At 43.8% G+C, this 576,716-nt stretch overlaps 1 protein-coding gene and 1 pseudogene across 5 annotated transcripts; both read right to left on the bottom strand.

Annotated features, from left to right (window-relative positions):
* Positions 1 to 47,333: 47,333 nt before the first annotated feature.
* On the bottom strand, positions 47,334 to 54,793 carry LOC122922126 (annotated as a pseudogene).
* Positions 54,794 to 100,191: 45,398 nt separating this feature from the next.
* Positions 100,192 to 414,625, bottom strand: SLC8A3 (solute carrier family 8 member A3). 5 transcript variants are annotated; one of them, XM_044272299.1, is made up of 8 exons: positions 414,320 to 414,625; positions 321,274 to 323,106; positions 179,489 to 179,595; positions 128,150 to 128,167; positions 115,454 to 115,584; positions 114,448 to 114,547; positions 109,764 to 110,039; positions 100,192 to 103,951 (listed from the first exon to the last, which is right to left on the bottom strand). In XM_044272299.1, the coding sequence occupies exons 2-8, from the start codon at positions 323,043 to 323,045 to the stop codon at positions 103,575 to 103,577; spliced, it is 2,781 nt and encodes a 926-aa protein (XP_044128234.1). In that variant the 5' UTR covers positions 323,046 to 323,106; positions 414,320 to 414,625; the 3' UTR covers positions 100,192 to 103,574. The 5 variants fall into 5 exon arrangements, with proteins under 5 accessions (XP_044128234.1, XP_044128235.1, XP_044128236.1 ...); XM_044272300.1 differs by lacking the exon at positions 179,489 to 179,595 and adding an exon at positions 149,701 to 149,804; XM_044272301.1 differs by lacking the exon at positions 128,150 to 128,167.
* Positions 414,626 to 576,716: the final 162,091 nt, after the last annotated feature.

Raw genomic sequence — 576,716 nt, 5'->3', positions numbered from 1 at the left:
GGACCAAAAGTAATGGGACAGAATAATAATCACAAAATCAAACTTTTACTTTTTAATACTTGGTTGCAAATCCGTTGCAGACAATTACAGCCTGAAGTCTGGAAGGCATAGACATCACCAGACGCTGGGTTTCATCCGTGGTGATGCTCTGCCAGGCCTCTACTGCAACTGTCTTCAGTTCCTGCTTGTTCTTGGGGCATTTTCCCTTCAGTTTTGTCTTCAGCAAGTGAAATGCAGGCTTAATCGGATTCAGGTCCGGTGATTGACTAGGCCATTGCATAACATCTCACTTCTTTCCCTTAAAAAACTCTTTGGTTGCTTTTGCAGTATGCTTTGGGTCATTGTCCATCTGCACTGTGAAGCGCCGTCAAATGAGTTCTGAAGCATTTGACTGAATATTAGCAGATAATATTGCCCGAAACACTTCAGAATTCATCCTGCTGCTTTTGTCAGCAGTCATATCATCAATAAATACAAGAGAACCAGTTCCATTGGCAGCCATACATGCCCACGCCATGACACTACCTCCACCATGCTTCACTGATGAGGTGGTATGCTTAGGATCATGAGCAGTTCCTTTCCTTCTCCATAATCTTCTCTTCCCATCACTCTGGTACAAGTTGATCTTGGTCTCATCTGTCCATATGATGTTGTTCCAGAACTGTGAAGGCTTTTTTAGATGTCGTTTGGCAAACTCTAATCCTTCCTGTTTTTGAGGCTCACCAATGGTTTACATCTTGTGGTGAACCTTCTGTATTCACTCTGGTAAAGTCTTCTCTTGATTGTTGACTTTGACACACATACACCTACCTCCTGGAGAGTGTTCTTGATCTGGCCAACTGTTGTGAAGGGTGTTTTCTTCACCAGGTAAAGAATTCTTGGTCATCCACCACAGTTGTTTTCCGTGGTCTTCAGGGTCTTTTGGTGTTGCTGAGCTCACCGGTGCGTTCCTTCTTTTTAAGAATGTTCCAAACAGTTGTTTTGGCCACTCCTAATGTTTTTGCTATCTCTGATTGGTTGGTTTAGTTTTTTCAGCCTAATGATGGCTTGCTTCACTGATAGTGATGGCTCTTTGGATCTCATCTTGAGAGTTGACAGCAACAGATTCCAAATGCAAATAGCACACTTGAAATTAACTCTGGACCTTTTAGCTGCTCATTGTAATTGGGATAATGAGGGAATAACACACACCTGGCTATGGAACAGCTGAGAAGCCGATTGTCCCTTTACTTTTGGTCCCTTAACAAGTGGGAGGCACAGATGCAAACTGTTGTAATTCCTACACCGTTCAATGATTTGGATGTAAATACCCTCAAATTAAAGCTGACAGTCTGCAGTTAAAGCACATCTTCGTTTCATTTCAAATCCATTGTGGTGGTGTAAAGAGCCAAAAATCTTAGAATTGTGTCGATGTCCGTACAGTATTGAAACAAAGTTTTATGCGAATCAACTTCGGATGTTTAATCCAAAGTCAATTCGGTCATCCCTACTTATCAGCACAATGGACGTCACTAGGGGTTCACCCCCTTTATACGTGCTGATATATAATTGGTAAATGTGAATGGACATTAGGCCTCATGCGCACGACCGTATTTTGTTTCCGTGTCCGATCCGTTTTTTTTTGTGGATAGGATGCGGACCCATTCATTTCAATGGGTCCGCAAAAAACGCGGACAGCACACCGTGTGCTGGTCGCATCAGTATGTCCGTTCCATTGCTCCGCCCAAAAAATAGTACATGTCCTATTTGTTTCTAGTTTGTGGACAAGGATAGGCATGATTACAATGGATCCGCAAAAAAAAAACGGATGCCATACGGAATGTCATTCGTTTTTTTTTTTACGGATCTGCAATTTGCGGACCGCAAAACACATACGGTCGTGTGCATGTAGCTTTATTGGGGCTGACAATACTGCACAGATGCCAATATATGACTGGTAAAATTGGCAATAATGTATGATTAACACATTTATGTTTCATCTGGTTGTCCCAAGTTCCCCAGGCTGACACTGGTGCAAGGGAAAGGGCTGAGGAAGTTATTGCTGCGCAAGGGGGTCACACCAGATCACGAGAACCAAGGTTCACATACTTTTTCTACTCAAACATATTAGGTCATTACCCTCAATGAATAAATGAGTGAACCTAATATTTTTGCTAGGTTCAAAAACTTTTAAGCACCACTGTATATACTATATCAAGACCTAGGGATGGCATAGAACGGGGTCTTCTCTTATTTGTGGTGGAAAGCGGCCATGAAGAGCAAAGCAATCTGAAGGATTCTGCCTGATCATATAATATTCAGGTGGGGGTGCTGCTGAGCCATGCCAATTAGCTGATTGTCAGAGGGTCCGCATTTAGAGAAGGGGTTGTCTGTAAAGGACAACTCTTTTTTACATTTCCAAACTGTAATGCATTACACTACAACCATCCCAACCTAATGCATGAGAACCCAGTGACAGATTTGGTCACTGCAAAGAGATTAGGAGGGGAAATCTATAATATGAATATCTATTTAATCTGATTTTAATCTATTTAACCTATAATATGAATAAGGCTGGGAAAAGGCTTCTCTGCTTTTCTTCATTGACTACAGTATTTCAAAATGTTCTTCCAGGTACTGGAGTTGAGGAATGTGCGTAACAAAATTTGGAGTTGATAATGATAATAATAACAATAATAATATTGTAATTGTTAATAATGATTTGCCCAAAAGTCGCAGCTGCACCAGTCCATAGCAAATCCTGAATAGCAGAGTCTCCAGAGAGTCAATGTGGAGACCTCAGAGTAACAAATATGAAAGCAATTAAAATCATTGAGGAGTTATTTATGGTATGGAGGTGAGGGGATTGCAGGACATCACACAACAAGTTTACAGGGGGGATAAGAACACTTTTGTCTGGGGCTCTTTTTGCAGATGTGTGTAGAGAACCTTTTTCTGCACACGTCTGGCAGCCAGAATCGTTTCGTCTTTGCATTTGCAGGTGTTATTTTGATGAGGTCAGGGTCAGCCGAGTACGCGCGGACAAAAACTAATTTCAAGTGCCAACCCTTCAAACTGTGACTAAACAGAAAATCCCTCTTCTGTACATTGAGGCGTAGCTTGAAACCCCTGGACCCCTATTCAAAATCTGTAACAGATCCCCCAACAGGTCTTCTTGTGTAGCGGTGGGACTTTTGGGGTCCCTTTAGACACCAGTGAAAAAAAGTGTCTTGATAATTTATCTGATTACCAAAATGATTGCATTGCGTAAGTGCTAGTATCTGGAGTGTGCTTACTGAAATCTGAAATGTCATACAAATGTTCGGAAAAAACGAAAGCACACATTTATTAAGACCTGCGCATGCTTGGAGTTGTAGTTTCACAACAGCTAGAGTGTCAGAAGTTGCTGACCACTGGATAAGAGGCTTAATGCACTTAAATGGAAAAATGTATATGATGGGTGACAGTTTAGTCATATGTTCCATCAGTTTTGTATTCGTCATATAGCCTGACAATGTTTCTGGTTCACTTCCCATTGAGAATCACACCCCTTGACAGGGTATGGCCCTGGTAGCATTATGGGTGCTGAAACTAACAGCACTGATTGCTTGGGATTGTATAAGACAAAGAAAAACAGCTGTAGGCTCTGTAAAAATAAGCACCAGGGCCCTAGGCACCAAGTCTGAATACTTTCTATCAAAGCCAGGATGAGAGGAGTGCTAGACAGAGTAGTGTCTGTCTGGGGCACCACTGAAAACATGCGTGGGCACAGGGGCAGACTGGGAATTCAAAGTGGCCTTATGTTGTAGGTGTGCCCAAATTGATGGCAGGTGGGGCCAACACAAGTTCTGCACTGCTATATTTAGTTCTTATGGACTATATTTGCTGCACTTTGGTATTTAGTTCTGCTGCAGAACCAACTACCACAGTGCAGGACGAAGTACTGCCCCAGAAGAACCAAATACCACAATGCAGCACAATATACTCCCCCAGCAGCACAAAATACCTCACTATAAGGTGCCCATCTGTGGTAGCTAGGACCAGTTGCCATGTTATGTCTCCCCAGTTGTCTTTATTTAAGGTATGGAAGGGCGGGTTGACAAGGTAAGATGCAGGTCACAGCATCGGCATCGAGCTAGTTCTGCCAATAACATATTGCCTCTCAGCACTACCAAACATAAAGGAGAATACAGCTCAACATACCTCTTACATTCAGTGATGTCTCCTCTGATGAGGATGTTTTCTTCCCTTAGCTTCTCTGTTTGGACCAGACCACCATGATAAATTCTTTCATCCACATCTTCTCTGCAGAGTGTTCCACACAGAAATCTTAGATTACTAAATTTTCCATCATTCTTCCCACCTTTTCAAAACAAACCCCCAACCTGGTGTCTCAACAGTGTGTCACGGTGGGGAGTGGGGGGAAACTCCCCACCATATAATGAAGGAAAACGGGGAAGCAGTTAGGCCTGAACACCAGTAAAAGGGAGCAGGTCACCTTCTAAAGCCGCCCTAAACCTGGCCCTGACTCCTAACCGTCTGAGCAGACCCAGGAGGTAGGTGGGCTCATACACAGGAACCTGGGACCCTGAGTAGCCCTGAGGATCCCTAAAATAAGGTTAGGAGCAGGAGACGACCTGCTCATCCCAGACGCGGATGGACAGGAGTCTCCACTGGCCTAGCTGCAAGGAAAAGGACAGCCAGTGAACAGCTACTGGATCGGCAGATAAGAGCCCAGAAACAACATGCACTTACCTGCCGCGGCCACAACAACCACCGAACCCCCATGCAGACAGGAAGCATAGTAGCCCCAGGCAGAGTTGCTCACGACTTGTGATTCCACCTCCAGGGAACCCTGACACCCCCTTTCGGAGGTTATGCGACTCACAGGAGAAAATGTCTAGCAAACATTCTGGAAGACAGACACCACATGCCAGACATGTAACGACAACTAGACATACAACACAGATCCCGCACATAACCCACACCAAACATAGATACAAGGGAAGGTAAAGATATAGGGGAGACATCAAGGTGACATTGATGTCTAGCTAAGAGGCCCTCCCACTGGACAGATGGTATATCCAGGATAAGAGCAGCACTCCAGCTCTCACAAAGGCTGAAAGGCAACGAACCTCAAGCTCACAACATATAAAGAGCCGAGGACACACCTAAATCCATACCAGCCAGATAATTAACCCCTCCGGCGCCAGACAGGGAAGGACCCAGGGGAAAGAAGGAGCCACCTACATGCTGCAACAACACGTTGCCGCTGGCAACAGCATGCACGGCAACAGTGTCACGGCACACACAACAGAGGCTGTGACCGTGTCAACCTGCTCTCCCCTCCGATACTTGTGCCCATTGTGTTCTTCAATGCTCTCAAATACTATACTGCTGAAAAATAGTTCCCCCAGTAGTAGTAATACCCCCTAAAATGCCTCCATTAATAATAATACCTGTGTAATGTCTTCAGCAATAATAATGTCCCCTATAGGGGCCTCAGTCATAATGTCCTCTAAAATGCCGCTAGTAATAGAAATGCCCCTACTGTGCCTTTAGAAATACCCCCTATTGTATCCCTAGTAAAAATTCCCATATACTTATCCCAGTATTAATAATGTCCTGCATAGTGCCTCCAGCAATAATAACGGCCCCTATTGTGCCCCCAGTAATAATAATTCCCCAGTACAAAAATCCCTCAATAGTGCGACAGTATTAAAATGCCCTTAGTGCCTCCAGTAATAGTAACCCCTATTCCCTGATATGTTCCTTTAGTGCCGCAGTATTAAAATGTCCCCAGTGCCTCCAATGTACTCTATAGTACCCCGGTATTAAAAACCCCTGGTGACTCCATTAATGCCCCTTATACTGTCCCTAATATTAAAAATTCCCCATGGTGTCCTAGTAATGCCCCTTATAGTGCTGCCAGTAATGTCCCATGAACTGCCCTGTCTAGTAGTAATATCTCCCAGTGCCCCCTCAGTAGCAATGTCCCCTACAGTGCTCTCTCTTGTCACAATGTTCCCCAGTGGCCAGAAAAAAAATAAAAAATAAACTAATACTCACCAAGTCCCACTCCATTAAGTGATGCTGGCCTCTTCTAGGTCCCAGCCTTCCCGCTCTGTGCTGGGATTTACTGCCTAGTAGGACTGAGGCCTATGAGGGTGAACGACAAGGTAAGGAACCATTGGCTCTCGTGCCCCGCCACAGTATTCAACCGCATTGCTGTCCCGAGGATGACAATACAGTGGGACTTGCGGCCACTGGCTGGGTATAAGATCATTCTGTAACCAGCCAGTGGCGTGCTTAATACAGTGGTGCCCCCCAAGTTCCTGGCGTCCTAGACACATTCCCCTGGGTGCTTTATTGTAAATACTGCCCTGCAACCCAGCACACATACAAGGATGATGGTGCTTGTAGCTTTGAAAAAGCACTCCTGCCAGCTCATGCTTTTATGATTTTTGGTGAAGCTTTAGGTTTGGAGACGTGAAAAGCTGTAAATTTAGACATGTTTCATATCAGAATATTTACTACCATTATTTGTTGCCAGACACTTGCAACACCTTTCTGTACTTAGAAATGTGGGGAAAAGGTTTTTTTTTATGCAATGAGCAACTCATGGTGATGGAACGACAAGAACTGTGTTGCTTTATGTATATGGCTGAAGTATGAGCAGCACGTGGTTAGTACTGTCGTCTTGCTGCTTTAAACCTGAGCAGGCAGCATATGGCTGCAGTTTGTATACACTGGCATGGGTTTCTTCCAACTTAGTTTCCTCCTCTAACACCCCAAAATATTATAATAAGGTAGTTTCAAGATCCCTTGTGGTCTGAGGTGGCCACAGGGTCTAGAAATTCTATCCCTGGTGCTCTAGTGTGCTTAATAAATTATACCCATGGTGGGTCTGGTCCTTAGATCACCAGAGTAGAGAGGGTCACACGTGATTTCTAAATCAGGCATGCATCTGCAATATTTTTGACCACACCTGTATAGAAAATGGTGATGGCCAGATATAATACAAATACACATTTTTTAAAGACTTTAGAACATTTCCTGCCACCAAAAGACAATCTCTTTCAGAAGACCACCATCCAATCCACCATAAGTGATCTCTTGTCTGTAAATCTATTTAAACACCTTGTTATCAAGGACTGTCAAAACCAAAGCTGAAGCCGAGACACATAAACAAGACATTTAACTTGTCCATTCATAAGTGACCACAAAGATGTGGAGTGAGACTTTATTGGTTGCAGATGTATGGAGCAGTCAGGTGCGGTAAGAATCCCTTCACTGTTTTCCCACAGCTGCCAGGAAATTCCCATTACACTTTGCAGCTTGTTTGAAGAGTCAGTAAACAATTACACTACACACTCCTTATGGCACTGAGATGCTAAAGCTGCAGGCCAGAAGTGATCAAAGTCAGTAAAACAGCAAATTTACAAGCAAGGAACATATAGACATTGGATCATCAATATGCATGTGCTTGCAGATAACCGAAACCATGCCTACATTCAAAATTCAGACACAATTTACTAGAACTTGAAATGTCTTTCATGTTAGGGAATAGCAAGTCCCATACATAGAAATGTGCTATATTAATGCCCCCCTGTAGTTTTTGGGAGTTCTAGAACAAGGAGAGAGAAGTGCTCATAGTGAGCTCTCTTTCCTTGCTGTAGAAGAGGGAATCAAGACTTTCTTGAGCCCATCTCCTGCAACAAAGAGAATTGTGCAATATGCAAGCACTTCGCTCTCCTCGTTCATGATCGTTGGGGGTCTCGGCACTCAGACCCCACCACTCAAAGCCTTTGATATACTGTATCGCTATGACATATCAAAAGTTTTTGGAAAGATTGGTGATCTTTTAAAGATTCAGAGAGTAAACATTAAAAACATACAGTACAGACCAAAAGTTTGGACACACCTTCTCATTCAAAGAGTTTTCTTTATTTTCATGACTATGAAAATTGTAGATTCACACTGAAGGCATCAAAACTATGAATTAACACATGTGGAATTATATACATAACAAAAAAGTGTGAAACAACTGAAAATATGTCATATTTTAGGTTCTTCAAAGTAGCCACCTTTTGCTTTGATTACTGCTTTGCACACTCTTGGCATTCTCTTGATGAGCTTCAAGAGGTAGTCACCTGAAATGGTTTTCACTTCACAGGTGTGCCCTGTCAGGTTTAATAAGTGGGATTTCTTGCCTTATAAATGGGGTTGGGACCATCAGTTGCGTTGTGGAGAAGTCAGGTGGATACACAGCTGATAGTCCTACTGAATAGACTGTAGAATTTGTATTATTGCAAGAAAAACGCAGCTAAGTAAAGAAAAACGAGTGGCCATCATTACTTTAAGAAATGAAGGTCAATCAGTCCGAAAAATTGGGAAAACTTTGAAAGTGTCCCCAAGTGCAGCCACAAAGAAACTGGCTCACATGCGGACCACCCCAGGAAAGGAAGACCAAGAGTCACCTCTGCTGCGGAGGATAAGTTCATCCGAGTCACCAGCTTCAGAAATCGCAGGTTAACAGCAGCTCAGATTAGAGACCAGGTCAATGCCACACAGAGTCCTAGCAGCAGACACATCTCTAGAACAACTGTTAAGAGGAGACTGTGTGAATCAGGCCTTCATGGTAGAATATCTGCTAGGAAACCACTGCTAAGGACAGGCAACAAGCAGAAGAGACTTGTTTGGGCTAAAGAACACAAGGAATGGACATTAGACCAGTGGAAATCTGTGCTTTGGTCTGATGAGTCCAAATTTGAGATCTTTGGTTCCAACCACCGTGTCTTTGTGCGACGCAGAAAAGGTGAACGGATGGACTCCACATGCCTGGTTCCCACCGTGAAGCATGGAGGAGGAGGTGTGATGGTGTGGGGGTGCTTTGCTGGTGACACTGTTGGGGATTTATTCAAAATTGAAGGCATACTGAACCAGCATGGCTACCACAGCATCTTGCAGCGGCATGCTATTCCATCCGGTTTGCGTTTAGTTGGACCATCATTTCTTTTTCAACAGGACAATGACCCCAAACACACCTCCAGGCTGTGTAAGGGCTATTTGACCATGAAGAAGAGTGATGGGGTGCTGCGCCAGATAACCTGGCCTCCACAGTCACCGGACCTGAGCTGGACCGCAAAGTGAAGGCAAAAGGGCCAACAAGTGCTAAGCATCTCTGGGAACTCCTTCAAGACTGTTGGAAGACCATTTCAGGTGACCACCTCTTGAAGCTCATCAAGAGAATGCCAAGAGTGTGCAAAGCAGTAATCAAAGCAAAAGGTGGCTACTTTGAAGAACCTAGAATATGACATATTTTCAGTTGCTTCACACTTTTTTTGTTATGTATATAATTCCACATGTGTTAATTCATAGTTTTGATGCCTTCAGTGTGAATCTACATTTTTCATAGTCATGAAAATAAAGAAAACTCTTTGAATGAGAAGGTGTGTCCAAACTTTTGGTCTGTACTGTACATGGATAGATGTTTTCTTTCTTTTCAATTATCTTTTTATTGATATTTTCAAAATTATGAAATAGACACATAATGTAGAGATTAAATTGCAAGCGGACATAAATTATGTCATGGATATTTTTAACGTCTCCTCCCCCTAGCCCCAAAGGGTGTGATGGGGTGAGGCGGCCCAGCAGGGAAGGACTCTTTAGACAAATTGTTACTTTAATATGATACAATGTCTAATAAAGAAAACTGTGGTTATTATTCAGAGAACAATAGGGAAGGGTGGGAGGAAGGGGCTAGGGCAGTGGATATCATGAGCTTTCATTTAACTATGAGGACACTAGACGATTTGAGTCTGAGAGTTTGAAGAGACTTGTTTTCTGGAATAATGACCAGTCAGCCGAAATCTGCTGGAAATTGAAGTGTGTTCTAGCTTCCCAAGTTGATAATTCCTCCATGTGATAGATGTGGTCCACCTTCTGTAGCCATTGTGACAAAGTGGGGGAAGTTGGTTGGTTCCAGTGTTGTGGGATTAAGGATTTGCCTGCGGAGGCCAGATAAAGTACTAGTTTCTGTTTTTTGTGAGGGATATCTTGTAATCTGATGTTCAATAATACTGATGTGGGGGAAGGGGGGTTGTGTAGGGAGCAGATTTGTTTAATAAACCCCATAACCTCAGACCAGAAGGGCCTCAGAACCGGACAAGACCACCACATGTGGAAGTAGGTGCCTTGTGATTGGGTACATTTCCAGCAAATGTCGGAGAAGTGGCTTTTCATTTGCTTGAGACGTATTGGGGTTAGGTAGCATCTAGTGAGAAGCTTGAATAAATTTTCCTGCAATCGTGTACATCTAGAGATGCCGTGTGAAAATCGGTACAGATATTTAATGTCTAATTCTGTCCACTTTGTGTTTGAAGTCCCTACTCCATTCCTCAATGTACCCTCTGTTGAGAGGATATTTTAGCTGTTGGAAAAGGTTGTACGTCTGGGATAACAAGTGTCTTGGGGGGTGTTTAGTTGCCATTAATTTTTCGAATGGAGTAAGGTCTCTCCCAAAATCAGTGTTTTTGAAGTGGTTCAGTAATAGTGATCGGATATGTGCTTTTTGTATCGAATGTAGTGGCATGAAGTCTAATGGATCTTCCCCTCCTTCCATAGCTAGACAGGAAAGAATTGAGATATACTTTAGATCTGCTATTTTTAAAGGTGTGTTTGCAAATTTTGGGAGATATAGTTCTGGTAAATCTGCAACAGACATTAGTGGGTATAAGCTCGGGCTGAGTCGGTCCTTGAGTGCGTGCCAGATCTTAAGTGTGGATCTGGAGACCAAATTCGGTGTGTTTAGAATGGCTTGTAGGTCGTCTCTGCCCCAAACTAGGGAGCACAGCAGGATGCTTGTTTGGTGTTCTTCTAAGGCTATCCATAATTTACTGCCGTCTGCTCTTACCCAATGTATCAGCCTAGTGCAGTGATAGGCAAACTGCGGCTCTCCAGCTGTTGCAGAACTACAACTCCCACCATGCCTTGCTGAAAGCTGTAGGCAGTCTTTGCATGCTGTGAATTGTAGTTCTGCAACAGCTGGAGAGTCGCAGTTTGCCTATCACTGGCCTAGTGAGATGTACTGCTTCATAGTAAAGCTGCCAGTCTGGAAGGGCCTTGCCTCAGTGCGTTTTATGTTGGGTGAGGAGGGAGTGGCTGAGGCGAGGTCTCTTATCTCTCCATAGGCACTTGTTTTGTTATTTTCCTAATTGACGAGAAAAAGGTAAGCGGAAGGGGGATGGGGAGGGTTTGAAATAAATATAGTAGCTTTGGCAACAATATTGCCTTGATGAGGTTTTCCCTCCCATTCAAGAGAGAAATGGCAGGGACCATGACTCTAATGTGGACTGGAATGTTCTAGGTATAGGGGCATAGTTAAGTGTGTACAGGTCTTTCCAGGATGTACTTATTTTAAGACCTAGGTAGGTGATGTGAGTGGTGGGCCATTGGAAAGGATACTGAGTTTGCAGGGTCTTATGTTCCTTATCACTAATATTTACTCGAAGGGCTTCTGATTTGGAGGTATTGATTTTAAAATTGGATATGTGGCCGTAATCCTGTAGTATAGATTGTCTGCGTACGCAGCTACGTTATGTCTATATCAGGGTGTTCCCTTATCTTTTGCAAAAGGGGTTCAAGGGAGAGTACAAATAGTATAGGGCAGAGTGGGCAGCCCTGACGTGTGCTTTTGCTAATCTGAAAAGGGGATGATAAAGCATAATTAATACGTAGCCTAGCAGATGGGGACACGTAAATTGCGAGGATGGCCTCTATAAAGGATGGGGGGAAATTAAAATGAAATAGTACTTGCCGCATGCAAGTCCAGTCCACCCTGTCAAAAGCAGATCCATCTCACAAATGCATTGCAGGAACAAATCCGTCTCTCCGCTTGTCATGTGGACAGACGGATCCGTCTTGTATCTTTTTTCACATTTACCGGATCCGGCATTCAGGCAAGTCTTCAGTTTTCTTCGCCGGAGATAAAACCGTAACATGCTAAGGTTTTATCTTTTGCCTGATCAGTCAAAATGACTGAACTAAAGACATCCTGATGCATCCTGAACAGATTGCTCTCCATTCAGAATGCATGGGGAAATGAAAAACTCTAGTGTGAAAGTACCCTAATGTAAGTCTATGAGAATGAGTAAGCAGTTTTTCCAGACACTGGAGCTTAAACTGCAGAGCTAACTCAGATAAGGGTACTTTCACACTTGGGTTTTTCTTTTCTGGCATAGAGTTCCGTCCTAGGGGCTCCATACCGGAAAAGAACTGATCATTTATTTTTTTCCATAGGAATGTATTCAAAATACCGGAATGCCGGATCCGTCCTTCCAGTCTGCGCATGCGCAGACCGAAAAAAAGGTTAAAAAAATAAATGCCGGATCCGTTTTTCCGGATGATACCAGTAAGATGGATCCAGCACTTCAATGCATTTTTCTGACTGATCAGAATTCTGATCACTCTTACAAATGCCATCAGTTGGCATGCAGTTCCGGTGACGGAAGTGTGAAAGTAGCCTAATCAAAAAGTCAGTGTGTCTGTTTGTTCCCTCAAAAACATTATAGTCTCTGATGGTAACTGTGTAAGATATCTAACTTCTCAGTGAAAAGGCAGAAGTTCCCAAAGTCTCTGTATTAGCTGGCTGTGCATTAACCCTTTCCACAGTGCAGATATAGTGCAATAACAGATTAAATGAACAGGATATATTGCAATAAACATATAAAATGTGTTCAACAATATAAAAGAGTATAAGTGTAAACAAAGGCATAAATTAAATCATAGTGCAAGTTAACCCTTCCAAGTGCACCAAAATAGCGAGTTGATGACTTTACATAGTAGCAATGAGACAAATGTCCACAGACGTCCATAGTAAAAAAAAGTACCGTAGCTCCGGGGCACTACAATTATGTCATCCTGTAGTTCACAGCAAGTCAACAACAGGGGAAAGAATGAGTTCCTGTTTACACATTAGAGCAAGATCTGGGCTGCAGGTCAGACTTGAGGTCACATGACCAGGTTTCCATAATGAAAAGTTTTAAAATCTATGGATGCAACTGAGCAGGGCTGGTGCAAGGATTTTTGTCAACACAAGCAAAGCTACATTTTCGAGCCCCCCCCCCCCCTACCCCCCAGCTCACCTGGACCTGATCCCGTCTGTAGCAGCTGGCTAATCCTGTATCTTCTCTCTGCTTCAGACAGTCGCTGGTTTGAGGACCGTATTTTTCGCCCCATAAGACGCACCTAGGTTTTAGAGTAGGATAATAAGAAAAAAATATTTTCCATTACACCTCAGGTCAGACCACTAATCAGACCCCCAATGTTAATCAGACCTCAGATCAGACCCCCAATGCCTCAGATCAGCCCCCCATGTCAGCCATCATGCCCCCCATGTCAGCCATCATGCCCCCCATGTCAGCCATTAGCCCTCCATGTCAGCCATCATGCCCCTCCATGTCAGCCATCATGCCCCCCCATGTCAGCCATCATGCCCCCCCCATGTCAGCCATCATGCCCCCCCCATGTCAGCCATCATGCCCCCCCCATGTCAGCCATCATGCCCCCCCATGTCAGCCATCATGCCCCCCCATGTCAGCCATCATGCCCCCCCATGTCGGCCATCATGCCCCCCCATGTCGGCCATCATGCCCCCCCATGTCGGCCATCATGCCCCCCCATGTCGGCCATCATGCCCCCCCATGTCGGCCATCATGCCCCCCATGTCGGCCATCATGCCCCCCATGTCGGCCATCATGCCCCCCATGTCGGCCATCATGCCCCCCATGTCGGCCATCATGCCCCCCATGTCGGCCATCATGCCCCCCATGTCGGCCATCATGCCCCCCCATGTCATGACATCATGCCCCCCATGTCAGACATCATGCCCCCCTATGTCAGCCATCATGCCCCCCTATGTCGGCCATCATGCCCCCCCATGTTGGCCATCATGCCCCCCCATGTCAGCCATCATGCCCCCATGTCACTTTTCTCCCCCTCCATGTTAAGTAACCCCCGTATGTCACATCAGCCCTGAGCCCTCCATGTTACAGTTCTCCCCCTCCATGTCGCATTTCTCCGACCCCCTTTTTTTTTTACATCACCCCCATGACCCCTATTGTATCACACTTCTCCCTTCCCCTTCCATGGCACACCATCCCCCCCATGGCAGATTTCTCCCCCTTCATGGCACTGCTACTGGTGCTCACCTACCACTCCATTCGGCAGTCTGGCTGTGTGTGACTCGCAGCATGAGTCAACACCAGCTCCCTCCAGTCACACCCCCTGACCCTGTGACCGGCCGTGCTCACTCACGTGCTGCTCTGTGAGTGAGCTGCCGCCGGGGCCGCACACACGCACGCAGCGCAACTGCGCAGGGCGCCCAGCGGCGCTGCGGTGAAGAGAATAGATTTTTTATTTTATTTTTAAAGTTCATTTTTTTCCGCCCACCGCTTCTCTGCGCCGGGTGCGCCCTAAGGCAGCCTCTTGGTCTGCCTTATGGTAGTGCCGATCCTGCAACTGAGTTAGGGTGTAACAATTGAGTACTGGTGGTGAGTAGCACTATATGTAAAAAAAAATGCTTCTTTAACATAAATTATTATAGATTTATGTGTGTTTCTATGTGGATTTAGTGTGGATTTTCTGCATACAAATCTGTATCATGTGTACATACCCTAAGGGCCCATGCACACGAACGTATGCCTTCTGAGACATACAGTACAGACCGAAAGTTTGGACACACCTTCTCATTCAAAGAGTTTTCTTTATTTTCATGACTATGAAAATTGTAGATTCACACTGAAGGCATCAAAACTATTAATTAACACATGTGGAATTATATACATAACAAAAAAGTGTGAAACAACTGAAAATATGTCATCTTCTAGGTTCTTCAAAGTAGCCACCTTTTGCTTTGATTACTGCTTTGCACACACTTGGCATTCTCTTGATGAGCTTCAAGAGGTAGTCATCTGAAATGGTTTTCACTTCACAAGTGTGCCCTGTCAGGTTTAATAAGTGGGATTTCTTGCCTTATAAATGGGGTTGGGACCATCAGTCGCGTTGTGGAGAAGTCAGGTGGATACACAGCTGATAGTCCTACTGAATAGACTGTTAGAATTTGTATTATGGCAAGAAAAACGCAGCTAAGTAAAGAAAAACGAGTGGCCATCATTACTTTAAGAAGTTAAGGTCAGTCAGTCCGAAAAATTGGGGAAACTTTGAAAGTGTCCCCAAGTGCAGTCACAAAAACCATCAAGCGCTACAAAGAAACTGGCTCACATGCGGACCGCCCCAGGAAAGGAAGACCAAGAGTCACCTCTGCTGCGGAGGATAAGTTCATCCGAGTCACCAGCCTCAGAAATCGCAGGTTAACAGCAGCTCAGATTAGAGACCAGGTCAATGCCACACAGAGTTCTAGCAGCAGACACATCTCTAGAACAACTGTTAAGAGGAGACTGTGTGAATCAGGCCTTCATGGTAGAATATCTGCTAGGAAACCACTGCTAAGGACAGGCAACAAGCAGAAGAGACTTGTTTGGGCTAAAGAACACAAGGAATGGACATTAGACCAGTGGAAATCTGTGCTTTGGTCTGATGAGTCCAAATTTGAGATCTTTGGTTCCAACCACCATGTCTTTGTACGACGCAGAAAAGGTGAACTAATGGACTCTACATGCCTGGTTCCCACCGTGAAGCATGGAGGAGGAGGTGTGATGGCATGGGGGTGCTTTGCTGGTGACACTGTTGGGGATTTATTCAAAATTGAAGGCATACTGAACCAGCATGGCTACCACGGCATCTTGCAGCGGCATGCTATTCCATCCGGTTTGCGTTTAGTTGGACCATAATTTATTTTTCAACAGGACAATGACCTCAAACACACCTCCAGGCTGTGTATGGGCTATTTGACCATGAAGGCGAGTGATGGGGTGCTGCGCCAGAGGACCTGGCCTCCACAGTCACCGGACCTGAACCCAATTGAGATGGTTTGGGGTGAGCTGGACCGCAGAGTGAAGGCAAAGGGGCCAACAAGTGCTAAGCATCTCTGGGAACTCCTTCAAGACTGTTGGAAGACCATTTCAGGTGACTACCTCTTGAAGCTCATCAAGAGAATGCCAAGAGTGTGCAAAGCAGTAATCAAAGCAAAAGGTGGCTACTTTGAAGAACCTAGAATATGACATATTTTCAGTTGTTTCACACTTTTTTGTTATGTATATCATTCCACATGTGTTAATTCATAGTTTTGATGCCTTCAGTGTGAATCTACAATTTTCATAGTCATGAAAATAAAGAAAACTCTTTGAATGAGAAGGTGTGTCCAAACTTTTGGTCTGTACTCTACGTTCTGTGAGCGGGCCATATGTCTCATAGCGGCATTGATCATGTACACCGGATACTTTACTATGATGCTGTGCGCATCGGGCCACCTGCGGGACTACTGTCCCACACTCATATGCAACCTACACTCGTATGTAACCTATGATGCTGCGCACGTGATCAATGCCACTCCGGGACATATGGCCCGCTCACGTTCGTGCGCATGGCCCCTAAGTGTACCTTTACAAATTGTGGATTACACACAGTTTTCCTGTGTGTATTATGTGTGGGAAAAGTACAGCTGATACAAGACAAGCAAAGTGAATGAGATCTGAGAAATCTCAAGTACACTTAGATTTTTCCTTGTTTAATTTGGTTTCAAACCTGCACCTATATGCAGGTAGCCTTTAGGTGCCTATACATATAAGAGCAAAGTTGGCCAGACCAGACTATGTGTATAGGGTGTATTGACTCTTCCCTGACAGATCATGGCCAAAATGAGCATGTATATGTGTGCATGGGGGATTCGGGAGGAATAGCTGTCGGCCAAACTTATGTTTGGTTGACGGCTATTGAAGGCATTTGGCCAGCTATACACATCCATGTGAACAATGGGACTCCCAAATCTTCACCAGGACTATATTATCACATAAAACAGAGATCTGTATCTTTTTTTTTTTTCATGGGTTTTAGAAGTAGATTTAGACTGTAGTGTCTATGTTTTATACTGAATACTTATATTGGATATCTATGTTGATGCCTTGCACCCGTTCCAAAAGCAACACCAAGTGCAAATTCTTCTCAAGATAACCGTAGACGAAACATGCTCAGAATATTTTTGCCTCCATTCACTGCCAAAATTGACAGTTCTGTAAGGTGAGAGTCTTTTGTCTGATACCTTGTAAAAATAGAAGATTCTTACAAAATCTTTGATATCAATCCATATCCATTTCCCCCTTCGGCAATATTACTCTGGAATAGGTTTCTGCTGAGCTGTTCCAATAGCTTTAGGTTATTTTGTATAGACATATTATACTTTGCAGCTGGGAATATTGACTTCACAAAGCAGCCTTATAAGATACGAGTTAATATATACTGTCTGCAATTCTAGCCAAGACCTCCTGAATTGATCAGAAATAGATGCTATCGACTCTAAGTGAACCTCACCAATGTCATCTGTGAGTTATGTCGTATACACCTACACAGGGAGTCTGAGTAAGTATTTAATTATAAGTAATATCAATTTAGAGTTTTCCTACATGTCTATTAAACAAAACTGCTTGGGCTACTTTCCCACCAGCATTTTTGCTAGATCCGTCATAGATCAGCAAAAATGCCTCCGTCATGATAATACGGCCGTCTGCATCCGTTATGAATGGATCTGGTTGTATTATCTTTAACATGGCCATGACAGATCTGTCTCTAAAACCATTGTAAGTCAAAGGGGGCCAGATCCATTTTCTTTTGTGTCAGAGAAAACAGATCCGTCTCCATTGACTTACATTCTGAGTCATGACGTCTTGCTCCGCATCCCAGGACGCAATGCTTTCTGCGCTTTTGTGTGGGGCATGGGAACGCAATGAAATGGAACGGAATGCATTCTAGTGCACTCCGTTCCCTTCAGTCCCCATTGACAATGAATGGGGACAAAACTGAAGCGTTTTCCTCCGCTATTGACACCCTATGACGGATCTCAATAGCGGAAAGGGAAAACGCGGGTGTGAAAGTAGCCTTAACAGACAAGTCATGCATGGCACTCTTGGCAAAATTAATATCCTGTTATGGTGGTTAAGTTGCAGGCGGTTCGGTGTATGACAGAGCTACAAAGACTAAGCAAAAATCTATATTTTTATGCACCATTTCATGCACCATTGACTATTCAATGGCAGATTCCCAACTGTCCCCCAGGGAAGTTTGTGGGGGTAATGAGAAGAATCAGAAATGTTAGATTTTAGCATGTTTTATCTTTAGTTGAGGATTAGTTATCGCAATAGACAAGGGTTAAAGAGGATTTCACATCTCCTGATATGCAGTGCCTTGCAAAAGCATTCACCCCCATTGACTTTTTTTGTATTTTGGTACATTACAGCCTTAAGTTCAATGTTTTGTTAATCTGAATTTTATGTGATGGATCAGAACACAATAGTCTAAGGCTACTTTCACACTAGCGTTCGAGCGGATCCGCTCATATTAATACAGAAGTGTGAAAGTAGCCTGAGCGGATCCGTCCAGACTTTTACATTGAAAGTCAATGGTGGACGGATCCGTTTGAAGATTGAGCCATAGTGTGTCATCTTCAAACGGATCCGTCCCCATTGACTTACATTGTAAGTCTGGACGGATCCGCACGCCTCCGCACGGCCAGGCGGACACCCGAACGCTGCAAGCAGCGTTCAGGTGTCCGCCTGCTGAGCGGAGCGGAGGCTGAACGCCGCCAGACTGATGCATTCTGAGCGGATCTGCGTCCACTCAGAATGCATTGGAGCTGGACGGAAGCGTTCGGGTCCGCTTGTGAGCCCCTTCAAACGGAGCTCACAAGCGGACAGCTGAACGCTAGTGTGAAAGTAGCCTAAGTTGGTGAAGTGAAATGAGAAAAATATATAACTAAAACTATTGTTTAGAAATACAAAACAGAAAATGTGCGTATGTATTTACCCCCTTTGTTAGGAAACCAATTACCTTTAGAAGTCAAATAATTAGTGAAATAATGTCCACCTGTGAGGTAACCCTGGAGGAGCTGCAGAGTTCCACAGCAGAGACTGGAGTATCTGTACATAGGACGACAATAAGCCGTACACTCCATAGAGTTGGGTTTTATGGCAGAGTGGCCAGAGAAAGCCATTACTTTCAGCTAAAAAAAAAAAGGCACGTTGTGAGTTTGCGAAAAGGCATGTGGGAGACTCCCGAAATGTATGGAGGAAGGTGCTCTGGTCTGATGAGACTAAAATTAAACTTTCCGGCCTTAAAAGAAAACGCTATGTCTGGCGCAAACCCAACACATCACATCACCCAAAGAACACTATCCCCACAGTGAAACATGGTGGCAGCATCATGCCAAGGGGCTGTTTTTCAGCAGCCGGGGCTGGGAAACTGGTCAGAGTTGAGGGAAAGATGGATGCTGCTAAATACAGGGATATTCTTGAGCAAAACCAGTCCCACTCTGTGCGTGATTTGAGGCTAGGACGGAGGTTCACCTTCCAGCAGGACAATAACCACAAACACTCTGCTAAAGCAACACTTGTCTAGTTTAAGTGGAAACATGTAAATGTGTTGGAATGGCCTAGTCAAAGCTCAGATCTCAATCCAATAGAAAATCTGTGGTCAGACTTAAAAATTGCTGTTCACAAGTGCAAACCATCCAACTTTAAAGGGTTTCTACCACTTAGGCGTCACATATTTGGCTGTCAGACACTAGCGATCCGCTAGTGTCTGCTCTGGCCAACCATCCTAATACAATTGCTTTTGGGGCGGTGGTTTGGCTAAAAAAACTACTTTTATTAATATGCTAATGAGCCTCTAGGTGCTATGGGGGCGTCATTAGCACCTAGAGGCTCCGTCTACCTTTAGAAACTGCCACCCCCAGCGCGTCCCTCCAGCCCGCCCATCTCCTCCTGAATGCGATCCTCGTATGTATTCTGCGCATGCGCAGTAAATGTCTGACAGCTTCCCTGCTCAGACATCTCCACTGCGCCTGTCCTCGGAGCACTATGGCGTCATCGCGCAGGCGCAGTGGAGATGTCTGAGCAAGGAAGCGATCAGACATTCACTGCGCATGCGCAGAATACATACGAGGATCGCATTCAGGAGGAGATGGGCGGGCTGGAGGGACGCGCTCGGCGGCGGCCGTTTCTGAAGGTAGACGGAGCCTCTAGGTGCTAATGACGCCCCCATAGCACCTAGAGGCTCATTAGCATATTAATAAAAGTAGTTTTTTTAGCCAAACCACCGCCCCAAAAGCAATTATATTAGGATGGTTGGCCAGAGCAGACACTAGCGGATCGCTAGTGTCTGACAGCCAAATATGTGACACCTAAGTGGTAGAAACCCTTTAAAGAGAGTCTTTCACCTAATCTGAGCGTTTTAGACCGTTCAGATCAGGTTATAGACTCTTTAACCCTCATTACGATCATACCTTTCTCTTGAACAGCTTTTCATATTGCGCATGCGCCGGCCAACTAAAGACAGCCGGCCGGCGCATGCGCAATATGAAAGGATGTTCCTCTGCCCATAATGGGCAGAGCAGTGCTCAGGTGCGGGCCAGTTCCCAGCCCGCCGTCCTCTGGTGCCGCTCGTGACGTCCGCCGGCTGGAGGTGTGTTTTTCTGGGCACATCGCCCAGTAACGCCGCCCCTGGGCACCTTCAGAAGGTAATTTGCATAAGTTAAAAAAGTGTTATTTTCATTATCTGGGCGAGGGACACATAAGAGAAAGGTATGATCGTAATGAGGGTTAAAGAGTCTATAACCTGATCTGAGCGGTCTAAAACGCTCAGATTAGGTGAAAGACTCCCTTTAAGGAGCTGGAGCAGTTTTGCAAAAATCCCAGTGGTAAGATGTGGCAAGCTCATAGAGACTTATCCAAAGCGACTTGGAGCTGTGATTGCCGCAAAAGGTGGCTCTACAAAGTATTGACTTTAGGGGGGTGAATAGATACTGTAAATTAATAGCGAATGCATTGTGCAGCTGTAACAACATTTATATACAGTTACCGCTTTGTATAACCATTGTGAATTGTCAATACGAGTGGGCAGTGTGTTAGCAAAAGGGGGGGGGACCTATATTTGGGTGCCCCTATATTTAAATTAAAAAAAAACACTTGCAAGTTCGCTAGTACCATTTCATAATCTGTGTACCAAACCTGTGATTTTTCATTTACAGGCCTCATAATACAATGTCTGGTAAATGGAAGAGTGCAAAATGAAAGACCCATGTCTCATCATCTTAGAGTCAGAATGTGGGTAGTAGTGCAAATAGCAGTAGCAGCACCAGTCATGTGGCAAGTAGTAGTAGTAGTAGACTACAGTTCTCTCTTGCTTCTGCTAGGCGGCAGATTGTTATTAAGGACAAAGAGGATGGGATTGTGGACTAGATGGCTTACTCCTCTGTCACAGCAGGATGATGCCTATGTCGCCTCTAAGTCTGACATCGTGCATTGGAGCCAGGGGTCACAGCATTCCTCCTGCTCCTCCTTTTTGCGGCCCCAGAAAAGCCTTTCACTTGCATTATCGCTGTCTTCACTGCCCCCTTCCAGTTCCCCCTCCTTCTTTTTTCCTAAGAAGAGGCAACAAAACCCCTCACGCTATTGAAGATACTCAAGAGCTTCTCGCTGTTGATGCGTGTTGGTAGAACATACATCGTTTGGACTGCCATGGCGACTAGGTTCAGTGGGAGACCCCATGCATAGCTGTGTTGGTGCTAGTGTCACTTGTAGCCACGGTGGTGGTAGGGGCAGTGGTAGCCACAGCAACAGTGGCACTTGAGGCAAATACAGAGCAGGGAATCCATATCACAGTCTGATAAAAGTGGTGGAGAGGGTCATAATTATCATGATGATTTTGTGTTGGACAGGACTTAGGAGCCGGGTAAGGATGCTGAGGATGAGGTGACATCAGAGGAGGAGGGGGTGGCTGTGTTGGCAATAAAGAGCAGAGGCAATGTAGGGCTAGAACCTTAAAAAAAAAACTGCCAGGGTCAGATCTGCTTCTATTATGGTCAGCTCAGGAACTGGTGATGCCATGGATACTATGGATGCAGTCTCAAAACGTGCCACACCGAAGCCAAGCTTGGCTGCCGCTAGCTCTGTGCGAGTATCTCCTATCTGGCAGTTTTTCTCCACAGTGCCTGAAGACAGAAGCATTGCTGTGAGCTAGATCTGCAGGATGAAAATTAGCCGTGGATGTTCAAACTTAGGCACCACTGCTCTATTGCAGCACATGAGCCGGCATAAGATCATGTGGAAAAATAGAACTGGTCTCCTTTCCAGCTGCCAGGCCCCATCCACGTGTAGTACAGTGTCATTGTCATCATCATAATACGTTACTACATCTCCCGCTCAGACTCCTCCTCCTCTGCTCCATCATTAGTCATCGATAATGGAATGTGTGACCAGGAAACAACTGTACGCACCCAGCAATTAGGTGTGTAAGAATAACTTCCACCTGGCCAAGTTGCTAGTGGTTCAGTCATCGCCTTACCACGTATGTGATTCTTCTGCCTTTGGGGAAATGATGGCTTGGGATCAGCCTCTCTTGAAGATTCCTAGCCTTGTATGGTCACGTGGCACAGAACGTGGGCCGCTCCCTGCAATTGTTGCTGTGTGGCAAGGTGCACACCACCGCCGACACTTGGAGCAGCTGTTACACACAAGGCACCTGGGTTAATGTTTTTTGTGGCGACGCAGCAAGGAAGCGCCCTTCTCTTAACACCTCCACGTTTGTGCCAGTCTGATTAAGACACCAGGCACTTATCCACCTCCTCCACATTGTCCTCAATGGATACCGTCCTGTATCTAAAATGAAACCGGGCAGAACATTGCTTTCACTCCTCCTCCCGTCTATCATATGTATACAGTGAAGTGTTGCCATGCTGTGTTAGAGCTGAGGAGCCTGAGTGAGAGAAAAAACACAGCAAATCAGTTGCTAAAGTGCATGAAGCAGCAAACATCCCGCTGGCTGTCTCCCTAACAACACCAACTAGGCAAGGTGTTCAGCTACAACTGGTCATTACTAGTACCAGGCTGTGTGACGCCAGGCAATGCCATTTGTTATAACCAGCTAGTTATCAATATTACCAGGCTGGATAACATTAGGCTGTGAGAGCCATATGTGTTGACCAGTTTTTGAAAAGGAATTATCGACGTCATTTCAAACTCTCAGCATATCATCTGCTTTCAAACAAGTCACACGCACATATAAAAACTTTATTCGGTCTTGGTGGGAGGTTCAATCCCTAGATAATTATATTAAAAATAGAATTGTCCCCCGTGGGTTACGTAATCCCATTGTTCCAGCTGCTCGCCTGTGGTCTGGTGACTCCAAGCTATAACTGAGAGATATACAGCACAGCTTAAGGAGAAAAAAAATCTTCTCTTTAATAGAGATATCAAAGATTTTAAGGAGGGCAAAGTCTTTGACTACAGTGTGAAGCACACTGATGCACTTGAATTAGATACTGAAGTATCCTCTTCTGATTGCGAGACGGAGCCTGAACAGTCTCAAGTAGGGGACAGAATACACAATTCTATAGGAACACGTACGGTGGTAGAGGTCAAGGTAGACGGGGACGTGGAGGTAGAGGTGGCAGGTGTTTTTTTTTTTTTTTTAGACTATACCCCTCCTGCGTCCCAATATATGTTGAGAAACAAGAAGTGACCCCCAAACAGCACCCATCTGCCAAAAAAGACAAGTAGTAAATCTATCATCCCGTACCTTATCCGAGATCGAAATGCAAGTTCTTCGGAATAGTCTTTCTTTCGTTCCCATCCAGAGATTTGATCTCTTTGGATGGGTGAAAGATCTCCACCTCTTCGCTCGCAAACTTAAATGGCAGAAAGTTTTCATTACGAACGATCGGCGTAAATGCAAAGAGCTGGGGATCAAGGAAGAAGACCTACCTGATGTACAGATTCTGGCTGAACTTTTTACTGAAGGCCAGCGGGATCCAGGTGAGGGTCCATTTGCAACTTTACATTTATCATCCAAAAAGCTTCCTCCTATTGGTGACAGTACTCCGATAGATACTTTTGTGACAGTCGTTATTAACAAACTTCGCTCCATCAAATTAAATCCATGCGGGGTAGATAATTTAGTATACTCGTAAAAAGAGGCTCTTAAAGTACTCAAACAGGACAGTACGATCGTTATCAAGCCGTCCAATAAAGGGGGCAATATTTTGGTTTTAGGTCATGAACAAGACCAAGATATGTGTAAGAAGATTCTTAGCGATAAACAAATATATAGGCGCCTGCACGCTGACGCCAAACCGCTTTTTAAAAATGAACTAGCGGTGATCTTGAATAAGGCCTGAGTGCTGAATCTTATCAGCAAAACTCAGCTGGCATATCTTTTACCAGCGTACCCAGTCACAGACGCCTTTTATGGTTTGCCCAAGCTCCACAAAGGATGTCATCCTTTAAAAGGCAGACCAATTGTGTCTGGCGTGGGAAGTTTAACCGCTAACATCAGCACATATGTTGATACGATTTTGAGACATTTTGTGACCAGTCTGCCTTCCTATGCTAGGGATACCATGGACGTTTTAGGTTGCCCAAAATGATATCCAATGTGATAAGGGCACATTTCTTGCCAGCTTGGATGTTGAGGCCCTCAACAGCTCTATTTCACATAATATGGGCTGTAGTGCGGTACTCACCTTCCTCCAACAGAGAGGGGAGCATCTCAAACGACATAACCAATTTCTCATGGACCTTTAACAATTCATTTTGTCACATAATATTTTTCTGTTTGATGGGCAGATCTTCCACCAGCTCAGGGGAGTGGCAATGAGGAGGTCGTGTGCACCAACTTTTGCCAATCTCTACCTGGGCTGGTGGGAGAGAGAATATGTATTCAGCGACGAGTTGGAACAATACACGTCACTAATCCCCCTGTGGATTAGATACATCGACGATGTATTGTATCTCTGGAGAGGAAGTAAAACACAGTTCCAGGATTTGTTGCAGTCCTAAATCAGAACCGGATGGGGTTGTTTTTTACCTCAGAGATTAATGATAAACAAATTTTGTTTCTGGATTTATCAATTGCTATCAACTATTCCGGTCAGATTGTCACAAACGTATACAGGAAATCCATGGCTACCAACAATCTCCTTAAATTGGAGAGTGGTCATCCTGTGGCCCTGAAAAATTGAATACCGAAAGGGCAATATTTGAGGGCTCGCCGGAATTGTTCCAGATTATCAGATTTTTAGGTCCGCTGCAAGAGATTTGCAATTTGTTCTTAAACAAGCGTACCAACATTCGCTTTGTGCCAACAGGGAGCAACTCCTGACTCCCGAAATCAGGGACCAGCAAGATGAGAATCTCAGGATTATTGGTACATATGATAGAGCCCATAGGGAAGTGCGACAAATTCTGACTGATAATTGGGACATTTTACTGTCCGATCCAGATATTGGGAAATTGGTCCCCACATATCCGGCAATTACATAGCGCCGCAGTCAGAATCTACAGGATCAGTTGGTTCACAGTTTTTATCAAAGTCCAACTCGCGAGACATGGCTGCAAAAAAATATGATGGGCACCTTTCCTTGTGGATCTTGTAAATTCTGTTGTCTGTTCTGTTCTGTTCTGTTGACATCAAGAAAGGTAAATCCTTTACTGATGGCACTTCCACTAATATGTACTATATCCTTTCATTTATTAATTGCAAATCTATTGGGGTTGTGTACTTAATGACATGCATATGTGGCATCAAATATGTTGGCAAAACAAAACGGGAATTCAGGAGACGTATTGGCGAGCACATTTCTGATATCAAAAAATTGAAGGATACACCGGTAGCCCGCCATGTCTCTGATTGTCATGATGGCAGAACTTAATCTGTTACATTTCAAGGAATTGAACTTATTAAAATATCTCAGAGAGGAGGTGACATGGATCATCTTTTATTACAAAAAGAGGCCAAGTGGATATTTAAACTGAATACCGTTAAGCCGACTGGCCTCAATGACATGATTTCTTATGTGCCATTTATTTAATTTCAGGTTGCCATCTGTGGCTGGATATTAGTTTGTTCATATTGTTGTCACCTATAGTCATTCTTTATTAGCAGCACCCGATTATCCATCCGGTTTTGCTAACCAATTACCAATATGCCATGTGTGTTCAATATTAGTAAGCCCAGTGTGTTCATATATAAAATACATAATATCTGTTTTTGTATGTTACAGTAGCGGCTTGAGTACTTTGTTGCTGATTAGCATTTGTTTGTATAAGTCAGGTCCATAAATATTGGGACATCGATGCAATTGTAACATTTTTGGATCTATACACCAGCACAATGGATTTCAAATGAAATGAACAAGATGTGCTTTAACTGCACACGGTCAGCTTTAATTTGAGGGTATTTACATCCAAATCAGGTGAACGGTGTAGGAATTACAACAGTTTGCATATGTGCCTCCCACTTGTTAAGGAACCAAAAGTAATGGGACAGAATAATAATCATAAATCAAACTTTCACTTTTTAATACTTGGCTGCAAATCCTTTGCAGTCAATTACAGCCTGAAATCTGGAGCACATAGACATCACCAGACGCTGGGTTTCATCCCTGGTGATGCTCTGCCAGGCCTCTACTGCAACTGTCTTCAGTTCCTGCTTGTTCTTGGGGCATTTTCCCTTCAGTTTTGTCTTCAGCAAGTGAAATGCATGCTCAATCGGATTCAGGTCCGGTGATTGACTTGGCCATTGCATAACATTCCACTTCTTTCCCTTAAAAAACTCTGGTTGCTTTTGCAGTATGCTTTGGGTCATTATCCATCTGCACTGTGAAGCGCCGTCCAATGAGTTCTGAAGCCTTTGGCTGAATAGGAGCAGATAATATTGCCTGAAACACTTCAAAATTAATCCTGCTGCTTTTGTCAGCAGTCACATCATCAATAAATACAAGAGAACCAGTTCCATTGGCAGCCATACATGCCCATGCCATGACACTACCACCACCATGCTTCACTGATGAGGTGGTATGCTTAGGATCATGAGGCGATGCAGTGTCCCCAGGGGGTCAGTTGTGTATGCTGGGCTTTGTAGTGCAGATTACCCACTAACCTGGGATCCACTGTCGTCTTCAATTCTGGGCGAATGCTGGAACAGGCAGGTAGTTCAAAGTTCGTGACGCCAGTGTCAATTAAACGGTGACACGCCGTGTATGATGTTATAAAAGAATGAAGCAAGCATAGGGTAGCCAACAAAAACTGGAACTTTACTGAATATCAGCGATAATAATACATGGACGCAGTTGGAAGCGCCGTTCCATGAAAGACAGTTGGTTTTCTATAGGAATACAGGTGGTTCTTGGAATTACAGGATGGCCGGTCTTAGCAATGAATAATACAGAGTGTTGATTGCAGGAGATGCAGTACAGGCGGCTTGCACACTATTCCTGACTGGTCCTGACACATGTGACTTTCTCTCCAAGGTCTAATGCCCTTTATCTGGCGTACCCTTGAAGCTGTCCTTATCTAGTACCTCCTCTGTTATCTTGAGTACCTCTTGCTTTATCTGATCGGCCCCTGTGGTATTCTGTGTCTTGGCTGATGGCTTACTTATGCTGTTTCATCTGAACGGATGGTGACTCAGGAGGGGAACCTTCTCCTTGGATCCGGAACCCGGTTACAGGGCCTTTACCACCCTCTCCTAGTCGGCAGGCTTCAGGCCTGCTCTGCTCTCACAGGCCCATAGCCTGGCCTTGGCTCAGACACAGGATCATTTCTGACCTCTGCTCCCACTGTCTGTCTCCTGCTACTACTTCCTGACTGGGCCTTATATAACCTAGGGTTCCCTAGCTCCCTCTAGTGACTTAGAGCTGGAATGACACCCTAGCCGGCCTGCACATGCACGTTTCACAGTAACAGGAAAATATATAGCAGTACATTGACAAGATGTTCTATACCAACCTCCCCTTAAATACAGGGGGAACGACAATACCCAAGTGACCCTTCAGTAGTGACGGGGTATTACTCTCCCGTACACTACACAGTTCCTTTCCTTCTCCATACTCTTCTCTTCCCATCACTCTGGTACAAGTTGATCTTGGTCTCATCTGTCCATAGGATGTTGTTCCAGAACTGTGAAGGCTTTTTTAGATGTCGTTTGGCAAACTCTAATCTGGCCTTCCTGTTTTTGAGGCTCACCAATGGTTTACATCTTGTGGTGAACCCTCTGTATTCACTATGGTGAAGTCTTCTCTTGATTGTTGACTTTGACACACATACACCTACCTCCTAGAGAGTGTTCTTGATCTGGCCAACTGTTGTGAAGGGTGTTTTCTTCACCAGGGAAAGAATTCTTCGGTCATCCACCACAGTTGTTTTCCGTGGTCTTCCGGGTCTTTTGGTGTTGCTAAGCTCACCGGTGCATTCCTTCTTTTTAAAAACAGTTGTTTTTGCCATGCCTAATGTTTTTGCTCTCCCTCTGATGGGTTGGTTTTGTTTTTTTCAGCCTAATGATGGCTTGCTTCACTGATGGTGACAGCTCTTTGGATCTCATCTTGACAGTTGACAGCAACAGATTCCAAATGCAAATAGCACACTTGAAATGAACTCTGGACCTTTTATCTGCTCATTGTAATTGGGATAATGAGGGAATAACACACACCTGGCCATGGAACAGGCAAGAAGCCAATTGTCCCATTACTTTTGGTCCCTTAACAAGTGGGAGGCACATATGCAAACTGTTGTAATTCCTACACCGTTCACCTGATTTGGGTGTAAATACCCTCAAATTAAAGCTGACAGTCTGCAGTTAAAGCACATCTTGTTAGTTTCATTTCAAATCCATTGTGGTGGTGAATAGAGCCAAAAATCTTACAATTGTGTCGATGTCCCAATATTAATGGACCTGACTGTATATTCACCTTCTTTCCCTTTTCATGTCCTTGTTTCGATATTTGTCAGTGACGTGCTATTGATCCCTCCTCGCGATCATCTCTGGTCTCCTCTTTACTATTATCCTATGAGCGGCCGCCGCTTTATGTCCCCCTGTTATTGTAGCGATGTCGCGCTTCCCCACGGGGCATACAGTTGTCTGTGTTTCTCCCAGCCTGTCAGTGCTATATGTGCAATGTTTCGATACGCTGGGAGAGACATAGCCATGCCCCTAGGGGCGGGGTGTGAGTCTATTTAATCTCGCGTCTGCGTGGCCTCGTGCGGCCATTACAGCGCTGATGCTTACATCAGAGCAGTCATCACACATGACTGCATCTATGCCTTTAGATGTAAATATTAGGCAGGTGTCCTGCATGAATATCGACGCTCGCACCAGAGCAACTAGTACACATGTTAGTGTCTGGACTTTAGTTGTAATCGCTAGGCAGGTGTTCTGAGATATGTAGTGCTCCTGATGAAGTGGGATCTTTTTGGTTCCACAGAAACGCGTCGAGCCGCATATATTAACCAGCTGGTCATTACTAGTACCAGGCTGTGTTACGTCAGGCAATGCCATTTGTTATAATCAGCTAGTTATCAATATTACCAGGCTGGATAACATTAGGCTATGAGAGCCATATGTGTTGACCAGTTGGTCATTACGAGTACCAGGCTGGGATATGTCAGGCAAAGCCATTTACTATAACCAGCTGGATATTACTATCATTATGCTGGATAATGCTAGGCTGTGACCTGAATTCACGCCTGTATTTTTGTGGTTACCCATTATCTGCTGGTATATATTTTATATTGGCTGGCAGATCTGGCCTCCACATTTTATGTCCCTGATCACACGTTAGTAGCATTGTTAATGCTTATCATCAGAGGCAGTTACATATTGTAGGCATATATTCTGCTGTTTTCCAGCTTACTGGCATGATCATTGCTCTGACTGATGGTGGCTCTAGTTGAGTTTAACCGCTTTAGGCCTCATGCACACGACCGTTGTGTGCATCCGCGTCGGTTCCCTCATTTTTCACAGTTTAGCGGAGGTCCTATTCATTTCTTTGGCGCTGTGAAACAAAAATGATAGTCCTCCGTTTTTTCTCTGCGTCCGTGATCCGTGATTCCAGTCCGTCCAAAAAATATAACCTGTCCTATTCTTGTCAGTGGAAAACGGAGGATGGACCCATTCAAGTCAATGGGTCCGTAAAAAAAAAAACGGATGCACAACTGGTATGTCATCCGTGTCCGCCTCTGTGTCCGTTTTTTTCTACAAGACCTTGGTGCAATAAAATTACACTTTTCATTAACCTTCCTTTTTTTTTTTTCCCTGTCGGACAAAAAAAAAGGAGGACACAAGGAAACACAACTCAAGCAAAATCGGACACGGACCACTGAAGCCAAATCACTGACCGTGAAAAAACACTGTCGTGTGCATGAGGCCTTAGTCTTCTATATGCCTTTCTAGTGGCTGTGTGTTAGAATAAAGTGGGTTAACACCCTATTATCTTTTTATGTCTGAATATTATTCATCTAATAAACATTTTATGTTTTATTTTAACGTCCTAGTCAGGCTTTTGAGACTTTAATTATTAGGAACGTATACCATCTATACCTTGCTCTGGTGTTTTTCAGTGGAGTACAGGCCCCAAAAATTAGGCATTCACCTGACAGAAAAGAACAAGTGCTTATGTGGCTGGAGGTATATTAGAGGGTCAGTGGATAACAATTTTACTGTAGGCCAGTACAGGCCCCAAAAATTAGGCATTTACCTGACAGAAAAGAACAAGTGATTATGTTCCTGGAGGTACATTAGGCGGTGACTGAATAATAATTTTACTGTAGGCCAGTGGAGTACAGGCTTTAAAAATTAGGCATTCACCTGACAGAAAAGAACAAGTGATTATGTGGCTGGAGGTACAATAGGCGGTCACCGACAATTTTTTTTACTGTAGGTACTTCTTCAAACACTGGAGCATGAAGGCCCCCATTTGCACTAAATTGGAAGCAGTGGAGCGCCCTGGTTCCTGCTCATCGCCCAGGAGAATGTCATCCTCTGTCTCCTCCCCCCAGCCACCATCCTCCCCTGACTCCTCTTCAGACTCCTGCTGACTTGTCCCAGATGGAGTGGCCCCCCTGGGAATTCATTCAGCATTACGACTTCCTCATCGTCCATAAAAAAGGCGTAAGGTACGATGTCACTGATGGCACCCTGGATGCGACTGACCAGTTTAGTGATCTCCTCAAATCACCGCAAAAGTCTACATTTATCGCGCATGAGCAGCCACTGGCGTGGTGAAAAAAAAACAAGCTCCCAGAACCGGTCCTGCCGCAGAGTTCGTACAGGTAGTCGTTAACTGCATGTTTCTGCTGGAGTAGCCGATCAAGCATATACAAGGTGGAGTTCCATCATGTCGGGCAGTCAGAAATCAGACGTCTGACAAGCAGGTGGTGTCGCCACTGAACGTCAGCAAGGCGAGCCATGGCCGTGTAAGATCTTCTAAAATTTTCCTGGCCTGCCGCAAGATGTCCTGGACCCCGGGGTATTTGGCAATGAATCGCTGCACGACTAAGTTCATTTTGCCCTGTTTCAGCGTGCTCAGCAGATTGGCACCATTGTTGCACACCAGTTTACCAACTGTCAAATTGAGCGGTGTTAGCCACTGATCGGCCTGTGACCGCAGAGCTGAAAGCGGTGCAGGACCGGTGTGGCTCTTGGCTTCCAGGCACAACAGCCGTAGCACAGCATGGCAATGTCTCACCTGGCATGTCGAATAGGTTCTGGGGAGCTTGGGGGGGTGCAGTGGAAAAGGAGGAGTCAGCCAAGGATGCAGTAGGAGGAGGAGAAAAGGAGGCAGGCCTGCATGCAATCCGTGGCGGTAACACCAAATCCACACGGGTGCCACGGGTTACAAACTTGACGGCCGCCAGAAGGTTCACCCAGTGGGCAGTAAAAGTTATGTACCTTCCCTGCCAATGTTTGCTAGACTACGTGTCTCTGGTCAGATGTCTGTGCCAGAGATATAATCACTTGCCGCTTAACGTGGCCATATAGCTCTGGGATGCCCTTCTGGGAAAAATATTTCCTTCTGGGGACTTTCCATTGCGGCGTGCCAATGGCCACACATTTTCTAAAGGCCTCCGAGTCCACCAGTTTATATGGCAGTAGTTAGGCTAGCAGTTCCGACAAGCCAGCGGTCAGATGTTGGGCAAGAGGGTTATCCGGCGTTATCAATTTTTTACGCTCGAACATTTGGACCACGGAAGCCTGCCTTCTGCCAGATGAACTCGACGACGGCACGGTGAAAGGTGGAGTGGAGGACGAATGGGAGGAGGGAGAAGGAGAAGAGGCAGGACGTGGAGTGGCGGGAGTGTGGCTTTGTGGCTTCTGATGGCGTTTTTCCCACTGGGCTTGGTGATGGGAGGCCAGGTGCCTTCTTAAGGCTGTCGTCCCTAGTTGAGTGTTGGGCTTACCGTGACTTATGCGTTGACAGCACAGGCTGCAGATGGCAACACTATTGTCAGCAGCTGACACGTTAAAAAAAGCCCACACTGTGGAGCCATGTGCCGGTGTCTTGGGAGCGCAAGATGTGACTGTGCATGGTGGATGGCTCGCTCCAGATACATTTTTACCTCAGGAGCACTGCGAGTTCTGCCTGCTTCTCCTCCCTATCTGCTGTTCTGTCTCTCTCTCTCTCTCTGAACTCCCCTACTCTTACTCTCTTGTGGGCACCCACGTGACGTCCATCGACACCTCATCATCATCACCTTCACCACCACTGACACTAGAGATCTCTGAGTAGTAGCAACAGTGGGGACCACCCTCCTTGGGCTGATCTGGGTACTGTCGTCAGATCGCGTTGCTACCTCCTCTTCCTCATCCGATGCCAAGAATGGTTGTGCATTGGTAAGGTCTGGGAATGGATGGGAAAATAATTCCTCTGACTCGAGTGGAGGGGCTATAGTAGTGGTGGTCGTGGTGTCTTTGGGGGTGCACACAGCAGAGAGTGAGGAGAGTGCAGATACAGAGGATGAGGGGGGTGCAGAAGCGGAAGACTGAGTGAGCCACTCAACCAACCCGTGCGCCCTTTGACGTAATCACACGCACCTTCTCCAACTTCCCACTTAGGCTCCGGCCTGGTGCACCTGCCCGACCCCTACCACCCCTGCGGAATGGCCTGCCTCTTCCTCTGCTTGTCATTTTCAAAATTACCCTGTGCCAAATTCCCTAGAGTAGAGCAGTATTTGTGGAAGCAAGTATATCACAGACCTCAATCAGTATTTGGTGGAAGTAGGTATATCGCAGGCCTCAATCAATATTTGGTGGAAGCAGGTATATCAATTCTCTTAATCAGTATTTTGTGGAAGCAGGTATATAGAACCCCTTAATCAGTATTTTGTGGTAGCAGGTATATTGCACCCCTCAATCTGTATTTTGTGGAAGCAGGTATATAGAACCCCTTAATCAATATTTGGTGGAAGCAGGTATATCGCAACCCTCAATCTGTATTTTGTGGAAGCAGGTATATCAAACTCTTATTCAGTATTTTCTGGAAGCAGGTATATTGCACACGTCAATCAGTATTTTGTGGAGGCAGGTATATCAAACCCCTTAATCAGTATTTTGTGGAAGCAGGTATATAGAACCCCTTAATCAGTATTTGGTGGAAGCAGGTATATCGCACCCCTCAATCAGTATTTTGTGGAAACAGGTATATAGAACCCCTTAATCAGTATTTTGTGGAAGCAGGTATATCGCACCCCTCAATCTGTATTTTGTGGAAGCAGGTATATCAAACCCCTTAATCAGTATTTTGCGGAAGAAGGTATATCGCAGGTCTCAATCAATTTTAGGTCGAAGCAGGTATATCAATCCCCTTAATCAGTATTTTGTGGTAGCAGTTATATAGAACCCCTTAATCAATATTTGGTTGAAGCAGATATATTGCAACCCTCAATCTGTATTTTGTGGAAGCAGGTATATCAATCCCCTTTAATTAGTATTTTGTGGAAGCAGGTATATGGAACCCCTTAATAAATATTTGGTGAAAGCAGGTATATCACACCCCTCAATCTGTATTTTGTGGAAGCAGGTATGTCAAACCCCTTAATCAGTATTTGGTGGAAGCAGGTATATCAATCCTCTTAATCAGTATTTTGTGGAAGCAGGAATATCAATCCCCTTAATCAATATTTTGTGGAAGCAGGTATATCGCACCCCTCAATCTGTATTTTGTGGAAGCAGGTATATCAAACCCCTCAATCAGTATTTTGAGGAAGTAGGTATATCGCAGGCCTCAATCAATATTTGGTGGAAGCAGGTATATCAATTCCATTAATCAGTATTTTGTGGAAAAAGGTATATAGAACCGCTTATTCAATATTTGGTGGAAGCAGGTATATCGCAACCCTCAATCTGTATTTTGTGGAAGCAGGTATATCAAACCCCTTAATCAGTATTTTGTGGAAGCAAGTATATCAATCCACTTAATCAGTATTTTGTGGAAGCAGGTATATAGAACCCCTTAATCAGTATTTTGTTGAGGCAGGTATATCGCACCCCTCAATTAGTATTTTGTGTAAGCAGGTATACCGCACCCTGAAATCAATATTTTGTGGAAGCAGGTATTTAGAACCCTTTAATCAATATTTGGTGGAAGCAGGTATATCGCACCCCTCAATCAGTATTTTGTGGAAGCAGGTATATCAAACCCCTTAATCAGTATTTTGTGGAAGCAGGTACATCAAACCCCTTAATCAGTATTTAGTGGAAGCAGGTATATAGAACCCCTTAATCAATATTTGGTGGAAGCAGGTATATCGCACCCCTCAATCTGTATTTTGTGGAAGCAGGTATATAGAACCCCTTAATAAATATTTGTTGGAAGCAGGTATATCAATCCCCTTAATCAGTATTTTTTGGAAGCAGGTGTATCGCAGGCCTCAATCAATTTTTGGTCGAAGCAGGTATATCAATCCCCTTAATCAGTATTTTGTGGTAGCAGTTATATAGAACCCCTAATCAGTATTTTGCGAAAGCAGGTATATCAATCCCCTTAATCAGTATTTTGTGGAAGCGGGTATCTCAATCCCCTTAATCAGTATTTTGTGGAAGCAGGTATATCGCACCCTGAAATCAATATTTTGTGGAAGCAGGTATATAGAACCCCTTAATCAGTATTTTGTGGAAGCAGGTATATCACACTCCTCAATCTGTATTTTGTGGAAGCAGGTATATCAAACCCCTTAATCAGTATTTTGCGGAAATAGGTATATCGCAGGCCTCAATCAATATTTGGTGGAAGCAGGTATATCAATCCCCTTATTCAGTATTTTGTGGAAGCAGGAATATCAATCCCCTTAATCAATATTTTGTGGAAGCAGGTATATTGCACCCCTCAATCTATATTTTGTGGAAGCAGGTATATAGAACCCCTCAATCAATATTTGGAAGTAGGTATATCAAACCCCCTTAATCAGTATTTTGTGGAAGCAGGTATATCGCAGGCCTCAATCAATATTTATCACACCCTGCCCTGTGAGAGGCCTGAGAAGATCTGACAGACTTGCTTCACATGAGTCTATGACAGATTGTTCTGTTTCTCTTTGTTGTGGTTTTGGGCAGGATCCCTCCTCCCCACAGGTTCTGCTCATTTAGCTACTGAGTGGTGTTATTTATACCCGCCTCTCACTATAGCCCTTGTGGTTTATATTTGCTTCTGGAGTTCTCAGCTGGTGTTTGGTGGATCTCCTGCTCCCCGTCCGTCTTAAGTCCTATTCCTTCCCTTTTGTTGTGTGTTCTGGATAGGCCTCAGGAAGACGCTGGTTCCTGCACCAAGTGCTAGGAACCGGTTGTCTTATCTCCAGCTCCCTAGCTGAGAGTTTGTTACAGTTTTTAGCTAGGCTTAGGTTCCAGCGCATGAGCACTTCCACCTTTTAGGATTTGCTCATGTTGTCAGAAGTCGGGGAAAGACTCGGGGATTGTCAGGTGGTGACCTTTCCCTGTTCCCTAGCTTTGGGGCCTAGCCTGGTGTTTTGTTGCTTTTGTTGTATTTGGTTTACTTCCCTTCCCTTGCCTTACCTACCATGACAATATTTGGTGGAAGCAGGTATATCAATCCCATTAATCAGTATTTTGTGGAAACAGGTATATAGAACCCCTTAATATTTGGTGGAAGCAGGTATATCGCACACCTCAATCAGTATTTTGGGGAGGCAGGTATATCACAGGCATCAATCAATATTTGGTGGAAGCAAGTATATCGCACCCCTCAATCAGTATTTTGTACAAGCAGGTATATCGCACCCCTAATCAGTATTTTGTGGAAGCAGGTATATTGCACCCCTCAATCAGTTTTTTGGGTGCAACAGGTATATCACACCCATTGCAAATAGTTGTTCCAATAGCGTTTGTCCCTCTATATAGCTGCGGTATCGCAGCAGAACTGCACACAACTGCTGCACAATACAAATGCACTATATAATTTCTATGTTAGAAAGTATATTATAAGTATATCACACCCCTCAGTAAGTCACACCTATCGATAGCACACCTATACCAGTCCTTAAAAGGACGTTTGTGGCCCTATTAGCTAGCGTTTGGTGTCCCTAACAGTCTGTCCCTGCTCCACAAATCAACCTCTCCCTACACTGGCAAAACACGGAATGTAAAATGGCTGCCAGATCGGGTTCTGTTATAGGGTGGGGTTGTGTCTATGTGCTGAAATATCTCAATTGGCTGTCCTGTCCCACCTGATGGATGTGTCATGGGTCAAAGTTCGGCGCAATGCAAAAGAATATGGCACATGCGAACATCGCCATATGTTCACATGTTTGGCGAATCGCGAACTAGCAAAGTTTACCGCAAAACAACAGCCGGGCGAACCGCAAGGCCATCTCTAATGAGCATATATTAAAGCCCCTACAGCATCCATAGACAAGCTGTTTCATAGGTTTAGTACTGTTTGGAAATTGTATCCATCATTGGTTCCATATAAATTCCATTTAAGGCTTGATTTTTGCTCTATTAAACAGTATAAACAGAAGAAATAAAAATGCATTGCCAGAGGCATTTATCAAAGGTAGTCAAAGTTGCAATATACTAGGATTAAAACAGGACATAGATCCCAATGCAGAGGGAGCTATATTGCACGTTTGAACACCAAAGATCACTACATCAAACCATCTATTACAACCAGCAGCAACACACCTACACAGGCAGACCCCCCCACCCCTAAATCGGCAAATCAAAGCGTAACACAGCGCAACTTAAGAAGCTGATCAAAGTAAAACCCAGCAGTTCAGAAAGCAGTGGCCTCCAACCAATGCCACCACACCTTCTCAAATTTGTATGCACATTTCCTATTCGCATGTCATATTTTCATATTTTTAAAGGTGTTTTCCGAGACATTAAAGGGAGTCTGTCACCTAATCTGAGCTTTTTAGACGTCTCAGATTAGGCTATTGACTTCTTTGCCCTCATTACAATGGTACCTTTATTTTTCTGTCCCCCGCCGAGATCTTCAAAATGCTAATGAGGTTTGGCAAGTGCCCAGGGGCTGCGTTACTGCAGCAAGAGCCCAGGCTCCTCGGCGATGTGCCCAGAAAACCACACCTCTTTTACCCCTCTGGCCCGCCCTTGTTTCCTATTATTACCTCCTCCTCTCAATCCTAGATCTTGCGCCTGTGCCACTCCACACTTGTCCCGCACCTACGCACTGCTGTGCCCATTATGGAACAGGTAGTTGTACTGCGCATGTGACAGTGGCACAGGCACAAGATCTTGGATGGAGAGGAGGAGGTAATAATAGGAAACAAGGGTGGGCCAGAGGGGTGAAAGAGGTGTGTTTTTTTGGGCACTTGCTGCAGTAACGCCATCCCTGGGCACTTGCCAAACCTCATTAGCATAGGTTTAAAAAGTATTTTTTTTGAAGATCTCGGTGAGGGACAGAACAAGTAAAGGTACCATTGTAATGAGGGCAAAGGAGTCTATAACCTGATCTGAGCGGTCTAAAAGGCTCAGATTAGGTGACAGACTCCCTTTAATATTGAAAGCCCATCCTTAGGACAGGCTGTAAATATTTGAAGGGGTTGTGCAGTGCTACAATATTGATGATCTATCCCCAGGATAGGTCATCAGTAGTGTTGAGTGAACTTGCAATTTGCAAGTTCTATTCTATGACGAGGTTTCATCATAGAATAGAAGTCTATGGCCAGCATAGTGTCACGGCCATGGCTATGTCCGTGACTCTCTATCCGCATGCGGTTGCCTGCGGTTTCGTGTGGGTTAAAACCACAGGTGAGGGCCGCTGGCGTGTGGCCTAACTTGTGGTTGCCGCGGGCAACCCGTTGGCTCATGTGTATGTGCAGCAGCAGTCTGAGCGTGGCTAGGCAGCGTGCTGCAGTAGCATGCGGTCTCACCTGACTCCCTTTTTGTTAGGTGTGTGTGTTGTGTGCACGGTGTATTATGTTTTGTGTGCACTTCCCCTTATATGTGTGTTTTCCCTTCTGTGTGCTGGAAGGGTTAACTTCCTTCCCAGTGTGTGTGATGTCACTGGGTGTGGTTGACCGGTGGGTGTGGCCTTTTGGCCTATATAGCCTGAGTCTCTTGCAGGCTTCAGTAGGTTGCTTCAGCCCTGCTAACTGGAGCAGCCTCCTGTGTATTTGATCTGCCTGTGAGAGCCACCACTGTGGTCATAAGTTTAAGTTTATGTTTAAGTTCAGTTTCTCTTTGTCTGTGTGATGTTCGGTCTATGCTTTCTTGTATAGTTGTGTGCTGCCATGTATCTTGGTTCCGGTGTGTGGATGTATTTGTGGACTTCAGATTTCCTGCACACTGGTCCAGTCAGCAGGGCTGTGGCAGGTGGCTGGAACTAGTGCAGCACCTGCCATATACATTGGTTTGCATTTGTGTTCCCCTTTTCTCTACTGCTTGGCCTTTGGGACTCCTGATCCTACCTGTCTTGGAGGAGTGGGTTGTCCTACTGTCACCTAGGTCAGGGCCGACTTGAGGGCTTGTAGGGACTTTAGGTTCCGGCGTATGAGCCCTCCTACCATCAAGGTCGGCTCATACTGACAGGAGACAGGGTCAGCGTTAGGGACGCAATAGGAGGTGACCTGCTCCCTAATGCTGTGGTCCTGGCCAAGCAGCGACCGGACATCCTCTAACAACACACGGCTGAGGATTTCCCCCATCCTCAGCCGTGACACATAGACTTCTATTATGACAGAATGCAATATGGAATGCCTCTTATAGGCTTCCGTGGTGCCATTATAGAATTCTGTTATGGTCCATGGTAGCGGAATCCATTATGGCAGTGGTGTGCCTGGGGGGGGGGGGGGGGGGCGGGGGATGTGGTCCGCCCCAGGTGCTAGCTTTCAAGGGGGTACCAGAAGCAATCAGTGCTTCCATCAATACAGATGGAAGCGCTCATTGATGGAGCGCTGACGCCCACATACTGCGGCGGGGCACGGAAGCGCATTGTTCCCTGCCCCACCGCCAATCACCGCCATAGGCTTCAGGCCTAGGCAGTAGTGAAATCCCGGCTTTATTTTATGTGCCAACTTTGGGGGACGACATGGAGGGGGAAAAATATTATGGTGGGATACTGTGTGGAGGCAAATTATTATGGGAGGAATTACTATGTGGGGGCAAATAATTATGTGAGGGATCACTATGTGGGGGCAAATAATTATAGGAGGTATTACTATGTGGGGGCAAATTACTATATGGGACAATGTGGGGGAAACTACTGTGTGGGACAAATTAATATATTGGGCAGTGTGGGGGAAATTGCAGTGTGGGGGAAATTATTGTGTGGGGGCAGTGTGGGGGAAATTACTGTGTGGGGGGGAAGTTACTATGGGGGGATTATTATGGGGAGCAGTGTGGGGGAAATTACTGTATGGGGGCAATGTGGGGAAAATTACTGTATGGGGAGGCAAATTACTATGGGGGATTACTATGGGGAGCAGTGTGGGGGAAATTTCTATATGGGGGCAGCGTGGGGGGCGTTGTTATTGGGGAGGCACTGTAGGGGCAATTCTATTATTTCTGGGGACACTATACAGGGATTATTACCTGGAGCACAATATAGATTGTTATTATTACGGGGGGCACTCTAGGGGACATTATAGCTGCTGTAGACACTATAGGGAAATTTGGGGTAATTTATCAAACTGGTGTAAAGTAGAACTGGCTTAGCTGCCCATAGCAGCCAATCAGATTCCACCTTTCATTTTTGACAGTTCTACGTTACACCAGTTTGATAAATGACTCCAAATATGTCTACTGGGGGTCACAATTTTTTCAGCAGTATAGTACTTGGGGCATTGGGGGGCACAACGGGCACAGTATTGGGGATGGCAGCAGGATGACACTGTGGGGACACCAGAATGGGGGGGTTGATGGAAAAACTGAGAAATCTAACGCATCTGTGTTACAAACTCTGTAGAGACGAGATGCGGCTGAAAGAATTTGTCATGGCGGTCTAACAGAGGAGAAGAGGAAAGAGAAGGTCTACATGACAGGAGATGTCCCTGGATGTAAGAGGTATGTGGTCAAGTATTGGGGGGTGGGGGGGTGCCAGAGAAGACCCGCCCCGTGTGCCAAACACCCTAGACACGCCACTGCATTATGGAATTCTTAGATAACCCCAACGCCGAACTTGCAAATCGCAAGTTCGCTCAACACTAGTCATCAGTATCAGATTGGCAGGTGTGCTGGAAGTCGGACCCCCGCCAATCTGACATTGAGGGTAGGTCATCAATACTGCAGCACTGGAAAGCCTGTTTAATGGGTGAGGTTCCAACTGCCAAGACACACAACACTCCTTCCCCCTTAAGTCTGCTGCTCTTTTATGTGCCTGATACTATTGAACTAGTAAATATGTTGTGTGTTGTGCTTTCAGCAGTCAAACCTATAAAAGATCTTGCAGTCTGCATATGATGGGGGTTATCTGTAGATTGTAAGATGTCTGAATCTAGCCATACATGGAAACACTTGGCCAGAATTTGAGTTGTTTAAATTGTATCATGGTAGACTGTGTATATGCATGGTTCAGCGGGCCTTTATTAACCATCATGAAAAGTGTGCAGGCAACAGATTCCGTTTTCTATGTAGTTTTTGAAGCCAAAATCAGGTGTGGATCATAAAATGAGATAACTTATTAAGATAATAGTTCTTGTTTTTTTTAAATCTACTCATGGTTTTGACTTTAACAACTCCAAAAGAAAAACCTGAATGTGTAGTTGCACCCAAAGTCTTTTATCTTCATGATTTCTATTTTTAATAGTCCTCTCTGTTGGGTTCATATAATATATTAATGGCTTTACAAAAAAACTGATGCACAACTGCATTTACTTGAATAGGGCTGACCTGTATATTCTCGGGGCAGGTGGAGGTCTCAACAGTCGGATCCCCACAGATAAGAAATTGATGGCACATCAAGAACCCCCTTTAAATATCTCTCAGACATATGTTTTGTTCTGTTCTCTCATCAGGTCCATGCAATCTTTCATTTGAGCAATGAATTGTTCTTTTACACTACGATTTAGAATATCCACTCTTTTTTTCTGCACATCTTTTCTTTCAGTGAAAAGGGTATATTAGAGAGCCTATAATCGCTAACAAGGGTTCCTATGACTGATGAATGAGCAAACGCTTGTTCATCGGACAATTCAGATCTTTCAGCATGCTGAAAGATCTGGATTTGCCGGCGGCAGATTGTGCTGTGTAATCACGATCTGCCGCCAGCACAATGCTGTCCTGCATGGAGATAAGCAATGGCACAGGTATAGACAAGAATAGGCAGATCTATGGGGGGGCCAGCCGGGTGTATTGCGGATCCGCAATACACTACAGACATGTAAATGGACCCTTAGGGTGCCTTCAAACATTAATTTGCATCTTTGTTTCCCATGGACCATTGCCTGTAAATAAGTCTTTATACATCAGCTCGGTCTCCCTAATGAGTCTCCCAAGGACATGGAACAACCCCTTAAGGGTCCTTCGCACACTGCAAATTTTATTGCTAAATTTCTGAGGCTGACAACCAGAAAGTCACGTGCCAGTGAATCAGATGAATGGAACAAATTTTCAGTTGCAGAAATTTCTGCAGCATAGTCTGCCACGTGTGAAGGAACCCTTAAGGTTATGTGGCACTATTTATGGGACCCTGAATACATCTGGGTTAGGCTAGTTTCACACTAGCTTTTAGAGATTCGGCAGGTTCTGTGGATCCAGCATTGCCGGACGCTGCCTGAATGCCCTATAATAGAGACCGGCGGAGATCCGGCCTCAACCTGGTAAATATGCAGAGAATCGGCTGGACCAATATTGCTGCGCCAAATCTCTTAACGCTGGTGTGAAACTAGCTTCATTCAGTGATACGATTATTACTTCATGTAGGCCGCAGCTATGCTTTGATTGGCGGCACAGTTCAGCCATTGTTAAAACCAGGGCATGTTTTTTTTTGGGACAGGGCCACCAACCTTTAAAGGGGTATTCCAGTGTAATAAAAAATTATATTTGTAAGCCCTGCTTGTATATTTATAAGCAAAATCTATATATTAGTAATCTACGGTCTTCCAGCATCATTTCCTCGAGACCAGACATTCAGAAGTTTCTTGCTTGCCTCTCAGGTTTCACTCTTGCATCTAATCAAGTGACCAACAGGGGCTTGACTCGCACACCGTGCCGATAGTGGGGCAGATTATCAGGGGCGAGGCTTCTGCAGCCTTCAATGTACTGTGAAACATAGATGGTGCAGAAGCCAAGCAAGCAACATAAAGAAAAAAAAACGCTCACATGACATTCAGGTGTCTGTAGCCTTAAAGGGGTTGTATCACGGCAGAAAATGGCATGTATCATGTAGACCAAGTTAATACATGACTAGAGATGAGCAAACTTCTGTTTTAAGTTCGGCGTCTAAAGTTCGGCTTCCGGTTAGTGGAGAATCCCGATCTGGATCCGGATATGGATTCCGACTTCCGTTGTGGTCCGTGGTAGCGGAATCAATAATGGCCGATTATTGATTCTGCTACCACGGACCACAACGGAAGTCGGAATCCATATCCGGATCCAGATCGGGATTCTCCGCTAACCGGAAGCCGAACTTTAGACGCCGAACTTAAAACAGAAGTTCGCTCATCACTATACATGACACCTTCTAATGTATTTTGTGTCACATGACCACGCTCCTCGCAACTTCAGAACAAAGTATATTACAAACGTTCTCCTGCAAGTGTGTTACGTGTAATTAAGGTGGCTTTGTGGGACTCGCTGGCTCCCAGAAAAGCCCCTTAACACTTTTCTTTTTTTTCATTACGTCTGGATAACAGTCTATGGACAGGTTAGATGTATAGGCTAGGTTTGGTATGTTTTTTTTTTTGTTTTTTTTTTGTTTGTTTTTTGGGACATGGCCACGAACTATTAGTCTAGTGACAACTTTTCGTTAACTGAAGACAAATAATGATGCTGGCTTTATTCATTTTTCCATCACATTATACCCTTCTTGGATGCATGGTTACGTCCACCCTGCAGTCCAGCAGTGGTGGCCGTGCTTACACACCATAGGAAAAAGCGGCAGCATCTCTAGTGGCTGGTACCGTGTGAGAGCACATAGAACAGCACTTTTTCCTGCATTGTGCAAGCATGACCACCTTTGCTGGATTGTAGGGTGGTCATAACTGTGGAAATGAAAAGTGTATAATGCGATGGAAAAATGATTCAAACCAGCAAAGGAGGCAACATGGACAATCACAATACATTAGTAAGTGCCTTGTATTCACTTTCTCTACATGATAAATGGAGTTTGCTGAAGTGAGACAACCCCTTTAAACGTTGTGGGGATTCGCTCTAGTAGGCAGGGTAAGTGGACTCAGTACAGAGGCAAAAACAAGGGTGTAAATCAAAGTTCAGTGTTTTATTTACACAATAGGAAAAACAAGAAAAAAGTAACTGTGTTCAGTTTTGGTGCTTGTTCACACCACAGTCCGTAGTGCACAAAACCTTCACCTGGTCAGTAGATTTCCACCCACCGTCCACAGTAGGCTTTAGAGGCCTGTTTCCCCCAGCACACGGCTCTCACAGCTTCACAGCTTCTCGGTCATGGAGGATAAATCCACACCAGCTGAACGTGCTGGCTGGGTTTTTATATCCCAGCCAAAACCCAGCCTGGAACCGTGGGGTACAGCCACCCACCCTGCTTTTTGGCTGCTCCCAATAAGAACCGGCCCTGGCTGGTGTACTTTGTAATCTACCTCTCCAATATTTCAAGTACCTCGTAGGGCCCCTGCCACCTAGCTCCATATAGCCTCCATATGCTCCCTAACCAGAAGTAACACTGTTTCCATCCATCCCTGCATCTGGGTGACGTACTCAACAACACTTTTGTGCGGGGTGGTTTGTTGTTCCCACGCCTCTTTGACGACGTCCAATAAACGACGAGGGTGTCTGCCGTATAGCAGTTTGAAGGGCGAGAACCTGGTAGAGGCCTGGGGTACTTCTCGCACTGCGAACATGAGATAGGGCAGAAGAAGGTCCCAGTCCCTCCCATCCTTAGACACCGCTCTTTTCAACATATTTTTTTGTGTCTGGTTAAACCTCTCTACCAGGCTATCCGTTTGCGGATGATACACGGAGGTCCGTAATTGTTTTATGTGGAGCAACTTACAGAGTTCCCTCACTCATGACCTTGGACATAAATGGGGTCCCTTGGTCAGTTAGAACCTCCTTAGGCAGACCCACTCTAGAAGACATTTCCATTAACTCCTTAGCTATGAGTTTAGCTGACGTATGATGCAGTGGCACCGCCTCCGGGTACCGCGTGGCGTAGTCGAGGATGACCAGGATGTGCTGGTGCCCTCTAGCTGAATACTGGGCCTATGGAACCTCAATAATCGGGAGAGGGACCAGGGACTACGGAAATGTGGCTGGGGGCTAGTTATCTGGCAGGTTGGGCAAGACTTGCAATACTCTTCTACCTCTCTGAACACACTGGGCCAGTAGAACCTCTGTAGAATCCGGTCTTGCGTTTTCTGCTGGCCCAGGTGTCCCCCAAAAACATGTTGGCGGGCTAAATCCAACACGAGCTTGCGATACGCCTTGGGCACCACCAGCTGTTCAATAGGCTCACCCCGTAGTTGATTTACTCGGTACAGCATCTTCTGTTGAACCACAAAACGGGGGAACATAGACTCGGCCCCCGGTTGTTGCGGCTCACCCTCAACCACTACTACATTTTCCCAGGCTCGAGATAGAGTAGGGTCCTGGTGCTGTGCTGTACCAAAATTATCTCCAGAGACGTTGAGGTCTGCCAACTCTGGACCCGGCGGCAAGTCCTCCACGTCTTCTACCATCACACTTAGTGGGGTTGTCTCCCCCTCCTCCACCGAAGTGGCGGTCCCCCCTACCGCTGGCCCTTCGGACTCAGGTTCCCATGGTTTTTGTCTCCCCCCTGAGCCGGGCCACTCTGCTAGGGTTACATCTGTCTCACGTGTATTGGTGACTTTCGTATCCGGCCAGAGTGCTGGGAACCCGGGAAAGTCTCTCTCAATTAATAATTCATAAGGTACCCATGTGGCGACGGCCACCTTATGAGTCCACCTGCAGGCCACTGTTTTTAGACAGACCAATGCAGTGGGATAGTCCTTTAAGTCTCCATGGATACAGATTATGCCGACCTTTCGGCCAGTATACTCAGCAGGCCGCACCAGGGCAGCTCTTACCAGGGACACCAGGCTCCCTGAATCTAGCAGTGCCACCGCCAGAGTCCCCCCCCCCCCCCCCCCACTTCCACATGGCACAGGTGGCTATTGTCCATAGTCTCTGAGGTTCCTGTGGCACACAACTTTCTGGCATATAATGAGTGGCGGTAGCCATAGTTGGTGTCCATTGCCTCCCCCCGATGGGGACAGTCGGCCCTTATGTATCCAGGCTCCTGACAACGCCAGCAGACTACCGGGGTTGGGTCTGCAGGGGGTACATCCCGGGCGGGTCTAACTGGCACCGGCTACCGGGTCTGGGGTGGAGTTTTCCGGGGTTTGACTGGCCCCCTCCTAAAATAACCCCCCTGTAGATTTCTGGTGGCCTCGTAGCACTCGACCAGGTCGACCATCTCCAGGGCATTACCCGGAGACACCTGGCCGATCCACTGCTGGAGAGGGTACGGCAAAGCCCGCTAGAACACATCCGCCAGCAGACTGTCCAGCATAGCCGTGTTTTAGACTCATGCAGATTTCTTTGAGGAAATCAATGGAGAAATGGGGATTCAGAAGATCCACAACACGTACAGATTTTTAGAGTACACTGATTTAAACTCCATAGGAATACATGGAAAACTATTAATGATGCTGATTTTTCCGCAAATGCATTCCGTCAGATATAGGATAGGTCATCAGTATCTGGTTGGTGTGCGTCCGACACCCGGGACCCTCACCGATCCGCTTTTTCAGAAGGCAGCGGCCTTCTCTCAGCATTCCCTAGATCAGTGATGACATGTTCATCCATCACGTGGCCTAGGAGCAGCTCAGCCCCATTGAAGTGAATGGGGCTGAGCTGTGATACCAAGCACAACTGCCATACAATGTATAGATGCTTTGTAAACTGCGAGGTCAACAGTATCAAAATCTTGGAAAACTCCTTTAATGCTCCTTGGCTTAAAGGAATTTTCCTGGATTTTCATATTGATTGCCTATCCTGAGGATAGGCCATCAATATCAGATCAGATCTTAGCGATCAGCTGTTCGGGAGTAGCTCGGATACTAGAACTACACAGCTCCCATCCATTGTGTAGTGGACGAAGCTGTTTACTGCAGGGCTGCTCCCGGTGTGTAAGGCTAGGGCTACACAACGACATGTGTCGTGTGCCAATTTTTATAATGATAGTCCATGGTGTCACACTGCGACATACTGCGACATCTTGGTTGGAGTTTTTGCTACTGTCGTGTCGTAGTCGCAGCATGTCGCAGTGCGACACAATAGACTATCATTATAAAAATTGTTGCGCGACACGTCGTTGTGTAGCCCTAGCCTAAATGCCTGCTTTTTATCCTGCTTTTATGTTTGTAGAAATGGTGACCTGCAATTATGACAAAATCACATGTGGTGCAGCATTACCCCCTAATGTGAATGTATCCCTTGTATCCATTCACACACAGCAGAGAGCAGCATCATTACTGCAATACCGAAGCCTGAGACAGAAAATACATTCACGTGCTCAGTGATTCTTGGTATTGGGAGGGAGGAAACCGCCGTCATCAAAATTATTGCAAGGACATTGTATTGTAAGACAGCAGCCCAGCAGGCGTGTGATTCCTGCAGCAGCCATACTGCCAACCATTACTGCTGCACCAATATTTATCCACCGGGAACAACTATGATTATGAAATCTTTCTATAATTAATATAATTACCTTGAGTGAAATAGAAGAGGTTTTCTTTTATTCATCTTACCGCATAGTAATAGTACAAAAAATTCACAATATTAAGAGAAAGCACAAGATGGCAATGACAAAAATAGCACAAAAACAGTTTAATCTGTTATTTGTGACCAAATACATGAGGCTCACATCAGTGGCAGAGGTTTCATAGGACCCTCAGTTGTGGATTCTGAGAAAAAGCAGGCAGCAGCATTTTGTCTGGCAGGATGCCGGAAGCCACTGTAGTCCATGGGGTCTGTTAGGCGTCACTCGGGTCCGTAATTTATAATGACACTATATTGTCTCATAGATGAACCAAGTTAATTTAGCTTTTAGGCTGACTGCGAATAAGTTCCAAGCAAGTAGTAAAATTGTGCCAGGCAAATGGTGGACTGGCATCAGATAGTATAATGCCACCAGGAAGATATTGGACTTGTGCCAAGCAAGTAGTAAAATGGTACCAAAAGAGTAGTAGAATGGTACCAACCAGATAGCAGACTGGTACTAAGCAAGTAGTAGAATGGTACCAAGTAGATAGGGGACTGCAACCCAAGTGCCCCAGGCTTTAGTGTTATGCCACCTTTGTAAGTTTAATGTCTCCTGTGACCATAAGACCCGTCACTGCTTTGAGCTGTGGGACACGATGTGTGAAGTCGCAGAGTCCTTGTCCATCTAAGAGAACCCGCATCTGTTGGTGCTCACAGAGGATCTCCATCTAGAATGAAAGCGATAAGCTTGTTATGCCTCCGGGAGAAAATCAGACACATGGACATGGTACAGGGGACAGTTACTTTCTGTAAGAGCTTTCTAAAGTTTTGTATAATTTGCGTTTAATGAGGGGGATGGCAATGATCTGGTTCTATAGGGCTCACGTGCTGGTGAAGGCTAAGTCAACCCCCAGGGCTCCCCTCTATATGCACTTTCTCAGCAGCTTGCCCCTTTTGCCTTCAACTAACGTCTGCATTGACTGTAGCGCAATGTACATAATTTTTGTCTCTTTCTCCATGGAATCAAACATCCCAACCCATGTTCCTATAATCCCATGAAATATTCATATTTTTCCTTATATTTTGTGAATATGTCATATGATATGATATATACTGGGACCTGGAGAACAATGACATAGACCTGGAGAGGATTCAGATGTGGGCAGCATAACTATAGATCAGTGGTCTTTTAGTCAAGTAATATCTAGTAATGTTTGGAGCCTTACCTTAAAGTTATTTCCAGGAGTGAAGGGGAAATATGGAATTTTTTTCTCTTCTGCACCCCAAATTCCTGCAAACTTGGCATTTCAGATTATAGATCTGTCTTGGAAGTTGACTGTCAGTAGGAGAGCCACGTCTTCCTCTGCATCTTCGGGACTGCACAGCAAACTGACTGTAAAGCTGTGGACAGAACTGCAATGATCAATGCTCCCCCAAATGAAGGACTAAACACTTACTGATATGCTATCCATCTATACACAGGTATATGCACCAGTTTTTATCTATGATCCATTTTGTTTATCTGCATAGGTTTAGAAAAACAAACTTCTACCTCACAGGTTTTTTTTTTTTTTACTTCCTCTGGATCAACACCTGCTGAATACTAAGTAAATCCTGAAAACCTGACCGAGATGGCCCCTGAGGACTCGAGTTGAAGAACACTGATCTAGAACATCCATGTATTACATCGACAGCCCATTAATTAATTTTAATGGTTATTGTGTAATGCTATATTTTCTTCTGTGACGCTACAGAGTAACTGAACACTTTTTAAAGTCATCTCTTAAATATTATAGCTGCTCACTTGTGGTCATGCCAGCAGGACAATTTTTGAGGAACCCCCAAACTACTTATAACTGCTGGTTGCCTTTCAGAGAACCTCTAAGCAGGTTCCAAGGAAACTCCAGAAATTGGTTAGGAAACTCTGCTGCAGAACGTTTGCAATGAAGATCTGAGACCTGGAGCCCCCACTATCATGTTTTATACCCTAGTAAGTCTTACGAATGGGATAGTGATGGGCTGAGGGAAGAACCCATCAAAGTTGTGTCTACCAGAGGGATCAACCAACTTTTAGAAAGGTTGCTTCAGCTGGTGGCTACTTGTGGGTGGTTTGCAACTTCTAGTACTTCTTTCTGCACAGACAACTCAACATTAGCAAAAATAGAACCCACCTACTGGCCAATCCTTCCATAATTTTCTCCTACAAGACATAATAAAAGGGGTGTGGAGTAATGGGGGTCCACTGTTACTTCTTGGCGCAAAAACCATGACCTCGAAGGATTGGAGACGGTTCTATTTTATTAACATATAGGTGACAACGCGTATTATGTATAAAAAAGGGACAGAAATAGTAAGGTAAGGTGCACACGTGTGTGTATGTGTGTGTGTATATATATATATATATATATATATATATATATATACACATATATCCATATGCACCTTATCTTACTATTTCTGTCCCTTTTTTATACATAATATTATTTGTCCTAATATATGGAATCTGATCACCTTTTAGACTTGAAAAAGTAGTGCTTTTCAACTCCGAAACGCGTTGTCACCTATATGTTAATAAAATAGAACCATCTCCAATCATTTGAGGTCGTGTTTCGAAAACAGTGGACCCCCATTACGCCACACCCCTTTTTATTGTCTCTCATCACTCCTCTGGAGGATTGGCAACTCCACAAGTGAGGAGCGAACGATACCGGCAGCAGCGACCATTATTTAAATACACGTCTACACTAGTGTTGTGCCTATGCTTGCACAACACCAAAAGGTGGTGATTATGCTCAACTTGTCCAAAAATTATTACCCTATGAGCGCCTCTCCCCCTCTTTTGCCACATATGCTGTCCTACAAGACATAGGACGATGGTCCAGTTTTGACTTTTGCTATCCCCATTTAACCCATTTCTTTTACATGGTTGATTTTAGGGGTGGCATATTGATCAATTGCTTAAGGCTCCTAGAAGATGAGAACCCCAGGTGCAAGCTAAAATCAGTCTGTATTATTATAGTGGTATTTTTTAGGGACTGAATTATTATATTAGTGGGCTGTATATTGCGGTTTTGGCCCTTACATTTAAAGGGACGACCTGGGTTAGACAAACATGGCTGCTTTCTACTATAAACAGCACTCAATTTGTCCACAGGTTGTGCTAGGTATCCTTCCGTGGACTGTAATACCAGAGAAATCTCAGGCAAAGTGTCCCTGTTATTATTGAAAGAAGCAGCCATGTTTTTTTTAACCCTGGTTAGTCCTTTCAAACTGTCTAAAAATGGCGAGGGAGGGCCCTAATTTGTCTAGTCACCCAGGGCCCCATTTTCTATAAAACTCCCCTGCCTTTTTGTATACCCCCTGTAAGAAAAACGCATATCAATGGCCCAAAACAGGCTAATAAAAAAATTGTACTAACTCTACAGACAGATGTTACCATATGAAATGTACTGCTTTTCTTTTACCTCTTGGGTCTGACGTCTACAATTCCCATGATGGTGATCTTCATGGCTGGTTTCATCCCTCCTTTGATGGCGCCAACATATTTTTCTCCCTTCAATTTGAATACATTGAGGAATTAGCTTTATCAGGAGGGAATAGTTATAATTGTATGTGTCATGTTAATTATTTTGTGTTTTGGCTTAAAGTAGTTGCCCGGGAGTTTAATATTGATGGCCTATCCTCAAGGTAGGTCATCAATATCTGACTCCCGTTACCCCTCTGATCTTGAAGAGGCTGCAGCCTCCTCGGAGCTTACTAAGTACAGTGCCATACATTGTATAGTGGCTGTGCTTGGTATTGAATGGGGCTGAGCTGCACCCAGGCAATGTGAACAATGATCGTGACATCACTGGCCTAGAAAAAGGCCGCGACACTCTTCAAACAGCTGATCGACAGGAGGTGCCGGGAATCAGCACCCCACCGATTCATATTTTATTTTTTTAGCACTATTATATTTTTCATTTGTAAATTACAATATAAATTGACTGTTATTTTCAATTCCCAGTAATCAACCATTTCCCAAACCACCCTACCCTTGCGATGCGTCTCAAAGGCCCTCCGTGATCCCACTCAGACAACAATAGTAGAAACATACAATTTGGGGGCAAGAAGGATTAGGGCTTCCAAGCCTCCCATATCTTAATCCACTTCTCCTGACTTTTTCTTTGCATATATAGGACATTCTCACCCACCGATCAGTTATTGATAACCTATCCTGAGAATAGGTCATAATATTTTCCTCCTGGAAAACCCCTTTAATAAAATTCTGTCTAAAAGATGATGGCACAGTTTTGCACTTTTTCCATAGGCCAGCGGAATTAAATGCATGTACAAGATGATACTAAATTAAAAGCGCCACCAAAAATTTCCATTAAAAAAACATAAAACCAAGCATTTTTTAATGCTTTTTTTGTGTATGTGCTCTGAACATGTGACAAAAAGACCAATTTCTTCTATTATAGAGTCTCATTACAACTATAGTGTCTCATTAGTCCTGTTGGCCAGTAAAAGATATTCCGTGGTGACAACATTTTACTTCCACCTCACAGTCCTTCAGTGCAAGGATCCTGTATACAGCAGCCTAGACCTCAGCTTCCTGGACCTCTATGATGAGGACTTTAGAGCGAGGGGTGAGATATTGGGCTTAGCTTGCTAAGTTTTTAGGTTCTTATGAAATAAAGGCTAGGGAGGACACAGTGAGGTAAGCCCTAGAGACAAAGGTTACCATCCTAATGGCGGTCACAGATATTTCCCGCCTACCCTGTCTTTGACTACAAGAACACAAGAAGTATATGCAGTGTCCTGTTACCGGGGTCAATGGGGGTCCCACGTCCTCTGTTTGAATGGAACATGCACCATGCTGCTCCTAACCGACTCTACGGGACTGCCAGAGAGGTGAGCACTGTACTCAGCAATCCTCGTCAGTCCAATAGACCTTAAATAGAAGGAAACGTGCATACTCCACCTTTCACACTGGAAAAATAGGAACTCCGCTCACTGTGGATAAGCAATAAGGTCACTTACACTGCAGCTCTGAGCAGTTTCACCAACAGTATTTAATATGAGAGAATTCCAGAAATAGCGCCACTATTGTTCAAAGGCTGTACCTAGTATTGCAGCCCAGTCCCATTTATGTGAATTGGGCGGCACTGCAATACCAGGCCCAACCTAATGGACAAAAGTGGAGCTATTTCTGGGGGGGAGACTAACCTGATTGTCATAATGTCAACTGATTTCATATAAATCAATAAATCTCTCTCTTTCTACAGGAGATCATTAATAATACATAGAACACTAAATGATAGTTATAAATGATGGCCCACTGATGATTTTGGCAAATTGCAAGGTAGGCGATTTGCGAGTCAGTACCAAGTGCCCATGTTGCTGATTTTAAAGGCAGAGCTGATTCACACGTAATTTTCGCCACTGTTAATCCACGTTTTACTGCTCAGGTTTTGATGCTTTCTTGTGACAATTACAGAAAAATATTTTTTCAAAAGCTCCTACAACAAAAAAAACATGATATTTGAACGTGTGACAAAAAACACTAGGGCAGATTTATTATCGTGTCTGCGTCTATTTTTAGTTTTAGGGCTCGTGCACACTAACATATTTGTTTTCCATGTCTCTTCCGGTTTTTATTTTTTAGGGCCCATATGCAGAACCATTCACTTTAATGGAAATGACTCTGTGCGCATTCCGTTTCCATATGTCCGCATGGCCGTTCCGCAAAAAAGATAGAACATGTCCTATTCTTGTCCATTTTGCGGACAAGGATATGCATTGTTACAATGGATCCATCATCCGTGTTTTTTTTTTGATCCGCGTTTTGCGGACTGCAAAATACATACGGTTGTGTGCATGAGTTCTTAGACTGCCGCCCCTTTCATGGAGACGTGTGACTGTTTTCAACTCACTTATGCAACATTTTCATGCTCATACTAATTAGCCCAGTCTTAGTGAATATGAACCTGTCTGCTAAAGAACCACCAGAGGTCAGCCTAATAGCAATATGCTATTGTCTAAGGGATCAGACCGTGCCCATATTGCGACCATATCACGGATGCAGACCCATTCCTCAGGATAGGCCATCAATAACTGATCAGCAGGGGTCCGACACCAGGCTCCCCTGCTGATCAGCTGTTTGAGTAGCTCCAGTGCTGGAAGTCCACACCAGGACTACAGCTCCCTCCATTGTGTAGCGGACGGAGGTGGTAACTGCAGCGCTGCTCCCACTGAAGTAAATGGATGAAGCTGAGGTGTCGGACCCCCTCCAATATGATATTAACAGCTTAACCTGATTACAATCCTGGTATACTGGCTTAGTTGCCCATAGCAACCAATCAGATTCCACCTTTCATTTTCCAAAGGAGCTCTGAATAAGCCGTGGTTAAACTACGACTCCCAGCATGCTCCATTTATTTCTTTAGAGTTCTGAGAGCAGCCAAGCAAGGGGGGCATCTTGGGAGTTGTAGTTTTACCACAGCTGGAGTGCCAAGGTTAGCCATCACTGACCTAAAGCAACCTGATGAAAGAAACATCTGTGCTGTGAATGAACTGCATTTAAAGGGGTTGTCCCATCTTGGGCATCTAGAATGTCTGATAGGTGCGGGTCCCACTTCGTTCTATACTTAGAACGGAGCCCGCAAAGTGCTGGAGGGCGAATCACGCATGTGCGGCCGCCTTCCATTCATTCCTATTGGAGCGCTGAAAATAGCCGAGTGGCACACTCAGCCATTTTTGGCAGTTCCATTGAAATAATTTGGAAGCGCGACCACCGCTCCATTCACCTTTATGGGACTGACAGAAATAGCTGCGCCAGCGCTTGGCTATTTTTGGAGCTTCTATAGGGATGAATGGAGTGCCAGCACTTATCAGACATTTGGAGGACATCCTAGTCATATGCCCCAAATGTTCAAAATGGGACAACCCCTTTAAATGCAGTCCATTCAAAGCACGGATGTCTGTTTCATCCGGTTGTTGGTATATATCAGGTAAGACTCTGTTCACACCACTTTTTAACCCTGAAATGTATTTTAGGAGGATCTCCCCACAGAGGGCTGGGAAGTATCCCAATGTATAGGCATATGTGAACGCAGACCTATAGATATAGTTGTTGTTGTATTCACCAAATGTGATGGAGACATAATTTGGAAATATCTAGATTAGATGCAATTGTAGCAAATCATCAGCTCTGAGAAGTGTTATGTCTATATGGGTTTTTAGCCTCTAGATGTAGACAAGAATCTTCTCAGTCGCTGACACCAAGCAGAGATCTTTAAAATAGAGAGTAGCAGAACTTTTCATTGGGTTTTGGTCAATGATCTGATGCCGCCATTGTCCCCTACTCACGTTTGTGCAGATGTCGGTCATGACGAGTGGCTGGTGCTGGCGACGCTGATCAGCGTGAATGTCAGATGGAAAGTTTTTGCTCGCCTTTCAAAAATAAACAGTAAGGAGGATGAGAGAGGAGCGCGGGGAGACTTATCTGTGCCATGCAGTCCTAATACTGGGGAATGATCAGCTGAGTCACAACCACAAACTGAGGCGTGGCGTAACCATGGAAACGCTAAACTGCTGTCATGACAGGGCGCACTGCTTACAGGCAGTCACTTATGAAACAGTAATTTCCAGTGCCCCATCTCTCCCAGTTACTGCACGTTCTGCTCAGCAAGGTGCCTCCAAATATTGTACCATGTATCAGTAACAGCCACTAAATCTATATTCTCAGATGCCAATATATGCTGTGTGTCTGGAAAAACAGTCCGGGGTCAGGGCAGGCAGCAGTCAAAAAACATAGTCCATTAGTCAAGCCGAAGTCAAAACCAAGAAAATCAATCCGAATAACAGCAGTGTGCTAAGATGGTACTCGCACGCTGCAGGGAGGTTCACCACTACATTACTACGCAGCACCAGGATCTTTTACCTTGATAAAAGGTACTCTGATCATAGATGAGATGTTTTCTCCCTCATCCCTCACAAAGTTTCTGGATGGCATGGCTTTCATGTTCTCCCGAGCCTCGTAACTGATAGGGGCGCCTAGTGTTGTGTCCTAGCGCGGTCCTGCAGTGACCTGAATGCGCGGTGGTAGGGCGTAAGGTGCACTGCGGACTGTAGCTGTTACTTTCCCTGATAACAGTCTCAGAAATCTCCAGATAGATGGTAACCTGGGCATGTGGGGATGGGTCTGTACCTCACCTGGTGTTCTGGTGGGCTTCGGTACCTGATGTTCTTTCTCTACCTTTGCTGCCATGATGGTCTTGGCAGGTGGTGCTCCTCCCTGCAGTTGAAGGTATCGGCCAGTTTCCTGTCTAGATGTTTCAGACGGTGATGTTATAAACGGCACGATACCTTCCAATCCTGCTGTCAGATGGCACGTTGTGAAGCCAGATGTTGTTGGCTTCTGGCCGTACGGGGGCCTCCGGGGACGAAATATGTCTCCGGGGCTGGAGTTTTCCTCCAGCCCCCGTAGCAGCCATGTGGCTGCCTCTTCTGTCACACACCAATGAAGGTGTATGTGGGGAAGGGGCGGGGGGGATGAAGGGAAAAAAAAAAACGGGATAAAGGTAAGAACAACAAGAAATTGCTTGCTAAAAGTGGTCAGCCTCCTCTCTCCGCAATCCTCGCCTCACACTCACTGCTCTCACCCAGTGTTCCAGGGCTCAAGGGCAACGCTTCTGTGATGTCTTAAAGCCGCGCTCAGCAACGGGTTGCTAATGCAGATAAACAGTGGTGTTGCCCATGGCAACCAAACCCATCCTAGCTGTGTAGGGCAGGAAACAGACATAAGGAGGCAGATTTTTAACAGTATTGAACCCAATGTGTTTTTCTTCCATCTTCTCAGTTCCATGAGGAGCCAGTGGAGATGTTATATTCTTCACAGTCCAGAATTGGCAGGGACTTGGCCTAATTTTTTGAGACAATCCTGGCAAACCAGGGTAGAATATGACACAAGCCTCGCCCAAGAAGCGGGTGTTTACAGATGGATTTAGTCTGGGGGGTGGGGCTTAGTATACTAGGTATGAAAGTCTCAATCTACACATGTCATAGTCCTTTCTGACAATAGAAGAGCATGCTGAGAGTTGCAGTGCACATGGCCTTTGCAGTTGACAGATGCAATTTGAAAAAAAAGTTAGTTTGATGTTTTCTATTGAGGGGATGAGAGAGAAGTGATTGCGCCCCAACAGCTTTTCCTCACCGCCATATGTACTGGCCATGGGCGAGAGGTGGCTGTATTATACAGCTGTCACCCTGTTTAACCCCTTATCGACCAAGGCATCTGTGTGATTAGAGAACGGGCTCCTGCTCCAGTGACACGATCGCCTAAAACTGACGGGTTGCATTGGCAACCAAGGGCCCTAAAATATATCCCCAATATCTGCCCTTGAAGTAAACCTACTAAAAAAAAATATGAAAAGTTATCGTTCTCAGTGTTTTTAAATGTTTTTTACTGTGTAAAAGTAGTAAAACATAAAAAAATCTATTTACTGTAGCATGGTGAATATAAAAGGATAACACAACACCCCCATATGACTTGAATTGTAGTTCCTTTCCAAATATCCTACTCTGCAAGAAAATACGTTTTTCAATAAATGATATGTACCCCAAATTGGTATTAAAAAATATATCCCATCCTGCAAAAAAACGACCCTCATACTGCAAAGTCAATGGGGAACTGGGAAATAAACAGGTGATCAGTGTCGAAAGGCAGAGGTGAAAAAGCCCCCAAAAATAGACCATGATGAATCCAGCACATACATGCTACATTGTGTGGTGCGAAATGTATGCAATTCTGAATGCAAAATGCTCCTATGCAAGAAGTGTGTCCCCGTGTCTTCAGAAATGGCAAGAAAAAAATTGATAAAGATGGATCTAACACATACATCACATACATGGTGCATGTCTGTCAGATATACATGGGACGCATGTCACATTCACCGCTCATACATAGGACTAATGCCATACACAAGACACTCACACATAGAGAACACATGCAGCAATCCCCTGGGGAGCAGGTGCAGAGGATGGGAGTAGTAGTGCCCTGATGAGGTGTTGTGTCTTGGTGTACTGCCTCTGGCCATTGCTCCCTGTGGATTGGTGCAGTGGAGATGTAGATGAAGAATGAGCTTGCTGCATTCTCAAAGTGCTGCATTTATAAGTTCATCTGAGATATTCAGGAGATACTCAGGAGGTAATCTGGAGGTGGATACAATCTAAAAAGTTAGATTTGTTTAAAATCTTTCCCCTCTTTAAAATGGCAGACCTGGTTCTGTGCAGGAATTGTTGTGCTTTTATTTCAGGTTCCACTCTTCGGAGGTTTCGATGCTGTCTGATCTGTAGACAGCTCTCCATAATGTTGCAGGAAATTGCATTTTTTAAATCTGAGATTTGTAAATTAACTGTTAAACAAACTCAGGCCGGGAATGTTGCAATGCCACTGCCACAGAGGCTCCCTAGAAATGAAAGATGGGTTACTGCAGGTTCTGGTAGACTTAGAGTTGTGGATAGAAGACATGTCCCACAGTCTGTGGCTCTCCAAAATTCATTTGCAGCACTTTCAGAGCGCAGGAGCAACATGGAGGATGGTTCAGGCACAGTGGGTGAGGAACAATCATCTCCCATGCCTAAAGTATGCAAGACTGCAGCCAAAGACAAAAAGGAGAAGGTGAACACTGATGGTAAGCAGCTGTTGGTGGGCAATTCTATCATAAGAGGTGTGAAGTTTGAGGAAAGTGGTTTTGTGAGATGTCTCTCTGGTGCTACTGCTAGCAGGGACAGACGGAGTATCCTTAATATTGTTAGGCAAGCAAAGCAGGAAAGGGAGGTGGATGTTATTGTCCATCTTGGGACAAATGATCTGGCTTGCAATGAGTTTTCAAAGGTGAAGGAAGCTTTTCACACACTTGGAAATGATGGTATGGCTTGGTGAATGGTGTCTGAACCAAGGGTTTGGCTTTGTGTCTTATGTTAGCTCTTGTTGGAATGGAAAAGAACTGTACAAGAAAGATAGTTTGCATCTTTCTCTCAAGGGAACGAATGTCCTCAGTAAATAGTTCAAAGTATTTGCTAAGGAGCATTTAGACTAGGAAAGGGGGGCAAAAGAGTGATAATCCAGCAGTCCGACTGCCCCCCGGAACAATGCCAGAAGATACCAGTAGCACATAGGTTAAGAAATGACAAGCTCAGAGTCTTGTCTACAAATGCTCGCAGTTTAGGAAATAAGATCAATGAACTTGAGTCTGTAATGGTATCTGAGAATATAGATTTAGTGGCTGTTACTGATACATGGTTCAATGGGAGTAATGACTGGGATATAATAATACCAGGATTCTCTCTATATAGGAAAAACAGAGAAGGCAAGAAAGGGGGAGGGGTGGCCCTGTATGTGAAAGATAGCATAAATTCTAATCTAATACAAGTTAGCGAGACCAATTTAGAGTCAGTTTGGGTTACCTTGCAGCTTGATAATCATAAGGTAACACGTGTAGGTGTGATATATAGACCACCTAGCTAAGTCAAAGAATTAGATGATCTTCTAGTTGAGGAAATAGCTAAAATGACATTGAAAGGGGAAGTTATCATTATGGGAGACTTTAATCTTCCTGATGTAAACTGGAAAAACAAAATAGCTAGTTCTGCCAGGAGTACAGATATTCTAAATTCCCTACTGGGATTATCTTTACAGCAAGTAGTGGAGGAGCCAACCCGGAAGGACACCATTTTAGATTTAGTATTCACAAATGGGAATTTGGTATCTGATATTACTATAGGGATATTACTATAGGGGAAAGCTTGGGATCTAGTGATTACAAGTCAGTGTGGTTTACTATAAGTACAGTGACTGAGTCACACCACACAAAAACAAAAGTTTTAGATTTTAGAAAGACTGACTTTTTTAAAATTAGACTAATGGTATACGAGTCCCTATCAGATTGGAACAGTTTCAACTGATTGGAACAGTTTCAGACTACTTAAAAGTGGCACTATTGAAGGCAACAGATAATTGCATTAGGCTTGTCAGTAAAAGCAAAAAGGAAGAGACCACTGTGGTACTCAGCAGAAGTGGCCAAAAACATTAAAAACAAAAATATAGCATTTAGTAATTATAATAAAACAACTAAAAAAACGAGGATGACAGGCATATTTATAAGATTGGGCAGAGAGAGGCCAAACAAGTTATAAGAGCTTCTAAAGCACAGGCAGAAGAGAAATTAGCTCAGTCAGTGAAAAAAGGCGATAAGACATTATTCAGATACATAAATGAAAAAAGGAAACTAAAACAAGGAATTACCAAATTAAAAACAAAAGACGAAAATTATATGGAAGAAGATAAAGAACTAGCTGACTGCCTCAATGAATACTTCTGTTCATTTTCTACGAAGGGAAAGGACCTCAGTTAGGAAGGAAGACTAATTAATCTTTTGATGCATGTGTCTTTACAGAGACAGAGGTTCTAAGTCAGCTGTCTAAAATTAATATAAATAAGGGGCCTGATGGGATACATCCAAAGCTATTAAAAGAGCTTAGCAGTGAACTAGAAAAAACATTAACAGACTTATTTAACCAATCACTGGTAACAGGAGTCGTCCCAGAAGATTGGACTTGGCAACTATAGGCCAGTAAGCCTGACATCAATAGTGGGAAAATTAATGGAAACCATAATTAAGGAGAGGATTGTGGAACATCTAAAATTCCATGGATTGAAAGATGAAAAACAGCATGGGTTTACTTCAGGGAGATCATGTCAAACTAATCTTATAGATTTTTTGGATTGGGTGACGAAAATAATAGATGGCGGAGGTGCAGTAGACATAGTTTATCTAGACTTTAGTAAGGCTTTTGATACTGTCACACATAGAAGACTTATCAATAAATTGCAGTCTTTGTGCTTTGACTCCCATATTGTTGAATGGATTAGGCAGTGGCTGAGGGACAGGCAACAGAGGGTTGTAGTCAATAAAGTATATTCAGACCATGGTCTTGTTACCAGTGGGGTACCTCAGGGATCTGTTCTGGGACCCATATTGTTTAATATCTTTATCAGCGAAATTGCAGAAGGCCTCGATGGTAAGGTGTGTCTTTTTGTTGATGACACAACTGGAGGGATACACCAAATGGAAAATGATTTAGGAAAACTAGGGGAATGGTAAAAAATCTGGCAACTAAAATTTAATGTGGATAAGTGCAAGATAATGCACCTGGGGCGTAAAAACTGAAGAGCAGAATATAAAATCAGTGATACAGTCCTAACCTCAGTATCTGAGGAAAGGGATTTAGGGGTCATTATTTCAGAAGACTTAAAGGTAGGCAGACAATGTCATAGAGCAGCAGGAAATGCTAGCAGAATGCTTGGGTGTATAGGGAGAGGCATTGCCAGTAGAAAGAGGAAGGTGCTCATGCCGCTCTACAGAGCACTAGTGAGACCTCATTTGGAGTATTGTGCTCAGTACTGGAGACCATATCTCCAGAAGGATATTGATACTTTGGAGAGAGTTCAGAGAAGAGCTACTAAACTAGTACATGGATTGCAGGATAAAACTTACCAGGAAAGATTAAAGGACCTTAACATGTATAGCTTGGAAGAAAGACGAGACAGAGGGGATATGATAGAAACTTTTAAATACATAAAGGGAATCAACAAGGTAAAAGAGGAGAGAATATTTAAAAGAAGAAAAACTGCTACAAGAGAACATAGTTTTAAATTAGAGGGGCAAAGGTTTAAAAGTAATATCAGGAAGTATTACTTTACAGAGAGAGTAGTGGATGCATGGAATAGCCTTCCTGCAGAAGTGGTAGCTGCAAATACAGTGGAGGAGTTTAAGCATGCATGGGATAGGCATAAGGCCATCCTTCATATAAGATAGGGCCAGGGCTATTCATTGTATTCAGTATATTGGGCAGACTAGATGGGCCAAATGGTTCTTATCTGCCGACACATTCTATGTTTCTATGAGGCCACAATTGAACATATAACAGTGTCTTTTTACTAAGTGCAAAATATAACTTCTGGTATGTTCAATGGCAGCAGATTCAAAGTGCAGTTTCTGGCACCAAATAAGAAGGTAAGGGGGCAGGTTGGATGGCTGTAGAGGATTAATTGTAGGTATAAGTGTCCACTGTCAGGTTCAGACTTGAACTTTATCTGGCCTAGTGGTAGTTTGTTTGATGGGTGTCTCAGCAGTAGTCCCTCACCTTATAGCAGTGTCTGTAATGTTGTTCTCAGATGTTCACTCTGCTCCCTTGTTTCTTAAAGGGATTCTGTCATGAGATTTGAGCCCTATAAGCTAAACATATGGCCATGTCGGTACTAATAACATGAATCCTAAACTGCTCTATTAGCCCAAAAAACAAGCTGTCACTCACCTACCTAAGGTGCCCATGGGGTTTTACGTTGATCCAGGGTGCCCGCCCGCACCCCTCGCCGCCTGGTGCCCAGCGCCGCCTTCCTCACCTCAGCGCCGCCTCCTCAATCCACCCGTCCCTCTGCCAGATCCGGCGCCTGCGCACTAGGCTTAGCCTGATGTGCAGCGGACTCCTGGTAGCAGCTTCGTTGAGCGAAGTGCGCATGCGCCGGCCTGATGTGCATGTGCACTTTGCTCAACGACATGGGGGGCACACAGAAGGACATGTGGGGGAAACATTTTATGGTGGGATACTGTGGCAAATTATTATGGGAGGGATCCCTATGTGGGGGCAAATAATTATGGGAGGGATCACTATGTGGGGGCAAATAATTATAGGAGGTATTTTTTTTAAATCAGATAATTTTTATTTGAGTTTCATAAAAACAAAATATTATTACAATAACAACCCCTTACACCCACCCACCCCCCTCTTCCCTCCCACCCCTTTTTCAGTCCTGCGACCAATTAAAGTCCAGAATCATCTCCGTGATAGTCTTTGTAATACCATACACCATTAACATACTCTCTCCTATATGTCTTCCGTGACCGCCATTCCATCCTCTGTCCTCAACAGACCCCATATTCATCTTTCATCCATCCAACATATAAATAATCACCATACTTCCTAACAGGCAGGAAATAAAATAAGCCAGCATACAATATTTTGGACACATTCCACCCAATATATTGTTAAATAATGTTCAATATCCAATATCTCCTAAGCTTTGGGCAATTCCACATCAAATGGATAAGGTCAGCGTTATGCCTATTACACCTTGGGCAGCAGTCATCTGCTCTATATCCCATCTTTTTCAACAGAACCAGAGTTCTGTACACCCTGTGCATCAAGTACAATTGTGATACCCGTTGTGCTTCACTCACTGCTATGATTTGAAAATTCTGCATTACTTCATCCCATAAGTCCTCAGTTAGATCCCCAATGTCAGACTTCCATTTCCCGTACAATCCTAACGGTCTATTTTTATGCTGCATTTCCATCAGGGTCATGTAGTGAAGAGATATTACCCCATTTGTGCTCCCCTGCGTTATGGTGAGGTCTATAATACTATGCTTTGGTGCCTGAACAATACTTTCTTGTTTTATTTGCGATTGTATAGCATGCCGGAGCTGAAGATAGAGATAAAAAGAGTTATGCGGTATATTAAATTCTTGTTGTAGTTGTGCAAATTCTTTTAGAGTATTATTAGAGAATAACTGAACCATTCTATTAAGACCATACCTCTCCCACACCTTTATTTCTGACACTTTACCTACTTCTTTATACATATAATTCGGCCATATTGGTGTATATACTGTATATCCCGATATTTTAGCCATGGACCTGGCTTTCCACCATATTTTGTGTATCACTCCCAATATCTGATATTGCGCGCCTCTATCATAAAAAGTACCCTCCTCCAAGGCTGATAGCAGACATGTTTTCCCTATAAGGTGTTTCACTATTTTCCCCGTCTTGTTTAGATTTTCACTATCACCCCAACTCATGATATGCTGCAACTGGGCTGCGACATAATAAACCCAAGGGTCTGGTATAGCTAGTCCCCCATGTGTTTTAGGCTTCTGTAATGTACTTAATTTTATGCGCGGAACACCTCGTTTCCATATAAGATCCCTAAAGATTGTATTAATCTTGTGGAAAAAACGGATTGGAATCCATGTTGGAGCATTATGGACAAGGTATAACAGTTGGGGCATAAGGATCATTTTAATAAGGTTGGCTCTACCAATCAGCGTAAGGGGTAACTTAGTCCATCCTTGCATTTTACTCCTGAACTTTTCAAGTAGGGGTACTAGATTCAGATCACTGTATTCTCGAGTATCAGTAGATATTTTCACCCCCAAGTACGTAAAGGATGTAACAACTTTGAGATCCGAAGACACTAGCGAAGACGGATTCACCGCTTTAGATAAAGGCATTACATTAGATTTTGACCAATTTATGGTTAATCCAGATAGTTGGCCAAAGTCATTTATGACCTTAATAGCTTCTGAAAGGGACGTTTCCCAATCTTCCAAAAATAACAATAAGTCGTCTGCATACAATGCGACTTTTTCAGTAAGATTCCCATACTGAAAACCTTTTACTAGGCCTGCACTTCTAAGGGCTTCAGCTAGCGGCTCTATCGCCACCGCAAACCGTAACGGTGACAGAGGGCACCCCTGCCTAGTCCCCCTATAGATATTGAAAGGGTCTGATAAATTACCATTCACTCTTACGGACGCTCTGGGACTAGCATATAATAACTATCAATTTTATGAACTCTGGGCCAAAGCCCATCTTCTGGAGTACAGACCACAAATACCGCCATTCCACACTGTCAAATGCCCTGGCCGCATCAAGAGATGCGACCGCCGCATTTGAGGTATGAACCTGGCCCGCCTGAATATTTAAAAACAGACGTCTAATATTCACCGCTGTGGACATATTTGGCATAAAGCCAGCTTGGTCAGTATGTATGAGAGACGTAATTACCGTATTTAAGCGATTTGCCAGAACTTTAGCTAATATCTGCACGTCCACTGAAAGCAAAGATATAGGTCTATAAGAGTCAGCTTCTAGAACGTCTTTACCTGGTTTTGGTAACAACACAATTATAGCCTCATTTATGGATAACGGTAAACTGCCCAAACCCTTAGCTTCCTCACACACCTCCAACAACTGAGGCAAAAGTGTCGAAGCATAAGACTTGTATATTTCCACCGGTATCCCATCTTTGCCCGGGGCTTTATTATTGGCCATATCACTGAGGGCTAACTTCATTTCTTTTAATGTTATAGGCCCCTCAAGCACATTCCTCTGATCTTCAGAGAGGACATTTAAATGTAACGGGTGTAAGAAGGCCTGCAAATCCTCATCCGATGCACGCATCTTAACCTCATATAAAGAAGAATAAAATGTGTGCATGATTTTCAGTATATGCTCTGGTGATGTGTGCATGTTCCCTTCCCGATCTCTAAGGGCTGCTATGTATGCTGTTTGTTGTTGGGCTTTAGAGATTAATGCTAACATCCTGCCTGCCTTTTCTCCTTCTTCATAATGGGATTGTTTCTGAAAAAAACTTTTATTTTGTGCAGTTTGTAATAGATTGTCGTTCAGTTTTTGTTGTGCCTCCCGCCATCTCTTTTCCATTGTTACGTCAGGAGAAACAATGTTCTCTGCTTCTGTTGCTTCCACCTCAGCCATTAGTTTACGTACATTAAACCTGGATTCATTTTTCTTTTTATTTATGTCAGCTATCAATAACCCACTCAAGAAAGCTTTCATTGTATCCCATACTAGCTGATGGAGTATTAAGTATGAAAAACTCCTTTAATTTCTCCCCAATTCCACCAATATCCGGAAGTATATGCAACCAGTACGGATTGAATTTCCATACCCTAATGCCTTTATGTTGGGAAGAAAGAAAGTCAGCCGTTGCCATTACTGGAGAATGATCTGAGATCCTGCGTGGTAGATACTCTACCTTTTGGACAAATTGTCCCATGCTCTCATTACCCAATATCATATCTATCCTTGACAGGGAACCATATGTTGTAGAGTAGCATGAATATTGTTTTGTTTGTGGATGTTTCATCCTCCAATAATCCAACAGGGAAACCTCTTGAATTAATTTGCCAAACTGAGTGACACCCCCCTCCGCAGATTGTGGACCCCCACTCACCCTATCCATATCAGTATGTATTACCGTATTGAAGTCTCCTAACAGTAAAACTGGGACCTCTGGTAGATCCGTCACAAAACCCAGAACAGTTCTGAGCACAGTAGGGGAGTACGGTGGTGGCACATACAGTCCTATTATAACACATTGTGTATTAAATACAGTACAATATAAACAAATAAATCTCCCTTCAGCATCTAGTTTTTGGGATAGGCATTCGAATGGTATATTCCTGTGTATGAGGACGCTCACTCCCCTTGCGTACGTGGAATAGGTAGCATGGAAACAATGCCCCGCCCAGCGAGGTCTGCTCCTTAGACAAATGCGTTTCCTGTAAGCAACAGATCACGGGGTGACATTGTCTCATGCTATCCAATATTGCCTTTCTCTTGTTGTTATCTTTTACCCCTCTGACATTCCAACTAATAAATTTAATTGTTCCTGCCATCTTTACACGTTTCACACATATTCTGTCACGAGGGTGTCAAGAGCCACGTCTGACTCCGTTATACCCGGGGTCAGGAAGTCGCAGCGGGTGGCTGCGCGCTCTATGTCTAAAGATCACGTTGTTTCTTAGTGATTGTTTTCTGTGTTTGCCTTGCAATCCTTTTTGTCTCACTCAGGGATCCGTAGCTTCTCCTCCTCAGCTGTTTCTTGTCTGCCACTCCCAACCTCCTTATATTCTCCTCTCACACTTCTCTAGTTGCCAGTTATAGAGCTTCCTGCCTGGACATCTATACTGACCCACTGGAGCTGTGAATCCTGGTTGTTGTTCCAGAGTGCTACCCTCTGGATCCCTGTTGGGCTTTTTGTTGTCTCCTGTTGTCGCCCACCTGGGATTATATGTTTAGTCTGTATTGTCTGTTCTCCCCTTGGTGTTTTCCTTTAGAGCTAGTGGTGCGGACTAGTGTTCCCACCGCTCTGTTCACTATCTAGGGCTCATCTTAGGGAAAGCCAGGGTTTTAGGCACGTGATCGGCGTACGGGTGAGGAACCCGTCTAGGGACGTCAGGGCAGCCAGGTGCCAGCCGCAAGGTGAGTCAGGGGTCACCACCTTCCCTCTCACTTGGGCAGGGCCTTCCTCTTTCCCTCCCTCTGTGTCACGTATGTGATAGTCACGCCGATCGTGATATTATAACTGGCCCTTATTTTTTGAGAGAAAAAATAAAATAATATATTTTTTTTTTCTCTACTTAGAATCCAATATGGATCCTATTGCTGCTTTGGCAAAACAGCTTCAAGGCCTGTCTTTGGAGGTGGCAGGATTGAAGGCGTCTGTCCTCCAACAACAGCAGCAAATGCAGCAGACCGCAAGCCCAGCGGTTGCTATGGGTAACCAGGTTGTTACAGAACCCAAGGTTGTTCTTCCTGACAGATTTTCTGGGGGAAGGGACAAATTTGTGACGTTCCGTGAGGCCTGCAAATTATATTTCAAGCTGCGCCCTTACTCCTCAGGTAATGAAGAACAGCGGGTGGGGATTGTTATTTCCCTGCTTCAGGGGGACCCGCAATCCTGGGCGTTCTCGTTACCCCCTGGTTCCCAGGCTCTCCGGTCAGTGGAGAGATTTTTTGGGGCTTTGGGTCTCATATATGATGACCCTGACCGAGTCGCCCTGGCTGAGTCGAAGTTACGGAGACTCCTACAGGGAGATCGGCCAGCAGAGGAATATTGCTCAGAGTTCCGTAGGTGGGCTACGGATACTCAGTGGAACGACCCGGCTCTCAGGAGTCAGTTCTGCTCTGGGTTATCTGAAAGGGTTAAAGATGCGCTGGCGCTGTATGAGACCCCCCTTTCCCTTGATGCTGTTATGTCCCTCTCTATCAGAATAGATAGACGTCTTAGGGAGAGATCGAAAATTCCTGAGCAATCGGTAACCTCTCCCAAGCAGCAGTTAGTCTGTACTGACTAAGGCTACTTTCACACTAGCGTTCGTCGGTCCGCTCGTGAGCTCCGTTTGAAGGGGCTCACGAGCGGACCCGAACGCAGCCGTCCAGCCCTGATGCAGTCTGAATGGAGCGGATCCGCTCAGACTGCATCAGTCTGGCGGCGTTCAGCCTCCGCTCCGCTCGCCTCCGCACGGACACGCCTGGCCGTGCGGAGGCGTGCGGATCCGTCCAGACTTACAATGTAAGTCAATGGGGACGGATCCGTTTGAAGATGCCACAATATGGCTCAATCTTCAGGCGGATCCGTCCCCCATTGACTTTACATTGAAAGTCTGGACGGATCCGTACGAGGCTATTTTCACACTTAGCTGTTATATGCTAAAATAATGCAGACGGATCCGTACTGAACGGAGCCTCCGTCTGCATTATTATGATCGGATCCGTTCAGAACGGATCCGATCGAACGCTAGTGTGAAAGTAGCCTTAGATGAGCCTATGCAGCTAGGAGGAACTTCTCGTCAGGTCCGTCCTCCTGAGGTTCGCCGTAGGTGGGGGGCTTGTTTTTTCTGTGGGGGGAGGGGTCATTTCATTAATGTCTGTCCCTCCTTTCTCAAAAACAAAAGACCGTTGGAAAACTACTAACCCCAGGCTGTGCGGAGGATGTCAGCCGGGGGGTATACGTTTCCTCCATACGAACATCTCAATTTGTGTTGCCAGCGGTTATTGTTTTTGGTGTTAAGACGGAGTCTATTTCTTTTTTTCTAGACAGTGGAGCAGGGGTAAATTTGATAGATGCCCATTTTGCCCGCACTATGGGTTTGTCTCTCTGTACGCTGCAGAGACCTATTCCCATATTCGCTATTGATTCTGCTCCTCTGTCTCAGAGAAACCTCACTCACATTGTCCATAACTTACACCTTCGGGTAGGGGACCACCATAATGAGTGTCTTTCATGTTACGTTCTGGAGGGCCTTCCCTCTCCTGTGGTATTGGGTCTTCCCTGGTTGGTAGCGCACAATCCAGTGGTGGATTGGCAGGCCAGGGAGATATTGGAGTGGAGTGAGCATTGCAGAGAGAATTGCTTAAATAACAATTGCTTAATCGCCTCCATAGCTTCCCTACCTACATTTATTTCAGACTTTGAGGACGTTTTTTCTGAAAAGGGTTGTCAGAAGCTACCACCTCATCGTCCTTATGATTGCCCGGTTAACCTGATTCCCGGTGCAAAATTACCCAAGTCCAGGTTGTATAATCTTTCGGGTCCCGAGAGACAAGCCATGAAAGATTATATCTCCGAGAGTCTGGCTAAGGGACACATCAGACCCTCTTCTTCACCCGTGGCTGCAGGGTTTTTCTTTGTTAAAAAGAAAGATGGGGGCCTGCGTCCTTGCCTAGATTTCCGTGAGCTAAACCGGATAACCATCCGAGACCCATACCCTCTTCCTCTCATTCCTGACCTTTTTAATCAGATTGCGGGTGCTAGGTGGTTCTCCAAACTTGATCTTAGGGGGGCCTACAATCTGATTCGTATCAAGGAAGGGGATGAGTGGAAGACAGCTTTTAACACCCCTGAGGGACATTATGAAAATTTAGTCATGCCTTTCGGTCTGACCAATGCCCCTGCTGTCTTCCAACATTTCGTTAATGATATTTTTAGTCATCTCATCGGCAGGTTTGTAGTCATATACCTAGATGATATCTGAAAACACATGAAGTTCATGTCAGGCAAGTACTTCAGGTCCTACGGACGAATAAATTATATGCGAAAATTGAAAAATGTGTCTTCGCCGTTCAGGAAATACAGTTCCTGGGATATCTATTATCTGCTTCAGGTTTCCGTATGGATCCTAGGAAGGTCCAGGCAATTTTAGATTGGGATCTTCCTGAGAACCTTAAAGCTCTACAACGGTTTTTGGGTTTCGCAAATTTCTATAGAAAGTTCATTAAAAATTATTCAGTGATCGTTAAACCCCTTACTGACATGACTAGGAAGGGGACTTATTTTTCTAAATGGTCTGACGCCGCTAAAATTGCATTTTCCTCTCTAAAAGAGAGATTTACCTCGGCACCTGTTCTAATGCAACCTGATGTCTCCCAGCCTTTTATTGTTGAAGTAGATGCGTCAGAGGTGGGAGTGGGGGCTGTATTGTCTCAGGGTCCGTCTCCTGGCAAATGGCGTCCTTGCGCTTTCTTTTCCAAAAAGTTATCTACAGCAGAAAAGAACTATGATATTGGAAATAGGGAACTGTTGGCGATTAAACTGGCGTTTGAAGAGTGGCGTCACTTCTTAGAGGGAGCAATCCACCCCGTCACAGTGATTACGGATCACAAAAACCTTCTGTACCTAGAATCGGCTAAGCGTCTCACCCCTAGACAAGCTAGGTGGTCGCTATTCTTTACCAGATTTAACTTTGTAATCGCCTATCGTCCTGGGGCAAAAAATACCAAGGCAGACGCATTATCTCGTAGTTTCCCTGGAGGGGGTAATGTTAGTGATCCGGTACCTATTTTACAAAGAGGAGTGGTTGTCTCTGCTGTACACTCTGTTCTAGAGGGAAAGGTGTTAGAGGCCCAGGGGGACGCCCCGGCCTCTTGCCCCTCAGAGAAATTGTTTGTACCGTTAAACCTGCGTCTTGAACTATTAAAGGAACATCATAATTCGGCACTTGCTGGGCACCCGGGTAGTAAAGCAACCTTGGAGCTATTGTCTCGTCGTTTTTGGTGGCCAAGGTTGCGTCAGGATGTAATGGATTTCGTGTCTACTTGTTCTACTTGTGCACGCGCGAAAGTCTCTCATACACGTCCATGGACACATCTATCAATGGATTTCATCACTGACTTACCTTTGTCTGCGGGTAAAACAGTTATCTTGGTAGTAGTAGACAGGTTTAGCAAGATGGTACACTTTATTGCGCTACCCGCACTTCCTAATGCTAAGACTCTTGCTCAGGTGTTTATCAGTGAAATCGTGAAGCTTCACGGGGTCCCTTCCGATGTGGTTTCGGATCGGGGAACCCAGTTTATTTCTAAGTTTTGGAAAGCTTTTTGTTCCCGTTTGGGGGTACACTTGTCCTTTTCCTCAGCTTTCCATCCTCAGTCGAATGGACAGACTGAGCGTACCAAAACCAAAACCTAGAAACATATTTAAGGTGTTTTGTGTCTGAAAACCAAGAGGTGTGGTCATCATATTTACCGTTAGCCGAGTTTGCCATAAATAATCGCTGTCAGGAATCCACTGGCAAGTCACCATTTCTTGGTGCATACGGTTTTCATCCCCAATTTTGTACTTTCAAAGAGGGGGGGTCTTCTGGGGTTCCCGAAGAGGAACGGTTTTCTTCATCTCTTTCATCGGTATGGCAGAAGGTGCAAGCTAACTTGAAAAATATGAGTGGTAAATATAAATGCATGGCCGATAAGAAACGGTCGCCAGGTCCGGACCTAGGAGTGAATGACTATGTGTGGTTGTCTACTAGGAATATTAAGTTGAAGGTTCCCTCTTGGAAACTGGGTCCTAGGTTCATTGGTCCTTATAAAATAGTAGCAGTCATTAACCCTGTGGCTTTTCGCCTGGAGCTACCTCAGACTTTTAAGATCCATAACGTCTTCCATAAGTCATTACTCAAGAAGTATGTTCCACCTCTAGAACCATCACCGCTGCCACCTCCTCCTGTTATTGTGGATGGTAATCTGGAGTTTCAAATATCCAGAATTGTTGATTCTCGTCGGGTCCGCCGCTCTCTTCAGTATCTGGTGCATTGGAGGGGTTACGGTCCCGAGGAAAGAATGTGGGTTCCAGCGTCAGAGGTAAACGCCAACAGGTTAATTCAGGCTTTCCATGCCTCTCATCCTGAGAGACCTGGTCCTAAGTGTCCGGAGGCCCCTCGTGAAAGGGGGGGTACTGTCACGAGGGTGTCAAGAGCCACGTCTGACTCCATTATACCCGGGGTCAGGAAGTCGCAGCGGGTGGCTGCGTGCTCTATGTCTAAAGATCACGTTGTTTCTTAGTGATTGTTTTCTGTGTTTGCCTTGCTATCCTTTTTGTCTCACTCAGGGATCCGTAGCTTCTCCTCCTCAGCTGTTTCTTGTCTGCCACTCCCAACCTCCTTATATTCTCCTCTCACACTTCTCTTGTTGCCAGTTATAGAGCTTCCTGCCTGGACATCTATACTGACCCACTGGAGCTGTGAATCCTGGTTGTTGTTCCAGAGTGCTACCCTCCGGATCCCTGTTGGGCTTTTTGTTGTCTCCTGTTGTCGCCCACCTGGGATTATATGTTTAGTCTGTATTGTCTGTTCTCCCCTTGGTGTTTTCCTTTAGAGCTAGTGGTGCGGACTAGTGTTCCCACCGCCCTGTTCACTATCTAGGGCTCATCTTAGGGAAAGCCAGGGTTTTAGGCACGTGATCGGCGTACGGGTGAGGAACCCGTCTAGGGACGTCAGGGCAGCCAGGTGCCAGCCGCAAGGTGAGTCAGGGGTCACCACCTTCCCTCTCACTTGGGCAGGGCCTTCCTCTTTCCCTCCCTCTGTGTCACGTATGTGATAGTCACGCCGATCGTGATATATTCACCGGGTAAAACCCTATATAAATAGAAGACACATCAAGACATTTCTCTGGTGCATGGTATACAAACCAAGCTCTAACATAGTTAGTCTGAACTATCATGGCCGCAGTATCTGAACAAACAACTGGTAACTTCCCCTTTAACAGTTTTGCCTCCAAAAGGACAAGGTTAGTGCTTCAACCTCCTCCACGAGTCCCCACTACAACACCGTTTGATTGGCCCATGGGATAAAACAGCACCCGCTGCTGAGGCCTAGCACTGATCAGCAATTTACCTTTGATAACACAAGGTATAGTAACTGGGCTGGCTAACCCTAAAACTTATCAACACTTAAATTGCTTATGTGGTATAGAACCCTCCTTTACCTTTAAAGGCCTACTTGCTCCCTCTGCATCTTCATATATAGTGATAATAATAACGGGCTACTGAAACCTGCTAAATACTCTGATGCATATTTTAACCTTATAACAACTGTTATGCAGCCACTACAGCATTCATACCCTCCAATCACTCTCACATATACTCATATCGCCAGATGATGGGCAAAGATTAAGCCCACACGGGGGAGCATGTTCTTTATCATCTCGGATAACTTCAGTTGTTGTTTTCCGCCAGTTGCCGTTCATGTCGATCCAGCCATCTCAGCGCCTCCTTCGGATCCTCATGAAATGTTGTATTTCCCAGTGCGACAATTCTTAGCTTGCTGGGTAAATCATAGAATAGGATACATTCAACGCCCTAAGGCGACGTTTAATGTCCAGGAATTTAGCTCTTCTTTTTTGCACTTCCTGAGAGAAATCTGGAAAAAGCGCCACCTTTTGCCCGTTAATGGTAAGATCAGCCACATCTCTGGCTTTTCTCAGGAGAATGTCCCGGTCCTTGTAGTGTAGTATTTTCATCAATACTGGTCTCGGGGGTGCGCCCGGAGGCAACGGGCGAGTCGGAACTCTATGAGCCCTTTCGACCGCAAATAGTGGTGTCATTGCCGCCTCCCCAAATTTTTCTTTTAACCAGGTTTTAAAAAAGTCTGTAGGATTAGCCCCTTCTGTTTTTTCAGGCACTCCCACCAACCTTATATTGTTACGGCTTGACCGGTTCTCTAGGTCATCTTGTTTAGCCGCAATAACGTCTAGACGCCGCATGTATGCCTGGGGTTGCCGCTCCGCCATCTTGAAAATCTCTGTCCCCGCTTTTGGCGTCTTTTTTTATCTTCATGGCTGCGATTTATCAGCCCTGCTGCGCACCGGACAGGTCAGTAGCGGCCTAGAGATAGATTAGGGGTTGTTTGAGAGCTATGTTTGCCCGTTTTCAGGATGATTTCGCCGATAATGCAGAGGAGCTCAGCAGCCTCGCGTCTGCTCACATGCCGTGCCTGGCTCCGCCCCCCAATTATAGGAGGTATTACTATGTGGCGGCAAATAATTATGAGAGGGATCACTATGTGGGGGCAAATATTTATAGAAGGAATTACTATGTGGGGGAAAATTACTATATGGGACAATGTGGGGGAAATTACTGTGTGTGGGAAATTACTATATGGGGACAGTGTGGGGGAGATTATTGTGTGGGGGGCAAATTACTATGGGGGGCAGTTTGGGGGAAATAACTATATGGGGAAAGAGTGGGGGCAATTCTATTATTTCTGGGGACACTATACAGGGATTATTACCTGGAGCACAGTATAGGGTGTTATTATTACTGGGGGCACTCTAGGGGACATTATAGTTGCTGTAGACACTATAAGGACATTTGGGGTAATTTATCAAACTGGCGTAAAGTAGGACTGGCCTAGTTGCCTATAGCAGCCAATCACATTCCACCTTTCATTTTTGACAGCTCTTTTGGAAATCCAGTTCTACTTTACACCAGTTTGATAAATGTCTCCAATTATGTCTACTGGGGTAACTATTTTTTCAGCAGGATAGTACCTGGAGCATTGGGGCACGCAACTGAGAAATCTAACGCATCTGTGTTACAAACTCTGTAGAGACGAGATGCGGCTGAAAGAATTTGTGATGGCGGTCTAATGGAGGAGAAGAGGAAAGAGAAGGTCTACATGACAGGAAATGTCCCTGGATGTAAGAGGTATGTGGTCAAGTATTGGGGGGGTGGGGTGCCGGAGAAAGGACCCGCCCCGGGTGCCAAACACTCTAGACATGCCACTGCATTATGGAATTCTGAGATAACCCCAACGCCGAACTTGCAAATCGCAAGTTAGCTCAACACTAGTCATCAGTATCAGATTGGCAGGTGTGCTGGAAGTCGGACCCCCGCCAATCTAACATTAAGGGAAGGTCATCAATACTGCAGCACTGCACAGCCCGTTTAATGGGTGAGGTTCCAACTGCCAAGACACACAACACTCCTTCCCCCCCTTTAGTCTGCTGCTCTTTTATGTGCCTGATACTATTGAACTAGTAAATTTGTTGTGTGTTGTGCTTTCAGCAGTCAAACCTATAAAAGATCTTGCAGTCTGCGTATGATGGGGGTTATCTGTAGATTGTAAGATGTCTGAATCTAGCCATACATGGAAACACTTGGCCAGAATTTGATTTGTTTAAATTGGAACAAACGTTGGTAAATGCAAAATGATTTGTATCATGGTAGACTGTGTATATGCATGGTTCAGCGGGCCTTTATTAACCATCATGAAAAGTGTACAGGCAACAGATTCCGTTTTTTATTTAGTTCTTGAAGCCAAAATCAGGTGTGTATCATAAAAGGAGATAACTTATTAAGATAATAGTTCTCTCTTTTTTTTTTTTTAAATCTACTCATGGTTTTGGCTTTCACAGCTCCAAAAGAAAAACCTGAATGTGTGGTAGCACCCGAAGTCTTTTATCTTCATGATTTCTATCTTTAATAGTCCTCTCTGTTGGGTTCATATAATATATTAATGGCTTTACAAAAAAACTGATGCACAACTGCATTTACTTGAATAGGGCTGACCTGTATATTCTCGGGGCAGGTGGAGGTCTCAACAGTCGGATCCCCACAGATCAGAAATTGATGGCACATCAAGAACCCCCTTTAAATATCTCTCAGACATATGTTTTGTTCTGTTCTCTCATCAGGTCCATGCAATCTTTCATTTGAGCAATGAATTGTCCTTTTACACTACGATTAGAATATCCACTCTTTTTTTTCTGCACATCTTTTCTTTCAGTGAAAAGGGAGATCGCAGCACAAAGGAGTTGGCAAACATTTCCTAAAGGGTATATTAGAGAGCCTATAATCGCTATGAACGATTGTTAACAGTCATCGGGCAGTCTGATACTGATGAATGAGCAAACGCTTGTTCATCGGGCAATTCAGATCTTTCAGCATGCTGAAAGATCTGGATTTGCCGGCGGCAGATTATGCTGTGTAATCACGATCTGCCGCCAGCACAATGCTGTCCTGCATGGGGATGAGCGATGGCACAGGTATTACATAATTATTACATGCAGCGATGTCCTCTGCTAGCTATCTGGCAACTGCCGGGAGGGAACGCTTCCCTCCCATCAATTGCTTGCAGCATCGGAGTGTCTAATACACCCTTAAGGAAATGTTGGTGAATCTTTTCCCTCCCCTTGTGATAAAATCTGATCTCTCAAAAAAAACTTTCTAGTGTGTAGATATACCAAACGTGATATAAAATGTACCTTACAGAAGCAGTGTGCATCTGGCTAAAGTATTTTAATGGAGATGGCCCATGAAAAATATTTTGAACTTTTCAAACCAGCACCTGGATCTGTTAAGTAATTGTTAGTAATTAACAATTTAGTACAGCAACCGAGTTATTCAATAAAATGCATCTGTGTAGCGCCACCTGCTGTTTGTTCTTTTCCTTATTTCCCTGTCCACCTCGATGAGGTAGTTGCACATGCTCAGTTCTATCTTTCAACTACTATAGCTGGATTTTTTGTTAGAAGCTGTGACAGTTACAGGGAAAGAGCTGCAGCAGAAAGGACACTTCCCTGAGCTGCTAACTTGAAATAAATCGAGAAGAGCGATTAACGGGGAGATCTCTTGTTCCAAATGCCCTAGTTTTGTTAGAAAGTGATAGTCATGTTCTATAGGATGTCTGATTTTAATTTTTTACGTCCGTCATGGGATAACCTCTTTACATTGACATAGTCTTATTGATTACTCAACAAAAATAAAGTAACAAATGGTAGTTGTGGTAGTTGTATATAAAACAAGCAAAAAACAAAAACCAAACAACAATATCTAATAGCAGAAATAAAATAGCTTAGAAAGTAAATACATTTAGTTATAGATACAAACATAAAAAAATAAACAGTTGATGAAGAAAAGCAAACAAAAAGTATCTGCAAGACCCAGTAGGGAAAAAAAAGATACTTGTCAATCTTGGAGTGAACTTTTACATCCATCCACAGCAGCACATCTCCTCCTTAACAAACCCCTCTTTGACCAGGCTTCATTTTTTCACAGCCTCCAGTCCACCCCTGTCTCTCTGTCACCGCAGGGCTAGTTAATATGTGCCAAGTCTTCACACCCTCAACAGTTTGCTAACGCCGACACTAATCACGTTGCAGGGAGCAGGTCACCAGTGAAGGAGAAGAAATTCGTGTGAACAAGTCCCTAGGATGGCCCTGATGCCTCACACCTGCATGGCCTATTCAGCCGCACTGTTTACACATTGTCAGCCACAATTAATTCTTTACAACAACGGTCTAGTGATTGCCCTCCCATGGCACAGGGACCCCATTCTGAGCTCTTGTGTATGTTAAATTGAGCATAGGGCTCTGTGATTAAATTAAGTTTTGTAACTCCAGTCCCCTCCCTCTCCGGGCTTTCTCTCTGTTAATAACGATTCTGGGGATTGTGAAGCGCTGGCACTGGCGTAAAAAGTTAATTACAGACAATCAAAACTAGGGAGAAGTAGAATTTATATCGTAAATATTCATCGGAGCACAAGGAGAGGTCTGCCCGGTTATGCATACTGCGGATGTACTGGGGCAAGGACAAAATCGATTGCAAGCAAAGCTGTCAAAATGCATGAATCCTGAAGACTGACACGGTAGCACTTTACAGCCAAACACAAAAGATACATGGACTCTCTTTAGACACAGCCAGGAAAATGTCTCAAAAAGACAATGCCAAAAATGTTACGTTTTCTATGCAGGAAAATTCTACAATTAAAATGTGCAAACCATATGTTATATTGTGACAAGATTTAAAGGGGTTGTCAAGTGCTGTCAACTTCTACCCCCGGCTCCGTCAGCCCAACGCTGTCTTCACTGCACTGGTCCCTGCGTGTTAATTTCCTGCAGAAAGTGCAGTGAAGACAGCGATGGGCTGACGGAGCTAGCAGCAGTGACACACTACTTGGAGACAAGTCACCGCTGAGGCCAGTCACTGACTGCAGCAGTGCATGTGACCCCATCAGTGCAGGACATTTACATGTGGGGTCTGGAATGCTATGAACACAGGTTGGGACCCACGAAGCTGGAGCCAAGAAAGTATGTATACTCCCCTTCACAGGCCTGGTGGGGTGGAAGGATTAAAAAAAAAATATATATAATAATTCATTAAAGGGGTATTCCGGGATAGAGGATAACTATGAGATTGCGAGAATGTTGGCTACATATCCACTGCAGCCCCCTGAAATGAATGGAGCGGCCGGTCGCACATGGTCTATTCATTTCTATGGAAGTTCCGGGGTTCCCATAGAAATGAATGGAATGGCCTCATGCATGCCTGACCGGCTGCTCTGTTCAGGCTCCGTTAATTTCAGGGGGGGGGGCTGCAGGGGATACGGGGCATCTATTCTCCCGGAGGTCGGACCCCCACCAATCTGATCTGATAATTATTCCCTAAGCTGTGGATAAGGGATAATTTATAACAACTAGAATACCCCTTTAAAGTTATACAATTCTTTGTGGAAAGCCAAAACCTTTTTTCTTTCCAAAACTGGATTTTGAATGCAGATCTTATTCATCTCTGTAGGATTCGCTGACACCATCATAGTATTTTGTACAGTTCCATCTAAATTCTAAACCTAGGCTCTATAGCTGCAAGACCCAGATCACCAGCAGCTCTCCTGAACATCACTGGGATCCCTGTAGAACTCTATGGTGATTTAAGCTCTGTTCAGGGGCGTAACTACTAGAGATGAGTGAATTTCATATTTTGAAATCCGTTCACGCTTCGTTTGGTGGTAAAGCAATTCTATTACCACCTTTAGAGGCATTCCGTTATTCATTCCGTCATAATAAAAGTGTATGGGCTGCATAACGGATCCGTCTCATTTCCATTATGCAGGGGAGTCCTCTCCGGATGGATCCGTTATGCAGGCCATAGACTTCTATCATGACGGAATGAATAACGGAATGCCTCTAAATGCATTCCGTCATAGAATGGCGTTATGGTCCGTGGTAACGGAATCCATAACGCAATTCTGCATTTTACCACCAAACGAAGTGTGAACGAATTTCATAACATGAAATTCGCTCATCTCTAGTAACTACCATAGCGGCAGAAAAGGGTTTAGGGGGCCTGGTTTGATCCTTGCTATGTACGCCACTGGCTTTGCTTAGAACGTATTGGCCATAGGATATGGCTTATTCCAGAAGGCTGTCATATGGGCGTATTTTACCATCTGTATTATGAGTGTACTATCTGGACCTCCCACAATTCTACTGAACCGGACTCCCCATAGGATGCTAGGTCTGACTGTTTTAGCTGTAAGATGGATGCTAAATTACAGTCCTATCACATATACCTGGAATTGGTCATTAAATGCCGTTCCTCTGATTTGACCTAATTGCCAACTATTTAAAAAGTTCTTGTGAGTGCCAGCAAATGAACACATTGTGAGTGAACGTGTCTCTGGTATCCCCCAATGACTTGAGCTATCCAGGGCGATAATGATTGTGCCTTAGGCATGTGACCTAATGAAAAAACAGGGTCCTAGAGATTGTGATGCAGCTGCACAGCCACAAAACAGTTCAAAGGCATCATTATGTTATTTGCCAAACACATCATCCCTGCGATGATCCCAGATGTATTCCCAACATGTGGAGGAACACACAGGTGGGGAAACGCAAGCCTGACCCCAGAGGGTAATGACGCGTGTGACCTTAATTCAGGAGGTTTCCGTCACTTCAGGCTAGAGGCACGTTTCATCTTCCCCAGTGTTAATACTCTAAAAACTTATTGTGAAGATCCACCTGTTACCTGGAGAAGAAGGGCAAAGCAGATAATGTTTGCAGACTAGATATATATATATTAGTGCAGAGCGAATCGAAGTCCACGATTCGCTCAACACTATTCAACGCAAAGCCGAATTTCGTGGTAGCGAATTGATTTAACCTGAAAAAGTAAAAAAATTAAAATAAATCATACTTGCCTCATCCATTTGCTCACAACGGGCCGGCTGCCACCATCTTGCTTGAAGATCTTGCACGAAATCCTGTGCGCAGTGACGTATTACAGCACCACGGGCCGGGCAAGATTTCACGCAGGATCTTCAATATGGATGGCGGCAGCCTGCCCGTTGCAAGCAAATGGATGAGGTAAGTATGATTTCCAAAATTTTTTTTAATTGTACACTGTGTTTTCTCTATCAGATGCCGCGATTATGTATGAACACGGCATCCAAGGGGTACAAAGACGGTGAGTAGCACAATCGCCGCTCCCTGTCATTGCACCCACTACATTTTTTTGTACGCTAAGTCTCTTCTGTATAGAGGCGCTAGTATATTTAGTTTAGCCAGAGCCCTACTTTGCATTCACGATATTTATTCACTTCTTATGTGACCATTTTTGAAAGTCTCAAAGTACCACAGAAGTGATGGAGAGATTGGACCAGAACAGCCACCCCTCCATTACCAGCATTACGAGGTGGCGCCCTGTATCTGCATCTTTTTCTGCCCCATGGATGTCCCCTAGTATTGTATGTGTCCAAGTAAATACTTACCGATCTGTAAACTTTTTGACTTATTACCCATATGATTTCATGTATATTAGAACTGGAATGAATCCCAAAGTTAACATGAAGCACTGCTACGCCTTGTCACTTTTAGGCTACTTGCACATGGTGCAGATTTGTATGTACAAAATCTGTACCAAAACCACAATAAAAAAACATGCACATAAATCTGCACTATTTATCACTGTTTTGGTGCGTTTTTTTCAGATTTTCTGTTTATTTTAACAACCCCTTTGTATTCTATGGAGAAAACCACTCTACAGAAGGTGTGAAATCGCACAATTGACATGCTGCGGTTTTCAAAATCCACACAACAGGTCAACTTCTGAATGGAAGAAAAAAAGCAAGGTGTACATGAGATTTGTCAAATTACGTTGCAGATTTTCTGCATTAAAATCCACATAAAAAAAAACCCGAAGCCTAATCTGCAATGTGTACAGTTACAATTATGTTGAAATTGCCTCAATGCCATAATGGCACCCATTGGTGCAAATCACTGTTGTTTCCTTTGCATAGTTGTGCAACAATAGACGTGCTGTCTGTGTGCAAGGAACATCCGTTTTAATTCCACTGGGTGTATTACAATAATTTGCCCGAAATAATCTATATACCTGCTAGGATTTGTTTGATAGCGGTAATAGTGGTTATCTCATTGTCATACCTCGAGGATAGGGGCTTGTTATCTTTAGTAAAGATTTCTTGAACTGACAATTTTCACTTTACATAAACAAAGGTCTATGGAAATCTGTGTTACTACATGCATGTCCAGCTTTAGTGTAAAATCCTCATTAACAAGAATTGTCTGATGAAGCAAATACAGTCAATTGTAACCAAGCAATCAATGGTTAAACGGATCACTCCTTCTTCAAAGTTTTGTGTTTTGCCTCACTTCTTCCTTCACATATCTTTTTGAGAAGATCCAGCACTTATTGTGTGTCTTTCCATAGCCTATAATATTATTGGTTGGATGTTTTAGGGCTCTAAGTCCAGAAGCTTCCTAAGTCCAGAACGCACGATCCCTCTCTCACACAGAGTGCGATTCCTGTAAGGGACACGCTCGTGTGAAAGAGCCCTTATTGCTTGGTTGAAGTCATTAAGTGTCAGATGAGCTTCATCTAGCAAAACACTGACGCTAACCTTAAGCCCGCGTTTGATGTCTGTGGAAAATCTGTCCAGTGTCACATCTTAGAAGAATCCACATTTGGTCCGTGTGTTCCCCCCTGTCTGTTATCCAGATTCCTAAGACAGTGCTCAGCTGTAAATTAATTTCCAGAGCATGTCCTACCTATGATCCGTGAAAAAAGACTGAAAGTACACGGATGCCATCTGTGTTGTGCTCATCATTTACAGCTGGCTACTTTTACACTAGCGTTCGGGTGTCCGCTTGTGAGCTCCGTTTGAATGCTCTCATAAGCGTCCCCGAACGCATCCGTCCAGCACTAATGCATTCTGAGTGGACGCGGATCCGCTCAGAATGCATCAGTCTGGCGGCGTTCAGCCTCCGCTCCGCTCAGCAGGCGGACACCTGAACGCTGCTTGCAGCGTTCGGGTGTCCGCCTGGCCGTGCGGAGGCAAGCGGGTCCGTCCAGACTTACAATGTAAGTCAATGGGGACGGATCCGTTTGAATATGACACACTATGGCTCAATTTTCAAACGGATCCGTCCCCCATTGACTTTCAATGTAAAGTCTGAACGGATCCGTCTGAGGCTACTTTGACACTTAGAAAATTTTTAACAATATAATGCAGACGGATCTGTTCTGAACGGATCCACCGTCTGCATTATATGAGCGGATCCGTCTCAGATGGATCCGCTCTGAACGCAAGTGTGAAAGTAGTCACTGATGTGTGAACAAACACATTCAAATAAATGGTTACGTGCGCTGTCAGTGGAGAACACTGACAGTACATGTAAGTGATTCACTGAAGTGTGAACAAGGCCTCAGGAGAAGGCACATTTCTGTTTTATTATTGTATCTTCCAGTTTAGCAGTTAAACTGTTTAAAATGTTCTTTCCTCTGCCTCGACTTTCCTGTGTTTCAGGACAGGTTTACCAATGAGGAGGTCACAGGCACGATCTGTCCTTGTCACAGAGACACAACCTGAAGCTCCTGTACCATACGGTGACTTCATGTCATTGTGATGGGGAAACAGTTCCTCCATTGTCTTTTATTGCTCCTACTTCACTATTCTTTCCCTTCCTTCATTCTTACATAAGGGTTTGACGAATGCAAGGAGTACATTACCTTCCTGGCTGCATTTTCCATATAGCACATGAATTCTATCAGACTACGGTATATCTTTGGCAGTTTTTAGGTATTGCTGCATTTCCTTTACATTTCCAGGTATTGCTGCATTTCCTTTACATTTCCAGGTATTGCTGCATTACCTTTACATTTCCAGGTATTGCTGCATTTCCTATACATTTCCAGGTATTGCTGCATTTCCTATACATTTCCAGGTATTGGTGCATTTTTCTACTGAGGTCATTATTAAAAAAAAAGAATTAGTAAGACATCCCAGTTAGATTTCTTCTGCTAAGGCAATGGTTAAGAGTTTTATATAGTACTTCTCCTTAATTAAAATAAGAATAGAATCTAACCATTTTTATATGAAAGTTATGTAATCACTGGTTCACTTCACGTTTTCTAAAAAAAAAATATTGTACAGCGCTGCCACCTAGAGGACTTAATCGAGAGCTACCAACAGTCCAGAAATGCCTGGATTTGTCCATATATATAATTTTTTACAGCTCACAGTAAATGCTTGAGCAGATCATTTGTGATTATGCTCATTATTTTACAGCTCACAGTAAATACTGGTGTAATATGTTCCTATCAGTATATTAAGCTATAGATCTATTACTTATACTGCATAGCTCCCAACCTTCCCAGATCCAGCGGGACAGCCCCGGATTTCAGTGGCGGTCCCGGAATAGGGGAGGTATGTCCCGCTCTCAGTCAGCTGTCTCTCATACCTCCTAACTTTTAAAAATCACAAAGCGGGACAATATGTGCGGCGCGCATAATGGCAGTTTTTTTTTTAATATTAGGCCACGCCTCTAACTTCACTCAAAGCATAATTACTGACTCCGTCACTGCAGCAGCTGGGGATCGGTTAGGTGAGTATAAGATCCTTTATTTCTTTACAGCATGTGGAGCCCCTGGGACAATCGTTTTTATCGCGTTTCAATATCCATTTAAATATTAGCAGATAAATCATTGGATTATAGATATTTTAAGGTCCGAATTGCTCAAAATAATGAAGTGATGGTCTAATATACAGGTAGAAACCATACATGGTGATGGATCATGTGATGACCGAAGTGACGTCACCACAGGTCCTGTTACTGCACACAGCTAAGATGAAGACAGAAAAGATGCCAGGGCGCGATCAAGTGGATTAAGGTGAGTTAAAAAATTTTAAACAAATTTTTTTAACCCCTCCAGCGCTATTTTACTATGCATTCTGTATTCAGAATGCTATTATTTTCCCCTATAACCATGTTATAAGGGAAAATAATAATGATCGGGTCTCCATCCCGATCGTCTCCTAGCAACCGTGCGTGAAAATCGCACCGCATCCGCACTTGCTTGCGGATGCTTGCGATTTTCACGCAACCACATTCATTTCTATGGGGCCTGCGTTACATGAAAAACAGAGAATATAGAGCATGCTGCGATTTTCATGCAACGCACAAGTGATGCGTGAAAATCACCGCTCATGTGAACAGCCCCATAGAAATGAATGAGTCCGGATTCAGTGCGGGTGCAATGCGTTCAACTCATGCATGAATACTTGCCCGTGTAAAAGGGGCCTAAGGAGTCTTAATACTGTAAGACTGCACTTGGTAAAACTGCTCGTCCCATTCAAATGAAGAGGGAGACATGCATGTGTGTAGGACGCTGTAGTCAACTCCATGGGGCTTCCAAAGATAGCCGAGGGGTCCCATAGATATGAGTGAAGGAGCAGTGTAAATGTGTGTCTTCCACTCTTTTCAAATAGGAAGCACGTGCTCCTGTTCTAGAGATTGGTGGGGGCCCCAGCGGTCAGATCCCCACCAATCAGACACATTGTCTATCCTGTTGAAGAAATGCTTTTCCAGCCATTTTTAAATGTTAAAGGGGTTGCACTGTGAGCATTTTCCTAATAAATGTATCAATAACCTAAATTACTAATTGTTAGAAGTGGGAGTAGTTTGGAAAAATTCCTCATGTCTGTTCTTCTGGAGAGATCGTCAGAACAAAGACCTGTTTATGGTTTCCGATGGCCATAATACCATTGTAACCACGGTTCTGCTGAACTGATGTTTGTTCACCATAGGGTTCTATGTAGGTCTATGTACAGTAGCACCTTGGGTGGTCAAGGTCTTGCAACCATAATATGCACTTTAAATTGAATCAATTTTATGTCCGTATTCAGTCCAGGTGCTTTTCTACATTCTGGCAGCACCCAGACGTGAACATATATCTGTCTGAATGAGCCCTAAAGGGGAATTTTTACTTTATATGGGTCAACATATTTATTTGATTGTTAAATCAGTGTAGACTTTACAAGATATTATAGCCATTATATAGGATAATCACAGAGGTTCTCCAGATTACAGATATAGATGAGGATAGGTCATCAATGTCAGATTGTTATGGGTCCGACACCCAGTACCCCCACTGATCAGCTGTTTTAGGCTGCTGCAGAGCTGGGACCTATCAGTGTATAGAGCGGAAGCAGAATGCTCCATACACTGTGTTATTGACTTGAATGGGGGCTAAGCTGTAGTACCTCTACATGGCGCTGTGGCAGCCCGAAACGCCTATTTCGTGGGAGTGCTGGGTGTCAGACCCCCACCGATCTGATATTGATGACCTATCCTAAGGATAGATTGATATTTGTAGCCCAGAGAACCCCTTTAAACTTAATTTTAAGAACATGCTATAGATACAACAGAATGTTTATCTTACATTTAAATATTCCTATCTTCAAAGTACCCTTTAATGCATAGATCTAAGGCTACTTTCACACTTGCGGCAGGATGGATCCAACAGGCTGTTTACCCTGGGGAAAAAATAAACGAACCAGCACCTCCATAATAAGTGAATATGAGAACGCAGGTGCACGCTACCTTGGCTGAAACACAATTGGATTAGTAGAACTACAGGTAACAGCACTCTGCTAGTCAATTGCACAAAGATATAAGCAAACACTGAAAGAATAAATACTTGGTGGTCATACTTACTGCAAATGCAGCTAAAAGCTCTTTGCGAATATAATTGATCAAAAATATTTCGGGCCCATCTACCAAATCGACAAGGTAGCTTCTAATCAGATGGGTCCTACTCTAACATGCCTCTCCTGGGCTTACAGCCTACAATCTGGGCAAAGTAGTACCAAGCTGTATCCTACGCATGCCTCTCCCAGGCTTTGAGCCTGCAGTATGGGCTGAGTAGAATACAGCTGTACAAGCTATCTAATTAAAAGCACATGGTAAATGGGCTGGTGGTGCACGGTTCAATCTCACCACCAGGGGGAGAGTTAGAGTAGGACCCATCTGATTAGAAGCTACCTTGTCGATTTGGTAGATGGGCCCGAAATATGTTGCAGTAAGTATGACCACCAAGTATTTATTCTTTCAGTGTTTGCTTATATCTTTGTGCAATTGACTAGCAGAGTGCTGTTACCTGTAGTTCTACTAATCCAGGCTGTTCACCCTGTCGGATCTGTCCTTCCGCTATTTCGCCATGCCACCGGACCGCAGCTCCATCCCCATTGACTATAATGGGGATGGGGCGGAGCTCCAGCGGCACAGCGAAATAGCGGAAGGATGGATCCGACAGGGTGAACAGCCTGTCGGATCCGTCCTGCCGCAAGTGTGAAAGTGTGGAGCTACATACCTTACCTCAAAATTTTAGGAAATGATCATTTGGAAATGCACATGTATAACAATTTAACATTCCTGCGGTTGCCTAGCCCTGGCTGAATACTGATTACTGTTAGATCCGCAGCATTTATAGTTAGGAGGAAACAGCAGCCAGAGGAATTTTAAATCCATGCAAACGGAACTCCCATCGATCAGCAGTAATCTCTGGGGAGCCTTGGAAGTAAGTGATCAGTTTACCTGCAGCGCCACGAAAGGGGAAATTAAGAATTACATGTTTCCCACAGAAATCAAAAGTCTGTCCATATAATGGTTAGACATGGAGGGTTACTCCAGGGCAAGAGCTATTTGTAGCTGTATTCTCCTATATCTAATACATGGGGTTCATAGAAACATAGAATGTGTCGGCAGATAAGAACCATTTGGCCCATCTAGTCTGCCCAATATACTGAATACAATGAATAGCCCCTGGCCCTATCTTATATGAAGGATGGCCTTATGCCTATCCCATGCATGCTTAATCTCCTCCACTGTATTTGCAGCTACCACTTCTGCAGGAAGGCTATTCCATGCATCCACTACTCTCTCAGTAAAGTAATCCTTCCTGATATCACTTTTAAACCTTTGCCCCTCTAATTTAAAACTATGTCCTCTTGTAGCAGTTTTTCTTTTTTTAAAATATTCTCTCCTCTTACCTTGTTGATTCCATTTATGTATTTAAAAGTTTCTATCATATCCCCTCTGTCTCGTCTTTCTTCCAAGCTATACATGTTAAGGTCCTTTAATCTTTCCTGGTAAGTTTTATCCTGCAATCCATGTACCAGTTTAGTAGCTCTTCTCTGAACTCTCTCCAAAGTATCAATATCCTTCTGGAGATATGGTCTCCAGTACTGAGCACAATACTCCAGATGAGGTATCACTATTGCTCTGTAGAGCGGCATGAGCACCTCCCTCTTTCTACTGGTAATTCCTCTTGCTATACACCCAAGCATTCTGCTAGCATTTCCTGCTGCTCTATGACATTGTCTGCCTACCTTTAATTCTTCTGAAATAATGATCCCTAAATCCCTTTCCTTAGGTACTGAGGTTAGGACTGTATCACTGATTTTATATTCTGCTCTTGGGGTTTTACGTCCCAGGTGCATTATCTTGCACTTATCAACATAAAATTTTAGTTGCCAGATTTTTGACCATTCCACTAGTTTTCCTAAGTCCTTTTCCATTTGGTGTATTCCTCCAGGAACATCAACCCTGTTACAAATCTTTGTCTCATCAGCAAAAAGACACACCTTACCATCGAGGCCTTCTGCAATTTCGCTGATAAAGATATTAAACAATATGGGTCCCAGAACAGATCCCTGAGGTACCCCACTGGTAACAAGACCATGGTCTGAATATACTCCATTGACTACAACCCTCTGTTGCCTGTCCCTCAGCCACTGCCTAATCCATTCAACAATATGGGAGTCCAAGCCCAAAGACTGCACTTTATTGATAAGCCTTCTATGTGGGACAGTATCAAAAGCCTTACTAAAGTCTAGATAAGCGATGTCTACTGCACCTCCTCCATTTATTATTTTAGTCACCCAATCAAAAAAATTAATAAGATTAGTTTGACATGATCTCCCTGAAGTAAACCCATGCGGTTTTTCATCTTTCAATCCATGGGATTTTAGATGTTCCACAATCCTCTCCTTAAGTATGGTCTCCATTAATTTCCCCACTATTGATGTCAGGCTTACTGGCCTATAGTTGCCCGATTCCTCCCTGCTACCTTTCTTGTGAATGGGCACAACATTTGCTAATTTCCAATCTTCTGGGACGACTCCTGTTGCCAGTGATTGGTTAAATAAATCTGTTAATGGTTTTGCTAGTTCACAGCTGAGCTCTTTTAATAGCTTTGGGTGCATCCCATCAGGCCCCTGTGACTTATTTGTATTAATTTTAGACAGTTGACTTAGAACCTCTTCCTCTGTAAAGACACATGCCTCAAAAGATTCATTAGTCTTCTTTCCTAACTGAGGTCCTTCTCCTTCATTTTCCTTTGTAAAAACTGAACAGAGGTATTCATTGAGGCAGTTAGCTAGTTCTTTATCTTCTTCCATATACCTTCCTTCTCTTGTTTTTAATTTGGTAATTCCTTGTTTTAGTTTCCTTTTTTTCATTTATGTATCTGAAGAATGCCTTATCGCCTTTTTTCCCTGGCTGAGCTAATTTCTCTTCTGCCTGTGCTTTAGAAGCTCTTATAACTTGTTTGGCCTCTCTCTGCCTAATTCTAGAGTAATATCCGATACCAAATTCCCATTTGTGAATACTAAATCTAAAATGGCCTCCTTCCGGGTTGGCTCCTTCACTACTTGCTGTAGAGATAATCCTAGTAGTGAATTTAGAATATCTGTACTCCTGGCAGAACTAGCTATTTTGGTTTTCCAGTTTACATCTGGAAGATTGAAGTCTCCCTTAATGATAACTTCCCCCTTCAATGTCATTTTAGCTATTTCCTCAACTAGTAGATCATCTAATTCTTTGACTTGGCTAGGTGTTCTATATATCACACCTACACGAGTTACCTTATGAATATCAAGCTGCAAGGTAACCCAAACTGACTCTAAATTGTTCTCGCTAACTTGTATCAAATTAGATTTTATGCTATCTTTCACATACAGGGCCACCCCTCCCCCTTCTTGCCTTCTCTGTCTTTCCTGTATAGAGAGAACCCTGGTATTGATATATCCCAGTCATTACTCCCCTTGAACCACGTCTCAGTAACAGCCACTACATCTATATTCTCAGATGCCATTATAGCCTCAAGTTCATTGATCTTATTCCCTAGACTGCGAGCATTTGTAGACAAGACTCTGAGCTTGTCATTTCTTAACCTTTGTGCTACTGGCCTCTTCTGGCATTGTTCCGGGGGGCAGTCGGACTGCTGGATTATCACTCTTTTGCCCTAAAACAAAATATGTCCTAAAACAAAATACCCCTTTGGTACTACCTTATATAGAAATTTGAAAATGGGATTTCTAAACCAAACAACACCTTTAGAAATGGATTCTTTTTCTCCATCTATCTGCTTTAAAGAGGTGAGTCATCATTGACAAGGGTTCTTCACCTGTGAGGGGTCGCCTCCACTCAGTGCTCAGATTGTTAAGGCCGGGTGAGATGTCCGGCCCTGTCAAACAAGTGGCAGGGGGCGCTTCTTCCGCAGTGGGGACAGCCCCTCGCAGGTTGTCGATGAGAAGAATAGATTCACTCATCACTACTGCTTTAGTTTCAGGTACAGGACTCCAAAAATGACTTTTTCTCAATATTAACCCGCTTAGCGACCTAAAAAACAAACCATCCTTCTCAATACTCTGATCCACTAGACTAGTTTGGAAAGAAAAGAAAACCTTATGTATCCGGAAAGCTTATTATAACAAGATGTGGCTTTTATGATTGGACCCATCGCATTCACGCGGCGGTGTATATGGACATGGACCTTCCATAGACGATAGGCAAGGTGCACTTACAGTTAGCAGCAGGTTTCTGATTCATTGTACTGAATGTCCTCCTCCTGACATAGCTCCTCAAGTGAATAATTGTATCTCCTGTGAAGTAAGAAATCTGGAGCACTTTTCTTAGAAGATTTATGCTGTTCCTCTGTTATTGTATTAACAAGGGCCTGGTGTACATGGAGATTTTTTTGTAGTGCAACTCATTGATATTTACTATAGAGCAAGTACGGTAAAAATGTGGAGTAGAGCTGATTTGTTAAAAATAAATAAATAAAAAAGTGCTCCAAAAAGTCACTGTGTAGCCTCAACTGACAACTGTAAAGTAGTCATTTTATGCCCATCTCTAATAGGATTACTAACTTGCTTCATGATGGCACAGGACACGACTATCTCAGGTTTTCCTCTTAAAGGACCTGGTGTATTATCTGTATTGTTTACCCGTCCTGCAGATAAATGTGGTCGTGTGAGACTAGGTCAAATTCAGCATCCCAGCATGTATGTCTGGATGGGCAGTAATCTTCATGCAGTTCATAGACAGCGCTATCCAACTACTTGGCACAGTGATACTTTGTTATTTTCGGGCTTCTCTATATTAGTGTATGTGAACATGAAACAGGCGGAGGGTGGTCCCGCACTAAGGCGCTGTGAGCACAAGCTGTACTTTAGCCGTCATCTGAATGGCCACTATGTAATACTACATTTCCGTGGCAGCAGCTGCAGACAACCATATTGGAGGGTCTATTCACACACGATGGGGCACAGTTACTAAGACCAGCTTTTTACGCCAATCTTAGTTTCCCCCTTGCGCTGCCTTAAGAGTCATCTAATTTATGACGAGGCTTTCACCTTGTCATAGATCAGGTGCCTCAATGGCAGTCCTTGCGCCTGGCGAAAAAACGACTCCAGCCCCTGCCTGGTTTTGTTTTTCTCCAACATTTATACGTGTTTCAGACATACGTGTAAATACCCCCACTACACCCCCATCCCGCTCAACTGCTGAACATGGCACACACAAAAAAAAGGGAGCTTGCAACTATTTTATGATTAAAATAGTTGCATGTCTCTTAATAAGTGACCCCTGGTATGTTCAGATCAATGCAATCCAAGCCGTAGTTACCACAAAACGGAGAAAAATTCTGCTGTTTGTAGCAATTTTGCAAAAACCACAGCGTTTTGATGTGATTTCACACTAGTCACGTCAATAAACCATGATTTAACCATGCCGTGTGATTCATCGCCAATCGGAACTTAAAATGATCCAGTTACAGGGTTCATGACGTGGATAACATCGATATCAGGACTTCGTTTTCCGTCCTGCATAAAGGAAACTAGACGGATCTGTTATGCTGCCCATAGACGTCTATTATGACAGATCAAAATGGATCAAAACTTCCGTGGTGCATTCCGTCCGGGAATTCTGTTATATTCCGTTATAAACGGAACCTATAATGGAATGCCATAATGCAAGTGCGAACCCACCCCTAAGTATGCGTCCCTTCACAGATCTGCCCAGGAGTGGTGGTTGCCAACTACTCCTCATTCAAAGGTGCTAAACTCTTTTAAAGGGAACCTGTCACCTCTGAGAGGCCCTAATAAGTACAGTAATGCATGTGTGCAACCCCTGTCACTGACTGCAGATCAGTAATTTCTATATTGATACTCGCCCCCATTCCCTTGCAGTATGCCTGCAAACCAGCCATGGAATGCATTGATAGGACTCCAGGAGAAGTCCTCTCTATGCATTCCACGGCCAATTTGTGGGTGCATGGCGGGGAAAATGGGGGTGAATATTGACCTACAAATTACTGATTTAGGGGTAAGCGGGTGTTCTATAAATGCATTATGTATGCCTGGTTTAATTGTGTTGTTCTTGCTGACGTGTTCTTTAAAGGGGCTGCCATAGAGGTACATGAGATCTCTACTGCACCTCTGTATACCTCTGATTTTATATGGCTTGCTCCATTGGACTTGAACCCTTTGGCTGCTTTCACAGCCGTATGACAGGTTGCCTTTCCTGGACCAACCATGGCTTGTGTGACCCGTAGTCACTGCATTAGATTGATCTATGATGCTGTGAGTTTGGGTCAGATGAATTGTGGTCTTACTGGTAAAAGCGTCCGTGAGACGGACTGCATTTCACGGACCACACAGCGATGTTAAAGTGCTTGTCTGCATTCAGTACGAGGCTAATTTGCTATGTGGATGTGCTATACTAGTGTCAACGGGAATTTAACAATGCATATGATTAGAGCTGAGCGAATTTCATGTTATGAAATTCGTTCACGCTTCGTTTGGTGGTAAAAGCAGAATTGCGTTATGGATTCCGTTACCACGGACCATAACGCAATTCTATGATGGAATGCATAACGGAATGCCTTTAGAGGCATTCCGTTATTCATTCCGTCATAATAGAAGTCTATGGCCTGCATAACAGATCCGTCCCGTTTCCGTTATGCAAGAGAGGACTCCCCTGCATAATGGAAACGGGACGGATCCGTTTTGCAGCCCATAGACTTCTATTATGACGGAATGAATAACGGAATGCCTCTAAAGACATTTCGTTATGCATTGCGTTATGGTCCGTAGTAACGGAATCCATAACGCAATTCTGCTTTTACCACCAAACGAAGCGTCAACGAATTTCTAAATATGAAATTCGCTCACCTCTACATATGATGTTAATACAGAGATGTGAACGAAGTTTTACAGTGACTGAGACAACAACTCCCACCATGATTTAAAAAAAAAAGTGGAAGAGACTTATGCCTACTAGACAGACACATGAAAAATGGCACCACTTTTATTAAACAAATCATTTTTCTTTATTATTTTTTGTATTTGATTCTTCGAATTACCACATAAGCCCTTTGATACTATGTAATCCCAGTTTTAATGCCAACCACACCATTTGATGGCTTTTTTTAACTTCATTACTATTATGGATCTCATAAAAAAATCAAGATATTTTTTAAATGTATAAACTTGGAGAGGCTGGGCCTCATCTGTAAAAGCTAGTACAGACAAAATGTGGAAGTGCTGAGCATAGTGACGGAGCCAACGTTTTCTAAAAATACATCTGCAAACCATCAGGTTGCACTGGACAATGTACTTTTTTCTTTTATCCGTACTGATTTTTAGACACGAGGCCCACAGCTACTGACAGACCAATTCTGTAAAATGCTCTAGTAACACACAATTTAGGCAGCCATTCTGGGAACGGCATTTACGACAATGCAGTCTGTTGGAGGTCAGGGCTACTAGGACATGGATTGAGTAGGGAACTGTACAAATATGGTGACTTGGTTTGTCAAGTTTACAAAAGAGAGACTTTCACCTGAGCTCCCACAATGCACTGCTCCCTCCACTACTCTGTGCGCCGCCATGCACCAGGGTACAACAGGATTATTCTAGGGAAGAATAGTTTAGGCCACGTTCACATCTCCTGCCGGAGTCCACCAGGTCTGGCATTCCCGGATTCAACAGATCACAAAGGGATCCCTATTGAATTTTTAGGGATGAGCAAATCGACTTCAGATGAAACATCCGAAGTAGATTCGCATAAAACTTTGTTCTAATGCTGTACGAAGCAGGAGCTCCGTACAGTATTAGAACGTATTGGCTCCGATGAGCCGAAGTCATTGCTTGGCGAAGTCTCGCGAGACTTTGGGCAATAACTTCATAAATTAATTTGTACCGTAAAAAAAAATAGTTTTTTACTGTACAAATTAATTTATGAAGTTATTGCACGATGTCTCACGAGACTTCGCCAAGCCATGACTTCAACACATTGAAGCCAATACGTTTTAATACTGTACTGAGCTCCTGATGCATTGGTTTTTGGTCTGGCCAACAGCCGGCATTTCAGGAAGCCACATCTTGACAAAGATGTGACCGTGGCCTTATTAACATGGTGCACTGTCCATGGCACAATTTTTCTTTCTGTTGGAAAAATGGAGGCACAGAGGGCCCCCTATGATTGGCCATGTACCCAAGGCCTTAGTAAAGCAAAGCATTTGTACAGTTTTGACATGTAAATTTTAACTGATTGGTGCAGGTCTGACCAAAGTGAGCGCCAGCATTCAATGGAAGTGGAAGCGTCAAAAAAAAAAAGAAAATCCTATCAAGAGGCCGAATGTTGTCCATTGGCTATGATGGGGCCATACGGCTTAAAAAAAAAAAGCCAAGTGGAGCCAACGAGCTGATGTGACATGGTGCTATCATAGCACTGCTGTTCATTTACTCCTGCGATCAGTAGGGTCACAATGGTCTGACCTCCACCTGGTCGGAGATTGATGGCATATCCTAGCTATGTCCCATCGATTTCTTTAATAAGACTTTATGAAAACCCATATTCATATGGCCTATTATTTAGAAGCGATAGATGTAGGATCGTGCTTGAGACCCCTCTCTGCAGCTTTTCGCCCTGGCTAATAAAGAGTGGCCTCCACAGCGCTTCCATCTGGTAAGGCAGAAGAAACATGTAACCAACTTAACAGCTGATTGCTGGTACTGCCAGACCCAAGGAGATCACTTTATCATCACTGGTCCTGACTTCAAGAAGAGGTTCTCCAGATGAGCAACCTCTTTAAGTCCATGTGCTGGAGTGGAATGTGAAAGTGCTTTATATTCTTATTAAATGATATATTTAATATTCTATACATGGGTCTATTCACACAGGACAGGTGAGCTGTGATTCTTAGAACAACAGCAAAAACCACACACAGTTCCACAGACCACAACCGTTCCATGTGAATAGAGCCAGACCCTTACTGAAAGTGACCTCATCAGTCCAACCTGATGCTCCTCTATATACTCTGCAGATTGCCTATGCTATCTCAGCCTAAATAGTGGATACCAGGCAGCGCTGTTCTAGTAAGTTTATGTATATACATTACTGCTTAAAGATGGGTGCTTGAGGGGCTCAGGTAGAGTTTTGACACTAAAACCAAGTAGTTGTGAGGTAAAAATAAAAATTAAAACACAATTACGATGTATTATGACGTATGGTAAGGTTTTTATGCAGTTTTTGAAGCTGAAATTAGGTGTGGCTCATAAAGGGAGAGTCAGGGTCCTGCTAGACGTCACCTGTTGCAAAAATGCACTAAAAAATGCATGTATTTTTTGCAACATTATGGTGCATTTTCTTCCTTCAAAGGGAAAACACAGCAAAACTGAATTACATTAATTACAAAATAGAGTGACATTAAAGTAACTTAAAGGCCCAATGAAGCAGACAAGTGTTCCTTTCACGACAAATGCCTGCTCATCAGTAGAGATGACGCACTGCATTTACATACAGTGATCCCCTCCACTGTATGTGGAAGAGCAATGAGTACCGCTATTGCTCGTCCCCATACAGATTCATTGTTTCTGGGCAGCAGAGGGCTGTTTACACAGTATGATCTGCTGCCCAGGAACGATGACTGAAGTGTCTGCATGAACTATTATGTCTCCCGACTCAGCAGCACCTTTACACAGGCAGATAATGGGGAATGAGCGTCTGACAGCCTTACAATCGAGTATTGTAGCGCCACCTTTATTCTGCTGAGTGTTTTCCCTTTTCTGGAAGAAAAACGCACCATAAATGCAGGTATGTTATTGCAGAACCTGGCCACGTGACAGCAGTCTAGGGCCACTTGTAACACGTTGCAGAATACACATGTTTTTTCTGTGTGGATTTTGGTGTGGAAAAACCATAGCATAATACAGTTCCAGCAAAGTGAATGAGATCTGGCAAACCTCATGTACTTTTTCAGTGCAGATTTTGAAATCCACAGCATGATTGTTTGTGCATTTTAGTGCAGATTTCACCCTTTGCAATGCACCCTCTCATCCAATTCCACAACAAAATCTGAAAGTAACACATGCAGATTTTGGTACAGAAATGCAGAGAAATCAGCATGAAAATCCGCACGGAAATTCTATTTTGAAACCCACACACATGTGCAAGTGCCCTTACAAGCTACCTGCACAAGCTGCGCATTTGTATGCAGAAAATCCGCATCAAAACCCAAAATATTTATTGCGATTTGTGTGCATTTTTTGTAGGGTTTTTATGCGTTTTTTGTTGTTGCGGATTTTAGTGCGGATGTTAGACAACCCCATTGAAGTCTATGGGAAAACCACAATGTATAAGGTGCGGAATTGCACAAACAATTAAAAGCTGCGGATTTTAAAATGTGCATAGCAGTTTGTGCATGTAAAAAATCAGCAAAGTGGACTTGAGTTTTGGCAAATCTCATTCACTTCACTGGTGCTGTATTACACCGCGGTTTTTCTGCACAGAAAATACAGATGTAATCCGCATCGTTTGCAGTTACCCAACGTTTACTTGGACATGTTGCAGATTACACGTTTTTTTTACGTGGATTCTCGTGTGGAAAAATCGCAACTTAATACAACACCAGAAAAGTGTATGGGATTTGACAAATCTCACATACACTTTGTTTTTTCGTTTAGTGCGGAGACTGACCTAGAAATCTGCAGCATGGGAATTCATTGTGTTTTTTTGTGCAGATTACACCCTTCTCAATACAAAGGAGAAATCTTCTGCAAAACCGCACCAAAAGCCACAAGTAACACATGCTGTTTTTGGCAGTGGAAAAGCACAGAAATTCGTGCTGAAGGCCTATTGCTAGACATACACAAGCAAGTTCAATGTGAGAAACTTGCTGCGTGTGAAAGTGTGAGTTCCCGTTCTGAACTGTTCCTCTGACAGGATCGCATAGCATTATGTCAGTGTAATTCAGTAGATTTCAGGTCTCGCAGGAACACACAGCCTTATAAATCATTACAATGCTGTGCGATCCTGTAGAGGAGCGGAGTTCAGAACAGGAACTCACACTGATGCCTGCTGCAAGTTTCTTGCATTGAACCCAAGGGTTCTCATATCCATTACTGCCCAAAGACCATAATTAGACTGCATTCTCGAAGTATAGCCTCAGCCCCCACAATAGCTGCCTGCTTGTGTAACTGCTTGGTGCACTTTAGGCAAGCCATCTCAAACGGTGAAAAATTTAAGAAATAACCACGAACGCATGGGAAAAGTAAAGCTGCTAAATAGGTCCTCTATCCAATACTTTAGCTAGAAATAAACAGTGTACAGAATCTCGGACTGTGATATAGGAACAGAAGCTACTAGGAAGAAGACAAACATGATCATAAAGTGGGTGATAAGATGGGGTCAGGTGCATTGCGGCTTTTAATACAAGCGACAAAGCAGGCAAGTGAGTTTGATGCAGAATAAGAGCACTTTATATAGACGAAAACCCCATATTAGACAATATCAGATCACTCAGAAACAATAGCTTATATTTATGTATCAAAATAAACCTTTGCCATAGAATTTCAATATAATTGCTTTATAAGGAACATATATTTTTTTTTTCATTTTTTTTTTTTAACTTAATGTTCTCAGAACCATCCAAAGACTTAATTTTTACATCAGTGTATAAATCCGATTGTAAATCCTTTTTATAACAGAAAGTGAGCAGCCGCGTGTTGGCAGCCTAGTAGAAAGAGCGTGGGTCAACTTCTGCCCCACCTCAAAAAGAATCCAAAAATGTAAAAAAAAACTATGTAAACACGTATTGCATTTTACAGTTGTACATGTGCCACACTGTAACTACAGAAAGTGAATAAGCCAAGAAACAAGTACAAGTGTCACTGACATAGTTACACACTGTAGAAATAGCTTACATGGTATTGGGGAAAGTGGGACAGCAAAATATCGGGAATTCGGGTCACATAGGTAAAACCAACTATTTGTGAGTGTGCGGATGAGTCTGTCTGAGATGTATGTAGATATGGAAAGGTGTAGAATTTCTCATTACAGAATTGTAGATGAAACCTCTATAGGATACCGGTGTTTATCGCTTCTTTCAACACCTTAAAGCTACACTCAACTTGTAAGAATCTAACTGCCAAATTCCATTGAGCATAATGCACAGGTCCATTGGTTATATTAGGACTCATACACTCGCTGGGCATCGCACATTTACCTCTGCTCCCTGACCCAAGACACTATTGCATTTCTCCATGCTGGATGTCGGATTGGGTGGGACAGTTTGCCTGGACAACCCCTTTTAAGCTATTCCTCTGCCTAGAAGAACTCTGGTAAAATTCCCCAAGACTGTCCTGCAGGCACCTCTTATGGAACTGTTTGCATTGCAGCCACGATTAATTTAAGAGTTGGCTGGGATTAGAAGATCAGGTCCATGCCCTCAGAAACTGCACCACCGGCCCCGGAAACTGCACCACCGTTTCCACAGCCTACGTGAGGTATTACAGCTCAGTTCTATTCATTCGAATGAACAGGAATACCAGGCACTGCCGTGGACAAGTGGTGTTGGTTTCTACTCCCTGACAACACTTTCAAGATTTCCCCACGATCCTGCAGTTTATTACCAGAACATATTGCTAAGTCAACATTTCAAAGAATTTACTATATTAAACTTGCTTGAAAAATGAGTTGACCAGTTCCTTACATTTGGTCTGACTGTTGTCCTTCCCCTTTCACAAGCTACCTGCCTTTATTTATCTCTAGGAACCAGAAATTCTTGCCGCTAACATGGCATAGCCTGACACATGTAATGTTCTTGTGATTTGGGAACAATGTGTATTCAGAGGCGTAAAGGTTGCTGTCACAGTGAATGTAACCGGTGGGAAAGTAGACACACCTAGGATGTTCAGGCGAGTGTCACTTCTAACTAGATCAGCATCCTCAGGACGTGGATCCTCTCCTCGTGACCTGACCCCGGCCCTCCTAGGCTCCATTCACTAACATTATTAAATTCCATTGGCGACAAAAGTCCTACTACATTTACCCACACTGCCAATGCCACACCTTATTATCTCGTCCAGGACCTTCTGTGCCAGGGCCTCATGTCACAAGGGGTCTTATGTGCTGCTAGGATCATGAAGAGGTAAGTAAATGCCTTTTTGTAATGTCTGATCTGGAGGCTCATACTTAAAATAGCCAGCTTCATTTAGCAGTGCACCATGGGGCCCTGGCATGTTCTAGTCATGTCCCCGCACATACTGGCATTGTTTTAGAAGAAAAGGCTCATCCTGTAGCTGCAAAGTTGTAAAAAATGTCATGAATCTTCTGTATGCGCCATCTGTACAACTCTAGAAGGTGTACATGGAACAAAAGGATTACATATATAATATACATACATGTACGGCATATCCTTATAATAGAAAGACTTGTGTGTTCACCTATGTCTTTATTTAAACCCATCAGAAGTTGCATCGGGGTGTGTCTTTATGCAGACCACCATTAACCCATAGAATGCTAATCCCACATTAATTTGTTAGATTTCTAAAGTGCTGCCTCTCGTGCTCTACACCAGGGGTAGGCAACCTTTGGCACTCCAGCTGTTGTGAAACCACAACTCCCAGCATGCATATTTGCTCTGCTCTTCTAAGAACGCTCACAGAAATAAATGGAGCATCCTGGGAATTGTAGTTTTACAACAGCTGGAGTGCCGAAGGTTGCTGACCCTTGCTGTACACCAGTACTGCTGGATGTATGGTAACCATAGGAAAGAAAATGGAAGCTTCAGGCTATGTTCACATGATAAAAATCTGCCATGGGGAATGGCCGTAGAAAATGCACCAATAGCTTTACACTGACTTCAAAGAAAGAAAGAAAGAAAGGAAGAAAAGTAAAAACGCCAACTTGAGATCCGCTTCTGAGGTGACATGTTACTTTTTTTAAATGGATTAATGGTGGTTTTTGCATTGAAGTCAATGCAAGCAGTAAAAAACGTTAGTACTTTTAAAATGGTTCTGAATTATCCCACCCAACTGGAACGCTGTAAAAAACGCTTCTAAAGCCTCTTCCAAAGTGCTTGTAAATAGTCCTCGAAATCTGCCACTAAAAACGACCAGCTTCCGATTTTTCTGCTGTGGATTTTGCCGTGAGAGTATACCCTCATGATTCTGCTCATCTAGTTCTAAGATTTGTGCCGAAAGTGATGACATGCACCTCTATTGTTTAGGAAGGTGGGGCTGTATTTTGTACTTTCAAAATAGCATAATATAGAGCGCCACCTTCAGGCTGTAAAGAGCGCCGAACTCAAGCACATTTGTTATTTCCATCATTACATGGACTGTACAGAGGCCTCAATGGGCTATCATTGTTGTAAACTTCAATTTGTGAAATGTATTTTCAACATACAAAGTATACAGTATGTAGAGAGAAACCCACACCTACTGTGTCACACTGTATGGGTTGGTTATGGGGGCTATTAATAGATTTTGTGGGTTGAGAGGATAGCCCGATCGCTATTGCTGCTTTCACACATGCATTTATTTTTTTTAATCAGTGTTTTTTTTTACTGTTTGTGACATAGAGCTAGGACTGGCCAAGTGAACTTTCATACCTGATCATTACCCCATGTAAACATTGCCAGCGATTGCCCTACAAACGAGAAGATGATTGTTGGCCATTGATGGCATCTTTTATGCCGGTGTTCTGCCAAATCTCTATACCTTGCGAAAAGTCTATACCGGAAGTGACGCGGCCGCACAGCAATCAGCTGGAGGAGGGTGCGCGCTGCGCAAGCGCACATCCACCGGCTTAGCAAAGAATTATTGCAGCGCCGCGATAGAAGTACTCCGTACACAGCGTGTGCGCACTTAGGGGTATAGAGATTTTGCAGCGCAAAATGTTTCATCAGATCTCCCTACCCCTGAGTGCGCACGCGACCACAAATCATCAGTTGCAATTCAGCTCTACTATGTGGTGAGCTCGGTATTCAGCACTCAGCTCTGCAGTAAGGATGAACTGCAACTGATGATTTGTGGGCGCCTGCGCACTCAGGGGTAGGGAGATCTGATGAAACATTTTGCGCTGCAAAATCTCTATACCCCTAAGTGCGCACGCGCGGTGTACGAAGTACTTCTATCGCGGCGCTGCAATAATTCTTTGCTAAGCCGGCTGATGTGCGCTTGCGCAGCGCCACGCGCACCCTCCTCCAGCTGATTGCTGTGCAGCCGCATCACTTCCGGTATAGACTTTTCGCAAGGTATAGGGATTTGGCAGAACACCGGTCTAAAAATAATTTTCAACATCGATTTTCCTCATGTAACAGGGGATGTGCTGCAGAGTCTGTGAGATGAGGGTTCCTTCAAACCTTCCTGATAATTCCCTTGCAAAAATGAAAGTAGGACAAGCACCAAATGGCTTCCTGTATTGTTAATTGGTGCTCATTCGGGCAATTGAACTGCCCATCAAAAGGACCCTTACTCTATGAGGCTAAAGTAACGTGTGTGTAAGCAGATATTAAAGGTGCAGGATGCACTCATTTCATTAATTTATGATGAATATGGATATAGCCCTAAAAAGGTTTATGCAGAGATATATGACCTATATGCTATCAGAATCACATCAGTTAGTCAAATTGTCTTGTCTCGTAGTTCATTCTGCCTTAGGGCTCATGCACACGACCATTGCCTGTTTTGCAGTCCACAAATTGCAAATCCCAACCGTGGGCTTTCGGCATTTTAAAGAATGCTCGACCCATAATACAACTGTCCTATCCTTGTCTGAAATACTGTATGGACAATAATAGGACATTTTCTATTTTTTGCTGTCCTCATCTTTTGCGGCCCCATTGAAGTGAGGGGCAAAAAAATAAGTTTGTGCGCATGAGCCCTTAGAAGACAGCCCGGACACCTACTGGTCTGTCTCTACCAATTCAATTTCACCTATACATTAGTACTGCGGATGCATACCAATATGTTCACGTGACACATGCCCAATGTCACATTTTTGGTACATGAACACGTAGCAGAATTGATGCGGACAGAAAATCCACAGCGTATTAGCGTACAATACATGTGTACGTAAATTTTGCCATGGAACAATCCCCCGAACCTAATGGACTCTGAATTTATAAGAGTTTTGCCAGTACTCATTGTAGGCGAGACAGGCTGAACCTTGTGCATCACTTACTCCAATTGGAGCTTTGGATGCTGTTTTAACCCTTTCTTGAATGGAACCTGCCAGCTTTGGTATTGTATACTATTCTTATTAATGTAATAACCCTAATATCACCTTTCCATGCCAAATCCCCCTCTTTGATCAGTTGAAGGAGGCTGGATGTGTATCACCATTATCCAGGACTATGCAGCGTTAGATCTAATAGGGGGGTAAAATGGAGCACAAGTGATTTATTACATCTTAATCCAGCACCTGTAAGATTTTTACGATGCTTGAGATATGTGGCTGGTGGTATAAGTAGAGAATCTGGTCTTATATACTGTAAAGTAAAGAACGCTGAAGGCAGATGAGAGCTAGTGAAGTGTCTGTCTTGGAACCATTCTTATTATTCGAGGCGGATAAACAGGAGCCGAGCAACATGTCCATGAGTGAGTCACAGACATAAGTCACATCCGTGACCAGAACTTGCTTCCTCTGTCTGTATTGGTACACTGCCCCGTATGTGACATCCACCAAACATGCTCTATAGTGGCCTAGATTTGATGTCTTGTCTACTTCCCCTTTTATTTCTTGTTGAGCATCATTTACAGAATGTCTAGACGATCAGAGAGCACAGGACTGGTGGTTGTCCTTCTATTAGATTTTCCTGATGTAATCATTATTTCTGTTGACGATTCCTAGTAACCACTGTTATTTTAGGAGATATTCACCTTGTTGGTGAGCACATATTGCTCAGCTCCATGTATTTTGCAGCTAGAGTACAATGATATTGTACTGCTCCTATACCTATTTACCTCCTTTATACATACTTTATATTGTGTGTTGACTTGTATACGGAAACATCAAGTAAATGTTCTCAAGAAAACACTGCTCCTATATGATGGCATCATTCAAGTTCTCACTAATCTCATCTATACAACCAGTCCAGAAAATGTCCTCAAGTTTGGACATGCTTTTTCCCTTGCATTTTATCATGTTGTTGTAATATGTATGAACTGTTGTAATTTGGCTTCTGAAATCTTGGCGTTTATACCTTTTTGTTATTTTGTGTGGTGTATTAACCATATAGAATATGTGTGTGTATATATATATATTTATTTGTAACCGTCCTTCTTACTGGTGCCTTACGTCTTGCTCCTCAATGACACATGTTGCTGTTTAATACGAGCACTACAACCTCAAGTGTGAAAGGACAAAACTCTTTCTTGCTGCATAACCTCAATAAAGCCTTGTATAGAAGGAATATGTAACATAAATTAGATAAAAATATATTTCCCTGAAAAATTCCATTGCGAGTAATGACCTTAAAAGTGATATTGAAAATGATGGATGAGAAACTGGCATCTTCATCTTGATGTCAGCAAAATCTAAAGGTCCTGTATACAAAAATAAATAGAATTTAGTCTTCTAAAAGAACAGTAATCCAGTATATTGGGATAAACCCTCCTAATATACAAGTAGAAGGAAAAGAACAGGTAGTTAACAAAGTGTAACAGAAGACCAACCACGGCTAAAGCTTATGTCCAGATACAAGGAGATGTGGACTGTTCTCTCTAGCCAATCTGGTAGGATCCAGTAGGACATGGGTATGGAGGGAAATATGAGGCGAAGGTGGGTCATCCATTAGGCATTTGAGAACTACTTATTTAAACTGACTGCCAATATGAAACCACGCTGGTGATCCAGCGACAAGTGATTACTAGGTATGTACAAAGGTTTACAAGCTTCCATAAGGTGACCTCAATTCTTTCTCTCTTTTCTCCAAGGGTTGTTGACACTTATATATAAACCTGGAATTCCCAGTGTGCAATCTAGCACTGCTACAGAGTTACACTGAAGGCTTCTTCATTGTTCCTTGGCTTCACCAATTGCGTTTTTTTTTCCAGTTTGCAGTGTGATTAAATGAAAAAAATAAGACATATTTAGCTACCACTGTGTCATAAGTTTTAAAACAGTGATTATTGAGATCTATTTCGAAGGCGGCGTATAAATATGAAATAAATACAAAGGTTTGTTTAAAGCGACAAACAAAAACGCAACAAAATAAAGATGCAAATAAACCAGAAAATACGGAAATTCTTGCTGGTTGTAACCATTATTAGTCCATTGGTCAAAGGGTGATGTTGCCTGGTACCCTGGGCGGCACAAATAGCTTCCTCTTGCTATTGTAATTAAAAAGTGACCAGTATTTAAAGTGTATCCACTGTCTGGTAATCATTGGCTAGAAAGCGCTTTTTTGTTTGTTTGTTTCCTGACCGGGTTCTCAGAAATTGAGAGTACCGGTATTTGTCTTAATGCACGTCAACCACTGATACAAGTCACAAGGTCCTTTGGATTGTGTTATCATCCATCTCCAGCGGATGTAGAGATGCACTTTGATTTGGCTGGTATCCCTTCTGCAATGGAGATTCTCCTGAAGGAGACTGCCGTCAGATGAAGGCGGCAGGTTTGTTGCAGGCGTCGCTTGGCTTAGATTAGAACCCTTTGATATAACAGTAGGCTTCCAGAGTAGCAAATAAGATGTAAAGTAGCCATAAGGTTACAAAGAGCAAAGTTGTGGCAAGTCTGCAGCCCCTTGGGCCACCCAGTTCCCCACCTATACTAGGCCGCCTCCTATACAGCAAGACGCTGATGCAGACAAATGCAAAGATGGTAAACAGGGTTACTGAGAAAGCTAAGGTTCCGGCTTGCACATGGAATTCTTGTCCCTTGGAAGCCCAGTAGATGGCAGCCACCGACCATGCTATGCCAATACCGAGGAATACATTAACAGCATTGCTCCCGGTCACGTTGCCAATTGAAGCATCCGCATACACATCCTGCGTAGCAGCTACTTTGCTTGCAAATGTATCTAGAAAAGAAAACATATGAATAAATACACACATTGCTTTCTTAATTCTCAGCTTCTGCATTAGTCATGTGCACACAATTAAATATCCGTATAATCAGGTATCCCTCTAATAAAATATTATGGTGGTCTCCAACTTGTGGCCCTTCTGCGTAGCTGCTCAAGGGTATTTTGGTGAAGAATCTGTGCCAAATTCAGCCTGCAAAAAAGCAGCGCTCATAAGACTACTTTCCTTCAGAAGGATGAACACTATCTCCTATCAACAAAAAGAGACTCCTCCAAAAGAAAGACTCCCATTTTTGGTGTCTCTTCCATTTGCACAAGTCTCTTTTTTTTGGGCTGATATAAGAGAATTTTCTTCCTTTTAGAGGAGAGCTACTTTGCATAATTTCCAATGGAGCATTGCTTGTACGTACGCCTCCATATACCTGCTGGATCTCTTCAATGAGAACAAGTATCCCCCTAGATACAATTCAGTATTGCGAGATTACGTGATAATTCATACACCTGGTATTTTGCCATCAATACTTAAAAGCAGTTCTCCAACTGTGCGGCGTCCCCTGCTTATTAGTGAGGCACTTTTGATAGGAGAGATCATATGCTGATCTTTCCTGCTGCACAGGCTTTTCCCAGACTGCAACAGTATCTGATTTGTAATGTTATGCTGGGTTTACAAAAATCCAATATAAAATGAGAAATATTTGTAATTTTGTCATGAACGTGGAATGCTTTGAGTCCCACATATGACTAAATTATTTGCTGGTGAGGCCCCAGTAGAAAAAGATTCCTAAGCCCTGCTCTTAAGTACTTTCACTGCGAGTTGCTCCAAGCTGTGAATAGGCCTTGTGATTATTTCTGAACTTACAGCTGAACTGTATTCTGGTCACTGAGTGGAAGCTGAATTAAATGCAGCTCAAGAAGGGGGTGAAAGAAGGTTGAATACCAGTGTGTACAGCCTTGTGCTGCAATCAGAGGAACAAACAACCATGGCATGTTTAGTGGTTATTCACTTGACCATATTTTTCTCTTGCGTGTACTGACCTGTACAAGTCAATGGCATACCTCCCAACTTTTTGGATGGTCAAAGAGGGACACTTATGGTTCATTGTGTGATAGATCCAATTCCTGCAGATCTATACTCTTCAATAGTTTTCTATTGTGAAATAGCGCAAAAATAATCTAAATATAGAAATTTCTAAAGTCCCAACTGCATAAAAAAACTAATGAAATATTATTTTAAAAAATAGGCTCTAATATACATAGAGGGACCAGAGAAACACTTTCTGGGTCAATATTGTGAATGTAATAATGCAAATGTATACCTCATATCAAAAAGAGGGACATTTAAGGAGCAGATTGGGGCAGAGGGACTTGGCTTAAAAAGAGAGACACTTGGGAGATCTGCAATTGGGCTATTCAAACATCTGTGATCCATGTGCTTGACTTGAAAAAATTACTGTGGATCACATCAGCCAATTCTATGGTTGTTTTTTTGCAGGTGGAAAATCAGAAACTGCCGTGTGCAAGAGCTCTTACTAGGATAAGCTGTTTGCAAAGTCATAGCTAGTTGAGGAGCAGGTGGGGCGGTCACCCAGGGCCCATTGCTGAGGGGGGCCCCATCAAGGACACAGACAATGAGCACCAAAGCCTGAAAAAGCTTTCTAATTTAACTAATGAACGTTTCTATTCTGGAAGCGCTCTTCAGTACAGGAGGCCCAGCGAGCGGTGAATATAGCACAGCTGACATTACTCACCGTCCCCTGGTCCTCTTCTCAGGACACCTGCGCTGTGCTGGGTCCTAACGGTGTATTGCATCTAGGCACACACTATGACCTGCCGCTATGCGAGGATATTTTTATTTTTATCTGGTCTGCCTTTAGAGTAAGGTGGGGTGGAAGATATAGGGGCACAGGGGTTTAAATGAATTTTGGGTCAGATCTGAGGTTTGAATGAACGTTGGGTCTGATCTGGGGATTGAATGAACTTGTGGTCTGATTTTGGGTTTGATTGCATTTGGGGTCAGATTTTAGGTCTTCAAACATTTGGGGCCTGATCTGGGGTCAGTATAAATTTGGGGGCTGATCTGGAAGTCTGTTAATTTTGAGGTCCTGTGTGGGGGTGGTTATTGAATTCTGGGGTCTCTTCTAGGGACTGATCAGGGGTCTGTATGAATTTGGGGGCTGATCTAGGGTTTTATGGAAGGTGGACTTGTTGCAGCAGGCTCCAGAACACCCCATGCATTCAAGATGAAGATCAGCAGAAGTTAGAACACACCATTCATTTACCCTGGGTTCACACCTGAGCGCGTTTTAGTCGCGCGTTTTTATGCGCGTTTTTTGTAATAGTAAACGCGCGTTTGTGTCATTGACTGCAGTGTCCTATGGCCACAAACGCGCGTCAAAACGCCCCAAAGAAGCTCAAGTACTTGTTTGAGCGTCGGGCGTTTTACAGCGCGTTCGTACGCGCTGTAAAACGCCCAGGTGTGAACCCTTCCCATAGGGAAGCATTGGTTTTCATGTCTTAAGCGTTTTACAGCGCGTTTGAACGCGCTGTAAAACGCTCAGGTGTGAACCCAGGGTTACAGAGGTGTGATGAGACAAAGACCGTGTTATATACAGATGCAAGTGGATGGTGGAGTGTTCTGCTGATCTTCATTTTGTTGGATGCATGGTGTTCTACCTCTTAAAGCTCATCAAGAGAATGCCAAGAGTGTGCAAAGCAGTAATCAAAGCAAAAGGTGGCTACTTTGAAGAACCTAGAATATGACATATTTTCAGTCGTTTCACACTTTTTTTTGTTATGTATATAATGCCACATGTGTTAATTCATAGTTTTGATGCCTTCAGTGTGAATCTACAATTTTCATAGTCATGAAAATAAAGAAAACTCTTTGAATGAGAAGGGTTATGTCCAAACTTTTGGTCTGTACTGTATATATATATATATATATATATATATATATATATATATATATAATGCGGCCTGTATCTCTTTGCAGGCCTCTTCTGCACATTTTTGGACTACAGTTACCGCCTACAGCAGCATATAGGAAGAATTAACGGGACAGTATACCCCACAGCCAGGTTGCATTATTTGATGTTGCTGGGTGATTTCTTTTTTTTTTTTTTATGTTTGCCCTTGTTGTCTGAGTGTGAGCTGCAGGAAGAAAGTCACCATCCCTCCCACCCCTGCAGCTGACAGAAGTTAATTTTTAACTTCATTTTTTCAATCCCTGTCGGCTGAGGAGTGAGAGGGGACGTGGCCTAACCAGATCGGCGCGTGGCTTAGCGGGACCTAGAAGTTGATTTTTAACTTCTTCATCTTTTTTATCCCTATCGGCTGAAGAGTGTGAGGGGGCATGGCCTAACTGGATCGGGGGGGGGGGGGGTCCTTTTGAACAGCTCCCTCTAAGACAGCAGCACTGTGCTGTCTAAATGTGTGAGCTGCAGGTAGAAAGTCACCATCCCTCCCACCTCTGCAGCTGACACAAGTTGATTTTTAAGTTAATTTTTTCAATCCCTGTCCACTGAGGAATGGGGGGTGGGCGTGACCTAACCAGATCAGGGTGTGGCTTAGCGGGACCCAGAAGTTGATTTTTAACTTCATTTTTTCAATCTCTGTCTGCTGAGGAGTGGGAGGGGGCATGGCCTAACCGGGTCAGGGGCATGGCTTAGCTGGACCTGGGGCGGCGTTTTAAGTTCGTCTTTTGAGGGTGGACACATTGTGGCAGGGCTCGTGTCTGGGCTCCTTCCTGCAAGAGTGACGCCTCTCTGGGCACCTTACTGGCACATTTGCATACCAAATAAACTGGATTTTCAGAGGAAAAAAACATCTATTGCTGGAACAAAGGCACATCTTGAAATAGGGTACTAAGTGCTATTAGGCCATGGCTTTACTTCAATAGAGATTATCCTGGTGACAGATTTCCTTTAAAGCTCACCTACAGCATTGAAGAAAAATGGCTGGGTTATTATGGAAACCTGGAGTAAATCTGTGTATGTGGAGGGTAACGGCCTGCGAGCGTCTATTGGCTGATGAGGGTCATGTGACCAAACTTCTATTAGCTAATGCATTTATTTAATTTTTTATATATATCTCAGGAACGGTACGTCCTAGAGAGCTGAGACCTGGTCTAAAACCTTTCTAGACACCTGATGTACCTGTGTGCCAAATTTTGTAATTGTAAATGCAACGGTACGGATTCCTTTAGCGGACATACATACATACACACACACTCAGCTTTATATATTAGATTAATGTTATTTCCTTACTCAATGATCCTTATCTTGTTCCGGCAGTAAAGTAGAATATACAATTACAATTCTGTCATATCCTCTCAACTAATAATGGGCGATTACCTTCAGTCTCACTGTAAGCGAGGATTATTTTGTTTTTTTGTTTTTTTACCAATGTGTTGCACAGCATGTTTGACCACCGGATGTCCCTCACCTGAAATCCACACACACACGATAAAGATTTTTTGAGAATCCAGTACTGATGACCTATCCTTAGCATAGGTGATCAATATCAGATTGCTGCGGGTCCACCACTAGCACCCCCACCGATCAGGGTCGCAGCATACACAACACAGCATCGTACATTTGCATAGCGGCCGTGCTTGGTATTATAGCCCGGGCCTATTCACTTGAATGGGACCGAGCTACACACAGGCCATGTGACCGATGAACTGGTCACAGGTTAAATGCTCATATTTTATGTATCATCTTTCATGTAGGTTTCTAATTTAAAAATATCCCCTTTAAATAAGAAAAATTGGAAAAAATATAAACAAGAACATTTTTCTATAAATACATCTATTTCTAAGAAAGCAGAATAACTGTGACTAGCGCTACAGCTATCTTCCAGTTTCCTAGGAAATCTGCCCCGGTTTAAACAATGAATATATACCTGTGTTAGTGTGTAATTAGGCAGCTGAGACTCTAAGATACCTGAGCAGCAATTCCATGTGGGAGATTTCTGGAAAATGGCTTTAACACACAAATGTCTAAATATAGATTTTAATTTGTAAAGGGAAAGTCGCCTATATTTTTTGACAATTGAAAGCCAGATTGTAGATTTTTTTATTGTTTTCTGAACATGATTATGGGGGCAGCTATCTTGCCTGAGCTGTTTTTAGCAGCATTTTTACAGATGTGCTTGACAGCAGCCACCATAGACCATAGACAATATAGTCCAGAGGGCACCTTATTGCCTTCTATGGGAGTTCTCCTGAGATGCTCTGTGGCCTGTATTGATTATAACTTTCCATAATGTCCTCCATGACAGCACCACAGCAAGTTGTTCTTTCTAATCTTCTTTAGGGACAGCCTGGAACACAGAGAGGTCAAGAGACCCCTCCAACTACCCTTCAGTGTTCTTCCTGTCCCTACAGAGGGCAGGTGCAGAGAGGACCTCTTTCTGTGTATCAGGATCTAACATTCTAGGATTGGCAAAAAGAGAGTTAAAATGTGGTTCAATTTGGGACGACATCTAGGTGTACAAAAATTATTTGAACCTAATCAAAAAGGCTTATTGTAAAGGGGGCATGGCTTAGCTAGAATGGAGTGTGCTCTACTATTTACTGTTTTGGACCAAACACCAAAATTGCAGTTTGTAAAATTCTGTTGGTAAAGGGTTAGTGTCTAGCCATGCACCAGATTTACCATCTAGCCTCAGTCCCTGTGATAAACAATGTATTTGCATTAGTAAGTCTGCCCCATTGTTTTTTCAATTCTTTTATACTAGATCATGACCTTTAATGCAGTGGACACATTTATACGGCAGTATAATTTCCTCCAAATAGGGTCTCACTTACCAGGCACCGATGTGCCAAAGGCCACAAATACCACTGCAGTTACAGAATCCTTCAAGCCAATGGTACAGCCGAAATGAGAAGCAAGATCCCCGATGATGGCAGTGAGGATGCCAATGATAATTATTGATATAACAAAGCACGCCCATCCATTCAAATATTCCGTAGGGGGAACGCACGCAAAAAGTACTTTCCAGAACACGGTCAAAAAGTGCATAACATAGTCAAAGCAAGATGGCAGCCGCTCTTCTCCAGATTCATCCTCATCTTCATCTCCGGCTACATTAATGACAAGAAAACAAACGTATAAACTTGAATACAGAACACTATTATTGTGATTTAGTCTTTGACACATTGTGTACAGAAGCTGGGGCACACTCAAGAGTGAGAGATGTTACCAAGAAACATTGAACCTGCCATGGAGGAATTCTGTAGCTGTAGCTCCATGACTTATGCACAGAAAACATTTTTGCAAAGCTACCATCATCTGCACCACTGTATGCACACGAGCCCAGGGGAAACATTATGGCATTTTGCAGTGATGCTGACTAAATTTTCCAAAGCTGAAAGGGATTTTCCAGCCTTTATTAAGTGATGGCTTGTCATGGGTGGATTGGCCATAGACCCTACAGGTAAATTTCCCAGTGGTCCGATGCCCAGGGGGCCACTTGATCCCTCCTCTTGGCTGTCAGCTAGGTACATAAAGATCTGATGCTCTCAGCCTTAATTAATGTAGGAGCATCAGGCATTTATGCACCTGGCCTGTGGCCGCAGATGCCCTCCTGAATTTAATGATATTGCTGACCTCAGGGCAATGATACAGCTTCATACTGTGGGGCGGGCAGCAGTATTTTGTGCTGCACTGTGGTATCTGGTTTCTCAGAGACTGTATTTAGTTCTGCACTGTGGTATTTTGTCCTACACTACAGTATTGCTGGACCTGCCTACTTGTGTTGCCCCATCTTCTGTCAATTTGGACCTGCCTACAACATGAGGCCACTGTTATTATTATTTTTTTTCCAGGGCCAATTTAAGTTCCCAGTCCGCCCCTGTGGCCATTCCTCCAATTGGAGCAGCACTATAGGTAGCAAGTTCTCTCCACTACAAGGCTAATGGAGCTGTGTAGTTCTGTCACCAATTTCAGGCAATGAAGCTACTCCTGAACAGCTGATCAGCTAGTGATGGCTTATCCGAAGGCCTTTTGCCTCTCTTAATCAAAGCAGATCCACAATTCTGTGCTGATTAATTTCTTAATATATCTTTACAGCAGATAAATGCTCAATATTTGTGATACTGCCCCCTCTGAGGGTCAATTCAATTTTATGGCTACCACTAAGTAGGGTTAGGTGCAAGGAACTATAATCCAGCTAGCACAGGTTATGTGTCCTATTGTCTCTCTAATAACACGGGGGTTGTCTCGTGAAGACAAATGCTGTCTATGAATCCTAACATATGGATGTCATAGGGGAGGGGGGTTTCAATGCTCAGGCTCTATGAATCTGAACAGACAGCTACTCTATACATGTGATTTCAGGGCTGGTGACATCCTTGTATGACAAAGACAACCAATCAACCACTTCATCTAGATGTCCGGCATGTGCTACAGTTCCATTGCGGTGGCTGCTGTAGGAGAAATACCCATCTAGCTGCAGCTTCGGGCAAATCAGCTGTTTGCCAGGGCTGCATTCTGAAAGGGTTTGATATGCCCAGGGACAGTAATGGCGGGTTTACATGGCCCGATTATCAGGTAGATTACTGGGGACGAACATTCCTACAAACGCTCATTCCCGAAAATCTGCCCGTCTAAAGGTGCAGCTGATTACCCAATGAATCAGCAAAATGCTTATTCATCTGGTAAAACTGATGTTCAAGCAGGCAAGTAAATTATCGTTTCTGGGCAGCAGATCTTGCTGTCTAAACAATGCAGCTGTATGACGATGAGCGATCGCAATGGTGGCCCTTCGTCCTTATACTGTGGAGGTGATCGCTGCATGTAAAGCACTTCACCCCCACTGAACTAGCAGCCAGTTGTCTGCCAGAAAGGAACGCTTCCTTCCCAATAATTGGGATAAGGAATAAGAAATACTTGAAGCTCTGAATTCGGTCACATCTACATATACAGCGTGTATAGCTGCTCATATTCCGTACGCGCTCTTTACTGAAATGTAGATTCTTTTTTGTTTTATTAAAAAGATCACTTCAAACAAATCTTTGGGTAGGTTTTTCATGAATAGCAAAGAAGGCAGATTTCTAAAGTTCAACTACATTAAAAGAACAGATTAGTTAAAATTGCATGTTCTGCCTTGAATTTCAATTAACCTTACATTTTCAATAGCTTTGCATATAGACATGAAGAAGTAAATGCCTGGTAATCCTAATTTTGCAGTTCTGATTGCCAGGTAAATCCGCTAATTAAAATATTGCCTTCCTATGCTTGTCTGGTTGCAGTCAGATAGTCATGCAGCTCCCCTCTACTTCCAGACTATTTTAGTAGGTCGGTAATTTTGCTTGTACGGCACTAAGTGTGGCCGCCCAGCAGCAGTTGTCAGAAGTGGCCGGGCTGATAGACTATGCAGCTCTTGGGTATTCACAATTTCAGCATTGAAATCTACAATTACACCTTATAATAGGATTAATCTATTGTGGCTTTTATTTCACAGAAATTACTGCTTTAAAGTGTTTAATTTGCATAGGAAGAAATGGTTCCCAAAAGGTCTAAGCAAGGATAACTGTGACAGATATTCTAATTTTAAATGGGGGTCTTTTGAGGTAAATTACTGAAGAATATAGGATGATTTAGTGACTCAGTAGATAGCACTAAAGAGCTGAGACCTTGTTTGAATCTGTGAGAAAAAAAAAAAGTGTTATGGTACAATGACTCCTAGGGATGAATATGGAGAATCTTACGGACCTCTTTTACGACATTACCATATTGATGGACTATCCTTAGTATAGGCCACCAATATCAGCTTGGGCAGGATCTGACTCTCGGCACCCCTGGCCATCAGCAGGTTGAAGGGACTGCGGTGCTTGGGCAGATTCTGCGGCCTCTTCATTTCTTACACCCATGTCGCTTCTGATGCCTGCACGGCCGCCGCTGCATCTCCCCTGTCGCGCAGAGAAAAACATTGCGGGTGACGCTAGGGAGGCTCGTCCCCATCGTAGCCTGCTATTGGCTGCTTCCCCTGTCACTAGATGTATTTATCCACACGACTGGGAGATGCAGCAGCGGCCGTGCGGGTGTCAGATGCAACGTGGGTGTCGGGGAGCGAGGTAAGTACAATATGTGTGAGGGGGCCCTGGCAATAGGGGAGGCATTTTAGGGGTTAGATAACCCCTTTAACAATGAAAGCTGAGCACCGTGGCCCCTTCTAACACCTAATTGTGGAGGTGCAACTTTTATTAAACATTTTCTATTAGACCTATGCATCTTCTTGGTAACAAACAGGGCCATTGTAGTCTGATCCTGGTGTATTCCCTTCCACCAGTCCCCTATTTATTGCTAATATACTTAATAGTAGTAAAGTACAGATGAAAGGGAGGTTCAGGATCAGACTACACAGGGATTGTTTGATGTCCGTTACCATGGAAATGCATGGGTCTGCAAAATAACTGGAAATTTTCAATCCAGTCTATTTGCAGAGTTGCTGTTCTTTTCGTTTAGATGCATTGAGACAAATAATAAATGATTGTGAATGTGGACATAACCATTTAAAACAAACATGAAGCACTGTGTCCCTACATTATCGTAAGGGGTTTATAGTTTTATATCTCTACATTAAATGATTTTGTCACGGAAGGTGTACAGGAAACAAGACAACACAAAATAAATATACGACTCACTGGATCCAAAACTAAGGAACAAAAGGGAGACCCCTGCATCAGACCTGGCTCTCTCCCTTACTGCTCAGCCTATGCGATAATCCCAATGGTAGATGATCGCATATCCTCGTACCTCGACTGTATAACACCTGAACGCCCTATAATAGTGAGGGGACACGACCACCGGCTCCCTACACTAGATACGGAGGGAGTCAGGGTCACCTGGGATCCAGCAAACAGAAAAACACAAAAGGATGCACAACACTTATCTTGTAGAAGAGTGGGAAGTAGGATCAGCATGCACACACACTCCAGGAAGAAATATAAACCGCACACTGATGCAGTATGGGGAGGAATTTAAAGGGATGCAATCAGTCCAACTACATGACAGCTGAGAGAGGCTAACAAGATGAGGAACTGAAAGCAAAACAAAGGAAGTTCAAGGAGGAGGTTCTGAAAGGCATCTGTCAGAGCTTCTCAGATGTCTGGTGGTGACAGATTTTCAAACAACATCAAACGGACTTGATAGATCCATACACATTTAAAAATACATTAAATTACAGAAGTTGTCCAGCCGTTAATATTGATTACCTATTGTCAGTGAATGGAGAGAGTGCTTGTAATTACACTACTCCACCGCTCCACAGGAGACAAGGAGAAGTGTAAAGACCAACAAGAGGTACTCGCATAGAGCACCACCTTCTCATCAAACAACTGATCAGCGGTTGTGTCTAACCCCCGCCGATCTGATATTGATGATCAATCCTGACGATAGGACATCAATATTAACGGCTGGACAACCCCTTTAAATATTAAAATGTTTCTAGAGTGACTATGAAATACTTGGGTTATTAATAACTCTTACCTGCGCTAACAGTAATTGCTTCCATGAACTGATCCCTCCAGGAATGAGTTCCTACCACCAGGGCGAGGTTGGTCTTTTTAATGAGTTTGTCCACTGTACTCTACCAGCAAAGTAATACAGAAAACAACGAGTTACCATTTTAATAATAATTTTATTGATTATATTAAAGAGGTTGTCTGCGTTCAGACCTGAACCCAGACACAACCCTATTGCACTCATTCACCATGAATGAGTGGATCATCAGATCCTTTCAAACTCCAGTGCTCCACCTTGCCCTGAGCTGAATCGCACAGGGCAAGGGAATTTTCTTGAAATCCGGTGACGTACCGGGCTCTCCATGGATAAGCTAGGCGGAGGCTTCCGCCTAGCAGTGATCTTGGTGACGTCACCAGCACTAACGGGTGGTCTTTGGCGCTGCCCTAAAGCCCACCCATAAGAGCCGGTGACGTCACCGGAAACACTGCTAGGCAGAAAATTCCACCTAGCAATGTTCAAAAGTAAATAAACAGCCCCTCCCCTGCGCGATGCAGAGTAGGGCAAGGGGGAGCATCAGAGCATGAAAAGCTCTGATGCTCCACTCATTCATGGTGAATGAGTGCAGATCGGGTTGTGTCCGGGTTCAGGTCAGAACCTGGATAATCCCTTTAAAGCATACAGAAAACTATTAAACATTAGTTAATAAACCCCTGAATCCACAACCCCCACCCACCCGTAAAGAACCAAAGAGGGGAAAAAGAAAATAAAAAAGACAAAAGTATATAATTCAAAGTGCGTCTTTAGGCACCATGACAAAAGTTTAGCTTACTCTTTATCTTTAGGATCTAGGTCTGAGTTAACAAAATGCAAACAAAACTCCTATTCTTTAATTTCATATAAGAGATAAATCTCCAAGTACTGAATGTCATGGAGCTATCACTGTGTTGAATTTTATGACTTCTTGGATTTACGGGAATTTTTGTATATCAGTTAATCATCATTTTATGGCTTATGATGTAAATGCTCTCACTTTAAACTCATAAGACTCTTCAATGACCACTTCAAGTTTTGGGTGCTCCCCCAAAACGGGTTTTCCCATCTCAGCAATTCGTTTGGCTTCTTCTTCCTCCACTGAACGTTTCCTTTCCACAAGTTCAACAGCTAGAAAACATAAATTAAATTTTCTTAGAAGTGAACTAAGTTATATACAGTATGTATTACCTGTTATTTACTTAACACCAACATATTTTAGAGCAGTTCGCATTGGAGAGATGATGCATATTACAGTTTACAACTCAACTCCCATACTTGTATTAATAAACAGTAGACCCAGACTCACACCAATACTATCTTGTGATGTTACTTTGCAACACTTGCTATATATATATATATATATATATATATATATATATATAAAGCAGAGCAGTGTTTCCCATTTAACACAGTTTACCATGACTTCACAGACTTTACAAGACTGCCAGCGGGGACCTACTGAGTGCTCTAAAAGTGGCTATACACTTAAGATAAAAGTTGCCTAGAATAGCCAAATTTGGGCATTTCGACCGACTGATGTTTGAAAAATTAGCACCATTGATTGTGACGACCAACTGCAGACTCTTGTCTGCTGAAAATGTAATCAGACATGGTGGCAAATTTTGGCCTTTGTTGGCCGAAACTGTATGCATATGACATGACTGACCGATCACTTGCTATTCTGTTCAAGGACCAGTAAAGTCGGTGTCTTTAAAAATACTGACTCCCTGGTCAGCCAGTTTAGTTGGTGAGATCACGCGTAGGAATGATCCAATGGCTGACTGACCGGCCACAATGCGGCCAATCATTATCTCAAAAGTATGGCAAGCTTTAAAGGACTTGTCTCAGAATGACAACTTATCACCTATCCAGAGAACAGCTAACAAGTATCTGATCAGCGAAGGTTTGGACAATAGCACCCCCACTAATTATGAGCAGAGGGGCCCATGTCCCCTCTTATAATGGAGCAGTAAGTCAAGCATATGTACTGCGCTCCATTCAAACTCTATGGGACTGAGCACTGCACTTTATTATCTTCAACAGTTCCCTAGACTTTGACTGGAGCGTCAGTCAGCATGCTCGACTGCAGTGTCATTCAGAGAACATGAGACTCCCATTCTTGTTATCGGTGAGGATCACATCAGTCCAACCACCACCAATTAGACACTTATCTCCTTTCCTGTGGATAGGTGATAAGGTGTCCTTCTGGGGTGAACCTTTCAATTCAGTGAGTTATCACGGTTCATAAAAGAAATTCATCTCTGCTACCTTTTTATTTTATCTAGCGAACATCAATTCTGAGCTTCTATGGTTTTCTATGCACATTTCTTAATTTTCATGCCAAATATAATGCAGTACTGCACAATACAGCAGCCACAGAGGTGATTTATTACTGAATGGAATATTTTAGGTAAAGTGAGAGCAGCATCAACCTCTATGTTCCCAAACCTGCTGGATAAACCATGCTTCTGTAGAGGAAATGATGATTGCGCCACAGCACCACCTGTACCCCAACATTTTGTATTAAAAAACAGCCCATTAACAGTCTTATCAGAAAAACAAGTAAAATCAGTTCATATGTCAGTAAGATGAAGTAATTACATAAGTTTTAATGGATGGGGGAAACAGTAGGGGATAAAGCTCTTTAAATAGGTCAAGTACTTCTTATTTGCCAGTAACATTTTAGTTTTTACTTCTTTCTAATTAAAATTCTAAACCTTATCAAATAAATATTTTAAGCAATGTCAAGATTCCCGATATCAGACGAGGATGGGATTCATAAAGGTTCATTATAGTGCGTAGCTTTAAAGGAACACGAGCAAATTAAGATGTTTAAGAACACGCAAATATTTAAGGACCTGTCAAGTGCAATGCTGGCCCAATGGCGTGATTAGGGTTGATTCCTCCAACGCTGTCTCATCTTATTTAACCAGTGCTCCACCCTGTCGACTGTAGCCTAGGGAAAAGCTAATCCCCTGAGCCTCCTACAGTACTTTGGCTTTTAATAGTACTTTTATCCATGAAGTGCAAAGATCTTCACATGATCTTTAAATAGGTCATCCAGGTTGGGATACGTTAAGGGTCAAGTTAAAGTCCGTTCTTGATGTTTCGCTACCCATTTGAGTTGCTTTTTTGAAATGTGCGAATAAGAACGTGTTGGTTCAGCAGAGGAGGCTGTTCAGATTAGTAGAGAATAACCATGGATATTGGCACCAATCTTTGTTGCAGTGTGTTTATCTCAAATTGCTGTGCTTTTGCAGATCGCTTTTCGACCACATAGATTCTACAGGTGAAACATCTAACAATAGTCCCTTATGGGTTCATGCCATGGGACAATATTTCTAGAGGAGAATATGGAACATAAGATTTTTTCAAGTCAATGGGTCCGCGCCGCAGGATAGAGTTCACCAGGCCAGTGCCTATGAATTGTGGACCGCGATTTGCAGTCCGCAGCATGGGCACGGTGACAATACAGTCGTGTGAATAAGCCCTTATCTAGATGGAATGGAATGGTTTCCTGTTCACGTTTTAATTCACTTTAGTAAATTGTTCAGTCAAGTTCTTCCACATAAAACTCTGGCGTATTTTTTTTTTATTGGTGTCTGAAGATAGAATGAGTTGGCCAATAAACATTTATGAAATGAACAATGAGTATTTATTACCTATCCACAGGAAAGATGTTAATTGTATGACTGCTGGAAGTGTGACCCCTGGGACCAATTTCATGTCCCAAGTTTGAATTGGGACACTCCTTCCCCATGTTTATAGGTCTTACCAGTACAGAGATACTATTCTGATCTTTGCCTTGTGTACTGTGGTTTTAATAAGGCAACCTAATCCATAAAGCTTCCAGAGGAGGTCTGGAACCATAGGAAGACAACTTGTATGTTGTTGTGATGTCTAAGGCCCCTTTCAGATGACCAAGTTCCACGCATCGGACTCGCAGTGTGTGTCTGTGGCAGTGTGTGTCTGATAGGATTGCATAGCATTATATTGATTTATGATGCTATCTAATCCTTACAGTTCTGGAATGTATTGCATAACACTGACATAATACCAATACATTCCAGGACTGTAAGGCCCCTTTCACACGGACGAGATTTCCACGCGGGTGCAATGCGTGAGGTGAACACACTGAATCCGGACCCATTCACTTCAATGGGGCTTTGTACATGAGCAGTGATTTTCACGCATCACTTGTGCGTTGTGTGAAAATCGCAGCAAGATCGCAAACATCCACAAGCAAGTGCAGATCCGGTGCGATTTTCACGCATAGTTGCTAGGAGATGATCGTGATGAGGACCCGATCTTTATTATTTCCCCTTATAACATGATTATAAGGGAAAATAATAGCATTCTTAATACAGAATGCTAAGTAAAATGTCCATTCAGTCGCGTAGCGGATCTCCTCTTCTTTCTACAGGACCTGGCTAAAGGACCTTTGATGACGTCACTGCGCTCATCACATGATCCATCACCATGGTCATCAAAAGGTCCTTTAGCCAGGTCCTGAAGAAAGTAGAAAGAAGAGGAGATCCGCTACGCGACCAAGTGGATGGGGTGAGTTAAATTTGTTTATTATTTTAACCCCTCAATGGACAATTTACTAAGCATTCTGTACTAAGAATGCTATTATTATCCCTTATAACCATGTTACGAGGGAAAATAATAAAATCTACAGAACATCTAACCCAAACCCGAACTTCTGTGAAGAAGTCCAGGTTGGGTCTGGGTACTAAACATGACAATTTTTCTCATGCGCGTGCAAAACGCATTAAAACGCTTTGCACTCGTGCGGAAAAATCTGGCCCTCACACGCGACGCCAGTGTGAAAGAGGCCTAAGGGTTACATAGCATCATAAATCAATATGCTATGCCACCCAGTCAGTGCTGGGAGGTCAGGACGGGAGCTGCCACAGACACACACTGAGTCTGATGCGTTGAAGTCGCTCGTCTAAAAGGGGCCTAAGGTGTATACATCACAGCATAGAAGCCTTTACGGCTGTGTTGATGTTGCATCTAAATGTTTGCACATCACAAGCTCTAATATGGAGGAGCCAACTAGTTTTTAACATACTTTAGGTCATGTTATATATTTTTGCACCATGGCTAGGGTTTTACACTTTTAAGCAGAATGTGGTTGCAGCTCATGACTTTTATATTTTAAATTTCGATCAATTCATAGGGTCTAAAAGAGGTCCTACATTTTCATGAAAAGCTTCCCCATAGGCAGCAGTTGGAAATACATGCAACCCTATCTTGGTTCTGCCATTATGCACCAATCACCGCAATGGCGGGAGATCATAGGGCATATCTGGAACATCTTGGAAGTGCTGTATTCTAGGACATAACTGACTTTTTTTTTAATACAGGATTATATTTCATCAATGGCATATATAGGATTTGTTCTCCAGGATTTGCACTACTGTCCTGCAGCAAGCTCTAAGGTCAATGAACAACCCTTCGTCTGTATGTGTTCTACTGCTCAGGCTACCAATCAAACCAATCAGGCTACCAATCACCCAAAAGAAAGGAGGGGAGGGTAAGAAAGTGACAACACTAGCAGTCATTACCTGTACAAATAATAGAGTATGGCCTGCCAAATAAACTACATTTTAAAAGATCTTTTTGCCAAGTCAGAAGGCCTGGAAACCACAGGGGTGTGTGCCTTCACTCACATCCTTAGACACCTCTCCTGGGATAGCTCCTTAGCCCTTCTTTTAATATGATCATGATTAATGTCAAATTTAAAGGAGCCTACTTTTGGAGGGCAACGGATGGGAATCTGCCTGCAACTTGGGATAACTCTCAGAATTGTAAGGGTGGAAAATGTTTGGAAATAGCAATTTACATATTTGCATGATATATAATAATTAGAGCGGCTCCAAACCTGAGGTAATTAATAAAATGTAAATTGCCTACTGCAAATGCCTACAAATAACCACCTCATGTATTACAAGCTTTCGTTCACACTGAAATTTTTTAAAAAAAACAACAACTGAGCTTTGACTCCACAGACAAGAGGTTTAAATAAAACAAGTGGTAATTTGGTATCTCAAAATCTTCTAAACATTCATTATGTTATAAGGACACCCCCAGAGCTGCAGCTGTCAGACTCATTTATTCTACACGTCGATATTTGTCACTATTTTGCTGTTTTTAGAAATCTCGTTCCCAACTGCTGCATCATCGGCCATAAAACTGCAGTATAACTATTTCAATTAATTATAGCACAGTCAGATAAATGTCTCTTCTAGTTCATGCTTGATGCATCCGGTTACTGATCTAAACAGGACCCACATGTCACCAGTAAATACTGCACACATGTCCTAGGAGAAAACAAGGAATTAATTTGGCAGCAACACTGGCCAAGGAAATTTGATGTGAAATTCTACAACCCAGTAAATGTACGAACGCCTTGCATCCAGGATTTAAATTTTAATTTGGCAGTCGAGCAAAATGCTAGAAATGATTAACCCTAGCTGAAAATGCATCAGCTGGATCATGTTACTGTGTATTTGTTTCAAAAGAATTACCTTTAAAAGGGTTTTTCTACATTTTAATACTGATGACCTACCCTCTGGATAGGTCATCAGTATCTGATTGGTGGGGTCTGACACCCAGGACCCCCACTGATCAGCTGTTTGAGAAGACACCAGCGCTCCTGTGTGGGCCGCGGCCGTGTCTCTTTTCCCAGTGACGACACATTCATAGGTCACGTGGCCTAGGCACAGCTCAGCCCCTTGGAAGTGAATAGAGCTGGATTAACAGAGGATTAACAGTAAATTTCCTGGTGACAGGCTCATTCACACGACTGTATGTATTTTGTGGTCCACAAAACATGGATCCGCAAAAAATATGGATGATGTCCGTGTGCATTTTGTATTTTGTAGAAGGGAACAGCTGGCCCCTAATAGAACAGTACTATCCTCATCCGTAATGTGGACAATAATAGGACATTTGTTTGCGGAAGGGACATACGGTAACTGAATGCACACGGAGTAACTTCCTTATTTTTTTTGCAAAAAAACGCAAGGGTCACGGAAATAAAAAAAGGTTTATGTGTATGAGCCCTAAGAGCTCATGTATTGTCAACACAGGCACATGGCCACTCTATTTACGTATGTTATAATCTGATAAAGGGCGCTCGGTACATAAATATAAAATGGGTCATAAGAGATTATGTAAGTAATTCCTTGAACATTATGAATAGGGATGAGCGAATCGACTTTGGATGAAACATCCGAAGTCGATTTGCATACAACTTTGTTCCAATACTGTATGGAGCAGGAGCTCGTACAGTATTAGAATGTATCGGCTCCGATTAGCCAAAGTTATTACTTCGCGAAGTCTTGCAAAACTTCGGGTAATAACTTCATAAATTTAATTTGTACTGTAAAAAAAACATTGGTACCTTGGAGCCGAACACGAGTTCAGGAATTGGTTTTCACTGTGCAAATTAATTTATGAAGTTATTATTACCCAAAGTCTCACGAGAATTCGCAAAGCAATAACTTCGGCTCATCGGAGCCAATACATTCTAATACTGTACAGTGCTCCTGCTTCGTACAGTATTGGAACGAAGTTTTATGCGAATCGACTTCGGAGATTCGCTCATCCCTAATTATGAACTATACAGTGTCTTGCAAAAGTATTCACCCCCCCCCCCTCCCCCCTTGACTTTTTTTTATAGCCTTAACCACCTCAGCCCCCCTAGCTTAAACACCCTTAACCACCTCCGGACCGCCTAACGCAGATCTGCGGTCCGGAGGTGGCAGCTGTGCGCTCAACGACGCATATACGCGTCAACTCGCGAGACGCGAGATTTCCTGTGAACGCGCGCACACAGGCGCGCGCGTTCACAGGAACGGAAGGTAAGAGAGTGGATCTACAGCCTGCCAGCGGCGATCGTTCGCTGGCAGGCTGGAGATGTGATTTTTTTAACCCCTAACAGGTATATTAGACGCTGTTTTGATAACAGCGTCTAATATACCTGCTACCTGGTCCTCTGGTGGTCCCTTTTGTTTGGATCGACCACCAGAGGACACAGGTAGCTGTGTAAAGTAGCACCAAACACCACTACACTACACCCCCCCTCTCACTTATTAACCCCTTATGAACCCCTGATCACTTCATATACACTCCCTGATCACCCATATAGACTTCCTGATCACCCCCTGTCATTGATCACCCCCCTGTAAGGCTCCATTCAGACGTCCGTATGATTTTTACGGATCCATGGATACATGGATCGGATCCACAAAACGCATACGGACGTCTGAATGGAGCCTTACAGGTGGGTGATCAATGACAAGGGGGTGATCACGCGTATAGACTTCCTGATCACTTCCCTGTCATTGATCCACCCCCCGTCATTGATCACCCCCCTGTAAGGCTCCATTCAGACGTCCGTATGATTTTTACGGATCCACGGATCGGATCCGCAAAACACATACGGACGTCTGAATGGAGCCTTACAGGTGGGTGATCAATGACAAGGGGGTGATTACCCATATAGACTTCCTGATCACTTCCCTGTCATTGATCACCCCCCTGTCATTGATCACCCCCCTGTAAGGCTCCATTCAGACGTCCGTATGATTTTTACAGATCAACGGATACATGGATCGGATCCGCAAAACGCATACGGACGTCTGAATGGAGCCTTACAGGTGGGTGATCAATGACAAGGAGGTGATCACCCATATAGACTTCCTGATCACTTCCCTGTCATTGATCACCCCCCTGTAAGGCTCCATTCAGACGTCCGTATGATTTTTACGGATCCACGGATACATGGTTCGGATTCGCAAAACACATACGGATGTCTGAATGGAGCCTTACAGGGGGGTGATCAATGACAGGGGGTGATCACCCATTTAGACTCCCTGATCACCCCCCTGTCATTGATCACCCCCTGTAAGGCTCCATTCAGACATTTTTTTGGGCCCAAGTTAGCGGAAATTGTTTTTTTTTTTTTTTTTGCTTTTTCTTACTAAGTCTCATATTCCACTAACTTGTGTCAAAAAATAAAATCTCACATGAACTCACCATACCCCTCACGGAATCCAAATGCGTAAAATTTTTTAGACATTTATATTCCAGACTTCTTCTCACGCTTTAGGGCCCCTAAAATGCCAGGGCAGTATAAATACCCCACATGTGACCCCATTTCGGAAAGAAGACACCCCAAGGTATTCCGTGAGGGGCATATTGAGTCCATGAAAGATTGAAATTTTTGTCCCAAGTTAGCGGAAAGGGAGACTTTGTGAGAAAATACAAAAAAAATCCATTTCCGCTAACTTGTGCCAAAAAAAAAAATTCTAGGAACTCGCTCTGCCCCTCACGGAATACCTTGGGGTGTCTTCTTTCCAAAATGGGGTCACATGTGGGGTATTTATACTGCCCTGGCATTTTAGGGGCCCGAAAGCGTGAGAAGAAATCTGGGATCCAAATGTCTAAAAATGCCCTCCTAAAAGGAATTTGGGCCGCTTTGCGCATCTAGGCTGCAAAAAAGTGTCACACATCTGGTATCTCCGTACTCAGGAGAAGTTGGGGAATGTGTTTTGGGGTGTCATTTTACATATACCCATGCTGGGTGAGATAAATATCTTGGTCAAATACCAACTTTCTATAAAAAAATGGGAAAAGTTGTCTTTTGCCAAGATAATTCTCTCACCCAGCATGGGTATATGTAAAATGACACCCCAAAATACATTCCCCAACTTCTCCTGAGTACGGCGATACCACATGTGTGACACTTTTTTGCCGCCTAGGTGGGCAAAGGGGCACACTTTCCAAAGAGCACCTTTAGGATTTCACAGGTCATTTTTTACACATTTTGATTTCAAACTACTTTGCACACATTAGGGCCCCTAGAATGCCAGCGCAGTATAACTACCCCACAAGTGACCCCATTTCGGAAAGAAGACACCCCAAGGTATTCTGTGAGGGGCATGGCGAGTTCCTAGAATTTTTTTTTTTTTTTGTCACAAGTTAGTGGAGAAGTTGGGGGAATGTATTTTGGGGTGTCATTTTACATATACCCATGCTGGGTGAGAGAATTATCTTGGCAAAAGACAACTTTTCCCATTTTTTTATAGAAAGTTGGTATTTGACCAAGATATTTCTCTCACCCAACATGGGTATATGTAAAATGACACCCCAAAACACATTCCCCAACTTCTCCTGAGTACGGCGATACCAGATGTGTGACACATTTTTGCAGCCTAGGTGGGCAAAGGGGCCCAAATTCCTTTTTAGGAGTGCATTTTTAGACATTTGGATCCCAGACTTCTTCTCACGCTTTAGGGCCCCTAAAATGCCAGGGCAGTATAAATACCCCACATGTGACCCCATTTTGGAAAGAAGACACCCCAAGGTATTCAATGAGGGGCATGGCGAGTTCATAGAAGATTTTTTTTGGGGGCACAAGTTAGCAGAAATTGATTTTTGTATTTTTTTTTCTCACAAAGTCTCCCTTTCCGCTAACTTGGGACAAAAAGTTCAATCTTTCATGGACTCAATATGCCCCTCAGCGAATACCTTGGGGTGTCTTCTTTCCGAAATGGGGTCACATGTGGGCTATTTATACTGCCCTGGCATTTTAGGGGCCCTAAAGCGTGAGAAGAAGTCTGGAATATAAATGTCTAAAAAAATGTACGCATTTGGATTCCGTGAGGGGTATGGGGAGTTCATGTGAGATTTTATTTTTTGACACAAGTTAGTGGAATATGAGACTTTGTAAGAAAAAACAAAAAATCTATTTCCGCTAACTTGTGCCAAAAAAATGTCTAAATGGAGCCTTGCAGAGGGGTGATCAATGACAGGGGGGTGATCAGGGAGTCTATATGGGGTGATCACCACCCTGTCATTGATCACCCCCCTGTAAGGCTCTGTATGTGTTTTGCGGATCCGCGGTGTCCGTGTTTTACGGATCCGCAAAACACATACGGACGTCTGAATGGAGCCTTACAGGGGGGTGATCACCCCATATAGACTCCCTTATACCCCCCTGTTATTGATCACCCCCCTGTAACGCTCCATTCAGAGGTCCGTATGTGTTTTGCGGATCCACCGATCGGATCCGCAAAACACATACGGACGTCTTAATGGAGCCTAACAGGGAGGTGATCAATGACAGGGGGTGATCAGGGAGTGTATATGGGGTGATCACCCCCGTCATTGATCACCCCCCTGTAAGGCTCCATTAAGACGTCCGTATGTGTTTTGCAGATCCGATCCATGGATCCGTGGATCCGTAAAACACATACGGACGTCTGAATGGAGCCTTACAGGGGGGTGATCAATGACAGGGGGGTGATCAGGGAGTCTATATAGGGTGATCAGGGGTTAATAAGTGACAGGGGGGGTGTGGTGTAGTGTGGTGCTTGGTGCTACTTATTACAGAGCTGCCTGTGTCCTCTGGTGGTCGATCCAAGCAAAAGGGACCACCAGAGGACCAGGTAGCAGGTATATTAGACGCTGTTATCAAAACAGCGTCTAATATACCTGTTAGGGGTTAAAAAAAATCGCATCTACAGCCTGCTAGCGAACGATCGCCGCTGGCAGGCTGTAGATCCACTCGCTTACCTGCCGATCCTGTGAACGCGCGCGCCTGTGTGCGCGTGTTCACAGGAAGTCTTGCGTCTTGCGATATGACGCGTGACTCTGCCTGAGACAGCCGCCTCCAGACCGCGATCCTGCGTTAGGCGGTCCGGAGGCGGTTAAGTTCAATGTATTGTTAATCTGAATTTTATGTGATGGATCAGAACACAATAGTCTAAGTTGGTGAAGTGAAATGAGAAAAATATATAAATAAAACTATTGTTTAGAAATAGAAAACAGAAAATTGGCATGTGCGTATGTATTCACCCCCTTTGTTAGGAAGCCCATAAAAAGCTCTGGTGCAACCAGTTACCTTCAGAAGACACATAATTAGTGAAATGCAGTCCACCTGTGTGCAATCTAAGTGTCACATGATCTGTCATTACATATACACACCTTTTTTGAAAGGCCCCAGAGGCTGCAACACCTAAGCAGGAGGCATCACTAACCAAACACTGACATGAAGACCAATGAACTCTCCAAACAAGTAAGGGACAATGTTGTTGAAAAGTACAAGTCAGGGTTAGGTTATAAAAAAATATTTAAATCTTTGATGATCCCCAGGAGCACCATCAAATCCATCATAACCAAATGGAAAGAACATGGCACAACAGCAAACTTGCCAAGAGCCGGCCGCCCACCAAAACTCACGGACCGGGAAAAGAGCACATTAATCAGAGAGGCAGCACAAAGACCTAAGGCAGTGGTGGCGAACCTATGGCACGGGTGCCAGAGGTGGCACTCAGAGCCCTCTCTGTGGGCACCCGCTCCCTGGTATGGTGTACCAGTATGCCTTAGACTTTTCCTGCCATTCATCAGCGCAGGGCTCACTATGAACAGCACAGGCAACGCACTGAATGTAGGCAGGCTATTACAGCTACATGATAAAGTACATGGAAGATATACTATATTGGCATTCAGGTTAAAGTGCGTGTTGGCACTTTGAGATAAATAAGTGTGTTTTGGGTTGCAGTTTGGGCACTCGGTCTGTAAAAGGTTCGCCATAACTGACCTAAGGTAACCCTGGAGGAGCTGCAGAGTTCCACAGCAGAGACTGGAGTATCTCTACATAGGACGACAATAAGCCGTACGCTCCATAGAGTTGGGCTTTATGGCAGAGTGGCCAGAGAAAGCTATTACTTTCAGCTAAAAACAAAAAGGCACGTTGTGAGTTTGCGAAAAAGCATGTGGGAGACCCCCAAAATGTATGGAGGAAGGTGCTCTGGTCTGACGAGACTAAAATTTAACTTTTCGGCCATCAAATAAAACGCTGTGTCTGGCGCAAACCTAACACATCACATCACCCAAAGAACACCATCCCCACAGTTAAACATGGTGGTGTCAGGATTATGCTGGGTGGATGGGACTGGGAAACTGGTCAGAGTTCAGGGAAAGATGGATGGTGCTAAATACAGGGATATTCTTGAGCAAAACCTGTACCACTCTGTGAGTGATTTGAGGCTAGGACGGAGGTTCACCTTCCAGCAGAACAATGACCCCAAACACACGGCTAAAGCAACACTTGAGTAGTTTAAAGGGAAACATGTAAATGTGTTGGAATGGCCTAGTCACAGCCCAGATCTCAATCCAATAGAAAATCTGTGGTCAGACTTAAAGATTGCTGTTCACAAGCGCAAACCATCCAACTTGAAGGAACTGGAGCAGTTTTGCAAGGAGGAATGGGCAAATATCCCAGTGGTAAGATGTGGCAAGCTCATAGAGACTTATCCAAAGCGACTTGGAGCTGTGATTACTGCAAAAGGTGGCTCTACAAAGTATTGACTTTAGGGGGGTGAATAGTTATGCACATTGAGTTTTTCTGTTATTTTGTCCTACTTGTTGTTTGCTTCAAAATAAAAAAAAATAAAAAAAAAACACATTCTAAAAGGTGTGGGCATGTTCTGTAAATTAAATGATGCAAATCCTCAAACAATCCATGTTAATTCCAGGTTGTGAGGCACCAAAATACAAAAAAAGTCAAGGGGGGTGAATACTTTTGCAAGGCACTGTATATAGTAATTATTTTATGGAAATGCTGAAAGTGAATAGTTAATAGAAAGGGGAATTCAGAAATAAATGTGCTTACCTTGATTCAATAGTAAAGCTTTAAAGACAAAGCATAAAAATGAGAGAAAAACAAAAATATTAAAATGAGATCTAATGGCAACAAACACAAAATGTAAGGGGTTAATGACTGTGAGTAAAATACAAGCAGCTGTATTAGTCCTTGATTTGTAATGTAATGGCCAGTTTCAACCAAGCATGTTCAATGCATGTAATACGCTGCATGTGAGATGTGAATCCCCATAGTGAACTATGCTCCTTTGACCAGATCAGCATTATAATGATTTATAATGCTGTGTGTTCCTGCCTGACCTCAACTCTTATGATTTGTAGTGACGGCATTACGTGAGTAGATTTTATTACAGTTGAGGTTGGGCAGGAACACACAGCCTTGTAAATCTGAATGTGCTTATGGCTTTGACTGAATGCGGACACTGCAACTTCTACCCATACCCTAGTTTTTGATGAGCTCCGGTGTAATATAAATGCCTTGTGTGACGCTTCGCGATCTCGGCAATACCGATTACCGAAGAAATCGCGAATGCATCCTGTTTTAAAATTACAGAATCACAAGAGCCCTATCATTCACACAAAGAGTTAAAACTCTCTCAACCCAGAAATTAATTCACCTTCACAGCTCCAAAAGATTCTTCCTGGCCCTAGGAGAAACCCCTGCCAGGTTTAGTATACATCAATCTGATATTATCTTGACAAAACCCCATAAAAGTGCCCTCTCTCTAGTCTGAGCGGCCGAAGCACAGCAGGGGTCTTAACACCCTTAAACCTGGGCAGAAACTTCAGAAGAGAATGACAGATCCTTATCACGCAGCTGGTTGGTACAAGAAGAAAGATGACCTTAGTCACCTCCAATCCATAGATTGCATATTTTTTTTATATTTTGCTCATATTTCATGGGTTAGAAAAATACGGAATGAACTATCTCTTCCAAAATGGCTGAGGTTATTCTAACACCTTGCAGGAAATCCGGAAGCAAATCTGAGATTCCAACTTTGAGATATAAAGGTTCTCAGGCACACGGTATTGTCTTCCAGTCATATTTTGTCACGACCCCTGGTCATGGTCGTGACTCCTTGGGTGCCGCATGCTGTTGCCCGCGGTTTGGGAGTTCGTCAACCGCAGCTGGGGCACTTAGTTGTTTGCCTCAGGTGCGGTTGCCGCGGACAACAAGTGTGCGTGCGGTTGCCCTTGGCATCGTGTTTTGGTGTGCACGTCCTTCGTCTGTGTTTGTGTGCACTTCCTGGTCTGTTTGTTGTGCACGAGGTTGTATGCACTTGGACACCTCCCTTCACCTGTGGTTGTCCGCGGCAACGTCTGGTGTTGTGCATGTGGTGGCAGGGTCTCTGCCTGCTGGTTGTTCTGCAGGACACGGTGGCCACGCATGCCGTTGCCAGCGGTGACAGGTGAGTGAGTGTGTGTGCTATTCCCCTTTTAGTTGGTGTTTTCCCTTCTGTGGTGTAGGAAGGGTTAACTCCCTTCCCAGTGTGTGTGTTGTCACTGGGTGTGGTTGACTGGTGGGTGTGGCCTTTTGGCCTATATAGCCTGAGACTCCTGCAGGCTTCAGTAGGTTGCTCTCAGCCATGCTGGCTGGAGCAGCCTCCTGTCTCCTCCATCTGCCTGGTGAGGACCAACCTTCTGGTCATAAAACCTTGTTAGTAAAACCTTTGTTACCTTGTCTGATGTTATGTTTATGTGTATGTGGTTGCTGGTTTGTTGCACCTTATGGTTCCCTGGTTCCCCGTGTGATGTATGTTGTGTGCTGTTGTCTTTTCTGTGGTTGTTAGACAGACAGCACTTTTGCATGGGTTCCGGGCTGTGTGTTTATGGCAGGTAGGTGAGGTAGTAGTTCCACATACCTGCCACTGCCATAAGGTGTATTGGTTTCCCCTTATTTACCAGCTTGGCCTTTCTAGGCTCCTGTTCCTCCGTGTTCTGGAGGAACAGGTAGTCCATCCAGCTCCTAGCCTAGGGACCTGCGGAGGGATAGTAGGGACCCGAGGTTCCAGCGCATGGGTCCTCCTACCCTAAAGGTCGGCCCATGCAGGTTAGGAGTTAGGGTCAGATCAGGGAGACTTTAGGAGGTGACCTGCTCCCTGATCCTGTGGTCCTGGCCTTGCAGCGACCCAACATCTACGGGTACCGCACGGCTGGGGGTTTCCCCCACCGCCAGCCATGACATATTTGGTATCAGATGATTCGTAAAAGTTCTACTGATTATAAATATGAACTCTATTTCTTAATTTGACCTACGGGTACGGAGAAACTGGCAAAGCAAGGATTCTGCCATATTTTCTCTCTCTGGGGCAAGAACTGCCCCCTGTTCCAATTACCCAAGGCTGGACTTGTGCGTGTCATAGCCACTCCCAACTCCAAAGTGGGTAAAACACAGTGAACCACTCAGGTCCTGGTCCTTCATCTACCATCTGAAGTCGAATAACATCATGACCGCCCGCTGGACACGGGCACCCCGCCATCTTGGATTATTCCTTGCAAAGACTTTATCTTTTACTGTAACTTGACCACGGTAATTCTGAACTTAAAGACATTTTATTCCCTTTCATCTCTTCCTTATTTCTATCCAATTAAATCTGTTCAACTGGCAGGTATATTTACCTGTCATTTTTTATGTATCTTTCTGTGTATAGTTTTTATAATAAAATTAACAATTTAATCGTTCCTGTTTTGCCCTTGTTACCTGATTATTTGGTCTACGCTAAGAACTCTGTCCTTAGGAGGGACATACTACCGCATTGTCTTATTTTTATAAATTGTTAATTTGTTAACTAGGTTGCAAATAACCGTTTATTCCCTTTAGGAATAGCTAGCCGGGGTCTCTTCGCCCCGATTCAATACGAAGAGTGGTGGCAGTAAATTAAGTTGATTTCCCACCCAAAATCGATAATTTTATTTTACCGATTGTACATACAATCACGATTGTATTATGTATGGGCACACCAACCGATCTTAAACGTTTACTGAGCTCACAGTGGATTCACCTCCAGAAGTCTCTAGTGGACCAGTATGGCAACTGTGGCATAGCACGACGGGATTGGCAGGTGGTTGTCACACCTTGTAGTCCCTGTTGCCCTTAACTAAGAAAATTCACTGGAATTAGAGTGCTGATGACGGCAATCACCTATTTGTGCCTCTATGGGTTTACATTCTCCAAACCAAGATGTACTTCCTTCCTTCCTACCACACATTGGGGGAGAAGTGGGTCAGCTGCGTAAAGTAAGACGTTCAAAAGTTTCTAAATATGCAAAGAGGTATCTCCCAGGCAAAGAGAACCATGTTGCTAATGTCAACTTCTGGAAGTGGCTCCCTATGAGTCTAAGTCTGGTGGTCTATGGATGGATATTTTGCTTGGCTATTTTCCCTTGTCATGTTCCAAGGCTTGTTGAAAAGTCTGACTTTGACTCACAGGGAGCCACTTCCAGGTGGCAATAGCAAGATGGTTGTGTTTGCCTGTGAGATACCTCTTTGCATATTTTTTCCCATGTTGTATTAAAAATAAGTCTGCATACTATAGAGCAAAAATGTCTCTGAAGAAAGATTCTGAAATCTGATTGATTGCTTTGGGCAACTGTCCATCACCAGTTTTGATTAAAATTTCCTCAAAGTATCAATAGTGTTGACACCAAGGTATGTTCTCCAATAATCCAATTCCCTCAACCAAAGTATGGTAAAGTCTTGAAAATATCCAGCATTTTTTTTTAGCCACCTGCAGGGACATAAGCAGAAACCATGATAAAGTTTGGAATGGTTCCCTGCCTCAGCAAACAGGAGCAAGTGAGTTCAGGCAAAAGAAGATTATGGTTTTCACTCAATCAAAACTAATCAGTTATCTACAGGAGAGGTGATAAATGTCTGATAGATGGAAGTTCTCAGCACTGGGACCCTCATGGTCACCAGAATGGGGGGTCTTGATTCCCTCCAACTGCAAAACCGTGATCAGGAGGAGTTTTAATAGAACAGTTGTCAAGCATGCCTTCTACTCGTCAATTCAAGTCTATAGGGCTGATAAAAAGAGCAGCCGTCTCCATCAGCCCCTTAGTCAAAGACTGGAGCATCAGGGCACAAGCTAAACCACTACTCCAAAGTCTTCATCACACAACCGTGTAAAGGAGCTCTCAAGATCATGTTGGGCCTCCAGTGATCAGACATTTATTACTTATCCTGTGGCAAGGTAACACATTTGACGGAAAAAAAACTCTTTCAAAAGAACCCCAAATGTTTCAATTGGGGGTCCAAAAAATTTAATTGCTGTATGCATTTCTATGTAGGTAAATCAGTCCTGATCTAAAAGGTAAATTTTTTTTATTACTAGTCTTTTTTACTTAAATTAACCCATTCCCAACCACCTTAGGAATATATACGTATACATTGTATAAACACATTATTTATTTAATTGTAACATGCTGTGATTTGGGAAAAAAGCACAACGTATTTAAGAAAAAAAAGGACCCCACCCCCCACAAAAATGCATTGTTTGTAGTGAAATTACCATTCACTATAGACTCTAATGTAAAACCAATGTGAAGTTTTCCTTTACAAACACTTTTTGTTTTTTCTTTTTCTTTACATGCTTTTCAAGTTTTTGATGGTGTTTTATCAGATTTTTTAAAGTGCTATAGATAAGTCTATGGGAAAAACGCTGTACCAAGAGCATGCTGTAGATTTAAGAAAACATCACTGTCCCAAAAAAAGATAGAAGCTGAAAAAGTCAACAAAAATAGTGAACAAGGATGCTGCCAAGCAGGGGACCTCAGAAAAGGCCCACCCAGGAGGACTAAGAGAATTTGTCAGGGTCCCCTCAACAATATTATAATTTACACTATATACAGAGACACTATAGGAAACGGACGGAGCAGCTGCCAGGCCTGGTCTGAGAGTGATTTTGACTAGCCACAGGTGTGGGGATTGCACGGAAGAAGGTTTTTTTTTTGGGGGGGGGGGGGAATTCAAAAATTTGCTATGGGGCCCAGTCATTTCTAGTTACGCCACTGCTGCCAAGGTATGTGCTTTTCAGTATTAACCTATGCACACCAATTAAGTTCCTTTACGCAAGCCAAGAATTGTCCGCAAATCAGAGGAGTGATGATCGGGCAGTTACTTGCATTTACCTGCAACAATCACCTCCGCTGTGTGGGGATGAGAATCACTGCACCTTTACATGGGCTGATTGCAATATACATAAAAATATTCATTCCCTGTAATGGGAACTTAAAGTGGTTATATCACTTCAGCAAATGACATTTATCATGTAGAGAAAGTTAATACAAGGCACTTACTAATGTATTGTGATTGGGCATATTGCCTCCTATGCTGGCTTGATAAATTTTTCCATCCCATTACACTCTGCTCATATCCAGGGGTTATGGCCACCGCTGCAGTGTAGATACGAGGTGGCCAGGACAGGAGCTGCTGAGCCTGCGGGTACTCCCACTGTCCCACCCACCAGAGAGGCCGCTGCTTTTTTCTATAGTATGCAAGCATGGCCACCACTGCTGGCTTTCTAAAAAAGGAGACTGCACAGTTTAATCAGTCTGCATTGTTAATGGCCGCACGGCACCTTCAATACAGAGTCTGTACGGCCATGCGCTACTCAACCGTGCTGGTCGTACCCTCAAGATCACAGCTTTTAACACTTGCAAAACTCAGCTTCTATTTTACAAATCCCCTTGTCAAAAAATGTCAATGAAAATCATGAGTAGGGCGAAACACGCCCGCCTGCAGCTTTGTCTTACAGATAGTCTAATCAACAAACACTATGGCTGAGCCCCACCTTGGCAGTAGACCAAACTACAACAGCTACAAGATAATATCCAACAATGAAAGATATAGGCGTTTGCACTAAGGCTCTATTCACATCTGTGTTCAGAGCCGCCATGGGCAATTCTGTCAAATTTGATTGCAAGTTCAGTGCAGTACATCTGCATTAGCATTCTTGCTGAGAAGTCAATGGGAACTACAATGGAGTCACAATGGAGACCTTCGTAAGTTAATGGAGTCAATAGGGCATTGTTAGGATCTGTCATATGAAGGATCCAGCATTGAGCCTTCGTCATGAAGGCCGCTCCATCAGTAATGCCACCCAGCACTTCCCCCTTAATTGACAGTCCCTGAGATTTCAAAGCCAGTAGCGATGCCACAGAGACTACAAGGTGCACCAAATGGAACAGCCCAGGCCACAGAGCACCTAAAGCCTTATTTTCATAGAAATAAAAAGAAGCACTTCTCAGAATTAGAGGACCCGATTGTCGCAAGAAAAGTCTGGTTATGTTGCAGGGCCTCTACCCTACATAGCAGTATGCTTACTTTGAAATGGATTTTGGAGGTGACAGACTCCCTTTAAATATGGCAGTCGGGCATAACAGAGAATTGCTCATATTATGACTACAGACTAGAGGTTTGTCTGTACATGGTATATGGGTTTTTGTTCTGGCGAGCTCAGGATGTCCAACGGAACCTGTCAGGATTGTCCGCTGTCCCCCTTGTTACTTTTTCTGTCAACTGAACTATTGGCTCAGGCCATACGATTGAATGTGACAGGTATGTCAATAAGATGGGGCTTATGCCGATGATATTATCACTTGCAATAGAGAAAGAACTTGAGAGAAACTGCACATAAGGATTCAATAGTATCTTATTATAGGACTTCCCTTTTGCGATAGCGGCAGAGGTTTTTCTTATCTAGTAATACAATTAAGTGAATCTGCTAAATCTTTGGACTTAAGGACGTGGACAGCACACAGGTGTGTTGTCTGCATATTTTGTAGCCCTTTTCAGATGAATCCGGAAAAATCGCAGAACGGATGCGGACCAAAACTACGGCTGTGCGCATAAGCCCTTAGACTCCATTAATAGCGCCCTTAAAATATGGACTGATTGTTGGAAGGTATAGAGGTATTAAGATTGAGCATTTGACTTCTCTTTAGAGCTACTTCAAGATTTGATACCTAATCGAACTGCTAAACATTGGACAGAGATGGGCATTTACTCTCTAAAAGAACTGTGTGTGAACTTGGCAAGAAAAATAGGAGCTGTTCCTTTGTCCAGTAGCTTCAGATTCAATCCCTAGTAAAATCGTACGATCTCTTATGTCTTCTTGATGACCAACCATTCAGAGTTTTGAATATTGCCAAGTTTATAAGATCAGACCGGTTCATACAAGGGGGTATCTATGTTACATATAGAGAACTCCTATCTCTTAATGACAGAGGCAAATCCCCCATATGTATAGATGAGAGAGGGGCCTGAAGAAAAGTTTTTCAATATCTATATGGATGCAAGCTTTGCAATGGATGAGAAAATTTTGTTATTGCATAATTCATATGGAGGCTGTTTGTAGACTTCAGCTGAGATGGTATTTAATGCCAATGAGTAGTGCAAACTGTCTACAATCTTCTTTGGCAAAATCAGCATGCGTAAGGACTCTTGGTGTGACCCGCCCTCCCCCCACTGTTCTATTTTGTCCGCATTCATTGTCAATAGGGACAACAGTGATCAGGATGCATTCCATTCCGTTTTGTTGCATTTTTGACTGGACACAAAACCGCTGCAAGCTGCGGTTTTGTGTCCGGTCTGTGAAACCGAACAAACCGGATCCAGCAGCAAAATCAATGTAAGTCAATAATGCCGGATCATTTATTTTTTTTTGCCAATTATTTTTTTAATACAATTATTTTAGTGACGGATCCGGTTGCATCCAGATTAGCATAAAATGGAACAGTTTTGGTCCGGTTTTGAGATCCTCTGTCGGATCTCAAAAGCGGAAACCAAAACGCAAGTGTGAAACAGGCCTTAGCTAGCATTGTGGCCAAGACTCACTAGCAACATATTACTCACACAGGTAGGCAGTGGTTCATCGCCTCCAATGGGTCTATTGGGGCATATAACATAATCTGTAATTTCGCAGTCACAAAAAATCTAGCTGCATTTGCATTATCCCAGTACATGGTGTATCTGTAATTTGTTTCTAATTTAAGGTAATGTTATTCTATGCAATGTATTGTACTTGGTATGTTTATGCATGGTGTAAGCATGGCCATTGTTAATAATCCTAGCTCAGCCCTCTTAGGAGGTTGCTAGATGGTGGCTGGCTCCACCCCTAGTTCTGTAGAGGTCTAGGCAGCCTGAAGGAGAGCTTAAAGGGGGTAGGGAGCCTCTCCTTAGGCTCCAGTTTCAAGAATTTGGAGACTAACACATCTCTGTGGGATTCTCTGCTGCTTCTACACTGAGGAAAGAGGAGAGACGAGATTGGGGAATCTGCATGGCCAGGGCAAGGAGTCAGTCAACAAAGTAACCTGCATAAAGCTTTTCAGACCCTGCTGTGGCAGGGTAACAAGTTAAGACGCCCTGCACACCTTAGTAATGACTTGGCCAGTTGTAACTTTTGACCTGCTCGCCGCAGGGTGAATTGCAGGCGTTAATAGAATACAGTCATTAGCCCGATATTTGAGTAAAAGAGACTTTAGCAAGAAAGTGTATAAAGAGGGCCATTACTTCCAGTTTTGCCAAACCCATGCATTCCCAGTTGCACTGTGTACAGATTATTCAGATTGAACAGTACTAAAACTACTGTTATTGCATTCCGGTAAAAAAGAGACATATTTTCTTTCACCTCTGGCCTGGTTTCTTGACTCCTACCACACCATATGCTGGCCTCTGCACTACTACCCCTGCTGCCAGGCACACATACAACCACCAGCATTAGAAACACCCCAAGTTACCATCAGGCAGGAGCCCTCACCTACAGATCATCACTGTAACGGCCCTAGGGAGCGACAGCCTGGGGAAACCACTGTGATACATCCTATAGTCAGAGGCACTACCACTACGGCTCCTCAAGGGCGCGCTGCACATTGGAGTTTTGGCTTTCTCTGCATTCTCACATGAGACTGCATCAACATATGTGGCCATGGAGCCCTGGCTTTACAGAAGAATAAAAGCATTGAATTTTAGTTTTAGATAAAAGCTGCAGAATGACCATATTCAGCAAAATACCACTCCAACCCTGATCCCTAGGAGCATGCGTGGATTAGACACTAAACAGAAGTGACACCTAAGTCACAACTTGGGCAACGGATGACAAAATGTCATAGTGACGTATAGAAATCCTAATGCAATGTAAGAGCACCTGTGACAACAGGGCAGCATGCTTTAGAAACCATCTGCAAGGCAAGATGGCCGCACTGTGGTGCCTAGATGAAGGCCAGCTTTATGTCAGTGTATATCAGTATGAAGGCCTAAGAGGAGTAAATCTGTTTAGCAGAGCGGCGTGTAAGACAAATCTCATATTCCACCAGTTCTTTGGCTCTGAAAATTGAATGGGTAAAATTCTGTATTTCTATTTAGCATATAATGATATTTGCAGGTACAGGACATCTGAATACAGCAGACAATGGGTCAGACTATAAGTGCCAGATGTCTCCTCTTTTTCTAGACAGCAACGAAAAAAAAACCTTGTGATGCTCAGGAAGATTATTCATGGAATAGAGATGATATGTTATATAATAACACCCTCTGCAGAATAACAAAGGATCAATACGGTAGGTGCAGCTCTTTATGGAAAGCCTTACATAAGCATGTCAGGTTCTGGTGGGTTTCATGGGTGACAGGAGAACATGATAGTTTCACAGAGAAGAGGCGAGGGGATACAAACAGCAAGTGTGGGGGATAGGAGTCAAAATAGAGCAGGCTGCAGGGGAAGATGTTACAAAAGCAGTGTCACCATTATAACACTGACATGCCATTAATGATCCTCCTTGAGCTCGAGGAAGTTGTTTTATTGTAGCGACTGAGGTTAAGAAAAGTTCATACAAGCCTGTGAGGTTTGTTGGAGAATCAGGGCCAATCTATATCTGATTGTAAATGAATAAAACTGTTTAAAAATAAGGTTCCTATAAATGGTCTCTATAAAGGGCTTGAGGTGCCCACTGGGTTCACAATAAGATATATCTTTATCTGTAAAGAATAATTCAAGGCAACTGGACGTACTGTAGATTTCTTGAAAACGTTTCACTCGTTCTTCCAACGAGCTTTCTCAATTCTGAGTTACTGTACAAACATTCTGGGAATAAATATGTAACTGAATCCACATCTGGTAATTATACCCAGCATTGGGTCAAAGGTGTTGATCCCATTATCCTAATTGGAGTCAGTAGGTGATAAAGACTTCCCAGAAAAAGGTGTCAAGACAGCATTGTATGTGGAAGACAATAGATGTCTAACCCCACCCCCCCTCTATTCAAGCTTGGCTTCTCCATTTTTATGTAGATGGCCTCCTTCACGCCTCGTTCGTACCAATCGGCCTCCTTATCCAAAACACGTACTTGACTGTCTTCAAAGATGTGACCTGTTCCTTTTAGATGTAAGTACACGGCTGAATCTTGACCAGAGGTTTTGGCTCTTCTATGCTGAGCCATACGCTGATGTAGTTGTTGTTTTGTTTCTCCGAAATACAGTTCTGAGCATTCCTCATTGCACTGGACTGCGTACATAATGTTGTCCATCACCCCAAAGACCCAACGCCTAAACACAAGATGGACAACATTGTGTACGCAGTCCAGTGCAATGAGGAATGCTCAGAACTGTATATTGGCGAAACAAAACAACAACTACATCAGCATATGGCTCAGCATAGAAGAGCCAAAACCTCTGGTCAAGATTCAGCCGTGTACTTACATCTAAAAGGAACAGGTCACATCTTTGAAGACAGTCAAGTACGTGTTTTGGATAAGGAGGCCGATTGGTACGAACGAGGCGTGAAGGAGGCCATCTACATAAAAATGGAGAAGCCAAGCTTGAATAGAGGGGGGGTGGGGTTAGACATCTATTGTCTTCCACATACAATGCTGTCTTGACACCTTTTTCTGGGAAGTCTTTATCACCTACTGACTCCAATTAGGATAATGGGATCAACACCTTTGACCCAATGCTGGGTATAATTACCAGATGTGGATTCAGTTACATATTTATTCCCAGAATGTTTGTACAGTAACTCAGAATTGAGAAAGCTCGTTGGAAGAACGAGTGAAACGTTTTCAAGAAATCTACAGTACGTCCAGTTGCCTTGAATTATTCTTTACAGATATATACCATGACCTGGATAAATGAGAACCTTCACAGACAATAAGATAAAGAGCTTCCCTCTCCTAATTAAACCCTCGGCCTGTGAGGGTGCTGCCACACGTTGCGGCTGTGTGGTGTTTTTGGTGCAGTGAAAAAAGTGCCTTTAAAAAGCATTTTTTTTGTTGTTGCAACAATGTACTCCCATTTATGGTGCTTTTTCTTCCAGCAAATGGAAAACACACAGCATAACTTAATCACCTTAATTACAAAATAAAGTTACATTAACGTAATTAATTTCTGCTATGTGTTTCCTCCCTGCGTTTTTTTTTTTTGCTGCTTCAAAAATGTAGCACAGCCGTGCCGTGTGCCAGCACTCTTAGTGGTACCAAGGTGTCTCCTGAGGCACACCAGAGGAACAAAAAGATTTCAGAGTTTCAGGTGGTGAGTTATGTCTGAGAGGTATCACTGAGAAGAACAGAAAGCAAAAAACAGAGTGAGGCACAAAAGGAGGGGAAAAAAACTAGGAAGGGAATAGTGGTGGAATAGAAAGACAAGTGGTGACAGGGGACAAGGAAGGGCACCAATGGGACACCCAAAAGAGGCAATCGGAGACCAGGAAGATGTTGAGGTGATGGGCTACAACCCACAGAACCAAAAGAATGGCACGGACTCGCCAGAAATGGTGGACCGTATGTCTGAACAATATAAAAATAACAAGTGTACAGGCGCCATTCCAAGTGAATAGAATAAAACTGCTCTTTTTTATACTAATTGGGCAATCTTATATTTTAGCTCATAAAAGGTATACACAATGATTAGAATTATAACCCTAAAACATACAGTAAAAATCATAATAGGCCAGTTGAATCGAATATGTCACTTACTTCACTAGGGAGGGGGGGTGTACAAGATAAACTCAAGACACTTGACACCCTCTCTGAGATCGCCTGTAGAATGTATATTAGATCCCCTTCTTCAGGGGCATAGAAAGTGTCTATGCTCCTGAAGAAGGGGATCTAATATACATTACCCGAAACGCGTTGAGCTTGTTTCTAATAAAGCACCTTATGTTTGGAAGTACCTTGGGTCATCATCCTTGTGGACGTGGTGGTCTTAAACTACAGGCGATCTTGGCGAGGGAGGAGAGGTGTTATGAAGCAACTACTACTAAGGATATATTATAGTCAAGACTCTTATAAATCAATGCAAATAGATCCCATCTGCCGGGCTGACTTGGCAACCAAAACATTTGTTGTTGAGTGATTTTTCATTGCTTCTTGCTTAATGCCAGTGCAGGTTTTAGGTTATATATATATATATATATATATATATATATCTCACTCCATTATAACTTCGTATAGTCAAGCAAAGGGTTTATGATTCCATAACAGGGTGCTCGCCTTTTGTCTGACCATCCTAACAGTGACCCTGCATGTGTCAAGACTGTAAATCACCGGCCTTTTATTTACTGAATAAATCAGGTGCTGGATGCTCTAAAAGAGAATGAGAGCTGAAAGAATCTCTCACAGTGCTGGGTCTCCCACTTTCTGGCAGGATATTTTCAGCTTAGGAGCACCAGGAATACAATAAGAGATGTTTTGTAGATGTCAAGAGAGCATGCTGCTCTAAATCTGCAGTCAGCATGCAGGATCCATCAGGAAAGATGTTCCCTGCGGTGCATGGCTTACAGTGTATTTTCGTCGCCCATTTCTTTAACTCTATATAGTTCTTTAAGGACAATACAGGCAGATACAGGAGTAACTATGCTGAGATTTTCCCAGGTCAGGTGAGCATACACCATAAAATATGATTTATCACATCTCCAGATTATTCTTAAGAAAATTAATTTCACCCCATCCATTTTTAGAAATTTTTCACCTCATGACAATAAACAAAAATACACAGCAGAGAAGAAACTGCAGGTCCTGTTATTGCCAAATCTACCATAGGCAATTGCTGGAATATATCAGTGTTAAAACTATACCGGGGTTCAGCATCAAACCTGTGGATCATCAAGTACCTTGTAAAGGGACAACCCCTATTGTATACTAGTTATCCGAAAGGGACACCCATTGTGGAAAACAAGGGGCCCAAAATTCATATTCTTGGCCATAGAGCAGGATGGGCATATAATATCTCATAATATCTCACTCCATAGAGATGAACAGGCGCTTAGGAAACAGCCAAACCAACCCAAAGATGATAAATGAAAACAACGAAAATAGCCAAGAGAGCGCTCTCCAAAGTTTCCAAAAGTCCTGCTTACAGGCCCCGATTTAGCATACCTTCACTCCATACTTCAAAAAGTCGCAAAATGGGGCCTTTGCGACTTTTGGCGCTCCCTTGCACAAAAACGTTTGTATTTGTACACCACTCATTCCAGTTTTGTAATGTGGGTGGGAAAAGTGGGTGTGGTTAGCTATATTAATGAGTTTCAATCCAGATTTATGATTAAGACTTTTTTTTTAAGTCGCAGCCTCACTCCAGTAGAAGAGTGGAGCAGGAAAACTGGAGGATTTTTTCTAGACAAAAATTAGTCGTAAGGATAAGACAAATTTATCAAGTAACATGAGACGTTTAATAAATGAGGCCTAAAGTACAACAACGCAGACTTAAGCAAAACTGACTTCAAATATTCCGCTCATGATATTTTGGATTTTTAGAATATAAAATTCAAGTGTTTATATCTGAGATGTCTATATACAGTGGGAATAGAAGTATTTAATACACTGGCAATTTTGCAAGTTTTCCCCCCTGCAAAGACTGGAGAGGTCTGTCATTTTTATCGTAGGTACACTTCAACTGTGAGAGAAAGACTCTAAAAGAAAATCCAGAAAATCGCATTGCATGATTTTTAAATTATTAATTAATTTACATTTTATTTGATACAATAGAAAAACAGAACTAAATTTTTGGTACAGAAACCTTTGTTTGCAATTACAGAGGTCAGGTGTTTCCTGTAGTTCTTGATCAAGTCTGCACACACTGCGGCAGGGATATGTGCTCACTCCTCCATACAGATCTTTTCCAGATCATTCAGGTTTCGGGGCTGTTGCTGGGCTACATTGAGTTTCAGCTCCCTCCAAAGATTTTCAATTGGGTTCAGGTCTGCAGACTGGCTAGGACACTCCAGGATCTTCAAATGCTTCTTACGGAGCCACTCCTTAGTTGCCCCGGCTGTGTGTTTTGGGTTATTGTCATGCTAGAAGGCCCAGCCACTAACCAATCTTCAATGCTCTTACTGAGGGAAAGAGGTTGTTGTCCAAAATCTCGTGGTACATGGCCCCCATCCATCCTCCCTTCAATACAGTGCAGTCTGTCCCCTTTGCAGAAAAGAACCCACAAAGTATGATGTTTCCATCCCATGCTTTACGGTTGGGACGGTGCTCTTGGGGTTGTACTCATTCTTCCTCCAAACACGTTGTGGAGTTGATACCAAAATGTTCTATTTTGGTCTCATCTGACCACAGAACCATCTCCCATGCCTCCTTTGGATCATCCAGATGGTCATTGGCGAACTGCAAACAGGCTAGACATGTGCTAGCGTAAGCAGGGAAACCTTGCGTTCCCTGCAGAATTTTAATCCATAACGACGTAGTGTGTTACTAATACTAATCTTTGAGACTGTGGTCCCAGCTCTCTTCAGGTCATTGACCAGGTCCACCCACGTAGTTCTGGGCTGATTCCTGATTCTCAATCATCCTTACCTCCCCATGAGGCGAGATCTTGCATGGAGCCCGTCACCACCAGACATCTGAGAAGCTCTGACAGACGTTCTTCAGAACCTCCTCCTTGAGGTTCCTTTTGTTTTGCTTTTGTTTTCTCATCTCAGCTGTCATGTAGTTGCACTGATTGCATCCCTTTAAATCCCTTCCCATACTGCATCACTTTGCGGTTTATACAACTTCCTGGAGTGTGTGCATGCTAGATGCTACTACTGAGTCTTCTACAGATAAGTTTTGTTCATTCATTTCTGTTTTCCTGTTTTCTGGATCCCAGGTGACCCTGACTCCCTCCGTATCAAGTGTAGGGAGTCGGTGGTCGTGTCCCCTCACTATAATAGGGTGTTCAGGTGTTATACAGTCGAGGAACGAGGATATGCGATCATCTACCATTGTGATTTTTGCATAGGCTGAGCAGTTAGGGAGAGAGCCAGGCCTGTTGCAGGGCTCTCCCTTTGGTTCCTTAGTTTTGGATCCAGTCAGTCGGATTTTCATTTTGTGTCTTCTAGTTTTCTGTACACCTTCCATGACAGAGCCCCAGACCGAGGAAGATTGACAATCATCTTGTCTTTCTTCCATTTTCTAATAATTGCGCCAACAGTTGTTGCCTTCTCACCAAGCTGCCTGCCTATTGTCCTGCAGGCCATCCCAGCCTTATGCAGATCTACAATTCTGTCCCTGGTGTCCTTAGACAGCTCTTTGGTCTTGGCCATGGTGGAAAGGTTGGAATGTGATTGATTGAGTGTGTGTGGACAGGTGTCTTTTATACAGGTAACAAGTTCAAACCGGTGCCATTAATACAGGTGATGAGTGCAGAGTAGGAGGGCTTCCTAAAGAAAAACTAACAAGAATACTTGTTGGTTGGCATTGATCAAATACTTATTTCATGCAATAAAATGTGAATTTATTATTTAAAAATTGTACAATGTGATTTTTGGGGATTTTTCTGATTCTGTCTCTCACAGTTGAAGAGTATCTACGATAAAAATTACAGACCGCTCCATTCTTTGTAGGTGTGAAAACTTGCAAAATCGCCAATGTATAAAATACTTATTTTCCCCACTATATACACAACTGCATTGCATTTAGTATGATAAAGCAGTTGTGCTTCTTCAGGGCCGGATTAAGCTTGGTGGGGGGCTCCCCATAATTTAACATTTATCCCCAGGACTGTGACTGTGGCGAGGGGACATCCTCTGTGTCTGGAGGAAAGAAGGCTTGTACACAAACATAGAAGAGGATTCTTTACGGTAAGAGCAGTGAGACTATGGAACTCTCTGCCTGAGGAGGTGGTGATGGTGAGTTCACTAAAAGAGTTCAAGAGGGGCCTGGATGTATTTCTGGAGTGTAATAATATTACAGGATATAGCTACTAGAGAGGGGTCGTTGATCCAGGGAGTTATTCTGATTGCCTGATTGGAGTCAGGAAGGAATTTACCTTACAGGGTTTTTTGCCTTCCTCTGGATCAACCTGCAGGATAATAGGTCAAACTGGATGGACAGATGTCTTTTTTTCAGCCTTATAAACTATGTTACTATTTCATTCTAGCTGGGGGAATGAGGGTGTCCATGAACTGCATGCCTGTCTGCTGCTGCCACACTCCTCTAATGTCCACCTGCCAAAACAGCTCATTGTCCAAATTGGTGGCCAGTCCATAGTCTAGTGTAGATAATGTGGTCTGTCAGTCCATAATCTAGTCTAAATGCTGCAGTCAATCCACAGTGTAGTGTAAACGCTGCAGTCAGTCAGTCTATAGTCTACTGTAAATGCTGCAGTCAGTCCCTAGTCTACTGTAAATGCTGCGGCCAGTCAATCCATAGTCTAGTGTAAACGCTGCAGTCTGTCCATAGTCTAGTGTAAATGCTGCAGACTGTCCATAGTCTAGTGTAAATGCTGCGGCCAGTCAATCCATAGTCTAGTGTAAATGCTGCAGTCTGTCCACAGTCTAGTGTAAATTCTGCGGTCAGTCGGTCCACAGTCTAGAGTAAAAGCTGCGGTCAGTCAGTCCACAGTCTAGTGTAAAAGCTGCGGTCAGTCACTCCATAGTCTGGTGTAAACGCTGCAGTCAGTCATTCCATAATTGGTGTAAATGCTGCGGTCGGTCCACAATCTAATGTAAATGCTGCAGTCAGTCAATACGTAGTCTAATGTAAACGCTAAGGTCAGTCAATCTACTGTAATCACTGAGGTTAGTCAGTCCATAGTAAAAGTTGCAGTCAGTCCATAAACGGTGTCAGTCAGTCAATAGTCTAGTGCAAGCACTGCGGTCAGTCAGTCAATATTCTAGTGTAAACGCTGCAGTCAGTCCATAGTCTAGTGTAAATGCTGCGGTCAGTCATTCCATAATTAGTCTAAATGCTGCAGTTAGTCAGTCCATAATCTAGTGTAAACACTGCGGTCAGTCCATAGTCTAGTGTAAATGCTGCGGTCAGTCAGTCCATAGTCTAGTGTAAACGCAGTGGTCAGTTAATCCATAGTCTAGTGTAAATGCTGCGGTCAGTCAGTCCATAGTCTAGTATAAATGCTGCGGTCTGTCTATAGTCTAGTGTAAATGCTGCGGCCAGTCAGTCCATAGTCTAGTGTAAATGCTGCAGTCAGTCAATCCATAGTCTAATGTAAATGCTAAGGTAAGTCAATCTACTGTAATCACTGAGGTTAGTCAGTCCATAGTAAAAGTTGCAGTCAGTCCATAAACAGTGTAATTAGTCAGGAATCTGTGTGGTTAGAAGGGCACAATGTGGCATGGCTCTATGGAGGATAGATCATCAATATGAAAATCAGGGATAACCCCTTTAGTATGGTAATTTGGGCATAGGACATTTCATTTCCATGGTTCTAAAGGACATATGTTTCATTAGCTTTTCAATAAAATTTGATTGTACAATTAATAATAGATAGAAATATTGTCCTTGCAGCACAAATAAATGCCACCATGCAGTACAAGATGATCGGGTGTACACAGCCAATGTCATAAACTACATGACTACTGGTTTCCTAGGAAATCTGACTAGACGTCAGTGACTGAATATTGGAATACCCTGAGTATAATCAGAGTGCAGGATAATATACAGTGGACTGCATTAGTAAATGACATAGAATAGACTCAAAGAGGAAATAGTCAATGGGGTAAAAGTGAATGTCCACCTTTGCAACCAATTTATCTATCTATGTAATATATGGTTGGCCATTCATTTGATTGGTTGGCATGTATTATTCCATTTTCCCTGCAGAAGGCTCTACAGGAGAAATGCATGGTTGATTGCAGCTTACCTCCGTTATGGCAGCAGATAGCAATGGGTTTCTAAAGATTGACCTACAGGGTTGCCCATCACTTGGTGGAATTTTGTTTTCCATTTACTGACCATGCTACTTTCTGGGATCACAATCTGATAACATCTCTAAGGTACTTTGGCATTATTTAAAAAATTAATTAATTAATTTAAAAAAGTGCCCTGAAAATGGACCTTTTCCATTTGCTTAAGTAACTGGGCTGCTATAGTTGCACTACTGGCAGTGTTAACATTTGATGTCTAATTCTTCTGCATACAAACCATCCCATTAAACCTAAGTTGTCAGGTGTACGCCATAATTAAAGAGCATGTCAGCATGCCTAAACTGGTGTAAAATCACAGAGGGTACTGCAGTCATCTGAAGAGACCTGCAAAGCATTTCTTGGAAAACCTGCAATAATTCATTTAATGGATCTTGAAAACCGGATTGTATGTGATGATTTCTTGAAAATGAAAGCTGCTGACTGATTTGACAGGGCAGAATGTTAATGGATGAAAAATCTTTACAATTTTGACGGGCACCAAATCATTTTATATAATATCTCAAGATGACAGAGTTTGGTAGGCACTTCTGCAGTGAGCACACAGGGACCCAAAGCAGAGAATGGGTGTGGTAGTGGTCCTGATACGATTTTGTGTTACTGGTGTAATCCCTCAGGCCATCGCTCCCAGGGGTTCAGTGCAGTGAAAAGGTGGTGTGAAATTATCAGGCAGATGTGGAAGAACAACAAATGCTTTTCTTTACTGAGTGCAAAGGAGGAAATTAAATACATCCAGCTGCAGTCTGTACAAGATGTCATGTCTCTATCCCCAGGTGATGAGGCATGGCAGACAATAGCACTCTAGAGTAGTCCTTCTCTCTCTCTCTCTCCTGATTTCCCTTTGCTATGGCTATAAATCGGCACCTGTGGCTATAAGTGTCCAATTGATAATTACAGGCTTTTGGATTTGCCTGAGCTGGGCTTATGGTGATGGGTGTCTTAACATGTTCTCCCCTTTGCTGCAGCAGGATCTGTGAAACTTTAGTTGCTGGTCACTCCGCTGACTGTGGCGCCCTAGATCTTGCACCTTCAGTCTCCCTGGAGCAGGGTTCCTCACAGTTGAGCTGATTCTGTGGCCCTAAAAACCTTTGGAGTGGGAGCAAATGTTTGTTTCCTCACTGGCCTAGCTATCTCTCTCTAGAGTTCCCCCTCCCTGCCCACTCCTACCAAGAGGGAAGGAATGGAATGGTAAGTTCCATACATAACATTACAATATAAAATCTTATATTACATAGACCAACTGCAGATACCACCAGGTGTAGAGTACTGCGCATCCAGTGAGGCTGAGTTCACATTTCAGTAAGGCAGCGTTCACATCTCTGTTTTCAGGCAATCCGGCTGCCTGATCCACCATTACTAATTTACTGTACTTAGCTGAAACTCAGCACAGAAAATCCATGCTCAATACGCACTGTATGCATATACCTTTAGAGTATATGCACACAGCAGTGTGGTTTATGCAGATTTTCCATGCAGTTTTTTAAGCGGTTTTCACAGCATTTTTTAACCAAATCCACGTGTTACAATTGACACGCCGAAAATTTCTAAATCCACACTGCAAGTTGATATCCATGCTGAAAATGTCTGCACTGTGTAGGTAATATTTTGAAAATCTCTGACTTATTTGGTGCTTTATTATCCTGTGGACTTTCCTCACCGTGTGAATACTAGGGCAGCTCAGTTCAATCTTTCATTATCTGATCGCCGCTCCCATCTAGGCCCTGTACTGAGATGCAAAATGAAGCCACCATTGACTGGACTGACACATTAAAGGGGTTATTTGGTTTGGGTTAGGTGTTGTGTAGATTTGATTATTTTCCCTTATTAACATGGTTATAAGGGATAATAATAGCATTCTTAATACAGAATGCTTAGTAAAATAGGGATGGAGGGGTTACATTTTCTTTTTAACTCACCTCATCCACTTGTTTGCGCTGCCCTGCCTCGTCTTCTATCTCCTTCTTTGATGACATGGGAGCAAAAAGGACCTTTAGTGTCGTCACTGCGCTCATCACATGGTCCATCAAATGATCCATCACCATGGTCCTTTTCTTTCCAGGTCATCAAAGAAGAAGGAAGACAAGCCAGGCTGCGCAAACAAGTGGATAAGGTGAGTTTAATAGTTTTTTTGTTTTTTTTTTAACCCCTCCATCCCTATTTTACGAAGCATTCTGTATTAAGAATGCTATTTTTTTCCCTTATAACCATGTTATAAGGGAAAACAATAACGATCAGGTCCCCATCCTTATCGTCACCTAGCAACCATGCGTGAAAATCGTAGGTCCATTCACTTCTATGGGGCCTGCGTTGCGTGAAAAACGCACAATTTAGAGCATGCTGCGATTTTGACGCAACGCACAAGTGATGCGTGATAATCACCGCTCATGTGCACAGCCCCATAGAAATGAATGGGTCCGGATTCAGTGCGGGTGCAATGCGTTCACCTCATGCATTGCACCCGGGCAGAAAACTCGCCCGTGTGAAAGAGGCCTAAGGCCCCTTTCACACAGGCGAGTATTCTGCGCGGGTGCAATGTTTTGCACTCGCGTGGAAAAATCGTGCATGTTCCTGCAACACCTGTGTGAAACCAGCCTAAGAGAGACAGGTTATCCGTTAGAAACCCAAAGGTAGTTTCACACGAGTGTGCACACTGCTCACCTGAAGTGGAGTCGCATCATCACCCTAGTTCTTTAAAAGGTTAATCCCATCTAGACATTTATGGCAAATCCACAAGATCTTCCATAAATGTGCGATAGGTGCGAGATGTCATGGCTTTGAGTAGAGAGGTGGTCGTTCATGTGTGGCTTTCTCCACTCACCCCTAAAATAGCTATTTCTGGAACTCCCATAGACGTGAATGGGGAAAGCCATGCATCTATATGCCCATTAGAGAATATGAACGTTAGTGGACAACTCCTTTGACCTAAATAACCCAGGAATATTCCTTTCTATCATAAATAAGCAGTGTCAGGATTTCATCCGATAAGGAATTGCAGAAAGAATTAACAATCACACCTCTACAGAGCCATACATTACACATTCAGCTCTACCCACTCCTGTACACAATATTCCATCATTGAAACAGACGTCTTTCATGGTAAAGTAAACCAGAGAGCATAAAAGGCAACTACACAGCATGTGAAAGCCATGCAACACATTATCTCATTGATGTGATTTGTTGTGCAGTAAAACGGTTACAGCATAGATGAATGGGAAAGAACGGCATAAATTAATTGGATTAAAAGATGATGATGCCAAAGAAAGCGAGAAGGAACAAAATGAGCTAAGGTGTAGATGACCGAAAAATGGTGAGAGCGGGAATACACAGGAGAGGAAGATGGCATTGCTTGATTGAGGTAACACAAAAAGAAGGTGGAAAGGGAAAGATTAAAGAAAATAATAAGTGGGGTGATAGTAGCTGGCTCACACCTGATATTCCGCGTTTCATCCATTTCGGTTCACCAAGTGCAATGAAGAAACTTTCTTGCCTTTCGTATTCCTCCTCATCTATTATTTTTACCCTTATGGTTTTCCTGTTGGGACATAAGAGAAAGAATGGTATATAGAGGAACAGTATCTGAGCGTTCTGCCTTGTTGACACCCTCCTACACTGCCAGTAAATTGCTTTGACACCCTGTGGCCCTTCACCTTTGGTGGGTAGAGTGGCAACACAACAGGGGCCAAGAGCTACAGTTTACCAAACTGCGCCTATAGTGTGTGGATGACCGAACAAAGCAAGGTTAAAACATTTCCATGTGTTAAAGTCATTTACACGGCATGAGTCATCTTTCGCTTAATACAGTGGCTCCAGAACATTGTAATGTCAACTTTTCTATAGAAGTATACCTAAACGTTTCCATCCACAATACAGACTGCAGAAAAGTCTATGGATCTTGAAAAGAGTCTCATTGTTACTGCAGAAAGGGAAATATTACTAACTATATAATAATAATAATAATAATAGACCTCATTCATATACAGTGGAGGAAATAATTATTTGACCCCTCACTGATTTTGTAAGTTTGTCCAATGACAAAGAAATGAAAAGTCTCAGAACAGTATCATTTCAATGGTAGGTTTATTGTAACAGTGGCAGATAGCACATCAAAAGGAAAATCGAAAAAATAACTTTAAATAAAAGATAGCAACTGATTTGCATTTCATTGAGTGAAATAAGTATTTGAACCCCTACCAACCATTAAGAGTTCTGGCTCCCACAGAGTGGTTAGACACTTCTACTCAATTAGTCACCCTCATTAAGGACACCTGTCTTAACTAGTCACCTGTATAAAAGACACCTGTCCACAGAATCAATCAATCAAGCAGACTCCAAACTCTCCAACATGGGAAAGACCAAAGAGCTGTCCAAGGATGTCAGAGACAAAATTGTAGACCTGCACAAGGCTGGAATGGGCTACAAAACCATTAGCAAGAAGCTGGGAGAGAAGGTGACAACTGTTGGTGCGATTGTTCGAAAATGGAAGGAGCACAAAATGACCATCAATCGACCTCGCTCTGGGGCTCCACGCAAGATCTCACCTCGTGGGGTGTCAATGGTTCTGAGAAAGGTGAAAAAGCATCCTAGAACTACACGGGAGGAGTTAGTTAATGACCTCAAATTAGCAGGGACCACAGTCACCAAGAAAACCATTGGAAACACATTACACCGCAATGGATTAAAATCCTGCAGGGCTCGCAAGGTCCCCCTGCTCAGGAAGGCACATGTGCAGGCCCGTCTGAAGTTTGCCAATGAACACCTGAATGATTCAGAGAGTGACTGGGAGAAGGTGCTGTGGTCTGATGAGACCAAAATAGAGCTCTTTGGCATTAACTCAACTCGCTGTGTTTGGAGGAAGAAAAATGCTGCCTATGACCCCCAAAACACCGTCCCCACCGTCAAGCATGGGGGTGGAAACATTTTGCTTTGGGGGTGTTTTTCTGCTAAGGGCACAGGACAACTTATTCGCATAAACGGGAAAATGGACGGAGCCATGTATCGTGAAATCCTGAGCGACAACCTCCTTCCCTCTGCCAGGAAACTGAAAATGGGTCGTGGATGGGTGTTCCAGCACGACAATGACCCAAAACATACAGCAAAGGCAACAAAGGAGTGGCTCAAGAAGAAGCACATTAAGGTCATGGAGTGGCCTAGTCAGTCTCCGGACCTTAATCCAATCGAAAACCTATGGAGGGAGCTCAAGCTCAGAGTTGCACAGAGACAGCCTCGAAACCTTAGGGATTTAGAGATGATCTGCAAAGAGGAGTGGACCAACATTCCTCCTAAAATGTGCGCAAACTTGGTCATCAATTACAAGAAACGTTTGACCTCTGTGCTTGCAAACAAGGGTTTTTCCACCAAGTATTAAGTCTTTTTTTGTTAGAGGGTTCAAATACTTATTTCACTCAATGAAATGCAAATCAGTTGCTATCTTTTATTTAAAGTTATTTTTTCGATTTTCCTTTTGATGTGCTATCTGCCACTGTTACAATAAACCTACCATTGAAATGATACTGTTCTGAGACTTTTCATTTCTTTGTCATTGGACAAACTTACAAAATCAGTGAGGGGTCAAATAATTATTTCCTCCACTGTATCATTCATCAGGGTTGACAAAGGCAACAATCAGATATCAGTTTTGGTTCCTGTAGGCGAAACCTGGGGCAAAGTTTATGTATAACGAGATAGTGATATTTTCTTTGACCAGAAAAATGGAAATAAAGCGATTGCACACCAACCTTTTTTTGGTGTTTTATGTAGCATTGTTTGCCTTTTTTCGGTGACCTAGAGCATGCTGTGTTTTGCTAAAAATGTAAAAAACTGAAGCACAACTCAAGAAGCACCCTACAGACTTATGCTTTGTCTGTAGTGAATTTCAGAAAATGTTATGAAATCTACTATACACAAAGCATTTTTATTTTCACGGTGCATATTGCATTTTTGGTGTTTTTAACAAAATGCTGGATGCTCTAAGTATGCCTATGTCGGCATCTCTATAGAAGTTCAAAGCTGCCTGCTAAAAGAAAACTATAAAAATGGTAAAGAAAAACACCAAAAGATGGGCCAGATTTAGCACTCTACAAATATATGACCACAGGGCCGGCCTTTGGGGTGTGCGGGCTGTGCGGCCGCACAGGGCGCCATAGCAACAGGGGCGCCGGGCGGCCGACAGCCCGCAATGTAATATGGGCAGGCGAGGCGGCACTTATGTTTTCTCCCCCCCCCCCTCCTCCTATATTCAGCAGGGGGCGCCCGGCGCCCGTTGCGGTTTAAAAAAAAAAAAGTTACTTATATAAGTTGGGGGCGGCTGGCGGCGCCCCTCATTCTGCGCCGCCTGAGTGGCTGAGGCTGAGCGCTTGCCGCTCTAAAGAATCCTGCGCCTGTTAATGTAGCGTGGCCGAGCTCTGTTAGGTCCGCGGTACAGGAGCTTTTGTTTCCTGTACCCGGCCGGACTGACAGGAAGTGCTCACTTAGTGTGCACTTCCTTTCAGTCCGGCCGGGTACAGGAAACAAATGCTCCTGTACCGCGGACCTAACAGAGCTCGGCCACGCTACACTAGAGGTGGAGGTGGGAGTAGAAAGAGAGTGACAAGGGGGGAGGGGGGAGGAAAGAAAGAGAGTGACAAGGGGGGAGGAAAGAAAGAGAGTGACAAGGGGGGAGGGGGGAGGAAAGAAAGAGGAGTGACAAGGGGGGAGGAAAAGAAAGAGAGTGACAAGGGGGGAGGGGGGAGGAAAGAAGAGAGTGACATGGGGGGGGGAAAGAAAGAGAGTGACATGGGGGGGGGAATAATGAGAGTGATGGGGGGGGAAATAATGAGAGTGATGGGGGGGGAAATAATGAGAGTGATGGGGGGGGGGGAATAATGAGAGTGATGGGGGGGGGGAAATAATGAGTGATGGGGGGGGGGAATAAGAGTGATGGGGGGGGGGAATAATGAGTGATGGGGGGGGGGATAATGAGTGGAATGAGTGAGGGGGGGGGATAATGAGTGATGGGGGGGGGAATAATGAGTGATGGGGGGGGGCATAATGAGTGATGGGGGGGGGAATAATGAGTGATGGGGGGGGGGAATAATGAGTGATGGGGGGGGGGAATAATGAGTGATGGGGGGGGAATAATGAGTGATGGGGGGGGAATAATGAGTGATGGGGGGGGGAATAATGAGTGATGGGGGGGGGAATAATGAGTGATGGGGGGGGGGAATAATGAGTGATGGGGGGGGGAATAATGAGTGATGGGGGGGGGAATAATGAGTGATGGGGGGGGAAATAATGAGTGATGGGGGGGGGAAATAATGAGTGATGGGGGGGGGAAATAATGAGAGTGATGGGGGGGGAATAATGAGAGTGATGGGGGGGGGAAATAATGAGAGTGATGGGGGGGGGAATAATGAGCGTGACAAGGGAGGGCGGGTGGAATAATGAGAGTGACAAGGGAGAGGGGGGATAATGAGAGTGACAAGGGAGAGGGGGGATAATGAGAGTGACAAGGGAAGGGGCGGGGGGGAAAGAGTGACAAGAGAGGGAGGGGGGGGGAAGAGAGTGACAATGGAGTCCCCAGAGCCAGACTGCAGCCAGAGTCCAGATCATCTTATTGTCCTGGTGGTAAGTAGACAATGCAATATGTTTATTATTTAATTGTTTAGTTATTAATACTACATTGGAAACGAATTTTCTCAGCTGGACACCGGCCGACACTGCGCATGCGCTGGGAGCCTCACCAGCGGTTAGGGTAGGGAAAAAGCACTGGCCCGTACGTAATTTTTCCCTTCCCTAACCGCTGGTGAGGCTCCCGATGCATGCGCAGTGTCGGCCGGTGTTCAGCTGAGAACATCCATCCGATCACTGCGCCTGCGCATTGGCCCATAGTTTTTCCCTACCCTAACCGCCGGCGAGGCTCCTGGCGCATGCGCACTCTGCTGTGAAATTTCCCTAACCTGTCGTTGTGCGCCTGCGCGGCACACCTCCTCACGTCATGTCCGGTGCGACCGGAAGTGACGAGGGTAGGGAAATCTCACGAACTAGGGAAGTATAACATTACACCGGCCTTTGGGGTGTGAGGGCTGGTAACTACTTGGTTGGATAGTCAGCCAGCCTATGCCATGATGCCAGCAACAAGCAGTGTTTTTTTTTTTTTGGGGGGGGGGGGGGCGCCACAAGGTTATCTCGCACAGGGCGCCTGAACACCTAAGGCCGGCCCTGTATGACCACATTTATCATTTTAATATGCCACTGCATGTTTGTGACTTTTATAATGGCACTTGTCCCAAAAAAATTCCACAAATCCCATTCTTCCACTGGACTTGCCACTTTCCTGAAAAGGGGGTGTGAGGAGGTGGCAGGGCTGGCAGCCACATTTACAATCTTCTACGCCAGTTTTCTGACGTAGAAGACTGCAGAAATCTACTTCAGCCAGAGACCTGTGTAAATTTCAGTTCAGGTGCACAGACTGACGGATGCTGTGCCTGACTTAGTTGCAGCAAGCCTGGTGATCATAGGCTATGATATGATAGTCTATGATAAATCTGCCCCACTGAATATATGAAATAATGATATATTCACTACATAAGTAAATATATTTTTCTTAAAATTATTTGTGCCCATGCACAATGGCAAGGTAACCTCTTTCTGGATTGCAATTAACTCTATAAGATACCTCTCTATGTGCCAACTGGCCTCAAATTAATTTAGGGCATGCAGCCCAGGCAAGCTGGCACAGAAAGAGGTATCAAGTTATAGGTTACCAAATGGCGGGCAGCAGTTTTCGATCCGGCAATTCTCTGCATATCTGCCAGGTTGGGGCCGGACGGAGACGCTTTAGCTTCCAGCAATACTGGAATGTGCAGCCTGCCAGATATTAAATGCTAGTATGAAACTAGCCTAATCCTTCATCAGAATACCAGTTTTTTTAGTGTGCTTTACGAAACAAATACCATACACTTTTCACTGTGTCAACAGCTTCAACATGGACAAACAAAAAACAGATGCATATACCAAAATTATTATGAAACACACCTGTAGATCATTTGATAATAAAGCATTTATTTTGTTAAAATTCTATGGCATACTTACCAGTTTTTGTACCTGGTAGAGAAGACAACAAATATGCTTCCTCTGTATCTCCAAATCCATTCTAAGGGCTCATGCACACAAACGTGAGCGCCCCGTGCCTATGTTGTGGATCACAAATGGCCGTGTGCTCACCGTTTGCAGATGCAGAGCCAGTCACTTGAGTCAATGGGTCCGCATCTGTGACACGGAGCAGACATGGCCGGTGCCCGTATATTGCAGATCCGCTATTTGCAGGACGCAATACGGGCACAGCCCTAATAAAGTGTGACCACGCATAATAGACCTCTTCTGGGCTTTAGATGTACAGAAGAAATTAGTCATCTGCTGCATCATCAAGAGGTGATTCCGGGCTTGGTCTCTGTTCTCATCAATGGACATGATATTTACTGCTGTTAGATGTACTGACGGGACATTGAGGTAGCAAAGCGTATATCTGAGTATCTTTATAGATCATCAGTTAACTTACTATTACCTAATAGTTACGGGTGAACTTTATGGTGGTCACCAGATCGGGCTCTGAAAGTGACATGAAAAAGGCAATACTGGTAGGGCATGTGCCCCGTGTGCTAGTTAATTTAGGAAATATACAAATACATAATATACATTTAGACCTCTTCAAAAGACCACTCCATTTATCCTTGCAAAACGTTGGTTTTAAACATCATTGCGATTTTTTTTAGTCGTAACTGGTATTTTTACTCCGCCCTCTGGCGGTTTCTGAAAAGGGGGCAGTGTGTGCGCAGGCCCATTGACCCTGGCACATTCATGAATTATTTACATCAGGAACTAGTGAAATTTTAACTTGCAGGATAACAGGCTGAACTGGATGGACAAATGTCTTTTTTTCGGCCTTATGTACTATGTTACTATGTTACATAGTAAACCTATTGTAGCTCTGAGCTGCTATAGATTTCATTCTGGAACACGGACAGCCGGAGGAGGCATATAATTTCTGGCGGCCGCATGGGCATCGGCCCACCGGAAAATTTACCTGTGAGGTCTATGGCCAGTCTGCCCCTCATGCCAGATGATGCCACTAAACAGTCCTGGAAAACTGTTCAAATACAAAAAGTGTACAAATGTAATGCAATGTGTAACTGATCAGTACAAATGTCACCTACTAAATCATTTAGTAATTGACAGAATTAGCTATGGGACACTCTTTCAAATTCTGAAGCCTCTCACACCAATGCCAAACTATAAACCATTCCGATAAAGACTAAACACTTCTTTAATTGACGACGTATATCAAATTAAGGATCGTAAACAGCCTGATGAAGCCATTCAGGAAATCTATCCTGCACATAATTCTTCTGTACCTGTTGCCCTGGGCCGGAAAACTATATTTAGCACGAGTAATGGCAAAAGATCCCCAAAGTGGTAGAGCCGTCAATCACAGCATTACCGGCGCAAACAATATATTGTGTGTTGTGTTTGTTTTGGAGGCAGTGACTCACAGCTGCATCTCTACCTGCCACAAGACAGAAATATTTCCGCACCATAGTAACCTGACATCTGTGATTCGTTCATCATTTCAGAAGTGATACGAGTACAAACCTAAAGTATCCTTGCATGATTAAGTTTTCATTTTACTCATCGTATTTATATTTTAAAAAATTAAAGGATTTTTCTGGGACTAAGGTTAACTAGCCTGATGGGAACGTTAAAATATAAAATAATTAATTATAGCGCCGATGCTCCAACCTGAGTATTAACAATTAGGCAGAATATTGTCCCACAATCACCTAAATTGTGCGACTTGTAGCAATGGGCTCCTAAAGAAGTGGCGAGTTTATGCAGGCACGGAAACGCGTGGAGCCAATTACAGAGAGCTGGACACATTACTGATCTATGTGTAATAACTGCTTCATACAATGCGAGGCACGCTGTTAGACGATAACAGTCGCTTGTGAGGGCAGCACTGAGTGACCGGCTGGTCACTTAAAGTCATAGGCAGCGTGTGGGCTAACTGTGTCCTATGATAGCTGTCTGGGGGCAGACTATTGACCCTGCTGAGTCAGCCCTCAGTGTTTTTTTTTTTTTTTTTTAGAGAACCCTCTGGATAGGTTATTAATATCTGATTGGTGGGGGTCCGACACCTGGGACCCCTGCCGATCAGCTGGTTAAAGGCAGCAGCGTTCCTCTGTGTGCTTTCCCTAGGCCAGTGACGACATGATTATTTGTCATGTGGCCTAGGAGTGAATGTGGCTGAGCTGCAATACCAAGTACAGCCGCTATCCAATGTATGGTGCTGTGCTTGGTAAGCATGGAGAAGGCCGTGGTGCTCACAGGAGTGCTGCTAGCCTCTCAAAACAGCTGATTGGCAGCGGTCCTGGGTGTCGGATCCACATCGATCAGATACTGATGACATATCCAGAGCATAGATCATCAGTAAAAAAAATTTAAATCTTGGAAAAGCCTTTTAACCACCTCAGCCCCCCTAGCTTAAACCCCCTTAATGACCAGACCACTTTTTACAATTCTGCACTACACTACTTTCACGGTTTATTGCTCGGTCATACAACTTACCACCCAAATGAATTTTACCTCCTTTTCTTCTCACTAATAGAGCTTTCATTTGGTGTGGTGGTATTTCAATGCTGCTGACATTTTTACTTTTTTTGTTATTAATCGAAATGTAACGAAATTTTTGCAAAAAAATGACATTTTTCACTTTCAGTTGTAATTTTTTTTTAAAAAAACTACATTTCTATATAAATTTTTTTCTAAATTTATTGTTCTACATGTCTTTGATAAAAAAAAAAATTTCAAAAAAGAATGTGAGGACGAGCACTCTCACAATTGGCATACATTTATTGAAAACCTAATATAATTGATTAGCTAAAATAAATAAAACAATAATACAATAAAATAATGTACATCCATTCAATTGACCACAATGGGATGCTCGATGATATCAAACAATTTGACAGTCTCTATCCGTCCTGTGGAAAATAATGATGATAGAAAAACCTGTTTGGCCTGATATCCACAAAAGTTCAAGCAAGAGATGACACTCTTAGAGGTGTAACTCCACAAGTTTTGCTGTTGTACCAATGTGGTAGGTAATGACAGATGATAGTCCCGTCACATATAATGTTATTGTTGACAGAAAATCAGCTTTACAATTGTCGGCTTTACAGCCGCTTACCTCCCCTTCGTATACCCCTTCAGTCCTGCGGATTGCTTCAGACTGAGTAAACGGGGCTCGTCGGATACGGCTTGTTCCGTTGTTGTATTTGGTGGCCGGATTTACCGACTGCCGATCGCTTACCTCCAAGATCTATAGTATGGAGCGAGCGTGAGAAGCCTCCGGCTGGTAAGAGGCTGGCGTCTCACGTGGTTCTATTTGGTATCCGGGTTTGATACTTGCGGAGTACGATTTACGTCACTTCCTGTGACGTGTTCTCTCTAGTACATCCGATACTTCCAATTTGAGATTTTCGGATATCAGAAGGTATAGTACCAAAGTTCAATTTGCATGGCCATGCAGTAGAAGAAATGCCGACAGGTATATAGCGCAATCCCAGACGCGTTTCGGGAGTTATCACACTCACTTCGGCAGTGAGTGCTGATAACTCCCGAAACGCGTCTGGGATTGCGCTATATACCTGTCGGCATTTCTTCTACTGCATGGCCATGCAAATTGAACTTTGGTACTATACCTTCTGATATCCGAAAATCTCAAATTGGAAGTATCGGATGTACTAGAGAGAACACGTCACAGGAAGTGACGTAAATCGTACTCCGCAAGTATCAAACCCGGATACCAAATAGAACCACGTGAGACGCCAGCCTCTTACCAGCCGGAGGCTTCTCACGCTCGCTCCATACTATAGATCTTGGAGGTAAGCGATCGGCAGTCGGTAAATCCGGCCACCAAATACAACAACGGAACAAGCCGTATCCGACGAGCCCCGTTTACTCAGTCTGAAGCAATCCGCAGGACTGAAGGGGTATACGAAGGGGAGGTAAGCGGCTGTAAAGCCGACAATTGTAAAGCTGATTTTCTGTCAACAATAACATTATATGTGACGGGACTATCATCTGTCATTACCTACCACATTGGTACAACAGCAAAACTTGTGGAGTTACACCTCTAAGAGTGTCATCTCTTGCTTGAACTTTTGTGGATATCAGGCCAAACAGGTTTTTCTATCATATTATTTTCCACAGGACGGATAGAGACTGTCAAATTGTTTGATATCATCGAGCATCCCATTGTGGTCAATTGAATGGATGTACATTATTTTATTGTATTATTGTTTTATTTATTTTAGCTAATCAATTATATTAGGTTTTCAATAAATGTATGCCAATTGTGAGAGTGCTCGTCCTCACATTCTTTTTTGAAAATTCTATCCACTTTTGAGAGGTAGGGTGTCCTCTCTTTGGATTTGCAGCACCACATCATATAGCTACATAGAGAGCAGCCACCACCAATTTGAGTCCTATAAAAAAAAAAATGTTTGGGTAAAAGTTATAGCGTTTACAAACTATGGTACAAAAATGTGAATTTCTGCATTTTGAAGCAGCTCTGACTTTCTGAACACCTGTCATGTTTCCTGAGGTTCTACAATGCCCAGACAGTAGAAAAACCCCACAAATGACCCAACTTCGGAAAGTAGACACCCTAAGGTATTCGCTGGCGGGCATAGTGAGTTCATAGAACTTTTTTTTTTTTGTCACAAGTTAGCGGAAAATTATGATTATTTTTTTTTCCTTACAAAGTCTCATATTCCACTAACCTGTGACAAAAAATAAAAACGTCCATGAACTCACTATGCCCATCACAAAATACCTTGGGGTGTCTTCTTTCCAAAATGGGGTCACTTGTGGGGTAGTTATACTGCCCTGGCATTTTAGGGGCCCTAATGAGAAGTAGTTTGAAATCAAAATGTGTAAAAAATGCCCTGTGAAATCCTAAAGGTGCTCTTTGGAATGTGGGCCCTTTTGCCCACCTAGGCTGCAAAAAAGTGTCACACATGTGGTATCGCCGTACTCAGGAGAAGTTGGGCTATGTGTTTTGGGGTGTTTTTTACATATACCCATGCTGGGTGAGAGAAATATCTCGGCGAAAGACAACTTTTTTCCATTTTTTTTATACAAAGTTGGCATTTGACAGAGATATTTATCTCACCCAGCATGGGTATATGTAAAAATACACCCCAAAACACATTCCCCAACTTCTCCTGAGTACGGCGATACCACATGTGTGACACTTCTTTGCAGCCTAGGTGCGCAAAGGGGCCCAAATTCCAATGAGTTTCTTTTAGGAGGGCATTTGGATTCCAGACTTCTTCTCACGCTTTAGGGCCCCTAAAATGCCAGGGCAGTATAAATACCCCACATGTGACCCCATTTATTTCCAAAATGGGGTCACATGTGGGGTGGGATATTTATACTGCCCTGGCATTTTAGGGGCCCTAAAGCGTGAGAAGAAGTCTGGAATATAAATGTCGAAATTTTTTTACACATTTGGATTCCGTGAGGGGTATGGTGAGTTCATGTGAGATTTTATTTTTTTGTCACAAGTTAGTGGAATATGAGACTTTGTAAGAAAAAATAAAAATAAAAATCAATTTCCGCTAACTTGTGCCAAAAAAATTTCTGAATAGAGCCTTACAGGGGGGTGATCAATGACAGGGGGGTGATCAGGGAGTCTAAATGGGGTGATCACCACCCTGTCATTGATCACCCCCCTGTAAGGCTCCATTCAGAGGTCCGTATGTGTTTTGCGGATCCACAGATCCATGAATCGGATCCGCAAAACACATACGGACGTCTGAATGGAGCCTTACAGGGGGGTGATTAATGACAGGGGGGTGATCAGGGAGTCTATATGGGGTGATCACCCCCCTGTAAGGCTCCAGTCAGACGTCCGTATGTGTTTTGCGGATCTGATCCATGGATCCGAGGATCCGCAAAACACATACGGACCTCTGAATGGAGCCAGCCTTACAGGGGGGTGATCAATGACAGGGGGGTGATCAGGGGTTAATAAGTGACAGGGGAGGTGTAGTGTAGTCTAGTGGTGTTTGGTGCTACTTATTACAGAGCTGCCTGTGTCCTCTGGTGGTCGATCCAAGCAAAAGGGACCACCAGAGGACCAGGTAGCAGGTATATTAGACGCTGTTATCAAAACAGCGTCTAATATACCTTTTAGGGGTTAAAAGAAATCGCATCTACAGCCTGCCAGCGAACGATCACCGCTGGCAGGCTGTAGATCAGCTAGTTTACCTTCCGTTCCTGTTAATGCGCGCGCCTGTGTGCGCGCGCGTTCACAGGAAATCTCGCGTCTCGCGAGATGACGCCCCGGCGCGTCCACTCGGAATAACAGGGCCGCCGCAAAGACGCAATCCTGCGTACGGCGGTCCTGTAGTGGTTAAGCTGAATTCTTATCTGAATTCAGCTTAAATGAGAATTTGGAGTGCTCAGGAGAGGGGACACAGGGGCTACAGATCGAGTCAAGCTCATCTGACAGATTTCATTAAGAATGGGAAATTTTTGGGTTGCAAGGTTTCAGCCACAGAAGTCAGTTTGCTGATATCGAGGGAATCACAAGCATCACTTATATGCACTCTCTCTTGGAAAACCCATTTTCAAATATCATGGCTGCTGAGCAGCTACGAAGAGCATCTCTTGCTCTGGAGGACCTAGCACGTCCATGCCTTACAAGAACAGACTATTGATGTCAGATATGATGCTGCAGTGGAGCTGAAAGGAAATTAAAGTCAACCTGTCACCCTAAAGAGGATGTCTGAGCTGAAGGTAGAATATTATAGAGCAGGAGGGCATGAGCAGACTCAGTATAACTTGTATTTTTTTCATTTTTATCCCTGCACCTTCTGGGCTTTGAAGTCCAGGAGGCGGTCCTATCAGTGATTGACAGCTATCTCTGTCTACACAGTCATAGAGGCAAGGCTGTAAGTCACTGATAGGACCGCCTCCTGGACCTCAAAGCCCAGAATGAGAAGGAATTCAAATGAATAAAATACATGTTTTACTGAATCTTCGTATAAAACTATATAATCAATCTGCTCAGCTCCTCCTGCTGCTGCAGATTACACTGCATTTTCCTGATGACAGGTTCCCTTTAAACACTTGTTTCCAGGTTTCCCCACTGTTTACAAAATTCAGTCAAAGGCAGGTAGAGCCGGCACTGCTACACGGAGTGGTCTCGAGACTCGTGCAGTCCGGTGGTGCCTCCAACATCATCAGAACAGAAGTGACGAGGGATCAGTGAGTTAAGCATGAGTGCGGTTATTTATTTCCACCATGCATAGCCCTGAGTAACTATTTTTCTTTATGCTGGAATACCCCCTGAAGGCTACCTGCGCACATTGCATATCTGTATGTGGAAAATCTGCATTAAATCTGCACTATTTATTGTGCATTTTGTTTTGTGCAGATTTTCTGTTTGGTAACAACCCCATTGAAGTCTATAAGAAAAACCACCATATATAGGGTGCAGAATTGCACAAACAATTGACATGCAGCAGGTCAGTTTCCATGCGCACACGATATGCAATATGCACATCAGATCTGGCAAATCTCATTCACTTTCTGGAACTATGTTACGCTGCAGATTTTCCGCATAACAGTCGGTGTGTAATCCACAATGTATGCAGATAGCCTTAGGCTATGTTCAGTGGTTAAAATCATTTTACAGTTTATGCAGATATACCGTAAGTAAGTACATACAAATGATGAATAAGTCTGTAAATGCATTACTTTAGTCACACAATACTAATCTAAAGTTACATATTACAGAACAGAGCTGCATTCACAATTCTGCTGATATTTCTGGAACATGACACAGCCTTAGGGCTCATGCACATGAACGTTTTTTCTTTGTGTCTGTTTTTTTATTTTTTTTGCGGACCGTATAAAAAGAAAGAACATGTCCTTTTATTGTCTGCATTACGGACAAGGATAGGACTGTTCTATTAGTGGCCAGCTGTTCCGTTCCACAAAAAAGGAATGCACGCGGACGTCATCCGTATTTTAGTGGATCCATGTTTTGTGTACCGCGAAATACATACGGTCATGTGCATGAGCCCTTACAGCGTATTTGAGCTCCTATAATGTGCACTGCGGTTTAAAGGAGTTAATTTTTCCACATCACACTACTGTACACCATACTTCCTAAAGTCAAAATCGCCAGAGGAAGTTCTATACAGACTCTGAACAAGCAGGTACTGCTAGGAGATGTCCTGAATATAGCCTTTTAGAATTTAATTATATAACCGTGTTCAAAGGTGAACGTGCCATTTAATTCGCCTCTTCATTAAAGTGCATGGGAGGGGTTATTTATCAAAGACCGGCGTTTTACAAAGGTATTTGATAGCCCCTGCGCTCTTGGAGGATGCGCTTAATTTATGACGAGGTGTGCACAGCTCGAGGGGGCAATAGTTTGAGGGATGCTTGAGAAAGGGGGCTTGCCCCTGAAACGTTGCAGGTGATGTCCATTTCTGTGGTGAGCCAAGCTGCTATGTATGCCCTGCTGCTGCTATAAATGGACTCAAGGATTTTATGCAACATCTAATAGACCGGTATGAATATACTGTCTAATTTACTACTTGTATATGGAAAAAATTGATAAAGAAAACAAGATTTCTGCCATACAAGCGCTTCTTTTGCTATTAGTTTGATGTGATTCATGTGGAGCATCGGCAGGACCTAAGTGCATGGAGTTAAAGCAGCTGACGGTCGGGAGGTGCGTGGATAGTATTGTATGGCAACGGTGTGAGGACAGCCACTGTGGCCGATTGTGACAGCCAGAGCCACTACCACTCCCATCCTCCTCTCCGGCTCCTCCCAAGTCGCTGTACATGGGAGTAATATGGACGAATGATACGTCCACTATACGCTAGTGGGGGGGTTTCCAGGTTGAATTCTACAAAACTAAGATCAACCAGAGAATCTTCTCTACAGATACACAAATATAAAATAGTCTTTTATTAGTAAATTTTAAAGGTGCAACGATTTGCTGAATATCTGAAACCCCCAGGAAGAAAGTCTACTATCTCGAATTACCATTTTACAGAAAATCAATGCATACTGTTCTGGGTAGTGATCTTCTGAATGTTGCTGTAGTCATACGGTAGATAAAATAAATGGAGGCAGTGGAAGAATGGCTTGGAGCTAGCATGGATGTAAAGCCCTTTATTATATACCTCCAGGCTCTGTGTTCAGTTTCCTCTGGGTAAGATTTCCACTAGTGTTGATCGAGCACCAAACTGCTCCGATGCTGGAGTAGAACACTTTGGGATGCTTGGGTGCTTTACAGAGCACCCAACCACTATGGAAGTCAATGGAAGAACCCGAGCATTAAACCAGGCACCCCCTGCTCTGAAGAGGGGAGGATGTCTGTTTCATAGAAAAAGGTCAGAAATTTATGGAACCACCACTAAAATGGTTCGGGAACAGCATGAGGAGGATGTCTGGATGCATCATGGACTCCCAGGTCGCTGCTGAGAACGATGTTGTCTGAGTAGTACGCCACTTTTACAGACTGACAATAATACACACCAAACCGAAGATAAAAATCGATTTTAGAGGAAAAATGGTTAGGAAACATTCTTTCCTGTATATTTACTTGTGCTGCCAAAAATTACAAGGAAGAGGCACTCTGATACAACCTGTATATCACATAAAGGAGGGCCTCATTCACATTGTGGTACAATTGTTCAGGTAGCGGGACTCCTACACTCATAAAGCCTATGCACTAAGTGAAAGGGCTGCCAAAAATTACAAGGAATTGGCACTCCAATACTCCCTTTATTACACATAAAGCAGGGCATCATACACACCCTTGAAAAATTATGATTGATGGCCTGCTGGTGACCCTCTAAAACATTAGAGATGAGGGCCTGCTGCTGAGCTGATCATCTAAAAAATTAGGGATGAGGGTCTGCTGCTGATCTGACCATCTAAAACATTAGGGGTGAGGGTCTGCTGCTGAGCTGACTTTCTAAAAATTTTAGGGGTGAAAGTCTACTGCTGAGCTGACCATCTAAAAAATTAGGGGTGAGGGTCTGCTGCTAAGCTGACCCTCTAAAACATTAGGGGATAGGGCCTGCTGCTGATCTGACCATCTAAAAAATTAGGCGTGAGGGTCTGCTGCTGATCTGACCATCTAAAACATTAGGGGTGAGGGTCTGCTGCTGAGCTGACTTTCTAAAACATTAGGGGTGAAAGTCTGCTGCTGAGCTGGCCTTTTAAAAAATTAGGGGTGAGGGTCTGCTGCTGAGCTGACCATCTAAAAAATTAGGGGCGAGGGTCTGCTGCTGAGCTGATCATCTAAAAAATTTGGGGTGAGGGTTTGCTTCTAAGCTGATCATCTAATAAATTAGGGGTGAGGGTCTGCTGCTGAGCTAACCATCTAAAAAAAAATAGGGGTGAGGGTCTGCTGCTGATCTGACCATCTAAAACATTAGGGGTGAGGGTCTGCTGCTGAACTGACTTTCTAAAACATTAGGGGTGAGGGTCTGCTGCTGAGCTGACCATCTAAAAAATTAGGGGCGAGAGCCTGCTGCTGAGCTGATCCTCTAAATAAACATTGGGAGAGAGGGCAGTCTAATAAGCATGTTGATATGATGGAAGAGGACGAGAAAAGGAAGATTGAACCATATACCCTGTCAACCTGTCAGCATTTTCAGTTGACAGATGTGAGGGTTAAGACTCCATGTTGTGTCCTGAGCCGACATGTTTGTATGTCATACTGCCATTTTACATTAATGAATTATAAGCTTCTTGTGGAAGGTTAACAAGCATTAGGAGTACTAGTACGTGGCTAGCACCCTGTGATGGTCCCTCAGGTGACTGATGTCAGGAAATCAAGGAAATTTTCTGAGCGTGGAGGAATCTAACAGCCTCCTTGATTTCTCTTGATTCAGTGTTGATGGGGTTAATGACCACTTCCCTTTTCTCAGCTGTTGCTCAGTGGTCATCACTTCTACCCTTTATAGTCTCACCCCACCCTTCTGAGTATGCGGTTGATACGTCATTTGGGTTTGGCTGAGCTGGTGTGGGATCCTCTCTGGTATTCCTGTTTTTCCTACAGAAGTTAAGTGTCGCGTTTCTTTGTTATATTCCCTGTTGTTGTATCTGGGCCTGAGACAGAGACTTCAAATTCCTCCATCTGGGGTGGAATCGGTTGTCTCTGGTCCTATACTTATTCCAGGGCCTTATAGGGAAATCAGGGACTAGGTATACTGCTTATGGGTATTCCTACCTTCAAGGTCTTTTCATATTGATAGGTAGTCAGGGCGCCCTGATTAGGGTTGTCTAGGAGGTGACCTGTTTCTTCCCTAGTTTCCAGGCCCAGTTACTGTTCCCCTTCCCTCCTGTGTTCAGTGTGGAGTTCCCCCCCCCCCACACTGATCATGACATTATCAACCGCCACAAAAACTGTCATTTCGTTCAGGTCAGTGCAGCTATGGATCCTATGTCTGTACTGGTTGAACAGCTGCAGGGACTGTCTTTGGAGGTAGCTGACTTCCGTGCGACAGTCTTACGGATTCAGAGACCACAGGCGGCTGGTTCCAATGGTGGGTACCAGGCCTGCCCTGAACCTAAGGTTGCCCTCCCGGACAGATTTTCTGGGGGTAGTGACAATTTTATTTGGTTCAGGGAATCGTGTAAATTGTACTTTAAGCTGTGTCCATACTCATCTGGGGATGAGTGTCAACGTGTGGGTATGATCATTTCTTTGCTTATGGATGAGGCAAAGTCTTGGGCTTTTAATCTGCCGACTGGATTACCGTCCCTTCAGTAGGTAGATGAATGTTTTAGAGCCTTGGGTCTTATTTATGATGATCCGGATCGGATCTCCCACGCTGAGACCAAGTTTCGTAGTTTACGGCAGGGAGAATGCTCCGCGGAGACCTATTGCTCTGAATTTAGGAGATGGGCTACGGATACAGAGTGGAATCATCCTGCTCTCGGTAGCCAGTTCTATCAGGGTCTATCTGAGAGGCTGCAGGACGCGTTGGCCTTTCATGAAAAACCTTAGTCATTGGAAGTAGCCATGTCCCTTGCTGTACGTCTGGATAGACGACTGAGGGGGAGATCTAAGGGTCCTCATCCCCAGGACGTACTGTCAAATAAGGTGGTGGCTTCCTTTGACACTTATGGTAAAGAGACACCTGTGGTTACACCTTGTGAGGAGCCCATGCAGTTGGGGGGAGCTACTCCATTTCGTGAATATTTGTCCGTACATTCAGCATCAAGGTATAAACAAAAAAAAACCAAAAAAAAACCAAAAAAAAAACGCTTAATCCCCAAATTACTATTGGTGGTGTGGGTGGGGAGCAAGAAAACATACTTTTGTCATTTACTGGTAGTACCCGATTTCTCCTGTCTGCCGAGGTGGCGCTAGAGTTGTGGAAATCGAGGTATTTATCAATAGTGGAGCTGGGGTTAATCTGATTGATGGACAGTTTGTATTCATGGGCTGACAACTAGTGTACTAGAGAGTGGCATTTCTGTCTTTGCAATTGATTCTTCACCTCTTACCCAAAAATGCGCAGGTGGTAAATGGCATTCATTTAAGAGCGGGTGATTTCCATCAGGAATCTGTCTCGTGTTATTATGTTGGGGGGTCTGCCTGCTCCGATGGTTTTTGGCTTACCATGGTTAAGCAAACCTAACCCTACCATTGACCAAGCAAGACAGATTCTCGATTGGAGTGATTTTTGCATGAACAACTGTCTTAATGCGTCTTTCTCTGTGGTCACCACTAAAACTGTACCCTCGTTCATTTCCGAATTTTCTGATGTGTTTTCCGAGAGTGGTAACCAGGAGTTATCCCCGCATTGGGAGTATGATTGTCCCGTCAATCTTATTCCCGGAGCTAAACTGCCCAAATCTCAGTTGCATAATTTTTCGGAGCCCGAAAGAATGGCTATGTGAGAGTATATCGCCAAGAGCTTGGCGAAGGGTCATATCAGACCATCCAAATCCCCAGTGGCTGCTGGGTTGTTCTTTGTAAAAAATAAATAATAGAAGATGGTACCCTTAGACCATGTCTGGACTTCCGTGAGCTTAACCGTATTTCCTTCCATGATCCTTACCCCCTTACTTTGATTCCGGATTTGTTTAGTCAGCTTGTCGGTGCCAAGGTGTTCTCTAAATTGGATCTGAGGGGGCATATAATCTGGTAAGAATCAGGGAGGGGGATGAGTGGAAGACCGCATTTAATACCCCTGAGGGTCATTTTGAAAACCTGGTCATGCCCTTTGGGTTAAACAACGCTCTAGCGGTTTTTCAAAACTTTATCAATGACATCTTTCATCATCTGGTGGGGAGATTTGTTGTTGTATATCTGGATGACATACTAATTTATTCTCCAGACATGGAGATTTATAAGGATCATGTGAGACAGGTGTTACAGATCCGAAGAGAGAATAAATTGTATGCGAAGATGGAATAATGTGTTTTTGCTGTTCAGGAAGTGAAATTCCTGGGTTACCTGCTCTCACCCTCAGGTTTTCGTATGGATCCCGAGAAAGTCAGTGCGGTGTCTGACTGGGATCGACCCGAAAATCGTGCTTATGAACTATTCAACTGTGGTTAAACCTTTAACAGACATGACTAGGAAGGGGCTTGATGTCTCTGTTTGGTCTGAGACGGCATTACAAGCCTTTTCTGCTGTGAAGGGATGTTTTGCTTCAGCCCCTATTTTGGTGCAACCGGACGTGTCTCAGCCATTCATTGTAGAGGTTGATGCATCCGAGGTAGGGGTGGGAGCAGTTTTGTCGCAAGGCACCTAGTAAATGGCGCCCATGTGCTTTTTTCTCTAAAAACTCTCGACTGCTGAAAGAAATGATGACGTGTGTAATAGGGAATTGCTGGCCATTAAGTTGGCTTCTGAAGAATGGCACCATTGGTTGGAAGGAGCAATTCATCCTATTATGGTAATTACTGATCACAAAAAACTGCCTCACCTTGAGTCGGCTAAACGACTGAATCCAAGGCAGGCCAGATGGTCGCTGTTTTTCACCAGATTTAACTTCATTGTCTCCTACCGCCCTGGGGTTAAGAACGTCAAGGCGGATGCTTTTAAAGATCCTAGTCCTATTTTGTCTGAAGGGATAGTCATATCTGCCCTATATCCTGATCTTGAGGCTAAGGTGTTGGAGGCCCATGAGGATGCCCCGGACTCTTGTCCTCCAGGAAAATTGTCTGTTCCTTCATACTTATGTCATAAGGTGTTTGAGGAACATCACTGTACTGTCTTGGCTGGACACCATGGGAGTAGATCCACAGTCGATCTCATCTCGCGCAGATTTTGGTGGCTGGTGCTGCGTAAGTGTGTTGAGGACTATGTGTCAGCCTGTTGTACCTGTACTCGTGCTAAGGTGACACATACTCGGCCTTCTGGATCTCTTCTTCCGTTACCCATCCCGTCCAGACCTTGGACGCATTTGTCTATGGACTTTATCACGGATTCACCTAATTCTTCGGGAAAAAACATGATCCTGGTGGTAGTTGATAGGTAGAGCCGGCAATGCTATAAAATTTGGCTAAACCAAATGCCAAGACTCTTGCACAAGTGTTTGTCGATAACCGTGAAACTACATGGCATGCTCTCCGATGTGGTGTCTGATCGGGGGACTTAGTTTGCTTCCAGATTCTGGAAAGCGTTCTGTACTCGACTGGTGTACAATTTTTTTTTTTTTTCGGCTCTTCATCCTCAGTCGAACGGACAGACTGAGCGCACCAATCAGAATCTAGAGACTTACTTGAGATGTTTTGTTTCAGAGAACCAGGAGGAGTGGTTTTCATTCTTGTTGTTAGCGGAGTTTGGGATTATTAATCAGGAGTCCACTGATAAGTCACAGTTTTTTGGGGCATATGGATTCCATCTACAGTTTGGCACATTTTCTGGTTCTCAAACTTCCGGTATTCCTGAGGAGGAACGATTTTCCTCTTCTTTGTCTTCGATTCAAAATGTGTGGCTGACAGGAGACGTATGAATGGTCTGGACCTGAGAGTGGGCGATTCTGTGTGGCTGTCCACAAGAAACATTAAGCTTTAGGTATCTTCTTGGGCCCAACATTTATTGGTCCATATAAGATCACTGCCATTGTTAACCCTGTAATCCAACTGTTTCAGTACTTTTTGGACAACTTGCTGTTCTCTAACAAGGAGCATAACAGCAAAATTTGCAATAAATTTCCTGGTTCAATTGGTATTTAAATAGTCCTTCTCATCTTGCTCTTCACATTTTGACATCATGAGACCAAGACGACACCTAACAAGTGATCAACAGTACCTTGCAGTTGTGTACATAGAGAAGTAAGAGAAGGGTTTCTGCCTAAACCCCTTTTAGTGACTCTTGGGCCATTTTTTCCACTGCTTCATTTGCTAAAAGTTGTTTCTTTTCAGGGCTCTATCCTGACCAAGTTTTTATGCCCAGTAGAAGAGGAGATGATCCCAACTGGTCCCCCTCTTGCTTTGGGCCACAAAGCAGTTGCATGGTCTGCTGCTATGGTAGTTACGCCCCTGGTACCTTGCCATTGCGAGGCTTCAAGCAGGATATTCTCAGACAGAAGTTGCCACTGAGCTTAGAGTGTCACAGAGTGCCATCAGCAGGTTTCAAGTTGCAACAGAGATGCAGAGAGACTGGAAGAGTCACAGAAGGGCATAGAAGTGAACGTCCTTTGGCCACATCCCACACTGATGACCGCTTCATTGTGAACAATTCCCTGTGGAACCAGATGATGAATGCCACACAACTCCAGGCACATTTAAGGGAAGTGAGAGGCACCTAAGTGTCACGTCATACCATTCAAAACCATTTAAATCAGCTTGGTCTGCGTTCCGGACTACCTGCAAGGGTACTTGACCACACCACCAGGCACAGGCATCATCGTCTTGCATGGGCCAGGGAGCATCTACGCTGGACGAGGGACCAGTGGGCCTCGGTGCTGTTCCCTGATGAAAGTCAAGTCACATTGAGCAGAAATTATGGCTGCCAACGATATTGGAGACATCAAGGAGAGCGCTATGCATCAGCCACTGTTGTCACTAGACGAGCCTTTGGTGGTGGTGTTACACTGTGAGCAGGTGTGTCTACTCAACACAGAACTGCTCTACACTTTGTGAATGGTACATTGACAAGCCTATACTACTTGAATAACATCATTAATCCAGTCATTGTGCCTCTGCATAAACAACACAGGCCTAATTTCATCTTCATGGATGACAATGTACCAGCTCATCGAGGTCATATCATTAAGGAATGGCTGCTGGAGACTGGGGGACCTCAAATGGAGTTGCCTGCACTTTCTCCAGACCTGAATCCCACTGAATCCCATTTGCTTAGGTGTTGCAGCCTCTGGGGCCTTTCAAAAAAGGTGTGTATATGTAATGACAGATCATGTCACACTTAGATTGCACACAGGTGGACATTATTTCACTAATTATGTGACTTCTGAAGGTAACTGGTTGCACCAGAGCTTTTTATGGGGTTCCTAACAAAGGGGGTGAATACATACGCACATGTCAATTTTCTGTTTTCAATTTCTAAACAATAGTTTTATTTATATATTTTTCTCATTTCACTTAACCAACTTAGACTATTGTGTTCTGATCCATTACATAAGATTCAGATTAACAAAACATTGTTACATTACAGCCTTAAGTTCAAAATACGAAAAAAGTCAAGGGTGGTGAATAATTTTGCAAGGCACTGTACGTTGAGTGGTAGAAGGGAATGAAGTGCAACAGCGCAGACAGACATAGGGGCTGCTATGCAGTCTGACTCATGCTAGCTGACTCACAGTATGGCAGTTTTATGTTTGTGAGTGTGATCAGCAAGTGAAGGAAGATAATCCTAAGTGTCTGCAGAGCTTCACACTAGCTCCCTTTTTATGAAATATAGGTCAAGCTACAGTGCTGTATTTCATTACTTCTTCACATGTTGACGGTACAGTGATGGAACTTCTTACAAAGTAGTTAATATCATGGTGACCTGGAAATAAAACAACGCATACTGGAAGAGTTTACCGATGAATATCAGAAGACGCTACTGCATGACATTAATGTCTTGCATGACATTATCCATGGAATATTTGAAAGTGACATTTAACCCATTAAATGACAGACTCTCAACATTCACCTTAGACCTCATTGACGAGACTGTATTTTCCACCTGTGTGCTATCCACAATTTTTTTGCAGATAGCACACTGACCTAATAGTTCCTATGGGCTATGCACACATCCGTATTTCTACATTCTACAAATTCTAGACATTCTACAAGTTATAGAATGGCATGGTATCTGTATTTTGAGAACCGAAATACAGACATAGTTGTGTGCATGAAGCCTTAGTCATCTTATATATTTGAAGCTACTTTGGGGTACCAGAGCATGTACAAAAAAGTGACTGCTATGAGTACTCAACTATTATGGCACCTCCACCTCAGGCCTATGACACAAATCTAAGATTCCTCTACTGGCAGCTCATGGCATTGGCAGTACTGTTATGTAGGCACTCTATAGTGGTAGGACATTATGGCTTGTTTTTTTGGATTGTCACCAAAAAATGGACACTCAGACAGACTCCTTTTAGATTGTGTAAGTGCTCTATATTCTAAGAGAAAAAAATAGTAGATCCAGCGTCTTAAAAAGTTCTTAATCCTTTGTTGATGCAACATTAATAAAATAAAAAAAGAAGGTGGATATCGGGAGCATAATCATAAAAAGCCCCTGATATCGCTTACGCGTTTCGTAGTTATGTGCTTACTCATAGCATAGGTAATACTAGGAGTACGCACATTATGCACAGTTATGTGCACTTTTTATAATTATGCACCTAATATTACATTGCATGAATAAAGGATTAAAGGGTTTCTACCACTTAGGTGTCACATATTTGGCTGTCAGACACTAGCGATCCGCTAGTGTCTGCTCTGGCCAACCATCCTAATATAATTGCTTTTGGGGCGGTGGTTTGGCTAAAAAAACTACTTTTATTAATATGCTAATGAGCCTCTAGGTGCTATGGGGGCGTCATTAGCACCTAGAGGCTCAGTCTACCTTCAGAAACTGCCGCCGCCGAGCGCGTCCCTCCAGCCCGCCCATCTCCTCCTGAATGCGATCCTCGTATGTATTCTGCGCATGCGCAGTGAATGTCTGACCGCTTCCTTGCTCAGACATCTCCACTGCGCCTGCGCGATGACGCCATAGTGCTCCGAGGAACAGGCGCAGTGGAGATGTCTGAGCAGGGAAGCTGTCAGACATTTACTGCGCATGCGCCGAATACAGGCGCTCACAAGGAGGATCGCATTCAGGAGGAGATGGGCGGGCTGGAGGGACGCGCTGGGGGCGGCAGTTTCTAAAGGTAGACGGAGCCTCTAGGTGCTAATGACGCCCCCATAGCACCTAGAGGCTCATTAGCATATTAATAAAAGTAGTTTTTTTAGCCAAACCACCGCCCCAAAAGCAATTATATTAGGATGGTTGGCCAGAGCAGACACTAGCGGATCGCTAGTGTCTGACAGCCAAATATGTGACACCTAAGTGGTAGAAACCCTTTAAGGATTTTTTTTTTTTTACTATTTTTGTTTGTTTGCTGAGGTGCTCCAGGCCGGGATTTTGGATCCATTTGTCATTTAAATATATAGCTACTGCCCCCGCGATACATGATATCAGTAAGGTGTAATTACAAGTGCTCGTCCCATTCCTTAGCAGCCGAACCAATTATAATGTAGCTACCGACATTTACAAAACTACAATAAAAATACAGCAGAGGGCATTACTAAAAAATTCACAAATTTCCTACCTCCCCCCCCCCCCCCCCCAAAGTAATGTCTTTCTTCCTAAAATTTCAAAAATCTTGAATCTAGAGTATGAAAGTGATCAGAATGTAGATGATTGGGGCTCGTTTCCCATCCCATGAGCAGTGTATAACTTTTTCTGACTTCAATTTCATGTGTTGGCTCCATTTCATTAAAAGTCTATCTAAGGTTACTTTCACACTAGCGTTCAAGTTTTCCGGTATTAAGATCCTTCATAGGGGCTCAATACTGGAAAAAAAACGCTTCAGTTTTGTCCTCATTCATTGTCGATGGGGACAAAACTGAACTGAACAGAACGGAGCGCTCCAAAATACATTCCAATCCATTTAGTTGCTTTCCCAGACCGGAGAGCAAACCGAAACATGTTGTAGTTTGCTTTCCTTCCTTAGAAGCGGATGCAAGACGGATCCGGCATTTCCCCAAAGCAAATCAATGGGGACGGGTCCCGTTTCTCTGCCACAATAGAGAACGGATCCGTCCCCCATTGACTTTCAATGAAGTTAATGACGGATCCATCTTGGCTATGTTAAAGATAATACAACCGGATCCATTCATAACGGATGCAGATGGTTGTATTGTCAGTAACGGAAGCGTTTTTGGCTGGACCTTGTCGGATCCAGCAAAAACGCTAGTGTGAAAGTAGCCTAAAGCGGGTGCACCACCTGTCGCCGGAAATGCCATTCTGTGCACCCCAACTGTCACATCATATATATACTGTACTGAACTTGCCTTCTGTCAAAGAAAAGAGGATTGGCGCGTAGCGCAAGAGTAGGGACAGGTAGTGCACTATTAGTACCTGTGTGGCCTTCTCTGGGACACCATATTTTGGCACTCCAGTAAGGAGTAGAGGCGTTGGAGAGGTTGGCTGCATGTGTGCAGCTATCATAATTACAGTTTATGGGAGTAGTGAAACAGTCAGATTTTTCAGCAACTCACTAAAAGCTAAAGAGGAGAGAGAGAGACATATGCACATTTCTTTCTGGAGTGCAACAGGGGACAAGGGGATCCCATTCGCCCGATAGGCGGGAGTTTTGGAAGTGAAACTAGCAGCTGTCAGGCATTTATGGCATATACAGTGGATATAAAAACTCTACACACCCCTGTTAAAATGTCAGGTTTCTGTGCTGTAAAAAAATTAGACTAAGACTTTTCCCACCTTTTATGTGACCTTTAAACTGTACAACTCTAATGAAAAACAAACTAAAATATTTTAGGTAGAGGGAAGAAAACAAAAATAATGTGGTTGCATAAGTGTGCACACCCTCTTATAACTGGGGATGTAGCTGTGTTCAGAATTAAGCAATCACATTCAAAATCATGTTAGATAGCAGTCAGCATACACCTGCCATCATTTAAAGTGCCTCTGATTAACCCTAAAGTTCAGCTGCTCTAGTTGGTCTTTCCTGAAATTTTCTTAGTCGCATCCCACAGCAAAAGCCATGGTCCACAGAGAGCTTCCAAAGCATCAGAGGGATCTCATTGTTAAAAGGTGTCAGTCAGGAGAAGGGTACAAAAGACTTTCCAAGGCATTAGATATACCATGGAACACAGTGAAGACATCATCAAGTGGAGAAAATATGGCACAACAGTGACATTACCAAGAACTGGACGTCCCTCCAAAATGGATGAAAAGACGAGAAGAAAACTGGTCTGGGAGGCTACCAAGAGGCCTACAGCAACATTAAAGGAGCTGCAGGAATATCTGGCAAGTAATGGCTATGTGGTACATGTGACAACAATCTCTCATATTCTTCATATGTCTGGGCTATGGGGTAGAGTGGCAAGACGAAAGCCTTTTCTTACCAAGAAAAACATCCAAGCCAGGCTACATTTTGCAAAAACACATCTGAAGGCTCCCAAAAGCATGTGGGAAAAGGTGTTATGGTCTGATGAAACCAAGGTTGAACTTTTTGGCCATAATTCCAAAAGATACAGTCCTGATCAAAAGGTTAAGACCACTGGAAAAATGGCAAAAAATCATATTTAGCATGGCTGGATGTTAAAGGGAACCTGTCACCAAAAAAACAGATACTAAACTGTTAATAGTACCTTATAATGCTGCAGAGTAGTTTCCTAATGCACTGTTTGATTTTTTTAGCTGCATCTAGCCTCCTGGAGAAATCGTTGTTTTATTCAGCCGCTGCCCCCTGCTTCAAGTCAGGTTTGAAGTCAAGGGGGCAGCCACCTAGGCGTCTCGAATGCCGCTCTCCCCGCCTCCCGCCGCCTTTATTGACACGCCGGATCTCAGTGCCGGGACCGCGCTCCCAGCCCACATGCGCAGTAAAGGGCTGCTGTAGCGATCCCGGCTCCGGCTCGTACACTCAGCCGGCTTTAGTTTCGCTACTGCGCATCCGCCCGGCATCTTCTGTAACTGCGCTAGTATGTAAGGCTGGCGGGCGCATGCGCAGTAGAAACTGAAGCTGGCTAAGTGTAAGAGCCAGAGCCGGGATCGCGCTACAGCAGCCCTTTACTGCGCATGTGGGCTGGGAGCGCGGCCCCAGCACTGAGATCCGGTGTGTCAATAAAGGCGGCGGGAGGCGGGGAGAGCAGCATTCGAGACGCCTAGGCGGCTGCCCCCTTGACTTCAAACCTGACTTGAAGCAGGGGGCAGCGGCTGAATAAAACAACGATTTCTCCAGGAGGCTAAATGCGGCTAAACGATTAAAAAGTGCATTAGGAAACTACTCTGCAGCACTATAAGGTACTATTAACAGTTTAGTATCCGTTTTTTTTTGTGACAGATTCCCTTTAACAAGGTTCCAAGTAGAGCTTCAACGTGCAACAAGAAGAAATGGGAGTGAGACAAAACATTTTTTGAGCATTCAATTTAATGAAAACAACGAATAAACTGAAACAGGCTGTTTTTCAGCTGATCAAATGTTTAGGACCACACCTCCAAAAAAAACTTAAACCCCCCCAAAACAGAAATCCAACCTCCAAACATGAACTCAGTAATGAGTAGCTCCGCCGTTATTGTTTATCACTTTAAAAATTAGTTTTGGCATGCTTGATGCAAGCATTTTCATGAGGTGAGTGGGAACATTTCTCCAAGTGGTGAAGACGGCCGCACGAAGGCCATCTACTGTCTGGAACTGTTGTCCATTTTTGGAAACTTCCCTTGCCATCCACCCCCAAAGGTTCTCAATTGAATTTAGATCAGCGGAACACGCAGGATGGGCCAAAAGAGTGATGTTATTTTCCTGGAAGAAGTCCCTTGTCCTGCGGGCATTGTGTACTGTAGCGTTGTCCTGTTGAAAAACCCAGTCGTTACCACACAGACGACGGCCCTCAGTCATGAGGAATGCTCTCTGCAACATCTGGACATAGCCAGCGGCCGTTTGACGCCCCTGCACTTCCTGAAGCTCCATTGTTCCACTAAAGGAAAAAGCACCCCAGACCATTATGGCACCCCCTCCACTGTGGCGCGTAGAAAACATCTCAGGTGGGATCTGCTTGTCATGCCAGTAATGTTTGAAACCATCAGGACCATCAAGGTTACATTTTTTCTCATCAGAGAATAAAACTTTCTTCCACCTTTGAATGTCCCATGTTTGGTGCTCTCTTGCAAAGTCCAAACGAGCAGTTCTGTGGCATTCAAGGTGACAAGATCTTTGAAGACGTTTTTTGTTTTTGAAGCCCTTCAGTCTCAGATGCCGTCTGATGGTTATGGGGCTGCAGTCAGCACTAGTAAGGGCCTTAATTTGGGTCGAGGATCGTCCAGTGTCTTGACTGACAGCCAAATTGTATCCTCTTCCACTTGACTTTTTTGTTCCATAACCCTCAGGATCATTTAAGAAATTTAAAATGACTGTCTTACTGCGTCCCACCTCAGCAGCGATGGCGCGCTGTGAGAGACCCTGCTTATGCAGTTCAACAACCCGACCATGTTCAAAAAGGGAGAGTTTTTTTGCCTTTGCCATCACAACGTGTGACTACCTGACAGAAAATGACAATGAATCCACATCTTTGCACAGATTTGGCCTTTTAAAGGCATGTGGTCCTAAACTTTTAAACAGCTGTTTTGTCTCACTCTCATTTCTTCTTGTTGCATGTTGAAGCTCTACTTGGAAGCTTGTTAAGATCTAGCCATGCTAAATATGATTTTTTGCCATTTTTCAAGTGGTCTTAAACTTTTGATCAGGACTGTATGTTTGGCACAAAAACAACACTGCTGGAACTGGGGCCTTAGTTAAGCTAGAGGGAATTATGAACAGTTTCAAATACCAGTCAATACTGGCACAAAACCTTCAGGCTTCTGCTAGAAAGCTGAACATGAAGAGGAACTTCATCTTTCAGCATGACAACGACCCAAAGCATACATCCAAATCAACTATGGAATGGCTTCACCAGAAGAAGATTAAAGTTTTGGAATGGCCCAGCCAGAGCCCAGACCTGAATCTGATTTGAAAATCTGTGGGGTGATCTGAAGAGGGCTGTGCACAGGAGAGGGCCCTCGCAGGAGGTGTAATAAAATCCAAAGGTGCTTCAACAAAGTATTAGTTTAAGGGTGTGCACACTTATGCAACCATATTATTTTATTTTTATATTTTTTCTTCCCTCTACCTAAAAGATTTCAGTTTGCTTTTCAATTGAGTTGTACAGTTTATAGGTCACATTGGAAAAAGTTCAGAAATGATTTATCTTTGTCTCATTTTTTACATCACAGAAACCTGACATTTTAACAGGGGTGTGTAGACTTTCTATATACACTGTATGTCACAATTGCCTCAGATGGTAATAAAGGAAGGGGGGGGGGGGGGCTGGAGCAGCCCCGGACATATATGTATATTTTTCTAATATAATTCTTTACAGTTTAAATAACATTATTGGAATGAGAGAAGGATATTAATGTAAGAATTGGTGGGAAAACCACAAATTACACATCTGTCACAGCTCTGCTACATCTGTAATTGGTCATGTCCCCTATGTCTCTGCCTTTCTAGAAAACATGAGACCTTTGGATAACAATATCTTTGATTTGTTGTCACACGGGTCAGATATTTCGGGAGTGAATACATGCTCACATAGCTTCAGGGTTGGCATAGTGGTCTTATCTACAGGAAAAGCATTGTTAGCAGTCACAGTGTTAACCAAGATGAGTATTTAAGGATGTTAATTGTTAGGTGGAGCACAAAGAACAGGTGAGGAGAGCAAAGATTAATGTAGGGATGAGTAACATTTGGCAAACCACTTTTGGATGCACAGCATCTTTCCTGATGCTCAGCTAGTTGGGGCATGAGGACCACCAATAACTGGAGCGCCAACAGTTACCCATCCCGAGGGTAGCAGAACTCAGGGCAGGGGCTTGTTAGTTTGATAAATCTGCTACTACACCTTTCTGCGCACACATGTCCACAACGTGTGGCGCCCTCAGTTCAATGTGGAAAGTCTTGTTTTTCTCATACTCCTCGTCATCAATTATTTTGATCTGAAATGTTTTGCTGTGGATGGAAAAATAATAGTTGTCAAAAGAAAAAGCAGAAGGAAAGAAAGAGTAGAAAACGTGCGCTCCATTAGCTCATTGTCTGTAACACCGCAATAAAGAGATTAAAAGGGAAACAGAGATCATGGTTATTTCAGATGGAAAGATTGCAGGATTTTAACTTTGCAAGCATGGTATTATCTTTACGACTTGGTTGAGAAGAGTTCTTATATTATATCTTATTCTTTACTGGCTTTGTGTAACTTTATTGGGTAAAAAAAATAAAAATAAAAACTGCTATCGCAGTACTACCTTGCCATACATGGATACCACATGAGTTCTAAGGACATAATTACGTGGCTATATCATGGTCTATCTTTATTACAGTTATAACCACTAGACCCTGTGTATTTCTGCTAAGCTGAACTTCATTTAGCACTATACCCTTTGGTGATCTAAGTTTGGTCCCATACAATTGCTGAGGTCCAGAATTGCAACTGCAGCGCACTGGCCTGCGCTGGAAGAGGCTGGTGGTGGCGCCAATGAGGGTGGTTATAGTCCTCACTGTTGCTAAATCCTCTCTCCAGCTCTCTCCCCAGGCCAAGCATGCAGTGGATGGAGGGGCGCAACCCTCCTCACTCACGGGGCACACCATGAACTTTTGGCGGCCTACTGCCCGGTGCTGGTTGGGGTGCCCTAATGTTAGATGGATGAGTAGCAGGGTGCAAGGCAGAAGAGCAGATGAAAGGCTGGAAGATGGTAGAAGAAATGACTAGGTCCGCATGGTTAAAGCAGATAACAGAGGATGATGGTTGCCACAGTGCAATCACAAGAAGTAGGCTTCAGTTCCGAGGTACCAGTCGGAACCGAAGCCGAGTTCAGATCAAAGTTTTAATATGGTTTTCCAGTTTAAAAATCAAATACCAAAGTTATTCACCGAAGTCTTGCGTGACTTCCGGAATAACTGACTTTGCTTCGTCGGAGACCTTAAATATTAATCCTGTACGGATCTCCATACAGCATTAATCCAAAGTTTTGAGCATAGCAACTTCAGATCTAGGATGCAAAGCTTGCTTCGCTCATTCCCAATTCACACTAACTTCTCCTAGCCGCAGGCTCCCATGTGTCAATCTTCCGGTCCTCGGCCAGACATGTTCACCTGGTCTGCAGCAGCCAATGACTGGCTTCAGTTGTGACATGTTGCTTATGGACACATCACTGCTGAAGCCAGTCGTTCAATTGCGAATGCAAGCTACATATACCGGTACATACAAACTAATTTTCCTAGAACTAGTACCACTATTGTCCATGGGCTGAGCAGCAGAACCAGACACAAACACTGCTTCTGGTGGAACAAAATAAGATCCTCTTTACTAATCTAGCAACCTCTTTCGGCTATTTCAGACTTCATTATATCCAGCATAAGGTTATATTTCCAAAACTTCCATCCAAATGTTTTTCCTGGCTCCTGTAACAGAAAGTATAAGAGAGAGAGAAAGTTTTGAGGGTCAGACAGATCTGTTGGAAGGGATTCCACTAGATCTGAAAAACTTGAGGCGCCTCGGGTTTGTAGGAGTGGGGTTGAAATGAAGTAAAGCCCTAGATACTAAAGGCTGCTCAGGGTTTTTTCAGGTTGACAAGAGTGTCTGCCTATAAAGGATATGGGAGTGTACCAAACTAGGGGGACTGGTGGGTAATGGTACCACCCCAGTCTCGCCAGTTCTTGTGGAAACCCTTTTTAGCGCCAATAGTGGTAGGTCAGTGTCAAGCTACTCAGGTATATAGTGGATCTTGTATCGACATAACATTTGTAAAAGAGTATAGTAAAAGATGTGTGTATATATAGATAGATAGATATATATATATATATATAAATATATATATAATATACACAGGATAAAAAAAAAATATATATAAAAGATTATACACACAGATAGGAACCTTACATTCTGTCTCAAGTGCCTAAGAGACTGTATTCTGCAGTGTCATACACAACATAGTGTGGTGTAGTAGGGCGAATGGGTTGTATCAAATAGGTAAAATCTGTTTAAAAAGGATACGAGTATATATAATAATAAAATACTGTAGTATCGTAGGTTTATTTACTCACTTCACGAGGGGGGCGGTTTACCAGGATAAGCATAAAACACCTGTAAACCAAACACCCCCCCCCCCGCCCCCCCCGGGCTGGATCGCTTCTAGAGTTTTAACGGATGAAGGCAGCCAATCACACGGGTGCTTCTCTTCAGAGGTCTTTATTGCAATACATGTAAAAAGCCGGCTCAACGCGTTTCGGGACAGGCGCGTCCCTTCAGCAGAATTATTGCTCCTGATGAAGGGAAGTGCCTGTCCCGAAACGCGTTGAGCCGGATTATATATACTCGTATCCTTTTTAAACAGATTTTACCTATTTGATACAACCCATTCGCCTTACTACACTACACTATGTCGTGTATGACACTGCAGAATACAGTCTCTTAGGCACTTGAGACAGAATGTAAGGTTCCTATCTGTGTGTATAATCTTTTATAGATATATTTTTTATCCTGTGTATATTATATATATTTTTTTTATATATATCCACACATCTTTTACTATACTCTTTTAAAAATGTTATATCGATACAAGATCCACCATATACCTGAGTAGCTTGACACTGACCTACCACAAGAACTGGCGGGACTGGGGTGGTACCATTACCCACCAGTCCCCCTAGTTTAGCACACTCCCATATCCTGTAACAGAAAGCAGAAATCCTTTAGTGTACCGGCAAGCCATGACTAAGCACATAAGCCATACAGACGGCCACCTCTTACCCCACTCTCCTAGTGAAAAGAATTGGCGTAAAAGCCAGTAGATACAAGCTGACTTCATGATCTGCAAAGACCATTATTTATGGCATGGGGATAAAATGAACACCAATATCCTATTATTAATACTGATGGCATTCAGTTGTATGTGTGACCAGTTCTTAGAAGACATAGTAAAGGGTTGTCACGGACTGGCAAAGCTGCACAGAGGTGTAGAGTCATCATAATGGGATGGGGCACCAAGACCTCCAGTTGGGGAAAGATAGGTGTGGTGTCAAGCAGCTCCTGAAGGGCGCCTCATTTTATCTTTGCTGTGGGCAATCATGAAATCAGGTGTGGTTAGGCATAATTCCACTGCGCTAAGGCTACATGCACACGATCAGGATTACGTGCGGATTTTCAGCGCGGATTTGCGTGCGGAAAATCTGCACCGTAGGTCATGTACATTGTATTCTATGACAATTTGAAATTCTCAATGCACATGATGCAGATTTTTTCTGCGCAGATTTTGACCTGCGGTGCGGATTTTAAAATCCGCAGCATGTCAATTTATTTTATTTTTCCTGACCGGATTTTCTTCATTCACTTAGTGAAATCCGCATGCGGAAAAACCGCACGCAAATCCGCATCAATGAATGCGGATTGACCGCACAGATTTGCCTGCGAACACCTGCTGATTTCAGTGTGGATTCTCCGCACATGAATCCTGAACGTGTGCATGTACCTAACTGTGCCTCAAATTTCCATAGTGAAAACCGCATCACATACTGCCAGATATAGAAGAGCTCGTTATAATATAATTACTTTCTGTGGCGCTCCAGTCATACATTGAGACATACCGGTACATTTCCAGATCCATACCGGTACATTTCCAGATCCATACTTCAGGATAATAATTCTTTCTAGGGGACAAAAACCTCTGTAAATGGTGGTGGTAAGTGAAGTGCTTACGACCTAGGGACGATCTGCACCTCCATACAGCCTGCTATGTGCATAAAGCCTCAGGATCAGCATAATGAACTGGCCCACTTCATTGAATTACTACCAGATTTCACTAGTATCGCCATGTATTTAAAACAGATTGGGAACCGCTGCCTAATCAATATTTTTGATTTATAAAAATGATCAGGCCACTTGCGGGTATACTCTGTGTGTGAGACTCAATTGTTATATAAGTCGGTCTACCCGCTAGAATACTAATATTGTATCTCAAAGCGCGAGTCTCTTGACATCACCGTTCCAATCTCTCAGTTTCTCCAGGAGATAAGAGTCCTTCATATTTCATTATTCTTCTAATAGGGGAATTAAGAGACACAGTTTATGGAACATTTGTAACTTTGTGTAAGTAATTCAGACCATAATGGCAAAACTTTCTGGTGGCTCAGACTAGAGAAACTCTTTCAAATCTTGATATTTGAGACGCTTGTGAACACTGTGACTTCCAGGCAATCAGCACCTGGATGACTCCTCAACAAGGAATTACATCCTGTGATTCTTCTATACTTTATGAATCAAAGCACTTTTTTCTAAGACATCCAGAATCTTTTTCACTTTTTTTATTTTATTTTATTTTACAGTGCATCTGAAACAGACTCACAATTCAATAACAGAACACATATAGACACCGGAATAACATCCATTCAAGACACTAAATAACACAGTGGGCAGCGCTGGGAACCCGGTGTGAGCTTTTTCACTGCCCGCCAAAGATAAAGATATCGCACTTAGCAAATCCGTTTTCAGATCCTACTTTTAGCCTTATGCCTTTGATAGTCAGTTTAGTGCTACCCGAGATGATGATCCTCCTGAAAACTGTGACGGCAATGATTTCTTCTCATTATCCAACTAATATTATGCATCTATTTCTACTGACACAAGAGCATCACAACATACAGTTGCAAGAAAACTATGTGAACCCTTTGGAATGATATGGATTTTTGCACAAATTGGTCACAAAATGTGATCTGATCTTCATCTAAGTCACAACAATAGACAATCCCATTCTGCTTAAACTAATAACACACAAAGAATTAAATGTTACCATGTTTTTATTGAACACACCATGTAAACATTCACAATTCAGGTGGAAAAAGTATGTGAACTCTTGGATTTAATAACTGGTTGAACCTCCTTTGGCAGCAATAACTTCAACCAAACGTTTCCTGTAGTTGCAGATCAGACGTGCACAACGGTCAGGAGTAATTCCCGACCATTCCTCTTTACAGAACTGTTTCAGTTCAGCAATATTCTTGGGATGTCTGGTGTGAATCGCTTTCTTGCGGTCATGCCACAGCATCTCAATCGGGTTGAGGTCAGGACTCTGACTGGGCCACTCCAGAAGGCGTATTTTCTTCTGTTCAAGCCATTCTGTTGTTGATTTACTTCTATGCTTTGGGTCGTTGTCCTGTTGCAACACCCATCTTCTGTTGAGCTTCAGCTGGTGGACAGATGGCCTTAAGTTCTCCTGCAAAATGTCTTGATAAACTTGGGAATAGATTTTTCCTTCGATGATAGCAATCTGTCCAGGCCCTGATGCGGCAAAGCAGCCCCAAACCATGATGCCCCCACCCCCATACTTCACAGTTGGGATGAGGTTTTGATGTTGGTGTGCTGTGCCTCTTTTTCTCCACACATAGTGTTGTGTGTTTCTTCCAAACAACTCAACTTTGGTTTCAAAATATTTTTCAAAAACCTCTTATCCAACTCACACAAACATCACACAAACATTTAAGACAAGGCCAACTTGTATTTCAGACAATTGTCAGCTAAAACTATCATAAATTTTATCCAACAGACAAATTTTTGTTGAAATCGTCAGTTTTAATCAACATTAAAGTAATGTGTATGGGCACTTTATCAAAGAAGACAGCACTATTCTGTCAGGGAGCAACAAAAAGCCACACTGACGCCCGTGTAGACACAGCGTAGTACAATAGTCTAAATTTTCTACATCGGTCTACAGTTCCTGAAAAAGCCGCAAAGGGCAATTTCAGTCATGTGCATAAACCCAAGGCCCTAAGGCATTTCCTTTTCTGCAATTCAAAATTGTGTAATACGGATTGGAAGCTAGAAATCATCCATCATTACAAACTCCAGGAGCAGCGTAAAAAATAATGATCTGAAGCAAATGTCTCAATCCTCCGGAGAGATGTCATCCGCGAAAATGCTGCCCCTTATAATACAGAATGGAAATCCTCCTGCCTGTGCACAGCTAGTGGTCAAACGGCTCTTCCTGAATAAATACTACCATACTGCTGGTTATCTTATTACATAGGGAGTTGTATTCTGAGATACCAGCATAACGTGAGGACAAGGTCCTATATACAGAAGGAGATAGTAGTGCAGTCTCTCTGCACTACTATCTATAAACTGAAGAACATCTCCCAGGATGCTACAGCGACATAGTTGTCCATCCAGGGATGCAAAGTTTCTTTGATTAAATATTTTAAGGGGAAGGTGGAAATGCCAGAATTAGGACTAAAATAGCAAATCTTCCTGTCTGCCTATGTCTTGGGATACAGCAGTAAGGAGGGTATGTTCACACGGTATGTAAGTAGAGGTAGTCACTGAATCTGCCTCCAAAATCAAAGCAATGTCTACAGACTTCAAAATACACACTGTTTTTGAGGCAGTTTGATGGCCATAAGGCCTCATGCACACGAACGTGTACCGTCTGGGCCTGTGCTGCGGACAACAAATGGGGGTCCGTAATGCACGGCACCAACCGTAGGGACGCCGCATGCGGATTGCGGACCCATTCACTTGAATTGGGTCCGCTATCCGCATTAGACGGTCCACACTGCAAAAAAAGTAGGGCATGTAAGGCCTTCATTACCTCTTGAATTCCATGGTTTGTGTTCCAGGACACCTGGAATATCTGGCTTTGCTGGCCTAGTGGAGACCCCTCCCCCCTTTTTTTTCCGACCGATTTAATTCCCTACATCTGTCTCCCCCACCTTTCCTACTGTTCCAGTCTGTCCTCCCCCCTCTAGTGTCCAGTTGTTGTCTGTCTTCCCCTTGCTCATAGTATATTTGCCTTTCGGCATGTCTGTGGTTACATGAAGATCTCTCACCATCTTGTTTTCATGTGTTTTTCTGATATCTATACTGATATACGTAGACTGGTCATGCCTTGTTGCTCAAGATATAATGTACTGTATAGTCCAGTGGTGGGCAAACTTTTTTGTCAACTGAGCCAAATATCGCCAAAACCACGATTGAAATTTCTTTCGAGAGCCACATTTTTAAAACCTAAAATATTGCATCAACAGTACCAGTGAGGACTATTAGCGCATGCACTACTTTTTTGCAGTGCGGAGGCACAGCCAGAAGCACCATGGAAGCACACTGTAGCACTCATATCCCGGATCCTGGACCCATTGAAGTGAATGGCTCCATGATGCCGTGTGCAGCCCGCATCATGGACCCATTCACTTCAGCATGCGCTACTTTTTTGCGGTGCTGGCAGTCTGATGCGGATCGCGAACCCCATTCAATTGAATGCGTCCGCGATCCTCATGCAGCTGCCCCATGGTCTGTGTCCGTGCATTGTGGACCGCTATTTTCTGTCCGCAGCACAGGCACAGCGCCCTTACATTTGTGGGCATGAGCCCAGAGTGTGTTTTTACATACTTTTATATGTACTTTCTTTTATTTGGATCTTGATTATTATTTCATTTTATCTTTATCATTTTTTACTTTTATTAAACTTGTCTGCAGATGTGGATGTAATGTGGCTGACGCACTTATGGGGGATATCTGTGGCTGACGCACTTATGGGGGATATCTGTGGCTGACGCACTTATGGGGGATATCTGTGGATGACGCACTTATGGGGGATATCTGTGGCTGACGCACTTATGGGGGATATCTGTGGCTGACACATATATAGCATAAGATGCTATATATGTGCCCTCCACAGATATCCCCCATAAGTGCCCTCCAGTAAGTAAAGTAATGTATTAGTGGGGGGAAGGGAGGAGGCAGGGACACTTGCTGCGGGGCCGGTGCAGTGCCCGGCGCTGTGCACACACTGTGGGCAACTCCTACCTTTCTGCTGCAGGACATTTCGCTTCTCCTAAGCTGCGGCCTCTTCACCACTCCTCACATGGCTGGTGTTCTGCCGAAAGTCTGCCGCTGCCCGCCCTTCTGCTGCTGTGCGCAGCGTTACATCTCACCCTCCGTCATGCGCCTCCTGCCCCGCCTGCCTGCTTCATTCATAAAGTGGAAGGAGCAGACAGATGGGGCAGGAGGCGCATGACTGACATTTTCAAGCAGCCTGAGCGGCGCGATATGGCTGCGCGGCCGCCCACCTGCCAGCCCGCACCAAAGAGCCGCACTTTGCTGACCACTGGTATAGGTTATTCAAGTGGCCTCTCAACATTTCTATTTGTCATCCACCATCTTTATTGAGAGGTCGGATTATTGAATTGGCATTTTCAAATTTTCTTAAATAAAGAATAAAAAAATAAAATAAAAAGTTTTGCATGCACTATTTTTTTTGCAGTGCAGAGGCACAGACAGAAACCCCATGGAAGCAAAGTAAATGACTCCGCATCGGGGTGCACCCGGCCAGTGCCTGTGTATTGCGGACCCGCTGATTGAGCGCTGCAATACGGCAATGGGCGTGTGCTTGAGGCCTAAGGAGAAGTTTTTTTTTCCTGCATCCCATTTATTTCAGTAGAAATTTCAGCACTGAATCGGCAACTTTTTACCATACTTTGCATATTAATTCTGTTTTCAATCTCTGAATGCTGTAGCAGTACTTCAGTACAGGGGATATCTGCAAAGGTTTTGTAAAGGTATGCAGTGTAATGTTATTATGTGCTATGTATTACAGCCAGCGTAGCTATGCATGGTGTGGGCACAGCCAGGGTTAACTAATCCTGGCCAGCCATCTTAGGCTACTTTCAGACCTGTGGCAAGAAGGTCCACCCGCCGGCAGAGTATGCCGGGAACTGGCTGGACACAAACCGCAGCATTTGGTGCCATGAAGGAATAACACGTTAAGACACTCTACACAGTTGGTCACGATACGGCCAATCATAGTCAGCTAGACCTGCGCGCCCCACTGTGAATTGCAAGAATTATTGCGAGAATACAGTTGCCAGTCAGAGATTCTACTGAGTGAGACTTTCGCAAGATAGTGTATAAAGAGGGCCATAACCTCCACTCTTGCCCAAAGCTATACATTGCTATCTGAGAATAGAGTTGCATTATGTACAGATGAGACTGCTTCTTGTTTGATGTACTACAACTCCCATTGTGCACTACAGTAAAAAGAGAGATGTTTATTCTGTTTAAAGATGGCCTGGTTTACTGACTCCTACATCACCACATGCTGGCCATTGAACTACTACACCTCCTGCCAGGCACCCATACAACCACTTAACATCAAGGGCACCCCAAATTACCATCAGGCAGGAGACCCAAACTACAGGTAGTGCCCTGAGGGAGGAAAGGCTGCGCCCTAGGGAGCAATGGCCTGAGGGAAGCTACTACCATTCTCTGCTCCTGCTCATCAAGGTCATTAAACTAGTTAAATGCTCCAGTTAAGAAATATTCTCTTTCTTTCATCATAATGGTACCCCCTGGTGTTTTTTTTGTATAGTAATGTGCATGCCCCCCTTTGGAGGTGGTCGCACATGTTCTATTCCATTCTCCTAGGGAGTGAACTGCAGCAGAAAGGACACCTCCAGCTGTAACAGGGGGAAAGCTGGAGCGACAAGGACACACCGCCCCTGAGCTGCCAGCCTAAAGAGAATGCAGCTGAAGACTAGAACAGTTTAGACAGATGTCCTTACTGTTCTTTCTCTGCTATGTCCCCCTCCTCTACCCGATTCCTGCATCTCCTTTACAGCTGCATTCTTATCCGAGTTCCTGACCCCCTGCTTCAAATCAAAGAAGCAGAACTTGTTGTCGCAACACTGAATCAATGCCCCCTCTGATGTTTTGCTGTACTACCAATCCTCAGGGGCATTGGGGTAATGAGGACACTGGTAGTACGGCAAAGGATGTTGGGAAAGGCACTGATTCCACCTTTCAAACTGCGACAAGATGTTCTGTTTCCTTAAATGGGGTTGTCCAGGTTTTTTTTTTTCTTATTTTGTCCCCGGCCAGCAGTACCTGTAGGAAAATCCATCCTTACCTGCTGCTCGGTTCTGGCTCCCTGGCTCTTTTCGCTGGACTTCCGATCCACACAGACAGGTTTACATATTCTACTGCAGCCAATGACTGGTCTCAGCAGCAACATGTCCCCAAATGGCACATCACTGCAGGACAACCCCTTTAAGTCAATAATGTTGACTGATGTGAGGTGGGTGGTCCTTTGGAGTGGAGCAGTGTATGTGTGTTCACCTTTTTAATGACACTGGCATATTTTTGGGATTGTTCCTGGTCCAGGCTGCCAGATGTGACCATATGGGCATGCCTTATTAATCCTTTTTGATAATTTTTATTTTATTTTTTAAATAAAATTAAATATTTTTTATTTTTATAAAATGGAATATTTTATTCCACGCTCAGTTTAATCTGTGACCTCTCCTAACATGTCTGTAAAGTCTTGTATTGTTCATATGATAACGATGGAGCATCTTAGAAAACCCTATGTTGTGACCTTTCTCTGCTATTCCCCCAATCAGTGGTGTTACAGAAAGTTTCTATGTAGCCTAGTCTGAATGGACAATGGGGTCTTGCCATCCTCCTTGTCAATAAGATATATTCCAACACAGTCTGATACTGGACACTGTCAGACTTTGTAGGCACACAGGCCTTTGACAAGGAGAATGGTAACAGCCAGTTCACAATTTATTCATACATTTCCAGGAGCAATTGCAAAGGGACAGCATAATGGAGATGCTCCAGAGTTATGTCATGAGAGCTGACAGATCCTCTGTGATTATGGATTCAGTCTGTGTTTGCATCTGATCGATGCTGTATTGTCTTGAAAAGTCTGCAGTGTGATAATACTCTGCAGAATGCATACCTCCAAACTTTAAAGGGGTTCTGCATTTTTGTCCTCTGGATAGATCATCATCATCTAATCGGCGGGGGTCCGACACCCTGGACCCCTGCCGATAAGCTGTTTGAGAAGGCAGCGGTGCTGGCAGTAGGGCAGCGTCCTTCTCGACGTTTACCGCAGGCCCAGTGACATCACGACTAGTATCACTGGCCTGGGCGCGGCTAAGCTCCATTTAAGTGAACAGATCTTAGCCCCGCCCAGGCCATTGATACTAGTCGTGACGTCACTGGGCACAGCAAGAAGGCCGCTGCGCTACTGCCAGTGCCGCTGCCTTCTCAAACAGCTGATCAGCAGGGGTCCCAGCGTGTCGAACGTCCGCCGATCAGATGCTGATGATCAGGGCCGTCTTTGCCACAGGGCAAAAGGGGCAGCTGCCCCGGGCCCAGTTGCTCCTGGGGGCCCAAGGGAGCTCCGTTTCCTGACTCCCATTCACTAGTCCAGGGGCGTTGCTAGGTTAAAACATTCGGGGCCTGGCATGTTTTGTCCCATGCCCCGAATGTCCTGCCTGCTAGATACAACTGTATTGCCGTACACAGAACGGCAATACAATTGAATCTTACACTGGGAAGAGCTGAAGGACCTGCGGTGACATCACAGGTCATGTGATCAGCAAAACAGGCTGTGATAGGATGACCTGGATGATGTCACCATCATGTGACCAGTGCAGGATTGGACCGGAGTGAAGAGGAGAAGGAGCCTAATGGTGATGTCTGTACATGAGAAAAGGTAAGTGAAGGGAGAGGCAGATGCTGGGAGTTGTAGTTATTTAACTGGGATGTATGTTAGGGCTGAAGGGAGGGATGTTATTGACATGGAACTGTGTGCTTGAGGCGGCTGGGTGAGGGAGTGATGTTATTTACATGGGACTGTATGTTGAAAGTGGATGGTGGGGGGGAATGATGTTTATGTACATGGGACTTAATGTTTAGGCTACGTTCACACTTGCGTTTGGGGATCCGCTTGTGAGATCCGTTTCAGGTCTCTCACAAGCAGCCCCAAATGCATCAGTTTAACCCCAATGCATTCTGAATGGATGCGGATCCATTCAGAATGTATTCGTTCGGCTCCGTACGGTCCCCCGTTCCTGTTTTGGAGGCGGACCCCCAAAATGCTGCAAGCAGCGCTTTTGTGTCCGCATGGCCTTGCGGAGCCAAATGGATCCGTCCTGACTTACAATGTAAGTCAATGGGGACGGATCCCATTGCATTGACATAAAATGGTGCAATTGTAAACTGATCTGTCCCCCATTGACTTTTAATGTAAGTCAGTACGGATCCGTATTGGGACTTAGAAATTCAAATCTAATACAAATCGGTCCTGAATGGATGCATTAGTTTGTATTATCGGTGCGGATCCGTCCTGTACAAGTGCAGGACAGATCTGCAGGAACTCAAGTGTGAAAGTAGCCTTAGGGGGTGATGTTTGCATTGGATTATGCGTTGGAGGCGGCTGGGGAAGAGGTGATGTTATTTACATGGGACTGTATGGTGGAGGGAGGATTATAACTACAGGGGGCACTGCAAATCCAGGGGACATTATAGGCAGGTCCTATTACTACTGGGGGCACAGCAAGCAGCAGGATAACACTGTGGGGACTCCAGTTGGGGGATAATGATAGAATGTGAGGAAGCTAAGATGTCTGTGTGTCACACTCTGCAGAGACGAGCCGGCTGAGAGAAGTTGTCCAGACCGAGTGGAGAAGATGATGACAGAGAGGAGACGTCACCTGGAGGCACTGGATGTGACAGGTAAGTGCTGCTGTATAGCAAGGGGGCCCAAGTAAATTCTTGCCCAGGGTCTAATCAATATTAAAGACGGCCCTGCTGATGATCATCAGTTTAAAAAAACAGCAGAACCCCTTTAAAGAAAAGCCTAAAGAGGGGCACTATCAGCAGCATGTGTAGCATTTTTTTTTTACACTAAGCCACACCACTAACTCCACACAATATCTATACACGCCCAATTCCGCTAAGTCCTGTTTTTGCCCCCCCCCCCAACACAGTAATTATAGTAATGATGTCCCTTTAGTGCTCCCACATAGTAGTTGTCCTTTTAGTGCCCGCACACAGTAGCTATGTCCTCTTAGTGACACTACACAGTAGTAATGCCCCTTAGTGCCCCCCCACAGTAGTTATGCCCCCTTAGTGCCCCCACACGTAGTTATGCCCCCTTAGTGTCCCCACACAGTCATGTCCCCTTATGCCTGCTGCTCCGTCCTACCCATTTACAATAGTGAACTCTGCACCATTAATAAAATGAAAGAATAACACTAACCTAGCCCCGTTCCCCTTAAGAATGGAGCAAATCCCGCTCTTCCCAGCTGCAGACGCAAAGAAATCACTTTCTGAGCTAAGCACAAGAGCGCACAGGCCGTGGAATGATCATCATTCCCTGGACTGTGCGCTTGGTTGCTCCGCCCAGCAGGCATGATTACGTCATTTCATAGCACCTGCTGCAGGGAGGAGTATGGCTGGTGAATGATGGAGCAAGTAGCTGTTTGACCACTGCATTTAACTGTCTCTGTGTCCTGGGAGACAGTTCTGGCATGGTTGGGAGGTATGAGAATCGCTGTGTACACCTGGTCTCTGACCATTATATGATCACCATACGGTAGCATTATTGCTTATACTGGTGGTTGCATAGTGGAGGCATGACATTTTCCCAGACTGGAAAAGCAATGCCTGACCATGTAATTATATGTTCCACTTTTATTTTCCTTATTGGGTTGATGGTGGGACATCTTTAATATAGTGATGAGGGGCATGACTAAACAAAGCAAAAATTGCTGCAGTGTGTGCCACAGTTTTTCATGGTATAGGGAGGTGATATTGTATTTGAGATGTTGGTGTTTGGGTGACTGGGCTGCCTCTTAGGCCTCTTGCACAGGAACGTTGTGCATCCATTCCGTGCATTGCGGACCGCAATTTGCGGTCTTCAATGCACGGGCAACATCCGTGCGGCGGCCGGGACGGATCGAGACCCAGTCAACTTGACTGGGTCCATGATCCGTCCGCACCGCAAAAAAATAGAACAAGTTCTATTTTTTTTGCGGTGCAGAGGCACGGACAGAAACAACACATGGGGTTCCGATCCGTACTTCCATTCCGCATTTCCGTGATTGCAGACCCATGCAAGTGAATGGGTCCGCATCAGTGATGCGGAGTGCACACGGGCCTGTGCCCGTGTATTGCAGACCCGCCATATGCAAGAGGCCTTAGTCTCAGTCAGTCCTGGCCAGGGACTCGGGAGGACTTTGAGATCCCTGGCACTGGCAAAGAACGCCATGACACTAGCCAGCACTACGATGTTCTAAACCTATTGCTGTGCCTGCGTCAGAAACGGTGCGGGACTGGAACTGGGAAGCAGCACAGCACAGCGGCACCACCACGCAGTCCGTTATGTGTCAGACTCACTGCAGAGTGAGGACTGCTCTTGAGGAGGACTGTCTAGAATTTAGTGTAACCGTGTCACAGTCATTGACTTGCGTTTTAGTGACAGGAGACTGTGTAAGGTAAAGGGGTTGTCTCACTTTGGCAAATGGTGTTTATCATGAAGAAAAAGTTGATACAAGGCACTTAATAATGTGTTGTGATTGTACATATTGTCTCCTTTGCTGGCTTGATTCATTTTTCCACCACATTATTGTTTCCATTGTTATGATCACCTGCAATCCAGCAGCGATGGTCATGCTTGCACAAAGTAAAATGTGCCGGCCTCTCTGGTGGCCGGGACCGTGGCAGTGCACATAGGCTAGAGCTTTTTCCTGTAGTGTGCAAGCATGGCCACTTCTGCTGGATTGCAGGGTTGTCATAACCATGGAGCAGTGAATAATGTGATGAGAAATGAATCAAGCCAGCAGAGGAGGCAATATGGACAATCACAATACATTAGTAAGTGCCTTGTATTAACTTTTTTTTCATGATAACTACCATTTGCCAAACACCTTTACCTTACACAGTCTTCTGTCACTAAAACACAAGTCAATGACTGTGACACAGTTACACTAAATTCTGAAGTGACCCTTTAAGGAGAGGGGGTGTTAGTGAGAGCACTATACTGTGTATGGGCTCATAAATCCTGCCTAGTGCCTATTAGGCTAAAATGCCAAAATTCAGTTGAGTTTTGGGGTAATGCCACTGTTGTGTGGCATCTATAAAGAGATTCTATTAAGTTAACCCCGTACTATGATGGATTTATTCGTCATGGGTGGGCGGGGCATGTACGGAGCAGGTGTCAGCTGTATAACACAACTGACAACTGGCCGCCATAACAGGGATCAGAGAACTGCAGTCCTGGTCAGTTAACCCCTCAGATGCCGCAGTCAATAGCAACCTTGGCATCCAAGCAGTTAGACAGAGGGAGGGTGCTCCCTCTGTCCCCCAAATCGGCACTCCCGCAACAAAATCACAGGGCTCTCATGGGTTCTCTATGACAGCCTGGGGCCTGACAGGCAGCAAGTAAAACTCCCACAGTCTGCAATAGTATACCATTGCAGTCTATGGTATAAGCGATCAGAAGATCGCATATTCAAGTCATGTCAAGTTAAGTTAAGCACCTGCCCCAAAGTGAATGGAGAGAGAAATCCACACTTGTGTGGCCACCCCTCCATTCTCTGCTATGGGACTTCCAAAAATAGCCAAGCATGCTGGCTCACCTATGTTTGGAAGTTCCTTAGCAGTGAAAGGAGAGGACACAGCTTTTGCGCAGCATGCTTTCCATTCACAATGCGGCCCAGTTCTTGAGATAGGAGCAGGTCCTACATATTGGATCAAAACCTCAAACATTTATGGCATATCCTATTGATGTGCCATAGGGGTGCTGTCACACAAAGTGTTGTTTTAGCTTGTAAAAAAAAAAACTACAGGAAATTCCAGCATTCTTTACAAGCAATTTTTAGCCACAGAACTTTTTTTTTATGTTTTTTCCTCTACAGACACGTCTAAGGGAAAATAACTGAAAAAACACCACACCCAGAGAATGATTTAAATAAAATGCCATTTATCCAAAACACAGCTCTAGTTTGAAAAAAGGCAGTATAAAAAAACTTGTTTTGTCCTGCACTTAAAGGGGTTATCCTATGACTAATGTTAAAAATAAAATCATTCATCATACAATACATGACAACCTCTTTCTAAAAAGCTAGGCCTGGTCCAGTGGCGTACCTCCAATAGAGGCAGACCACGCAGCTGCTGTGGGGCCCCTGGGGGAAGGGGGCCCGCAGTGGAGGATAGGCCCCGCCCATTAATTACACTTGTATGGCTACCTGAGAAAGTAAGAGGTGGAGAAGGACCTTTGGTGATGTCATCAACCATGTGACCAGTGCAGGAAGCCAATGAATAGCAGAGCAGCAGAAGTCTAAAGGACCTTTGGTGATGTCATCAACCATGTGACCAGTGCAGGAAGCCAATGAATAGCAGAGCAGCAGAAGTCTAAAGGACCTTTGGTGATGTCATCAACCATGTGACCAGTGCAGAAAGCCAATAAATAGCAGAGCAGCAGAAGTCTAAAGGACCTTTGGTGATGTCATCATCATGTGACCAGTGCAGAGGACTGGTGAAAAACCTGTGGCATATCACTGTGAGGGGGCGGAGCTTCTGTGTGGTGCCTGGAGGAGAGGTTAGTGGTGTTCTGGGATAACCCATAACATCCTAGAAAAGCTGGGAGTTGTAGTTTTGTCGTATTATATGTTTCTCAATGTAATTTAAACGTATGCCCTAGTACAGGCTGATAATGCTGGGGGTTGTAGTTCTCTCCTCTTATACCCCCTCTTTGGAATGTATACTGATGCCCCATAATAAGTCTGGCCATACTGGGGGTTATAGTTATTTATTTTTAAAGCTCTTACCTGGTACAACTAGATGATGTCCTATAATCTGGACATGCTGAGAGTTGTAGTTCTCTTTTTTTAGGCTGGATTCGCATCACAGTTTAGTTTTCCGTTTTGCATGCAGGACTTTTTTCTGTCTAAAATAACGGATCTCCGACAGAAATGGCATAAACTGATGCCAAATGTGCAGAACTGATGCTTGAAATACAGGATCATTTTTTTTCTTTATTTTTCTGTTCATCTGACGGATCAGAAGAACTGAAAACTAAACTGTGATATGAACCAGGCCTAATACTCTGTGTAATGTCTGCTTGTATCTGATCATAACAGCCTGGACATGCTGGAAATTGTAGTTCTCTCCACTTTCACCTCTCCCTGTGTTGCTCCCTAATTTCCAATAATAATCTGGTGATGATGAGATTTGTAGTTCCCTTGTCACTATTATAATGTTCTGCAGCAGCTGAGGTGTGTATTACTTGTTCACTTCTGTGCTGGTGACGGTCGCTGTTCTGCTGTCATAGGAGCAAATCAGCGAAAATCACTGCAGTTCCGGATCTGGCACTTCATGGACGACAACACCTGACGGATCCCGCTGACTATGATGAGATGTCAGGTTTCCATCTTCCAGGCTATAAAATTGTGTCCAGCATTTATGACCTGATCCACGAATGAGGCCCCAACACAGATGTGAACGAAGCTTTATATGTTCTGCAGCAGCTGAGGTATGCATTAGGAGGTTCTGACAGTTCATAAGGCAAGGGGGGATATGGTGGCACTGGTATACTATTATGCCAGCACCACCATAGCCCACCCCCCCATGAGCTGTGCCTGTGTGCTGCTTATAGTGGACAGTGCCCTCAGACAATGAATGGGGACAATCAAAAGTGTTTTTTTTTTCCCCTCCCCTCCATGACGGCACCTTACTTGGAGATTATCCTCCTCCTCCAGCCAGGCAGGGACAGGAAGGTTCAAAAGGGCCCGCCTCCTCACTTCTCCTCAGTGTCTTCCTGTCCCTGCCAGGCGGAGGATAGGACTACGTTTGTGCTCCGGTCGGGAGCTTTCGCGGAGGGCGGGTGCATTGCGCCAGCCACGGTCTTACCTTAGGCAAGTAAGTCCGTTCCATGGATGCCTGCTGCGGTCCCTTTTTTTCAAAACTCGCGCGCGCCAGCGCGTAGTGGCAGGCCGCGGCAACCGGACACTCAGGGAGTACTTACGGTTTCCAGGCTGCCCGCTGCCCGAGATTCTCGGCTCCGGCGGGTGACGTCATCTGGGGGCCTAATTGAGGTAGCCGGAGAGTTGCCCGGCCGGATGACGTCGGAGGTCCGGGGAAGACTTCCGGCCATACGTACTTTCAAAAACTGGCGCCCTGGTCAAGTCGGATGTCGGCCTCTGACCAGAGAGTTGCAAGCTTCCTGCAGCCTCAGACATCCGCACGTATGGATCAGGAGGAAGCTATGGACCAACCTGTAGCTGTGAGTGACATCCAGGTTGTGAGTATGGAATGCTGCTTGCACTATACTAAGTCTTTCTCATCTTTCCCCTTTTTTTGTATGGAAGAGTGACAAGGATAGCTCTGTAAGGCCTAAAATATCGCCGAAATCTAAAATTCCTAGATGTCGCGCATGTTCCGCCAAACTCCCCGATAACTATGCTAAAAAACTTTGTGAGAAATGCATTGATAGCATTGTTAGGGAAGAAGCCCCGTCCCTGAAACAGGAATTGCAGTGCCTGATTAAGCAGGAAATAAAAAACGCTTTCTCAGATTTTTCTGCAGCCGCTAACGTCCCATCTACTTCCAAACAGGGGCCCAGGAAAAGATCCCCCTTAAAAACCTCTTCATCTTCCTCTGATGTTTCTTCAGATAGCGATGAGGATAGTTTTTATTCCGACTCTGATGGAGATTTTAAAAATTATCTGTTTTCATCTGACGATATAAAGGATCTATTAAAAGCGGTTAGGGATACCATGGAAATGAAGGAAGAAAAAGTACATAAGTCCGCCCAGGATAAAATGTTTTCAGTATTAGAAACCAAGAAAAAAAGGGTATTCCCGGTACACAAAAATCTGCAGTCTCTTATCTTGAGGGAGTGGAAAAATCCTGACAGGAAGGTTTTCCTGCCCCGAACAATTAGGAAAAGGCTTCCTTTTGACGAAGAAGAACTGTCCCCGTTCCTGACTTGTCCTAAAATTGACGTGTCACTCTCCAAATTAGCTAAGGGTTCCTCTTTACCATTCGAGGATACAGGATCACTGCGTGATCCTATGGACAAAAAAGTGGACGCTAGCCTTAAAAGAACCTGGAATGCGGTCGCGGCTTTGTTTAAACCTAATATTGCAGGCCACGTCCGTGGCTAGATCCCTAAAAAATTGGTTGGAACAACTAGAGATACTATTGAAGTCCAATACCCCATACGAAAACTTTGCAGACTCCTTCCCTCTTTTATTAAAAGCCGTAGATTTTCTGTCAGACACAACAGCGGATTCTGTCAGGCTGGCCGCAAGAGCTACGGCTCTAGCCAATAACTCTAGAAGGGCACTTTGGCTAAAAGCTTGGTCTGGTGACACAGGTTCCAAAGCAAAACTATGTAACATTCCATTTCATGGTAACCTTCTCTTTGGTCAGGATTTAGATAAAATCCTAGAGAAAGCGTCTGATTCTAAAAAGAATTTTCCAGAGGATAAAAAGAAGAGGAAAGCTCCCTTTTTTCGTCCCCAAAAAAAGGTTAGTTTTCAAAATAAAAGGAGTAAATCGGAAAACTGGAGATCAGGAAGACAGAAAGGGAAGGGATTTTTGTTCTCTCCCCGTTCCGAGGAACCTTCCAAAAAATGACGCCAGAGCCCCAGTGGGGGGAAGACTGGGGAAATTTGTGGATTGCTGGGAAAAATACTCTTGCAGCCACTGGTTACTGAATACTCTCCGCAAGGGGTACAGTATTCCCTTTGTAAGGAGTCCCCCCCCTCTATTTATTCAGACCCCAGTTCAGAGCTCGGAACATCTCCAGCTCGGCATGGAGCAAGAAATCGGACTTCTAGTTCGGATGAACGTCTTAGTTCCGGTACCTACGGACCAAGTCGGTCTGGGCTGTTATTCCAGGGTATTCTTGGTAAAAAAAACAAACGGGAAAATGCGTCTCATTATAAATATGAAAGCCCTGAACAGGTCCATAAAGTACGAAAAATTCAGGATGGAATCTATAAGAACCACGGTCAAAGTTCTACAGGAAGGGGCGTTTCTGGCATCCATAGATTTGAAAGATGCGTATTTTCACGTACCCATCCATCCAGGGTCTCAACCATTCCTGAGAATAGCGGTATGGGTCCAAGGTCAGCTAAAACATCTCCAGTTCCAAGCTCTACCTTTTGGGATAACGACTGCCCCCAGGCTTTTCACAAAAATCATGCTAGAGGCAATAACCCCTCTGAGAAAGGAAAAAATAATGATAATTCCATACCTGGACGATCTGTTGGTAGTGGGGGACTCCCGAAAAGACCTAGAGACCAATCTATCCAAAACGATAGACAGACTGGAGGAACTGGGTTGGATTTTAAATCGGGAGAAGTCCCATTTAGTTCCCACGCAACAGATAGTTTTTCTGGGAATTCTCATAGACTCGGTGAGCCAAAAATGCTTTTTACCAGCAGAAAAGATCCCGAAAATCCAATCCCAAGTAAAACAGTTCAGGCAACAAAGATCCCACACCATAAGACAAACGATGGCCCTGATAGGAACCTTTACAGCCAGTGAAGTGGGCGCAAATACATTCCCGTCCTCTTCAGACGTTTATGTTAAAAGTATGGAACCGGAAACAAGATTCCCTGGACAGTCTTATAATAATTCCGGATCACGTACGGTCCTCGCTAAAATGGTGGGAAGTAAACTTAAATTTACAGAGGGGAGTTCCATGGGTAGTGAGAGATCAGGTGATCCTCACCACGGATGCCAGCCTTTGGGGCTGGGGAGCACATCTCCAAACAATGTCAGCCCAAGGGGAGTGGTCACAGTCCCAGAAGAGGTACTCATCAAATCACTGGGAACTTCTGGGGGTGTGGGAGGCTCTGAGGTACTTCTCAGAGGAGTTGGAAAGGTCCAACGTACAAATAAGATCCGACAACAAGTCGGTGGTAGCATATATAAACCACCAGGGAGGAACTAAAAGCAAACAACTACAAGCCCTAGCCAACAAGATTTTCCTGTGGGCGGAGGAGAATCTCCTCTCCCTGTCAGCAGTTTTTCTAAAAGGGACGCAAAACATACAGGCGGATTTCCTCAGTCGCAGGAAATTAGATCCGGGGGAGTGGAGTTTAAAGGAGGAAATTTTCCAGACCTTAACACAAAGGTGGGGTCTTCCTCAAATAGACCTTTTTGCAAACAAAATAAATGCAAAATTACCAACCTATTTTTCCCTGGATCCATGGGATCCGAGGAGTGCAGGAACAGACGCGCTAGCTCTTCCTTGGAATTTCCAACTGGCATACTGTTTCCCACCTCTGCCCCTGATTCCGAGGGTTCTCAGGAAAATAAAAGAAGAAAGGGCCGAGGTAATCCTGATTGTTCCCAACTGGCCTGAGGAGATCCTGGTTTCCTCTCCTGGCAAAGATGTCCAGGGAGGATCCTTGGATTTTGCCCTGGTCGGAGGACCTCCTCTCTCAAGGGCCGGTTTTTCACCCAAAGACGCAAAGTCTGCACCTCTCTGCTTGGATCCTGAATGGGCAGTCTTGAAATCTAAGGGTTTATCGGACGGAGTAATTAATACCATGTTAGCCAGCAAAAAAGAGGTTACTAATAAAATTTACCGCAAAGTCTGGAAGAGATATGTTTCCTGGTGTTCAGAAAATACCTCTAGCTCCAGGGGGAGTATTCTGTCTATTCTGGATTTCCTTCAAGAAGGTTTTAACAAAGGGCTAAAACCTAGTACTCTTAGAGTTCAAATTTCAGCATTAAGTACCTACTTAGATGAAAAGATAGCTCTTAATCCGTGGATCATTCGCTTCATGAAGGGAACCGTCAGACTCAGACGCCGGAATAGACCTCTAGTCGCTCCGTGGGATTTAAACTCTGTCCTCTCCGGTCTCACAAAACCCCCCTTTGAGCCCTTAGAGTCAGCAAATATCAGATATCTGACCCTTAAAACAGTATTCCTAGTGGCCATTACTTCTGCACGTAGGGTTAACGAGATACAGGCCTTCTCGGTTAAAAAGCCCTTCATGACGATCAGGGACGACAGAATAATTCTAAGTTTCGACAATTCCTTTCTGCCTAAGGTTGTCTCGGAGTTCCACAGAATGGAGGAGGTGGTTCTCCCTTCATTCTGTGAAAATCCCAGATCTAAAAAAGAAGAGGTTTTTCACACTTTGGATGTCAGAAGATGTGTTCTGAAGTATATATCAGAAACTAAAGACTGGAGAAAATCTAATAACCTTTTTGTCCAATTCCTAGGGGGTAGGAAGGGATTAAAAGCGTCCAAACCTTCTATTACACGGTGGTTAAAATCGGCCATCTCAGAGGCCTACATAGCAATAGGAGAACGACCCCCGGTAAATATCAAGGCTCATTCAACAAGGGCAGTATCGACTTCATGGGCGGAAGAAGCATCCGCTTCCTTGGAGCAGATCTGTAGGGCAGCAACCTGGTCGAATCCGCATACCTTTGTAAAACACTATAGGATAGATACTGATTCTAAAAGAGACCTATCCTACGGTAGGAAAGTTTTACAAGCTGTTGTCCCTCCCTAATTGACTAATCTGTTAGTTCTCCAAGTAAGGTGCCGTCATGGAGGGGAGGGGAAAAACTGAATTAGTCTTACCGGTAATTTCTTTTTTCGCGAATCCTCCATGACGGCACCGCTTATGTTCCCCCCCAAAAAACAAAAAAAAACAAAAGGGGACTAGTTATAAAGTTAATAATTAGTTTAGAGATATATGTATGAGGTTTAATACGTATGACAATGAATAGTTAATTAACTGGTCACGAGTGAGTGTGTAAGTTTAGGGCCTGTCAAGTCCAGAAGACACTGAAGATAAGTGAGGAGGCGGGCCCTTTTGAACCTTCCTGTCCCTGCCTGGCTGGAGGAGGAGGATAATCTCCAAGTAAGGTGCCGTCATGGAGGATTCGCGAAAAAGGAATTACCGGTAAGACTAATTCAGTTTTTCCCGGTATTGAGACCCTATGACGGATCTCAATACCGGAAAATAGAAATGCAAGTGTAAAAGTAGCTCCTAATGTCTACACGGCTGCAACTGCTGGGGGTATGGCAGGGGAGAAGCCAGGGCAGGTGGTGGGATGGGCCAGTGGACGGAGTTAGTGGGGCCCCATTAAGATTCTTGCTATGGGGCCCAATGATTTCTATGTACGCGCCTGGCCTGGTCCTTACCTCACATGGATCCAGAGATCTCCTCATTCATTGCTCTGCTAGATTTATGTCAAGCTGACATCTCAAAGGGAGAGAGAAAAAGTAACGTTTTTTATATCACCAGGGGGCGCCACTCATAGCTTGATTGCATATAAAATATAATCATAAATAATTAAAAAAGGTTAGAACATAAAAATATATATTTTACCAGAGTCACTCAATTATGGTGAAGAGGAATATAATCCTGCAATGAAAATTCAACACGGCTTGTAGCCATACAAAATTCATCCATAGAATGGAATTGTAATTGTACTCACTTCACCCAGGAGGAGAGATGGGGGATAAACTCAAGACACCCCCAAACCCTTCCTCCTGCGCCTGGTTCACTTCTAGGGTATCAGGAAATAACAGAAGTCCAAAAGCTGGAACTTCTTGTCAAATCCTTTATTCAGACAATCAGGGTAGGGTGAGGAAAAGGCCCAACGCGTTTCGGGGATATATAAATCCCCTTCATCAGGAGCATATACAATTTTAAGGATAGTGGCTTATTTAAAACCAAATCTGGCGCCAAAAACGCAAAAATCTCAAAGGGAGTGTCTTTTCTGCTGCAGCTCAGGGGTGTGTCCATGCTCTCCCTATCACAGCTCAGGGGGTGTGTCCCAGCTCTCCCTATCACAGCTCAACAGGCAGTTGAAGGATGAAACTAAGCATGTGCGGCCTTCTCAGTGAGCAGGACAAAGAAATAAGAAAAAAAACAAGCAGCAGGTGGCGCTATACAGATACATTTTATTGAATAAGTCAATGGCTATGCCATATTTTTTATTACATGCAATTACAAAAGTATTCATATCCAGGTGCTGATTTGAAAACTGTAGAATATTATTTGTGGGGCAATCCCTATAATATTTCCCATAGACTTCCATAGAACATCTAGAGCTTGCAAATAATGCTTAAAAAAGGGCTGCAAAAATGCCAACCACCATAAACACCCCAAAAACTGTGTGTGGCACCAACATATGGTTGAAATCATACATTAACTTGATGTGGCAACTTTTCAAGCCAGAAGGGAAGGGCAGGAGTAATATAGAGGAAGAACTTCTGCTTCTCCTTCCTGCTGAATCCACTTCTGTCTTTGGCTAAAAAAAAAAAACTGCATAAAAAAACTGAAGAAATACTGTGTGTGTGTGGAGCCAACCTTGATGATTTACCCTGGTTGCCATACAGACCTTAACAATGTTGAATTATTACAATAAAATATGAGGATTTCGTTCTGAAATAGTTCATTCCCTTTGAGAAATATACAATGACGTCTCCAATAGAGCAAAAGGAGACAAAGCGGAGCATGAAAGCGTCTTTAAGAGATCCAGATGGCTATTGTACGAGATTTTACTGCCTCGTAATGTGATTCTAAAAAAGAAAGTCTATGCTTTGTAAGGTTTCAATAGGCAACAGACAGCTCGATCTGTGAAAAACTCCCTTGGAGGTAGAAGAGCTGACAGTGTATGTAAATTTGGGATAATAACTGCATACACTTCGACAGCACAGATCGGAAACTTAGGAGATTGTGAGGTTATGATCTAGGCTGAGCTGTAGTGCCTATGGGGAAGCAGGAAGCCTGCATGCGAATCCATTCAATTGGAAATGACCCGAAGCTTCCAAGATAACAATCTGCCATTTTCCTTTCCACTTCAATCCACTCTGTCTACAATTTTCTGCATTTGCAGTCTAATCCTTCCAGCCATCTACCGTGGCTCTAGGCTTTTAGCCGAAAGCATGGGGATTTGAAATCTATATTTAGAGTTATTTTCCGTGGAAATCCTGTGTTACTATGGTGATGCTAAGGAGGCAACGAACGATGAGGGAAAATAAAAAAGGCGTGCGAGGCAAGTTGTGATAACACGTAGCAGGCTATTCCTTGCGGAGGGGCTTTGATCTCGGGTTGCAGCATCGGACAGTGTCAGTGCGGTAATGTGAGCAAAAGCAAACATTACAAGACACCAACACTAGGCACAGGCAAGTTATACGTAGTAACGTATCATACATTAGTTACAGTCATACATTAGTTACATAGAGCGCTATGCTCAGTGCGGGAATGAAGAGATCCAAGAAAACAGGTTAAAATTTTGTGTGGTGCCGTTCTGCATTTGTCCCTTACTTTGTGCAAACAAACATTTGGTTGTTTAGCCTGAAGTAGAAAACTGCAGTATTAGACTACAGTTTGTTTGTTGTCTGTTACTATGGAAACCCATACGAGCTGTAGAAACAAAACACTAGGACATTTTTAAAGGGTTTTTCTACTACTTTTATATTGGTGGCCTGTTCTCAGAACAGGCCATCAATATCTGATCCACTGAGGACCGACCCAACCAATACATGATAGTCGGCAGATCTGCAGGAGCCAAAACTACACATCTCTGTGCATTGTGGAACTGGTCACCGCAGTACCGCTCCCATTCACTTCAATGGGAACATTGCTGCAGAAACCAGCTACATCCACTACAGTGGCGTAGCTAGTAATAACTGGGGCCCACAGCAAAGTTTTGAATGGGCCTCCCCCTCCCAGTAATTTTTTCGCAACTCCTTCTTTTCATGCCGCCCCTATTCCTGTGGCTAGTAAAGATCGCTCTCTCAGACCAGGCCCGGCAGCTGTTCCATCCGTTTTCTACACTGTCTATACTGTCACTGTATATAATTTCATTGTGTAATACTGTTGAGGGGGCCCTGACAAAATCTTTTAGTCCTCCTCTTATTGTAGGGGACCCCTTCTGGGTCAGGGCCCCAAAGCAGCCGCTTCCCTATAGTTACGCCCCTGATCCACTAGATGATGGATGAAGCTATGTAATTCTGGCGCTGGACAGCTGATCATCAGGGGTACAGAGTGTAGGACCTCTGTAAATAAAAGATCGATCACCTATTCTAAGGTTAGGTCATTAATCTAAAAAGGTACCGAAAAAACCCTTTAACACGTATTGCAAAGTTACTTCATTTTAGATGTAATGAAGCAATAAAACCCCCCAAAATTTTGGGAAGGTGTACATAGCTTTTAAAGAGGACCTTTCATCTGCCAAAAAATTCTGAACTAAGTATCATGATATGTACAGCGGCGCCCAGGGATCTCACTGCACTTACTATTATCCCTAGGTGCCGCTCCGTTCTCCCGCTATGTCCTCCGGTATCTTCGGGGACTTGGTTATACTGGGCGGAGACTTCGGGGACTTGGTTATACAGGGCGGAGACTGCCCTTGTTCTCCTGGGCGTCTCCTTCTCCCAGGCTGTGAGGTCTGCACTGTGATTGGACAGCGCTACAGCCTGGGAGAAGGAGACGCCCAGGAGAACAAGGGCAGTCTCCGCCCAGTATAACCAAGTTCCCAAAGATACTGGAGGACATGGCGGGAGAATTGAGCGGCACCCAGGGATAACACTAAGTGCAGCGAGATCCCTGGGCGCCACTGTACATATCATAATACTTAGTTCAGAATTCTTTTACCAGATGAAAGGTCTACTTTAAAGCCCATTTTAGACACAAGGAAAGTGTAGCATATTTTCAGTGCACTAAACACTTAAAATTCAAGTGCATCGATTTAAAACAATCCCATTCACATATTGTGAATAAAATCTACAATTTATGATGCAATGTTGGAAGCCAACATCAATCCCTACCTACAGTAGTTGTTTCAGAATGCCAACTTATCACCAGGGGCGGATTTGGAACTTAAAGTGGCCCTCAAAAAAAACTTAAACGTGGCCCCATGTTATAGGTGGGTCCAAATTGACAGAAGATGGGACAAATCAAGTAGGCAGGGACAACAGAAGTAGGCAGGGCTTGCAATACCATAGTGCAGCACAGAATACTGGCCCCACAGAACCAAATACCACAGGGCAGCACAAAATACCTCTGCCCCGACCACAGTATTCAACTGTATCACCGTCATGAGGACGGAAATACAGTTGAGTTCAGGAGGGCACCTGTGGCCGTTGAGCATCAGATCACTGTGTACCTATCCTGCTGCCATCAATACGGCTGGAGTGGCCCCTGGGCATCGGCCCACGGGAGATTTCCCTGTAGGGTCTATGGCCAATCTGCCCCTGCTAACCACCTATTAACAACATAGTGGACAAGAGTCTTATTGGTTGGAGTCAATCGCCAGGACCTCCAATAATCATGAGAACGGGTTCCTGTGTCCCCTCCCTCATATAGCATATGCACTGCTGGTACCTTCATTCTCTATGGGACTGCCAAAGATAGTTGAGTACAAAGCTCAGCCATCTGCAGCAGTACCATAGGGATGAATAAAGTGGCAGCACACATGCTCAACACAGGGGCTACAGGGCCCCTCTTCTCGTCATCAGTAGAGCTCCCATGGGTCAGCCCCCCACTGATCAGACACCTATGCCCTAGCCCTGTGATGGCTAGCCTCCGGCACTCCAGCTGTGGTAAAACTACAACTTCCAAGATGCTTGGCTGTCCTCACCACAGCTGGAGTGACGGAGGTTAGCCATTAGGGATGAGCGAATCGACTTTGGATTAAACATTTGAAGTCTATTCGCATAAAACTTTGCTAGAATACTGTTCGGAGTGAGCGCTCCGTACAGTATTAGAATGTATTGGCTCCTATAAACCGAAATTATTTCACTAAATCTCGCGAGACTTCGGGTAATAGCAGAAATTAATTCTGTTAAAAACCTTTTACCGAACTCTGTTTTCGTTCTGAGTGGTACCTTGGAACCAAACATAAGTTCGGGAAATGTTTTTTTACAGTACAAATTAATTAATGAAGTTATTACCCGAAGTTTCGTGAGACTTCGCAAAGCAATAACTTTGGCTCATCGGAGCCAATACATTCTAATACTGTATGGAGCGCTCAATCCGAACAGTATTCTAACAAAGTTTTATGCCAATCGACTTTGGATGTTTCATCCAAAGTCGATTTGCTTATTCCTAGTTTTGATCAAAGCCCACTCACCATAGCATTTCATATATTGAAAACCAATATTTCTCTAGTACTGTTCCCTGTACAAGCTTTTCACGATATACCGCATATCTGAACATAGCCAAGGACCTCATAAAACACTAACCCCAGTAAAATAAGAGGGCTACAGGGCCAACGGCATATATACGTTTTATGACATTAAGAGGAGACCATCTTTAGCCTACTTGATTGTTGGCTACGCACCGATGCCCATTTCCAATACCACGGCTAACAGCTGCACTAAATGTCCAATTCTTGGTGACATTTGAATATTTAAAGTTCATGTCTCAGAAAATAAATCAAACTGAAGTAGTCAGATATGTGTGTGTGTGTGTGTGTGAGAGAGAGAGCTGGGAAATGTACATTGCATTTTTAATTCTATTTTAAAAATTGTAATGCCAGACTATAGCGTTTCATGAGAAGGTGGGATGCCAACCTGATGGTGTTATTTTTTTTATAGAGGAAATGCTGGGCTAAAGGATACCTTCCTTTTTCTACAGCTACTTAAAGGGTTCTCGAGGAATTTGAAAAATGAAAATACTTACATTTTACATTTATATATATATATATATATATATATATATATATTCCCAAATACCTTTCACGAGTTATAATAGCTAGTTTTATCTAGAAAGCAATTATCAAGGGAAATAAAATAGCCACTGTCCTCTTAGTACACACAAAACCTGTCCTAATCACACAGCAGTACAAGTTACTTCAGAACAATGAGCTAAAGAGCTGTCTCAGCTCAAGTGCTTTATTCACAACCATACAGGTCAGTACTTCTCTGTAATTTCCTCCATGGTCCTGGGGCTGCTTCTGAATAAGAGAAGGTTAGGTAGCAGATCCTACTCCCACCATCTCTGGGAGAACCGCAAACTAGACATTCAGCATGCATAGAGGACAATTGCTAAAAAATACCAGATCAGTCATATAATAAGCAAATGGGTTAAAAGGGTTAAAGTATCTGTGGGATTAGAAAAAGGGGTCTGCTATTTTTTCTCAGAAACTGCAATACTCTTGGTTATTGGTTGTATCTGGAATAGCAATTTAGTCCTGTTGTAGTGAATGGACCCAAGTTGCAATCCCTTTAATAACATACTATCAAACTGTTTGCATGGACACATAGCTCTGGTTCACCTGAATGAAACTGAATGAATTTTTTTTTGTTGTTGATCTGAGGCTCTGTTCCAGAGTTATATTTTTCCTTAATATGCAAATTAAGTCTTTGGTGCACTGAGGGCATCATCATTGCTCTTGTTGCACCCAGGCTCCGCTTCTTTTGTGGCCAGCCCCTCTCTGGCTGCTTTGCCACTCCCTAGCCCTGTCAATTCAAAGCAGTCAGAGAGGGGCTGGCCACAGAAATGAGTGAAGCTTGGGTGTAACAAGAGCAATGGTGATGCTCTCATTGCACTAAAGGCCTAATTTTCTTATTAAGAAAAAGTATCATAACTCTGGGACTGGAGACTCGGATCAACAAAAGAAAACCAGCATTTTAATCATAGACAGCTATCTATCTATGCAAACAGTTTGATAGGGAGGTTGCTGGTGACAAGTTCCCTTTAAAATCTGCTAAAATTTGCTAAAGTTCACATAAGGTAGACTTATCCTTTAAATAAAGCATAAAACTAAAAGGCACAAAAGACAAGTCTTCCATCAGCTTAAGCTGTAATTTTGAACACGAAAAGCAGCAGGGAATTACAGGACTGCAGGCAGTGCACAAGCACAATGACTTGTCCTATGTCTGCGGATCCTCTGTGTTCATGAAAGTGGGAGGTCGCCTCCTCCTCTTCCTCTTAGTGACATGTTTCTTGAAATTACAATCATCTTCTAAAAATAACAGCTTGTAGCGGAGATAGCGCCTGTGCAGAGAAAATGCTAATTTCAAGATCTTCCCATGGCAACATCACTTGGTGTTTAAAGGGACAGTCTCATTGTGTAAATGTACTTCTGAATGTCGGGAATTTTCATAAGGATGTAATATTGTTCATTTTTGTAATGGAGAAATATTTTGAGGGTTGTTATTGTTCCTCGGTCTAATTAGCAGAACATAGCTGTGTGACTATGAGCGCCACAGCGCAGGTAGCTGCAACGTTACCAATTACTGGATTGTTTGCTTGTCTCCTAGGTAACCAGGACAAAACATCGAAATACACCAGGGGAGAAACTGGACTAACTGGCCTCATACCATTGAGAAACAGAAGAAGCCAGAAAAAAATGTAGTTATGTGCGTGCGTGTATGTATTACCTTCAATAAAATTCCTATAATCGGTCATTAACTGGACCAGATTGCTGCTTGGTTATCAGTCTGGATTATTAGGGATGGCCGAGACAAGGGTGTCATGTACATGGCTGTGCACATTGCAGCAGTATTTTATTAGCACATTAGAAACAGATTTGTGTTGTAAGGGTATATTACAATAAATAATTGGCATTTGACATACATAATTAAGTACTGATTGGTACTTTCCCCTTTAATTATTATATTACCTCCTATATTCCTTATTATATAGTGAGTTAGGGATAGTTAGTTAATATATATATAAAGCCATTGTTCTGTGTCAGATGATCACCGGACTACATTCCAGAGTGGTAAACTCTCAAGACATGTGTACTGCACACTGAACATCCTTAAAAGGAGGAGCTGAAAGGTATAAACCTTTGTTCACAAAGACAAAGAACCCAGCTCCAATGAAATCATCCAGGTCACCATCTCTCTCTCTTGTATTATCGTGGGGTGTTGGCCATTTTCTACTCGGGTAGTGTGGTGACAAGAGCTCTCCCATTGTGTTTGCAGGCCAGGTGGTTGATTATTATTTACCTCTACTATTCTGTGTGTGATTTGTCTGTATATATATATATTAGTAAAGGATCGCTCTCTCTCTCAGGGAGTCATCACAAATTTCCTCTCAGACAACAGATTCCATGTCCAAACATTGTTTTTATTTGGCACTCTTCACATCCGGGTTTTGACATCACTCGCACTGTGTTACATCAACACAACACAAAAACACTCACCCGGCTAGGCACTCGCTAAACAGAGGTTTCCCTAACTCGCCTCTAAGATGCAATTCACATTATACGGTATTCACATCGGTCCTCGTGGTGGAAGCAGTGAAATACCTTTGGGGGCTTAGGTCCAGCAGTCCTCCTGACTCTGACCTTGCGACACCTCTCTTCCTTAGGCATCGCGGGCATCCCCCCCCAAACTCAGGCTTCCTTAGCCTTGCGGGTCCAGCCCTCCTGGCTGGAGCTACCCAGAGCCTCTGCAGGCCTCTGTTCCAAAATCCCCTTCCTCTCTCACTCTGAGGATCGTTTTTTTCCTATGTGATAATCACACCTGGTCTTACCTAAGACCTGGTGATTGTGGGGAAAGCCCTGAAAATCCTGACATACATCTCCTATCATAGCTATGATGCCTGTCACTGCCTCACAATATATATACATACAGTACACACCAAAAGTTTGGACACACCTTCTCAAAGAGTTTTCTTTATTTTCAGGACTATGAAAATTGTAGAGCAAGAAAATGTAGACTAAAACCTTCAGGATCACAGGTGCATATCCATGAGGCAAACATAATTACAAAAAACAAACAATCTTACCTGGGACTTCTGAGCAGAAAATATGTTTGTAGCTGGTTCCTACACTGCCCTGAATATTGTAGGCTTAAGTAAGTCCAAAGTGAGGCAGTTTCTTTAGTGATAGGGACCCTATCTGCGGAAGCCACCTTGACGCCTGGTAGATGGGCCCGACACATATGTGCGCTAAGAGCTTCCATTATTCATGTATACTCATTTATAGTCGGTATTGTAGCACTTTTATCTAGAATGACCCCCATTTCCTAGCTCTAATGTTTGTATATATAATGAATGGTGTGCAGCCATTTAGTTTTTTGTAATTATGAAAATTGTAGATTCACACTGAAGGCATCAAAACTATGAATTAACACATGTGGAATTATATACATAACAAAAAAGTGTGAAACAACTGAAAATATGTCATATTCTAGGTTCTTCAAAGTAGCCTTTTGCTTTGATTACTGCTTTGCACACTCTTGGCATTCTCTTGATGAGCTTCAAGAGGTAGTCACCTGAAATGGTCTTCCAACAGTCTTGAAGGAGTTCCCAGAGATGCTTAGCACTTGTTGGCCCTTTTGCCTTCACGCTGTGGTCCAGCTCACCCCAAACCATCTCGATTGGGTTCAGGTCCGGTGACTGTGGAGGCCAGATCATCTGGCGCAGCACCCCATCACTCTCTTTCATGGTCAAATAGCCCTTACACAGCCTGGAGGTGTGTTTGGGGTCATTGTCCTGTTGAAAAATAAATGATGGTCTAACTAAACGCAAACCGGATGGAATAGCATGCCACTGCAAGATGCTGTGGTAGCCATGCTGGTTCAGTATGCCTTCAATTTTGAATAAATCCCCAACAGTGTCACCAGCAAAGCACCCCCACACCATCACACCTCCTCCTCCATGCTTCACGGTGGGAACCAGGCATGTAGAGTCCATCCGTTCACCTTTTCTGCGTCGCACAAAGACACGGTGGTTGGAACCAAAGATCTCAAATTTGGACTCATCAGACCAAAGCACAGATTTCCACTGGTCTAATGTCCATTCCTTGTGTTCTTTAGACCAAACAAGTCTCTTCTGCTTGTTGCCTGCCCTTAGCAGTGGTTTCCTAGCAGATATTCTACCATGAAGGCCCGATTCACACAGTCTCCTCTTAACAGTTGTTCTAGAGATGTGTCTGCTGCTAGAACTCTGTGTGGCATTGACCTGGTCTCTAATCTGAGCTGCTGTTAACCTGCGATTTCTGAGGCTGGTGACTCAGGTGAACTGAGGTGACTCTTGATCTTCCTTTCCTGGGGCGGACCGCATGTGAGCCAGTTTCTTTGTAGCGCTTGATGGTTTTTGTGACTGCACTTGGGGACACTTTCAAAGTTTTTCAAATTTTTCGGACTGACTGACCTTCATTTCTTAAAGTAATGATGGCCACTCGTTTTTCTTTACTTAGCTGCTTTTTTCTTGCCATAATACAAATTCTAACAGTCTATTCAGTAGGACTATCAGCTGTGCATCCACCTGACTTCTCCTCAACGCAACTGATGGTCCCAACCCCATTTATAAGGCAAGAAATCCCACTTATTAAACCTGACAGGGCACACCTGTGAAGTGAAAACCATTCCAGGTGACTACCTCTTGAAGCTCATCAAGAGAATGCCAAGAGTGTGCAAAGCAGTAATCAAAGCAAAAGGTGGCTACTTTGAAGAACTTAGAAGATGACATATTTTCAGTTGTTTCACACTTGTTTGTTCTGTATATAATTCCACATGTGTTAATTCATAGTTTTGATGCCTTCAGTGTGAATCTACAATTTTCATAGTCATGAAAATAAAGAAAACTCTTTGAATGAGAAGGTGTGTCCAAACTTTTGGTCTGTACTGAATATATATATATATATATATATATATATACATACACAGGTCCTTCTCCAAAAATTAGCATATTGCGATAAAGTTCATTATTTTCTGTAATGTACTGATAAACATTAGACTTTCATATATTTTAGATTCATTACACACCAACTGAAGTAGTTCAAGCCTTTTATTGTTTTAATATTGATGATTTTGGCATACAGCTCATGAAAACCCAAAATTCCTATCTAAAAAAATTAGCATATCATGAAAAGGTTCTCTAAACCATTATTAACCTAATCATCTGAATCAACTAATTAACTCTAAACACCTGCAAAAGATTCCTGAGGCTTTTAAAAACTTCCAGCCTGGTTCATTACTCAAAACTGCAATCATGGGTAAGACTGCCGACCTGACTGCTGTCCAGAAGGCCATCATTGACACCCTCAAGGAAGAGGGTAAGACACAGAAAGAAATTTCTGAACGAATAGGCTGTTCCCAGAGTGCTGTATCAAGGCACCTCAGTGGGAAGTCTGTGGGAAGGAAAAAGTGTGGCAGAAAACGCTGCACAATGAGAAGAGGTGACCGGACCCTGAGGAAGATTGTGGAGAAGGACCGATTCCAGACCTTGGGACCGTGTGTGGAGTAGAAACATCCAGAGCCACCGTGTACAGGCGTGTGCAGGAAATGGGCTACAGGTGCCGCATTCCCCAGGTCAAGCCACTTTTGAACCAGAAACAGCGGCAGAAGCGCCTGACCTGGGCTACAGAGAAGCAGCACTGGACTGTTGCTCAGTGGTCCAAAGTACTTTTTTCGGATGAAAGCTAATTTTGCATGTCATTTGGAAATCAAGGTGCCAGAGTCTGGAGGAAGACTGGGGAGAGGGAAATGCCAAAATGCCTGAAGTCCAGTGTCAAGTACCCACAGTCAGTGATGGTCTGGGGTGCCATGTCAGCTGCTGGTGTTGGTCCACTGTGTTTTATCAAGGGCAGGGTCAATGCAGCTAGCTATCAGGAGATTTTGGAGCACTTCATGCTTCCATCTGCTGAAAAGCTTTATGGAGATGAAGATTTCATTTTTCAGCACGACCTGGCACCTGCTCACAGTGCCAAAACCACTGGTAAATGGTTTACTGACCATGGTATTACTGTGCTCAATTGGCCTGCCAACTCTCCTGACCTGAACCCCATAGAGAATCTGTGGGATATTGGGAAGAGAAAGTTGAGAGACGCAAGACCCAACACTCTGGATGAGCTTAAGGCCGCTATCGAAGCATCCTGGGCCTCCATAACACCTCAGCAGTGCCACAGGCTGATTGCCTCCATGCCACGCCGCATTGAAGCAGTCATTTCTGCAAAAGGATTCCCGACCAAGTATTGAGTGCATAACTGAACATAATTATTTGAAGGTTGGCTTTTTTTGTATTAAAAACACTTTTCTTTTATTGGTCGGATGAAATATGCTAATTTTTTGAGATAGGAAATTTGGGTTTTCATGAGCTGTATGCCAAAATCATCAATATTAAAACAATAAAAGGCTTGAACTACTTCAGTTGGTGTGTAATGAATCTAAAATATATGAAAGTCTAATGTTTATCAGTACATTACAGAAAATAATGAACTTTATCACAATATGCTAATTTTTTGAGAAGGACCTGTATATAAAATCACACTTGGTAAGTATTTTCCTGTGCAAGCCTATTTATTGTCAATTCTTCGAATTTACGTTAACAGCTGGATTAGGCTACATGCACACGACCGTATGTGTTTTACGGTCCACAAATTGCGGATCCGCAAAAAAAAAAGGATGGCGTCCGTATGTCCTCCTTTTTTTGGCGAATCCATTGTAACAATGCTCAAAACGGACAAAAATAGGACATGTTCTATTTTTTTTGCGGGGCTACATAACGGACATACTGATGTGGACAGCACACTGTTGAAATGAATGGGTCTGCATCCTATCCGCAAAAAAATGGAATGGACACGGAAACAAAATACGTTTGTGTGCATGTTGCCTTATTCAATGTCCGTGCAGTTTTGAGAGTTATCATGTGATCATAAACAATGAACACTCAATAAGCAGTGCATTTCGAATAAACGCTTGTTCCTAACTGTATAAAAGGTGTTGTTCATAGGGTGATCGGGTCAGTCTGCTGGCATGGAAATGAACAATAATTTTTTATGGGGACAAGTGATTGCTGATTCATTAATTTGTCCCCATACAGCGGAGGCGATTGCTGAATATAAGTACAGCAATTTCCTCCACAGATGATCTGACAGTGATTGCGAGCGTCTGCTTCATTTCCATTAATCAGTCAGATAATTGGTCCATGTAAAAGGACTTTAAGGCTATGTTTCCACATACAGTACAGTACAGGTTTATGCAGTTTTTGAAGCTAGAGAGGAGTATATCTATGCATGTCTTTTGTTTATCACCCCTCCTGGCTTTAGCCCTAAAAGCTGCACCAAAAAAGCTGAACATGGAAACGCAACCTTAGATGGTGCCGACTAAAGGGCCTTTTACACGGACCAATGATCAGGAAGAAAAGTTTACAAGCCAATATTAAGCTTGCCTAAATGTTCCACCAACCTTTTGTTGGCTGATTGGTTCTTTTTATGCAAGTACAGTGTAAATCCTGGCTGGTTGGCAGCATATGTATCTCCTCGTGAAAACAGGGGATGAACTGTTGACATAATGTAAACTTTATGGGGGACAAACAATTATAGTGCCAATCATTCATCCACCATACAGTTTGGACTGACCTGTTTTTAAATGAGCGATGATCGACTTGATCAGTGCTTATAAATAGCTCTGTATCTGGCCATCTAGAAGGACCCCAACTTTATTTTTGCATTGTACATGTGGGGGTGATGACTGCCTCCATTGTGCTCATGCAGTCCTTCCATACATTCAATGGTGCAGTATCTTGGCAAACAGACGTAATGTGTATTGGTAGGGACCTATCTGAGTAAACTTGCCTTGTCGTGGTGGGTGGGCTCACATAGTTTGTTTAAAATATGCACTAAAAACCTCAAATTTAAACCAGTAAATATGGCGGTAACGCAATTAAAACTAATACAACTGTTCACATAAACCTTAACACACACAATGCTGCTGCGTCTTTGTGTTGGTTTGCACAGTCATAAAAAAAAGTATATACAATTTACTTCTAAGAGCAGATGATTTGCTCTTCTCTGCACTGTCTTTTAGTTCTGATGCTGAAAAGTTCCAGATCACTATGAAGTTCTGTGCTGAAGACAATATTATTAGATGTTAAAGAAATCACTGTGTGGTCCTCGATCCTGACACTGAATTCCACTTAAAGGGGTTCTCCAGGAATAAAAAAAAAATGAAAATTCCAAAATATTGCTTTATTATAAAAACATTCCCAATTACCTTTCATTAGTTAAGTTATAATAGCTTGTTTAGTCTAGGGAGCAATCATTAAGAGAAATAAAATGGCTGCTGTCCTATTAGTGCACACAGAACCTGTCCTAATCACACAGGACAAGTTACTTCACAACACTGAGGTAAAGAGCTGCCTCATCCTCCTTTCAAACTTGTTAGGGATTATAATCCTGAATACAGATGATAAAATCTTCAAATTAATCTCAGTGGGAACAGAGTTCATGAGGAGACCTGAAGTACAGAGAAGGATGGACAGGACAGATGGTGGTAATGGAGACTGCATACAAGTGCTGCTGCTTATTATCCACACCCCCACTGTCCTCTCTAAACTTTATGTCTCCTATTACACTTTATTCTTGATCATAATCCCTGACGAGCAGAGCAGAGAGGAGTATGAGGCAGCTCTTTACCTCAGTGTTCTGAAGTAACTTGTCCTCCTGTGTGATTAGGACAGGTTTTGTGTACTAGTAGGATGGCGGCCATTTTATTTCCCCTGATGACTTGGTGGTACATGCTCTGTAAAGCTCACAAAGCAAGCTGTGTGCCTTTTACAGTGCCATTCACAGCCACTACCCAGTATACAGTAGGGACCTGCCCCATTCTGATGCCTATTCTGCAGGGCAGTGGCCCATTCAAACAGCAGATTGGTGGTGGTGCTGTTAGTTGGACCCTGGAAAATCTGATATTGATGACCTATCCTATGGGTAGGTCATCAATATTATAGTCTGAGAAAACACCTTTAACATGTCATAATAATGTAACCCAAATATCTAGTTAACTCCACTGACGTACCCACCATTCAAGTGCACAACATAAGGAGTTAGAGAAATTCATCTTATTGGGGTTGTAAGATAACTTACCTATTCGCAGGATAGGGACAAGTATGATCAGCAGGGGTCTGACCGCTGGGGCTTCAGCTGGGCCAGTGTTCCTCAATTTGAATGGAGCAGTTGTCAGCATGCACACTGCTGCTCCATTTAGATCTATTGGGCTTCCAGAGATATCTGAGTGCTTGTACTTGGCTGTAGGGGCGGACTGGCCATAGACCCTACAGGGAAATTTCCAGAGGTGGTCGCCTAAGCCCTCCTCATGGCCGCCAGACAGGTACATAACGATCTGATGCTCTCAGCATTAGGTACTTATGCACCTGACCAATGGTCACAGGTTCCCTCCTAATTTCAACTGTATCACCATCCTCAGGATGGTGATACTGTTGAATACTGTGGCGAGAGCGGCAGTATTTTGTGCTGCACTGTGGTATTCTGTTTTGTTGGGGCAGTATATTGTGTTGCACTACAGTATTGCAGGCCCAGCTACTTCTGTTGTCCTGCCTTTGTAAATTTGGACCTATAGTATTTACAACATGGAACCACTTGTATTTATTTTTATTTTTTTCCAGGGACCCTTTAAGTTTCCAACCAAGCTCTGCCATCAGTCCCATAGATTTGTATAGCAACCGCATTTTTGCCTAGTTTGGAGAAATACCATCCACAGTGCCCACATAACAGTGCTGTCCATTTTGTCACCTGGGGCAGCCATGATGTCTTTGGTGGTTCAGTGATTGTAGCAATGAGCAGAATCTGTCCCTGTTGCCTGCGCTCAAATACAAGCACAAAAACTGTGCATGTACAAGTATGCATATGCAGTCCCCTTTTTACAGGAGTCATTCCGGTATATGCTTTGAAATAGAGGGGGGGGGGGGGCAGGACTATATATGCACGGTGCAGAGGCAGCATGCCATAATCACATTATACAGGCTGTCATATACACATTTCTACATGATTATATCGCACTGTATGGTATCTGTGTACAGTATATAGCTGAATGGAAAACTGCCACCAGTTAAGTGGCGGGTCCAAGTACAGCTTATGAATCAGGGCCAATGAGATTCAAGCTAAGCCTTGGCATATTGTAATATGAGGGCTTAGATGTTCTGGAAACATATCCTGGATTTGGCATTCTGATCTTTCCACCATCAATAGGACTCTACAGACTGACACAATACACAGCGATGCTGCTGACTGCGCCAAGAAGATGAACCTTGAGTGCTGACAGGAATTACCCTTTAGAACACAAAGACCACAAGGTAGGTTATTACAGCATACTATATTCACTTATTTGACAAGTCTGGCAATGAAATCAGCACCATTTGCAGACTGCAAGGTGTCCACCTCAGCTAAAACCTGACACGATCCCTCTGTGGCCAATTCTAACATTTGCTGCCGTACTGAATGCCAAAAACAGCTGTAGGGAAGGCTTGTCATAGTGCATAAGAAAGAGAATATAGGAAGTATGGATTCTTTTAAATAAAATAGTCTTGCTTTAAGGGTACGTCCACATTTGCACATTAGGTAAATATAAAATGAAAGCTTTATGACTGTAAATAAAACACGTCACTGCTAAGGCCCCATTCCCAGTTGCATTTGGAATCTGGTAGCCTGATCCAGCCACTCCCCGGTAAATATGCCGGGATTTGGCCGGACAAAGAACCCTGAATGCAGCGTTTTTTGTTCGACCTATTCCCAGAATATATACAGTATGCGGGAATCGTATCTGGCAATGCCAGTGAGGTCCGGTAGCTTGATCCTCAACCAGATCAGGCTACCGGATTCCAAACACAGATGTGAACGGCGCCTAAGACAAATCAGGGCTGATAGTGATTTTACTATGAATGGCACACTAGTACTGTGGGCGCGACTGGTAGGCCAACCAAACTTTTGATGTAGAAACTGTTCCAAAATGGGAAAATTATTGCTTTTGGCATGTTTAATCCATTTTTCACCAATTGGAAACCATCCATTTAATTGCATCTTTCAATAGGTCTTGATTTAAAGTTTTAGGTCTACAGATCCTATATATATATATATATATATATATATTATAAAATAAACCCTGTGGAGTCCGATCCTGCCAGCATACTCTTTCATCTATCCCCTACTTCTTGCTAACCTACTGTTAGAAGGTAGAGAAAGACTGTAGGATCAGACTACATGGGATTTATTTGTAGTCTGTAACCATGGAAATGCATTGGTTTGCATAGCCACAGAATAAGATTTTTTTTTTTAAGGGTATTGTTTTAGTTATTCTGTTATTCTTTTTGGTTCTTTCCCTTTAATGATCATTTTATTATTAACTTTAATTATTAGCATTTTAATGTAATGATATTATGTAGTGAGCTCTGTAACATACAGTATACAAAGCTTCATTGTTTTATGTCCAAGTACAGGACCAAAAGCTCTTCTCTCAAAGTCATGGACTGTCCAACAACCACAGAGTCTCTGAAACCTGCACTTGATTGTGAATACACCTACAATCCCCTCATCATATCCGCAAAAAAAAACGGAACGGACACGGAAACAATGTTCGTGTGCATGTAACCTTAAGAGAGAACCCTTTAATGGGACGGTCATCAATGCCATTGTCTTTGCCGAAAAGAATGGTTTGAGTTAAGAAGTACCATGGTATAATATCTGTTGTGTGTGTATGTATGTGCATATACCGTATTTTTCGCTTTATAAGATGCACCTGATGATAAGACACACCTAGGTTTTAGAGGAGGAAAAAAATATTTTGAACCAAAAGGTGTGCTAAAATAATTAATAAAATAACAATAATAGTTTACACTGTTATGGGGGATATACGGATGACACACTGTTATAAGGATATTTCGGAGATCTTTGGATGACGCACTGTTGTGTGACTATAACGCCCCTCATCCTTTAGAATACACCCATGTACTGCAGTACATGGGTGTATTCTTAACGATGATGGGGGTTATAATCAAATTTAATATTAGCACTGTCCAGAGACTGTTGTGTAATTGACATGTGTTTATATTAAATGTGACTATAACACTCCTCATCCTTAAGAATGCACCTATGTACTGCAGTACATGGGTGCATTCTTATGGATGAGGGGGGTTATAGTCCTATTTAACATGCAGTTAATTTTTAGATCCGCCCCTGAGCTGTCACTTACCAGGAACTTTAGGTGACAGGGGAAAGAACAGGGCGATAGAGGCCACTACACCTCCTTCCTCCCTCCTATCTCACAGCAGTTCCATTGGTGGTCTGTGGCAATGGCACTCATGGCCAGACTGGAGGGAGGGGGTAAGCTTATTGGTGGAGGAGGCAGTTCCCGCCGACGCACATCACCAATCAGCAGTACGTGCAGGCGGCAGTGCAGCCGAGAAGAACTGCTCTCCTCCCCCTTCCTCTTCTATGGAGCAGACCCAGGCAGCAGCTGTGTACTATGGACTTGCGGACTGGCGTCATTTAGCGTCAATGAATACTTAACTGCCGCCTCCTGCCCCACACTTAAATCACAGGATCAGGAGCAGGCTAGCTAGAAGCAAAATGTATATACGACTGGAGGGCACTCAATTATCTGGGAACACTGATGTAAGGTATAAATACCACATTTGTTATAAAACTGACATAAAACTAAGCATGCATATGATAAACACCTAATTAGACAAAAAAAAAAAAAAAGGGATAAATGAAGGATATAAAAGGTGAACTTAATTCTGATGCTGTCATTACCGCTGAGGATGGGGCTTGATCCCTGAAACGAGTCCGGTTTAAGACAGCAATTTTCTTTCAAGTCCTCGAGGTGCCGATACCAAAAGGACCTCCGCTGACTGGATTTGTGTGCCATCGATATTGCACGGTCCGGACTTTAGGACCCAACAGATCATCAGCCATTCTTTCCATAGCGAGCCGCAGTGGTTCACGTGGTGTGCAGCCGGGTCACGTGGGACGCCGCGTACCAGACCTCGAGACCACACGGGACGCCGATGTGAGTCCTGAGCGGCGAAGTAAGGACGATTCCTTATCTCTACCCAGCACAAGAAGAGGGGTAATGTACTCTGCCCCACGGGGCTGTGTGTTCATCTATACACCACAACTATATTGTGTATAGAAGTCAAGTGCGGTCAAATTTACGGACCAACACAATATCACACCCACCAGGGTGTCGTTGCCGGACTCTGACTGCCCATCTGGGACTAAGCCTACATTCTGATTAGGAGCTAGTGTTCGCACCAATACTTGCGGCCACCATTGTTATTTGTCTTTTTTATTGTGTGCTCATGCCGTCGATGTTATTATTGCCTAATTAGGTGTTTATCATATGCATGCTTAGTTTTATGTCAGTTTTATAATAAATGTGGTTATTTATACCTTACATCAGTGTTCCCAGATAACTGGGTGCCCTCCAGTCATATATACATTTTCCATTTTACCTTCTGGGTTTGGATGGACCCGTGGGGTGAGCAGTTTCCTTTTGGGAGTGTCTGGGGTGAGCCGCTGTTACCTTGTATATCATCAGGCTAGCTAAAAGCTCCTGCAACCCTGCAATACTGCTGGCCTGATTGATTTTCGACAGATTCGCTTTATAAGACGCAGTCACTTTCCCCCCCCACTTTGGGGGGGAAAAAGTGTGTCTTATAAAGCGAAAAATGCGGTATATAATTTTTATTTTTTGGGGGATATTTTGAGGTGGATTGAAATTAATTGTTTAGTATCCAAGTATAGGCCGCATTCCTGAGTGATTACATGTGTTCTGCACAATTGACATCCTGAGGAGAGGAGGAGGAGCTAAGAGTTATAAACTTCAGTTATAAAGAGCTATTAGCTGCAATAGAACATCCATAAGGAAGGATGTCAGAAAACTTCCTCTTTCTTTCCACCATGACTAGGTGTCTGCTATGGGCCTGTGCACCACCAGGATGGCTTACAGGAGCAGAAGCAGTGAACACAGCTCAGAGTGACTGTTATTTACTATGTATGCGAGTAGTTTGTCTGTTTCGTCATTTATGCATCTAAACTTTTAATGCACCTAGCCTGTGTAAGCCTCTCTTATTTCTAGATCTCAGAATTCACAGTAAAACATTATAATAAAGTTACTTAATTTTAGATACATTGGTTGTGAAGGAGTACATAGCCTGGACTCTGTATTTGGTCTGCAGTTACACTATGCTTTATAGTTCATTTGCATCAGCAGAGTGCATACTTGCCAGCTTTTCAGAAGGGAAATTCTGAATAGTGTTGCACAAAGCAGAGTGTTATACGCATTGCACAGTTGCCAGCGTTACCCTCCTACTTATGTACAAAATGCCCCCATCTTATAGAATTTAAGTCACTAGTACATAATAGCTTTTTATCACACACAACAACAAATACAAGCACCTTAAATAAATATAGACCAGACACCCTAAATAAATGAATACCCTTGATAAAACATTGACCCATGACTTCCAAAATACAGTGCCTTGCAAAAGTATTCACGCCCCTTTGACTTTTTTCGTATTTTGGTACCTCACAACCTGGAATTTACATGGATTGTTTGAGGATTTGCATCATTTAATTTACAGAACATGCCCACAACTTTGAAGTGTTTTTTTTTTTTTTTGTGAAGCAAACAACAAATAGGACAAAATAACAGAAAAAGTCAATGTGCACAACTATTCACCCCCCAATACTTTGTAGTGCCACCTTTTGCGGCAATCACAGCTCCAAGTCGCTTTGGATAAGTCTCTTTGAGCTTGCCACATCTTACCACTGGGATTTTTGCCCGTTCCTCCTTGCAAAACTGCTCCAGCTCCTTCAAGTTGGATGGTTTGCACTTGTGAACAGCAATCTTTAAGTCTGGATTGAGATCTGGGCTATTGGATTGAGATCTGGGCTTTGACTAGGCCATGCCAACACATTTACATGTTTCCCCTTAAACCACTCAAGTGTTGCTTTAGCAGTGTTTTTGGGGTCATTGTCCTGCTGGAAGGTGAACCTCCGTCCTAGCCTCAAATCACGCACAGAGTGGGACAGGTTTTGCTCAAGAATATCCCTGTATTTAGCACCATCCATCTCTCCCTCAACTCTGACCAGTTTCCCAGTCCCGGCTGTGTAAAAACACCCCCACTGCATGATGCTGCCACCACCATCTTACACTGGGGATGGTGTTCTTTGGGTGATGTGATGGGTTGGGTTTGCGGCAGACAGCGTTTTCTTTGATGGCCGAAAAGTTCAATTTTAGTCTCATCAGACCAGAGCACCTTCCTCCATACATTTTTGGAGTCTACCAAATTCTTTTTCACAAACTCACATTGTGCCTTTTTGTTTTTAGCTGAAAGTAATGGCTTTCTTCTGGTCACTCTGCCATAAAGCCCAACTCTATGGAACGTACGGCTTATTGTCGTCCTATGTACAGAATCTCCAGTCTCTGCTATGGAACTCTGCAGCTCCTCCAGGGTTAGCTTAGGTCTCTGTGAGTCCTCTCTGATTAATGCCCTCCTTGCCCAGTCCGTGAGTCTTGGTGGGCATGCCGTCTCTTGGCAGGTTTGCTGTTGTGCCATGTTCTTTCCATTTGGTTATGATAGATTTGATGGTGCTCCTGGGGATCATCAAAGATTTGGAATTTTATTTATTTTTATAACCTAACCCTGACTTGTACTTCTCAACAACATTGTCCCTTACTTATTTGGAGAGTTCCTTGGTCTTCATGGCAGTGTTTGGTTAGTGCTGCCTCTTGCTTAGGTGTTGCAGTCTTTTCAAAAAAGGTGTGTATATGTAATGACAGATCATGTCACACTTAGATTGCACACAGGTAGACATAATTTCACTAATTATGTGTCTTCTGAACATAATTGGTTGCACCAGAGCTTTTTATGGGCTTCCTAACAAAGGGGGTGAATACATACGCACATGCTAATTTTCTGTTTTCTATTTCTAAACAATAATTTTATTAATATATTTTTCTCATTTCACTTCCCCAACTTAGACTATTGTGTTCTGATCCATCACATAAAATTCAGATTAACAATACATTGAACTTAAGGACTGTAATGTAACAAAACACAAAAAATTCAAGGGGGGTGAATACTTTTGCAAGGCACTGTAAATGTACATAACAGGCCCTACAGCAGACCTCTATCTATATAGACCCCATACTAGACCTAAGTGTACTTAGCTCTACTCATTCCTGCATGTTGGGGCTTGTGTCAGGATATTGTCTGCAGTGACGCCCAAAAGCAAGTACAGAATTGGGAAGAAGTATAGAGGCGCCTAGGAGATTTGCCCTCTCTCTTCGAAGTCCAGGAATGGATTAGTGCACAGTACTCGTTCTATGTGTGCAATGTACTAGTTCTGGACAGTACCACGCAGTATAATCCTAACAAAGGGTTTTTATTTTGACCACCCACATGCATTGGAAGTTGTCTTTGTCATACAGTGAGCCTCATCTGCACAGCTATAGGCAATGTGCCACATCAGCAGACTCCAAGCTATAGATATCGTAGTGTCATGTTAATAGCAGTTTCACTTTAACAAGCGTAAATTAAGTTATCCAAGCTGTCAATTATGCCCACACAATGATTTTGACCAAACATCTTCATGGCGTCAATCCTCGACCATTATATATTAGTAAGCAGGAGGCTGCTCTCTCGTGTGCGATTCGCTGCTATAACCATCATACTAAATGTAGATGCAAATGCAAGACCATCTGTTAAACCCATGGGGATCTCTTCAGGGCTTTTAACAGAAACCAGATCTGCAGATCCAGAACTTGCACACAGAGCTCATTCTGACAGCTCCTTCCTTGTGGGTCTACATCCAACTCCTTACACTGCAAAACTGAACAGGTTAATGATGGTGCCTCCGCCAATGTGTTATTCTATTATTAGTATTCTATTTGCCTTCTACACACCTACAAAAAAGCAGGGTTCTGAGGAGACCCTTTCCCCTGGAGGATCGCAATAAATCTGCAGGTTGATTTTTCCCTCAGTGGTCAACTTTCTCCCAAGGCAGTGGACTTTCTTTCTAGAGTACATGTCTGGAGAAGTATGGATTCCAGTTCTGGAAAGCCGCCATGTATTGTGTTAATAGCCATTCAGGAAATATTGCCCTTTGTACTCCTTGCTTATCCATTCCATGCATTTCCTGCATACTGCTGAGCTTAGCACTGCAGGTCCTTGCATGTAGCGGTTTCATGCCATAAAATGGTACATACCATAACATGACCACTACTGAGAAGAGAAAGCATCATGTTCACATTATGATCCGAGATCACCGGGGGCGGCTGATATTACACAGCCCATTCCCCTTCTATCCTCTATAGGAGTACACCACTACATGCAACTCTCTGACCCCTACTAGTAATGAATGTTCACGACTGACACATGACAGGACAAGATGAACTTAGTACAACACATACACAATGGATAACCTCATATAATCACTAGAGTCAAGGGAGGGCCGCATGGGCGCCAGGAGGGGATTTCGGCTAAGAGTGTATGAGGGAGTCTTAAATCAGGTCAAAATCATAAGCAAACCAGGAACAAGCAGAAATGAGAATATACTGTAAGGTGTTAAGAAAGAGAAACTTCTACGCCCAAGGGAAGAAGTCAAACCATCTGGCAGTCCTAGTAGTAATTAGCAATCCATTTTAATTAACAGAGCAAGGTTAAACCTAAAAGGAAACAATACCCATGGAAATAAGTTGAGCTTAATTACCTTTACAAATCTGTTGCGTCTCCTGCCAATATGCTGCCAGTTTCATTGATGTAATCCTTACCCAGTTATGTATTTACGTCCCAAGTAAAGCTAATTTGTACAGACAGGTTGAGTAAAGTAGAACCCCCCCCAATAAAAAAAAACTGAAGATTTATTTTCCCTTACTTATGGTTAGTCTTCTACCCAAGAAAATGTAAATTACTTGTAGTTTTGAGCGAATTTGAGCATTTTTGCCACAAAGCCAAATTTCCTCGTGCTTTGTGGTAACGAATTGATTTTCCCTGAAACGGCGGTAAAAAAATAAAAATAAATCATACCTCACCCATTTGAGTGTGAAGAGGCCGCAGCAGCCATTTTGTTTGAAGATCCCGCCCAAAATCTCGTGTGCTGTGACATATGATGTCACCATGCCGGCTGATGTGATCATGATCTTCAAGCAAGATGGCTGCAGCAACCTCTTCACAATGAAATGGATGAGGTAAGTACATTAAAAAAAAAATTTAAGTAGTAACCACTAAACTGCTTTAATATGGATCTCAGATGCTGCGATCAGCGATGAATGCGGCATCTGAGGAGTTCAATGACGGGCGGTGGGGCGACGCAATTACCTTTCCCTGTCATTGCACTAGCTATTTTGTATGAAGTTAATTTTTTGCTAAATTCAGTGAAGCTGCCAAATCAAATTTTTGAGAACTTCACTCATCTCCGCCTACATGCCGTTCTCCAAAGTATGACAGCAAGTGAGCCCGGTGACATACAATATCCATCATTTGCATACATGAATACTGAGGAATCCTGCAATATCTCATCTAGAAAGCATTCATTGATACACAGGAAGGGGGGTGACATAAAACCTAGGAATATCGACACAGCCTAGGGAGAACAAGACACTTAGGCTACTTTCACCCGCCCGAACAGCCTGCCGGAGTTCCTTGCCGCTAGTGTGTCCACATGAAAGGGGATACACGTCTGATCAGTGGGGGTTCGATGGCTGGGGACCCCAACCCATCACGAGAACCACGGCCATTAGTCCCTGTTTGAATGAAGCAGCAGTCAAGCATACAAGCTAGCACTCCATTCAACTCTACAATGGAGATAGCTGAGCAGAAGCGCTGTGGATAGGAGATGGAACAATCCCTTTGGATCAGTGGAGGTCCAAACATCACCAGGACCCTCACCAATCGCTGCACAAAGGTCCCATCAATGTTTATGTGGCTATGCCTGGAGGTCAGCAACCATGCTGATCACACACTGATAGCTCATCCTAAGGATAGGCCATCACTATGGATTTTTGGAAGACCCCTTTAAACACAACTGATTTTACAGATGATAAAGATTACAAACACGTGACTGCTGTCTTTCAGTGCCATATCGGTCTATGGGTTGTGTCTGGAACTGCAGTTCAGCTCTGCTGAATAGGGCTCAGCTGCAATACTACACATAACCTGTGGGCAGGCGTGGTACTATTTTTGGAAGAAAGCAGCCATGTTTTCCCAATCCTGGACAACCCCTTTAAGCAGTGGCCTGCATTCGCTATTATGGGCACTAAAATTATTTCACAAAGTAAGGCAAGTGAACTGTGGTATAAAGTTTAAGAGAAGCTTCCATCAGAAAACAAAAACATTTTAACTCAATATTCATAGAAAACAATAGTTTTCCTGTACTGTGGGATTTTTTTCATTTCGGCAGTACTACACCATTGAAAATTAAATACAAAAATGTTCCAGACAAATGATCAGACCTATATAAATTGGTAACCCATTGTTAGTTTACTGCGGTTATGAGGGAAAGATTTGTAGAATTGAGATAACAGTATAACAGCTCCTCTGTTCTCCTGATAGACCTAGATAAAGATGGCCACAGAAGAGCATTGCAATGATAAGGGTTCTGTGTGATATTCTCATGGAGTCACCGTCCTTTCCTCTCTGGTCGCCATGAACGGTCGGACTGAAAAGGTTAAGCGAGTCGGTCTACTCTGCTAAAAGTCTGAACAAAGGAGCAAGTTCAAAAGCCAGGACAGGGAGTAGAATGCATGAGCGATTCTTCGATAACCCAAACTTTAGATGCCAAACTTAACACAAGTTCGCTCAACACTATGCATGAGGTCACTTCAAAATTATATCCAGAAAAACAACCAGCTAGAATATAGGTTAATATGTGCTGAATTTATGGACATGTCCCTTTAGGTAGTGGTTGGCCAGGAGATAACCCACCAGCAGAATTGCCTGGCAGTCAACTTCGTTTCCCCCGACCCCCCCCCCCCCCCCCCTCGTCCCCCCCATTGAATTCACATACATATTTGGCCAAACTCAATGCCAATGTGTATGGGAGAGTTGGGAGGGAGTCACCAGCTGGTGAATGTGTATGGCAGCCTTTAGACAGGATTAGTAAAGCCGCCCCAGTGTGTGCTACAGTATTGCATGGTATAGCATTATTCAGCGGGTTACTTGAGGAAGGACAGAGATAATACTGAGACAGGAAAAAGTCTTTCTAATATATGCAAGTTCTAGATTGCCACAAGTTGTGTGTTTTTTTGTTGTTGTTGTTTTTTTTTGGGGGGGGCTGAATGATTCACTGGCATTTTATGGGTGTAAATAATATACCTGTTTGATGCATGAATGTATTGTAAATTTAAATTTTGCAATGTTTTAGCTATATCCATTACATTTTCATTATTGTTATTACTGTTTATTATGTCGGAAGCAGTGATTTTATGATTTTATTATACTTCTGGCTGCAGTTTAATTTTTTAATATTTACTGTATTTAAAAACATCGCTTCTATCCTACATAGAAAACAACAACGGTTGGCAGCAGGTGGCAGCAGAGAGCCAAAGCATGACCTAAATCTGATAGGAAGGCCTGGCGTGAAATGCAGTTCAGGTGCGGACTGGGTCCCTTATGAGCTCAGATCAATTCATATCCATTTGTTATATGTATAACTGCATTATTCCATTGTCACTAAGGTTGCAGAAGATGCAGGTATAATTGCACCATTCTGGACGGTGCCTGCCTCTCCGATAAGCTCCAGTGCCCCCAAAACATGTAAATAGATGAAATAAAGAGAATATCTACATGTGAAGGAGCAACAAAATGAATATACTCTTTGTACATTGCGGTGGAATATGTCATTTTTTCCCCACATCCAAATCCTGCCTTCTCTGCCCATTTCTTTCGGTACATCCCATCTTCTTCCAGACCGGCTTGTCTTCACCCTTTTCACAGAGCAAGATCTGATCCTGTTTATGGCAATACCTAAAAATCTCCAGCATCATTGTACGGCTGTGTGCGTAAAGCCTTAGGGCAACACCCTGTAAGGTGGTAATGAGGTCCCCAAAGGACCTGTAAGCAATCAGGTGCACGGCCTAACAAAGAAGTCATATTAAAGTCCTGAAAATTATTTGATATCAAGTATAAACAGTGACTAATCCTTATTTATGTTAACCCTTTATTTTACCCAATCCTACTACCATAACTGCCATTTTTGTTTTACTACTTTTCTACCTCAGATAAATGTTCAAATCTTGTACTTTCTATACGACAGGAGGCGATTACTAAAAGACTGTCTAGCCATTGATGATGAGCACTACAAGGTTTCCCAGGAGATACAATGAGGCGACCACTTCAGGCGGCGCTCCTACCCAGGGGTGGGATTCAAATTTTTAACAACAGGTTCCCTACTCAACAGCGGACACACGTTGTCACGACACATGTTTACATATAGATACACCATATATACACTACACACATTCTACCCACCTTTTAAAAAGCCTAAGGAGATAACCTATGGAATGGAAGCGCTCATCTCCATCTGCCGCTGTAATTTTAACAACCGGATCTGGAAAACCTGAGGGAACTGGCTGAATTCCATGCCTGCTCCTACCTGACCAGCATTTTACCAGATATGAGGTCCATACCTGCACTAAGCCTTTTGCTACCCTAGCATCAGTGATCAGCGTCATGTTCACACTTTCCCAGGATAATGTGAAATGAGTGCAGCCGTAATGCAGCGCGGTGGATCAGTGGGTAGCACTGGTGCTTTGCAGCTTTGGGGTCTTCTAGGTTTGAAGACAAGGAAAACATCTTCTTGGAGTTTGTGTGTTTTCATGGTTTTCCTCCCACACTCCAAATACATACTGACAGGGAACTTAGATTGTTAGCTCTGCTGGGGACAGAAATCAATGATCATGTCGGTAAAGTGCTACAGAATATGTCAGCGCTCTATAAGTGACTAAATAAATATGAGATTAATCTATTTCTAACTTGAACGTTCTACTTCAACTTGAGGCTGAAAACGGAGCTTAAATCACATCCCAACACAGTCCACGCACCGTCCCCAGTTACACAATTGGCTTCTGACACCTACTAAACTTTGGCTCAATAGGTACCCAACATATGTACTCTGCTGTCCAGAAGTCAAAAGGTTCACTCTTAAAATTAAAGGGGTTTCCCAGGAGTACAATATTGATGACCTATTCTCAGAATAGGTCATCAATATCGGATCGGTGTGGGTCAGACTTGCTCCACGGCACATCAGTGAGTGCTGCGGCTTACCAGGCACAGTCCCATACGCTTTGTAGTAGCTGTGCTTGGTCTATTCACTCCAATGGGAATAAGCAGCACCTGGGCCATATGACCAACGAATGTGACATCACCTGTTTAGGAAGACGGTGCAGCGCTCAAGGGATTGCCATGGCCTCTTCAAACAACTGATCAGCAAGGGCTCCAGAAGCCAGTCCCCCCCTTGATGACCTGAGGCTAGGTCATCAGTCACATGCAGTGGCTATTCGCATGCTGCTTCCTGCAGAAGTGTAGTTATAAGAGGTACTGAAGTAGCAAAAACCCAGAGCACTGCAGTCTGAGGGGACCTAAAGGCCCCTCTGGCACAGAAAAAGCCTCTAAGCTTAGGCCCTGTTCACATGTCTATTTTGGACATCTGGGACCCTGATCCGGCTGTCGGCTGGACAAAAAACGCTTGCATGCAACATTTTTTTTGTCTGGTCGAAACCCGGCATTTATGCTGGAAATTGTCCAGATCACCGCCAGACACCACTGCAGTCCACGGGTATCCGGCAGTAGAGTTGAGGATCCAGCAGGCTGCTCTGTGCCAGAACAGCCTGGCAGATCTACAAACGGAGATGTGAACGAGGCCTTACAGATATTGCTTTGAAGTTAGGGTATGAGTACACAGCAATATGTGTCGCACGACATGTCATACAATGTATTTCAATGGTGTAGCAATGTGACATGCTGTGACAGTCGCACATAATCCATCCAAGAGCTTGTGAAAGGGTCTTTAGCCGAAACGTTGCATCTGGAATAAAAACACAGAGAGACCTGCTGCCTCCATCCGTTTATTTTGCTTGGATTTTTGCGTCGTATTTGCATCATTTTGCACGGCAACACCATTTTAATACATCATATAAAATGTTGTGATGTACCTTTCAGTGTCACACAACTTTGCTGAGACACATGTCACTGTATAGCCATACCCATAGGAAACTTCACTTTACGCTAACTGCACACATTGCAGATTCCACTTTTTTATCTGCAGCATGTCAATTCTTTCTGGTGTGGATTTCACCCTCTGCAATGAAGGCGTAAGACCCGTCGCAAAATTGCTGAGAATATGCAACAAAATCCGCAAAAAAACGCTTTCAATTTGTCAACCTGCACCCATGTGCAGGTAGCCTTAGGCTAGGGCTACACGGCGACAATAGGGGTACAACTACATTGACACATGTGTTGCACCAATGTTGTGCAACATTTTTTGCAATGATAGTCTATGGTGTCGAAATGCGACGTGCCACATGCTGCGACACGACAGTCGCACCATAGACCAGGGATGGCCAACCTGCGGCTCTCCAGGTGTTGTAAAACTACAACTCTCACCATGCCCTGCTGTAGACTGATGGCTGTAGGCAGTGTTGGGCATGCTTGGAGAGCTTTAGGTTGGCCATCCCTGCCATAGACTATAATTACAATAAATGTCGCACTACACACGTCGCCGTGTAGTCCTCTCACTTCCAGGTACAATGCAGTCAAATTATATACTAATTCCGCATTTCTCATCTCTAATTGTGGGGGTTAGTGTGGGCAGCACTTCCGAAGAAATCAATGACTGTAAGAAGATGTCAAGAAAAAAAATAATGCAGACAATTAAAGACAATATTACAACCATACATCACAGCGTAGAAATACACGGGGCAATTGCTAGAACCATTTCTATTGCGATAATGGTGACGGAAATACCACCATAATAACAAGCACATTCACTTAATACACCTGGGGTCCTGTTATTACAGTTTCCATTTAACAAAATAGCTGCTAATCCCAAAAAAATTTACCTTTTTTCCCTCCAATTTTTTCAAGTGACTTGTGTGGCGGCATTAATGGAATATTTTACTTGTTCACTGCAGATTTATTTCCGCACAGAAAATGCTAAGTGTACATGAGACTTGTCAAGTCTCATTGACTTTGTTGGTGCTGTATTACACTGCGTTTAGTTTTTTTTCCATGTAACCCATAACGTGTGCAGGCACCTTAAGGCTTCATGCACATAGCCGTGTCCATATTCTCTTCCGTGTGCATTCCATGTTTTCTCACTCCCATCAATAGAAAGGACTATCTGCAATGCAGACAAGAACGGGAAGTTCTTTAGATTGCAGAACGGCCACCAAAATTTGCAAAAAAGTATAGATCTGTGCGTGACCCCATAGAAATGAATGGGGCAGTGTACTATTGGCAAAAAATGTGGGTAGCACATAGATGAAATACTTGGTGGTGTGCATGAAGCCTATGGATAAATGATGATGTAAGCTCCAACGTGGAGGGAAGGGTGAGGGCACTGTCTATACAGGAAAATACAGCAAATCTGCCAAATGGCGCCATACAGTAATAATATAAGAAAAGTCTTACATAGTAGCCATTAAAATCCTGCTCTAGTCTTGCACCGACGTTCCACAAGCAGTCAGCATTTTGGTGGTCGACCGTATACACAGTACGTTATACATACCTCCCGACAAAGAGGGACACTTATGGTTCATTGTATGAAAGGTCCACTTTTCCTGCATATTTATATACATCAATAGCTTAGTTTTTTTTACACAATAGTGGAAAAATTATCCAAATATAAAAATTTCTAAAATCCAAATTGCATCAAATACGGAAATAATATGCAAGACGAGCTTTAACATCTAGATAGAAACCAGGTCAATATTGTAAATGTAATAATGCAAAACTATACCTCAGATTAAAAAGAAGGACATTTAAGGATCAAAGAGGGACAGAGGGACTTGGGTCAAAAAGAGGGGCTCTCTCTCCAAATGAGGGACACTTGGGAGGTATGTGTTATATCACTTTGGATCCATTCATACTGAGGCCTATGTATACACAGGTCCATGGAGCAGAATCTTAATATTTTAAAAGGGCATCTGTCAGCAGATCTGTCCCTATGACACCGGCTGACCTGTTACACTTGGCAGGTGAAGACATCCGTGTTGGTCCCATGTTCATATGTGCCCGCATTGTTGAGAAAAAGGATGTTTTAATATATGCAAATGAGCCTCTAGGAGCAACGGGGGCGTTGCCATTACACCTAGAGACTCTGCTCTCTCTGCAACTGCTGTGCCTCCTGCACTTTGATCAGACAGTGTAAACTTCATCACACCTGGTCCTATCAAAGTGCAGAGGGCGCAGCAGTTGCAGAGAGAGCAGGGTCTCTAGGAGTAATGACAACGCCCCTGTTGCTCCTAGAGGCTCATTTGCATATATTGAACATGGTACAAATCTGCTGACGGATGCCCTTTAAGTGTACTGAACCTTGGCTGTAGTATGTCAGACAGGTTGGCGTCATCAGAAGGATTAGTTGACTCTCAAACTAAACCTTTATAGGGACATTTATCAAACTGGTGTAAAGTAGAACTGGCTAAGTCGCCCGTAGCAACCAATCAGATTTCACCTTAGATTTTTCAGAGCTCCTTTGGAAAATAAAAGGTGAAATCTGATTGGTTGCTATGGGCGACTTAGCCAGTTCTACTTTACATCAGTTTGATAAATATCCCCCATAGTTCTGCTTTTATCCCAGAAACAACACCACCCTTGCCCATGGTTTGTGTCCATTCAGGTAAAAAAGCCTGAGCTGCAATACCAGGCAAAGCCTATAGGCAACAGTGGCGCTCTTTGTGGTGAAAGCTCTGCATTCTGTGTTCATTAATTTCCTTCCTAATTCACTTGCCCCTCTGACATACAGTCATGTATAAGCTGTGACAACACAAGGACGCCACTTGTGTATCTGGTCGAGTCCAACGATTTTCCAAACCTCCCAAGCAGCAGGATGACGAAAGGAAAGAATGAGAAACATAAATGTGAAGATCTAGTCCACAGCAGCGGGTGGAAGGGAGAAATGCTGCAGACAGGATTGTAGCCAGGAGCCATGGCAAAGCTTTCACACGGAGATGGAAAGAGACAGGGACATGTAACAGGGCCGATTCTGTTCACCAGGCAAAACCTTCTCTGTGCTGTGGAGAAGCAAATGACTGGGCACCTGCCTCCATTACACGTGTAACTGTGCCCATGTCACGGGTGCTGACCTTGGCCCACAAGATCATAATTTAGCTTTACCAAGATGATAGATTTAGGCTATATATAAAACTGAAGTCAAGACGTTGAGGTTTAACGTGCAAATACCACGCGTTTCTGCATTTCTATTTCTGTCCATGTCTGTAGCACAGATAAACTTGTCAAATACGGCAACAGCAGAGTTGGTCAGATGTAGCAGATCCAAACGTGCGCAAGTCACGGTTATATCATCATGTGAAATCTGGCTTTACTCGGACTGTGAGGAAACCACTGCATTATCTTCACAGAGATATATCACTACATGCATGAACTAAACTGCCCTAAAGGGGACCCCTCACCACGCCGGAACACCTATTTTTATTATTCTATGTTGTGTCATTCCTTGATTATTCCTGCTGGAAGTACAACCGGGTGTTACCCATGGGGAGGTGTCCTTGAACTGTCCGACACTGGCACGACTGACTGGATAGTGTTAGACGGTGGCAGGTAACACCCAGTTGTATATTTATTCATATATAATAATAATAAAGGAACATCACATCATAGAGTCTTAAGAATGCCTGCTGGTATTACAAGGGGGATGCAAGCTATGTACCAGTCACTGAGGAGTGGGGCCCACATTACAGGGGTTGTCTCACCTTCAACATTGGTGGTATATCGCTAGGATAGGGACTCGCACGTTTCTGACATTGGAGCCATATGCTAGTGACATGCCACCAATGCTGAAAGTGAGACAACCCCTTTAAGCTTAATTTGACCCTGACTGGCTGGAAAAAAAAATAGGATGATTTTGAGGAAGTTCTCATTTAAGCTAGCAAGAACCATGTCCATGTGCAGAACCCTAGTACAACAGGGGGTGTCTTCAATTGGTTTGTGCTGTTTATATGTGTATGTGTAAAACTTTGTACTCAGTATGTTTTAGCATGAGCTAGGTGTGGATCGAACTAACAATCCTGGCCCAGCTCTCTCTGGAGCTTAGGGTGAGGGCTGGCCCCTCCCCCGGTTCAGATAGATTCCAGTTAGAGCAGTTGTGAGAAGGGTAGTGGTAGGGAGCAGACATAATGTTCTCCTCTGCCCCAGACTCCAGCTTCAAGCCCTGGAGCTTTCTACGTCACCAGCAGCCTCAGAACATGACAGAGAAGAAGCTTTAAAGGAGGATCTGCATGGCCACAGCATGAGAGTCAATAAGGTAACCCAGCTTGAACCCTGCTGCTGCGGCGAAGGGAATAACATGTTAAGACACCCTTATGTACCCCAGAATAGACACTACAGCCATGGTTGCCAGATTGTAATTGCTAGCCAGAGAAGAGTAATTAGAGGGCTATTATTACTTGGTTAGCTCATGCTTGGACATCTGGGAGCAATGTCCACTGTGTACAGAAAATTTCTGGATGTACTACAACTCCTATTTGGTGCACAATAAGGTGATACTTTTGTTACGTTCAATCTGGCCTGGTTACTGACTCTCCTAACACCACACGCTGGCCATTGCATTATTTTCAAGCCCTGCTTCGCACCCACATGGATATTTAACATCAAGGGCACCCCAAACTACCATCAGGTAGGGAGCCTACAGCCATAGGGAGGGTCCCGAGGAGTGCCTCCTTCACTGCTCTGTCCTGAGGGAGTACACTGTGACACATCACAATCAGGGGCACTGCCACTCCCATCCTCTGCTCTGACTGCACATAGAACTTGATAGTTTATATAAGAAGTGAAAATGACAATATAGAGGTGGTTACATCATCAGCTGATGATGGGAGTTATATTGCCAGTATAGAACCTCTTCTTCAGCCCAAATGACAAACACTGTGCCCATCACCCTCTTGGAGACTTTCCATTAAGTTTAAAGCAACCACAAAACCCCCCAAAAAGGATGTGCATGCCGCCGATTCACCGTCTGCTTAGGAACTCTGCCACCACATGACTGCCGTGACGGTAATTGTTTTGGGATCTTGGATGAGCGTTCCTCTAGGGTATTTGCTATTTTTGTATGGGGACCTGTCATGACTCGTTACACCCTTACATATACAGTACCTTGAACACGGGCAGTCAGGAGGCTCTTTAACATGCGATGCTGTCATTTAAATACAATTTAGCGCTACATTTATTAATACAGTTGTGCAATTATCGTTTTTATTGTACCTACCGTATATGCTTAATGATTCACTGTAAATTAGAAATCTAGATAATGACTTGCTTTACCCGAAGCTATGCCATCAGATAAATGTCATTTAGTATTGTTACATAATCATCCTTCTTTATCTTTGGTCATTAGACCTTTACATGTCATCACGGCTACAGTGTACAATGTATGCAGTTGTTTGTCATCTTTGGTAAATTAAAGGAATTATCACACTTCAGCAAATGGCATTTATCATGTAGAGACTAGAGCACATTAAATACCAGTCATTTACTAATGTATTGTGATTCTCCATATTGCCTTCTTTGCTGGCTTGAATTTTTCCATCACAATATAATATACACTTCTAGTTTCCAGGGGTTACGACCACCCTGCAATCCAGCAGCAGTGGTCGTGCATGCACACTATAGTGGCCGGGACCATGGAAGCATGCATAGGCAGACACTTTTTCCCTATAGTATACAAGCACGACCACCGCTGCTGGATTGTACTGTGGTCACAACCCCAGGAAATGAGCAGTGTATAATGTGATGGGAAAAGGAATCCAGCCAGTAAAAGAAGCAATATGGACTATTACAATACATTAGTAAGTGCCTTGTATTAATCTTCTCTACATAAGTGCCATTGGCTGAAGTGAGACAATTCCTTCAAAGTGTTTTTCCAAGGAGAAATCCTAAGGACAAGTCATCAGTATCTGATTGATGGAGGTCCGACACCCAGCACCCCTGACTAGCGGCTGATAGAAGATGCCGCTGCCACTTTGCAGCTTACCAGGCACAGTGCCGTACAGTATATTGTATAGAGGCTATGCTTCGTATTGCAGCCCAAGCCAATTCACTTGAATAGGACTGGTCTGCGCCTAGGCCATATACAGACGTGGACAAAATTGTTGGTACCCTTTGGTCAATGAAAGAAAAAGTCACAATGGTCACAGAAATAACTTTAATCTGACAAAAGTAATAATAAATTAAAATTCTATAAATGTTAACCAATGAAAGTCAGACATTGTTTTTCAACCATGCTTCAACAGAATTATGTAAAAAAATAAACTCATGAAACAGGCATGGACAAAAATGATGGTACCCCTAGAAAACATAATGTGACCAAAGGGACATGTTAATTCAAGGTGTGTCCACTAATTAGCATCACAGGTGTCTACAACCTTGTAATCAGCCATTGGGCCTATATATATGGCTCCAGGTAATCACTGTGTTGTTTGGTGATATGGTGTGTACCACACTCGACATGGACCAGAGGAAGCAAAGGAAAGAGCTGTCTCAAGAGATCAGAAAGAAAATTATAGACAAGCATGTTAAAGGTAAAGGCTATAAGACCATCTCCAAGCAACTAGATGTTCCTGTGAGTACAGTTGCACATATTATTCATAAGTTTAAGATCCATGGGACTGTAGCCAACCTCCCTGGACGTGGCCGCAGGAGGAAAATTGATGACAAATCTAAGAGACGGATAATCCGAATGGTAACAAAAGAGCCTAGAAAGACTTCTAAAGAGATTCAAGGTGAACTTCATGCTCAAGGAACATCAGTGTCAGATCGCACCATCCGTCGTTGTTTGAGCCAAAGTGGACTACATGGGAGACGACCAAGGAGGACACCATTGTTGAAAACGAATCATAAAAAAGCAAGACTGGAATATGCCAAACTACATGTTGACAAGCCACAAAGCTTCTGGGAGAATGTCCTGTGGACAGATGAGACAAAAATCGAAGTTTTTGCCAAGGCACATCAGCTGTATGTTCACAGACGAAAAAATGAAGCATATCAAGAAAAGAACACTGTCCCTACTGTGAAACATGGAGGAGGCTCTGTTATGTTCTGGGGCTGCTTTGCTGCGTCTGGCACAGGGTGTCTTGAATCTGTGCAGGGTACAATGAAATCTCAAGACTATCAAGGAATTCTAGAGAGAAATGTACTAGCCAGTGTCAGAAAGCTTGGTCTCAGTCGCAGGTCATGGGTCTTGCAACAGGACAAGGACCCAAAACACACCGCTAAAAACACCCAAGAATGGCTAAGAGGAAAAAATTGGACTATTCTAAAGTGGCCTTCTATGAGCCCTGACCTCAATCCTATTGAGCATCTTTGGAAGGAGCTGAAACATGCAGTCTGGAAAAGGCACCCTTCAAACCGGACACAACTGGAGCAGTTTGCTCATGAGGAGTGGGCCAAAATACCTGCTGAGAGGTGCAGATGTCTCATTGACAGTTACAGGAAGCGTTTGATTGCAGTGATTGCCTCAAAAGGTTGCGCAACAAAATATTAAGTTAGGGGTACCATCATTTTTGTCCATGCCTGTTTCATGAGTTTATTTTTTTACATAATTCTGTTGAAGCATGGTTGAAAAACAATGTCTGACTTTCATTGGTTAACATTTATAGAATTTTAATTTATTATTACTTTTGTCAGATTAAAGTTATTTCTGTGACCATTGTGACTTTTTCTTTCATTGACCAAAGGGTACCAACAATTTTGTCCACGTCTGTATAACTGAAGGACGCAATGTCACTGGCCTAGGAAGGGGGCCGAAGCTCTCACCGGAGCACCACGGGATTCTGGGAGTTGGACCATCCACTGATCAGATACAAATAAAGAAGCACTGTTACCTCAACGATCCCCACCATTGGGACACTGCTCCATTATCCGCGGTTCTTTCACAAAGGCAGCGGCAGGGGATCGGGAGCTGCACTACACAGCTCTCTATAGTCGCTTGTACCAGGTTAAAGGGGTATTTTCCTAAAAACAGCTTATCCCCCAAAAAACTGGGATCCTGCACGCTTCCTCTCCATTCATCTCTATGCAGTACTCGGCTATCTCCAAAAGTCCCATTACAGCAGCAGTACACATGCTCAACCACAGCTCCATTCAGACAGGGGACACAGGACATATGTTCGGCTAATCAGCAGGGGCCTTATCTGTAGGACCCCTACAAATCTAAGTTATCCCATATCCATTGGCAGGATAACTTGCTGAAACTGGACTACCCATTTAAGTAAAAATAGCAATAATATGCAACTCTAATTATGCAACCACATTAACAATTCACTGACATTTCAAATCTGCAACGTTCCAATGTGCGTTAGGCAACCTACAACTGGCAGCAAATGAGTCACTGCCTGCTATAGTGCACATATGGCGCTGTGCACATTCCGATTTTTTATGTTATCATTAATACATTATGTGCATTAAGCCTCTTCCCAACAGAGGGCTACAAGGAATAACATGGCAGCGTTCCTTTATTGCTAACGCCATAGCCCTTTTGTTGCTTTAACTGGAGCTAAAGATAACCCCCGCTGTTCTCCTACAATATGTTATGCATCATAAAATACGACTCCTCTTCCTCCCAAAAAAAGCCTTTCAATGAGTCGGTGTCTGCAGGTGGTAAAATAGAAAGCCACCATCACTATCACTTCGGCGGCCTCGCTTTGCGCTCCCGTGCACATGTCAGGAGTGGCTATTATAACACAATTTGACATCCTGTTCATTAGCACCTTGATTGTGTCCTCTTTGTATTGTGTGAGATGGCAGGAGAGAGAGGTCTTTTCATTACACATCAAATCAAGATAACATGGAGCTCACAAAGGTGAAGAGCCTCTGCACTAGAAAAGGGACATAAAACCCACCAATATTCCCTCAGCAGTCTCTCGCACATGGCTGTACAGCGCAAAGAACTCTGGGAAGAACAGTTTTGGGTAGGAGGTTCCCCATATGGGATGGTCCCAGTTTTGCCCACTGTCCTGTTGTTAAATTTAGACTATATCTCCTTCCTCCGGACCCAGATACAGTTGAATCGTCAGCTCTCTGCTCACCTTGTGGCGAAACAGCGAGTCTTGCTGAATGTTCTCCGATTGTAGCGGGAATAGGGTGAGGGGAGAAATACTTTTAGTACAAGAGTATATCATTACTTTGTAGGGGGCATCATGTTAGCATCACTATCGTAAGGGGGCACCAAAGGAGATGTTCTTATTGTGCTGGGGCACAAAGAAACCACTACTGTGTGGGAGGCATCACTCGTGCATTATTATTGTGTGGGTGGGACTTTAATGGGGCATCAGTTTTTTGAGGGGTGCACTAAGGGGTCATTTCTATTATAAGGGGGCACCAAAGGGGACGTTCTTACTGTGTTGGGGCATAAAGAGGCATCACTACTGTAAGCCAGACACTAAGGCTCATCAACATTGTGAGGGGGGCATGAAGGAGGCAACATTCATTTGTGGGGAGGAACCAAAGGGACATCAAATCACTACAGTGTGGGGTCATCATTACAGTGGGGAGAGCACTATGGAGGCATCCTTACTGTGTGGGGGCACTAATGCTGCATAACTACCATGAGGGGGCATCCTTACTGTCCGTCAGCACTAAGGGGCACAAAGGGGGCATAATTACTGTGTGCCTCACAAAAATGATACTACGAAAGTGTGTTGGGCACCGTTACTACGTAGGGACGCCATGACTGTGTGTTACACAAAGAAGGGCACATTTACTGAATGGGGGCACAAAGGAGACTAAGGGGGCTTAGAGATGTGGCTTATACAGAAGAAATATCCATGACAATCCAGTGACTCTGCCCAAGTGAAGAATATATTTTATTAGTGCAATTTTTTTTAGGTTCAGTAGATTAAATTCGTATATCATTATAAGTACTTGTAAAAACACCGTAAGTTTTGGTCACATAGGACCTTCCTCATCCGTATGTATCTGTGGCCTGACTTGGAGTAAATGCATAGTATCTTTACTTTCTTTGAAAATGAATGATGAGGCTGGTGTACGGGGCTGATTTTATCCTGCAGATCTATTGTAAAATCTGCTGACAGGTCCTCTAGCGATCAAAAGATGTAACAAACATATGTAACAAAATTCATCGTCTTTCCACCTCTTCTCCCATCTACTCTGCCAGTGACTAGCCAATGCTTACACAAGGGGATATAACGGAGACAAGAATTTTTAGGTCACCATAAAAGATTATGTCAATGACAAATTCTCGCTTATTGTGCAATTGATGCACAATGACTAGGAACATTTGCTTGATATAATAATTAATAATTAAACGTTACCCCCATGTAATAGTCTCTTTACCCAATGTTATGACGTTATGCAATGAACTGCCTGTGGTGGGTTTTTTCACAATAATTTATATCCTCTCTCATGATATGCTAAGTAGTATCTCTAAAGGAAGAGAACTATATTCCCTTGTCAAATCTCAAGGAAAGTCATATTTACTTTCATTCATAGGGAGCCACTTCCAAGGGGCGGCACTAGTGAGATTGTTCTTCTACCTCTTTGCATATTCGTTTCCCATGGAGCCCTGCCAATAAGTCTCCGTACCAGGGAGTACTTCCAGTAAGTCTCCATAGAGGACTGGTCTCTTTAAGGAGATTCAGCACCCTGCACAATCCTTTCTTATGATGAAAAACATCCAAAGACTACTAGGATTTAATATTCATGAACGGTAATGAGACACTTTTGCAAGGATATACACAACTAAAATCACCTGAGGCTTGTGGGACTATTTTCCTACATTTAACAGACTTCCAACATAGTAATCGTATTAAAACTTACAGGGAACGTGTCACGTGATTTGGTGCCACTAAACCACCAGCATGCCATTATGAAGCTGGGGTTGGGTCACAAACCTTCCCATAGGAAACCCATCCATCACTACAAAATCTAGTAACTGAAAATCTAACTAATCTTCAGCAGTCTTGGGCACCCAATGTGCAAAACATGCACAGTGAGGTAAGGTGTACCACCCTTGGTTTAGAAGGTGCAACAAGGCCGATGCCGCTGGAGATTAGCCCCGGACTCATTATCTGGTTTTCGGAGAGGTTCATAATGTAGAAAAATGCTTTGGATGGTTATTTAGTGTATGGTTACCACAATGCAGGTTTAATGGTTGGGGACATCCCAACACACTACGTCTAGTACTCATAATACACAAAATGATGGTTTGGTCCATTGATTTGCTTGCTAAAGCTTGCACCAAGTACCAATGGATAAGGCCCCAAGACGGTGAACACGCAGGGTCGCCCCTGGAAGTTGATCTCCCGAAGTAAGCCAAATAATACACAGGGATGGACAGAACTTATGAGCTTTGTCCTGAAGTTCCATCTAGCACTTCTGTAAATTTAGTTCTATCCAATATCCTTGACTGTTGCTGCGAATGCTTCCATTTATCACAATCTGAGAAGATGACAACCTGCTGACTAATCCCTTACAATTACCATCTTTTTTCTTTATGCTATACCAATACATTTTATTATCTGTATATCCTTCCCTAATTTTACACCCTATAATTGAAATAAACCCTTAATAGTAGCCTAGGTAAACAGCTACAAGGATGCAAAAGAGATTTAACAGTCTGCTCTTGTATCATGATTTCTGCGCCGAAATGATGCTTCCAAAATGCCACATAGTTAGATTGCATGGCACGTAAGGGTACACAAAGACATCAATTCCTACTAATAGTAAGTAAATTATCTAAGTCAAGCCATCTGAATCCAGCCTAAAATTGTAAGCCGAGGAGGGGGATGCAGCTGCAGCTTAACATCATACCAAAATGATATCCACTTAACCAGAATGGAGAAAGTGTGCATTTACAGAAACCAAAGGGGAGGAAAAGACCCAAAATATGCTAAAATAGTGTAAATTTAGGTAATAGGTTACTCACAACATGACAACAGTTCTGGCTGAACTGATCTAATATACATTTAGGTACATGTACTTTGTGGTAAAAACACATTTAGGCCGGTGTCACACAGATTTTTTTTCTCATTTGGCCTCATTTGAGGTGGTGTTGTTTTTTTGCTGCTTTTTTAGGCAAAGTTAGGCACCAGTTCCAGATGTTGCATTAAATATTAAATGAAGAAATTGCTTTTTTTAAATGCCATTTCTTCAGGTGTGTTCTTTAGTTACGCACCCGTACCAAAAAAAGATAGAACATGCCCTATACTATATAGATGCATTGAATACATACATTCATGTGAATGTACCCTTAGGGCTCATTCAGACGGCCGTATGCTATCCGCAAAAATGCGGATCCGTTTTTTTGAGGATTAGATGCTGACCCATTCACTTCTATGGGGCCCTTTTCTATTCCACGGTTCCGCAAAACAAATGAAACATGTCCTATACTTGTCCGTGAAAATCACGGCCGTCTGAATTAGCCCTTAGACTGCGGTTAAAGTAAAATTGTGAGCCTGGACATTTACAGAGGAAGTGCCTATTATCTTTGTTCTTCCCATGTTACTGACCCTTTGCAAAACTATTTAACATTCTTCAGTACAGCAAGAGTATTATATGATTATAACTGTATAGGAAGCTCACCAAGGCCGCTCAATGGGTGGTCTGAGCAAGCGTCCAATCTACCCTTACACCACCTGGGTCAAAATAGAGAGTCTGTCCTGTTCTATTATGAGTATGGTCTTATGGTCTCCATGGTCTTATTACAGCCATGTGTATACCATTGACCCAAACAAATGGTCTAATTATTCGTCTATTACAGTGTTAGGGATTTCGGCACTTTGTGCAGGACACAATGGCAGTCAAAATGGGTTTGGCGCAGATTTAAAGTACTGCAATCTCCAAATTTCAACAACGCTAAGCTTCCTCCAGTATCTTGGCTTGCACGGATTTGAAACCGCTGGTAATTTAGTAAGTGTGATACTATAATGATTCCCAGAGGTGAGTATTATCATCAAGAAAAGATCAGTGAGCAGATGGTTAGCTTATTAGTTATCTATGGAAACACTTCCCGGATTAATCTATGATTAGAGACCAAATCTTACAATTGTAATGATGTACCCCCAAATCTGCTACATGAAACAAAGCAGTAACACTCCATAAAGGCAGAGTGTATGGTACCGCACCATCTATGGAGGCAGAGTGTATGGTACCGCACCATCTATAGAGGCAGAGTGTATGGAACCGCACCATCTATAGAGGCAGAGTGTATGGTACCGCACCATCTATGGCGGCAGAGTGTATGGTACCGCACCATCTATGGGGGCAGAGTGTATGGTACCGCACCATCTATAGAGGCAGAGTGTATGGTACCGCACCATCTATAGAGGCAGAGTGTATGGTACCGCACCATCTATGGCGGCAGAGTGTATGGTACCGCACCATCTATGGCGGCAGAGTGTATGGTACCGCACCATCTATGGCGGCAGAGTGTATGGTACCGCACCATCTATAGAGGCAGAGTGTATGGTACCGCACCATCTATGGAGGCAGAGTGTATGGTACCGCACCATCTATGGCGGCAGAGTGTATGGTACCGCACCATCTATGGCGGCAGAGTGTATGGTACCGCACCATCTATGGCGGCAGAGTGTATGGTACCGCACCATCTATAGAGGCAGAGTGTATGGTACCGCACCATCTATGGAGGCAGAGTGTATGGTACCGCACCATTTATGGCGGCAGAGTGTATGGTACCGCACCATCTATGGCGGCAGAGTGTATGGTACCGCACCATCTATGGCGGCAGAGTGTATGGTGCCGCACCATCTATGGAGGCAGAGTGTATGGTGCCGCACCATCTATGGAGGCAGAGTGTATGGTGCCGCACCATCTATGGAGGCAGAGTGTATGGTACCGCACTATCTATGGAGGCAGAGTGTATGGTACCGCACCATCTATGGCGGCAGAGTGTATGGTACCGCACCATCTATGGCGGCAGAGTGTATGGTACCGCACCATCTATGGCGGCAGAGTGTATGGTACCGCACCATCTATAGAGGCAGAGTGTATGGTACCGCACCATCTATGGAGGCAGAGTGTATGGTACCGCACCATCTATGGCGGCAGAGTGTATGGTACCGCACCATCTATGGCGGCAGAGTGTATGGTACCGCACCATCTATGGCGGCAGAGTGTATGGTACCGCACCATCTATAGAGGCAGAGTGTATGGTACCGCACCATCTATGGCGGCAGAGTGTATGGTACCGCACCATCTATGGCGGCAGAGTGTATGGTACCGCACCATCTATGGCGGCAGAGTGTATGGTACCGCACCATCTATGGCGGCAGAGTGTATGGTGCCGCACCATCTATGGAGGCAGAGTGTATGGTACCGCACTATCTATGGAGGCAGAGTGTATGGTACCGCACTATCTATGGAGGCAGAGTGTATGGTACCGCACCATCTATGGCGGCAGAGTGTATGGTACCGCACCATCTATGGCGGCAGAGTGTATGGTACCGCACCATCTATGGCGGCAGAGTGTATGGTACCGCACCATCTATAGAGGCAGAGTGTATGGTACCGCACCATCTATGGAGGCAGAGTGTATGGTACCGCACCATCTATGGCGGCAGAGTGTATGGTACCGCACCATCTATGGCGGCAGAGTGTATGGTACCGCACCATCTATGGCGGCAGAGTGTATGGTACCGCACCATCTATAGAGGCAGAGTGTATGGTACCGCACCATCTATGGCGGCAGAGTGTATGGTACCGCACCATCTATGGCGGCAGAGTGTATGGTACCGCACCATCTATGGCGGCAGAGTGTATGGTACCGCACCATCTATGGCGGCAGAGTGTATGGTACCGCACCATCTATAGAGGCAGAGTGTATGGTACCGCACCATCTATGGAGGCAGAGTGTATGGTACCGCACCATCTATGGCGGCAGAGTGTATGGTACCGCACCATCTATGGAGGCAGAGTGTATGGTACTGCACTATCTATGGAGGCAGAGTGTATGGTACTGCACTATCTATAGAGTCAGAGTGTATGGTACTGCACCATCTATGGCGGCAGAGTGTATGGTACCGCACCATCTATGGAGGCAGAGTGTATGGTACTGTACTATCTATAAAGGCAGAGTGTATGGTACTGCACTATCTATAGAGGCAGAGTGTATGGTACTGCACTATCTATGGAGGCAGAGTGTATGGTACTGTACTATCTATACAGGCAGAGTGTATGGTACTGCACTATCTATGGAGGCAGAGTGTATGGTACTGTACTATCTATACAGGCAGAGTATATGGTACTGTACTATCTATGGAGGTAGAGTGTATGGTACTGCACTATCTATAAAGGCAGAGTATATGGTACTGCATTATCTATAAAGGCAGGGTATATGGTACTTTACCATCCATAAAGGCAATGTATAGAGCAGGGATGCTCAACCTGGGGCCCCCAGCTGTTGCAAAACTACAACTCTCAGCATGCCTGGACAGCGTACAGCTATTCAGGTATATGGTATTGTACTCTCCTTAAGGTACAAAGACAGAGTGGATGGTACTGTACCATCCAAACAACGCAGAGTATATTGTATTGTACCATCCTTAAAGGCAGAGTACATGGTAGTACCGTCCATAAAAGCAGAATATATAAGTCGCATATGCCCACTTCCTAATACAACCGTATAGGGAATTACAATAATGACATATATCACATGAAAAAAAAAAGGTTTTTGCTCTTGGAGAAAACAAAAATCAGTTGGTGGTGATAACAGAACTGCACAGCATAATATAATCCTGAATCTCACAAACAACATTGCTTACATTCAACTTTCCATCTTTCTTTCCGTTTACAGCCAAGATGATGTGTTATGACCATGGTCAACCCTATTAAACCAGGCATGCTGCCTGACAGGTTTCACCATGGTGAAAAAAAATTGCCCTGTATTGCTGAAAATTTATGTACCACTGCATAATGGCTATTACTGCTATTCATAAGCAAATTAGATGATCAGAGCACCAAGGGGTTGGCCTAGCCACTTGGAGCACCACTTCCTCCTTTCCCCCCCATCACCAATCCCCACATTGGCCTGATTGACAGGCAGACATCTTTACTGTTCAGATTCCTGGCCCTAAAATGTCATGCTTACGCCACAGACTTCATCAATGCATGTGCAGTTGATCTCAAAAGGTTCTCCCGGCTGAGATCTGCACTGCACAAGCACCGATGACGTCCGTCTCCTCTCGGAAGAGAAGACCCTCTGCTTAGCAAAGATCTGAGTGGGGAGAACTTCCTGAGATCAACTGCGCATTCACTGAAGAAGTCTTGCTGGTGCAAGCATGAGATTTCGGAGTCAGGCATCTGAACAGTGAGCCCTCTAAATCAGGTCATGGCAATGGGGGGAAAGAAAGATGTCCCCGCTCCATCACTTGGAGGTGTCTGCTGTATTACACAGCATGCACCCTGCTCTCATTGCCGGAATAGGAGATATCGCAGACGCTGGGAGTTTAATCTTATAGATGAATCTAAGTGGTTAGAGAGAGGGAGTGTCTGTGTGTCACGTTTTGGTTGCAAGACTTGCCATCATGCAATCAAAATCCCCTTGTAGCCCCCGCTTAAATATAGTTTTCACATTGAGGCCAAGGAACATCAATCTAGATGTGTGCCACATCCCAATGCATATATACTGGCAGCTCATCCTGCAATTATTTGTACTTTCAGACACATAGACATAAATCGAACGCCTCTAAGGATTTCATGCAAGCTTAGGTTTAATTCATGAAATGGCTCTCCAAATAGCATGAAACATTAAAACACTTGGTATCTGGGGACATCAAGACTAAAAGGTTTGTATTTTATTCATATGTGAGGTTTGGGTTGAATCTTTTATATTATTATAATGCTCTATTATTCATACTCTATTATTATACCATTTCATTATTCATAATGTGGTAACATACTTAGCAGTTTTGTTTAGGCAATTTATTAAAGGAGTTTTCCCAGACTATTTTTGGTATTCCCATAGAAGTGAATGTAGAGTGCACAGCGCATGCACGGCCACCTCTCCATTCACTTCACCGCTATGGGACTGCCGGAAATAGACGAGTTGGTGCTCAGCTATTTTCAGAACTCCCATAGCGGTGGTGAACGGAGGAAGCTGTGCTTTGAGGACTTCACTTTAGGGGGTTCGTCCTGGACATAGGAACGTGTCCTAGAGGTGGGACCCACACCGACCTGACACTGGTGGCATTCACACAATTTCATTTCATTTAATAGAAAATGGTGTAAATAGCAAATTTCTAAATCACTCCATTTAAAAAATATGCTTGCATCCACCTGAAAACATGCTGTAAAATCATGGCCACTAGGGGTCTCACTTCCATTCAATTTGCAGTCGACTGTTATCTGGCAACATCCATCCCTAATAACAGAGATACAGAAGATGGCAGACGGGAAATGAGGGTGCGTCAGAGCTAGCCGAGATCGTGAGCCTGATAAAATAACTGCTTCTATACAACTTTTGAAGATTATAGGAGCGTCCTGTGTGTCTGGAATGTGATTTTCCCCTCCTTATCTGTTCTGTGAGCTCCGGAGCTGAAAACAAACATAGTGGGAAGTAAGGCAAAGTACGTTGCAGCAGTAAAGTCCCAGCAGATTTCACAGAAGGGATACACCCCCTGCTTCTGAGTGAGATGCATCTAGCTGTGCAGCTAAAACAGGGAATAATATGGCTGATGACGACATTAGGGAAGACCAAAAAAAGGACCTGCTCCTTTACAGTTATGACTGTACAAAGAAGCACAACCATTATGCAACCTTTTTTTAAACTCAGGTATGCTTTAAATATTTTTGAGAACACATAATATTTATATTTTGTGTATATCACGTTTATTAAATAAACTTTCTGTGTGCACAAGGCAGGAGCTCAGAATTTCAATCAATAGTGCCACTGACACATCTCCAGCACTGTTGCTGGTTTACAGCCTCCTGAGGTCTATAGACACCCACGAGTCATGATCAAAGATGTTGCTTTCTTCACTCTTATGACAGATATACCTATCCAGCACGCGTCAGCGAGATTATTACAGCCGGCCAGGAATTCAAGCAGAAGGAAAAATAATTCTACCGAGCAATGTACAAGAGAACTGAAGCATACTTAGAGTGGGGATGTGCGTGAAATCCTTAGAGATACAAGAAGACAGTCCTATTAATGGAGACACTTCACATGGATGTTGTTCCCTGAACTGACACTACTATATGTTCATACAATGTGAAGAAGAAATGAAGCAATTCATTCATAAAACGTTGCCCTATGGATAGCATGAGACACAAGATCTAACCTTGAAATATGTACCCCGTCTTGGCCGAAGTACTTATAGGGCTGGAGCAGTATTGCAGATGTAAGCTGGCATGCTCTGGCCATACTATAACATGAAGTTTTAACAAGTAGGAGAGAGGAGCACTTTCTAAATAAGATGTCCATGGTGTGGTCTTCACCACTGTTTACCCCTTGCAAAATCTACCATCATGGCAAAGAGAAGAGAGAGTTATATTTGCAAGCTGCACCCCGCTCTAACTGCCTAACTACAGTGGGAACGTAGTCAATCCTGGGCACTGGTGCTGGAGTGACCCCAGTAGTTCCACTGCTATAGAGAACAAGGAAGGGGCCGATACGAAAATGGCGCACATTGGGTAAGAAGGTACACAAATTATGGCTTTGCTAGGAAGAATGTTGCTCACCTTGTCTGGTTGTGTAGTTCGGTACAACACTAGCGTACATACAGCCTGTAGACATAGAAAAACTGGTCGGTGCTGAAACTGTTAAAATATGATCCTCACAGGTTGGGTGCCAGCCAACAGGAGGTCAAGTAGAGCATAGTGTGGGTGAAGGTTAATGCGGGGCTGAAGCTCAATATTTGTTACATCTCAAGGTGCATGAACATAACCACTTTAGGGTTAGGATAAATCTTCTGTAATGATATCTCTTTAAAACAACGCATTTCGGAGCGTGACGCTCCTTTTTCAAGTCTTCAAATGAGGAGCTTGCTGTGTCCAGCGTCGTGCTCTGCAGTAAGGGACAAAGGTGCTGGAGTATCTAGAGGTGCTCCTTAAAATGCGTTCTTTTAAAGAAGGTTTAGCCTAACCCTAAATTGGTCTTGTCCATGCACCGAGATATTGCAAAAGAAATATGGAGCTTCGGTCCAGCATTAACCCTTCAAAATGCACTGCTATTGAGGAGCACAGCAATACCAAAAATGGCTTGAGACATTTGGGGGACCCTTACAAATTTTAGTATTGTTACAGTGAAAATTTCCAGCACTACACGTCTGTCCACTGAATCTTAGCATGCTATGCTTATAAAGCTCAAATCGCGTAAGCAGTTATATTGTATGTGCTTTAAATGACATGCTACTAAACTCAAGATTATACAAGTAACGCAGTGGTGGAAGTTTAGTCTCTGATCATGGATCGATCTATTCTACCTCATCCAGCATTTCTGCATCAAAACATTGGTCCAGGCTCCCAAACCCTGAAGTGAAGTTCCCGCAGGAGCTGGTTGTGTTTATCACTGTGTGTATGTATTCACTTTTTTACACTAAAGGCTAAGAAATTTCAAATTATACCTATTTCAGTTGGTTTGCTTTTAATTAGTGTATTGAATCCCTTTAATTGATAAAGTTCCCTGCTATATCTTTTTAGGCCAGGAGGAGGCAAATTATAATATTGGTGTATAATTATTAGCTTTGTAATCACTTATAGTACCTCAAGGTTTCACAACTTGTAGAAAAATACTGGAGTAGCCTAAATCCTTACCCTTGTCCCATTTGCTATTAATCCTTTCCCTTCTTCTTAACCCCTTCCTGACATGGTGATTTTCTGTTTTTTGAATTTTTCTTTTACTCCTTGCCTTTCCAGAGCCATAACTTTTTTATTTTTCCATTCACGCAGCCGAATGAGGGCTTGTTTTGTGTAGGACAAGTTGTACTTTCTAATGGCACTATTTATTTGTTGCATACAATGTAGTGGAAAGCTGGGAAGAAAATCCCCCTTTGAAGATTTCATAAGTGAGGGTCTATGATCTTTCAATCCAAATCATCGTAATCAAGGGACATGAGAGACAGAATCCCATTATAGGTACTACATCACAGCCAAAAGCCAAATAGACATGGCACTCCAAAGCTCTACGTTGCCCCTTCATTCTAAAGAACAGTGGTGATACCAGCTCATGAACCCCCACTGAAGATCTCAAAAACCTTATGGAAACATAGGCAATATTATGGCAATGTCCAATATATCCACTGTACAGTAAGTCCATCTGGAGTCAGAGTAGTAACAAATCATTACTGTGTATGTATCGAGGTGTGATGTACAATTAGCAGAAAAAAACCGCTTTTGCTACCTTAGATACAATAACAGCCAAAGTGTTCTTTGGGAGAAAACCGCAGCAGAAACCTACTTAACAGATCAAACAATTAGAAGCCAAAAGCACTTAGAGGCAATCCTTGACACATGTATGCGATCTACGTGTTATAGATGCCTAATGAATTGAGTGTATAAATATGTTATTCAGTAGTGTTTAGAAATGTACTGGTACCGGAGAAGAGGATTTCACAGAGCTTTGACCCTGGCTGTTTGAAAAAGAAAAAAAAAAACATTTCATATACAATTCACTCCATATTATGTTTTACAGTCTCCGAAATTCTGCTAATATTTAAAGTGATTGTCCTCTTCAGGCAATCCATGTCTGTTAGAGTAGCCCCTTGAGAATAAGCCGATCACAAAGTGCTCCCCTGCTGGTCCCCCAGTGATTAGCTGTAATTTGAAGGGAAACCTGGCAATAAGGCCGTTTAACACATCCATGTCCATGAGGACATCAGCAGCAAGATGGTCAGTGGTTCATCCGTGAAGATGTCTTTGAAGAATCCATGTTTAGTCCGTGTCTTCCGTATTGCACAGACACTGCTAGGCTAAAAATTTATTTTCAGAGCATCTCGGAGCAATATTCAGTGAAAACAGACCAAATATGAATGGCATCAGTGTTGTGTCCATGGTTTTCACGAACCCATAGGCTATAATGTGCGTGAGGGATCCGTGAAAACATAATAGGGCATGCTTCCATGTTGTCATGTGCATACAAACAATGGGTACATGTGCTGTCCGTGGAGACCACAGACAGCACACGTCTGTGATTCAGTAATGTGCAAAAGACGCCTAAGTGTTCAATTTCACTGAAGTGCTGCCATACTGGAAATTAGGCATTAAATAATCCCATATCCACTGCCCAGATGCAGCTTCCACAGGCTTTAACAGCTCTTTGGAAAATCTATATCTGTTAGAGGAGTCCCTTTACAATAAACTGATCAATAAGTGCTCCCCTTCTGGTAATCCCAGTGATCAATTGTGATCTGTAGGGAAACCGGGCAGTAAGTGTTGAATTTCACTACAGCGCCACCACAGGGGAAATCAGGCATGACATAATCCCATTTTTCCTGCCCAGATGCAGCTTCCACCAGCTGATCGCAGGGAGGGGTTAGAGAAAGCAGAGCCATGGCAATCAGCTAATCTCTTCACCGGCTTCAACTCATAATGAACCAAGTAGAACTGAAAACTGTAAATAGATACAGTAAGTCTGCAAAGCCATTACTGCATATTCTGCCATGCAGTAGGGGGTGCCATAAAGAACACAAGTGAATAATTCATCATTATTGTGATGAATACACATGTAGTTGGTAGCACATGAAGCAAAACATTATCACTTTCACAGAGAACGTGTTTAGAAAAGGCCGAGTTTATTATTCATCTTCATTCAGCATTCATCTTGAAATATCATTTATATTTATTACTTGCTTTAAGTCTAATGCTTTCATCTACACTGTTATTCTCTGGGCATTTTCTATTTACTTTGATGAGTTATTAATAAAGTTCTGAACTTCCCAATGCTAAGATCAATGTAAATATTCAAACAGGTATACATAGGAAAAGTGAATATTTGCCTTACAGGCTTCTTACATTCTGTTTCACCTGTGATGGTTGAAATCTGGAATGGAGTGAACCGCGCAAAGTTCAAATGATAACCTACAAATAACCTCACTATAGGATATGTTCCATGTTATCCCTGTCGTTGGCCTGCAATACAGGAATTTGAATATCGAAGGCCTCTCAAGTGAATGGGCTTGAGTTGCAGGAGCAGTCCACCATACAGAGAAGCCACTGATACTTTGATTTGCTGTTCATTTGGGACCTGGAGGTTGGAACCCACCAAGAAAATATTGATGGCCTATCCTAAGAATAGTTCATTAATATTTAAATCTTGGAAAATCTTTTGATATAATATATTATGTTTAGTGCCCCTTTCCAACACAAAATTCAAGGGCTATCAACTTCAACACCCAATATGGAACCACAACTACCACTTCCAGCAATCTCTCCAGGTCTCTTCTCTCTATCTCAGCATCTACCATGACATTTCCTTTCTAGGTCCACCATGGACTTCTTGCCTTTTATTACCTTTACTACACAGAGATTGATTTGTTTCCGCAAGGAAGTGGTTTATAAAAATTAAAAAGGAGATTTATCAAGACAGGCATTTTTTGCACCAGTCTTGACATGCTCTGCATCAGAGGATGCACCACATTTATGACAATCTCAGATTTTTTTAAATATTGATCACCTATCCTCAGGATAGGTCATCAATATCAGATCGGTGGGGGTCTGACACCCGTCACCTCCTTGTAGTTACACCTGCTCACCACTGTGATGTCAACAGCGAGCTGGTAAACAATGAAGGGAAGTCTGCGCTGGCACGGAGTGCAGCCTTCTCTTCAAATAGCTAATCGGCAGAGGTGCCTGGTGTCGGACCCCCAACAAGCTGATATTGATGACCTATGCCGAGGATAGGTCATCAATATTAAAATCCTGGAAAACCCCTTTAAAGGCTATAGAAAATACTATCCTATCCATTTATCTTTGTTTGCTTGATTAGCCATCATTAATATCCATGGTCACCTGTGGTTCTGGTACACATAACAGAAGCTGAAGGTTGAAAGGTTTAGGATGGGTACGATTAACAAGGGTATGAGTATGACTTTAAAAAACATTTTTGTAGGTTAGATCTTTAACCCCTTAAGGACCGAGGACGTACCGGTACGCCCTATTTCCCGAGTCCTTAAGGACCGAGGACGTACCGGTACGTCCTGACTTAAAATCTGCATTCCGGCGCCGCAGGGGTTAATCGGAACGGGACGCCGGCTGAAATCATTCAGCCGGCATCCCGTAACAACGCAGGGGGGGGTCATTGGACCCCCCCGTATCGGCGATCGCAGAAAACCGCAGGTCAATTCAGACCTGCGGTTTTCTGCGTTTCCGGTCCATTCGGGTGTCCTGTGACCCGATGAACCGGAAAAAGACTGCGATCGGTGGCGTAATTTTACACCACCAATCGCAGTCCGAGGATTTGCAGAGGCGGAGCTGGCCCTGGTGCTGAACGCCGCTGTCCAGGGTGCTGATTGGTGCAGGGGAGAGAGGCGCGAGATTCAAACTTCCTGCGCTCCTCTCTCCCCTCCTCTTCCTGTCCAGCACCCTGACCGTGCAGCATCGTCCAGCACCAGCTCCTGTGTCCCCCTAAATCGGCATCCATCACCCTCCTGCACCCATCGCCACCCAGGTAGGTTAGGGTCAGTGAGGGAGAGGCACCGTTAGGCAGGGAAAGAAGGGAAAAGTTAGAAAAAAAAAAAAAAAAAAAAACACATTTATTCCAAACTTTTTTTTTTTACAACTTTCAGACCCCAGACCCCACGCCACTTGCCCCCCCCGCATCCCCCCCACCACCAGCCCCCCCCCCCCACCCACCAACCCCCTCCCCCCACCACCAGACCCTTCCCCCACCACCACATTTTTTTTTTTCTGCGTGCGCTGACTGGCCGGCACTTTTTAGCGTCCGTCCACTGTTAGCGCATCGCCCGCCCCACCACCCCACCGACCGCTGATCAGCGTTGAACCGCAGATCAGCAAGTTTGAACTTTTTTTTTTTTTTTTTTTCCTAACACATTTTTTTTGCCTGGACTTTTTAGTACGTGAACACCCGTGCCCCCACACACACGCACATAGAATAAAGGTTTACACGCACGCACATACACACGCACACACACACACCCATGGCCCGCCGGGTGTTCTCAGCCGAGGAGGCATATGCCCAGATTGCCTCCGACTCTGAGAGCCCCAGTGAGGATGAGGATGACCCCACGTTCCTTTTGTCATCCGCATCCTCCTCATCATCATCGGATGACGATGAGCCACCAAGGCAGCGGAGACGCCGCCAGGCGGAGCCAGGGGCCACACATGCTAGGGATCCTGTGGCCCACCCTAGTACGAGCCGCCCTGGGGTTCGTACTGGTTTCCCGGCCCACCAAATAAGTTCACCGGAGCCCCCTGCCGATGAACTTAGCTGGTGTCCCCCAGTGGACTTTGAGCCTGAGATTCCGGATTTCGCTGGCAATCCTGGAATCCAGATTCCCACAGTGGGGTTTACTGAAATAGACTTTTTTAGTTTTTTTTTCAGTAACCCACTGGTGAATTTGATGGTGGAGCAGACGAATCTGTACGCCCAACAGTTCGTCGCTCAAAACCCAGGCTCAGTTTTGGCTAGACCCGGTGGCTGGACGCCGGTCAGTGCAGCCGAGATGAGGACATTTTGGGGCCTCGTGCTGCATATGGGTCTAGTCCAAAAACCCAGTGTCAGGCAATACTGGAGTGGGGACGTCCTATACCAGACCCCACTGTACAGTATGGTCATGACACGTCACCGGTTTGAGGCCATCCGGAAATGTCTGCATTATTCCGATAATGCAGCATGTCCCCCCCGAGGTGATCCTGCCTATGACCGGCTGTACAAGATACGGCCGGTCATCGATCACTTTGGGGCCACATTTCAGCAGGCCTACGTACCTGGAAGGGAGGTCGCGGTTGATGAGTCTCTCGTTGCGTTCAAGGGGAGACTCAGTTTCCGCCAATACATTCCCACAAAGCGGGCGAGGTATGGCGTGAAGCTATACAAAATTTGTGAGAGTACCTCAGGGTACACTTACAAATTTCGTGTGTACGAGGGGCGAGATTCCCGGATTCAACCACCAGAATGTCCCCCCACTCTGGGTGTTACCGGGAAACTCGTGTGGGACCTTATGTACCCACTGCTGGATAAGGGTTACCACTTGTACGTGGACAACTTTTATACCAGCATTCCCTTGTTCAGGTCCCTTGCCGCCAGATCCACGTTCGCTTGTGGGACCGTGCGGAAAAATCAACGCGGCCTCCCTGCCTACCCCCTCCAGGTACCTATCCCCAGGGGTGAGACCCGTGCACTTACCAGTGGAAACCTGTTGCTGGTCAGGTATAAGGACAAGAGGGATGTCCTTATGCTGTCCACAATCCACGGTAACAGCACCACCCCAGTCCCTGTGCGAGGTACCGCTGGCAACGGTCCTCAAGCCCGATTGTATCGTCGACTACAATCGGTATATGGGAGGAGTTGATCTCTCTGATCAAGTCCTCACGCCATATAACGCCATGCGCAAAACCCGGGCATGGTACAAAAAAGTTGCGGTCTACATGGTGCAGGTTGCCATGTACAACTCTTTTGTACTATCCCGAAGCGCTGGCAGCACAGGGACATTCCTCCAATTCTATGAGGCAGTCCTCAAAGACCTGATCTTTTCGGACCGGGAAAGAGCAGGCCGGAGTACCTCGGGAACTGGAGGCGCCCGGATCGTCCCTGGCCAACACTTTCCAGGTGTGGTCCCCCATACTGGAAAGAAGGGACGAACCCAAAAAAAGTGCAGAGTGTGTCACAAGAGGGGGATACGGAAGGACACCACAACTCAATGTGACACGTGCCCCGATCATCCGGGCCTCTGCATTATCGATTGCTTCAGGGAGTATCACACTTCCATGGAGTACTAAATTTTTATAATCCCCAACAGTTCACTAGAGAACATAAAACACTATGGCTCTCAGACTTTGGAGACACGAAAACAATTTTTCTTTCCCCAAAAAATATTAGTTTTAGTGCAGGCATCCTCAAACTGCGGCCCTCCAGATGTTGTAAAACTATAACTCCCAGCATGCCCAGACAACCTACAGCCATCATCAGGGCATGGTGGGAATTGTAGTTTTACAACATCTGGAGGGCCGCAGTTTTAGGATGCCTGCTTAGTGTCTCCAAAGTCTGAGAGCCATACATATTGGGCATCGTCGCGTGCGTAAAAGTCGTCGCTATAAAAATAACTTTTTACCAAACGCCTCGGATGAACGGTGTTAAAAATATAAAATAAAAACGGTGCCAAAACACCTATTTTTGGGCAAAATTTAAATTTAAATCCATTTTGCCGGTAATAAAGCAAGGGTTAACAGCCAAACAAAACTAAACATTTATTGCCCCAATTCTGTAGTTTGCAGAAACACCCCATATGTGGTCGTAAATGGCTATATAGCCGCACGGCAGGGCATAGAACGAAGGGAACTCCATACGGTTTCTGGAAGGCAGATTTTGATGGACAGTTTTTTTTTTTTACACCATGTCCCATTAGAAGCCCCCCCTGATGTAGCCTAGACTAGAAACTCCAAAAAAGTGACCCCATCTAAGAAACTACACCCCTCAAGGTATTCAAAAATTACTTTACAAACTATGTTAACCCTTTAGGTGTTCCACAAAACTAAATAGCGAATGTAGAAACAATTTTAGTATTACATTTTTTTGTTACATTGCCTCAAAAAAGAGTAATATAGAGCAACCAAAAATCTAATTTACCCCAAAAATTGTCCCAAAACAACAACCACCTTATCCCGTAGTTTCCTAGATGGGGTCACTTTTATGGAGTTTCTACTCTAGGGGTGCATCAGGGGGCTTGAAAGGGTACATGGTGTAAATAAACCAGTCCAGCAAAATCTGCCTTCCAAAAACCGTATGGCGTTCCCCTTCTTCTATGTCCTGCCGTTTAGCCAAACAGTAGTTTACGACCACATATGGGGTGTTTTTGCAAACTACAGAATCAGGGCAACCCATTTTGAGTGTTGTTTGGCAGTTAACCCTTGTTTTACTCCTGGAAAAAATTGATTATATTGGAAAATTTTCCAAAAAATAGAAATTTCTAAATTGTTTCTCCATCTGCCATTAACTCTTGTGGAACACCTAAAGGGTTAACAAAGTTTGTAAACCCAGTTTTGAATACCTTGAGGGGTGTACTTTCTTAGATGGAGTCACTTTTTTGAAATTTCTATTCTAGGGGTGCAACAGGGGGCTTCAAATGGGACATGGTATAAACAAAACCAGTCCTGCAAAATCTGCCTTCCAAAACCCATATGGTGTTCCCCTCCTTCTATGTGCTACCGTTCGGCCAAACAGTAGTTTACGACCACATATGGGGTGTTTTTGCAAACTACAGAATCAGGGCAACCCATTTTGAGTGTTGTTTGGCAGTTAACCCTTGTTTTACTCCTGGAAAAAATTGATTATATTGGAAAATTTTCCAAAAAATAGAAATTTCAAAATTGTTTCTCCATCTGCCATTAACTCTTGTGGAACACCTAAAGGGTTAACAAAGTTTGTAAACCCAGTTTTGAATACCTTGAGGGGTGTACTTTCTTAGATGGAGTCACTTTTTTGAAATTTCTATTCTAGGGGTGCAACAGGGGGCTTCAAATGGGACATGGTATAAACAAAACCAGTCCTGCAAAATCTGCCTTCCAAAACCCATATGGTGTTCCCCTCCTTCTATGTGCTACCGTTCGGCCAAACAGTAGTTTACGACCACATATGGGGTGTTTCTGCAAACTACAGATTCAGGGCAACCCATTTTGAGTGTTGTTTGGCAGTTAACCCTTGTTTTACTCCTGGAAAAAATTGATTATATTGGAAAATTTTCCAAAAAATAGAAATTTCAAAATTGTTTCTCCATCTGCCATTAACTCTTGTGGAACACCTAAAGGGTTAACAAAGTTTGTAAACCCAGTTTTGAATACCTTGAGGGGTGTACTTTCTTAGATGGAGTCACTTTTTTGAAATTTCTATTCTAGGGGTGCAACAGGGGGCTTCAAATGGGACATGGTATAAACAAAACCAGTCCTGCAAAATCTGCCTTCCAAAACCCATATGGTGTTCCCCTCCTTCTATGTGCTACCGTTCGGCCAAACAGTAGTTTACGACCACATATGGGGTGTTTCTGCAAACTACAGAATCAGGGCAACCCATTTTGAGTGTTGTTTGGCAGTTAACCCTTGTTTTACTCCTGGAAAAAATTGATTATATTGGAAAATTTTCCAAAAAATAGAAATTTCAAAATTGTTTCTCCATCTGCCATCAACTCTTGTGGAAGACCTAAAGGGTTAATAAAGTTTGAAAAAACAGTTTTGAATACCTTGAGGGGTGTAGTTTCTAGAATGGGGTCATTTTTGGAGGTTTCTATTATCTAAGCCTCACAATATGACTGCAAACCTGAACTGGTCCATAAAAAGTGGGATTTTGAAGATTTCTCAAAAATTTCAAATTTTGCTTCTAAACTTCTAAGCATTGTAACATCCCCAAAAAATAAAATATCATTCCCAAAACAATTCAAACATGAAGTAGACATATGGGGAATGTAAAGTCATCACAATTTTTGGGGGTATTACTATGTATTACAGAAGTAGAGAAACTGAAACTTTGAAATTTGCTAATTTTTCAAAATTTTTGGTAAAAAATGTATTTTTTTATGCAAAAAAATTAACTTTTTTGACCCAATTTTAGCAGTGTCATGAAGTACAATATGTGACGAAAAAACAATCTCAGAACGGCCTGGGTAAGTCGAAGCGTTTTAAAGTTATGAGCACTTAAAGTGACACTGGTCAGATTTGCAAAAAATGGCCTGGTCCTTAAGGTGAAAATGAGCCTGGTCCTTAAGGGGTTAAAGGGGTTTTCTGACTTTTTTATACTGATGACCTCTCCTCGGAATAGGTCATCAGTATCTGATCGGTGAGGGTCATACATCTGGGTTCTCTGCCAATCAGAGGCTCTGAGCTCCAGTGGAAGCCCCAGCCTTCTCACAGCTCACCTGGCGCAATGCCGTACATAGCATAGCGGCTGTGCTTAGTATCACAGCTTAGCCCCATTGTGAACGGGGCTGAGCTGTGCCTAGCCGAATAGACCAATGAGTGTGACGTCACGTGACTTAGGGTAAGTTGCTAGGAGGCCGGGCCACCTTCTCAAACAACTGATTGGCAAGGGTCCCGGGTCGCGAACCCCCACCAATCAGAGGATAGGCCATCTGTAAAAAAAAAAAGTTGGAAAACCCCTTTAAGTGATCTGTACAGCTCCAAATTGGTTTTTGTTCTTTATAAGTACATAAGTAGCTGCCCTTAGTAAGATGTTGCTATGGTACCCCCATAGTCAGTAGCTCCATTAACGCAAGACTGTGATGTCTTCATACAGAAGAATAAAAGAAGCCTGATGGTATTTTATTAGCCAATGACCTGCATGCGTTACAGCTATTCAGTAGGTCTTTTCTGTATACAGTATATAGATGGCGAATTTCACACATCTGGAGAAGAAAAGCGTGTGGTAATAGCATCCTTGCAAAATTTCTTTTTTATTGTGCTCAAGACAGTATACATAATAACAGCAACACTACGGCCCAATAACACAGATCTTTTCTCAGGCTCGCCACAATTCTCCACTGAGGCCTGGTAATTGGGCCTGAAGAACATGCCAACGTGAGGGGCTACATAAACTGTGTCATCTGAAGCGCTCTGCCTCTACATAGTAATGGCATCTTTTTACCTAAGCACTATGAGAAATTTCCATTTAAATCTACATCATAAGGTCATCCGTTTAGAAATGATAAGCTGTCATCTTTGCGTTTATTATAAGGTGCAAAAAGCATTTCTAAAAGTGCAAAAAATAATAAAAACAGGTCAATGTTTTCCATGCGAAATACAAATTAGATGTCATGTTTCACTGCAACGTGAAAATACGATTTTTTTCAGTTTTATACAATGTATCGAAGGTGCCAGGGAAACTTTACATACAGAACATCATTGTTACCTCTGCTCTTTGCATTTTGCCTTCTTTTCACTACTACTTTTTGCATTTTACTTGTGCTGTAACATCACTACATTCTCCCTGTACTGTGACATCATTTGTGCATTATGCCAATTTTGTGACATTAAAGGCATCGGTCATCTTGTTCATGGGTATCAAACCAAGAGAACTGCACCGAAGCACATTGTACCTTCATCATAAACGTTCCTTTGTTATAGAAAGCTCTGTTTCTAATCTTCAAAAAATAAGTTTAGGCTGCAAACTGCCCAGCAGGGCATGATTGTTAGCTGTAAGAGTCCAATCCCGCTGTTCGATGAGGTCCCAGTGATGCCCCTTGCTTCTTTATGTCCAACCCCTCCTCTGCAACATCACATTCTTGCCACAACTCCGCCTGTCTGGTTCCGGTACTTCTTGTAGAAATATTGCGCATGTGCAGAACTCTCACTTGTACATGGGTGCCCTGAACAAGGAACCTGCTTTTGTTCCGATTTCCCTAATAGGATATTTGGAAATTGGTTTCCTAAACCAGATAACAACTTTAAGGTAGGTTAAAGGGGTATTCCCATCTGGGACATTGATGGCACATCGCTAGGATATTCAATAAATGCCAGATAGCCAGAGGTGGCACCTCTGGCTTTCTCCATTGGAATGGCTTGTGCGAGAATTTTCCTACATTAAATACTGGTGACTCCATGACTGAAGCATGAGTCACCAGTATTTTATGGCAGAAAATTCTCATATAAGCCATTCTAATTAAAGGGTTTCTATCACTTCGCTGCACATATTTAGCTGTCAGACACTAGCGATCCGCTAGTGTCTGCTCTGCCCAACCATCCTAATATAATTGCTTTTGAGGCAGCCGTTTTGCTAAAAAAAGAACTTTTATTAATATGCTAATGAGCCTCTAGGTGCTATGGGGGCGTCATTAGCACCTAGAGGCTCGGTCTACCTTCAGAAACTGCCGCCGCCCAGCGCGTCCCTCCAGCCCGCCCATCTCCTCCTGAATGTGATCCTCCTTGTGAGCGCCTGTATTCGGCGCATGCGCAGTGAATGTCTGACAGCTTCCCTGCTCAGACATCTCCACTGCGCCTGTTCCTCGGAGCACTATGGCGTCATCGCGCAGGCGCAGTGGAGATGTCTGAGCAAGGAAGCGGTCAGACATTCACTGCACATGCGCAGAATACATACGCTCACAAGGAGGATCGCATTCAGGAGGAGATAAGCGGGCTGGAGGTAAACGGAGCCTCTAGGTGCTAATGACGCCCCCATAGCACCTAGAGGCTCATTAGCATATTAATAAAAGTTCATTTTTTTAGCAAAACGGCTGCCCCAAAAGCAATTATATTAGGATGGTTGGGCAGAGCAGACACTAGCGGATCGCTAGTGTCTGACAGCTAAATATGTGCAGCGAAGTGATAGAAACCCTTTAAAAAAGCCAATTCGATGACTAGCAAAATGTCTTCAAGGAAAAAAATGTGCAGGTGCTCAGACTTATTACTATTGATATAGCAGGCAAAAGTGTGAATGCAAGGTGCTGCTGATGGAAAGTACTGTGAAAAGGATTCAGGACCACACTAGACATACATGTTAACTAAACTAATGGTAGTTATAAGCTTTTCAGAAGGTAGCTCTCGTGTATGGCCAACCAAATACAAAAACAAGAACTTATGTGCACAGAAAGAGATGCAAATGAGCTCTTAATCTCTGCCTCTAATGCCACCAGATGTAAGGCAGCTATCCTATAAGTCAATGTTCGACCCTTTAAATAAGGCTTGAGACATGACTACGATATTAAATAATCCAGCACCTCATCTGTAGACAGCTGTTCTCTGGGTGCACTAAGTATTCCGCTGAGGAAGGGGCTTGATCCCCGAAACGCGCCCGGTTTGGTTCATGACAGCACAGGACTCTTCATTAGAACTTTGAGGTGACATTACCAAAAGTCACCGTACCCCTCGGACCCCCAGGTAGTGATCTCCATTGCGGATACAACCACACGGTCCGGATCTTAGGACCCAGCGCACTGATCAGCCTCACAACAGCTATGTGCATCACGTGGGACGCCGCGTCATAGACCTGAGACCATACGGGACGCCGTGTGAGTCCAAGTGGCTGGAGTAAGATCAAGGGGACACAGGAGGGGTAATGTACTTTGCCCTATGGGGCTCATGTGAAGTTGCTGACAAGACTATATTGGTTGAACATTTGACCTATACTGCCTGCTGAGTTTGCATTTATGACCTTATTGCTTGAAGAAGAAAAGATACAATTGGAGAGCTGCGGGGAGAAACTCAAGGCGCAAATTGAGATAACAAAAGCATTCTCACAAGATCCGGAATTCAACAACTCCGAAAAACTACTTCAGACGTCTGTGGAAAAATTCCAATTCTTCCTACGAGATAGGAAACACAGACAATTTAATCACGATTTGGCGGAATTTAAGGAAAATAAGGCATATTGTGTACTACGAGAGAAACCCACCGCAAGAGAAGCAGTATCAGACCTTTCAACTACAGAGACAGACGTCTCTGACAGCGATCGGGAACAGCCCAATAGAAACAAATCCAGAAACTCCTACAGAAGAGGGAGGGGCAGAGGCAACAGAGGAAGAGGCCAATCAGGTGGGGCTCCATCTAATTTTTTAGATCAGGGGATCTCCTACCCCGTGAGGACCCGCTCCAAACAACGGGAACAACAGGGCCCGAAATAATTAATCTATCAAAAAGGCCACTCTCATCTTTAGAAATGGCGGTCTTAAGTAAAGGCCTGTCCTTTGTCCCTAACAAACGCTTCGATGAATTCACATGGGTAAAAGACTTGAACCTATTTATTAGAAAGCTGAAATGGCATAAATACTTTAAACTAGGTGACAAACGCCAATGCCGTGATTTGGGAATTCCTGTAGATATACTAGAGGACGTCAGACTACTATACAGTCTATCCGACAGCAATAATCTAGAGGAAGGGAAAGGACCCTTTACCTCCCTAAAGGCGAAAAGCAAAAAGATGCCCCCGCCAGGGGACATATCTTGCCTAGATGTGTTTTCGCAACTAGTAACAAGGGACCTACGAGAACTAGCAGGTGCTGGGTCACTTAATGATTTTTCCAATAAGGAGCAGAAAATTATCTCTAACCTACAAAAGGATGAAACAGTCATCATCAAACCCTCGGACAAAGGGGGTAACATCATCATTATGGACACAGAGGAATACATCAAAATGTGTCTACAACTTTTGAAAGATAAACAGAATTATAGCACTTTATCTTATAATCCAACTGCCCCCTATCTGATCGAGCTTCGAGATATCCTATTGGAGGCAAAATCCAATAGGATTATTTCCGAAACAGAATATGAGTTCCTGTATCCAAAATTCCCGGTGACAGCAACATTCTATAGTCTCCCTAAAATACACAAAGGGACAAACCCCCTAAAGGGACGACCAATAGTATCAGGGATAGGGAGCATATGTCAGAACTTGGGTAAATATGTGGATCAAATACTATTACCCTTCGTTACCTCTCTGCCCTCTTACACACGTGATAGTATGGACCTCCTAAAAAGGATAGACGGTATCACACTAGATCAACAATCCCTCTTAGCAAGTATAGATGTGGAGGCTCTGTACTCATCTATACCGCATGAGGCAGGCCTCCAAGCAGTGGAGTACTATCTGAATATGAGAGGTCAACAATTTGGGGAGCACAATCAGTTTGTCCTTAAACTCCTCAAATTCATTCTGACACACAACGTATTTGTCTTTAACGGAAAGTGGTACCACCAGCTCAGGGGCACCGCGATGGGATGCTCTTGTGCGCCATCGTACGCAAACTTGCTCCTGGGCTGGTGGGAGACCAATATTGTGTTCAGTGAGGAGATGTCGTCATGTACCGGGCCCATTGTACTGTGGGCCCGGTACATAGATGACATATTTATCATCTGGAATGCCTCGGGATCAGCATTCACAACATTTGTGGGCAAACTGAACGACAACATCCTGGGCCTCCACTTTACATATGAGACTAATCAAAATACACTACCTTTCCTTGATATAAGGATCCAGAGAAATGACTGTGAGGAACTCACCACCACAATATTCCGTAAACCTACAGCAACAAATTCTGTATTACACTGGAGCAGTAGCCACCCTCTACCTCTAAAGAGAGGAATACCAAGAGGGCAATATTTACGTCTGAGACGCAACTGCTCCAACAAAACAGAATTTGTGAAACAAGCAGGGATTTTGAGGAACAGATTCCTCTCTAGGGGCTATCCAGATGGAGTACTAAGGTCAGCATACCAACAGGCTATGAGATCCTCACGGACGGAACTCCTGGTACCCAAAATTAAGCCAACAGACACCAATCCAAAGACAAGAATCATTGGCACGTTTGATGAGGCAGCCAATGATGTGAGAAGTATTCTTCAGAAACATTGGCCGATCCTGATGATGGATCCAGATATTAAAGAGAAGATCTTCGATTACCCACAGATCACCTTCCGAAGAGGACGCAGCCTAAAGGATATGCTGGTACACAGCCATCATAAAACAACAGCAAAAGGAACATGGCTAGACAGAAGACCACAAGGGTGCTTCAAATGTAGCGGATGCATTGCATGCAACACAATAGAAACAGGTAAAACCTTTGTGAGCATCAACCTGGGAAAAACCTTTAAAATCAACGACTTTATAAACTGTCGGACTAGAGGTGTCATTTACAGACTCACATGTGACTGCCCCCTGGAATATATCGGTAAAACAAAACGAGAATTACGCAGACGACTGGGAGAACACCTCGGGGATATCAGCAATAAAAGGGACACAGTCGTGTCACGACATGTGCATGAATATCATCAGGGAAACCCACGAAGCATTAAAGCCATGGGCATTGAGGCAATCACACAACCACTACGTGGAGGAGACTGGGATCGAACTCTCCTACAACATGAAGCACGCTGGATCCACATACTGCGTACAGAAGCACCAAAGGGCCTTAATGAACAACTCTGCTTCGCTTGCTTTATCTGAGGTTTGCCTGGGCCTCCTGAAAATATGAGAGGGGAAACCCACTTACATAGGATACCTAGACTCAGCTACCTAAGTGTCATATGCCCTAATATAGACCCACACAAGCTTGGGCTAGGGATACTAACATAGACCAAGAGCGTCAAAGTATTAACTCTTGTCATCCCATAATGTTTATATAACCTAACATAAAAGAATACTGATCACTCCGGTGAACAGACAAAAACAGAATAAGGCTATGGCCTACATCTATGAATAATCCTATCAAAAAAACTGTATATATTGACCAATTATATCATAGATTTCTTTTAATTGAGAAGGACTATAAACCATGCTTCAGGCTTTTGCTTATAAAGGATAAACATCCTGATGCATGCCTAGCTAATAACAATATCTCGTGGATGCAGATAAAGCAGTATAGCCTATAGTGCCCCTAGTAGGTAAGAATAGGCCTGTACCTTTAAGAGGCTATATCTTGATCTAACCCCAGTTAATAAAAATATCTCTGGGATTTAGAAGAGTCAGCACAACCAGCAGGCACCCTTCTTCCAAAAAATCCCCTATTACATATATCTTATAGATTTATAATACAGTGTATAAAGAGCGCAATCGTGTAAATAAAGAGCAGCATTTAACTGTTTATATGCCTCCACATGCACCCGTGTTCAATACAAACCAACCAGAAAATATATATCGATTTTATTGCGATAAGACTGCAAAAAATGCCACTCTAATTAATATAACCGTATTTCGCTATAGACGGTAACTACATATCAAGGCTGCCTGACGATGTCCCGGTAACCAGGCAACGATGTAAACTAATGGCCGCCAATAATAACAAGGTCCTGGGCTCATTCCCCAACACTCGGCCACCAAAAATGACGTACTTATCCTTGATCACGTCAATGGACTTGCTGCTGTTTACCTACAGCACCATCTGCGCATGCGCGATGACGTTGGCAGCTCCGCTGACGTCACCGTTGCGGCGCATAGTAGTAGCCTCATATCGAAAGGCTAAGTGTATTCACTAAACACTGGCGCATGCGCGACGACGCCGCACGAGCGTCTGACGTCATCGCGCTGCGTCTCAAGCCTCAATTTGAGGCTAGAGGATGTTCAAATAGGAGCCAGCGGGAACAGGATAACAGGTCACATCACGGCCTCCTGACACATCGCTGAGTTCCAGGACCCGAACCCAAACCTCATCCAGGTTGGATCCCACAGACTGCCAGAACAACGCTAGGCAGAATCGCGCCCAGGTACGCCAGTGGAGCCTGGACAAAGGGCCTCCGCTGCCAAGGTACCACGTGTGTCATACACAGTTAATAACAACTGTGTATAAATATATCTATATGTGTTGACTGGTGACAAAAAGTAAACACTATAGGTTTCAATATATTGCCCGATTGTATATGCCTAAAATCCCCTGACGAGTACTGTAAACGAAACATGCGTGTAGGGATTAGCTACACTAGGGCACAATAGGGCCAAGTAGCAATTAAGGGCAAGGTTCCGGACGGGGTCGTTCTTATTAGAACGGGTGCTCCGTGTTAGGACGTTAGGGCTGAGCCAGCACCGCTATATTAGGGCTGTCTAGGGTCCATACTCTAACCAACACCATTCGTCCAGGTATAACCGCTCTTTATTTCAGCTTATTCAAGCTACTGAACATTTGAGGTGACAAGAGGTTCCTGACTTATATGGTAGGACCATTGGTTGCCTGTAAAGTGCTGCTGTGCACATTTGTTTTTGTATGCATCAAAGACGTCGCAACACACTTATTCACATCCCTGGTGTCATCATACACCCTTCTTTTTTCTTTTCATTAAGGAACACTCAGGGACTATATTCTATAAAAACCTAAAAATAAAAGTTAAGTTTTAAAAATAAAAATAAAATCACCATCCATACCCACTCATACAAATATTTGAATTTCTGGTGATTAAGTCATCAACAAAATAGATAGCTCTCCTTAGCTGCTGAGTTTGCACACAAATTGAATCTGCATATATGTGGTCATACACCTGATCTGAGTTACATACGGATACTGCAGCCCTATACGGATTGTTTCCTATAGTATATATTGTGTGGGCATTTCATTGTGCGGTCCATTCTGCTACATGTGCATGTCTTTAGTTGTATATTTTTTTAGGTGCATGTTTTTAGATTTAGGTTAGTACGATTTTAGTCCAATATGTCACTATTTTAGGTAATAAATTGGGATTACTGACATCCTGCCTTGATGTTCTCTGGCATTTGAGTGCCCTCCAGTTACTATATTAATTTGCATGTATGGCCTAAAAGTCTCCTCGAAGAAAACTTTCAAAAAGTATCATACAGACATTTTCAAAGAACACCAGCCTAATCAGATTTGAGATCTAATTAATTATGTACATGCCTTTTATTGTGAGATCTGCTGACAGATCCTCTGACCGGTTTTTAAACCAATCACATAGTTCAGTGGGACACAAAGACATGACACAGATGGTACCTTTGTTTCATTTTTCAGATCATCCAAATCGTCCAAAAAGTTTTTATGATATGCTAATAAGCCGTCACAAGTTCCCAGGGGCGTAGCGTTTGCTGAAAGTGCCCAAGTTCCCCCGCCTCACTCGCGCCTAACTCCGCCCCTCAGTAAGCTCCGGCCAGCCCTGTGGCTCTGTGACATCATATTTCCCTATAGGCCGTTCCTGCATCGCAGAGGCACAGAGATATGCAGTGCGCATGAGCCGATTTTACGCCTGTAACTGGCGCATGCGCATTGCATATCTCTGTGCCTCTTCCCACTGTGGGCAGGACACTGCGCATGCTCGGACCCGGCAGCAATGCGCGAACGACCTATAGGGATATATGATGTCACAAAGCAATTTTTTTTTATGCTTTGTAAATGCTGTTAAGAACAGCTCAAGCAAGGTGGCCACCCCCATAGTCATGTTCAGGAAAGAGAATCAGGAAAGAGAATAAAATAATCTGCAATCAGAATATAAAAACAGATTAGATAAAAAGGATATGTGTAACTATCTGGTTTTAACTGGCAGATAACATTTTTGGTGACGCATTTCACCAGTGATCTCCCTATCCAACTGTTTGCATGGGCACATGGCTGTTGTTCACCTGATTAAAAGATCGTTTTTTCTCTTGTTCGAGGCTCCGTTCACCAGTCATGATACTATTTCTTAATTTAGGTTTTTGGTGTAATAAGGGCATCACCGTTACTCTTGTTGCACCAAAACTCTACTCCTTTCTGTGGCCAGTCCCTCCCTGGCTGCTTTGATTGACAGGGCCAGGCATTGGCAAAGCAGCAAGGGAGGGGAAGTCCATGGAAAGGAATGGGGTGATTTGCATATTAAGAAAAAGCATCATTACTCGGGAACGGAACCTCGGATTAACACAAAAAAAAAATATGTTTTTAGTCAAGTGAACCACAGCTATGGGCCCATGCAAACAGATGGATAGGGAGGCCCCTAGTGACAGCTTCCCTTTAAGGCCAGAGCAGTCACAAAATTGAGAAAGGAAAAGGGGCTCTAGAACTCCGGATGCCGTTGTTGATTTTCGGTGCTGTTTACTGTAACGTGAATTCAAAAGATTTGGGAATGAATAAGCTTACGCAGGCTTAGTGAGTGAATATACTTACTAACTGTGATAAAATATAAGATAATACAGGCAAATGACATGCTATAACACATGGCTGTTTACCACTTTATAACACATGACCAACACCCTGGGGTATACAAGAGATAGGGCAAATCAATACTTACATCCTACCTAGGATGAAGTGCCAAAAAGTGGAGTCCCCCCTAATTGTTGGTGCGGACCACAGTTATTCCCATCAGCCACTCCTCCAGTGCGTATCACACATGTCTCTGAGATCCCTTAGGAATGTTGTCTTATCGACACAATGGAGGATGGGTTCTACATTACAAGGAATTACAAGGAATATCCTTACACGGAATACTAAAGTAATATAAATGAGCCTAAATTAAAGGGAACATAATTAAAGGAGACAGAACTAATCATTACTTGAAAATACCCTTACAATACATTTAACATTTAAAATATTTCATAAGTAATGTCTACTGTTGATCGCAAATATTCTAATCGCAAATTTTTATCACAGATATCGGCACTTCGAGAATTCGCAAAGATGTAGAATATAGTGCTATATATTCGTAATCGCGAATATTCTAGATTTTTTTTCATCAGTAACCTCCCTTCTTACTTGTGGGCCAATGAGAAGGCTGCAATATCTTTGTCAGAACTTTGCAACATCCCTAGCAACCAATAGGAAAGTTGCCTACCCCTTACCTATATAAAACTCCCCAGTAGCCATTTTCTGCTGTTTTTTGCAGTTCTGAGAGAGAGAGCGAGCAGTGACATTGCTGTGCTCTGTGATTTCATCTGGATCTTATTTCTTATCCATTACATAGTTAGTTAGCTCATATATATAATACAGATAGTTAGTGGGAGATAGTCAGTGTAGGTTAGATCGTGGTATAGTGCAGGGTGTTAGGTAGTGTGATAGGAATCACTGTTTCTCTGCTGTCCATACATACATACTACAGACATAGTGCTGTGATGTCACTCACAACAATACTTAGTGCGCCAATCAGTAATATCTACTCAGACCTGATAAAATGTGAAGTTGCATGTATTGCCGATTTGCGCGAATTCGGGGACTGATTGATAACTTGTCTAAAAGAACCCAAAGAGCTGGCAAAAAGGGTGAAGGCAGGGAAGGTACAAGTAGTTGAAAAGGAAGGAGAACCAAGAGAGAAAGGAACTCCACATAAAGTTTTTGTACTTTTTTTTATCTACAATTATTTGTTGGCAGATACAGTGCTCTTTAATATCTATTTTTTTGTTAACACTGTTTTTCATTATGTTTTATGCAAATAAAGGAAAATATATAGTAATGAGATTGTGAACATATGGTCACTCAATAGATCTAATTGGTCTCAGTGTCTGTGTTTGCTGGTTAATTGTCTACGGTTGTGATAAATAGCGGAGCCTGTTCATCATTCTTCGTTTAGACTACTTATTTGCCAAAATACAATGTAATAACCAAGTCTCTCAGTCTAATGGGTTATCCGTCAAATTTTTATTTTTTTTAACAAGCGTCACACTTCATGTGGCTTACAACGATCACATCGATAATAATGACAATGTCCCCAACGGGCCATCGCTGCACTCCCTGTTGTATTTAGGCTCCCAGCACTTCTTGTATCACGTGCCGTACATGGTGCACATGATCCAGGCCTGGCTACAACTCAGTCACAATGTATGTGGGCTGCTCCTGTGCATCTTTAAAGTTTCACTGATGGATTCTGAAATTTCCATGGTGTTGACATGATATAATATTACAAAAAAAGTGATGGCTCCATGTCCTCATTACTTTGCAACCTTATTTTTATTTAGTGAAAAACATTCTTGGGGGGGGGTTATGACAACCTTTTTTCTAATATTTCCAAAAATTGTCTGCCTATTAGCGGAGGTGAGAGTTGCATTTACATGCAGCAATCACTCTGTTGTATGAGGATGAGCAATCGCTACTGCCACATTCATTTTTTCTGTTGCCCGGAAACAATAATTTTGGGTGCCACATCAATGACGTTTTCACCGTATGAACGAACAGTTGGGTGACTGGCGGCACTTTTACACAGGGAACAATCGTTAATTCAATCATTTAGTTCCACTTTTCAGATTTTTGAGGGCCACAGGTCACCCACTCAAAGGGATTTTTTCCACAAAAAGGATTAAGTGTCTTCATGAACATTACACAGAAATTGTAATTAGGTCTCACACCCAGCAAACATGCCACTTTAAAGGGGTTGTCTGGCAGGTTAACATTTTTCAGAAAAGGGACAGAATGAAGCAATACCAATGTCATCGATCCCCTGCTGCTGTCATTCCAATGTTCACTGGGCATTTCTTGAAATTTCCTGCGTTTCAAGACTGGACCAGTTACTATATAACATTACAGATCCAGAATCCTACAGAGATGGGGTGATGATGGATGATCAGTATACACTTTAGTTTCTTTTTCATGCACACTGTGAACGTACTACATGGTTTCGAACCGTACAACAATTAGGATGGATTTCTACAGGGCAGTTGCGGAGAGTTTGCTGTCTGCGTGTTAGTTATTTATTTATGCTTTTTATAAAACTGGGATTGGATCCAAAGAGAAGAGAAGCCGTGGAAGAGAAAAATATGGCTTTTCCTTTATACCTCTGTCCCTCGTGGATTGAATACTAGTTTTGCAACAAAAAATATATATATTATAGGATATAACTACTATGAAGGAACTCGGCCTTTAAAGGCTTATCCAAGTTGAGCAAAAAACATTGCCCTAGCAGAAGAAATGTGCAAAAATAATAAAAGACCCGTTTGTTCCAGTGCGACTGCTCCTGCAGCAGTAATGTGGCCATATATTGGCCATTACTATCTGCAGTCGTTACGTGGGTGCACACTCATGTCACTGCTACAGCCAAGTAAACCGAGACCGGCAGGGAGGACTGGTGTGGCAGTGCTGAAACAGCGGGGGAATAACCTGGTAACTAACGGGTCTATTATTCACCCTTAAAAATCTAATTTGTTATTTAATTGATGTATTTAGAGCTAAAGTGGCCTCATCCTTCAGGTTTAAAAGCAATCGAGCGGTTCCTGGGATTCGCCAACTACTATCGCCAGTTCGTGCCTTGACCAGTAAGGGAGCAAATCCTAAGAATAGGACAGCTGAGGCTAAATCGGCCTTCCAAGCTATGAAGCAGGCCTTTTCTGCTGCTCCGGTTCTCCATCACCCTGATGCTAACAAGCAATTCTACCTGGAGGTGGATGCATCGTCTCTTGGAGCTGGGGCGGTGCTTTCACAAAAAGCTTCCTCGAGTAAAATGGTAACCTGTGGTTTCTTCTCCAGGGCCTTCTCTGCTCCTCAGCGCAAGTATTCGATTGGGGACAGAGAGTTATTGGTCATCAAAATGCCACTGGAGGAATGGCGTTACCTTCTAGAGGGAGCATCTCATCCTGTGGTGATCTACACAGACCACAAAAATCTGACCTATTTGCAGTCTGCACAGACTGAATATCAAAGCAGATGCTTTCTGGTCTTTTGATGCTATTGATCGGGAGGAGGAGGCGCAACACATCATTGATCCCGCAAAATTTGCTGTTTGTCCTGTCAAGTTGTCTGAAATTCCGTCTCGAACCTCAGGAAGCAAGTTCTAGTCTGGGGTCATTCCTCAAAAAATTGCAGGTCATGCTGGACAATGAAAGACTTTCAAATTCATTACTCAACGGTACTGGTGGTCATCCATGCGGCAAGACATCCAAGAGTTTGTTGGTGCCTGTCCGTCATGTGCACAGTATAAAACCTCCAAGCAACGTCCACCAGGTCTTCTACTTCCTCTTCCTGTTCCTGAGGCTCCTTGGCAACAGATAGCCATGGATTTTATTACTGATCTACCCTTGTCCTCTGGGCGTTTTGTGATCTGGGTTGTAGTGGATCGTTTTTCCAAATGGTCTTCCTTCTGCTCCTCAGCTGGCGAAAAAATTTATTGAACACATTTTTCGCCTCCATGGTTTTCCCCACCGTATTGTGTCAGATAGAGGTGTGCAGTTCACGTCTAAGTTCTGGAGAGCTCTTTGTAATATTTTGAATGTGTCTCTGGATTTCTCTTCAGCTTATCATCCGCAGTCTAATGGTCAAGTGGAGCGTGTCAATCAAATTCTGACCAATTTTTTGCAACATTTCACCAACCTCCATCATGATAACTGGGTTGAGTTGCTACCTTGGGCTGATTTTTCGTATAATAACCATGTCAGTGAGTCTTCTAAGAAATCACAATTTGTTGTTTACGGTCAACAACCTAACATCCCACTCCCAGTGTCTTCTACTTCTGGTACCCCTGCAGCGGATGCAACTTTAAGAGAGTTCTCTAAAATCTGGGAGGAGACCAGGGCAGCTCTGAAAGAGGCTTCCGTGTGCATGAAGGAGGCTGCTGATAAAAGACGTAGAGATTCTCCTAAGTTCCATCCTGGTGATAAAGTGTGGCTTGCCTCCAAATACATTAGGCTTAAAATGCCTTCTTACAAATTGGGTCCACACTTCATTGGTCCATTTTAGATCCTCAAGCAAATTAATGATGTTTCCTACAAGCTTAAGCTGCCAGCCTCTCTTCGGGTACCTGAATTCCTTCCACGTCTCCCTGCTGAAACCTGTCATCCTGAATCGTTTTGTCAAAAAATCTGTCTCAGCTCCTGGTGCGTTCAGTGATGAAAACATCTATGAGGTAAAATTTATTCTGGGGATGAGGAAGAGTAGAGGAAAAACCCTGTGTCTTGTGGATTGGAAGGGGTTTGGTCCTGATGAAAGATATTGGGAACCTAGAGAAAACATTAATGCCCCTCTTCTTCTGAAAAAATTCTTGTCCAGGACCAGGCCTGAAGAGAGGGGGTGCAAGGGGAGGGGAGACTGTTAGCCCAGCAGTCCGTGAAAGCGCTGCGCCCCCTAACCGCGGGCAAGGGTGCAGGGCTCCCTCTTTCCCCGTCGCTATGCGCTGTGCTGACAAGCGCAGGCAGCAGATAGCATAACTATGATATCTGTGTTCCATGCCAGAGTTTCCTTCCTCCTGGAGACTTGTACTGGTGTTTGAACTTGCATAGGTGTGTCTCTCTCCACCTATGAAGCAGCACATACACGCCCTCTGTCTCACCAGCCTATGGCTGGATTGCAGGAGGTATTTAAAGGCGCTTCCTACCACAGGAAGATGCCTGAGCAACCTCATGGTTTTAGCTCGTCTATCTCCAAGTGCTAAGGTGTCTCTCTTGTCTGCTTCGCTGTGTACCGGACCTTGCTTATTAAACTCCTGGACCTTGCCTGTTTGCCACCTGCCTCTGACCTCTGACTTCGTTTATGAACTTTGCCTGTTTTCCGCCTGCCCCTGACCTCGGATTTCATTTATGGACTGTTTGTTTACCACCTGCCTCTGACCTCGGACTTCGCTTACTGACTTTGATTGATTGCCGCCTGTCCAGGTCCGGAACCTCCTGGCCACGCAAGTCCCCTCTGTGCTTGCACAGAGTACTCTGACCCCCTGGTCAGCTGCCACTGACTCGGGGACTGCTCTTTAGTAGCCCTTGCAACTACCCTAATGGCCCAAGCCTATCCTCACCATCAAAGGCTCTAGTGAAGATCAGGTAGTGGCTTAGTTACACCCCTCCAGAATATACCCAGTCAGTGGCGCAGTATAACAGTGTTTATTAATATTTTAAACCATTTGGCTTCTGCAGTCTGCATGTGCTGTATTCCGATACATAGCAAGCTGCAAAATGCCGGTCTCTGGCAAATCCATCAGACAGGCCATCGGATGGCTTGATCTCAAATTCCATCATCTCATGAACAAGCTTCTAAGCTAATTTATGACCAAATCAGAGTTTAAGAGAGAGGGTCTGGAGGCCAAGCCAGACTGTTGGATTTGCTAGTGGACGGCATTCTGCAGCTTGCTATGTGTTAGAATACATGCAGGCTGTAGAAGCCAAACAGTCCAAATATTTTTATAAAAACCTATTTGAATTTTTTTGTCCAAAATACATGCAATAAAATAAAAATAGGAAACATTCAAAGGAACGTGGGAAAACCTTGTCCACAATGTCTATTTTCTGTGGTATTCTCTACATGTTTCTAAAAAAAAGCAATCTTGTAGACCTTTCACGAAGAACAAATAAACCCTTCCATTTTGAGCTAGCAAAAAGCTGACCAGGCAGGTAGGCAAGATGGCATAAAGTAACATTCTCAGTCTCCTATGGCACAGAGTGCAGTGGGGGAGGGTGCTGTCTGCACCTTGTTGCCTTAGGATGCCTATACAATCAAATGTACGACGGGCAAGCTGGTAGATATTGACAAGAGCAGACAACTATCTAATAGATATAGAAGTGCTCCGAATGTAACCTGGTGGCACATGTCGGGGAAAGAATGATGGGCAGGTTAGATTTCAACCCTCCTAATCGTTTGGTAGCACAGTGTCAGGCAGCTGCTGCCAAGGCCAATAAGATAATGGGTTGCATCAAAAGGGGCATAGATGCCCGTGATAAGAACATAGTCCTACCACTTTACAAATCGCTAGTCCGACTAAACATAGAGTACTGTGTACAGTTCTGGGCTCCTGTTAACAAGGCAGACATAGCAGAGCTGGAGAGGGTCCAGAGGAGGGCAACTAAAGTAATAACTGGAATGGGGCAACTACAGTACCCTGAAAGATTATCAAAATTAGGGTTATTCACTTTAGAAAAAAGACGACTGAGGGGAGATCTAATGAATATGTATAAATATATCAGGGGTCAGTACAGAGATCTATCCCATCATCCATTTATCCCCAGGACTGTAACTGTGACGAGGGGACATTCTCTGCGTCTGGAGGAAAGAAGGTTTGTACACAAACATAGAAGAGGATTCTTTACGGTAAGAGCAGTGAGACTATGGAGCTCTCTGCCTGAGGAGGTGGTGATGGTGAGTACAATAAAGGAATTCAAGAGGGGCCTGGATGTATTTCTGGAGTGTAATAATATTATAGGCTATAGCTACTAGAGAGGGGTCGCTGATCCAGGGAGTTATTCTGATTGCCTGATTGGAGTTAGGAAGGAATTTTTTATTCCCCTAAAGTGGGGAAAATTGGCTTCTACCTCACAGGTTGTTGTTTTTTTTTTTTTTGCCTTCCTCTGGATCAACTTGCAGGATGACAGGCCGAACTGGATGGACAAATGTCTTTTTTCAGCCTTATGTACTATGTATGTATTAATTGAAAACTTGTTTTTACATATTTGTGCGAGACCATGTCCATTTTTGTCTGATTGAATTAACAAAGAAACTTGTCTGAAATGTTTGTGGAAGACTTTGTCCATGTTATCTGATAGACTGAACAAAGAAGACATGTGAAATACAGTATATGTACAAAGGTATTGTTTCACTTATTCCCCTAAAGTGGGGAAAATTGGCTTCTACCTCACAGGTTTTTTTTTTGCCTTCCTCTGGATCAGTTTGCAGGATAACAGGCCGAACTGGATGGACAAATGTCTTTTTTCGGCCTTATGTACTATGTTACTATGTTACTAGGAGGAGTCTGGTAGCAGCCTATACCCTTCTCGCCTTTACAAAATACATGCACATGTATAGCCACTTTTACAGACCACAGATTTAGGATAGAGGGCAAACTGAATATTTATTCTATTTTATTTCTATATTATTCACAGTTTTAGATTGAAATTACTGGGATTTTTGTGTATTTCCCACATTTTGTTTTAGTATATTTCTGTTTGAGTTCCCAGGTTTAAGGTTTACCTGCCATCATCAATCCTATAATAATGATTGTATAGGCTGATCCTTACTCCCACTCACGTCCACCAAAGATGTTTGCATGAATACATGAAATTCCCACCAACATCAAGCTTTCAGAATCATTAAACATGGTAATTACATGAGCGAAAATAGGGCTGGTGGGAGGTATAATTGTAAATACGGATGACACGGCTAGCAAGCCACTTGACATTGTTAGATCATACTCTGGCATCAATTACCACAGTATATTCTTTTCAGCAGACTGTTTAAATATTGTTAATTCAGGCTATGTCCACACTTTCCGCAGACAAGAAAAGGACACGTTCTATAATTTTCGGAATGGCCGCACAGATATAGACAGCGCACGGATGACATCCATGTGCTGTCCTCATGTTTTGCTGAATGAACGGGTCTGCATGTGATCCACAGAAAATGCGTACCAGACGTGGACCAAAAATACAGTTGTGTGCATGAGCCCTTAAAGGGGTTGTCTCACTTCAGCAAATACTGTAGCATTTATTATGTACAGAAGGTTAATACCAGGCACTTACTAATGTATTGTGAGTGTCCATATTGCTTCTTTTGCTGGCTTGATTAATTGTTCCATCATATTCTATACTGCTCTTTTTAATGGTTACGACCACCCTTCAATCCATCAGTGGTGGTCGTGGTTGCACACTATAGGAAAAAGCGCCAGCTTCTCTGGTCGCCAGGACCGTGGGAGTGCACATAGGCCAGCGCTTTTTCTTACCGTGTGCAAGCACAGCCACCGCTGCTGGATTGCAGAATGGTCTTAACTAGAGATGAGCGAATCGACTTCGGATGAAACATCCGAAGTCGATTCACATAAAACTTCGTTCTAATATTGTACAGAGCTCCTATGGTACCTTGGAACCAAACCAGTGTTCGGGAAATGTTTTTTTACAGTACAAATTAATTTATGACGAGTTCACAAAGCAATAACTTCGGTTTTATCGAAGCCAATACATTCTAATATTGTACGGAGCTCCTACTCCGCACAGTATTAGAACAAAGTTTTTATGCGAATGAACTTCGGATGTTTCATCCGAAGTCAATTTGCTCATCTCTAGTCGTAACCATGGTAATGAGCCATGAATAATTTGATCGAAAAATTAATAAAGCCAGCGAATGAAGCAATATGGACAATCACAATACATTAGTGAGTGTCTTGTATTAACTTTCTCTACATAATATATGCTATTTGCTGAAGTAGGATAACCCTTTTAACTCCTTCAGGACCTCCGCCGTACATGTCTTTAAACATAGCCACTGGGCTTCCGCCCCGATAACAGCGTTCCACGGCTGAGATCAGGGAACCTGTTACATTACTCTAATAGACTGAAGTCTCAAGTAGGCTTTGGAGTCTATTAGAGGAACATACCAATACAGGCCACTAGGTGGCAACGCTGTATTGTTATATTGAAAATTAAGTGTTCAATGATGGCTATATAGCCATCAATTAACACAATGGGCAATCCAATGATTACCAGTTATAGTCACCCAAGAGGATTTAAAAAAAGTTAAAAAAAAAAAAGTTTTTACAAATATATATATAGATATTATAATATTTATATAAAATTACTTAAATAAAAATACTTAAAGAGTAACTAAACTTTTGTACTAACTTTTAATATGTTGTCCCCAACCACCTAAAAAATATTTTTCTAATATACATTATTTATTAATTTTCTATTTTTACAGTACTTTTTCACCCCCTAAAGGTGCGCAGCTCAGCTAAGAGAACTGCATGTCAGCTCTCTTACCTGAGCGGAGCAGACAGAAGCAGGAGCCCGCTCCACTCATCTAATCCTGGCATAGTAAGTGGATACAGGGTACCCATGAGCTATGCCAGCAGTTAGTAATAGCCCAGGGAGCACGGGCAGGAGCAGCAATGAGCGCTCCTGCCCATACTCCCTGACCTGCCGTGACCCCATTCATAAAATGAGTACTCCATACTCCGCTGACAGCTCAGCGGTGTAGGGAGAACTGAGTTTTATAAATAATGTATATTAGAAAAATATTTTTTAGGGGGTTAGGGACAACACATTAAAAGTTAGTACAAAAGTTTAGTTACTCTTTAACCAATAAAAAAATAAAAAAAAAAACATTGTGGGCATCGCCGTGAGCGAAAATGCCCATACAATTTAAATATAACAATATTAATGGCATAAGGCAAATGTCGTAACAGGGAAAAAAATATAAAACAGCCAATTCGCCATTTTTTGTCACTTCAACTCCCTAATAATTGTTTTATAAAAAGTGATCACAAAGTCGTACACACCTCAAATTGGTATCACTGAAAATCACAGATTGCCCCGCAAAAAAATTGCCATCACACAGCCCCGTACACAACTACAAAAAAGTTATAGGGGTTTTAGTTAAAGGTTTTAATTTTTTTCAGTGTTAAAACGCAAGAAAAATATTTAAGAAAAATATTGGCCTAGATGTGATCTGGGAAATTCATTAGGTGACGGGCAGATTATGTCTTTCTTTAGTTACCTTTTACTGTGCCTTGTACTTTAGACTTAAGCCTAATAGAAACTTTTCTATTTTCCATGTGCCTTGCTTTTTGTGCTATATCTTGCTTTTTTATTTTAACTTTTCAAACATACCCTTGCATGTAACTTTGTAATTTATGCATATGACCAGATATGTTTCATTATGGAGCAGTTTTTGTTCTCAATTATTTTCATATGTCCTTGTTTTAACATGTGATGATAATCAAAATAAGTAAAGATTTGACAAAAAAAAACGCAAGAAAAATTATACAAGTGTGGTATCGTTGTAACCATACTGACCCGGAAAATGAAGATAACAACAATTTTACCGCATAGTGTACGGTGAAAAAAAATTTAAACCTTTGTCAGAATTGTGTTTTTTTCCCAATTCTACCCCATTTGGAATTTTTCTTCCGCTTCTCACTACATGGTATGCAACCGTTAATGGTGCCATTAGAAAGTACAACTTGTCCCGCAAAAAAATAACCCCTCATAAGGCTATGTGAACAGAAAAATAAAAAAAAGTTAGGACTATGAGAATACCGGAAGTGAAAAATGAAAACACAAAAATTTAAAATCGCAGGGTCCTCTAAGGGTTAAGGGAGATTTTCAATATATAGAAACACTGTAAAGACCACATTGTCTACCTCTTATCTAATAACAGGTCATCACCACCGGCCCAGCTCTTGGAGGTTTAAGCTGTTCATACATTTTTGCAGTGACCATCTAAAGCATTGCCATTGTTGAGATTACCTGGTAGAACTGTTCTCTTAATAGAGCATGTATTTATATCTGTACATGTATGGCATATACACATAATATGCCATTGTTTTACTGTGACATTTGAGATCCAGGAATAAAATAAGCTTAGCACAGTCTAAGTGAATAAAAGTTTACCAACCGTGATAAAGACATACAAATCACATACATAGTAAAAACAATCACTCCGACATGTGTAACAAACCAACAAGCAAGCTCCAATCAGCCATGCTACCAATATGGCACATGACCAAGGTGATACGAGATGTGTAGTAACAGACATCCTTCTTTACGTGATGTCTCCTGGAGCATGAAGCTCTTTGTTAAATGCACAAAAATATATACCTTCTGGCCCCCTGAGATAGTGTGGAGTACACACCCTGAGAGTTAAAGGGGTTCTCCGGGAATTAAGAAAATGAAAAATCTTAAATATTACTTCATTATAAATATATTCCCATATACCTTACATTAGTGGCTCGTTTTGTCTAGGGATCAATCATTATGAGAAATAAAATGGCCGTTGTCCTATAAGTACACACAAAACCTGTCCTAATCACACAGTAGGACAAGTTACTTCACAACTCTGAGGTAAAGAGCGGCCTCATCCTCCTGATTATGATCCTGATTATACAGATGATAACATCTTTAGCTGAATCTCTGTAGAAATGGAGTTCATGAGCAGATGTGGCTAATAAGCAGCAGCACTTGTATGCAGTCTCCATTACCACAGCCTGTCCTGTCCATTATCTCTGTACTTCATGTCTCCTGATGAACTCCATTCCCACAAAGATTCAACTAAATATCATATTAAACTGTAGTCAGGATCATAATCCCTGACAGTCAGAGCAGAGAGGAGGATGAGGCAGCTCTTTCTCTCAGTGTTGTGAAGTAACTTGTCCTGCTGTGTGATTAGGACAGGTTCTGTGTGTACTAACAGGACGGCAGCCATTGCTCCCTAGACAAAATGCCCAAGTCAGACTGAGGTTTTTATTTACTTAGACTGTTAAGCTTATCTTATTTCTGGATCTCAGAATTCATGGCAAGGCCATAAATGTCCAATAGGTGCTGTTTGCAGAGGTGGGATGCCCGACTATCTCAGGAACAGAGCCGCGTCTCATGACACTGTGAATGGTGAGGCGGTAGCACATGCACCTCTCTCTCCATTTACTTTCATGAAGTTTCCAAAAACAGCAGAGTAAGCATGCTTCTGAAAGTATTTTCTGAAATCTCATAAGAGCAAATGGAAAAAGTTGCGCATGTGCATCCACTTCTCCATTCACAGGAGTAGAAGATGGGACCCAGGGGCGGACACAGGCAGCAAAGGGCCCCTGTGCAAAGGATGTACCCCCCAACCACACATACAAATATAAACACATTGTTTTCATACTAGGTCACGCCTCTAACTCTGCCCAAAGCTTAACTATACACACCCTGTCCCCTTAATACCCCCACATAGCAATTATTCCCCCTTTGTGCCAGTACATAGTAGTTATGTCCAGATATGTGCCCCCTCACAGTAGTAAGTCAGATATGTGCCCCCTCACAGTAGTAATGGTCAGATATGTAACCCCTCACAGTAGTAATAGTCAGATATGTGCCCCCTTCACAGGAAGTTAAAAAATATATACTCACCTAGTTCCTCATGATCACAGTTCAGCCGCTGGCGCTCCACAGCAGTAGCAGGATGTAGTGTCACACATTACTCTGGTGGTCTGTGTAGGAGGAGGAGCACAGAAGATTCCCGGCCGCACCGCTCCTCCTCATACACAGACCAGCAGTGTGATGTGTGACACTACATCCTGCTACTGCTGTGGAGCCAGGTCCTCATTTAGATTTGATACTGCCCTAGGCACTTTAGTGCCAGCTTTTTCCGCCCCAATGAAGTCTATAGCTGATAGTAAAATGCTCCCTAGGCATTCAGCTATCCCGCAGGACTACCTCATACACTTGGACAATTAAAGGATTGACCTGTTAGATGTGCGCTTGGCAGCTGAAGGCATCTGTGTTGGTCCCATGTTCTTTTGTGCCAGCATTGCTGAGAAAAATGATGTTTTATTATATACAAGCGGGGGCGTTACTATTACACCTAGAGGCTCCGCTCTCTCTGTAACTGCCACGCCCTCTGCACTTTAACATGGCCCGGTGGGATGACATTTTCACTGCCAGGCCCTGTCTAACGGAGTGGCAATTGCAGAGACAGCAGAGCCTCTAGGTGTAATGGTAACGCCCCCTTGCTCCTAGAGGATCATTTGCATATATTGAAATATTCTTTTTTTTCTCAATAATGCAGGCATATATGAACATGGGCCCAACACAGACCGGCACTGATGGGTGGCTTTATCGCTGCCCTAGCCATTTTACAGGCTTAGGCAGAGCTAAAGCATGTCCATTAGTGCCAGTGACATCACCGGGCTCACTGCCAGGCGGAAACCACCCCCAAATAGTATCCCCAGTGGTAATAGGGCTCCCTACAGTGCCCTCAGTACTAATAAGGCCTCCCTATAGGGCACCTCTTATAATCTATAAAGCACTTCTATAGAGCCCTCAGTAGTAGTAATGCCCTCCACCACTGCCTACAGTATTTAAAATGTTCCCTGCAGTGCCCCCTGTAATTATAATACCTCCTGCCATACCGCCCGGAGTTACAATCATCTCTGTAGTGCACCTAGGGGTGGGAGATATAGACGATATGCAATATAAACTATATAAATTTGGCCAACGAAAGAGATTTCGTATATATCGCCATATTGCGGTAGAACATGGCATGAGCCGCTCTCGGCACGCACCATGTTCTCCTGAACCGACACAGTGGAGAAGGAGGGAGTCTCTCCCTCCCCACTGTGTGCAGCTGCTGCTGACCACCAATGAGAACAGACTAGGAGGAGGAGGGGAGGGACTCTGGCCACTCCGCCACCAATGAGAACAGAGTAGGAGGGACTGTGGCACTCCGCCACCAATGAGAACAAAGAGGAGGAGGAGGAGGGGGAGAGACTGTCCCAGGTATGGGATATGGCCGGCACATGCAGGCTACATTTGTATTCAGGCATATTAACTATATTTATTGGTAGCGCAGTGGCCACAGCCCCTCCCTTCTACTCCCCCTCTTCTAAGTATTATATTAATTGCGGGCCCCCCCCCCCCCTCCAGACGATTAAATCATTGGTGGAAGTGGCCCCAGGGTGGCAGCTTCTGATAGGAGCCCCAGCAGTGTAATTGCAGGGCTCCGATCGGTTACCATGGCAGCCATGATGCTACTCAAGCCCTGGCTTCCATAGTCAGTTCCCTGCTGCAGTTTTATCCTGCAATCCATGTACTAGTTTAGTAGCTCTTCTCTGAACTCTCTCCAAAGTATCAATATCCTTCTGGAGATATGGTCTCCAGTACTGAGCACAATACTCAAAATGAGGTCTCACTAGTGCTCTGTAGAGCGGCATGAGCACCTCCCTCTTTCTACTGGTAATGCCTCTCCCTATACACCCAAGCATTCTGCTAGCATCTCCTGCTGCTCTATGACATTGTCTGCCTACCTTTAAGTCTTCTGAAATAATGACCCCAAAATCCCTTTCCTCAGATACTGAGGTTAGGACTGTATCACTGATTTTATATTCTGCTCTTCGGTTTTTACGTCCCAGGTGCATTATCTTGCACTTATCAACATTAAATTTTAGTTGCCAGATTTTTTACCATTCCTCTAGTTTTCCTAAATCCTTTTCCATTTGGGGTATCCCTCCAGGAACATCAACCCTGTTACAAATCTTTGTGTCATCAGCAAAAAGACACACCTTACCATCGAGGCCTTCTGCAATTTCGCTGATAAAGATATTAAACAAAATGGGTCCCAGAACAGATCCCTGAGGTACCCCACTGGTAACAAGACCATGGTCTGAATATACTCCATTGACTACAACCCTCTGTTGTCTGTCCCTCAGCCACTGCCTAATTCATTCAACAATATGGGAGTCCAAGCCCAAAGACTGCACTTTATTGATAAGCCTTCTATGTGGGACAGTATCAAAAGCCTTACTAAAGTCTAGATAAGCGATGTCTACTGCACCTCCGCCATCTATTATTTTAGTCACCCAATCAAAAAAAATCAATAACATTAGTTTGACAACGGCCCCAGTGTGTGGGTTGAAACGTTGCCTGGGAATAAACGGGTCATCACCTTTTATCACATTTGGAGTGCTGCCTATTCTTTGGATACACTATACTGGAGGAAAGTTTGTCCACCTTTCCAGAGAACTTTGCACCCCAACTACTCTTTGTACACTGTGCTGCTGTTACTATCTGGTTTTAATAAGATTAGTTTGACATGATCTCCCTGAAGTAAACCCATGCCGTTTTTCATCTTTCAATCCATGGGATTTTAGATGTTCCACAATCCTCTCCTTAAGTATGGTTTTCATTAATTTCCCCACTATTGAGGTCAGGCTTACTGGCCTATAGTTGCCCGACTACATTTGCTAATTTACAATCTTCTGGGACGACTCCTGTTACCAGTGATTGGTTAAATTCTTCCATATATATTCTTAAAGGGACTCTGTCACCACTTTCTAACCCCCACTTTTAAAACTATAGTTCTGTCCATGGAGCCCCTGTGATTTCAATGGTGTTGTTATATGCGAAATCCGCAGGCTCGTTTTGATAAAAAAACCTTTTATCTAACCTGTCACTCATGAGGATAAGGTGCCCAGGGCGTTTCTCCTGGTCTGAACATGCCGCCCGCCGCCGCCGCCGTTGGTGCCCAGCTCCTCCTCTGCCTTGAATTAGCGCCGCCTGAATGTGAAGAAATACGCCTCCGGCTCTCCCTCAGTCCCCCCCTCCTTCTTTTCTAAGATCCCGCGCGTGCGGCAGTGTTCGCGTTATCGGGAGGTTGAGCGAAGTGCGCATGCGCATGCGCACTTCGCTCAATGAGGCTGAATCGAAAAGTCCGCACGGGCGCATCAGGCACAGGCCTGTGCGCACGCGCAAAATTTTAGAAAAGGAGGGGGGACTGAGGGAGAGCCGGAGGCGTATTTCTTCACATTCAGGCGGCGCTGAAAGGATCAGAGGAGGAGCTGGGCACCAACGGCGGCGGCGGCGGCGGGCGGCATGTTCAGACCAGGAGAAACGCCCTGGGCACCTTATCCTCATGAGTGACAGGTTAGATAAAAGTTTTTTTAATCAAAACTAGCCTGCGGATTTCGCATATAACAACACCATTGAAATCACAGGGGCTCCATGGACAGAACTATAGTTTTAAAAGTGGGGGTTAGAAAGTGGTGACAGAGTCCCTTTAAATATTCTTCCATATATCTTCCTTCTTTTATTTTTAATTTGGTAATTTCTTGTTTTAGTTTCCTTTTTTTCATTTATGTATCTGAAGAATGTCTTATCGCCTTTTTTCCCTGACTGAGCTAATTTCTCTTCTGCCTGTGCTTTAGAAGCTCTTATAACTTGTTTGGCCTCTCTCTGCCTAATCTCATAAATTTGCCTGTCATCCTCTTTTTTTTTTATAATTACTAAATGCTATCTTTTTGTTTTTAATGATTTTGGCCACTTCTGCTGAGAACCACAGTGGTCTCTTCCTTTTTTGCTTTTACTGACAAGCCTAATGCAATTATCTGTTGCCTTCAATAGTGCCACTTTTAAGTAGTCCCATTTCTCCTGGACTCCATTGAAACTTCTCCAATCTGATAGGAACTCGTATACCACTAATCTAATTTTAGAAAAGTCAGTTTTTCTAAAATATAAAGCTTTTATTTTTGTGTGGTGTAAATCAGTCACTGTACTTATAGTAAACCACACTGACTGGTGATCGCTAGATCCCAAGCTTTCCCCTACAGTAATATCAGATACCAAATTCCCATTTGTGAATACTAAATCTAAAATGGCCTCCTTCCGGGTTGGCTCCTACACTACTTGCTGTAGAGATAATCCCAGTAGGGAATTTAGAATATCTGTACTCCTGGCAGAACTAGCTATTTTGGTTTTCCAGTTTACATCAGGAAGATTAAAGTCTCCCATAATGATAACGTCCCCCTTCAATGTCATTTTAGCTATTTCCTCAACTAGTAGATCATCAAATTCTTTGACTTACCTAGGTGGTCTATATATCACACCTACACGAGTTACCTTATAATTATCAAGCTGCAAGGTAACCCAAACTGACTAAATTGGTCTCCCTAACTTGTATTAAATTAGATTTTATGCTCTTTCACATACAGGGCCACCCCTCCCCCCCCCCCCCCCCCTTTCTTGACTTCTCTGTCTTTCCTATATAGAAAGCATTTGTAGACAAGACTCTGAGCTTGTCATTTCTTAACCTATGTGCTACTGGCATCTTCTGGCATTGTTCCGGGGGGCAGTCGCACTGCTGGATTATCACTCTTTTGCCCCCCTTTCCTAGTTTAAATGCTTCTTAGCAAATACTTAGAACTGTTCACTGAGGACATTCGTTCCCTTGAGAGAAAGATGCAAACCATCTTTCTTGTACAGTTCTTTTCCATTCCAACGAAAGCTAACATGAGACACAAAGCCAAACCCTTGGTTCAGACACCATTCACCAAGCCATACATTGAATATCTTAATGCGCATCTTCCCGTCATGCTGAAGGTTATGCACAGGCAAAACTGCAGAGAATGAAACAGTTAATGCAACCTCTCGTATATCATTTCCAAGTGTGTGAAAAGCTTCCTTCACCCTGATAGAGCTCTATTAGGGTGAATAGGAAAAGGGTTCTAGCCCCTAAGGAGGCTAATAGTTATTAAATAAAAAGTAAAAAAAAAAAAAATAATATAATGTTTAACCCCCCTGAAATATAGAATATATCACATATCGCACATGCGTAAAATTATATTGCAATATAGATTTTAGGCCATATCGCCCACTCCTAAGTGCACCCATAAATTATAATGCCCGTCCTCTCCCTCCAGTCTTCTATACCATGCAGTCCCATGTAAATAACACCAGTCGGCTCCCACCAGTCTTCTATATGATACAGTCCCATGTAAATAACCTATCTTCCTTACAGTCTTCTTTACCATGCAGTCCTATGTAAATAACTTCACTCCTCTCCCTTCAGTCTTCTATACCATGCAGTCCCATGAAACGCCAGTCTTCTCCCTCCAGTCCCATCTAATAAACTTCTCTTCCTTACAGTTCTCTATAACATACAGTCCCAAATAAATAACTAAAATCCCCCTCCTTCACCCCCTCCAACACATAGTCCCATATAAATAACATCACACCTTACCCTCCAGTCTTCTAAAATATCCAGTCCCATGTAAATAACACCAGTCATCTCCCTCTAATCTTCTATAACATACAGTCCCATGTAGGGATGTTGCGGGTATCGAAATTTCGATACCCAATCGATACTTTTGTCCCGGTATCGATACGATACCGGGATTTCCGTTTTTTCGATACTGGGCTGCGCTTCTGCGCAGTCTAGTATCTCTGAACATGAGCGCGCTGCTATCGGCGCGCTCATGTTCTCTCAGCAGCACGGGGAGAAGGAAGCTGTCCTCCCTCCCCCCCTGTGCTGCTGCCGCTGCCACCAATGAGAAGAGAGGGGCGGAGGAGGGGCGGCAATGAGAAGAGAGGGGCGGCAATGAGAAGAGAGGGGCGGAGGAGGGGCGGCACCACGGAGGAGGGGCGGCAATGAGAAGAGAGGGGCGGAGGAGGGGCGGCAATGAGAAGAGAGGGGCGGAGGAGGGGCGGCACCACGGAGGAAAGGCGGCAATGAGAAGAGAGGGGCGGAGGAGGGGCGGGCGCACTGCGCCACCAATGATAGGATTATTTCCACACAGAGCGGCGCCCAGCGATGTCTCAGCACTCACCATTAGTCCTGGGCGCCGCTCCGTTCGCCCGCAGTGCCCCATTACTGTCTCCTCTCCTGCTCCACATGCTGCTGGTTACTATCGGAGCGATGGGAGGAGACATCAGCTTCACTAGTGGGCGTTCCTTTTCCCTGCGCTGCGATTGGACAGCGCTACAGCCAGGGAGAAGGAACGCCCACTAGTGAAGCTGATGTCTCCTCCCATCGCTCCGATAGTAATCAGCAGCATGTGGAGCAGGAGAGGAGACAGTAATGGAGCACTGCAGGCGAACGGAGCGGCGCCCAGGACTAATGGTGAGTGCTGAGACATCGCTGGGCGCCGCTCTGTGTGGCCTGATAGTGAAAGTCTGGAGTCCCATATAGTAGTCAGTCTTTAACACATACAGGAGGCGGGTGCTGGCAGCAGAATCGCATTGCCGGCACCCTGCCCCTGACAGGGAGCTGCGATCAGCGGCAGATCTGCCAGTACCCGCCTCCTGTATAAAGGGGTAATTATCATTGGTGGTGCAGTGTGCTCCCCAACCCATTAAAATCATTGGTGGCACAGTGCGCCGGCCCATCTCAACCCCCCAGTATTAAAATCATTGGTGGCAGTGGCCACAGGGACCTCTCCCCTCCCCCTCATTGGTGGTGCAGTGGCAGCTTCTGATCGGAGCCCCAGCAGTGTAATGCTGGGGCTCCGATCGGTTACCATGGCAGCCAGGACGCTACAGAAGCCCTGGTTGCCATGGTAACATCCCTGATGCTGTGTGCGCAAAGCACAGAGCAGCAGGGACAGTGTGAAGTCCTATTCACCCTGATAGAGATCTATCAGGCTGAATAGGAAAAGGGATGAAAGATCCCAGGTTCTAGCCCCTAAGGGGGGGAAATAGTTATTAAATAAAAAGTGTAAAAAAAAACAAAAAAAAAACACTAAAATATGAAGTATAAATCACCCCCTTTTCCCAATTTCACATATAAAATATATAAATAATAAACATATTACGTCGCCACGTCAGAAAAGTCCAAACTATTAAAATATAAAAAAAAATCTAGGTGGTGAATGCCGGAACAGAAAAAATAAAATAAAAACTGCACGATTCGCCATTTTTAAAAATGAGGAATGCACGTGGCTTTTTTTGTTTATTTTTTTTGCGTGGTATCGAATGGTATCGAGTATCGCAATACTTTTTCATGGTATCGAAACCGAATCAAAAATTTGGTATCGCAACAACTCTAGTCCCATGTTAAAAAAAAAACATATCTTTCTTATAGTCTTCTATAACATACAGTCCTATGTAATTGACACCCCCCCCTCCCTTCAGCCCCTCTAACATCCAGTCCCAGTTAAAGAACATATTTCCCTGGCACTAAACAGGGAGGAGGTATAATGGGGAGAGTCACATCTCCCAGCATTTCTGACACATTCATTCCATGGCATCACAGGTCTTCACTGCTAAACTCTGCCTCTTTCTGCACTGGTCACATGACGGTGACCTCATCACAGGTCCTACCGCCACTCCCGCTGCTGAAAAGATCACATGACTATGATGTCACCGAAGGTCCTTCAGCTATGGAGTGTGGACAAAAACAGGCAGCAGATTCGCAGTAAGTGCTAATCAGACCCCCCCCCACACACACACACACACACCTCCCAAAACTCTGCCCCCTCCCGACCTCCACACCAAGTTGCCCAGGTTACCCTGTTGGCAGAGGTAGGAGATGGGCCCCCTCCCTTGCTGGGCCCCTGTGCAGCTGAACCAGCTGCACAGGCGGTATGTCCACCCCTGATGGGACCCACTTCTCAAGACAGGTGAAGGTCTACCACTACGGACCTCCTGTGATCATGCTTAAATGTACAAATGAATTAAAACCTACAATGCTTCAGCATGTACAATTTGTACATCAACAGCACACATCATGATTTGTCAATGAACTGTTCAAAATGACAAACTCCATTGAGCTAAACTAAAGCATAATCATGTGTAATGTCAAACAGGTCATAATTATAATAGCTATGAATGCCAATTGACAAAAGCTGTACATATCACCAGTTAATCATCATCAGTATTTCTCTTTGTCTGCATTCCTAACAGTCATCTGCATTAAAGTACTAGATTTACAATATTCAGATATTATCTGCCAAACTGCTTGACAACCAGAATGAGACATCTCTTAAATTATGCCTCTGTGTAGGAACAAATACTCATTACTGACTGTTTATTAAAGGGGTTTTCAAGGCTTTTAATATTGATGACCTATCCTCAGGATAGGTCATCAATATCAGATCGGCCAATTAACTGTATGAAGGGAAGGCGCTATAGGCATAACAGCAGCGAGCAGGAAGCAAGACGGAGGACAGTCATCAATATTAAAAGCCCAGAGAACCCTTTAACATGGCTGTATTACCAATTTGTGTTGCACAGATCTGTAATACAGTGCCTATACCTACTGTGTTTCGCTGTGTGCATGAGCCTTTACAGCCCCTAGCAAAACATAGACCTGATCCTGTATAGCCAATCCCAGTCAGAAAAGGTTACCATTCATTGCAGCTTTTGCACACTACACAGTGGCATTGCTAGAGGGGTCTCAATAGGCGCAATTGAGACCAGGCCCCTGAACTGCTCTGCCTGATCATAGAGAGGACTGTGCAGCCATACAATTATAGCTGCAGGTCCGCTCTGTCCTGCACCGGACACAGACATTAACTCCTACACTGGCATAGCCCGTCAGGGATATAGACAATAACCTTCACTGTGTCAGACATGGTTGTGGTGTTATACTATTTGTCTGGATGGCCCTGTATATTAGGCTGATTTATAGCTAATTATTAGGGTGTTGTATGCAGTTTTCTATTGCCTGGCTTAGAAAGGTGCCCAGGTCCCAAACTCCCGGCTAACTAGCTACAAAGGCTAAGGCTACTTTCACACTAGCGTTTTTGCTGGATCCGGCAGGGTTCTGCAAAAACGCTTCCGTTACTGATAATACAATCATCTGCATCCGTTATGAACGGATCCGGTTGTATTATCTTTAAAATAGCCAAGACGGATCCGTCATGAACTCCACTGAAAGCCAATGGAGGAAGGATCCGTTTTCTATTGTGGCAGATTGTGGCAGAGAAAACAGATATGTCCCATTGACTTGCATTGGGGGTCATGCCAAATCAATCTTGCTCCGCATCACAGGACAGAAAGCAAACTACAACATGTTGCGGTTTGCTCTCTGGTATGGAAATGCAACTAAACGGAACGGAATGCATTTTGGAGCACTCCGTTCTGTTCAGTTCAGTTTTGTCCCCATTGACAATGAATGGGGACAAAACTGAAGCATTTTTTCCAGTATTGAGCCCCTATGACGGATCTCAATACCGGAAAACTAAAACACTAGTGTTAAAGTAGCCTTAGAAGGAACATTGCCAGCAGTGCCGCTGAAATTTAAAGGGAACCTGTCTTCAACTTTATGTTGCCCATACTAACAGCAGTATAAAGTACAGACAGGTGAGTTGATTTCAGAGATCTGTCATTTATAAGTAAAAAGTAAGTGGTTGCCGAGAACCAACATCACAATCATTGCAGACTGGGCCTGGAAAAGTCACGGCCACCTGAGAAGAGTCCTGGTTATTCATGATCTCCTGCCCACCTGCTGATGGCTGACCGTCTTCTACCTAGTTTTCTAGGAGATTAGGAATAACCAGGACTCTTCTCAGGTAGATGTGACTTATTTCGAGGCCTGGGCTGCAATGATTATGATCCTGGTTCTCAGCAACCACTTACTATTAGCTCATGAGTAACACAGCGCTGACATCAGCATTTCTGTCACTATTTTATGCTATTTGATGACAGTTTCCGTTTAAGTGCGGGTCATGACTGGTGTTCGTGAAGAGAAGTTGTGCATACAAAGGGGGCCGAAGTTGAATTCTCCACCAGGGCCTGTGAATCGAAGTCCATTAAAAACAGTGTTGACTAATTTAGGTTTTCCCACAAGCAGGCTTTACTGGCAAAGTGTCTCATATGTCCTTGTAGGTCATTTGTTACCAAACACAGCCATGAGCGTACATAATCCACAAAGATGCTGCAAAGCATGGGGACACAAAATAATTTTCTAAAGATAAACTATAAAATAGCACTATTTTTGCACTTTAATGAGGTTAATCAGAATATTGATGTATAAAAACATGAGCATTTACACCGTGAATCACACTAATACAAAAAAAATTATTACAAGGAAGTCAGCGAGTCTATGGGGTGAATTTTAGATGCAGTTTGTACATGCAATTCCCCTTTAAATTATGCAATTCCCACAACAACAGACTTGTTATTTTTGCTTTTAATTTGTATCTTGTCATGCAAGCCAAGATTTTTGTGTAATGGGAAATGCTGTTCCCCAAACATCTGCAAAGAACCGCTAAAAGGGAAAGGGTTAAAGGACTTTTTCTTTTCTTTTTTTTTTAACAAAAGTAGTGCTCCGTAGACATGAAAGATCTGCTCAGCTCATCTATTCCAAGCCAGTTGCTGATGCTCGGGGAATCCTTTCCTCTCAGCAGAAATGAGATCAGACCAGCCAGGTGCACTGTCACTTCAGCGAGCAGGACAGGACTGCAAGGAATTAGGAGACATACCAAGGGTGCTCTGGAATGGGGAACGGAGGGGTGAAGGTTACTTGCTCACTTACTTTTGAACAACATGTAGCACAGTAAAAATAAAATCAGCAAGTTGGTGGACCAGCAGCTTACTATGCACTAAAAACACAGGACCAGGCCATTTTACTTATTGCTTTAACATCCCTGGACATATTTTTGAACGCGTGCCAACCAACTATGTGGTCATAAGTCTGACAACTTAGAATACGATACAGATGTTCAAGATCCAAGATCTATCGTACAAGAACTGCGACTAACAAATACTGTATTATAAAGGACAGACCTGTAACTTATACACCCATGCATATGTATTACCATCCATTACTCATTCCAGCCACCCAAGTTCCACACATTTAGGATTGTAGTGTCTTGAGGTCAGTATCGCCCTTTAGACAGTAGTGTAGCAGTGACAAATATAGAAGAATGGGACACCATAACAAAGATAAAACGGGGCCCCCGTAATACGTCCACTTTTGCTACCTAAGAGAAAAGGAACTCTGAGGTGTTTGTTTCCTTCTATACTCAATTTTCAAGATCGCTGGGCCAATTCCCCCCCCCCCCCCCATTTCTAGGGACATGACATCATTCCAGTATACTTGCTGACCATTAACAAAATGAGCCTACGATGTGGGACCAATCAGAGCTAGACTCCGTTCCTCAAGGGCCCCACAGCAACTAAATGGTCTGCCTCTAATGGTCTTGATACAGAGTGTGCTTGGAACAATATATATGCGGATATTGATAAGAATGAGGGCTCATTCAGACGTTCTACAATTTTCCGCAGCCCAGCAAAAAAGATAGAGCATGTGCTATTCTGCAATTGCGGACAGGAATAGGCATTTTTATCATAGTTCAGCAAAATGTCTGTGTTTTGTGGATCCTCAATTTGCGGCCCGCAAAACGTATACGGACGTCTGAATCAGGCTTGGACTGGCCCACAGGGGAATCCCTCGGTGGGCCCCTGAGCAAGGTGGGCCCCTAGTGGCACATAACACATTAGATTTAGTACACTACATACATATATTCAATATACAGCACCTCCACCAGCCTATGTTCATAAAAACTTGTTAGATTATTTATTATATTTGAATGTATCCGTACGGTGGGCCCCCAAAATAAATTTTATTGGTGGTCCCTAGGTACCCCAGCCCGACACTGGTCTGAATGAGCCCCAACAGTGAATGAGGACTAAAAAAAAAAAAAAAAACATTGCAGACTGGAGACTTGAGCTATCAACCCTACTCCTTAAAAATGAGGTGACCTCATATTTAAGATTAGGGTGAGGGACGTTTCTGGTTCGTTTTGAGTAGTAAGGAGCCTGGTCAAAAGAAATTACAGTCAGTGTGTTTCTGTAAACCAGTTAGGGATGGCTCTGCTCACTTGCACTAGAACCACTCTCCTATCTGCCCTGACCAGGTCACCTATCCTGCCGAGGTTTAATGCCACAGTACTTTGTGCTCTGTGTGTCCCATAGGCTGTGTCTGGGAGGGAGCTGCCTGGTAACAGTCATTAGGCATGGGATGGCACGCCAGTTGTGTGTAAGCTGTGAATGTGTGTGCAGCAAGGAGAAGAGTTAGGGCTCTTTCACACATCAGCAGGATTCTCCATTCTGGACTTGCAGGAGCGCATGGCATTATACTGATTTATAATGCTATGTGCTTCTGCATAACTCTTTTGCTACAAAATCAAAGTGACAGCTTGATGTCACTGTGATCCTGTGGAAGTAAGGTCATGCAAAGGCACACAGCATTATAAATCAGTATAATGCCGCGAGTGCCTAGCAGTGTCCAGAACGGATGATCACACACAGCATGATTTCCAGACTGTACACACTCCTGTGAAAGAGCCTTTAACCAGGTAATACTTCTGCCCTGAGGATTAACAGCAGCAACGTGACAGCATATGTACTAGCTCTGGAGGAAAGGAGCTACTGGATTAATCAGAACATTCAGTGGCCACACAACGGAAAATTCAGAGCACCTGTCAGAGAAGGTAACACATATACATAGAGGCTACAGACTTCCCTGCATGATGGTAGGAGCAATAAACTTCAAGTTTCCCATTACAAGAACAGACTAGCTATCTGTTGAGAGATTGTATTATTCTGAGAATACAGTGGAGAAACCAACACAGGAGAGAGACTTAGAGGGAACTTTCACTGTGCCTACTGGCTTTAAAACAAAGCCTTAGGAAACTGCATATACCTATTGTAAACACAGCAGTGAATGTGATTAACGCCTCAGTAACAGTGGACTTGTTGCACTAAACCCAGCCTCATCATTGTACCTCACTGCTGTTTGCATCACCTTTACACGGCATTGCCGCCCATCCACTGGACCCCTGCCTTGAACCTCAAAACCTATTTATGCAAAGGTCAGCTCCACTACCACCAGGCAGAGGGCCCTAGAACTAGAGTGTGCCCTGTGGGAAGAAAGGATGTGTCCTCCTATTACAGCATGGCTCTAGGGAGCGTCAGAGCGAAACTGCCACCGTAACTTCTACCATTATCATTGCTACCACTATTCCTGTCCTCTACTCTTCTCCCTTTGCAAGCCTGCTGCAATCTTTCTTCTCAATCATACAAAGCAAAGTGATGTAGGTGATGAAAGTCTCTATTCAAAAATAAGTTTTCAGTGCTTGGTCTGGAGATTGATCTGTTTTAATATTCCTAACATGGAGAAACCAACAATTATCATCTTTCCTACATCTAGGGGAGGACTATCAGTCACAGTTGATGGCTCCACATTTTCCCCACCCTCACAAGTTCTCTGCCATGGGACTATATTTGATTCTGCCCTGTCCTTCAAAAAGCATATCCAAGCCCTTATCATCTGCTGCCTCCAACTCCATATCCACTTTTTCCTGAACCCACAGTGAGCAAAAATGCTTCTGCACAGTCTCTTCATCTCCTGTGGGTTCTAATCTCTTGTGCACTTCCAATCCACCCTCAGTTGCCCAGTTAACCTACCTTTACCTTTTTCAACCTCGACAACTCCAATACCAATGGCTCCTTATTCCTTCCCCCCCCCCCCCCCTTCCCCACACACACACAATCTCTGGTCCTTACAAGACTTCCTCTTTTGCCCTGCTCTTCACACAGTTATGTCCAAGATCTTTCACATTCACCCCCCAAACTCGATGCCTCAGCATATCAAACTCTCTCCACCTTATAAACTTTGAAAAGCAACATGAAAACCCAGCATCTCAGGAAAGCCTACAACCAACCTACAATAGCCCTGCTGTCACTACAGTACCATCCGAGCAGCTTTGACCTTCACCTACTGTCTTCTTCCCCCTTCCCTTGTAGACTTTAAAAGGAAATATGTCACAAAATGTTATCTAACACCTAAAACCAGATAACAACACATCATTTTTCCAAATGTGTGTTTATTTTTTATTACAGATTTATTCTATTTTCTGAACACGTTTAGGAGGGTGGCCTAATGGAGTTTAGTAGTTTTCTCATAATCTTCATTTCAGGTATTAAAATATAGTGCCATTCTAGTCCAAAAAATAAAAACAAGTAGGTCCAGTGCTGCAGCCAACTTGAAATTATCCTATCGTCTTGACAATTTATTTAGTAGTTTCCAATAATTGTTTACTACGCAGTGTATGAGCCAGTTTTCATATTACAAGGCATTTGGGTGCATACAGATTGTTTTTGGCTGCCAACCCAACTTGTAAAGAATACTACTGGGAGAGGATATTAATACTACAGGCTCCACCGAGCACAATGACTCCCTGAAGCAAACCACCTTTGTTGAGAATGAAGATTTTCATGTCATTAAGAACAAAATTTTAATTAGAATGAAATCCAAATTACTACTGAGTCTAGCAAAATCTATAAGTTGAGGATGCCACCACGAATAAGCACAGAAGGACCTTTTCAAATGGCCTATCAAACATATGACCCAGATATATGCAACTGTATGGCTATAAGGGCTGCACGATATGGGAATTTTGTGCGATTGCGATTAGGGCCCTCAAAATTCCAATAACGATATGCGATGCGATATTTTAAGGGAATTGTGCTAGAGGTCTATTTGCTTGGATTTTCCCATATGAGCCGCTGACGTGGCTGGGTATGACATGGTTATGGGGGATCTGTGGAGGACGCCGTTATGGGGTGGATCTGTGGGAGGCGCCGTTATGGGGTGGATCTGTGGCCTAATGGAGTTTAGTAGTTTTCTCATAATCTTCATTTCAGGTATTAAAATATAGTGCCATTCTAGTCCAAAAAATAAAAACAAGTAGGTCCAGTGCTGCAGCCAACTTGAAATTATCCTATCGTCTTGACAATTTATTTAGTAGTTTCCAATAATTGTTTACTACGCAGTGTATGAGCCAGTTTTCATATTACAAGGCATTTGGGTGCATACAGATTGTTTTTGGCTGCCAACCCAACTTGTAAAGAATACTACTGGGAGAGGATATTAATACTACAGGCTCCACCGAGCACAATGACTCCCTGAAGCAAACCACCTTTGTTGAGAATGAAGATTTTCATGTCATTAAGAACAAAATTTTAATTAGAATGAAATCCAAATTACTACTGAGTCTAGCAAAATCTATAAGTTGAGGATGCCACCACGAATAAGCACAGAAGGACCTTTTCAAATGGCCTATCAAACATATGACCCAGATATATGCAACTGTATGGCTATAAGGGCTGCACGATATGGGAATTTTGTGCGATTGCGATTAGGGCCCTCAAAATTCCAATAACGATATGCGATGCGATATTTTAAGGGAATTGTGCTAGAGGTCTATTTGCTTGGATTTTCCCATATGAGCCGCTGACGTGGCTGGGTATGACATGGTTATGGGGGATCTGTGGAGGACGCCGTTATGGGGTGGATCTGTGGGAGGCGCCGTTATGGGGTGGATCTGTGGGAGGCGCCGTTATGGGGTGGATCTGTGGATGGCGCCGTTATGGGGTGGATCTGTGGATGGCGCCGTTATGGGGTGGATCTGTGGATGGCGCCGTTATGGGGTGGATCTGTGGATGGCGCCGTTATGGGGTGGATCTGTGGATGGCGCCGTTATGGGGTGAATCTGTGGATGGCGCCGTTATGGGGTGGATCTGTGGAGGACGCCGTTATGGGGTGGATCTGTGGAGGACGCCGTTATGGGGTGGATCTGTGGAGGACGCCGTTATGGGGTGGATCTGTGGAGGACGCCGCTATGGGGTGGATCTGTGGAGGACGCCGTTATGGGGTGGATCTGTGGAGGACGCCGTTATGGGGTGGATCTGTGGAGGACGCCGTTATGGGGTGGATCTGTAGAGGACGCCGTTATGGGGTGGATCTGTGGAGGACGCCGTTAGGGGGTGGATCTGTGGAGGACGCCGTTATGGGGTGGATCTGTGGAGGACGCCGTTATGGGGTGGATCTGTGGAGGACGCCGTTATGGGGTGGATCTGTGGAGGACGCCGTTATGGGGTGGATCTGTGGAGGACGCCGTTATGGGGTGGATCTGTGGAGGACGCCGTTATGGGGTGGATCTGTGGAGGACGCCGTTATGGGGTGGATCTGTGGAGGACGCCGTTATGGGGTGGATCTGTGGAGGACACTGTTATGGGGTGGATCTGTGGAGGACGCCGTTATGGGGTGGATCTGTGGAGGACACTGTTATGGGGTGGATCTGTGGAGGACACTGTTATGGGGTGGATCTGTGGAGGACGCTGTTATGGGGTGGATCTGTGGAGGACGCTGTTATAGGGGATGTGTGCTATGACACATAGGGCCATGAGGGGGGCCAGCATAAGATGCACATATAGCATCTTATGCTGGTCCCCCTCATGGCCCTATGTGTCCTAAACTGCGCACATAACTGGCTTTGTGTGTAAAGTATTTTACTAGTGTGTGAAACACTCTCTCTCCTATTGATAACATGGCCAGCCTCTGTACTCACTGTCACTATGAATGCACTGCAGCGAGTTGGCCGGCCGGCGAGTGACTGACCTCACTTAGTAACGCTCCTCTAACTTCAGGAAGCAGGAGCGTTACTAAGTGACGTCGCTGCCGTTCGCTGCAGTGCATTCATCGTGAAAGTGAGTACAGAGGCTGGCCATGTTATCAATAGGAGAGAGCTTGTTTCACACACTAGTAAAATACTTTACACGCAAAGCCAGTTATGTGCGCGGGGCCTCTTCATATATAATCGCTGCATTTTCGGGTCGGCCAAATCGCCATATCGCATTTGCCGATTATTGCGATTCGATAAATTTTGCGATATATCGTGCAGCCCTAATGGCTATACAGTTAATCTAAGCAGGCAACCGAATCTCATTGTATATGGGGACATGGCATATAGTTTTTGGAAAACATGAGAATATATAATCTTGTTTTATATGGATTTCATGCAGATATTCGTGAAGGAGGCAGCACCCATAATGCAAAAGTGGGTGAACTTTATGGTTTAAAATAGGAACCCCTCTTATACCCTATGCAAACACTGCCGCTACTCTTAAAACACTCTGACATCAAAGATATCCAGTCAATGTTCACCATATTCTTATGGTCGGGGAAAAAACCTAGAGTGGCCCTGTCCAAGCTAATGCTACCCAGATACCGAGGGGGTCTGAATATCCCAAACATGCGGCTTTATAACCTTGCTTGTCTCTTCAGGCATTGCCTGGACTGGGCACATAAGACCCACTTCTGCTCAGACCCTACTCTGGAGCAACAATTGTCAGCTAGGTGGCCTCTGGTGAACCTACTCCATACTAGGAGGCAGGCACTTCCACCCCATCTAAAGCACTCACTGATACTGAGAGACACCATAGTTGCATGGAAGGAAGCTAGCCAGGAGACCATTCCTGGCTTCCAGGAACATGGAACTCTGAAAGCACCCAGAATTTCCCCAGGGAGCACAAAACCAAATGTTTAAGAGCTGGAGGACCAGAGGAATTCACACATTTCTGGATTTGCTCCAAATCTCTGAGAAGAGATACCTAACATTCCCGGAACTGTGTGACAAATTTGGCCTTGGAAACTCCCAGTTTTTGGCTTACCAATAAATGATCCACTTTTGTAGGCAAAGATTGCTAGATGTATCAAGTGAATGCATAAATCAATCCCTGGCATTCTCTTTAATAAACAGGGACGCTAGATACTCTATTTCACAAATATATCACATAATAAGAGAGTCAGTGGATAAGAAAGTAGAAGCCGGCCTATTTAAAAAATGGGGAAAGAAATTACAGGTTTCGTTACCAGTGGAGGAGGTTTTGATGGGGTGGACGAGAGTTTGCAAGGCAGTGCCCTGCCCTGCAAAAAATGGAGAGAATCACATTTCCGTCTCATGCACTCAGCAATTTATGTATTTAATGTTTCAAGGTGGCCATCTAGGAAAAATTACCTGACGGCTTGCCCGATATGCGGTATTGAGCAGGCAGATTTATTACATTGTGTGTGGGCGTGTGCACCTGTCCAGACCTTCTGGAAGACAGTATCTAGTTGGGTCAGAAGCACATGGGGGGAATCTTTAGCTCACAGTCCTGAGACATTACTTTTTCACATGTTAAGGCCCCATGCACACGGCCGTGTTTCACAGCCGTGTGTGGGCCGTGGAACCGCGGCCTGGATCCCTCCTGAGAGCAGGAGCGCACGGCGTCACTGGTTGCTATGACGCCGTGCGCTCCCTGCTGCCGGCACAGTACAGTAATACACTGGTATAGATCATACCAGTGTATTACTGTATTGCGGCGGCAGCAGGGAGCGCACGGCGTCATAGCAACCAGTGACGCCGTGCGCTCCTGCTCTCAGGAGGGATCCAGGCCGCGGTTCCACGGCCCGCACACGGCCGTGAACAACGGCCGTGTGCATGGGGCCTAATAGTAGATGTGGCCTTGTTGATATCTCTCCGTGGCCTTCTAAACAATTGGCTAAAACCAGATACCCCCCAAATTAGTGAATTGATTTCCCAGATGTCTCATTTCATGTACATTGACAAACTTGACACAGAGCACCAGAAGGAGAAAAAAAACGATAGGATTTTTCCGCAAATGGCAAACCTTTATTGAAAAACATCTCCCACGGAGAGATATCACGGAACTAATAACATCTTTCAAATATACGGAGTGGTACTCGAAGTCTTTATTGTCAGGGAGCATAGGGAAACTAATTGTGGGTACTCAGGGGCCCTATTCAACGTCATCATCCGCGTAAAATGTACACGTCTGATTTCATAATATGCGAGGGGGGAAGTGGGAGCGGACATCCTTTGGGGAGGGGTGGGAGGGCTAGGGAGGGAGGGGGTGGTTAATTTTACTTTTTTGTTTCTAACACATGTAATGCACTGACTATGCTACCTCAATGTACTTGCACTATGTTTTCTTTTTTTTCTTTTTATACTCAAAACATGTAATGCATCTTTTCTTCACCTGTATATGACATCCAATGAAACTGCCATGTAAGATGATGCATTATAAATAAAAAATATGTTTAAAAAAAATAAAAAAATAGGAACCCGATTGAGAATTTGCAAGCCCCCGATGAAGTAGGAAGCAAAACCTGGGTTGGGCGATTAGTGCAACTCCAAGATGAATTAGCTTGTGGATTTATGTATTGTATTCCCTTTATGTTATATCAATAAACCCTGTAGGCTGAGAGTCCAGAGTGCTAGCGTTTCTTCATTATTGAACGCACCTCTCCTCGCTGCTATTCAGGTGTATAGACTGAACACAATTTTTTGTAGTGTTTGCAATAATGTACAGTTTAAAATTTTGATGGAGGAAAAAGCTATTGGCTCCTTGTCCAGCCATTTACTCTCATAGGTCACAGGCTCGTTTAGTCTTGCAGCCTATGAGACACAGAGCATGCTGAGGATGTCAGGGAAGAACGATGCCACCTGTGCGGGGTCGCTGATGGCACAGAAAGTAGAATACCCCAGCTTATTTTGGGATCAGAGGGAGCAGAGTATAAGTTCATTTTGTTTTATCAGGGGAACAAAAGGGATACTAACAATAGGGGGCACACAAAAGACATGCTACTACAGCATGGGAGCGCAAAAGGGGGAGTAGTAATGTTTCATAGATTTGTGCTTCCAAAGATATAAATTATTTGTAGGCCTCACAGTGCTGAGTTTGATTAAAGAATATCTAGGGACAGTGTACTGCTGAGGTGTAATACTTAAGCCTATCATATTAGGGAGGGGTAAAGGGGTCACATTACGTGAGGCTTTTGCCTCTGGTCTTTAAAGACCCTAGTAATGCCCCTGATCCTTCTGCTGGACCCACAGCATTCAGCTTTATTCCATGGGCTGTAGTTTCAACCCAGTGATGAAATGGATTAATATTAACCCCTATCTACTGTCTATATAAGCAAAATATTAACATATTATTGGAAGTTATATATTGGATTATAATCATATGTGCCATAGACGGTTATGTAAGAGACATTCTCTGTATATATTCTCCACTCTTGATATACAAATAAGAGGTATATCCCAAGAATGAGAACCATTTTGCCAGAGCCACCTATAGCGCCTTTGAGTCACGATCCGACTTTCCAACAAGCCTTGGGATTTGACAAAGGTATATAGCAAAGAAAGACTTGTCTGAAATGTTTGTGGAAGACTTTGTCCATGTTATCTGATAGACTGAACAAAGAGGACATGTGAAATACAGTATATGTACAAGGTATATCTTGAGATTCTGATTTATTGTGGATCTGAGAATTGGCCACTCCAAGGTCCGAAATAATAACAGATGAACAAGATACACACAGTGACCCTTATAGATTGCATAGACTGGATACATTCTACTAGGGGGTGAAGCTCTTTGGTTAGACAGTATAAAAGCTGGAACTTTTAAGCAAGCCTTTGAAGTTCATCTACGGAAGGACGCTTCAATGTTTTACTGATAGAGACTGACTGCTTTTCTCTGAAAGAGACTTCCGAGCTGATGGGTCTCTGTCACAAGATGTTAACTGATGTAATTTTTCTATTCTATGTATATACTTAACTTGCTAAAAGGACATTATATCTTTATATACTTATTGTTATATTTAATAAAATCATATTATCCACATTCATTTGAAGTGTAGTTGTGTAGTGGTCACATTCATTTGAAGTTGCCGTTAAGAATCTCTCTTTAAAGAATATCTGAACCTGAAGTTTTGCAAAACAGTTGGAAAGTCAGATTTTGACTCAGGAGGAGCCATTTCCGAAAGGTGCCACTAGCAAGATGGTTCTCCCAGGAGCGGCGCCGGGAGAGGGGTAAGTATATTACCTGTGAGGGGCCCGGCACATGGGGGGGCTGTTTTAAAGGGTTTATCCAATTTCTCAGTCTCCATACCCTGGAGCACTTCCAGTGAGTCTCCTAAGGAGATTCAGTACCCTGCCTAATCCACTTTGGCTAATAGATGAGGGTCCTGAATGAGGGACACCTTTATAAGTAACTCAGAAGTCAACAGCCAGGTTTTTATAAATTGATTTTCTAAATCTATTGCTTTCAAGCAATACAGTATCGTGTTGATCTAATAAAGCACATAGAACGCATTTCTTATGATGTGGTGTGAAAAGAATGTGAATACAACCTACACATCTGTCTTAATGGCAGGTATCCCAAAGGTGACAGAACCCTTTGCCTTCTGGACACTCATGCCTCTCTGTGAGGTCAGTACCTAAATCTTTTAGATCACAAAGAACACTCTTGACACCTTCTATTTTAACTACATTAGTGAACCGACCGCAGTAAACAACCCATTAAAATATATTTTATCAATGTATTTTGCTACAAGTAGCACTAAGCGGCACAGTGACTCATTATACATTTTCTCCCCCAGTTGCAACTAATAGAGACGATTCGCTGTATTGTAATGGAGCAAGTAACTGCATTATCACTACATTAGCCGGCTGTGTTGTAGATGGCCCATTAAGTAGAAAAATAAATAATCTATAGACAAGACCACATCTCGGTAGGAATAAGTACAGGCTGTGAACCCAGATATAACCTCTTCTTTACTCATTTATTCTATATTTATTCTCAGATGCTCCCCCTTGCCTTGCATTCCATTGTGCAGGGCAAGGTCTATTTGTTTACTGCCGAAGGCGTACAGGGCTTCACCTCACTATGCTCGGTAGAGACTTCCACCTAGCAGTGAGTCCGGTGACATCACTGGCACAGATGGGCGGTCTACAGTACTGCCCTAGGCTGTTTTAGACAAACAGACATTGCCCTGCCCGATGTAGCCCAAGGCAAGGGGGAGCATCGGAGCAAGGAAATGCTCGGATACTCCACTTATATGGAGTAAAGGAGCTCTGAACACGGACAGACAACCCCTTTAACTATGTACAAACTGCAGAACTTGTAGAATTTTTTTTATAGAAGATGTATTATAATGTTAGGGCTGTTCTAGTTATGTTGTTCATATTTTCTTAGAGGATCTGTTTAAAAAGGTTGTCCCAAGATGTATATTCACCATAGGTCTACATGGAGTCAGAGAACAAAGAAACAATGTAGAAGTCATACATAATTGAAACAAGTAAATCTTTCACTTCCTCTGTGTACTTCAAAACTACTTACACCATCAGAAAAGCCAAGAAGAATATGGAACTGGATATACATATTCCACAATGTAAGAAAGTGCAGTGTATAGCTTTCTGCCTTATGAATTCACATATTTATTATAGTTATTATTCCTTCCTTTTTGTGTCAATAGCTCCTATGCAGACCTAAGTGTCTCCATGGTGACAGACTACAAACAAACCCAATGCAGTCTGTTCCTTTCAACCGCACCCTACATCATTACCTTACCAAATACACATTAGTAGGAAAGGACAAAAGGTGGTGCGAGGACTACAGGATCAGAGTACACTGGGTTTGTTAAAATTCTATAACCATTAACACACGTGTGTATAGGAGCGCTGCTCACAAATGGTAGATTGTTTAAAATGCTACTTTCTTCATTTTAGAAGCCAAAATTTGTTATAAGCATACCCTTCAAATTGGTTTGCTTTAAGCCATTAGTGATATGTAGATACATGTACAGCGGATATGCACAGGGGCAATATGACATGGCCTTAGGAGCCGAGACAGCTTCAGACACAGCAGTGTCGGCTGTGTTACAAGCTGACAGCGGCCTGAAGCTATAGGGAATGGAGATGGCTCTGATCCCAGCTAGTTATTCCCGCAGATGCCACAGTCAGCAGCAACCAAGGCATCTGAATTGTTAGACAGAGGGAGGAGGAGCCCCTCTGTCTCTTGATCGGCATCTCACAACACAATAAAATGTAATAGCATAACAGTAAAGGCACAAAACAATGCAATAGAGAAGTACTACAATAGAGTGGGATTAAAAAATATGGTCAGACAAAAAAAATTGGAAAATATTTAAAGAATTTTAAAAGTTCAAAACACTACATTGTTCATTTTTTTCTTTTATCATATAAAGAAATCTAAACAAAAAAAAATTAACATTGCCGTCTCTGTAAACGTCACATTATTTAAACCTTACAGTGAGCGTTGTAAAAAATAAAATTCTGATCACTGATCACAAAAGCCATATGTACCCCAAAATGGTACCATAAAAACTAAAGGATGAATTTGGAAAAAAAATTATAGGTGTCAAAAAATGATGACAAAGTGAATAAGTCATTTTTAACAAACTGTAAAAGCCATAAAAACTAAACTATGAATTGATGGGGGGGGGGGGTTTCCATTCGATAAATATATATATTTTTTTAGTTTCTCAACACATTATATGTAACATTTAATGGGCTTATTAAAAAAATACAATAGCCATTATAGAGCTATGTTGACGGGAAAATAAAAGTTATAGCTCTTGGTAGGAAGCAAACATTTTTTCAAAGATACAAAAATTCGCTGAGCAACAGGCACAGTGGATGTTTGGGTTGATCCTGCCAATTAAAATGTTATCTATGTCTAATGCACCTCAGTTCCTTAGTTTACCTGTGCTGGCCACCAGTGATGGTCAGTTCGCAGACTTCGCCAGCAAACACATGCGGGCTGCCATCTTTAGTAAGGTAGATTCACCCGTCCGGCGATGCACAGGTAAGCCCTTACCTGTGCCTGTGCCGGGAGCCGGTCTGAAATCAAATGCAGTCACCGGGAGCAGGCAGTTCTGAGAACAGCCGCCGGGGGCCTTCATTAGGCTGTTCTCGGAACTACCTGCTCCCGGTGACTGCATTTGATTTCAGACCGGCTCCCGGCACAGGCACAGGTAAGGGCTTACCTGTGCATCGCCGGACGGGCGAGTCTACTTACTAAAGATGGCAGCCCGCATGTGTTTGCTGGCGAACACTGCGAACTGACCATCACTGCTGGCCACACCCGGGGTCGACTGAAGCTCTCATCTACATAAAGAATGAAAATCTCTTTTTCTCTGGAACACAGCAACAAATTTTCACAAGACATTTTGATGCCTGGTTTACTAGGGTTCATCTTGCTGATAGGTGCACTTTAAGGGGTTATCTAAAAGATATAGTTATAACAATGTCATTCTAATTTACGGAATTTTTTCGATAATTTTTTCAACATTTTAGAACTTCGTAAATACATAAGTGCAGACTAAAAGATAGTACTTTTGAAGCTATGATTTTTTTTCTTTCATTTTTTTGTATTGGAGGCGGCATTGTTCTCCTCCTACATTGTTATTGATGGATGTACATTCACAGATATATCCTTATTTTTTTCACAAAGGCTTTTAAATTAGTACTGCTGTAGTACTTCAGAGCGTATTCTATTAGCAAATCCGCAACTTTATAAATGAATGTTCTAGAATTAATGGAAAGCACATTGTGTAGTGCGGTTTGTCAGAACACTCACAACTAGAAGGACATTATTACCTCTATTGGGGAACAAATGACTGCTGTCCTACAAGCACGTATATGTACACCACAGGCTGTCCAATAATAATGAAAGCAAGAAAGCGTGGGTGTCCAATGCAAGGACAGAGTTAGGGCTCATGCCAACAAACATGAGGGCTCCATGCCCGTATTGCTGATTAGTGGATCATCTGACATTTGCACCTGTGTGAACGCAAAAAGGGATTCATTTGTTTTATGTCATGAATAAGGACTGAGTACAGTCCAAAATGCATTGGCTAGAGTAGGGAGATGCCCAGCTGTGTGCCATTTTTGGATTTTTTAAAATATTTGAGATAGAAAATCTGTAGTTTTATTGAAGAGCTGAGTGCTGGACCCACTACTGTGTTTCGGCGCTGGCCGTGTGCACACGGAGCCCTTACATTCGTAGGCATGAGCCCTTAGTAGCATTTAGTCGACCCTTGGCTCTAATACCTGGTAAAACCCCCTGTGACAGAAACCATCTTCAGCATGCATATCTTATAACTGTATATAGTCTATGACAGTGATGGCAAACCTATGGCACGGGTGCCAGAGGCGGCACTCAGAGCCCTTTCTGTGGGCATCCGCACCCTGGTGTACCAATATGCCTTAGACTTTTCATGACATTCATCAGCGCAGGGCGCACTATGAACAGCGCTGGCAGCGCATTGAATGTAGGCAGGCTATTATAGCTAAATGATAAAGTACATGGAAGATATACTGTATAGACTGTAGTATACTTAGGTTATAGTTGCACTTTGCAAAAGACAAGTGGGTTTTGGGTTGCAGTTTGGGCATTCGATCTCTAAAAGGTTCGACATCACTGGTCTATGATATTGACTGAGAGAAATATTTTCCTGCTCCTCCATGCTTCTTGGGCATGTATTACATGCATAGCCCATTGCAACCTCCCCTTCCCCCCCAACAGTATAGTAACATAGTATATAAGGCCGAAAAAAAGACATTTGTCCATCCAGTTCGGCCTGTCATCCTGCAAGTTGATCCAGAGAAAGGCAAAAAAAAAACCTGTGAGGTAGAAGCCAATTTTCCCCACTTTAGGGGAATAAAAAATTCCTTCCCGACTCCAATCAGGCAATCAGAATAACTCCCCGAATTAACGACCCCTCTCTAGAAGCTATAGCCTATAATATTATTACACTCCAGAAATACATCCAGGCCCCTCTTGAATTCCTTTATTGTACTCACCATCACCATCTCCTCAGGCAGAGAGGTCCATAGTCTCACTGCTCTTACCGTAAAGAATCCTCTTCTATGTTTGTGTACAAACCTTCTTTCCTCCGGACGCAGAGGATGTCCCCTCATCACAGTCACCGTCCTGGGGATAAATAGCTGATGGGATAGATCTCTGTACTGACCCCTGATATATTTATACATATTAATTAGATCTCCCCCCCCCCCCCAGTCGTCTTTTTTCTAAAGTGAATAACCCTAATTTTGATAATCTTTCAGGGTACTGTAGTTGCCCCATTCCAGTTATTACTTTAGTTGCCCTCCTATGACCCTCTCCAGCTCTGCTATGTCTGCCTTGTTTACAGGAGCCCATCGGGAGTATCCTGATGACATTTAGATCCTTGCCTTAATTTTCCTCCTGAAACCAGACTACCCCTTTAAGTAATTGTTATTCAACTGATCTGATTTATTGGTTACCATTTTAATAAATTATAACCCATAAATAATTGATCTGACATCATCTGCATCATTTTTACATGTGTTTTGATATGTTGGGCGGACAGCTATGAATGGTCCTCTACGTAAATTTTCAACATTGCAGGTACACCCTCGAATTATCTGGATTCCTCTAAGGCAGTTCTGTAGATAATGACCCCAGAGTGAATTTTCTGCATTCTTACAATGTGAATTGACTCCCAGTTCTACTTCTTCTGTACCTTAAATTTGTATTGCTCGCAACATATGTGCACGACTGAAACCAAATTACATTTAATGAATTAATCAGCCTTTTAGCATTTCTCCAACTTGAGATTGCTGTTCCCCATACAAAAGCTGCAGGCAGCAACTGCAAGCAACATATGTTCTGTCTCCCTATTATTACCGTCTACATGACAGAAAGAAAGCAACTTAATTGAAGCAAGGAAGTCGGCCATGTGCTCCACCATTAACAATTGTCTAAAATACAAACTAAAGTACTAGCACCATTGGAGAGCACAGTACATACTGCTATACAACAGCGGATTTCTTGGCACTGTTACATAGTTGGTTCCACTGATCCAAATCACAGATACAAAGTGTAAGCATATGGCATGCTGACAGAGTAATATATACTCTGCGAATATTATGCCATTTTCTAAAGCCTCACTAATCTTAGTTTTGGTTGCCCTAGCAGGGCATATGGACATCATTAGGGGAGGGGGGTGGAAACATCCTAGTCTAGCTTGCCATTCATTTGATGTATGCCTATATATGGCCCCTTCAACTTTCTAACATGCATTATAGTTCACTCCTCACCATTCTCAAAATATCTGCTTATCTGCTTGAAGTCACTGGGTAAAAAAACATTCATTACCCAGAGCATTTACACATTTGGGGCTCTGCCAAATCTGGATTGCCCAATGAACAAGGTCATCAGGTAATCAGTGGCAGTATTGCACTGCCAGATCATCGCTAACGACCGCTTCTACGAACACTCGCTACCAATTAACGGAAAATGTCAAGTATAATACTTAGGCCCCTTTCAGACCAGCGAGTTCCATGCTCCAGACTCGTGTGATTATGAGACAGCTCCCGTCCTGACCTCCCAGCACTGACTGGGTCACATAGCATTATATTGATTTATGAAGCAGCCTCAAACAGTCTAATATTTTAACCTATGGAACAATATGTAAAAACAATGGACCACATTTATTAGGACTGACGTTTTAGACGCCGGTCTTAATAAGGCACTGTGCTGGCGGTGGATCCGCCGAAGTTATGAAGAGGCACCAGCCTCTTCATTACTATGGTGCATCCACTGCCACTTCTACGTGTAAGTCAGGATCCTAACCATCTCACATTTAGACGATTTTCTATGCCTTCCCCATGCGTGAGTGGGGAGAAGTCGTAGATCGCGGCGCAAAGGACCTTTGTGCCACAATTTGCGCCAGAAATACACCTAATAAAGGCGTATTTCTGGTTAACAAATGACCCCCAATGTTTTCCCATGTCAAAAGATGTCCATAGGATTTAACTTCACTGTGTCAGTGGTGTATCTAAATAGGTTTCTTCAGGTGTTAATGAAACTTTAGATGGGGATGATGATTGGGAAGATATTTCCCATGAGATGCAGGTTTGTAGGGCTGTGATATCTTCTGTTACACAATAGTAACATATGAGGTATAGTGTTCACAATTGGTTTTACTTGTCGTTAACCTGTACACTTGTATCTTGTATTTTTTGACTCCACAGTCTATATGGCACCCCACAGTCTTGTAAATAGGCAGAATTAATTGTTTATTGATTACTGCAGCAGAAAGCTGGAGTCAAGAGGAGCGAGGTGACAAACAAGTAAATAGACTGCCTCACCAAAATGGAATCCTACAGGTCTTGGTCATGACATTGATGCAAAAAAGGTAAAATACGAGCCATAACCTTTTCCCGCAGTCTATGCTAATGAGCCAGCCTCAAATGGGCTGGCTTTAAAAGTTCTCCCGGTCGTGATAGACGAAATCGCTCCAGTTCTCTGAAGTCTCGCGAGAACTGGAGCGTCTTCTCCCTGGCTAAGAGCGGAGCGCGCTGATTGGATGCGCTCCGTGCCAGGGAGAAGATGGAAGGCACGACCGGGAGAACTTTTAAAGCCAGCCCATTTGAGGCTGGCTCATTAGCATAGACGGCGGGAATTATTCCGGGGGGCATAGCGGACAAACGGGGGCACAGAATGAAAAAAGAATTAACGTTCAAGAAATCATGGGGGCATGTAAGTAACGCTATAGTCTTAGTTAAAAAAATTTTTTAGGTGAAAGGTCCTCTTTAAAGGGTGCATATACTTCTTTAATAGCCAGCAGGTGAATGCTTACTGGCTGACAGCTATTTCTTCAGACTACCTCACACATACGCATGTTCAGATCGACCGAACATGTATGTGTTTTTAAAGAGGTTGTCCCATTAAGACAAGTGTTTGATTGACGGGGGCCTGAATGGGTGCCTGTGTTCCCCATATGAGCTGCCACTCCATTCACCTTTACGGGGCTGCCAGAGGTAGTTGAGCACTCAACTATGTCCGGAGGTTCCAAAGAAATAAGTGGAGCGGCGGGCATTCATGCGTGTCTTTCGCTCCATGGAAACAGGAAGCTGGGCCCCCATACATGTCATCAGCAGGGGCCCCAGTGGTTGGACCCCTGCTCTGCAGACGTTTATCTATGGTATAGGGCAGTGATGGCGAACCTATGGCACAGGTGCCAGAGGCAGCACTCCGAGACCTCTCTGTGGGCACCCGAACCCTGGAAAAAGTCTATGGCGTACCAATATGCCTTAGACCTTTCCTGCCATTCATCAGCGAAGGGTGCACTATGAACAGCACAGGCAGCGCACTGAATTTAGGCAGGCTATTATAGCTAAATGATAAGGATGGTATACTATATTGGACTGTAGTAATCAGGGTAAATTGCCGTGTTGGCACTTTGCGATAAATAAGTGGGTTTTGGGATGCAGTTTGGGCACTCGGTCTCTAAAAGGTTCACCATCACTGGTATAGGGGATAGGTTGCCTTAAAGGAAATCCCCTTTAATGGTACGGGGAGGGGGAGCCACTGCCAGACACCTCTGATGGTGGCATATCTTCTGCCAGAACACAAGAGGATTGGGCACTGAAATTCAGTTCTTTCACCCATCATCAGGAGAGAGCTTAAAGCCCTAATACCCATCAGTCGGCCAATTCTGCCGAAATCAGTGGGTTCATATGACAGTAATCTAATCTGTATGGGCTTCTTAAGAAATCCTAAAACTAGTCTGCCCCTTTTAATTTTTTTTTCTTGTAAAATGCTTATCATACTATTCAGATAAATCCATCAAACATGACATTATAATTTATTGAAAACATTGCTTATATATGGATTTCTATAAGATCAATCTGGTCACGTCATGCCACATAATTACCATAATTAAAAGGGCATCTGTCAGCACTGGCTGACCTGTTACATGTGCGCTTGGCAGCTGAAGGCATCTGTGTTGGTCCCATGTTCATATGTGTCCGCACTACCGAGAGAAATGAAATTTTTATATATGCAAATTAGCTTCTAGGAGCAATGGGGGTGTTGCCGTTACACCTAGAGTCTCTGCTCTCTCTGCACCCTCTCTAATTCAATTGACATAGCCAGGCAGGTGCAATAACGTTTTCACTGCCTAGCCCCGTTAATCAAAGTGAAGAGGGTGCGGCAGTTGCAGAGAGAGCAGAGTCTCTAAGTGTAACGGCAACACCCCCATTGGTCCTAGAGGCTCATTTGCATATATTAAAGCTTCATTTTTTCTCAGCATTTCGGGCACATATGAACATGTGACCAACACAGATGCCTTCAGCTGCCAAGTGCACTTGTAACAGGTCAGCCAGAGTCATAGGTACAAATCTGCTAAGAGATGATCTTTATTGGGAATGCCTATTGTCATTACACGGGTCCATCAATCATGAGCTGCAAAAGCCAGATGATGGATGGCACATGGGTAAATCCAACAAGCAATCAAAATTGTGCCAGCTCCACCAGTGAGAAATCCTGACTGATAGTAAGGGCTCACAAAAGGGTAACCAACCAGCAGAATTGTGAATGCAGCTCTGAACTTTAATACATATAAATACATTACATTATATTCTTCCAATGTTCCTTAGTATTTACCAAAGTGTTCAACATTTTGTGTAAATTATGTCTATGTAAAAATATAAAAGAAATGGTGATTAACAGTGATAACATCTTTTAATGTAGTAATTTACAAGCTTGGTAGGCCTCAGAATATTAAATAAATAAAAAAAGTAAGTTAAAGGGGTTGTCCCACCATAACAATGTATCACCTATGCATTAAATAGGTCATAATATTTGATCAGTGGGCAGCCTAATGCTGAGACCAATACTGATCATAAGAACAGTAATTTTAGGACCCAACCTGTATATCATCACTAAAGTCTAATAGGTTTTGAATCAAAGAAATAGTCTATAATAGTGGCAAATGACTGGCTCCAAAGACAGCTCCAAATGGGATTTTTCTCCTGGACCTTTGGGGCTCACTATGGTTTCAGAGACTGGGATCCTCTGGTGAGACAGTTTAAACCCTGGTTCTATGGGACGGGTGACTCAATACTCAGCTATCTCCAGCAGTTCTATTGAGATGAACAGAGCAGTAGCCCACTGCGTGACCATCACCCATTCAATCAAGGGACTCAGGGACCCCTGCTCTCATCAGAGGTAGATGGGTAAAGAAGTCCTTATGGTGACTCACCTCGTTGGTCTTACCGGACTAGTGATTTTCACTATTTAGGGTATGTAGATTGAGACTATAAAACTGGATTAAGAACACTTTGTACCAAAGTACACACTGCACTAGTATCATTGACGGATATATATTCTGGCAGTTCATTAAAACTATCCCATAAAAAGTTAGGACAGAATAAGGAAGTGGTGTGGAGGACATCGGGCATGTGACATCTAATGTTAACAGTAGACAGTCTTCCATCCTGGATTCTGCTCATTCCAGAGGGAAGACTAGTGTCCAGCACTGGCCTATTTGCTGTACCGGCCGGCACTGTTATAGACGCATGGGATTAACATTCCATCTTGAGAGCAGCTCCTGCAAGCATATTACATTTCAGCCTGTCTTCTCCATCCAGAGGACACATCTTATCCATTTGTAAGAAAGACAAGACATCCACATCCATCATTCAGCTTCAGAAATGAAGATATTGCAGGCCGGTTCTGGTTATTGAACCAAATCGAGATACTTTTGATTGATAATGCAAGTAAATTGGGCAACTTATGCCATGCTACTATGGCTGGAGCTCAGCTGGTGGATGTGGTGGTAACACAAAATTTGAAGAGTTTCACAATTGCGACGTCTGCATAAGGCAATTAACAAAGCAGGCACTAGTGATTATCTATATGTAAATGTATGCTAATGAGAAGCTTGGCATTGGTCAACAGACTCCGCGACAGATGTACATTGAAATAAAAAAGCCTCAGTTGCTGTTCTGGTAACACAGGCTCTAGATATAGCAGAGTGAAGACGGCCAGAGGCTTTAAAGAGACTTGTCACTGGGATTTTGTGTATAGAGCTGAGGGCATGGGTTGCTAGATGGCCGCTAGCACATCCGCAATACCCAGTCCCCATAGCTCTGTGTGCTTTTATTGTGTAAAAAACACGATTTTATATATATATATATGCAAATTAACCTGAGATGAATCCTGTATGTGAGACAAGTCAGGGACAGGACTCATCTCAGGTTAATTTGCATATTTATCAAATCGTTTTTTTTACACAATAAAAGCACACAGAGCTATGGGGACTGAGTATTGCGGATGTGCTAGCGGCCATCTAGAAACCCATGTCCTCAGCTCTATACACAAAATACCGGTGACAGGTTCCCTTTAATGCCGCAACATGAACGTGATGTCATTGCTATATTTGGCTTCTGAAGCACACTTTTTTTCAGGAATGAGTGAGTTTGGGTGCCATGTTAAATTTGCAACACCCCTTAGGTACCAGTACAGTGGAAACTCCCAGATATAACGCATCAAGAGATTTAGCTATGGGTGTTTTATAAAAATTTTTACATTAGACTGTAAAAATAAAAAAAGACATTCCTTCCAACAGTGTGTTGCTTTAGACCCAAATGCTTCATTTTTTCAAGGGTTAACAGGAGAAAAAGCGCCAAGCAATATGGTACGCAATTTCTCCTGAGTATGGAAATACCCCAAATGTGTTCAGACTGCGGTTTGGGGACATGGCAGTACAGTGCTGCTCCTTCGCTTCGAACATGAAATTAGCTGAAATGGTTTTAAGAGCCATATGGGGTCATTTATCAAACAGGTGTAAAGTAGAACTGGCTTAGAAGCCCGTAGCAACCAATCAGATTCAACTTTCATCTTTGACAGCGCCTTTGGAGAATGAAAGGTGGAATCTGATTAGTTGCAGTTTGATAAATGACCCCAATATTATTATTATTTTTGACTGGGCTGTGTGAGGCCTCAGTTTTTGCGCAACAAGCTGTAGTTTTGGTACCATTTTGAGGTACATTTGGCGTTTTTGATCACCTTTTATTTATTTTTCTTTGGAGGCAAGGTGGGCTAAACTTTTAGTTCTGACAGTGTTTATTTATTTTATTTTTTTATGGGGTTCTCCAGGCGGTATAAATTAACTTTAATTTGAAGGTTGATATGGTTATGGTGATGTCAACTGGCAACCATCAGGACATTGCGATCCCTTCCTCTATTAACCTCTTACATGGCGTGGCTGCTACGGACCTCAGCGTCTAAGAGGTTAAACAGCCAAGCTCAGCACTAGCTGCTGGTGACACCATAATTAATGCTTACACCCTCTGTTGATGGCAGCAGCTCAGTTCCTGAGCCATCTCCATTCCATAAGTGTACGGTACGGTGCAGGAAGGCATTAAAAGGAGCTGCATCATATGACCTAGTAAAATTATGTAAGGGGGAACATCGCAGCTGAGGCCAGTCACATGGCCAGTCAGCAGCCATGTGACCTGCATAAAATGTGATGTGGATGCAAGGAATCCAGAGATCTGTAGCAACGGTGGGGGAGTGAAAGATCGGAACCCAGCAGCGAGGATCAGGTAAGTATGATACCCTCTGCAGGTCTGGCAGCACTGAGGGATCTGCCTGAAATGCTCATGGGGTGAACAACCCCTTTAAAGAGGACTTGTAAGTTCTCCCAACATGACTATTCCCCATGAAATGGAGCATGTCTTCTTAGAACTCAATGTTATGCCGCTACTCATACTAGGAGTCGGCACCCCCGCTGATCAGCTGTATGAAGAGGCCGTGGTGCTCCATAAGCGCTTAGGTCTCTTCCTAGGCCAGTGACATCCCATTCATTGGTCACACGGCCAAGTTACAGTGAATGGGACTGAGCTACAACATCGAGCATAGACGCTACCAAATGGACGGCACTGGAGGTGAACGATATAGCTTCTTCAAACGGGCAGGGGTGCCGAGAGACAGACCACCACCGATCAGATATTGATGGCCTACCCTGAGAATAGGCCTTCAATATGCTAAACCTTGAAAACCTTGTTCGAGAACGTGAGATCCAAATCGATCTTACAAAGTACTTGGCAACTAGTATGAAACAACATAAAATAGTAATACATGAAAAAGATATATAAAATGTTAACAGAAACCAAGGCAGTTCTTCAGCCAGACACATAAAGCACAAAATAGAATGTAACCAAAGGGGTTATAGGGATGACAAGTTTCATTAAGATCTGAACTTTTCTTTTCCAAAAGCTGCGGCTGATCCAAATGATAGATTATACACTGTATGCTCTGATGAATCCTAATCAAAGCATTCACTCCAGACATCATTTAGCGGCTCCTGGCAGGCACCACAGCCTTTTTTGGCAATGTTCTGCGTTCAATATTTAGTTTGTCTTGAAACGAGGCGATTACTAATGTGTGTTAGGGAACAGAAATAACAGTACTTGTTGAAGATGGGTCCATAACAGCCATCGGACATTGATATGGTAGTCATACAGGCCCACATACAAAGGACTTAAAGCCACCTATATAGTAGTCATATAGGCCCACATATAAGACCATCTACCAAAAGAACTATAGAAAACTACCCCTGCTTAGGGTACATGGACTGATGATCCACTGTATAACTGCTCGTTCACGATACTTGGCCTCTGTGAAAGGTGAAGCGCTCATTCATTGGGTGATCGCGCTGACAGAAAAAAAATCATTGTCCCTGTCCAGCAGATTGTACCGTCTAAACAACAATGTACTACACAGGAACAATGATTTTCTATGGTAACAAGTGATTTTATATGCAGGTCTCACCTCCACCAAAGATCAGGCAATTATCGGGAAGGTCTGGTTCGTTCCTGATAATAGCTAGACACATTGGTCCATGTAAAAGGACCCTTAGTCTTCCTCTTATTGCCATATGGGTACTAGCGGAACATAGATTTTTACTACCACCAAACATGGGAGACAACCACGTTCACGTTACAATTATCACCACAGGCCCAGCTCCTAGAATCCAGGAGTTGGATATTGCACCTCTATGATGTCCATATACCCTCACAGTGCAAATGAACATTGGTTGTCTTCATGAGACCCCATAAGTCTGCACTCATTTCAATAGGGCTTCAAAAAGATGCAGACAGCACACAGTGTCCATACGAACCGTATGTCTGCTGCACAGCCCCGCAGACAAGAATAGACAGTTGTAGCACACAGCCGCTATCCGAGTTTTGCTGATCCAAAAAAACGGCATTGGTTGTGTGCATGAGGCCTAAGTAGCTAGGTATTCCAAATGGGATATTCCACAAATATGTAAGGTGGGAAAACCACCTTATAGGTCTGTGAAGGTTCTCATTTATCCAGGTCATGATATATCTGTAAAGAATAAATCAAGGCAACTGGACTTACTGTAGCTTTCTTGAAAACGTTTCACTCGTTCTTCCAACGAGCTTTCTCAATTCTGAGTGGGTTATTCTCCTTATAGGGTTATTCTCATAGGATATGCCATAACTGTCTTATAGGTGTGGGTTCCACCTCAGCTATTTTCGTAGCTGCCAGAGAAGTGATCCACCTCTCCATTCATGGCAGCCACATAACAAGGAGACGTCCCTTCTTGAGGACCCACACCTATTGCACATCTGTGGCCTATCCTGTCCAATAGGTGTGGTCCCCAGTCCATAACTGTGACACTACTATGACATACTGCATATTATGTGTAAAATAAAAAATGTCCCATCTTTTTATAAAAATAAAAACCAGCGTAGAAAATGATAAATAAGACAGGCCTGCCAGCCCGTCCCCTTCCCTCCCCCTTTTTTAGACCTGCGTGAGTGAAAAAGTCGCACTTGCGGCGCAAATAACCTTTGCACCACAATCTGTGGCAGAAATACGCCCAATATAGGTGAATTTCTGTTATATGGACATTTAAAGCAAACCTGTCACGTTGAACATGGTGCCTGAGCCGCAGACAGCATGTTATAGAGCAGGAGGAGCTGTGATCAGTGATTGACAGCTATCTGTGTATGCACAGTCATAGAGGGAAGGCTGTCAGTCACTGATATCTCCACCTCCTGGACTTCACAGCCCAGAATGAGCAGGAATTTAAAATAATAAAATACAAGTTATGGTATACAATTTTTTTCCCATAAAACTATATAACAATCTGTTCAGCCTCTCCTGCTCTATAAGCTGCTGCCTACAGCTCAGACACCATGTTCAATGTGACAAGTTCCCTTTAAATGTGGCAGTATTACGACCATCTAAAAACCAGCCTATTGCTGCATATTATGCTGTAATTTATGGATTATTTACCAAGGTATATGTGCAATGACCCAGGACAGCTAATCAAACATTTGCTTAGATTGACTGCACACATCTAATTGAGAACCAGTCGGTGTGCTCTGTTACTAAATAAACATATAGAATAAATCCATACTCCTCATTACTGCCATGATCACAGGATTAGCTGAATTCTTCATATAGCTGCCGCCAGAAAGGCCAACAGAAATGTACTAAACAAACAGGCACCTAATGATTCCTAATGGCCACAGATCATATTGACTCCACAAGGAAGTATTATTTGATGGAAGAGCAGATACGGTATGTACATGGATCTCTCCTTTGCCTGAGCTTTAGGTAATCTTGTGTGTGCTAGCCCTAGTGAATGTGTGCTTTTTGCATCTTTCTGCCCACCTATGTTTACTAACTGATCCTCTGCTGACTGCCCTGACCACGGACTTGTTTTATAGATATGCTTAAATTCTGCCTTGCCTGACTTCGGATTTGTTTTATGGATATGCAAAAACTCTGCCTGTCCTGACCTCAGACTGTTTCCGAACTAAAATTATTGCTTAACCCCTCAGTGCTTTGCACCAGTGTCTCTGACCCCTGAGGATCATCTGTTAACTACACCCGGACTATTCCAAGAGGTGGCAGCCTGGTGGGTCCCCTTTAGTGAAGACCAGATCCCTGTATAAGGGTTAGAGAGTGAAAACCAGATGATCGCCAGGATAACACCCTTAAGACTAGACCAAACTTGTTAGGCTACTTTGACACCAGCGCTTTTGCTGGATCCGTCATGGATCAGCAAAAACGCTTCCGTTTTAATAATGGACCCGCCTGCATCCGTTATGAACGGATCCAGTTGCATTATCTTTAACATAGCCAAGACGGATCCGTCATGAACTCCATCGCAGACAGAAAAACGCTGTTGCAGCATTATTCTGTTCGCGGTGGAACGGAATGCATTCTGGTGTATTCTGTTTCGTTCAGTTCAGTTTTGTCCCCATTGACAATAAATGGGGACAAAACTGAAGCGTTTTCCCCCGATATTGAGATCCTATGACGAATCTTAATAGCAGAAAGGAAAAGCGCAAGTGTGAAAGTAGCCTTAGTTTGTATAGTGTGTGCAGATGAGGCACTGGCTTGGCTATAAACCTACGGTATGTTATGTTTCAAGGTCTGTTTAAAATGTTGAGCATTGATTTATAAAATAGCTACCTTCCAACTAGGAGCAGTAGAGGCACAGCTTTCTTTTCTTTTTGGAAAAAAAAAACTAATTTACATACCCTTTTCCCCAGTGGATCATTACATGGCCTATAAGACTCCTTATACCTACTAAGGCACTCTCCACATGGAGAAATAGTAGTCCCAGATCCCAACAAAGACCTTTCACCCGGTTAAGCTAGTTCTTTCTGCTCGCAACTGACAAGGGGCGATCACCTCAAAACAGCTGTCAAAAGAGGAGGTAGTGGCTTGGCTATAATCCTAAATTATGTTTAAAGGCCTGTTTAAAAAGTCCAACATTGACTTTCAGCTGGTGGCACCAGAGGCACAGCTCTCTTTTCTTTTTGCAAAAAAAGCTAACTTGCATGCATCACAATCCGGCATGGATTCATTTCCCATAATAGTTTACAACCCCTTTAAAGGGAGTCTGTCACTAGGAAATTCACTGTTACATCAGGCACAATGCCTCATAGGACTAGCTCAGCTATATGTAATGATACTCATCATTTAGTGGTCTGTTGCTTTATCCTAGAGAAAAAGTACTTCTATCCATATGGAAATAGAGTGCACAGTGGGCAACACCAAGCCACTTTGTGCACCCTTGCTCCTCCAGCTCCCTCTGCCAGCACCATCTTCTCCTTTTTGATTTAATCATCTTGTGTGGCCCTTTAAATCAAAGAGAGGGAGGTTCTGAAAGAGGAAGGAGGAGCAAAGTAGCTTTGACCCACCCTCAGTGCACTTAACTGCTCATTTGCTTAAGGATGAAAAGTACCTTTTCTCCAAGATGAGGCAATGGACCACTCAGTGAAAGGTGTTAATATATTTAGCTACACCTACAAGGCATTGTAAGTGGTTTAACAGTGACTTTTCACAGTGACAGACTCCTTTTAAACAGTAGAGTCAAATTTGTGACAACCGTTTCTTAGACATAAAGATAAAATGAAGATGCTAAATAAGCCGAAAGTAAAGATCATAGTTCACTGAACAAATCTGCAAAAATGTCAAATCCGTTATGTTATTGCTAAAAAAAAGGCAACAAACCAACAGACAACCCCATGGGTCTTATCTATAGTATAATATACAACTGAAAATGATTATAAAAAATAGATTTTTGAATAATATTATAATATTGTAGGTTTGCAAAAAATACATTGGAATTCATTAGGTTTATTTGCTCAAGAAACGCTGTAATATAGAACTATATTTAACTGCTATCCCTTTGAAAGCACTCAGTAACTATAGTAATTACATTTGCAAGATAATATAGAAATGTACTAAGCAATCTAGGAATCAAGAATATTACTTACACAGTTTCATCATTCTTAAATTCCAGTTCACCATATGTATCTTCAAAATCTTCTCCACCACCTTTTGCAGTGCCTTCAATTGTCCTAAAAGGGACAATGACAGTGCCCCGAGCTCCTGATGTCCTAAGAACTTTAACTTCCATCACACCAATGCTTTCACTAACACGTATGATGTCACATTCGAAAGTAAAAATCCCAGCATGGTCATCATCCAGTATAGTAACTGAGGCCACATAGGGAGAGACCAAAACTGCTTTTGGGTAGCAAAAAGTATTGGGTTCCACTGGCTCTGAAGCATCAACTATTCGTATGTTACCGAGTCTCACGAAGAAATGTTCATCTTCTTCAAAAATGTCATCATCAATAATCCCAACTGAGAACTCCTTTTGGGTTTCTCCAGATTTGAACACTAAGGTTCCTTCTGTGAACTCATAATCAGCTCCTGCATTTGCAGAACCATCTTCAGTTTTATAGTCCACCATCAGAGTCTTGGAGACATCACCACCTTTTCTTACAACAGTCAACAAGACAGCACCACAATTTTCAAGGCATTGATAGGAGCATGGATCAAAATAGATCTTAGACACAAACTCTTCAGATTCGTCCAAGCATATGTCCTGTAAGCTGGTGCATCTCTTTGACTGCTCAGCAGCATGTTTCTTCAGAATGTTACCTGCTCCAGTCATCATTCTGGTGGCTTGTATTCGGTAAAATGCTCTGCTTTTCTGTTGATGTGACAAGGCATAATAATTTGCCATTTCTACTAACTGATCTAAATCCTTCTCCGGGTGTTTCTGCTTTAAATCCTTAAGGATTCTTATCATATCTCGGCGAGATTCATCTACTTCCTTTCCATCCATGTTTAACAGATTTCCATCTAGAAAATGAGAGTTCATGATTTTGCCGTCCATTTCGATCCCTTTTGGGTGCTCTGCCTCAGTCTCAATCATAATCCCTCGGTGTTTGTCAGTCCGATACTTTTTGTGCATATATTTGTAGAAAAGAAGACGTCTGTCTGCCACCCAGGCAAGAACAACACACACAGGAAAGAAAAACAATGTCAGCAAACCTTCCCACACTTGCACCACTCCAGGAGAGAACACAGCAAGGATCATATATAACCATATATATGCAAAGATGCTCCATGCTGAAGTCACAAAAAATACTCGAAGATGCTTGATCTTTCGAACTTCACCATCGGGTATGACATAGACACAAATAGCAATTATGATAAACATGTTAAATGCTGCACTCCCAACAATGGTGGACGGACCAAGATCTCCAGCAACAAAATTATGACCACATACCTCAATTAATGACAAAAGAATTTCAGGGGCAGAAGACCCAAGTGCCATGAGGGTTAAATTGGAGACTGTTTCATTCCATACTCGAATAGTCGTTGTGGAGGTCTCACCATTGGGTTTTTTAAATATGATTTCCCGTTCTTGTGATGTTATGACCTCTATAGATGCCATAAAACGATCTGCAATGATGGACACGCCAAGAAACATGTAGATCATTGCTACAAAGTACACAATAACTCTGGCAATCTTATCTCCCAGGGAAGGGTTCTCTGGGTACCATATCGGCAAAATGACACCTGCCTTACAGTCAAAGGATCCAGTGCAGGAGTAGTTTTGTTTTTGTGGACTGCTTGGAGGGTGGCCTGCAGAAACAGCATGAACCTGAGGACTTTGAAAAAGCAAGATGAATGTGACAAGTCCAAAGTGAAGAAAAGTTGATGCAAGGGGCTGCAACTTTAACCAAGCCATACATAAATTTGATTTGGGAGCTATAATTCCAGGTAATCCTCTGTACAGATCGCTCTGAAACCTACAAGACAAGAAAGAAAAATTAAGTTATGTCACGTACTGTACGTTATTAATGAGCAGCAGCACGTCAATGACAAGGAGTAGCAGGTCATAATAATGAGTCTAGTTAAAGCACTCCGCCATATCAGAGGTGACTCCTGTGTCCCACAACCAAGGCAAACTAATGAACATTCATAGCCAGGTCAGGTCACAGACAATTCTATTTTCATGGTCAATTAATAATAAAATAAAAAATTGCACAAAGCACCGAATGTAATATTATAGATTACAAATAGACTGGGTAAACAGCTGACTGTCAAATGTTTTTGTCACAGCTAGGCCTTGTGTGATGCCATGCAAGTTTTGAGTCATACAACAATGGCACCCACTGCAGTCTATGGGACATGCTCCATTGGATGCCGTATTCCGGAGATATTCTTCATGAGAAGAACTCCATAATTCTTTGCTATAAGGAGGCACCATGCAGTGGCCATATGGCTAATAACCACACTCAACATAGTTACACAGCATCATCACCAATATATTCCATGCTTGTGTATCTGCTTTTATAAAGCATATCATACCTGTATATTTCCTCTATATTTTAGGTCTATGCAACCATTCAGCTGAATTTTGCCCAACATACATCCACTCTGTTTCCGATGAAAGCTTAACCTATCAGGGTCAATGACAAGCAATTAATGCTACTAAGCAAATTTAATTCAACTTCAATGCGCGGCATCATTTTCTCTGCACCCAGAGGCATTGACAGTCAGTAATTGTAGTAATGGACAAAAGTATTGATTACCTAACCAACTAATTTAATAAAAGTATCTCAAGGGACTTCAGTTTTCATGTCAGCCATCTTACATATACAAACTGGTTTATAAGGGTCACTGTCACAGAGTACATAGTATAAACCTTTATTATATTATTATATTAAAATAACCCCACATGTAGCACGTATTGAACAAAACAGCAAATAATACATATAGTCGGGATACAATGGTCGTCAGTCTTCCATGATATAGGAAGGGGCAGTTTTATAGGCAGGGTGGTTATATAAACACGGGGCTCTCTCCCTACTAATCACCCTAAACTATTGATCCCTGCCTACAAAACGGAATGGCCATCCCGATAGGGGCGATTCCGTGTTCAGAAACCTCCTATATGCCCTAGGATGGCCCTTAAACCAGATGATACAGGCCCACCCTATCGGGGTGGCCTGTAATTGATGATGTGGCCTAATCTAAATATACAAAAAATAATAAATGCGGAATATATAAAAAATATATACCCACAGTTATGAACAAAAGCAATTGTCAACAGACACCAAGTACACTTTACACTCTTTTCTATGTTATTAGTATTTTTTAGAAAGGGTACCTCTAGTTAAAAGATACCAACGCATATATAAGGTCCCTTTGCCCCAATCCCAACTCGCTTCGCCCAGTTTAATAAGTCGGGCTTATCAGGGGACACTCAACACATGTCCTAATAGGCATCAGACAGGTATAAATTATAGTTGTTGTTTTGTTCAATACGTGCTACATGTGGGGTTATTTTAATATAATAAAAGAATAAAGGTTACGTTTATACTATAGTGGTACTCTGTGACATGGATACTTATAATTACACCACTATAAGGATATCTCCCCTATGACGGGTTATTGTCCTAGCTGTGATTTTCTGGTTTATAAGGGTAGCAGAGTGCATTGTGTACTAGCGCTTATCTACTTATTACTTTTACAGATGTCTGCACAGAACAATTATCATTCTAGGGGAACATATATTTACCAGTAAAGGCAACCACTGAAACATACATTTACTGAATGAAGGAACTGACTCAAATGGATACCCAGAAAGATTTTTAAGAGTACGTGGATGTCATAGAGTAAGGTCCCAAGCTCAGGCCCCACTACTTTTAGCAAGGGCAGAAAGCTGGTATAAAGAGCTCTGGCTTCCTCAGATTTCTGACTTTTGCCCTGGTTGACTTGCCATGACCATCAATTACATGGTATTTGCTCATGTGAATGGATGCCATGCTATACCATGTTTTATCTGAGAGATTTCATTTGATCATCTGGTGATTGATAACACCTTCTTTAATCTAACTAGTACAGTCTAAAGCCTCATGCACACGGGCGTTGTGCGGCAGTTCCGTGCATTGGGGATCGCAATTGCAGTCCCTAATGCACGGGCAACATCCGTGCAGCGGCAGCGGGCCGGACCCATTCAACTCCGTAGTGCTTTCGGTGTTCCGTTCCGTGACTCCGTTCCGCATCTCCGGAATTGCGGACCCAATACGGCCACGGCCGCCCAAAGGCCGTGTGCATGAGGCCTAAAAAAGTGGTTCACAACCTGCACCTCAGTTGGTACACACCTCAGGTACTCTGGGGTTTATGCCGCTAGCAAAAAAACTAAGGCTACCCAGGCCTAAAGCAAAGTTTCACTGCTGGTTACTAAGTGACCCACATGCGAGCCGACCTGCTTACAGGGTAAGCATGCCAGCTCTTAAAGCTTGCCCAGAGGTGGGACCAGCACCCATCTGACATTGGTGGCATATCCTAGTGATATGCAACCAATGTGTGTGATGGGCCAACTTATAATGGGGTCCATTAGGGATATTCACTGTGTCACTGATGGCAAGAACTCTGACCACAGTGCAGTGCAAGTCTTTTTATCCTAATAGTTATAACCGATGGCTCTCTTGAGATACTGGGTTGGAAATTCTTGTCACTTGAGGGTACAGTAGTTGGCTTTAATGGGCTCAGAAACACTGCACTAAAATTCAAAATTATTATCTATCTTGCATAATTTGGTTTGTAAATTAGTGCCCAATGGGGTCCGAACAAACATACTGATCGGTGAGTAAGCTCTCTATAAATCAGGACCTACTGTGTGTATCGTTGATCGGGAAATTAGACTGTAAGACTCCTGGTGAGTGGAGACAACCTCTACAGTGCTTTGGAATACACTGATGATTACCGACTTGTTCCCTTTCTTTCTTTTCTATTTTATCTGCTTTAGGTTTTACTTTGTATAGGATTTAGATGTATTTTTCTTCAGCGAATGTGGAAACATATATATATATATATATATATAATATATTTTTTTTTATTGTTGCCGATGTGGCACAGGTTGTCCGCCATTGTATTTCTCTTACTTAACCCAACCTGTATTTCGGTTGCCTGGTTTCCTGGTTCTTTAAAGTGCCTATTCCCAAATAAATTAATATTCTTTGTAGATTGTGTAGTTTATCTAGATCATCTGTACAGCTCAAAAGAATGTGACAGATGACACTTTGAAGATACTGTGGTGGCAGATATATAATTCAAGTGTTCTTACAGTAACATTGACATGCTGCAAGACAGAATACGCAGAGGATAATAGTGTAATTGCCTACATGAAAGAAGCCAGGCTGCCTACAGCGAGCAGAAAACTTACAAGTAACAGGTAATTGTGGTATATGTAGAAGAGTGAAAGGAATATATGACGGGTATCATGGCATGTATTGTTATGAAGAAGCCGACCAAGAAATCAACTAAAGCAGCTTTGAAGCATTGATTTCTATAAACATATGACACAGCACGAATACAGGTTTCCTTGCAATTCTAACAATGAAGGCAAACAGTTATTGATAATAAACAATGCATCTTAAATTAACAAAAATACTGTAAATTTACATATAGGCATAAATTAAATATCTATTTCTGGTGTTTGTTTACAGCACCTATGCGGAACAGTGTGTCTCCATGGTGATATACTGTATAACATCCATTTGTAGTCTAATACTGCAGCCATGTTCCTTTCGATCTGCTACCAGATTATTTCTAACCTGCCACATCAATAATAAATAGTTGACAGATAGAAGACGGTATGACTGCAGATCAGACTACGCAGGGTTTGTTTGCAGTCTGTAACCATGGAAACTGATAGGTCTACTTAGATGCTGCAGACACAAACAATAGCCTGAAAAGGTATTCCAATTTTTATTTCAGATACTTTAGAGTAGAGAGAGTGAGTAGATAGATTCATATGGATCGAATTTGTTATTAGTCACAAATCTGAATAACGTGGTAACGAATCAGTTTTTTTCTAAAATGGCTGCTGCACGTTACAAAATGAAAGTAAGAAGCCCAGGAAGGAAGGAACACCCATAATGCAGTACAGTCAGCCAATCAGCAGATAGACGGCCCCTGTGATGTCACAGCCCTATAAAAAGCTTCATCCTGCCCGGTCTCCTCCATTTTACTTAGTGCAGGGAGAGATGTGACAGATGTGGCGCCCAGGGACAGTGATTAGGAAAGACTTTATTTACAAAATATGACTTTTAGGGACAGCTTAGAGATAGTGTAGAGAGATAATAGGGAGACTTTATCCACACTGTAGGGAGAGTGCAGGGGCCAATTGAACAGTGTAACGCAAATTGGGGTTAAAAAGCATTCTAATACTACTGATTTTAGGTTGTTTGCATTCTTTTATACATAAGTAATTACATTAATCCTTGATTCTGTTATTGGGGTGAAATTGTGGTCTGATACTACTGATTTTGGGGTGTTCACATTGTTATTTTACATAAGTAATTCCATTTATCCTTGATTCTGTAATTGGGGGTGATATAGCGGTCTGATACCACTGATTTTGGGGTGTTCATGTTATTTTGGAGATTGTTCTTGTGATGGATCAGAGCAAGGGAAAAACAAACAGTGAAGTCGACACAAACTTACTGCTGACACCCTCTCCACTCTTTCATAGGCCCAAAACTGTGTAACAGAACTGGTTCTCTAGCAATCTATGTGGAATCAGCAGATGGTATAAAAGGAGAGCTCTTTCACTCTATAGTAGAATCTTGGGCCACTGCACAGTTAAGTCATTTATACCTGATGCTAACATTGACCTGTAAGGCTGAGTTCACACTTGACTCATTTGGTCAGTTTTGAACCCGTAAGTGCAAAATGATGTACACCGAGATGCACGCTCCCTGCAGCCAGAAAATATCTGCCTTTTGTCACAAATTAATTTCGATCAAATCTCAAAATTTTGGGAAAAAGCTTCCGAATCGAAGGTTTGAAAACTTTGCTCATTTCTAGAGAGGAGATGGGCCTCTATGCTGTACTGTTATGTAAGAACTAAACTAATTTTGGGAAAACTATCAAGAACATATCTATAAAACACATTGATTTTATATGATTACACAAAACACTACTCATGTAAAAACAGAAAGGAAAATCTGGCTACGTAGGCCTAGGGCAGTGGTGGCAAACCTATGGCATGGGTGCCAGAGGCAGCACCGAGATCCCTCTCTGTGGGCACCCGCATCCTGGAAAAAGTATGGTGTACCAATGTGCCTTAGACTATTCCTGCCATTCATCAGAGCAGGGCGCACTATAAATGGCACAGGCAGCGCATTGAATGTAAGCAGGTTATTAAAGCTAAATGATAAAGTACATGGAAGATATACTATACTGGACTGTAGTATTCAGGTTAATTTGCTGTGTTGGCACTTTGAGATAAATAAGTGGGCTTTGGGTTACCGTTTGGGCAATCGGTCTCTAAAGGTTCACCATCACTGGCCAAGGGTGACAGATGACTAGTTGTACGGTAGCTGCATTAAGTCTATGCATCCTTGTGCAGGACTCCAGTCTCCTGTGATCCGCATAATGCAAAAGGGAACAATTTTAAGAGATATGGGATAAGGCGGAACAGTTCCTTTAAAATACCTGGTTCCAATTGTACCAAGGTCATAAATGTGTTCTGAGAAGAGCAGTGGAGAATTGCCACAATGTCAGTGTATGTGAAAGGTACTAAAGATACACAATGAACGGGCCATAGTACTGTTATATAAGCAACAAGAAGACGGCACATCAGACTATAAAATGATGAACCGAGTCACAGCATGAATCACCGGTATTTAAAATAACTGCTCCAAACGCCTAAACACTAAAAGAATTGGACACTTTTACATAAGTAACACGCGAGTAAGCTATCATTAGGTGTTACCTTCAATAGCTCGGTTCAGTTCAAATCACTTTCTTTTGTGAAAGAAAGGTATTATTTAGATAATTTTTTGCTTTTTAAAAGAAAAAAAGGCAGGTATGGTATGATTTTTTTTCCGGGTGAGGGTGGGGGGGGGGGGGGGGGGGAGTGTTATTTGACTTCATTAAAAAGAATCTGGAAAATCGAATGTTAAAAGGGGTTGTCCAAGTTATATTTATTGATGACCTATCCTCCGGATAGGTCATCAATATCAGATCGGCTGGGGTCCGACGCTCGACACCCCAGACGATCAGATGTTTGAAGAGAAGGCGCGCGCTGTGCCAGCGCCGCCTCCTCTTCACTGTTTACCTTCTAGCCATTGCATTTGCAGCGGTAAGCAAGTGTAATTACACGAAAGCCGTCCCATTCATTTCAATGGAACGGATCGCTCCTATACAAGCTGCAGATGCAACGGCTAGAAGGTAAACAGTGAAAAGGAGGCGGCGCTGGCACGGCGCGCGCCTTCTCTTCAAACAGCTGATCGGCGTGGGTGACAGGTGTCGGACCCCAGCCGATCTGATATTGATGACTTATCCTGAGGATAGGTCATCAATAAATATAACTTGGACAACCCCTTTAATTAGTAAGTAGGCCATCACTAAAGTTAGGGCTCAATCTATGAATTTAGAATGAAAACAAGCACTGCCATTATTATTTTTTAATGAGTATGTATTATAAATAAGAATGCTAGATATTGATAAGGAAGGGGCCTAATTGAGGAATGACTAATTGCCCATCAGACAACTATCAGGTGGTATTTCAGGTATCAAGTTTGGTATGGGGCACATTCTGAAACTGAGGTTTTTGGCGCATTAAATATTCCATGCAGCAGAGGAACCACCCCCTAAAACCAATGAAGTTGAGGTCAAGATTAAATAGAAGTGGGAGATTTAGGCCTTATGTGTAGCACGGTCTGTCTGTGCACGCTGGCATCTCACTGCCAGGATGCTCACCATTCGCACTTGTCCTCTGGTGGCCCATGCCCATTGGCATCTTCCTGTTCCCTCCCAATAAGCACTGCCACTGGAGCTCTGTTACCTCTGTCCACGCCATGCTAGGCCTCTGAGGCCTTTTCACTTCCTACCTGCATCTCTCTATCCACAGGGCACGTCCTATACTGGGCATGTATGTCCTAATCTATCCTGACCCTATGGATAGCCTTTCTTGTGTATTTAAGGAGCCCTGCTCTTTAGGAGGGTGCCTGAGCAATAAGGTTCCTAGCTTGACTAGTCTCTGCAAAAATTTGTTTTCTGCAGTTTGATCTTCTGTGCCTGACTACTGCCTGTTTACTGTATTGTACCAGTTCCACCTGCCCTGAACTCCCACTGGCTTATCGTACTGACCCTGTGCTGCCTACCCCAATCTTTGGCCTGCTTATAGGATTGAAAATACACCGAATGTCATGACTTCTGTCTGTCCACTGACCAGGATTCAGCCTGTCCCCTTTGATGCCATTCACCAGCGTCTCAAGACCCATGTAGGTCAGCTGTCACTGAACAGAAGCTTCTCCAAGTGGTAGCTATATGGTGGTTGCAGCGAAGACTAGATCCCTGTATAGGAGTGAACACCACGGGGACCACTTAGATAACATCCTTAGGAGTTGCCCTAAAAAAAATCCTTTGAGGTCTACACCCACTGCATTATATTATGCATAAAGTCCAGAAAGACACCCCATAGTACATAAATTTTAATATGGTCCATAGTACGGATCCAAGTGCGTGAGGACATGGGTAAATACTTGATGGACATATACATGAGTTGGCTACAAAGTGTACAGCCTACATCACTGGATATCAAAGACAAGAGAAGAAGTGATAAACCACCAGGCTTGGAGATTTACATACCACCCTAAAGAAACAGTTATACATTTGACAACAGTTTAGGAAGGAAGCCAGGCAATTACCTCATTAATGTCTGCTTGCCTAGACTACTTGCCATAAAAAAATCTATGAGCAATTTTGATAAACAGTGAAGCGCTTTCCTGTCAGAGCAGCCTATATATTTATGGTAGGATCATGGTTGCCTCATCGTGTCTGTTGTTTTCATGGACAGTTCATGAAATATTAGGTAATTAAAGGTCTGACCATGATGTCTAAGACACAGTTTACACTGTAATCATGAACAGAACCCCAATGGCCTCATTTTTCATGGGCTGTCCATAAAGAAAGAAACTAGACAGGCTTGCAATCCTGAGTGGAACATATTCAGAAGATTCAATGCTGTAGTAGTACTTGTAAGCACTGCCAGGGTGGTGGAGAAACAGACGATACTGGCAAGGTTGGCATCGTCGGAAACTGTGAGAGACTCTGATAAGGCTAAAACAGGACAGATTGGTGCAGTGCTTTTCCTTTTCTGTTATCATTTTCCTACTCCATTTAACAGGGTTAGGATAGGCCATCAATATTATATCGGTGGGGGGGTCAATCTCTTGGCAGCCCCAACGATCAGCTGTAAGAAACTGGCCATGGTGCGTGGGCCAACAATGATGCCTCCTTCCTATTTACTTGAACAGCAAAGAGCCATCCCATAGAAGTTAATGGGACGGTGTAGTTGTAGTTACACTGCTCGCCGCTGCAATTGCAATGGCGAGCATGAACAGTGAAGAGAAGGCATCGCTCGTATAAGCGCTGCGTTCTCTTCAAACAGGCTGATCGGCGGGGGGCCTGGGACTTGATGACGTAACAGTCATTTCATCCCGAAAAAAATTAGCCCCTACACAAGACAGTCACTCCCAAAAAATAAATAAAACTATGGCTTTCAGAATGTGGAGACACCAAAGAATCATATTTTTTTTTTTAAATGCTTTGTTATGTGAAACTGAAACAACCAACCAAAAGAAAAAGGTATTGGCATTGTCGCATCCATGACAACCTGCTCTATAAAAATACCACATGATCTAACCTGTCAGATGAATGTTGTAAATAACAAAAAAAAAACGGTGCCAAAACAGCTATTTCTTGTTACCTTGCCTCACAAAAAGTGTACCATAATATAGAGCAACCAAAAATCATATGTACCCTAAAATAGTACCAACAAAACTGCCACCCTATCCCGTAGTTTCTAAAATGGGGTCACTTTTTTGGAGTTTCTACTCTAGGGGTGCCTCAGGGGGGCTTCAAATGGGACATGGTGTCAAAAAACCAGTCCAGCAAAATCTGCCTTCGAAAAACCGTATGGCGTTCCTTTTCTTCTGTGCCCTGCCGTGTGCCTGTACAGCAGTTTATGACCACATATGGGGTGTTTCTGTAAACTACAGAGTCAGAGCCATAAATATTGAGTTTTGTTTGGCTGTTAACCCTTGCTTTGTAACTGGAAAAAAAATTAAAATGGAAAATCTGCCCAAAAAAGTGAAATTTAGAAATGTTATCTCTATTTTCCATTAATTCTTGTGGAACACCTAAAGGGTTAACAAAGTTTGTAACATCAGTTTTGAATACCTTGAGGGGTGTAGTTTGCAAAATGGGGTCATTCTTGGGTGGTTTCTATTATGTAAGCCTCACAAAGTGACTTCAGACCTGAACTAGTCCTGAAAAAGTGGGTTTTAGAAATTTTCTGAAAAATTTCAAGATTTGCTTCTAAACTTTTAAGCCTTGTAAAATCCGCAAAAAATAAAATGGCATTCCCAAAATGATCCAAACATAAAGTAGACATATGGGGAATGTAAATAATAACTATTTTTGGAGGTATTACTATTCATTATAGAAGTAGAGAAATTGAAACTTGGAAATTTGCAAATTTTTGCTAAATTTTATTTTTATTTTATAAATAAAAATGAATTTTTTTTTTACTCCATTTTACCAGTGTCATGAAGTACAATATGTGACGAAAAAACATTCTCAGAATGGCCTGGATAAGTAAAAGCGTTTTAAAGTTATTCACACATAAAGTGACACTGGTCAGATTTGCAAAAAGTGGCCTGGTCCTTAAGATGAAAATGAGCCCGGTCCTTAAGGGGTTAAAGTCCTTAGGAGGTGTTCCTTTTTAAGTTGGAGCCAGGTGCACCTTCAAACATCGAAATCCACACGATCACTCTCCTTCTTAATGAGCCATTCTGTGAATCATCAGAGAGGTCGCACAAATTGTGAAGTACCGTCAACAAAGTTCAAATCATAAAAGATTTATTATACAGTACTTACAAACGTAATAAAGTTTAAAGCATATCATAAAACACTGGATATCCCCCGTGTTCCTGCCCGACCCGGGTTTCACTCACGCTTCGTCAGGGGCAAACCAGGTACTTCACTATTTGTGCGACCTCTCTGATAATTCACATTATGGCTCATTGAGAAGGAGAGCGATCGGTGTGGATTTTGATGTTTTCCTATGTTTGAAGGTGCATCTGGCCCCAACTTAAAAAGGAACATCTCCTGAGGACCGAAAAACGCCAAGACTGACTGTGTGAATTATACCCACTTCACTGTAGGACCTGCAGCGCAACAGTGACATTCAACATATCGGAGACTTTCTAGTTTTGTTGGAGGTAATGAACACAGTGATGTCACCCTACACAGGTAATGAACAGAGTGATGTCACCCTACACAGGTAATGAACAGAGTGATGTCACCCTACACAGGTAATGAACACAGTGATGTCACCCTACACAGGTAATGAACACAGTGATGTCACCCTACACAGGTAATGAACACAGTGATGTCACCCTACACAGGTAATGAACACAGTGATGTCACCCTACACAGGTAATGAACACAGTGATGTCACCCTACACAGGTAATGAACACAGTGATGTCACCCTACACAGGTAATGAACACAGTGATAATTAATGCAGTGATGTGAAGTATAGGGGTAAAAACTAAAGAAACTGACACTGCTGATGACCAAAGCTCAGGGTATCATTCCCCATAGAGTAATAGAGCTGGTGATAGACACTATAGACAATGTAAACATCTTAGATACTCTTGCCTCTTACTTATGACTTACCACTTATACATATCATTTATTGATATACTGCCTATGTTTTAATATGTTCTGGTTAACAAGGCTCAAAAGACGTAGGTTCAATTGTGAAATACAAAAAAGACGAAATATAATAATAGGCTAAGGGAATCCAGGTGAAGAATATAATTTCTGAATGATTACTGCATTGGGTGAGCAAAGTTGTTCAACATTGATATCAGTCATGTGAAAGAACTTTTCCATTATTTGGAAATGTATTTCAATGAGTGCCATGAGAACCCTCCAGGAGGAAAGCTGCCACCACTTACATGAACAACTAATGCATTGTGAAAAATGTGATTGGTAATGGGTGGAATAATTACATCGGCCTTTCACACATTCGATGACTTGAAGACTTGCCCATGGCTGCTTGTTTTATTTTACAGTGAGAAATCCTATTTACTATTTTCCCAAATACGTGGTATTTGCTCTGTAATGACAAATCCAAGTTCATATTACTATTGCCCACGAATTTCCCAGGTCTTTCTTAGTAAGCCTGAAATCAATAGAAAGGAACCAAATAATCTTTATTGGAATAATCTGTATTGCAAACCACAGAAACACAATGTATCTTACTGACTATACTGCATTAAAAAATGTTCTTCTTGCAAACAAAATTCCCTTCTACCATAGATCAATTAGTCTTATTAAATTTTATTGATTTTGTGGTTTCCTTTTGGCTTGCTGATGAGCACCGTTATTTGTGGTGGAAAAAAATACCCTCAAAAACTCCAGTAGCAGCAAAACAACAATACTATATATCTAGACGAATTAAATACACTACACTGTGGGAAAGGGCAACACTTCTGTAGCCGTCACATAAGACTGAGCATTATCATATGCCTATCCCAAAATGCCCTATTTTGTCGGTTAAGTAACCTAAATAACCAGTAAGAAGTCCTTCTACAACTGTGTTTTCTTTTCCAGCACCAGGAAAAAGGGGTTAGGGGCCATTCTGGGTCAGCGACTATAATATCCGACCAGTCATGATAATGAATGTCTTTGCTCTCCATTCGATCAGGGAAAGCTTGAGGCTGCTTGAAAGTGTTTATTCACACAGCTATAGGTTGTACTATGGTCATTTTTCAGCTGAGCAGAACGGAGCAAGTAATGCACTTTTCATTTAGAGTGCCATAAATATTTTTTAGCTCCCCCAAGGTTGTCTCCCATACGGTAACTTGCTATTACTTAAGGTCGCTTGTACGCACAGTTTATGCTCTCCCAGTGCCGTCTGCGGTAAACTCCTTTTTAGTATTACCCTCTGCCATATATCTAAGTGAGCTTTTTAGTAAAATGAGAAGGTGTAAAAAAAAAAAATTATATACCGGTATATGAAATAAATGGGGTAAATTTAACAACTTGTTTGCTACTTGGTTTTATTTTACATTTTGCCTTTTATTTAGTGAATTCTATTTGGTTTACGTTTATTTTTACTGTTTTGCATGCACACATTGCACACTTTGCTAGTGGCCACAGTTAAGACTCATTCAGACGCCAGTGTTTTGGTCAGTGATTGGGAGCCAAAACCAGGCTTGGAGCCTCCACAGACATAAGGTATTACCCTAAGTTCAGACCTGAGCGTTTTACAGCGCGTTCCTACGCGCTGTAAAACGCTCAACAAGGAGAAACCAATGATTCCCTATGGGAATGGTTCTCACCTGGGCATTTTACAGTGCGTACGATCACGCTGTAAAACGCCTGACGCTCAAACAAGTTCTTGAGCTTTTTTGGGGCGTTTTGTCGCGCGTTCCCGTACATAGATATTCGGGAACGTGCGACAAAGTGTGTTAGCTTGTCTCTGTATGCGCGATTGTAAACGCCGGTACAATCGCGCATACAGAGCGCTCCTTTCAGAACGCTCAGGTCTGAACCCAGGGTAAGGGAAAGAGATGCATCTGTTCTGTGTTTAGAGCCGCACCTGATTTTGGCTCAAAATCACTGATGGAAATCACTGACTGAACACCGACGTGTGAATGATGCATTATAGTTGGAGCTCATTCAGACGGCCGCATGCTGTCCGCAAAAATGCGGATCCGTTTTTTTGCGTCTTAGATGCTGTCCCATTCACTTCTATTGGGCCCCTTTCTTCCATTGCACGGCTCAGCAAAAAAATTAAACATGCCCTATACTGGTCAGTGAAAATCAGGACATGGCCCTATTGAAGTCCATGGATCAGCAAAAAAACTGAATGCAATCAGTTTTTTTAAGGACATGCTGAACTGTCCACAAAAAAACGGATTTTTGCTGACAGCATACGGCCGTCTGAATGAGCCCTTAGAAACATTTATGAAAGTACTATGGAATATTGCAATGCAAAAAAACGATGCATTTCTTACCAACACTTACTTGGTCTAAACCAAGACCCATTTTCTACCTGCTAAGGCCGGATACACACATCTGTGTTCGAAGCGTGTTATCTCTCTATTACTAGGATGTGTCACAGCCCGACTGTGGGTTTAACTGATCCGCACTCACATCGTAGGAATCTAGGATGATGCAAGTTCCGGTCGGTTAAGCCCAAGGTCACATCCGAGTCATACAGATATGAAGGTGTGAATCCAGTCTAAATGTATAAGCATCTGTGTACCCAGGTAATAAATCTAGCTAAAGAAAATTGAAATCAGCTTGACACAAAATGAACATGAATAAATTAAACAGAAATAGTAAGTGTGCCCCACTGTGCGCTGCCTGCTGATAGATCTACCAATGGGCATAGCATTGCCAGTAGGGCCAAATCACCAAAGGCCTGCAAGGATGAGGTGGCAGGCTCAGAGATTCACCATCAGGGCGCTATTATAGTTGGTGATAAATATTCTGCACATATAGACTATATAGTAGGTAGAGGCAGGACCATAGGAGGTCAAGAGGTTTAGGTTATTGAGCACTCAATACCAATAAATGCTTCTAAAGTTTCTTTAATTAGTGCCTGGAAAATAGCTATTTATAATCTGTAAGCCCTCCTATGCATTTCGGATATCAGAGCAAAAAAATGTTATAAGCACATAACCACCTCCTATATACCGGTAAACGGAAGAGGGGGGCATTCATAGACTAGATATGGCTCAGCGTTGCAGAACATGCTGCAAATCTAAACAAATGCATAAACATAATGATACATAATTACAATTTGTTATATAAACAATTGAGATCAGGGTAGAGAAGACAGTGGGGGGTCATGTACTACGGTTCTACACCAGGCAGGGTGAGGATGGGAGGAGGCTCCCGCCCGCACCCAACTCAACAATACTTGTTCCACAATACTGCCACTCATGGCACCAGATATTTACTCCAGCACCTGTTGGCACACACACAGCAGAAAATGCAACAAATGTATTAAGACACATGTGCCTGTTAATACACTGGCTGGATTTTCCACCAGCGGGGTGATAATCACCAAAATGGTTGTATTCTGCTGTTCCGAGTTACAATATCTAGGGAAAACGACATCATAAAAAAGGTTTTCACTGCATTGTTTTTCCATTTAAAAAAAATCATCTAAATGACATGGTTAGCAATAGGGTGGTAAGGATGACAGGGGTATGATAATTTGATAATGGCTGGCAGATAGGGTAAATGTGCTCCTTTTTATCAGACGCACTGACAATTATTTTGATCATGATCTGTTACTTATCCCCAGAGTTTCTTTCCACAAAGAGAAAGCTAAATTGGCAGCCACCGACAACTAAGTGGTTTGCACCTTCATAAAAAGCTATTGACATTCATTCCAGCAAGTCAGCTTTCATTGGCTCTGTCCACAAAAGCTCATTGTGAAGTCTGATGGAGAGTATTGACCATTTCTGCTCTAAACTGCCAAATCACACTGAAGAAACAAAGTAGACACTGCATGGACAGTCCTACTGCATTATTAAAAAGGGCAAGAAGACAGTCTGTGCAGGCCGGGCAAGCAAATGGAGCTCGGCAGAGGTGAGCACTCATTTACATGGTTTGTTATTTAAGATGTCAGTTTCAATGATAGTAGCTCCCTCCTTTAAAGCCTATTTTTTGCCTAAAATACATGTATGTTCTAGGACAATAATCAATTTTTTTTTTTTTATAATTCAGCCAGTCCATGATTTAAATAGAGTTCTCTATACTAATGCCAATCACCATTTTACAGCTGGCCTACCCAGTCGAGAGTGGACTAGATTTTCTCACGTCTCATTGTTTATGGGAATGCCCTTAAAGGGGTTGTCTCACTTCAGTAAATAGCATTTATCATTAAAGGGGTTGTCTACTTTTTTCTATTGATGGCCTATCCTGAGGATAGGTCATCAATATCAAATTGGCAGGGGTCTGACTCCCGGCACTCCCGCCTATCAGCTGTCTGAAGAGAAAGCAGTGCTCGTACGAGTGCTGCCTTCTCTCCTCTGTTTTCCTGCTCACTATCGCAACTGCAGTGGTAAGCAGTGTAATTATAACTATGGCATCCCCATTCACTCCTATGGGACCGCTACCATCTGTTCAAGTGAATACTACAGAGCCGATACAAGTGCTGCTTTCCCTTCAAACAGGTGCCAGGTGTCGGACCCCCGCCGATCTGATATTGATAACCTATCCTGAGAACAGGTCATCAATAGAAAAAAGTGGACAACCCCTTTAATACAAGGTACTTACTAATGAATTGTGATTGTCCATATTGTCTCCTTTGCAGGCTCAATTAATTTTTCTATCACATTATACAGTGCTCGTTTCAAGGGGTTATACAATCCAGCAGAAAAAAAAAAATACCGGACTATGCCCACTCCTGTGGTACCATGTCCATAACTAACAGGATGGGATGCCAAACCTGCTCTTTGCAGTGGGAAGCACCCTCCATATACCAGTGTTCTTCAGTAAAGCCATGTCCTACTAGGTTTACAGATGAATAAATATGAATTTCAAATTTCTTATAATGAAGCCACAGTGGCTGCATATAAGACTGTGGACTGTGAAACAATAAAATATGGGAGTTTATGGTCTGATAAGTGGAAAATACTGCTTTGTAATACAGTGGGTGGCAATTATTGAAACTCCAACCAGGCAAATTTTGACACGAGCCATATCAACCAGGAAATTGGTTGATTCTGATATCAACAACAGCCCAATGTCCATTTTCTAAGCCTTGTTTGAAGATGAGACTGGTTTCCACTGTGACTGACCAGCTTCTGAGGGGACTATTCCATAGATTCACAGTTCTTATGGTGAAGAAGCCTTGTCGTCTCTTGGGGGATTTTACATGGAATAGCTTTTCACCATTTTGTTTTGTAAGAGCCATTTATATATTTGTAGAAGTTAATAATACAAATATATAAATGTCCCTAGATCTCACCTTTCAATACTAAATACATTTAATTCCTTTACTCTTCCATCATAACTAAGACCCTCCAAGCGTCTTATAAGTTTAGTTGCTCTTTTTTGTAGTTTTTCCAGCTCCAGGACATTCTTTCTATGAACTGGTGCCTAGAACCAAACTGCATATTCCTGAGGAGGCTGCAACCAAAGCTTTGTAAACTAGTATTATGTTCCTGTCCCTCTTAATACACAACAGTACTCTGCTGGACTTACAAGAAGCTGATTGACATCAAGTGTTGTCATTTAGTCTCATTATTATCAACTTATTTATTTAGCGCCAACATATTCCGACAGCACGTTGCAAACATCATCATCACTTGCTGTCACCAGCTGTCAATGGAGTGTGGGAGGAAACTGAAGTACCCAGAGGAACCCCACGCAAACATGGGAAGAACATACAAACTCCATGTAGACGTTGTTCTTGGTTAGATTTCATCCTATGACCCCAGCACTGCAGGGCACCAGTACTAATCACTGATCCGCCGTGCTGTACAAGTACACCCAGATGCTTAACTGGGGTCCATACAAAATATAAATCATTGGGTTGGAAATCCCTGGATACAAATCCTTGAGGCAATGTTTGATCCAATTAAAACCCATATTTGGGCACCCATTAGGCATCAGTGAGAGACAGTCAAGAGTTGTCCCTTTGTCCGGGCTTCTACTCAATTCTTCTAAATAGAATCTCTGCATAAATGGACAATAAATAGTAGAGAAAAAAACAGGGCTGTGGAGTCGGAGTCGAGGAGTCGGAGGCTCTGCTATAAGAGCTTAGAAGAACATACAGGTGGAACAGCTGTATGTTGCCTTTCTTTCCTTCAAGGAATGTATAAAATACATTTGCATATTAAATACAGAGTCGGAAGTACCAAAAACGGAGGTGTCGGAGTTGGAGTCGGAGCATTTGTCTACCGACTCCACAGCGCTGGAAAAAACATGGTGCAAAATTTTAACAAAGAAAAATCTGACTGAGTTATTGTACAAAGGGTATAACTTGGTAGAATTATATCGAATGTGGTGGATTGAAGGTTAGTTGAAAATCTTAGAAAGTGAAAAAAAAAAAAGATTAAGATGTATTGATTTGCCATTTACAACGATCCCTCGATGAGCAAGACAGTGCGTGTGATTTATAAATCAATAGGCTATATTTGTTCAGGGCACCAAATACCGAATACCAGCGAGGAGTTAACATCACTAATTGTTTTCTTCTATCTGCTGAATAAGCATCTACAGGGGAACACACTTCAAAAACGTCCATCTACAATTCATTATTTTCTAGTAACTATGGTCTTTTTAAAGGGTGGACTGACAAACTGAGCATGTTAAGAGCTGTGGTTGATGGCCACCAAAATCTGGAGGTTAGGACTATAAAAGGTATGTCAACATGTTTTCTGCTGCGTAATATGTTCTGCTCGATGAAATCATAATCAGAAGAGTACTTGCAACCGTCTCACCATATATATATATATATAATTATTTTTTTTTATAGGCTTAAAGGGAACCTGTCACCGGGATTTTGTGTATAGAGCTGAGGACATGGGTTGCTAGATGGCCGCTAGCACATCCGCAATACCCAGTCCCCATAGCTCTGTGTGCTTTTATTGTGTAAAAAAAAACTATTTGATACATATGCAAATTAACCTAAGATGAGTCCTGTATGTGAGATGAGTCAGGGACAGGACTCATCTACGGTTAATTAGCATATGTATCAAATAGTTTTATTTTACACAATAAAAGCACACAGAGCTTTGGGGACAAAAATGTATTATAATAAGCATGGCTATACCCTCATTTATAAGCGCCCAACTCAAGTATTCAATTCAAATTTCTATAGATGTAAGAAAGAAGTTGGACCAATTATAAAGTTATTTTCAGTTGATCCCAGGCAGTAAGTTTGTTGGCACATTGGTTAGGCTACTTTCACACTAGCGTTTTTGCTGGATCAGTCATGGATCAGCAAAAAATGCTTCTATCACAATAATACAACCGTCTGCATCCGTTATGAACGGATACGGTTGTTTTATGTCTTGTTTTATAGCCATGACGGATCCGTCATGAACACCACTGAAAGTCAATGGGGGACGGATCAGTTTTCAATTGTGTCCGCGATGGGAGTGCAACCAAACGGAACGGAATGCATTCTGGTGCTTTCCGTTTCGTTCAGGTCAGTTTTCCTCCGCTATTGAGATCCTATGACCGATCTCAATAGGGGAAAAGGAAAGCGCAGATGTGAAAGTAGCCTCATCTAAATCCTCTGATTTGCAGGACCTTCTATTAAGCTGGTCATAAACATCAGGCGAAGGTCACTTAAGTAGACGACCATTTCACCATTTCAGTCAACCACTGTTTTAAGTTAGCAATGTTCATTACAGATGAAAGCTGGAAAGGTTATTGGATATGTTTAACCCTTTAATCACTCCACGGTGGATATATCTATCATGGGTGGGCAGGTCATGTACAGATCGGTCTCGCAAAGTAATCCTGCTCCATATGCAGTGGGTGCCAGCTGTAAATTACCGCAGGCACCCGGCCGTGATGACCAGGATCAGAGGTGACTCTGACCCCAATCATTTAACGCCTCAGATGCCACTGTTAAAAGTGACTGCCTTTGGTCCGTCGCTCTCTTTGCTGTGCTCCAGCTCTTGCATGTAAACTTCTACTACAGAGCGGGGTCACGTACGCTGCTGCAGACATTGACTGGCCACAGCAGTGACAAGTCCTTCAGGCAACATGTGACCCTGTCATGTGCCACTTGGTGGACATGTTACTGCTGCAGCACACGTGATCCCAGTCTGTGATGGAAAACTAAATGCAAGGACCAGAGAGCAGCAAAGAGAGCAATGGACCGAAGGAGCCTAAACCAGAAGGCAGGGAGCAGGTAAATTGGCGCAGTGGGGAGACTTTTATAGCTTATAAAAATCTGGTCAACCCTTTTTTTGCACAACCTATAGACTCTCAGATACAGTTCTTGTCTAACAGTTAAATGTATGCATGCCCTTGAAATGCCATTCATCCCTCACATAGAGCTAAAACACATTTTATATTCTTTTATTTTTATTTTTATAAAAGGTATAGTTACAACCAGATACAACTAACTTCCCCGTTGCTAAGCAGCAATGTAACCAAGTGAACACCTCTCAAAGTATAAATTAGTGCCACAATGTCACAAACGTTCATCAGAGGAGGAAATGTATTACATTGATCAGTAAACACGCATTTGTCAAAACCATCTCAATTATCTGCTGCGTGCTACCAACAAATGCTTAATATGTTAAAAAACACATTTCACAAAGACAGTGCACATAATAAATAAAAATAAAAAAACATGCTATGGTTTGTATACATTCAAGAACTGGGAATTCTGTAAATGCCACCAGCTGAGAGAGCAGCCTGTCACAAGCATGGTTCAGTATCCTGGCACCAGGGGCTGGCCTGGCATTTAACAGCCATCTGAACTATAATAGAGGGGGGGGGGGGGGGGTTCTCTCATGTGCCAACCATGTTTGCTTACCCGCCAGCTGGCTTAACGCGTGTCCTCTGTGTGAGCCACGCTTGCCATCTCCACAAGCAATCGTGTGACCTCCCTGGTGACATTAACAGAGCTTCCTTGTCCAAGTCGTAATAAACTGGTGGAAGGGCAAGTCTTTAACATTATGCGAATGCCAATATTGATTTTTGCTTTGGCTAAAATGAGAGGAGCTACAAAACAAATCGAGGTTGTATGTGAACACAGAAAGACACCGGCCATTCCTCTGCGTGTTTGATTACGTGTCAAACAAAAGTCCCTAATGCAAGGACTTGGCTATTTTCAGAACTCCTACAGCAGTGAATGGAGGGGGCCCCATTCTAGCGATAGGAGTGGATCCCAGATGTTTACAGACTGCTACACCATGGCAGACAGGTCCCTGTCCCAACTTTTTAAAGATGTGTTGCTGCCATCAAGTTCTATTCAACTAGTTTGAGTTATTAATGTTCCCTGAAATGGTAAAAGGTCTCACTTTCAACATCTCATATGTGTTCTATGATCTATTATCAATAAAATATGAGACTATGAGATTTGCAAATCATTCAATACTGTTTGTATATCTCTGCTCATTCTGGGCTTTGAAGTCCAGGAGTTGTTCCCATCAGTGATTGGCAGCCTTCCCTCTATGACTGTGTACACAGAGATAGCTGTCAATCACTGATAGGTCCGCCCCCTGGACTTCAAAGCCCAGAATAAGCGGGAATAAAAATGAATGAAATACAAGTTATACAGAATTTTTTTCCCACACAAAACTATATATCAAGCTGCTCAGCTCTCCCTGCCCTATAACATGCTGACTGCAGAATACTTTGCACTTTCATGGTGACAGGTTCCCTTTAAATATCCATAATCAGAGGTTTCTCTGAACCTAGCCAATGAAAAAGGGAGCCTGGCTGTCAGGATATTGTGGCGATCGCATGGGCAGAGATTCCTGAAGTATACCTAAGGGATTCATATGGGGTATATGCAGTGGTAGGCTTTCAATAGGGGAAGACCACATGACTGCTACGGGACCCCGGTGGGAGGGAGGCAATGAACTCCTATTTACAACGCGCATTTTCATGCAGTCACCACTGGAGGGGAATTCAAAGCAAGCAGTTGCTACAGCTTCTATTTCAGTCCATTGTAGCTTCCTATATTCCTTTGCACTGAGCTCCCTATAGTGGTGGCTGCAGGCAGCTTTGTAATAGATGGGAGGCAGGAGATTTATTAATGTATTATGCCAGTTGTCTGGCATAAAATACATTGAGAAATATGGTGTTCACAACGAGTGTCATATTCATGAAGCACTTGTTCCACTTTACCCATATAGAAGTCGGATAACATAGGTAAGTCCAAGGGTGTTATTTTTTAGTTTTTTATTACAATTTTGTCTGCTTTAAAAAAACTAAATTGATCAGAAATCTATTTAAAAGCACTCAGGGGCCATACTTCATTTTGCTATCGGGTCCTATGAGATCTGTGTGCGCCGATGGGTATATAGCAGGGCTTCACTGGGGAAGGTCGGCTGCAACAACCTTGTATGCAACAGGTTGGACATGATAGACCTTAGGTTAAGAACTAAAAAAGCTAAAATAAAATACCCTACATTATTCATTCATATCTCTCAAATTAAAAACTGTAAACCAGTAATTTCTCAGTAGGTTTCTGATGGAAAATAAAGGTATTTTATATACTGATGTAATTTTAGACCCCATTTACTTATATATTGTACATTTCTGCCAATGTCTACCGAATTCTAGAAAGATTAAACTTCCTTTTCAATAGCCCTGCGGGTATCCAGGACATTGTAAATCTGCCTTCTTATAACAAAGCACAAAACAACAGTACATTCTGTAAAACACTTCGACCTAAGTGTATGCTCACAGTGCCTGCCCACAGTCCTGTCATTTCTTCTCTCTCAAAGGGAGTCTGCCACCAGAGAACTCCTATAGCTCGCTGTCCTTTTTTTGTTCATCTGATGCTCTGTTGCAGAGTTATGATACTTTTTGTTAATATGCAAAATAGGTGTTTGGTGCAACAAGGGCATCTCGATTGCTCTCATTACACTAAAGTTCTGCTCCTCTCTGTGGCCAGCGCCTCCCTAGCCGATTTGATTGACAGGACCAGGCAGTGGCAACATAATTTCACATCAACACAATTCTAAAAACTGAGCACACCCTAAAAGCCCACAGTAAAATCCATCAAAACTAAGGTCAAAACCAGCTGTATTACATATGACATCCACAAAGGAAAAAAATCGGAAAAATAATAAAGTCAAGATAGGGAAATGGAATGGATTAGACCTAGTTCACACACAGAACAGGTGCAGATCTTTCCATTAGGGTCCATTCACACGTCCGCAAACGGGTCCGCATCTGTTCCGCAATATCGGGAACGGGTGCGGACCCATTAATTCTCAATGGGACAGGAATGGATGCGGAGAGCATGCTCTCCACATCCGCATTTCCAGAGCGCGAAAAAAATAGCAATTGCGGACAAGAATAGGCAGTTCTATGGGGGGTGCCAGACGGGTGTATTGCGGATCCGCAATACACTACGGACGTGTGAATGGACCCTTATACCTTATCTCTTGGTAAACTTTACTCCTGGTTTTGGCTCAGAATCACTGATAGTGCCTAGGGCCCACCAGTTAAATTTATTGCGGGGACCCACCCTACGGATATATTCAGTTATTACCTCCTTACACAGCAGCAAGAGGATACAAGATGATTGATTATGACTTTGGGAAGGCAGGTCCCTGGGAAAAGAGAATACTTGCTGGCCTTCTTCTATACCTGTAATATGTATATGTACAGAATATGCAATCTCAGCTACGTTATCCTGTCTACAATAATAAACTTGGTCATTTCTTGAATAATCTACCAAGTTTTTATTTAAACATAGGCTGGTTGAAGTGCTGCACGTTGCCTATCTATATATGTAGTGCAGTATGTCTACTGTATTATGTGCCACTTGTGCAGGAGGTGGGAGACTAGGGGCCCACCTTGATCACAGGACCACCGAGGGATTCACCTGTACCCCTGTGGGCCAGTCCCAGCCTGCTGATAGGAATCAGTGACCCAACATTGACCAAATCACTGAAGGTCCAACTAAGGCCTCATGCACAAGACCGTTTTTTTTTTGTGATCCGCAAAAACTGGTTCCATAGTTCCGTGATCTGTGTCCGTTTTTTCTTCCGTGTGTCTTCCTTGATTTTTGGAGGATCCACGGACATGAAGGAAAAAGTCGTTTTGGTGTCCGCCTGGCCGTGCGGAGCCAAACGGATCCGTCCTGACTTACAGTGCAAGTCAATGGGGACGGATCCGTTTGATGTTGACACAATATGGTGAAATTGCAAACGGATCCGTCCCCCATTGACTTTCAATGTAAAGTCAGGGTATATTTTAATTTGAAGCGTCCCCATCACCATGGGAACGCCTCTATGTTAGAATATACCATCGGATTTGAGTTAGATCATGATAACTCAGATCCGACAGTATATTCTAACACAGAGGCGTTCCCATAGTGATGGGAACGCTCCAAGTTAGAATATACTAAGAACTGTGTACATAACTGCCCCCTGCTGCCTGGCAGCACCCGATCTCTTACAGGGGGCTGTGATCCGCACAATTAACACCTCAGGTGTGGCACCTGAGGGAATAATTGTGCATATCATAGCCCTCTGTAAGAGATCAGGGGCTGCCAAGCAGCAGGGGGCAGACCCCCTCCCTCCCCTGTATTACATCATTAGTGGCCAGTGCGGCCCCCCCCCTCCCACTACTGTATTAATTTCATTGGTGGCTAGTGCGGCCCTCCCTCTACTGTATTAATTTCATTGGTGGCCAGTGCGCCCCCCCCCCCCCACCGGCCCCCCCTCCCTCCCTCTACTGTACTAATTTCATTGGTGGCCTACTGGTAAGTGACAGGTCTGTGCGGCGCATTGCTTAAAGCACAGACCTGTCACTTACCAGTAGGAGAAGCGCCCGTCCGGTCACGGACATCGCAGCAGGTAAGTATGATGCTTCTAATATTGCTAAGTAACCATGGCTTCAGTGAGTGAGGGGGAGCAGGCCAAGCTATATACTCACACTAATTAAAATCGGCCTATGGGGCAGACGAGCTGGTCAGGAGTGCACGGCTGGGGAGGCAGCCACACCTCCAGTACAAACTGCAAAGAAAAAGGGGGTCAGTCAGCACATCCCAAAGCGCAGGAGCACGTTGCTATGGCTGAGAACAAGACTGTTAAACAAAACATACAATGCAACAGCTCACTGCAAACCAAATAAAGTACAAAATTGCGTCACAATTGTAAATGCTATACTAATAAGTTAGAGATGCTTGGCAAATCATTTTGTACAAAATTATTTGAGCCCGTCTGCCGCACGTCAAGGCGATCTCTAGTTAGACGGGTTCCTAACACTAAATTCTATCCATCTGTTATGTGCCATGACGGCTACCATATAATTCAGCAAGTGTAGGTTCCACATGCATGCTGGGCCCGCTTTAATTTCTGTCATTTTTTGGTGCCAAAATGGCCTCCATTATATCCTGGGAAAGCAGGTACCAACATGCATGCCGGGCCCACTCCACACCACTCCCAGCGCGAAATGGCCACCAAGGACTGCAATGAGAGTCCACAAACTATCTCTCTCCTGGTGCCAGATGGCTTCAGTGAGTGAGGGGGAGCAGGCCAAGCTATATACTCACACTAATTAAAATCAGCCTATGGGGCACAATCTTGTGTGCATCCGTGTTTTTACACGGACCCATTGACTTAAATGGGTCCGTGAACCGTTGTCAGTCAAAAAAATAGGACATTTTTTTGATGGACGGGAAACACGGAACACGGCCGCGGATGAACAACGGTGCATTTTCCGAGTTTTCAACGGACCCATTGAAAGTCAATGGGTCCGCAGAAAATCACGGAAAACGGAACAACGGCCACGGATGCACACAACGGTCGTGTGCATGAGGCCTTAGTCTAAATATATACATACCAGTGAATTGAAAACTTCAACATGATTTTTCTATAACTAAACGTTCCAAATTCACCCAATTTTGAGTCAGAATAATGGAAGTGAATCAAGAAGTGAAATTTACAGAATAGAAATGTCTTTCTTGAGCAAACACAGTGTGTGCCGTCATAAATATAATAAAAGATAACATTCCCCAACAAATGAGTATCTATGAAATCTGCAAAAACACAAAAGGAAAAAGGGCACAGACTGCATTCTATAAGGCGATTTGTATTTCATTGTATTCAGCACCATGGACAGACAACATAACTGGTTCAGCACAGAAATCTATTTCATGGCTTGCAAAAACCTGCTGCTTCATGTTTATCAGAGCTGATCAAAGAACGGTATTACTCAGCCTCCTACTATTTTATGCGCCTTCTGCTTTTTTCAGGACATCTAGAGAAGGTAAATAAGACATATAACACTCACCGCAGCCTTAATAACTATCTTTCCAGGACAGTGTGTTAAATTAAATCTCGAAATAACAGGATAAAACCTATACTTTGTGTGGTCTTCTGTGGCTGTACTAGAATTTTGTCAGATATTCTACTTTGAGAAGTAATTATTTGATAAAACCAAGTCTTTCACAATACATTGTCAATTTACTAAAGGCCTCAACTATAGGGAATGACCTGTAGTTCCTTAAAATTGCCCATCATCAGCGCAGGCGAGAGCAGCATTAAAATGCAGAAATCGTCCTCTCTGTATGAGGATAACAAATACCGTATTTTTCGCTTTATAAGACGCACACGATGATAAGACACACCTAGGTTTTTAAGAAGGAAAATATTTTAAACCAAAAGGTGTGCTTTTGGACTAATGGTGGTCTGTGGGTGACAATATTAATGGGGATATCTGTGGATGACGCACTGTTATGGGGATATCTGTGGATGACGCACTGTTATGGGGATATCTGTGGATGACGCACTGTTATGGGGATATCTGTGGATGACGCACTGTTATGGGGATATCTGTGGATGACGCACTGTTATGGGGATATCTGTGGATGACGCACTGTTATGGGGATATCTGTGGATGACGCACTGTTATGGGGATATCTGTGGATGACGCACTGTTATGGGGATATCTGTGGATGACGCACTGTTATGGGGATATCTGTGGATGACGCACTGTTATGGGGATATCTGTGGATGACGCACTGTTATGGGGATATCTGTGGATGACGCACTGTTATGGGGATATCTGTGGATGACGCACTGTTATGGGGATATCTGTGGATGACGCACTGTTATGGGGATATCTGCGGATGACGCACTGTTATGGGGATATCTGCGGATGACGCACTGTTATGGGGATATCTGTGGATGACGCACTGTTATGGGGATATCTGTGGATGACACTGTTATGAGGATATCTGTGGGTGACACTGTTATGGGGATATCTGTGGGTGACACTGTTATGGGGATATCTGTGGGTGACACTGTTATTGGGATATCTGTGGGTGACACTGTTATTGGGATATCTGTGGGTGACACTGTTATTGGGATATCTGTGGGTGACACTTGTATGTGGGATCTGTGGATGACACTGGTTTGGGGGGGGATCTGTGGATGACACTGTTATGTAAGGGATCTGTGGATGACGCACTGTTGTGGGGGATCTGTGGATGACGCACTGTTGTGGGGGATCTGTGGATGACGCACTGTTGTGGGGGATCTGTGGATGACGCACTGTTGTGGGGGATCTGTGGATGACGCACTGTTATGGGGATATCTGTGGGTGACACTGTTATTGGGATATCTGTGGGTGACACTTGTATGTGGGATCTGTGGATGACACTGGTTTGGGGGGGGATCTGTGGATGACACTTATGTAAGGGATCTGTGGATGACGCACTGTTATGGGGGATCTGTGGATGATGCACTGTTATGGGGGGATCTGTGGATGACACTGTTATGGGGATATCTGTGGATAACGCCGTTATGGGGGATCTGTGGATGATGACACTGTTATAGGGATATCTGTGGATGATCGCACTGTTATGGGGATATCTGTGGCTGACGCACTGTTATGGGGGATCTGTGGATGATGACACCGTAATACAGGGGGTGGAGGCCAGAAACTGGTGTTGGAATCGCGGTGGGGCCCGATGCAGTCACTGTCTCTATTACACCGGCCCCGCTCACAGCAGTCTTTATATATAAAGTGTAGTAATGGGAGCTTTGTTAAAGTATGGCAATCCTCTGCAGTAGCGCAATCCTCTGTAGTACTCACTGTCAAACTACCATAGCAGGCAGGGCGGCCAGCAGCGTAACATCCCTCACTCCGTCACACAGCCTGCTCCTCCTGCTTCATTAATAAAGTGGGAGGAGCAGGCGCCTGACGGAGTGAGTGACATTACGCTGCCGGCCGGCCTGCTACAGTAGTTTGTACAGCGAGTACTACATAGGATTGCGCTACTGCAGAGCATTGCCATGACTACACTTTATATATAAAGACTTCTGTGAGCGGGGCCAGGTGTAATAGAGCACAGTGACTGCACCAGGCTTGGCCGCGATTCCAACACCAGTTGCCGGCCTCCAGCCCCTCCTCCCTCCCCGCTGATACATCGCAGGCCGCGCTGTGCAGCATAGCGACCGCCGATGTATCAGTGTCATCAGAGTAAAAATGGCAGCATTCCCTTTAAAGTGAAAAATATGGTAGTAACTTACAGGGTGAGGTTCCTGCAGTCAATCAAGAAGGGAGAGAGAAGCTGACAAAGAAAACAGGAGGAGCAAGAGTGCACACAGCGGCGTGGGCCCACCCTCAGTGCACTTAGCTACTCATTTGCATATGGATTAAAAGTATTTTTTCTCCAAAATGAATGAATGGAGCTCTAAGCAAGGAACCAGATGTTTCTGATAATTGCCCAATCATCAGCAGAGATGAGGTTTGGATTTACATACAGCAATCACCTCCACTGTATGGGGACAAGCCAAAAGACAAGATCACCATTCGAATGAGTGTATTCTAGTTCATCAGGTAATTCCTCATAACCCAACCCCCCCCCCCCGCCCCGCCCATAATCGGTCTAATCGGTCCATGTAAAAAGGACCTTAAGTGAAATGCATCATTGAACTCAGCTGAGCTAGCCCTACAAATCCTGGTTTAATAGTGAATTCTCTGGTGGCAGATTCTCTTTAAGTTCCCATATGGAGATAACATGCAGTAATAATCAATTTCCAGATTTTTCAGCATGTCGAATTTTTAGGGAATCAAACAATTCTGGTCCAATTTTAGGGCTGTTCTGTATTTAAAGCTTGTAGATTCTGGAACAGGAAGACATTTCTCCCATGAACTAGTACAGCCACGTAAACAAGATATGGACTAACGTACGTGACAAATCCTTGTATAGCACAATTGCATGCATAACAATTCCTTAAAATACTATTAGTATTGAAATAACCCCAAGAACACGTTTGCAATCTGAAAGCAATAAACATGGTGTTGACTGCATCATGCTGTGGGGATGCTTTTCTTCAGCAGGGACAGGGCAGCTGGTCAGAGTTGATGGGAAGATTGATGGAGCTAAATACAGGACAATCCTGGAGGAAAACCTGTTAGAGGCTGCAAAAGACTTGAGACTGGGGTGAAGGTTCACCTTCCAGCAGGACAATGACCCTAAACATTCAGTCAGAGCTACAATGGAAGGGTTTACATCAATGGCCCAAAGTCCAGACCTAAATGCCATTGAGAATCTGTGGCAAGACTTGATTACTGTTCACAGACGCTCTCCAGCCAATCTGACTGGGCTTGAACTATTTTGCAAAGAAGAATGGGCAAAAATTTTGATGTGCAAAGCGGGTAGAGACATACCCCAAACGACTTGCAGCTGTAAATGCAGTGAAAGGTGGTTGTTCTGTCTTCATACCCGTTCACATAGTGTGCAGTCTGACATTCAGCGAAAACCATTCCTGTCTTCCAAATAAGAGGACTGTTCTTTGTAGTCTAACTTGTTTATTGGTCAACAGGTTGTACTCTGCGCGATGCGCGTGAGTGAGAGATTGTACAAATGTGGTAAAACTACAAGAATACAAATAGCATGTATAAGTATAAAGCATAGCATTCAATCAATAGAGAAGCCTTGGATTGCCACGGGTGCAAGCTGGACAAAGTCTCTTTTCCTCTATAAAGCATAGCATGTACTATAACATTTACAGTCATCAGTGAAGGCACACTGTAAAATAGCTGCTTGCACATAAGATTGCTTGTCTATCTAACAGTGATAACAACACCCTGAGTAACAATTACAACTAGTTGAACAGCTCTGCATAACATCATGTCCCTAAAACAAAAGGTAGATCTCTCACCAGATATGCTTATACAAGGATGGTGGAGTTTTAGAAGGAGACATGGATAGGACAGCTCTGTACTGTGTCCTGGAGACTTCTCTTTCCCAGAATGCTTTGCACTCCCACAATACAGTACACCACCCACAATGCAGTAGTCTTTGTAACAGGAAAAACAAAGTGCAATACAACTTAACACCGCTAGATGGTGCTATAACAACACTAATCACTACAGAAATACCAAAACTGAGGCAAACATGATCTGCAATGATTCACTAACCCAGCTGGGCAGAACAGTGGTCCTACAAAGTATTGACTCAGGGGGCTGAATACAAATGCACCCTACACTTTCCAGATTTTTACTTTTGAAAACCATGTGGAAAAGTTTAAGGGGTATGAATACTTTTTAAGGCGCTGTGTGTAATATACATGATGAATTGTTATGTATACGCAATATAAATGCAGACACTGATACAATTCAGAAAGATCTGAAGAACAAATAAAAGGCAAGGGGGAAAAAAGAAAGATAACAGTTATATAATGCCAACTACATCTCTGTATTCTTAGTGTACCTATCTGTCAGTTCAACTTTAAAGACCTCATTCATCAAAGTCTGAAAAGCTGTGTGCTTTCTACAAGGTCATTTGTGTGTGGAGAACCAAATCATGAAGTGCTTGTTACCGCCAAGTACTCACGTACAGTTTGCACTCAAAGAAATTCCTCAGAAAAGCTTTCCTGAGGCAGAGTATTGTGTCTGGAAACAGAAGAGAGGGGATAAGCGGCGGTGCAACCAGGTAAGTTCAAGGACGTGGATCTATAATCTATTTGTCTGCCTGTGTACCAGCCTCTGCCTGGGATCCTGACCTTCTGACCTGACCTGTTCATCATACTGATCTGGATTGTGCCACGGATTCACACAAACTCTGCCTGCCCTGATCTTGGCCTGTATTGACTACGAGATTGCCTGTGCCCTTGGTGCCACGCATTTGTGTCCCTGAACCGGGCTGGTAAGCAGGATTATTCCAAAAGGTAGCGGGCTGTTGGCTTCCCTACAGTGACGTCAAGATCCCTGTATAGGGGTTAAAAAGTGAAAAGCAGGGGACTGCCAATACCCTCAGGGCTAGCCCAAAGTCAAACCGTTTGGTTGGCACAGTGGAACCACATCCACTGCCCGTAACATTAATATTAATTCATCCAATTCATTAATATTAATTCATCCTATCAGGGCATATGTATATCATAGAGGAGACCTCCCTGCACAGAGACACTGCATGGCCATGTACAGTATTAATCCAACATTTATTTAAACAGGAATAAATTAATACTAGATTTTTCTGTACGGTGTGCATCCTCATGCATTCTCCTCTGGCACAGTCTCTCACCGGTATTTCTAACCGCATACGCTGTATTATGGCTCCATTCTGTACATACCAGTGCTGCCACAGAGACCTCTACTGTAGTTCTGTATGCCCCCAATTCCATACAGAGACATTTTTTTTTTCCTGCTATGTAGGAATGTGACAACCAAAATGTGGAATGCTCCATTGGACTCCAAAAAAAAACTGTTTGGCAGTGCATGAAGGCTATTCAGCTCCATACCAGGAGCTGTAGTGCCTCTGTTCACTGGACTCTGCAGTGAGCATAAACCCTTGAAGGGATTAAAGTTGAGTGAACAGAGCACAGGATGTTCTCACACTTTAATATACTACGTTACTACATGTGTGTTGTAATAAGTTCCCCCAAGCTCTAATATCAAGGACTGCTTTACGTCCAGTGCCCTTTACAATTAATTCTTCATACTGTCCTAAAGAAGTAATTTAAAGGGGATGTCCCACCACCAAAGACAGGTACTTTAACCGAAGTGCAGAAAAATTTGACAGGGAGAAGATGTAGCCAACTGTTCAAATGTAGAGGCAACATGGTGACCATTCATGGGCAGCTCACTTGTTCATGGTTGACCATCCTGGCAACGACCTGCATAACCTGGGCAATACCACCCATCCTTCATCGTTACAGGTAAGCTTGACTGGTTTTGATACACAGATCCAACCATACCTCTATAATATAGACACACCCTAGCAGGACACAGGGGTTGTCCTGGTAGAACAACACATTTAACAATGAAAATTTCTGACGCATTCTCATTGACAACGGTTGTAAAAAAAATAGACCACCCGGCACATGTGACTCAAAGCTTTTCCCCTATAAGTATGATTTGTACTGAGGAATTTTAGATTTCTGGTCAGGTTCGGCATTAACAGAAAGTCAGACCGATTCAGTTTTTTTAAAATCAATGCAGAATAGAATTTTTAAAGATCTGCTTATCTCTATTCCGTACCATCAAGCCATTGTGAAAAGAAGTACAATTCAGTATTCATATGCTGAAAAGCCGAACGAGACAGCTCATTGTGGAAATGCCGGTATCCAAAATACCCATTGCATTGCTTCACTGAACAGCCCAAATAGAGACATTTTAGAGATTAAAACAGAGTCATCAAGATAATGGTTAGTGATGTAATTTGTAATGTGATTTAAAACCAGGGAGGATGGAGTTATAGGACCAGAAAATATATTAAAAATCTGTTCTTCTAATGTGTCTACATTGCAGTCTATGGAAATCAGATTATTTCCTATACTGATCCTAAATATTCAAAGACTTTTAGTCTACTCAGCTGTTGTACAACTGTCTTGTTTCTAAGCGGTGTCACATTAATCCGTAGGGTGTTCTTATGAGGTTCAGGAAATGTCAAATACGTTTCTCTAGGGGAGATCACATTTGAAGCTTAATGGAGGGTACTGGATTCATTAAAAAGGAACTAAACAGGAATCGGATTACAGCGGTCTAATCACAACATAAGAAGGTGTGATATTACAATACACGACAACAAAGCCCACCACCTAGAGCTAATCTCTGGCAATAATGCTAATTTCAGACATTTAATCCCTCAGACGCTGCAGTCAATTGTGATCACAGCATTTTCTGGGTGCTGGGTTCCTGAACGGGTTCCCCGGACAACACACACTGTTATCTGTGGTAGCCTCGGTCCCTCTGAAGGTTCCAAGGCTACCACAGCAATAGTTTCCTGGGGAGTCCTATCTGTGACAGGGCTACATAGGAACATAGCAAATCTCCCATAGACTGAGATGGCAATTCACTGCAGTCTATGAGAAAAGTGGTCTGATGATCACAAGATCTAGTCCTGTAGGTGGATCTGCTAGGTCCTCCAAGATGAGTTGCTCTCCTCTCTGGCTAATAGGTAAGGGTTCTGAACAGGGAACTTCTCGATTACCTCAGAAATTTTTAATAAGGCCTCATGCACACGACCGTTCCATTTTTCGCGGTCCGCAAACCGCGGATCCACAAAAAACGGAAGCTGCCCGTGTGCCTTCCGCAATTTGTGGAACGGAACAGGGGGCCCATTGTAGAAAGGCCTATTCTGGTCCGCAAAACGGACAAGAATAGGACATGCTATATTTTTTTTGCGGCCCACGGAATGGAGCAAAGGATGCGGGCAGCACACAGAGTGCTCTCCACATCTTTTGCGGCCCCATTGAAGTGAATGGGTCCGCATCCGAGCCGCAAAATCTGCGGACCCGAAAAACGTGTGCATGAGGTCTAGGGCAGGTGAAAATGGGTGTTTTAATCCAGACAACCAATATCTAATATATAAAGCTGAGTGTATGTATGTATGTATGCGCATTTACAATCACGAAATTTGGCACATAGGTACATCAGGTGTCGGGGAAGGTTTTAGACCGGGTCTCAATTCTCTAGCAAGTACCGTTCCTGAGATATTCCCATACATGCAAATATGGCACACCACATGATCTACATTAGCTAATAGAAGCCTGCAGGTCTTTTTCTTCATATTCCAACTTCCATACACACGGGCACATGTCGCAAGATCGCAAGTACTTAGTCTCCACATACACACAGTTTTACACCATGTTTCCATAACAACCCAGCCATTTTTCCTCACTGCTGCAAGTCATCTTTAAAGGGGCAGGGCACTGTGGATGACACTGTTAAGGGAGCGGAGTGCTGTGGAGGTCACAGTTCAGGGGGCAGGTAGGGTGGCCATTCAGACCACCCTCAAAAGACAGACTTAAAAACCCTGCCTGATCCGGTTGAGCCATGCCCCCTCCCACTCCGCAGACGACGGGGAGTGAAAAAATTAAGAAAAAAACTACTTCTGTCAGCTGCAGGGGTGGGAGGGACGGTGACTCTCTCCCTGCAGCAGAAAAAAAGTTCCAGCACTATTGAAAATTATGTTGCTTTGTCTTTATTTTCGGTAACAAATGACATCATGTGGACTCCATCTCACACCCCCACACGTTGACGCGTTTCGATACAGTTCTTAGTCGTAACTAACCTGACCCTCGGGTACTTACTCTGTCCTGTGCTACACCCATTATCTACATTTGACATCATATTAAAAAACAACACCTATAAATCCCACAAAAATGCGAAAAATGAGGTACAAAATACAAAAACACCTATCTAGGACAAGGTCACATCATAAGATCACTTCATACATTCCAGATCGGAACCTTGATCATGTGCAGTTTTGCCTAGAAAAAAATAATGTGAACACAGTGAATTAAAAAGCATACAAATGAGAAGATAAAATAGAAAGAAAAACCTAATTGGATAGAAAACCATTTTAATATTTTTTTTCCAGTTACAAAGCAAGGGTTAACAGCCAAACAAAACTCACTATTTATGGCCCTGATTCTGTAGTTTACAGAAACACCCCATATGTGGTCGTAAACTGCTGTACGGGCACACGGTAGGGCGCAGAAGAAAAGGAATGCCATACGGTTTTTGGAAGGCAGATTTTGCTGGACTGGTTTTTTGACACCATGTCCCATTTGACGCCCCCCTGATGCACGCCTAGAGTAGAAACTCCAAAAAAGTGACCCCATTTTAGAAACTACAGGATAGGGTGGAAGTTTTGTTGGTACTAGTTTAGGGTACATATGATTTTTGGTTGCTCTATATTACTCTTTTTTGTCTATATTACACTTTGGCACCTTTTTTTTTATTTACAACATTCATCTGACAAGTTAGATCATGTGGTATTTTTATAGAGCAGGTTGTCACGGACGCGGCGATACCTAATATGTATACAATTTTTTTATTTAAGTTTTACACAATGATTTCATTTTTGAAACAAAAAAAAATCATGCTTTAGTGTCTCCATAGTCTGAGAGTCATAGTTTTTTCAGTTTTTGAGCGATTATCTTAGGTAGGGTCTCATTTTTTGCGGGATGAGATGACAGTTGGCACTATTTTGGGGTGCATATGACTTTTTGATCGCTTGCTATTACACTTTTTGTGATGTAAGATAACAAAAAATGGCTTTTTTTACACCGTTTACGCATCTGTAGGTCTTCCGTTTCCGTTCCGTATTTTGCGGAATCATCTATTGAAAATGTTATGCCCAGCCCAATTTTATCTATGTAATTACTGTATACTGTTTATGCCATACGGAAAAACGGAACAGAAACGGAAACACAACGGAAACAAAAAACAGAACAACGGATCCGTGAAAAACAGACCGCAAAACACTGAAAAAGCCATACGGTCATGTGCAGGAGGCCTAACAACCATATTCTGATAACAAATCTGCAGAAAATTGGAAATTCTTCACCTCATTGCAATTTGTCAGACAGATCCCATTGCTAAATGCTGCAGGCAGCGTTTTTGGTGTCCGCCTCCAGAGCGGAATGGAGATTGATCAGAGGCAAACTGATGCATTCTGAGCGGATCCTTTTCTATTCAGAATGGATTAGGGCAAAACTGATCCGCTTTGGACCGCTTGTGAGAGCCCATGACAGATCTCACAAACGGAAAGCCAAAACGCGAGTGTGAAAGTAGCACAAGCCCAAGCTGAGGTTAGGCAGTTTTTACACTTTATATTTCGGGCTCTGAAGCTTTAAAACAATAGTAAATAAAGATAAAAAGTAGAACAGTTGGAAGACAATGTAAGGCGGTCTCAGCGCAGATTTGGCGTGATTTTCATCACTGAACACGCGTCCAAGATCCTCTACCAAAAGGATTTAATAAGAGATTTTCCCACATATTGTCTAGCTTTAAGACAATACCAGGATTCCAGCATTATCCCCTCTACATATGGAGATACAGCCTTTAGAAATCCGGTTGGCAGCTGCTATAACTCCTGATCTAATTTCTAAAGGCTATATCTCAGAGATGATAATGCTGCGATCCTGATCTTGTTTTAAAGCTTAGATTAGCTGCTTTCAAATCCCCAGATATGAAGGGTTAAAGCAGATCAAACCCATCAGCTGGCTGTGATCTCCGACAACCTTGGAATGCAGGACACAAAAACAGATAATTTTGTAAAAACAAAATCACACATTTCCTTTAAATCTTAGAATACCCCTTTAAGGGACTATATACTTTGTAAGTGGTGTCTGAGCGGAAATACCAGACACAGCAAACAGACAAAATTTGCGCTATGTGTGGGAAAAATCTAAAAGTGCTACAGTACTCCACTCTAGCACCATATCTCCTTTGTTCTTCATTCTAGGACTATGCAATCATTACAGATACAAAATGCTTTTATAGTGAACATTAGGTCATCAGATCAGGTTGTCTTCATACAGAACAATAATCTTTTTCAACTACTCAGTTTAACTAATCCTCCTGTTAGGCTGCTTTCACACTTGCGTTTCTGCTGGATCCGGCAGGGTTCAGCAAAAACGCTTCAGTTACTGATAATACAACCATCTGCATCTGTTATGAACGGATCCGGTTGTATTATCTGTAACATTGTCAGGACGGATCCGTCATGAACTCCACTGAAAATCAATGGGGGACAGATCCATTTTCTATTGTGGCAGAGAAAACTGACCCGTCCCCGTTGACTTGCATTTGGGGTCATGCCGGATCAGTCTTACTCCGCATCCCAGGACAGAAAGCAAACTACAACATGTTGTATGTTGGCAAACCACAAAAAAAATAAAAATAAAGTACCAGTAAATTGGCTCATGTCTGCCGTCAGATTAGGACTCTTAAGAATGCAAATGTATCCATTAGTTTAGTGAGGACACAATCTGTGTGATTATAGGATATGAGTTGGCTCTATCTCCTGTCAAACACTTCCTAGCTATGAAGTATTTGACATCAGACTTTAAAGTTTCAAGTAACTAAATACCTTGCAACCAATATCCAAGACTACAGAAAACACGAACACCAAGTTAAGAATGTCCCTTTCAGACTCCATGAACCACAGGTGGTTATTTTAATGACTAGCATCCCTGTAAAACAAAGTGCATTTACCATTATGTCTTCTCTACATCTAGTAACTCAGTTATGGATATTCTATTTATGTTTGCTCTCAGAAAATAGATTGGTGCCTTTTTCAGATTTAATGCAACTATGTTTTAGCAATATGGAATTTCATAACCAAATCCACTTTAAGGGTCCATTCACACGTCCGTTTTTTCTTTCCTGATCTGTTCCGTTTTTTGCGGAACAGATCAGGACCAGATCAGGACCCATTCATTTTCAATGGGTCCTGGAAAAAATCGGACAGCACAATGTGTGCTGTCCGTTTCCGTTGTTCCGTTCCGCATGTCCGTTTAAATATAAAACATGTCCTATTATGTTCCTGAAAAATCGGATCCTGGTACAATGCAAAGTCAATGGTTCCGCAAAAAACGCAAGACATTCGGATGTCATTCTGTATGTCTTCCGTTTTTTGCGGAATCCGTTCCTGGAAACACATAGCAAATTTTTTATTTTTTTTTCAAAGAAATCCAAACAACTTTATTTGATTATTGAAATGTATACATGTTTCCGTTTTTTGCGGATCCGCAAAAAACGGATGACATACGGAAACATTATTAGGAACAACGGATCCGCAAAAAACGGACCGAAATTCGGATTATAGAAAAATACTGACGTGTGAATGTAGCCTAAGGCCTCTTTCACACTACAGTATGTTGAATTCAGTGTTTTGCGTTCCGTTTTTCACGGATCCGTTGTTCCGTTTTTTGCTTCCGTTGTGGTTCCGTTTCCGTTCCGTTGTTCCGTTCCGTTTTTCCGTATGGCAAATACAGTATACAGTAATTTCATATTAAAAATTGGGCTGGGCATAACATTTTCAATAGATGCTTCCGCAAAAAACGGAACGGATACGGAAGACATACGGATGCATTTCCGTATGTGTTCCGTTTTTTTTGCGGACCCATTGACTTGAATGGAGCCACGGACTGTGATTTGCGGCCAAATATAGGACATGTTCTATCTTTTCAACGGAACGGAAAAACGGAAATACGGAAACGGAATGCATACGGAACACATTCAGTTTTTTTGCGGAACCATTGAAATGAATGGTTCCGTATACGGACCGTATACGGAACGCAAAAAACGGACCGTATACGGAACGCAAAATACTGTAGTGTGAAAGAGGCCTAACGCTGTATTTTTCGGTTTATTAGACGCACCTAAGTTTTAGAGTAGGAAAATAGGGAAAAAATATTTTTCATCAGACCTCAAATGTGACCCCCATATCAGATCTCAGATCAGAACCCTATATCATATCAGAACCCCATATTAAATCCTTAGATCAGAACCCCATTTCAGATTCTCAGATCAGTCCCCCATATCAGATCCTCAGATCAGACCCCAATCAGATCAGACCCCCATTTCAGATCCTGAGATCAGACCCCCATATCAGATTAGACCCCCATATCAGATCCTCAGATCAGACGCCAATTAGATCAGACCCCCATTTCAGATTCTCAGATCAGACCCCCATATCAGATCATCAGATCAGACCCCCATATCGGATCCTCACATTAGACCCCAGGTCTTTTTTTTTTATACTGATGACCCAGCCTCAGGGTAGGTCATCAATATGAGACTCTCGGCACCCCTGCCGATCAGCTGTTTGAAGAGACTGCAAGAAAATTCACCAGGGACCAAAAAGGTATGGTTGTGAAACTGTGAATGTCACCTACCATGCACCAGAAAATCTTTAATGTGGAAAATGTGGTGACAGACGCCATTTAAGTAAACTAGATTATTTCACTTAGCTATAGTGCATTGTATGTGAACCAATTTTTTCCTTTCATCCTTGAATACACTTTAAAAAAATCTCACAGCTAACAACTAAGAACCACAATGAAATCACATCACATAGATAATAACCACAGCTTCCTAATAAAAGGATAATGCACACATTAATATGGTAACAATTCAAATAAATGAGCGGCCACGTTCACCAAAGCAGAAGACACTTTCTCTTAGAGTCTTCTTATTCTGGGTTGCAGAGGGGATAACCAATGCAATCTTTGCACTAAGGTACTGTATAATGGAAATCAATGGTACAGCAATACAAGAAGTTCCGGCCTTTCAATAAGGGAATCCCAGGGGCCAAGCTCATTGATCCCCATAAACAATATCTTCTACCAGTGTGCAAGTCAGGAGATGACCTTATGCTGGATCATGAGCCTTGATAAATAAGGGCACTTTCACACTTGCGTTTTTCTTTTCCGGCATAGAGTTCCGTCACAGGGGCTCTATACTGGAAAAGAACTGATCAGGCATATCCCCATGCATTCTGAATGGAGAGTAATCCGTTCAGTTTTCATCAGGATGTCTTCAGTTCAGTCGTTTTGACTGATCAGGCAAAAGAGAAAGCTGCAGCATGCTACGGTTTTCTCTCTGGCGAAAAAAACTGTAGACTTGCCTGAATGCCGTATCCGCCATTTTTTTCCATAGGAATGTTTTAGCGCCGGATCCGGCATTCAGAATACCGGAATGCCGGATCCGTCCTTCCGGCCTGCGCATGCGCAGACCGGTAAAAATGTGAAAAAATGTACAAGACGGCTCCGTCTGTCCGCATGACAAGCGGAGAGACGGATCCATCCTTGCAATGCATTTGTGAGACGGATCCGCATCTGGATCCGTCTCACAAATGCTTTCAGTCAGCGGCAGATCGGCGGATCCGGCGGCCAGTCCGTCGGATCACACTGCCGCAAGTGTGAAAGTAGCCTAAGGCTAAAGGTGGCCATACATAGATGAATGTCAGCTAAACCCGCCAATTTTGAAAGGGCTGACCAACCATCTATTGTGTATGGGGGCCCCTCCGAATTTTCTCCAAACAGCATTTGTTGGATCCTTTTTTCTTTTACAGATATGAATTGAAAAGTTTACAAAATGTCTATTAAATTTGCAGCATGTATGTCAAAAATACTCTTGTTAGAGGAATACAAGAGCAAAAGAAGCGTGACCTTATCTATTCTGACATACTTTGGTGTAAGTGATCTTTTTCAGGAGAAAGCATTCAGGAATTGCATGTTCTTACTGAACATAAGGAGGCCTCCTTCACAGAAAAAAGGAAATAAACAAAATTGCGTGTAAATGACAAGATGTGACATATAGTAATAACAAATTTACACAGATTGCCCGCAGTACATTGCCATTTTGTGTTATGTGGATATCTGCACAGTGGGAGAAATGCATACAAAATATAAAATACAAAATGAAGGTAAAAAAAAAGAAGATAATAAACAATAAAATAAAGTTATTGGATACATCAGTCATAGTGCACCACTCTCCAGATCGTCACTTGTCATATACACACACCGAGACAGTGATTTGCTTCTCCAAATGAGTGTGCCAAGTAAAAATAGAGTAAACAGAGAGGGATTAAAATCTCATTTTAGTCGACTGGTTCATGTTTGTCAGAGCTTTACTTACTGCTAGATCTGTAAACAGTTGCCCAACAAGCTCAGCTCTAAGCACAAAATTGTACCTATTAGCAGGAAACACAAGACCTCCATAAAAGCGTGAGCTGCTGGAGACGAGACTGTTTAGATGACTGACAGCAGCCGCTTACACTGCACACATATTAATTTACAAAGCAATCTACACAGCACATTCTGAATTCCACGAGGGGTCAAACAATACATACTGTGTCTACAGTCCTCAACGTGGCCATGAATAATGGTGTCCTAAATGCTGAGAAAAACAGGCATATCCATCGTGCAGTACCATTAAGGAGGGGTCAGATTGGCTCCAAATTTATTCTGCAGCATGACAAAGACCCCAAAGATACAGCCAATGTCATTATTAACTATCTTCAGCCTAAAGAAGAACAAGGAGTTCTGGAAGTGAGGATATGTCCCTGATCTTAACATCTTCCAGTCTGTCTGGGATCACATGAAGAGAGAAGGATTTGAGCAAGCCTACATCCACAAGAGATCTGTGGTTAGTTGTTAAAGATTTTTGGAACAACCTCCCTGTCACGTTCCTTCAAAAACTGTGTGCAAATGTACCTAGAAGAATTGATGCTGAAGGCAAAAGGGTGGTCACACCAAATATTGATTCGATTTAGATTTTTCTAAATGGTGCGGCCGCCGTAGCAAAGTGGGGGACAAACCTCATATAACATCCCACCATTCCCAGGAATGACTATTTTGTTCACTTGGGGTTTGATGACTCTGCGTCTCCTCTAACCCCACCACACATTTTTTGGGGTTAGCTGTTAGTCCAGCCTTTCAAACGGGAGTCCACTACAGCCTGTACCTTGGGTAGGTGACTTTCAGGTCATATCATCCAGGTAATCCGAAGCGTACCGACGGTGTGGACGAAGCACCATGTCAACGAGCCGTTGAAAGGTGGCGGGGGTGCCATGCAGACCAAAGGGTAACACCTCATACTGATAAAGCCCCTCTGGTTTGATGAAGGCAGTTTTCTCTTTGGAAGCCTCCGTTAAGAGAACCTGCGAGTACCCTTTGGCGAGGTCCAAAACAGAAAAATACTGGGCTTGGCCTAACCTCTCAATAAGCTCATCCACCCAAGGCATGGGGTACGCATCAAATTTGGAAATCTCATTTAGTTTGCAGAAATCAGTACAGAACCGTAACTTCCCGTCTGGCTTGGGAATCGACTATTGGACTGGCCTATTCACTTTTGGACTCCTCAATGACGTCTAGTTGTAGCATTAGCTGCACTTCTTCAGAGATGGCTTGTCGCCGAGCCTCGGTAACCAATATGGTTTTAACCGGACTCCGTGACAATGTCATGTTGGATGATAGAAGTGCGTCCAGGGAGGTCAAAAACACATCTGTGTGCCTGCTGACTAACTCCCTGGCCTCGTGAGTCTGTTTAGAGTAAAGGCTGTCAGCAATCTTCACCGCGGCAACTGCTTCCCTTGTATCAGACCGTGGGGCTGTAACCTCTTCCCCTAGAAAACCCGGCCGCGGGCTGTTGTCTGTACTGGTCTCCCTATCTTTCCAAGGTTTGAGTAAAATCACATGGTACACCTGCTCCGACTTTCGCCGCCCTGGCTGGTGTACCTTGTAGTTTACCTCACCAACTTTTTCTAGTACTTCATAGGGTCCCTGCCACCTAGCCAGGAACTTACTGTCGACCGTCGGTACCAGAACCAAAACCCGCTATCCCGGGTTAAAGATCCGGACCAGAGCCTGACGATTATAGACCCTACACTGGGCTGCCTCCATATGTTCCCTAACAAGCAGCAACACTGTCTCTCTATCCGCTCTTGCATCTGGGTGACATATTCAATTACACTTTTATATGGTGTGGGTTGTTGTTTCCACGCCTCTTTGGCTATTTTCAACATACTGCGAGAATGTCGGCCATATAGCAGTTCGAAGGGCGAGAACCCAGTAGAAGCCTGGGGCACCTCTCACACCGCGAACATGAGATATGGCAGAAGAAGGTCCCAGTCCCTCCCATCCTTAGACACCCCTCTTTTTAACATGTTTTTTAAGGTTTGATTAAACCTTTCTACCAGGCCATCCATTTGCGGATGATAAACGGACGTCCGTAGCTGTTTTATGTGCAGTAATTTACAGAGTTCCTTCATGACCTTTGACATAAAAGGGGTCCCTTGGTTGGTCAGAACCTCTTGAGGTAGCCCCACTCAGGAAAACATCTCCATTAACTCCTTTGCTAAAAATTTGGCCGATGTATGTTGCAGGGGCACAGCCTCCGGGTACCAAGTGGCATAGTCTAGGACGACCAAGATGTGTTGGTGCCCTCTAGTGGACTTCGGTACTGGGCCTATGAGATCCATAGCGATTCGCTTAAACAGAACCTCGATAATCGGGAGAGGTACAACGGGACTATGGAAATGTGGCTGGGGGCTAACTATCTGGCAGGTTGGGCAAGACTTACAAAATTCTTCCACCTCTCTGAACACACTGGGCTAGTAAAACTGCTGTAGTATCCGGTCCTGCATCCCAGGTGTCCCCCAAGAACATGTTGGTGGGCTGGCTCCAATACGAGCTTGCGATACGCTTTTGGCACCACCAGCTGTTCAACATGCTCACCCCGTAGTTGGTTTACCCGATACAGCATCTTCTGATGAACCACAAAACGTGGGAAACAACTCGGCCCCTGGTTGTTTAGGTTCACCATAAACTATTACAAAATTTTTCCAGGCCTGAGATAGTGTTGGGTACCAGTGCTGTGCTGTACCGAAATTTTCCCCGGAGATGTTGAGGTCTGCCAACTCAGGACCTGGCGGCAAATCCTCCACATCTCCCACCATTACACTCACCGGGGTTGTCTCCCCCTCTTCCACCGAAGAGGCGGGCACCCCTACCGCTGGCCCTTCGGTCTCAGGTTCCGAGGGTTCTGGCCTCTCCCCTGAGCAAGGTCACTCTACTGGGGTTACGCCACTTTCAAGGGTATCGATAACGTTCGTATAGTCCTTTAAGTCTCCATGGATGCAGACGACCCCGACTTTTTGGCCAGTATACTCGGCGGGCTGCACTAGGGAAGCTTTTACCCGGGACACCAGACTCCCTGAGTCCAGCAGCTCTACGGCCAGAGTGTCTGCCACTTCCAACTGGCACAGGTGGCCATTGTCTATAGTCTCTGGGGTAACTGTTGCACACAGCTTCCTGGCATACAAGGATTGGCGGTAGCCATAGTTAGTATCCATGGGTTTGCTCCGATGGGGACAGTTGGCCCTTATGTGGCCAGGGTCCTGACACTGCCAGCAAACTATCAGAGCTAGGTCTGTAGGCGGTATATCCCGGGCAGGTTTTGCTGGCACCAGTCGTCGGGTCTGGGGGTGGAGATTTCCAGGATTTGACTGCCCCCTCCCAAAAGAACCCCCCTGTAGAGTCCTGGTAGCCTCATAACGCACCACAACCATCTCAAGGGCATTACCAGGAGACACAGATCCAGTGCTGGAGAGGATACGGCAAAGCCCTCCAGAATACATCAGCCAACAGACAGTGAAGCATAGCAGTGGAACTCAGCACGTCAGGCTGCAGCCATTTTTGCAACCGGTGTAACATAATAATACTGAGGTCTCGCGGGTTCAGCCGGGGTAACTCCCACTGATGCACCCACTGGGCCCGGAATAACACATTTACCACCAGTCTTGCCAGAATCTTACCCTTTACTGTCATGTAATCGGCCGCTTGATCATCTGGTAAGTCGAAAAACACCTGCTGGGGTCTAGATGCCAGGAATGGAGCGACGACCTCAGACCACTGATCTCGGGGTAGTTTCTCCCTTACGGCCACCTTTTTGAACACCGCCAGATAGGTCTCGACATCGTTCGAGGGGGTCATCTTAGGGATCGACGCACGGAATGCTTTTCGGGCATCGAGGACGCTCTGGGAAGCTCCTGCCGCTTGTAAAGCCATCACATGTTGCAAGAGCAGCTGGTTGGTTTTCTGCTGCTGCTTATTAGCCTCTAGCTGTTGCAAGTTAGCCTCCATGAGGGCTTTCACGACAGCTTCCATTTTGTCGAGAGACACAGGTTGTAATCTCGCTGGTTTGATGTAAGACATACAACCGTGCCCGGAAAAACTCAAATATTTCGGCCTTCACACCAGCCTCCCTACACTTGCCCGCATCCTCCACCAATTTTGGGGATAAGCGGGTGCAGTACAGAGGCAAAGGCAAAGTACAGAGGCAAAGTATAAGTTCGTAATTCAAATGTCTGTCAAAGGTCAAACAAAAAAAAAAAAACACTTTGCAGGGTTAGTGTTTGTTCACACTGAGTAGAAAGTTCATGCATAACAAAAGATTCTGTCTCCAGTGACCCGTTAACCCGGAATAGGATGGTGATCGGTGGTGTGATAATACACCACCAATCACCATCTTTAGATCCTGAGAGGCAGGATCGCATCCTATTGGCTGGACAGACCAGAAAAAAAAAAAACAAAAAAAAAAAAACTCTGGCTCTCAGACTTTGGAGACACTAAAACAAAAGTTTTTTTTTTTTTTTAAATAATATTATTTTGTAAAACTAAAATAAATTAAAAACGATAAATATTAGGTATCGCCGCATCCGTAAGAACCACATGACCTAACCCCTCAGATGAACACAGTCAAAAAAATAAAATAAAAACAGTGTCACCATACATCACAAAATGTGTAATAGCAAGCGATAAAAAAAGTCATATGCACCCAAAAATAGGACCAATAATACTGTCCTCTCATCCCACAAAAAATGAGCTCCTACCTAAGACTATGGCAATAATAAAATGTTTTTTTTTGTTTACAAAAAGGATATTATAGTGTAAAACCTAAATAAATTTAAAAAAGTAGACATTTATTAGGTATTGCCGCGTCCGTAAGAATCTGCTCTATAAAAATAACACATGATCTAACCCCTCAAATGAACACAGTCAAAAAATTATAATAAAAACTGTGCCAAAACATTTTTTTTGCTAAATTTTCCATTTTAATCCATTTTTTCCGTTAACAAAGCAAGGGTTAGCAGTCAAACAAAACTCTATATTTATTGCCCTGATTCTGTAGTTTACATAAACACTCCATATGTGGTCATAAAATGCTGTATGGCCAAACGGCAGGGCGCACAAGCAAAGGAGCGCCATATAGTTTTTGGAAGGCAGAATTTGCTGGACTGTTTTTTTTGACACCATGTCCCATTTGAAGACCCCCTGATGCACCCCTAGAGTAGAAACTCCATAAAAGTGACCCCATCTAAGAAACTACACCCCTCAAGGTATTCAAAACTGATTTTACAAACTTTGTTTACCCTTTAGGTGTTTCACAAGAGCTATTGGCAAATGGAGATGAAATTTCAGAATTTCAATTTTTTGTAACCTTTCCTCACAAAAAATGTAATATAGAGCAACCAAAAATCATATGTACCCTAAAAATAGTCCTAACAAAACTGCCACCTTATCCCGTAGTTTCCAAAATGGAGTCAGTTTTTTTGGAGTTTCTACTCTAGGGGTGCATCAGGGGGGCTTCAAAATGGGACATGGTGTAAATACACCAGTCCAGCAAAATCTGTCTTCCATAAACCATATGGTGTTCCTTTCCTTCTGCGCCCTGCTGTGTGCCCGTACAGGAGTTTACGACCACATATGGGGTGTTTCTATAAACTACAGAATCAGGGCAATAAATATTGAGTTTTGTTTGGCTGTTAACCCTTGCTTTGTTTCTGGAAAAAATGGCTTAAAATGGAAAATTTGCCCAAAAATTTACATTTTTACATTTCATCTCCATTTGCCAATAACTCTTGTGGAACACGTAAAGGGTTAAAGTTTGTAAAATCAGCTTTGAATACCTTGAGGGGTGTAGTTTCTAAAATGGGGTCATTTTTGGGTGGTTTCTATTATGTAAGCCTCACAAAGTGACTTCAGACCTGTACTGGTCCTTAAAAAGTGGGTTTTGGAAAGTTTCTGAAAAATTTCAAGATTTGCTTCTAAACTTCTAAGCCAAACTGAGGTATTTTATGATTATACAATATGTTTTTCATGAAATGTGTCATCACCATGTCTAGGGGGGATGTGAAACAATCCAGGAGAGAGTACTTTGAACATCAATGTTCATCTATTTTGGGAACCTAATTATCTAAGAGAGGAGGGACTAAATGGGGGTGGACACTTTATAAGGCGCTGTTTTTGAACAGGACTTGGGGACACCGGTCATCTATTGCCTGCATCTGGGCCTCTATTCCTGGAGGGTCTTGATTGAGAGACGCCAAATTTGAAAATCTCTATTATGAGACATTGTTGATGGAGTATTAGTCTCCACTTCCCCTGACGAACCAGTCGGAAGTTATATGGACTGGGGAAACGTAGCGTTGGGATCTGTGTTTTTGTATTTGTTTTTCTAGTGTGTCTAATATGTCTAGTTTTTGGTCAATTAGGATAGGGAGATAGAGGGAGAGCTAGTTTAGGCACGAGGACAGGGAACCTCTACCTTCAAGGGGTGTCCCTGGGCTGAGTCTGTTTAGGGTCATGAAGGGACGTTCATAGGATAGGATTATCTCTCCTACTATTGGATATCACAGTTGTGAGCTGTATTACTGCTATTACGACCTACAGACTACCATAATCATCACTAGTGCTAAATAATCATCCTAACGCTTCTTCCACCAGCATTAGATCTCCATCTAGTTATGGAGCACTACACCCATTGACGACTGAGCTAACCATCTGATTCCATCTTTCCTGGTATTTCAGCAAACCGTGAATAACCAAGTAACCTTTGTTGTGGTTCAACAATATGTGAATATTCACGATATACATATTTAGTATTTCAGCTAACCGTGAACAATCACGGAATGTGTATCATGTGAACCCATGCAAATAAGGTCATCAGTGAACTACAATATATTGGTTTCCTTAACGATTTTTCTTGGTCCTCAGCTGTGCCCCACACTTAGAGTACCTCGTGTGGGGGTAATCAAAATCCCCAGGATTGCTCACCAGTCCTGTATTCTTACCTTTTATATAGGTGTAACTGTAGCCATTTCCAATATACCTCGTTGCCATTATAGGACATTGTTTGTCGACCTTCCTTGTGTGTGTAGTCCGGCTGTAGGCCAGATTTTAATAGAATATTATTAAAAGGTATATTTTAATTGGGAAGGTGTTCCAGTATATATTCAATTATTCTTCCCTTAGATTTATTTACTGCCAAGCAGGTTTTTGATGTGGTAAACTTCTAAGCCATGTAACATCCTTCAAAAATAAAATGGCATTCCCAAAATGATCCAAACACGAAGTAGACATATGGGAAATGTAAATGAATAACTATTTTTTGAGGTATTACTATGTATTATAGAGGAAGAGAAAATGAAATTGGAAATTTGCCAATTTTTCCAAACTTTTGGTAAATTTGGTATTCTTTTATAAACAAAAATGATCTGCATGGTTTTCATTTTGTTGCCGATTTGTACAGATTTCACCCCATGTATTCCCCATGTATTGCAAAAGGGTAAAATCCACAATGAAAATCTGTTGATACAATTGCTGTGCAGCAAATTTAAAATCCACTCCACAAGTCAAGTTATGCACAGATCTTTTTCTGCAGTGTGCGGATGACATCTTTTTTCCTTCATTTCACATGCCTACAAGAAAAGCACTAGTCCTATAATATGACCAACGCAGAATCCAGCCTCCGTTGTGGGGCTGACATCCAGCCTCATATAGAATGTCAGCCCCACGACGGACAGGACTGCTGACATTCTATACTTCCTCCAAACGCTTTGCGTTGTATCACATGTCCTACCAATTTACATTGATACATTTTGTCGCACAATTTTGTCTTTCATCACTGGAGCAGAACTCTTAACTACTTAATCCTGATGACAACTCTGCAGGAAATGGACACGAGAAAGACTCCTTGCACCTGTGCTGTACTTATAGAAAACATTTTTGACTGAGGGATTACAAACTGCTTTTGCATACAGCTTGACCTTGAAATCGGAGGCTACAGATAACAAGAGGCATGAATGAGGCATTAGCACATTGCCCGGCCAGATGTACTCTTTTAGTGAAATAGCTTGAGACCACTACCCCGCACCGTTGCTGAAAGCAAAAGGTTATGTGGTATGTTTTATTTTTTTAATTAGAAACAGGAAGATAATGGGACGGCCGTGCAATAGAATTTACATCATGTGCATAATGAAAAAACTTCACCTGCCGTGTTGCCTTGAAACATTCAAGGTGCTGGGAGCTCCAGAAATGTTCTCCCTTGAAGGGGTTGTCTTGTGAAGACCACTTTGGCTAAAGATAGCCCTGGGATTAGTTAAGTGCCACAGGCCCAGCTTTAGGGATCCCTGGCAGTCAGTTATCATTGCCAAGGGAAGCCCCAGCTGGTTATAAATTGTAAAATGTAGTATTATATGGCATCCATTTAAAAGAATGGCCAACCATGTAATGCATAAAATAGGCTGGGTTCACCACATTGGCAGCCATTGTAAAGCTGGCCGTACACATTAGCTAACAATCAGCTAAACCCAACTATCTCAAGAATTGAGATGGGGGGGGGGGGGGGTTAAGGGCTTCAAAAAGGTCTGGCCAATTTTAACCAGGTTTTAGTAAATGCTCTAAAAGTGCATAAAGTGTCACTAGTAGCTGTATAAAAGGTGTTTATCTCACTTTATCACTGGTTAGAAGACCCCTGGCTGTCGATACATGGCCCATGCAAATAGTGCAAAGCAAATGCCGCCCATCCATGGCAACCTAGATGGCAGTGGTTTGGTCATGCTAATGCTTTCCTGGCTGTTCACAGCTACATCCACTTCTGCATAGGTACAAGATGGTAGGGGAGCTGGTCCAGCGCCTGCACAGAAGAGGATGCAGGACTGGCTCCACTAACATCTTGTGCTTACGCAGAAGAGGATGCAGCCATGAGTAAACCATGTGTCTGCTTTCCTGGTTGTGATGATTGCTGAACGGTCCGGCTCCGTTGCAGAACAGGATGCATCCTGAGTTAGTCAGGAAAGTGGTCACATGAACACCACCATCTTAGTTACCATGATTGGGGCAGCAGTGCCTCTGCACTGTTTATATAGGCCACATACCAGCAACCGAGGGACTTCTAACGAGAGATGAAGTCAGGTAATCACGTTTATACAGTTGCTAGTGATACTCTATGCATTGGAGAAGCATTTAGGCAAAACTGGCAAGAATTGGTCAATCCTTTTACACTGGGGCTATACAGCAAGCATGTATTGTATGACACGAAGCTCATGTTGTCGCGTTTCAACATCACATCTAATGATCGTCAATGGGGACGGGATGTAACATGCTGCAACTGTGATGTGACAATTGCACAAAATTCAACATTGTGGATGACGTTGCCATTATAGACCAAAATGCTAAATCACTTGAGACTGCAACTTTTCTGTGACTTAGCTGTAAAATCACAGTTGTGTGACTGCACGTTGCAGACAAGTGGCACAAATGTTTTTGTCCGCACAGCCTTTCTCAGATTTGTTGCATCACGCATGTTGCTATGTAGCCCTAGCCTACATGGTGGATGGATAAGGTAAGCTGGCAATCTAATGTATGTGAAGACCTCCTGACCTTCTCTGATGGCACATCTAATGGAAGTAAAGGAGGATTGGGCAAATTGGATCTCAACTTACCCACTTTGTTCCCACAGAAGATAGGCTATAGCTTACCAGTAAATAGGATTATTAGACAATCTGATGTTAAATTCCCTTTTTAAGTAATTCTATCATAAAATAAAAATGCAGGTTTAGAGTGAACATATACATAACGTTGTATGAAGTGTGACACAGTGATGGGTTGTGTCTGGCAAGGCAGGTATTTTCCTCCCAGCATGTTGGGCTGGGCTGGTTTCAAGCCAGGTGAAGTCAAATACTAGACTGGAGTTTAAGTGCCGGTCTGGGTTTTGGCAGCACCTGGCTGTCCTTAAATAGGCAGCAGGGCTCAGCAGAGATGTCTCTGTTTTTGGGGATCTGCTGGAGGGCTGAGAGCTGCACGCTGGGGAAACAGGCCACCTAAAGCCTGCTGTGGACTACTGGAGGCAGAACTGCCAGGAAGGTGACTTATGTTATATTAACTTTTCAATGTGTGTGAATTAACACTAAGACTGCAAAGTTACGTGCTGTTTTGTGCACTTGCCTCAAGTGTGAATAAACACTTGACTGACGTTTTAAGTTAAGAACTTGCATTTTGCCTCTGTACTGCGCCCGCTTACCCTATCTACCAGAGCAAAACCCCACAGAAGTTATAAGAAACTGGACACAGATTTATATAACAAGTTCTGAAAATGGTAAAACAGTGAATATTACATGTGAGAGGCTAAAGCAGTGTCTGTTGGTTTAAGGGAAAAAAGGTACTACATGCTGCACAATGCCTCGCATCAAAAATGCCGACTTCTCCAACTAAGGTATAGAGTCTTATGTGGCCATACCATTGTGTCATATTGGGGGTGAAAGCCATCCAGTTTTTGGGTTCCCAAGCATGAAGTGCAGTGACAACACTGTGGATCTGTAGGGGCAGTACAGTGACAGCAGTGTGGGTATATTGTGAAGTGAGAGCAGCGTTGGCAGGTACAAACCGGATTCCCAAAATGTTGGGACACTATACAAATCGTGAATAAAAACTGAATGCAATGATGTGGAGGTGCCAACTTCTAATATTTTATTCAGAATAGAACATAAATCACGGAACAAAAGTTTAAACTGAGAAAATGTACCATTTTAAGGGAAAAATATGTTGAATCAGAATTTCATGGTGTCAACAAATCCCCAAAAAGTTGGGACAAGGCCATTTTCACCACTGTGTGGCATCTCCCCTTCTTCTTACAACACTCAACAGACGTCTGGGGACCGAGGAGACCAGTTTCTCAAGTTTAGAAATAGGAATGCTCTCCCATTCTTGTCTAATACAGGCCTCTAACTGTTCAATCGTCTTGGGCCTTATTTGTTGCACCTTCCTCTTTATGATGCGCCAAATGTTCTCTATAGGTGAAAGATCTGGACTGCAGACTGGCCATTTCAGTACCCGGATCCTTCTCCTACGCAGCCATGATGTTGTGATTGATGCAGAATGTGGTCTGGCATTATCTTGTTGAAAAATGCAGGGTCTTCCCTGAAAGAGATGACGTCTGGATGGGAGCATATGTTGTTCTAGAACCTGAATATATTTTTCTGCATTGATGGTGCCTTTCCAGACATGCAAGCTGCCCATGCCACACGCACTCATGCAACCCCATACCATCAGAGATGCAGGCTTCTGAACTGAGCGTTGATAACAACTTGGGTTGTCCTTGTCCTCTTTGGTCTGGATGACATGGCGTCCCAGATTTCCAAAAAGAACTTCGAATCGTGACTCGTCTGACCACAGAACAGTCTTCCATTTTGCCACACTCCATTTTAAATGATCCCTGGCCCAGTGAAAAAACGCCTGAGCTTGTGGATCTTGCTTAGAAATGGCATCTTATTTGCACTGTAGAGTTTCAGCTGGCAACGGCGGATGGCACGGTGGATTGTGTTCACTGACAATGGTTTCTGGAAGTATTCCTGAGCCCATTCTGTGATTTCCTTTACAGTAGCATTCCTGTTTGTGGTGCAGTGTCGTTTAAGGGCCCGGAGATCACAGGCATCCAGTATGGTTTTACGGCCTTGACCCTTACGCACAGAGATTGCTCCAGATTCTCAGAATCTTCGGATGATGTTATGCACAGTTGATGATGATAGATGCAAAGTCTTTGCAGTTTTTCGCTGGGTAACACCTTTCTGATATTGCTCCACTATCTTTCTGCGCAACATTGTGGGAATTGGTGATCCTCTACCCATCTTGGCTTCTGAGAGACACTGCCACTCTGAGAAGCTCTTTTTATTCCAAATCATGTTGCCAATTGACCTAATTAGTGTTAATTGGTCTTCCAGCTCTTCGTTATGCTCAAATTTACTTTTTCCAGACTCTTATTGCTACTTGTCCCAACTTTTTGGGGATTTGTTGACACTGTGAAAATTTGAATCAACGTATTTTTCCTTTAAAATGATACATTTACTCGGATTAAGCGTTTGATCTGTCATCTACGTTCTATTACAAATAAAATATTGACATTTGCCATCTCCACATCATTGCATTCAGTTTTTATTCACAATTTGTTTAGTGTCCTAACTTTTTTGGAATCCGGTTTGTAGTAGTAGTGCAAGGAAAGCAGTTAGGGCCATACAGTGTAGAGTGACAGTACTGTGACTCTATAGTGTCAGTGCAGTGCCAGTGAGTGCACCGTTCAGCAGCAGTAGCTGCCCTGTTATCCTCTTGAGCTGCTTTAATGCCTAATGGGTGGTCTCATACTCCAGTTGCTGCTTGTCACACTGGTGCTTCAGCTTCTGATTCTCAACCAGCTCTCTGAAGTACCTAATAATGTAATATTGGAGCAAGTCCAAGTTGGACTGCATAACATGTTGTGTTCCTTCCCAAATCATACTCCGGTATCACCCCCATATCCTGTGTTGCTCACTGCTGTCAATGATAGGAATGGGAGACTAACCTTTATTAATGGGATTCTGACACACTGGCGATAGAGGGAAGGCACCCGCCATTTAACCTCCTTTATACTAGTGACAGTTCTTTCTGGAGCAAGTGCCAAACTGTTGACAGCACATCCCCCATTTACACAGCCCTCTGTGCTGCTGACAACCAATGGTCTGATGTTGCATAAAAGATGTGATCACTTAACGATAGGTGGCAGATTTACAAGGGATGGTGATTGGGATCATCAGCCTAAGGGATCAAGGGCCCTTAATGTCCCCGTCAATTAATTTCACATCTAGGAGGACATTTTATAGTTATGTCAAGGGGCGCCAAAGGCGTACTCGGTCTCCTATCAGCCGCAGACCTGCTGCTTAGCTTCGGGAGCAAGGATCTGTGTTTGGCCTCGTTCCCAGGGCGGCTTTGCTAGCTGGGAGGCTCCCTGCTCCTAGGTCTGCCTTGAGCGCCGAGCTGATCACTCGGTGCTCGACTTGTCTGTCTGTTGGTCATGTGACGCTGGCCACGTCACATGACCCTCAGACCCTACTATAAATACAGGCAGCCTGCTGGCCACAGGTTGCCTGTTAATTCTAGGTTCCTGGCTATTTGTTGGACTACTGAATACTCACCTGATCCTGCTCCCTGACGATCCTTTGCCTGCTCCTACTGTACTGCGCATCTCTACTGGCATCCTGACCCCAGCTTCCATCTGACGATTCTTTGCGGACGCCTGTTGTACTTCATTTCTATCCTGGTATTTTACCTCGGCTTTTCCTGACTATTCTCTGCTCATTCCTTAGTACTGTGTAGCTCTCTAGGTATTGACCCGGTCCGTTCACATTTCTGTTTTTTGTCTTGTCTGTCTTCCCAGTGGTCACTAACCTCCCCCCTGTGTGTAGTGTACGTGACCGTCACAAGTCACCATATTTTTCGCTCTATAAAGACCCACATGACCATAAGATGCACGTAGGTTTTACAGAAGGAAAATAACAAAAAAAAATTTTTTTTTATCAGACCCCCAATCTTCATCAGACTTCGAATCAGAACCCCCGGTCCTCAAATCAGACATAAAATAAATAAAAGGAACTTACCTGTCCTGCCCATGACGGCATTGTCACTCTGGAGACCCAACGCGCTTTTCCTGCAGCGCTGCACTATGACCAGATGTCACACAGCATTAGGTCATAGCGCGCGCCTACATGTGTCATGTCCTGACATTGTACACAGGACACAGCACAGTGCCTGCAGAAGACCAGGGAGTGGTGGGTAAAGCCATAACCAGGATCGCTATATCCACTGTTTCCCGATCCTACTGTGTACTAATGAGTGCTTCCATAAGCGTACATTAGTATTTATTTTATAACATGCATTGCCATCTTTCCCCCACTTTTGGCGTGTTATAGAGCAAAAAATACGGTATTATACATTATAAACACATACTATACAAATAATATATTTCATTTTTATATAATGCTGATATTTTCATGTTGTATAAACTAGGAAATAGGACCAAACAAGAACATTTCTGACTATGGGGGTATTACCATTAAAACTTCACCTTTCCACCTTGCCCATTTATCTCATGCAGAGTAGGGCAAGTGTTGCCCTTTTTCCATGGAAACAAGGAAATAAGCTATTTATGGTAAAGAAAAAACTATTAAAGGTCTCAAGCATTTTCCCAGTAAACAGTCAATTTTTCTCAGAGCTCATCTGGGTCAGGTATAAAAATGAGAACAAACAAGAACTGTGGTGTGGTCCACATCAACTAATTATTTTACTCAGTCTTCCTCGTTTGATTCATATAATTATTTTATATTTATTGCTACCTTTAGGTCCTCAAAATATTTTTCCGGTAGTTAAGGCAAACCTAGCATATAGCAAGATCAATACTTACAACCACAGACTTCCAAGTAGTTAAAAAAATCGCATGCAAGGGATTTTTTTTTAAAGGAACATTTACTCAACAGAACAATAAGACCACACATCATACAAAGGAGACATGTGCAATTACATAGAAAAGGCATATGGTCAGAACATAAGAGGGGTGTTAAATAAGTTATCTACCTGAATATGAAAACAACATTTTCTGAGAAAACTGAACTAACTACTTTTCAATGTAATCCCCCTTGATTTCAACAAACTTATTCCACTTTGCATCCAGTGATCGGATGCCCTCAGAATAGGAGACTTCTTGATGCTGCAAGAACTCTTATCTTCTGAAGTAGCAGAATGCATTCTTCTTAAGCTACATCATGCTAACACAAGCATCTTTTCTACCAACTACAGCAAAATATATGATGTACACAATCAAAACTTATAAGCAAGCTTATACACTGCCTGTCCAAAAAAAACTTGCCACAAAAAAAAAAAAAATAACACTAATATTTTGTTGGACCGCCTTTAGCTTTGATTACAGCACGCATTCGCTGTGGCATTGTTTCGATAAGCTTCTGCAATGTCACATGATTTTTTTCCATCCAGTGTTGCATTCATTTTTCACCAAGATCTTGCATTGATAATGGTAGAGTCTGACTGCTGCACAAAGCCTTCACCAGCACATCCCAAAGATTCTCAATGGGGTTAAGGTCTGGACTCTGTGAATCCTGGCATTGTCATCTTGGAATATGCCCGTACCATCAGGGAAGAAAAAATCCATTGATGGAATAACAGTCATTCAGTATGTTCAGGTAGTCAGCTGACCTCATTCTTGGAGCACATACTGTTGCTGAACCTAGACCTGACCAACTGCAGCAACCCCAGATCATAGCACTGCCCCCACAGGCTTGTACAATGGGTGCATCACTTCATCTGCCTCTCTTCTTACCCTGATGCGCCCATCACTCTGGAACAGGGTAAATCTGGACTCCTCAGACCACATGACCTTCTTCCATTGCTCCAGAGTCCAATCTTTATGCTCCCTAGCAAATTGAAGCCTTTTTTCTGGTTTGCCTCACTGATTAGTGGTTTTCTTATGGCTACACCGCTGTTCAGTCCCAATCTGTCACGACTATGCTGATGGTCGTGACTCTTAGACTTTGCATGCAGTTGCCAGCGGTCAGTTGGTTGTTCACCGCAGCTGAGGGCTGTAAGTTGTTAGCCTCACGTGCGGTTGCCGCTGACAACATGGTGTTGTTAGCACTGTAGCAGCCTGAGCTCGTTGCTGGGCTGCTCACTGTCTAGGCATGCTGTTGCCTATGGCAACTTGTGTCATCTGTGTGCACTTTCCCTGTTTGGTGTGCACGGGGTTTATTTGTGTGTGCACTTTCCCTTTAAGTGGCTTCACTACCCTGTCTGGTGTTGGAAGGGTTAATTCAATTTCCAGTGTGTGTCTGTGTGGGTGTGGGTGTGGCTACTTGGGCTATTTAGCCTCAGTTGAGACCTGAAGCTGAGGGGTACTTCAGCCTTGTTGTAAGCTGGAGTCATCCTCCTGGTCATTTATACCATCTGCAAGTGAGGGCCACCCTTGTGGTCATAAAAGTTATGCGTGATGTTTATTTTATGTTCTTGTGATGTCTTATCTTTCTGCAGCTATGGATCTGGGTTCCTGTGTGTTTATGTATGTGTGCTGTGTCCTTTTATGTTTGGTATGGACATTCAGCATGTGAGCACGGGATCCAGTCAGTGTGTCTGTGGCAGGTAGATGTGGAAGTGGTTTCACTCACCTGCCATATCCATAGGCTGTTTATGTTTCCCCTTCCTTGCAGTTTGGCCAGTTTAGACTCCTGTTCCTCCATGTCTAGGAGGAACAGGTTGTCTTACCCAGCTCCTAGCTCAGGGATCTGCTGAGGGCTAGTAGGGACCCGAGGTTCCTGAGTATGAGCCCTCCTACCATCAGGGTTAGCTCATACAGCTAGGAGTCAGGGTCAGATTTAGGGGTGCGATAGGAGGCGACCTGCTCCCTATTCTGTTGTCCTGGCAAAGCAGCTTCCACATACGTTTAACATCGCACGGCTGAAGGTTTCCCCCATCCTCAGTCGTGACACAATCCCTTGAGTTCCCTTCTCATTGTGCATGTGGAAATGCTCTTACTTGCACTATTAAACATAGCCCTGAGTTCTACTCTTGTTTTTCTTTGATTTGATCGAACATTTAAGTGATCGCAGATCACGATCATTAAGGATTTTTTCCCCGCCACATTTCTTCCTCGAATACGATGGTTCCCCACTTTCCTTCCAGTTTTTAATAATGAGTGGACAGTTCTTAACCCAATTTTAGTAGTTTCTGCAATTTCCTTAGATGTTTTCTCTTCTTAATGCATGCCAATGATTTGACCCTTTTTAAACAGACTTTTCCACGACCACGAGATGTGTCTTTCGACATGGTTGTTTAATAAAAGAGAAGCAACTCATTGCACCAGTTGGGGTCAAATAACTTGCTGCCAGCTGAAAGACAATCGCCCATGCAGTAATTATCCAATAGGAGGCTCATAACTATTTGCTTAGTCAAATGCAGGTGGAAACTTTTTTTTGGGACAGGCAGTGTATAATAATTTGTCAAAATAGCTCTGCATTTCTGCTTATAAACACAGCACAATTTACAAGTTTCTTTTGCACCATAAAAATTCCTTTTTACAAACCCAGAGACTAATGCATTTTTTTATTAAATCTTCACTAAAGGCATCTAAAATCTTTTGGGATTAAAAACCCCTTGCTAAATGGTATAGTATAAATACAAAATAATGGCCACCGTATGAAAAGATTGTGTCCTGCAATTGATTACTCTGATAACTGTAAGATTCACAGTTTCTTTTTAAAAAAATATATAAATTCTTTAGGGAATATCCTTGCAGTTGGTGCAAATCCATAGCTATCAAAAATATGGTGTGTTTTTCACTACATAACACAATTAAAATCCAATGACTACCACTCTGACTTGAATTGTATGTATTGACGATGTACACCGCTGGCCTGTCAACAATCCTGTATGGATGTAAAAAAAAAAAATAAAAAATCACATGGGAACACACCTGTAAATATATGTCTGGTATAGGGATCTGAATTCAAAAGATCTGTAAGCTCAAGTGTATTCATTATTACTTGTAGTCAAATAAAAGTTTGCGTCTCTGATTAATCTGTAGCAAATTATCATGTAGCGATTATACTATCATATTCACAGTTCCAGGAGTAGGTTTTGCAAATCTTTTTTCAGCGCGTAGGTTACCTGTTTTAACAAGTGAAAAATGACCTCCAGGCTCCAGGAGACAGGTCAAAAGCGAATAGTGTATACCCATGAATAAACTCGTTGTGATCTATTGATAGAGCTGTTTTAGATTTCTGCTTTCCACGAATGTGAACTAGAGCAAAATATTCTCTGATAGCTGATAAAGTATCAAAATGTGTCTGAAAGGGTCTTCCAGGTATCTGCTGACCGTCCAGATACAAGACTGCATGATTTATGTTGTAGTGCTGAAAGCATAGTGGGTTTCCCTGGTAACTGCCACTAAAGGCCTCATTATCCACAAAGCCTCATATCACAGCTTTAGGAATTTGACCCAGGAACAGTTTCTCATGATTCGTAATTCCAGCGGGTATACTGTATACTTTCAAACTTGCCTTATCGAGGTTGTACTTAGCCATCGATGTTAGAAGCTTCACTGTGGCCTATTCTGACGGTTGGTGAGACTTAGACTCTTTACATACAGTGCGGAATGCTGAATCTGTACTTTATAATGTTCTTGATCACCAGACATTAGACAAAAGGCATCTTTATTTTGCGATAATTTGATCTTCAAATCCAAACCATTTAGTATTAATTTCGGGTGATTGAATATGTCTCCAGTTGCCTGCACCCTCTTGTTGAATCCCGAATTCTCACCATCAATATCGCGTGTCTGATGTTGTCCGGCCGTGTCTTTATAGAACAGGCCAGCTGTAAAATTTGAGGCTAGAGTCGAACTGTAATTTACAATAGTCTCAATGTACGCTCTATAAACTATTGTAACGGATCTCCTGGCACCCCGACCAGGTACTTCCGTCGAATGATGCTTCTAGTGCTTCCCGAGGACTCCAAGCACTCCACTTGACACCGTAAGCGCTGCAGACCCCACAAACCGCCGAAGCTTGGTTGAGGTCTCACCGTCTCCTACCCACCCTGGACCTACGACAAGGCTCCAGGCTCCAGTGGGTGAACCTCTCCTAAATCCAGAGAGCAGGAACAGCTCTTACAAGAGCTAGGAGTTATAGCCAGGGGAGTATACAGCGTATAGCAATCCTCATACATCCTGTTTTACATTCAACATAGACGAGGCTCTATGTTGAATGTAAAACAGGAACTCTTTATTGAACACACAGCATTGACTTATATACACATGACATACTGAGGACATGACATAGCAGCCCAATCCTGTACAGTTTAAACACAAAACTAACCCTATTCAACAAACACAATGGCATGGTCTGTGATGCAATTAACAAACACAATGGCATGGTCTGTGACGGAATCAACAAACACAATGGCATGGTCTGTGACTCAATCAACAATGAACATGCAAACAGATATCTTCACCCCCTCCATAATGAATGAATGGGAAGAGGAGACACATGTGATGGGATTATCTCCTGAGTGTATCATAGGAGTCGGCTGCTATTATAATCAACTATCTTAATCCCATTACTAACACAATCAGTGGGAGTCTGAGTGCAGAGTTAACCCTTTTTGTGTTGCCGAATCCAAACCATGCCTTTTAATGGGCAAAAGGAAATATGTGGTGTATAAATTACACACATAAATCAGGGTTCATAGTTCCTTGTAACCCCAAAAGGTCTGAGGGGGTCTCCATAGTTCTCGGTCCATAGTCTGTAGGAAGGAGGCTGCCCCTCAGGCTTCTCCAGCAGCCCCAGTGACGGTTCAGTCCGTCACAACTATAGAGGTTATCAGACTGCGAGATAAGGCGATCACCCAGTGTAATGTCCACCTGGTTGAAGAGTGTTGCTATAGGGTAATTAATAAGGCCAACACGGGCTCCAGCTGGAATGGCGGCATTATCCTGTTTTAAAATGCAACAGTTTACGTACGAAAGGGTGTTATTCAGATCGTAATAATATTCACCGCTAACCAATATAAAAAATTCCAGAGGGGCACCATCTGCAAGGGCCGCAATAGGCTGTACTTCTACAAAGAGTGATTTTTCAATACTGGTCTGTGTAGGGGGAACGTCGAAAATATCCAATTCTGATTTGGTGCATTCTATAGAGTCGTTGTGTATGAATGCCATGATGCAGTATTAGAAGATGTCCATAGCAGCATCTCTTAGTGATTTCTGAACACGCCGTATTTTACGCACCACCTTCTTATTCATAAGCATCGGGGGCAACAAAGTGGCAGAATATTGACATACAGCATGCATTAAAAAGGAGGGGAGAAACAGGTAGGGAGATATTTGTCAGATGGTTATGCATTTGTTAATGGCCAACATATAGCATTTGAATTTCAGGGTTGCTTTTACCATGGCTGCCCCGTATGCTATAATGAAGAAGACACAAATAAAGTCTTTAGTTTAACTTTCATTTTCAGGTGAAAGGTCCTCTTTAAGGTCACAGGGCGTACAGGTACGCCCTGTGTATTTCCGATCACTGCCGCGTGGCGGGAGGTGATCGGAACGGGGTGCCTGCTGAAATCATTCAGCAGGGACCCTGTGACAATGCTGAGGGAGGTCCTGTGACCCCCCTTGTATTGGCGATCGCTGCAGATTAACCCCTTCTATGCCGCGGTCCGCGCTGACCGCGACATAGAAGTTGTTTGTGGTTGAGGGAGCCCATCGAGTCCCCGCGCTACTGTGGCGGGGACCCGAGGGGTGAGAAGACAGTCCGATGCGGTGCAGAGGCTGCCTAATGCCTTGCACGGCATCAGGACCTGCCTTCTACAGGAGCCGAGGAGATCCAGCCTCAGGCCCGTCTCCTAGGCAACCTGTTAGTGTATGACTCAGTGTTATACACTAACAGGCAATGCATTACAATACAGATGTATTGTAATGCATTGCAGAGGGGATCAGACCCCCAAAAGTTTTTAGTCCCAGAGTGGGACAAAAATAAAGTTGACAAAAAAAAAAAAAAAAGCCCTATTCCCCTAATTTTATAATAAAAATATAGAAAAAAAAAAGAAAGAAAAAAAACACACATATTAGATATTCCCGCGTCCGTAGCGGCCGGCTCTATAAATATATCACATGATCCACCCCGTCCGATAGACGCCGTTAAAAAAAAAAAAAAAAACTGTCAAAAAAAAGCCAATTTTGTCTCTGCGGCTGCTGGCTTCCTCACTGCGTCGGCACCAAATTTTAGGATGTTTCCAATTAAATAAAATTATCTTCTTAGCGTAGTAGAGTAGTAGCTTAAAGAGGACCTGTCCCCACAAAATGTAAGGGAATCTGAAAGCACCATGTTATAGAGCAGGAGAAGCTGAGCGGATTGATATATAGTTTTGTAGAAAAAGATTTGATAAAATCTGTAATTTATATCTCTGCTTTTTCCCACCTCCTGTGAAGAATTAATAAGGCCACACTCATGTGGATCATCCACTAAGCCAAATAAATAAACTTTGGGGCGCAATATTCTAGGGGCAGTAAGGCGAGTCTCCATAAATTCAAGAACCTCTTGCCAATAGAACTGCAAGATGTGACACTCCCAAAACATATGCAGCAATGTGCTATCAGTCATCCGGCATCTAGGACAATCTGCTGACGACAAAGTACCCATCACATGAAAGCTGCTCAGTGCATAATATATCCTATGAATAAACTTAACCTGAATCAGACTCTCTCTAGCACTAAGGGTCCATTCACACGTCCGTGTGTGTTTTGCGGATCCATAGAAGATTCCTCCCTACCCTTTCTCTGAACTTCTATACAGCAAAATAAAAATTTCTAAGTATTTTCTACCACTGTCCCTAGCGACTGCTGACATCTCTCCCTGCACTAAGTACACTGGAAAATGGCTGAATCCGAGTAGGCTGAGGCTATTTATAGGGCTGTGACATTACAGGGCTGGCTGGCTGCTGATTGTCTGCATGCATGGCATTGTGGGTGATCCCTCGTTCTCAGAGTTCCTTACTCCATGTACAGCAGCCATTTTAGGAAAAAAATGTGATTACCGCAAAGCGTGAGAAAATTCGGATTCGGTGGAAATCGAATTTTTCCTGAAATTCGGATCAAATTCCACTTCGTCAACTTCGATTTGCTCATCTCTAGCCTATACCATAGAAGAGCAAGTTGTTGAGTTGAGTATGCATAATAGACAGAAAGTAGCTTTACCAGCTTTGTGTTCTGAGCCATGCACTCAATAAGTTGAAGCTCTAAAAAGAAGAAGTCTAAACTCCCAAACTGCTCCCTAAAAGGTAAGTTTCAATTGGTAGCATTGATAAAGCATGTTATCAGAGAAATTAAAATTAGTTTGTAGGTGTTAAAAAGAGCATAGGGTATTCCTATTGACAACATATGCCAGGGTGGCGACACCATGCCGCATCCATATCTGTGATTTAGGGCATTCGTAGACCACTTAATCTCTTCTGCTGGAAGCAATTCATGAGCAGCAGACCACACTCGACATGTAAAAACATGGGCTCAGAGACATTAGGTGTTATCAGGATGAACTGATAAGTTGAACAAACTGAAGCGGGATCCAAATGAGAGAGAGTTGTAAAAATGATATAGGAATTGAGGGAATAATTTAATTATAAGTAGGTTAATTCTACCAAATAAAGTAAGAGTAAGAGGGCTATCCATTCCATAGCCAACTTCTTCACCAACTTCAGTAGAAGCAGTATATCATCAATGTAATAAGGGTACAGAGATCTGATAATCCGCACTCCAAGATAAATAGTATTATTGATGCCATCGAAGCGGAGTGGAGATCAGCACATCCGTAAATCTCCTACACAAGTCTGACCCTTGTTATCGCTATCTACCATTCCAAGTGGTCATTTATTTCTATAGGCAACAATTACAAAATCTGAATATACAGTACAGACCAAAAGTTTGGACACACCTTCTCATTCAAAGAGTTTTCTTTATTTTCATGACTATGAAAATTGTAGATTCACACTGAAGGCATCAAAACTATGAATAAACACATGTGGAATTATATACATATATATGTCATATAGGTCATATTCTAGGTTCTTCAAAGTAGCCACCTTTTGCTTTGATTACTGCTTTGCACACTCTTGGTCTTCCAACAGTCTTGAAGGAGTTCCCAGAGATGCTTAGCACTTGTTGGCCCTTTTGCCTTCACTCTGCGGTCCAGCTCACCCCAAACCATCTCGATTGGGTTCAGGTCCGGTGACTGTGGAGGCCAGGTCATCTGGCGCAGCACCCCATCACTCTCCTTCATGGTCAAATAGCCCTTACACAGCCTGGAGGTGTGTTTGGGTTCATTGTCCTGTTGAAAAATAAATGATAGTCCAACTAAACGCAAACCGGATGGAATAGCATGCCGCTGCAAGATGCTGTGGTAGCCATGCTGGTTCAGTATGCCTTTAATTTTGAATAAATCCCCAACAGTGTCACCAGCAAAGCACCCCCACACCATCACACCTCCTCCTCCATGCTTCACGGTGAGAACCAGGCATGTAGAGTCCATCCGTTCACCTTTTCTGCGTCGCACAAAGACACGGTGGTTGGAACCAAAGATCTCAAATTTGGACTCATCAGACCAAAGCACAGATTTCCGAGGCTGGTGACTCGGATCAACTTATCCTCCATAGCAGAGGTGACTCTTGGTCTTCCTTTTCTGGGGCGGTCCGCATGTGAGCCAGTTTCTTTGTAGCGCTTGATGGTTTTTGTGACTGCACTTGGGGACACTTTCAAAGTTTTCCCAATTTTTCGGACTGACTGACTTTCATTTCTTAAAGTAATGATGGCCACTTTTTTTTCTTTACTTAGCTGCTTTTTTCTTGCCATAATATAAATTCTAACAGTCTATTCAGTAGGACTATCAGCTGTGTATCCAACCCCATTTATAAAGGCAAGAAATCCCACTTATTAAACCTGACAGGGCACACCTGTGAAGTGAAAACCATTTCAGGTGACTACCTCTTGAAGCTCATCAACAGAATGCCAAGAGTGTGCAAAGCAGTAATCAAAGCAAAAGGTGGCTACTTTGAAGAACCTAGAATAGGACATGTTTTCAGTTGTTTCACTCTTTTTTGTTATGTATATAATTCCACATGTGTTAATTCATAGTTTTGATGCCTTCAGTGTGAATCTACAATTTTCATAGTCATGAAAATAAAGAAAACTCTTTGAATGAGAAGGTGTGTCCAAACTTTTGGTCTGTACTGTACATTAAACCCTACTGCCACAGTGATTGGCCGTTCGTCCACCAAAACAATACTTTCCAGGTTATACAAATCCTTACATACGGTGTTAGGTTAAAGGGAACTCTCCTAAAATCAGGGGAGAAGGATCTAGCGAAGACAGACATCTCAGAGAACCTCTTAAGAAGCTTGGTGTCTCGGGCCCTCAGGTGACTGATGTCAGGAGATCAAGGAGACTGGCTGAGCATGGAGGAATCTAGCAGCCTCCTTGATTTCTCTTGATTCAGTTTTAATAGGGTTAATGACCACTTCCCTTTTTTCAACTTCTACCCTTTATAGCCTGACCCTACCATTCTGACTTTGCGGTAGATTGCTTTCATTTGAGTTTGGCTGAGCTGGTGTGAGGTTGTCTCTGGTGTTCTTGATCATCTATCTTTACATAAGTTAAGTGTTGCGTTTCTTATTTTCCCTGTTGTTTGTATCTGAGACAGAGACTTCCTTTCGTCCATCTGGGGAGGAATAGGTGGTCTCTGGTCCTAACCTTATTTCAGGGTCTTATAGTGAATAAAGGGCCTAGGTAGCCTGCATATGAATATTCCTACCTTCAAGGTCTATTCATATTGATAGGTAGTTAGGGCCCGCATCAGGGTAGTTTAGGAGGTGTCCTGTTCCTTCCCTAGTTTCCAGGCCAAGATACTCTTCCCCTTCCCCGTTGTGTTCAGTGTGGAAGTGTTCCCCCACACTGATCGTCACACTTAGATAGAGTTTGCAGGGTGGTCATTTGTGAACGATGGAGAGAAACACACTTTTGTCTATTACATGCAGTTATATATGCATTTAAATTTTCCCCTCATCCCAAAGCACCACACCGACTTTTTGCATTTCCAAAAAGTGTTAGCAGGTTTGAATCGTTGTATCTGGATATGCCCTAATGTACAGAAGTATTAGCAAGTAGTCTTGGGATGGTTATATATCACCTGGGGAACAAAGATCCCACTTGATCCCTGGCTTTACTTTTTCCATAGTTTCCCAGAGAGTTATAGAGTACCACTGGTGGTAGATGAAGCAATACTGGTAGAATGTCTATTGAACACATGGCTGTGACCTAGTAATCCCCCAAAATCACTGCCCAAATGAAACACTTCATGTTAAAGGACAGGATTGAGATATAAGAAATTAAGTAAAAACAAACAAGGACTTTCTTTTGTAAATGGAGAAGACTTATTTGTTAACAACAGATAAGATACAGAAGTTGATGCTTTCTTTTCGATATACAGAGTGGTACTTAAAAGAGCCACTGAGAGGTAGTTTGGGTAGATTGTTGGTGCACTTAGACTTGCATAACAACAACATGACTCACATCGGTACTGTATATTCAATGGAAAGGTTCCCACCGGACATCAAAGGAAGAGAGGGGAAGGGGTTATATTATATCCTTAACAATTTTCCTTCTTATCTTTGGATTTGACTTGTGCAATGTATTTTTTCCTTCGACGAGAGCAAAAATTAATTTGTACAATATCTTTTCGGCTTTCTCTTGACCATGTCTACCTCAGTGAGTAATGGATGCCTACAGCTTTGCCTTGGGCATTCTGAATCTAAACCCAGTAGGGCTGAAGATACAACAGTCTCCTGGGTTTTATGGTCTCTGTACTAAAGATTACACAATTTGTTAGACTGCGGTGTCAAAAAATCAATGTTAAATAAAGATGAAAGGGCAGTATACGCTCATAGGAGAATACACGTATGTGTTTAAATCAAAGTACAATAGGCAACATGAAAGAGAAGTACACTAGGTGGTGGGGAATTGTTGAGGTCTGTGGAGATCTGGAAATATTCTCTGCTTTTTCTTCGAGTTGACTCTCGTTTGAGAAGGAAATTATTTTCAAGAGCAGAATATACAGGGTACAGAGAAGGATAATATACTGCTATTATATAGTGCAGAAAGAAGATCAATAAGGCAGTGTGTTTTGACCTAAAATTATCCCAATGGAGGTTATTGCTTTTCACATTTACCAAATGTCACCAAGATACTGAAGGAGTTAAGGACTCGGTGGGACACAAGGTGATCCAGAGAATAAAAATAAAAGTTATGCTCTTTAGTTTTAATAGAACTTGACCTTGAAAAGGACATATCTAAATGTTTATTTGGTAAAGGGCCAGAAGACATTTTACTGAAAGCAACAGTTATCCACATCTAGCGAGCAAAAGCTCAAGAAGTAAAAGCAACTGTCCTTCCCATGGGAGATAAGAAAGATAACACTCAGCAAGCTGAATTCTTTCAGCAGTGCGTTGGTGGGAAGAAACACACGACAAAATAGGCAGAGGTCAACAATGATGACACAAAAACTGAAGTTGCAGAGAAAATCAAGTCTGTCCTGTTGATCTCAATTTTTCCTTTTGCTGCCAAGAATAGAAACCTCTATAACCTAATACACCAGAGGTGGCGAAGCCCTGAAGTCAGATAATCAATACACCTCAAAATTGTCACCGGCGTCTACTGGTTTTGGGTTACTTTGATATTACTATTGGAATGTAGGAGAATTCTTAGCCACTACAACATCACCCAAGGAGCAATGTATTAAAGTAATGTCTCCTCAAGTCTAAAATATTTTTGTTTCCACCGTTGGAGAGAACTCCATGAACATAAAAACAAGTTAACAAAAATTCATCTAAAAGCCCTTCTAACTTGTGAATTTAAATGTGATATACAGTACGTTTCATGTACTTCTGGTCCAAAAGGAAAGAAAGGGTACAGCGATGGTCAGTTATTAAGTGACTTGCAACTAATTTAGCAAAAAAAAAAAAAAACATAGTTGCAAGTCCTCTTTTTACCTGGCCGTGTGATTAAATATTGTTTCAAGCCGTTTTTGGCATGAAACAATATTTCATGCCATTTTTGGCAGTTAGGAAAGGAAAGAGGTGGAGCTGGGGAGTGTTGTACTAACATATGCGTAAATGTTGGTGAAAAACTATGCCAGCCAGGCGCAAGAAATGCCATAGATGTTCCTACTTTATAATGAGGCATACGTCTCCTCATAAATAAGATGAATCTTATGGCAGTGCAAGGAGGAAACTAAGACAAGCGTAAAAAGCTGGTCTTAGTAAATGTGACCTTGTATCTACAAGTTTAATTGTCCATTTCATATACCAGGACAGTGGTTTGTACACAAATTGTCACGGACGTTACAGCGACAGGTGGCAGGAAATCGGTTAGACTGGCAACACGTGGTTTGATCGGACAGGTTTTCCATTTGGATCAAATTACGTCTGTGCCGTTTCTGGTGCTTGCCACACCTTCTTTCCCCAGGTGTGGCTATTATGGTCATTTACCTCCTCTATTTATTGTTGTTTTTCCCACTATGCTATGCTATGCGGTTTATAGCTTCTGTTTGAGTTGTGAATAGCTAGTGGGTGGATCTCGGCTGAGTTCTCTGGCCACTTGAAGTTAAGTGTTTTCTTTTCGTTTGGGTTATTTTGTGTGTTCTAGTTCCCTGTCATTTTTATTAAGGCCTGAGGGAGATTCCTGTTCGTCCTTCCTTTTGGAGGAACAGGTTGTCTCAGTCTTGACATTAGTGCCAGGGTTCTACAGGGTGAGTTAGGACACTAGGTATTTCTGTGTATGAACTCACCTACCTCTGGGGTCTGTTCATACTGGTAGTTGGTCAGAACTTTGATTAGGGTTTTCCTTTCCCTAGTTTCCAGGCCTTATTCCCTCACCCGAACGTGACACAAATGTTACAGCAACATGGTGCATGTGCTAACTGAATAGGACTAAACACGATGCCAGTTACATGATCTACATATGTTGTGTCATTCTGCATATGTCCTGCATCTTCACATGTGGCATTGGAGGTCACAAGAACGAGGTCATATTTATGCCTGTATAGTCCATGACTAGAAGCAATAACCCATTTTAAGTCAAAGCAGCAAAAACAAAGTCTATGGCAACATTAACTAGAACATCCCCACATATGAAAATATGCATATATAAACCAATATACAACCTTCATCATGGATTTCATTTACAGTAATTGATGAAAATGCACTTTAGAGTGAAAAGTAGTTTATGGCACAAACCCTTTAAGTTGCCTATATATCTTCAATGGCTGTCAGCCAAATGCTCGTTTAGCAAACAGTTATCTTTCCTGACTCCTCCATACACGTGTTCTCAAAGAGGAGAGTCGCTACCAGACACCTCTGGTCACAGGGGTTTCAGGGGTTGAAATTAACGTTATAGTTTGGTTAATTGTCCACCTTCCTAACCGAGTAATATATTCAGCATTAATATTTATTTATTGGAATTTAGCATTCAAGTTAATATGACAAACTGTAGGCTTTAGCGATGGGTCTGCTGAGCAGCATTTTAAATTATCTTCTACACTACATGTTATTATTGAAATGATCTAACTGCAAAATGGAAGGCTTTGAATAAAAATGTTGCATTAGGAAATTAAAAAATGTATAGTAAAAGGACTCCAAAGGTGGAGCAACCCTTATAGGGCATATGGACATCATACTGGGCTGTCAACAACAATGCAACTGTAATACACTTTTCTCACACAAGGGACTCAAAGGGAAGGAATGGTAGTAGGGCAGGGGAATCAGTAGATGCGTAAACGATAATCCCCCCAACTCACACTAGGGTCAATTTCATAGGAAGCCAAGTTACTTCTTATTTTTGGAGTGTGGAAGAAAATGTGAGTACTGGGTGGAAACTGATCTAAAAACAGGGAGAACATACAAACTCCATGCAGATGTTGCCCTTGGTTAGGTCTGAATCCAGGACCCCAGGTGGCAAGGCAACAGTGTTAACCACAAAGCCATCCACTGAGTAATAGTGTTATCAACTATGCCAGACCTGACACTGTAATACCTGATCAAATTATCTGCCACGTAGTGCTACATTTTCCACGTAAGCAATAGAAAGGGCATTGGGCATTGAGGGCTTTCAGAATCATGTTGAAATAGACTTGAAGAAGAGATTGTCATGATCTCGAAACGTGCCGTTTTTACTTCAGCTTACCAATCTTAAAAGAGAATTATAGGACTGATCCCCGATGACAGCACCAATAGCAATTCTTCCTTTCCTAATTATCCTGATGGCTTTCAGAAGCTAGACAGCTACAATTATAAAGGGATGTGAAAACCCCTGTAATGTCCAACCTTCCCCTGAATTGATAAGGCCTCGTCCACATTTCCATTTTTCACTGACGCCTGCTGTCCGCATTTTCCATGGACAGCACACGTACCCATTGATTTAAAAATGTCTATTCACATTACAGTATTTTTTTTTTACGGACCGTGGTTCAGTAAAAAAAACAAATCACGGAGGCATGCACTACTTTGATCTGTGATGCGGACCAAGCATGCCCATTGAACTCTATGGGTCCGTGAAAGTCATGGACACAACACGGATGGCATCCGTGGTGAATACGTTTTTCACTGACGATGAATAGGAGACTCTTCGGAAATTAATTTTCAGCTTAGCAACATTATTGAATTACGGATGACACGCGGATAGTTAAAACGGGCACACGGACCAACTACCTTTATTTAGCCGACACGGAAATGTGGACGAGGCCTAAGGAGGAACGCTGCTTCCAAGTACACAGCAGATACCGCCATACAACAAGTCAGTGAACAAGAAATCTAAATTCCAAATATTAAAAGTCAGAGAAAGTAAAAAGAATACAAGATGCAACCCCTGTTCTACATAACATCTGCTGATACATTCCACTTAATGAATGCATCCCCTGCAGCTTCCTTAAAGCTGTACATTGAAGGTCTTGACTGAGAATCTATTTAATAATGATTTACAAATACCGCAGAATGTCTTTGTGCAGCAGCTCATCCTTCTCCCTTTCTCTGTACTTTTGCAGGAGTTGAATATTGCACTTTTGGGAAGTCATTGGAGTGCAAAATATGAGGTGGCATCACTGGCTGTCCTCAGCCTGATAATAACCCTCAACTCTGTGCAATTTCATGTCCTGACAAAACAGCTCCGACAATAAAACAGAGACAGAAGTCAGAAATTAGCAGACATGATGGTCCAATTTCTACAGTAGGGGACTGTGTACTCAAGACATGAGACTGCCAAATCGGAACATAATGGCAGCTTCAGATTTGTCAAAAAAGGGGAACATCTTATTGTCCTTTGGATGTTTGTTGTTTCAAATTATATGTTTCTTTTCACTCAAGACTCTCATAGATAATTCCTGTGGTAGATTTTAGAGATCTATTTTTATGTCGCTTTTCAGATAAAGTACTGAAAGGTACAAAAGAGAAAATAGGACTCCTTGAAAGATCCCAAACACAGACCATTTGAATAATCATTTCTTCTGAAGGCTCCACAATTATTATTTCAGCCTAGCAAAGATCTTATAATTTTTTTTCTTCCTTAGCCATAAATTCTTCTGACTGACGGAAATGGTCCTTGGGGGATAAAATCACTTGCTGATAGGAAGCCTTGAAGCCATTCTACTATCTGGATTTATTTTATAACCATCTGCTTCCAGGACACTATTTTTCTTCTCGTGTGTGTGCTTTGCCAACGGCAAGAAACACATCTTACATTTGCCAATCTGTCTGTGTGAAGTGAAGTAGCCAGTCCCTTGGCTTGGCATTACTCATTTTGAATATGGTAATGTGGCAATGGAAGTTGGTAGATTCATCACATTCACTCGGCTGGGGAGAGTGCCGAGTAGAATAAAAGCTGTAGCTGCAGAGTCATGGCTATATTGGAAGGGGTGGCCGCTTTCTGTAGTAGACATTTTTTTAATGCTATGGAGCTACAGCCATATTAAAGGGGTTGTCCATTTTCTGGATACATTTCTGAAATGCCATACACTGACACATAATGGCATACATAACACTTAAATGGTTCATTGCTTACTACAGCACACATGTAGAAGCCTACCCTCAAAGCAGTCTAAACAGACTGCTTCACCCATAGCGTCTAAGTTGACGGCCATGTGACCTCCTCCTCAGCTATGTCCTCTACTGTGCAGGTGCCAACAGAGTTCAGCGCAGGCGCAGATACATTCAGCAGAATCTCCTGCATCTACACTGAGCATGGGATTACAAGGCATATCATATTCATACGCAGTGAACAATTAACTATAAATATATACAGACATATCAATTGTGGATAAAATTGTTGGCCACGGTTTTTATTAGTTAGCCTTACTAATAAACCATAAAATATTAACTTCACCATAAATAATACCACTTAATAAACATTAAATAACCACCATACTATTAAACCGAAAAGATAACAGAGATGCATGTCAGGAGATGTAGACTCCATCAGGGGAACCATATCTGAGAGGAAGAAGGAAATCAAGACTAAGATAAGCCATAAGTGGAACATCAATTAAAACCAGGTATAAACAAGGCACACACAAAAGCTTCCCGATTATTCTTTGGCATCACTGATAGACCCAAGATCCCATGGATAGGTGATAAATAGTAATTCCCTTAATGCATTTGTCCGGCCCCTTCATCAGTTTTGGTTTGTTTGTTTTTTAACAGACGTTTATAATTCAAAAAATGAATAGGAAATAATACTGTTGCTTCCCTGATGCCCTATTGACCGCTCTATAATGTTTGAACAAAAACGTGACCACTGCAGCCAATCACTGGCTGCAGCAGACACCACCCAGGTCACCATACATGTGGAAAAAAACACTACAAGAGCGCCTGGGGTCGGTGTGCGATTACTGACTTTGTTACTTGTTTTTAACTTTTTTAGCTATCAGTCAAAAAATATTTCAATAATACTGTATAAATGTGAGGAAGGAATACATACCTAATAGACAGCACCAGCAGAATACTTTCTCGCAAACAGTGCCAGTAAAGTCCTGATTCTGTGCCAGCAGGGATCCTCCAGTAAGGGCCAGCAGAGGGCCCTCCCTTATCTGTTGCACCACAGCAAAACTTAAAGCTGTATTCCAGCCACAAACATTTGTAAACTATTGACACTGTAGAAGATAAATGTTAGATCAGTGGGTCTGAAAGATTGGACCCTCGCAGAGCTAACGTGTCCTCTACAGTGTTTTTAAACTCTACAACCTCAGTGAAAAGGAGTCTGAATGGAGGAGCAGGAAAGTATGTACTCTGCTGCTCCACGGCAACTCTATGCGAGTTAGGGTGCATTCACATGACCGTATGTATTTTTCAGTCCGCCAAACGCAAATCTACAAAATCCAGACGACGTCCGTGTTGCATCTGTTTTTTTGCTGACCCATTGTCAGTGGTCCACATTTGCGGGCAAGAAAGGACATGTTCTATCTTTTGCAGAACGGACATTCAGATGCGGAAAGCACATGGAATACATTCGTGTGCTTTCTGGATCCATATCTCCATTACGCAAAAGATAGAACATGTCCTATACTTGTCCCTAAAATGAGGTTCACGGACCCATTGAAGTCAACAGATGCTATATGGACATTATCCGTATTTTGCAGACTGCACCCTTATGGAAACAGCCGAGCGCAGCGCTTCAAGGTCTCTTTTGCCAAAGTCATGAAGCTGCTGTGGATCAGAGGTAGAGGTCCACTGTTTTGTTAATCACTTAAAGGGTTTCTGTCATGAGAAAAATAGTTATGTAGCTGACTGACATAAGCGATGTGCTAATGTCAGCAGTATGATTTATAACTCTCTGCCTGTCGTCGTTCATTCAAATTAAATATTTTTATAATATGCTAATGAGCCTCTAGGGCGTTGCTGCAGCACCTAGAGGCTCCGTCTTCTCACCCGTTGGCACGCCCATGTACAGTTGATTGACGTCCGAGTTCTCCTCAGTGTCCCGTAAATCCAGCGCCTGCGCCGTTCCCATTTAGTATTCGGCGCAGGCGCTCTTACTGCCGGCTTCCTTCCTTCGGCGCAAGCGCGGAATCTGCACTGATGTCTCCCATGCAACAGCTGTGTGCACAAGGCCTAACAGTTATTACCTATCCGCATTACACAATTCCCATCAAAATCAATTGGCTATTCAATTATTTGATGAATGTGCGGGATCCTCCTGAGAGATTCTCTTGGAAGCCACTCTAGCCAATAGGTGAAATTTTTGAACAGGGGAATCTAACTCGGAAGAGATGTGAATATGCGTTACTAGCCTGGCAACAAGGCTAAAACAGTAGAAAATATGACTTTAATCCACACTGATAACTTTCTACATGTTTATTTCCAGTAAATTTGACAAAAATCCAACAACATGCCCAGCTGGTTGCAGAGGGTTACATCATCTTCTCTGTAGAATTACTTATGTGCCATTATCATAATTGCCCACTTTGTCCTGACATTTACACATGTACCTTTTCTTGTATTTTACCTATGTTTTCCCTTCACTGCATTCTCATCTCTGGCTCCAGAGAAGGGCTCTAGAATGGTTTGCGTTTAAAAAGAAAATGAAATATGATAAAAAATGCATGACTCAAGAGATACTGTATGACATGACCCAAAAGCAACCATAGCAAACCCAGTCATACAGGGCAAACAAACAACCTACATAATGACATTGTTCTCAGGAATATTCACTGTTAGCGGGGAAGACACAGAAGATGTCCTATTAATGCTAACAACTAATACATCACTGCCAGAAGACTAATGTTACCAAAGCCACACAGGACAAAAACTGTGGAAATCAAGTTCAAGCCAAATTCGTTTGCATGGAAACTGCAATGAAAATCACTATACATTAGAAATGAAGAAAAACAGACCTGCAGCTATCATAATAAATTGGCTCATCGGAACTGTGCAACACATGAAATCAAGAAAAATGTCTGAGAAAATGCATAGAAAAGAGGACATAAAAACCATTGGCCTTGAAAAGATGACAATCATTGATCATGGACCCGTCCATAGTACCATAAACATTCAAGCAAAACATAGCCGAACACAGGATTCTTGGTGGTAGAGAGCGTTACAACTATATTGCTTCTGGATTAAAAGGATTTTCCCGGAGTTTAAAAAATATCCTAAGAATAGGAAATACATAAATAATTAAACAATTACTCCCCAGTTTGATCACACCGTGCTCCAGCACCGACGCTCCGATGCTGGGATTATGTTGCTGCAGCAATGACATGCCATACATCCACATGACCAGTGAAGCCAACAACTGGCCTCAGCAGTGATGCTTGCATGTATGGTACCTTTTCAAGTAAATAGGCCACAGCACTCTTTTCATAAACTGGCAAGGGTGGGTGCACGTCCTGGTTGTGTTCTGTAGCTCCACCTCAAGAACTGTAAGTGTCACAAATATTTAGACAGCACTCCTTAAGTGGTGATAATTAATGATTTTTTTTCATATTATTTCAGCCGGAGTAGGTGGTATGTCAGTTGCAACGTTTCAGGCTTAATAAATCGCCCTTCATCAGGCACTCTGAGGACCACAATGTGTGTACAGCCGGTGCATGTATGGTACAAGCTGAGGCTAATGACTGGCTGCAGTGGTCACAGGAATGTACGTGATGTCATCAAAGTAGGACAAGTAAACAAATAGCGGGGACTACTGGAGCATCAGTGGGAGAAAACTGGTTATTTTTCAATATTATCACATATTCTACTATGAGTACTGGGATCAGCAAACTTTGGCATGCCAGCTACTATGAAACTACAATTCCCAACACCCAATAAGCTTGGCTGTTCTTCTAACTCCCATAGAAATGAATGGAGCATTCTGGTAGTTGTAGATTAAGAACAGCTGAAGTGCCTGAGGTTGCTGATCCCTGTATTAGGATACATTTTTAAACTCCCAGAAAAATAAAAATAAATAAATAAATTACCCAGCACCTGCGCCGCTCCTGATGCCTGCACAGCCACTGCTGCTCCCAAGCATCGCGGGTGCATATGTATCAAATCGGTTTTTTTTACACAATAAAAGCACACAAAGCTATGGGGACTGGGTATTGCGGATGTGCTAGTGGCCATCTAGCAACCCATGTCCTCAGCTCTATACACAAAATCCCGGTGACAGGTTCCCTTTAAAGCAACGGAACTAAAGGTTTGTCAAAAGTGGAAAATCATTAAAGGATTTTTCCAAGATTACAAAAATACAGAAAATGCTCACTAGATGATGCCGTCAGGCTCAGAAGTAACTATTTTCATTATCTCTTGGCTCTGTGCAGCACAGTTGTCTTCATGCTGCCAGGGTTTTCTGAAGGTGGGAATGCCATTGGACTTAAGTTCCCATGATTCCTCTGCCTTGTCACAAACACTGATCCCATTTTCAGCTGCCAGCATGCTCCTCTATTACAATCTGTAAGGTAGCGCACTAATCACTCCATGTCTTCAGAAAACAACTCAGATCAGTTATACAGACTGTGCTCTAGTAGTCACGGACACTGCTGCCCAGCATGAGAAAATAGGTCCCCTGCAGAGACACAAAGAAAAAAAAAAAGAGACCTTGCACAAGCAAGAGCTAAAACACCAGCTGCATGGATACATATTTGCACGTGAGGCTGATAAGTGATAAAATATACTACATTACAATCATTCGCACATACTTGTCACCCATTGAGCATGTTTGGGATGCTATGGATCGGCGTATACGACAGAGTGTTCCAGTTCCTGCCAATATTCTGCAACTTCGCACAGCTACTGAAGAGGAGTGGACCAACATTCCACAGGCCACAATCAACAACCTGATCAACTCTATGCAACGGAGATGTGTTGCACTGCATAAGGCAAATTGTGGCCACACCAGATACTGACTGGTTTTCAGTGTGAAAGTAGCCTAAGCATGCACTTGTCTCGGTCGAACAAGCGTCCAGCAGACAGTTATCTAAAGTACATGGACAGCTTACACCCTTCTATGAGATAGCATAAAAGTAGATAAAATAATCAACCATATCAATATCTTAAAACCTGTTTAGTGACCCACCCAACTGGCACATAACTGTAAGAAACAGATAATCTTAAATGTCAAATTTAATTTCCACTTCATGTGAAGTACGTAGAAGTAGCATTGCGTGGAAAGATTTCTTCAAGATGAAGGTTTATTGAGCTTGGTCACACATACACAATCTTCTCCCCCTTGTCTAGGCATCTGGAATAGTTCTAGGCATCTGGAATAGTTCTAGCCATCTGGAATAGTTCTAGCTAGTGGCGTGCATAGAGAAGTAAGGGCCCCATAGCAAGGATCAAACCAGGCCCCCCACACAGGACAGAAGGATTTCTGCCTAAACCCTTTTCAATGACCCTTGGGCCATTTTTCCACTGCCTCAATTGCTAAAAGATGTTCCTTTAGAGGGTAGAGTCCTGACCAAGTTTTCACCCCCAGTAGAAGAGGAGATAATCCCAACTAAGACTGGGCCTCTTCTTGCTCTGGGCCCCATAGCAGTCGCATGGTCTGCCGCTATGGGAGTTATAGTTGCGCCCCTGGTTCTAGCACCATGATAGCTTGGGATTAGATCACTTACTGAGTTTTTTCTTCTCAAATAGCCTATTATTGTGTTTAGGACAAAAAAGTATCCAAGAAATGTGTGAGCAAATGTTCACCCTATAGCTGGATACATCGCCCCATTACAGCAAGAATCTACCCAGACAAACCTGTCAAGCATATGCCTAAGGCTACATGCACACGACCGTATGTGATCCGCAAAAAAAAAAAAACTGATGACATCCGGACAAGAATAGGACATTTATTTTTTGCGGGGCTACGGATGGGCACACGGTGTGCTGTCCATATTTTTGTGCGGACCCATTAAAATAAATGGGTCTACATCCTATCCGCAAAAAAAAAACAAAAATAAAACTGAACGAACACAAAATACGTTCGTGTGCATGAGGCCTAACAGATAGTTTTGGCATATGTTTTCTCAACTCTTTCCCACTGTATGCATTTTGAGTCTTAGAGACCAAGCCATTATTTTTCATTGTTGCATTCAATTATCTACTTGAAAAAAAACATCTTAAAGGGATTCTGTCATGACATTTTAGGCCTATAACCTAAACATATGGCCAGGTCCATCCAAATACCCTGAATCCGAAACTGTCCTTATTAAATGTGCCTGTGGCTCTATTAGCACATAAAACAGGTTTTTATAACATGTAATTCACCTACCTAAGGTGCCCAAGGGGACGTCGCTTCATACAGGGTGCCCGGCTGCAGCCATCTCCGTCTGGTGCCCAGCGCCGCCTTCCCAGTTGAAAATCGCCGCCTTCCTCACCTCAGCCCCGCCTCCGCAATCGTCCGGTCCCTCAGGTTATGCCTAGTGCGCACGCGCGGGATCTGACGATTGCGGAGGCGGGGCTGAGTTGAGGAAGGCGGCGATTTCTAGTGGGAAGGCGGCGCTGGGCACCAGACGGAGATGGCTGCAGCCGGGCACCCTGTATGAAGCGACGTCCCCTTGGGCACCTTAGGTAGGTGAATGACATGTTATAAAAACCTGTTTTATGTGCTAATAGAGCCACAGGCACATTTAATAAGGACAGTTTCGGATTCATGCTATTTGGATGGACCTGGCCATATGTTTAGGTTATAGGACTAAAATGTCATGACAGAATCCCTTTTAAGGGGGTGTCTCACTCCAGCAAATGGGATTTATCATGTAGACAGTTAATACAAGGCACTTACTAATGTATTGCGATTCTTCATATTGCTTCCTTTGCTGGCTGGATTCATTTTTCCATCACAGTATACACTGCTCGTTTCCATGGATATGACCACCCAGCCAGCAATCCAGCAGCAGTGGCCGCGCTTACACACTATAGGAAGAGGCACTATCCTCTCTGGTGGCTGGGACTGTGGGAGTACACGTAGGCCAGTGCTTATTTTTTTTCTATAGTGTGCAAGCACAACCACTGCTGCTGGATTGCTGGGTGGTCGTATCCATCGAAACGTGCAGTGTATAATGTGATGGAAAAATGAATCAGCAATGGAGGCAATATGGACAATCACAATACATTAGTGAGTGCCTTGCATTACCTTTCTCTACATGATAAATGCCATTTACAAAAATGAGAAAACCCCTTTTCCGGGCGTTAATTTTTTTTTGCATAAATAACATGATATACTTACTTTCTGGATCAGTACGATTACATGGATACCAAATAGAGAGAGAGAGAGAGAGAGAGAGAGAGAGAGAGAGAGAGAGAGAGAGAGAGAGAGAGAGAGAGAGAGAGATCAGAATACCTGTCCTAGGCGGCAGTCAGATATGGCCAGGGTGGGCTGTGCTACTCTCTCTTCCCATAACTCCCATAGAAGTGAATAGGAATTATGGAAACAGCACAGTCTGCCTAGCGGTTTCCGTAATCTTGCCAACCTCTGACCACTGCAGTACCCATTCTCTGCTCACTGCAAACGCAATAATATTCTTCATAGAGATCTATTGATAACGGCTCCACAAGTTAGCCAACAGTGGTTACTCAGCCCCTGGGATTTGTCCAGTCCTGGTAAAATGTGATGTAATTGCTGCTGGATCGTCTATGGATCAGGGGACTCTTCAGAAGAACAACTTGCACTTAGTACAAGATGCTTTTCTGTCAGGCTGCCCACTTTCTATGTTCCTGACTTCACCTATTTAAAGCACTGATGGTTTGAAATATCTTTCTTACCAACCAGGGAATGCAAACCTTCCCAAGTGTCTCGGATCCTGGGGGATAATCACAGACCTTTAGGGCTCATGCACACGACCGTGCTGTTTTTTTTTTTTTGCGGTCCGCAAATTGCAGATCCACAAAAAACGGATGCCGCCCGTGTGCCTTGGAACGGAACAGGAGGCCCATTATAGAGATGCCTATTCTTGTTTGCAAAACGGACAAGAATAGAACATGTCTCATAATTTTTGCGGGGTCACGGAGCGGCGCAACGGATGCGGACAGCACACAGAGTGCTGTCCGCATCTTTTGCGGATCGACTGAAGTGAATGGTTCTGTATACGGAATCAAAATACAGCCCGTATACGGAATGCAAGAAAAACGTTTGTGTGCATGAGCCCTTACTCTGGTACAGGTTTCCAAGGACTGAAAGTACTCCCAGCTGTCAGGATGTTCTCACTTGTCGGGATGAACAATGGTATCCTCCCTCATCCTGCCAGTCCTTAAGGCTACATTCATAGCGGTTTTTTTTTAATTTATTTAAAGGGGTTGTCCGCTTTTCTGATATTTATGACCCATTCTCAGTAGCATTGCGTGGAAAGATTTCTTCAAGATGGAGGTTTATTGAGCTTGGTCACACATACACAATCTTCTCCCCCTTGTCTAGGCCTCAGGATAGGTCATCAATATCCGTGGGTCTGTTTGAGGAGGTTACGGCGCTCATGCGAGTGCTGCAGCGTTTACTTCCACACTGTCTACATTGGAGCAGAGGTGCAGGGTAATCACAACAGCTCTGTCTCATTCACTTGAATATAGTTAAAATACCATTTGTTCAGTGAATACCATAAAAAGAAGTCCTAAAAATGGTGGAAAGGCATTGTTTTTGCAAACTGTAGCCGCCAAAAATGCATTACAAATTATACAATTCGACTCATGCAACCCAAAATGGCACCATTAAAATGGCATCTGTCAGCAGATTTGTACCCATGACACTGGCTGACCTGTTACATGTGCGCTTGGCAGCTGAAGACATCTGTGTTGGTCCCATGTTCATATGTGCCCGCATTACTGAGAAAAATTATGTTTCAATGTATGCAAATGAGCCTCTAGGAGCAACGGAGGCGTGGCCATTACACCTAAAGGCTCTGCTCTCTCTGCACTTTGACAGGGCCAGGTATGATGATGATTTCACTGTCTGGTCCTGTGAAAGTGAATGATGACGATGCGACAGTTGCAGAGAGAGCAGAGCCTCAACATGTTTGTAAGACAGGGATCAGCAACCTTCCGCACTCCAGCTGTTGGGAAACTACAATTCCCAGCATGCGCCATTCATTTCTGTGAGAGTTCTGGGAAGAGCAGAGGAAGTATGCATGCTGGGAGTTGTAGTTTCACAACAGCTGGAGTGGCGGAGGTTGCCTACCCCTGATGTAAGATGATTATATGGCAGTGCTCTTTGCTGATATTCTGCACCATTCTCTACATTTCTAAAGCATGCCTCAATGTTGGGCAAGTTATTTTGTCTACAAAATGGCTGCTGATGGAGAGTCGTGTGACCAGATATGTCGTCATCTCCAGTCAAATACACTGCACCTGCCATCTGGGAGTTTTGTGCAGGCGCAATGTGAATGGAGAAGGCTGAGTGACGTGTCTGGTCACATGACCCTCCATCCGTGGCCATCTAATGGACAGGACCTCTATGCGGACAGCGCAGCCCAACAAGGGTACATGGAATATGAAATATAGCAAATAGCACAGAATATCAACAAAGGCATACGCATGGATCAACAGTAGCCAAAACTGGCCAACCCCTTTAAGGGGGATAAAGTAGGAAATTATTAGGGAACTTACCCATTTTAAATGGAGTCCCATGCTAATAAAAATGTAGACTTGCAATAAATGTGTATGCAAACACTGAAGCATCGCTGCAGCTCTATAATAAAGAACAAGAACGCAGGGAGAGCGATACCTGGGCTCGGTGGCAGGTCAAGGCTACTGTCCATGTAAAATAGGACATCAGTGACTAGCAGCACAGGCAGGCTACCGGCTATTATATTACATAATCCCCACACTTGGCATAGCGATAGCTTGCCATTTTTAAAGCTACACCGCTTGATACATTATGACGGTGCATTTAAACTCTTGAGGCTTCCAGCTGACATGGACATATTCCTTCATCTGCATCTGTCACAACACGAGAACATCAGAAGAAAAGAAAGATGTACGGAGCATCAGGGCACCCCCACCCCTTCCTCCGCGTAGTAACCCCACACCCTGCCAGCACTCTATGGCCGCCTGCCTTGCCTTTTTTAGGAGAGAGCATGGCGCTGAGGCTATATTTGAATCTCGGAGTAAACAAGACTTCAGCACAAGGAGATGGACATGGCAGCTGCTTGACTTGAATCGTGAATTGATTCAAATCGCAGAACATCTCGCTTCCTTACGTTTTAAAGATATTATTAATCTGCCTATACTGACAATTTTACATTTTTTTTTTTCTTAATTAATTTTACCGCTCTGCCCCTTACATTAAATACATCACTTGTGTTTGCAGTCAGCATGGCGGCTATTACAGTCTCCACAGAGGTTGTCGCTCAGCTTTCGGAGGCTCTTGAATGACAAGTCTTTCAGGTGATCATACAGCAAAGCTAATCCATGCTGGAGGGTATTCTATAGCCATAATCGCATTTTAATCCCAGAACTTTAAACCTCACCCGGCTCTGCCCAGGAAAGCCCCCCAAAGCAGCATGATAAAGCTCCTTTTTATGCAAATATACATAGGTCTGCCTCTATTAAATACCAGTTCGAGAGACACTCCTGCGTGGGACTGTTGGCAGAGATGGATGTGGCATTGCATAAGCAAACTGGGAACTTCTTACTTTCTATGACATTGCATGTAAGGTTTTGTTCACGAGCGCTGTTTTGGCAAAAAAAATTAAATGACAGTATAGGCTCACAATTTGGCACGCTGCCAACTCCATTCAAAGTCTATGGAACTGACGGAGGCTCTCTTCATCAGTACCATAGATTTGAAATGGAGAGGCAGCATATACACTCAACCACTGCTACATTGAAACAGAATACAGGGAATGGTGAAAGTCAGAGTGGTGAGACACCCATATATCTACCAAAGTCTGTTCTGGTGATCAGTGGAGGTCCCATCGTTCTGTCCCCCATAGATTTGAGCAATTATCGGTTGAAAACTGTTTATAAAGGTTTATAAACAAGTTTTCATAAATGGATAGTACCGATGACTACAAGACATGTTGTAATATATCATAATAAAGAATTATGCTTTCTCATGGGCTTCTCAGGCCGCTTTCCTTCTCCTTTCCTGGGCCTCTCTTGGGTGCACTCTTACGCTGCGAACTTTGTTGCACAAATTTCTGCGACTGAAAATCAGTTCCATTCATTTGAATGGGGAAGCAAGCACATGGATTTCTACAAGCCTCGTTCAGGTAAATGGAACTGATTTTCAGTTGCGGAAATTTCTACAGCATGTGAGTGCACCCTATCTCTATTACCATCCTTTAAATACAATATAATATTCCCAGTCCGTTAATAATGGTGATTAATCGCTGCGTGTCTCAGAAGTGTTGTGGGTTGAGTTCACACGAGGTAAATGTAGACAGGCTATTTGAGGCCACGCGTTTTTTCTTTTCCACACAACTTATCCCAGGAATTAAATCTTTCGCTCCCCACAGTGGAAGAGTCTCACAGACGTCCTCTATCTTAGAACATCCTGTGAAATATCAGAAAGGTGCCCGATAGTGAAGCACCGTTTTCTATCTTCACTGGGATAGTAATCCTATGAATGGCAGAAATTCCTCGCCATAGTGAAGTACTGTAAGTCACAGTAAAAAAAAATATGGATTTATTATACAAAACTTCTTCTAAAATCGCAAATAATAGATAAATATATAAAACTCCCGTGTCCTCTTACAGCCCGACCCGGGTTTCGCTCCTTTGGCTTCGTCAGGGGCGTACATCCAAAAACCTTCCCACAAGTCCTTTATCCTCAACTCCACCTACAGGTGATTTCTGTAGACACCCAATCGCACAGTTCGCGGGTATCCAAATACTCTTATCATAAAATCCAACATTCTTATTATAAAATCCAACATTCCTTTTTAAAAACAGACCATCAAACATAAATAATCAGCATCATCTAGCTCTTTACCAACGCACCATCACACTTCTCGAATCCTTTGCTCCTTTCATTCATAATGCACCATATCATTTATCATCACTTCCGTTGTCCTTTTCTTTTCTTATCCTTCCCAATATAAATTACCCACTTTTGAGGCATGCTTTCAGATCAAACTCCACATTCCGTCCCCCTGGTTGTAGGGTATTCATTTCATAGATCCACCTTGCTTCGCATTTGTCGATTTTTTTTCTATAAAATCTCCTCCCCTCCAGTTTCCCTTCACTAGTTCAATACCGGCAAAAATCAATCCTTTCGGGTTTTTCTGATGGATATTTTTAAAATGCAAAGAGACCCCATGAGTCTCCAACCCCTTTTTAATATTTCTAATATGTTCCTGCATGCAAATCTTTAATTTTCTTGTGGTACGCCCAATATCTTGGAGGCCACGCGGACACTCCAGCATATATACCACGCCAGCATTTTCACAAGTGATTTCCCTCTTGATTTTTAAATCTTTATTTCTATTATTGGAATGGATCTCTGTGATTTTTTGTTTTCTGTCTTTCCTCTCCCTGTTCTTACAAGCCGCACAAAAACCGCACCATATAAATTGGTCTCTTTTTCTTTCCTTCCTTTTCTTCTAAAATTGCACTGCGAACTAAGTGGTTGCGGATATTCAGAGCTTTCTTAAAGATCACTTTTGGACAATCTGGGATCTCTTTACCCATCACCGGATCATTTTTAAGTGTAGCCCAGTTCTTTTTTTATTACTTTTTTCATTAACCCTGAATGCACCGTATGATGAAGGCAAATCTAAAATCCATACTTTCCTTATTTTTTTTCCCCCTTTCGCTGTTTCTTCCACTTCTTTCCTACACCTTATTAGTTGTTCTTCAGAATACCCCTTTTCCACAAACCTACTGTGAAATATCTTACTTTGATCCCTGAAAACCGCAACGTCCCTTGGGGATGTTGTGGGTTTAAAAAAGGTTTTATGATGAAATTTGCCATTCTCAATGTACATGGTAAGATCGAGAAAATCCACTGCAACCTGACTGACATTGCTGGTAAATCTCAGGTTCCAATTGTTGCAATTTAACTAGTCTATGAAAGATTCGAGACCCTCTCTTCTTTCCCCTTCCCAGATAAGGAGACAGTCATCGATATATCTCTTCCAGGCAATTAACTTGCCCTGTTCAGACATTTTTCCTATCTGTGGGGTAATGAATAGTTGCTCCCAGGAGGACATAAAAATATTGGCGAAAACTGGGGGCGAATTTCGCCCCCGATTATCTGTAGATAGAAATCCCCGTCAAACCAGAAATAATTGTGTTCCAGGCAGAATTCGACACAATCCACAATAAACTCCCCTTGTCTCTGGGTCATCTGTCTATCATTATTAAGGACTTCTCTGATGGCTTCACATCAACAGTCCCTAACCAGATATTTTCACTACACATTTCCAAACTTTTAACTAATTCGATGACGCTATTCGTATCTTTAAGGTAGGATGGGGCTTCCACTACTGTAGGAAGTAGTCAATATATTCTGTCACCCTACTTGTAAGGGAGTTTATTCCAGATACAATAGGTCTCCCTGGGGGGCTCTGTTGGATTTTTGTGAGTTGGTAAATAACCTGGGTAACAGGTGCTTTAATCAATAGGTACTCATATTCTTTTTTATTTATAATTTTCTCCTTGTAGCCCCTTTGCAACAGACTCTCTAATTTCTTTTTATACTCCTCTAATGGATTTTTCTTTAGCATCAAATATGTTTCCTTATCTGCTAGTAGTCTTTTTAATTCTGCCTCATATTTTTTTGCATCCATAACAACTACCCCCCTCCTTTATCAACTGGCTTTATTACTATTTTTCAATTGTTTTCCAAACTTCTTAGGGCTTCTTTTTCTCCTTTAGTCATACCACGGACCATAACGCAATTCTATGATGGAATGCATAATGGAATGCCTTTAGAGTCATTCCGTTATTTATTCCGTCATAATAGAAGTCTATGGGCTGCAAAACAGATCCTTCCCATTTCCGTTATGCAGGGGAGTACTCTCCGGACGGATCCGTTATGCAGCCCATAGACTTCTATTATGACCGAATGCCTCTAAAGGCATTCCGTTATGCATTCCGTCATAGAATTGCGTTATGGTCCGTGGTAACAGAATCCATAACGCGATTCACCTTTTACCAGTAAATTAAGCGTGAACGAATTTCAAAATATGAAATTCGCTCATCTCTATACTTAATGACAATGGTGACATTTTTGGGAATGACTTGCAGATTTTCTATCCCCACAGGTAAATATAGAGGTTGTGGTAATGCCTCTAGTTTAACCAGGTCTATGGAGTCAATAAGCCCAACTTTCAAGTTTGACTCCGATTACGCTGTTTTCCAGAAACTGACTTCAACTTTGATTCCGCCTCCAGCTCAGCCTCTGACTTTAACTGGTTCATCAATGGCCTATGCACAATAATCAGTAATAAATTTTTTTTTACTGTTTTAAAATGATGGCAATATCCAGCTGTTCAATATTTTCAGCACCATCAAGCAATATTTTTAAGTCAGTATTAAAGTGAGTGCATTTCAATCAACTTCAAGCACATCCAAAAGTGACTGACTTCACAATCCTGATTTAAACACACTTTGAAGGCAATTAAAGGGGTTATCCAGGAATTTACATTGATCACCTATCCTCTGGACAGGTCTTCAATATCAGATCGGCAGAGTACAGACACCAAGGACTCCTGCCGATCAGCCTTAAGAAGAGGTCGGTGCTCCGCGTGGGCTGTGGCCTCTTCTTAGGCCATGTGACATCAAGGTACATCAGTCACATGGCCTAGTTGCAGCTCAGCCTCATTCATGTCAATAGGGCTGAGCTGCAATATCAAGCACAGCCGCTATACAATGTATGGTGATGTGCTTGGAAAGCTAGTGGGAGTCAGCTGCGCTCACCAGGGCCTCGGTGAGCGTGGCGGCTCCCTGAAACAGCTGACCGATGGGGGTGCCATGAATTAGACCAGGCATCCTCAAACTGCGGCACTCCAGCTGTTGCAAAACCACAACTCCCAGCATGCCCGAACAGCCTACAGGTATCAGCCTACAGCAGGGCATTGTGGGAGTTGTAGTTTTACAACAGCTGGAGGGCCGCAGTTTGAGGATGCCCGAGGATAGGTCATCACTAGGAATTCCGGGACAACCCACTCATTTCTCAAGTGAACATGTCCCTTCCCACGAGGATACATTCCCATTTTTAGCAGATTTCCTGAAAACAATGTGAAAGCATTCTTATATTAAAAGGATTGTCCCACCATAACTTATCCCCTATTCACAATACAGGTAATAAGTATCTGATCGGTGGGAAGTCTGACAGCTGTGACCCCCCCCCCCCACTGATCACAAGAATGAGGTACCTGGAGTCCATGGGAGTGAATGAATCAGTGATCATGGATGTGTGCTGCAGGATATAGCCTAGCACTGTACTCAGCTTCTCTGCAACAGCCCCACAAACAAGGAATGGAGCAGCAGCGTGCATGGTCCAGTCACTCGGGGGGGCTCTGACATCTCATTGTTGTTATTGGTGGGGGTCCCAGCAATCAAATTCCTAGTGATCAAATATCCACAGGATAAGGGCTCATGCACACAAACGTATTTTCTTTCCGTGTCCGTTCTGGGGTTTTTGCGGACGTATGCTGAACCATTAATTTCAAAGGGTCCGCAAAAAAAAAAAAAAAACTGAAGGTACTCCATGTGCATTCCGTTTCCGTATGTCCGTTCCGCATAAAATAGAACATGTCCTATTATTGTCCGCATTACGGACAAGGATACTACTGTTCTATTAGAGGCCAGCTGTTCCGTTCCGCAAAATACGGAATGCACACGGACGACATCCGTATTTTTAGCAGATCCATTTTTTGCGGACTGCAAAATACATACAGTCGTGTGCATAAGCCCTAATAGTGAATAAGTTCTTGGTGGGACAACGCCTTTAACGGTGGTTTAGTGCACATGAAGTGGTAGGCTCAGACAATGTTTAATTAATTGCAATGAGTACTTAAATCAATACTGAAAAAACAGGGAGGTACTCAGAAAAAAAAAAAATCCACTGAAACTCCATTGTTGGTTTTAAAGAAATACCTTAGACGAGGCTAGATTCAGACATGCAGTTTTTGATGCAAGCAATTGAACAAAACACGGAAAGAATACATTCTGGTGTATGGCCCAAAGGAGAAGTATCGGTCATTTATTTTTTTTTATTTTTTTTTGACCCACCACTGGCTTTGGTTTAAAAAAAAAAAAAATAAATAAATGTATGTGCAAATCCATCTCTTGGGAATTGTGTGTTAATAGAGGAAGTCTTCTGTTCAGAAAGGAGAGTGCTCTGCTCCACCTGGGCCAAAGACTAACCTCCAATGCTTGTTGTCACCTTTGCCAAAGATTACCACCACAAAATGACAAAACTTGCAAAAATAGCGACCAAAGATCATTCCCTTAGCATCAGCAACAACTCCTGTTGGCAGGAGGACCCTTTAGCAATCACCTCAGTGCAGACAGACAGAAAAGGGACCCTTCAGTTTCTTGTGCTGTATAAGGCCTCATGCACACGACAGTATTTTTTTGCGGTCCGCAAAAAGGGGTTCCGTTGTTCCGTGATCCGTGTCCGTTTTTGGTTCCGTGTGTTTTCCTTTATTTTTGGAGGATCTCCAGACATGAAGGAAAGTAAAAAAAAATCTAAGTCAAGTTTGCCATGCAAATGATAGGAAAAAAACTGACACGGACGACAATCTTGTGTGCCTCCGTGTTTTTTCATGGACCCATTAACTTGAATGGGTCCGCGAACCGTTGTCCGTGAAAAAAAATAGGACAGGTCCTATTTTTTTCACGGACTGGAAACACGGATCACAGACGTGGATGACAAACGGTGCATTAGCTGAGTTTTCCACGGACCCATTGAAAGTCAATGGGTCCACAGAAAATCGCGGAAAACGGAACAACGGACACGGAACACAACAACGGTCGTGTGCATGAGGCCTAAGTGAAATAATTCCTGTATACAATGCTTAAATAGTATCTAAGTGGTCGGCACTCCAGCTATTGTAAAACTACAATTCCCAGCATACTCTATCCGTACCCATAGTAGTTCCCAGAACAGTCAAGCAAGTGTGCATGCTGAGAGTTGTAGTTTTACAACTGATGACATGCCAAAAGTTGCTGACCACTGATCTATATAAAGTATCCTAGAAACTACCACCATATAGAACTCACATCCCCCTGCCACATATTGCCCACAATACCGCCATACAATGTCCAAATAATACCACCATATAATAATCACATAATACGGCATATACTGTATATCAGCTGAAGAGTCGGAGAGGACTGTGCAGCTGTGACAGCCATACAGTTCTATCTATCGTTGGGTCCAGGCTCGATGTAAATGAGCGCTTTGCCAGGCGAGGGGAACAGATTGTGGAGGAGAATATTTTTTAACTCTACTAAAGTTGCTTCTGGGTTCCATCTGTTCCTCAAGGGTTCCTAAGAAGCGGGAGCCCTGTACAACCGCCAAAACTGCCAACCCCTAACACACACACACATCTGTTATGAAAATCCAGCAGTTTTATCTGCAATACCATGTTTCTATGTTTTGTAAAACCACCAGTACAATGGAAAGGTTTCTTGTGGGTTTATTGAAAGATGGTTTACTGTACCTTTAAGAGCACATTTACCCACACAAATATTAGAACATTTCCAGTGTGAAGCACCAGGTCTACATTACAGAACCATATGCAAGCGCATCTTCATTTACACACAGGGTCAGATGTTAGAGAGGGTATAGCTATACTCTAGATGGAGATGTGGATTCAGACATGATGGAAGATAACATTGGTGGTGGGGGTGCAGGCACCGGAACGCCAAGGAATTCACAAAACCTTGCTGAAGCTTAAGTGTATTGCATCACAGATTTCCAAGCAATTAAGCCCTTCATTTTTTGGGAAATCAGTAGACGTAAACGTTCATAGGCTACAAGCAATGGGATCTTCTAACCATGTCCATAATCCACCAGAGATACACAAAATGGGGGAGATTTATCAAAACCAGTGCAAAGAAAAACTGACTAAGGCCGCATGCACACGGCCGTTCCAGTGCATTGGGGACCGCAATTGCGGTCCCCAATGCACAGGCAACATCCGTGCAGCGGGGCGGACCCATTCAACTTGACTGGGTCCGTGGTCTGTCCGCACCGCAAAAAAAATTAAAAATGACATGTCATATTTATTTGCGGTGCGGAACAACGGAAAGAAACACCACAGAAGCACTCCGTAGTGCTTCCGGTGTTCCGTTCCGCATCTCCGGAATTGTGGACCCATTCAAGTGAATAGGTCCGCATCCGTGATGCGTGGTGCACACGGCCGACGGCCGCGGATTGCCGACCTGTCGTTTGCGGGCCGCAATACGGCCACGGCCGCCCAACGGCCGTGTGCATGAGGCCTTAGGCTAGTTCCACATTAGGGAGCAGCCTTCTGGAGATGTCTGGACCTGGCACTGCTGGAAGCTACAACATCGCCGCCCAGCCCCGTTGACTATCATTTGGCCGCAACCTGGCAAATATGCCGAGAACCAGCTGGACGAAAACCGCTGTGCAAAGGTTTTCGTCTGTCCGATTTTGAGGATGTATGCTGGGTTGTGGCCAGATCTCCATCGGTCCCCATTACAGTCAGTGGTGCTGGCGGAGGCCAGGTAGCGGCCTGCAGTGCCAGATCCATATATCTCCGGCATTGTAAACGCTAGGGTGAAACTAGCCTTTGTTCCTGATAGCATTCAATCAGAATGATCATTTCGTTTTCCAAAGGAGCTCTGAAAAATTAAAAAGTGGAATCTGATTGGTTGTTATGGGCAACTAAACCAGTTTTCTTTTACGCCAGTTTTGATAAATCTCCCCCAATAAATCCAATGTAATACAGATTACACAAAGATTGTTTCACCAGCTACCATACAGTTTATGACTGCAACACATGGACCCCCGAGAGTTTCTACTGGACCGAGCTGAGATATGTACTGTGGTTCTATCTTCTACCTCCTGATGAGGGTCTCAGCGCAACGTGAAGTTCTCTGTGGAGATATTTCATTAGGGAATCACATCAGAGCAATGGGTCACCGCGACTCTAATAATAGAGCATGGCAGGAAGGGAGAAATCAAATTCCCAGCAGCTTCCTTGCACATGCTGTCAGCAGAATACAGGTGCTGTTTATAGCAGCCTGTTTTCTGTGAATGAGAAGTTCATGGGGCAGTCGTCATATGCTGAGTGGCATCACATCGACCACTGTGGACATAACATCTGCCAGGAATGCGATTTCCCCATCACCGCCCCGCCGGGTTGTCAAAATATATATAGATTAGATTAGATTGAAAAATTACTCAAGATGGAATTCCCTAACATAACGGGGAAAGCAGCTCCAAAGTCATGCCTATAGGTCAGATGAAATATACAATTTACTAACCGCCCCTCCATGTCGCCTCACTGGCAGAATATAAACCACTGTAGGTTTTGTCTACAAATAACATTTATTCCAGTTCATTTCAATCTGCGCTAAAGAATGCCAAACCTCCACACTGCCATCCAGCCTGGCGATACCGACGCTACAGGAATGTCCCAGAGCCTTTACATTTATTGGGCCCAAAAACGTTGCTTTATTTTGCTAGACCCTGGGATGTACCACTGCATAAAGGGTATCGTCATCTTCTTTCTGCAAACAAACTGGGGCACACCTAATAGCCGAAATCTGACCCGACAGGGATTCAAGTATATCAAGCGTAGATAAAGAACACATTCGAGCATGGCGCTAAATAAAATATTTTCTGGATGACGGCACCGCACAAGCTCAAGCAAAAACCGTCCAGTCTTAGATTTTATTCATTGCTGAATCTGATTGGTACAAAGGGTTAACAAACAGCCCATTGGACTGACCAACCTTCAATATGCACCCCATTCATTCCCGTGCCATAATAGGGGTGTATATTGAAGGTAGGTCAGTCCAACGGGCTGTCAAAGTTTAACACTGCAGTGACAAAGGGGTTAATTTTGCCCACCGGCAAACACCGGACCATCACTGTACACGTAGCAATGTGAGGCTGACGACACAAAAACTATAACTAATCTAAAAAAAAATTATAAAAAATTGCGTAAATGAATCCATGGCAACTTCTGCATAGAAAGGGTTAACACATGGCCATCAATGCACCCATCAGCTGTGGCCAGTAAAATGCCTCCCTTCGCCTGCCAGTCTATTGTACGGCTCTGTCTTAATCAGCCCAGGAGGGGGTAACCCATTATTTCGGAGTCGCCAATGAAGGGTTAATGCCCCATCGCTTGGCAGACAAACAGTTTTTTATTATTCCAGGAGTTCGCTGGCTTCACCCTCCCCTTGTATTTTGCCTAGCTACAGCAGTCCAGAATGGTACAGCACTTGATGCAATAGGCTCTCGGGCATTTGAAGGGTTAAAGGGTCCCCTCTCGGCTAATAAAGCCTACATAGAGTTAATCCAGACCGATTCTTTGTGCATTGCACCCCCACCTTGCACTAATTAAATCAGTCACGCTAGATATGAAGGGAAAGACCTCATTAACCCTTTGCAGGGGGGGTTTGGACATCCATCCATCTTCTCATAGCTCTGTCAATAAAGAGGTTAAAACCTCCAAGTGAGAAGAGCCCCCCGATTGCCAGTCATCCAGCTGATGTGCAGTGTAGCCCGAGACCTGCTAGTGTGTACAGGGATGTAGCAATGTATGCCTCATCCATAGGGGGAGGCTGGGAACACGTAGCACTGGGGGGATCCCACAGATCTGGGCTGCCTGCATGCTATACGTGCCTGTGTATGGCTGCAGCCTTGCACTTACCCCTAGTGCAATCCTTGCTTGGCTGGTCTTCCTTTTGGTGCTGCTCCTCAGGGTTCTTGCATTGCATCTCCTGGTTAATCAGTGCCTGGGTAGGGGGAGGGATCGTTTGCATGTCACTCCAAATTGCCTTACTTGCTAAAAATTCTCTCTCTTTTGCAGCTGTCAGGGCAGACAGAGCAGGAGAGGAGGAAGAAGAGGAGCTGCTGACTTCAATCCGATGCCATGCAGTGTGTGTGTGTGCTGGAGAGGGGGGCACTGATCAGCATGCCTCCTCTCATTCCAAACTACATGGAGATATTGAGCAAAGTCTTCACTGTTGCAAAATCTCAGCAGCCATGTTCTGCAGACCTCCACTGGGGGAGCATCGAACAATTTTACATGCTCTGTATAACAGATTTCCGAGGGAGTGTGTCTAAAGAGCCAAGGCAACTTTCCTATGGTGTGGAGTTCACATCTTCAGTCACTTCCATCAGGTATTGTGAGCCAAAATCAGCAGTGAAGAGATAAGGGACAATGGAAAGAGCTGCACCTTTTCTGGTTTTGGTTCACAATAACAGAAGGAGATGAAAGCTCCAGGAACTCTGTGGCAATGACTACATGGCCTGTACTAGAACAGCAGTAATAATATTAGTAGTCGTAATAATAATAATTACAGTGGAGAATATACAATAGAAATAAAGCAGATACATTTCCTATAAACATGAAGACACGGATACATTACAGGGAGTATGAGAGGACACACGTGGCTCCGGCCCCTGCAGGTGCTTCCATAGAAGTTTTAATTGCGGCTACTGGGACACATTTAGGCCTCATGCACACGACAGTGTTTTTTCACTGTCAGTGATTTGGCTTCAGTGGTCCGTGTCCGATTTTGCTTCAGTTGTGTCTTCCTTTTTTTTTGTCTGACGGGAAAAAAAAGGAAGGTTAAGGCCTCATGCACACGACCGTTGTTTTATTCCGTGTCCGTTGCTCCGTTTTTCTGCGAACCCACTGATTTTCAATGGGTCCGTGGAAAACTCGGCTAATGCACCGTTTGCCATCCGCGTCTGTGATCCGTGGTTCCAGTCCGTCAAAAAAATATAACCTGTCCTATTTTCGCGTCACACGGTTTGCGGCCCCATTCAAGTCAATGGGACCGCAAAAAAACGCGAAGGCACAGAAGATTGTCATCCGTGTCCGTGCGTCCGCGTCCGTTTTTTTTTTCTATCATTTGCATGGCAAACCCGACTTAGACTTTTTTTTACTTTCCTTTATGTCTGGTGATCCTCCAAAAATAAAGGCAGACGCACCGAAACAAAAACGGAAACTGATCACGGAACCCCATTTTGCGGAACGGAACACAACAACGGTCGTGTGCATGAGGCCTAATGAAAAGTGTAATTTTATTGCACCAAGGTCTTGTCGAAAAAAAAAAAACGGATGACATACCAGTTGTGCATCCATTTTTTTTGACAGACCCATTGACTTGAATGGGTCCGTCCTCCGTTTTCCACTGACAAGAATAGGACCGGTTATATTTTTTTGACGGACTGGAATCACGGATCACTGACGCGGAGAAAAAACAGAGGACTATCAGTTTTTTTCACAGCTCCATAGAAATGAATGGGACCTCCGCTAAACTGTGAAAAATGACGGAACGGACGCGGATGCACACAACGGTCGTGTGCATGAGGCCTTAGGCCTCGTTCACACAACCATGTCCGTGCTTAAGGCTAGGTCTACACGATGACATTTTGGCACACGACAATTTTTTAAATGGTAGTCTATGGTGTCGCACTGCGACATGCTGCGATGCGACAGTTGCAAAAAATCTATTTGAGATGGATTTTTCTGTGACTGTCGCGTCGCAGTATGTTGCAGTGCGACACCAACACCATAGACTACCATTACAAAAATTGCTGCACGACAAATGTTGCAGTGTAGTTGTGCATCTGTCGCGCGACACGTATAGACCTAGCCTAAATCCGTGAAAAGGTGGTCAGTGATGGATCCATGTGTCATCTGTGTTTCACTGACACTGTATGGCTATAAAATATGGTTTTCACGGACCCATAGAATATAATGGGTGTGATGGATCCGTGAACACAGACAAAATAGAGCATGCATCCGTGCTAAAAACACAGACTGTTTTAAAACACTGATGTGTGAACACATTAAAATGAATGGGGGACGTGTGATGTCCGTGGAACACTGACGTGTGAATGAAGCTTTACTAGGGGCGCCTTTACGCGCGGCAGATTTTGTGGCAATTCCATGACTGAAAATCCGGTCCATTGAATGGGGCTTGCAGAAATCCATGTGCTTGCTGCACCATTCAAATTTCAGTCACGGAATTGCACCAAATTCTGCTTGCACAAACATTTTTGAACACCCTTGCAACAATATTTTGTAACTCAGGAGTTTCTACGTCGCGTTAAACACGTGAGTGTCAAGTGGGTGGTGACAGGGGCGGGACTTTGGCCTTGATAAATACGCCTGAGAACAGGTAGCCTTAAGGCTCATGCACACGAACGTATTTTCTTTCCGTGTTCGTTCCGGGGGGGGTTTGCGGACCATATGAGGAACCATTCATTTGAATGGGTCCGCAAAAAAACTGAAGTTACTCCGTGTGCATTCCGTTTCCGTATGTTCGTATTTACGCTCTGCAAAAAAATGTAACATGTCCTATTATTGTCCACATTACGGACAAGGATGGGACTGTTCTATTAGGGGCCGGCTGTTCCGTTCCACAAAATACATACGGTTGTGTGCATGAGCCCTTAGGGCGCTGCTAAACATAGTCATGACATGTTTGCAAAAAAAAATAAAAAATAGCATTTATGGCTTTTTTGCCCAAATAGTATGTTTGAGTACCTGGCATTTTTAATGGCAGTTTTTAATATACAGTAGAAAAGTAAGTACCCTCTTGTTATGTCCCTTCCTCTGTATGGGAAAAATGCCATTAAAAATGAACACAACCCACACTGGTGCTTGCATTTTTTCATAAAGGACATTAAAAACTATAGAAGTCTATGGGTACCTGCACACGGATACAGCTACACGGGCCGCAACACAGGCACAGCGACCATATGGTTGTGTAAATGGATGCTTAATGAGCTTTACATGTGCTAATCGCTTCAATTTGTGGTGAAACTGTGGGGGGGAAGTTCATCAAAACTGGTGTGAAGGAAAACTGGCTGAGTTGCCCATAGCAACCAATCAGATTCCACCTTTCATTTTCCAAAGGAGCTCTGAAAAATGAAAGGTGGAATCTGATTGGTTGCTATGGGCAACTAAGCCAGTTTTCCTTTACACCAGTTTTGATGTGTTTTTTTGCCATACAGCACAACTGCAGTGTCTGAACATATCTTAAATCTTTCTGTTATATTTTTTCTGTGTTTAGGATAGATTCCTAGTTTGTCTTAAAGAAATAGATGAAAAATATTGATCAAATACTGAAGTGTGAAGGAGCTCTGTCGGGCGGAGACTTTTACCCATTAAAAACAGTTGCAAGAATTCACGTTTTACCTGCAAAATAAGGGCTTATTCACACAACCGTATGCGGACCCATTCATTTCAATGGGGCCGCAAAAGATGCGGACAGCGCACCGTGGCCCTGCAAAAAAGATAGAACATGTCCTATTCTTGTCCGTTATGCGGACAAGAATAGGCATTTCTATAATGGGCCGTCCGTTCTGTTCTGCAAATTGCGGAAGGCACAAGGGTGGCATCCCTGTTTTGCAGATCCGCAATTTGCGGACCGCATAACACAGCGTGGCCGTCTGAATGAGCCCTAAGGCCACTTTCACACGAGCATGACGGATTAGGTCCGGATGCGTTCAGGGTGCGTTCAGTGAAACTCGCACCATTTTGCAAGCAAGTTCAGTCAGTTTTGTCTACAATTGCATTCAGTTGTAAAGTTTTTTCCACGCGAGTGCAATGTGTTTTGATGCGTTTTTCACGCGCGTGATAAAAACTGAATGTTTACAAACAACATCTCCTAGCAACCATCAGTGAAAAACGCATCACCCGCACTTGCTTCCTGATGCAAAGCATTTTTCACTGAAGCCCCATTCACTTTTATAGGGCCAGGGCTGCGTGAAAAACGCAGAATATAGAACATGCTGTGTTTTTCACGCAATGCAGAACTGATGCAGAACCTCACGCATTGCACCCGTGCAGAAAACTCGCTCGTGTCAAAGGGGCCTAACATTGACATTAAGGGTATGGCTACAAGGCAACATGTATTTCAGTGGTGTTACAATGCGACATAATCTAACGCAACAGATGCCAAAAATCCATTCAAGTCGGATGTTTTTTTGCGACTGTCACGTCTCGGCATGTTGCATGCTGACGCCATTGAAAGACATTACATGAAATTTCGCAGTGTATCCGTATCCTAACACACATATGAAAGCCAAACCAATCTGTGGTCCAATGCCTCCATCGTTTTCACCTCAGCTGAATGGCGGCCAATACTTTTGGCCTTACCCTAATTTAGGCCTCACTTCATGCTACCTTCTGGAGCTTTCCGTACCTTCATGCACTGTTTTATACTTGTATGCAGTATTTTTGTACGCAGCCTGTGCGTCGTGCTCCATGGGCTGCCGCATGTGGGGTCAGTTTTCTCCATTTTGAAGGAATAACAGGAAGTAAACAATGAGGGACGTTTACCTTGTGCTGAGGGAAGGGCCCATCGCAACCAGTCACATCCTAGATCTCATTTATCAGAGGTGCATTGGAAAATAAAAGACAAAAATATGGGGCCCCTAGGATTAGCTAATGTCAGGACATGAGCACCGGCAATGAGATGTGACACAGCTATAGTGGGGGACACTATCTGTGTCACTCTTTATTGTGAGAGTTTTAGGGGGCGCTAGCTATATGATTACCACTATTGTGAGCCCAGGGGCGTAGCTGTAGTGGAAGCAGGGGAAGCGCTGCTATGAGGCCCAAACTCAGAAGGGGTCACCCAGGAGAAGGACTAAAAGATTTTATTGTCAGGGCCCCCTCAGCAGTACTATATAATGACATTATATACAGTGACATGACATACACTATACATACCTCCCAACTTTTGAAAAACACAGAGAGGGTCAATAAAGAGCATTTTTTCATACTAGGCCAAGCTTCTAACTCTTCAGCTTCAAACATAACTATACACACCCATGGAGACGAGCCTCCCTAGCATGGCGGGTGGCGCTAGGGAGGCTCGTCCCCGTCTAGGCCTGCCATTGGCTGCTCCCCCCCCCCCCCCCGACATCGGATGCCAGCACACAGTAGTAATGCCCACACTGTGAGCCCTTCACAGTAGTAATGTTCACATTGTGTCCCCTTCATGGTAGCAATGCCGACATCGTGCCCCCTTCACAGTAGTAATGCCCACATTGTGCCCCCTTCACAGTAGTTATGCCTACATTGGGCACCCTTCACAGTAGAAATGCCCACATATGCCCCCTTCACTGTAGTTATGCCTACATGTGCCCTTCACAGTAGCTATGCCCAGATATGCCCCTTCATAGTTGCTATGACCAGATGTGCCACTTTCACAGTTGCTATGACCAGATATGTGCCCCCTCACAGTAGCTATGCCCAGATGTGCCCCCTTCACAGTAGCTATGCCGAGATGTGCCCCTTCACAGTAGTTGTGCCTGCATGCGCCCTTCATAGTAGCTATGCCCAGATGTGCCACCTTCATAATTGCTATGAACAGATATGTGCCACCTCACAGTAGTTACACCAGATATGTGCCCCGACAGAGTAGCTATGGCCAGATATGTGTCCCCTCACAGTAGCCATGCCAGATATGCTCCCCCTCACAGTGGTTATGGCCAAATATGCTCCCGCTCACAGTGGTTATGGCCAGATATGCTCCCCCTCACAGTGGTTATGGCCAAATATGCTCCCGCTCACAGTGGTTATGGCCAGATATGATCCCCCTCACAGTGGTTATGGCGAGATATTCTGTATGTGCCCCCTTACAGAGGTTATGCCAGATATGTGCCCCCCTCACAGTAGTTATGACAAGATATGTGCCCCCTCACAGTAGTTAAGACTAGGGATGAGCGAACCCGAACTGTATAGTTCGGGTTCGTACCGAATTTTGGGGTATTCGTGACACGGACCCGACCCCGAACATTTACGTAAAAGTTTGGTGTTCGGCGCTTTCTTGGCGCTTTTTGAAAGGCTGCAAAGCAGCCAATCAACAAGCGTCATGCTACTTGCCCCAAGAGGCCATCACAGCCATGCCTACTATTGGCATGGCTGTGATTGGCCAGTGCAGCATGTGACCCAGCCTCTATTTAAGCTGGAGTCATGTAGCGCCGCACGTCACTCTGCTCTAATCAGTGTAGGGAGAGGATGCAGCTGCTGTTAGGGCGAGATTAGGCACTAGGCAGGGATTAACTCAGCTAAAACACTTAATGAAGTGATCGATCTACAGCTGTGAATTATTCAACTTGTGCTAGTTAATTGCTCACTGTTTTTAGGCTGCCCAGAGCGTTTTTCTGTCACTTTTTTCTGGGGTGATCGGCGGCCATTTTGTGTCTTGTGGTGCGCCAGCACAAGCTGCCACCAAGTCCATTTAACCATCAATAGTAGGGGTTGTTGTTTTTTTGCTATATCCTACATCAGGGGCTTGGCTGTGCTTATTGTCACCCCTAGAAACTCAGGATAGAATTTTCTATATTTTATTGAGGGGTCAAATTTACTTGCAAAAATAGCAATTCCCTAAATCTGGTGTTCCAGCTGTGGCTAGCCAAGTGTAATACTGTCTGCTTTCTGGCAAAGGATATATTTTTTTCTGGGGTGAAATTCAATTGCCAAAATAGCAATACCCTAAATCTGGTGTTCCCGCTGTGGCTGGACAAGTTTTTTAGTGTCCGTCAAAACATAGTTTTTGTTCTGGGTTGAAATTCAATTCCCAAAATAGCAATACCCTAGACAGTGCAGTTTCTAGGTAAAATTTCTCTCAGGGCGAGTGTCAAAAAAACTCCCCCCCCCCCGGTAACAGACAGGCAGGCAGTGCGGGCGGCGGTGCTGACCTCACTCACTGTGAGGTACAGTGAGTGAGCGCCGCCGCCCGCACTGCCTGCCTGTGGGGGGACATTATTTTTAATAAGGATCACTATGGACATTATTTAGAATGGAGGCTGCTGTGGATGTCATTATAACTGTATAATGTCTGATAGGCCTAGTCCTGAGTTATATTACCCTGCCCTGTATAATAATGTACCCTGATACCCCTTAGTTATATTACTCCAGCGGGGTAATATAACTAAGGCTACTTTCACACTAGCGTTCGGCTGTCCGCTCGTGAGCTCCGTTTGAAGGGGCTCACGAGCGGACCCGAACGCTTCCGTCCAGCCCTGATGCAGTCTGAATGGATGCGGATCCGCTCAGACTGCATCAGTCTGGCGGCGTTCAGCCTCCGCTCCGCTCGCCTCCGCACGGACAGGCGGACAGCTGAACGCTGCTTGCAGCGTTCGGGTGTCCGCCTGGCCGTGCGGAGGCGTGCGGATCCGTCCAGACTTACAATGTAAGTCAATGGGGACGGATCCGTTTGAAGATGCCACAATATGGCTCAATCTTCAAGCGGATCCGTCCCCCATTGACTTTACATTGAAAGTCTGGACGGATCCGCTCAGGCTACTTTCACACTTAGAATTTTTTCTAAGTTATTAATGCAGACGGATCCGTACTGAACGGAGCCACCGTCTGCATTAATATGATCGGATCCGTTCAGAACGGATCCGATCGAACGCTAGTGTGAAAGTAGCCTTAGGGGTATCAGGGATGGGTACATTATTATACAGGGCATGGGCAGGGTAATATAACTCAGCTCAGGACTAGGCCTATCAGACATTATACAGTTATAATGAGTAATGACACCAACAGCAGCCTCCATTCTAAATAATGTCCATAGTGATCCTTATTAAACTTAATGTCCCCCACAGTGACAGTGGCCCCCATTTTCATGTCTCCCACAGTGGCCCCCCCATTGTAATTAATTCCCCCCATTGTAATTAATTCCCCCCCATTGTAATTAATGCCCCCCCCCCATTGTAATTAATGCCCCCCCAGACCATCACTCGCCTCACAGCAGGCATCAGCACTGCTCAGGGGCTCAGGGCGGGCGGTAACAGGCAGGCAGTGCGGCGCTCACTCAGTCACTGTATGTCACGCGCCTGCGCCGCCTAGTGGGAGGAGCAGGCGCGTGACGTCAGTAAGTCTGACCAGGGCCGGTGCAAGGATTTTTGCCGCCCTAGGCAAGATAAAAATTGCCCCCCCCCCCCCCCGCCCCCCCCCTTATCAGATCCGGAATTGCGGACCCGGATCCGCAATTCCGAACCTGAAAAAAAATAGTACATGTCCTATTCTTGTCCCCAATAACGGACAAGAATAGGCATATTCTCTTAGTGCCGGCAATGTGCGGTCCACAAAATGTAGTATTAATAACTAAACAATTAAATAATACACATATTGCATTGTCTACTTACCACCAGGACAATTAGATGATCTGGTCTCTGGCTGCAGTCTGGCTCTGCGGACTCCCTTGTCACTCTCTTCCCCCCCCCTCCCTTGTCACTCTCTTCTCCCCCCCCTCCCTTGTCACTCTCTTCTCCCCCCCCCCTCCCTTGTCACTCTCTTCTCCCCCCCCCCTCCCTTGTCACTCTCTTCTCCCTCCCCCCCTCCCTTGTCACTCTCTTCTCCCCCCCCCCTCCCTTGTCACTCTCTTCTCCCTCCCCCCCTCCCTTGTCACTCTCTTCTCCCCCCCCTCCCTTGTCACTCTCATTCTACTACTCCCCCCCCCTCCCTTGTCACTCTCATTCTACTACTCCCCCCCCCCTCTTGTCACTCTCATTCTACTACTCCCCCCCCCTCTTGTCACTCTCATTCTACTACTCCCCCCCCCCCTCTTGTCACTCTGTCTCATTCTACTCCCCCCCCCCCACTCACTCTCATTTCCTCCCCCTTGTCACCTCTAATGTAGCGTGGCCGAGCTCTGTTCGCTCCGCGGTACAGGAGCTTTTGTTTCCTGTACCCGGCTGACAGGAAGTGCTCACTTAGTGTGCACTTCTTTTCAGTCCGGCCGGGTACAAGAAACAAATGCTCCTGTACCCCGGGCCGGACCGAACAGAGCTCGGCCACGCTACACTAATAACTCAGCAGTCTGCAGCGCAGGCAGGCTGCGCAGCACTGAGCCGGCCGCTCAGGAGGCTCAGCATGAGGGGCGCCGCCGGCCGGCCGCCCGATCATTTACCTTCATAACGATTTTTTTTTTTTTTTTTTACCTCAACGGGCGCCCCCTGCTGCTGACAGCGCCCCGGGCGGCCGCCCGTCCCGCCCGCCCCTAGAAACGGCCCTGACCCTAGATCAGTGGTTTCTGCTGTTGCAGGCCAAGTTTAAATCTGTCCGTAAAAGGGTATATTACACTCAGCGTGCATCTCCAAGTGTATTTTTTTCCGTAAAAGGGTATATTACACAAACTGTTAAATTACAATTGCTGAAAGCATAAGCCATTAAATTTGCAAACACTATTGTGCATCTCATAGTGTATTTCTGTCACTAAAAGGGTATATTACATTCAAGGTGCAAATTCAAGTGCTGATAGGGTCATCCTCAATAACTTCACAAGCTACCGTGCATCTCCAAGTGTAATTCTGTCCGTAAAAGGATACCTTTCATCCAGGGCCTAAATACTAGGCCTACAATTTATATTCCCCTAAATCTGTGGTTACTGCTGTGCCTGTATCAGTGCAATACGGTACTTAACCACTTCAACCCCCCTAGCTGAAACACCCTTAATGACCAGGCCACTTTTTACACTTCTGCACTACCCTACTTTCACCGTTTTTTGCTCGGTCATGCAACTTACCACCCAAATGAATTTTACCTCCTTTTCTTCTCACTAATAAAGCTTTCATTTGGTGGTATTTCATTGCTGCTGACATTTTTGTTATTAATCGAAATTTAACGAAATTTTTGCAAAAAAATGACATTTTTCACTTTCAGTTGTAATTTTTTTTAAAAAAAACAACATCCATATATAAATTTTTCGCTAAATTTATTGTTCTACATGTCTTTGATAAAGAAAAAATGTTTGGGTAAAAAAAAAATGGTTTGGGTAAAAGTTATAGCGTTTACAAACTATGGTACAAAAATGTGAATTTCCGCTTTTTGAAGCAGCTCTGACTTTCTGAGCACCTTTCATGTTTCCTGAGGTTCTACAATGCCCAGACAGTAGAAAACCCCCACAAATAACCCCATTTCGGAAAGTAGACACCCTAAGGTATTCGCTGATGGGCATAGTGAGTTCATAGAACTTTTTATTTTTTGTCACAAGTTAGCGGAAAATGATGAATTTTTTTATTTATTTTTTCCTTACAAAGTCTCATATTCCACTAACTTGTGACAAAAAATAAAAACTTCCATGAACTCACTATGCCCATCATGAAATACCTTGGGGTGTCTTCTTTCCAAAATGGGGTCACTTGTGGGGTAGTTATACTGCCCTGGCATTTTGGGGGCCCAAATGCGTGCAAAGTAGTTTGAAATCAAAATCTGTAAAAAATGGCCAGTGAAATCCGAAAGGTGCTCTTTGGAATGTGGGCCCCTTTGCCCACCTAGGCTGCAAAAAAAGTGTCACACATGTGGTATCGCCGTACTCAGGAGAAGTTGGGGAATGTGTTTTGGGGTGTCATTTTACATATACCCATGCTGGGTGAGATAAATATCTTGGTCAAATGCCAACTTTGTATAAAAAAATGGGAAAAGTTGTCTTTTGCCGAGATATTTCTCTCACTCAGCATGGGTATATGTAAAATGACACCCTAAAACACATTCCCCAACTTCTCCTGAGAACTGCGATACCACATGTGTGACACTTTTTTGCAGCCTAGGTGGGCAAAGGGGCCCACATTCCAAAGAGCACCTTTCGGATTTCACTGGCCATTTTTTTACTGATTTTGATTTCAAACTACTTCGCACGCATTTTGGCCCCTAAAATGCCAGGGCAGTATAACTACCCCACAATTGATCCCATTTTGGAAAGAAGACACCCCAAGGTATTTTATGATGGGCATAGTGAGTTCATGGAAGTTTTTATTTTTTTGTCACAAGTTAGTTGAATTTGAGACTTTGTAAGAAAAAAAATAAAAATCATCATTTTCCGCTAACTTGTGACAAAAAATAAAAAATTCTAGGAACTAGCCATGCCCCTCACGGAATACCTTGGCGTGTCTTCTTTCTAAAATGCTGTCACTGATCACCCCCCTGTAAGGCTCCATTCAGACGTCCGTATGTGTTTTGCGGATCCGATCCATGGATGCGTGGATCCGTAAAACACATACGGACGTCTGAATGGAGCATTACAGGGGGGTGATCAATGACAGGGGGGTGATCAATGACAGGGGGGTGGATCGGATCCGTAAAACACATACGGACGTCTGAATGGAGCCTTACAGGGGGGTGATCAAAGACAGGGAAGTGATCAGGTCTATATGGGCTGATCACCCCCCTGTAAGGCTCCATTCAGACGTCCGTATGTGTTTTGCGGATCCGATCCATAGATGCGTGGATTCGTAAAACACATTTTTACGTCTGAATGGAGCCTTACAGGGGGGTAATCATCCCATATAGACTCCCTAATCACCCCCCTGTAAGGCTCCATTCAGACGTCCGTATGTGTTTTGCGGATCTGATTTATTGATGCATGGATCCGTAAAACACATACGGGCGTCTGAATGGAGCGTTACAGGGGGGTGATCAATGACAGGGGGGTGATCAATGACAGGGGGTGATCAGGGAGTGTATATGGGGTGATCACCCCCCTGTAAGGCTCCATTCAGACGTCCGTATGTGTTTTGCGGATCCGATCCATGTATCCGTGGATCCGTAAAAAACATACGGACGTCTGAATGGAGCCTTACAAGGGGGTGATCAATGACAGGGGGGTGATCAGGGAGTCTATATGGGTGATCAGGGGTTAATAAGGGGTTAATAAGTGACAGGGGGGGTGTAGTGTAGTGTGGTGCTTGGTGCTACTTATTACTGAGCTGCCTGTGTCCTCTGGTGGTCGATCCAAGCAAAAGGGACCACCAGAGGACCAGGTAGCAGGTATATTAGACGCTGTTATCAAAACAGCGTCTAATATACCTGTTAGGGGTTAAAAAAATCGCATCTCCAGCCTGCCAGCGAACGATCGCCGCTGGCAGGCTGGAGATCCACTCGCTTACCTTCCGATCCTGTGTGCGCGCGTTCACAGGAAATTCTCGCGAGATGACGCGTATATGCGTGACTGTGCCTGGAGCTGCCGCCTCCGGAACGCGATCCTGCGTTAGGCGGTCCGGAGGCGGTTAAATAGATAGCCAGATAGTGTCACATGTGGTCCATTCCAGTGGTGGGTGACATGAAGCCTGATTCTCTGCTATGGGACCTCTCTCCTCTGTCTGGGTGCCGGGGCCTAAATATCTGACAGTGGCCTTTTCCAGTGGTGGGTGACATGAAGCCTGATTCTCTGCTATGACATGAAGCCTGATTCTCTGCTATGGGACCTCTCTCCTCTGTCTGGGTGTCGGGGCCTAAATATCTGACAGTGGCCTGTTCCAGTGGTGGGTGACATGAAGCCTGATTCTCTGCTATGGGACCTCTCTCCTCTGTCTGGGTGCCGGGGCCTAAATATCTCACAGTGCCCTGTTCTAGTGGTGGGTGACATGAAGCCTGATTCTCTGCAATGGGACCTCTCTCCTCTGTCTGGGTGCCGGGGCCTAAATATCTCACAGTGGCCTGTTCCAGTGGTGGGTGACATGAAGCCTGATTCTCTGCTATGGGACCTCTCTCCTCTGTCTGGGTGCCGGGGCCGAAATATCTGACAGTGGCCTGTTCCAGTGGTGGGTGACATGAAGCCTGATTCTCTGCTATGGGACCTCTCTCCAATTGATATAGGTTAATTTTTATTATATATTTTTTTTTTTATTCATTTCCCTATCCACATTTGTTTGCAGGGGATTTACCTACATTTTGCAGCCCTCTAGCCCTTTCCTGGGCTATTTTACAGCCTTTTTAGTGCTGAAAAGTTCGGGTCCCCTATGACTTCAATGGGGTTCGGGGCGAAGTTTCGGGTCCAGTTCGGATCCCGAACCCGAACATTTTCGGGAAGTTCGGCCGAACTTCTCGAACATCCAGGTGTTCGCTCAACTCTAGTTAAGACCAGATATTTGCACCTTCACAGTAGTTATGACCAGATAAGTGCCTCCTTCACAGAAAGTAATAAAAAAAACTGCAAATACTCACCTAGTTCCTCTGATGATCACAGCTCAGCTGCTTGCGCTCCCCAGCAGGATACTGTCACACATCGCGCTGCTGTGTAGGAGGAGCACAGAGACTGATTCCACCGCTCCTCCTACATAGTTCAGCAGCCCGATGTGTGAGGGCATAGTGCTGCTGCTGGGGATTGCGGGCAGTTGAATTAATGAAGTGGGGAGTGGACAGCTCCCTGCTTCTCCATTACAATCAGCTGTCTCTGCGTCTTATGGACATAGAGACAGCTGACAGCGGTACATATGGTTAAAAAACAGAAGTTTACATACACTATATAAAAATACAGATATGCATGTTTTTCTTAATATCTGACATAAAAACTTGTTTTTGGTCAGTTAGGATTACCATAATTATTATTATTAGCCAAATGCCAGAATACTGAGAGAGAGAATGTTTTAAGGCATTTTTATTACTTTCTGCAAAGTCAAAAATGTACATACATTTCATTAATATTTGGTACCAATGCCCTTAACCTGTATGACTTGGATCAAACGTTTTGGATATCCTTCCATAAGCTTCTCACAATAGTCAGTCGGAATTTGGGCCCATTCAAAACTGGCATAACTGAGCCATGTTTGTTGGTCGCCTTGCTCGTACCTGCCTTTTCAGCTTTGCCAATAAATTTTCAATAGGATTAAGATCAGGGCTTTGTGATGGCCACTCCAAAACATTGACTTTGTTATCCTTAAGCCACTTTGTAACCAGTTTGGCATTGTCCATTTGGAAGACCCATTTCCACCCAAGCTTTAAATTCCTGGTTGATGTTTTGAGATGTTGCTTCAGTATTTCCACATAATCTTCTTTCCTCATGATGCCATCTATTTTGTAAAGTGCACCAGTCCCTCCTGCAGCAAAACCACCCTACAACATGATGCTGCCACCCCGCTGTTTCACAGTTGGGATAGTGTCCTTAGGCTTCCAAACTTCTCCCTTTTTCTTCCAAACGTAACGATGGTCATTATGGCCAAAAACTTCAATTTAAGTTTCGTCAGTCCACAGGACATGTCTCCAAAAATGTAGGTCTTTGTTCCTGTGTGCATTTGCAAACATTAATCTGGCTTTTTTATGTTTCTTTTGGAGTAATGGCTTCTTCCTGGCAGAGTGGCCTTTTAGCCCATGTTGATACAGTACTCGTTTCACTGTGGATATTGACACAATCTTACCAGCTTCTGCCATCATTTTCACAAGGTCTTTTACTTTTGTTCTTGGGTTGATATGCACATGTTGGACCAAAGCACGTTCATCTCTGGGACACAAAACCTGTATCCTTCCTGAGCTGTATGATGGATGGACATTCCCATCTTGTTTGTACGAGGCACGAGGCACGAGGCACGAGGCACCTTCAGGTATCTTGAAATTGCACCCAAGGTGGAGCCAGACTTGTGCAAGTCCACAATTCTCTTCCTGATATCTTGGCTGATATCTTGGCTGATTTCTTTAGATTTTCCCATGATGCTACACAAAGAAGCAGTGTGTTTCAGGTGTGCATTTAAATATATCCACAGGTGTGCCTCTAATTAACTCAGATGTTGCCAACAAACCTAACAGACGTTTCCAAACACATGACATCATCATATGGGCAGTCCAGAATTGTTTAAAGGCATAGTAATCTTAGTGTATGTAAACTTTTGACATTGCAGAAAGTAATAAAAATGCCTTAAAACATTCTCTCTCTCATTATTCTGGTATTTGGCAAATAATAATAATTATGGTAATCCTAACTGACCAAAAACAGGAAAGGTTTATTCTAATTTCATGTCAGATATTGAGAAAAATATGCATATGTGTCTTTTTATATAGTGTATGTAAACTTCTGGTTTCAATTGTACCTGAGCCGTTCCAGGACCACAGGACAGCCACTGAAATCCGGGACTGTCACTCTGGATCCAAAACGGTTGGGAGGTGTGAGTGTATATGTGTAGGAAATGGATGGAGCGGTTGCCAGTTCTGGTCTGAGAGAGCGATCTTGACTAGCTGCAGGAGTGAGGGTTGCACGGAAGGAGAGGTACCTCTGTGGGGCGCAGTTATTTCTAGTTACGCCACTGTGCTAGGCATTTTCTCTATGGCAGTGCTCGCTAGGAGGGTACTAATGCGGAGATGCATTTTATAGGGGGCATTTGCTTGTTTTGAGCATTACATGTATGCCACTATTTAAGGGGTATGGGGTGTATGTCACTATTGTTTGGGGATTTTATGCATGTAACACATTGTGGATGGGCACCCTGTGTATGGCACACCAGGCACAATATTAAGGGCTGCACAGCATTTTGAAATGCAGGGACAGGTGCTGTATTAAAGGGGTGCTCCAGTTAAAGAGCTTATCCCAAGATTAATGTAAAAAATGAAAATCCAATATTATATGGTGCATGACAATCTCTTTCTAACAAAGCTAGAACCAGCCCTGTACCTCACATGGATCCAGAGATCTCCCCATTCATTGCTCCAATTGCTCTACTAGATCTATTTCAAGCTGGCAGCTTAGAAGGCGTGCACTTTCTCAGGGGGAGTGTCCTTTCTACTGCACTTGGTGGCAGTTGAAAGACGAAGCTGAGAATGTGCTTCCATCTCAGAGAGCAGGACAGAGCAACCAGCAGGTGGTGCTATACAGATAGATTTCAGTAAATAACTCAGTGTCTACACAAAATGTTTAATTACATGCAAAAATAAAAGTATTCAGATCCTGCTGCTAGTTTAAAAAATGTGGGGGCTTAAATGTAGAGGGGCTTAAAATGTAAAAGTAGAGATATCTCCACCAATCCGCCACCACTGTCAATCTGAGACGGACCAGGTCCCTGCTGCTCTCTATCTCTGGTTTCTGTTTTGACATGCAGGAAAAGCATGTCTACCGATCCACCACCAATGACGTTTTTAGACATACCCGAGCCCCCACCTCTGGCTCCTGTCTCGTCATGCGAGAAATGCCTCAAAATTATTTTTGAGACAATTGCTGGCTGTGGCAGATCTCCACTGTTACTTGGGGCCCCAATACTTTCTATATCTTCCTCCCATGTCGACATACAGGAGACCAGTCATGGCAGTAAGAAATCTTGTGGATGGACTGGGCAGAAAGGAGATGAAAGCGAACAACTCCAATAAGAGAAGACATCAGTGAAATGAATTGTTATAACTGCATCTGAATTTGCTGGTCTAGAACTGGCACTTTTAAAGAGGTTATCCAGGAATGGATAATGATGACCTATTCTCAGGACAGGTCATCATTATCACATTAACAGGGGTCTGAGTCCTGGAACCCCCACCGATCAGTTGCTTCACGGAGGTGCTGTGGTCACCAGAGCTGAGGTGAGCACAGCTGGCTCCCTGCAGCTCTCCAAGCACAGCTCCATAGAATGAAGGGACTGCACACCCAAACTTGTCTCTGACCGATCCTCATTGTTAACCTCATTAACCCCTTAGGGACCCATGACGTATCGGTACGGCATGTTTCCCGAATCCTTAAGGACCCATGACGTACCGGTACGTCATGGCTTCAATTCGCGATTCCGGCGCCGCGGGGGTTAATCGGAACGGGATGCCGGCTGAAATCATTCAGCCGGCATCCCGTAACAACGCAGGGGGGGGTCATTTGACCCCCCCGTATAGACGATCGCAGAAAACCGCAGGTCCATCCAGACCTGCGGTTTTCTGCGTTTCCGGTCCATTCGGGTGTGCTGTGACCCGATGAACCGGAAAAAGACTGCGATCGGTGGCGTAATTTTACACCACCAATCGCAGTCCGAGGATTTGAGGAGGCGGTGCTGGCCCTGGTGCTGAACACTGCTGTCCAGGGTGCTGATTGGTGCAGGGGAGAGAGGCGCGAGATTCAAACTTCCTGCGCTCCTCTCTCCCCTCCTCTTCCTGTCCAGCACCCTGACCGTGCAGCATCGTCCAGCACCAGCTCCTGTGTCCCCCTAATCGGCATCCATCACCCTCCTGCACCCATCGCCACTCAGGTAGGTTAGGGTCAGTGAGGGAGAGGCACCATTAGGAAGGGAAAGAAGGGAAAAGTTAGTTAGGAAAAAAAAAAAAAAAAAAAGAACTTTTACACAAAACTTTTTTGATCCATCTATCAGACCCCAGAGCCCCCCCTGCCACTTGCCCCCCCCTACCAGCCCCCCACCACCACCAGCCCCCCCCACCCCCCCCCACCCATCCCCCCACCAGCCCTCCCCCAGCCTCCCCCCCCCCTCACCACTAGCCCCCTTACCACCACTTTTTTTTTATTTTTCTGCGTTCGCTGACTGGTCGGCACTTTAGCGTCCGTCCACTGTTAGCGCATCGCCTGCCCCACCGCTGATCAGCGTTGTACCGCTGATCAGCAACTTTGAACTTTTTTTTTTTTTTTTCCTAACACTTGCCCCTTTATTTTCCTTTTTTTAGTACGCGAACACCCGTTGCCCCCACACACACGCACATATAATAAAGGTTTCCACACACGCACACCTACACGCACACACACCCATGGCCCGCCGGGTGTTCTCGGCCGAGGAGGCATACGCCCAGATTGCCTCCGACTCCGAGAGCCCCAGTGAGGATGAGGATGACCCCACATTCCTTCTGTCATCCGCATCCTCCTCATCATCATCGGATGACGATGAGCCACCAACGCGGCGGAGACGCCGCCAGGCGGAGCCAGGGGCCACACATGCTAGGGATCCTGTGGCCCACCCTAGTACGAGCCGCCCTGGGGTTCGTACTGGTTTCCCGGCCCACCAAATAAGTTCACCGGAGCCCCCTGCCGATGAACTTAGCTGGTGTCCCCCAGTGGACTTTGAGCCTGAGATTCCGGATTTCGCTGGCAATCCTGGAATCCAGATTCCCACAGTGGGGTTTACTGAAATAGACTTTTTTAGTTTTTTTTTCAGTAACCCACTGGTGAATTTGATGGTGGAGCAGACGAATCTGTACGCCCAACAGTTCGTCGCTCAAAACCCAGGCTCATTTTTGGCTAGACCCGGTGGCTGGACGCCGGTCAGTGCAGCCGAAATGAGGACATTTTGGGGCCTCGTGCTGCATATGGGTCTAGTCCAAAAACCCAGTGTCAGGCAATACTGGAGTGGGGACGTCCTATACCAGACCCCACTGTACAGTATGGTCATGACACGTCCCCGGTTTGAGGCCATCCGGAAATGTCTGCATTATTCCGATAATGCAGCATGTCCACCCCGAGGTGATCCTGCCTATGACCGGCTGTATAAGATACGGCCGGTCATCGATCACTTTGGGGCCACATTTCAGCAGGCCTACGTACCTGGAAGGGAGGTCGCGGTTGATGAGTCTCTCGTTGCGTTCAAGGGGAGACTCAGTTTCCGCCAATACATTCCCACAAAGCGGGCGAGGTATGGCGTGAAGCTATACAAAATTTGTGAGAGTACCTCAGGGTACACTTACAAATTTCGTGTGTACGAGGGGCGAGATTCCCGTATTCAACCCCCAGAATGTCCCCCCACTCTGGGTGTTAGCGGGAAACTCGTGTGGGACCTTATGCACCCACTGCTGGATAAGGGTTACCACTTGTACGTGGATAACTTTTATACCAGCATTCCCTTGTTCAGGTCCCTTGCCGCCAGATCCACGTTCGCTTGTGGGACCGTGCGGAAAAATCAGCGCGGCCTCCCTGCCCACCCCCTCCAGGTACCTATCCCCAGGGGTGAGACCCGTGCCCTTACCAGTGGAAACCTGTTGCTGGTCAGGTATAAGGACAAGAGGGATGTCCTTATGCTGTCCACAATCCACGGTAACAGCACCACCCCAGTCCCTGTGCGAGGTACCGCGGCAACGGTCCTCAAGCCCGATTGTATCGTCGACTACAATCGGTATATGGGAGGAGTTGATCTCTCTGATCAAGTCCTCACGCCATATAATGCCATGCGCAAAACCCGGGCATGGTACAAAAAAGTTACGGTCTACATGGTGCAGGTTGCCATGTACAACTCTTTTGTACTATCCCGAAGCGCTGGCAGCACAGGGACATTCCTCCAATTCTATGAGGCAGTCCTCAAAGACCTGATCTTTTCGGACCGGGAAAGAGCAGGCCGGAGTACCTCGGGAACTGGAGGCGCCCGGATCGTCCCTGGCCAACACTTTCCAGGTGTGGTCCCCCATACTGGAAAGAAGGGACGAACCCAAAAAAGATGCAGAGTGTGTCACAAGAGGGGGATACGGAAGGACACCACCACTCAATGTGACACGTGCCCTGATCATCCGGGCCTCTGCGTTATCGATTGCTTCAGGGAGTATCACACTTCCATGGAGTACTAAATTTTTATAATCCCCAACAGTCCACTAGAGAACATAAAACACTATGGCTCTTAGACTTTGGAGACACAGAAACAATTTTTTTCCCCAAAAAAATATTAGTTTTAGAGCAGGCATCCTCAAACTGCGGCCCTCCAGATGTTGTAAAACTATAACTCCCAGCATGCCCAGACAACCTACAGCCATCAGCAGGGCATGGTGGGAATTGTAGTTTTACAACATCTGGAGGGCTGCAGTTTTTAGGATGCCTGCTTAGTGTCTCCAAAGTCTGAGAGCCATACATATTGGGCATCGTCGCGTGCGTAAAAGTCGTCGCTATAAAAATAACATTTGACCAAACGCCTCGAATGAACGGTGTTAAAAATATAAAACAAAAACGGTGCCAAAACACCCATTTTTGGGCAAAATTTCAATTTGAATCCCTTTTGCCGGTAATAAAGCAAGGGTTAACAGCCAAACAAAACTCAATATTTATGGCCCTGATTCTGTAGTTTGCAGAAACACCCCATATGTGGTCGTAAATGGCTATATAGCCGCACGGCAGGGCATAGAACGAAGGGAACTCCATACGGTTTCTGGAAGGCAGATTTTGATGGACAGTTTTTTTTTTGACACCATGTCCCATTAGAAGCCCCCCCTGATGTAGCCTAGACTAGAAACTCCAAAAAAGTGACCCCATCTAAGAAACTACACCCCTCAAGGTATTCAAAAGTTACTTTACAAACTATGTTAACCCTTTAGGTGTTCCACAAAACTAAATAGCGAATGTAGAAAATTTTTAGAATTTAATTTTTTTGTTACATTGCCTCAAAAAAGAGTAATATAGAGCAACCAAAAATCATATTTACCCCTAAAATAGTCCCAAAACAACAACCACCTTATCCTGTAGTTTCCTAGATGGGGTCACTTTTATGGAGTTTCTACTCTAGGGGTGCATCAGGGGGCTTGAAAGGGTACATGGTGTAAATAAACCAGTCCAGCAAAATCTGCCTTCCAAAAACCGTATGGCGTTCCCCTTCTTCTATGTCCTGCCGTTTGGCCAAACAGTAGTTTACGACCACATATGGGGTGTTTCTGCAAACTACAGAATCAGGGCAACCCATTTTGAGTTTTGTTTGGCAGTTAACCCTTGTTTTACTCCTGGAAAAAATTGATTATATTGGAAAATTTTCCAAAAAATAGAAATTTCTAAATTGTTTCTCCATCTGCCATTAACTCTTGTGGAACACCTAAAGGGTTAACAAAGTTTGTAAACCCAGTTTTGAATACCTTGAGGGGTGTACTTTCTTAGATGGAGTCACTTTTTTGAAATTTCTATTCTAGGGGTGCAACAGGGGGCTTCAAATGGGACATGGTATAAACAAAACCAGTCCTGCAAAATCTGCCTTCCAAAACCCATATGGTGTTCCCCTCCTTCTATGTCCTCCCGTTTGGCCAAACAGTAGTTTACGACCACATATGGGGTGTTTCTGCAAACTACAGAATCAGGGCAACCCATTTTGAGTTTTGTTTGGCAGTTAACCCTTGTTTTACTCCTGGAAAAAATTGATTATATTGGAAAATTTTCCAAAAAATAGAAATTTCTAAATTGTTTCTCCATCTGCCATTAACTCTTGTGGAACACCTAAAGGGTTAACAAAGTTTGTAAACCCAGTTTTGAATACCTTGAGGGGTGTACTTTCTTAGATGGAGTCACTTTTTTGAAATTTCTATTCTAGGGGTGCAACAGGGGGCTTCAAATGGGACATGGTATAAACAAAACCAGTCCTGCAAAATCTGCCTTCCAAAACCCATATGGCGTTCCCCTCCTTCTATGTCCTCCCGTTTGGCCAAACAGTAGTTTACGACCACATATGGGGTGTTTCTGCAAACTACAGAATCAGGGCAACCCATTTTGAGTTTTGTTTGGCAGTTAACCCTTGTTTTACTCCTGGAAAAAATTGATTATATTGGAAAATTTTCCAAAAAATAGAAATTTCTAAATTGTTTCTCCATCTGCCATTAACTCTTGTGGAACACCTAAAGGGTTAACAAAGTTTGTAAACCCAGTTTTGAATACCTTGAGGGGTGTACTTTCTTAGATGGAGTCACTTTTTTGAAATTTCTATTCTAGGGGTGCAACAGGGGGCTTCAAATGGGACATGGTATAAACAAAACCAGTCCTGCAAAATCTGCCTTCCAAAACCCATATGGTGTTCCCCTCCTTCTATGTCCTGCCGTTTGGCCAAACAGTAGTTTACGACCACATATGGGGTGTTTCTGCAAACTACAGAATCAGGGCAACCCATTTTGAGTTTTGTTTGGCAGTTAACCCTTGTTTTACTCCTGGAAAAAATTGATTATATTGGAAAATTTTCCCAAAAATAGAAATTTCTAAATTGTTTCTCCATCTGCCATTAACTCTTGTGGAAGACCTAAAGGGTTAATAAAGTTTGAAAAAACAGTTTTGAATACCTTGAGGGGTGTAGTTTCTAGAATGGGGTCATTTTTGGGAGGTTTCTATTATCTAAGCCTCACAATATGACTGCAAACCTGAACTGGTCCATAAAAAGTGGGATTTTGAAGATTTCTGAAAAATTTCAAAATTTGCTTCTAAACTTCTAAGCCTTGTAACATCCCCAAAGAATAAAATATCATTCCCAAAATGCTACACACATGAAGTAGACATATGGGGAATGTAAAGCCATCACAATTTTTGGGGGTATTACTATGTATTACAGAAGTAGAGAAACTGAAACTTTGAAATTTGCTAATTTTTCAAAAAAAATTGTAAAAATTTTATTTTTTGGTGCAAAAAAATTAACTTTTTTGACCCAATTTTAGCAGTGTCATGAAGTACAATATGTGACGAAAAAACAATCTCAGAACGGCCTGGGTAAGTCAAAGCGTTTTAAAGTTATGAGCACTTAAAGGGACACTGGTCAGATTTGCAAAAAATGGCCAAGTCCTTAAGGTGAAATAGGGCTGAGTCCTTAAGGGGTTAAATAACGAGTCAAGACACCGTTCTTGTGGTTATAATAGATAAATAGAGAGGGCCACAGCTTTATTAATGGAGACCTTGTCCAATCCACTTATACACATAACAAGGTCTTTTAGAGATCATGTTGGGCATGTCTAAGATGATCCGGCAGATGACCTCCTCTTCTCGTATGATCAGGTCAGGACAATGTCTACCACACCGCCAGCTGTGACATCTAAAACAAACCATTAGCACCCATAATGAGGAAATGTTTAACAAAGAACCATAATATGCACAAATGGGCAGGAGATTCCTCCCTGGCTGTGAGCGGGCAAAGAGGTAGCGGTGGAGGAGCACTCTCAATAAACATTGCCCTGAGGCAGCATGCCCCGCTCACAGCCGATGAGGATCCCACCTTTTCACTTACTTTAACCCCTTATTCTCCTTTGCCCTCCAGTCAAGAGCTCCCAGGCTTAACACAGCCTGGGAGCTCGCATATACTACAGCAGCTATGCTTAGTTTTGCAGCTTAGCCCCAATCACTTCAATGGGGCTGAGCTGCAACTAGGCCATGTGGCCAAAGTATGGTGACTAGTTTTGAGCAAATTTGTGTTTCAGCGTGCAAAGTTTGGGTTCGCGTTATCTAAGAATTCCGTTACCACAGACCATAACTTATGGTCCGTGGTAGTGGATTCCATAACGGAATTCTTAGATAACCGGAACTTTGTACGCCGAACTTTGAAACACAAGTTCGCTCAACACTAGAGACGTCACCTGGCCTAGGAAGAGGACATAGCACTCATTGGGCGCCAGCCTCTTCTAACAGCTGATCAGTGGGGGTCCTGAGTGTCGGACTCCTGCCCATCTGATATTGATTACCTATGCAGAGGATAGGTCATCAATGGTAATTACCAGATAACCCCTTTAATGATATGGTGGTAAATTTGGTGTTCATAAAGTTATTATGCAGTCATTGTACGGTGGTATGGTGATATTCAGTCACTGGTAGTGGTATAATTCAGTCCTTGTATGCTGGTATTAGTCAGCATTTTTCCAGCGCTTAGCTTGGTAAGCTGTGAGAAGGCAGCAGCACTCACAGGAGCACCGTTGCCTTCTCAAACAGCTGATCAGCGGGGGTCCCGGCGTGTCAGACCCCCACCGATCAGATACTGATAACCTATCCAGAGGATAGGTCATCAGTATTAAAGTCTTGGAAAACCCTTTTAAACTTAATTCCTCGAAGTTTAAAAGTAGCAGAGAATTTTACATAAATCTGCGATGGATGAGAAGATGACGTCATCTTATGTATCTTTATATACAGGATATTCTTCGGGAATGTGCCAGCAATTTTTGGGAAATTTAGCGTAAGCCAGATAGGGACTTATACAGCCCTGTATACAACTACTGTTATCACCAAATACCATTACTGGACGCCTACTGTCAGAATAATTTGTATTTTCAAAGACCGGTGTGGGGTTGCCGCAGCGCTCCAGCTTACACTAAACTGTCCTTCACACTGGTAAGAGAAAAGAAGTTTTGTACCTATTGCCAAACTAAAAGGCTAAAGCTCAGGTCTCCATACAGACTAATGGATTCATTCAGCAGCAGTCTGTTTCCACTTCTTTGCACCAATGATCTGTCAACGTTGAGATTAATATTCCTGCTGCTCAATTTACAGTCCGTGGTGCCGGAGATAAAATAGGAGTCCATGGCTTCTTTAATAGAGATGAGCAGCTAGGTTAGAAGTAAAGATTATCATTTAAAAAAAAAATGGTCTATGGTATTATACTGTATATCGGTTGTCACGCAGCTTTTCTGAACACCAAAATAACCTTTTTAACAACTTTTTTCCCTGGGGGAAGGGGGCAGGGAAGGGTGCTTTTTACATTATAATGTCATGGATTTTCTGTCGTCAAAAGATTTAGTGCCGCTAATGAAACCTGATGGAATTTTTCATCCTGTCAGAAATATCCAAAATCTAATACAGAGGTACAGTAGGGTCCCATAAACTTTTATGGGTGTTGTATTAGGACTCTGTGCTGTATGTATGGAGACGCAGTCTGTGTGTAGAGCTGTAGGGGTTGTCGCGCCCCTTTGAAGGCTGGCCCTGTATGGAGTCGTAATAGGCGACGTCCACACAATAACTGAGCATGTGACTGAACATTTTTTATAGCCATTCCTCGCTATTCCCCCTACACATCAATGGCGAGAAGGGAAAAAGCAGTTGCTACACACCTTTCACCAACCAGAGGAAAAAAGGATCAGGCATGTGGATTAACATCCGCTATAGGGGAAGGGTGGGGACATCCCTATACACATTAGGCCTCATGCACACGAACTTATTTTCTTTTCGTGTCCGTTCCGTGTTTTTTTTGCGGACCGTATACAAAACCATTCATTTCAATGGGTCCGCCCCCAAAAAACGGAAGTTAGTTTGTGTCCATTTCTTTTCTGTATGTCCGTATTTCCGTTCCGCCGAAATTTTTTACATGTCCTATTATTGTCCGCATTACGGACAAGAATAGTACTGTTCTATTAGGGGCCGGCTGTTGCGTTCCACAAAATATACGGAATGCACACGGACGTCATCCGTATTTTTTGCGCACTGCAATGCATACTGTATGGTCGTGGGCATGAGCCCTTAGGCCCCATTGACATGACCGCATTTTAGCTCCACATCCAATGTGTATTTTTTTGCAGATTGCATGCAGACCCATTCATTTCAATTGGGCCACAAAAAATGTGGACAGCACACCACGTGTTTTCCGCATCCATATGTCTGTTCCGCAGCCCCACAAAAAAGATAGAACATGTCTTATTCTTGTCCATTTTGCGGACAAGAATAGGCATTGTTACAATGGGTCTAAAAAAAACAACTGATGAACCATGGACATCATCCATATTTTTTGAGGACCGCAAAAATACATAGAGTCGTGTGACTGCACCCTTAGATAGTAGGCTGGTCCCGCCGAAATTGGCAGGATCAGCCGACTTTCCTAAAATGTGAACGGGCACATAGAGTTATTGTTGAGATCTTTCCAATCCTCACGATAACGTTCAATGTACGGTCTACCATGTCTGACCTAAATTCATATTATCACTGAAAGGTAATGAGTTAAACCTTTCTGGCCTTCAGCGCTGCTCACATCCTCAGGCAAATGAAGATACCAAGAGCAAATGGGAAAAACAGTAATAAATAGTCAGTCGCCCTCAGGGAATCATTTATCTGGGTCTCTAGGCTCAGAGCTACTAAGGAAAATCGTGGAAACCATTTTATCAAATGAGAAAACCCGATCAATATCCATTTGAATATTTGTCCTTGATAAATAGGAGGATTTCTTATCAGTGACACAATGAGTAATATGGAATTAGCGTGAAATGCTAATAATGGTGATAGACGCTGTACTGCGTGAGAATAGGGTCATGTACAGCCGAGACTGGAGTCCGCCTGTATTATGGTTCACCTGTCACCACAATGGTTGTCAAAAATGATAACTGGACCATTGCCCTTTACTTTTACATTATAAATGCTTTGTGCTTCCTATTGTTTGAGTCGTGCCAGTTGTACTTACCTCTCCATGCACAGATCTCACTTGTCACATGTGCACACCTAACACTGGCCACGCACCTCAGCTGGGCCGAGCATGCATGTGTTCTCAGTGCAGGGGCAGATATTGCCTTTCTGGGACCCCAAGCAAAGTTATGTCTGGGGGCCCCCATTGCACTTCTAAAGCTTTTCCCCGTTTTATTGCTAAGCTCCGCCCTATCATCCCTCTAAGCCTAAGGCCCCATTCACACAACCATATTTTTGGTCCACACGGACCTATTCATTTCTACGGGTCTGCAAAAAAATACGGACAGCACAATGTGTGCTGTCCACATCCGTATGTCTGTTCCGCAGTCCCATAAAAATAGGCACGTAAGTCTCCTGCAGGAACCTCTGCCAAAGATGTGACTGGAGCCTTAGGAGCGCAGCCTGGGCACTTCTGCTAGTGATCTCCCCCCTGCACACGTGATATGTCTGCCTTGGTTTAGTCTTTTTTTTCTCTCTCTCTTTTGTGACCAGCAGGGGGCTCCAAGTATTTGCTTGGTCTGCCTGGTGCTAAGGTCCGCCCCTGAGCAGTCCGAGCTTTTAGCCATCAGCTATTGAAGTGTATGGGCTTGTTAAGGCTCATGCACACGACTGTATTTTCCGTCTGCGTCATATCCACATTTTTAGAATGGGGCCTGCGTGCACACTGACTGCATCAGTTTCTTGGCGGATCCGCTATTTGCGGATCTGCAAAACGGATACAGCCTCAAACAGAGGAAGAAGCATGGCGCCTCATAGTGTAGATTAAATCAAAGAGGGTAATGTGCTCACTGTATGGCTTTGTGCAATTAAAGGTACAGTACACCATTATGGGAGGCAATATAGTCAGCTGCAGATCCTTTCCTTAGCCAGATGGGGGACGGACTGAATATGCAATAGTCCTGGAGGCTTGGTGTACAGCAGCGCCCATATACATTTGTGATACGTGGACAAAAGGAAGAAGCAATCAGTCCAAGTTACCACCTCTCTTATTTACATGCTGAGAGTCGGAATCCTATGTATAATTAATAATAACTTCAGTGAGTTCATAGCACTAGATGTGAAGAGCAGCAGAACTCATGTTTATCTGTTTGACTAATGACAGTCCCATAATTACACTGCAAACAGAGAAATGAGGCGGCCTAACAAATTACCTGATGCTTCGAGAACAGTCAGTCTTATCAGCGCCTGACATTAGATTCTGATTGTAGAAGTCCCCAAACCTTCCACCTACTGCACACAACGGCTGAAAGGCTTTTTAGCAGCATTTAACCAATCGCACTCGCCACTTACTGTACGTTTTTTTAAGAGGATTTTCTGCTCCGCCACTCATTAATGGTAATGATAAAATATGAATATAGCGCAGAGAAATTAGGTCACATTCTTGTGTCAAAGTGGCTGGATCTGTAAAGGCCTTTAATTTTTTAGCAAAAAGGAGCTGTTTTTAGCAAGCTTCCTGTATTACAAAAGTGGCCATTACAGGCTAACACGGAAACAAAATCGAGGTGGAAATCATTTGAAAAAGTTAAAATCCGGCACCACAATATTAGACTTTTTAGACCCGGCATCCTCAAACTGCGGCCCTCCAGCTGTTGTAAAACTACAACTCCCACAATGCCCTGCTGTAGGCTGATACCTGTAGGCTGTTCGGGCATGCTGGGAGCTGTAGTTTTGCAACAGCTGGAGTGCCGCAGTTTGAGGATGCCGGTTTTAGACCATTGGAAGGTTTTATTCCATGTTGTACATTTGCAAGCATTATATTTAAATACTTAAAGGGGTTGTCCAAGAGTAAGGCTAATTTCACACTGGCGTTTTGGCTTTCCGTTTCAGAGATCCATTTTGGGCGGCTTTTGAGAGCCCATGACGGATCAGTTTTGCCCTAGTGCAGGGATGGCCAACCTGAAGCTCTCCAGCTGTTGCAAAACTACATCTCCCAGCATTCTCAGACTGACTACAGGTATCAGCCTACAGCAGGGCATGGTGGGAGCTGTAGTTTTACAACAGCTGGAGAGCCGCAGGTTTGCCATGCCTGCCCTAGTGTATTCTGAAGGGAAAATGATCCGCTCAGAATGTATCAGTTTGCCTCCGTTCAGTCTCCATTCCGCTCTGGAGGCGGACACCAAAACACTGCCTGCAGCGTTTTGCTGTCTTATTGACGAAACTGAGCCAAACGGATCCGTCCTGGCACACAATGTAAGTCAATGGGGACGGATCCGTTTTCTCTGACACGATAGAAAAAAATGACGGATGCATGCGGTTGTATTATGGCAACAGAAGCATTTTTGCAGATCTATGACGGATCCGCAAAAAAGGCTAATGTGAAAGTAGCCTAAGACAGACCCGTGCCATCTCCTCCTCTTCCTGCCGCAATGAAATCAACAACCAGTGACGGAGGACATGTGACCACTGCAATTAGTGATGAGCAAAGGGAGCTTCGGATGTTACATCTGAAGTCGCTTTGTTCAAACTTTCGGATTAATACTTTACGGAGATCCGTACGGTTCCGAGGTACTAGACTGAACCGAAGCCTAGTTTGGTTTCAAGTTTTAAAGTGGTTTTCCACTTCAAAAATCAATTGCCGAAGTTATTCGACAAAGTCACGTGCGACTTCATGAATGACTAACTTTGGCTCAATGGAGCCCATACATTCTAATACTGTATGTAGATGGATCTCTGTACAGTATTAATCCGAAGTTTAAAACGAATCAACTTTGGACGTAACATCCTAAGCTCGCTTCGCTTAGGATGAGTTAACTTTTTTATTTTTTTTAACCCCTCCAGCGCTATTTTACTAGGCATTCTGTATTCAGAATGCTATTATTTTCCCTTATAAGGGAAAATAATACAATCTTCAGAACATCAATCCCAAGCCCGAACTTCTGTGAAGAAGTTCGGATTTGGGTACCAAACATGCGCGATTTTTCTCACGCGAGTGCAAAATGCATTACAATGTTTTGCACTCACGCGGAAAAATCACGCATTTTCCCGCAACGCACCCGCCTCTTATCCGGGCAAAAAAACTGACACCCGTGTGAAAGAGGCCTTATGCCACTCAATTGCCGCAGTTCCTTTTTTCTAATAAAAGGGAACTTCTTGCCTACCACGGATTGAAGGCCATAAAAAAATAACTTCACAACAGCATCTACTTTTTATGACATGGCTTTGTAAATACCATGTTTTATTCATTTTTCATGTCTGAGTACTATATAAAAAAAAACTGCCAATCTTGTGGTAAGAAACAGGTCTATTGATTGCAGTAAAAGCGCCGCCAAATTTTTACATTTAAACATTTATATACACTGGAGGAAAGTGTTGTCATTGTTTTTTTTTATGTAGTCATATTGTTGAGTAGACGCCATCTCCCGCGAATGAATAAGAGGCCTCAATTGTCACATCTCAACAAAAAACCAAAACTTTTAAACTCTAAATTTATTAAACTTTGCCGTCCCCATACACTTCTGAATCACATGAATAAAAATGAGGGACAAGACTAGAGACATTTCCATTTCAACATAATATTTTTTAAAGGCTCCTCTTTAATATACCCTTGTGGATATAGAATCTACCCTGTTTACTCTCGAATATGCTCCCCAGCCGTTTCTCATGTTAAGTATGCTGCCTGCACTGCATTGCCGACAAGAACAAATAGTTTATTTTATGCGGGACATATGGTAAAACTGCTAGCTACACAACTTCGACTGATTTGTATTTATCCTACCTCTGCTCTACAATTTTAATTTACATCTACTTTACAGCATAGCTTCGCCCTTGAACAACATTTTACGGTTCGCGTGGAAGTTTAATCTTCATAAGAAGTTGAATAACTTTGTCAATGTGTTTCTTGACTTATCTTGTCAAGTTCCGGCATGGGTTACATTTACATTCCCATTGACGGCTCTCCTGGCTCCCAGAATCCTTTGCTCTGTGTCTATACATAGCATAAAGGGGTATTCCAGCACATTCCCATTGTGGCAGCTGGATCTGGCCACCACAAAGGGGCAGCTTCTGAGGAGGTATTTTGTTCTCCTGCGGCATTATGCTGTGCTGCACTTTACTTTTTAATGCTGCTGGGTGAGGTTATTGTGTTGCACTGAGGTATTTGGCTCTGCTGGGGCGGTATTTTGTTCCTCAATATGGTATTGCTGACCCCGACTACTTCTATTAGCCCGTCCTTCTGTTGATTTTGACCCACCTACCACATAGGGCCACTTTTATTTATTTTTTCCAGGGCCACTTTAAGTTCCCACTCCACCCCAGCGTGTAGACATCCGGACAGGGTGACATTTGCCGCTGCAGCCAAGAGGCAAGTCATTTATGGGCCATGTACTGGTTGGGAACACGTCACCGCCGAGGCCAGCACCACACATGACCCCATCAGGATGCTAATAGACCTCGGACCAAAGCATTTCTAGGAGGATCCTCTGCGCTGGAACGGAGCAGTGGGGTGCAGGTGAGTGGATTTCTTCAGTAGGTTGCCATATGTTTCCTATATGAGGCTTTTTATTCTCTAGGAGAAACAATGCTTCTAGGGCTCAGTATGATACAGGATGCAATGGAGCACGTGTAGGAACTCTGCATGCCTCTGTATATAATCATGGGCACACAGAGCCACAGTACAGGCCTATACCAAAGTACAGTGGCATAGCTCAAAATGACTGGGCCCACAGCAAATTTTTGAATGGGGCTTTATCCCACAGTAATTTTTTAGCGACCCCTTCCTTTCATGCGGCCCCCATTCCTGTGGCTAGTAAAGATCGCTCTCTCAGACCAGGCCCGGCAGCTGTTCCATCCGTTTCCTACACTGTCTATACTGTCACTGTATATCATTTCATTGTGTAATACTGTTGAGGGGGCCCTGACAAAATCTTTTAGCCCTCCTCCTCCTGGATGGGCCCCTTTTGGGTCAGGGCCCCAAAGCAGCCGCTTCCCCTGCTTCCCCTATAGTTACGCCCCTGCCAAAGTATGTGCACCACCCTATGGATCCGTACAGCACAAATACAGAAGTCTGTAGCAATGTATAGCATAAGTTGGTTGTTATATAGTCCTACAGTAAGGGCTCGTGCACACGACCGTATTTTGTCGTCCATGTGCTATCCGCATTTTTTGCAGATAGCACACTGACCTATTCATTTTTATGGGGCCATGCACACATCTGTATTTTTTGCGGGTCTGTGTGGCCATTCCACAAATTATAGACCACGTTCTATTCTGGTCCCTTTTGTAGACATGAATAGTCATTTCTATTGATGGGAGTCATAAAAATGCGGAATGCACACAAAGGTGTCCATACCTTGCGGATTCATGGTTTGCAGACCGAAGTACGGATACGGTCGTGTGCATGAGGCCTTAAAAAATAGTTCTTGCAACAGACAGGGTAATATGAAGATAAAATATTTGAACACATTATAAAAGCAAAGTCATAGATCGCCAGGATATTGTCCTTGGAAATGTGTTTAATATAGGCTTGATTTACAGTCCTTGGAGCTAGCCTTTAACAGGTGATGCCTTGTATTGTGAAGGTCGCTGAAAAAACAGCGTGTGATTTGTCTTACTTCAAAAATAGAATCTGCAATTCAGATGCACACAACGCCATTTATGTGTGAGGTTCAGACGTTCCCACCAGCCTCAGATCATTGACACAGCCGCTTCTCCGCGGTATCAGACAATGCTAATGATAGACCCAAAGTATGAGTATCGTAATTAAACCTTGTGATGACGACAGAGTAAATTATAAAGGGCAGGAGGCTGTAGAAAATTAAAATGATCGCTCTTTGTGTTGTGGTTGCATGATTGCAGAGTCAACCGAGCGTTGAAATAAAGGACAACAGCAGAATGTAATTTAAGGAATAGGAATTAGATTTGGCTTCTGAATGAGAAATAGCTGAACCAAACGCAAACACTCGGAGATTTTTCTGTATAATTTCAGCAATCAATGGTGAAAAACCTCAGGCCCTCCTTAAACTAATGCTAGAACACTGTCTTCAGAAGCACCTACCTGACACTCCAGGCTGTTGATTGGTCATTGCTCGTGGCTTTCGACCTAAAAAATGTATCGTGAGTAACACCAAAAATCATCTGTAAATATATAAGTTCTCGAGTTTCTGGCAAGCGGTTGAAAATTCCTTTCAACCATATCTATGTTGGAAGTACCTGAGCTAAAGTTGGTTGGCCACCAATATGGCTACCATTACACCTCTTACAGGGGTTGCCCCCTAAAGCTAAACTGCAATTATAGAATCAAAAAGTTTTTGACTGAACTTGAGTCATTATTTCTAAGGGTCAGAAAAAAAAGGTCTGTTTTTCCCAGAAACTGCACCACTGTTATGTCTTGCATTGCAGCACTTGTATAGGGCTAAACTGCAGGACCAAACATGGGCCTATACACTGTTTTCGGGACTTTTGGTCAAAACTTTAATAACCTACTAGATTTCTGATCATTTTACCAAATTGGGGTTTTCGGGAACTTAAAGGGGTTTTCCCATCTCAGACAATGGGGGCATATCGCTAGGATATGCCCCCATTGTCTGATAGGTTTGGGTCCCACAATACAATGAGAATGGAGCCAGGAAATGAACAGAGGGCGCACAGCGCATGCGCAGCTGCCCTCCATTCATTTCTATAGGGCTGCTAAAAATAGCTGAGCGCTGGCTCGGTCTTTGCCGTCTGCCCCATAGAAATGAATAGGAGCATGGGCCGCGCATGCGCAGTGCGCTCCCATTCACTTCTATGGGAGCAGAGCTTGGTGGTGGACGGACCCCAGGAAATCCGGGGTCCTCCAGCCACAGTGCTCCCCGCTTCGTTCTCGTTGTAGGTGCAGGTCCCAGTGGTGGGACCTGCACCTATCAGACAATTGGGGCATATCCTAGCAATATGCCCCCATTGTCTGAGATGGGAATACTTCTTTAAATATTGATGGCCTATCATCAGGATAGGTCATTAATATCAGTTCGATGGGGGTCTGACACCCAGCATCCCCACTGATCAGCTGTTACAAGCATCCACTGGTGTTAGAAATTATACAGTGGATGGAAGGCTCTATCCTCTGTGTAGTTTTCGGTAGCTAAGCTCCCATTCACTTGAATGGGAGCTGAGCTATAGTACACAGCACGCCCACTAAACAGTGGATGGAACCTTTTGCTGCCGGCTCTATCCACTGTATATTTTCCAAAACAAGTGGCAACCCGAAATAGCTGATTGGTGGAGGTGAGGGGTGATGGACCCTCACTGATTGAGGATAGGCCATCAATATTTAAGTACCAAAGATCCTTTTTAAATTGTATGATGCCCTGTGAAGTCCCTGCTGTTGATGCCCCCATATGGTATACTGTCATATAACCATATCATGCAATGCCTTGTAAAAAGCACTATTTAGCCAGATCATACTTGTATCCAGTTTTCTAAATTACAATATCATGTAGAGACACCACTAATATACAATGACGAAAAAAAACAAGAAAAAAAAAACTTAGACCTCTGATCAGACCCCATATTAGATCCTCAGATCAGACCCCCATATCAGATTCTCAGATCAGACCCCCATATTACATCTTCAGATTAGCCTCGTATCAGGACCTTAGATCAGACCCCCATATCAGGACCTCAAATCAGACCCCATATCAGGACCTCAAATCAGACCCCCAGATCAGACCTCTAATCAGCCCCCAATATCAGTACATCAGACTAGACCTCATCAGACCTCCATGTCAGACCTCAGATAAGACCCCAATATTAGGACCTCAGATCAGACCTTCATATCAGATCCTCAGATCAGACCCCCATAACAAGACCTCAGATCAGACCCTCATCAGACCTCCATGTCAGACCTCAGTTCAGACCCTCGTATCAGGACCTCAGATCAGACCCCCATATCAGGACCTCACATCAGACCGCCATCAAACCTCCATGTCAGATCCCTCTATCAGACCCCACATCAGACCATAAAATAATTTAACTTATCTCTCCTGCTTCGCTGCTAATCTGCAGGTTTCTCATTTAGTCATGCTCCCTGGTCTTCTCTGTCCCGTAGTGCACCATGACCTGGTCAGGTCATACTGTGCATACTACGTCTTGATGCTGAACGCCGTCAGGACAGTGCAGCATGGCCTTAAAGGGAACCTGTCACCGGGATTTTGGGTATAGAGCTGAGGACATGGGCTGCTAGATGGCCGCTAGCACATCCGCAATACCCAGTCCCCATAGCTCTGTGTGCTTTTGTTGTGTAAAAAAAACTATTTTATACATATGCAAATTAACCTGAGATGAGTCCTGTCTCTGACTCATCTCATGTACAGGACTCATCTCAGGTTAATTTGCATATGTATCAAATCGTTTTTTTGACACAATAAAAGCACACAGAGCTATGGGGACCGGGTATTGCGGATGTGCTAGCGGCCATCTAGCAACCCATGTCCTCAGCTCTATACACAAAATCTTGGTGACAGGTTCCCTTTAAGGAGGAAGACCAGAGAGGGGTTAGTACAGGCAGTGCTTTACTCTATGCATCCAGGGGTGCATCTAGCCTTTCCTCTGCCTGAGGCGAAAACTGAAACGGCGCCCCAACCCCCCAGTGCCAATTTCTTAACCTAACCACTTCCCTTCAAGCCTACTGTTAAAGACATACTTGGAAAACATTACATACAGAGCTACAAAATGTACAGGGTAATACAACTCCACAAACTGCCCACTATGCTTTCCAGAACTATACTGCAGAAACCAGGGGCGTACATAGAAATCACAGCCCCATAGCAAAAATCTGAATTGGGCCCACTACCCACCACTGGCCCATCCCACCTTCTGTCCTGGCTCATCCCACCTTCTGTCCTGGCCCATCCCACCTTCTGTCCTGGCTCCTCACCTGCCACACTCCCATTTGCCAATAAAGAAATGTATACATGTTCTACTGAAACCGTTGGGGTCGGGCTATGTCAGGCATTAGCAGAGTGGGCACAGGACAGTGGACACAGGGCACGATATGTATGCAAGCACATATGATCGAGTGCAGGGCAGGAGCCCGCATACACATCGCTCCTCCTGCCTGTGTCCATTGTGCTAAGCCTGACATAGCCCATACCCCACATCCTAACCCCTTTGCTACCAGCGCAATTTTTTCATCACTTCTCTTACCCCAAAGAGCCAGGAGAACACAAATGGGCCCAAATAAACTGTTGTGCAACAGAGTCATAGATGACGTAGGGGGCGGGCCTTCCATTTGCTCTGGGCCCCCCTGTGCCACGGGCCCCATAGCAACGGCATGGTCTGCCTATATTGGCAGTACGCCACTAGCAGATACAGATAATCCTCCTTCCGCAGCCCCCCTCTTGCTCCTACCTGGTGGTGCCTGAGGCAATAGCCTCACCTTGCCTCATTGGTGGTGCAACCCTGTATGCATCTAATGGATACTAGTGTGCGCTTCCATAATGACCCCGTATGGTACTGTAAGTGTGAACCTAGTTGCACACTACATTGAGCAGACACTCCATGTCTGATTGCATTTAGTATAGCCACTTTTCTATTAGTAGACGTAATGAATAGATAATCGATATAAAGCATATTTTGTTTAAATATTAAACACATTAGAGGTATTTGGTGAAGATTTCAAGCCAGAAATGAATACTTTTATAAAGCAGAATGGCATATGTAATTTATATCTATAGCATTGCACAGAGCAGCTTCCATTCGGAATTTATGAATTTAGCTGAAGACAAAACTGTAATCATTTCCAGATGAGAAACTTGCAGAATTGCTGCATACATACACACTGGAAAATGAGGTACCTACGTCTTCAGAAATGAGGTAGTCAAATTATTTCAATTAGGTAAAAAGAAGGTGAAGGTGTTTTAGGAGATTATTTCAATGTCCATGGGTAGCAGTCATATTCAGGCCCTACTGCTTGAGGAGCCCAAAGGTCTTACTTCCACACCAAAGCAGTACTCTAGAATAGGGTACTTGCAAAATTGTTTTAGTTATTTAATTATCTGACGTATTGTATTACCCAAATAGTTGTATATGGATTAGTCAAGGTTAACAATCCTGATTGCTCTTGTAGAAAGCTAGGAGATGGACTTAGGTCCACCCCTAGTGCTTCTTCTAGTGTTAGCTGACGAAGAGAGACGAGTTACATGTGCTTACTCCTCAGGAGACGGTCCTGAATCAAACTATTGCAGCCAGAGTCACTCCTACTCCCATACTCCACTCCTCCCAAGCCACAACAATGGACCAGTATTATAAATGACACATAATATTTGGTGGGTACCCTGTTACAGATATTACTTTGGGGTCCAGGAAGGTGAAGAACGCCCACTGATTTTAGTGGGGTAGTGTCTGTGTCGGCAATGCTTCACGAGAATCAGCAATAGATCCTACTTGTTCTAAAGAATGGTGGAGACCCCAGTTTGTTCCCCCGATAGCTATGCCCCTAGGAGGGACATGTGGGTCCCAAAAGCACCAGGACTTGGGAATAACTTATCTCTGCACACCCTATAACTACACTGCTGTAAGTAATGCCAACCAACTAAAAACATAAATTGCTATGGATTATGCTTTTGCAGGGAGGGTCTTATTCAATTGAAAATCAAATCAAAATGTATGAATAAATCTGCGAGGAATCATTGGTGCAGCTATATGCATGAAATGTAGTAGAAGCTTGTAAAGGGATTGATTCTTCATAGCAGCCCCTACAGAGAAGCGCATTTGACCTGTAGAAACGCCAGCGGAGTTAAAGGGGGTTTCCAGGAGTAAAATGATGATGACCTGTCCTTAGTATAGGTTCATCAATATCTGATCGGTGAGGATCCGATACCTAGCACCACCACCAATTAGCTGTTTGAAGAGTCATCGGTGCTCCAATGAGTGCTGTGGCCTCTTCACCTCGCTGTACAGGGGGGGGTGAGGGATGTTACCCGGTCTGATGGGGTTGAAGGGGCGCTCGGGCGAGTGCCAGTCTTCCCTCTGCACAGAGAAAGGAAGAGCCTTGCATGATCAGCTGTTAGAAGAGGTTGGGTGCTCCGTGAGTGCCACAGCCTTTTCCTAGGCCATGTGATGTCACTGTACATCGGTCACATCGGCCTAGTTGTAGCTCAGCCCCATTGAAGTGAATAGGGCTGAGCTGCAATACCAAGTACAGTGGTTATACTATGTATGGCACGGTGCTTGGTAAGCTGCTAGGATTCCACAGCGCTCACCAGAGCTCCAGAGAGCAATGCTTCTACCTAAAACAGCTGATCGGTGGGGTTGCTGGGATTCGGACACCCTGTCGATGTGATTATGATGACCTATCCTGAGAATCTCTCAGCATAAGAGTCTAGAAGAGACAGAGCATGAAATAAGGCAGACTGGAGGGGGCGTGGCTTGCTCATGGCTGAATAGGACGTGCGTCGCTGCAGCTCTCCCGCCACTCGCACCATTACAGCTATTTCCCGGCTACTGAAACTGCCATAACCCGATCAATATGGGCAGGAAAACCGCAAAGAGCACTGCTGAGACCGATCAGCCAGGAGACGGTGCCGGAATCCAGAGATTCTTCGGTTCCCAGCAGTCCACGACGGGACAGCAAGGTACTCCCAAGATGGCCGCCGGCTCCTCCACGCCGCTTCCAGACCGCGGCTCCCGCTCGGCTCCCTCAGACACTGACTCCAGGAGCCCCTCCTCATGTGTCTCCGATATTGGCTGGGACTTACAAGCGCAGCTGCGTGCGCTGCCTACAAAAGAGGACTTAGCTCACTCGGTCTCCAGACTCGAGCAGACATACAAAACGGAGATGGAGGGACTGAAGGGGGAGATTATTCATCTGGGTAACCGGGTGGAGGCCTCTGAGAAAACACAGGAGGCAGTGTTTGAACACCTTGCAGACCACCAACAAGTGCTCTCTGCGCACTCCTCACAGATCTCCCAAATTTTATCCCATATCGATGATATCGACAACCGCCACCGGAGGAACAATCTCCGAATTAGGGGACTTGCGGAGTCCGTCGCGCCGTCTGACTTGGAAGCTACTGTCCAGGCGCTATTCAGCTCTCTGCTGCAGAGGTCAGAGGATACCCCCATTGAGCTAGATCGAGTGCATAGGGCTCTAGGGCCTAAATCTGCAGACCCCAACAGACCGCGCGACATCGTATGCCGCGTACACTTCTTTAAAGTCAAGGAGGACATTATGAGGGCTGCACGGCAATCTGAGGATTTATCCTACCAGGGGACTCAAATTCAGATTCTCCCTGACCTGTCGAGAAGGACACTCCAGCTACGCAGAGCGGTCCGCCCTATCCTTGCCCTGCTAAAGGAGAGAGACATAATATACCGCTGGGGCTTCCCATTTCAACTCCACGCCAAGAAGGACGGCAAGATGGCGACATTCCGGGACATTGAGGACCTCCCCAAATTCTTGGAGACTTTTTCGCTACCCAAGGTCTCCCTCCCAGATTGGCCGGTGATGCCATCCCCTGCACCGCTGCCAGATAGAGTGCAGTGGACGCAAGTTTCTCCACGTTCATCGAAAACGAGGAAGTCGCCGTGAGAAGATCAGCGTATTATGTCTGTATTGGACTTTAATGTGCCCACTTTTCGTGTGGGTCTCTTGCAGCCGTTTTGCTTTGGTTGTGGTTTAAGTATTCGGTTCCTACCCCTAGGTCAAGGCTTGGTGTCACTAGCCTTTATTCCCTTGCGGGTGTTATGTGTAGTTTTTAGTTCTCTATGGCTCTGTCCTTATCCCCGACTCCACTGGTTGGACTAGTTTAGGGGCAGTCCCACGTTTGCCAAATAGCTCTTTGTTCGTTTTGCCTTAATATTGAGTGGTGGGAGAATGCGGGCTCAACCTGGGCTTTCATCGCTCCTTTCTCCTCAGAGTGGCTGAAGATTTCCCTGAGATGGCCTTACCTCAGGCTGAACGCCACAGGTTTCTGTTTTTTATGTTAATTGTGTGTTCTTGTTATGTCTACCCTGTCCCGTCTGGTCCCCCCTCTTGTTCTTCCCTCCCCCTGTCCATTCCTGACACACCTGCATTTAGTCTCTTAATATGTGCTATTCTAAATGGCGTCTATTAGAATCAGCTCTTACAATGTGAACGGTCTCAACGAACCGGCCAAGCGTAATCAAATTCTCTATAGCATGCATAAACAAAAGATCTTAATAGCTCTGCTACAGGAGACTCATTTCAAAACTGGACATGTGCCCTCCTGCAAAAATAGGTATTATACGACCTGGTCGCATTGCACACACCCGGAGTCAAAATCTCGGGGTGTATCCATTGCCATACACAAATCTGTACCATGTGAAATATTGGACACAGTTTCTGACAGCTTGGGCCGGTTTCTTTTCATTAAAGTCTCCTTAGCCTCAAAACTCTTTATAATTGCTAATGTCTACTTTCCCAATACAGGACACCTCCGCTTTGCCTCTAGGATGTTCTCCGCATTGACCGACTTCGCTGATGGCTTGCCGATCGTCCTGGGCGGGGATATAAACTTCCCCCTGGATGTCTCCCTGGATGCCTCCTCCGGTAGGTCCTCTGTTTCCCCTGGGGTGGCCCGTGGTTTTAAGAGACATCTTCGATCCCTCAGACTAATTGATGTTTGGCGCATATTATTTCCCACCACAAAGGATTTCACATTCTTCTCCGCCTCTCATAACACGTACCACCGCTTAGACTACATATTCATTTCCCACTCTTTGCTGGACTCGCACCCAGCTGCGGGCGTTGAACCTGCCTTATTTTCGGATCATTCCCTGATTTGGGTGGCCTTAGACATTGGCGATTCCTCTAGATCATTTGGTTCCTGGAAACTTAATGATAACATACTTAGAGATCCTGTCTGTGCTGCTGACATAAAATCCGCCATCTCCGATTTTGCCCTGAATCATGCTAATGATCCCTCTAGCCCGACCGTTCAATGGGAGGCCTTAAAATGTGTGATTAGAGGCAGATGTATTCTTCACGCTTCTAGACTTAAGAAAATTAGAGCTGGGGAGATCAAAACATTATTGATGAAATTAGCGGGTCTGGAACAGAAACATAAGGGGTCATTGTCCAGTGAGGCCTTCCAAGAGCTCTGCGAGACCCGTACAGCTCTCCGTAAGATAATTGATCAAAAATACTTGGGTGCTAGGGATAGGCTGCAGAAACTTTTCTATGGCCACGGGGATAAAAGTGGTAGATTGCTAGCAAGAATGTTACGGCCCAAAACGAACGCCTCATATATTCCTGCCCTGAATCGCAGATCGGGGGGACGTATTCACGCAACTGGGGACATTCTCCAGGAGTTTCGCTCTTATTACGAGGAATTGTATAACCTGAGAGGGAAGTTTGCAGATACTTCCAATGACACCAAACTCAAAAAGATTAGGGACTACATGGCTGGCTTACTCGGCCCTAAATTGTCCTCTGAACATAGAGAGGACCTAGAAGGAGAAATAACGGAACAGGAGGTCCACAGGACGATCAAAGGTTTGATAGTCGGCAAGAGTCCGGGCCCCGACGGCTTTACGCCTCGTTTTTACAAACAATTCCAGGAAGTAATAGCCCCTCCTTTCACCACTATGTGTAACTCCCTAGCTGATGGCTCGTCTTTCCCTCCCCAGGCACTAATGGCCCATATATGCGTTATACCGAAACCGGGGAAAGACCCGTTTCTTTGTAGTAATTATCGCCCTATATCCCTGATCAACGTTGATGTGAAGATTTACGCGAAAATCCTCGCGGACAGAATGAAACCGTTCATTTCATCTCTGATCCATGTAGATCAGGCGGGCTTTGTGCCGGGGAGGGAAACGCGCGATAACACCATTCGGTCTATGGCCATCATTAACAGAGCTAACAGACTGGGATCACCTCTGTGTCTCTTATCGATCGACGCAGAGAAAGCGTTTGATCGCGTAGACTGGTCCTTTCTGCACGAATCCTTGAAGGCGTTTGGGTTCGGCCCTAGCATGATTGATAGAATTCTAGCACTTTACCACGACCCTAGCGCGCAGGTCCGAGTTAATGGATCCCTATCGACTCCTTTCCGTATCCATAATGGCACCAGACAAGGGTGCCCTCTTTCCCCTCTGTTGTACATTATGGTCATGGAATTTTTAGCTAGAGCTCTCAGGGCTAATGAGTCTATTAAAGGCCTTAAGATGGGCGACCTGGAGTCGAAAATAGCCATATATGCTGATGACCTCCTTATCTACTGCACAGACCCGCTAATTGGTTTCCCAAATATATTGAGGGAGTTCTCGACCTTCGGAGACCTCAGTAATTTTAAAGTTAATCTCCATAAGTCGGAGGTCCTTAATATCACCTTACCCCGAGACCTGGTTAACAATTTACAAGCCTCTTTTCCTTTCCGGTGGGCACATCGCCATATAGCTTACCTAGGTACGGCCATTCCATCTAATTTGACAGATTTATTCCCCCTGAACTTTACTCCCCTTATTGAGGATATCAAAAAAGACTTAAAAAGCTGGAAGGGGCTACCACTATCCTGGTTCGGTAGGATTCACACGCTCAAAATGAATATTCTCCCTCGCATTCTGTACCTCTTCCGCACTATCCCCATACCTCTTCCGAACTCTTTCTTTAGAACCCTTAGATCTATGTTCCTTAAATTTATCTGGGCAGGCTCCTCTCCTAGGATAGGGATGAGATTTTTGGTGAGATCTAGATTAAGGGGGGGCGTGGGGGCCCCAGACCTGCCAAATTACCACAAAGCGTCCATCCTCTCATATATACTGGATTGGTTTCACAACGGACAATCTAAGAGGTGGGTCCAGTTTGAGAAGCATGAGGTGGGGTTCTCAACCCATAGCCTGCTCTGGATTTCTAGGTCTAAAAGGCCCCCACGCCTCCCCCTCTTGACCTCGGGAGTTCTGAAGATTTGGGATACTATCGCAATACCACTTGGTCTCACACAAACCCCTAGCCCCCTAATCCCCCTTTTTAATAATCCTGATTTCCCTATGGGTTTGAAGAGTAAGTCATTTTTGGGGTTGGAACTTGCAAACAATCCTACTCTATCCTCAGTTATGGAGAAGGGATCTATACGGCCGCTGTCCTCCTTTACGGAGAGCACGTCGCCAGGGGCGTGGTTGCAGCACAATAGCATTAAGAACTACATATCCTCTTTAGGCCCCAAGTCAGCTCTAGCTAGGGATCTCACCCCTTTCGAATCATTGTGCACTCAAACATCCCCTCCTACACACTTAGTGTCTCTGACCTACGGGCTACTCCAGGGGAAAGACGACACCATCTCCTCCTTACCCTTTGTAAAGGTGTGGGAGAGAGAACTGGGGAAGACATTCCCTGCTGACCAGTGGGAGAAGGCATTTGAGCTTTCTTACAAGTCTTCTATCAGTTGCGGTCTCCAGGAAAATAATTTTAAAGTGTTATCTAGGTGGTATAGGACCCCGGCCCTGCTGCACTCCTTCTTTCCCACATGCCCCAACACTTGTTGGAGGTGTGGTAGTGAAGAGGGTAATATGTCCCACATTTGGTGGTTTTGCAATAGGATTGCACCTTTCTGGGAGGCCATTAATGACCTCTATGATCTGGTTTGTGGTAGCTCTACTAGGTGGACGCCAGAGGGTGCCTTACTCTCCATGTTTCCCGGCTCTACTTCCACCTTGAGAAAAGGCCTGTTACGATTTTTTGTTCAGGCAGCTCGCCTGGTTATTCCTAGATTCTGGAAATCCACCTCTCCCCCTCTCCTTAGGGACTGGCTAGTTACCTTCGAGAAAATTTATAGAATGGAGGAACTTTGGGCGGAGGACTCGGGCAAGTCCGCCAAATTCCTAAAGATCTGGACTCCCTGGATTCTGTTTAAGGGATCTAACGAATTTACCGACTGGCTGAATAGGGATGAAGCCAGTCCCTGAGGAGATATTGGCCCCCTCACTGATCTCCACTACCCTATCCCCTTTTCGGGTTACCATTCCCACCTGAAATGGGTATAGGTTTACAGATTGGCTCACTTCAATTGCATTTTATTATTCTGACTTTTGTTTCTCTACATCTATGGTCAGGAATTATCTCCCCCCTCCCCCCCCCCCCCCCTATGTTCTTATGTGTTCGTCCTGTCTATGTCATTTGTCTTTCTGTGATAGTATGCTACAGAGCGCATAATATATCGCGTCTGTTAACCAGTCTGTGTTGCGCCACTTGATTGTAAAGAATGACCACTGGTTGTGCCCTTCTATTCATCCTGTAGCTCTCTGTATCTTTAAACATTTGAGTGTATGTTTCTATTTGTACACGGCTTCGACTTGTCATCAAGCTGTTAATGTCTCGTGATATAATGTCCTTTCATGACTCTTTTGAATAAAAGTAATTGAACAACAACAAATTTTTACTAAATGTATACAAAGTGTATATTTTTTGTATGCACATGATATAAACAGCCCTTAAAATGTAATCTTATGCCTAAGTTAATTGTATGCATGTATCATTTGTTTTTGGAGTATGTTTAAAAAAAAATTGGGCTACAAGTGGAGTGAAGAGTATATTAGCTGTATACATGTACGTGTTAGATTTCAGTTTATTCTTTTAAGTTATTTTTTCAATTTTAAACTCTGATCTGCTATCATAAACTCAATAATTGATGGTTAAATAAGGCAGACTGCAGATGTCGCTATACATGAAAGTGACGATCGCTTAATGGATTTAGATTGCAATGCGTGAGTTGAACGCATTGCACCCGCACTGATTACCGACCCATTCATTTCTATGGGGCTGTTCACATGAGCGGTGATTTTCACGCATCACTTATGCGTTGCGTGAAAATCGCAGCGTGCTCTATTTTGTGCGTTTTTCACGTAACGCAGGCCCCATAGAAATGAATGGGGTTGCGTGAAAATCGCAAGCATCCGCAAGCAAGTGCGGATGCGGTGCGATTTTCACGCACGGTTGCTAGGAGACAATCGGGATGGAGACCCGATCATTATTATTTTCCCTTATAACATGGTTATAAGGGAAAATAATAGCATTCTGAATATAGAATGCATAGTAAAATAGCGCTGGAGGGGTTAAAAAAATAACTGCCCCATCGGACACGGCAGGTGGCAGTCTAAATAACAGGGGGACATCTACATGTGACTTTTCCTCGACTGGGGAATCCAGTTCCTCCACAACGGACTGCCCTATCATGGCATCGATCAGGACACAGTAATTATATATAACTATCTATTGTATTTCATCCTGCATGATGTTAATCATTATAATTCTTATCCTATAACCGACCCCCTGACGAACCAAAAGTGGGGAAACGCGTCGGGGTAAAAATATATATAAAAAATTCTCAGACATCATTTGTAATAAATTCCCACTGTACAGGGCTGTACAGGGCTAGACAGGGTAGGCACGGGGACAGGGTGATCCCACCATCAGGGTTCATCCCTGGGCAGAGGATTATCTTAGGGCGGGTACAGGGAAAGAACCATCCCGAATACCCACATCAATGTGCCCTACCTGCTACCCGACTCCAAGCCTAAAAGGTCACTAATGCCACGGGAATTCTTTGCACATCTGTCCAATTATCTCCTTTGTTTCACCAATTCACGGTGGTAGCTGGACAACATCTTGTCCTATTATTTGTTTTGGATATCCAGTTATCAATGGGTGTCTATACTTATGCTTTTTAAATAAAACTAATAAAAGCAAATTTTAAAAGGGTCCACTCCAGGTTAAGAACTCACGTATACGGACACTTATAATGTATGTAATTCTTTAGTATATTTCTTTGTTAAAAAAATAAATAATAATTTAACTCACCTTAGTCCACTTGATCGCGCTGCCCGGCATCTTGTCTGTCTTCTTTGCTGAACAGGACCTGTGGTGACGTCACTCCGGTCATCACATGTTCCATCATATGATCTTTTACAATGGTGATGGATCATGTGATGACCGGAGTGACGTCACCACAGGTCCTGTTCCTGTAATGAATGCTCACCACAGGTCCTGTTCAGCAAAGGAGACAAAAGAGATGCCGGGCAGCGCGATGGACTAAGGTGAGTTAAATTATTATTATTTTTTTAACCCCTCCAGCGCTATTGTACTATGCATTCTGTATTCAGAATGCTATTATTTTCCCTTATAACCATGTTATAAGGGAAAATAATACAATCTACAGAACACTGATCCCAAACTTCTGTGAAGAAGTTCGCGTTTGGGTACCACACATGCGCGTTTTTTCTCACACGAGTGCAAAACGCATTACAATGTTTTGCACTCGCGCTGAAAAATCGCACGTGTTCCCGCAACGCACCCGCACATTTTTTTGCAACAGCCGTGTGAAAGATTTTTTGTATCCTGTGCAGTCAATTCCGTAAACCTTGTTGGAGTAAATGTAGCTAGAGTGTCACGAGAGGCAGGAACTTACTTTGGAACACTATGTTGTCTGTACTTGATCTTTGTTCCTTGTAGGACGTTTTAGAGAAACATGTAACAGTTACCCTGAAATCACTACACAAAAACCAGGGGCCAGTAAATCTGGAATCTGTAAAACCCATGTATATGTACCTAGGGAAAATCATTAATACGTTACAGTCCTGTAACAAATATGGAGATGAAAGCTGAGGCTGCTTCACTGATGTATAATATCAAGAAGTTTGAGTTTGTTGTCAAGTCTTGTTTTTGGAACAAAATACTAAGTCCCATTGATCGCATCATATCACAGTTGATATGTCTGCAAAGCATATTCATGGTCTCCTGAAGCTGGTAGACTCAACTAGGACAAGAAATGCAGCCATAAATAAAGTGAAACAGACTGCGGAAAGGTGTGGCCTGGATCCACAGTTCAGAAAAATCAATAGGATGTTTGATGAAGAATGTGAAGATAAGAGTGTGCTGTTGCCACAAGAAGACACATTTAGGATTTCACTTGTGGAAATAACTGACAAAATTCCTTCTAAGGCCTCATGCACACGACCGTTGTGTGCATCCGTGGCCGTTGTGCCGTTTTCCGTTTTTTTTTGCGGACCCATTGACTTTCAATGGGTCCGTGGAAAAATCGGAAAATGCACCGTTTTGCAGCCGAGGCCGTGATCCGTGTATCCTGTCCGTCAAAAAAATATGACCTGTCCTTTTTTTTTTACGGACAACGGTTCACGGACCCATTCAAGTCAATGGGTCCGTGAAAGAACACGGATGCACACAAGATTGGCATCCGTGTCCGTGATCCGTGGCCGTAGGTTGCTTTCATACAGACGGATCCGAAGATCCGTCTGCATAAAAGCTTTTTCTGATCTAAGTTTTCACTTTGTGAAAACTCATATCCGACAGTATATTCTAACACAGAAGCGTTCCCATGGTGATGGGGACGCTTCTAGTTAGAATACACTGCAAACTTTGTACAAGACTGCCCCCTGCTGCCTGGCAGCACCCGATCTCTTACAGGGGGATATGATAGCACAATTAACCCCTTCAGGTGCGGCACCTAAAGGGGTTAATTGTACTATCATATTCCCCTGTAAGAGATCAGGGCTGCCAGGCAGCAGGGGGCAGACCCCCCCCCCCCCCGCCCCCTCCCCAGTTTGAATATCGTTGGTGGCACAGTGTGCGCCCCCCATCGGGCCCCCCCTTCCTCCCTCTACTGTTAGAAATCGTTGGTGGCACAGTGTGCCCCCACCATCGCCCCCCCCTCCCTCCCTCTATTGTAATAAATCGTTGGTGGCACAGTGTGCCAACCACCATCGGCCCCCCCTCCCTCTATAGCAGTAACAACATTGGTGGCAGTGTGCGGCCTCCCATCCCCCCCCCCCCATCATTGGCGGCAGCGGAGTTCCGATCGGAGTCCCAGTTTAATCGCTGGGGCTCCGATCGGTAACCATGGCAACCAGGAAGCTACTGCAGCCCTGGTTGCCATGGTTACTTAGCAATAGTACAACAGTAGAAGATTCATACTTACCTGCTTGCTGCTGCGATGTCTGTGAACGGCCGGGAGCTCCACCTACTGGTAAGTGACAGTTATTTAGCAATGCGCCGCACAGACCTTTCACTTACCAGTAGGTGGAGCTCCCGGCCGGACACAGATATCGCAGCAGCAAGCAGGTAACTATAAATCTTCTACTATTGTACTATTGCTAAGTAACCATGGCAACCAGGACTGCAGTAGCGTCCTGGTTGCCATGGTTACCGATCGGAGCCCCAGCGATTAAACTGGGACTCCGATCGGAACTCCGCTGCCACCAATGATGGGGGGGGGGGAATGGGAGGCCGCACACTTCCACCAATGTTGTTACTGCTATAGAGGGAGGGGGGCTGATGGTGGGCGCACACTGTGCCACCAACGATTTATTACAATAGAGGGAGGGAGGGGGGGGGGCGATGGTGGGCGCACACTGTGCACCAACGATTTCTAACATTAGAGGGAGGAAGGGGGGGCCCGATGGGGGGCGCACACTGTGCCACCAACGATATTCAAACCGGGGCGGGGGGGGGTCTGCCCCCTGCTGCCTGGCAGCCCTGATCTCTTACAGGGGAATATGATAGTACAATTAACCCCTTTAGGTGCCGCACCTGAAGGGGTTAATTGTGCTATCATATCCCCCTGTAAGAGATCGGGTGCTGCCAGGCAGCAGGGGGCAGTCTTGTACAAAGTTTGTAGTGTATTCTAACTAGAAGCGTCCCCATCACCATGGGAACGCCTCTGTGTTAGAATATACTGTCGGATCTGAGTTTCACGAAGTAGCTCATATCCGACAGTATATTCTAACATAGAAGCGTTCCCATGGTGATGGGGACGCTTCAAGTTAAAATATACCATCGGATTGGAGAAAACTCCAATCCGATGGTATAAAAGAACTCCAGACTTTACATTGAAAGTCAATGGGGACGGATCTGTTTGAAATGGCACCATATTGTGTCAACATCAAACGGATCCGTCCCCATTGACTTGCATTGTAATTCAGGACGGATCCGTTTGGCTCCGCACGGCCAGGCAGACACCAAAACGACTTTTTTTTCATGTCCGTGGATCCTCCAAAAATCAAGGAAGACCCACGGACGAAAAAACGGTCACGGATCACGGACCCACGGACCCCGTTTTTGCGGACCGTGAAAAAAAACTGTCGTGTGCATGAGGCCTCAGAATGAGAATGCAGTGTGACGCTATAGATAAGGTTAATACTATATTTGCTTTTATTAACAGACCCCAATTTGACTCATTAACAACAAAAGACTAGAGCTTAAAGTCTGTATTGGGCCCCTTTCACACGGGCGTTGCGGGAAAAGGTGCGGGTGCGTTGCGGGAACATGCGCGATTTTTTCCGCGCGAGTGCAAAACATTGTAATGCGTTTTGCACTCGCGTGAGAAAAATCGGCATGTTTGGTACCCAAACCCGAACTTCTTCACAGAAGTTCAGGCTTGGGATCGGTGTTCTGTAGATTGTATCATTTTCCCTTATTACATGGTTATAAGGGAAAATAGCATTCTGAATACAGAATGCATAGTACAATAGCGCTGGAGGGGTTAAAAAATAATAATAATAATTTAACTCACGCGTAATACACTTGCTCACTCTTCTGTCTCTTTATTTGCTGATTGCAGTCAAAGGACCTGTGGTGACATCACTCCGTTCATCACATGGTCCGTCACATGATCTTTTACCATGGTGATGGATGTTATAAGGGAAAATAATAAATGATCGGGTCTCCATCCCGATCGTCTCCTAGCAACCGTGCGTGAAAATCGCACCGCATCCGCACTTGCTTGCGGATGCTTACGATTTTCACGCAGCCCCATTCACTTCTCTGGGGCCTGCGTTGCGTGGAAAACGCACAATATAGAGCTTGCTGCGATTTTCACGCAACACACAAGTGATGCGTGAAAAACACCGCTCATGTCCACAGCCCCATATAAAGGAATGGGTCCAAATTCAGTGCGGGTGCAATGCGTTCATGTCACGCATTGAACCCGCGCGGAAATCACGCTTGTGTGAAAGGGACCTTAGACAGGCAGCTTATGCAGGCGATTGTCGGGAATCAACTGCTCTAAGGAGGAGACAGCTGCTATTACATGCAGAGATCTCCTCCACAGCTCATCCCTATACTGACTCGTTGTTAGCCGGCAGCAGGGCGTGATTTGACAGAACGATCTGCCGTCGGGAAACAATGATTTTTAAACCTGTTCAAAGATTGTGATTGCCACACTATCTGCCAGTCTAATACACCCTTAGGGTCCATTCACAAGTCCGTAAGTGTTTTGCAGTCCGCAAATTGCGGATCCACAAAACGCTGGTACCGGCCAAGTGCGTTCCACATGCGGACAGGACATGGCCGGCCCTATCATAGAAATGTCTATTCTTGTCCGCGATGGTGGACAATAGGACACGCTCTATCTTTTTTCCGGAGCCGCAGAACGGAACTACGGATGTGGACAGCACATGATGTGCTGTCCGCATCTTTTGTGACCCCATTGAAATGAACAGGTCCGCACCCGTTCCTCAAAATTGCCAAACGGATGCAGACCCAGAACAATGAATGTGTGAATGGACCCTTAGGCCTCATGCACACAACCGTGCGGTCCGCAAAAACGGGTTCCGTAGTTCCGTGATCTGTGTCCGTTTTTTCTTCCGTGGGTCTTCCTTGATTTTTGGAGGATCCACGGACATGAAGGAAAAAGTCGTTTTGGTGTCCGCCTGGCCGTGCGGAGCAAAACGGATCCGTCCTGACTTACAATGCAAGTCAATAGTGACGGATCCGTTTGACGTTGACACAATATGGTGCAATTGCAAACGGATCCGTCCCCCATTGACTTTCAATGTAAAGTCAGGAGTCCCTATTATACCATCGGATCGGAGTTTTCTCCAATTCGATGGTATATTTTAAATTGAAGCGTCCCCATCACCATGGGAACGCCTCTATGTTAGAATACACCATCGGATTTGAGTTAGATCGTGGAAACTCAGATCCGACAGTATATTCTAACACAGAGGCGTTCCCATAGTGATGGGGATGCTTCAAGTTAGAATATACTACGAACTGCGTACATGACTGCCCCCTGCTGCCTGGCAGCACCCGATCTCTTACAGGGGGCTGTGATCCGCACAATTAACCCTTCAGGTCCCGCACCTGAGGGGTCAATTGTGCGTATCATAGCCCCCTGTAAGAGATCAGGGGCTGCCAGGCAGCAGGGGTCAGACCCCCCTCCCTCCCCAGTTTTAATTTCATTGGTGGCCAGTGCAGCCCCCCCTCCCTCTACTGTATTAATTTCATTGGTGGCCAGTGCGGCCCCCCCTCCCTCTACTGTATTAATTTCATTGGTGGCCAGTACGGCCCCCCTTCCCTCCCTCTATTGTATTAATTTCATTGGTGGCCAGTGTGCGGCCCCCCCTCCCTCCCTATATTGTATTAATTTCATTGGTGGCACAGTGTGCGGCCCTCCCTCCCTCTATTGTATTAATTTCATTGGTGGCCAGTGTGCTGCCCCCCCCCCCCGATCATTGGTGGCAGCGGAGAGTTCTGCTTGGAGTCCCAGTTTAATCGCTGGGGCTCCGATCGGTAACCATGGCAACCAGGACGCTACTGCAGTCCTGGTTGCCATGGTTACTTAGCAATATTAGAAGCATCATACTTACCTGCTGCGCTGTCTGTGACCGGCCGGGAGCTCCTCCTACTGGTAAGTGACAGGTCTGTGCGGCGCATTGCTTAATGATCTGTCACTTACCAGTAGGAGGAGCGCCCGGCCGGTCACAGACAGCGCAGCAGGTAAGTATGATGCTTCTAATATTGCTAAGTAACCATGGCAACCAGGAATGCAGTAGCGTCCTGGTTACCATGGTTACTGAACGGAGCCCCAGCGATTAAACTGGGACTCCGATCGGAACTCTCTGCTGCCACCAATGATCGGGGGGGGGGGGGGGGGCGCACACTGGCCACCAATGAAATTAATACAATAGAGGGAGGAGGGGGGGCCGCACTGGCCACCAATGAAATTAATACAATAAAGGGAGGGAGGGGGGGCCGCACTGGCCACCGATGAAATTAAAACTGGGGAGGGAGGGGGGTCTGCCCCCTGCTGCCTGGCAGCCCCTGATCTCTTACAGGGGGCTATGATACGCACAATTAACCCCTCAGGTGCCGTTAATTGTGCGGATCACGGCCCCCTGTAAGAGATCGGGTGCTGCCAGGGGGCAGTCATGTACACAGTTCGTAGTATATTCTAACTTGAAGCGTCCCCATCACTATGGGAACGCCTCTGTGTTAGAATATACTGTCGGATCTGAGTTTTCACGATCCGTCTGTATGAAAGTAGCCTACGGACACGGATGACAATCTTGTGTGCATCCGTGTTTTTTCGCTGACCCATTGAATTGAATGGGTCCGTGAACCCTTGTCCGTCAAAAAAAAGGACAGGTCATATTTTTTTTACGGACAGGAAACACGGATCACGGACGCGGATGAACAACAGTGCAGTTTCCGAGTTTTCAACTGACCCATTGAAAGTCAATGGGTCCGCAGAAAATCACGGAAAACGGAACGGACACGGATGCACACAACGGTCGTGTGCATGAGGCCTTAGGGCTCATGCACACGACAGTATTGCTTTTTCAGTGTTTTGCGGTCTGTTTTTTACGGATCCGTTGTTCCGTTTTTTGTTTCTGTTGTGTTTCCGTTTCCTTTCCGTTTTTACTGTATGCCATATACAGTATACAGTAATTACATAGAAAAAATTGGGCTGGGCATAACATTTTCAATAGATGGTTCAGCAAAAACGGAACGGATACGGAAGACATACGGATGCATTTCGGTATACGGAAACGGTCAGTAAACAGTATACGGAACCATTCATTTCAATGGGTCCGCAAAAGATGCAAACAGCACTCTGTGTGCTGTCCACATCCGTTGCTCCGTTCCGTGGCCCCGCTAAAATTTTGCAGACAAGAATAGACATTTCTATAATGGGCCTCCTGTTCCGTTCTACAAATTGTGGAAGTCACACGGGCGGCATCCGTTTTTTGCGGATCCCGAAATTTGCAAATTACGGCACGTTCATGTGCATGAGCCCTAAGTATGTATAATGAAGTGTATCTATCTGGTAACATGGTGGCTGCTAAAGTACTGGAGGGGGTGTATATTTCACCCAGAATGCTCAGATGGCTAAGTTCCGTAGCAGAGAAGAGGGAGGAGGAAGGCCAGGAGGGCGGGTGGGTGGCGCGTCACTCACTACGTCATGCACCTGCGCCGCCCACTTTATGAATGAAGCAAGCGGCGCGGGACGTAGTGAGTGCAGCGTTGCCCACCCGTCCTCCCGGCCTGCCTGCCTCCTCCCTCCTCTCTGCTACGGAACTTAGTTGTAAGTAATATAGCTGGATAACACATGATTATTATATTTTAACAATGCCTACAGGTTAGATACGATTATACAACAGTGAGCGGGGCCGGTGCATTAGTATACAGGGACTGCACCGGTCCCCGCTGTCATTCCTAATCCAGATGCCACCCCTGTATTGGGGGTCATTCACACTGCAGGGACACGGTTATGCGGGGGGGGGGGGGGGATCTGTGGATGGCACATAGCATAAGATGCTATATATGTGTCATCCACAGATTCCCCCCATAGCAGTGTCAACCATAGATCCCCCCATCACAGTGCCATCCAAAAATCCCCATAAGAGTGCCATCTAGAGATCCCCCATAACAGTGCCATCCAGAGATCCCAGATAACAGTGCCATCCATAAATCCCCTGCATAACAGTGCCATCCAGAGATCCCAGATAACAGTGCCATCCAGAGATCCCCATAACAGTGCCATCCATAAATCCCCTGCATAACAGTGTCATCCACAGATCCCCCATAATAGTGTCATCCACAGACCACCATTAGTTCAAGCATGACCAAAAGCACACCTTTTGGTTCAAAATATGTTTTTTTTTACTATTTTCCTCCTCAAAAACCTAGGTGCATCTTATGGGCAGGTGCGTCTTATAGGGCGAAAAATACAGTATGTTACCTTATATTGCTGCTGCTGACTATGGTGTTCTTTGAAAAGTTCCTGTTTGTTCAGTGTTCGGAAAATCTTATATCTATTCTATTTTATTTATCTGTTCTGTGCAGTGCTATTAAGAAAATGGCAAGTTTTGTATTTTGCAGTAATGCAAATATGTTATTTACTTTAGTAAAATATGTTTTATTTTGAAAAACACTGTGCATTTCTTGAGTTGAGCATAACTACATTTCAGCATTACCAGTAATTTCTGTGTGCTTTTGCCTTGAAAATCCAAGCAAATAGACCTCTAGCACAATTCCCTTAAAATATTGCATCGCATATCGCTATCGCAATTTTTAGGGCCCTAATCGCATTCGCACAAAATTCCCATATCGTGCAGCCCTACTACACACAGACCCGCAACACTCTCTCATATATATATACCACACATTTATACTGCTTCATCATTATAATATATCTATAATATGCACAAAACTGATTGAACTGATTGTATGATTAAAGGAAACTGTCTATTTTCTATGGAATTTGCTTGGGTCACCCAACCGCAAAGCTTTACTCTTTTACTTCATGTCTCACAGATCTATCGGATCTGAGAGATACGCATCCCTTGCAAAGATAAAATTAAAATAAATGGCCAAACATATAGGACATGGACGAGCCAGCAGCTATCCCCCCCAATGGGGGACTCCCAGTAACATCCATATGCCCTAAGAAGGTTCTCTTGACAAGACAGGCCCACTAAGTCAGAAGAGTCATAACAATTCTATTGTATACGATTTCAAATGTGTTAAACCCACTGCAGATGAGCAAAATGGGGTTGTGTATGGTCTGCCTCTATTTCTATACTGTCACATTTCTGACAGACTGGCCTCGTCCGTTAAGACTTGATACTTACCAGTTCATACCCCAGTCTATTCAAAACATACTAAATTGGGATGTGACTTTGTAGTCTCTGAAAGACTACCAAGAGTGCTCACACAGTAGAAATCAGTAAAAATGATAAGAATGAGGTCACACTTGTCTTTTACTAGCATCCCTCATACAGTATTATCTTTAAAAGGGTTATCCCATGATTAATGTTAAAAAATGAAAATCAGATTTCATATAGTACATGACAAACTCTAACAAAGCTAGAACCAGCCCTGTACCTCACATGGATCCAGAGATCCCCTCATTCATTGATGCAGTTTCTCTGCTAGATTTATTTCAGCTGGAAGCTCATGGGTGTGTGTCCTTTCTGATGTAGCTCCACCCCAATCACAACTGAGGGGTGTGTCCTTTGTGATGTAGCTCCACCCCATTTAACAACTGAGGGGTGTGTCCTTTCTGCTGCAGTTCTCTCCCTGTCACTGTCACAGCTTCTAACAGTAGATACTTCTGGTGGCAGTTGAAGGATGGAACTGAGCCCCTCCCTGGCTGCTTTGATTGACAGGACAGGGTAGTGGCAAAGCAGCCAGGGAGTGGCTGGCAACAGAAAGGAGCGGAGCTTGGGTGCAACAAGAGCAATGGTAGTCCAATGCACCAAAAGCCTAATTTGCATATTAGGAAAAAGTATCATACCTTGAGAACGGAGCCTCAGATCAACAGAGTTTTAATCAGGTGAACCACAGCTATCTGTCTATACAAACAGTTTGATAGGGGGTTGCTTGTGACAGATACCCTTTGAAGGCCATGCCTTCACAACTGAATTTTCCCAATGAATCTAAAATGAAAAATAAAGTGACTTTTCGATAGGTCTTAATTAAAAATGTCATATCATTTTATTTCTACAGCTCCCCTGCAGACAATTCATCTCTATGGTAACAGTCAAAATTGAACTTTATTTCATTTGTCCAGAAGTAGAAGAAAGATATAAAGGAATACATTTGTAAAAACAGACTACAGAGAGGATGTTGTCTGTTACCATGGAGACGCATAGTTCCATATTGCTATATCTCTGAATTACATATAATGAAATACAAGTGGGTAAGTCTGTCTGTACATGGGTGCTCTGTATACCACTTTCATTTTCTGCTATTTTTGGTACAATTTTTTTTTTCTGTTTTCACTGGATAAATAATAGAATAATTTTAAGGGAATCATTTATTTCCAATCATTCATGATAGTTTAGACACACTCACCAATGCAACAATCCAAATCCATTTACCAGTTCATCAGAATATTCAGCTTTAGACTTATTAAGATGAAACATGTCTTGTCATTAAATGTGACATCTGTAGATTGATGTATATAGCCTATTACCAATATACTTGCAAGAAAGCAGCACCGAAAATGGAACAATACATTGTAGTACTAACGTGGTTTACCATATACACAGAGGCGTATCTATCACGAGGCAAACAAGGCATTTGCCTAGGGCGGCACTTGCCGATGGGGCGGCAAAATGCCTTGTTTGCTTAGTGATAGTTACCCTGGCAGAGCCCCAAAAGCTCTTCTTTCTCCATTAGTATACATCTAGCCATTGAGCCTTCTCCCTGGTACAGGACAGCAGCCACGTGTGCCTGGCAGCCGCCCCGGGGAGGGGTGAGCGCGGGTTGTCATGGAGAGTGGGAGGGGAGACATGACTGTCAGGGAGGGGAGAGGAAGTGTGCGGCACAAACACCCCCTCCCCCGCCTGTCCCAGCACTGACACCGGGGCTGCCCGCACGTGATGGCTCCTCTCTAGCTCCAGCCGCCTCTACAAGGAGACACCAGAGACAGGTGAAGGATGAGCTGACCATGGACGCCTCATCCACCGGTGAGTGGGGCCGCCAGGGGACCTGTCACATGTGATTTCCTCACCCCAGGGTGATGCGTGTTGACAAACAGCTCATCATGGCCGCACGTGGGTCCCCAGTGTAAGCCCTGGAGATGACATTGTGTAGGCAGCCTGTGCCCTGTCCATGGTGGCCTGCCAAGGACTGTGGGGTTACTTTGCTGCTGCTGCCTCCTCTTCCATCTGCAGCCTAAACTATGGAGCCTCTGAAGGTCACACACAGGGGGGCACATGAGGGGAGATGCCCCCAGGAAGAGCCCTAACCTTCTACCCTGGCATGTAGATGCTGGGCTGCATGGTAGAGTCTGATGCTAGAAAGTCTGGTTGTGCCCACCTGCAGTAATATAGGAGAGCAATTAAATCAGTGCCCATCCCCGGGCACCTCAGGAAGTGCCCAGCGCCCATCACTTTACACAAAGCTCCTGGTTTGGCCTCTGGTCCGGCTAGGAGACACCATTGCTGAGTCCTCATTGCTATCTTCTGATGGGACGTGGTCATTGGGCATGGTAAATGTAGAACTGGATGGCTTTTTAGGTATCTTGGAAAGTAGGGCGATCAGTCTTTTTAGCGAAGGAACACAATTATCCTCAAAATGCTTATTGAGGAACGGAAGTGACAATCGTGTGTCGTCTGGTTATTAGGACCAGGTAAGTGTAGACTTGGGGGGGAGGGGGGGCAGTATTACACAATCTTTATATATTTTTTTATACATATACAGATTGTGTAATACCGCCCCTCACCCCCATCCAACCAACACAGAAATTAGCACCAATGTATTAAATAAAATTGCTGCCTGTATCATTATTCTAAAAATTAAAAAAAAAAGCTCAACTTCTGACACACATACTTAGTATTTTACAATTTTTATATATGATTTTTATGGCCTTGACAGAAAGGGGTGGGTCAAATTTATATTAGGGGGGTGCCCGAGTTTAGTCTTGCCTAGGGCAGCATAAAACCAAGATACACCACTGCATATACACCACAAATATCAGCCAGGGCAAACATTTCTAGGGCCCTCCCAACTAGTGATGTCACTTTAGCTTGAGTGGTGATGTCACCTAAATGACAAGTACCAGAAAGTCAAGTGAATAACGGCCAGTGAATAGCAGCCATCAAAAAATAGGACATCAGATGGACCCCATTGAGATCAACGGGCCCACTTTTAATGGCCGTTTACACAGAAGTGCACCCGCCTAAAGCCTCATTCACATGTCAGTGTTTTGGTCAGTGATTTCCATCAGTGATTGTGAGCCAAAACCAGGTGTGGAACTTCCACACACAGAATGTATAAAGGAAAGATCTGCACCTGTTCTGTGTTTAGAGCCGCACCTGGTTTTGGCTCAAAATCACTGATGGAAATCACTGACCAAAACACTGATGTGTGAATGCGGCATAACAGTCATTAAAAAAAATAGTACAGAAAAAATTCTGTACTCACCTCACCACAGGCACGGCTAAAAAAACACACACAAATATATATATATATATATATATATATATACACAGTACAGATCAAAAGTTTGGACACACCTCATTCAAAGAGTTTTCTTTATTTTCATGACTATGAAAATTGTAGATTCACACTGAAGGCATCAAAACTATGAATTAACACATGTGGAATTATATACATAACAAAAAAGTGTGAAACAACTGAAAATATGTCATATTCTAGGTTCTTCAAAGTAGCCACCTTTTGCTTTGATTACTGCTTTGCACACTCTTGGCATTCTCTTGATGAGCTTCAAGAGGTAGTCACCTGAAATGGTTTTCACTTCACAGGTGTGCCCTGTCAGGTTTAATAAGTGGGATTTCTTGCCTTATAAATGGGGTTGGGACCATCAGTTGCGTTGTGGAAAAGTCAGGTGGATGCACAGCTGATAGTCCTACTGAATAGACTGTTAGAATTTGTATTATGGCAAGAAAAAAGCAGCTAAGTAAAGAAAAACAAGTGGCCATCTTTACTTTAAGAAATGAAGGTCAGTCAGTCTGAAAAATTGGGAAAACCATCAAGTGCTACAAAGAAACTGGCTCACATATGGACCGCCCCAGGAAAGGAAGACCTAGAGTCACCTCTGCTGCGGAAGATAAGTTCATCCGAGTCACCAGCCTCAGAAATCGCAGGTTAACAGCAGCTCAGATTAGAGACCAGGTCAATGCCACATAGAGTTCTAGCAGCAGACACATCTCTAGAACAACTGTTAAGAGGAGACTGTGTGAATCAGGCCTTCTTGGTAGAATATCTGCTAGGAAACCACTGCTAAGGACAGGCAACAAGCAGATGAGACTTGTTTGGGCTAAAGAACACAAGGAATGGACATTAGACCAGTGGAAATCTGTGCTTTGGTCTGATGAGATCTTGAGATCCTTGGTTCCAACCACCGTGTCTTTGTTCAACGCAGAAAAGGTGAACGGATGGACTCTACATGCCTGGTTCCCACCGTGAAGCATGGAGGAGGTGGTGTGATGGTGTGGGGGTGCTTTGCTGGTGACACTGTTGGGGATTTATTCAAAATTGAAGGCATACTGAACCAGCATGGCTACCACAGCATCTTGCAGCGGCATGCTATTCCATCCGGTTTGCGTTTAGTTGGACCATCATTTATTTTTCAACAGTACAATGACCCCAAACACACCTCCAGGGCGGTGTAAGGGCTATTTGACCATGAAGGAGAGTGATGGGGTGCTGCGCCAGATGACCTGGCCTCCACAGTCACCGGACCTGAACCCAATCGAGATGGTTTGGGGTGAGCTGGACCGCAGAGTGAAGGCAAAAGGGCCAACAAGTGCTAAGCATCTCTAGGAACTCCTTCAAGACTGTTGGAAGACCATTTCAGGTGACTACCTCTTGAAGCTCATCAAGAAAATGCCAAGAGTGTGCAAAGCAGTAATCAAAGCAAAAGGTGGCTACTTTGAAGAACCTAGAATATGACATATTTTCAGTTGTTTCACACTTTTTTGTTATGTATATAATTCCACATGTGTTAATTCATAGTTTTGATTCCTTCATAGTCATGAAAATAAAGAAAACTCTTTGAATGAGAAGGTGTGTCCAAACTTTTGGTCTGTACTGTATATATACAGTTGCAAGAAAAAGTATGTGAACACTTTGGAATGATATGGATTTCTGCACAAATTGGTCATAAAATATGATCTGATCTTCATCTAAGTCACGACAATAGACAATCACAGTCTGCTTAAACTAATAACACACAAAGAATTAAATGTTACCATGTTTTTATTGAACACAAAATGTAAACATTCACAGTGCAGGTGGAAAAAGTATGTGAACCCTTTGATTTAATAACTGGTTGAACCTCCTTTGGCAGCAATAACTTCAACCAAACGTTTCCTGTAGTTGCAGATCATACGTGCACAACGGTCAGGAGTAATTCTTGACCATTCCTCTTTACAGAACTGTTTTAGTTCAGCAATATTCTTGGGATGTCTGGTGTGAATCGATTTCTTGAGGTCGTGCCACAGCATCTCAATCGGGTTGAGGTCAGGACTCTGACTGGGCCACTCCAGAAGGCGTATTTTCTTCTGTTTAAGCCATTCAGTTGTGGATTTACTTCTATGCTTTGGTTCGTTGTCCTGTTGCAACACCCATCTTCTGTTGAGCTTCAGCTGGTGGACAGATGGCCTTAAGTTCTCCAATGTTTTTTTTGGACAGCAGTGGCTTCCTCTGTGGTATCCTCCCATGAAATCCATTCTTGTTTAGTGTTTTACGTATCGTAGATTCGCTAACAGGGATGTTAGCATATGCCAGAGACTTTTGTAAGTCTTTAGCTGACACTCCAGGATTCTTCTTTACCTCATTGAGCAGTCTGCGCTGTGCTCTTGCAGTCATCTTTACAGGACAGCCACTCCTAGGGAGAGTAGCAGCAGTGCTGAACTTTCTCCATTTATAGACAATTTGTCTTACCGTGGACTGATGAACAGCAAGGCTTTTGGAGATACTTTTATAAACCTTTCCAGCTTTATGCAAGTCAACAATTCTTAATCGTAGGTCTTTTGTGCGAGGCATTATTCACATCAGGCAATGCTTCTTGTGAAAAGCAAACCCAGAGCTGGTGTGTGTTTTTTTTTTTAGGGCAGGGCAGCTATAGCAAACACCTCCAATCTCATCTCATTGATTGGACTCCAGTTGGCTGACACCTCACTCCAATTAGCTTTTGGAGATGTCATTAGTCTAGGGGGTTCACATACTTTTTCCACCTGCACTGTGAATGTTTACATGGTGTGTTCAATAAAAACATGGTAACATTTAATTCTTTGTGTGTTATTAGTTTAAGCAGACTGTGATTGTCTATTGTTGTGACTTAGATGAAGATCAGATCACATTTTATGACCAATTTGTGCAGAAATCCATATCATTCCAAAGGGTTCACATACTTTTTCTTGCAAATGTGTATATATATATATATACAGTATATACAAACACTCATCTAAAGACTTATTAGGAACACCATACTAATACTGTGTTGGACCCCCTTTTGCCTTCAGAACTGCCTTAATTCTACGTGGCATTGATTCAACAAGGTGCTGATAGCATTCTTTAGAGATGTTGGCCCATATTGATAGGATAGCATCTTGCAGTTGATGGAGATTTGAGGGATGCACATCCAGGGCACGAAGCTCCCGTTCCACCACATCCCAAAGATGCTCTATTGGGTTGAGATCTGGTGACTGTGGGGGCCATTTTAGTACAGTGAACTCATTGTCATGTTCAAGAAACCAATTTGAAATTATTTAAGCTTTGTGACATGGTGCATTATCCTGCTGGAAGTAGCCATCAGAGGATGGGTACATGGTGGTCATGAAGGGATGCACATGGTCAGAAACAATGCTCAGGTAGCCCGTGGCATTTAAACGATGGCCAATTTGCACTAAGGGGCCTAAAGTGTGCCCAGAAAACATCCCCCACACCATTACACCACCACCACCAGCCTGCACAATGGTAACAAGGCATGATGGATACATGTTTTCATTCTGTTTACGCCAAATTTGGACTGAGACTACACTCAAAGAGCCTCACCAGGCCTCTGTTTGCACACTCCCCCCTTACTGACACCCTGGGAAGTGCTTTATGCCCACCTGAGTACCTCCAGCTGGTCTCACCTGTGGTGGAATAAGGGTGTGGGTCACACTATCTACCCCTTCCTTGCCTCTAACCTGTGTGAGATCTGTCACTGTCTCACAATATATACAGCGGGTGAAATAAGTATTGAACATGTCACCAAGTAAATATATTTCTAAAGGTGCTATTGACATGAAATTCTAACCAGATGTCGTTAACAACCCAACATACTTGTTGTTCAGCAATGGAGTCTTGTGTGGTGAGCATGCATACAGGCCACGGAGGTTGAGTGCATTACTTATTGTTTTATTTGAAACAATTGTACCTGCTGATTCCAGGTCTTTCTGTAGCTCTCCACAGCTGGTTCCTGGCTCTTGGACAACTCTTCTGATAATTATTTTCACTCCTCTGTCTGAAATCTTGCGAGGAGCACCTGTTCGTGGCCGGTTTATGATAAAATGATGTTCTTTCCGCTTCCAGATTATGGTCCCAACAGTGCTCACTGGAACCTTCAGTAGTTTAGAAATTCTTCTGTAACCAATGCCATCAGTATGTTTTGCAACAATAAGGTTGCAAAGGTCTAGAGGAAGTTCACTGGTTTAAGGGTACTTTCACACTTGCGTTGCTTGATTCCGGCAGGCAGTTCCGTTGCCTGAACTGACTGCCTGATCAGGCAAAGTGTATGCAAACGGATGTCATTTTTTCTGACTGATCAGGCATTTTTCAGACTGATCAGGATCCTGATCAGTCAGAAAAATGCCTGATCAGTCAGAAAAATGCATTGCAATACCGGATCCGTTTTTCCGGTGTCATCAGGCAAAACGGATCCGCTTTTTTTTTTTGTTCATTTTTAAAGGTCTGCGCATGCGCAGACCGGAAGGACGGATCCGGCATTCCGGTATTTTGAATGCCGGATCCGGCACTAATACATTCCTATGGAAAAAAATGCCGGATCCGGCATTCAGGCAAGTCTTCAGTTTTTTTCGCCGGAGATAAAACCGTAGCATGCTACGGTTTTCTCTTTTGCCTGATCAGTCAAAACGACTGAACTGAAGACATCCTGAAGCAAACTGAACGGATTACTCTCCATTCAGAATGCATGGGGAGACGCCTGATCAGTTCTTATCCGGTATAGAGCCCCTGTGACGGAACTCTATGCCGGAAAAGAAAAACGCAAGTGTGAAAGTACCCTTACCCATCCTGAGATGTTTCTTGTGTGGCACCTTGGTAATGAGACACCTTTTTATAGGCCATCAGTTGAACCAGCTGATATTTTTTAATAAGTGGCAGAATGGCTTTGTAATTACTAATAGATTTAAGCTGGTGTCATGACTTTCCATGGCTTTTTGCACCTCTCTTTTTTCATGTGTTCAATACTTTTTCCCTGTGTCATTTCTCATTATTACACATAACTTAATTTTATTTATTTGCCTGTGTTGATTGAATGGGTTGTTACCAACATCATTTCAGAATTTCATGGTAATAGCCCCTTTAGAAATATATTTATTTAGAAAATTGATAATGTGTTCAATACTTATTTTTACCCGCTGCTATATATATATTTATACACTGACGAGCAAAAGAGTAACAATATTTTGAACTTTTGGCTTTCAGGCTCCATATCTCACCATCCACTATAGCTTCGAACATGATAGCCAATCATCTTGACTATCTCATACATAAATTGGACTTGGAACTATTTAGCATATCATTAGTTATGCAGATTCTTCTCATGTAACTGCATTGTTACTGTGACTTATTGCTCCTGGTGGTGGAACAATCTTTTTCTTCTTGTATACATCAAATTACAACCTGTTATCACATTGCTTAATAGCTCAGTGTGTTATTAGGTTAATTCCCAAGTGAAAGGTCACTGGTTTAAATCCAGGAGCAGCTATTAAGAAGATTTCCCACAAAAAGAGAAACAGCATCATCCAGCTCATCGATAGCGGAATCTCGGCCAAGAAAATTGTCAAACTACATCATGTGAGCGCCAGGACAGGTGGAAGAATATGAAATGAAGGCTGTCCATCCATTCCCTACCCAAGAAGTGGACATCCAGGTAAAATATCGGAGTCAACAAGTCAGCTCATCACAAGGTCCATCAGTTTTGGCATGATAAACACAGCTATGGAGGTGGCTCGTATGCTTCATAATAGAGAGATCACAGACGTCCATGCAAGCACCATGCCACGTGCATTACACAAGTATGGAATGGTGTCCTGAAAAAAGGTGAAGAAGCCTCGACTTCAAAATCGTTATAAGAAGCGTCAGATTGAGTTTGCAAAATAGTACGAACAGTGGACAGCAGAAGATTGGAAATGGGTGATTAGAAGCGATGAGATGAAAGTCAATAGACTGGGTTCTGATGGGTGAAAATGGGTCTGGAAGAAACGATTGAAAGGGGGCTAACATATAGAGAAATTAAAGAAACTGTCAAGTTCGGTGGTGGAAGCCTGATGATATGGGGTTGTTTCACAGCTAAAGGCATTGGATACTTGGTCAGGATCGATGGTAGTCTCAATGCTGAGTTATTTGTGAGTATCCTACAAGACGAGTTACTTTGTACACTTGAGCACTGTGGGTATAAAAAGGAGGACCCGAAGCATACATCGAAATTGGCAAAGAAATGCTTAAATGACAATGAAGTAGAGGTGCTGGATTGGCTGCCACAGTCCCCAGATCTCAACTCAATCGAACTCTTGTGGGTAGAGTTGAAGAAAAAGCTGTATTCATACCCAAGTCAGTTGACAAGTATGCACCATCATTAGGAACGTGTAGAAGAGACCTGGGAACAGATTTCAGTCGAGACATCCTTAAATCTGATCGAGAGCATTCCCAGAAGGATTCAGGCAGGGTTGAAAGCCAAGGGTGTATTTGCTAAATACTAACAAAAATTTAAATTTAGAATTTTAGGATCAAAACAGTAACAATGCAGTTACATGACAATAATCTGCATAACTAATTATATGCTAAATAGTTGCAAGTCCCATTTATGTATGAGATAGCCAAGATAATTGTCTATAAAATGATGGTAGACTCACGTTCGAAGCTGTAGTGGATGGTGAGATATGGTGCCAGAAAGCACCTTAAACCACATGGTTATCAGATTATTTCAACTTTACTTCTACTGGTCTTTCACCATTATAATTAGTGTTGAGCGAATTGAAGTATCCGAAGTGGACTTCTATCCGAATTTCATGGAAAAATTAGATTTGCCACAAGCGGAATATCCTCATGCTTCGAGGTAATGAATCCATTTTCCCTGAAATGGCGGTAAAAATAAAAAAATCATACTTACCTCATCCATTTGAGCGCAAAGAGGCCACTGCTGCCATCTTGCTTGAAGATCCCACACAAAATCTCGTGCGCGGTGATGTATGATGTCACTATGCCAAAGATTTCACGCTGGATCTTCAAGCAAGATGGCCGCAGTGGCCTCTTCGCACTCAAATGGATAATTCAAGTACAGACAGTACGAGCATATAAAGTGGAGAGACACTATAGGCTTTGAACATCTACTTAACGATATAGCCATTGGCTAATTTCCTATGATATCAAAATATATTTGATTTACAGCCACTATTAAACCAATGTTGCGTCCTTAAGTCCCTGTCTACGTATTTTAGCCATTGTTCTTATTATTTTTTTGTACGTACGTGCGTGAGCTCCGCATGAGAGATCTGGGTCAGTCAATTCATGTAATGATTCTTTTGCAATTTTGATATGTATTCATGTATGGATATGATTGTTGAATAAAATGTGAGTAAATAGTTGTGAGCCGGCCAGATAATTATTAGCTTATTATTATTAGCTGGGAGGTGGACAGCGGACCAGGCACCACGTTGGTTGGTGAGCTTCCTTAAACCTGTAGTATTTAAAGGGGTTCTGCAGTTTATTTAAACTAGTAACATAGTACATAAGGCCGAAAAAAGACATTTGTCCATCCAGTTCGGCCTGTTATCCTGCAAGTTGATCCAGAGGAAGGCAAAAACAAAAAAACAAACAAACTGTGAGGTAGAAGCCAATTTTCTCCACTTTAGGGGAATAAAAAATTCCTTCCCGACTCCAATCAGGCAATAGGAATAACTCCCTGGATCAGCGACCCCTCTCTAGTATCTATAGCCTGTAATATTATTACACTCCAGAAATACATCCAGGCCCCTCTTGTATTCCTTTATTGTACTCACCATCACCACCTCCTCAGACAGAGAGCTCCATAGTCTCACTGCTCTTACCGTAAAGAATCCTCTTCTATGTTTGTGTACAAACCTTCTTTCCTCCAGACGCAGAGGATGTCCCCTCGTCACAGTCACAGTCCTGGGGATAAAGAGATGATGGGAGAGATCTCTGTACTGACCCCTGATATATTTATACATAGTAATTAGATCTCCCCTCAGTCGTCTTTTTTCTAAAGTGAATAACCCTAATTTTGATAATCTTTCAGGGTACTGTAGTTGCCCCATTCCAGTTATTACTTTAGTTGCCCTCCTCTGGACCCTCTCCAGCTCTGCTATGTCTGACTTGTTTACAGGAGCCCAGAACTGTACACAGTACTCCATGTGTGGTCTGACTAGCGATTTGTAAAGTGGTAGGACTATGTTCTCATCACGGCCATCTATGCCCCCTTTTGATGCAACCCATTATCTTATTGGCCTTGGCAGCAGCTGCCTGACACTGTTTTTTGCAGCTTAGTTTGCTGTTTATAAAAATTCCTAGATCCTTTTCCATGTCAGTGTTACCGAGTGTTTTACCATTTAGTATGTACGGGTGACTTGCATTATTTCTTCCCATGTGCATAACTTTACATTTGTCAGTGTTAAACCTCATCTGCCACTTATCTGCCCAAGCCTCCAATCTATCGAGATCCCTCTGTAGCAGTTTACTGTCCTCTTCAGTGTTAATTACTTTACACAGTTTAGTGTCATCTGCGAAAATTGATACTTTACTGTGCAAGCCTTCTACAAGATCGTTATTAAATATATTGAAGAGAATAGGGCCCAATACTGACCCCTGAGGTACTCCACTAGTGACAGTGACCCAATCTGAGTGTGTACCGTTAATAACCACACTCTGTTTTCTATCACTGAGCCAGTTACTTACCCACATACAGACATGTTCTCCCAGTCCAAGCATTCTCATTTTATATACTAGTGGTGGAAGGTGATAAAAAAATATATATATATATATGTGCATATATATTGAACCTTAACGGCGCTGCTGCAGAAGACAGGACTCAGGTGCATAAAATAAAGTTGGTTCTTTATTTGATAAAAGTCTACGCGTTTCTGGGGCGGACTGCCCCCTTCATCAGGACAATGGGTCTGTTGTATGGGGGTTTTTACTGTGCTTTTTATTAGGGTTTTTTGGCGCAAAAACGGGATTCTGTGGGCGTTAGAGCGCCGGAGGGGGGCGTGTCTGCACGTGCTTTTGTTGTCAAACGTTGCTATGGCGCTTGCTAGCATATTATTGGCTATGTATGTATTACTAGTCGGTTGTTGGAGGACCTGTTGAAGGACCTGGCGTGGGCGGGGTGGTGACGTAACATTCCTGGTTGTCTGGGCTGGCTTAGATGTGCTGACGTTTTTAAAAAGGCGGTCGGACTGTAGTGCTTCTGTTTTTCTTAATGGAGCGTGGGCCGGCTGTTCGTGCGTCATCTGGGAGGGCTTAGGTGACGTATTTTGTGGGCGGTGCGCTTGCTGTGTTAGCGTCCTCGCTTGCTTTGTATGTCCGTTCTTATAGTAGGCGTGGCTCAGGTGGCGCTGGTCTGCTGCGTTCTGTTTTATACAGAAGTGAGTTGTGTGCTCCGGTGCTGTATTCGGATCTCCAGTGGTTACGTCTGTCAGACTTAAAAGTAGTTATTAGTATTCTCACAGTAATGTGTGGTTTTTTGTTGAGATAATTAGTGTGTGAGGGGTATACACGATTGTTCAACATATTGGCTTGGATTCATATGGATATATTACATGCCGCAGCATGTATGGGCATCTATAGGGGGGGTTTATTAGTGTAGCAGGAGTATGGGCTGGTCTTATACACCGCATGTGGGCGGGGCGAGAGGTTTATACGACAAATGGTCATAACACGGGGAGATAAATTAAATCCCAAATATGGGTGCGCATGGGGGTAGTGTGAAAAAATTTTTTGGTATAAATGATAGAAATAAATAAAGAAAAATAAAACTAATAAAAATAATAAAAATTAAAATTAAAAATTAATAAAATAAATAAAAAATGAATATAAACAGATAAAAATAAGCATACGTAAAGATACGAAGGAGTATGGAGGTGGGGATGAACATAATTATCTGTATGTTGTGGGGGTAAATTTGTAGGACTGTGTTTTCCCTAATGGCGGGGGCAGGAAGGTAGGGTGGTGAAGGTAACGGGTAAGTCTGGAGTCTTGGAGTGGTCAACATTCGTATGTACCCATGAATGTGCATGATATAAAATAAGCTACGTCGTTGGTGCGTGTAGGCGTACCGATGTGTGTCTGTAGGTATTGTAGGACAAGAGTGTAGTTTGGAGTTATAAGATGGTTTCACTAATCTCATTTAAACCAAAAGGGGTTAGGGTGTCCAGTTGAAATATCCAAAAAACTTCTCGTCTCTGCAGGCTGGTGAACCTGTTGTAGGGGTTTGCTGGTATGTAGTCAATGGGTGTGATTTTTATTGCGTGTTTGTAGGGATGAGCGAACTCGAACTGTATAGTTCGGGTTCGTACCGAATTTTGGGGTGTCCGTGACACGGACCCGAACCCGGACATTTTCGTAAAAGTCCGTGTTCGGGTTCGGTGTTCGTCGCTTTCTTCGCGCTTTTGTGACGCTTTCTTGGCGCTTTTTGAAAGGCTGCAAAGCAGCCAATCAACAAGCGTCATACTACTTGCCCCAAGAGGCCATCACAGCCATGCCTACTATTGGCATGGCTGTGATTGGCCAGAGCACCATGTGACCCAGCCTCTATTTAAGCTGGAGTCACATAGCGCCGCCCGTCACTCTGCTCTGATTAGCGTAGGGAGAGGTTGCGGCTGCGACAGTAGGGCGAGATTAGGCAGATTAACTCCTCCAAAGGACTTGATTAACTGATCGATCTGCAGCTGTGGATCATTGAGCTGCTGATCCTCAATTGCTCACTGTTTTTAGGCTGCACAGACCGTTTGTCAGTCACATTTTTCTGGGGTGATCGGCGGCCATTTTGTGTCTTGTGGTGCGCCAGCACAAGCTGCGACCAAGTGCATTTAACCCTCAATGGTGTGGTTGTTTTTTGGCTAAAGCCTACATCAGGGTGAAGCTGTCACACCAAGTGCATTTAACCAGCAATAGTCTGTTCATTTTTTGGCCATATACAAAATCAGGGGCAAGCTGCGCCTGTCACCAAGTGCATTTAACCCTCAATGGTGTGGTTGTTTTTTGGCTAAAGCCTACATCAGGGTGAAGCTGTCACACCAAGTGCATTTAACCAGCAATAGTCTGTTCATTTTTTGGCCATATACAAAATCAGGGGCAAGCTGCGCCTGTCACCAAGTGCATTTAACCCTCAATGGTGTGGTTGTTTTTTGGCTAAAGCCTACATCAGGGTGAAGCTGTCACACCAAGTGCATTTAACCAGCAATAGTCTGTTCATTTTTTGGCCATATACTAAATCAGGGGCAAGCTGCGCCTGTCACCAAGTGCATTTAACCCTCAATGGTGTGGTTGTTTTTTGGCTAAAGCCTACATCAGGGTGAAGCTGTCACACCAAGTGCATTTAACCAGCAATAGTCTGTTTATTTTTTGGCCATATCCCAGTCTAATTCTGTCACTAAATCCATACCGGTCACCCAGCGCCTAAATACTAGGCCTCAAATTTATATCCCGCTAAATCTGTCCCTAGTGCTGTAGCTGGGCGAGTTATTTAGTGTCCGTTCAAGCACATTTCTTGTTCTGGGTTGAAATACAATTCCCAATTTAGCAATTTCATAATTTAGTGGTTTCTGCTATATCAGAGCTATTTGAAATCTATCCCTAAAAGGGTATATAATATTCAAGGTGCACATTGGGTCATTCAGAATAACTTCACACACACCCGCTACTGTGTATTTCCAAGTCTAATTCTGTCACTAAACCCATACCTGTCACGCAGCGCCTAAATACTAGGCCTCAAATTTATATCCAGCTAAATCTGTCCCTAGTGCTGTAGCTGGGCGAGTTATTTAGTGTCCGTTCAAGCACATTTCTTGTTCTGGGTTGAAATACAATTCCCAATTTAGCAATTTCATAATTTAGTGGTTTCTGCTATATCAGAGCTATTTGAAATCTATCCCTAAAAGGGTATATAATATTCAAGGTGCACATTGGGTCATTCAGAATAACTTCACACACACCCGCTACTGTGTATTTCCAAGTCTAATTCTGGCACTAAACCCATACCTGTCACCCAGCGCCTAAATACTAGGCCTCAAATTTATATCCCGCTAAATCTGTCCTTAGTGCTGTAGCTGGGCGAGTTATTTAGTGTCCGTTCAAGCACATTTCTTGTTCTGGGTTGAAATACAATTCCCAATTTAGCAATTTCATAATTTAGTGGTTTCTGCTATATCAGAGCTATTTGAAATCTATCCCTAAAAGGGTATATAATATTCAAGGTGCACATTGGGTCATTCAGAATAACTTCACACACACCCGCTACTGTGTATTTCCAAGTCTAATTCTGGCACTAAACCCATACCTGTCACCCAGCGCCTAAATACTAGGCCTCAAATTTATATCCCGCTAAATCTGTCCTTAGTGCTGTAGCTGGGCGAGTTATTTAGTGTCCGTTCAAGCACATTTCTTGTTCTGGGTTGAAATACAATTCCCAATTTAGCAATTTCATAATTTAGTGGTTTCTGCTATATCAGAGCTATTTGAAATCTATCCCTAAAAGGGTATATAATATTCAAGGTGCACATTGGGTCATTCAGAATAACTTCACACACACCCGCTACTGTGTATTTCCAAGTCTAATTCTGGCACTAAACCCATACCTGTCACCCAGCGCCTAAATACTAGGCCTCAAATTTATATCCCGCTAAATCTGTCCTTAGTGCTGTAGCTGGGCGAGTTATTTAGTGTCCGTTCAAGCACATTTCTTGTTCTGGGTTGAAATACAATTCCCAATTTAGCAATTTCATAATTTAGTGGTTTCTGCTATATCAGAGCTATTTGAAATCTATCCCTAAAAGGGTATATAATATTCAAGGTGCACATTGGGTCATTCAGAATAACTTCACACACACCCGCTACTGTGTATTTCCAAGTCTAATTCTGGCACTAAACCCATACCTGTCACCCAGCGCCTAAATACTAGGCCTCAAATTTATATCCCGCTAAATCTGTCCTTAGTGCTGTAGCTGGGCGAGTTATTTAGTGTCCGTTCAAGCACATTTCTTGTTCTGGGTTGAAATACAATTCCCAATTTAGCAATTTCATAATTTAGTGGTTTCTGCTATATCAGAGCTATTTGAAATCTATCCCTAAAAGGGTATATAATATTCAAGGTGCACATTGGGTCATTCAGAATAACTTCACACACACCCGCTACTGTGTATTTCCAAGTCTAATTCTGGCACTAAACCCATACCTGTCACCCAGCGCCTAAATACTAGGTCTCAAATTTATATCCCGCTAAATCTGTCCTTAGTGCTGTAGCTGGGCGAGTTATTTAGTGTCCGTTCAAGCACATTTCTTGTTCTGGGTTGAAATACAATTCCCAATTTAGCAATTTCATAATTTAGTGGTTTCTGCTATATCAGAGCTATTTGAAATCTATCCCTAAAAGGGTATATAATATTCAAGGTGCACATAGGGTCATTCAGAATAACTTCACACACCCGCTACTGTGCATTTCCAAATCTAATTCTGTCACTAAACCCATACCTGTCACCCAGCGCCTAAATACTAGGCCTCAAATTTATATCCCGCTAAATCTCTCGTTACCGCTGTCCTGTTGTGGCTGGGAAAGTTATTTAGTGTCCGTCAAAGCACATTTTTTGTTCTGGGTTGAAATACAATTCCCAATTTAGCAATTTCATAATTTAGTCGTTTCTGCTATATCAGAGCTATTTGAAATCTATCCCTAAAAGGGTAGATCATATTGAAGGTGCACATAGGGTCATTCAGAATAACTTCACACACACGCTTCTGTGCATTTCCAAGTCTAATTCTGTCACTAAATCCATACCGGTCACCCAGCGCCTAAATACTAGGCCTCAAATTTATATCCCGCTGAATTTGAATACAATACATTGGGCCAAATAATATATTTGTTGTTGTGGTGAACCATAACAATGAGAAAAACATCTAGTAAGGGACGCGGACGTGGACATGGTCGTGGTGGTGTTAGTGGACCCTCTGGTGCTGGGAGAGGACGTGGCCGTTCTGCCACATCCACACGTCCTAGTGTACCAACTACCTCAGGTCCCAGTAGCCGCCAGAATTTACAGCGATATATGGTGGGGCCCAATGCCGTTCTAAGGATGGTAAGGCCTGAGCAGGTACAGGCATTAGTCAATTGGGTGGCCGACAGTGGATCCAGCACGTTCACATTATCTCCCACCCAGTCTTCTGCAGAAAGCGCACAGATGGCGCCTGAAAACCAACCCCATCAGTCTGTCACATCACCCCCATGCATACCAGGGAAACTGTCTCAGCCTCAAGTTATGCAGCAGTCTCTTATGCTGTTTGAAGACTCCGCTGGCAGGGTTTCCCAAGGGCATCCACCTAGCCCTTCCCCAGCGGTGAAAGACATAGAATGCACTGACGCACAACCACTTATGTTTCCTGATGATGAGGACATGGGAATACCACCTCAGCATGTCTCTGATGATGACGAAACACAGGTGCCAACTGCTGCGTCTTTCTGCAGTGTGCAGACTGAACAGGAGGTCAGGGATCAAGACTGGGTGGAAGACGATGCAGGGGACGATGAGGTCCTAGACCCCACATGGAATGAAGGTCGTGCCACTGACTTTCACAGTTCGGAGGAAGAGGCAGTGGTGAGACCGAGCCAACAGCGTAGCAAAAGAGGGAGCAGTGGGCAAAAGCAGAACACCCGCCGCCAAGAGACTCCGCCTGCTACTGACCGCCGCCATCTGGGACCGAGCACCCCAAAGGCAGCTTCAAGGAGTTCCCTGGCATGGCACTTCTTCAAACAATGTGCTGACGACAAGACCCGAGTGGTTTGCACGCTGTGCCATCAGAGCCTGAAGCGAGGCATTAACGTTCTGAACCTGAGCACAACCTGCATGACCAGGCACCTGCATGCAAAGCATGAACTGCAGTGGAGTAAACACCTTAAAACCAAGGAAGTCACTCAGGCTCCCCCTGCTACCTCTTCTGCTGCTGCCGCCTCGGCCTATTCTGCTGCTGCCGCCTCGGCCTCTTCCTCCGCCTCTGGAGGAACGTTGGCACCTGCCGCCCAGCAAACAGGGGATGTACCACCAACACCACCACCACCACCTCCGTCACCAAGCGTCTCAACCATGTCACACGCCAGCGTTCAGCTCTCCATCTCACAAACATTTGATAGAAAGCGTAAATTCCCACCTAGCCACCCTCGATCCCTGGCCCTGAATGCCAGCATTTCTAAACTACTGGCCTATGAAATGCTGTCATTTAGGCTGGTGGACACAGACAGCTTCAAACAGCTCATGTCGCTTGCTGTCCCACAGTATGTTGTTCCCAGCCGGCACTACTTCTCCAAGAGAGCCGTGCCTTCCCTGCACAACCAAGTATCCGATAAAATCAAGTGTGCACTGCGCAACGCCATCTGTGGCAAGGTCCACCTAACCACAGATACGTGGACCAGTAAGCACGGCCAGGGACGCTATATCTCCCTAACTGCACACTGGGTAAATGTAGTGGCAGCTGGGCCCCAGGCGGAGAGCTGTTTGGCGCACGTCCTTCCGCCGCCAAGGATCGCAGGGCAACATTCTTTGCCTCCTGTTGCCACCTCCTCCTTCTCGGCTTCCTCCTCCTCTTCTTCCACCTGCTCATCCAGTCAGCCACACACCTTCACCACCAACTTCAGCACAGCCCGGGGTAAACGTCAGCAGGCCATTCTGAAACTCATATGTTTGGGGGACAGGCCCCACACCGCACAGGAGTTGTGGCGGGGTATAGAACAACAGACCGACGAGTGGTTGCTGCCGGTGAGCCTCAAGCCCGGCCTGGTGGTGTGTGATAATGGGCGAAATCTCGTTGCAGCTCTGGGACTAGCCAATTTGACGCACATCCCTTGCTTGGCGCATGTGCTGAATTTGGTGGTGCAGAAGTTCATTCACAACTACCCCGACATGTCAGAGCTGCTGCATAAAGTGCGGGCCGTCTGTTCGCGCTTCCGGCGTTCACATCCTGCTGCTGCTCGCCTGTCTGCGCTACAGCGTAACTTCGGCCTTCCCGCTCACCGCCTCATATGCGACGTGCCCACCAGGTGGAACTCCACCTTGCACATGCTGGACAGACTGTGCGAGCAGCAGCAGGCCATAGTGGAGTTTCAGCTGCAGCACGCACGGGTCAGTCGCACTACAGAACAGCACCACTTCACCACCAATGACTGGGCCTCCATGCGAGACCTGTGTGCCCTGTTGCGCTGTTTCGAGTACTCCACCAACATGGCCAGTGGCGATGACACCGTTATCAGCGTTACAATACCACTTCTATGTCTCCTTGAGAAAACACTTAGGGCGATGATGGAAGAGGAGGTGGCCCAGGAGGAGGAGGAGGAGGAGGAGGAAGAGGGGTCATTTTTAGCACTTTCAGGCCAGTCTCTTCGAAGTGACTCAGAGGGAGGTTTTTGGCAACAGCAGAGGCCAGGTACAAATGTGGCCAGCCAGGGCCCACTACTGGAGGACGAGGAGGACGAGGATGAGGAGGAGGTGGAGGAGGATGAGGATGAAGCATGGTCACAGCGGGGTGGCACCCAACGCAGCTCGGGTCCATCACTGGTGCGTGGCTGGGGGGAAAGGCAGGACGATGACGATACGCCTCCCACAGAGGACAGCTTGTCCTTATCCCTGGGCAGCCTGGCACACATGAGCGACTACATGCTGCAGTGCCTGCGCAACGACAGCAGAGTTGCCCACATTTTAACCTGTGCGGACTACTGGGTTGCCACCCTGCTGGATCCACGCTACAAAGACAATGTGCCCACCTTACTTCCTGCACTGGAGCGTGATAGGAAGATGCGCGAGTACAAGCGCACGTTGGTAGACGCGCTACTGAGAGCATTCCCAAATGTCACAGGGGAACAAGTGGAAGCCCAAGGCCAAGGCAGAGGAGGAGCAAGAGGTCGCCAAGGCAGCTGTGTCACGGCCAGCTCCTCTGAGGGCAGGGTTAGCATGGCAGAGATGTGGAAAACTTTTGTCAACACGCCACAGCTAACTGCACCACCACCTGATACGCAACGTGTTAGCAGGAGGCAACATTTCACTAACATGGTGGAACAGTACGTGTGCACACCCCTCCACGTACTGACTGATGGTTCGGCCCCATTCAACTTCTGGGTCTCTAAATTGTCCACGTGGCCAGAGCTAGCCTTTTATGCCTTGGAGGTGCTGGCCTGCCCGGCAGCCAGCGTTTTGTCTGAACGTGTATTCAGCACGGCAGGGGGCGTCATTACAGACAAACGCAGCCGCCTGTCTACAGCCAATGTGGACAAGCTGACGTTCATAAAAATGAACCAGGCATGGATCCCACAGGACCTGTCCGTCCCTTGTCCAGATTAGACATTAACTACCTCCCCATAACCATATATTATTGGACTCCAGGGCACTTCCTCATTCAATCCTATTTTTATTTTCATTTTACCATTATATTGCGATGCTACCCAAAGTTGAATGAACCTCTCCTCTGCCTGTGTGCTAGGCCTAAATATATGCCAATGGACTGTTGCAGTGGTGGCTGACATGAAGCCTGATTCTCTGCTATGACATGCAGACTGATTCTCTGCTGACATGAAGCCAGATTGTCTGTTACGGGACCTCCCTCCTCTGCCTGGGTGCTGGGCCTAAATTTATGACAATGGACTGTTGCAGTGGTGGCTGACGTGAAGCCTCATTCTCTGCTATGACATGCAGACTGATTCTCTGCTGACATGAAGCCAGATTGTCTGTTACGGGACCTCTCTCCTCTGCCTGTGTGCTAGGCCTAAATATATGCCAATGGACTGTTGCAGTGGTGGCTGACGTGAAGCCTGATTCTCTGCTATGACATGCAGACTGATTCTCTGCTGACATGAAGCCAGATCCTCTGTTACGGGACCTCTCTCCTCTGCCTGTGTGTGTGCTGGGCCTAAATATATGCCAATGGACTGTTGCAGTGGTGGCTGACGTGAAGCCTCATTCTCTGCTATGACATGCAGACTAATTCTCTGCTGACATGAAGACAGATTCTCTGTTACGGGACCTCCCTCCTCTGCCTGGGTGCTGGGCCTAAATATATGCCAATGGACTGTTGCAGTGGTGGGTGACGTGAAGCCTCATTCTCTGCTATGACATGCAGACTAATTCTCTGCTGACATGAAGCCAGATTGTCTGTTATGGGACCTCTCTCCTCTGCCTGTGTGTGTGCTGGGCCTAAATATATGCCAATGGACTGTTGCAGTGGTGGCTGACGTGAAGCCTCATTCTCTGCTATGACATGCAGACTAATTCTCTGCTGACATGAAGACAGATTCTCTGTTACGGGACCTCTCTCCTCTGCCTGTGTGTGTGCTGGGCCTAAATATATGCCAATGGACTGTTGCAGTGGTGGCTGACGTGAAGCCTCATTCTCTGCTATGACATGCAGACTAATTCTCTGCTGACATGAAGACAGATTCTCTGTTACGGGACCTCCCTCCTCTGCCTGGGTGCTGGGCCTAAATATATGCCAATGGACTGTTGCAGTGGTGGGTGACGTGAAGCCTGATTCTCTGCTATGACATGCAGACTAATTCTCTGCTGACATGAAGACAGATTCTCTGTTACGGGACCTCTCTCCTCTGCCTGTGTGTGTGCTGGGCCTAAATATATGCCAATGGACTGTTGCAGTGGTGGCTGACGTGAAGCCTCATTCTCTGCTATGACATGCAGACTAATTCTCTGCTGACATGAAGACAGATTCTCTGTTACGGGACCTCCCTCCTCTGCCTGGGTGCTGGGCCTAAATATATGCCAATGGACTGTTGCAGTGGTGGCTGACGTGAAGCCTCATTCTCTGCTATGACATGCAGACTGATTCTCTGCTGACATGAAGCCAGATCGTCTGTTACGGGACCTCTCTGCTCTGCCTGTGTGCTAGGCCTAAATATATGCCAATGGACTGTTGCAGTGGTGGGTGACGTGAAGCCTCATTCTCTGCTATGACATGCAGACTGATTCTCTGCTGTCATGAAGCCAGATTGTCTGTTACGGGACCTCTCTGCTCTGCCTGTGTGCTAGGCCTAAATATATGCCAATGGACTGTTGCAGTGGTGGGTGACGTGAAGCCTCATTCTCTGCTATGACATGCAGACTGATTCTCTGCTGTCATGAAGCCAGATTGTCTGTTACGGGACCTCTCTGCTCTGCCTGTGTGCTAGGCCTAAATATATGCCAATGGACTGTTGCAGTGGTGGGTGACGTGAAGCCTCATTCTCTGCTATGACATGCAGACTGATTCTCTGCTGACATGAAGCCAGATTGTCTGTTACGGGACCTCTCTCCTCTGCCTGTGTGCTAGGCCTAAATATATGCCAATGGACTGTTGCAGTGGGGGCTGACGTGAAGCCTCATTCTCTGCTATGACATGCAGACTAATTCTCTGCTGACATGAAGCCAGATTGTCTGTTACGGGACCTCTCTCCTCTGCCTGGGTGCTGGGCCTAAATTTATGACAATGGACTGTTGCAGTGGTGGCTGACGTGAAGCCTGATTCTCTGCTATGACATGCAGACTGATTCTCTGCTGACATGAAGCCAGATTCTCTGTTACGGGACCTCTCTCCTCTGCCTGTGTGTGTGCTGGGCCTAAATATATGCCAATGGACTGTTGCAGTGGTGGCTGACGTGAAGCCTCATTCTCTGCTATGACATGCAGACTGATTCTCTGCTGACATGAAGCCAGATTCTCTGTTACGGGACCTCTCTCCTCTGCCTGTGTGTGTGCTGGGCCTAAATATATGCCAATGGACTGTTGCAGTGGTGGCTGACGTGAAGCCTCATTCTCTGCTATGACATGCAGACTAATTCTCTGCTGACATGAAGACAGATTCTCTGTTACGGGACCTCCCTCCTCTGCCTGGGTGCTGGGCCTAAATATATGCCAATGGACTGTTGCAGTGGTGGCTGACGTGAAGCCTCATTCTCTGCTATGACATGCAGACTAATTCTCTGCTGACATGAAGACAGATTCTCTGTTACGGGACCTCTCTCCTCTGCCTGGGTGCCGGGGCCTAAATATCTGAGAATGGACTGTTCCAGTGGTGGGTGACGGGAAGCCAGATTCTCTGCTATGGAACCTCTCTCCAATTGATTTTGGTTAATTTTTATTTATTTAATTTTTAATTTAATTCATTTCCCTATCCACATTTGTTTGCAGGGGATTTACCTACATGTTGCTGCCTTTTGCAGCCCTCTAGCTCTTTCCTGGGCTGTTTTACAGCCTTTTTAGTGCCGAAAAGTTCGGGTCCCCATTGACTTCAATGGGGTTCGGGTTCGGGACGAAGTTCGGATCGGGTTCGGATCCCGAACCCGAACATTTCCGGGATGTTCGGCCGAACTTCTCGAACCCGAACATCCAGGTGTTCGCTCAACTCTACGTGTTTGTCTTTTTCTATTGTGGTCATGCAATGTCTGGAGATGCTGTGTTTCATGCTCTGTTTCCGTATGTTATATCTGTGCTGGTTTAATCTGCAATGTAGTGGCTGTGTGGTGCGGCCCACATATTGGAGGCCGCATTGACATTCGATCAGGTAGATAACATAGCTGCTTTTGCACGTGAGGTTATGTTTGATTTTGAAAGTGGCACCGTTTTTTGTTGATGTGAAGGTTGTACTTTTGTGTGTGATGGTATTACAACAAAGGCAGCGTCTTTCGTTACATCTATAGCTGCCTGTTATTTTCTGTGTTGTATGTTTTTTATCTCCCGTGTCTCGTTTTGATTTGTTTGGGGCCACGGTACTTTTGATTGTGGGGGCTCTTCTGTATGTAATAATTGGTTTGTTAGGTAAGTATTTTTTGAGATAAGGGTCTTGTTTCAGAATGTGCCAGTGTTTTGTTAATATTATGCGTATGTCATTGTTGGATGTATTGTATTGTGTGATGAGGTTGAGATGTCGTTCTGTTTGTGTTACGTTTTCCTCTGTCATTTTTTTGGTCAGGCAATCTTTTTGCGTATTTTTAATACTTCTTTTATATGCGTCTGTAATGAGACTTTTTGGGTACCCTTTTTCAATGAAGCGTTTTTGTAGGATCTTAGCTTGTTGTTTGAAATCTGTGTCCTCTGTGCAGTTGCGTCTGACTCGTTTGTATTGACTGTATGGAACGTTCTGTAACCATTTTTTGTGGTGGAAGCTTTTGTAGTGTATGTAGCTGTTTGTGTCTACCTGTTTGAAGAAAGTTTTTGTGATGATGGTGTTGTTAGCGATGGTAATTGAGATGTCTAAAAAGTCTATATGGCTTCTGTTAAAATTTGGGGTTAGGGTAATCCCCCAGTTGGTTCTGTTTAGGTTTTGACAAAAATCTATTGATGCAGCTTCGTTTCCGTCCCAGATAATGAAGATATCGTCTATGTATCTTTTGTAATATATGATTTCTCTCCTATTGCTTTCATAGACGTGCTTTTTTTCAAAATGGCCCATAAAGATATTAGCAAAAGCCGGTGCCACTTTCGTGCCCATCGCGGTCCCCCGGCATTGATGGTATGTCTGATCATTGTAGATAAAAAAATTGTTTTCTAGAATAAAACGGAGGCTTTCTAGCAGGAAATTGATCTGTTGTGGTTTGAGTGTGTGGTCTTCTCTCAGTGTGTGTTCTACACATTTGATACCTAAATCATGTTGTATGTTGGAGTAGAGTGCGGTTACATCCATTGTTAGTAAGGCATATGTATCCTTCCATGGGATGTCTGCTAGTTCCTGAATTAGTTGTCTGGAATCATGTAGGTAACTGTTTTGGGTTCGTACATAGGGCTGTAAGAATAGATCGAGGTAATGTGATAGGTTGCTTGTTGCTGAATTGGTGTTGGATACTATGGGTCTCCCTGGGGGATTTGTGATGTTTTTATGTATTTTTGGGAGGTGGTAAAAGTACGGGTTAGATGGTGATTTTGGGATCGGGAAATTTTTTTCTTTTTTGTTAATGTATTGGTTCTCGTGCGCATTTTTGATAAAGGTGGTTAATTTCTTTATTATACTGGGGAAGGGGTTTCCTGTTATTTTCTGGTAGTAATTTTTGTCATTTAGAATGTTTAGTGCTTCTTTTTCATAGTCTTCTATGTTTTGTAGGACTATTGCGCCTCCCTTATCTGCTGGGCTTATTTTAATATTTTTATTATTTCCGAGTTTTTTAAGTGCAGTTTTTTCTGGGTAGGTTAGATTAGTTTTATTTTGGCGGCTGGTGGTGGAATTATTTCTTGTTGTGATCTTTTTTATATCTGTTGCCACTAGCTCGAAAAAAGCTGGTATTAGGTGTCCTTGGCTTTGGAGTGGGAAGAAATTTGATTTTGGGCAGACTTCTTGGTGCTTGTATGTTTGTGTCACTTCCTGATTGGTATTTTCTGTCGGTTGTGTGATTTGGCTCTTTTTTTGTTCATATTCAAAATGTCTTTTTATTGTGAGGTTTTTGCGGAATTTTTGTATGTCCAGATATAGTTCAAAGGGATTCACCTTGTTGTATGGGCAAAAAGAGAGGCCCTTTTGTAGGAGGCTATGTTCGGAGTCTGTGAGCTTGTGTGTTGATAGATTAAAGATTTTTATTGTTGGTGTGGGGTCATTCTTGTTTTTGTTATTTTTATTCTTTTTTAAGTTGGCTTTCCTTTTTTGGTGTTGCCCTCCTCTACATCCGCGTGCTCTAATTTTCTTTTTCCCGGGGTTGGTTTGAAGAAGTCCGTTATGTGTGGCGTGATCGACGCTTGTTGCTTGGTAAATGTATGTTTCAGGGTTGGTAAGGGTAATGTGTTGTTTGCTCGGTCTAAAAAAGGGACCAGGGCAGAAGTTCCTGGAAGGGTGTTGTCAATGGTGATGTAGGGGGAGTTGATTGCTTGTACGGGTGGGGGGCTGTTGTGTACCGTGAGGATGGATGTGTCCAGGAGTAGACTATTGTTCTGTGGCGTGTGGCCGGGGTGGATCTCTGCTGTGGTCGTAATACTTTTTATAGAGATGTTTTTTATTGGCGTTGGGCTCAGGAGGATGAGTGGGGATGAGTTAGCGGTGGGCTCCTTACGTGGTGTGCGTTTTTTTTTAAGGTCAAGGTATTTTGATTTAAGGACTCTGAATTTCTCCAAAAAATCGTCAGTAGATGAGTCTAGATCATTTTTTTGGGGCGCCTGGTGAGTGTTGAGACTTGGCAGATGGTGTGTATGGCCCTTGTTGTGCGGATATATTGTCTCTTCTATAGTGGGTAGTGTTGAGGTGTGTGGTGAGGTGTGTGGTGGGTGGTTGCTGGGGGGTGTTGCTTGGTGTGCTGGTGTGCTGGGGATGGGATGGGTCTTATTGGGTGGAGCCACATTTTGTAATTTATAAGCCGATGTTGTCATTTTTGTCATTTTTTCGGTATCTCTGTTGTGTGTTTTTTTATAAGCATTGTTGGTGAAAAAACGTGTTCTTGATTCATGGTTGAATCTGGGTCTCTGGGTTTGTGTGGTGTACGTCGGTTTCTGGTTTTGTTCGTTTGGGGTAACTGTGTTGTGTTGATGCGTCATCCTCCGTGTGAGTCGGTAGGTTCCCTGTTCTCTATCGCGTCTATCTCGTTGTAATTTTTTTGCTTTATTAGCTATAATGTTCTGTTCGCTTTGGTAAATTCTATTTGTCAGATTTTGGTTTATTACCGAGTAGTCTGGGTGGGATTCGTAGTGTTGTAGGGATTTTATGATTGTTTCAATTTTTTCTGTGTGGGTTTTGATGAGGGTTTCCCTTTTATTAGCAATAATTCTTATTAGGCCGGCCGCACATTGGTCTAAATAGTCATTCCATTCATAAGAAAAGATTGGGTCCTCTGGGAAGGAGGGGGCATTTCCCAGTCTTAGGCCTCTTGGGGCTAGGTTCTCTTGTGTGTATATTTGTAAGAACATGGCATCTAGTGAGTGTATGAGTTCATCTCTTAAATTGTCTTCAAGTTCATGAAATAGTTCGCACATAGTTTTAGTTTCATCATGTGAAAAACTTGCCTTGTCGTTTTTGTTGGTTGGCATGGATGTTTGGTCGCAGGTGTTGTTCCTTGAGGTGTAGCGTAATACCAAAGACTTGCGTTGCTGGGTCCGTTTTGAAAAATACTCCATTTTTCTTGTTCTCTTTTTTCTTTTCTTTTTGTTCTACTGGTTGCGGTTTTTGTTCACACGTTTTTTAGGCTGCAGATCCTCCTTTCAAAAAAGGGCCTTAAAGGGTCCTCCGGGTTCTGTGTGTTCCCACCAGGCTCCGGATGCAATATAGATAAAACAAGAGAGAGAAAACAGGAGGCAGCGCCTCGTGTGTAAAACCGTGTGGTATTTTTATAAAAACCACCAAAAGCACTGATTGCGCTTACCGTGTATGGTTGTGAGAAGGCACAACTCCTCTGGATCGCTTTAGCTGGTAGTAAGGCCCGTCCAGCTTGCGGGGGTGACTGCTGCTGCTGCCTAGGTCCTTGCCGGTAGCCGTGGGGTACGGTGTCCGGAATTGGGTAGTGGTGGAAGGTGATAAAAAAATATATATATATATGTGCATATATATTGAACCTTAACGGCGCTGCTGCAGAAGACAGGACTCAGGTGCATAAAATAAAGTTGGTTCTTTATTTGATAAAAGGTCTACGCGTTTCTGGGGCGGACTGCCCCCTTCATCAGGACAATGGGTCTGTTCTATGGGGGTTTATACTGTGCTTTTTATTAGGGTTTTTTGGCGCAAAAAACGGGATTCTGTGGGCGTTAGAGCGCCGGCAGGGGGGCGTGTCTGCACGTGCTTTTGTTGTCAAACGTTGCTATGGCGCTTGCTAGCATATTATTGGCTATGTATGTATTACTAGTCGGTTGTTGGAGGACCTGTTGAAGGACCTGGCGTGGGCGGGGTGGTGACGTAACATTCCTGGTTGTCTGGGCTGGCTTAGATGTGCTGACGTTTTTAAAAAGGCGGTCGGACTGTAGTGCTTCTGTTTTTCTTAATGGAGCGTGGGCCGGCTGTTCGTGCGTCATCTGGGAGGGCTTAGGTGACGTATTTTGTGGGCGGTGCGCTTGCTGTGTTAGCGTCCTCGCTTGCTTTGTATGTCCGTTCTTATAGTAGGCGTGGCTCAGGTGGCGCTGGTCTGCTGCGTTCTGTTTTATACAGAAGTGAGTTGTGTGCTCCGGTGCTGTATTCGGATCTCCAGTGGTTACGTCTGTCAGACTTAAAAGTAGTTATTAGTATTCTCACAGTAATGTGTGGTTTTTTGTTGAGATAATTAGTGTGTGAGGGGTATACACGATTGTTCAACATATTGGCTTGGATTCATATGGATATATTACATGCCGCAGCATGTATGGGCATCTATAGGGGGGGTTTATTAGTGTAGCAGGAGTATGGGCTGGTCTTATACACCGCATGTGGGCGGGGCAAGAGGTTTATACGACAAATGGTCATAACACGGGGAGATAAATTAAATCCCAAATATGGGTGCGCATGGGGGTAGTGTGAAAAAATTTTTTGGTATAAATGATAGAAATAAATAAAGAAAAATAAAACTAATAAAAATAATAAAAATTAAAATTAAAAATTAATAAAATAAATAAAAAATGAATATAAACAGATAAAAATAAGCATACGTAAAGATACGAAGGAGTATGGAGGTGGGGATGAACATAATTATCTCTCAACCTCATCACACAATACAATACATCCAACAATGACATACGCATAATATTAACAAAACACTGGCACATTCTGAAACAAGACCCTTATCTCAAAAAATACTTACCTAACAAACCAATTATTACATACAGAAGAGCCCCCACAATCAAAAGTACCGTGGCCCCAAACAAATCAAAACGAGACACGGGAGATAAAAAACATACAACACAGAAAATAACAGGCAGCTATAGATGTAACGAAAGACGCTGCCTTTGTTGTAATACCATCACACACAAAAGTACAACCTTCACATCAACAAAAAACGGTGCCACTTTCAAAATCAAACATAACCTCACGTGCAAAAGCAGCTATGTTATCTACCTGATCGAATGTCAATGCGGCCTCCAATATGTGGGCCGCACCACACAGCCATTACATTGTAGATTAAACCAGCACAGATATAACATACGGAAACAGAGCATGAAACACAGCATCTCCAGACATTGCATGACCACAATAGAAAAAGACAAACACGCAATAAAAATCACACCCATTGACTACATACCAGCAAACCCCTACAACAGGTTCACCAGCCTGCAGAGACGAGAAGTTTTTTGGATATTTCAACTGGACACCCTAACCCCTTTTGGTTTAAATGAGATTAGTGAAACCATCTTATAACTCCAAACTACACTCTTGTCCTACAATACCTACAGACACACATCGGTACGCCTACACGCACCAACGACGTAGCTTATTTTATATCATGCACATTCATGGGTACATACGAATGTTGACCACTCCAAGACTCCAGACTTACCCGTTACCTTCACCACCCTACCTTCCTGCCCCCGCCATTAGGGAAAACACAGTCCTACAAATTTACCCCCACAACATACAGATAATTATGTTCATCCCCACCTCCATACTCCTTCGTATCTTTACGTATGCTTATTTTTATCTGTTTATATTCATTTTTTATTTATTTTATTAATTTTTAATTTTAATTTTTATTATTTTTATTAGTTTTATTTTTCTTTATTTATTTCTATCATTTATACCAAAAAATTTTTTCACACTACCCCCATGCGCACCCATATTTGGGATTTAATTTATCTCCCCGTGTTATGACCATTTGTCGTATAAACCTCTCGCCCCGCCCACATGCGGTGTATAAGACCAGCCCATACTCCTGCTACACTAATAAACCCCCCCTATAGATGCCCATACATGCTGCGGCATGTAATATATCCATATGAATCCAAGCCAATATGTTGAACAATCGTGTATACCCCTCACACACTAATTATCTCAACAAAAAACCACACATTACTGTGAGAATACTAATAACTACTTTTAAGTCTGACAGACGTAACCACTGGAGATCCGAATACAGCACCGGAGCACACAACTCACTTCTGTATAAAACAGAACGCAGCAGACCAGCGCCACCTGAGCCACGCCTACTATAAGAACGGACATACAAAGCAAGCGAGGACGCTAACACAGCAAGCGCACCGCCCACAAAATACGTCACCTAAGCCCTCCCAGATGACGCACGAACAGCCGGCCCACGCTCCATTAAGAAAAACAGAAGCACTACAGTCCGACCGCCTTTTTAAAAACGTCAGCACATCTAAGCCAGCCCAGACAACCAGGAATGTTACGTCACCACCCCGCCCACGCCAGGTCCTTCAACAGGTCCTCCAACAACCGACTAGTAATACATACATAGCCAATAATATGCTAGCAAGCGCCATAGCAACGTTTGACAACAAAAGCACGTGCAGACACGCCCCCCTCCGGCGCTCTAACGCCCACAGAATCCCGTTTTTGCGCCAAAAAACCCTAATAAAAAGCACAGTAAAAACCCCCATACAACAGACCCATTGTCCTGATGAAGGGGGCAGTCCGCCCCAGAAACGCGTAGACTTTTATCAAATAAAGAACCAACTTTATTTTATGCACCTGAGTCCTGTCTTCTGCAGCAGCGCCGTTAAGGTTCAATATATATGCACATATATATATATATATTTTTTTATCACCTTCCACCACTACCCAATTCCGGACACCGTACCCCACGGCTACCGGCAAGGACCTAGGCAGCAGCAGCAGTCACCCCCGCAAGCTGGACGGGCCTTACTACCAGCTAAAGCGATCCAGAGGAGTTGTGCCTTCTCACAACCATACACGGTAAGCGCAATCAGTGCTTTTGGTGGTTTTTATAAAAATACCACACGGTTTTACACACGAGGCGCTGCCTCCTGTTTTCTCTCTCTTGTTTTATCCATTTTATATACTAACCTTTTATGCACAAAACCGAAGATAAAATCAATTTTAGAGGAAAAATTGTTAGGAAACATTCTATCCTGTATATTTACTTGTATATAAAGTGCAAGTGCTCCCAAAAATTACAAGGAAGAGGCACTCCGATACAACCTGTATATCACATAATGGAGGACCTCATTCACATTGTGGTACAATTGTTCAGGTAGTGGGACTCCTACACTCATAAATCCTATGCACGAAGTGAAAGGGCTGCCAAAAATTACAAGGAACCGGCACTCCAATACACCCTTTATTACACATAAAGGAGGGCATCATACACACCCTTAAAAAATTATGATAAATGGCCTGCTGGTGACCCTCAAAAACATTTGGAGCAAGGGCCTGCTGATCTGACCATCTAAAACATTATGGGTGAGGGCCTGCTGCTGAGCTAACCATTGAAAAAATTATGGGCGAGTGCCTGCTGCTTAGTTAACCATTGAAAAAATTATGGGCGAGGGCCTGCTGGTGAGCTGACCCTGTAAAACATTACATGCTAGGGCCTGCACATGAGCTGGCCCTCAAAAAGATTGTAGGTGAGGGCCTGCTGCAGAGCTGACCCTTTAATAGATTGTAGGTGAGGGCCTGCTGGTGAGCTGACCCTCTAAAACATTATATGCGAGGGCCTGCAGGTTATCTGACCCTCTAAAAGATTGTAGGTGAGGGCCTGCAGGTGAGCTGACCCACTACAACATTAGGAGCGAGGGCAGACTAATAAGCATGTTAATATGATGGAAGAGGAGGAGGAGGAGAAAAGGAAGATTGAACCATATACCCTTGTTTGTGGTGGAAGGGGTGCATGGGAATACAGTGTATTCAGTACATTATAAACAACACATTTAAAGTGCCTTTCTGTTCCGCCGCTTTCCTCTGGTGGAGTCAAGCAATTAAGGGGCAACCCATTTTTATAAGAGTCATCCTGTCAGCATTTTCAGTTGACAGGAGGATGCGCTTATCTGTTATTATGCCCCCAGCAGCACTAAATACCCGCTCTGACAAATTAATTTCAATGGGGCTGTTTTTTTTTTCACGCTTCACTTGTGCGTTGTGTGAAAATCGCTGAATGTTCTATATTCTGTGTTTTTCACGCAACGCAGGCCCTGTAGAAGTGAATGGGGCTGCGTGAAAAACGCATTGCATCCGGATTTACTGCATTGCGCTGTAAACGCAAGTAACTTAGCAACAGGGAATAGATTTCAAAGACAGGATGTCAACTTATCAGTGTCTGTCTGCAGGCAACGCAGGCGAGAGGTATTATTTTCTAGACTTCTCTTGCCCTTGTGGAGCCAAAGAAAACATGCCAAAGACCGCGGCCATGTATTTGGGATATTAGGTCTGCCGAACACCTGGACCGTTCCAAGAAAGAAGAAGCACGGGCAGAAATTGGCAAATAAATATTTGCTACAGTTTGGGAGAGTAGTAATGCCCACAGATGGGAGAGGTTTGGTAAAAGTGGACAATCTATACATGTGTGATTATAGCTGTCCTCCCTTATAGCATAGCACATGGCATACGTTATCCTCTGTAATTTTTTGTGGTAAAATATATATTTTTGGGTCTTTTTATTACGTTATTATTTATTACGTTTATGAAGTAAAGAGTCGCTGGAGGAGCTAATTCCGGAAGGAGATTCTCCAAGGATACAGTGGCTCCAGCACTTTGAGGAAAAGGCCATATCGTTATAACGACCAACTGATGTTCCTGCAGCCGTTATTAGAGCAGCGTCCGTAAGTAAATTATAACCAATGATCACAACATGCATATCAATACACACTGTGTGTGTACTATGTGGGTAATGTAATTTCTACCAATGTGTAAATTAGAAATGTCATAGTTGCCGAGCAAGCAATCCGATTCCTCCTTGTATTTGCAAGTGGAATCGGATTTTTTGCTGAGGCCAGCTAGGGCACTTCTAATTTCCATAATGTAGCTGCATGACCACATATGTAATATGTTGGTTACTTAAACTTTGACCTGTCACCACTCCTGACCTGGCGTTGAAAATAGCTTTATGTATTCCCCATGTAATAAAAATTCTGGAACATATATTCGTATGACTCTTTATGTAGTGGCGTTCCTTTATTATTCCTGCTAGAAGTTATAATTAAAATGGTTCTGCAGTTATTTTAAACTGATGATCTATCCTTTGGATAGATCCTCAGCATCTGATCGGCGGGGGTCCCGGGTCTGGGTCCCCTGCCGATCAGATGCTGATGATCTATCCAAAGGATAGATCGTCAGTTTAAAATAACTGCAGAACCCCTTTAAATTGCTATTACATTTCAATAATTAAAGGGTACAGAGGGGTGTTACCAAGTAGTGTTGGTGTATCTGCACAGACTCATTCTATCCAATCAGTGCTGCCATGTTTAGGTGTGCAGGTACACCCCCCCCCCCCCAACTTGTTTCTACCCCTCTGTACTCTTTAAAAATGAATGCTAATAGCAATTCATTCCTAACTTCTATGTTTCACATAATAAAGGAATGGCACAACATTGAGCAATTCACAATCGAAGTTCCAGATATGTTATTAAAGGGTAATACATGAAGTAATGAAAGAACACAGTGGTGATCGGTCTTATTTAAACTAGTATTATTTTGGAAAAGTATGTTGCTGATGCTAGTAATATTATAATATTTATTTGGGTACATATTGGTATGTTCATATACAAACCGGATTCCAAAAAAGTTGGGACACTATACAAATCGTGAATAAATACTGAATGCAATGATGTGGAGGTGCCAACTTCTAATATTATATTCAGAATAGAACATAAATCACGGAACAAAAGTTTAAACTGAGAAAATGTACCATTTTAAGGGAAAAATATGTTGAATCAGAATTTCATGGTGTCAACAAATCTCAAAAAAGTTGGGACAAGGCCATTTTCACCACTGTGTGGCATCTCCCCTTCTTCTTACAACACTCAACAGACGTCTGGGGCCCGAGGAGACCAGTTTCTCAAGTTTAGAAATAGGAATGCTCTCCCATTCTTGTCTAATACAGGCCTCTAACTGTTCAATCGTCTTGGGCCTTCTTTGTTGCACCTTCCTCTTTATGATGCGCCAAATGTTCTGTATAGGTGAAAGATCTGGACTGCAGACTGGCCATTTCAGTACCCGGATCCTTCTCCTACGCAGCCATGATGTTGTGATTGATGCAGAATGTGGTCTGGCATTATCTTGTTGAAAAATGCAGGGTCTTCCCTGAAAGAGATGACGTCTGGATGGGAGCATATGTTGTTCTAGAACCTGAATATATTTTTCTGCATTGATGGTGCCTTTCCAGACATGCAAGCTGCCCATGCCACACGCACTCATGCAACCCCATACCATCAGAGATGCAGGCTTCTGAACTGAGCGTTGATAACAACTTGGGTTGTCCTTGTCCTCTTTGGTCCGGATGACATGGCGTCCCAGATTTCCAAAAATAACTTCGAATCGTGACTCGTCTGACCACAGAACAGTCTTCCATTTTGCCACACTCCATTTTAAATGATCCCTGGCCCAGTGAAAACGCCTGAGCTTGTGGATCTTGCTTAGAAATGGCTTCTTCTTTGCACTGTAGAGTTTCAGCTGGCAACGGCGGATGGCACGGTGGATTGTGTTCACTGACAATGGTTTCTGGAAGTATTCCTGAGCCCATTCTGTGATTTCCTTTACAGTAGCATTCCTGTTTGTGGTGCAGTGTCGTTTAAGGGCCCGGAGATCACGGGCATCCAGTATGGTTTTACGGCCTTGACCCTTACGCACAGAGATTGTTCCAGATTCTCTGAATCTTCGGATGATGTTATGCACAGTTGATGATGATAGATGCAAAGTCTTTGCAATTTTTCGCTGGGTAACACCTTTCTGATATTGCTCCACTATCTTTCTGCGCAACATTGTGGGAATTGGTGATCCTCTACCCATCTTGGCTTCTGAGAGACACTGCCACTCTGAGAAGCTCTTTTTATACCCAATCATGTTGCCAATTGACCTAATTAGTGTTAATTGGTCTTCCAGCTCTTCGTTATGCTCAAATTTACTTTTTCCAGCCTCTTATTGCTACTTGTCCCAACTTTTTTGGGATTTGTTGACACCGTGAAAATTTGAATCAATGTATTTTTCCTTTAAAATGATACATTTACTCGGATTAAACGTTTGATCTGTCATCTACGTTCTATTACAAATAAAATATTGACATTTGCCATCTCCACATCATTGCATTCAGCTTTTATTCACAATTTGTTTAGTGTCCCAACTTTTTTGGAATCCGGTTTGTATTAATTGACAAGTTTTATAAAAAAATTTTTTAGAACGGAGGCCAACCTTGAGGAGGAGGCTGAAGACAGTGGTGCTGAAGACTCCATGACATGCAATGAGGAGCCTCTGCATGTGAAGGTCCTGAACACAGTGGTGAAGGGCCCGCCACCTCCACCAGCTCTCAGCCCCCAGCCTCCGTTGTGCCCCCCCCCCAAGTTTGCCATTACGTGGCCGCGGCCGCAGAACACTGCGTCCTGATGAGGCAGTTCCACATCCCCCGGAAGATCTTTTTTATATTTATGCTAAAAGCCTAGCTACTTTCTTGCGGAGTCTGCCTCCAGAACATATACTAAGAACCCAAGCGGGATAGTTCCGGAGTCAGCTACGCCACCGAATGATCCTTTGGAAATTTTTGCTGCGCTAGAAAGTTGGCGCAGCAATGTCCACATGTCTGGCCCCCGCCACATTCAGGGTCCACAGGTGCCCCAACAATTACTATCATCCACACTAGCTGGCCCCTCTCAGCTATCTGTTGCACCTGCACAACCGACCTACCTTGGGCAAAAGTTTCTGCCTCCCCCTTTTTCACCTAGCCGTTCGCTCAATTTGTAATACTTCATTGTTTTTATGTTTAAAATAAAAAATAAAAAAATGTATTTTCACCAAATTTATTGTTTGCTCTCTTTATTAAACACATGAAATATTAACATTTAGGTATCACACACACATATAACACTTTAATAATTGTACACATTTACTAGTAACATAAATTACATACACGTAACTATAAAAAGAAATGTAAAAATAATTTACACACAAATATTAATTTATGCAAAACTAAAATAAATATCATTTCAGATTTGATAAAACATATCTTCATATACAAATTCTACACAATTATAGGTCCATATGCACACGATAGTATAGACCAGTGATGGCGAACCTATGGCACAGGGGCCAGAGGCGCCACTCCTAGCCCTCTCTGTGGTCACCCACACCCTGGCAAAAGTCTATGGTGTACCAATATGCCGTAGACTTTTCCTGCCAGTCATCAGTGCAGGGCGCACTACGAACAGCAGAGGCAGCGCACTGAATGTAGGCAGACGATTGTAGATAAAAGATAAAGTACATGGAAGATATTCTATATTGGACTGTAGTATTAAAGGTAAATTTCTGGGTCGGCAGAAAAGTAATTAGGTTTATGTTGCAGTTTGGCCAGTATGTCTGTAAAAGGTTCGCCATCACTGGTATAGACAATATAGATGGAGTTTTGTCACATGACACATGTCATCATAGTTTTCGTTATTTTTAATGAGGCCAAATACTACTTTATTCATTATGATATTGATACTGACATACTTCTAATATTGCTTACATTTGACACTTATAGTAATTAAGTATTTTTGCATATTTCACATACCGTGTATAAAAACATTACATATTGAACCGGCAAATAAAAACATAATCCACCAATAAAAAAAATATAACATTTGGAGATTTCATTAAAATAATGTATGCTGGGGGTTTATATATCTGTTAAAAAGGCATTAAAAAGGTGAATAAAGAGAATGGTTCAGTTTTTTTTCACGCGCATTAAAAATGCATGCAATCTGTATGTCACCCGCGTGGAAAAAACGCAACACAATCGCATACAAAACTGACTGCACTCGCAAGCAAAATCGCACGATTTTCCCCTGAACGCACCCGCATCGCATCTGGCCCTTACCCGCAACAACCGTGTGAAAGAGACCTTACTATACATCTGTATTGTAATTGCCTGTTAGTGCATGACACTGAGTAATACACTAACAGGTTACCTAGGAGACTGAGCCTGAGGCTGGATCTCCTGGGCACCCGTAGAAGGCAGGTCCCGATGCTGTGCATGGCATTGGGCAGTCTCTGCACGGCATCGGGCTGCCTTCTCACCCATCGGGTCCCCGCCACAGCAGCATGGGGGACCCGATGGGCTCCCTCACCCGCCGCAAACCCTTTCTGAGTCAAGGTCAGCGCTGACCGCGGGCATAGAAGGGGTTAAGGCATCTGTGTTGGTCCCATGTTCATATGTGCATGCACTGCAGAGAAAAATTATGTTTTAATATATGCAAATAAGCCTTGAGGAGCAACGGGGGCATTGCCGTTGCAAAAATAGTAGAGCCTCTAGGTGTAATGGCAACGCTCCCATTGCTCCTAGAGGCTTATTTGCATGGGACCTACAGAGATGCCTCCAGCTGCCAAGTGCAAATGCAACAGGTCAGCCAGTTTCATAGGTATAAATCTGCTGACAGATGCCCTTTAAGAGAAAATAGTTGATTATGTGTACTTATAACAATCTATATACAATAGAGACAAAAGAACATTCTCCATACAATACTACAGCTGTTCTATACAACAAAAGAATCAAGTTCTAACACAAGAAGTCGACCTCACGCAATCATCAACCTGACAACCATCTAAAAGTAATATTCTCGACACTGACAGATACGTGCAAAGTAAATAAATTCTGTAAACTGCACAGTACAGACAAATAAAGTCAATGTATTTAATACAATAGTCTTAAATGGGTTTTCTGGGACTGTCAGATCAGTGGGGGTCTAACACCTAGCACCCCTATTTATCAGCTGAATGAACCCTGTCAGGACCGGGTGATTTTCCGTTTTTGCACACAAAGTAGTGGTAAGCTGGAAAAAAAATCCAAATGGGGTGGGAAAAAAAATACACAATTCTGTCACAGTTTTACAGGTTTTCGTTTTTACGGCGTGCCCTATGCGGTAAAACTGACGTGTTAGCTACATTCTCTAGTTTAGTATGATTACAGCAATACCCCATTTACATAGTTTTACTTGTGTTTTAATAGTAAAGCAAAACTTTGGAAAAAAATGTTGGGACATCGACACAATGCTAACATTTTTGGCTGTATGCACCACCACAATGGATTTGAAATGAAACGAACAAGATGCGCATTAACTGCAGACTGTCAGCTTTAGGCCGAATGCACACGGCCGTGTTCCGCGGCCGAGAGCAGTCCATGGTAACACGGGCTGGATTCCTGCTGAGAGCAGGAGCGCACAGCGTCATTGGTTGCTATGACGCCGTGCGCTTCCTGCTGCCGCCGCAGTACAGTAATAAGAGAAGAGAAGACTTCAAGAGAAGACTTCACCAGAGTGAATACAGAGGGTTCACCAAAAGATGTAAACCATTGGTGAGCCTCAAAAACAGGAAGGCCAGATTAGAGTTTGCCAAACGACATCTAAAAAAGCCTTCACAGTTCTGGAACAACATCCTATGGACAGATGAGACCAAGATCAACTTGTACCAGAGTGATGGGAAGAGAAGAGTATGGAGAAGGAAAGGAACTGCTCATGATCCTAAGCATACCACCTCATCAGTGAAGCATGGTGGTGGTAGTGTCATGGCGTGGGCATGTATGGCTGCCAATGGAATGGGTTTTCTTGTATTTATTGATGATTTGACTGCTGACAAAACCAGCAGGATGAATTCTGAAGAGTTTCGGACAATATTATCTGCTCATATTCAGTCAAATGCTTTCAGAACTCATTGGACGGCGCTTCACAGTGCAGATGGACAATGACCCAAAGCATACTGCAAAAGCAACCAAAGAGTTTTTTAAATGAAAGAAGTGGAATGTTATGCAATGGCCGAGTCAATCACCTGACCTGAATCCGGTTGAGCATGCATTTCACTTGCTGAAGACAAAACTGAAGGGAAAATGCCCCAAGAACAAGCAGGAACTGAAGACAGTTGCAGTAGAGGCCTGGCAGAGCATCACCAGGGATGAAACCCAGCGTCTGGTGATGTCTATGCGTTCCAGACTTCAGGCTGTAATTGTCTGCAAAGGATTTGCAACCAAGTATTAAAAAGTGAAAGTTTGATTTATGATTATTATTCTGTCCCATTACTTTTGGTCCCTTAACAAGTGGGAGGCACATATGCAAACTGTTAGTAATTCCTACACCGTTCACCTGATTTGGATGTAAATACCCTCAAATTAAAGCTGACAGTCTGCAGGTAAAGCACATCTTGTCTGTTTCATTTCAAATCCATTGTGGTGGTGTATAGAGCCAAAAATGTTAGAATTGTGTCGATGTCCCAATATTTATGGACCTTGCTGTATATATACAGTATATATGTGTCTATGGAGCTGTGTCAGAGTTAATTTTTTGCAGGGTAATCTGTACTTTTAAGTGATACCATTTTGGGATGTGTATGACGTTTTAATCACTTTTTTTATTTTATTTTTTGGGGGGGGGATGATTAAGCGACATAAAAAGGGAGAATAGGCAATTTTTTTTTTTTTTTTCCATTACACCGTTTGTCATATGGGATTAATATTTTTCTATTTTAATAGTATGGGCAATTTCAGACACAGTGATACAGTATATATTAAACTTATTAGGTCACCCTAGATGACTACAACAAGCAATCATTAGATTGCCATTTGTATGCAATAATGGTATCTTATCCATAACGCTGGGTTCACACCTAGGCGTTTCTCAAACGCGCGTTTCCATGCGCATTTTTGTCGCGCGTTTTATGCGCGTTGTTTTTAATAGTGAACGCGCGTTTGACGCGCGTTTGGGTGATTGACAGCAGTGTTGTCCAAAGAGTCTATGGCCCAAACGCGCGTCAAACGCGCCAAAAAAAGCTCCTGTACTTGTTTGAGCGTCGGGCGTTTTACAGCGCGATCGTACGCGCTGTAAAACGCCCAGGTGTGAACCCTTCCCATAGGGAATCATTGGTTCTTACCTGTTGTGCGTTTTACAGCGCGTAGGAACGCGCTGTAAAACGCTCAGGTGTGAACCCAGCGTTAAAGAATACAGCATTCGGTATATTCCAATGCCGTGCTGCCACCTGCCGGCCTGTATTGAAATATACCACTGACAAGTATATTGGAGTTTGCAGACATTAGTCCTGGGCCTCTGCTGTGTAAAACAGCAGAAACCAATGGCTATGGCGCCCACCATATTTAAAGACCACAAGAAAATTTAGACTAGCACACCCATAGTCACAGGTGCACATCCATAAAGCTAGCATGCAGACAGCAAGCAAAAAACGTATGGCAGCACACCATTACACATGCAAACAAAAAAACTAGGGATTAGGGATTATTCTGGATTACATTGATACTATACCTACTATACATTAAAAAAATAGAAGCTCTTTGCGCACATTGTTGATCATGTGTGTCGGGCCCATCTACCAGTTGGTAGAGCTGGTTTCTACACCGCTGTGAACATTGTAGGCTTAGGTTAGGCCCAGGAGAGGTAGTTCTGTTAGTGTTAGGTTGTTGTTTGTCCATCGCTTTCGATGAGGACCTTCACATCTCATAGATAGATCTTGGGCCATTAGCGATGTATCCTTAGATGGCTAATAAGGCCTATGTTAGCATTAAATGTTTTGTTATATACTGAACAGACAAATATGGATGTTTTTGTTTCAGCATTTGCATTTGCACCTTTATGTTTACGAAGTGTATGCTTCTCCTGTGCTAGGATTGTCCTTCTGGATTCGTATGTCTGGGAATCCTGATGGATCAGCGAACGCCATGTATAACGATCATGTGCCAGAGATTCCCACGAGGTGATGTTGATATCCAGGGACTTGAGAGAGGCTTTCAGTGTATCTTTGTATCACTTCTTTTCCCCCCATGCAATCAATTACCCTTTGACAGCAAGGATGCGATGGTCTGGCATCCTTACCACGTGGCCTGCCCAGCGCATCTGGACTTTCATCAATAAGGTGTAAACTGATGGTAAGCCTGCTCTGGAGAGGACTTCTGTATCTGGCAACTTATCCTGCCACTGGATCCTCATGTTTTTACAGAGGCAAGTCATGTGAAAGTGGTTCAGCTGTCTAGCATGTCTTCTGTATACTGTCCAGGTCTCACTAGCATACATCAGGGTGGTTAACACTACAGCCTGGTAGACTTTAAGCTTTGTAGCAAGGATTATTCCACAGAGGTCCCATGCAATGGTCCTTTGCGGCCTTTGCAATTCTGCAGTTGACCTCGATGTCAATTGTCACTGCACGGGATTGGATACTGCCAAGATACGTATATTGGTCCACTGCATGCAGCTTCTGTCCTTTCACTGTGATGGTAGGTTCTTGATATTGGGCTTTCGGAGCTGGTTCCTACACCACCCTGAACATTGTAGGCTTAGGTTAGGCCCAGGAGAGGTAGTTCTGTTAGTGTTAGGTACCCATCTGCAGAAGCCACCTTGATGCCGGTAGATGGGACCAACACACATTTAATCAAAAATGTGCACAAAGAGCTTCCCTTTTTCATGTATAGTAGGTATAGTAACACTATAATCCAGAATCGCTAATCCCTAGTTCTATTGTTTGCATGTATAATGGTGTTCTGCCATATATTTAAAGACCAGACATCTGCCATACATGTACGGCAGAATGTCCTAAAGGGTTTAAGGGGCCTTTATTATTTACCAGACACAGCTCTATACATTTCAACTCAGTCCCATTCACTTTAAAGGAGTTTTCTGGGAGTAAGATAGTGATAACCTATCCTCAGGATGGGTCATCAATATCTGATTGGTGGGGGGTCTATTTCCTGGCAACCCTGTCAATCCAGTGACGTCATGATCATCAGTCACATGGCCTAGGAGCAGCTCACTCCCATTCAAATGAATTGGGCTGAGCTGCAATGCCAACCACAGCAGCTATACAATGTATGGCACTGTGAGGGCTGCAGTACTCACCAGAACACTGTGGCCTCTTCAAATACCTGATTGTTGGGGGTTCGAGGAATCGGACCCTCACTAATCACCTACTGATGACCTATCCTGAGGATAGTGTATACACTATATCATTCGGCACTGCAGGAAATAGAGTGGCGGTGCGCGTGTCCCAGGGCAGGCGTCCCATGTAGATCAAAGGAAGAACAGACCGGCACTCGCTGTTAGTATATAATCTTGTGATTCATTGTCACATTCCAGTGACTGCGTTTCGGCGTACAATCTGCCTTTATCAAACTGCCGAAACGCCGTCACTGGAATGTGACAATAAATCACAAGATTATATACTACCAGCGAGTGCCGGTCCGTTCTTCCTTCTATCCTGAGGATAGGTCATTATTATTGTACTCCTAGAAAACCGTTTTTATGGTATTGAGCTATAGTACCAAGCACGGTCACATCAAAATGTATGCCAGTGTGCCTGTTAAACAATTCATCATAGGCATTAGGCCATAAATAGCAAAGTCCTGAAAACCCCCTTTAAATATAGCAGCATATCCTTCACCACTAATCCACAGTTACTGCAAGCAGCACATACTCTGTGATTTGGGCACTGTATACCATATAGAGAGGGGGTTAACAGAAGGGACTGCGCAGGGCACTATGCAACCTAAGGCGAACCGTGAGTACAATGCAACACGGACTCTATCCATATTTTGCATATCCACTTTTTGCAGACCACAAACTACATACAGTTGTGTCAATGTACCCTAAGTGTGTATACATAGATAGCGGTAAGTCACTGTTAGCTGCACACAGGGGTGGTCTTAAGTTCAGGAAGAGCAGAGGTTTACAGGAATAAATTACAGGTTTTACTGAATTTTTTCCCACAAAACTATATATCAATCTGCTCAGCTCCTTCTGCTCAGCATGTTGCCTGAAGATTGCACTGCATTTCCTGGTGACAGGTTCATTTTAAAGGGGGTTATCCCACGAAATATTTTTCACAGGCTAGGTAGTTAATGTTGCATCATTGGGGGTCCGCCCTAGTGGAACCCTCAGTGATTCCAAGAATAGAAGGACCTTGAGTCTTCTTTATGAATACACCTCCATTCACTTCAGGGGCAGATTGGTCAATGACCAGGCGGCTACCCGAGCCCTCCTCACAGCTGCCGGCTGGGTACATAACGATCTGATGCTCTCAGCATTAATTAATGCAGTACTCATGCAAATGGCCATCTTCCGCAGGTGCCTTCTTGAACTCAAATGTATAACCGTCCTTACGACGGTGACACAGTTGAATACTGCGGTGAGGGCGGTAGTATTTTGTGCTGCACTGTGGTATTTATAATTTTTTTCCAGGGACACTTTAAGTTTCATCCCTATTTCTCTTATATGGAACTGTTGTAGACAGTGCTTCATCAGTCCCATGGAAGTGAACGGAGCAGTAGACCAACATGAGCTCTCCCGCTCCGTACCGAGACTGGGAGCCCTCTGTTCTCGAGATCACTGGACCGCTAGGTAGATAATAAATACTTTTCGTAGGATAACTCCTTTAAAGGGAACCTGTCACCGGGATTTTGTGTATAGAGCTGAGGACATGGGCTGCTAGATGGCCACTTGCACATCCGCAATACCCAGTCCCCATAGCTCTGTGTGCTTTTATTGTGTAAAAAAACAACGATTTGATACATATGCAAATTAACATAAAAGAGTCATATCTTACTTGTGTGACCAGAGAAGAGTCATATTTTCAAGCTCTGACTCATCTCAGGTTAATTTGCATATGTATCAAATCGTTTTTTGTACACAATAAAAGCACACAGAGCTATGGGGACTGGGTATTGCGGATGTGCTAGCGGCCATCTAGCAACCCATGTCTTCAGCTCTATACACAAAATCCCGGTGACAGGTTCCCTTTAAAGGGGATATGTCATTTCGGACTTTGATAGCACGCTTGGCTACTTTCTGAAGTCCAATAGAAATTAATGAAGAGTGCACCGCACAAGCATGACTGCGGCTGGGACTGCTGGATATAGCAGACCAGACCAGATACTTGGAAAATCCCTTTAACCATCTTGTAATGATTCTTTTCATATACAGATTAAGAAAAAAAAGAAATATCCTAATGCAGGGCTAATATTGGTCCTGTCCGTACCTTCATGTTCTAGATCTGCAGTGTGTATCCTACTCATTCCTTTTCATTAGTATTTTTCATTACCTTTCACCTGTTTATTACTATAATTATGATTTCTTTCAATTATTTTAAACCTACCTTTTATGACTGATGCCTGGTGTTCATGGTAAGGGTGGAAATCCTTTATAGTAAGACCCAAAATGTGCTTCAAACGCTGAAGGACAACCTGATAACATCATTTTCAGCAATTTGATTGTGGTGGATCTTTGCCAGGGGTATCTGTATGGACATGTTAGCCAGGGAGCCCCCGGCATGTACATACAAAGCTATGCTGCGCATTAATTACATGTGCCCCTAGGTCTAGCTTCATAGCAAAGCTGTTACTATTGTTATGAGCCTTTGTGGACTTTTCAGAAATCTAGGCTAGTTTTTTTCAGCATTATATTGTATTTTTTTATTTTTTATTATGTATTCATGAATCTAAAATACATGAGGCATGCAGTCAATCATCCGCCATCTATGTAAAATTATTTTAAAGTCTTAAAGCCAGTGGTTTATAAATATTCATTGTATCATATTTCCCAATATGATAAAATAACAGAAAAAAACCCTAAGAAATACAATCAAGGGCGTTGATTCAGCAGGAGACCATAAAGCGAAGAAGATTAAAAGCAATTATCCTGTGAATTTCCACTGCTATTGTTTCTAGACTAGTGTGACTATCTGGATTCTCTCAATTTGATGTTTGGCAAAAAATATCCTTGTTTGTGGAGAGCTAGGAAAATATCATTTTCATCATTTTAGATTGTTTTGACCTTAAACAAGTTATGAGCAAAGCAGGGAACAGGACATGTTCACCCTGTCGGATCCGTCCTGCCGCTATTTTGCCGTGCCGCCGGACCGCCGCTCCGTCCTTATTGACTATAATGGGGACGGGGGCCGAGCTCCGGCGCAGCACGGCAGTTCGCGGTGAGAGGCCGCCGGACTAAAACGTCAGACATGCAGTACTTTTAGTCCGGTTGCCTCTCACCGTGCTGCGCCGGAGCTCCGCCCCCGTCCCCATTATAGTCAATGGGGATGGCGCTGCGGCACGGCAAAATAGCAGCAGGACGGATCCGACAGGGTAAACAGCCTGTCAGATCCGTCCTGCCGCTAGTGTGAAAGTAGCCTAACACAGTGGTCAGCGTCTCTGTAGTGTTCTGGGGCGCTGTCATGGTCTTACCTCCTTGCTGTTCCCTTCGTTTGACATGTGCTGGCGGCCATCTTGGTTTCTGGGTTTTCTTGTAGCCTCCCACCCTGCGGCTCCTCCTTCCCACTGGGAGGAGCTGGATGCCCAGCTCATATATATAGGAGGTCTGTGGCTTCAGTTCCTTGCTTGGTCCTCCTGTGTTCACATGCTTCCAAGACTGCTGCTGCTTCTGGTTCCTGATCCTGGCCTCGTCTGACTACCCCGTTGGTTCCTGATTCCGGCTTCGTCTGACTACCCCGTTGGTTCCTGATTCCGGCTTCGTCTGACTACCCCGTTGGTTCCTGTTCCTGGCTTCGTCTGACTACCCTTCTGGTTCCTGACCTCTGTCTCCGCAAGACCCTGCTTCGGTTTAGCCATCCGTTCGGACTTTGCTTACGGCTTGCTCTTCAATAAAACCTTCTTATTTTCCACTTATCTCTTGTTGTACGTCTGGTTCATGGTTCCTTGACATTAGGACCAAGCCATGAATTCTGACGGTACAGGGCCATCCTCGCTACCTACGCTGGTTGCCAGACTTGATCAGCAGGATCACCTGTTGGGTCGGTTCGCTGTGGCGTTGCAAACCCTGCTTGAACGCACGGCTCATTTAGCTTCCGTTGCCGATGGGTCGGTTGTCGCTCCTGGGCCCGCTCCTACTGCCGCTCCGGTTGTTGCGCCAGAGTCTACCCTGACACCTGTTGCTGCGCCTGTGGTGTTTCAGGGTATGACCGGTTCTGCCCCCCTTCCACAGCGCTTTGGGGGAGAGCCAACTCAGTGCCGAGGTTTCCTTAACCAGGTGGGCATTTACTTCGAGTTGCTGCCACATGCCTTTCCTACTGAGAGATCAAGGGTGGGCTTCTTGATCTCGCTGCTCTCGGACAAGGCCTTGGCCTGGGCCAGCCCTTTATGGGAGAACAACAATCCGGTGGTTGCCGAGTTTTCCAGTTTTGTTGCTTCTCTTCGGAAGGTATTCGATGTGCCGGCTCGTGCTGCCTCTGCTGCGAAGCTCCTTATGTCCATCAGACAGGGTTCACGATCCGTAGCTGAATACGCCATTGAGTTTCGTACCCTGGCAGCAGAGGTGGGCTGGAATAATGAGGCTCTGGTCGCTGCTTTCTCTCATGGTCTCTCGGATGCCTTGAAGGATGAGGTTGCAGCTAAGGACCTACCAGTGGAGCTCGAGTCTCTTATTTCTTTCCTGATTTTGATTGACACCAGACTCAGGGAGAGACCTTCCTTTAAGGAGAGCCTGCGGAGGTCTCCTAACAGATTGGCGCCTACGTTTGCTGTCCCACCCGTGCCTCCCTCTCCTCCCACGCCTCCTGGGGATGACTTGTCTGGGGGTGAACCCATGCAGCGGGGGTTTGCTCGCCTGTCTGAGGGGGAGAGGGTACTCCGGAGACGCGAGGGCCGATGCATGTACTGTGGTCTCGGTGGGCATTTTCGGTTGGCATGTCCGAACCGTCCGGGAGAACGCTCGCACCTGAGGTCCTGTCGGGGGCAGATCTTGGGTGGAGTCTCCTCGTCCCCGGTTTCCCGTGTTGACAAACCACTGATCACGGTTGTCCTTTCCTGGGTCGGGGGCTCGGTGACGACCCAGGCGTTGGTGGACTCTGGTGCTGGTGGTTTGTTCATTGATAGAGTGTTCGTTGCCGCCAATTCCATTCCTCTGCAGCCTCGAGGTTCTCCACTGGCTCTTGAGGCGATAGACGGCAGACCCCTTCTGCCGCCACACGTGACTCATGAGACCCTTCCAGTGGGGATAGCCATTGGTGCCGTTCACAGAGAGTCGGTCTGTCTCCAGGTTATTTCGTCTCCACACTACTCGGTGGTCTTGGGGTACCCCTGGCTCCAGAAGCATAATCCGACTTTCGATTGGAGATCGGTCGAGATCCTCTCGTGGTCACCGCAGTGTGGGGCTAGTTGCATCCAGGGGCCTGTCAAGTTGCTGTGTACTTCCTCGGACTCTCTGTTGCCTCCTGAATACGAAGAGTACCGGGATGTATTCGATAAGGTGCGCGCGGTTGCTCTACCTCCGCACCGCCCATACGATTGTGCCATAGAGTTACAATCCGGTGCCGTTCCTCCTCGTGGCAAAGTCTATCCACTGTCGGTAGCGGAGAATGAGGCCATGGAGGAGTACGTGAGGGAGGCGCTTTCACGCGGACACATTCGCAAATCCTCGTCCCCGGCAGGGGCTGGATTTTTCTTTGTGAAAAAGAAGGGCGGCGAGTTGAGGCCGTGCATCGATTACAGGGGTCTCAATCGCATCACGATCAAGAACGCTTACCCGATACCCTTGATTTCCGAGCTGTTCGATCGCCTCAAAGGGGCCACGGTCTTTACCAAACTCGACCTGAGGGCGGCATATAACCTGGTAAGGATCAAGGCGGGCGATGAGTGGAAGACCGCGTTTAACACCAGGACCGGTCATTATGAATCCTTGGTTATGCCCTTTGGGTTGTGCAATGCGCCCGCAGTCTTCCAGGAATTCATCAACGATGTTTTCCGTGACCTGTTGCAGCAGTGTGTGGTGGTCTATTTGGATGACATCTTGGTATATTCTGCATCCATGGAGGCCCACATTCTGGATGTCAGACGAGTGTTGCAACGCTTACGAGAGAACAAGCTGTTCGGTAAGCTTGAGAAATGCGAATTTCACCGATCCCAGGTAACCTTCTTAGGTTACATCATTTCCGCTGAGGGGTTCTCCATGGATCCTGAGAAGGTTTCGGCTGTCTTACAGTGGCCCCAGCCCAGTGGGCTTCGTGCCCTGCAGCGCTTTTTGGGCTTCGCCAATTATTATCGGAAGTTCATCAGGGACTTTTCCATGCTAGCCAAGCCTCTCACGGATCTGACCAGGAAGGGCAGTAATCCTCAGGTCTGGCCGCTCGAGGCCATCCGAGCTTTTGAGGCTCTAAAGTCCGCCTTTGTGTCGGCTCCGATTCTGTCGCATCCCAACCCTGGGTTGCCTTTTGTCCTCGAGGTGGACGCGTCTGAGACGGGAGTAGGCGCCCTCCTGTCTCAGCGTAGAACACCAGAGGGTCCTCTGCTTCCTTGTGGGTTTTACTCCCGGAAACTGTCTTCCGCGGAGTGCAACTATCAGATTGGTGACAGGGAGTTATTGGCCATCGTGCAGGCCCTTAAAGAATGGAGGCACTTGCTCGAGGGCTCGGTGGTTCCGGTTCTCATCCTGACGGACCACAAGAATCTGACCTACCTCTCTGAGGCCAAGAGATTGACACCACGTCAGGCCAGATGGGCTCTGTTCTTGTCACGTTTTAATTACGTGGTCTCCTACCTACCCGGCTCCAAGAACATCAGAGCGGATGCCTTATCACGGCAGTACTCCGAGCTGTCCGGGGAGGAGTCGATTCCGACTACGGTCATACCCCCGAATCAGATCCTGGCCGCTATTCGCACCAGCCTGACTTCTCCTCTGGGTGAGCAGATTTTGGCGGCTCAATCTGGTGCTCCCTCTGGGAGACCCAATGGCAGATGTTTTGTGCCTGAGGAGTTGCGCACTCGGTTGTTGCGAACCTACCATAACTCCAAGGCCGCGGGGCACCCTGGAAAGAATCAGCTGTCCTGGGCGGTTTCACGTCTGTTCTGGTGGCCTTCTCTACGTTCCGACATCGCCGCATATGTAGCGGCATGCTCCGTTTGTGCCCAGAGTAAGTCCCCTCGGTACCTTCCGTTGGGCCTTTTGCAACCCATAGCCACCGGGGAGCGTCCATGGTCACACCTGGGGATGGATTTCATTGTGGACCTCCCTGCATCCCGAGGCCATACGGTCATTCTCATGATTGTGGATCGGTTTTCCAAAATGTGCCACTGTGTTCCTCTCAAGAAGTTACCCTCTGCACAAGAGTTGGCCTCGATTTTTGCCAGGGAGGTCTTCCGGTTGCACGGGTTGCCCAAGGAGATTGTGTCGGATCGGGGGAGTCAGTTTGTGTCCAGGTTCTGGCGCGCCTTTTGCTCCCAGTTGGGGATTCATCTCTCTTTCTCCTCGGCCTACCACCCTCAGTCCAATGGGGCCGCAGAACGATCCAATCAGGCCTTGGAGCAATTCCTTCGTTGCTATGTCTCCGATCACCAAGACAATTGGGTTGACCTCCTGCCTTGGGCTGAGTTTGCCAGGAACACGGCGGTGAACTCTTCCTCTGGGACGTCTCCCTTCATGGCCAATTATGGGTTCCAACCTGCCGTGTTACCGGAGGTATTCTCTCCCCAGGATATTCCGGCTGTGGAGGATCACCTTTCCGTCCTACGTGCTTCTTGGGTACAGATCCAGAGGTCCCTTGAGGTCTCTGCGCAGCGCCAGAAACTCCAGGCTGATCGCAGACGAGCGCCCGCTCCTTCCTACCAGGTCGGAGACCGCGTATGGTTGTCCACCCGCAACCTCAACCTTCGAGTGCCCACTCCCAAGCTGGCGCCTCGCTTTGTTGGTCCCTTCCGAGTGCTTCGCAGGGTAAACTCGGTAGCCTATGCCCTTGCGCTTCCTCCTGGCATGCGGATCTCCAACGTGTTTCATGTCTCCCTGTTGAAGCCACTGGTGTGTAATCGTTTCACTTCCTCGATTCCTCGGCCTCGTCCGGTCCAAGTGGGAAATCGTGAGGAGTATGAGGTGAGCAATATCCTGGACTCACGCCTGGTCCGCGGCCGGGTGCAGTTTTTGGTCCATTGGCGTGGTTATGGTCCAGAGGAGCGTTCCTGGGTTCCCTCCGCAGATGTCCATGCTCCTGTCCTGCTCCGAGCCTTCCACGCACGCTTCCCTCAGAAACCGTTCCTTACTCCGCGGAGGAGGGGCCCTTGAGGGGGAGGTACTGTCATGGTCTTACCTCCTTGCTGTTCCCTTCGTTTGACATGTGCTGGCGGCCATCTTGGTTTCTGGGTTTTCTTGTAGCCTCCCACCCTGCGGCTCCTCCTTCCCACTGGGAGGAGCTGGATGCCCAGCTCATATATATAGGAGGTCTGTGGCTTCAGTTCCTTGCTTGGTCCTCCTGTGTTCACATGCTTCCAAGACTGCTGCTGCTTCTGGTTCCTGATCCTGGCCTCGTCTGACTACCCCGTTGGTTCCTGATTCCGGCTTCGTCTGACTACCCCGTTGGTTCCTGATTCCGGCTTCGTCTGACTACCCCGTTGGTTCCTGTTCCTGGCTTCGTCTGACTACCCTTCTGGTTCCTGACCTCTGTCTCCGCAAGACCCTGCTTCGGTTTAGCCATCCGTTCGGACTTTGCTTACGGCTTGCTCTTCAATAAAACCTTCTTATTTTCCACTTATCTCTTGTTGTACGTCTGGTTCATGGTTCCTTGACAGGCGCACAGTGAAGGGATGGTGTATGCATGGCCAAATTATAGCGGGAGCTGATATACCGCCTATATTTCATCTGGATATGGTGTTATTATTTGCTATTATTTCAGTATCCTCCATGGACAGCACTGCAATTTTGTCTCTGTACAGCGCTATTATTTTTGCACTATACGGTGATATACTTAGGCACTGTGTGGAGGTAGTATGATAAATAGCACTATTATTAGCTTTTATTTTCTCCTAGCTTTTCTCTATATTTGAGGACACACACAGAATTTGCCAGAGTCTGTGTTACCGCTCATTGTCTTCAGTGTCTGAGTGTTTGCTGCTAACATTGAATAAAACAGCTCACAGTAAGGCTCCCCCAATTTCCTAGATAGTGTACACCTAGGGCAGATTTACACAGCCCGATTGTCAGACAGATACTCAAGGACAAACTTCCCAACGAACCCTTGTTCCTGATAATTTTCTCGCAGCTGTATAAGAACGAGCGATTGCAGTAGCGATCCCTAGTCCGCATACTGTGGAGGTGATCGCTGCATGTAAATGCTTCCTTTTCGATAATTGGGCCATGTAAACCCATTAGCCAGACTGTCTAGACCTGCAACAGATTTATCACAGGCTCAAATTGGATGATAAATCTGGTGCGGGATAGACATTTTTCCGACTCTATAACAACTATAGGTTGGCTTGCTTTGAGACCGAATTTTCCACCAGAATCGCAGCACAATTTCTGAACAAAATGGGGCATCTTTGGTCATTCCCATTATTATGGCTCACTCTATTTTCGAGCAAGTGGGAAAAAAATTGTAAAAACTCTATTTGTGCTAATATTTAGCCAGATTTTAGGCCCAGACACGTTAGTACATCTGGGCCAAAGTGTTTCTAACACTCCTTCCTACTCTCTGCCCTCACTTGCTGGATTTTCTAGGTTAACTTTATTACATAAGGCCCACTGAATTAAAGATATTTTTAAATGACAAACTTACGGTATATCAATGGCCAATGGGTCAACCTGGTGGCTGACAAAAAGCTCCCTGGAACAGATGGGAACCTAAGGGGCACTAGACTCAAAAGAGCTTGCAGTCAGTTTGTTTCAGTCATCAGAAATAAAGGGGTCATCAGTTATATCACATCACTCCATTTACTGTAACTATGTAATGCAAATAAAAAAAAACACAAAACAAACTCCACATCTTAAAGTTGCCCAAAAAGTACATATCTAATTTAAAATGATCTTTGATTTATTTGTATCTTGCCTCAGAAGCGTTAGTATTTTGGTAACTTTGTAATGCATAGTAAGTTTTTTTTATATGCCAGGATATGTACCTATAGCTATGCCAAAATGTAAAACTTTAGATTTTTTTTTCATATTTATCTGTCTTTTAGCTGTCTGTGGTTTGCTGTGAGAAAGCGTAGTTGTGGGTAAACTCTTGCGAGCAGGGCCCTTACTCCTAGCGTTTCACTTGTATATTAGCCAGTTACGTTGTGATGTCTTTTGTTTTGTTCATGAACCCTCTGAATTTGTAAAGTGCTGCAGAATATGGTGGTGCTACATAAATATTATTATTATTATTATATAATGTGGTCATTGCAATTTATTTAGCGGCATTAATTTTTTTGTAATTACTAAATAAATTCTACCATATTTTTTGCACTATAAGACTCACTTTTTTCTCCAAAAACATGGGACCAAATTGTCAGTGCATCTTATAGTGTGAATACTCTTAAAGAGTCGAGGCGCGGATGATGAGAGGAGCTGGGGTTGTATTTGAGGAGTGTGAGGTAGTAGGAATGTGGTACTCAAGGATAAGGACTGTAACACACAGCCGGAGAGAGAGACGAGAAGACCGGGACAGCAGCCTTGTGTGACCGTGGGCGGGAGGGGAGAACATGGGGAAAATAGGTAGTGGCAGCTTACCTGCTAGCCGGTGTTGTGACAGGGTGCCAGGAGCCAGTGTCGGGCAATGGTAATATCTCATCAATATCTTTGATGGGCAAACCCCTTTTAGGCTACTTTCACACTTGCGTTTTTGCCTGATCCGGCAGGGATCAGCAATAATAACTGATAGTAACGTTCAGTTACGTTTTGTCCCCATTGACAACCATCTGCATCCAGATCTGTCATGAACACCATTGAAAGTCAATTGGGGACTGATCTGTTTTCTATTGTCTGAGAAAACTGATCTGTACCCATTGACTTGTATTGTGGGTCATGCCGGATCCATTTTTCTCCGCATCCCATGGTGGAAAGAAAACCGCAGCTTGCAACGGATTGCTCTCCGGTATGGAAACGCAACCAAACGGAACGGAATGCATTTTGGAGCATTCCATTCTGTTCCGTTACGTTTTGTCCCCATTGACAATTAATGGAGACAAAAGGGAAGCGATCCTATGACGGATCTCATTACCGGAAAATGTAAACGCAAGTGTGAAAGTAGCTTGTCTCTGCTGCTTCTATTCTCATTTCTCTATAATTTCAGTAATTTGCTATTTTCTGCATAACTACAGATACCTGTACTTCTTCCTAGCAATAATTCATGATATTACCATCTATAAACATCCAATACCCTCATGTAAATGCTTTTACCATGCACCCTAGGAGAATTTAGTACCCCAAAAATAAGAATTTTATCATCATAGAATTGAAAGACTGGTGGAAAGATCTGTCAGATCCACCCTTTGTGTATTATCCAGAGAGAGAGAGAGAGGCAGCTAAGCTGAGAGGAAGGAGACAAGCAATTCCCACTCAGCAGTGTGGAACAGAACGTGTGCCCCCCTTAATTACACATCTCAATTTGCTATTGGAGGCAAGACTTACAAATAGGTCAGGAACTCCCTCAGGCCAACGTATAAAATCTCAAGGTGGAGGGCTGGGGATGTTTTTACAGCCAGTGGTTCTGGTCCTCGGATTGTGGATGCAGAGACTAATATTTGTAACCTCTTTTTAATCAAGGGCCCCAGCCTCTAATTCAAGGTTAAATACCAGCTGTTCGTTATGATACTTTGCATTAAATTTAAGCCTGGCAGGCGAAAAAAGAAGATTAGTGGAGAGGAATATGAGGCGCATAAATTCAGCTTCCCTCAGACTATCAGATATTCATTACAGTTTTTTTGTGTAAATGTCCCACCTGCCGACCACACACAGCTTTACTGGCTCCCAGTGCAATAATTCACAATTATGTAGGGATAACCCCAAATTGGGAGCAAATGCCACCGAGCTGACGGCCGTCAGGTGGCTTTTCTGGCCCGGTAAAGGTTGCTAAGGCAACACTAACACATCGCCCAATGATACGTGACAACTCCGAGGAATGACGACGAAATCTGATAAAAGCAGGATCACTCGGAGGGACATTTTTTGCTTGGTATGAGGAATTGTCAGCTGAATGTTCCTCTGTCACTGATTATAGTTGGTATTTCTCTCACCTGAACACCCTTTATCACCCTTGTGCTGCATTTCATGAAATTGCATGATTTAACCCCTTAAAGACCGGGCCTCTTCATTCTTGCATTTTAGATTTTTCCTCCCCACGTTCCAATAGCCATAACTTTTGTATTTTTCCGTTCACATTTTTTGGCGGGGCAAGATGCATTTTTTTAATGCCACCATTTCATTTACCATGTCTTGTATTGGAAAAAATTGAAAAATTATTTGCGGGGTAAAATAAAAAATACTTTTTATTTATTTTATTTTACTCTTTATTATTCAAGATAAAAGTTACAAATCATGGACGTTTGTATGTTCTCCCCGTGTTTCCGTGGGTTTCCTCCGGGTACCCTGGCCTCCTCCCACACTTCAAAGACATACTAATAGGGGACTTAGATTGTGAGCCCCATTGGGGACAGCTTAGTGCTAATGTCTGTAAAGTGCTGCGGAATATGTCAGCGCTATATAAGCGAGTAAAATAAATAAATAAATCATACATGACCCCATAAACATGGGAATATCACGCCCATAGAGACATCAAGCCTAATTATACAATGTTAATTACTAGCAAATTGGTTTACACAAAATGATATGGGGGGCATGAACATGAGAAAAGCGGAGGTGTCACGGCCTCGGTGTTGTGCGCTGCGACACGTTTACCGTACATGCCGGTTGCCAGGGGCAACATGTGGTTGTCTGCATGTGTGTACTATGCTCCCCTTCTCCTGGTTCCTCCTCTGTCTGGTGCTGGAGGGGTTAACTACCTTGCTGGGTGTGGTCACTAGGTGCTTCTTATACCTGTGGCTTAAGGTCAGGAGTCAGTTGTACTCCAGCCTTGGTGTGTTCTGGAGCTCCTTGTCTGGTTGTTACATCTTCCAGTGTTAGGGCCACCTATCGATGTCTCCAGAGATGTCTTCCCATTCTATCCTCCATGTTCCCCTACCTTACCTGTGTGGTTGTTTGGTGTTTCGTTCTCCCATCAGCCGCAGACCTGCTGCTTAGCTTCGGATCTGTGTTTGGCCTCGTTCCCAGGACTGCTTTGCTGGCTGGGAGGCTCCCTGCTCCCAGGTCTGCCTTGAGCACCGAGCTGATCACTCGGTGCTCGATTTGTCTGTCTGTCGGTCATGTGACGCTGGCCACGTCACATGACCCTCACTCCCCACTATAAATACAGGCAGCCTGCTGGCCACAGGTTGCCCGTTAATTTTAGGTATCTGGTGATTGTCCTGTTCCTGCATACTTACCTGATCCTGTGTTCCCTGACGATTCTCTGCCTGCTCCTCCTGTCCTGCGCATCTCTCCTGGTATCCTGACCCCGGCTTCCACCTGACGATTCTTTGCGGACTCCTGTTGCACTTCGTTTCTCTCCTGGTATTTGACCTCAGCTTTTTTTCTGACTATTCTCTGCTCATTCCTTAGTACTGCGTAGCTCTCTAGGTATTGACCCGGTCCATTCACGTTCCGTTATTTGTCTTGTCTGTCTTCACAGCACGTATCCTAAGTTAGGGACTGCCGTCTAGTTGTCCCCTGTCATTATTAGGACTTGCGAGGAAAGTAGGCAGGGCCAGGGGTGAGGGTGGAGCGCAGTAGTCACTATCCTCCCCCCTGTGTGTAGTGTATGTTACCGTCACACGTACCCTGTTTGTTGTGCCTCCGGAAGGGGGGTCCATGGTTTCCCGGAGGGGTGAACCAAAAGTCAAGTCTATGAGCTGTTGCTGGAGTTCTGGTTCCTGTGTGTCAGTATGTAACGTACTGCATCCGTTTGGTTTTTGGATTGCAGTACGTTTGTATGGGTTCCAGTTTACTTTGGTGTGGTTTTCTGTTGTGCCGTTCAGCAGCTGCGGCAGGTAAGTTACCATGCCTTTCTGGGTTCTAGGTTCAGTGGTTATCCCTGCCATAGATACTTACCTGCCGTTCCACTTGGTTTTTCTCTGCAACTAGGCCGGTTGAGACTCCTGTTCATCCATGTTTTGGAAGAACAGGCCGTCTCTCCCCTGCTCCTATGTGAGGGATTATCAGGGCAACTTAGGGTCCTAGGTATTCTGGGTATGGGCCGTCCTACCATCCAGGTCCGCTCATACGGTGATGAGTTAGAGCGAGGATTAGGGACGCTTTAGGAGGGGACCAGCTCCCTGATCCCTGCATCCTGGCCTAGCTGCTTATTCTACATATCCATTTATTGTACGGTGGGGAGTTTCCCCCACTCCCCACTGTGACAGGAGGCTTTCAGGGGGCATTAAATAGAGGTTGGATCCCAGCGAGAGGGAAAGAGAAAAAAAAAAAAGGTTTTTGGGGTTTTGAAATCACTGCGCTAAAAATGACATGATGTCCTTATTCTGCAGCCCAATACGATTACGGTAATACCAAACTTGTATAGTTTTTATTTTGTTTAATTACTTTTAAAAAAACTTTAGTTTTCAATGGTACAATTGTTGTGGTATGTACAACTTTTTGATCACTGTTATGAAATTTTTGGGGGGGAACGAGGTAACAAAAAAATTCTGAATTGTGTGTGTTTCATTTTTTTCCATTACATTGTTCAGGAATTTTAAATTTTATTTTAATAGTTCGATCATTTTCGGATGCAGTGATACCTAATATGTTTATTTTTTACTGTTTATATATTTTTTATATGTAAAATTGGGAAAGAGGTTGACAAAACTTTTAATATTTTAATTTTTTTAAACTTTTTAAACTTTTTTTTTTTATAACTATTAGTCCCCGGCATCTTTTGAGTCCTTGTCCAATTTACCCTTATAGCAATTAATTAGGATGAATAGGATTTTGACACGTTCCCTGCTGAGCTGTGCCTCGTGCATAGTTCAGCAGGGAGGTTACCATGGTAACTGATCGGAGCCCCGCAATTTCACTGAGGGGGCTCAGATAGGAATGCCCCGATTGGTATTGAATGTGGCATCTGAAGGTTTAAATGACCGGGTTCAGCATGATCGCCGTTCCCCGTCATTGCGACCGGGGTGCCTGCTGTATGATACAGTGGGCACCTGCTGCATATAGAGCGGGCTCACCGCAGCAGCCGGCTCCAAACAATTGCGGCCACATAATGCTGTACATGTATGGCATTATGCATTAAAGGCTGTAAATAACATATTGCCATGCACAGGATTCATATGGGAAATCACAGCTATCGAAATTGTTCCCCATCATACCATCATGTAAAGCCATAATTCATATCGATCACCTATGGTGTCAGAATAGGTATAATATGGGCATCATGCCTGCCCAGTAGTGTTGCCTTGAATCCTGCAGTATTGTTATAATTTATTTTAAAGCATCATTCATTCCAGGGTCTGGTACCTATAAAATAAGGGTGTAAGTACATAACATCAGACAATAAAAAATAATGAGGGGCATTTATCAAGCCTTGTACACCACTATTGTGGCATTACAAAGACGCAAATTGTGGTTAACTAAAATGGCAATATAAGTGGTGGGGTTTAGTGGGAGGGCGGAACATAGGGTGGGCTTAACAGGGGCGGAGCATCCAGTGGCCCACCACATTTACTATAACATATGCCAGAAACTGGTGTAAATTATAGCTTACCGTAACCCTTTAATTTTTTGCAAATCTGACCAGTGTCACTTTAAGTGGTGATAACTTTAAAACGCTTTGACTTATCCAGGCCATTCTGAGATAGTTTTTTCGTCACATATTGTACTTCATGACACTGGTAAAATGAAGTCATAAAAATTTATTTTTATTTATAAAACAAATACAAAATTTACCAAACATTTAAAAAAATTGCAAATTTCCAAGTTTCAATTTCTCTACTTCTATAATACATAGTAATATCTCCAAAAATAGTTATTACTTTACATTCCCCATATGTCTACTACATGTTTGGATCATTTTGGGAATGATTTTATTTTTTGGGGATAATACAAGGCTTAGAAGTTTAGAAGCAAATCTTGAAATTTTTCAGAAATTTTCAAAAACCCAATTTTTAGGGACCAGTTCAGGTCTAAAGTCACTTTGCGAGGCTTACTTAATAGAAACCACCCAAAAATGACCCCATTCTAGAAACTAAACCCCTCAAGGTATTCAAAACAGATTTTACAAACTTTGTTAACTCTTTAGGGTTTTGTTTTGGCATAGTTTTTATTTTTTGTTATTTACAACATTCATCTGACAGGTTAGATCATGTGATATTTCTATAGACCAGGTTGTCACGGATGCGGCGATACCTAATATGTATACTAATATGTATACTACTTTATAGACCAGGTTGTCACGGATGCGGCGATATGTTTCCATAGTCTGAGAGCCATAATTTTTTCAGTTTTTTGGGTGATTACCTAGGGTCTCATTTTTTGTGGGATGAGATGACGGTTTGATTGGCACTATTTTGGGGTGCATATGACTTTTTGATCACTTGCTATTACACTTTTTGTGATGTAAGGTGACAAAAAATGGTTTATTTAGCACAGTTTTTATTTTTATTTTTTTTACGGTGTTCATCTGAGGGGTTAGGTCATGTGGTATTTTTATAGAGCCGGACGATACGGACGCGGCAATACCTAATATGTATACTTTTTATTTATTTATGTAAGTTTTACACAATAACAGCTTTTTTAAAACAAAAAAAATGATGTTTTAGTGTCTCCATATTCTGAGCCATATTTTATTTATTTTCTGGGTGATTGTCTCAGGTAGGGGCTAATTTTTTGCGGGATGAGATGACGGTTAGATTGGTACTATTTTGGTGGGCAAACGCCTTTTTAATCACTTGCTGTTGTACTTTTTGTGATGTAAGGTGACAAAAAATGTCTTATTTAGCGGCGGTACCTAATATGTATACTTTCCCCCCCCCCCTATTTTTTCCCAATTTTTTTTTACTTTATTTGGGGAAAATGAAATTTTTGTTTATTTTTACTTCAAAATTTTTATTTTTTCCGCTGCAAACCGCAGGTAAAGCCGCAAACCGCAGGTCTGAACTGACCTGCGGTTTGCGGCGATCGCCGACACGGGACCCCCCCCCCGCGCAATGATTTGAGCAGGCACCTTGTTCTGATCACCGCCCGCCGGTGATCGGAAATACACATGATGTACCGGTACGTCATGTGTCCTTAAGTACCAGGACAACATGCCGTACCGGTACGTTATGTGTCCTTAAGAGGTTAAGTCTGCACTAGCCTCTAGCTGGCATAGATTTGAGTCTCTGGGGAACGAAGTGCCAGAGACGCACCCAATTTATTAAAAAGCATCTGCCTCTTAAAAATGTAGGCACATCTAACTCCAGCACATAGGGGATCAAGGCTACATATGGGAACACTCGTCTTAATAAGTCTCCCCCCAATAAGTACAGTAAACGTACTTAATGAATGGCTGGTAAGGTACGACAACACAGTCAAGTTTTCTGATGCAGTTTTAAAAGAAGTGGATCGTAAAAGGGGAAGAAAGTATTAAGAACAGATACTACTCTTTTTTTTTTTTTATTCATTCCTGGTTTTGGTTTTAAAAACTGCATCAGGAAACTTGACCGAGTGGCTGTACCCATACAGAGAAAGAAGACCCTGCCTGCGAGAGCTTACAATCTCTAAGGGAAGGGAAGGAGATAGTAGGTGAGGGTAAGTGAGGCTGCTCATATGGTAGTCGGAGCAGTCTTTTTATATGTTGCAATCATTTCTGAAGAGGTGGGCTTTCAGCATGCTACTGAAGGTTTTTTTTATTGTAGGAGACAGTCTGATTTGGTGACGTAGCAACCTTTGGAATATAGTCAGATAGGCTGAAGAAGATGGACTTATGTAATCAGTGCTGTTCGCAATTGGAGGATAATTAGCAAAGAATGCTTTTTACACAGTAACATAGTTTATAAGGTCAAAAAAAGACATCTGTCCATCCAGTTCGGCCTGTTATCCTGCAAGCTTATCCAGATGAAGGCAAAAAAAAACTGTTAAGTAGAAGCCAATTTTCCCCACTTAAGAGGGAAAAAAATCCTTCCCGACTCCATCAGGCAATCAGAATAACTCCTTCAGATTTATACTTTATACCATTTATATAATTGAAGAACATTTTAGTGTTAGTTTTGATCTCTTTGGCAATTAATCTCTCAGTCTCTAGTTTGGCTGCTTTTATTTGTTTTTTACATATTCTATTTTTTTCCTTATAGTTTTTCAGTGCTTTCTCGTTACCCTCCTGTTTTAGTGATTTAAATGCTTCCTTTTTGTCATTTATTGCTTTCTTTACAGTTCTATTTATCCACAATGTTTTTTTCTTGTTCCTTAACTTTTTATTCCTATAAGGTATGTACCTCTCACAATTAGATTTTAGGATGCTTTTAAAAATATCCCATTTTGTGGCTGTATTTTTATTTTTGAGGACTTTGTCTCAGTTAGTTAGGCTATGGCCTCTCTAAGTTGGCTAAATTTAGCTTTTTTTAAGTTTGATATTTTTGTTCCTCCCTGAAGAAACACTTGAATCACAATTGGAAGGTTATTCCTTTATGGTCACTATTTCCCAGATGTCCCCCAACCTGCACATCTGTTGTTCTGTCAGGTCTATTGGTTAATACTAAGTCTAGTGTGCCCATCCCTCTAGTCGGGTCCTGAACCAGTTGGGAAAGATAATTGTTTTTGGTTATTGCCAAGAATATGTTTCCTTGAGATATACAGTTTTCCAGTCTATATCTGGGTAGTTGAAGTCCCCCATTATAATGACCTCATTATGATCTGCCGCCTCGTCTATCTCGTTTAGTAGTAGATTTTCTGTGGACTCTGGTATATTAGGTGGTTTATAATAAACTCCTATAAGTATTTTATTATTGTTTTTGCCTCCATTTATTTCTACCCACAGTGACTCCACATGTTCATGTCCCTCACTTATATCTTCTCAGACTGTGGGCTTTAGACAGGACCCCTCCCCCTCTCCAGTTTTGGTGATCCTTTCTAAACAGACTGTAACCCTGTACATAAACTGCCCAGTCATAGCTATCATCCAGCCATGTCTCAGTTATTCCCACTATGTCATAGTCCTCCTCACACATCACTAATTCCAGTTCCCCAGTTTTATTAGTCAGGCTTCTGGCATTAGTATACATACAATTAAGAGGTTTATGAATGCTTTTTACCCTACACCTTTCCTTCTGAACTGTTCTAGTCTCTCCTTCCATTTCTCCCCCAGTCCCATTACCTCGCCCCCAGTCTCTATCTGCACTATCTTCCCATCCTATAACGTAATTACCCTCCCCCCCAGTCCCTAGTTTAAACACTCCTAGAACCTTCTAGCCATCTTCTCCACCAACACAGCTGCCCCTTCCCCATTGAGGTGCAGCCCATCCCTACGATAGAGCTTGTAGCCGACAGAAAAGTCGGCCCAGTTCTCCAGGAACCCAAACCCCTCCTTCCTACACCAGTTCTTGAGCCACTTGTTAACCTCCCTAATCTCCCGCTGCCTTTCTTGTGTGGCTCGTGGTACAGGTAGTATTTCGGAAAACACTACCTTTGAGGTCCTTGCCCTAAGCTTTTGACCTAAATCCCTAAAATCATTTTTAAGGACGCTCCACCTACCTCTAACTTTGTCATTGGTTCTGATATGGACCATGACTGGTTGATCTTCTCCAGCCCATCCCTGTAATCTGTCAACCCGATTTGCGATGTGTCGAACTCAAACGCCAAGGAAGACAACACACTGTTCGACGATCCCAGCCTTTGTGACAGATCGCCCTATCTGTACCCCTAATAACTGAGTCTCCCACTACCAGCACCTGTCTCGCCTGCCCTGCTCTCCTGGTCCCCTGCTTACTGGAGCATACATTCCCCTGACTGGCAGAGGAAGTGTCCGCCTGCAGCAGTACTCTCCCTAAACTGACATCCCCTCATCTGCCAACCTTGCTGGGGTGTGTCAGATCAGGGCTAGCAACCCTGGCACTTTTCCCTCTAACCCGCTTTCTAACTGTTATCCAGCTACCTACCTCACTTTCCTCAGCCTCCTCGCTACCACCCTCCCCCACATCTACCCCATAGAGCGTTTTCTCACTGAGCAGAAAACTCTTTTCCAAATTGTCAACGCTTCTCTGTGTTGAAATTCGCCTGGTTAGATACACAATGTGCGATTCCAAACGGGCAATTTGCTCACATTTTGAACAAAGATATGTACCTCAAACGGCTGTTCCAGGACTGCATGCATTAGACAAGATGTGCACTGGACTGCGTTGTCAATAATGGAACACATACTAAACGGGGATTATGCAAGAAAAGAGAAAAAATACAATATAGTGCAGTGCTAAGAATCTAACTTAACTGGAGTCCCCTCCAAAAGTCCATGAATCTGAAGTCACGTAATCTATAGTCACACAATTAATACAAACATACACTTGAAATGAAACACGCGAACGCTCACAAACTCGAGTTGTTTGTCTGCTTGTATAAGTGCAGCTCTCAAAACAGACTGCTTTTTTTTCCTGATGATAAAATATGATGATAATACAAAACATGATAAAATAATAAAACGTGGCATATAAAATAAACAGAGCATTAACACTCTAACAACTACAGTGGGCTAAAGCTGGCCACATACTATGAAATTACAGATTGAGACCATTTGTTGACCTCAGCGCCTCCTTGTCAGATGTGACAGAAGGCTGATGTGTGTCGTTGCTTGGTTGTGGTCACTGCCACATAAATCTAATCTGACATAAAGAATGACAAATAAGCAGGTAGGTGTCACTACTGTCATCAATATTCGCTTCAGACCAAAATGAATGGCACTGTCTTCCATAACAACAAGCTAACTTGATAAACTACTATGCACAATCAGTAATGTATTGGCCAATAAAGGATGTAAACTATTCCAAAATTGTCAGAATTCAATACTGGAAAATTGTGACATAATATTCAGACCTGCTAATAAAGCATGGCCTCTATACCAGGCAGGATGTTATAGAGCAGGAGCTGAGCAGATTGATTATAGTTTATCCGGAAAAGATTTAGTAAAACTTGTAATTTATACATTTAAATCTCCGCTCTTTCTGAGTTCAGTTGAACACAGGGGCTTTCTTATCAGTGATTAATTGCATTCTCTGTGTAAGTGTGTATACAGAGATAGCTGTCACTCACTGATAGCTGTATACAGGGAGGTCTTATCAGTGATAGCATTCTCTGTGTAAGTGTGTATACAGAGATAGCTGTCACTCACTGATAGCTGTACACAGGGAGGTCTTATCAGTGATAGCTATCTCTGTATACACACTTACACAGAGAATGCTATCAGTTACTGATAGCTGTACACAGGGAGGAGTTATCAGTGATTGATAGCATTCTATGTGTAAGTGTGTATACAGAGATAGCTGTCAGTCACTTAAAACGCTTCCCCTGTGTACAGCTATCAGGGACATAGTGATCTATGTATACACACTTAAGGTGGCCATAAGTTAATCAAAATGTACAATTTCAACCAAAAGAATGTTTGTTGGTTGAAATTTAACAAGAAACTATTAGCTGACCAATGACACACCATTATCATTAAAAAAGAAATTGTCGTGCTTAATATGTTCGTCCGATAGTCATCTAAAGATCTTCACTCAAAGTTTGTTTGTGAATGTTCTGTGAGTGTGGACCTACTGTGCCAACCAACCCGTTTGACTTAGGGTTAGCCCTAAGGGCGTTATCCTGGTGCTCCACGGGTATTCACCCTTTAACCCCTATACATGGATTTGGACTTCACTGTCCTGGTGTGGTTGGCAGCTGACCTACTCGTATCCGGGACTCCTGTGCAAGCTTTGGGAGCTAAGAATGCAGAAAACGCACCAAAACCACAGGTATGTGGGAACAGGCATTAAAATAAGTTTTTGGTAACTTGGAGTCCAGGCCGAAGAGAAACACGAAGACACTGGAAGAAGCTTGCAACCAGTGAGGTGAGCAGACTTAGGCAAGGCAAACAGACTGTGTACTGGGGGCTACTGGGGGATATTAGGGGAGGGTAGTCAGAGAAAACACCTTTGCTCCCCCAATTGACTATAATGGGGTCGGGCTGCAGCACGGCAAGGCTGCCGGAATAAAACTACGTCATGTCGTAGTTTTATTCCGGCTGCCTCTCAGCATGTTTCCTGTGCTGCGGCAGTACCTCTGGCCCACCCCTATTATAGTCATGGGGGCAGGAGCGGACTTCTGGCAGCACAGTGCACTAGTAGCAGCACGGATCCGGCAGGCTGTGTGAAAGTAGCCTTACAGTACCTCTGATCCCATCGCCAGAACTTACATATTGTTTGCAACATTTTAATATAATTTAGGCAAACTTTCTTCATAACTCAGAAAAAAAAGAAATTAGAAAAATTCTTACAGGAAAACTAGGTTTCTTCTGAGTAATTGATTTATTAAACTGTAAGTAGTGACAAGGATTGGTCCTCAGCAGAGTAAAATGGACCATTTGCTTTGTACTTGTCTTCTCATTCAGCTTCGTTATTAGTCAGCGGCTGCACGTCTTGACTGTGTAATTGTTTGGGAAATGTTTTGATGACTGTTTTCCGATCTAGTTAATGACTGTTTTATAAACTAACATCTCCACAATGATAGGCAATTGGCATAATTAGTAATTTATGATCAGATTTATGCTTTTGTTAACTTTTATCTGTTAATTATTTTTACAAGAAGGAACTGGGTTAAATTTCTTTTGTATGTTGCTCTCCATAATGTTTAACTCCAAATTACATAATTCATGTGTGCTGTTAAGGCAATGGTTGTGGAACCACTGTGCAAGCCAACCTGTTTGACTTTGGGCTAGTCCTGAGGATATTATCCTGGTGGTCCCCTGGTATTTACCCTTTAACCCCTATATATGGATCTGGACTTCGCTGCAGGGGAACCACCAGGCCGCTTCCTCTTGGAATAGTCCAGGTGTGGTTGGCTCCTGACCCAAGGGTGTCAATGACACTGGTCCACGGCACTGAGGGAACAGGCAATACACAAAGTCAGGAAACAGACAGAGGTCCAGCCTGGCAGCGTTCCTGCCAATCCGTGAAACAATCCAAAGGGCAGGGCAGGAAGCAGAGGTTCAGCATGATGAACAGGCACAGGTTAGATACACAGCCAGGCAAACATATTAAAGTTTTTTTTTATAGGTTCTAGCTAGCTAGAGAGAGACCTAGCAAAATCATTGCATAGGCAAGGACCGATTTAAACAGCCAAGTATATAAAGGAGCAGATCATTAGCAATTGGACACAGCCTTGCAGCAGTCCACAGAGGGAAGATTAACCCTAGCAGTGCTAAATACAGAGGTACAATGAATACAAGCTCTAATTCACATTAAGCCAGCACCTGTGTGCACAAGACAGTGGGGGCCATGAATCGCCATTGTAAGTCAAAGTGAATGTATCCATGCAGCCATGTTAAATTGTGATCAGTCTCGCAAAAGATTGGCAGTGATGATATTACGTATATATAGATGCACTCTGACTTCCAGATTGGGACAGACTGGACAGATGCTTAGCTGTTAGATGCCAACACTTAAACAGGATTTTATTAATTGAGATAGGTAAGTAGCTCTACTTGAGGGTACCCCCCGCTGATGCTGCCACCCTGCCTGTTTTGTTAAAATAGCGCTTTTACGCAGCGCTGTGCCCCCTGGTATTTTCCCCGCTCAGTATGTAAATACTGAGCATCGGAGCAATGGGGAGGAGACCCAGTCTTTATCTGTGGGCATCTCCTTCTACCCTGGCTGTAGCGCTGTCCAATTGCATCGGGAGGTTTTTGCATACTGAGTGGGGAAAATACCGGGGGGCACAGCGTGGCGTAGGAGCGCTATTTTAACAAAACAGGCAGGGTGGCATCATCAGCGGGGGGTACCCCGCAAGTAATAGAATCCGGTGAAAGGTCCTCTTTAAAGGGGTTTTCCAGGACTGCACCGCAGCCCTTTCAAACAGCAGATTGGCGGGGGTGCCCGGACTCAGACCCCTCTGATCTAATAATTATGACATATCTTGAAGATAGATCATCAATATTGCATTCCTGAAAAACCTTTTAAAAGGATTATGCCTTTTCAGTATCAAAAATATATTTAAAAAATGTGTTTCCTTTTTATCACACTTTAGCTTGCTACTTTCCAAGTGAAAAAAAAATATCTTGTGGTCACTAGAGTAAATACAATGATCTAATGCTTTCTATTTTCTGTAGCTTAGTCAGTTTTACTGAATAGGTTTGGACAGAATGACCGGGAACATCACATCATTACAGGAGTATTGTATTGTTTGCGGATGTATTACATGGTGCTCATTTATATCGTCAGTGGATGAATGTGAAATGCATGGATGAACATGCCAGGCGCTCTTTGTATCTGCTCTTAAAGGGGTACTCCGGTTTTAATGATTACATTTTTTTCTTTAGAGAATAGGATGTTGAACGATTTTCTAATATACAATACAGACCAAAAGTTTGGACACACCTTCTCATTCAAAGAGTTTTCTTTATTTTCATGACTATGAAAATTGTAGATTCACACTGAAGGCATCAAAACTATGAATTAACACATGTGGAATTATATACATAACAAAAAAGTGTGAAACAACTGAAAATGTCATATTCTAGGATCTTCAAAGTAGCCACATTTTGCTTTGATTACTGCTTTGCACACTCTTGGCATTCTCTTAATGAGCTTCAAGAGGTAGTCACCTGAAATGGTTTTCACTTCACAGGTGTGCCCTGTCAGGTTTAATAAGTGGGATTTCTTGCCTTATAAATGGGGTTGGGACCATCAGTTGCGTTGTGGAGAAGTCAGGTGGATACACAGCTGATAGTCCTACTGAATAGACTGTTAGAATTTGTATTATGGCAAGAAAAAAGCAGCTAAGTAAAGAAAAACGAGTGGCCATCATTACTTTAAGAAATGAAGGTCAGTCAGTCCAAAAAATTGGGAAAACTTTGAAAGGGTCCCCAAGTGCAGTCACAAAAACCATCAAGCGCTACAAAGAAACTGGCTCACATGCGGACCGCCCCAGGAAAGGAAGACCAAGAGTCACCTCTGCTGCGGAGGATAAGTTCATCCAAGTCACCAGCCTCAGAAATCGCAGGTTAACAGCAGCTCAGATTAGAGACCAGGTCAATGCCACACAGAGTTCTAGCAGCAGACACATCTCTAGAACAACTGTTAAGAGGAGACTGTGTGAATCAGGCCTTCATGGTAGAATATCTGCTAGGAAACCACTGCTAAGGACAGGCAACAAGCAGAAGAGACTTGTTTGGGCTAAAGAACACAGGGAATGGACATTAGACCAGTGGAAATCTGTGCTTTGGTCTGATGAGTCCAAATTTGAGATCTTTGGTTCCAACCACCGTGTCTTTGTGCGACGCAGAAAAGGTGAACGGATGGACTCTACATGCCTGGTTCCCAGCGTGAAGCATGGAGGAGGAGGTGTGATGGAGTGGGGGTGCTTTGCTGGTGACACTGTTGGGGATTTATTCAAAATTGAAGGCATACTGAACCAGCATGGCTACCACAGCATCTTGCAGCAGCATGCTATTCCACCCGGTTTGTGTTTAGTTGGACCATCATTTATTTTTCAACAGGACAATGACCCCAAACACACCTCCAGGCTGTGTAAGGGCTATTTGACCATGAAGGAGAGTGATGGGGTGCTGCGCCAGATGACCTGGCCTCCACAGTCACCGGACCTGAACCCAATCGAGATGGTTTGGGGTGAGCTGGACCGCAGAGTGAAGGCAAAAGGGCCAACAAGTGCTAAGCATCTCTGGGAACTCCTTCAAGACTGTTGGAAGACCATTTCAGGTGACTACCTCTTGAAGCTCATCAAGAGAATGCCAAGAGTGTGCAAAGCAGTAATCAAAGCAAAAGGTGGCTACTTTGAAGAACCTAGAATATGACATATTTCCAGTTGTTTCACACTTTTTTGTTATGTATATAATTCCACATGTGTTAATTCATAGTTTTAAGGCCTTCAGTGTGAATCTACAATTTTCATAGTCATGAAAATAAAGAAAACTCTTTGAATGAGAAGGTGTGTCCAAGCTTTTGGTCTGTACTGTACATCTATTTATAATTTTGCTGACAGACCTTTATTGTATCAATACACGAAAGAAAAAAAATGGTATAGCACTTGTCCTGTAAAATACATCCATTGGAGAGCCGGACAGTTCTAAACATGGTGTCAGTCATGTTACCAGGAAGTGTTGTGTTTCTGTTTTATTTACACTAAACTTTATTCACAACATGACATCACTAGAGACAGGCAGCCATTTTACAACATTCCCAAGAAACAAGCCAACTTGTAAATACTCACAGTGATGTAATTACTATAATAATCACAATTAGAGATGAGCAAAGTTCTCAAAACTTTGATTTGGCTGCTTCACCAAATTTCACAAAGAAATTTGCTTTGTGATGAATTACCATGTGATGGGGAATGGCGATTGGGCTGCCCCTTGTCATTGAACTCTTCAGATGCCGCATTCATCACTGATCGTGGCATTTGAGATGACCATTGAGGGCTGTCAGGGGTTAATCTTGAAAATCCAGCACAAAATCTTGAGTGGTGCGTGATGATATCACCGCGTACAATATTTTGCGGTCAAGATGGCCATGGAGGACTCTTCACGCACAAATGGCTGAGGGGAGTATGAATATTTTTTTTTGTCACCATTTTATGCAAAATTGGTTTGTTACCAAGCACTAGTGTTGAGCGCGAATATTCGAATTGCGAATTTTTTTCTCGAATATCGAGATTTCGCGAATATTTAGAATATAGTGCTATATATTGGCGAAATCGAATATTCTTTTTTTATTTTTATTTTTTATTGTTAGATTTTTTTTCTTTCCCACTTCCCTAAAGTTGTTCTTATCTGTCGTGCTCATGGAACGTCCCCATCACCATGGGAACGTCTCCATATACTAGAATGTACTGTCGGATTTGAGAATTACGTTGAAATCGCAAATTCGATTACTTCAAGTTATAATAATCGAATTGCGATTTTAACTTAACACTGCTATATTCCATATTCGTTAATTCTAGCCTAATATGGAATATAGCAGTGCTAAGTTGAAATCGACCCATGCGAATACTTCGAGTTATATTAATCACATTGCGATTTCAACTTGGACCTGGTTTACTATGGTTGGCTTGGAAGAATTAGCGAATATGACGAATGTATTCGTCATATTCCACAAAACGAAGATAACAAATGTATTCGTCATATTCCACAAAACGAAGATAACGAAGTATTCTCCATCTTTGTTTTAGCTACCTATTCATCAACTTCCCGAATTCTAGCAATCATATAGGAAAGTTTACTATAGAGACAGCTTAAGACAAGTTTAATTCGCTATGCGATTATATTACTTAGCTTTTTTTTTTTTATAAATAGAATAATTATAATACCTGATAATTATTATAATTATTCTATTTATAAAAAAAAAAAGCTAAGTAATATAATCGCATAGCGAAGTAAACTTAGCTGTCTCTATAGTAAACTTTCCTATATGATTGCTAGAATTAGCGAAGTTGATGAATAGGTAGCTAAAACGAAGATGGAGAATACTTCTTTATCTTCGTTTTGTGGAATATGACGAATACATTTGTTATCTTCGTTTTGTGGAATATGACGAATACATTCGTCATATTCACTAATTCTACCAAGCCAACCATAGTTAACCAGGTCCAAGTTGAAATCACAATTAGATTATTATAACTTGAATTAATCGAATTGCGATTTCAACTTAGCACTGCTATATTATTCCATATTAGGCTAGAATTAACGAATATGGAATATAGCAGCAACCATAGTAAACCAGGTCCAAGTTGAAATCGCAATTCTATTAATTCAAGTTATAATAATCGAATTGCGATTTCAACTTTTTACGTATATTCTTAATATTGGTCTAACTTCGTCTTTTAGAATATTCGTAATATTCTAAAAGACGAAGTTATAGCAATATAACGAATATTCTAAAAGACGAAGTTAGAGCAATATAACGAATATTCTAAAAGACGAAGTTAGAGCAATATTACGAATAGTCTAAAAGACGAAGTTAGAGCAATATTACGAAATTTCGGAAAATACACATAGATTGTAATTAAGCTAATATACTGCTATAGTAATTTTTTTACATACATATTTAATATTTCGGAAAATACACATAGATTGTAATTAAGCTAATATACTGCTATAGTAATTTTTTTACATACATATTTAATATTTCGGAAAATACACATAGATTGTAATTAAGCTAATATACTGCTATAGTAATTTTTTAAATACATATTTAACAAAACTTAAGTTCAGAAGAGGCAAAAAAAAATTAGAGAAAAAAAAGGATTATAGCACTATATTAGCTAAATTACAATCTATATGTGTATTTTACGAAATTTAGTAATATTGCTCTAACTTCGTCTTTTAGAATATTCGTAATATTCTAAAAGACGAAGTTAGAGCAATATAACGAAATTTCGTAAAATACACATATTAGCCTAGCCATAGTCAATTAGTCATAGGGACGTTGCCTTATACTATTAAAAGAAAAATCGCAATACGCGATTAATTAAATCGCATATTATTTGCGATAATTGGAATAATTACGAATATTCGATTTCAACGAATATATCACGAATATTCAATCGAATATTCGTGAAATATCGCGAAATCGAATATGGCACCTCCCGCTCATCACTACCAAGCACAAGGAAATTCAGCAAATTAAATTTTCCCTGAAATTTGGATCGAAGTCCACTTTGTGAACTTTGATTTGCTCAACACTTATCACAATAAAATTCACGATTCTACTGCCAGTCCTATTTACTTATCACATGGATGTGCCCTGTGTGCTGACCCAGTACATATATGTGTCATGTAAGGCTACTTTCACACTAGCGTTTTTGCTGGATCCGGCAGGGTTCAGCAAAAACGCTTCCGTTACTGATAATACAATCATCTGCATCCGTTCTGAACGGATCCGGTTGTATTATCTTTAACATTGTCAAGACGGATCCGTCATGGACTCCATTGAAAGTCAATGGAGGACGGATCCGTTTTCTATTGTATTAGATTGTGTCAGAGAAAACAGATCCGTCCCCATTGACTTACATTGGGAGTCATGCCGCATCCGTCTTGCTCCGCATCCCAGGACGGAAAGCAAACCACAGCATGCTGCGGTTTGCTCTCCGGAATGAGAACGGAATGAAAAGCATTTTGGAGCACTCCGTTCTGTTCAGTTACGTTTTGTCCCCATTGACAATGAATGGGGACAAAACGGAAGATTTTTTTTCTCGGTATTGAGACCCTATGACGGATCTCAATACCAGAAAATATTAACACTAGTGTGAAAGTAGCCTAACACTGCTGCTTACTGAATGTCAGGAATTACATGATGTGAAGAACGTCTCATGACTGATTCCATGTTTCAGTTAGGCCTTGGATGCATTACATAGGACTAATACTTGGGCCGTACCATTCTACAGCCTTCAGGGGTCAACTGCCTCATATAAGAAAGGTATCTATACAGAATTGTAAATGCATATATTAGAAAATTGTAAACTTAAATTTGGGCTAATTGATCCATGTCCTGTGTGAGCATCTCATCTATATTTACAAAGAACAGCCAACAGAATATTTGAAATGGATTTGTTAACTGTTCAATACTTTTAAGAAAATACAATAATAATGTGAAACTTGTTATATGTTCATTTGAGTTTCCTTATTGAATTTTTTTTAAATGGACACGTCACCAGAAGATACTGCGTTATCTGTAGGCAGCATGTTCTAGAGCAGCACCAGAAACCGTCCAATAAATTCCACGGTTTATTTCTTGAAAAAATACTTAACGTCCATTGTGAAAGAAATGAAGTGGTTAATGAATATGAATTGTGCTAACTGTACTTAATTGTCAAGTATTCTCCATTTTTAAGTTTTATGCTTAAAGGTCTCAGACTGATGTAACATCTATGAAAAGCATGAATTTTAAGTTAAATTGGGAAATATAGAGGCACAGTTATTAAGACTGGCGTTTTAGAAGCCTGTCTTGGTAAAGGCCCTAGTTGTGAAGAGGCGCAGGCCTCTCCGTGGCTCCAGTTCTAAACGCCTTCCTAGCTGTCTTGCATTTAGACCATTTTCTACGTCTGTTTTAGGAGCTCACTCCTTGGTCAGGTATCTGCGCTTGATTTTCTGTTGCCCAAGGAGAGCAAATTCAGAGTGTGCATGCGCGGACAACGTCAGTCCACCCGGAAGTGAAGGCGCTGGTGGCTTCACTGAGGACGGAGGAGGAGCGCAGCTGTTGGGAGGATAGTGAGGTGGGTATGCTCACCTCCACATGCAGGTCTCTCTCCCTTGTCCTGAGCCTCTGCTGCCACCAATGAGTGCCAGGACCCACATATTAGCCACAGCACATTAGCAAAATCATGCACTCCCAGTGGAATTCACGATTTTTCGCACACACTGACACCTGCGACTCGGTATGCCATAATAATATTTACACAACACTGGACAACCAATGACTAGTATTTCTTACATGACATTAGTGAGCGAGAACATAGGGCTAGATGAGAGGTTTAGCCCGGTCAAAGAGAGTTAGGAGTAAAGCGCACAACGGTGGTGCGTTAGTGGTGCTCCAAGTGCTACTGCCAGAACCATGGTGCTCGAAACTGCTAATTTGCAGTGGATCTTTATTCATCCTTGCGACGTTTCAGTCCTCTTACTGGGACTTGATAATAGTCCCAGTAAGAGGACTGAAACGTCGCAAGGGTGAATAAAGATCCACAATTTTTCACCTACGGACGTGCTGCAGTGTTTTTCCTTGTTTTATATCACACACCTTGGTAAGGTGTTTCCACCGCTGGCACCCATCGGTTTGATACTAGGTGTGCTGCCCTGATTCTACACAGTCTATATATATATATATATATATATATATATATATATCAATCTGCTCAGCTCCTCCGGCTCTATAACAGGCTGCCTGCAGTTTGCGTTGCATTTCATGGTGACAGGTTCTCTTTAAGAACAGAAACCATCCTGTGTGACAGAGATGCAATATAGTCTTATGTTAAACCACCATTATAAAATCACAAGACAGCCAAATAACAAACTCAGCTCAGTATAAACATTGTTTGTGATGCAGGTAAATTGCTCAATTTTTCCGTTTTATGACACTAATAGGTTAATTTAGCCCACAGAGAATATTCTACAAAACACACCTGCTTAGTGTCTCCCTTATGTGAATTCAAGGGAAGCTAAAGCACGGCTAGGAACACGAATAGAAAGTACCCATTTAAGTAGGTCCTTAGAGGCTGCAGAGATACAAGCTACAAGAAGTGGAAGAGTAACAATATTGTGAACACTGATACTGGATTTACTATCGTCTGTCAATCCTCAGATCATAAACCACGTAGGAATCATAGAACATGCTAAGTAAACAATGCTTTCTGCACATCTGACAGCTCAATGCGGTGCACAAGAGTACTACAGATGTGTGTGGTACAGGTAATACACAGCCATAATATAGCACTAATAGATAGCCTATACTGTATTCCCAATTTTATACGGAGTGTGTGGTTTCCATCCAAGTCGGATTTTTGTGCGAATGTTGCCTCGCAGTATGTCGCAAGTGCATTATCATTGACTATCATTACTAAAAATGTCGCCATGTAGCACTATCCTTATGTGCAGAAAATCTGAATGAAATCCGCCCCAAAACGGAACATAAAACACACATAAATCTGCACTATTTATTGTGTTTGTGGTGCATATTTTATTGAAAAAGGTGAGATCCGCACAAGAAAAACGCAACAACAGTTGGCATGCTGCAGATATCAAAATCCGCACAGCAGGTCAATTTCTACACCAAAGAAAAAAGCATACACTTTGCTGGTACTGTATTATAGTTTGAAAAATCATATGTAGTGCACCCCATCTGCAGGCACCCCTATGGAGCCATTCTCTCTTGACGACACCCCTGAATGCAGGATATGCTTATTACAGGGATGGCGAAATTCCCCTTCTTCCTTCTCAATCCCTGATTATACCATTTTGGTAGTGTGAGTTGTCCCATTATATTAACTTATGTTCTATCCATAGATCTTGTGAATCTGATCACTGGGGGCAGGCAGCGGTCAGACCCCAGCCGATCATAAGAATGCAGGCTTATGTTCCTGTGTTGGAATGGAGAGGCCAACATACATGCACGCTGCCGAACTATTTAAAGGGGTTATCCGAGAGTATAAAAAGGCCCCCAATATGCCAGGCCCCTCACAGTGAATATACTTACCCTGCACCGCCGCTGCTGCTTCTCCCCGTGTGCAGATGAAAACATCCAGTGTCGGGGGGAGCAGCCAATTGCAGGCGGCGATGCTAGGGAGACTCATCCCCGTCCCCGCCTGCTATTGGCTGCTCCACCCTGACACCGGATGTTTTCATCCGTGCACGGGGCGAAGCAGCAGCGGCGGTGCAGGGACCAGGAGCTGTGTGGGGAGCCAGGTAAGTATATTCAGTGTGGGGGGCCTGGTATATTGGGGGGCTTTTTATACTCTCTGATAACCCCTTTAACTCTATGGGAGATGGCAGAGCTCTTGTGCTTGGCTTTCTCTGACAGTCTCCTATCGCTGAATAGAGCAGTGTAGACGTGTGCATGTCTGCTGCTCCACTAGAATGGGAAAAAACTGCCCCACGGAGGCCCCAGACACATCCCATATTCTGCGGAAAGGGGATTAGTTGTTGTAATGGGACAACTCCTTTAAGTGATATCTTAAGTACATTCTCCAACTTCCCACATGCACATCCTGTATATACAGTATAAGGAATGCATATATAGTATGTAGTATATAGAATGTAGTATACAGTATATAGTACATACAGTATAAGGAATAAATACAAACCGGATTCCAAAAAAGTTGGGACACTATACAAATCGTGAATAAAAACTGAATGCAATGATGTGGAGGTGCCAACTTCTAATATTTTATTCAGAATAGAACATAAATCACGGAACAAAAGTTTAAACTGAGAAAATGTACCATTTTAAGGGAAAAATATGTTGAATCAGAATTTCATGGTGTCAGCAAATCCCCAAAAAGTTGGGACAAGTAGCAATAAGAGGTTGGAAAAAGTAAATTTGAGCATAACGAAGAGCTGGAAGACCAATTAACACTAATTAGGTCAATTGGCAACATGATTGGGTATAAAAAGAGCTTCTCAGAGTGGCAGTGTCTCTCAGAAGCCAAGATGGGTAGAGGATCACCAATTCCCACAATGTTGCGCAGAAAGATAGTGGAGCAATATCAGAAAGGTGTTACCCAGCGAAAAAATTGCAAAGACTTTGCATCCATCATCATCAACTGTGCATAACATCATCCGAAGATCTGGAACAATCTCTGTGCGTAAGGGTCAAGGCCGTAAAACCATACTGGATGCCTGTAATCTCCGGGCCCTTAAACGACACTGCACCACAAACAGGAATGCTACTGTAAAGGAAATCACAGAATGGGCTCAGGAATACTTCCAGAAACCATTGTCAGTGAACACAATCCACCGTGCCATCCGCCGTTGCCAGCTGAAACTCTACAGTGCAAAGAAGAAGCCATTTCTAAGCAAGATCCACAAGCTCAGGCGTTTTCACTGGGCCAGGGATCATTTAAAATGGAGTGTGGCAAAATGGAAGACTGTTCTGTGGTCAGACGAGTCACGATTCGAAGTTCTTTTTGGAAATCTGGGACGCCATGTCATCCGGACCAAAGAGGACAAGGACAACCCAAGTTGTTATCAACGCTCAGTTCAGAAGCCTGCATCTCTGATGGTATGGGGTGGCATGGGCAGCTTGCATGTCTGGAAAGGCACCATCAATGCCGAAAAATATATTCAGGTTCTAGAACAACATATGCTCCCATCCAGATGTCATCTCTTTCAGGGAAGACCCTGCATTTTTCAACAAGATAATGCCAGACCACATTCTGCATCAATCACAACATCATGGCTGCGTAGGAGAAGGATCCGGGTACTGAAATGGCCAGTCTGCAGTCCAGATCTTTCACCTATAGAGAACATTTGGCGCATCATAAAGAGGAAGGTGCAACAAAGAAGGCCCAAGACGATTGAACAGTTAGCATTCCTATTTCTAAACTTGAGAAACTGGTCTCCTCGGTACCCAGACGTCTGTTGAGTGTTGTAAGAAGAAGGGGAGATGCCACACAGTGGTGAAAATGGCCTTGTCCCAACTTTTTGGGGATTTGTTGACACCATAAAATTCTGATTCAACATATTTTTCCTTTAAAATGGTACATTTTCTCAGTTTAAACTTTTGTTCCGTGATTTATGTTCTATTTTGAATAAAATATTAGAAGTTGGCACCTTCACATCATTGCATTCAGTTTTTATTCACGATTTGTATAGTGTCCCAACTTTTTTGGAATCCGGTTTGTTTATAGTATGTAATATATAGAATGTAGTATATACAGTATAAGGAATAAATATATAGTATGTAGTATATAGAATGTAGTATATACAGTATAAGGTATACAGTATGCAGTATATACATTATAAGGAATGCATATATAGTATGTAGTATACAGTATGTAGTATATAGTATGCAGTATATACAGTATAAGGAATGCATATATAGTATGTAGTATATACAGTCCTGATCAAAAGTTTAAGACCATTTGAAAAATGGCAAAAAATCATATTTAGCATGGCTGGATCTTAACAAGGTTCCAAGTAGAGCTTAAACATGCAACAAGAAGAGATGGGAGTGAGAATTTTTTTTTTTTGAGCATTCAATTTAATGAAAACAACGAATAAACTGAAACGGGCTGTTTTTCAGCTGATCAAAAGTTAAGGACCACACCTCCCAAAAAAAAACTAAACCCCCCAAAACAGAAATCCAACTTCCAAACATGAACTCAGTAATGAGTAGCTCCGCCGTTATTGTTTATCACTTCCAAAATTTGTTTCGGCATGCTTGATGCAAGCGTTTTCATGAGGTGAGTGGGAACATTTCTCCAAGTGGTGAAGACGGCCACACGAAGGCCATCTACTGTCTGGAACTGTTGTACATTTTTGTAAACTTCCCTTGCCATCCATCCCCAAAGGTTCTCAATTGGATTAAGATCAGGGGAACACGCAGGATGGGCCAAAAGAGTGATGTTATTCTCCTGGAAGAAGTCCCTTGTCCTGCGGGCATTGTGTACTGTAGTGTTGTCCTGTTGAAAAACCCAGTCGTTACCACACAGGCGAGGGCCCTCAGTCATGAGGAATGCTCTCTGCAACATCTGGACATAGCCAGCGGCCGTTTGACGCCCCTGCACTTCCTGAAGCTCCATTGTTCCACTGAAGAAAAAAGCACCACAGACCATTATGGCGCCCCCTCCACTGTGGCACGTAGAAAACATCTCAGGTGGGATCTGCTTGTCATGCCAGTAACATTGGAGACCATCAGGACCATCAAGGTTAACTTTTTTATCATCAGAGAATAAAACTTTCTTCCACCTTTGAATGTCCCATGTTTGGTGCTCTCTTGCAAAGTCCAAACGAGCAGTTCTGTGGCGTTCAAGGAGACGAGGTCTTTGAAGACGTTTTTTGTTTTTGAAGCCCTTCAGTCTCAGATGCCGTCTGATGGTTATGGGGCTGCAGTCAGCACCAGTAAGGGCCTTAATTTGGGTCGAGGATTGTCCAGTGTCTTGAAGGACAGCCAATTGGATCCTCCGGCTCAGTGCTGATGAAATTTTTTTGGGTCTTCCACTTGACTTTTTTGTTCCATAACCCACAGGATCATTTGAGAAATTCCAAATGACTGTTACTGCGTCCCACCTCAGCAGCGATGGCGCGCTGTGAGAGACCCTGCTTATGCAGTTCAACAACCCGACCACGTTCAAAAAGGGAGAGTTTTTTTGCCTTTGCCATCACAACATGTGACTACCTGACAGAAAATGACAAGGAATCCACATCTTTGCACAGATTTGGCCTTTTAAAGGCATGTGGTCCTAAACTTTTGATCAGCTGAAAAACAGCCTGTTTCAGTTTATTCGTTGTTTTCATTAAATTGAATGCTCAAAAAATGTTGTGTCTCACTCTCATTTCTTCTTGTTGCATGTTGAAGCTCTACTTGGAACCTTGTTAAGATCTAGCCATGCTAAATATGATTTTTTGCCATTTTTCAAGTGGTCTTAAACTTTTGATCAGGACTGTAGAATGTAATATACAGTATATAGTATGCAGTATATACAGTATAAGGAATGCATATATAGTATGTAGTATACAGTATATAGTATATACAGTATAAGGAATGCATATATAGTATGTAGTATACAGTATATAGTATGCAGTATAAGGAATGCATATATAGTATGTAGTATATAGTATGCAGTATATAGTATATACAGTATAAGGAATGCATATATAGTATGTAGTATATAGAATGTAGTATACAGTATATAGTATACTGTATATAGTATGCAGTATATATAGTATATAGAATGTATTATACAGTATATAATATATACAGTATACGGTATGCATACACATACAGAGAGACTTCTCAGATTCACACATGCCTTACTTCCATGCCTGCCGAAATGAACTCATCTGCATTACGTTGGGTCATCCATTACAAAGACACTCATCGGGAGGTGAGGCAATTAATCGGGGATGGTATGTATGATATAATGATGGAGCTGAATCAACCCAGCAGTGTTGTAAATTACACTTCTCTGAAGCAGCTAATTATGGTTCAGTGGATCCCACTTATATCCAACTCACTCATCATTTTTTCTCATCATGTTAAATCGGTTACATACCGGCTTATAAATTACTTGATACAGTAATGAACAGCTAGAACTGCAGCAGTGATTCTAATCATTCTACTTCTAGATCTGGTGGGATTTCTTATTCCACAGGGGTCAATGGCTAGAGAGTGCTAATCACCATATTGGATAATGAATAGGAGAGTCTAAGATGTTCTTAGAAATAGGATTCAAGAATGGCCGTGGTGCCCTTATTGCAGATCACTAACAGCGGGTCCGCAAGACTTGAATGGGTCCGCGATGCAAAAATACAGCAAAAGATAGGACATGCCTTATCTTTTACGGTGCGGAGGCACGGACCCAGAAGCCCACGGACGGGTTTCCAAGTGTTTCTGTTGGCTTCTGATCCGTGCCTCCACTCCGCAAAAGATAGGACATGTCCTATCTTTTGTTGTATATTGCTGATTGCAGACCCATTGAAGTCAATGAGTCCGCATCCGCAGCACAGAGTTAACACGGCCGCTGCCCGTGTATTGCGGACCCGCTGTTTGCAGTCCGCAACACAGGCGCAGCCGCCATATAGTCGTGTGAATGAGCCCTTAATCTGTGGTGCAGATTTGTCACAAATTCTGGTGCACGTTTGACATTTAAGCAGATTTTTCCTGTGGCAAATCCGAACCTAAATTGTGATGAGTCTGTTGGAAAGACACCAAAATCCACCCATTAGGGCACATTCACACGACCATAGTGTTTTGCGGATCCACAAAACATGGGTACCGGCCGTGTGTTTTCCACATTTTGAAGACCGCACAAGACCGGCACTATGATAGAAATGCCTATTCTATCGGACAAGAATAGGACATGCTCTATCTTTTTTGCCGGGCCGTGAAACCGAACTACTGTGTGCTGTCCGCATCTTTAGTGGCCCCACTGAAATAAATACGTCTGCACCCATTGCATCTGAATGAGCCCTTAATGTGATAAAATAATAAAGGGAGATATACAAACCGGATTCCAAAAAAGTTGTGAATAAAAACTGAATGCAATGATGTGGAGATGGCAAATGTCAATATTTTATTTGTAACAGAACGCAGATGACAGATCAAACGTTTAATCCGAGTAAATGTATTATTTTAAAGGAAAAATACGTTGATTCAAATTTTCACGGTGTCAACAAATCCCCAAAAAGTTGGGACAAGTAGCAATAAGAGGCTGGAAAAAGTAAATTTGAGCATAACGAAGAGCTGGAAGACCAATTAACACTAATTAGGTCAATTGGCAACATGATTTGGTAAAAAAAGAGCTTCTCAGAGTGGCAGTGTCTCTCAGAAGCCAAGATGGGTAGAGGATCACCAATTCCCACAACGTTGCGCAGAAAGATAGTGGAGCAATATCAGAAAGGTGTTACCCAGCGAAAAATTGCAAAGACTTTGCATCTATCATCATCAACTGTGCATAACATCATCCGAAGATTCAGAGAATCTGGAACAATCTCTGTGCGTAAGGGTCAAGGCTGTAAAACCATACTGGATGCCCGTGATCTCCGGGCCCATAAACGACACTGCACCACAAACAGGAATGCTACTGTAAAGGAAATCACAGAATGGGCTCAGGAATACTTCCAGAAACCATTGTCAGTGAACACAATTCACCGTGCCATCCGCTGTTGCCAGCTGAAACTCTACAGTGCAAAGAAGAAGCCATTTCTAAGCAAGATCCACAAGCTCAGGCGTTTTCACTGGGCCAGGGATCATTTAAAATGGAGTGTGGCAAAATGGAAGACTGTTCTGTGGTCAGACGAGTCACGATTCGAAGTTCTTTTTGGAAATCTGGGACGCCATGTCATCCGGACCAAAGAGGACAAGGACAACCCAAGTTGTTATCAACGCTCAGTTCAGAAGCCTGCATCTCTGATGGTATGGGGTTGCATGAGTGCGTGTGGCATGGGCAGCTTGCATGTCTGGAAAGGCACCATCAATGCACAAAAATTTATTCAGGTTCTAGAACGACATATGCTCCCATCCAGACGTCATCTCTTTCAGGGAAGACCCAGCATTTTTCAACAAGATGATGCCAGACCACATTCTGCATCAATCACAACATCATGGCTGCGTAGGAGAAGGATCCGGGTACTGAAATGGCCAGTCTGCAGTCCAGATCTTTCACCTATAGAGAACATTTGGCGCATCATAAAGAGAAAGGTGCAACAAAGAAGGCCCAAGACGATTGAACAGTTAGAGGCCTGTATTAGACAAGAATGGGAGAGCATTCCTATTTCTAAACTTGAGAAACTGGTCTCCTCGGTCCCCAGACGTCTGTTGAGTGTTGTAAGAAGGAGGGGAGATGCCACACAGTGGTGAAAATGGCCTTGTCCCAACTTTTTGGGGATTTGTTGACACCATAAAATTCTGATTCAACATATTTTTCCCTTTAAAATGGTACATTTTCTCAGTTTAAACTTTTGTTTCGTGATTTATGTTCTATTCTGAATAAAATATTAGAAGTTGGCACCTCCACATCATTGCATTCAGTTTTTATTCACGATTTGTATAGTGTCCCAACTTTTTTGGAATCCGGTTTGTACTTACCACATAATCCCCTGCTGTTTCTGGCACTGCTGCTCCAGGTTTCACTTCTGATCTGCATTTACTGGCTTCAACAGTGACGAAGCTGTTTATGTCTGAGCGCTGCAGCCAATCAGTGGCCTTAAATGTATACGGCAAGAGACCACTGAGGCCAGTGATTGGCTGCAGCAGTCACGCGCTGTCTATAGCTACGTCACCAATGCAGCCTGTAAGCACAAACCAGAGGTGAGGACTGCAGCGGGGGATTAAGTGGTGAGTATACAGTCGTGGCCAAAAGTTTTGAGAAAGACACAAATATTAGTTTTCACAAAGTTTGCTGCTAAACTGCTTTTAGATCTTTGTTTCAGTTGTTTCTGTGATGTAGTGAAATATAATTACATGCACTTCATACGTTTCAAAGGCTTTTATCGACAATTACAAGACATTTATGCAGGGTCAGTATTTGCAGTGTTGGCCCTTCTTTTTCAGGACCTCTGCAATTCGACTGGGCATGCTCTCAATCAACTTCTGGGCCAATTCCTGACTGATAGCAACCCATTCTTTCATAATCACTTCTTGGAGTTTGTCAGAATTAGTGGGTTTTTGTTTGTCCACCCGACTCTTGAGGATTGACCACAAGTTCTCAATGGGATTAAGATCTGGGAAGTTTCCAGGCCATGGACCCAAAATGTCAACGTTTTGGTCCCCGAGCCACTTAGTTATCACTTTTGCCTTATGGCACGGTGCTCCATCGTGCTGGAAAATGCATTGTTCTTCACCAAACTGTTGTTGGATTGTTGGAAGAAGTTGCTGTTGGAGGGTGTTTTGGTACCATTCTTTATTCATGGCTGTGTTTTGGGGCAATATTGTGAGTGAGCCCACTCCCTTGGATGAGGAGAAACCCCACACATGAATGGTCTCAGGATGCTTTACTGTTGGCATGACACAGGACTGATAGTAGCGCTCACCTTTTCTTCTCCGGACAAGCCTTTTTCCTGTTGCCCCAAACAATCGGAAAGAGGCTTCATTGGAAAATATGACTTTGCCCCAGTCCTCAGCAGTCCATTCACCATTTTTTCTGCAGAAGATCAATCTGTCCCTGATGTTTTTTTTGGAGAGAAGTGGCTTCTTTGCTGCCCTTCTTGACACCAGGCCATCTTCCAAAAGTCTTCGCCTCACTGTGCGTGCAGATGCGCTCACACCTGACTGCTGCCATTCCTGAGCAAGCTCTGCACTGGTGGCACTCCGATCCCGCAGCTGAATCCTCTTTAGGAGACGATCCTGGCGCTTGCTGGACTTTCTTGGACGCCCTGAAGCCTTCTTAACAAGAATTGAACCTCTTTCCTTGAAGTTCTTGATGATCCTATAAATTGTTGATTGAGGTGCAATCTTAGTAGCCACAATATCCTTGCCTGTGAAGCCATTTTTATGCAACGCAATGATGGCTGCACGCGTTTCTTTGCAGGTCACCATGGTTAACAATGGAAGAACAATGATTTCAAGCATCACCCTCCTTTTAACAGGTCAAGTCTGCCATTTTAACCCAATCAGCCTGAAATAATGATCTCCAGCCTTGTGCCCGTCAACATTCTCACCTGAGTTAACAAAACGTTTACTGAAATGATCTCAGCAGGTCCTTTAATGACAGCAATTAAATGCAGAGGAAAGGTTTTTTTGGGATTAAGTTAATTTTCATGGCAAATAAGGACTATGCAAGTCATCTGATCACTCTTCATAACATTCTGGAGTATATGCAAATTGCTATTATAAAAACTTAAGCAGCAACTTTTACAATTTCCAATATTTATGTAATTCTCAAAACTTTTGGCCACGACTGTACATTCCTTCCTTTATTATTTTAGGGGCACTAGTCTGATTTTTGGACTACCCCTTTAAAGTCATTATCTGTAACCCAAGAGCTAAATCTTGACAAGGGATCCATTAACTCAATAGAAATGATCATCAGCTAAAATCAATGGCAAGAGTTCCTTCAAGGTGGCTCTTCTTTCGATTCTTGTTTTCATAGCCCCCACTGAGCAGTTAGAAATGAGTCTGGCAGATACTTATCAATCGTACATGAAATGCTTATTTTTCTGTAAATCGTTTCTTAAGAGCATCACTACATGTACTTAAACTAGAGCAATTCAAAGCTCTGAAAAAGCTGGCTTACAATTCCAAGCCATAAAAATATTTCTGCCTCTTTTCATGATCACAAAAACAAATATTCTGAAAGGTTTTCTCAAAAGCCTTGCAGAACAATGACATGTAATGTTGTCACAGACAGTCAAGGTAAAATTTCCACTACTTCACATTTTTGTTAAAATTATTTTTCTCCTCTGACGTTGATGCCCTTTTCTAACTCCTCTGAGTTCGATATGACCTCAAACTCCATGAACTAAATATTTTCTCTGTGCTGCCTCTCAGCCTGGCAAGGCTCTTCAAATTGCTCTAGTTGCTTCGCCATCCATAGTACATTCCGTCCCCTCATCAAGTGCTGCTTGCCTAATAAAACTGCACTGCCACAAAGGGTGTTCCAGGAAAACGACAACCAAAATTGTTGTCTCTGTAGACAGGCAAAAAAAATTCACAGGTGTCGGAAATGACTTTGATTTTCCTGTGAGGACGGTTTATTTTGTCCGCCAAGCTGTTTTTTTTGTTTGTTTTTTAATACAGGTCAAAACATTTAAAATGTGGTTATGATCAGTAACCAGCTTTTGGGCACTTGTTACTACATGCACATAGTTATATCTGTTGTTTGTTATTTTGGAGGTTTTGCAGAACTGCATGGGGTTGTCTCGAATAGCTGGATATGCTATGAAAAACGGATATCTGGTTTCCAAAAAAAAAAGAAAAAAAATAAGAAATAGCTGTAAATAGTATCAGATAAAAAAAATAATACTGATCTTCTTCTATTCCCCACCGATCCAGCAGTAGTACTCTGAAGGTCCCCTGGTCTTTCTGTACAAGTGGCGAGCACTTAACTGCTGGCATTGGTCCCTGGCATCAGTGGTTAGCGATGGGAGTCATGATGCCAGTAGTAATGCACGCGACTGGTGAAGTCACTGATTGGCTGCAGCAGTCACATGCTGACCACCTGTAAACAAAAACTGGGGGGACCCTATAAAGTATTTTTCTTTCAAGAAATAAACCCTTTAATGTCTGATTGATCGGGATACACCTCCTGCTGATCGATGTGGCTCATCAGTCCCACCCTCACAAATTGGATATTAATGGCCTAGCCTATGGATATGCCATAAATATGTCATTAGTTAACTCCTTTCTTCAGGTCTTCAGGGCAAAAGTATTTACTGAGATATTGGTTAACTTCAGATAATGCAGAAACTATTAGGGCTCATGCACCCGACCGTATTATTTGTCCATGTCCATTCTGGGGTTTTTTTAGGCTCGTATGCGGAACTATTCACTTCAATGGGACCCATTGAAAAAAACAGACATGACTCTGTGCATTCCATTTCCGTATGTCCGCATGGCCGTTCTGCAAAAAAATAGAACATGTCCTATTCTTGTCCGTTTTGTGGACAAGGATAGGGATTGTTACAATGGATCTGCAAAAAAAAAAAAAAAACGGATGCAATATGGATGTCACACTGACGTCATTCGTATTTTTGGGCAGATCAGTGTTTTGCAGACCGCAAGATATATACGGTCGTGTGCATGAGCCCTTACAAAATGTTTCCTCAAGTACTCATTGTCTAATATTACATTTTATTTTAAAATCACAAACCATTCAGTTTGACACATAACAACAGGTGATATCAGAGTATGTGTCACGACCCCTGGTCATGGTCGTGACTCCTTGGGAGCCGCATGCAGTTATCCGCGGTCTGGTGTTGTCGCAACCGCAGCTGGGGGCACTTAGTGGTTTGCCTCAGGTGCGGTTGCCGCGAATAACAGGCATGCGTGCGGTTGCCCTTGGCAACGTGTTTTGGTGTGCACGTCCTTCGTCTGTGTTTGTGTGCACTTCCTTGTCTGTTTGTTGTGCACGAGGTTGTATGCACTTGGACACCTCCCTTCACCTGCGGTTGTCCGCGGCAACGTCTGGTGTTGTGCATGTGGTGGCAGGGTCTCTGCCTGCTGGTTGTTCTGCAGGACACGGTGGCCACGCATGCCGTTGCCAGCGGTGACAGGTGAGTGAGTGTGTGTGCTATTCCCCTTTAAGTTGGTGTTTTCCCTTCTGTGGTGTGGGAAGGGAATTAACCCTTCCAACACCACAGAAGGGAAAACACCAACTTAAAGGGGAATAGCACACACACTCACTCACCTGTCACCGCTGGCAACGGCATGCGTGGCCACCGTGTCCTGCAGAACAACCAGCAGGCAGAGACCCTGCCACCACATGCACAACACCAGACGTTGCCGCGGACAACCGCAGGTGAAGGGAGGTGTCCAAGTGCATACAACCTCGTGCACAACAAACAGACAAGGAAGTGCACACAAACACAGACGAAGGACGTGCACACCAAAACACGTTGCCAAGGGCAACCGCACGCATGCCTGTTATTCGCGGCAACCGCACCTGAGGCAAACCACTAAGTGCCCCCAGCTGCGGTTGCGACAACACCAGACCGCGGATAACTGCATGCGGCTCCCAAGGAGTCACGACCATGACCAGGGGTCGTGACACTATGCATGTGTGTGTGTGGTATGTAGTATGTGTGTACGTGGTGTCTGTGTGTGTTGTGTGTATGGTATGTAGTATGTGTCATGTAGTATGTGTGTATGTGGTGTCTGTGTGTGTGGTATGTAGTAATGTGTACGTGGTGTCTGTGTGTTGTGTGTGTGGTATGTAGTATGTGTGTACTTGGTGTGTGTGGTATGTAGTATGTGTGTGGTATGTAGTATGTGTGTATGTGGTGTCTGTGTGTGGTATGTGTGTGTGTGGTATGTAGTATGTGTGTGTATGTAGTATGTGTGTACTTGATGTATGTGTGTGTGTGTGTGGTATGTAGTGTGTGTGTGGTATGTAGTATGTGTGTGTTGTGTGTATGTGTGTGTGGTATGTGGGTATGTTGTGTGTGGTATGTGGGTATGTTGTGTGTGGTATATAGTATGTGTGTATGGTATGTAGCATGTGTGTACTTTGTGTCTGTGTGTGTATGGTATGTAGTATGTGGGTGTGTTGTGTGTATGGCATGTGTATTGTTTGTAGTCTGTGTGTGCTATATGTGTGCTGTGTGTGTCTTGTGTTGATATGTTGTGTGTGAGCACTGAGTATTATGTATGTGACTCGTTTCTTTTTACGATTGATATTTTTTCAGTTACTGCCGTTATTGTAGTCTCTTGTATTCAGTGCGTCTAGAGCAGACAACAGACATGTTGATCTTACATCTTCTGTCCAGTCACATCAGTAGAATTACATCTGGTCCAAAAGACCCACCTGACCACAGAAAATGAAATTATATGTGTCAAAAATAGGACAGGCAAGACTAGAGCACCCAGACCTGTGTTTTCCAATCTGTGGGATGTTTGGCAGCTATCTATAGCTATAAGAGGTACTTGGTGGATAAAATATGTGAAACCCTGCCCTTTACAAACCTGACATAGGTCTGAAATGAGCATTTAGCTGCCTGGGGACCACAAAGCCTCTATTATTGTCCTCTCTGACCACCATAAAATGTTCTTCTTCTCTCTCTCTCAAATTATCTACTACTGTAACTACCCAGTAACTGACTGGTGATTACAGGGTGGTTTATGTATTCATAGGAAGGGCTTCCTAAAATTTGGGGGTTGCATGAGGGTCTAAAAAATCCTGTTATTATTTACATGGTTTTCAAATGTCAGTCATATGAATAGAGGTTCAGCAGATGAGACTACCAACAAAGAATTGGAACCAAAGCTTGTGAAATACCAAATTTTCTGTATCTGGCACATGTGCTGGCTTTTTTCTGGATCCCATTACAGTGAATGGGGATCTGGGGGTGCACGGTGGTATCCGGCTCTGCCAGATACAGTGAACTCCGGCCATCTGTTGCCATCCTGAAGATGGTGATACAGTTGAAATCAGGAGGGCATCTGCGCCCATTGGTCAGGTGTATAAGTACCTGATGCTCCTTCTTTAATTAGAGCATCAGATCGTTATATACCTGGCTGGCGGCCGCGAGGAGGGCTCAGGTGGCCCCCTGTGCATATGCCCACTGGGAAATTTATCAAAAGTCCATTCCTGTATACATCTGAACCTGTAGCTAATTCAGGAGCTATGAACAGCTATATAGTCTCTATTACCTGCAAGTGAGGGATTTTTATTTCAGTCCTCCACCGATCTCATATTGATGACCTATTCTGAGGATTGGTCATCAATATTAAACAACCAGACAACCCCTAGAATGGCAAGTGCTTGCCCTCATCCTGCCATAGTTCATTCATTTGCACACAGGCATCATCCCCATTGGTGTTGATTGTGATTTGTGCCCCATCAGAAAAGCAGCATGCACTTAATTTTGAACAATTTGGTCATCAATACTGTACTCTTTAACATACATCAGGATATACAGATTTGAAACTCATTCCCATTCAAGCGACCATAACTGAGCTGCAATATCAGACACTACTGATGCACAGAAGTGGTGCTGCTTTGGATCCCACTGATCCCATAATTCTTCCTATTAGGACTTATTTGTATTGCACCATCCTGTTCTATGGTACCAGATGATTATTTCAAAAATGCTAAAGAATTTGTATGCAGTTTATTTTACATTGCCGATTCTAATGTCTTCTATGGAATATCTATTATGACTTATTCATTTCAAATGTTGAACCCTTGATGGTTATTCTATAATAAAACCTTGCTTTACCTTGCAGGTAATGGCTCCTTTAATGATGGCCTTTGTTTACAGCCTTTCCAGCCTTATTTCTGCACAGTGGGACGCAGAGATCCGGTTAGCTCAGTCTATATCTACGTTTTGATATTACATTTCCCCTCGGTTTCACTGATGACTCGGTAACATTGCCATCATCTCAGATATAGTTGTTCCAAATCTAATCTCCAGACCCGCGCACTGTTTTCCTGTCCACTTTCTTTTCCTTGCTTTGTTTCTTAAAATTATGTTTTTGTCCCTTGTAGCCGAGTGCCGGCTCTAAAGACATTGCTGGAGTGTGTCTGTAGACAAAGAATTGCTCATAAATCAGAACCTTATGATCACTGGTAGATATTATTAAGAAAAACATTGTATTACATGAGCCCAAACGCCACTGGGTCTCGACCCTTTGTGTCTGTGCTAGCTGCAACCTGGATACACAGTAAATAATATTGGTAATATAAAAAGAAATATTTTGGCGTGTAGCTCTCTCCAGCAGAAGACCACATGCTGGTTGAATCATCCCGAAAAATTATATTCAGTATATAGTCAGGGCTGGCCTTACGTGGATGGCACCCAGTGCGGCACTCTGTATTGATGCTACTTCCAACATATGACGGCACGCTCATACAGGCAGTTAAAGGGGTTGTCTGAGATTTTCCTCTTGATGGCCTATCCTCATGATAGGTCATCAATATCTGATTGGTGAAGGACCGACTGCCAGTCAGCTGTTTTGAAGACTCTTCAATAAAATAAAATAACAGATAACACAACAGAAAAATAAAGGTGGTGCTGAAGCTGGTGTGGCGAAACCTGGGTCGAGCGGTGTTATAACCACGGAGATTTTATTCTGTTTTATGCCTATTGATCTTATACCTTTGTGAGTATAATAAAAGCTATTACCATTGGAAACATTGGTGGACCTTCACTATGTGCCTGCACCTTTATATCTACAGAGGGGTGGTTTTGTGACCGAGATTATCCTCCTGTGGAACCTCAATGTTTGGCATCACCTAAAAGCTGTCCTGATCAAGTATCCTGATCAAGTCCTTTGAATCACAGCCAAGTGAGGCAGCGCGACACCATCATTTGAACAGCTGTTTGAAGAGGCTGCAGTGCTTCGGTGAGTGCTGCAGCCTCTTCCTAGGACTGTGATGTGACATTCAAGTGTCACATGGCCTACGAACAGCTCAGTCCCATTCAAGTGAAGGGGGCTAAGCAGCAAAACCAAGGACAGCTGCTATACAATGAACAGCAATGTGTTTGGCAAGCTGCGAGGAGGCCGCCGCGCGACAGATAATGCTGGGAGTCAGACATGATTATACTATGATCAAGAACCTGCAGACAGGATTAGAAACATGTTAGAAGGTCCCATAGATATGTTCTTGTATCAGATTTGTCACGAACCAGAAGGTGTGAATCCACTGTGCCATGTGACCAACCTCCCCTAAGGGCGTTGCCTAAGTGAACCCCTCGTACTTCACAGTACTCATGATGGTGGTGAAAGACTTTTCCGAGGGGAACACAAGGTGCTACCTCTTGAGGTGGATTGGTACATGAAGCAGCTGGTCCAGGTGGACCAGGGGGTACCAGAGCAGGGTACCAGAATCAACAAGCCAAGTCATAACCAGGAGTGACAGTGCAGGATCAAAGGATGAGACAGAGCCGTAGTCGTACAAGCAATGGGTTAGAGCAGGCAGCTCAGGTACAGGTCAGGCAATCTGAGTCAGCAACAGGAGAGTCGAGATGAAACAGGCAAGGATCAGACAGGAAGCTGAATCCAGAAGACAAGCCAGATCAGGAATACAGGAACTCTGGCACAGACAAATGCATACTTTGCAGGACACAAGGACCTTTGACCCTGGAAAGGGGGTTGGACCACTTATATAGGTGCAGGATTGCTGGAATTGGTCGCACAGGTCACATGTGCAAAACCCTAAATCATAGGAAGTGACATGTGGCGGCCCTTAACAAGGTGCTACAGGGAACAGGCTGGAAGGTATGCTGTGTCCAGGGCTGGAAGGAAACCGTGGAGTTGATTCCAGGAAGGATGGTGTCTGTTAGGACAAAGCCCAGGACCTGCCCCGCAATGCAGCCAGACACGGACAATGACTGAGGAGGCCAGGGAGGACAGTGCTCGTCCAAGCACCGAGCCAGGCATAGCGGTGGCGAGTAGGGGAACATCGGTGGTCAGCAACCTCCGTTAGAGGATTTTAATATGCCGGAATAAAACATTTGTAACAGGTAAATCCACATAACAAATGCTGTAGGTTTTCCTCGTGAAACAAGAAGTTTGCAGACCGGGGAATTCTTCCCTGTGTAATGAACATATTGAGGAAAGAGATTCGGGTTGAAAGAATTGCCCATACACAACCCAGTTTGTCAAAGGCAAAGTATTCAACAAATTACAGGGACACACAGAGTGAGCATGCCAGCGAATCTGCACTTGCACAATGAGTCTCTGAGGCCCAGCACACTACACCTTGGCACAGGTGCCGAAAGCAGAAGAGGATGGTGCCAGTGCAGGATATCTGGCACATCGCGCCTGAAGAAAGAAATGACAGCTGTACATGTAGAGGGAATGAGGCAGGAAGGTGGCGCAGCAAGCTTGACTGAAAGCGCGAAGGCCAACACCACCTTGACTTCAAGCTACTGATTTACAGACTGAGAAAAATACTATATTGGAGACAAGATAACTTGAGCTTTAAAGGAGTTGTGCACCTTTGGCGTTTTTTTCGGCAACCATCCTCTTGGGCGGACCTGTGAAAGGAAGCCTACTTACCTGCTTCCCGGCACTGGCTCCCTGCTCCTTCTCTCCCCGGTCTCGACTGTGCTCTCAGGATGTCAAGTTCTATTTTAATGCTGCTGCAGCCAATAGCTGGTTGCAGCGGTGACCTGCTCCCCTTGCATTATGTGACCATTTTGACATGATGCAATGGGATCAGATGACCTTTGTGTGTAGTGATTGGCTGAAGAGTCAAAATGGAGCGCACACACAAGGCTGGGAGGACAAGGAACAAGTATTTGTGTAGAAAAAGGACTCTGCAGGTTGGAAGAAGGAAATGACATACTGCTTAGCATTAGTGTCTGTCAGCAGAAAATAGAAATGCTCCCTTAAGGACTGTACAATGGGAAATCAGCACAGGAATAGAGCTCTGCTAGTACATGAGAGCTAGAGAAGGCAGCAGCATCTTGAACACACAGAACTTAAATCTAGCACAGGTTACTAGGAGAGACCCACTCATATTAGAACATTCTGAATACCGGAGTGGTTTGCAAATGCATATTAGGAGCTGGGTCTGATGATGAAGGACTGAAACATAGTGCACTTTTTTCAAGATAACCACTAACATATGTAAAATCATTTTCTATGTCAAAGTTGTCCATAGCCTTTAACATCTCCACACACTGGGTTCGGAAGGACTTACTTCAAGAACAGGTTTGCACTGATCAAAAATGTCAGTTCAATGATTGCATGCTCCTTGGAGAGCAGCAGATATTTGAGCTTTGGTGTCAGAACCACTTGAAAACAAATGTCATCAAGATTTTTAATACAAAATGACAGAAATCCACTAGTCGCCTGGGGCAAACTACAAGGCAAGACCTCAAAAATGGGAGTTATTGCTCTAAGGGATAAGGGTAAATTTAGCTGTGTGGTGCCTTGACAGAAATAAAGTCCAATATAATCTGTCTAAAGGACATTCCTCAGCCTCAGGGTAGATTGACCTAGGAAGAGCCATTACCGTCATTAATTTCCTTGTGGAACCGCCATGTCCACACAAATCCTAAACACTGCTTGAGGAACATCAACTGAATAAATAATCCAGACTATATCGGATTACAATGGGCAGTATTACAAAGTTCTGTTGTATGTAACCACCAGAAGTAAGATTTATTTCAGTTTAGATCCCACACTCTTCCTGTCCCGACTTCACCTGATGTTTTCACACATTATTGAAGGCAATTTTATGAGCAACATCAGCATCCCTTCGAAATTAGATCTCAGGATCTTACACAGAGACCTCTTTGAAAATTGTTTTCCCATGGTGCATTGCCAATAAGTCTCCATACAGTGCAGCAATTCCATTGAGTTTCCATACAGGGCTGGTCTCTTTAAGGAGAGCCAGCACCCTACCTAAGCTGGATCCAAGGCATCGTACCCAGCCAGCAAAAATCCTACTCCGTACTGATGAGGGGAAACACTCCGAAATAGCTTTCTACAGATGGATATCTGGCTTGACCATTTTCACTTGTCAATTCCCAAGGCTTATTAAAAAGTCAGACTTTAACTTAAAGAGGACCTTTCACCGATCCTGACATTGTGAACTAAGTATACAGACATGGAGAGCAGCTCCCGGGGATCTCACGGCACTTACTATTATCCCCGGGCGCCGCTCCGTTCTCCCGCTATACCCTCCGGTATCTTCATTCACTAAGTTATAGTAGGCAGAGATTTCGGTTACTAAGTTATAGTAGGCAGAGTCTGCCCTTGTTCTGCTGTAGCGCTGGCCAATCGCAGCGCAGAGCTCACAGCCTGGGAGGTTATTTTCTCCCAGGCTGTGAGCTCTGCGATGCGATTGGCCAGCGCTACAGCAGAACAAGGGCAGACTCCGCCTACTATAACTTAGTGACCGAAGATACCGGAGGGCATAGCGGGAGAACAGAGCGGCGCCCAGGGATAATAGTAAGTAGCCTATCACTGGCCTCAGATGTCATCAGGATGTCACTGCTGACAGTGGCGAAGTGGTATGCATTAACCCCTGAAGAAGCCAGAATACTGGCAAAACATGTCGGGGGCAGTGTTAGTTTTTAATCGCTGTGCACTACTCCACTGTTAACCAGCAACCAGCGGTCAGGCTGGCCGACGTTGCTTGGTTTGGTTTAGCAATCAAGTTAGTTGTGGTTTTGGCTACTGTGCACCGAGTTCGTGTTGCGGTGTTAGTTGCCACTAATCCCAGTCTGAGATCAACTGAGATGCTTTATGCGCCATTCACATAGTGGGTTGATATTTTCATTTCTCCCACCACTCTATATGGCTGTTATTACAACCACTCTCAGCTGGCAGAGTCACCGCGGACTGTGGTACGGTAGTGTTCTGCCCTTACAGCGGTAAGGGTGAAAGATAGTGCACATCTCTTCACCCTACTTAATTGTCAAAGCAATACACCTACCAGTGAAGTGGTGTACTGTGTTTTTAACACCCCTTAATTTTTGGGTTCTGTTGAAGTTCAATTAAAGAGTGCACCTCGCACACACTTAGCATTTAGGTTTTACTTGTATTCAAATAAAAGTGAAGTATTAATTTATACCTTGGTCAAGACAGGTTCTATTGCCTGGATAGGCATTTGTAAATAAACCTGAAGTGGTATGCATGAAACATGACTGCTTGTGACGGTCACGTACATTACACACAGGGGGGAGGATAGTGACCACTGCGCTCCACCCTCACCCCTGGCCCTGCCTTCTTGCCTCGCAAGTCCTAATGACAGGGGACAACTAGACGGCAGTCCCTAACTTAGGATACGTGCTGGGAAGACAGACAAGACAAATAACGGAATGTGAACGGACCGGGTCAGAACCAAGAGATCTACGCAGTACAAAGGGGAAGCAAATAATGGTCAGGAGAAGCCGGGGTCAAATACCAGGAGAGTAGAGAAGTACCAAAGGAGTCCGCAAAGAGTAGTCAGGTGGGAGCCGAGGTCACAATACCAGGAGGGATGCGCAGTACAGGAGGAGCAGGCAAAGGATTGTCAGGGAACAGGATCAGGTGAGTAATCAGTAGTCCAACAAATAGCCAGGAACCTAGAATTAACAGGCAACCTGTGGCCAGCAGGCTGCCTGTATTTATAGTGGGGTCTGAGGGTCATGTGACGTGGCCAGCATCCCATGACCGACAGACAGACAAGTCGAGCACCGAGTGATCAGCTCGGCGCTCAAGGCAGACCTAGGAGCAGGGAGCCTTCCAGCCAGCAAAGCCGCCCTGGGAACGAGGCCAAACACAGATCCTCGCTCCCGAAGCTAAGCAGCAGGTCTGCGGCTGATGGGAGACCGAGTGCGCCTTTGGTGCCCCGTGACAGTACCCCCCCTTTTAAGAGGGGCCACCGGACCCAAGACTTCAGGCGATGGCCTTTCAGGGTGTTCTAAATGAAATTTTTGAACCAGTCTAGGAGCATGAACCTCCCTAGCAGGAACCCAAGATCTCTCTTCGGGTCCATACCCCTTCCAGTGAATCAGGTACTGTAAGGAATTACGCACTCTCCTGACATCCACTATCTTAGACACCACATACTCGACAGCATCATTAACAAGAACCAGCGGAGGCGAGGCTTCCAACAGGTTCAAAATATTTTTTAAGTAGATATTTATGAAATACATTATGAATGTGGAACGACTCGGGCAGCTCCAACTTAAACTATACCGGATTAATCACCTCCGTGATCTTATACGGTCCAATAAAACGAGGAGCAAATTTTCTAGAAGCTACCTTGAGAGATAGATTCTTGGAGGACAATCATACTTTATCCCCAACCTGAAAGTTCACCCCCTTGGAACGTCTCCTTTCGGCCTTGAGTTTTTGGGAACTTTGAGCCTTTTCTAGGTTCAATTGAACCCGGGCCCAAACTGTTCACAGTTCGGAGGAGAGTTTATCCGCTTCAGGGTTAGAGGAGGAGACGGACGACCCAGAATAAAAACGGGGATGAAAACCATGGTTACAAAAGAAAGGGGAGACCCCAGCAGAAGAATTAACACGGTTATTCAAAGCAAATTCTGCCAACGGAAGGTATTTAACCCATAATTGCTGGTCATCAGCAACGTACGACCTCAGGAATTGTTCCACAGACTGATTAAGGCGTTCAGTCTGCCCATTACGCTCAGGGTGGTAGGCGGAGGAAAAAGACAACGAAATCTGACATCTTTGACAGAAAGCCCTCCAAAATTTGGACACAAACTGCACACCCCTGTCAGATACAATATTTTCCGGGATACCATGTAACCGTACAATTTCTTTCACAAAAATAGACGCCAGGGTCTTGGCATTCGGGAGTTTAGACAGAGGAATAAAATGAACCATCTTGCTAAAGCTATCGACCACTACCCAAACCACAGTCTTACCCTCCGCCGGTGGCAGGTCAGTAATAAAGTCCATTGAGATATGGGACCAGGGTCTACTGGGAATGGGTAGGGGTCGTAGGTTACCAGCAGGGCGAGTCCTAGGTGTCTTAAACCTAGAACAAACCTCACCGGCTGACACGTAGGACTTGACATCCCTAAATAGAGTGGGCCACCAATAAGATCTAGAAACCAGCTCTCTAGTGCCCTCAAAACCAGGATGTCCACAAAAGGCAGAATCATGACACTCACCCAACAGCTGGAGGCGAAATTGTATGGGGACAAACAACTTATCTGTTGGGGTGGTTGCCGGTGCCAGATGTTGTTCAGCCTTAATGAGAGCCAAGATATATTGGGTTAAGGCTGCTACGAAGATATTTGCTGGTAGGATGGATTCAGGCAGGGCCTCTGTAGGCTGAAAAGCATGGAAGCTCCGAGATGATGCATCAGCCTTCACGTTTTTACTTCCAGGCCTGAAAGTAATGGAGAATTCAAAACGAGTAAAAAACAGTGCCCATCTACCCTGACGGGGATTCAACCTCTTAGCAGATTCGAGAAACATAAGGTTCTTATGGTCAGTCACAACAGTTACACAATGCCTTGCCCCCTCCAGAAAATGCCTCCACCCCTCAAATGCCCACTTAATGGCCAGGAACTCCCGATTCCCTATGTCGTTTCTCTTGGTGGAAGAACATTTTCTGGAAAAGAATGCACACGGTCTCAGGTTAGTTAGACTAGCGAAAGGTTGTGAAAGGACTGCTCCTGCGCCGTCCTCAGACGCATCCACCTCCACAATAAAAGGTCTCTCCTAATCTGGCTGGATCAGAATGGGAGCGCTACTGAATGCCCTTTTTAGTGTTTCAAACAAAGTAATGGCCTCAGTAGACCAGTTCTCCAAATCCGCCCCTTTCTTAGTAAGGTCGGTCAACGGTTTAGCAATTACTGAAAAATTCTTAATGAATTTACGGTAGTAATTGGCAAAACCTAAGAACCGTTGTAAGGCCTTTAAGGATGAAGGCCTTACCCATTCGTTATTAGCTAGTACCTTACCAGGATACATCTTGAAGGCGTGAGGGGTCAGGACATGCCCTAGAAACAGTATCTCCTGTACACCAAAGACACATTTCTCTTGTTTAGCGGACAACTGATTCTCCCTCAACACCTCTAATACTTGTCTAATATGAGACACATGAGATTTGAAATCAGGAGAAAATATCAAAATGTCGTCAAGATAGACAATGACAAATTTACCTAAAAACTCTCTAAGAATATCATTCATAAAGTTTTGGAACACAGCTGGGGAATATTGCCGAGTCCAAAAGGCATAACCTGATATTCAAAGTGTCCTGCCGGAGTATTGAACGCCGTCTTCCATTCGTCTCCCTCCTTGATTCGGATTAGATTATATGCCCCTTTCAGGTCAATCTTAGAAAACCAGGTTGCCCCCAGAACCTGGTTAAATAAATCCGGAATCAATGGGAGAGAGTATCTATTCTGGATAGTGATCTTATTCAATTTCCGGTAATCGATAGAAGGCCTAAGACCACCATCCTTCTTCTTAACTAAGAAAAAACCCGCTCCCATAGGAGAGACAGAAAGTCTAATGTGCCCCTTACCGAGGCTTACCTTAATATAATCCTCCATGGCCTTGCGTTCGGGCTTAGAGAGATTATAAATACGCCCCTTAGGAAACCTGACACCTACTAACTCTATGGCGCAATCATAAGGTCTATGGGGTGGTAGAACCTCCGGGGTAGGTGATGAGAAAACATCAGAATATTCCCTAATGACCGTGGGTAATATGTCAGATTCTACTGAGACCCCAGCTTGTACCACAGACAAGCACGAGTCACACTTAGGTCCCCATTTCACCAATCAATAGTGGGGTTGTGTAATAGGAGCCAAGGCAACCCTAGTACCACCTCGACCGGTAAGTTCTCCAGGACTAAGAGGGAACATTTCTCAGAGTGGCACACACCCACAGTTAAAGAAATCTCTGAGGTACATGACCTCACCATACCACCTACCAGGGGAGTAGCGTCAATAGCTATGACATTGCTAGGTGTAGGAAGAGAAAAAATTGGAATACCCAGTCTAATGGCATACTCAGAGTCAATAAAGCTGGCCGGTATTCTTGGGGGCGTGGCCTGACTGTCATGGCGTGAGGTCGCATGTTACTTCAGCTCCGCTAGTAGCCTGTGCTTATCCTGTGATTCTGACTGCTCGGTTCCTATTTTCTTATGCTGGAGACCCCTGCGCTATTCAACACCCGGACTGGTTACCGGCAATTCTCCTGCCTGCCCTGCGGTCGTGACTGCCGTTGCTCGTCTGGTTCCTCCTGAGTGCGGCCTACTTACTGTGTGACACCCCGGACGGAGGTCCTCTCGGTGAGAGCGGGAGGAGTGGGGCGTGGAGACACTACATTCACTGGCGGCGGTAAGCGAGCGGAGCCTGGTGCTGCAGGTCGTTGTGATCCCCAGGTTTTCTGCCGGCCGGCCTGCTGCTGTTCCGTTCCCCCCACGTGTCTGGCGCGACGGGCGTCATCTTAACTGCGAGCCCGGGGATTGAGGCCTCTGCTGTCTGCGACTGGCGCCGAACGATTGGTGCCTTCAACTCTCCTGCCATTACGCTTGCCTGTCTCTGCATAGACGAAGTGTGCCCGGTGGAAAGGATCATTGCGCTGGGTAGCGGTGGGGCTGCCCCTGGATTCCAGGTAGAGACTCACTTACTTAATTGGTGGGGCTGATACCCTTGCGTTCCGGACTGAAGGGGGTCGGCTGGCTGGCCACTATTCCTGCTGCTGATAAACGGGAGGACGCTTTATGGGCCGGAAAACGGGCACCCCAGGCCCAGCTATCCCGCCTAAATTGATGCTGGATAATATGAGCCAAACGGAGGATAGGGGGGTTGGGGCCTCTTCTGCACAATCGGAGGTGGACCTAGCGAAAGTTATGGCGGCCATTACTAACTGTCAGACGGCGCTTACTGTCAAGATTGACCATGTGCAGGCTGATCTTACTCTCCTCAGGCATGACATTGATAAGATAAAAGAAAGGACCACTGAGGTTGAGAGACGGCTGGGCGAGGTGGAAGATGGAGCTCAGAGGGGAGATTCTGCAATTAATGCCTTACAGAACCAGGTCAAGACCCTGATGGCAAAAGTTGAGGATGCAGAGAACCGCAATAGAAGGAACAACATCCGCATTATGGGGCTACCTGAAAAGGCGGAAGGTAACGCACCTGAGGAATTTGCGGAGACCCTTATAAAGCAGGTCCTAGACCCGATACACCTCTCAGGGACTTTTGCGGTTGAACAGGCCCACAGGATCCCCACCCGCCCTCTGCCTCCGGGGGCCCCACCTCGTCCTTTCATCTTTAAGGTCCTGAACTATAGGGACCGGGATGCTGTGCTGGCGGCTGCCCGACGTCTAAAGCAGTGTTTCCCAACCAGTGTGCCTCCAGCTGTTGCAAAACTACAACTCCCAGCATTCCCGCACAGCCAAAGGCTGTCCAGGCATGCTGGGAGTTGTAGTTTCGCAACAGCTGGAGGCACACTGGTTGGGAAACACTGGTCTAAAGGACATTCAGTTTGATAACGCCCGGATTTCCTTTTACCCGGACTTCTCTACAGAAGTGCAGAAGCAACGCAGGCAGTTCACGGCGGTGAGGACCCGGCTGCGGGAGAAGTGGACTGGTATATGCCATGATGTTGCGGCACGACTCAGAGTACAAGATGGAGAGCTGGTGAAATTTTTTGCTACCCCTGAAGAGACTTTCGTGATGGGGGTCTCAGCCTATACTGTCAGATGTCTTTACTGTATGATGGAGCTGAATGTGTGACGGTTAGGTTGTCTGCTATCTAGGTTAGGTTCAGAGGTTTACCTAGTATAGCGGGTTGGGTAAGGGTCTTCGTCCCTATTTCCACTACTGAGGCAAGTGGGGGGTGGGCACTTAGGCTCGGATATGTTGGGGTCATCTGGGCAGGGTGGGGGCTGGGTTTGATGTTCCGGGCATCTTGGGAATTTGTTGGGTTGAATGTGACGAGTGGGTATGAGTGTGTGAATGCTTGGCTTGGGTAGTGCGGCTTCTTTTGGAGATATGCTTTTAACAAGCCACCATGATGACGCTCTGTCGTTTTGTCTCCTGGAATGTCAGAGGTCTTAATGACAAACTGAAGAGATCTCTGGTTTTTAACTTCTTGCGTAACCACAATCCAGACGTACTGATATTGCAGGAGACACATCTGCAGGGGCGGAAAATCCTGGCGCTACGGAGACCCTGGGTTGGCGCGGCTTATCATGCGGTCTATAGCTCCAGGGCTAGAGGAGTGTCAATTCTGGTTGCCAAATCCCTTCCCTTCCGGTCGCTCTCGGTATACACTGATACGATGGGGCGCTTTGTGGTTCTTCACGCTGCAATCAGAGGCATTGAATACTTGATAGTGGGCGTTTATGTTCCCCCTCCTTTTCGTAGGGAGATACTGGATGAGATTATGAAACGTGTAGCCTCCATGCCCCCGGTGCCTCTGATTGTGCTTGGGGACTACAACGCGGTCTTAGATCGTTCACTGGACCAGCTTCGCCCGACTGACACTCATAATGATGCACTGTGTTCCTGGGCAGAAGTATTCGCATTAACAGAGGGCTGGAGGTATTTGCATCCGGGGATACGTCAGTATTCTTGTCATTCGGCCTCACATGCGGCACTATCTAGGATTGACTTGGTATTCCTTAGTAGAGACCTGTTGCCTTCATTGGCGGGTGCTGACTACTTGCCGAGAGGCATTTCTGACCATGCCCCCTTACTGGTCATTCTGAGACAACCCCTAGCGCTGACTGAAAGATCATGGAGGCTCAATAGTAAATGGCTGGAGGTCCTGCCTGTAGTTTGGGCGGCGCAGCAAGGTATGAAAGATTACTGGGAATTCAATGAGGGTTTGACTAACCCATCGGTGGAGTGGGAGGCCTTTAAAGTGGTGCTGCGTGGTACCTTGATCCAGGCGATAGCTACGCATAGGAAAGAACTGAGTGCTACTAGGTTCAAGTTGGAGGAAGAGGTGGTGGAGACAGAGCGGGTATACACAGAGGACCCGAATGAAGAGAACCGTAGGATGTGGGATGAGGCACAGAGGAAGCTCACTTTACATTTAACGGAGTATACCCAGAAGAAGTTACTCTATCAGAGGCGCGTAGTTTTTGCTGATGGGGACAAGAATGGGAGGGCCTTGGCATTTCTGGCCAGGACAGAGATGCCACAGACAGTAGTCCCCCACGTTACCTGTGGTGATGGCTCGAAGGTACATCGGCCCGGGGAGATCTGCGAGCAATTCGCTCAATTCTATGCGGACCTATATAGCTCTAAACTCAGCTTGACCCCGGGTGAGATCCGATCCTTCCTTCGACCATCCCCCTTACACCCTTGGCCAAGATGGATAGCACGTACTTAGGGGGACCTATTGACGAGGGCGAGATCAAAGCCGCGATAGAGGCCATGGCAGTGGTCCGGATGGCTTCCCAGTTGAATGGTATGGGCTGGATGCTGAGTTGCACTCTACGCGGTTACTGAAACTGTTCACTTATGCTTATGAATCTGGTGGGTTGCCCCCATCGTTTGGTGAGGCCACCATTGTGGTGATTCATAAAGCTGGGAAGCCTCCGGACCACTGCGCGTAGTATAGACCGATTTCCCTACTGAATACTGATGCGAAAATATTGGCCAAAGTCTTGGCTAGAAGATTGAGTGGGGTAGTATTATCCATCATTGACCCGGATCAGTCAGGCTTTATGCCTGGGAAAACGACGGACATCAATCTTAGGAGGTTATACACTAATTTGCAGGTCAGACATGACAATGCGGGATCGAGGGCCTTGGCTTCTCTCGATAACAAGAAAGCCTTTGACTCGGTAGAGTGGTGCTTTATTTGGGAGACGATGTCCCGCCTTCAATCCCCCCCCTCCTTCATCAAATGGGTCCAGCTGTTATATCAGGCACCTACGGCGCGTATCCGGGTGAATGGTGTTACGTCTCGACCTTTTCGGCTGTATAGGGGCACCAGACAAGGTTGCCCACTGTCACCATTGTTGTTTGCCCTGATAATGGAACCCCTCACGCAACTAATCAATAATAGCTCTCTGATAGAGGGGTGGACGATAGCTGGGATACAGGAGAAGGTATCGCTGTATGCGGATGACCTGTTGGTGTATTTAGCTGACCCTGGCCCCTCCTTAGAGTCTTTGTTAGATGTGGTGAATGGTTATGGCAGGTACTCGGGACTACGAGTGAATTGGACTAAGTCCAGTCTATGCATAGTGGACGTAGAGGTAGAGGATGGGATAGACGTCTTACCAGTGTCCCCTCTGAAGGTTGTAGACAGCTTCTTGTACTTAGGGATTCATATTCATAGAGACCCTCGGCAGTTCTGTCATTTGAATTTGATGGAATATGGAATATGTCACGCGTAAGTTGGAAGCCTGGGAAAATCTCCCCCTGACCTTAGTGGGCAGAATTAACATTGTTAAAATGGTGTTGTTACCTAAGCTACTGTATGTGTATAGGGCGGCCCCGGTGAGGATCCCTAAGGCCCATTTCGATACTTTAGACAAAGTCATGACCCGATTCCTGTGGAGTAACAGGTCCCCAAGAATTGCAAGGAAGACACTGAAAGCCTCCTATTTGCAGGGGGGTTTACAACTCCCGGATATGTATGTCTATTATATAGCGACTCGCTTGATGTATGCTTCCTGGTGGATCAGGGCGGACCCCAACAATCCGGCAGTGGTATTGGAGGCGGCGCTGGTAGGGTCGTATGAGGCCCTGACGAATTTGGTATATAGGGGAGGCAAAGGCCTGGGCACCCAAAGTTACATGGAGGCTATGGTGACGGTTCTGGAGGCGTGGGAGAGGTTTGTGGACACGCGCATGACTAGTCAAACGGGAGAAACCTGGTCCCCGTACATTCCACTGTGGTGTAATAAGCATCTCCCCAAGCTCTTTTACCTTTCAGACTTTGAATTTTGGCTGCGGAAGGGCCTGAAGTATCTGACGCAGCTGTTCCAGGGCGGGGTCTTCCGCTCCTTCGAGAGTTTGCGTGCAGACTTCCTGCTACCCCACACAAGTTTTTATCATTTCCTCCAGTTGAGACATGCATGTGAGAAGCAGTTTCAGTCCTTAGCCCTGAAATTAGAGTGTGGGCCACTGGAATCTATCGCCAGGAGAGAGAAACCGCATAAGCCGATTTCCTCCTTTTATGTTGAAATTATCAAGATGCAGGAGTCTCCTATCCAGCGATCGTTTGTTAAATGGTCGGTGGATATTCCTGAATTGGCAGACTCTCACTTGGAGGAATGGCGTCTGGGGTGGAGGAAGTCTGTGATAAGCGCTCGAGATCAGCTCATTCAAGTTAAATGGATGCATAGGGTGTATCTGACCCCGGTGCGTCTTTACCAGATGCGGCAATTACCGTCCCCTGGGTGTGACAGATGTGGGGACTAGGGGATCCTTTTTTCACATGATGTGGCGGTGTCCAACAATCCAGATATACTGGAAAGGGGTATGCGATTTTAGTAATGTCAAACTGGGGTTACCAGGGATTTGTGATCCAGTGGTGTGTGTCATGGGGCTAGTCTCTGATGCGACGCCATCCAAATATAGTAGAGCACTGTTACGTCTGTTAATGTATTATGGGAGGAAGAACATACTGCTGAACTGGAAACCGCCAAAATGCCCCACGGTGGTACAGTGGGTGCACCTGATTAATGGTGACCTGCAGATGTACAAATTGACGTATGAAGCCAGGGGAGTGCCTGATCGATTTGACAAAATCCGGGGCTTGTGGGTACAAGCCAGAGGCACAGTTTGAGGCTTGTGGGTACTTGAAGTTGCACCACCCATGTGTGTGTCTGTGAGTGTGGATGGAGTGTGAGTGAGTGTGGTATTGCTTTTCTCATAACAATGAGATACTGTATCGCAATTATGTTTTTTGTTCCCTATTGTCATAAAAGTGATGATGATGGATTTAATGTACTTGCTCATGCGAGCGACTGTGTCAGATTGGACTGTTTCCCTTTGGGATTGTTGTACTAACTTGAAAAGTGTTAAATAAACGCTATAGTGTTAAATAAACGCTATAAAAAAAATTAAATAAAGCTGGCCGCTGAACCAGAGTCAATAAAGGCCTTACCCGGCCATTTATTAACCCCCAGAGATATTGTTATAGGTACCAAAAGCTTACATTTCGTAATATCAGGGTGTACCTGGTCTTTAGGTTGCCTTGCCTTGGGAGACTTAACGGAGAGGGCCTTCTTAGGACACTGGTTGATCCAATGGTCAGGATCTCCGCAGTAAAAACACACTCCACGTCTGCGGCGCAGATTCCCTTGAGTCATGCCGACCTGCATGGGTTCTTCGGTAGAGACCTCAGTGTTGTTTCTGGGATAGATCTCAGGCTGGACCACCATCTGAGAAGAGAACGGTCGTTCCTGTCGTCTCTCTCTAACCCGTCGGTCAAGTCGGACTACAAGGGTCATCATCTCCTCTAGAGTCTCTGGAAGCTGATAATTCACTAGAAGATCCTTTAAGTTATCAGACAGACCTGACCTGAACTGACTCTTAAGTGCTAGTTCATTCCATCCTGAGGGAACACACCACCTTCTGAATTGGGTGCAATACTCCTCCGCAGGTAGATCGCCCTGAACCAGAACATTTAGAGCAGTCTCGGCTACCAGTGTCCTGTCTGGTTCATCATACAGGGTACCCAGGGCCTGAAAAAAAACCTGCACTGATGTTAAACATCTGGCATCAGCGGGTAAAGAAAATGCCCAGTCCTGGGAATCACCCTGTAACCGGGAAATGACAATACCCACGTGTTGACTCTCGGGGCCAAAGGATACGGGGCGCAAACGGAAAAAAAGTTTACAATTTTCTTTAAAGGAAAGAAACTTCTTCCGATCTCCAGAAAAGGGCTCAGGAAGCTTAATCTGGGTCTCTAATGTGGACTGGAGGCCTGAGGGATGGAAGTACCTTGTCCTAGCTCAAAAGAACAGAGTTTCTCCGCTAGCTCCTGCACCATCTGCATCAGGTTAGAGACATGGTCAGTCAGGGTCACCAGAGGATTCATGATACAGTGGTTAGGTTACGGCCTGTTAATCTGTGACGGTCACGTACACTACACACAGGGGGGAGGATAGTGACCACTGCGCTCCACCCTCACCCCTGGCCCTGCCTACTTGCCTCGCAAGTCATAATGACAGGGGACAACTAGACGGCAGTCCCTAACTTAGGATACGTGCTGGGAAGACAGACAAGACAAATAACGGAATGTGAACGGACTGGGTCAGAACCAAGAGAGCTACGCAGTACAAAGGGTTAAGCAAAGAATGGTCAGGAGAAGTCGGGGTCAAATACCAGGAGAGTAGAGAAGTACTAGAGGAGTCTGCAAAAAGGTAGTCAGGTGGGAGCTGAGGTCACAATACCAGGAGGGATGGGTAGTACAGGAGGAGCAGGCAAAGGATCGTCAGGGAACAGGATCAGGTAAGTAATCAGTAGTCCAACAAATAGCCAGGAACCTAGAATTAACAGGCAACCTGTGGCCAGCAGGCTGCCTGTATTTATAATGGGGTCTAAGGGTCATGTGACGTGGCCAGCGTCACATGACCAACAGACAGACAAGTCGAGCACCGAGTGATCAGCTCGGCGCTCAAGGCAGACCTAGGAGCAGAGAGCCTCCAAGCCAGCAAAGCCGCCCTGGGAACGAGGCCAAACACAGATCCTCGCTCCCGAAGCTAAGCAGCAGGTCTGCGGCTGATGGGAGACAGAGTGCGCCTTTGGCGCCCCGTGACACTGCTGCAGCCAGGAAAACAAACACCAACGGGGAGGCCCAGAGTGCAATGTAGGAAGCGGCAGGGAACAAACGTGGTAAGTATTACTTCTTTAGTTATTTTAGACCATTTACTGTCACTTCCCAGGTATTTAACTTGAAGAGCCCTTTTATAATCCCTATAGCGGTGGCTGCAGACATCTGCATATGGGTAAAAATCCTCACCTGCAAAAGGTGAACGACTCTCATTGGTTTACCATACTTACCCTGTCTACCAGCATGCTATACATATAGTACCTGCAGTGCAAGGTATTGCAGTTTCATCTCATTGACTAGTATGCAACAAAGCTTCAGTATCATGTACCACGTTACTAAGTAGACTGCGTACAGGTAGACATTTAAGAGGCTGAAGTGCTCATAGGAGTGCCACAACCCTTTCAAACAGCTATTCAGGGGTGCTGAGATGCAGACTCCTGAGGATAGGCTATCAATAAGTTGATTCCAGAAAACCCCTTTAAAGTGGTCGTGCCCCTATTAACTCCACAGGATAGAAGACAACTGTTTGATCACTGGAGGTCCAACCACTGGAACCCCCAGTAATGAATGGGAGTCCACAAGTGACACTCAACTGCCCCATGAGAATGAAGTGGAAGTGCACATGCATGGCAACTGCTCTATTCCCTTCTATGGGACTGACACATACATCGCTCGTGACAGTCCCACAGAAGCAAATGGAGCAGTGGCTGTGCATGCACACTACCGCTGAATTCTCATGCGGCACTTTGACCCTGTTCTTGTGATTGCTGAGGATCCTAGCCAAAGCCGTTTTAACAGATTAGTAGGCCCCCAACAGTAGGGGAGGTGCTAAGGAAAACTGACTTCAGACCCCCTTAGAAAAATGAAAGGTTTTCCTCTTTACCAGTTCTGATAAATCCCCCCTTAATTGTTATATTTGATTGGATGTGTGGTTATCATGTGAACAATTCTACCTACTGACAGTCAATTTTTGACACAATAATGGGAAAAGTGTGGACTCACAGGCAAAGTCCTCTCTGACTGGAGTCAATTAACTCTCCTCTTTCTTCTCTATTTGGCTCAGGTCGCCATGATGACTCCTTTCAGCCACAAGGATAGTGCCTCTGAAAACAATCATGCCAGGTAGGCAGTGACCATAGTGACAGTAGTAAGTGGCCAGCACTGCCTGTTTGTGCAGGCAAAACACACACTGATAGTGCCCTCTTTTTGGCCCCTAACAGTAATGTTGGCCCCTTCATACTTCCCACCAAGTATTAATGCCCACTTCTGTATCCCCCACATACAGAATGAATGTTCTCAGTGGTCCAACACAGGTAGCACCATGCTGTCAGTGCATTGTGGTGTCTGCCCTGGGCAAAGATGCCCGAGAAGTACTAGAAAGAATGGCATGGCAGCTAGCCAGTGGTGGGACAAGCTCTCTTAGCACCTAAGAAAAAAGGCTTCAAAATGCACTCCCTCAATCAACAAAGCTCAGCGTGACACCTACCTTACCAAAATCAGCTGGTAACAGTCCGCTGAGCACGCATGTACTAACCAAATACTGTTATACAGAACCTATATAATACCACTACTACTTCAAACACCTGCATCCACAAAAGCCTCCACACCCCTGGACACATTCCCAACACCTCTGTATACTCTCCAAACACAAATCACATAACTCCATCAGCCCCACTCCACCTACAGTACATACATTCCCGACATACCTTCATATGCACCAATATGTACTGATATGTACTCCATATATATGATTTGCACATCTACAGTCGTGGCCAAAAGTTTTGAGAATGACACAAATATTAGTTTTCACAAAGTTTGCTACTAAAAACTGCTTTTAGATCTTTGTTTCAGTTGTTTCTGTGATGTAGTGAAATATAATTACACGCACTTCATACGTTTCAAAGGCTTTTTTCGACAATTACATGACATTTATGCAAAGAGTCAGTATTTGCAGTGTTGGCCCTTCTTTTTCAGGACCTCTGCAATTCGACTGGGCATGCTCTCAATCAACTTCTGGGCCAATTCCTGACTGATCGCAACCCATTCTTTCATAATCACTTCTTGGAGTTTGTCAGAATTAGTGGGTTTTTGTTTGTCCACCCGCCTCTTGAGGATTGACCACAAGTTCTCAATGGGATTAAGATCTGGGGAGTTTCCAGGCCGTGGACCCAAAATGTCAACGTTTCGGTCCCCGAGCCCTTTAGTTATCACTTTTGCCTTATGGCACCGTGCTCCATCGTGCTGAAAAATGCATTGTTCTTCACCAAACTGTTGTTGGATTGTTGGAAGAAGTTGCTGTTGGAGGGTGTTTTGGCACCATTCTTTATTCATGGCTGTGTTTTTGGGCAAAATTGTGAGTGAGCCCACTCCCTTGGATGAGAAGCAACCCAACACATGAATAGTCTCAGGATGCTTTACTGTTGGCATGACACAGGACTGATGGTAGCGCTCACCTTTTCTTCTCCGGACAAGCCTTTTTCCCTATGTCCCAAACAATCGGAAAGAGGCTTCATTGGAGAATATGACTTTGCCCCAGTCCTCAGCAGTACATTCACCATATTTTCTGCAGAAGATCAATCTGTCCCTGATGTTTTTTTTGGAGAGAAGTGGCTTCTTTGCTGCCCTTCTTGACACCAGGCCATCTTCCAAAAGTCTTCGCCTCACTGTGCGTGCAGATGCGCTCACACCTGCCTGCTGCCATTCCTGAGCAAGCTCTGCACTGGTGGCACTCCGATCCCGCAGATGAATCCTCTTTAGGAGACGATCCTGGCGCTTGCTGGACTTTCTTGGACACCCTGAAGCCTTCTTAACAAGAATTGAACCTCTTTCCTTGAAGTTCTTGATGATCCTATAAATTGTTGATTGAGGTGCAATCTTAGTAGCCACAATATCCTTGCCTGGGAAGCCATTTTTATGCAACGCAATGATGGCTGCACGCGTTTCTTTGCAGGTCCTTTTAACAGGTCAAGTCGGCCATTTTAACCCAATCAGCCTGACATAATGATCTCCAGCCTTGTGCTCGTCAACATTCTCACCTGAGTTAACAAGACGATTACTGAAATGATCTCAGCAGGTCCTTTAATGACAGCAATTAAATGCAGTGGAAAGTTTTTTTTTGGGATTAAGTTAATTTTCATGGCAAAGAAGGACTATGCAATTCATCTGATCA

The sequence above is a fragment of the Bufo gargarizans genome, chromosome 11, assembly GCF_014858855.1.
Source record: "Bufo gargarizans isolate SCDJY-AF-19 chromosome 11, ASM1485885v1, whole genome shotgun sequence".
NCBI lineage: Eukaryota > Metazoa > Chordata > Amphibia > Anura > Bufonidae > Bufo > Bufo gargarizans.
This window is presented reverse-complemented; position numbering and strand designations above follow the sequence as displayed.

Bases quoted from the DNA above. Each gene is read 5' to 3' on its own strand.
- SLC8A3 (XM_044272299.1), bottom strand. From the start codon at position 323,045: ATGGCTTGGTTAAAGTTGCAGCCCCTTGCATCAACTTTTCTTCACTTT. The intron at 179,596-321,273 runs GTAAGTAATATT...TTCCATCCACAG, and splicing joins TTTAAGAATGATGAAACTGT to CAAAACATTTCAGATCAAAA. The intron at 114,548-115,453 runs GTGAGAGCATTT...CTTTGCTGGTAG, and splicing joins AAGAGTCTTATGAGTTTAAA to AGTACAGTGGACAAACTCAT.